The sequence below is a fragment of the Nymphalis io genome, chromosome 16 (assembly GCF_905147045.1).
Source record: "Nymphalis io chromosome 16, ilAglIoxx1.1, whole genome shotgun sequence".
Lineage (NCBI taxonomy): Eukaryota > Metazoa > Arthropoda > Insecta > Lepidoptera > Nymphalidae > Nymphalis > Nymphalis io.
The window spans coordinates 4,957,521-5,534,236 of record NC_065903.1 but is presented as its reverse complement, the minus strand read 5'-3'; the positions used below and the strand labels follow the sequence as shown (position 1 = coordinate 5,534,236).

General features: G+C 32.6%; 17 protein-coding genes and 2 non-coding genes across 29 annotated transcripts; 8 read left to right on the top strand and 11 right to left on the bottom strand.

The window, feature by feature from the left end:
- The first annotated feature begins 247,067 nt into the window (after positions 1–247,067).
- On the top strand, positions 247,068–358,552 carry LOC126774375 (zinc finger homeobox protein 3). 2 transcript variants are annotated; one of them, XM_050495868.1, is made up of 7 exons: positions 247,068–247,305; positions 277,299–280,059; positions 283,867–286,230; positions 286,327–286,577; positions 288,504–291,333; positions 355,418–356,461; positions 358,442–358,552. In XM_050495868.1, the coding sequence occupies exons 2-6, from the start codon at positions 277,335–277,337 to the stop codon at positions 356,020–356,022; spliced, it is 8,775 nt and encodes a 2,924-aa protein (XP_050351825.1). In that variant the 5' UTR covers positions 247,068–247,305; positions 277,299–277,334; the 3' UTR covers positions 356,023–356,461; positions 358,442–358,552. The 2 variants fall into 2 exon arrangements, with proteins under 2 accessions (XP_050351825.1, XP_050351826.1); XM_050495869.1 differs by lacking the exons at positions 355,418–356,461; positions 358,442–358,552 and adding an exon at positions 291,841–293,495 and having other exon boundaries at positions 283,867–286,577.
- Positions 358,553–390,871: 32,319 nt separating this feature from the next.
- Positions 390,872–438,331, top strand: LOC126774412 (protein-L-histidine N-pros-methyltransferase). Of its 4 annotated transcripts, none has more exons than XM_050495930.1 (6): positions 390,872–391,024; positions 391,807–392,010; positions 407,695–407,885; positions 435,344–435,559; positions 436,182–436,357; positions 436,884–438,331. In XM_050495930.1, the coding sequence occupies exons 1-6, from the start codon at positions 390,962–390,964 to the stop codon at positions 437,093–437,095; spliced, it is 1,062 nt and encodes a 353-aa protein (XP_050351887.1). In that variant the 5' UTR covers positions 390,872–390,961; the 3' UTR covers positions 437,096–438,331. The 4 variants fall into 4 exon arrangements, with proteins under 4 accessions (XP_050351887.1, XP_050351889.1, XP_050351888.1 ...); XM_050495932.1 differs by lacking the exon at positions 390,872–391,024 and adding an exon at positions 391,460–391,519; XM_050495931.1 differs by lacking the exon at positions 390,872–391,024 and adding an exon at positions 391,526–391,664.
- Positions 438,332–439,637: 1,306 nt separating this feature from the next.
- Positions 439,638–448,344, bottom strand: LOC126774404 (uncharacterized). 2 transcript variants are annotated; one of them, XM_050495918.1, is made up of 9 exons: positions 448,199–448,344; positions 447,821–448,116; positions 447,285–447,447; positions 446,857–447,028; positions 445,569–445,679; positions 445,224–445,425; positions 444,672–444,910; positions 443,312–443,408; positions 439,638–442,372 (listed from the first exon to the last, which is right to left on the bottom strand). In XM_050495918.1, the coding sequence occupies exons 2-9, from the start codon at positions 448,057–448,059 to the stop codon at positions 442,321–442,323; spliced, it is 1,275 nt and encodes a 424-aa protein (XP_050351875.1). In that variant the 5' UTR covers positions 448,060–448,116; positions 448,199–448,344; the 3' UTR covers positions 439,638–442,320. The 2 variants fall into 2 exon arrangements, with proteins under 2 accessions (XP_050351875.1, XP_050351873.1); XM_050495916.1 differs by having other exon boundaries at positions 447,821–448,095; positions 448,199–448,327.
- Positions 448,345–448,668: 324 nt separating this feature from the next.
- LOC126774410 (p21-activated protein kinase-interacting protein 1-like) lies at positions 448,669–450,117 on the top strand. Its single transcript, XM_050495925.1, has 3 exons — positions 448,669–448,822; positions 448,902–449,199; positions 449,322–450,117. Exons 1-3 carry the CDS (start codon positions 448,754–448,756, stop codon positions 450,095–450,097), a joined length of 1,143 nt encoding a protein of 380 aa, XP_050351882.1. The 5' UTR covers positions 448,669–448,753; the 3' UTR covers positions 450,098–450,117.
- Positions 450,118–450,700: 583 nt separating this feature from the next.
- Positions 450,701–482,743, bottom strand: LOC126774378 (uncharacterized). The gene is made up of 23 exons (XM_050495873.1): positions 482,342–482,743; positions 478,851–478,945; positions 472,007–473,597; positions 467,790–468,013; positions 466,669–466,841; positions 465,516–465,536; positions 465,090–465,215; positions 464,674–464,914; positions 464,385–464,470; positions 464,023–464,201; positions 462,463–462,599; positions 461,991–462,142; positions 461,440–461,548; positions 460,955–461,107; positions 458,617–458,772; positions 458,424–458,535; positions 457,776–458,124; positions 457,321–457,534; positions 456,138–456,230; positions 455,117–455,204; positions 454,410–454,565; positions 452,947–453,107; positions 450,701–452,692 (listed from the first exon to the last, which is right to left on the bottom strand). The coding sequence occupies exons 3-23, from the start codon at positions 473,565–473,567 to the stop codon at positions 452,456–452,458; spliced, it is 4,728 nt and encodes a 1,575-aa protein (XP_050351830.1). The 5' UTR covers positions 473,568–473,597; positions 478,851–478,945; positions 482,342–482,743; the 3' UTR covers positions 450,701–452,455.
- LOC126774413 (uncharacterized) lies at positions 474,146–479,728 on the top strand. 2 transcript variants are annotated; one of them, XM_050495934.1, is made up of 7 exons: positions 474,146–474,389; positions 475,670–475,766; positions 475,949–476,025; positions 476,396–476,578; positions 476,855–477,026; positions 477,103–477,182; positions 478,530–479,728. In XM_050495934.1, exons 1-7 carry the CDS (start codon positions 474,152–474,154, stop codon positions 478,721–478,723), a joined length of 1,041 nt encoding a protein of 346 aa, XP_050351891.1. In that variant the 5' UTR covers positions 474,146–474,151; the 3' UTR covers positions 478,724–479,728. The 2 variants fall into 2 exon arrangements, with proteins under 2 accessions (XP_050351891.1, XP_050351890.1); XM_050495933.1 differs by having other exon boundaries at positions 476,396–476,581; positions 478,530–479,222.
- A 4,731-nt stretch (positions 482,744–487,474) lies between the features above and the next one.
- Positions 487,475–493,139, bottom strand: LOC126774420 (WW domain-binding protein 2). Of its 4 annotated transcripts, none has more exons than XR_007669807.1 (8): positions 492,932–493,139; positions 492,453–492,627; positions 492,194–492,353; positions 491,322–491,452; positions 490,898–491,126; positions 490,769–490,815; positions 490,135–490,217; positions 487,954–488,017 (listed from the first exon to the last, which is right to left on the bottom strand). XR_007669807.1 is itself a non-coding variant. In XM_050495947.1 (7 exons), the coding sequence occupies exons 1-7, from the start codon at positions 492,985–492,987 to the stop codon at positions 487,970–487,972; spliced, it is 783 nt and encodes a 260-aa protein (XP_050351904.1). In that variant the 5' UTR covers positions 492,988–493,139; the 3' UTR covers positions 487,475–487,969. The 4 variants fall into 4 exon arrangements, 2 of the variants coding, with proteins under 2 accessions (XP_050351904.1, XP_050351903.1); XR_007669808.1 differs by having other exon boundaries at positions 487,999–488,017; positions 490,997–491,126; XM_050495947.1 differs by lacking the exon at positions 490,769–490,815 and having other exon boundaries at positions 487,475–488,017; positions 490,997–491,126.
- A 531-nt stretch (positions 493,140–493,670) lies between these two features.
- LOC126774384 (mismatch repair endonuclease PMS2) lies at positions 493,671–498,840 on the top strand. The gene is made up of 8 exons (XM_050495888.1): positions 493,671–493,843; positions 493,973–494,132; positions 495,676–495,819; positions 495,925–496,126; positions 496,304–497,800; positions 497,892–498,090; positions 498,168–498,317; positions 498,693–498,840. The coding sequence occupies exons 1-8, from the start codon at positions 493,754–493,756 to the stop codon at positions 498,768–498,770; spliced, it is 2,520 nt and encodes an 839-aa protein (XP_050351845.1). The 5' UTR covers positions 493,671–493,753; the 3' UTR covers positions 498,771–498,840.
- On the bottom strand, positions 498,837–501,320 carry LOC126774403 (glutamate-rich WD repeat-containing protein 1). Its single transcript, XM_050495915.1, has 7 exons — positions 500,922–501,320; positions 500,660–500,828; positions 500,361–500,579; positions 499,974–500,110; positions 499,738–499,892; positions 499,244–499,461; positions 498,837–498,993 (listed from the first exon to the last, which is right to left on the bottom strand). The coding sequence occupies exons 1-7, from the start codon at positions 501,236–501,238 to the stop codon at positions 498,856–498,858; spliced, it is 1,353 nt and encodes a 450-aa protein (XP_050351872.1). The 5' UTR covers positions 501,239–501,320; the 3' UTR covers positions 498,837–498,855.
- Positions 501,321–504,717: 3,397 nt separating this feature from the next.
- Positions 504,718–507,428, top strand: LOC126774387 (pentatricopeptide repeat-containing protein 1, mitochondrial). The gene is made up of 4 exons (XM_050495891.1): positions 504,718–506,406; positions 506,481–506,650; positions 506,920–507,091; positions 507,163–507,428. The coding sequence occupies exons 1-4, from the start codon at positions 504,907–504,909 to the stop codon at positions 507,400–507,402; spliced, it is 2,082 nt and encodes a 693-aa protein (XP_050351848.1). The 5' UTR covers positions 504,718–504,906; the 3' UTR covers positions 507,403–507,428.
- Positions 507,426–511,668, bottom strand: LOC126774394 (eukaryotic translation initiation factor 3 subunit L). Its single transcript, XM_050495900.1, has 10 exons — positions 511,551–511,668; positions 511,241–511,336; positions 510,993–511,157; positions 510,161–510,384; positions 509,943–510,075; positions 509,654–509,794; positions 508,913–509,200; positions 508,482–508,667; positions 507,817–508,050; positions 507,426–507,622 (listed from the first exon to the last, which is right to left on the bottom strand). Exons 1-10 carry the CDS (start codon positions 511,575–511,577, stop codon positions 507,488–507,490), a joined length of 1,629 nt encoding a protein of 542 aa, XP_050351857.1. The 5' UTR covers positions 511,578–511,668; the 3' UTR covers positions 507,426–507,487.
- An 884-nt stretch (positions 511,669–512,552) lies between these two features.
- On the top strand, positions 512,553–513,778 carry LOC126774432 (thioredoxin, mitochondrial). The gene is made up of 2 exons (XM_050495960.1): positions 512,553–512,812; positions 513,417–513,778. Exons 1-2 carry the CDS (start codon positions 512,553–512,555, stop codon positions 513,679–513,681), a joined length of 525 nt encoding a protein of 174 aa, XP_050351917.1. The 3' UTR covers positions 513,682–513,778.
- Positions 513,770–514,689, bottom strand: LOC126774429 (uncharacterized protein C7orf50 homolog). Its single transcript, XM_050495956.1, has one exon. It carries the CDS (start codon positions 514,486–514,488, stop codon positions 513,787–513,789), a length of 702 nt encoding a protein of 233 aa, XP_050351913.1. The 5' UTR covers positions 514,489–514,689; the 3' UTR covers positions 513,770–513,786.
- Positions 514,690–515,324: 635 nt separating this feature from the next.
- Positions 515,325–519,272, top strand: LOC126774415 (ABC transporter F family member 4-like). Its single transcript, XM_050495936.1, has 5 exons — positions 515,325–515,670; positions 515,916–516,413; positions 516,835–516,975; positions 517,147–517,252; positions 517,362–519,272. Exons 1-5 carry the CDS (start codon positions 515,479–515,481, stop codon positions 517,421–517,423), a joined length of 999 nt encoding a protein of 332 aa, XP_050351893.1. The 5' UTR covers positions 515,325–515,478; the 3' UTR covers positions 517,424–519,272.
- Positions 519,273–521,382: 2,110 nt separating this feature from the next.
- On the bottom strand, positions 521,383–522,706 carry LOC126774427 (uncharacterized). The gene is made up of 4 exons (XM_050495953.1): positions 522,566–522,706; positions 522,249–522,499; positions 521,794–521,948; positions 521,383–521,618 (listed from the first exon to the last, which is right to left on the bottom strand). Exons 1-4 carry the CDS (start codon positions 522,704–522,706, stop codon positions 521,401–521,403), a joined length of 765 nt encoding a protein of 254 aa, XP_050351910.1. The 3' UTR covers positions 521,383–521,400.
- Positions 522,707–522,803: 97 nt separating this feature from the next.
- Positions 522,804–528,546, bottom strand: LOC126774385 (histone-lysine N-methyltransferase, H3 lysine-79 specific). Its single transcript, XM_050495889.1, has 5 exons — positions 528,338–528,546; positions 525,716–526,115; positions 524,949–525,105; positions 524,593–524,747; positions 522,804–524,517 (listed from the first exon to the last, which is right to left on the bottom strand). The coding sequence occupies exons 1-5, from the start codon at positions 528,402–528,404 to the stop codon at positions 522,933–522,935; spliced, it is 2,364 nt and encodes a 787-aa protein (XP_050351846.1). The 5' UTR covers positions 528,405–528,546; the 3' UTR covers positions 522,804–522,932.
- Positions 528,547–529,818: 1,272 nt separating this feature from the next.
- LOC126774380 (splicing factor 3B subunit 3) lies at positions 529,819–537,642 on the bottom strand. Of its 2 annotated transcripts, XM_050495876.1 has the most exons (17): positions 537,486–537,642; positions 536,988–537,234; positions 536,493–536,663; positions 536,216–536,410; positions 535,569–536,043; positions 535,062–535,219; positions 534,795–534,971; positions 534,020–534,327; positions 533,561–533,716; positions 533,188–533,372; positions 532,817–532,983; positions 532,260–532,464; positions 531,944–532,083; positions 531,476–531,702; positions 530,945–531,392; positions 530,477–530,751; positions 529,819–530,001 (listed from the first exon to the last, which is right to left on the bottom strand). In XM_050495876.1, exons 2-17 carry the CDS (start codon positions 537,211–537,213, stop codon positions 529,861–529,863), a joined length of 3,654 nt encoding a protein of 1,217 aa, XP_050351833.1. In that variant the 5' UTR covers positions 537,214–537,234; positions 537,486–537,642; the 3' UTR covers positions 529,819–529,860. The 2 variants fall into 2 exon arrangements, with proteins under 2 accessions (XP_050351833.1, XP_050351834.1); XM_050495877.1 differs by lacking the exons at positions 529,819–530,001; positions 530,477–530,751; positions 530,945–531,392; ... (4 more) ...; positions 533,188–533,372; positions 533,561–533,716 and adding an exon at positions 534,447–534,493 and having other exon boundaries at positions 534,045–534,327.
- Positions 537,643–568,415: 30,773 nt separating this feature from the next.
- Positions 568,416–568,488, bottom strand: Trnar-acg (transfer RNA arginine (anticodon ACG)). Its single transcript has one exon. It is a non-coding gene; the product is annotated as a tRNA-Arg (tRNA).
- Positions 568,489–574,030: 5,542 nt separating this feature from the next.
- On the bottom strand, positions 574,031–574,112 carry Trnas-aga (transfer RNA serine (anticodon AGA)). Its single transcript has one exon. It is a non-coding gene; the product is annotated as a tRNA-Ser (tRNA).
- Positions 574,113–576,716: the final 2,604 nt, after the last annotated feature.

Below are 576,716 nucleotides of genomic sequence, written 5' to 3'. Positions count from 1 at the left end.
TGAGTTAAGCATACGATACTTTTAATAGAAATTTCTAACATCTGAGAACAGCTGGGATGTAATTTGTATAAGTTATTCTTTAAACCTAAACCTATTTATGTGCAATGGTTCAGTAGTCGGAATACAATCTTATTTTGAGGTAAAGGATTCAAATTTGGTAAATTTTCACATACTTAATATGTTTATAATGCATCTCGTGCTAGTTGAAAACATCGTGCACGTGTTAGATGAAAATCTGCCACATGTGTTTCCACCGATCCGCATTGGAGCGGCGTGGTGGAATAAGCACCAAAGCTTATCCTTAAAGGGAGAAGAGACTTAAGTCCAGCAGAGCAATCAGAATAAGTCTATGAAATTTAATTACGATTGGGTTAGTGGATTAGTAGCGATGAGAGAACAAACATACAGCATTTATAACATTAGGTAAATATATATAGAATAAGTTGTTTTTGATCTTATATAACAATATGTTAGACAATAGATGTCTGATTGTCTGAATGATTTTCAATTGTATTTTGTCTGTGAGATCTTTCCTTATATATTTTTTTTTCGTTCGTATCTTTTTTTATTGAATAGGAAGGCGGACGAGCGTATGTGCCACCTGATGGTAAGTGGTCACCAACGCCCATAGACATTAGCATTGTAAGAAATGTTAACCATCGCTTACACCATCAATGTACCACCAACCTTGGGAACTAAGATGATATATCCCTTGTGCATGTAATTACACTGGCTCACTCACCCTTCAAACCGAAACACAACAATACCAAGTACTGCTGTTTTGCGGTAGAATATCTGATGAGTGGGTGGTACCTACCCAGACGAAACTGCACAACACCCTACCACCAGTAAAAAAGTTTACCTATTCTAAAAACATCTATCTATAAATAGTTATAAAATGTTACTTTTTTAAGTATTTTAAAAATACATTGAAGATTATGATTCCGGTTAGTGAAATTTCTGAATACGACTGTTTCAATTATGCGTACGTATATGATAACTATCTCGTTGGTCTAGTAGCTAGTTAAACAGGATAGAGATCGCGGGTTCAAATCACGGGTGCAGCCAGTTAATGTTTTGACGAGAGATTCTATGTAGCAGACCGGTTTTAGAATGATGGCAGGGTTACACTTTAATGCCACGCAAATCATTCTTCCGAAGTCGACGTCTCTCCGGTTATGTCGAATATCCGTTTCAATGGTCTTATTCTGTGCGAACACACTTGTGTATTATTATGTCACCTGGGCAATAAATAGCTTTTTTTTAATGGCAGAATTAAAATTATTAGAAGAGCAATAGAATAGCGGTATTTTAGTGTATAAAACATGTTAAAACATGTGCTTTCCAATCGAAGACTGCCGATTTAAAATCAGGACAAGCGCCGCAGTAAAGCAGCATGAATTAAAAAGCTCCAAGCATTATTATGAAATAAAATTGAAATAAAATAATTAAACTTTAGAACCTAGTTTATACTCCACGGATAACTCTTTCTGCAACACAAATATAGTATTGATATCGGTTGCATTACCAATACAAAGCAGAATGTCATAGGACATGGCAACTATATAAACTGTGGCATCTATATACACAACAGACACGAAACAAACACCATATTTATAATAGATTTAATTAATGAAGTGTATTATAAAACTAATTTTTGCTCATTATTTTATAATTGAATTATATTTAATTAACTATACTATTATAATTATATGTACCAATATATAATGTAAGCTTATACTCGGTCGGTATATTCGGTCTTGATCCCTTAAACTATTGGCGTCCCCGTGAATTGGAGAATTAAAATGCTAATATATATTTTTTAAATAAACCTTATATTTTTTTAAATAAGCTTATTCCTTAAACCATAAACTGTTAATTTTTTAACACAATGCATTTAATAAAGAAATCGGTATTTTTTCATGAAAATGCCACTGCTTGTTATATGGAGGCCAGTTCTAAGCCGAGGGTGACAACGGGACGGCGCGGCGGCTACGACGGCGAGTGGTAGCACCTATTTTACAAATGGCCTACGATTTATGCGCCACCTTCGTGATTATTCGCCGCTCCACCATAAATTACTCGAAGTGGCGGAGAGGATTTTGTTTTCGGATTTATAAGCTGATTTCAAGATTCGTTTCTTGTTTATAGAGTCATTTGTATTACGAAAACTGTAGATATTTATCTCAATTAAAAATGTATTTTAAAATCGATTATATATTTTGATCTAACTATATAAACATACCTACTATAATAAATGATCTCATTCTGTTCTGTATGTCTGGTCTGATTGGAACAGACAGTCTATTTGAGAGTCTTGAAACCTTTATTGGAGCTCTAAAAGCAAAGAGCCCTCTAATCCTTTGTGCGTGGCGCGTATACTATATACTTCATATATTATTATTATTAGAAAAATATATTTAATGTATTAATGAAACTCTGTGTTTATATTTATTTTACTTCATCATATTAGACTTACTCATTTTCAGAGATATCACCATAATAGCCGGCACCTATATGCATTTTCATTGAAAAGGTTTTGTTGTTGTTACTCAGCACTAGATGGCGTTGCATTGCAGCAAATCAACTTTAATATCGTTCAACCGAACACCATGATAAATTTATTATTTTACAATTAAGCATGGAGAATATTTTATCCGAATATTTATGCTCGACATTACCTAGTATATATATAATATGTATGTAATGTTTCTTTGTTGGTGATGTATGCGTTCCTAAACCATTAATACAATTGAGTTTTAACTTTGTACAGATGTCAACAATTGAGTGAAGGCTTTAAATAAAGTCACACGATACCGAGATGGCCTAGTGGTAAGAATAAGTGGATCTTAAACGATGACTGTGGGTTCAAGCCAAAATACTTCTACTTTAATATCTGTTAAAATAAAAAGCTGTTTATGTATACGGTGATCAATAACCATAAGATAATTTGCCAGTGTGCCTTCCTGCGATAAATAATAAAAAGTGGTATATTAACAGTTAGCACTCATTTATACCGACGTATCCAGTAATTAATTAAAATTAAAGGCTATTAATGATAACATCAAATAGTTTATACGAAACCGTCACACAAGACCGCCCTTACAATTTATATTGCAGTGTGTTAAAAGACGTAATCGAGTAAATACGTTTATGTTAATTAACGGATGTCTGGTTCAATGATTCGATTCAATGCTTGATGTCGTGATGATTAAAAAAAATAATGTAAATTATAAAGAAATGCTTAGTGGACAGTGACGAGTCGATTAAACTTTCAAACCAATACTCAATGTATTCGAGAATAACTCCTCTTGAGATTTAGAGTTCATTCCACAATGCTCCATAATGCTGTGTGTTGGATTCCAAATTGGTGAAATTTCGTCCAACATAAAACTCAAGGTTTCCTGAGTTTGAACTAGCTGTGTTCGGTTACGATTCATGTGTTGTAACTGCTGAGCCATCTCGACTCTGTGTAAATTGTCATATTTATAAATTTTATTTGCTTAATTTATAATAAATTGAATTAAAAAAAAATCTTTTAAGGCAAGGCACTTAATCCAATACCTTAAATCAAAAACAAAGTAATTACATTAAAAAAACTTCCTAGCTTCAGGAAGAACTTATACCTAAGCCAATAATTCTTGTACCCTCCCTGAACATTATTCATTAATTTAATTAGCCAATTATTTTTGCTGTATCGCTTCCAACCCTCCACAGCTTATAACTTAATCAATTATGTATCGTTATTAATGAAAAAGTAAGTAATTTTGAAAACAATTTCATAAAAAAAAAACAAGCAACCAGACGGCCAATTGAGACACTTGATTGATGGCTGATAAGTAGTACATATACATACATGTACATGTAGCATGAAATATATTCGTTGATTACCTGACATTCCAAATACTTATGTGATGTACTTAAAGGAAAACCACACGGTTCTAATTTCGGTTGTTCGACATTTGTTGGTAAATAGATAATATCAAACTATGAAAAATAATAAAAAAAAAAAACAATCAAATCAAGAATAGCTTAAGATAGCAAAAATTTGTGCAATTAAAAAAAACATTTTTACTCTCTAAAAAAAATTATAGTTGTATGTATTTCCGAATTTTAAATGTGATTTAAATAAAATACTCTTTTAATCTCAAACTCATTTTATGTTCTATTTTTTTTTAAATATTACATCAATAATAATTCAACATCTACATAATCTATTACTATCCATCAACACTAGTTGTTTATAAGTTAAAACAATTATATGTTAAGTAAAATAAATTACCATCGTATAAATTAAATTATTCATTGCAACTTAAAAAAAAAAACAAAAAACAAACGACCCGCTGTCTAACTGATAATGAATACAATGAAATCGAAATTAATTCAGGAGATATTAATCTAGTAGATATTACAACTAAACGGCCATTACACGGCAATTAACCGTGTGGTGATGAGATGCACCCCAGTAATTGAAACTGTCAGCTGTGTAATTTTATTCTAAGTTAAATAGAATGTTACACGGATCTTAACTAATTATTAACGATTATCCGCTTAACACTCTTAGAATAATTACTTATAATATAGTTGTCTCACTCTTAGAATAATTATTTACAATATAGTTATCTCACTCTTAGAATAATTACTTATAATATAGTTGTATCGCTACGCTTTCTAATCATAATATTATGGTAGGCAAAGTTATGTTAAACGATATGAAAATTATTTTAATTATTCCTTTTTAAAATACAGCTTTATATATACTTTTCGTTTTTAAAAAGGTGATATAATATGTACACTTAATTTAAACGTATTGTATATATGTTTATTTTAAAATTCAAAATGTATTGTATATATAACATGTTATAGCCCATAAATAATTAATGATTTCAGATTGCATTCAGGTTTTTTTTTGTGTTAATTATCCTAAAATTATAAATTCTTAGTTTAATCAAATTATAAATAGCAAAAACTTACTAGTTTTCTTCGATAATGTTATACTTATTCTAATTTGAATATCATAATAACAAATCCACCTTAAAAAATGAAATTAAATAGTTTTTAAAGTTTCTCAATACGTAAATATATATATGACTTAGCCAAGCGACTGTTTAGTTAAAGCTTTATTTAACTCTTTCTGTCATTACTTATTTGACATTCGAAAGAAAAAGACACTGCATTGCTTAACAAATTACTCGCTAACGTTATAAACGTTAGTTAGGCTGTTAATTTTTACTAATACATAGTCCCTGAAATCAAATCTCTATATATTTGAATTGAAAATAAACTGGTTATTTATAAAAAACGATTTGTCATCGAAAACTTATTTGATTAAACTAAACGGCTTCTGTTTGAAATAAAAAATGACTTAAATAATGAACTCTATTAGTGAATATTTACAATGAACTAAAATTAGCAAATTTAATATTTACTAGATGAGGCTTCTGTAATATTGTAGATTATAAATTAAAGCAAGCGCATACGTATACGGGATAAAAGTTTAAGTAAAACCTTTTTACATGATAAACTATTTACTTAACTTTACTCGAACCTCCGACTATCCTGCCCAATTTATTTTCAAAAACAATTGTATAAAAATAATTTAATTTAAAACTTTAATTAATTGCTTTTAAACAAAAAACAATCATTATAAATATCATACATATAGTATTTGTAACTGCTGGCGCATTGATAGTGTAAGAATTGAGATGGGACCAAACAAACAAAAAAATTGGACCTTTTTCAATTATTAAGTCAACAGTTTTGGGTTAATTGCTTTCATATATTTTATATAAGATACTTTCTGGACATCGATCTTTATTAAATACCGTGCGATTGAATCTTCAATGATATTTAAAAAAAAATGAAACTCTTATCTGTGTAAATATACTTTAAATTGTTTTGATAAATTAATTTTAATTGTTTTATTGACTGCAAACAATTTGAAATTTAACGCTAAACGCTCATCTAGAAAAAAAAAATATAGATGGAACGTTTTTGGACGTTGGCTCCTTTTTTAAAATAAAGGATTAATAGTTGACAAGAAGACTCCGCTCACATAAATATCTCATTAGGGCAAGATTTATTGTTGAAACAGTCACGACAAAAAAAAAACTTCGAAAGCGAACGGTTTGATAATTATTTGACAACATGCGATTGTCTATTTGGAGCTCAAAGTTGGTTAATTTTCATTTTTTATTCGTCGTAATATATCATTTTGTTAATGACACCCAAATGAAGAGCTATCACGAACAATGCGGAACGGTTTCTCTGAGAATGTCGTAAAAATAAAACAAAATATCGCCATTTTGTGATTTAACTATTCGTGGGAGAATAGCTTTGTTTGGATATTAATAGTTATTTATCTTAATGTATTGAAAAATTGGTCATTTTTATCGGAGTATTTGTCGCAGACAAACGTGCGAATGATCGTTTATATCACCAATATAGATAAGCCTATATTTAAATTGTGAAAAATAATTAAACACTTATCCCTTTTATCGGAATCTGATCCAGGTTAAGGTAAACTCTATTTAAATTTCAAAAAAAACCGAGACGCCCAGTGGTAAGAACGCGTGAATCTTAACCGATGATCGTGGGCTCAAACCCGGGCAAGCACCACTGAATTTTCATGTGCTTAATTTGTGTTTATAATTCATCTCGTGCTTGAAGGCGAAGGAAAACATCGTGAGGAAACCTACATGAGTCTAATTTCACTGAAATTCTGCCACACGTGCATTCCACCAACCCGCATTGGAGCAGCGTGGTGGAATATGCTCCAAACTTTCTCCTCAAAAAGGGAGAGGAGGCCTTAGCCCAGCAGTGGGACATTCACAGGCTGTTACTGGTTCCCTATCTGGTTTCCTGGTATCCCTTTACCTATAAATTTTATTTTGGGAGTCGATTCAATTTCTTTGTCTTATACTTTTGAATATCAAATTAATGATGAGAGAAAGAGAAAAAATAGTGTTATGTATATATACCTATATACTATGCAACTTTTATAAGAAAGTTGCACTGACGAGTAATTCGTACTGGCATGATGAGCTAAATAAATTGTTATAACTAAATGAACTTTCATTTTTCTTCTATACATTAAAATATTAGAAATATAAGTATATTATTTTTTTAATTATTAAAATAAATTAAAGTAATATATATATATATCTTAATTGCTAGTTATTGTTTTGTTTAGAAGGAATAATAATAAGTACATACATAGGAAGCATTAACTATGATACTATAAGTATAAAAAGTGTACTTTGTATTGTGATTGCAATTTCATATGATAGCATCTGGCTTACGTACCTACTCGAGGTGTACCTTAATATTTTACCACCAATAATTTTCCTATTCGATTGATATAAGGTGTATATTTGACTCCGTGTCTTGAACTGCTATACAAAAGTATTTTAATCGTAAATTGCAGATTCAAAGTGGGGCAAGCACATTTGTGTTTATAATTCATTTTGTGTTTGACAGTGAAGGAAAACATCGTGAGGAAACTTGGATGGAGTCGGGAGAAAATCTGCTACATGTGAATCGCTGACTCTGATAGTACCTACAATTTATATTAGTTTCGGAGTCAGAGGTTCACCACCAGTGTTGCTAATGTAAATAAAAACCCTAAATTTCCATAATACTGCAAACAAATTGTGTACATAATTCTTTTGGGTGTAAATAAAAAAATATTATTATTATTATGTGTACCAACCCGCATTGGAGCAGCGTGGTGGAATGAGCTCGAAATGTTATACTAATCAAAGGAGTTATATAAATCAAAGGAGAGGAGACCTCTTAGATCAGCCGTGGGAGATTAACATAGGTACATAATACTCATTAATACATCATATAACATTTTATTATTTTACGTGTATATAAAATGCATCGTGCATCAAAATATCTAGCTCACATTAATTTAATCCGTAACATATACTATTACAGCTTAAGAAAATAATAAACAGTTAATAAATTGAACAAATTAAATTAAAAGAACAAGATATATACTCATAATATTAACTTAAAGTATTCGTTGATCCATATTAAAATTATATTAATTTGAACTCCATTGCCTAAGGAATAAGGCAGCTGCCTTACATGTGACGACCAATAAAAAACATATTAAAATTTCGTTTCGAGATTCAACAGATAAGGGCATACTTCGTACAGGAAAGGTGACATTCGGTGAACATTAAAGTCCAAAGCCATCGCTAAACGTTCCAATAATTTATCGACGGCTTAACCCCGCTTCATTTGCTTTAAACAAATTGTTAATTTTTTGATAACTATCATCCGGAACAGATGGTCGATTCCATGACAAATTCGATACAAGCTGTCCTGACATTTCGATCTAACGGTTTAAAGTTTATTTTTCTTTGAAGCGATGTAAAAATTTGAAGGTGTTTTTTTAGTTAAGTAGTAATTGTGGAAGGTAGGCATGGCATGTGCCGCGGTTATGGGACAGGTTGACCACATGTGGCGCAATCTGTTGGGTATTTTATCGAATTTTTGAAATTATAATTTGACGGGTTAATCGCTTCTTCAGGATTAATTTGATAACTTATGATTTCGACACTTAAACAAAATAAATAACGGATAATCGGGTGTTATGTTTGTTTGAAAGTTGTTAATACTTATATTGTTTTGATAGTTACGAGACGGGACGCTCCTTCGTAACTGAAATGCGACATTTATTCACACAAGCCATTACCGAGCGCCGCGGAAAGTGCCATTAACATAAAGGAAGAAAACAGAAACTACTTTCAAACTCAATATCACAATCTTTTGTGTAGCAAATCTACTCTCAAAGCCCTCGGTTGGCGGCCATCCGTTAACACATTGATTATACATCAAGGAAAATAAAAAGGAAATAACGCTTCGAAAAAGCCGCCCGTAACGCAACGATTTCAATCAGACAAAACGTTTTGCGTTTTTATGGTGGCACGGCATCGCGACTATCTCGCTCCGAAACAGATTATTTCTCATTTGATTTATGGCCGCTGAATCTTCCAACGATATTATGTTTTGGTCATCCGTTCGATTCCTATTTGAATGCTGAGCGCCGAATGGGGTGGTATGAGACGGGGGTGGCACTCGTACTATATTAATCTCAAATCCATTTGTTGTAATCTGCATTCGATATTGGTGGCTTAAATCTTAGAAATAAGGTCGAGTTTTCTTTTATTGCGAGAAGAGTTAGGACGCTTCAGAGATTGCCGACCGATAGAGGTGAGAGATGAAACAGTAGCATCGTATTCATTTCGCAGATGTATAGCTCCATCCTTTTCGCACGCCCTGCGGGAGATTGCGTCCCTAGTATGTATCAGATTTGGGTTTTATCGTTTTATTGCTTATTCTTTTTAGATTTTCAGCGGCGAAGGCATATCATTTTGTTTTTAATGTGAAACATAAATAACGGCGCAACGGGCCACTGACTGTAATGCTACATTTAAGGAATTACGGAAGTGCTCACTATTCGCTGCGATGTAAAATAACACGAGAGAAATTTTAAATTCAGAAACAAAGATCATTTAATTAAGTACGTCGGCGTCTTGCCAACGATCTAGTCTGTAATATAATTTCCGCGATTGAGATATATCTTCCGGCATAACCACGAAAAAGTTTAAGTCTGTAATTCCAATAAAGTTTCGACGCTTAATTTTGGCGAAACTTCTTAAGAAATTGCCGCTCAATTTCTCAAAAGTGATTTTAAAGAGCAGAGGGGTGATTTACTTGAGTAAGTATTTTGCTGCGAAATATTTTGTCGTTGGTTTGCCGCATCTGGCGTAGGTCCAGTCGCCTGATGACAGCTTATGAATATTTTTGGCAAAATTCGCCGCTTTTCCATTGAAAGGATGTTTCGTATTTAACATTTTGTTTCAAATTATACTTTTATATTTTTCACATAGCGGATACTTAGCCAAATATACATACATCATTTTAATAACCTTTTTTTCATAAATATATTAAAGCTATAATGTAATAATAAACAAATCAGATAAAAAAGATTACAAAAAAGTTTTCTTATAAATTTACATCTTCAAATAAAATATTTGCAAGACAATATATGAATGCAGACAAGATAACCTTTCAGCCTTTACGATTTTATTAAAACAATAAAAACTAGTTCTCTCTACTTGATAATAGATGTCGCTATGTAGGCATTGGTGCCGCCAAAACGTAGCTGAGCCTGTGTCGCTCGCCGCATGGGGCGCCACGATCGCCCATTGTTCCTTACCAAGCATCAGTCTAACTTCGATAACGCATAAATTCAACGGCTTCGAATCTTTTGTTTTATCTCTATAACGTATGGACACTGCGAAGTGAGTCCGTATGATACCTCGGTGGTTGTTTTGCCTTTATTAATGAAATATGTCGCTACAGAGCCGCGGTTTATTTTATTATTTTAGTTACCATTTGTTATCACGACTTTATCTGCCGTAGAAGAGGGATGCATCGAAAAATAAATTATGAAGGTATTGTTCGAGTCATTTCGAAAGGAACAATAGGAAGGAATAAGTTTAGCTTGTGGTAATAAATTTTGTATTAACAAGAGTCGACACTAAACGCGGACGGTTTCGAAATTAAATATTCCGATGCCCCGTAATGAAAACTGTAATATCGGTATTAATTCTAAAGGTGATATTAATCCTGGAATATTAGGGAACTTGCAAACATCTCCGCAATCATTTCCTTAAGTCAGTTTGAGGGGAGAAAGACTAATGAACCGATTGAAATATTCATATTTTTTTATAACATTTTTATAAAACGACATATGTAAAATATATTAAAATATCAATATTACACACCAATGGGTTTAGATATAACAATTTGGATTTTTTCTGGTGTTCGGTACGAAAAAAAAATCTTTTATGAGAGATTACTTTCTTATTTTATTTCATTTGATTATAAGATTTAATACACAATATTTATTTATATGTATTTTTATAACGTTTTTGCGTGCTTGATTATAATTATACAAAACTGGGACCTTATGTCTGAGTGTGTCAAATTAAGAAAATATTAGAAGTGTCGAAAATAGTAAGGTATATAATATGCTCAACTTAAATCTATGAACTAAAAAGCATATAGGAATATTGTGATAATGATAAAAGACACCGTTATCGTATTCCATTCATTTTCAACAAGCATTTGATTATATAAAAGTAGGAATCAGGATACAAAGTTCTATAAGCGCATATTGCATTATAAGGATTGTATTGTAAGTCAACCCCTTCCGGTCGCCGCGGTCCAGGGGACCGACTGTGCCGAATCCAAATGAACGCAATAATTGTCACTGCCCATCCCGAAAGGCCTTTGGGCGTGATTATATTTGACTTTATCTGTAAGGTTAATATGGACTGACAAATGGCGAATTTAGTCAAATTACGTAGACTCCAATTTTATTTCTTTGATCTTTTGGTGATGTATTTAATAATTACAACGTGCGATTAAAAAACCCATATATTGGATAACATACATAAGTACACCATTAAGGATTTAACTATATTCATAATTAACTGCACAATAGAATAAATTACATTGATATGAATTTCAAATCATAAAACTCGATTACCATTGGGAATGTTCAAATAAACCTTAATGAGTTATTAAAATGGCAGCGAACAATCCTTAATTAACATTCAAAATATTAAAACACGTCCACAGAATCTGTTCCCCGTCCAATACTAACGAGGGTGACATAATCGCAGAAACAAATCTCGCTACTGGTACTGCATGTAAATGATGATGATTAATTTGTTCTCCAAATGACAAGAAGGGTTAAAAGGCAAGGGGTAATCCAGGCACTTGTTCCGAGAATTTCGGGTATGCGGACCCTGTAGAATTTGCACTGTTAAATTTCCACAGCCATTTCGTACCGTTTGATTGCCTTTGTACCGAGTTTGATGGAGTAGATATTTCCGTTTGAGAGTTGTATTAATTACGATTTGGGAGAAACTCGGTGTGGAATTTTAAGGGTCTTATCTTTGATGGGTACAATAGACCGGCGTGTGTCTAATTGTAACTTATTTCGGATTGTCTATTCAAGTGTTTATTAATGTGAATTTTAATTACTTTTTTCTATCTAAATTTAATTTTTTTTTTTACAAAGCTTAAATCTAAATCTATAGTAATACAATTTTAAATGTTTTATTTAATCAAAAATAAAATATAATAATCTTTAATTTTTATTCAATACTTTTCAGTTTCCATACTTCATATCAAAGCCAGGCTATTAATTGGTGGGAATTTTTAACATGTTTAGATATTTACTATACATGCTTATATTTTGTGTATCATCAGCGATCGATTGTAAGAAAGTTTTTGCAACTTAGCTGTAAGTTTTGTGAAATTGAATAATAATAATTGACATGTCATGTTAAATACATGACATGTCAATTATTTACATGATGTTTATCATATTCATAAAATATGGCTATATTAACTTGTGATATCTATAAAACAACCCAGAGAAACCCTCAAAAAAATTTCAATAGATTGTAATACATACCCACCATCACTAAACCGAAAGCAATCCTTTAACATCTATCGTCCCAAGTCAGCAGTACACGACATTTGCAATATTCTTAAAAACATTCGGGTCGAGATGTCGCAGGAATATCAGCTCCTATAATATCTGTATGGTTAAACATACACGACACTCGTATATAACGTGTTATTTAAGGTAACACAAGGGTTACCAGTAAAGCTAAATTTATTTATTTATATAAGATTAGAAATTAATAGATCTAAGGCAGTGATCGGCAACCTTGTCATCCAAAAGAGCCAAGTATAGACAATACGTAATTTAAATTTATTCAAAGAGTCATTTTTTTAACTTAAGCTTTGCTTTAGTGGCCGCCGAAAAAGTTTAATTTTTTTTAACTGCAAATAGTAAAAGTACGATTCGGTGGTATGATAACATAATAATAAAACACATGTTTGCGAGCGCCTTACGACGCCATTGTTACTTTCTATAATTGTGCTCCTTTAATGGGCTTGCATTTTAAAAAATTTACTCGTCTCTTACAAGGCAAGATAATAAGTAATGCTCTGTGCCTGAACTAAACATTTTGTGCAAGAGTCGCAGCCGAGTCATAGAGCCACATGTAGCTCGCGAGCCGCGATTTGCCAACGACAATTTTTGGGAATTAAAAGTATACGTAACAACCTGTAAATTATTAATCGGCATTACGCAATGGTTTACGGACTATCTATTAATGTAAAAGTCGTAAGTTCGATCCTGATCCCTTAGGCTATTTGTCTTCGCAATTCATATGACATCCTTAAAAAAATTAAAAGCATTCGTACTTTTTTAAATAAATTGTATTATTTGTGCAATAAATAAATTAAAAAATTCAATTCAAATGTACTTTGATTATGTAATACAGTTGTTCAACAAATGTAATAAATTATTTAAAATTAATTTGACGAATGTTACATATAGTTTGTATGGCATTGAGAGATTCAGCTGTTGCTTCGGTTTTGTTAACTACGTGTCTGTATAAAGGGCAAACCCTTAGATGAAGGGACGACACGTCTGCGCATTAGATGAACGTTTCAAGATTATAACATTACTTAGAAACCCAATGCGATGAGCGCACGCAATTAAACCCTTATGCATACAAAATGTTAATGCGAATGTCCGTGTGGATGTTTGTTACTTAATCAGTCTTTGGACAATGATTAGAACGCGGTTATGTTTTGAATTAAGATAGAGGATACTTTTTTTTAAATTACTTTGATACATTTTTTTTTTATATGAAAGATTTTGGTTTTTTTAACTATGGCATTTAGTAAAGGTTTCGAAGTTTTATACTATATTTAAAAAAAAATACTGGTAAATTATTCTAAAGCATTAATAACATTTTATAATAACAGCCTTCAAAGTGTAACATCTAAAAAAATAGATAAGGTAATTTCACAATAACACCTGAATGCAAGATTTCTAAAAATTGTTCTTTTAACATTTAGTAACCATGTGTGGGTAACCGGCTTTACTTGTTATGAAAAAAATAAATGTCCAGTTCGTTAAAACTAGTGCACGTGCGATGAGGAGCACGAACTTATTACATTTGATAAGCATCTCTTTAATTTTACGTGTAAACCTTTGTTAAGTCGCTCTCCACAACCACTTTAATATTAGCGGCACGCTCGCTACTGGTGACATTTTTTGTTCCAACCTACGTTTAATTGTTACGAGTCCGCTATCGTGAACATAATCTATGACTTCATGGGAACTCGCGTTCCGCCATTCGCCTTGTCGGCAATTTGGCCGAAAAGCGACAATTCGTGTTTTCTTAGTAATGAACGAGATAATAGCGTTGTTGTGTGGCGGGGGCCGTTTTCGAGTTATGACCCTTTTTAATGTTGTTATTGTCGTTAGTTAATCTCCACTTTTTATATTATACTTTAACTCTATACTCAATTTGTTGTATGTGTTACGTTTATATAGCACATAATTTTCTGTCAGATCAGCAGTTCTATTCTGCAGGATCTTACTTGTGGAATGTTGAAACTGACATACGGTGATTTAAAAGAGTACTTTTAAAGCATGTTTCTTTTAGAAGTTATAATTATTAACGTCAGTTTTTTCATAATCGTGTTCAGAAGTGGGCGTCGAGTTTCTTCTTAGATAATAGCTCTATTTGAAATTAAGGAACTAAGTTATTCTGGAATATATTACTAGAGTATTAAATATTTTATTTTGTACATTAAATAACAAAAGAAAAGTAAAAAACTTAGATTAAAAACATACTTATAAAATATTATAGTAGTTATGTAATTGTATAAAAATATATCTACAACATGATATAAATGTATCGGAGTCATAAAAGATCAATATGTAACTAACACGAAAAGATACAGATGCAAGTCTGTAAAGAAAGTAAATAAGTAAATTAAAAAGATATATATGAATATCGTTTTTTTATAAATACATATTATAAAAATTAACATATACATGAAGTGACATTACATATACTAGCATAGCTAACCGTTCGCTTGTACAGTAATGAATCGCACCAGCCATATTCATATTCATTAGGACGAAGGGCTCGCTTGATTGCACAAAGAGCGCACTAATTTACCCTCGACTCTACGTTTGTAACTCGTCCGTGTCTAATATTCACATGTTCATGTAATAAGTACTAACTTGTGAGCTATTGTGAACTTTGTATTGCAAATCTTGTTAATACTAACCCTTGGTATGACGGTTGATTAATGACAGAGGGAAAATATATGTTGATATTTGATAATTAAGATGAATTGATTGATTAACGATTAACTTAACAGAGGAGAAAACAATTATAAAACATATATTATAGTCGTTATTTAATATAATATGTCATAAGTGTTCGTATTTCGATATTATTTTATGGTATAATAAATATTATTGTTAGGAAACCAGAAAAAAACCGTTGTTTCTTTCACCATATCTTCTCAGTTCTGAGGTATTTCATTCCGAACCGGTTGTATATTTTTAATAATTTATAAGCAAATTTAACGCGTCTTTGTTATACAGACTTTGAATTTTGAATATAGAATGTTTTTACTAATTTATCAAATTAGGTAGAAATCGTTCTTTAAATATACGTTTATTGTATTTTGGTTTTAGAACACGCTTTCATGATCTGGCCTGACTAGCCCTGTCACAGATAATATAGAACACAACAGATAATGCAAATCCACACAATGGTATCGAATCAATAGCGCGCGTTACGGACGGTTCGGCTTAATTATTGAATTAGCATTTAAATGATATCGGGAACCACTCATTTGTAACTAATACAAATGGCATGAATAATATTAGAGCGCTACGCGACGTGCCGCCTCGCTGACGCGAATATTAAGTGCTTTTGTTCTGAAAGGGTGTGTAACGATAGTAGCTACTGCCCTTATATACGTACTCTAAAAATTTACCTTTCCATATTATATAACTAGATAGATACCTAGTTAGATACTTTATTTTAATGGAATGTGGCTATATCTAATAGTTTCGTTTATATCAACATTATTGCTAGCTTATTGTTAACATATCCCTCCACTATATCTTTGAAGATAAGATTGTAAGTTTTTTTTTAATTATGATTAAATCGTAATATTTATATCGTAATACGTAAGAAAAATAATAAAATAATTTTATAATCTTGCACTAAATTATCAACATTTATTTTATTATCCGTGCAAATATTGGCATAATATTTCTTATTCTTTGTCAAATTTATAAAGCGTACAAAAAGAAAAAAAAAGATAGCCACATAATAAACACGAAACTCAGCGTAGGATATATTCAATTTACATGAAAATATAATGTTTAAAATGTTCAGCTGTTTTGTATTCGTAACGTACATCAATATTAAGCTACCGTCGTGAGAAAGTATAAACGTGTGAATGATTACAAATCATCTACAAATATGCCTTAACATCTAAACGATTTCCAGAAATCATGACATATGTCACAAGTTCGTGTATACATATTGAATTGGGTTGACCCTTATTATACATGTATATTTAAGGAATTATATAATTCTCATTAACTCCTCTAATTAGTCGTATTGTATGATTGGTAGGTTGTGCCGTAAGCAGTTGCGCTGTTGACGTTTAAATGTTAATATTTATCAAATATTCTTTGCCTTAAAACTGAATTATGAAAATAACCCAAAACAATTATGATACAATTGTAAAGAAAGTCTTTTCTCTTGTGAGAAGGCTTAAACATACACATCTTGCATGATACACATCTTGCAAATTTTTACTCGACACACGGCTTCCTCGCGATGTTATATTTAACCGCCAATCACGAGATGATAAACACTAATTAATCACTTGAAAACACTGGCAATTTCTCAGGCTTGAACTTCTAATCTAAAGCTAAAACTCACTCGTTCTCCTCAATGGTCTATCTCGACCCATCAAGATATACCAAAGCCCTAATCCATCAAGTACATTAATTCAATCAAATGATTATATAAAATTATAAACGAAGACACATGCATTCTACACCTACATTCTGTAGTTACAAGTAAATACAGCTGGTGCAAGTCACGAAGCATTAAAATCAGCGTTTGGGCTCCGCGACTCATTAATTCCCTTATTTATTGGTCGATGCACGAAACAACATCGCGTTATAGAAATATAAGTACATTATATTATTGATTATATGCTTTTTATCGACCAAGTTTATTACTTGTACGAATGTAAGATTTAATTAAAAAATTAAAATTAAATTAAATTGTATACGATATCATCAGATTACGATAGCCTATTTTTAAACATGACATTATTTAAAGAAATATATACGTTTTCCTTTATTAGAAAAATAAAATAAAAATGTTACAGATCTTGCATTATTTCTGTATTTATTAATAAATAATTGCGTATACTCTATATAGGGACTATAGGGATATTCTTTAAAGCCTTGACATTTTCTGGTCCCTATTTGGTCTTCATTGTCCCTAATAATTACTATATAAGATAAATTATAATGCGGTTGTCTTCTAGAAATATTAATATAATAGTTAAATTAGTATAAGCTTTGTTTGTTTAAAAAAAGTTTATTTATTTAAAATATTGCTTAGAAATTTTAAGGATATCCGCATGGGTCAACATAATTACCAATTAAATGTTTAAAATTTCCAATAAAGGTCTACTTCAAAGATGAAACATCCACCACACAGTACCTTCACGCGTTTCAACTTTGTATAAAGTGGGAATATACCGCGGAACGCTCCTTGATTAAAACCAGGAACCCTTTGTTATACGCTTGGGCAAATTAAAATCTCTAAAATCGTTAATTTATTATTAAAACACGTAAATACATATTACTAACAAATATGAATACAACATAAATATAAAATAAACTTTTAATCGAAGACTATTTATCAAAAACAAAATAAATTATATACAAAAAGGAGGATTTATAACTAAAGTTATTTTTTTACATTGTAAGTGTATCCGCTCGATAATAGATGGCGCTACATGCATATTAAGCTACTTACACAGAACATGACATCATAATCTTAGCAAAGTTACCTACAGCAATTACTTAAGGAGACCATAATAATTCCCGTGCGAAAAAGGCCTGCAGCTATATTTTTAATGCATTCTTGGAGACAGAGGCGAGGCGTGGGTCGCATCACAATTAGGTACAAGCGAATGTATGTTTTTGAAACATGAGAAATTTTTTTTTTGCGCGCTACTCTTGAAATTAAAACTTTTAAAGTCCGTAAAAATTTATGAAAATGTTCCTTGTGATGTTTTTAGGGTTATTCGAAAATGTAATGTTAATGTAATTATGTTTAAACTATATGTATAATTTAATAAGTACTTAAAGTAATTACAGAAATTATTATTTAATGAATGTATTGTTATTTTCAATTTTCTTTTACAATGTATACTAACCGTGTATATATACCTTGTCAATGTATTAAAGCGCATAATTTATTCTCTCTTCTCTCCTTTTGAGGAGAAGGCTTATTCCACTGTCTCTGCTCCAATGCAAGTTACAGGTATACATGTAACAGAATTTCACACATGCAGGTTCCTTCCACCGAGCACGTGATGAATTATAAACACAAATTAAGCACATGAAAATTTAGTAGTACTTGCAGGGGCTTGACACATCTCATCTCTAGGCGGATAAAAATGTAAATGGCAACAACTCGACCATATGAACATCAGTTATGACATATCAAGTTATTGTATTGAATATAGAAATTTTTGACTGACTTCAAATGAATGACGTTCTAAATTCGGTTGTATTTTTTTTGTTTGTTAACTCAAAACTCCGCCATTTATGCTTATTTGGAACATTATTCTCTTGGTTTGTTACGAAGCGGAGTATCGTTTGGTCACATTTAAATTTGAAGAAAAATTACTAATTGTAAAGAAATAACATCTGCTTTATTTAAACAGATTTAATTATGTTTATACATGTTATAATATACATTAAGTCATGTTATAATAAATTAAACTTGTAAAATAACGCTAAGGTTGTAATACAATAATTCGTTGGAACTTATGCTCGAATCGAGATTACGAGATTGCAAATTTCTCCGCACTCGTAGCGAGTTCCAACGAGAAATGCTTATTTGAATGATATTAACTTCACATGATACGAAGATAATATTATTTGTGATATTACGTAAGATATTAGATAAATAGCGCAACTTAAAATTATTTATTTACTTAGTCCATTTAAAAGCCTACATAACATTAACACGAGTTAGCTCACGTCATTCTGAAGATTCATTTAAATCCTAAAGATGTTACTGATAATAATTATAATCGCCCAATAATAAATTTAACTTCTTAGCAACATAAGTTATGTAGATTTCAAAAGATTAAAGTAACATAAGGCAAGTGTATGCGTGTATTGTTTACCGTTTTTTAAATGTGAAGAGGAAACGGTAATGCTGCCTCGCTTCTTTCAAACACGTATCACTTTAATGAATGAGCGTGGCATTGCGTAGGCTCAGGCTTTGCCTTAATAAAATTGTCATAAAAACTCAAGATAAATAAAAAATAAAAATGTGAGACATCGTACAGCTTAAAAAGGGAAAATTTGAGAGTCAATGTGCTGTATTGTTAAGAATTAAAGGTTGAAGAATGAATGGAAAGGATTGAAGTGGGCGTTGGATATCGTACAATTTATAGTCAATTCGGGAAAAAAATAAATAAAAAAAAATCTAAATTATTTAAACGATATTTTTCATCGCCGAAACAGTTTCTTAATTTATTCAAAATGAACATCATGAACATTAATTTCTTATATACTCTGGAATACACTTTAAAATACCCCAATATCAATTATATAGGTTATGTAATAAGCCTGTATTTTCGTACCGAGTAAAATATTATTTAAATTTTATATCAAAATCTTTCAATATATTTTGATTGAAGGCTAGCAGACTTGTAATTTATTAATGTTGTTAATATTAGTAATTTGTTAAATCATTAAATCATATTGATTCAGAATTTTTCTTTTGTACAAAAAAAAAACAATTATTTAAACTTTATAGGCTTTATATATATTTTTTTAATATTATTTTATTATGAAAGTGTTTTAATCGTAGACTCTCTTAAGTATTTCTGTGACGTTATTTTTATTAGATTTAACCGTTCGAAATGCAAGTTTTACCGAGACTAAAGAATGTAGGTACCTACTATACATGAGCTGGTTACGAGTTGTTATTGTTAAAGATTAATTTATGACTGCTTGCTTACTAATTCAATTTTTACATAATAACAAATTTTAACTGCCTTTTTATATAATAACAAATTTTAACTGTTTTGTATTATCAGTAGGTGTACGTTAGACACTACCCCGTGATGCACCATAGCAATGGAGCATAGATACTCATCATGCTAACCATCATCAGTTGTGAATGAGTGATGCAATGCTTTTGTTACTGGTCGCTCATGGTTCGTTTCTGATTAGCAAAGGAGACCGCGTAAGCGATTATTGTCACCGTTTTCTATCATATATACACTACACTAACAGCCTGTTAATGTCCCACTGCTGGGCTAAGGCCCCCTCTCCCTTTTGAGGAGAAGGTTTAGAACTTATATTATGTATATTGATAATTGATGATTGAAAGACGATAAAAAGCTTGGAGTAATAAATATATATCCTGTGTGAAAATGAACGAGTACTCCAAGCTTTTTATCGTCTTTATAATATTGCACAAAATTAATAAATTTTTAACATGAGATTTAAATTTATATATTGATATATGGCGAGTTTTAATGAGTACAGTAGAGTACAGTTAAAGACAAGCATAGATTACTAGTACTTTAATTGCCTATGAACAATAAAATCAGAACCTTATCTACTTATAAACAAAATCTGATTTTGCGTTGCAGCAATTTGACTTTTTTTAACACGATTAATAAATGTGAATAACAGACATTAATTACACAGTATTTGTTTTAGTACATGATATGTGTGAATCAAAATTCAAGTTTTGTTATTATGTGTTTATTTCATTCAATCATTTATCTCTAACCGTTTAACAAGAACGCTGTCTGCTGATTTTATTGGTAACCATTACAAAGCAATTGGACCTCTAAACTAAATTACAGAAACTCAATAATGGATTGTACAAGCAATAATCTTTGGAATCACAAATCAAGTTGTAAGCTGAACGCTTTCACGAACACTGTAGGCGGGTACCAAGTCGCTTCCAGCTATTATCCGTGACACACGGACGAGCCGACTCATCGGCTGTTGCGCCAACTATTGCTTGACGGATAAAAATGAGATGCGTTAAATTCAGTACATGAAACTAAAGCTTTACAGAAGTGAAACTTATTGGTTTTCCACGGACGTTTAATTTTCCAACGTTGCGCTTTAGATGACACTGTCGTCGAACATCTATAAGATTATCTGTGTTTATATTTTAGATATTTATCGTTTTCAAATGTATTTTTTTCTTTTTTATAATTATCATTAATAATATGAAATAAAGTAGTTTATATTATCATAAGTGATTCGTCAAACGTCTGATGAATAATCACTGTAATGATTCAATTATTTAAATTCGTAATTTATGAGTTTTAAATATTACCATGGACAAACCAAGAGCCAGACAAAAATAAAAATAATGGTTATTTTTGCTTTAGTAGCTTGTAAAAAGCCACGTTAACTTAATATATAGATGAAAGTTATAGTTATTTGTAAATAACAAGAAAAGATTTTTTTCGGAATCTACAACTCTTCGATACAAATTCATTCGTCTACATTTATATAATCTGTGTACAATATTGTTTTGATAAATAAGACAATTGAAATTCGCTAACCGTACGAGCCATGTGTATCACATGTTACGAATAGCTTCGAACTGTCAAAATAGCTAAAATATACGCCGTTTTATTAACACCGGACACAACAATTGCGCTGGTGTGGGATTCCTTACTTCTCTAGTTTATGGGACATTGAGGTACGTGGGTTTGACGTTCGGTGGTCCATGGAACTAATTATTCCTTACATTACTTCTTCTTTATTAGATGCGTATGCTGATTTGTAATGTAAATTTTATCTTAAATTAATGTAATAATAAATTAATTATTTTGTTTGAATTTTTTACATTATAGCTACAGCAGAGAATTTTAAAGTCTAGGTTTCTACCTAATTATTATTATAGAGCACATATATATTGTAGTGCACAAGTGTGTGCACATGCACAGGTGCACCCTTTGTGCGTGAATTATTTGATAATATTTGTAGTATATAAATTTTACAAGATCACTAAGGTACTTTGGTTAACTACATAGATATACTTATACATTTTCTACAGCTGAGCTAAGGCCTCTTCTATTGTGAAAATGGTTCCGAGTTTATTCCACCACGCTTTTACAAAGCGGGATAGTCGATTAGGCTTATAATTATCGACATTTATTGTAAGCTTATTAATTTATTTACATATTTTTTTTATTAAAAGATGTATACTGTGTAATAAACAAATCCGTTTTGAACAGATTAATCATGGCACAGATAAAACAAATTGTCAACGATTGTATCCATCAAGCCGAACCGAATAGATCGTTTTAATTATTCCAATTATTATTGAGAGGGTCCAATTAGAATCGGTGGCTACCAATTATCGGCGGTGGCGACCGGCGGGCATCCTTGGCTAGTCATTAGCCTGCCAATAGATTATTGATTGGTGCTGATTGTTCGTCTGAAATACGTATGGAGCGGGTCATTTGCATGAATCTCTGACGGTTTTAATGGGCAATCTAGTCTAATTGTACAGAGTATCTAAAATAAAGAGTCATCTTTTTTTGAAAAAGAAATTAAAAAAAAAAATCATTTGCATTTCAGACAAATTGTATAATAAGTGTAAAAGTATATAAAAAATAATATAATAAAATAATTTACTTCACATGTTATATTTAATGTACATTGAAATGAAAAATACGAGATCCAAATATTATTGTCATAAAAAAAAACTATTACAATTAAAAAAAGAAAATACAATTCCTGTATAATCACTTTAATTTAATTTGCTGAGTAATTTAATTACCCCACACAGGTAAACCACTCAGGATCTGTAAGGTGTGTGTGTTGTTGCGGTTGACAATGATAAGGTAGGAAACAAAAATAAAAAAATAATAACAATTTTATCTAGAATTTAAAAGCATTTGTAAGAGCCTACTTAGATCAACTATTATTATAACTGATTTGGTATTTTAATTAAACAAAAAAAAAAATAATCAAAGGCGGTCTTTTTATATTCTAATAAGCGATTTCTTCCAGCACACCTCTAATATTATCGAATAAAAAATTACATACATACAACTTCATTCTACTTTAAATAATAAGATAGATAAACACATATATCAAGTAAACTACGAATTCCTAAGTATAACGAACACAATTATCATATTTGAGCGATAAAAATATTATTGGTGTTAATTTTTGATGCTAATTAAACTTTACCCAATTTTAACTGTAATAGACATTTGTACTTGGTAACGAATATATATATTTATTTTTTATAGAATAGGAAGGTGGACGAGCGTATGAGCCACCTGATGGTAAGTGGTCATCAACGCCCTTAGAAATAGGCATTGTAAGAAACGTCAACCATCGCTTACATAGTCAATGCGCCACCAACCTTGGGAATTAAGATTTTATGTCCCTTGTGCCGGTAATTCAGTGACTCACTCACCCTTCAAACCGGAACACAACAATAACAAGTACTGCTATTTTGTGGTAGAATATCTGATGAGTGGGAGGTACCTACCCAGACGAGCTTGCACAAAGCCCTACCACCAGTAAATTTTAAATTTCATTTGTACATACGTATTTTTCATTTTAAATATAATATATTTGGAAGGCATATAGCATATTATGCACAAGTGTCAGGGCGCAAATGTCGATTCAAACTGAATAATTAAATTTCGATTAAAAAAAATTCGATGTAGTGCAAACTATACGAGCACAATTAATGTTCTGAAGAAATTATTTTTTACATATTTGCATATAGGATTATTGAACTTTATATATGTAATATAATCTATGCATGATACAAGTTTTTGATGAGCCGGTTAGCGTGGTTAGTCGATGTTTGCCTTTCACGCCGAAGGTTGTGAGTTCGATTCCCACCCAGGACAGATATTTGTGTGCATGAACATGTCTGTTTGTCCTGAGTCTGGATGTAATTATCTGTATAAGTATGTATTTACAAAAAGAAAAATAGTATATGTAGTATATCAGTTGTCTGGTTTCCATAGCACAAGCTCTGTACAAGCTTAATTTGGGATCAGATGGCCGTGTGTGAAAAATGTCCTAGGATATTATTATTATTATTAAGTTATACTTTTAGCACGAAAACATCGATTTTAAACGTTTATTTTCAAAAGTATCATAATGATCCATAAATCTAAATAATAAAAAAATTAACACATCAATTATTCATTTTATTATTTAACGTATTTAAAAGGTAGCAGTTAAAATACGAATACGGTCATGTTACTGACATTCCGAAATTAATTATCTCAAACGCGCTAATTCGACGCCTCTGTGAAAGTTCAGTAGTCTGTACAATTAGTGACAACGTTCAAATTGTTCGTACGATTGTCATGCTATCTCTGAGTGCTTCAAATTGTGGATAATTGATCGCCAATGAGTACGCACGTGACTTTAAATAATATTGTGTATTGGTGACGCTCTCGTACGGTTTCATGATAATTATATCAATTAACAATTAATACCGTTTTGTAAATGTGGATTTTTTAATTAACCGTAATTATTGTTTGTATCTTTAAATATTTTATTTTATTTTCTTTCCATTTAAGTTATTATTATCCATTTGTATCTTGAGCGATTTTTTATGATGTTGCTAGGGGGACGAGCAATTGGTCATTTGATGGTAAGTGGTCACCACCATCCATAGATATTGGCGATTTGAGCGTGCACAAAGCCCTACCACCAGTAGAAATAAGCCAGTAGAATTTTATGACCTATTCTAATTTAGTTAAAGAAATTCAACATTTCAGTAATAACCTTAGTAGATGGTTAATACCACCTTAAGTAATGACTTGAGCTCATTACATTATTTTACGCGGAAAAAGTAACTACTAATGGGTAAAATGTCCGGTTTTTGGACGCCCCATCAATTTAGATTAGTACGGTAATAGCCTGCATACTTAGTATAGCCACCCCCTAAGATAGCTTAATGTATGGAAAAGTTAACGTATAAGAAAATTTCGAGCCTATTATGAGTTTCCGTGACGATCTTTTGTAGTTGAACCCTTCGATTTTGATATTTATAAAAACAATTTTAATTGGTTGTAAGCTCTATCGCAATATTCTAAGCATTGTTTTAGGACGGTGCTTACACTTAGCTGTGTTATAATATAACAGGGATAAAAAAATTGTTCATTTATTTAACTATCAATTCAGTGAACCTTTTAAGTTAAAGAGTTAACCGGTGCTAGGAGTTTTTACTTACCCAGATAACAAAATTATAGGTAAGTATTATATATTTTTAGGTAACTCATAGATTTTTAATAAATAAGAGAAAAATATTTATATATTCTAATCTCGCAGACTGCGTTCCTATTGTTGTAGACTTGTAAAACATTTTATAATATTTTACCACTATCATCATATCATCGCTGCAAAATATGAATATCACGCCGATTTTTAATAAGCATTATATTTGAAAAGCAGAATTCATTCAGTTTCATTTTTACTTATGTAGTAACTGAAAGTATCAAAATGACATAATCCAGCTACTCTAATGTGTATGTAGGTATTATAGATAAGTTAATTTCTGTAAGTTAAGGCTCATAACTGCGGTTAATAAATTAGTGGAGTCCCGTGGCCCCTTTTACTTAGTTTTCCTTAACAACGCTTTAAAATAAGTGCTTAGATTACTTCCAGTTGATACAAGCCATTGTCTATGGATTCTTTCGTGTGGAATTAAAGGATGATACCTAAAATAATTTACGATTAGTTTAGTATTTTTAAAAATAATTTCAAGCAATTATTCTTATGTCAGTCTATACGTCATTGACAAATGTTACACATTGACAAATTCCTACATATATAAATTATGCACAAAACAATATCTAAATTACGGTTATTTTATCTGAAGTATATAAGTAAAATATCTATATATAAATAAGTATAAAACGACTTTTTTAATTTAATTTCAAACAAAAATACCTAAATATCATCTAGCTTATTTGATCATGAAACGTAGGCTCTATTTATGTTTATATTATTGTGTTTTTGTATAGAGGAAGTGATTCAGTGAAAACTGGACTTTGTAATTGGATAAAGGAATAACATCTTAAATCCCATACTTAGCTGCACATCGACTATACATAGATTGATTTATATCTCTTGCAATAGCAGTGGCTTAAGTGACTTAGGGCTCGTTGTTTACAAAAAAAAAAACAAGAAACATCATTGTAATTCGAAATTCAAGATAATGTGTAAACGTAATCTCTTACAATGAATATAAAAGCAAGAAAAATCGTTCGCGTGCTCCAAAATCATTACACTATTGTTATAAGGGTTAATAGGTCCTAGAATCATACGACATGATAATAAAAACGACCTTTAAGTCTTTAAATTGTCATTATGTCCGTGCAACCGATTTCATGACAACAGTCTAATCAATGTCGTATTAAGAATTATTCCGTAAGTCGTTTGTGAATACCTAAGCAGTGTCATTATGGCCATTTTGTAATTGCAACTGTTTATGGCAATTTTTTTCTTAACTCGCTAAGCGTTTGTTTATTCTACGCATTATCTATCATATGGATTTTCGTTAATATGGTGTTTTCTGTTTTGTATCTCGAAAGGTTTGTCTTAAAGAAGTGTAGCTCAGAGCCCGTTTAATTATAATTATGGACGGAGTTTTTTTTTAACATAAATGTCGTCCAAAATCATTCATAGGTTTGTGTCATCGTTAATTTTAATATTATTAAATGCGAGATTTAGTTTGTTTTTACGCTTTCAAGTCTTTACTTACCCGATCATCAAGAAATACCTAACATCTATTCCTGTCCTGTGGACAAAGCCGCGGGTGGAAACTAGTTTTTAATAACTTTCTGGAATGTTTCAGAACACAGTATGTCATCTGATGCTCATTTGGGTAGTCTATTCTACCGCAAAATTCTGTATTGCCTTTTTGGTGGTATGAAAAGTGATTTAGCCAAAAGTAAAGTAATGGTTTAAGAAGTGGGTGTCTTTCTTATAGTGTCAGTATTTATAAGTAAATCTTAAAGACAGTTCCTTTGGAACATTTTAATATTTAGTCTTCGTTCAACATCATGTATCCTGCTCTATAATCATTTATGTTTTAGAAGAAAGGGAAAATAAACCAATGGTATTCCCACTTTCACTGGGCTGACTGGGCTGCTAATAAAAAATCCGTAACGGTTTTTATCGCCTTGAACATGAATTTGAACCTAGGATCTAGTGATCTGCCATATATGCCAGCCACTATACCAACGACGCATTTATTAGACTACGAAAATAACTATATGATAAAAAACCTTATTACAATAATCATTAAAACTACATTGAAACCACTGAACCGTAACATTATATAATCGCACCAAATGAAAAAGGTATCTAGACGGATTTTTTATTGTTTATAGCAGTCAACTTTTAATTTGACTGTGTTTTGGATGCGTGATACAAAGTCGTTATTTTTATTACTACTTTCATATTTAGTAGGGTTCTGTCGTGTCTTAATAGTAATGTCTACTGGATATAAGCAAGGAATCACGTGTGGCACACAATGCTATAACTGGTTAAATGATTTTTTTGCTAAGCCTTGCAGTATTATAAAAGGGTGAGCTTAATTTAGTACGAGTAGTATGTGCGACTTCTCTTTAAACTTTAAACGCAATATGAGTGGAATACTGCAAGAAAGTGATGATAAGACATTGATCGTTAGTTTCTTTTCTAAATTCAAGTTTTTAACTATCTTCTAAATTAAGTTGATTTATTTTTAGTGGTAAAGTCGAGATGGCCTAGTGGTAAGAACGCGTGAATCTTAACGAATGAACGTGAGTTCAAGCCCGGGCAAGCAACTCTGAATTTTCATGTGCTTAATTTCTGTTATAATTCATCTCGTGCTTTTCGGTGAAGGAAAACATCGCGAGGAAACCTGCAAGTGTCTAATTTCATCGAAATTCTGCCACATGAGTATTCCATCAACCCGCATTGGAGCAGCGTGGTGGAATAAGCTCCAAACCTTCTCCTCAAAAAGGGATGGGAGGCCTTAGCCCAGCAGTGGGACATTTACAGGCTGTTACTGTTACCGATTTTTCTGTTGTTTTAATGGACTTTGATTATATAATTGATATTTCAACAGTCACCATGTTCACTCACTACACATTTCATTTTAAAATAAAAATGTATTTACACATTCAAATCATTTAAGTAAGCTATTGTAATAATAATATAATATATCTTGGGGTCATAATTAGTGTTTTTCAGAACGACCATATTGAATCTCATTTCGCGTAACAGAAATTTTCTATATGTTTTTCGAAATCTCAAAGATATGGCAAGTTTTCCAACTTTAAAAATCATATACTTTGTTATAATGCAGTCGATTGTTACTTACTGTACTGCGGCTTATGGCGGAGCTGGAAAAACTATAGTGTTTCGGTTGGAAAGAGCAAAGCGTCTGATTTTAAATAATATCGTATAGAAATCAATTCATTTCCCAAGTTTAGAATATTATCAGCTGTGCAAGGTGTTTTTACAGTACGATAAATCTTTATACTGTTTATAATTAAATATTAGAATGCTGAAACTAGCTATGAACCAACATTGAAAAATAAACGGAGCTCCGGTAAAGTCTGCAAAATATGCTCTTACGGAACTGCCTTAGCAGGCGTTCACACATATTACATCAGATCAGATTTCTTAGATTTTAATAAAACTTATTATCATTATGAGCATTGCCAATATGAGAAATGCCAACATGGTTTTGTGGCTTAGAATTTTGCATCAATATTGCATATATAATTATAATTATTATCAAAGAAACTGTGTGTTATACCACTGTCTTCAGTGGTATAGATATCGATCTATCCAACAAACGTAATATGAATATGGAATAATCTTTCAACTAAGAATAGTAATCTTAATATTTTTTTAATTAATACAGATTAATATAGATTAACAATTTTTTCAATACTTGAAGATCATATACATCTTTGTGATCTCAATAATTAAACCAATACTTAATTTGGGAGATGCGTATTTATAGTCTAAACGAAGATGATAAAGAGGATAAAATGATTCAAATAATATTAAATTTTTTCATTTCAACAATGATTTAACATATAAATAAGTGCACACAAAAATGCATACGTGTAGGTAGCTGTCGTTCACAATGGTTCATGTTAAAAAGCAGGCAATTTCATTGTGTGCTAAAGAATTATGACGTATGTTAAATCGGCATTTGCGAATCGTTTAACTTATGCCGAGGAAATTGCAAACAATTTTGCATAATAGTCTTTCAAGCTTTCATATCGCTATTTGGTTATAACGAAGCGTGGTTAAGATTGTCTCTATAGTGTTTAGGAATTACAGTCACGTTTGTATGTTTGTACAAGATGAAACACATGCATTTTCTATTTAATATTTCATTCATTCGTTCATTTGTACATACATACATTCCTATCTTTATTACATATAAAATTCTAAATGTACGTACGTACGTTTTTACTACTTACACTGTATAGTTTAAATCCAAAATTTTGTATGATAAATCAATAAAATTAGCACACAGGCTTATAGTACACACACATTTATCTAAAATACAGATCAAAAGTTACAATACATAGAATATAAATACTAAAATAAGGAACAAACAATAAAAAACAATATGCTCGTCTTTTTTACGACCTTGGCATACATAGGGAATGCTATGAATAATTCGAACTAGAAGTAATTACAGTTTTCTACTTCCATATGAATGTTGAGTTTCAAATTAAATTCAATATTCAAAGTAAACGTTTGCCATTCGATTTAATAATAAAACAGTTGGTTCTCTTTCTAGTGCAAGGAAAATTGTTGTGTAAATGCATTAGATTTTATATTCAAATGATAATTCGTATTCGATAAATTTCCAATATCAATACTTTGAGCGTGTCTAGAATATTACTAATAAATACTAAGTTTACTATTCACTTATAGTGATACTAATCAAATTATAACGATTATTATGAATTAAATAGGTTCTAGAATTATGGATTACCATAGAGAACATAGCTTGAAACAAATTTGTATTAATAACTAGATAATTTTCATTAAAAATGTTAATATATTGAGCGGGATACATAAATTTAGTTCTGGAATAAAATGATCGACTCCTGGCTATTTCTTTCATATATTGGATGTAAAAATGCCGCCGATTCTTTTGTTTGTTTTTATGTAATATATAGCGGACGCGCAAATGGGCCACCTGATGGTAAGTGGTTACTCCCTCCCATAAACATTGGCACTGTTAGAAATATTAACTATTTCTTACATTGTTAATACGCCACCAACCTTGAGAACTAAGATGTTATATCCCTTGTGCTTGTTGGAAGACCACAATACGAAGTATTGCTGTTCGGCAGTGCAGTATCTTCTCAGGGGAGGGATTTTCTTTTCCAAAATGGTGGTAGATTGTACTTTGATTTATCAATAGGTAGAATAATCCTAACTAATATTATAAAAGCGATATTGAGTTTGCTTGTTACGTTTTTAAGTTTTAAATACTCAACCGATATTTTTACCTGTTTATTTTATCTTCAAAAATTCATTTACAGATTTTTTTTGCTCCTGAATAATATTTACCCCTCAATCAAAATCAAATGCTCAGCCCCGTATTTAGGCCTAGACCAACAAGGCACCAGGCTAGGGGCCCGGCAATCCGAGGGGCCCTACTTATTCAAAAATAATGTCATTTTACTCTAATCGTTACGGAAATTCGGCCTCAAATGTTAAAGTAGCCTTGGATCTCTAAGACTGGGCCTGCAAATGTTAAATTAATTACTAGCTCAATAACTATTTGTTTTAAAAGAATTATTATTAATGTATACATTTCCGAAAGGATTAACAAAAATAAATTTCCCATGGTTATAGGCATTTTTGCTTGAAGAAAGTTTTTGTTCACGATTAAACTTTAACGTTTCTACGACACATAGATTGCAGCTGCTGTATTTTTATGGTAATATAATAATGTTGTATATATATATATATATATATATATATCTTTGAATATAGGAAATAGATTTACGGCTATTCAAATGTATTCTATATTATAACGATTCCATTTATTACATAAATGTTAGGATACAAGCTATAATAACATGATAACGAGATTAAACAATATTAATATAATTAAAATTTATACAAATACAATAGGCAATTTAAAAAAAAATCTCGATTGTTTTTGAAATCTATTATATAATAATTAATATATTAAGTCGATTTTAAAAATTAAGCAGTTTATTTATAAATGATAAATTAGTAAACGATGCTGTGTCTTCTTCTTTCGAATGTCAAATCAATAATGACAGAAAGAGCGAAAACAGTTTTTAACTAAACAGCCGTTAAGCAACAAGGTCGAAAAATTTCAAACATCCTGGTGACATTGTCAGTTTTTTATTTAATTAATTTTTAGAATTCCTATTTTAAATAACACATTATTACGTAATAATATTGATTAAAGAATGATGTAATGTTGTACTGATTTTGAAGATATCAAGTCATTTGAATAAACGCGTTGGTCAATTTGTAAACATTGATTATGTATTTAATTGGTATGTTAATTTATTGATTATTTAATTTACATAATTGTTTATTTTGATTTTAAACAAAAATGTCGAGAGCATTAACATACATAAAATCGAGTAATGCAAATAATATAGATACATTAACATACATAATAAAACTGGTATGTGTCTTTGTATGTGTAGTTTTTCGATGTGTTCAGTTTTTAGGCAATATTTTTATCGATGTGTTGTTTTAAATTTAATTGTTATCGTATTTCTTTTAATATAATTAGCTTATTTTTCTTCATGTATCACAAAATATGTTAAGAGATTCTATTGAAATATATCAAATCACGGATCGACCCAATCAAAGTAATTTTGATTTTTTGTAGTTAGGAAGCTATATTTAAGCCCCGTACTTTGGAAGGCGCGTAAAGCAGTCGGCCCTTCGTATGATCATTACATTGCTCGTGCCGTTTCAACGGTACTATAAGAGTAAGAGAATAGAGAGTAGTTAATCGTGTCTTTTCACACTCGCTTGTGTGCAAAAACACAGCTGTAATATCTGCAGAGATTGTTAATTTTTATGATTGATCATCTATATGGTGATCCGTCATAAAGATAAATAGTTGTTGCATTAAAATATTGGATATATTTTTTTTTTCCGAATCCTGTATATAGTATTGTCTATGGCCAGATAATTTTAAATCGTAATAAAATGCCTGACATTTTTACGTTGCCAAAATAATAAATTTGAAGTTTAAATTTAGTGATAATTAAAAGATAAAAGATTATTATTCCATATAAGATAAAGTAGGCGATAAAAGGTGCGGAATTAATAAGTTGATACCGGATAGACAAATTGTATTGTAAGTTTTATGAACTGGCTACCCATCCCGGCTTCGCACGGCCTTATATAAAACGATTATATCGTAATACATTAACTCAACTGATTTACGCGGCGCACGCCAGTAAAGCTCCCAGTCGGCAATATTTTTTCAGAGATATTCAACAAGCAATGTCATAATTCAGTCAATTTAACCAAAATATTAATGAATTGTACAAATAAACCTTCCTCATGAATAGCTTCATCTATTAGTGTAAGCCGTATGAACATCCGTTTGGTTATTGAATTTCATTTCAGACAGAAAGACGCGGTGGAGTATTTTCTTTAATAATATGTAGTGATGTAATTGACTGAGATTCTAGTCGGTTCTATTCGATAGAATTCGCATTCCGATTTTCAAACGGGTATTACGTTTAATTTAGTATGGTTTTTCTAAAAAATTCAAAATAGGTATAGTTTATTTTGATTTTATTTGTCAAGACTAAATGTTCAGGCAATATAATTGTTTCACATCGATTCACTACTAGAAACGTCAACGCATAGCATAATAACATGTACATAGCCCAAATAATGACGTCATGTGATGTATTTTATTAATTACGGATCTATATATTAAATTTTTTTATTAAATTTAATTATGTAATGTCATCCGCTAGGGCATGTGATATGACAACCATGCGAACTACGAACTTTCACATTTAGAATATTAGAAAGATACCTTTTCCGTTTCAATATGAACGTTGAAATGCTTCCATATTCAAATTGTATATACGTTCGAAAATGAAATCAAATATCGCGATGACTACTTAAAAATAGAACGCCGGTGCAGGAAATCAAATCGTAACTTTATACGCCGGTGCTGAAATGTCATTCTGAACGACACACGAGACGGGAGACATGACACGGGTATACGTATAAATTAAATATATTTGCGAATATTAAGTAAAGGCAATATGAAGGTAGGACATAATAGTGGAGCTACTGTTTTAGTGTTCGAAATTTAAAATATGCGACAATGAAAACGGCTCCAACAATCCCTTTTTTAATATGCGACAATTAAAAATTACTGACATTCCTTTATTATTTTTTTTATAGCCTGAAATAGGATTCAATGTAATGTGACATTATTTTCAAATTATAAAAATTTGCACACTATCTTGTCTTAAAAAAACATTTACTTATATTAAGTACAAAATCAATGTTTTAAAGAAACAATTATGCAAACATTCTTATAAGGTAATTAAAAAAAAAACAACTAAGTATAATACAAATATATAAACAAGGCACAAAATATAAAAAAAAGTCAATACAGTATATTACATCACCATCCACTTCACATGTGATCAATTTCGACCTTTGGTATTACCGCGGCGATTCGCAACGAAATATGAATGATAAATTGGATGGCACCACCCTAGCCTCGCTCCGTCCCGTTGAACGCTTAAGAATATTCCATGAATGCAAAATAAGCCACTAACAACCGAACGTATTGTCTTCGTTCGTGTTTCCTTGATTAGAACTTATTGTAGATTGTATGGGCCACTTTTACCAACTTGTTTATGACATATGAAAATGTCAACGGAATACATTTTAAGTTTTGTTTTTGTTGCTCACTCGTACGATGCCTCTTTTTTTTATGGCTACAAATATTTTCGTGACATTGTTTTCGTCATATTAGATAATATGTTACTGTATACATGTCTAAAGTATTCGTTCTTAACCGAAGGTCACTGGTTCAAAATTCGGACAACGGCCACTTAACTCAAGTGTTATTTGTTTACAATTCATCTCGCGGTCGACGCAAAGGTATCGTCAGAAATTCTAAGACTATATTTTGTTCTCCAAGCGAGTTGGAGTTAGTGGAGTAGCTTGGTGGATTCTCCTTATTAACAAAACTTTAATATGAAGAAAGACTTACACACCCAAGGAACTTTTGATGGATAGTTAAGTTTTTTTTTTGCTTATAATTTATCTATGATGTATTTTCCTCAAACTCACTCAATATTTGAAATTAGTACCTATGGCTAAGCTTTTTTTCCGTTACTCCAATAAATATGTTTGTAAGTATTTAAAGAGGAATTGAAGATGAAGTGATAATTTTAATTGCCGTTAGTTTGTAACAAGTGTAGAGACATTGTAAAATTACCAAACATTTTGAAGTTTTCCACGTAGTTAGGGGCGACCTTAAATGTATTGATTCAAAATTACATTTACTTTTTATTCACATTTTCATAAATTAAAAATTTAATTTATTTAAATTAGTACTTATTAACGAAAATAAATATGGAATGCAATTAATATGTTATTACAGAATATTCTTTGTCGAAGATTATACGTTTCCTTATAAATTGTTGAACTTCATTAATTTACTTAAAAATGAAGAGGCATACTATGTACGGGAAATAAAGTCTAATCAAAATCAAATTGTGTTCCATATTTTAAATGACACCACTTGAAAGCCGTAAAGACACTTTTAGACAAGAGTTGAAGAATTGAAACGTCACGCAATCCATAACCCTATAACGTCGTAAAACCATTAAATATAAAAAGTTATCAAACAATAATAATAATTGCTGTAAAAATAAAAACGCTCAACAAGAGATATTCGAAAGTATATAGGCGGAACGCGACCGCGTGGCGAAACTGACTAACTTTTAAAACGTTATATGGGCGGCAATAAAACGTTCGTTCTCGTACAAGCACAATACTTGCAGAAATATTTTTGAATACGGAATTAGGTTTGCCAAAAGCGCGGGGAGCAGATAAGGCAGAAAAAAAAACAAATTTGTAACGGGTAAAGTTTTTGGAGGCCGAATGTCTCCCTCGGGAGCTGAATCTTCGGCGGCGTGGCTCGTAAAACGCGGGACGTGGGCAAGCGGGCAAATTTGTCCTGAAAGCGACCTATGACGTTTTGATGGAACGCTCCCCGACCGATTTCCTTACCCTAGATTCATATTCATAACTCTAGCTCGTCTCGCTTTTACCAATCCACCAATCTTAAATGACAACTCGGCCATATTTTAAATCTGGAATTTTTCGCAACACAAGCTTAATCACGCGACGCGCATTCAAGACATTGGCTCGTTAAAAATGTCGTTAAAAGTAAAACTCCATTCCGAACAACTCCAAGAAATAACAGAGCACGAATGTCCCTTGCATGATGCTCGCCTCTTCAAAAGAATGGCACCCGTGTCTAAGCTATCTTGTAGGAATTTTAAATTGGACGAATCGCTCAAATGTAAATGGTTTTCCTTTATACCCCATCCTCTTGGGCAGGCCACCCCCGTCTATTGCGCGCCTAGAGGCGACTGGCATACCAACACACACGCACACATGTTAGGAGCCTACGTCGCAAATCACCAATGAAGTAAGATCCCTTTGCTTACATACGTCATCCGTAAGCTCTCCTCGTTTGCATAGAAACGCGGGAGGTATAAAGGTGCAAGGTACATTGGTATCGTTACGCTAACGCATACATATGTACATTACACACATGCTCGCATCTCATCTCGAACATACTACTAGGAGTAATGCGAGTGTGAATACGTAAATACGCGTCGAGATCGCGAGTTCAAAAACGCGAAAAGCAATATGTCTTCATAGCGGTGCAGGAAATCTTTTTCGGGGACTCTAACAAAGGAGTGCGAGTTACTATCGGGTTGGGAAATCTCGTGTTCTTGATGCGTTATCAAAATCTTGCTGAGATGCAGTTTACTATCTATACATTTTTGTTTATCGAGGAGCTTAAATAAAAATCGTCATACTATTGTAACTTATTTATTTCTTAATTTTGTTGAACTGAATGTTTATATTTCTATATGTTACAAATTGAACACCATCATTTTTTTTACGTACGTTGAGTAGCACGCGTCATTTTTTTTTAATCAATTTGAACAAAGAAACTGTACTACATCTAGAATACATTGTTGAGAAATGTTTGTAGTTCTCGATTGCTATTTCCTAATGATACTTACGTGTCCGGTGAAGTCGTAAAGGTTTAATGTGTGGGAGAGGCTGATTAATTAGAGTAACTATCGGGTTATCGAAACCCGCCCAGCCTGATAGCATTCTGATAGCAATGGGGTTTGGCAAATTACTTTTCGAAATTGCTTAATTTACATGTTTTTCATAGGTAATTCAGAATTTATATATTATACTACATAAACTATTTTACTGTTATGTTTTAATTAAAGTCTTTATGACATTTATGTAATCGAAATACGATATTTTAAAATCGTGCATCTCATGTAAAATATATGCACTATTAATATAAATTTATCTTTACTAATATTATTTTACGTATTAACAGATAATTTCATTTTAAACGTTTTATAAAATTAAATGATGTTTAATTTATTGTTGCTATTCAACGCTAGATGGCGCTAGACGATCGCCAAAGCGTATTATTTTGTACTTTGTCAAAACATAACAGTAAGAATTTATATTTAGTAAAATAAAACATTTTCATACTTTTCTTGTTAAATAACTTATATTTCCTCGACGCTACGGAACTTTTCAGTTTTAATGAATGAACTCGTCTGCCAATACTTTTTCCAATTTATAAGTTAAGCGTCTGCTCATAACTTTTATAATATTAATTCACTCGAGAAGTAAGAGAAAATGAAATTATACTTTTAACAACTAACTGGTAAAAGGAAAAAATAAATGGAAATGCTAAGAAAAATTGCAATTTTGATGCGGAAAATGATTAATTTATTAATTTTGTAATCTAATAATTAAATCATAACGTAATCATATTATTTGTATACATATATAATAATAATCAAAAGTAAACTTAAAGCAATGCTTAGGTGAATAAAATTCAATAATATAATCGGAAAGAGAGAAAAAATTTATTAATGTATGTACGGATCAATGTTATTATAGATTTGATTTTATTACATCTTCTAAAATATTTAGTTTCATTTTATACATAATAATAAGTTACTAGTCATTATTTTAGTGTTTATTTTTATATTGTATTTAAACAAATATCAAAAAGAAAAGTATTTATATTAGAAATCATCAATTCTTAATTTTAAAATCTCATTTTAATTCAACCTAAGACTTATTACAAAAAATCTATGATCTCATGTAACACGTACCAATTACTTTTGTAACAAAGTTATAACTGCTTACTCTTTATAAAAATAAAATATTAATAAAAAAGTATCGTTGAATTAATAAAATCTTTTTCTTAATATTTCTCGAACGTACGACACTTCGCGAACAACTATTGGCACTTAATTCTACAAATGCAATAGTTAGGAAAACAATGCATCGACGCTTAAAGTTCTCTCAACGACCTGAGCTTTGCGAAGAGCTGGTGAAAGGACATTAATTTAATTTTATGGTTTTGTATTTGTCACATCGCAAACTTGCCGTTGATTTGTGGTGCTCTCGTAACTAGGGACAGTATAATACAGCAATGTAACAAACTTTTATCCCAGAGCTGGGCAAGACTATTTTAACTATAATTGTATAACAGTTTATGGAGCCTAAATTTTTTATACATTTTGATACTTATATGTATTTGGCTTATTTTTAAGAATAAAATTTATTGATTAAATTTTTAGATATTTTTATATCTATATTTTTTAATTCATAACAGTTATTATTAAATCCTAAGATTGTTGTACAGTGTAATTTTATTGAAATTCACCTTGTACTTAACTAATTATATATTTATTAATTGAATATTTTATTTCTCAATAAAAATACAAAATTATAAGGATGTTGGGCTAACTGCCAAATTTTGGGATAAACCATTTTCTATCAACCAACCTTAAGATGGAATAACGGAAAGATTTTAATTAATAAAAGAGATAAGATTTGATTTTATAAAAAATATATACTCATACTCATGAACGCGAAAATCGTGAGTTTGTTTATTTGTTTGTTTGTTGCGCTTTTTCGTCTTAACTACTCAACAATCACGTTTGTTTACCCTGCTTTGTTTAATAAAATGCTATCTTTAATAAAATATATTGGTATTAGGGATGATTTAATTTGCCATTGCGCTGCTAATAATAATAGATGTTTTTTGGCACTCATTATGATTTATTATAGGAAGATGGGCAAGTAATGTATCTGATGGATATCGGTGACTATCAGACTATTGCCATTACAGTGCTATATATAAACCATTCTTAAGTTGTCGATACGTAATGTCTCAGATCCTACTCTAAGTGATCGAACATTGGCTTTTAAACTAGAACACATACCAAGTGTTATATATTAATAAATAATATCCTTTAAATTAAATATATAATATACGTATCTGTATTAAATATAATTACGTAAAACTTATTTATTCATTTAAAAAACTATGTACATATATTTTTATAATATAATTGAAATAAAAAGAAAGAACAAAATACACATTACAAATTTAAAGCAAAAATATGGCGTCTAAAAGATTGTCCTGTGGCATTGTACCCAAGACGCTGGCACTATTGCCTCTCTGCACCGCTAGACTCAGCCTTTGGGCTAAATAAACGCCAGCTCTTGGGTCACCAGAAGTGTGGACCAATTTCGTAGCAAGATCTTTTATGATTACGTAAAATGTAACTTCGGTTTTAACTTATAAATAACCGAGTTAAATATGTCCATTATAAAAGTCTAAAAAGAACACTGACGTTTCCAGCCTGTTGAAGTTATAACATTTTATATAATGTGTAGTTTAACACTCCGAGTAAAGGTTGCCTGAATATCACGAGAACATATATATATATTTGAATTTAATTTATTGGAGTGCAATATAGATTAAATTAATATAAATGTTATATAAATATGTACAACGAATGACAACAATAAGATTTCTAGTGGGCTTTTAATACGGGTTATGTTTGAGGAAAGTGATGAATCTTCCTATCTTTTAAGTGTTTATTGTATGTAGTTTTTTTTAAATAAACATTCATTCTTACATTTGAATAAATATTATCTCAGCAAAGATATGTACACCTATTTGTAATTACTTTCAGTTTTTTTTATTCCCCAATTTTTATTTCAAATCTCTACTTTTGCCTTTCCTTAAAAAGGTTAATACCAAACCAAAAAAATGTAACAAATAATATTATAAGAAACACTTTGTTTATAACAATATATAAATGCAAAAATATATACATATATATCGTTTGTGTCAAAATATAGCTATTGAATATATTGCCAATAAAAATATTATTAAGTTAATATTTATGTTAATTAGCATACTTTAAATAATAAAAGTAATAAATATTACAGTAGATAAAACGAAACTAAAGGCATAGTTAGATAAAGTACTCACAAGAATCTACGTAACAAGTTCATCAATGATATATGTGTTAATATTATTTAAAATTAATCTGGACCTCAACATAACTATCGTGATTACGAGCACTGAATCACCATACATTCCGATCCATTCAAACAAATCCTCAGACGTTAGCATCTCCTTCTCACCTCTTGTTTCTTACCACACTCATTTATCACCATTTGAATAAATTCAATATGTACATTGAATTGCTTGTAATTAATGGTTTTATTCGTTTAGCACTTAAAACGCTTTAAGGGCGACGTGTCCAAACATCTACCGTCCCTTTCTAATCAATGGAAGCGAGAAGGACAACGCATCCCACCAGAACACCCGCTGGCTTAGATCATTAATATTGATTTGTGGTCAATCAGAGTTGGAGGATTTCACTTTTAATAATTTTTTTCTGAGTCTCTTCGTATGGAATGGTTTTAAGGAGCCTTCATCTTTATTAGGGTCTATGATACTTTTACGTACAACGACATCTCTTATAATATTTAATGTTCAGTATTTACGTAAGGCCTGAATTTTTGTATTATGATCCAAATTTTATTATAATGTTCAAAATACGATTCGTTTATGATGTTTTCGTTCATTCACTAAAATATCGTATTTTAAACATTAAACTTTATAACTGTGGCTTGCGTTTCCCTGTTTGTGTATTTAATATGTAGTATATATGTATGTTTTGTTTGTTAAATTGGGATTTACGCCGAAACTGCTGTATCAATTATTAATATAGAGCTTTTGCAATATTATAAACTTTATTTATTCGTATTATTATATAGTTCGTCGATTATATTATTGTGATATATCGAATTTTTAAATATATAAATAGTAATAAATTATATTTAATGTATATAATGAATAAGTAATAAAATAAAGTAATAATGTATGTAATGAATAAGCTCCAAAACCTTCTCCTCAAAATGAGGAGAGGAGGCCTTTAGCCCAGCAGTGGGACATTCACAGGCTGTTTCGGATATTTAATGTTCCCGATTTAAATGAAACAAAAAATTAAGTTAAGTAGCGATAGTAACTAAAAGCGTTTTTTGTAAAAACGTTGTTTATTTTTTTTAGGTACTTATTTGTACTTATTTTTTATATCGAGAGCGTTACGGTAATGCCACTAATCCATCTGTCGTAACACACCTGCACAAGGTGTGGACGATCTCGTCGCTCTCATATTAGCTTATATAGTCACCAAAAACAATGTATGATATCCCATAGATTATGTTTGAATCGCCTTTAAAGACGTATAAGGCCATAGTATTAGTACAATGATTATATTAACAATACAAAGGAGCGTTGGAAGTTTTTTTTTTCTTTTAATTTGTTTCAATGCTTGAGGGTTTATAAAATACTTCATGGCTATTTGTGGCTACGGCTATCAAATTAAATTTTATTAAATACTTTTTTTTGCTATTTCAAATTAATTAAAAAAAAAACTACTGTTTGTCATCTGCAATAAAAATATATTAATATACTTATAAGTGTTATTGTAACTGTAACTGTAAAATTCAAGTACAGTATATGAAACACAAACAAATAAATCAATTACAACATTTATAAAATTAAACCAAATACACTCACTACTCAGAAGAATATTATAAAATGTAATTAAGCAAAAATGCTTATAGCATCTGATCCCAACCAATTTCATTACTCCGAGTAATATTAAATATAGAATTGGAAAAAAAGGGGTTCACAACACCTGAACTACAGATCATCCAGTTCTATGAAAACGCGTCTAAAGAATGCGTCTCGATGTACACAAAGCTTAATGATGTCCCAACAGAATAAAAGCAAGCACGGTCACACGTCGATGAGCAATGGCCCCCGTCCGAGGGTCATTAAGAATGCAGTGTCTTATCTAACTTGGAATAATTAATGAAAGTGTGGATGGAATTGCGTCTTGCTGTGAAGTTGTAGTACCTTCACGTTGTATTGGTGCTTGATTAATTTCCATCGCGATTTTATTTATGTTAAGAATTACTTGCCAATAATGTACGTTTATTTTTTGTTATTTTCATCGATTCCTAATTCGTCATGGTTCGATAGTAACGCGTGATCTTACTGAGGTTCAAATTTATGAAATAAAGTATATATGTTTCTAAAGTAAAGTTTATTAATTTGATGTTATTAAAATTCATTAAGCAAAATGTTTGATTTGAATGTAAATTTCGTTTACTATTATCATTAAACACTTTCCATTGCCGCATTATGCTCACACTTGTATTAGTTACACTGATTGCTATTGATATATCATTAAAACTATGAAATGACATATATGAACCATGCAAGTAAACTATCAAATAATTTTCGTAAAGGTTCGATGAGATATAACCCTTCCAATGATAAGATTCCAAATCATTTTTAGTAAATATCAACTAAAATATTAAAATAATTTTGACCCTTAAACATTACCAAGACTCAATTTAAAGTGAAAATTATAATGTATTATATATTTTTAAATTATCAAAACTAAGCAAGTGCAGTATACTTCGTTCGATTCAATGCTGTTTATAAGATTTAAAACCATAGTAAGCTATGGGGTGCAAACTATTATTTGAAGATGAATAATGACGCGAAATCAATGCACTTATGATTGTGCAGATTCCTTTGACCTTAGCTTCGTTTGCCCTTTGTGTTTGCTTTCTATTGATTGATAAATTGCATTATAGAAATGTTTATTTGTATTATCATAATGTATGACTATGTATTTGTTAATGTTTGTTTATGTTACCATGTAATTTTAAGTAAATAGTTTGTATATTGTATATTACCTAATATGATGTTTTATAATAATAATAATATCCTGGGACATTTTCAAACACGGCCATCTGATCCCAAATTAAGTTGTACAGAGCTTGCACTATGGAAACCAGGCAACTGATATACTACATATACTACTTTTCTTTTGTAAATACATACTTATATAAATAATTACACCCAAACTCAGGACAAACAGACATGTTCATGCATACAAATGTCTGTCCTGAGTGGGAATCGATGTTATGATACATTAATCTGTACTTCTATATCTAGAATGATTATGGTGGTGTTAAATGCGGTGCTCGAATATACTATTGTATAGAAATGTAATGACTAAGAGTTATATAACAATCAACGGGTCATTAAACTCATTTACCTCATCTTCTTTAAATTCTCAGTAAAAGCTTTTAGATAGAAGTTAATAGTGGCATATTCTCGCGCTTCAAATATACGAAGCGACCTTGGAACTGCATCTCATATCTATCTGGTTAAATATCGGAATGCCATCCCATCGAACAATGATTTTAAAATGATATTGGATCTATGTTTGCGCTACTGTAACTCGATCAAAAAGACAACATATTAATATTGTTATATCATTGATACGTGTCTTTAAAAGGCATACGTGCATCGTATCGCTTGATGGTATCGTCCAACCACTGAATCTATGATATGATAGTATGAAGTATATAATTAACTCACTTGTCCTTCAGACAAAGACATCAATCTGCAACCATAATGGCGAATGTGATTGAAGATTAATTTGTATATTATATACATTTTTAATTATTTTTCATGATATTTTGTAATTTGAATTTTTGATTTGTCTTAAATTTGGATTTTTTTTGTGCTATATTGTGTTTGTTGCCTTATTGTTCATGCAGTTATCAACTGTAAATGAGGTATCACTTTTTGTCTTTATTTTGTCAACTCTGTCCTTTCATGTCTTTGTTTGTACTTTGTTGATGATTTAATAAATAAATAAAAATGAAATAAGTATCTCGTGCTTGAAAATCACCGCGAGGAAACCTGCATGTGTAGGATGAAATTCTGTCTGTAGAGAATTTTCTCGATGGAAAACACAATAACTTTTTATTGGCCTCAGGGTTTCCTTCAGGATCGTAGAATATGTGGCCTAATAAACCACTAGGCTAACGAGATAGAAAATAATAACATACGTTATATTAAAATAGTGTATTAGAAAATGTCATTGAACATATCTTCGTTATAAAAAACCCTTACATTCGTAAGACTCGTTTGATATATTTCTTAATAAGCGCCCATTCACTTCAATGCTTTCGTTATTATTAGCCTTATTAGTTGAATGCAATACAAATGATTGAAATTAATCTTTATTCAGCAATTGATCGTGTCGATATATTTTTTACATTTTGAAAGTCTGTCGAAATAAAAGAATAATTTATTTCGTTAATATATTTTTTATTCTATTTAAAAAATAGTTATAAAGCAAAAATATATTGAATTATATTACATTCAAAAATATTGCGATTTCCTTGACTAAACAATTTGGGTGTGCTTGGTGATAGGAATTTGTGCATGCCCGTTTGGGAAGGTACCACCCACTTACCAGATATTCTACCGCCAAACAGCAATACTTAGTAATGTTGTGTTCCTATTCCTTGTCAATTACTTAGTGTTGTGTGTTTGTGTGTGAAGGATAATGTACTGGTGGTACATTATACCGGGTAGGTACCACCCATTCATCAGATATTCTACCGCAAAACAACAGTACTTGTTATTTTTGTGTTCCGGTTTGAAGGGTGAGTGAGCCAGTGTAATTACCGACACAAGGTACATAGCATCTTAGTTCCCAAGGCACAATGGCGATATAAGCGACGGTTAACATTTCTTACAATGCCTATGTCTATGGGGGTTGGTGACCACTTACCATAAGGTGACCTTTACGATAAAAAAAAATAATATTATTACATACATACATACACTTATGTATAGTTGGTCTACATGTCAACCTGCCAATCTATTATAAAACAAAGAAATTATATAACGATAATGTAAGCATATTAAGAAGTATCTGTGAAAACGCAAATTAATATTTCTAGCTGATTAAGATCTAATCAACTTAAAAACACTCAAGGTAATCCAAGTAACCAATATCAAAAACCGTCCTTTATTCAATTAAGTATATTTTAAATACATCAAGATATCTTTAGTCAGATTTGATAAATACCGTGACCCTATCTTAGATGTGCCGGTTGGGACCAACCGGTTCGAGACCCGAATTAATCAATACACTTTGTTTGACCACGGTTGACAGCGAAAATTAATTAAAATTCCTTGTAAAAAATAAAACAAGACCAATCAGGTGTCTTCGTGAGAGTACGACTATTTCGTTTTATTTAGCGTAGCGTCAAAGATTAAAATACATTAAATGAATTACTCTGTTATTAATGAAAAAAACTAGTTAATTTTTTTTATGGTTACTTTTTCTTCATCAATTCGACGAATTTAGATTATTTTCATTCGACAAATTTAGACTAGAACTGTTTTTCTGATTTGGTGTTAGAAAATTACACTTTGTGATATAAGAAATATATTATGAAAATAATTACAGAAAAACACGTGCATATACATATTGTTCGATATTTTATATCAAATTCAGATATTCGATTTTCAAAAAGCAGGCATTACTTCCAAATGGAAATCTTAACGATTATTATGACGATATTTTTAATGTTTTATCTAGTTGCTTATTTAATCTATGGTGAGTTATCTATAACAAGTTCGGTAGCTGAGCGTTCGCTCTTCCGTTAGTAATTTGACAGTTCGGATGACAGATTACGATTGCACCAAGACCACCAACAAAATTCTCGTTCGTTGTCAGCCGATACATTTTTGTTTATGAGACAACGTTATCGCTTAATTGGAGCTCCTGTGCGTCGAGATGTGGGTCCACCTACGCATGTGTGATATGATATTGAAATGTCATGACATTGTACGATAAATAATTAATAACGATTGGGTGTTAATGGAAATTTTGGAATTCATTGACTTAATTAATAATAATAATTAAGAATTAAAAAGAGAGAAAGAATATTTTGTAACTACTTAACCTAATTTTGATTGTCCTAAAAATTTCACAATATGATGAGGTATTTTTTTTTAATTCGAACCAGAATTAAAAACATCAAATATTAAAGCATCATACGATATATCGGACAGTTTAAGAAATCTTAATAAAACATAAGAAAAAAAATAATCACATAAAAAAATAAATTTATCTGATATATTTTAATGATCATAAAAACATTAATTTTAAAGGTATTAGATTGTAAGTTTAAGTTGTAATCATTGTTAAATGAGTAAAAGCAATGTCGATTGACGTTTTCTAATTATTCTCAGACCTCATAAAGAAATCTATAGACAATTATATATTGTGAATGCAAATTACAATAATATACGTAAATAAAAAACAGTCGTAATAGCAAGTCATTAAGATATAAATTAGAATGCAATGTTGATATAGCAAAATGACTCGGTTTTGTCTGTAGATCGAAGCGGGCGGTCCATTTCGTCAAATACAATAAAATAGTTATCTTATTTCACAATACATTTCTCGTAAATGTCTGATATTTAAATATAAATCGAAAGAGCGGAACACAATGGTGTAATCGATAATTGAATTCAGCATTGATGAACTTTACACCGGCCGACCTCCTAGACGTGACAGATTAGAATGGAATCCATGGGAGGAACTATATAGCGCTGACTTACCTTAAATATCATCAAATATCATATATAATGAAAAATATAAAAGTTCTTATTTGAAATTTGATTATTAGCTAGCTTATTTATAACTTATAACAATTACTACAAAAACATTTTTTAATGTGGAGCCTTATTCAGAGAATACGATCTAAAATTATTAAAAGTAAATTATAAAACTCAATTATGCTTAAATGAGTATCAAACTATCTAAATGAAGAAAATAGGTTTTTAGGGCTTAAATGATAGCACAATTTCTTTCAATTATTTCTACCTCATGATTATACTATTCACATGAGTACTTAAGTTTATAAAAAAAACTCTACATAGCAAGAACTAAGACTACTAAACTAGAAGAAGAAGAAGTATTTAACGTATTACATATCACTGAATAACAATTTTGAAAACCCATATCAAGAAGACAAACCTAAACCCTGATACATATGTACAAATACTCGGCATATATTTCTCAGACTTCATTTGAACAAACCGTTCAAATGTCAAACGTGTAAATTAGTAAAATAAAAATGCATATATTTTTCAAATTATCGTTGTATCAACACTATATTTATCTCATTATAAGTCAGATTAGGCAAGTCATTGCCTGTCGTCATACTTAAGGCCAATTAAAAGATTCGGGATTGTGAATCTTTGTTTGTGACTGACTAATGCGGACCGCTATGACAAGCCTTTACCGTGTAGTTCTTATACCTTTTTTATTAGAACTTTTTTTGTCGGAAGACAAAAAACTCAACCATAGACAAATACATTTGTATATCTCGTGGAAAGTAGAACGATGTTGGTTCCGTCTTGTAAATGTGTAAATCAATATCCTAACTAATATTATAATTGCGAAATTGAGTTCGTTATGCTCACGAACTAACAATACAACAAATAATTATGAATTTTTGCACTGATGTACATAAGTGTATGAGCAAACACAGGTTCACTCTCTATACCCTCACTCTAAATAAATATGTCATGACCGAAAAGAGTTCCGGCGCAGAATCAAAGGCTTTTCGTGCTTTCCGAGGCTTTTCAAGGCACATAATTCCAATTTCCAGAATCCGGGCTGCTACGGAGATTTTTTGGACAGAAAAATTCCAATACTTTTTATTGAGTCGACCTGGGACTTGTAACTAGGACTTCAAGATCTGTGTAACAACCAAATTATTATAGTTATATAAAGTTTTTTTTTAAGTCACTATCTGTTTGTGATCAACTTAATTAATAGATCTATTGAGAAAAAGTTTATGTTTTACCTTATTTACAACTTACTGTACAAAGAAAGATCATTTACATCTGTAGGTTGAGCAAATAATAGCAATTTAAGGTAGCAGCGCATCTTGCAATTATTATTAACGCGATGTACACACTATTAACCTTTAAGTGATCACGCCATTATAAGTCAAAGATGGCAGGAGTGTGCGTCACGGCACAAACCGAAACAGGACTAATTAATATAAACACATACAATGGAACGAAATACAATATCGTCGACACGACCGATGGTATTAAAGAGAACTTCGAGTAATACAGATGGGAAATAACTTAGAAATATTCGATGAAAAAACCCTTAGGACGTGTGTACAGTCTTATTGATATAAAAACTATTTTGTAATATGTACGGGACGTATCGCGATTTGTCACATAATTATTATGATATTAAAATTTATTTAATCGCATGAACTGAACTCACTAACATTATATTTTTTTTTGCTGGGTGAGGTAAAGGTATCGCACCATGCAGCCAAGACCATGAATTGTATAAAAAAACTCCTACTCCGTTATGTTCGAAATTTAAAAATGATAATTAACAAAATAAATGTAAGCACTTAAACTTTAAAAATATCCAGAAATTTTAGGCATTTAAAATTTCAAAATGTGTTTTAATGAAATTAAAAAAAAGCGTCAAAATATTGTTCGATTGTGAACAGGATTGTACTCGTTAAGGTTGAGACACAGTTTGCGGTATTGGAAATGACGCCAATTAATAAGTCGTGATCTTAAGAAGTGATTTCTGATTCTAAGAACATTCTAGTCATATTATTACTTCGCCTTTACCTATTAATTTGCATATGTGCGCATTTATAATTATTGAGTAATAAATGGTTGCTATTTTTACATCGATGTGTCATTACAACTAATGACAAATTAATATTAAAAAAAAACAAAACACAGTTGCGTTGTGTTGTGATATTGTTCGCTTCAAGTACTTTTATATATTTTTTTAATATTAGTTTGAAACTTTATTTCAGTACTTACCATTACTTATTTCAATACTAACCGAAACATTATTCCGAAATCCATGGAGTTTCCTTTAAGATTTCTATTAGAGTTTTATAGTGCTTGCGTTGCTCATACCCTTCATTTTACGTCAATCATTAATATATTTTATCAATTAGAGACAAAAATTCAACAGTTACGTACGCTTTTTTGTGACAAATGACTTAATAATTTAAAAAAAAAATACATTTATATAATGATTCCATATGATAATCAATTTGTTATAATATTATCTGAGCCCTGTGTATGTTTCAAGTTTTTTGGTACATATTGCATTTCTAATTGTGAAATGAAGTGAATGAATTTAGAATAGAAGTTTGATTTACAATTTTAGCAATTTTTTTTCATAATTATATATTCCGGTTATCTATTTTGTCTCGCATAAATATAATAAAAAATTAAATAAAACCCAAACTCCACACTTCTTACACATCTATCATTATACTAATAAGTAAACACAATTTTATAACTTTTAACTACACTGTAAGAACAATGTTAATTTAAATACATTAAAAAATATGTATAATGTAAGCAAATCACAGTGTGGCTGACGACCGTTATTACAGTAATTAAGGTTAACTAACGATTAAGAGCTTCCGTTAATCTCCAGTTCACCATAAAGCGAGATGTGATGCATGAATTCTTTAACTTTATTCTTTGACTTGACCATTGACGATGCTTATGTACTTAATTACAGATATGGTAATCGGGATAGCCTAGTGGATAAAATAAAAGGAATATATTCCAAGGTCTTAAGTTCGAAGCCGAGTTGTATAATTGCTTTTTTCTTTACTATTGTATTTTGTGTTCGTCATAGAAAGCATTGAAAAGTTACTGAAACATGTATCTACTAATCCTTGGAGGGCATAACTCCATGGTGGATCAAGCTTCATATCCTTCTACTTAAGAGAACAGGTTGAGAATAGGTTTTATTGTAGTATTGTTCATCAAAAACTGACTTTATGTAAATAAGTAACAGCCTGTAAATGTCCCACTGCTGGGCTAAGGCCTCCTTACCCTTTTTGAGGAGAAGCTTATTCCACCACGCTGCTCCAATGCGGGTTGGTGGAATACACACATGGGAGAATTTCGATGAAATTAGACACATGCAGGTTTCCTCACGATGTTTTCCTTAACCGAAAAGCACGAGATGAATTATAAACAGAAATTAAGCACATGAAAATTCAGAGGTGTTTGCCTAGGTTTGCCTTCTTAATAATAGAAGTCTTAGCAGTTTTAATGATTGCCTCCTAAGTAGTCAAATATTTGAAATCTGTATGTTATATTTATGTCGATACTAAGATTTTATTTTTACTCATTCATACAGATGAGGTTATTATAATTATCGAAAAAATCTTGGTATAAATAAAATTTGATCTCTATTTGACACTCAATAAAAAACTAATTTATTTCACTATACATTGTTAAAAATTCCCAAGTCATATTTCAAATTGTTAATAATGAGCTTGGTACCTGACGGTTCGAGATCGCGCTAAGACTTCGATCTAAAGAGGCTGCATTTGCATAAAATCATTAGTAAGCACAATGGTGTGCGGGCAGGGACACGGGGCGAGTGGCACCTTACAATATCACCTGTAAATATTATTTCTACTTTCGCAACAATTTATAAAATGCGCTTCATTGCTGCAAATGATTGAATTGTTACAGACATTGAGAAAAAAATCTTCAATGTATAATGTACAATCAATAAAAACGTATCTATGCACAAAGCAAGAATATCATGGAAGAGTCTGCGAGCCGCCTCTCGAATATGATTTATCATCGTTCATTAGGCGAGTTTGTCCGCAACGACAACAGATGGAGCTGATAGCACTTGGCAGGGTGGCCCTCTTGTTATTATTTTTATTACCAGTTTTCAAAGAATAATACTCGAGGAATGCATCCTTTAATGAACTTCCCTTTTTGGCCCAACGTGATGGATAGAAATTAATGTAGTTTTCTATTGTTGATTGGTGACATCTTCGAGTATACATATGAATTGTGTCGATAAAGAAAGGGCCATTATGCGAAGGTAGTTCGTGGAAAGGTCTGATATTGTATTGTTGTTATAATATACGCTATACACGATGATTAATATACATTGAAATGAATCTAAAATAAATCTCTCGAAAGGACAACCCTACTATTGTACTAGTAATAAACATTTCCATAGTCATTCTCATGCGAGCACTAAATCCGCTTACCACTTAAATCTCTGCGTATGCGCAGGGCAAACACTGACAATTCTTAAAACTGCATCTTTAACGCCGTCGTTGGTCGTGTTTGGAACGTAATTAAAGACCCGTCGTGAATTTGCATTCGTTTCTGAGAGCTCGTAGCGCAAATCAAAAAAAGGTTCATGTTAATTAGCATATTGAATTTTGAAATGTGACGGTTGGCGTGTGGAGCTTCATACCCCACAGCGGTGGCCCGATGTAAAGATTTTTATGAGGTCTAATACGTGGATACGAACTGTGCCACTAACAGGTGCTTACAAAAATAGCCTTGAGAGTAATTAGATAAGACTTATTTTTACCAATACAATATAATTATTGTATTCACTTATTTCGATTATATTATCGTTATATTATACTTTTAATCTTATATCTAAAAATGTTAGCATAGTTTTTTTTAGCAAATTAATATACACATAAATTGTTAAGAAAAATAATATAATAGAACATCAGTTAACTTGAAGTCTGTCTGTCATTAGAAAGTCACATCCACACTATCCCAAACATCGAATTCGATCGTGATTGCTTCAGTTTTGTGTCTCCGTTTTAATTAATTTGGATCACGAAGTCGCCACTTTGGGCGTCACGACACGATGCTACACGACGACTGACTGACACACTTCAAAATGTCACAAAATAGGCTTCGAGGCTATTGAATGTCTCTTGTTTTGGAGCAACATTGTCTTAACAGGTTCTTCAATTCAAATGTAATGTATGTTAAAAAAACAGTGCTATGTAACATGATGTTTTGTACTCGACCTAAATTTAGCCAACGAATTTAATTTTTTTAATATTTAATCTGTATTATTTATGCGCATAATTCTTAGAGCATAATAGCATTAATTAATCTCTGTTTGAACTATATTTAACCTTTCTACATTTCGATATGGTACATAAATTTAAAAATAGATTATCTAATGTAAGATGTTAATCAAACATAAGCAATGCTTAAGGTAAACGTGACAAGGATATTTTGCATATTTACGGAAAATTCTATGTACATTTTAATTATTACCTACGTGATTTTGTAAAGCATAATTGCTCAGTTTAATTTTCCACAGAACAACATCAAGACCATTATTCATTTACGATAGTTAATTGGATAGTGTTGAGGAAAATCTTGTATCATTTGTTCTTATGTTTGTTCGATTTGAAGACATTTATATAATTAAGTATCATAAATAACTTGCAAAGCCTTCTCCTTTATTAAGGAGAAGGTAGATATTGATGTTGTAGACTTCCATATAACGCTGCATATGTCAGGTTTCGTTACAATGTTTTCTTTCGCAGAAATAATGCAAACAGCTCGAGATGATTTAGTTATTCTACCGCAAAATAGCAGTACTTGGTATTGTTGTGTTCCGGTTTGAAGGGTGAGTGAGCCAGTGTAATTACAGGCACAAGGGACATAATATCTTAGTTCCCAAGGTTGGTGGCACATTCGTGATGTAAGCGATGGTTAACATTTCTTACAATACCAATGTATTGGGCGTTGGTGACCACTTACCATCAGGTGGCTCATATACTCGTCCGCCTTCCTATTCTATAAAAAAAAGATGAAATATTAACTTAAATCAAACACGTAACGTTTTATATTTGTAATTCTTGCCAAAAATGTGATATCTGATCTTCAGTTAATCACACATGCATTCACCAGGTTATTTTGTCTATGATTAGTTTTGTCAAAATTTACTCCCACACAATCTGGCACAGCTTTAGTATGATGTCGTAATTTTCCAATTAGTTGCTCATTTGTGTCAAGCGTGCATTGTAAATCTATTCATTGAACGTGAACAATTGCCTCATTGTACTCAACGCTCATGCTTTAGTTTTGGACGTTTGCTATGACTAGAATTACAGTTCGTCATTTAATCGATCAATATGAATTATTCTTAGCAGATTTGTAAGTAATAATGATGATGACGTCCTGCTTGCCAATTTTAGCCACGATGGCTATTCGTAAGGAAATAAACCAATTACGCAGAACATATTACAGTGAACAAGTTTGTACGCAAACATATTTAAACTTCCTATTTCCTCTCTCTTATAATCCGATGGTACGGCAAATCCGACACGACCGTCATGAGTTCTATAATAAATATACTTACAAATCAAGTACGCAACGAAAGTTTGTTCAAAAACTGTCTGATCGCTCCGGAATTCATTTGTGAGATCCTAGAATTCATAAGTCGTGACAGCAATAGTCCCTGAATAAAACATGAAGATAGTACGTTCCAGGATAATGCTGTAAACAATAAGAGCATAATATGCTTTAATTCACTAGTATCAATCGATTCAATCACAAATCGGTTAGCATAGTACACACCCATCAAACTAACGTGGCCACACAATGGGTCACATGCCATAACATCACCAAACAATTTCAAAATCAGATCTTATGCATAACGAATGGAGTTGATAAATAGTTTGAATTAACCGATTTAATGCGGGTCACCCACAACACGGTGACTTGACTAAATTTCTTCTCGTAATGATAATTGAACTGGCAAACACCCTGTTGGAGCTATCTCTTCGATCTATTGAGCGCCGACGTCGGAAACTATGACTTGCGCTATTGTATATATGATTGTTTTTTTATATTTTATTTCTTGTCTTCCGACACAATCTTTATCTTTCTGATTAGCTCGGAGCTTTACCGCTGTGAATTGTTTTAAATCATAACCCTGTTGTATTTAATTTAGAAACGTAGTATTGCATTGTTAACCTTAATTAAATTTTATAAGTTTATTGTTTACACAATTATGTAATGTTAATCTTACATCATAAATAAATTCGACACATTAATTTTGTTCAGTATATTTGGGCTCTTAAGCTAAAATTTACTAGACGATTAGTTTCATTAACAATTTAATTTTTACTCTATTCCATTTACATCTTTTGATTTATAATGATTAATTATACATGTATTCAATATAATATATTTATCAAAATGAGCCAGAATGAAAGTAGTTAAGAAACAACCAAACATCAAAAAACATTTGCTTGGTGGCCTTTGTGCAAGTTTTTGTATGTGCCATACACTTATCAATTATTCTATCGCCAAACAGCAATAATTTGAATTGTTATCCTTCGGTTTGAAAGGTGAGTGAGAAAATGTAACTTTAAGCGTCTGAGACATATAATCTTAAGTTCCCATGGATGCGACGATTACGTTTGATAAGTATTGTATATTTCTAACACAGCCAGTGTCTATAAGCGGAGGTGGTCAGTGCTTTACTTAATATCTCGAAACTTTCGCTCTTATACGTTTTTTTTTTATAAATACTATTCATCAATTACTGTCTCTTTATGACATAATTCAAATAATTTTTTTACAGATTTTCTAATTTTAAATTTTTAAAATAACTTAATTATTATATTTTATTAAAATCACCAAATGTGAAACAACGAACAATATTACAATATAGATTGAAACCGATGACTTGACACCCTGATCTTAAAATCCAGCAACCAGTCTTATAATCACAACCCTCTTGAAGTGACAGTATATTTTGAACCTTATTGCGATCGCATAAGAACCATAACAAGAGCTGCAATGGTCAAATGAATTCATATATTTTATAGATACGTTCTTATACGTTGGAATTAGTTTGAAACATATTAATATGTATTAGCCTTTTTACGTTATTGGTTATTGGTTCTTGTTCATTGTTAGGATATGTAAATTATTTAAAAATAAATTTATTTATCCAAGATAGCTATTCGGATAAGGTACGAGATTTTTTAAAGTATTTGATCTCGTTTGCATTACAAATAGATATGAGAAGAGAGTGTTAAAAGATTTTATTAAGAATGAAATTGATCAGACTATACACTGAACACGTGTAATAAATACTCTTGAAGGACAATTATCGAGAAAAATGAAAATATTTGATTTTCTTTTAATTTTGATATTTAAGCAACTTCCAACAACAACAACAAAAGCCCTAATGCCAGTAGAATATAAACGTGTAATATGAAACTTATTTTTACGATAGCGTATGTAATGATAGTTAACTGTTTATTATCTCTATGTTTGGTTAGGAAGGGTTAGTGTTAACACTGGTACAAGGGATATAACAACTGATACGTAACCTACGTATCAACAAAGTAAGCTATTCATAATGTCAACTATAATAACAGCCAATCTAGATTTTAATCAGTCTTTTAATTATTAAAATTAAAGCAGCTTACATACAATATTATGCATATAGTGTCATTAGAATAACAACAATTATAAAGTATTTGTTAATATCTAGGTATTTATTACAAGGCTAAGCAATACAATGTACTATATGGGTATTTCTAACCAACTGTACCAACTGTGTCATTGGTCTAGCTTCCGGAGTCCTAGGTTCTACTCCCGGGTAGGGCCAATAAAATATATTGCTTTTATTTGTCGAGAAGTTCAAGGAATAAATAGTGCACAAGAGTCTGCGCACATGCTTGTGTAGTATATAATATCCCCTAAATAAGTACAAATTGCTGACTTAATGTATAAGAAAAACATATATTTAATCTAAAACAATGAATTAAATTAAATTGCTAAATAATCACCTCTTTTTAAGTTTCTATGGCTATTTGTGTATAACCTTTTATTTAAATAAATATATAAAATTTACTAATTTTTTATATACATATTTGAATAGGCATTATGTACATTAATATGAGAGATTTTTTAGGGATATTTTTTTTCGCATTCAGTATTGTAAAAGTTTTTATACTATAAAATTATATTGATAAAACATATGTTATTGGTCGTTAAACTGCCGAAACACAATTTCAATGAGAGATATTTATTAGACAATTTTGTTGTCCGCTCGAGGAATTAAATGTACAAATATATCACAATGACTGATAGACGATACGTATGAAACTTACGTTAGACATTTCAATAAGAATCCGAAGATATTTCTGTATTTAAGGACACGCGACATCTAATTCATTCTGTATTACAGGAACGTAGAAGAAAACTATTTTTATTTGCTGTTAGCGTGTTAAGTAATATTAGTCATTAATGGTGTTAACCAGATTAAATATAATTGGATTACAATAATGATGTAACAAACACTCATATTTGATTAGAGTAAACGTATACTTATAATATTAATATAAAATACATATTATATATCAAGAAGAAAAAAAATACTCACGCGCGATCTATGACTTATCAGAACAACAATGGCTGTGCGATATCGTTTTAAGAATCAAAACAAGGTATCTTAGGCCAAAAATGTTAATCCGCATGATGCTTGGTTATATATACGCATTTTCATTATTATCGTTAATTTTTATTGTGTTACATTCGTTGAAGTGCCTTACGTCAGGTCGCTCACATATATTGAAAATCGTTTGAGTTGGTTATTTTATAATGGTAATTTTGTTATTATCAACACTATTTGGATGCAAGTTACCACAATAAACTATGCTTAAAGTAAGATAAAAGCAAAGACCTCTTTGATTTCTAAGTCAATGTATTTTTTATTTTAAAGTTTTACATCTACCTATGTTACAAGCGTTTTTGTATTCTTATTTTGCTTAAAGTGTTAAGCAAATAAGCAAATAATATTACAAGACTAAAGTTACAACGGAAAGTCACTTATAATGTGCACACGGTATTTTAATACTTAAAGGATATAATACTACATAGCGATGACAAAGGAAAGGTCATTACCCGTTCTCATACAAGTGTCAAGAATGCGGACCCGAGGTTGAAATCGATTGTTTTAATTGATGCAAAATGTACACAGAAATGTCAATGTAAATTTAACTTGAAAATCGAGAACTGAACTCGAATATATATTATAATTAATGTTAATAATAAGTTTTGTAACAAGTTACGTTCATTATATTTTTTTATAGACATTCATTCATAATTAACTAATTTAAAATTCCGGAATGCTATAAGGTGTTTCAAAAATCCTGGATTGAACCTAGAACCTCTCGCTCTGTGGCCGTATGAACCACTACACTCGTTGGTGTAGTGGTCCATTATTGTCATCCATAAAGCTTGATAAGATTCGTTGTGGTGGCACGATTCGTCGTTGTGGTGGTGTGGTGGTTACCACTTTGGTAGTAAATTAATAATTGTATATGCTAAATTAAAATTTGAATATATAAATATATATGTTAATAGAAACTCACGTTCTGTAACTTGAATTTGTGACTGCCATAATAATTTTTACTTAATCTTGGTTAAGACAAATTAAAAAAGGATTTTTTTAAATCAAATAACGAACAAAGAACATTTACTCTGTTTAGCACAAATAAACATTGTTTTAATTAATTAAACAAGATAAAGTGCTAAGTTTTTATTGCGTTTACACTTGTTATTTATTTATATTTACTTATTATTACATTGGTGGTCCAAAGTGCTTCAAAATCCATTTACGTACAATAAAGTGTCTTAATTGGATAACTCTTACCTTTCGTAAAGTTTTCTCACTGAATGTCCGCATTAAAATAAACATTTAATGCCGAGGACTGATAAAATTTAAATTTCACCTTACAACAAAAAAAAGTTTCGAAATAAAAATAACACGTCCACTTTTAATAAGAGCTGTTTAAGTGTTGTTAATAAAACAAATTGTTGTCGCACTGCAGGCAACAAATAAAAATAACATTGTTGAGGTACTTGTTACAACTTGCTTAGGTAAGGAAATCGTTAGCGACGCCTACGATACGACTTCGTGAACGTTCTCAAAGGGATAGAAGGGACTTACGTAAACAATCCTTTTAATATTAAATAATTAGGATAGCATATAGACAGGGATTTCAAACTCAATACCGTTAGTATTACGTGTTTTCTGGGGCAATGGTTAATACGGACAAAAAATTTAAAAACCACAAAAAACCTAATATTTTTTATCATTGCCCGACCTGGAGTTTGAACCCAAGACTTGGGAATCTTTGGTCTTATAAGCTAGCTTTAGACCAAGTAATAATTTTAATAGATATTTGTATATACTAACATAGTCAGATACGGTCATCAGTCTTATTTTTCTGACATATCTATATTTTTTTTATTCAAATATATAATGATTATGATATTGAACTTTCAACACACCCAGAGAAATTCATAAATTAAAGGCCAATTCTGATAGATTTTAACGCATCATCTTACAAAACGCATAAGCCGTCTTAACTTATCCGAGACACACCCCGAATGCACTTAATGTACAAAATATTGTAATGTTATTATTATTCCGTTTGATAACCTCTGCCACTTCAGCGGAATGAAATAATTCCAATGGCTCCTTCGAGATTATCTTCGGAGTGGGCCCGATTGTTGACTTGTTGAGATAAATTAAGCTGGAAATCATCATCGTTTGGAAATGAATGTTTTTGTTTTTTATTTTTATTTATCGTAATGCCCACGGGTCACATGATGCTGAGTGGTCACGTTTGCCTATAGATACTGCGATAAGAAGTATATGTCATGCCATGTATTGTCAATATACAATCTTAGACTTCAGGATTTGTACCTCAATTTAAAAAAAAAACTTTAAAATATTATTGAACGACTCGTACATTTTTCCGCCGGACCGATTTCGGCAACGGCGACCAATCTTAAGAGAAATTAGCCAACTTAGCATATACACAATACATATTATAGTGCACAAGTGTGTGTGTAAACACATCTCTCATAATCCGATGGGACGGCAATCCGACACGACCGTAAAAAGTTCAGGCGTAGGACCAACGGTTGTATGTGCTTTCCGAGGCACGGGAATATAAACACTCAAATTTTGAGATAACCCAATAACTTATTATTGGGCCAGCCTGGGATTTGAACCTAGGACATCGGGGGCTGCGGCCTTACATCTAGCCATTAGACTTACGATGCTGTCATTATATTAATACAGTATATTAATACCATTATTAACAATGGTAAAATAAAGTTTATTTGAATTATATAAACATTAGAAGAAACAGTAACAGAACCAAAGTCTCTCAAGACAAAGTTTGTAGCATATTCCACCACGCTGCTCCAATACGGGTTAGTGGATACACATCATATGACACCATATAATCAACTCATTACTGAGCAAGATCTTAGGAAAAGCAACATTCATAATGAACGACATTAAAAATAAAACAAATTTGAATTTCATTTAATAATTTTTTATTACAATAATATTATTATAATAATAATAAATATAGGTACAATATAAAACATATTTTAATTTTTTAGTTCTGCGTAAGGCAACGCGTAAAATCTTTTAAACAATTTAACACTGAACTTTCACTTTGCAATAGTTGTAAAACTTTTTTTTATATATAATACATAAACGTGTTGAATATAATATAGTTAATAACCCCAACGTTATTCGTATGAACGTTTATTTCGTAATGAATACATTAGTTGTGCTTTGTCGATTTAAAAATCGTATTATTTTTATTTCATTAAAATAACATCGTAAGGTTTTACCTTAATTATCCATATAAAGTCGAGTCATATTGCTAAAATATGATAATTAAATTCAATCGAAAGCACATAATGCTAAATTATATACATTATCGTCACATAAGTACTGAAACCTTATATTCTCATTACATATTTATGCTAATTATAATTAGAAATTACAAAATAGTTTCTTTATATTCAATTTTAAGTGTTTAGACATCGGGTTAGGCTTAACTAAGGCTGGTTAGCAAATATGTTAATGAATACTTTACCTAATTATTAATGTCAATATAGTAAGTTCGCGCTACTTTGCATACAATGTAAGTGTTTGCTGCTAGTTGAGTTAGACCACACGCAGATAAGCAACTGTATGGTACAGTTTTTATGTATTGTAGTATGAGTGCATGACGAACCGATTGGTGTGGTTGGTAGATTTGCCTTTCACGCCCAAGGTTGTGGGTTCGATTCCCACCCAGGACTGATATTTGTGTGCATGAACATGTCTGTTCGTCCTGGGTGTAATTATCTATATAATTATGTATTTACAAAAGAAAAGTAGTATATGTAGTATATCAGTTGTCTGGTTTCCATAGTACAAGCTCTGTTTAGTTTGGGATCAGATGGCCGTGTGTGAATAATGTCCCAGGATATTATTATCATTATTATTTTATATGTATATGTTTTAAATAGGATCAAATTTTTTCAAGCAATTCCCTTTATTAGTTACTATGTAGTTAGATAATTAAAATATTGTAACCAAATTATAGTGTATCGTATCGTCATCGTCAAACTACACTTACGAGTCATTTGCTCACTTATCACTTAAAAGTCAACCACATTATATACTAAAATCTTTTACGAAACGCTATACATCTTCTGGTATAGTATAGTATATTTTATGTATTGGTTTAGTAATTTTTCAGTTAAGCAATACAAAATATTTATTAATATATATTTTATATAACAACCTGTTTGGCCACACGTACATGTTATATGGTCTTCATATTATCATACTTTGCACAGGCAATAAGAGTATATTATTTGAAATCACCATTTCTTTCTAGAATCAACTCGTGGTGGTAAATAAAATCCAACCCAACTAAATGTAGGCAGAGCCAATAAAATCTCTAAGCCATTTAAATCCTTCTAAACGACAGGGTTATAGTTTAATTTTACTGCAGAAAGCATTTCCATCACAATTGGAAGTGACTTCTTGTCATTTATTTTAAAGTGTTTGTGGGCTTCGTCCGTGCCGTGCGTTATCATAAATCTTTTTTAAGATCGAACCATAAAGGAAGATAAGGTCGCACCCAATCGGCTAAAGATTGCCCTTTACCGAATTCTCCGACGATGCTGACGAATTGTCAGACGAAATGCAATGATGAGATACTGATGTAGATACGACATATGATTCAAGATAACAAAACAATGACATGCAATATTCACGTTAAATTAAAGTCCCAAATTATAATGAAGAATATAAATTTCTATTGCCAGTGGTAAACAATGACCACATTTTATGACAATTAAGAATAAAGTTTTTAATTAACATTCTGCACATAGTTATACGCTAACTCAACATGTCAGATTATAAAATTATGTTACGATTTTCATTGCTAAAATCATATAAAAAAATTTAGATATGTTTTGTTTACCTTAAAAATTAGAAATTTTACATAATTAAAACTGCATATATAATATATTATTAAAATTAGGAAGGCGAAGACGAGCAAATGGCCAGCTCATTGTCAGTTCTCACTCTTGCTCCATAAAATCCTACTAAAAGGGGATGGTATATAACAAACTATTCATTATTGAGTAATTTACACTAAGAATAAAGCATTACAATAATATTTAAACAGATTAAAACAAAGTAGATGTGTTTAATACGAATTTTAAGAGTTGTAAAATTGTCAAAAAACATTTCGGAGAAGAGTAAAATTATATAACAGAACATGCATACATATTACAAACAGGTGAATCTTCGATGATCGTTGGATATTATTTGCAAAAATTACGCTTGAGAATGTGTTGAATGATATTTTTATAAAATACAAAATTAAAATAAAATAATGAAGCTGCTCAAATACTCAAGCGCCGCAAATATTCAGTTTTATCCAACGAATATGAATTTGCGGGGCTGGGTTTTGAAACATTGGGTCCATGGTCGTCCGATACAAAAAAAAACATAAAAGATATTTCTAAGAAACTGGTTCACACTTCTAATGACCCAAGAGCTGGCGCTTATTTAGCCCAAAGGCTGAGTCTAGCGCTGCAGAGAGGCAATAGTGCCAGCGTCTTGGGTACAATGGTACAGGACAATCTTTTAGACGGTGTGTTTTTGCTTTAAATTTGTAATATGTAAATTGTTCTTTTTATTTGAATGATATTAAATATTATAATAACTTAATCTAACTATATTATTAATGTTTGTAAAAAAAATATTCCTGCATCATTGTCATATCTTTCTTACTTGATCTAGGTGAAAAATGATTGAGTGATACGTTTTGTGATCTTCGTAAATTGATTATGGTTGTGTCTGGGATTCAAATATTTCAAGTTTAGCACAGATCACGTTGAATGATCAATTAAATTGATCGACGTTTCGCATCGAATACTCGGCGAATAAAATGAATCGACTAAGTGCTCTTCATTATTTGTTGAATCCACATTGTTAACGATTTATTTTTTATAGCCCTTTAATCTGATCGGAGTTACTTGTTTTTTTTTATGTAATCTGATCGTGTGTCGTGATATTAATATTTAAAGGTCGCGTTGTATTAACGAAGTTAGTTTTATTGCCTATTTGCACTTTTTCATTTAGATTTTATGTATGAAAAATAAAGCTAAATTAGTAGTCGCGCTTAATTTGCAGTATAAAAAATTGTTTGTGTAACATAAATAAATAATATTAAATGTGAGGTGGCTTCTTCTCTTACTTACAATCTGTATAGATGATAGAATTCGTTTTCGATTGAACAGTAATTGTTCCCTTAAAATCGATTTGCGCCGACACGCTATGAGAAAAAGTATACGGATTTCAATCGTTAACTGCTATATTCCAAATCAAGTGATATACATATCGCATTGTTTTTCTTACTTATATCTATTTACTTAATACCAATATAAACCAGTGATACTTACTCAGATTTATCGGATCGGATTTTGAAGATAAGCTTAAATAGTACGAATGATTTAATACACCAACCAAATTAAAAAAAAAAAACACAATATTTTTAAAACTCCTAAACGAATTACATAAATGATTTATCATCTGGACTGATACTGACAGGTGATATTAATTCGGAGAGCTAATCCGGACTGTCAGTACATATTTCGGTTATTCTCCACTGCCTCAATGTTGTATAGGCTAGCTTATAGTTCCCTGAGGTCCTAAATTCATATCTTTCTGGATCAATGTTAAATTATCTTAAGTAGTATACAGTAAGTAAGAGCGCGTGTATAAGCGCGTGGTCGTGGGTTCAAACCCGGGCAAGCATAACTGAATTCTCGTGTGCTTAAGTTCATCTCGTGCTTGAGGTGAAGAAAAACATCGTGAGCAAACCTGCTTGTGTCTAATTTCACTGAAATTCTGCCACATGTGTATTTCACCACCCACATTAGAGCAGCGTGATGGAATAAGTTCCGAAACCTTCTCCTTAAAAAGGGAGAGGAGGCCTTAGCCCAGCAGTGGGACTACTGGTAAATTATCTTAAGAAGGACCTGCTGAGGGAGTCTGTCAGATGGAAATCATCATATGGGTCAGTACTATTCTTTAAATTGCTAGTATGTTTGTTTGATAATGTGTATTTTTAAAATTTCCTATTAACTGGTGTTAATAGCAAATTTTAAAAATACACATCGACGAGCCGGTTGGCGTGGTTGGTAGAACACTTGCCTTTCACGCCGAAGGTTGTGGGTTCGATTCCCACCCAGGACAGACATTTGTGTGCATGAACATGTCTGTTTGTCCTGAGTCTGGGTGTAATTATCTATATAAGTATTTACAAAATAAAAGTAGTATATGTAGTATATCAGTTGTCTGGTTTCCATAGCACAAGCTTTGTACAAGCTTAATTTGGGATCAGATGGCCGTGTGTGAAAAATGTCCCAGGATATTATTATTATTATTATTATTATTACTGGTGTACAATACAAAGGCTCTTTCAATTCTGTTTTAAGCAATTATTCCCACAATTATCTATTGTTGATGATACTATGGAAGAAACCTTCACGCGCATGCCAACAACAACTGTACAAATGACCAACTGGATTGAATGAACGATACATAAACCCTTGGTGGTGGTAGGTTTTCTTGCGAACCCGTCTAAGTAGGTACCACCCATTCATCAGATATTTTACCGCCAAACAGTTACTGTTTCTCGGTAGAAAATCTAAGTATATTTGTATTCTGTTTTGAAAGACCTGGATCCGCACTCCACGGAAAACAAGAGCATTTTGTACTTACATAATAAGGTTATTAATTTTTACAATAATGAGTATGTTTAAAAAAATTAAAAATGTTTAAATAAAAGACGAAAAATGAATATATTTTTTTTATAGAATAGGAAGGTGGAAGAGCATATGGGCCACCTGATGGTAAGTGGTCACCAAACGCCCTTAGACATTGGCATTGTAAGAAATGTCAAACATCGCTTATAGCCAATGCGCCACCAACCTTGGGAACTAAGATTTTATGTACCTTGTGCCTGTAATTACACTGGCTCACTCACCCTTCAAACCGGAACACAACAATATCAAGTATTGCTGTTTTGCGGTAGAATATCTGATGAGTTATCGTCGAGAATGACATTATCATTGAATAAAAATATACCTGTTTTATTTGAATATTATAATATTATAAAAATGAATGCAATGCAATGATTCACTTATAATAACAAAGCAACATTAACAATACATTTGTGAACGAAAATGAAAATCAATGTTTAACGACACATTAGAGGCCGTTGTTGGTATCACAAAGGACCTAATTGAAGAGAAAAGAACTTAAATGATACGCGCTTGTTTGTTTGATTGATGTATCGATAGGTCGAATCGGCTATTTAACAGGCGTTAGACAAAATGTGTGTCGGTGTGTGAAAGATGTCGGGTTGTCTCACTAGCTACAGCTCGGTTTGTCCAGACATTGGCATACATTGTTGTTTTATGTGATTCCCAAACTTTATATTTTAATTTCTAAGGAATTTTAAAGTTTGGGAATCGCTTGTCTTGTGTTTGTTGATAATTTTATGGTTAAATTTCATTCCGGAGATTTAATATATTTAAATCTTAAATCTTAAAACTTTTACTCGTTACACTTGTTTTTAAAAAAATATTGTTCTTTTTTAAATTATGGCGATGAATGTTGACAAGTCATTCAAGTCGACAAGTAATGAAAAGTTATGATTTGAAATATGAATATAATTTTTTTTAAGCTTTGTATTAAAATAAACAAAAATTACTAATCTAAAATGAATTGTCGACAGCGTCAAAAATATAATTCAGATGCAAGATTTGACCCAACAGAAGAAGTTAAAAAAAGCTTGTATAATTTAACTAAAATATATATGATTTATAAATATCAGTGAAACTTAGTTTATACTTGAATTATATCTAAGGTGTAAAGGAGTTTATTATCGATTCTGCTTAACATTCCGATATTAGTTTTAATATAATCAACCTATGTAAAAATATCGTCTCAATTATTTAAAAAAAAAAAACTTGATTAAAAGCATAATATTACGATTTTGATTAATATTAATTTGAGAACCACTGACTGTATACACACAGAGTCGTGCGTGTGTGCGTGTGATCACAATCAGGTTATTTCACTGGTAATTATGATCGGGCGAGAGTCGACCCGGGGTCAGCCGTCCGAAGTGGCACACGTGACTTAAAATACATGAATTCCCATCTTATTTACAAGCTTACGTATCGTTGATTATATAAAACATCTATTATATTCAAATAAGTATTTACAATTTATTATTCGTGAACTTACAACCTGACAGTGTCTAGTGGACTGATTCTATTACTCACTATTCAATGGTCTTACCTCTGAAATGGTAGAATAAAACAAGAACTAACTATTATAATAATAATAATAATATTAATATCCTGGAACATTTTTCACACACGGCCATCTGATCCCATATTAAGCTTGTACAGAGCTTGTACTATGGAAACCAGACTGACATACTACATATACTATTTATCTTTTGTAAATACATACTTATATAGATAATTACACCCAGACTCAGGACAAACAGACATGTTCATGAACACAAATGTCTGTCCTTAGTGGAAATCGAACCCACAACCTTCGGCGTGAAAGGCAAGTATCTACCAACCACGCCAACCGGCTCGTCGAATATACTCTAAGAAAATCGCGAGAAAACATTTAATATTTCGACAGACTATCACTTGTTGCTACATATTATATATATAGACAAAAGACAGTGTCAACAGCATATAATAATGTCTGTAAATATTACATAATTGATTTATTTTATTTATTGAATCGATATATTAACCATTTAACCGTTATGCCAAAATATGCATTTGAAATTTTATGTAAATGACTTTAATTAATTATTTAGATGTCAATTTATATATTGTGTATTTATTATATGTATTTTGAAAGTAAAAAAATCTAAGGACGACAATAACAATAATTGAACAATTTATAAAATTCGTTGAACTTATAAACATTAAGGGATCCTAGTATACCATTATTTAATTACTGCGATAATGGTGATGTTCTCTCCTAAACAATTTGCGCAGCCAACTGCGCAGGACATATTATATAGCACAAGTGATACCACGACATGACCGGAAAGAGATCAGGCGCAGGACCAAAGGATTTACGTGCATTTCGAGGCACGGGAGTACACACTTCCATCTTCCAGGCTCAAAAACTGTTTTTGTATTTTTGTATTGACCCGAACTGACCTATATGTACTAACTGTAATATCCTGGTACATTGTCACACATACGGCCAACTGATCCAAAATTAAGCTTGTACAGAGCTAGTACAATGGAAACCAGACAACTGATATACTACATATATTATTTTTCTTTTGTAAATACATTCTTATATAGATAATTACACCCAGACTTAGGACAGACAGACATGTTCATGCTCACAAATACCTGTCCTGGGTGGGAATCGAACCCACAACCTTCGGCGTGAAAGGCTAGCACCCACGAACCACGACAACCGGCTCGACTGTACACCAAACATCAATACTCTGTATTGTTAAAAGATCACTCAGCAAGTGTGACAGGCACAAGATAGAACGTCTTATATACCTTGGTCAGCAGCATTTAATGGTGTAAAAAGTGGCTTATACTTACTTCGTGCAGGCCAATGTTTTGGGCAAAAATCCACTTACCATCGGGACAGCACCGGCCAGTATAATCGCTCTAGCTCAGGTACCAAGGGCACGAAAATATCAAAAACTATTTACATTGTTACATAAGCGTTGTTTGATTATTTTGAAGCGTTGTTTTTTGATTTGATTGTATAACATTAACGAAATGAAACGCAATTAACGTGACGGAAAACGTCAACCAAAGGGCGTTAAAAGACAATCTCGCTGTACCCTGATCAAGGGCCAGGACTGCATCGGGAAACCGATTTGAATCGCCTTTCTTAGAAAAAAAAACAAATTTACCGTTTTTAGTACAATGATTGAAATAGAACAATTTAAAAAAACAGCAAAACAGCGTTATATGTTTTATCAACGCATCCACATTCCGTAATAGTATGTAGAAAACATAAAGTTGACGTGATAAAATGTAAATACGAGTATTTAAAAACTCTTAAGTCCACAGATTAAAGTCATTTCGATAAAAATCGTGATGTTATCAGAATATTTACAAAATCCGTTAATTAATATCTTAAGCTTCAAATTATATCCGCTTTGCACCTACGTATAAAGCGATTATATAAATCTGAGCACGCTTCGTGGGTGGCTTCGTGGGTCAAATGAATTCATAGATAAAAACTCGATTGAGTGACGTAACACTAACGCAATGTAAACGACATGTAGCACTTTTAGAGACACTTCAATACATTTGTGTTCAGGACGGTAAAGTTCTGTGTGTAATTTAATAATATTTTTCTTACTTTGATTAAAAAAAAGCCGAGATGGCCTAGTGATTAGAACGCGTGAATCTTAACCGATGAGCGTGGGTTCAAACCCGGGCAAGCACCACTGCATTTTCATGTGCTTAATTTGTGATTATAATTCATCTCGTCCTTGATGGTGAAGGAAAACATCGTGAGGAAACCTGCATGTGTCTTATTTCATTGAAATTATGTGACATGTGTTATGTTATATATTATGTGTTATGAGTATGTCTCCTGAAGAAGGGAGAGGAGGCCTTAGCCCAGCAGTGGGATATTAACAAGCTGTTACAGTAAACAAAAAATAGTTGTTATAAAAATGCAATCGTTTTAACAAATAGCGGGATGTTGTTTTTATTGTTTGCTTAACACAAATGGTTATATTTACAATTAATAAATAAAAATAAATAAAAAATAAAGTATGTATACACTTAAAGAACACAAATTTAAGTTTACACTCACATACATATGCATATGATTTCTTTTTATATTGGAAACTCATATATAAATAAATAACAGTTTAACACATAATAATTTGTTAGCTTTTTAAAAAAATAACAAATATTCATTCGAAACTATTCATTTATTAATCAGACGCTCTCAAACTTGTCTCGGTGATAAATTAAGTACATTTGACTTAACTTAAATTAATGATAATTTAATTAAAAAGAAATCGTCGAAGATTTAGAAATCATTCGAACGATCAAATAGTGAACAGTTTTTTCATAAATTAACTTAAGTTTTAGATATGTTATCTTATGTCTAATTAGTGGAGGCGATTAGATTTTTTTAATAGACCATTTCCACGTCTCTTTCCATATTGAAAACTTAGTGGTCTCATTCAATTACATATTCATTAATTACGTTGCATTTTAAATACCATTATTAACATACATTAATGTAAATAGTTAATGCATTTCTGTAGTATCTATATTTATCTATACAATAATACATAAACAATCCATTTATATTGATCTTTTAAAGCCTCGATCTTTGTGAGGCACAAAAATGATCAAAAATTAAAATATTTTGGTAATAATAGTGTTAATTTGAATTTTTAGATTATATTTATGTAACAAATGTAAAATATTTTATAAAAAAAAATAAAATAAAAACCTAAAGAGAGGCAGTAACGCCATTGTTATACGGACGGCCCACGTGCCAAACTACAGTGCTCCCGCGCAGTATATCACACTATTGAGTCGACAGTATTTTGCACTTCGCGCTTACCAGATCCGAACTCAATGTATCACTTAATAAATATTTATTTAAGGAAAAAAAATATATTAATAAAAAAATGCTGTTGTCATACGTAAATCCATTGTTAAACTTGGGCAAAATAAATTCAAAATAAAGCTCGAATTAAAATCGAATCAACGTATCCTTTTTGTTTAGCACTTTTTAGATGAAATAGACTATAGTTTACGATTATTTTTATTAAGGGCCTGTTGATGATTCAGTGCACATTTTTATTGACAAACGTAAATACTCGCAATAATTGTCAGAACATAATAATTTTGTAAAATTAAAACATTATTTAATTAAATAGGCAAATTATCCTCAAGGCAAGAATAAATAGGAATCGTTTAGGTGAGCGTGTTCCATCTTAGATTGGTCAGATGTGTTTGTGGTTCAAATCGTCAAATAGGCCTTAACAAGGACTTTTAATAAATCTGGGATGAATTCAATTTAAATCTACCGCCGCTTTCGAATATATATTATACCAAAACAAACTGGCAAGTAACTTAGTGGTTTCTCTTTTACATCAATGAATCATTATTTGATACTATTCAAGTATATTTAAGTATCTGATTCGAACTACTGGATAGCATCATTCTCAGCTAATAATTATCCAATACTTGATATAAGCCTTTCTGAAAGATCGCCTAAGTTCCCAGTCCTTCCATCGAGTCGAGCTTCGCCTTCTTCAGGTAATTGCTACTACCTGGATCACTCTGATTGGTTAAGCCTAGCCCATATCGATGTAGATATTTATTTTAAATCACTTACTGGCTTATACTGGGCTCATATTATTATTTTCACGTCCAGATTATAACTACATATCTGAATTTAATTTAAAAAACTTTTTGAAAAGTATAAATATTGTTTTATTAAATTCCATCCTGTGCAAATGTAACACCAAGGCGAAGACTTACTATCTGCGGCTCGCCATGTTCAGCCCAGCCCACACTGGATCCAGTGATCTATTTATTTTGATTCACCATCTTATGTCCGATTGACAGCCTATTTTAGATTATATATATTTTTTATTCTTATTTCAACGTCAGGATTATAACTATAAATGGTTCGTTGGAATCGTTTTAAGATATCTCGTTTATATTTTTATTTGAACATAAATGTTGTTATAACATATTAGAAAATTATTAATATATTCTACACTTAAAAGTTTACAAATTATTTTGAATTCAATGATTGGTCTCATTTGTTTATGTCATGAGTATAATTATTAATAGGTAATTAAGTATTTGTATGTGGTTAAAAGTTACATTAATAAAATAGTATTTTGCATTTATTCTAATCAATATCACCGGATCGATAATATTATTTTTATATATATTTTTAATATTAATAAATAGTCAATTAATGTTTCTCTACTTGAATGCGTTTTAAATTAAATTTATTCAATTTCAAACAGTTATGAATGAGTCGCGTCTTTAGTACTTAATTCTCGAAATAAATATTTTTTATAATTATGTATTTTTTTTATTATGTAATATTTTAAATAGATCAAGGATATAGATTCAAATCGATACGACAATCAAACATTTACTGTGTATTTATTTATAATTCACCTGAAAGTGTGAAAGAAAACATTATAAGGATATTTACATGTGTCGGTTGATAACTTTTCAGATGAGTATCCAATATTAATTAAGCAGATGAGAAGTGCTTCAATAATTTTCCTCGAAAGGAGTTGCCGTAGTGGCTGTACAACATATAAAGACTGTCACTTAAGTTTTTACTTTAACAATAGACGTAATTTAAAGACCTTTTTCAAAAAAAAAAAAAATTACTGACTTTATTAGTTACAAGCAAGTCCAGCCAATTTGTAATTATAACAAGATAAAAATACTTGATATTACATAAATTGAAAAATACTTATTTTGACTAAACGGATAAAACTCGATTTATATACTAAGGACCATGACATAGTTATTAAAATATATATATATATATATATATATATATATATATAAAAACAATCAGATATCAATGTCTGGTACGTATACTTTAAGAATATAAAGCCGATTGGAATATACTCGTAACAATAAAAATTTTATGTTGCGGACATGGTCTCAATATCCCCGAAAGTATTATTTAAAAAAGTGGGATTATTATTTAATCCTAAGTGAAGTGTCGTCTTCATTTTATCAAGCTTCAAGTATCGATATATTGTTATAACGGCCTTGTCAGGGCACTAAAGAGTGCAGGCCCGATAGCCACGAGGATGTACTCCCTTGTTAACGACTCCACGGCCAAATAAATTTGTAACCAAATTAGTCCCAAGCGATAAAATTTATTCGAAAACCACTAAGAAGAGTAAAAATAACACATTCTCTGTCGGATTAAATAAGAGATACGAGCAAGATAGGGACCTCGAACGCCTCTTCCGCCCGTTTTTAACACTTCCAATTAATAAAATTGATTTTGTTTTTTAATTAAGCCCGTAACGAAGACCGTGGCTTGTTTAAGGTCCGATCAGGTATACCTCTTAAGAGAAGATTTATTTTATTGCTCAAAGCACAGCATTCGGATCTCCGAGTCGGATCGCGTGCACGCTGGCTAAAACACCGATGGATTACGGTTTATAGCGCCATCGACGAATAAAATTTGTGTTTAAACAAATACGATCGTAAAATTATTGTATAGGTATAAAAGTTACCCATGAACATGTACATTTAAAAAATATATATTTCAATAACAAAAGCTTACATAATTTATCTAAAGTGTATAAAAATAAAATATGTATATAAATACATGAATTGACGATTGCTCTTTCTTATAACTAATATCATTTAATCACGATATGAGTTCTAATAAATAAAAGTTGCTGCAATGCCATTCGGTAAGAACCGACTTATGGTGATATACTATTTTGATGCGTGTATTTTTGAAATTTTTATGGTCAATGTCGCATATCACTTTCTAACATTACACGACCGTTTTCTGCGGTGAGTTTCGAAATTGTTCTTACAGAATAGCCCTACTGTTTTGTAGATTTACTCATCCCACATGCGTTTGATATTCCATAAACAAAAGTATGATTCGAAAATAAATGCAAAAGTCTATTACATTTGCAAGCGTTTAAAACCTGGCAATTTCTGACAAAAAAGTCCAGTCATATTACTGCTAATTATGGTGCCGACATGTACACCCTGCAACACGTTACATATGTTATTTAAATTCACCCTTATTTCTTTATAGATAAGGATTAATATAACTGATAAATTATTTGTCGTGGACGGCCGTGCTAAAGCACGCATGAACGAATATTTACTGGTAAAATGTATGAACGAATCCTTACAGCATTTTACACATTTGCATATGAATGTGTAATTAAACAAGGTCTATGCGGGTTCGAAATATACATTATGATTTGTAATTTTGAACTCTAATGCTGTTTTGTCGATTGATAAATTGAATGAAAATTTATACAATTATTAGTACTTCATAGTAAGTTTTGGTTAATTTATAGCATTACGTAATAACATCACCGTAATGTGTCGTTTAAATTCTTTGTATGTGCTTTGTATAAATGCGTTTGTTGTTTTGTTATCTTAAAACGATAAAATAAAACAATTTATACAACAATGTTCTTACAATAACAGAACAGTGATTTTATCTTTAGGCACGTAATGTTTTACAAAATAAAGTTAAAACTGACATATATAATAATATATATTTACATGTAGGTATTAAGAGATAGAATTTCTTTCAAACTTCAATATATTTAATTAAATATACATTTTGAAATACACATAATATGCAAACAACTAGAAACACGAATCCGACTTTATAGATACTTAACTACCAGACCTTATTTCTTTATATGTTTTTAAGTTTAGTAAGAAGGGAGTAAAACCTCCTTACTCATAAAACAACGATCGACGAACAAAATTCAAAATAAGAATTCAACTAGAGAAAAAGGTACAATTTGAGTTAACATTGTAAACAATCACGGTTGTAACAAAGAACAAACACTTGAGTTCAATATGGCATGCGATAATACGGTCAAAGAGAACTCAAAACAAAAGTCAGAGACCCTTGAGGGAACAATTAGCGGAATCACAGTAATTACGGTGCACATTGTAAGCGATACCATCATTGAACTTTTTTCTCAAAGCGATGAAACAAAGGCCAACCCTTGGCACGTGGCTCTCAATATGTTACACTGTAGGGTAATGGGTACACTCAAATGTTTTATGCAAATTTTAAGTTACAGATTATCGATGTTGCATTTTTATTTGTATTATTATTAATTATTGCTATGTACACATTAGAAAACAAATATAATTTAAATACATAATTGCAACTATTTAAAAAGTTATTGATTTTAAAGAAATAACAGTTGAAGGAATGTTTAAGAGGACTAAATTATTGACGTTAATAAACGTTTATTTCTTTCTATTAATAAATAGAAAGAAATCAAAGCTGTGTTGTTTGTTAGTTCTCGGGTTGACGAAACAATAACAGTGATAACTTCACTTGCACAAATTTGTAAGATTGTACAACTTAAAAGAAAAGACAACAGCTTTGTATATGTATAATATATAATAATAAAACAATAGTATTGTCGATCATATAAGGTGAAAACAGTTTAGCTGGTTGTTATGTTCGTTTGAACTACGTCTAAAATATAGTATAAGTAAGTAGCATAATAGAATTTGTTATAAAATATACGACGAACCGAATAACAATGAGCATTATGGGCTTAAATCCAATAATTATGACTGCAGAATAATTATCACTTTAATCTGCGAGGGTACGACTGAACAGATGTGCCGCGGCGCACCGGGCCACTCGGGCGGCCAGTGTATCGTTAATAATTGTTTTTTTTTCACTCTTTTCACTAGCAAAGCCCCATTCAGCGCTTTGTAATTAGCCATTGGCGCTGACGTTGATTCTCTCTGAGTAATTATTATGCGAACCAGTAGGATTTCGAATTCGAATCATGGAGAGCACTCAGAAATTGTTTCTAGCCACGCTTCAATAGTGAGTGCCATATTTTTTGATTATTTTTTCACGTGACAAGTTCATTGTTCATCAAAAAAACTCATCAACAATGGGTGAAACCAAATAAGTTCATATTTGATATTTTATTTACATTAAATAATATATAATACAATCTATATCAAAGATCTGATTAATAATTATAGAAATATCTTGTTTATGTAAATTAAAAATATTTATAGTCAAAATGCAACACTTATTAGAATACATGAACTTTAATCAATCATTGCAGGTTCAAATCCAGGCAAGCAACACTGAACTTTTAAATTATTAATTTCTGTTTAAAATTCATCTCATGCTTAAGGCTAAGGACCAGTACCATCGTTGGGTATCCACCAACCCACACTGAAGAGGCGTGTTGGAATAAGCTTTGAACCTCTTCAAAAGGTGACGAATCCTTGACTTGAATAGAGTAAAAGAATATTAAAAGGTTGCTTATATTATGATAAAGATAGAATATGGGCTATATAATTTTATTTTTTTTTATAAAATAGGAAGGCAGACGAGCATATGGGCCACCTGATGGTAAGTGGTCACCAACGCCCTTAGACATTGGCATTGTAAGAAATGTCAACGATCGCTTACATATCCAATGCGCCACCAACCAACTAAGATAGGGAACTAAGATTTTATGTCCCTTGTGCCTGTAATTACACTGACTCACTCACCCTTCAAACCGGAACACAACAATACCAAGTACTGCTGTTTTGCGGTAGAATATCTGATGAGTGGGTGGTACTTACCCAGACGAGCTTGCACAAAGCCCTACCACCGGTAAGAAAAATATCTAACGATAACTGTTAGTTTATACTTACTATAAATATTATATTAATAGTAAGTCTCAATGTTTATAGAGACTTACGGCCTAACTTATCATTAGTAAGTGTTTCGTTGAACCATCTCTGATTTACCTCTTTAAATATCGAATACCTAAATGTATGTTGGTGAGAGCGGTATCTATGTAATCTTAATATAATATTAATAGTTGACACCAAAATATAGAATATTGGAGGAAATGGATATGTCGTTCACTTAGGAAAATAAATTTTCCTAATTTACCAATACGCATTGAAGCAGCGTGGTGGAATCAAACCTTCTCCTCAATTGTTTGAATTGTTCATAATTATTATAATAATAAAAATTGAATGAAAAATACTTAAATAAAATAAAACTAAGAATATCTATATCATCGGTTCAGTGGATTAGTTGTAATGCAGATGAGGTAACAAACAAACAGACATAGCAGAATCTTAGAGCTGACTTACGAGTTACTTTCGCAATTTGAGTATGTGTTTTATTCGCCATTAAATACATTAGATTCCTACATAGATAGATACACATTTTTTATAATAGGTAGGCTTTTAGATGTAAATAACTGCGAAGTTCATTAAAATTATGCAATATATGAAAGTTCATAAAGCAACCCGACTGTCAATTAACCCTATACAAATTGTTCCGTCGCATATTTAAATATTTTGACCCCCGGCAAAGGAGCATAATCCACGTTGTTCAACATTCATATTTATTACATTGCGCGTGTAAGCGTCTGTAATAGAATAAAGGCATTGTAACAGGAGGGCCGATTTAACCCTTTCATGGCCGCTAAGAGAAAGGACTGCTAATGGTCTTATTTCGCCTAATGATGCCCTCAGAACGAGGGTTGTTACTGTTGCGAGATGAAGTGATAAGTCAGTTTATGAATTTCTCTCATCTGTCGTTGGGGGTGATCGTATTGGTGCAATCGTTAGTATTATTCGTATTTATGGAATCTGATGGATATTGCATTTGTAGAAGATGTTTTTTTGCTTTATTTATCGGATTATTATGTTATCATATTTCGATATATATTGCTACGTGATTTAATTTATTTATTTATTTGTATTTGCAACAAAATGTATATACACTGAACATGTGTAACAAAAATGGTGCGAAAGTATTATTAAAATGTGTGTTTTATTAGTTATAGTAAACCACAGATTGCATAAAATAGTTACGACTAAGAAAAATATTAGAAAAGATATATAAAAACGCAGTATACAAATCAATGTGATTAAAAAAAAAATGAAATATTCACATCGACACATGTAATTATACTATATATAAAGTATTTTTTTAAATACTAGTAAACATAGTACCTAATTACTAGTAAACGTAGTGTGGTATACTCATGGATTCCGAGCTAGTGATGCCTATGCTAAAAAAAATCGTAATAAAGTCGCAACCCTCGTCTTTACCCAGTTCTTCGAACACCGCAGTCTTTACCGCCATTTTCAAGTTGTGGCAGGCTTGAATTTTTTTTTTTATAGAATAAGAAGGCGGACGAGCATATGGGCCATCTGATGATAAGTGGTCACCGACGCCCTTAGACATTGGCATTGTAAGAAATGTTAACCATCGCTTACATCACCACTGCGCCACCAACCTTGGGAACTAAGATGTTATGTCCCTTGTGCCTATAATTTAATATAATGTAATTTAATTGAATCAAATATTTCGATTATTTTAATCTGTGGCTTATGTATTAATATTAATAATGTGCTCTAATCACCGTTCCTCGTTTGTTCAGCTTGTGGATTTGAATAATGATTTTTTTTGTGTTTTTTACGTAGAAAAAAGTAATTGCATTACATTATCGCCCCTAACATAATAACAAACAAGCATCCCTTTGTTTGGCGTCTGAAAAAATTGCTTAAGGGCTGAAGCATGATAATGATCATTTTTTTTCCTTACCCGCTTGATTGCGTATAAATGATGATCGAGACAAAAAATATTATAGGGATTAATCTTGGATTCCAATCAATGGCTATGCAAATAAGAAGCAGATGTGTGCGTGCCTTATCAGTAATGGTTTCATTATAGTCTGTTCTTAAACTATAATACAAGTCAAATCATAGTAATTTTATAAAAAATAAGTTGCGTTTATTTGGTCCGAATTCATGTAATAACTTTTTTTTTTAATTTAATTTAGAAAGGTGCCAAAAGAATGGGAGTAAACAAACAATGATGAATACCTGTTTTTTGTTGTTATAGTTAAAATATTCACTAATGTTAAAATAATGTTATGCAAAGGAAAACAGTAGTCAACACTGCCGATAGATACTAGCAGTATAAAAATATAAATCACTCATTAAATCGTTAATGTGTTCATAGGAACACAGCAAGACAAAAAGTATTTACGTTTGGCAGTAGAATAGCCGATGAGTGAGTGTCACTTAGATGATTTGCACAATACCTTACCACTGATGTGAAAATACCAACCTAAAAAAATACAATTGTCGGATAGTTTTAAAATTGAACGACCAAGTCTTTAAACGATATTTTTGTACTGTCTATTAGGAAACTATGTACAGTCATTTTTATAATATATAAAATTGTACTGTTTCCAAATCTTTGTATAAAATATTTATATAATTATTAATTTAAAATAATATATTATTAAAAACGTAGTTCGCAAAAATATTAATAAATAAAATAATTCACAAATTTCTTAATCAAGATTAAACAGAAAAACCAATAATTATTTCTATTTTATTTGGATAGTAAGAATCTTTAAACACAGTAGGTATATAATAAATATTATTTGTATGTATAAGCGATATCTTGTACCGAAAACCTGGGATATTTAATAACATATGTTTATAATATTTATTGCCTCCAGTATAACGGTGATTGCTTGACAACTCTATTATATTATCGTTAGTAATTAATTTTCGAAAACCGGCTTTATCAGGTTATCTTATCTCGATCCTCTACATGTAGTGTTGATGCAACTACGTTCTTTATTAGCGTATTTTAGAGTTACGATTATGACTTTTAAAAAATGATATTTATTGATTATATACTCTTTTGGTATATTTATTGAGTCGATGACCTTATAGTAAATATAGAGATTGCATATTCAAACATTATTTATATAATACCTTTACTGTACTAAAAAGTTTTTTTTTTTAAATATTACCTAGTTAGTGGCTAATTATAAGGCTGTAAATCAGAGTTCCTGAACACAAGTCTCAGGTTGATCAAATAAAAAAAAAAATCCAGTAGCACCCCGAGTTCTGAAATTATCGGCGTTACAGCCCCTTGGAGATCACGTAAGTCATTGGGCGTTCGACTGATCACATTCCAGTCGAGTCAGATTGTCATCCCATTAGATTATTAATAGAGAATGCACCTGTATTTGCGTATTCACTTTAATATCTATTGTGCAGACGACTTGTCTTTGCGTTTTGCTCTCGTGGTCGATATTCAGTCAAGAGGATTTTTAAAGAGGATTACAATTTATATTCAAATATTTAAACAAAAATAATTTTACATTGTCCAATCATTTTTAATACTATATTATAAAAAATTTAAAAAAAAAAACGAAAAAGTTTTTGTATGGAATCAAAAATTAAAATTTCAAATTAATATGGATTTAATAGCATAACAAACAGACGTTACTAATTACATTTGTTGAACCGTAACGAGAACAATTAATTTTATCCGAACAACCAATGAATCACTTTTTAACACGAATTTATTTAACAACGTTTTTTTAAATTAAAAACAATTAAGAGACGCAGGCTCTAATCAATTGTGCCATAAAAAAAAAACTACTGATTAATTTCACTATCTGGTAAAAATCAAGTTTTGTATTTAGTAATAAATTAAGCTTGTTTAATAGGTAGTAAATCACTTTCTGTTGTCTAACTTTGGGTTAGATTACACTCAGCCAAGTTATTTATTGTTAAGTCTCTTGTTGTCTTTACTACGGAAGATTAGGTTACAATTTGTGTGAAAACAATGTAATTGATTTTTTTTGTTAATAGAAATGTTATACATATCTAATATTACATTGATATGTAATATATTAAAATAAATGAATCCATGGTTTTTATTTTTGTTAATGAGTCTTTAAAATGACTTTATTTAATACGTCATGCGTTTTTATAAATTAATAATAACTTTAGTAATCAAATTGGTTTAAGTACATAAAAAATACATACCGAATCCTATTAAATTATTAATAATATATTCTCATTTTAGATGTATCTATTGTCAATAAATTTATTTATTAATAATTGTTCTTTTATTATTATTGTTTTTTAATATGTCAATGACCTTTTTCAACAGATATTCTCAAATGTTCTTTAACGTTATTAAATTAATTAATTACTATTTGACATAATCCTAATTAAATACAGCTTAAAATTTATATATCAAACTATCAGAACTGAGAGTATAATTTATGCGCGCCGTTCAATAAATTTAATTTACCTGAAGTTTTTATTTATTTTTAGTGTATTGTGTTGCGTTGCGCGGGCGCAGCAGGGTTTCGATAGCTGATCCAGAACCATTGTATTCGTTCACGGCTAAACTTTAACATTTGCTTTAAAAATATTTAATAAATTATAATTTTTATATAGTATTATGTCTTTTTAACGATATAATATATTGGTAATACATTATTAGTTGGAATGAATCGAAACAAATAATATTATTTGCTTAAAACGAACCGGTTTCATATATAATAACATACTTTGTCTAATGTTATATATTTTCTATCATTGTAAAATTATTACTACATTTATAATTAATAAAGTATTTTAAATTTTTATCATATCTTCATTTTAAGGTATATTTAAAAGACAATAATAAAATAAAATGATAAAAGACAAAATAATATGATGATGTCTTCCTGACCGATTTCGGCCACGGCGGCCAATCTTAGGAGAGATTAACCAATGCACGACATGTTATAGAGGACAATTGTGTATACAAACACAGGTGCACTTTTTATTCCTCCACTCTCATAATTCGATAGGAGGACAATCCGAAACGACCCGAAAGAGTTTAGACGCAGGACAAACGATTTTACACACTTTCCGAGGCACTGGAATGTTAACACTTCCAACTTCCAGACTCCAGGCTCACTCAGATTCTTCGACAGACAAAACAAATATATTTTTATTGGCCTGACCTGGAGTTTGAATCCAGGACCTCGAGGCCTACTAAATATAACTATGCTAAAATTAACTACTTCATTTATATAGCATTTTACGATAATTACACAAGTGTAAGCAGCGTGGTGGAATAAGCTCCAAGCTATCTCCTCTAAAAAAGAAGAGGGGGCCTTAGCCCAGTAGTGGGATATTCACAGACTGTTACTGTACTGTATAAATGATTATGCACAAAATAAGTTTTTACCTTCTTTATTTTTAATCCGTCGGTTCGTGATCGCTGCCATTAAAATGTTTCGAAACGTCTGTTAAAATAATTTATTTACGAAATTTTGATTCGTATCAAATAGTTTTTTTCTATGTTTACTATAAAGAATATTTCAAATATTCTTTATTATTGTTTATACGTTAAATAAATCCAACTGGCACTTTTAAATAAGACATATTTTTAATACATTAATCTTTGAATAATAATGATTATTAATATTGATACTAACGATGTAAGTAATTAATGATTTATACCTAAATTGGCTATTCTGACGTAACATCGTATGTTCCCAAGGTTGGTGGCGCATTGGCGATGTAAGGAATGGGTAATATTTTTTACAGCGCCAATGTCTATAGGTAATGGTGACCACTTACCACCAGGTGGCCCTTATGCTCGTTCACCTACTTATTTTATGAATAATATAGATTTAAAATTTTAAGAACTTTATGATAAGACTTGATGAATCTTAAATCATCTTTAAAAATAGGTTGTCTATATTTTTTAAGTTTAAAAAAATGTAAATATAAATAATGAAAGATCTATATATATATATATATATATATATATATATATATATATATATATATATATAATAAAGATATGTCTATTATTCAATACAAAAATAATCTGCTAGCATTCATGCCACTATTAAAGCAATGATTTAGTCAAAAAACGCATTAAACGTCCACGCAAACGAAATAATCACCTGCACAGGTTTGTAGACACAAAGGATCTTATCCCATCAATACTTATAATCACAATCAAAGGTACCAGTTAAAAACACACAGAGAAACACAATAGAATTCCAGAGTTCGATTAATGATGTTCAAGTAGATCCCCGTGACACTCCTACACCTACTTAGTTGACATTATGTAAATATGGCCCCACTTTACATTGTTGTACTCATTATGCCGTGGAAGATTCGTTAGGTGAAGAAACACATGTTGTTTTATCGTATAGAGAGAGAGGTGAAACTGTGGAAAGTCTTGTATTTAATATTATTTTCATATTATCTATTCTAAGCCAAATTAGTCTTTATTTTGTGATTTGATTGAAATATTCAAGTGTAATAATTTGATTATAAAAAATATAGTTAATAGTAATTACGTAAAAACAAATATTGTTTAGTAAAAGCATTTTTTCTTAAAAGTTATAAAAGTGAAAACATTATGTAGAATCGTATAACGTTTACGATCGCATGATGTTTAAAATTATAAAATTTAGGAAATTTAAATTAAATTGCTTTTAATAATAACGAATTGTATGCACATACACAATTATAGCTAACATGGCAATTGTTAAAAAAAAACAATCAAAATACAAGTCTTATGAGTATTTTTGTAAATGATACAAAACTATCCAGCTAACCCACCGTGAGCAGAGATACATCTTAGCTCACACAATGAGATGATTACAATCCGTTATATCTAGCCATTCCATACAATATGCCTTATAAAAAAATAACAACGAGATGGGTATTTATTCGTGGGCGAGAGAAAACAATTGACGTTCCCTCCTGCTCTAATTTTAAAGATACACTCAAAGGAGATAAGCATCTGTAGAATGATTTGATTAATTCGAACAAGCCTTTATACAGAGTATAGGTAGGTAGGGTTAAGTATTTTTATTGCTGACGCGTGTCGATATTAATCTATGTTTACTATGGAGTTATTAATCATTGATAATGTTTTTTTAATGGGTGAAATTACTTAATTTTTAAATTTAGAATTGTAATTACCGAATAACAAAAAATGCTAAACCGTAATTATCTAGAAAGATATAATATTATGGAAAGTGGAAGAGACTTTTTCCAACGTGGTATTTATCGATAAGAGACTATTTTAAAAACTACATTTAATACCCAGTGACTAAGAAGTTCATTGAAGTGTATTTAAATAAAATTTGTTTTAATGATAGTATGAATAGAAAAAACAAAAGATTAAAAGCAATGTCTTATTTAATCTATTTACGAACATAAAAATAAATACATACATGAACAAAGTATGTGCAAAATTTCAGGGCAACTAGCTCAAAATTTACCTAAATTATTTACCACCAATTAAGTAAGTTTATAATAAACATCATTCAACAACTAAGCAATAATGAGACCTATAATATATCTAATCTGTATCTGTATTTTGTATGACTTTCAAATCAAAATATTTTTATTTAAAAAGACTTTTAAAATAACTTTTGAATCGTTAAGCTTTACCACGAGTATTCTACTTAAAAAACTGGCAGACTACACCGCAGTCAATCTTATTTTTTTGTAATTCAGATTTTAAGTAAAAAAAGAGCATTTTATTTAAATTACAAATAAATAGTTGATTTTTATAGGTCAATCAATACAGTTATGTCACATATATTATTATAAAGATATGAACGAAGTAATGAGATAACTTTTGATTCAGATTTATCGCATTTGAGTAAAAAGTAAAGAAACTGAACATCATCAAAAGTTCATTAAAAATCTTCGAGACAATTCCTCTAAACTTCTCGCAGGAACGTTATAAAGGCGATCAGTTTTCTGCGCCGATTCACTCGAACCGTATCAATTATGGTAATTCTACGTTTAATTTCCTGAGCGAGATTAACTATACCCCCCCTTTTGTAATAAATTTGATTTATCGGAGCGAGTTTAAAAATCTCAATCCCCAAACTTTATTAATGGCTCTTTATATTTTTTTTAGGGATTACACAGAATCTATTACTCGATAGGTTTGGTAGGAGCAAAAGATTTCCCTTTTTCCTCAAACACGGAAAATCTTACGTTGGAGTTCCATTGAAATAGTTATAATTTACTGGTGGTAGAGTTTTGTGCGAGCTCGTCTGGGTAGATAACACCCACTCATCAAATATTCTACCGCAAAACAGCAGTACTTGGTATTGTTGTGCTCCGGTTTGAAGTGAGCCAGTGTAATTACAGGCACAAGGGACATAACATCTTAGTTCCCAAGATTGGTGGCGCATTGGTGATGTAAGCAATGGTTAACATTTACAATGCCAATGTCTATGGGCGTTGGTGACCGCTTACCATCAGGTGGCCCGCTCGTCCGCCTTCCTATTCTATATAAAAAAGTAATGGTTTCAAAACTCACTGAATATTTTACATTGATGATGATGACTGAATGTAAAGAAAACTATTTGACACTAACTCGTAACAACTCAAAACTCAATTATCCCATATGCGCAGCTTTAGATTTTTTGATGATGATATTAGTTACGGAAAAATATATTATACTACACAATTTTAACCTAATTATTAATCTTCCTTCGTAGCTAAGCACTGTGGCAATCGTCCAGGTTGAGCTTGCGATTTTAGCTTAAGAATCACGTGGCTTTCCTTTTTTAAAAAATCTTAAGGAATAATCTTACTGATGTTACTCGTAGCGCTTTGTATTTCATATTTATTTTGTCTACCGTCAAATTTAAATTTTGTAGTTTTTTAAAATGTATTTATGTTTTAGGTAATTAGTCACACTACGTGTTAATAAAATATTATTAGTAAGAAGTATTTACATTGGAGAGTGACACCACCAATTGCGTTTAGAGTTAACATTCTTCGCATCAGAATTGGCTTTGGCTATTGGACTTTAACGAACTGCTATTTACATTTAACTATTTAATATTAAATCTACTTTATCTAAATCAGTAAACGTTATAAAAACGATATTAATAAAAACCTCGTAATATTGTTTAGTGCTTACTAGAGCATGAATAATACTTTCACGTCTTTAATTTAGTAAGTCCACGTCTTGTTTTTTCAACAAAGAAAAAAAGTTACTTCAAAACTCATTTCTAAATTAGATGTTCCGTATATACGATTAATTCTATCACATAAAATCAAATAGGAATTACTCTCTACTTAATGTAATTATCACAAAAATTGTAGCCTTTATAGGTATTAGTAGGCCTTTATAGCCTTTATTCCACTGCCTGGTATAGGTATATTTTCTTTCAAAATAGTATTATTAAAAATTTTACGGTGTTCTATTTTTAATGACTACAATTTTCCAACTGTCTCACCCCTATTGCTCAACCAGTTTTTTTTGACATTTTAAGATTTTGTAAATCAAATATTATTATTTTAATTTGTCATAATAGTAATGAAATTCGTAAGTGTCACAACCCATTTCAATAAATATGCAATACTTTGTTAATAACAAAGCAATCAAATTATCGTTAAATGTAACTGATGGATGTTATGTTGAAAACATAGAATGTTTCAAGGAAAATGCGTACGGCTTTCTCATAGTTATCGAGTAATTCTAAAACAATATACAAAAAGCTCGAACTAGAAAGTAAACTGCATGCAACTCGAGTCGATTTAAACACCACCAAACAATTGAATTACCTGAATTTTCTCGTCGACTCTTCGAGAACAAAAGCGTTATTAAATACGTAATTATTCACATTTACTTGGCGTGCAAGGTTTTAATTCAAATTCGAGGGAACGTTCAATTTAATTCTAGCCGAACTAATTGTTGGCGTGGGTCGAATAATTCTGTTTACTGCTTTTTAAATGACCCCACCCACTCGTGTATCATTACTTTTTATTGTAATCACCGGTTTTTGAGAAAAGGTGTGGTCACTTAGTATAGAATAATTAGAGCTGAGATAAATCGCTCTATTATAAAGATAATTTATCTTCACACTCTGACTACAACCTTGTTATTTTTTTATCCAAAGATTTTATTTAAGATCAAATTTAATAAATTTATAATTTTTGAAGCTAATTAGAATGTAAGAATAATTATTTCATTTAATACAGTGTGTAATAATTAAGTGCATCTCTAAAGATATACTCACTTGTTTCATCTCAGTCGTGAAATCCTGAAAACCGACTTACAGTAATAGATACGCTGTTTTGATGCGCGTGCCCTTAAATTGTCATAAGTATTTGTAGTCAATGACACAATACCCTATCAGTAAATCTATTCTGTAACAAGCTCGAAACTCAGCGCAGAAAACATTCGTAACGTCAAAAAGTGATATGCGATATTGACAATTATAACATTTCAACAATAAACGCGTCAAAGTTTTTTTTATGAAGTATGTCGGCGGACGAGCAAGTGTTGTATATAAGTGTGAACGGCTGATATTAACTAGTACTCACATTGCCCAAGCGTCACCAACCTTGAGAACTAAGATGTTATGTCCCTTGTGCCTGTAATTACACTGGTTAAAAACGGGAATACAACAATACTAAGCATTGCTGTTTGGCGGTAGGATATCTGATGAGTTGGTGGCACCTACCCAGACCTGCACAAAGCTGTACCACGAAGTATAAGTCGGTTGTCAACATTCCACTGCAGTTATTCTATATCTATATATCAGACAAAGAAAATAACATCTTATATTAATTAGGATTAATAAGGAACGATATATATTTCGCAAAGACTTAATTAGTGACCACTCATTATTGCGTGGCGAATTCGCCTGTGTTTTGTTATAATAAGTATATATAAATAAAAATATGTATAGCGTTAGTATTAACAAATAAGAAAACAATGTCATTTTATATTATAAATGTGTAAAGAGAATATTTTAAGAAAAACTTATATATTTTTTCTTTTATAAATTCTTTTGATACATCATTTTGTTAATTACATGTCTCAACCAAATTAAAATCGTAATTATTATTTTACCTGAATATTCCAAAAAGCCTGAACATCTATCTAGTATAATTTGTAATTGTAGTTTATCTTATGCGGGAAATGAAAATAATTGTATCGAATTACTATCTTAAATTCGCGTGCAAACGAATACTCACTATTCATGATAAAAACAAGAGTCATACGTGAATCCCAAAAAGTAATAATCATTTAACGATTTTTCAACTTGATCCCTCATTTGCTTGCACCACGCGTCCACTAACTAGGAGCAATGTCTTTTATGGCCAAATAATGCTGTTACAATGAGTCACCATTATAATAGCAGGGAAAAATTTCTTAACCTGACCAGAATACAGATACACGAGGAAAAGTAATGTTTCGTTAACATCTGTTACAAAATCTTAACATGAATTTTAATTGCGAACTCCTTTTTTAAAACGAAGGGTCACGTACAAAATATTTGTATTTAAATTAATATATAGAATTTATATATTATCTGTTATTTGTTGTATCATTTCGAAAATTTAATTTTTATACTTGGTTTGTTTGGTTTTTTTTTATTATAGCTCGTCTAGATGGATACATCCATCCATCAGATATTGTTGTCTCGTGTGAAAAGTGAGTGAGCCTATGTAACTATAGGTACGAGGGATATAATATCTTAGTTGCCAAGTTTGGTGGTAATGTGAGCAATGAAGAGGTTAGTTAATATTTAACCACTGTTAACCACTTATCACCAGAAATTGTGATATACGTCAAGTTTTGTGGATGATTAGTTAAACACAGATTTCTCTCTTTCTATCATCACGGATTTGACATTGAAAAGAAAAAGACACATTATTGTTTAATTAATCACCCATATACAAAAAAGATTATAGATAAACTGTTCTTAGTCTTTACAAGGAAAAGGTTGTAATTGTACCATAATCTTGCGCATGCAAGTGGAAACCTTAAGAAAGGTACCCGTCTCCATTGGGGGGATTTTTGCCCACTAAAATCACCGCGATTTTCAAACTCGGTACGAATCAGAAATGTTGCGTAAAGTTTTAATGTTCAAAAATATATCCTTGCTATGTTCATAAATATATTAACATTATTACTTTTTGTTAGGACAGCATAAATCATTGGCAAATTATACATAGAAACTTGTCTTCACCCAGTGCAAAATTAGACATCAATATTGAAATTCAAATTTTGACTATTAATATTCTAAATATTAAGGTTAAAACTTTACTTAACAGCTAATAATACACGTAATTAATTAATTAATATAATTAATGACTGATTAAATCATCGCTACGTATGCCAATTTTAATAAGTTAAATGAACTCAATACAAGACTAATAATATTCATTTAAGAGTTAAATTTTTATAGCCAATAAAATATATGATTAGAAATGTTCTCCATAAATTCTTTAAATCCCACCTTAACTCAGTTTATAATATGAACTTGGCGTGTTATGACAACATAAATTGTGGTATTAATATGAATAGATTGTTTTAATTATTGTGTTCAACTTAATCTTGCTGGGTTATAAATTTAGTCGCATTTTGTTTCTACATGTTGTCATAATATTCAAATTCTTATAACATACTACTTTTATTTATATACTCGATATTATATTAGTTTGGTCGTCTCTTCCCTAACCACATTTGAGTTGAGCGAGTGAGTCAGTTGGCGTTGTAACAAGCAGGATCTGTACGTTTCGAATAATTAAATTCAAAACATAATATATATATGTATGTTTGTGTGTTATATAAATGTTGTTAACAATTACAATATGCTTGGTAAAGTATAAGTGTGTGCCTTCGCAGCAGATCAAGCAGTCAAAGCGGACAGATCAGTGTGGAGTGTACGAGCCACGAAGTCGACCCAAAGCAGCAATTATCGTTTGAACTCGTAATTAGCATGCAGATATTACGCTGCAGCACTGGCACGGCTTGTCCTAATTGCGAAGCGATTACACGTAATCGTTCAATGTGTATCTTCAAGCGGGAAGCGCTAGTTTTGTAAACTAACGACTAAGTAAAGCGATGGACTATAAAGATGTTTTCGTTTCGTACACATTTTCGAAAAATATTTTATACCTATAGTTACAAAAATAAAGAATTAAATTTGGAATTTTAGCTAAAATACTAAGACTTTTACTTATTTAGTTATTACTTTTAATAAATTATTTGTAATAAAACATTACATCATATGCATTCCTTCCTCCCACTAAGTGTAGGTGTAATGTGTAGGTAAATGGAGAGTAATTTACTTATTTCTTTTATTTGTAATAAAGAGGATTTACTGTAAATCACTGTAAATGTACTTCACTGGTGGTAGGGCTTTGTGCAAGCTTGTCTGGGTAGGTACCACCCACTCATCAGATATTCTACCGCAAAACAGTAATACTTCATATTGTTGTGTTCCGGTTTGAAGGGTGAGTGAGCCAGTGTAATTACAGGCACAACGTACATAAAATCTTAGTTCCCAAGGTTGGTGGCGCATTGGCTATAAGCGATGGTTGACATTTCTTACAATGCCAATGTCTAAGGGCGTTTGGTGACCACTTACCATCAGGGGCCCATATGGGCCACGACGATTTGCCACCTTCCTATTCTATAAAAAAAAAAAGTTGTCAAAAACAAAAACTAAAAATTATATAAATAAATAAAATAAATAAATAAGCAAGGCTTAATTTATAGCGCATTAGCGCTACTGTATCGTATTCTGCATCAAAGGGTGTGGGAAACTTAAAGGAGCCAGCATCACAAAGAATTGATTAATCAACTTAACCTTTGCGTAATAAATTAAAAAATAAGAATTATAAGAATATAAAAATTATCAGCTTCGAAAACAAATTAAAAATCAATCTGGTTCTGACAGTAGATTAAAGAGATCTATGGATAAGGACTCATAAGCCCTTATAAAAATATGAAATACTATGAGACAATCTTTTTAACGGTTTTGGTTTTCTCTTATTTATACCAAGAAAAACGGCGCGGGCGACCAACTTGGTAGTATTCGGCCAAAATAATTGGTGTTTCTTCTGCCAATGTCAATGACACTGGCAGAATATTAACTATTCCCAACATCGCCAATGCGCACCAAACATGGGATCTAAATATTATGTTTTCGTGTCTGTACAGGAGTTAATTGGCTTACTTACCCTTCAAACTGGAACACTACTACACAAAACAATCGCTGTTTGGCGGTAGAATAATTAATGAGCGAGAGGTTCTTACCCTGGCGGCCTTGCACAGCCTTAAAACCTAAAGTGACTCAAAATTTTCATTTTGATCTGAATGAGATTTGTTAACCACACAAGCCAATCAACTTCTCATATTTTTTTTCAATGACGAATTCGTATATACGATCTTTTTAACGCTTAAAAAAACTAGCGTATCAAATTTAATGAACTAATTATATTAAATATGCTAATATTCATCTAAAGTTTAATAATTGGTTTTAAGTCGATACTAATTTAACATTCTTGGCTTCAGGCAAAATACATACATATTTACTTACATAAGCACACACATACAAGAGCAAATAATCGAACTTTATTAAATGCAAAACTAACATTTAACATTCCTTCAAAAAATCGAACACGTAATAATGATTTTAAATTAGGAATTTCAAAATAAAGTGGTCTAATATAATATACGTTTAAAAAACAGCATTCTAACAACGCAACGGTTAATCCTTTCGACTCATAATTATTATATTCGTTTGTTCCCTGCTACGCTGCGACTCGAATGCGTAATAAGCAAGGCTTTCCAAGTATCGGGTTAGACCTTATCGAGCGTGCCATCTGACTATTATATTACCAAAATACCACTTTAAATGCAGCCCGCTGTAATCCTATAATTAACTTAAATGTAGATGGTAAGTTACATGAACAATAGTGCGGTAAATGCATTTTCGACAGAAAATTCTTAGGGAACTCCCGTCGAATTATGAATCGTGATTTATTGATATTGCGATTCGACAGATGTTTGTGTACGACGTGTTTAGTGCAATTTTAATAAGAGCGATTTGATGGAAACCTCGAATTGATTTGCAATTCCGTGTTTAATATATCACTGGCTGTGTTTCGTATAAGCCTTGTGTAATATTGACCTATTATAATGAATTAATAATATTTTTTACTCTAGTCAGCTAAAGTCCATTTAAGGAATCATTATGAGGTGATCATTATCTTTGGGCAGAAAGAGTCACTGACTCGGTTATATCAAATAAATACTGCCTTATTCAGTTAAATGGAAATGTTTGTACATACAATAGGAATTTGGGACTTTCTCTTCTCCTACATACGAGTACCTCAACATATTTTCCGTTATAAAAACTAATATACATTATAAGTAAAAAAAGATCTTCGCTTGCTTCATTTATAAGAGTGAATGAAGTTTGTTAAAACAAAGTATATATTGATAGTTAACTTAAATAATATATCACCTCACGAAGGCAGGTGATATGAAGAAAACAACCAATTAACAATGAGAGTGTGTATAATATAAAAATTTTGAAAATAACCAAAAGCATATGTTCAAGAAAAGTTTGTAACTCCTCATATTTATACATATGAGGTACCTGTAATTTCAATTATGGCATAGCAAAGTGCCGCTAATGCGTCCGTGTTCACAGTATTTTATATTAGCATACATATATCGGACACCCACATCGCAATATCGCCTGGTAGCCGGATCAAAGTGTAATTAAATCGTCAATACACGAACGTTATATGAACGGCGTTTCAATGTTCACAAAGATGTCGAAATAATGAAATATTAGAATTTATTATTAATTTAAATTCGAAATGTAATATATTAGAGTAATTTCATTTTTAAATATTTATAATTAAAAAAAAATAAAATACAAATAATGTCAGTTTTTTAACAATGTTGTTTTTGAGTTCGCCAATAATTTTATTCGTGCAGTACGAACTGCGTTTTTTCATATTGCTAGGCGAGCTGTTATATTCTTGGGATATTAACGTTTATATAAATAATTGTTTTATATTACGTTTTATTGATTTTTTATTACGTTTTATTTACTCATAATTATATAAACTGAATTCAAAATATATAAAGTTTTATTACATTACAGGACAACTGTTTCTTTATTTGCGTGGATAAATTTTATCGTTGCTTAAAAAAACAAAAACATATTTCATAAATCATATTAAATAATAATAAAGTCAAAACGGTAAGCTTATTTAATCGATGTAACAGTTTAAGACAGATCGTTGTTAGTTTAAAAAAAAAACAAAATAAGTCTAGAAAAAATTTAAAAAATATACCACCTCTTTGCTGACTTATATAATATCAAGGTAATGAAACAATGGCACATCCAGTGCACATTATATCCTTGTCATGCTATGTAGCTCAGCGGTTTTGCCAAAGCGGACCGCGGTGAAACTACTAATGAATGGTGTAAGCCTTCCAAGTAACGGTCGGTGATGCGCATAATATAAAGCTATGAATTATTGATATCGACTAACGAATGTGATAAAACACTTGTCTCAAACCTTATAAGGATGTATTTAATCTTTCACCGTTTGCGATTTGCGATTTTGGCAATAATCCACGGTACTGGTGCCAATTCCTTGTTCTTATGGCACGTTTAAAGAGCGTTGTGCTAATCCATGCAACGATTTAATCGTAAAACTACTGTCTAATGCCTTATTGGAAACTAATTTCCGCACGCGGCTTCGCTCACGGTATTTGCCGAGGGGGGTATTGACAACGTGTATGCAAAATTTCATGATGATCCGTTGAATAGTTGTGAATACGTAATAAACAAACTCACCTTTGCATATATAATTTTAGTTAAACAAGATCCTGTTATGCGTTTTATTCGACCTTCAAATAATTCTTAATTTAAATATTAACGAATTTAAAAAAAAAAATAATTAATTTACTGACGTTATCTTATACAAATGTTGAAATTATTTATAACGACAGTTTATATATTTTTTGATTATGTCAAATGAGTAAATTTTGATAAGCGTTTATGTGGAAACGGATTTTAATTACCGTTATAAATAATGTCAACGAGTCTTAAAAGTATACTAAATGGCGCAATAAAGTGTCGAATATTCAATTTTAAGACGTATTTATACGTTAAACACTTTTAATTTTACACACTTAATGGAATCAATAAAAAATATGCAAATTCATAACATAGCTTAGAATAAGAATTAATAAGTTTGTAATTATTATACTAACATCCTTTATTTAATTTGAATACAAATACAATAAATGTAATAGAATATAACGCTACTGTAAGAATGTACTAGAATCTATAGCTATGGTTACTTATAAAAATGTCGAGATGGCCCAGCGGTAAGAACACATGAATCTTAACCGATGTTCGTGGGTTCAAACCCGGGCAAGCACCACTGAATTTTCATGTGCTTAATTTGTGATTATAATTCATCTCGTGCTTTACGGTGAAGGAAAACATCGTGAGGAAACTTGCATGTGTCTAATTTCACTGAAATTCTGCCACATGTGTATTCCACCAACCCGCATTGGAGCAGCGTGGTGGAATAAGCTCCAAACCTTCTCCTCAAAATGAGGAGAGGAGGCCTTTAGCTCAGCAGTGGGACATTCACAGGCTGTTTCGGTCGGTCGGTTACTTATATTAACTAGAAGCCCCGCAGTGGTAAAATTCGACCGTAATTCATTGCTAATAAAAAATGACATTTAATATTAAATATTTATATTTTTAATTTTTTTTATTATGCATAAATTTTTGAATTATAGTTAACGAAACCTCACTAAGGTTTCGCTAACTATAATTCTAAAGTCGGTATGGCTATAAATGTCAAAGAACGATTGACAACGAACGATAGTCTGTGTTTGATATTTGCGTTTGACAGTGGCAGTAACATAAACTATAAATGTTTTAATTTATTTAATATAATTCGTTTATAAAAAAAAATTACATCAATTTTAGTTTTCTTCACTTTTCTCCGTATAAACTTTAACAATGCCAAATCTCACAACTCGAGCGAGCAATGTACTTAAGAAGCGGTGCAAAGTTTTCTTTACGCATATTAATATATACATGAATAAAATATTCAAGACTAAGATCACAACTTGCAATGTCTTTGAATCGACCTTAGAACCTTAATATTTGTTTTTGCCTAACGAATCTAAGTTGGTTGACCAAAAAATTGTTATTAGACTAATTAGTTAATAGTTTTAGTTTTTAAGGAAAAAAAGAGGGGATGTCGACAGTACGTCAGGCTAGAAATGCAAATGTGCATATTGCGTCATAAGTTAGAGAATATTACTGAACACTTAGAAAAACACATTGCTTACGTAATTCAATTCTTAAGAATTAAAAACTACGAGTTTGTCATGTGATATCGAAAATAATGAATATGATCAATAACGGCCTTGGTTTATAAAACATTATTTAGCGAGTGATTTGTTAAACAATGCCGTGTCTTCTTCTTTCGAATGTCAAATCAATAATGACAAAAAGAGATAACAAACAGTGTTTAACTACATAGTCGTTAAGCAAAGTTTATAATTAAGGCCGTAACAATTTATAATTACCGGTCTTACTGAAAAACTTTGTATTTTCTCTTTCTTTATTATTGATTTGACATTCAAAAGAAGAAGAAACAGCATTTTTTAACTAATCACTCGGTAAGCAACATTTTATAAGTAAAAACATTAGTGCTTTAGAATTTACAACTGCATTACCTGTAATTTATGGACTTTAATTTAACTTAGAATGATTAGTTTCGAGAAAGTCTGTGTCTATCTAGAAAACTCGAAAGAGACCGCTTCAGCGAGTTTATGCAACAACTTTGTAACATCTGCGCAAAAATTTAACAAACCGGTACGAAATCTAGGATTTCTTCATAATTTCGTTCGAGGTAATAAAAATTATAAGATCCTTTGATATTTCGTTGCAAGATTTTATATTGTAATGTTTAGAGCAGGATGTGTTATAACGAGTGGTGGTACGTGAAACGGTCGTGGTAGCGATTAGACAAAGGCTTTGACGGCGTATACACTCGTTTTGGAGACAATCATTATGAGAAAATCTAACAAATGACTAAAATACAGTAATAAAGACATTCATAGATATATAACATACTTATGAACGACACGCACGTTTAAGATTCATATCTAAGATAGAAAAGTACCGCTTTTGTTGTAAGTTGCCGCGGGGACCCGGCTGTTATTAACAAGAGAATCTCCAAAACTGTCAGATTCTTGTATATCAACTACAGACACTATGCAAATATAATATTATAAATATATTTTTATTTTTGCCTATATATTGCTATATTAGAATCATTACAAGCATATTTCTATATTTTAATAAATGTAAATATATATAAATAAAATTGATTTAAATGTTACAACAGAAAACTAAATATGAGAATAATAGGCATGCTTAAAACTTATCCCTTGAAGAGGTATCTTCAAGCGCACCCAAGTAAATAAAAAAATATTTAAATAGATAAATAAGAGGTAGATACCTAACATTACAAAACCTAAATAACAGAGTAAAATACAACGATAATTACAAGCAGTTACACAAATACATATGTATATACAATATCGTACCAGAATTATGATAGAAAATGTTCTTACAACAAATTGATGATCAAAATTATACGCAATGACCTTCTTCTTCTTCTTGTGCCTCTCCACTACTGGAGGTTGGCCGTCAGCTCAGCGAACTTTTCGCGGTCTCGCGCCAAGCGAAATAGTTTTTCCACGCTGGCGATCTTCGTCTATTCACGGATGTTGCGCAACCAGGACTTTTTTCTTCTTCCAGCGCGTCATTTGCCCTCTACTTTGCCCATCATTATAATTTGGAGCAGTTGGTATCACTCGTGTCTCAAGACGTGGCCCAAATACTCGGTTTTTCTCTTCTTGACGGTTTGCAGTAACTTCCGGCTACTGGCGACGCGCTGGAGTACTCTCACGAATGACCATAAAATGTTAAATAATAGAATACTATACAGTGAGAAACGTTAAATTAAATCTTTTAATTTCTAAAATCGCGCATCGCATATCATACTATTTAGATAACTATAAATGGTTACATTTAGACTTTAAGAAATAAACATTATAACTGTTCACTCTTTTTGCCTTCGGTGTTGCTTTATAGGCCATATATGGACGTTAAATAGCTACGGAGCGCATATTTGGCACCGTGTACCTCTTTAAGTGTACCGCTAAGCACATGTTTTACCTTCTTGCACATGACTTGAATAGCAACACGATTTTATGTGTTTCATGTTCTGATATATCAATTTTCTTTAACCAATAATAATTAAAAAATAAAAACTGCTTATGGCCAGTTGTAACTGGTTTTATAGATTATCGCCTCAAGTGGGCGTCCCAAATACTCTGATCCTTTTCGAATTTAGACATAAACAACTGTATCTGAGTTTGAGTCAGAGTTCAGAGAATAAAAAATGTATTTGTTAATGATAGACAGGAAGTGTGTCACCAGATGGTATGTGATCTCCAGTCGAAGGCATTGGGACTACCAGAAATAGAAGATCACTACCAAAGATAATAATATGTCTCTTATATGCTATTATATTTATTATATTATACTATTTTATTATATACATAGAAAAACATATGACATAATTGCATCCTACACATGTTGGTTCCCTTACGTTCTTTCGCTTCGCCACCGAGCACGAGATATAAACACAAATTAAGCACATGAAAATTTAGCGGTGGTTGTACTGATTGGCAACTACAATTTTCGGTTAAGTTTTAATCATTCCAGCTACTTGGCTATCAGAGCTCTTGAGCAATAAAAGCTGTAAAAGCTGTGTTTTATTTAGTATTAAGCTTAGTCTTAGTACTTTTCTTAGGTATATAGTAAAGCAGCCTAGCAAAGGCCTCCTTATTCATTTTTAACAAAGTAAAAAATATATACATTCTTAAAATTTTTGTGCATAAAAAACTACCATTTACACTTACGAATTTGGACCAATAGCTTAAGACATATAAGAATATATGCATAAAAACACGAGGCGCGTGTTGTATATATACGTGCATACTATACATATATTGACAAAGTACTTAACGAGCGAAAAGATCGTTACGGTCCATACTAAATTTAATTTGTTTATACATAAGAAATTATCTTAAAAAATATGGTAGTCGCCATATTTTAATAATATTCGCGCAAAGTCAAAATGGGTAGGTAGTAAAATATATTTTCCTTAATCTTGAAGTGTCCAATCACCTGTTTCTAGATCGCGACCGAGAAATCTTGATCGTAGCGTTATTTTGTGCACTCCTGCGCATTCGAAATGCGATTCGCATTGTTCGAAGGTATTCGCGCTATCGACCCAATGAACGATTGCTATTCGACGTATGCCCGTGTATAATTATAAAATATGCCGCGTCCCATACGCCGGTGACAGATGGCTTGACACACTCATTATATACAGAACACAATTTATATGACACCTAAGTCATTGTTTTTCACAACATTTGCTAAATTCTTCGTTTCGCATTCGGTGAATGTGTTATTGTGAATTCTGGTTGCGATTTTTTATTATTTTGCTTGCAATGTCACGCTTGTTACTCGGAAAGGATAATTTGTATTACTCATTTATTTATTTTTGAAATAATGTATTAATCTCTTAAAATCTACCCGAGTTCAATGAACCCTTAGATATTTAATGCATATATGCCGATCGCGAACAAAGGTTTTTCTTTATTTTTAAAGTACCCGTGTATTATGAATTTCGAATTGATCTCGTTTTATGACTGCAATAAAATAAATACATGTGGAGCATTGCAAAATATTTTTTAACCCTTTTAGCTTTAAAAGCGCAAAATATTATTCTTAATATACTTACTTTTCGATATCGTAAAGCGCTTGCGATTGATTTTTATTATCATGAATATTTATCGACGTATTTGTTTTTAAATCTTTCTAATCCTTGCGATATTAATTAAATACAATATTTTATCTAATATCGAATTATTAATAAAGTAAGCTTTTATTAAGCTAACTAAGTATACTATTATAGATTTTACATAAAAATATAATCTATTTAAAAATAATTTCATTTTAATTAATCCAATGAAATAAATAAGTTGTATATTGTAACATGTCGTATATATCAAATATAAATTATTTTCTATGGTGAAAAAATTACAATTTTTTTCCATAATTATTAACATCATAAGAAATAAGGAAGAGGCTTGCAGTGAAACCTTTCCCTACGCAGGACAGGAGGCGACTGACGATCAGGAAAACATTAACCCATTGTGCTTAAGTCCATTGGATCTTCTATTTGGATTAGTATCTTTCGATACTTTATAATTGACACGATTGATAATAATTCTGATGTTTATATTATTTTTTACACAAAAAATAAGCGATCTTTAACTATTTACAAAAATAAAAAATATTGCTTTAAATATATGTATATATATTTTAAACAGAATGTAATTATTTAAATAATTTAACATTTCTAGGCGAAATGTTAAATTATACATTTTTTTATTTTTATTATTGCCTTCCTTATAATAAACATATGCTCTTAAGTACGCAGTAAATCTTTAATATATATAATAGTTACCCGTAAATTTATTCAGCATAAATAATATTCAGTGTTGGCAGTAAACCAACGGCTCGAAAGAAAAGAAAGAATTTTGCAGATAATGAGCCGAGAGACATGCAAATGTATGGCCTGCCTACATTAATTTATCACATTATCTATGCAAGGTCAGTAACCTTTAAGGTTACCCACAGTAGTATAATATTATATCTTACTTCATAAATTTATTATTTTATTTATTTTAGCTACGTTTTATATTAAACCACATCAAACAATTGTGTGTTATATTATAATATTAAGTAAATACACAGTTAGGGCATGTCCCACAGCGGGGCTAAGAGCTTATACCACCACCCTTCTACAATTTTAAACACAAATTAAGCACGTGAACATTCATTGCTTCTTGTCCGGGTTTGAACTTTGAACCAATTACCTTAGGCTTAGTTTCACGTGTTCTAAAAAGTAGGCCATCACAGCTTTTCTTATCTGCGTTATATTATACTTATTGGTTATTTAAAATTATTATTTTTACTAATAGAAACGTGTTGAACGAGAAGTTGATATCGCCACCTGATCAAGAAATTATCATATATATGTAAACATTCTAATATTTAAAATAATTTAAATGCCAATACGCTTTTTGGAGCTTAAGCTGGCATGATTCTAAGCTGAAATAACATGTAACAGACTTTGTTTAACACTCAATATAATTATCGAAAATGGTAGAATATGTTTTTTTTTATAGAATAGAAAGGTGGACGAGCATATGGGCCACCTGATGGTAAGTGGTCACCAACGCCCATAGACATTGGCATTGTAAGAAATGTTAACCATCGCTTACATCACCAATGCGCTACCAATCTTGGGAACTAAGATGTTATGTCCCTTGTGCCTGTAATTACACTGGCTCACTCACCCTTCAAACCGGAACACAACAATACCAAGTACTGCTGTTTTGCGGTAGAATATCTGATGAATGGGTGGTAACTACCCAGACGAGCTTGCACAAAGCTCTACCACCAGTAAAAGTGTAGGTGTGGTGTGATGTAGTATGTTTCTTATTTTGTACAGTCTCACTACATTTTTTTCAAGTTTGGGTGGAAGGAAATCTAGAAAAAAAAAATCAAGATTCCCGAAGTCGGTTTTGATGCTAGCTACTTCTATATTATTATTTTAAATATGTATTTGTACCCGGGGATCGAACCCATTGATTTGTGTTTAAACCACAACTCGAAAGAAAGTAAATAACATAAAAAGCTTAAATTTTATCATGATATTGTGATATTCAGCTTCGATTTTAAAAGCTGACTATCAATTCAATTTATCCTAAATTAAAGTAACATTATTTATCAAATTAATCAAAATTAAAAAAAATTAAGACAATAGACATGAAACATCAATCACAAGCTAAATCTAAGCCGAGCTTTACTTAGCTAGCTATACATTAATAAGCTACGGAACTCGTTTTCAGAATAACATTATGTGTGAGTCATACATTGGTAAGTGTGCAGTAGTTGACTCATGATTTGTAATTTGCATCTGTACTTTGAATAATATTTGTCTCTTAAGCCTATGCCTTGTTACTTAAATAAAAAAAAAACGAAGTGTCGAATCCTTAACAATATTTTATATTTAGAAAATTATATAACATTAAAAAAATATATTTATTAACCCTTTATATATACTAAAATTGACAAAAAATAATTAATTCATTCATTCGACATTACATCCTTTCCATTTTCAACGTGGCAACGGAACTAAGCATTTAACGCAATCATTATAAATCGCATAAAAAAGGGCGTAAATCAATTTAAAATATTATAGAGAATAGTTAAAACAAAAAAAGGTTTTTGTAAAAGATGTATTATAAAGGTTGTATTAAAAAGCTTTCGTATTCGGAGCGCTCTCAACTAATAATAAGCCGCTAATCGTAATAGAAATTGAATCACGCCTTTGCGATAAACATGCAATATTACAGTCGTAAGTTACCCGTATGAATATAAATTCTTATATGTGTATAAATATTTCAAACACATTAAACTCCCACAGCAAGGGCGTTAATATAACATTCTGCATCCGACCCGGACAGTTAGCCATACAACAAATACCATTTCGCGCATCCGGCTATGCGCTTACGCATTCAAAAGGCACCCATCATTTGTGACAAGAAAGCACATAACCTCATTAGAAACCTAACACAAATTGAGTGCTCACTTTATCTAATAATTTTATTATACATATTCAAAAGGGCTCCGCTGGTAATGGTCGAAATGACCCGCATTCGACTTTTAATCGTTCAATTAATATTTGAAGTCACGTTTTGAAGAGACAATAGCCATCTTCGTGGGGGCAGCGTTGGCTGGCACATTGGCAGCGCGGGTTACACATATTAATGTTTATTTGTTAGCGGTAAAACACGTACGTATATTTAAATGACGTAACCTTACAAATATTTGCAATTTTCTTTTATATTATATAGGATAAAAGTATCATTAAAAATATATTATCTATGATATTAAAAATATAGATAAATATTGGTATTTTAACTGTAATCGACAGCATTAGGAGAATAATATCAAGTCACACAATAATAAAACAAATGGTACAAATTGAAATAGTTTCAAATTTCAATACACGATAAAATCATACTAGCTAATGGATATTCAAAATATTTAATTAATTCAAAATATTATACTATCAATATTCAATTAAAACTAAATATAAACAATTTTAAGCATCACATTTTTAAGATCACTTGAATAATTATTATAGGGATATCAATTCAAATTGAATACAAAAACAGACGTTATATATAAGTAACACGACTACAAATGGAATCATATAATTATAAAGACTTCTAATTAAAGAGACCATTAATAATATAATTAAATTCTAGTATATAATATAATTCTTTATTGCTGAGCATTGCATTACTCATGTTGAATATTAATTTGAAATTATATAAATTCCAGCATTAATTAAACACGACAAACTACTCTAAATCAGAAATAGATAAATTGGTAAGTAATTGAAGTAAATTTATCAAATACAACTCGATTGTTATGAAACATTTATTTCTAGTAAAAATTGTAACTTAAGCCATATTCAGCCATTATTGTCGTGTAATATGCATATAGCTGAGATAGATCAGTGATGAATAGAACAATGGATGTAAAATCGAAAATTCTGAGTTCAAACCCTGGCAACTTTTGTGATTTCTTTATTTTTTTTTTATATGACACTTGGTGGTATGACTTTGATCACCTGTCAGTTCCACCCATTATCGCACTCATATTCTACCATCAAGACTCACTAAGAATTGCTGCGTTCCGGTTTGAAGAGTAAGGGAGTCAGTGTAACTACAGGAACAAAGAACGTACCGTACCGTATGTAAATAATTTAATATTTCTTATAGTGCCAATGTCTATGGGCACTGTGGACCACTTACTATCAGGTTGCTAATTTGCCTGCATATTTACAATTAAAAGAAATACTAAATATGTGTTTATAGATTCAGTCGATCATGAAAATAAAACGGAGTCAAAGCCAAAGCATATTTTTTTATAAAAAAAACAATGTCCTTTATTTTTCATTAATCATTCAAAAGTGTGAGGTTTTTATAGATTATTCTTATATCGAAATACGAATAACTCTATATTTGAATCGTTTTTACATAAGTTAATAATGCGCTAATAATACATCTCTTTAAATATGCATATTTGGTTAATAGGTTAATAAGGTTAATGCGTAGCAAAGGTTAAATAATATGTAATAATAATATGAACATATTTATTCAAATGTTACGCCGAAATTGAATTATAACATTATATAATATCGTTACTACATAAAGTTTCTAAACTATTACAACCGAATGTTTACACATTAATAAAACGTACACAATATCGTTGAATATTTTGCAAAAGGAAATAACTATTCCTTACTATTATATAAGAGACCAATGGCTCAGAAGCTAGAATACTTGAATCTGAACCGAATTGCGGGTTCAAAGCCCTTCAATTAAGATGGTGGTTTTTTTAAAATGAAATAGAAAGAGTTATTCTAATGGGCTACCTGGTGTTAAGTGACTACTACCGCTCATAGAGATTGGCGCTGTAAGAAAAAATAATCATTCCTTACATTGCCAATGCGCCTTGGAAACTAAATTGTGATGTCCTTGTAGCTTTTTTTACATTAGCTCACTCATCCTTCAAACCGGAAGACATCAATACTAAGTATTTTTTTTGGCAGAAGAATATCTGATGAGTGGGTGGTCAAGTGGTAGGAGAAACCGAAACGGCATTGCACAAAGCTCTACCAACCACCAAATAATAAACTGCAAAGAGAAACATCGTAAGGACACTGTTAAACCACCCCGCATTGGAGAATGGGGGGCGTGTGGTTATAAGCTCACCCTAGTCTTAGCATTGGTACATTTCCAGCCTACTACTTTTTTACTATGAAATAGATAGAAATGAATCGTAGAAACCAATGGTAGGAAAGTTGTCTTAACAATGAAAACAATTCTCCTTATCGCTTCTTTCGAAATTATAAGCAAAGTCAATTTACCGAACGTTAAATACTAAATGTTAATTGGTCGCCTATTGCGTCATCAGCTACCACTAACCAATTACAATTCAGATAAATATCAAATTAGTTAATCCGACTTTAATCAGCAATCAATACTTGAAGCTTAGTTATTATTAGTTTAAAATAAGCATATTATAAATTTTAGTCATATAAATTTATTAGTTGCAAAAAGGAACAGCACAAAGGCGTGAAGCAATTTTAATATAAATAGAAGCAAGAAATTAAGCACATTGATTGATACATGTCAGATCTGACAGGCACGAATGCTTAAACTCGAATTAACTACTGAGACGCGTCTATCGGGAGTTAATCTATTGTCGCTGTTAAGTGTCAACAGTAGTATTAATCCGACAAGCCGTATAATTAATCATTTGTACATAGATCACGATCTACATACCGAGATATTAAAAGCTAGTGCACATTTCAAATGAACAACACTGAATTATTTATTCTCATTCGTTTCATACGATTCATTTACCGTTCGAGAACTTTTAGATCTGTGACAGGTAGACATTGCGACACATCCTGATTCATTAGTAGTTCCCAATTGTATTGTTCTCAGAATATCAAGACCGTTGTTTGCAGCGGTGGCCTATTCAAATCGGCCGGTTAACGACACTCCGGAATAATTAATAAGGCATTGGCGATCAAAACAGAGGGCGTTATGATTGGCGCTTTCTAATCTCTTTAATAAGATCTAGTTTCTGTTTAAGCTGTTGAATTTGAATGTTAATCGATATTGTTTGTGTGTCGGTATTTGGGTGAGGCAAGGGTTTGATGATTCAAGTTTTGGACTAGCGTTGTCACACTTACAAATACTTAAACGATATAAATATTGTACCTTCTTCAAGACGTTGGGTACATTATACACGTCACATTTTATAATTATAATTTTTATATAAACAAAAAACCATACTTAAAATCATTTATTATGCATTTTCCTTTTCAAGAAAACGTACAAAAAAATCGCGCAACTTTTATTGCATAGCAGTGTAAGCCGTGTACTGTAATAATCACAATTCCATATTCTTTCCAATTCTTAGACAATAAGAGAGCCGGCGGCTTTCTCAGTACGCGAATGGGATGGATAATTAATATTAGGGTAAGAAAGATAAGTCTTTTTAGATCTACAATATTCAAAAATAGTTTTTATTTATGTATTAAAAAAGCTTACTAACTTAATTATTACAGTAACATTGTATTATTACACTCCTAAATAATTATCTATTTCCTTTATTACTTAAATTAAGAATATGCAAAATTTTTCATAACGTACAATAATAGTATATATTAATTTTATGTTATATTTGTACGCTCTTACTTATAAACCTTGTTTAGCGGGTAATTAGTTAAGCATTGCTGTGTCCTCTTTTTTCTAATGTCAAATCAATAATGACAGAAAGAGAGAAATCAGGGTTAAACTAAATTATCGATAAGCAAAGCTTATAAAAAAAGCCGAGATGGCCTAGTGGTTAGAACGCGTGCGTCTTAACCGATGATCGTGGGTTCAAACCCGGGCAAGCACCACTGAATTATCATGTGCTTAATTTGTGTTTATAATTCATCTCGTGCTTGACGGTGAAGGAAAACATCGTGAGGAAACCTGCATGTGTCTAATTTCATTGAAATTATGCCACATGTGTATTCTACCAACCCGCATTGGAGCAGCGTGGTAGAATAAGCTCCAAACCTTCTCCTCAAAAGGGAGAGGAGGCCTTAGCCTTAGCTTTTAGCTTTGCATAGGCAAAGCTTATAAGTAAGGTTCGTAATTATTATTAACAAACGTTAATTGATTTGTTTTATTTTAGTTCGGCTTATTATTAAAAATGAAGATTTCTGTTCCTTTAGTTTCTCGTTCTGTTTAAATAGTTTATTCGAAAACATGAATGGTTTGTAACTAGTTCAAATATAAATTTATCAATACATGCAATATTTTTCTATATCATAAATTAAAATTAATTTTCAAAGTCTCTAATAAAATTTACTCCAACACAAAGATTGTTACATTTGAATAACAATAACGAAAACAAAAATGTCTTCTAATTTATCACTTTAATACCGGAACTTAAGACATTTTAAAATATATTGGTTATAATTAATTCGAAATACCTTTATAATGTTTGGAAAATTCGATAGAGAATCGAGTTTAAACAGCAATGATGACACCTTAGCGTGGGTAGATGATAATTTATATAATACAATAAGAATCAGAATGCTTGAACATATTACTTATGCTAATCACATAAATTTATACACATAATAAAATAACATCAAAATCCAATCTGTACATTAAAAATATCCAAATTATTTTAATTATGTAAATACAGAAGCCAAAATGCCCATTCAACTAGCTTTTGAGTTTCTTTGTGCAATAAATGGAATATTTATAGAAATATCGATTTCCATCGTACTTTTGTCTATAGACGATTTATAAGAATTTGAACTATAATTAAAGATTTTAAAAGTTATTTTTATTTAAGGCAAATAATGATTGAACATATCATATGTATATATGTTATTTTAAAAATTATATTAAATGTACAATTAATAAAAATAACACTTATAAAAGTTATAAATATACGCGCAATTTAATTTTAGTTAGTCGGCCTGGAGGTAAATAGATAGGCGGATGGGCAAAAGGGGCCATCTAATTGTAATTGGTCACCACTGCCCATAGACATTGGTATTGTAAGAAATATTAACCATTCCTTACATCGCCAATCGCCACCAACCTTGGAAACTAACATGTTATGCCTCTCGTGCCTTTAGTTACCTTTCAAACGGAAACACAACTATACATATATATAAGTACTGCTGTTTTGTGATAGATGAGTGGGTAATACTTGTACAAACTACCTTTCCACCAAGTATTCGATGCCACTCTTACTTGGTGGTAGGGTACTAATCTGCGTAGCTACTCGCGATTAATATCTGACCGGCTAACTTAAATGCCGCATGTATGTCCACAACCAGTGTTTTAATTTCAATAAAATGAAATTTATATGGTAACAAACATAGCTGGCGCGACTTAGTACTGCGAAGTACAGTACAGTAGAAATGGAAATTGTACTCTCATTGCGCCAAGTATTTCTCCAAGAATTATACTTCAAAATTGTGATTGACGCTTGGATTTCTGTACGATTATTTATTTCCCTTAATCTATGATTGAAACAAGTATGAATAGTTTAATTTTGAAGTCGTTTTAATAATAAAATATCGTGGCCGACCCAATTTTCACCGGTGAGGGCGACAGCGCGACTTTGTACAAAGTAATGAATGCAGGATTACGTCGAAAGATCCGAACATTGTTGTAATTCATCTTGATTTATTGTTGCGTGAGTCGAATGTCGTGAAATTTTGGGGTACCTGAAACAACTGCTGTGATTACATTGTTTGGAGTCGTTTCAACGAATGCGCCGATTCCATTACTCAAAATTATCTTAACACTTGGTAACACAGTGTGATATTTTGTGTGATCTTATTTTACTGACGCCAATAAAATCACATTCAGAAGTTATTATTATTAGAAGTAAAGCTAAATTGTAAGATTATATAAAATTAATAATACGATAATTATGTTCGGATATTTTAGAAAATAATCAGAAATTTAAACATTTAAATTGTATATATAAAGAATTGTTATCTTTATGTGTAATTTACGCCGAATTTTTTAAATAAAAATTCAGTCATTAAATTTATTACCACATATCTAAGCTTTTACCATAATATTAAAATACTTATAAAGTCTTAATTCAATATCTACATTAAATTAATTAAATAATTTTAATGACAGAACTGACTCACTAGTCGTCCGGCTCGCGTAAGCGGCTACAGAACTCACTCATAGGGATATTAATGACTTAAGATGTAGGTATATATTTGAACACATAGGTAGGTACATAATACCTTCGTTTATAATAATCAAATACTTTTCAATTGTTCTAAAATAATGACGAAATAATAGGACTTCAATTGAAACAATAGGTATTCATAATTAAAATATCATAACTTTTGAGTTTTATGATTAAACACTAATTATATTATATTTATTCATAGCGAATTGAATCAAACTAGAGAAATGCGTTTAACTATTTTTATTGAAAACACGTGAGTGCGTATAATTTCGTGTACGTGTGAGTTGTAAGAATAAGATAAAACAAACACAGAGATAGCCATCAACAATTATCCTATAGACTTTTTATTTGTAGTTAACGACTGGAATGGGAATCTTCGTGAGCAATAGTAACAAAGAGGTTTTATTGGTGACAAAACCGTCAGCAAAACGAATGGCACGTTACGCATACTGAATAGATTTTTAATTGTTATCTGTGTCCGGTTGAATAATGAACGATCATTGATATTCTAGAAACCGAAGGGACGATAGTAAAACCAAAGATAAAATTCATTTTACAACTTTTCAGCATTTATAACTTTTAGATAAACTTATAAAATCATTATGACCATGTAAGTAGTGTTTTGAAAATATATAGTATACAAGTATGATTAATGCATTATTATTGTTATATGTTATTCTATTGTTAACTTAAACTCATGTAAAGGGATATACATATGTATCAAAAACCGATAAGTGACAATATAGACAATAGCAAATTTTGGGAATAAAACGATCACAGCCTGAAGGCTTAATTTAACAAATTAACATACTGAGGTTTCTCTCGCCAGTTGTTCTCAAGTCTGTGTATTATTATTTCGAATCTATGGTGCTTTTAAATTGAGTATCAATGATAAAAATAAATTGAATTTGAAATTATTCATTTTATGTTTTTGTTGTGAAATAAGTTATAAAGAAATGATTAGACTAAATCTAATAAGCGTACTGAATTAATCCGCAGTTAAGAAAATTGGATGAGTATATAACAAGATACGAAGCTCTTTCGTCATAAAGTTGATTCTAAAGTCATTACTTCTCTGATTTCCCTTTCATACCGCAGTTGGATCGCATGGCATTTAATTGATCCGGATTTACTTATTACATTAAACCTGGATGGTATAAAAGTCATATTTGTAGTCCATTGCATTGTAAAAACAGCGTGATCGTTTATTTTGTTCTTATAAAAAGCAATGGTTGCGTAATTCGTTTGATGAAACGTTTTGAATCATTGTTGATGTTATTCAGAGACGATTATGGGTAGAGATATCTCGTTTACTTTAATTTATTTTCCTCGGGGAGGTGTCTAATGACCTGCTGCGTGTGGCCTGACATTCTTATCGAGCAGAGGTGCTTTGATAATATTTTTTGAATATTAATGTCAATATTATATCGACAATGAATATCGTTTTATGCGTATGAATGTTCTTGTGCGTTATACGGCTTGTGGCATTATAGACAATCCAAAAGCTGAGTTACGTAATACTAAGCATTCTACTATTTATAGATATATATCAATTTTTCTATTGTTAATTACTGTTGGAATATTTTTTCCTATAAATTAAAGCAGATAAATAAAACATATTTAATGTATTACTATTATTTCTTCTAAAAGTCGTTTTTCCATCCAACTCCAATATCATTCTGCCCTTGGTTATTAATTTAATTTTAAATATAAACATTCCAGTTTTTATCACATGGTCTTATAAGTAATACCCCTTATGGCGTAATACTAGCTCGATCAGTTTTAAAACCGGAAGTACAAAGTACGGGTGCTTAGTTTTAGAATAACTACCTAGTAGAATTGGTGACAAGCTTAAGTAGGCCTTGGTTGTAACCAATGGATAATTATCAATTCGCTTTCTACATGCATAAATACAAATGCATATAGTATCTAAATGTTGTATCCTTATATTTTTTTTATATTATAAGTAGGCGGACGAACATATGGGCCACCTGATGGTAAGTGGTCACCAACGACCATAGACATTGCCATTGTTAGAAATGTTAACCATCGCTTACATCAACAATGCGCCACCAACCTTGGGAACTACCTTCAAACCGGAACACAACAATACCAAGTACTGCTGTTTTGCGGTAGAATGTCTGATTAGTGGGTGTAACCTACCCAGACGAGCTTGCACAAAGCTTTACCACCAGTGAAGAGTCTACAGGATGTCTATATAGTCTGTTCCATTACTTTTGCATTGTAAGAAATGTTAACCATCGCTTACATCGCCAATGCGCCACCAACATTGGGAACTAAGATGTTATGTCCTTGTGCCTGTAATTACACTGGCTCACTCACCCTTCAAACCGGAACACAACAATACCAAGTACTGCTGTTTTGCGGTAGAATATCTGATGAGTGGGTAGTACCTACCCAGAAGAGCTTGCACAAAGCCAGTAAAAATATAAAATAAATATGAAGTAGCGTTCCTACGTTACGATAAATCATAAAATTAGTATTATTTAAATAACCCTAAAAATATTTAAAGTATTATACAGAGATCGGGCCGTTAAGCCCGTAATAAAATAAATTGTTAAGATTAATTTAGTTTGATAACAATCTTCCAATTTGATGAGTCACTTAGCATAAATTAATTACAAACTTATGTATTAATAATATATTAAAAAATGTATGTTTTTTTATTTAAATATATATATATATATATATATATATATATAAATATATATATATATATATATATATATATATTATTTATTTCTATTTTAATTATATACAATCACAATGTAGGGATTTGTGCAAGCTCGTCTAGGTATGTACCACCCACTCATCAGGTATTCTACCGCAAAACAGCAGTACTCGGTATTGTTGTGTTCTGGTTTGAAGGATGAGTGAGCCAGTGTTACAGGCACAAGGGACAAGGCATCTTAGTTCCCAAGGTTGGTGGCGCATCGCTATGTAAGCGATGGTTTACATTTCTTACAATGCCAATGTCGATGGGCGTTGGTGACCACTTACCATCAGGTAGCCCATATGCTCGTCCGCCTACCTATACTATAAAAAAACCTATGTATTTTTTTTAAACAAAAGTGACATTATTATTGTTATTTCCTCGACTTAAAATAATTACTTTTTATATCTATATATGCATTATGATAGTTGTTTTTTATATCTAATATAATAATCGTCGGGCTAATAACTACAGGCTTGATTGATATCCTATCGTTACAAATATCGGTGTAGACCGTAAAGTTTTTGCATTAAATTTGTTTCTAGACCTCTTACCATAATGTAATCCATAGTTTTTCTACTATCTGTGAAGGGTATATTTATGTTAATTATAAAGCGATTCTTAGGAAGCTGTCTAGTCGTAGTGTCCCTTGGAAACTGAAACCTATTTACACCACTGAGAAGTATTTCAAATGTACAAAACTAGACAAGACAAGACAGTCTCATGTCTGTCGAGGTTGAGTGTGTTGTTAGTAGAGATGACGTGAATGTGATTAATATTAGTATTAAAAAAAATTTGGTTTCATGTTACTATTTCCTTCTTCTAAGTATAATAAGGCTATTAGTATAAGAAATATGCTATTTTTTTTAGTATATTTTTTCTACCACTTTCTAGACAAAATCAAACCATCATGCAGCCTAGTTTTATTTTATTTAACTTAATCTAGTTTTCAAACATTAATTGTCTCTGAGATATATCTATATTTTGTTATATATAAAAAAAACTATAACGAATTTGCAGTCTTTTGTCTGTTTTTGTTTTAGTATATTTTTTCTACCACTTTCTAGACAAAATCAAACCATCATGCAGCCTATTTTAGTTTACATAGTTTTATTTTATTTAACTTAATCTAGTTTTCAAACATTAATTGTCTCTGAGATATATCTATATTTTGTTATATATAAAAAAACTATAACGAATTTGCAGTCTTTTGTCTGCGCGGAGACACGTGAGGCAATAAAAAAATTAAAAATAAAACCTGCGTGTCCCATCGGAGGTGTAAAATAAACAGTCCGAGCCGCCATTAAGCGCCGGTCCTTCGGTTGTATTAATTTGTATTTAAGTGTATTGAACAAGATAAAGTAAATATATGAATACGACGCCGTACGACGCGGTCGGATCACGGTGGTATTACGTGTCCGTTTTTTATTGCTATGCCAATGCTATTTGTATTAACATCAATTGATTTAAATAACTTTAACGCAATTATTTCTTTACCTTTTCATTAAAATTAAAATTATCCCTATATAAGTATCCCTAGATACATATGTGATATATCATCTTTAATTAAATTCAATAAGCTAGAATAAGTATTTATATTATTATTTTCCGGTTAATTTTGTCAATATATATGTAGAACTGTATAAAGTTTATTTTGATATTTCATTTCTAATAAGAAGACCAAGATACAACGCCTTCTTTCAATGTTGGATAATGAGTAAAATACAAACTTATTTTTTGTTTTTCTAATAAAAATGAACATATTATAAATTTCCTACTGCATGCCTCATTTAGCGCCTCCATCGCTATGCAGTCACATGTAGATTTTCTCACGATGTTTTCCTTGGCAGCTCAGTGGTGCTTGCCCAGATTTGAAATGTCGATCTACATGTTCTTTTTACAGGACCACCTGGTTCAATGCTAATTTAAATAGATCGAGCCGTTGCGTATGGTGGTACAATCATGTATAATTTAATGATTAAAACTTTCTTATTTGTAAAATTAGAAGTTTAATATTGTAAACGAAGCGAAAAAACAGTAAAACAATTTGGAATTACTAAATTGTATAAAGGAAAATAGAAATAGAATTATCTTATTAAAATCACATAATTTCAACGCGAAAGTTAATGATGTTTTTTTTTTTTTTTTTTTAATATTTTACAAACAACTATTCCTCTGCCAAAAACTGTAATTGACATTAATTTATTGACCCGGTGATTTGTTACGGTACACTGAATTAAAAATATGGTTCCGTAAATAGTTCTCATGGACTGCGGGAGTGTTCTATTTCTACGGTATTTTAGGGTACCGTGGACGAAGTACCTTCTCCTCAAAAAGAGGAGAGGAGGCCTTTAGCCCAGCAGTGGGACATTCACAGGCTGTTACGGTTACGGTGGACGAAGTACTTGTTATTACGTTATAATTATCTGTTTGCTTTTATTTCAATTTATCTGTTAGTATATAAGCGAAAGTTTATCCGACCAATTGAGTTGAATTACGTTTTTAGTGCTGATGGTACAAGGAGCCGGAACACGTGAATGCTAAACGTAGCTTTTGGGTTCAAACCTACGCAACCACATTTGTTTTTTTCATGTACTTTATGTTTATATTTTTCGTGGTCGGCGGTGGAAGAAATCCCCATGAGAAAATCTGCATTCGAGCAGCGAGGTGGAATAAGCTCGAAGCCTCCTTCTAAGAGGTCTCATTCTCTTATTCAGGCAGCAGTAGAACATTAACACGCTGTTATTTTACTACAATATAATTTAGTGAATTTACTAACCTTTATTAATTTTGCTACATGGATTAAATAAACACTAATTTTTATTTCTACAGAAACCATTATTGTATATAATGTTTTGTTATATTAGAAAGTAGGATTCAGACCGTATTCCACCACTCTCTTACGTCGCAAATTGGCGGACATGTCACCTTTCGATAAATTTAGTAATCGTCCCGATGTTTTCTTGTACAGCACTGAATGCAATGCAGTATTTTTACGAATGTACACATGTATATATAAGTTAGTTTTTTTATTCGGATTTAAATTCGCGAATTCACTTTAAATGAGATCTATACACTTACCCATATCGGGGTAACACTTTGTACATATCTACAGAAAAAAAAATATCTTAAGAATATCATTGACGATTGAACCCGGCTTCTAACAAACTGGTGTTGCAACTAATAAATATACATTTATTTAATTGTTCTTATTTTAAATAATATAAAAAATATTGAAATTTCCAGACTCGATTGCGTTTACTTATTTCAAAAATCGAATGCTTAAGAATATCATTATTTATTTTAAACAGACAAACAAGATGTGCTTTTTAATGTTTATTTTCAATCAAATATTTTTATTGAACGATAACAGTGTATTGGCAGTTTGAAATCAATGTACGTGCTTTAACACACATACATGCACAGATTAAAAATATTATGCTGCGAATAATATATGCGAAGATTTTTCAACGAACTTAATGATCGTACCGAGAGTGTTGAGATCATTATTTAAGATATAACAATTTTAAGTGTTTCTTAATGTAACAATGAGACGATTTGGCGGAGCGGATAGATACAAAGAACACTTGGGATTGTCTCTTAGATTTTAAGGGAGCGTTTCAAGTTCAAACTCAGAGTCATATTTTTACTAAACTTTGAAATAAATACAAATTAAAGAAATATTAAGACATACGTACATCTATCAACCATGATTTTACCAGCTTGTTATAAGACTTGAATTATTTTTCTTAACAGAATAGGTGTTTGTGCTACTACTCTATTATTATAAAGAAGTGAGAAAAAGTTTGAGGCGAATCAAATAAAATAACAAACAGTATTTACAATTATTATTAGTAAAGTATATATAACTTAAACGAAATACACAAAGAGAAACCTTAAAATGCGAAAGTTGCTAAAAACGTTCGCAGTTCCCATTATGTGACGTCATACTTTGGTCAATAATTATGAATAACTTGCAATTATTGATGAACTAAAAACTACTAATTTAATATTATAGAACCGTAACATAATCAATCAGTAATCTTTACAAAAATATATTCGGTATAATTTACAAATAAAAAAAAAAACAACTGTTGTATCAAAAAGTTTTTCTTTAAGAAGTATTTACTCCAAACAGTTATTTGTATTCGATCAATAAAAATGAATAACTGTATTTAAAAGCCGTCAAATAAAATTACTATAAATTTAAACGAAATATATTTGGAAGATATTAAAATTAAAATCAACAAACGTAACGAGGCGATGTTTACGACACTCAGCTATGCAGCCAAATATCATATTTATAACGACAAAGAATTAGTATAAGTTATAATATAAAAATCCAAACGAGTTAAAATTAACGTCGTCTTATTTGAGAAGAGAGAAATTAAAACACTTTATACATTTTTATGTGGCATTTATGAGGATCGTAAAATTGAACTTGTACCCTTTTAACATTACAGGACCAACGGTCGATTTTAATATATTTAGACAAAAAATTTACATTTTTATCTCACCAATATATGTAAGAGATATCGGACATCCTTTATCGGCATTAATTTATTATTTTTTTATTTTTAACTGTAAAGCCTGATCACGTATTGAGACTTTATAATTTTTTTTAAGGAAAAATCTGACAGATTCAAAGAATGCAAATATTTTGTAGATACTTGTTATTTGTCTGTGGTTTCGTGTTTAATAAAAAATGTTGCAAGCAAATTCTAAAAGCATAAAAACTAACCATAATATCTTAAAATTTTTTATTCATTTAATATTACATAAACTATATTCAAAATTAATAAAAAGTTACTAAACTAGATTACATAATATTATAAGTTAAGAATTTTAAATACCGAATAATAAATTAAAAAGTTTTATAACGTTGTGTGTGTTTACAATAAAAAATAAATAAAATCATCAGAATAGGCAGGCAACATTTTATTTTTACGGAACAACAAAAACATAATCGTAAATTAAACAAACGATATGACTCGTCAACCTGTTCGAAATTCGAATAACAACGAACTCTCGTTCCAAAATCTGGAACACATCCCCATAATTAGGCCTCGAGATTCCAAGCGATCTTTCGTATCGATTAAGTTTGAATAAACAATTCTTTTTAAACAAGTAATATTATAAATCAAATACACGCCGTTGGCGTCTCGGGAGAAGAGTCATTTATCAGTGAGACGCGAGCGCACGCCAAGACTCCATTGTATCGACCATTAACGATGCCTTAATTGTTATTTTATCAGAATCCCAATATGGCTGATACGGGATTATAATTAGTCTGTGAAGGTACACGCAGTCGGATACCACTACAAAGATAAATAGCTTTATGTTGCACACAACGACACACACATTAATAATTGTGATGTCTGGCGATATAGATATTTCGTAATCTTTATAAAATAATTTTCTTGTCTTTAGTACACATAAAATTTAACTGACACCGCGGAGAAGTTTATGCTACAATAATTTAGTTTCAATGCCGTTTAAATCTCGCATATAATTACCGAAGTTTCTAAGTGACATCATATTTATTATTCAATGGACATTATAATATATACTTTATGTATATATTTGTTTTATTTTGTCCGCGATCGCGTCCGACGTTTCCAGATTTGTACTTATATATATTATATAAAATGGTTATCAATATACATTCAAATTTATTATAGGTATATTAAAATCCATATAATTATTATTGTTTGATCAAGTATTATTCTTATTATATTATCTAAAAGCATCAAATAGGGATCATCGGAGACCTATTTGATACATAGATAATATTTATCATAACGTTACCTCTTAAGTATTTATTGAAAAAATAATTGTTACAATTTAGTGGTTACAATTTGCCTAAATTGTAAACACGACTACTCAAATGAGTCCTATGTTCTGAAGTCTATAAGTTTTATAGTTGCTTCACTCATATATATAAAGATAAAATGCCCGTTAACTCCTCCACAAGAAATGTAAACAGATGGCACGAGCTGTCAATAATCTTTGAATATATCTACGTCTCAAAACCGAAAAACGAAGAATTCGATATCAACCTTTTGTTTAATTACGTATTAATGTAAATTAGTTAGAGATTTCGAATTTCTGATTACTGTTAATATTTCAATTTCATTCGGGATCAAGTAAGGAATCTAAGGTTAAAAAAGCTGTTTGATTAATTCGTTACAGACTATCCAAATTAAATTAGATTTATGCAAATCGTTGATCTTAATGGCAGCCACACACGATAAAACGATTTTAGGAGAAACAAAATACGATGGTGTTATTAGTATTCGATTAGTAATTCGAGATGTGACTGAGTTTTAAGGTCTATAATAAAAAAAAAACTTCGATGTAAGATTACGTTTACTGCTGTACGTGTCGTTTCGATGTTAAATATTTTAAGTTAAATCACGTGAATTGTTAACTCGGATTACTCTAGTTTATGAGGTGTTTGATTTTACTAAGATAGAATTAGACGTTTCAAGAATTACGGTTACAAATTTTAGTGAAGATGTTTGAAAATTAACAAATTAAATAACAACTATGTCAACACCAAAAATAGATTTGTTCGTGTTAAAACTATTTACTTAATGAGAATAATATTGATATTTTAAAATATGTGATAAGATGAAAATGTAAATTATGTCTTCATTATTAAATTTTTATTACATTTCTCGAAAACTGAACATGATATAAATATTAAAAATGTACTGTTAACTATTTAAAACACGTCCTCTATATTTCTCTATTATGGAAATTACAGAATTCAGAACTGGTATTAAATATTACATTAAATATTATAGTGAAGTGTGACGAATAATAAAATCTTAATTTATCATTTAAATTGTATCAATGATTTAAAAACTTATCAAGTTCCAAACGACAAATTTCAAACAAGTCAGCATTATTAGATGAAGGAAATTTATAGCGATTGCACTGTCGAATGTGGAGCGATATACAGCTCTTATGATGCTAATTTTATCGACTCATGTACAGGAATCCAATGTATAGATAACGGGGAACGAGGTGTGACATTAATATGAATATAATTAAAGGCGATTAATTCTGGTCAGTTGTTAGCGCGGCATTCGCTGTACCGACGTCGAATTCTATGCTCGAATTAGACATGAATACTAATGAAACATAAGTGCGATGAAATGGTCAATTAATGATGTTGGCAGAAGGTTAGTGCTCGAGCGGCCGAACGGCGACAGGCTGTTTAATCAAACAGTGAACTTTCATTATTTATCATTGATTTCTTTTTCTTCGTCACACAGCGGGTGCAACGAAACCGCGGCTGTTTGCTCCTCATTCGCCTCTTACGGATCGGCAGCTCAGCGAGTGATAAGCAATTCGAAAATGTAAAAATTGTCTTGTAACTATTTAGTTACTCTCAACTCTAACACTTATCAAGCTTATAAAAACAGATTAATTTATTACAATAAATAAAACAGGATTGAATAAGATTGAACAAATTTATATTTATAATTTATTTCCTATTTCTGAACGAATTTTATAACTAATTATTTGGAATGATGGTGAACACAAGAAAAGAAAAATTGCATGTAATTTCAAAAATCGAATTCCGCAAGAGAACCACGTCTCACTAAGCCGTTTGAAATCAAAACAATCATATAAATACCGAACGTTAATTATTCAGTTGCGTTCAGAAACAGTCGTACGGCGTAAATCAGACGTTGTTCTATTTCAGGCCACGACTCAATCTCGGACCGAGTTAATTAGAAAGAATTGCTTTTATTTTGCGTTTTCACACTTCATCCGTCGAGACGTGACGCAGGCGCATGAGAGATCGAAAGAGTGCCGTGATGTATTGCGATTAAAATTTTTATAGGGACACTGAAATAAACGAAGAAATAAACCTATAATTACATATCCATGGTTTATATCAAAGAAATTAAACAACATTGCTTAAATTTTTATGAAAAATGTGATATAATCGTTGATTTTATTTTTTATTTATTAAAAATTATCAAAACGACAGTTTTAATATTGAAATTTAAAAAGAATAGTCCGTTCCGTTCGGGATACGAGGCCGTCGTTAACGTTTAAATGATAAATGCTCTTGAAAAATGTAACGATTGCTAAATGCGACACGAAATGAGGACGTACGGCCTCTCTAATCTTATTTACGAGATCTTCGCCTTAATACACGTTAATAGCCAGGGAAAAGGCATGTTCGTTTGATGTTGATTACGCACATTCATTTGTATTATCTATTTTCGAAATGGAATAATACTTAAATATTTTGTTATTTTAATCAGGTGTCGGAGTGTGACGTTAAATATTTTGTTTAGTTGGATTAATGAATGCCGCGCATGCGTCACCCCTTGTTCACGAAATAGTCAAGTCTAGGATTATCCTACGCTGAAAAAATAAAAGTAAATATTTTATGTACATTGTATGCATGTATATTAAGCGACAATCAAATTTTTTTTTGTTTCTGTAACATTTTTAGGCACATATGAAGGTAGTGCAATACAATCATTACTCACGACATTATTACGAAAATATTGTTTAAAAGTCACCCTGGAAATTAATAAAATATAATATGTTTATAACTTCTCCGTTATATAACAATGAAATATAATAAAGATGTTTTTTTCTGTAACCACTCTTATATTAATTAAAGTTGATTGGTGCATTATTGGGGAAAGTCAGAGCCCATAGAACGATGGCCAATTAAGCGCATCGGTTCAATGAGAGAATTACAGCTTCAATCTGTTCCGGGCGACAATTGCGGACACAATGCTGTGGTTTTAAATGGATGTAACAATTAATTCATACAATTAGACTGACGCCCGCATTTCGAAAGTGTAGTAGAGCATTATTTGTATTACTTTTAATAATATGATTTATTTCTAACACTTATCCAAATTATTGCTTTCATAATTATGAAATTATAAATATCTATTATTATTTATATAAAATTATTGTCGTTGTTAGATATTTAATAACAGAAGGGATTATTTTTTATAATTAAATTTAAATGTTAAATAAAAAGCATTTTTCTATGTATAAGAAAAATAGAAATATTTCATTTGTTTTTTATCACAATAGGAAAGACAAATTATTTTTTATATTTGCGTACACGTCTATGAAGTTCGAAGGTCTATGGTACAACGGGTGACTATGGCCAGTATTTAACACATTACATCGAACATTATTGTCACGATTAAAACTTTAATTGACCCTCACTAAATCACAATTTAGTGTCTTTCTCGCGTTCATAATTTAGTTTTATATGACTTATATTTAATGCGTCCCTTCGTTTTCAAGTAACGAGCTAAACATACATCAATATTTTGGTGACAACATCGGGTATAAAATAACGTCTTATTAATAGGATTTTTATTTTTTATTTTTTCCTCCTTTTTTAAAAAATAATTTGACATCATAAATTAGGTCATTTAATTATATGTTATATCATGCCAAAAATTTGCAAGAATTAAAGATTTTTTTTAATGGAATGCAAGCAAACAAAACCAAATAAACGCTAATCAAGAGATGATCAACATAATGATGTGATGGATAGATAACTTGATGAAAGTGATGCTTGCTTAGATTTGAATTTTTTACCTTGGCAAACTTAACGTAGTACTCCCGCTAGGTGGAGTGACGATATACGCAAAGCGGCTGGCAGCGGATGGAAAGAGCTGGATATCTCAGTGGCGTGCCATAGCGATAAAATTACATAGAACGCACGTTTAAACTTCAGGAAGGACAAAGGCTATATATATACTTAACACCTGATCCCCTCTCCCTAACACGCGGGCGAAGCCACCGGTAACAACTGGTAGATAATAAATGTATTGCTAGTATATATAACCATAGACAAATCTGAAATAAAATCCTTTGAATATATTTGGAACAGGTGGATGTTGTAAGGATATTCATCTTATAATGTAATACATTAGCATTAGGGAGCTCATTTATTCGTTCAATTAGTGGTATTGTTTCATGTAATTCGAACAGATGTACAAAATATCCTTACAACAATAGTTATATAAATAAATATTTATGTATGTAGCATGTAAAGTATATTACATACTTAAAGGTAAACGATATCTCCTTATCACTAACCTGGTGGTAGGATGCTAACATCCGCCTGGCTTGTTACCACCGTACGCATGGTGAAAAACTCGTGAAGTGGCTTGCAGCCGCGTTTCGAGGTCAGCCAGCGTACAGCCAGAGCCCGAGCGAGTATTGCCGCGATGGGTGTTGGTCCGATTGGAGACGGCTGTTGAACCAATGCCGGGGGAAACTGTATTGACCTGCCGGACAGGGAGACCCGAAGAAACGGCTGTTCCGCTGGCCGCCCGTGGCATAGTACAGGGGCCCGAGCGTGCCTAACCAGCTCGTGAGGCTGCCCCACCAGGCCACGCATAATCTCGGGGTGGACCGTCGTGCCGGTTGGTGACCGGTAGGTGGGGTCCCGGCGGCCACTTCCGGGGGGGTTCGGGGGCCCTTCCGTCTGGCGGGTCAGTGTATTTTTCCTTTTGGCAACCACTTGGGGAAACACGCCTCCACACTTTGCCCATCCCTATCGTGGCAATACATCGCTCGCTTCACGTCTCTTTTCCATTTCTTATTTCCCAAATGGCGCAACAAAAAAGAAATAACGGTCGTACAGCGGTGCACACCCCCACCTTACCCTCGCTGTTTGAGGTCGAGTTCTCTAACATCCGAGGACTCCACACTAACCTCAACGCTGTCCACCACCATCTCGAGACAGCACGGCCAGCAATGTTGTTTCTCACGGAGACACAAATACTCCGTCCTGCCGATACCAGCTACCTTAATTATCCCGGCTACACGCTTGAAGAATCCTTCAAAGCGAAAGCTGGAGTATGCTTTTTCGTCAGGACGGATGTTTGCTGTCACCGACTGCGCTGCTTGGAGGACCCCTCCTTCTCCATGTTGGTGATACGTGTGGACCTGGTTCGTCAGAGCCGAGTCTACGTGTGCCTCTACAGATCCCACAATGGTGACTTGGAGACAAGCCGATTATTTGACCATCTTAGTCGGGTGGCAGATGCTGCGCAAGAGCAATTTCCTAACGCGGAATTGGTGTTTTTGGGGGATTTTAATGCTCACCACGAATCCTGGTTGAAATCCCTCAAAACTGACCATGCTGGAAGGACTGCTCATGCTTTTGCTCTCACACATGACTTGACCCAACTGGTTGATCAGCCCACCAGGATCCCAGACATTGATGGGCAAGCACCTTCTCTACTGGACCTTCTGCTGACTTCTCACCCGGTGGAATATCAGGTTGTGGTTCAGGCTCCTCTTGGCTCTTCGGATCACAGCCTTATTTCTACCAGAGTGCCACAGGCCAAGTTGCCGCCACTAGCGGTATGCAAACGTCGCGTTTGGCACTATAAGTCGGCGGATTGGGACGGTATGCGCGATTACTATGCGTCGGTCCCTTGGAAGGAACGTTGCTTCAGTGGGAATGACCCGACAGCTAGTGCCGCTGCTGTTGCTGGCGAGATCATGCTGGGAATGGAATACTACATTCCTAGCTCAGATCTCGTTAGTAGGAGTACGCGTAACCGTTTGTTCACTCGTGAATGTGCCGATGCTGTATCATCTAAGCAGGCGGCATATCGCAAGTGGATCAACGGCTGTATTAGCGGGGCATCTAACATTGACTCACTGAAAGCAAACTATAATAAAAATTCCAAGTCCTGTAGAAAGGCATACACGAGAGCGGATGCACAGCGCATTGTACAGATTGGTCATGACCTTGTTTCGCATCCTAGGGGCTCCCGTAGCTTCTGGCGTCTGACCAAGTCTGTGCAAAACAATTTCTGCCAACCTTCGCTGCCACCGCTCAGAAATCCGGACGGATCGCTAGCTCACAGTCCGCAAGAGCAAGCTGATCTCCTGGCTAAACTCTTTGCCGACAATTCCGTCATCGATGATTGTAGTGCGCTGCCACCTACAATACCTTCATGTGACCATACGATGCCTGACATTAAAATCAGGCAACGTGATGTGCGTGCGGAGCTGCAATCACTTGATGTTCGGAAAGCTAGCGGTCCCGATGGAATATCAGCCATAGTGCTGAAGAAGTGCGCAGCAGAGCTGTCTCCTGTGTTAACGCGCCTGTTCTAACTTTCTCTCTCTTCGGAATGTGTGCCGGAGGCTTGGAGAAGAGCTAATGTGCAAGCGTAATCACCATAATAGCTATTACCTCAGTACTTTGTAAGGTTATGGAACGGATTTTAAACAACCAACTGATCCATTACCTAGAAGATCACTGTTTAATTAATGGTCGTCAGTACGGGTTTCGACCAAAACGGTCCACAGGTGATCTTCTAGCGTATGTAACACACCTCTGGGGTGAAGCTATCGACAAGCATGGAGAATCGTTGGCTGTCAGCTTCGATATCTCCAAGGCTTTCGACAGGGTCTGGCACAGAAGTCTTCTCTCCAAGCTACCGGCATATGGTCTGCCTGCTCAGCTATGCACCTGGATTGCCAGCTTCCTACACAAGCGTAGCCTTCGTGTTTTAGTAGATGGTTGCGCTTCACAATTCTATGTAGTGAATGCTGGGGTCCCCCAGGGATCTGTGCTATCTCCCACACTCTTTCTTTTGCATATCAATGATATGCTCTCCCTTGGGAACATACATTGCTATGCAGATGATAGTACAGTGCATGGTGGATACCACGGACGCGCAGTGGCTGGGCGGGCGGAAACTGAGGAGAGGCGGGAGAATCTTGTCATTGAACTCGATAGGACGTTAGAGCTCATCGCCAAATGGGGCTCTGATAATCTTGTTGAGTTTAATGCCAAGAAAACACAGGTATGCGCTCTTACGGCGAAAAAGTCAACATTTTCCCCTCTTCCCTCCCTCTGTGGTACTCCGCTGGTGATGCAAAGCAAAATCGCCATGCTGGGGATTGACTTTCGCTGCGACCTTAGTCCAAGGGATTACATCGAGGCTGTTATAAAAACAGCTTCACGGAAACTCGGAGTTCTGAACAAGGTGCGGCGCTTTTTCACGCCACAATAACTGTACAAAACACGCCTGCTGTACAAAACACAGGTACGGTCTTGCGTGGGATATTGCTCGCACCTTTGGGATGGCTCCGCTAAGTACCTACTTTGCCTTATTTGGCCTTGGACCGGTTGCAGCGACGTGCCGTACGCATTATTGGCGACGTAAAGGTCACAAACACCCTTGAACCTTTACAATTGCGTCGTGAGATAGCAGCACTGAGCGCTTTCTATCGACTGTATCACGGCGAGTGCTCTGAGGAATTATTCTCTCTAATTCCTGCTTCCCCCTTCCTTCTTAAGTCCACGCGAGCTGGTTCTCGATGTCACCGCCTAACTGTGACATCAATTCCATCGCGAACAAAGAAATTTGGCAACTCCTTTCTTTGTCGCACTTCCAAAAAATGGAATTCCTTACCAGCTCACGTGTTCCCCTCCTCTTACAACCCGGGTTCCTTCAAACGAGGCGTGAAGAGGCATCTTGCGGGCCGGCAAGGCGAAGGCGGCTAGTGCAGAACGTTTTTCCCGTCTGTACTGGCCGTCGTCGCGTTTGGACTCTACTACCACTTACCATCAGGTGGAGTAGAGTCATTTGCCCTCCCGGCGAATATAAAAAAAAAAAAAAAACCGTTGTCGACATTTTCAATAAAAGTTTCTTTTAATGACAAGACTTTGCAGTATTATCGTGTAGTTATGTTTGTTGTTGTATAGTTAAATACGATCCAAAATGCTTGTAATTATAATCATTTTTATTTAGGTAACTATACAAATTAATGTCAAAGTCAGATTTGGCGAATGCAAGAATTGGTTTAATTAATGACTTCGACCCGACGTCGTTCGGTCTAATTAGGTTAATTAGAGCCATCGGTTTTATTAGCGAATGCTCTAATTAACTCTACCAATTATAGTTGGTAAGGACGTCTAATAAGAAACATAAACATTTTTGCTTTTAATTAATATTAGATTCCTAATAGATAAAAAAAAAACTATTATGGGTTTTAAATTAGAACTGTTATAGTGGCCTAGCCATTACAATACCGCTGGCGCAAATTAAATTGTGGTATTATTTTTATTAATACAAATAAATTAATAATTATCCTATAACACGAAATACGTAATAAATAAATATTCATCTGAATCTGAATCTGCTCAATTTTTTGAAATGTATAATACTTAAGTACTTTGTCTAATTAATGAATACCGTGACTGTATTCATCTGAATATCCCACTGCTGAGCCAAGGTCTCCCATCCCTTTAAGGAGAAGAGTTGGAGTTATTCTACCTAGATGCTCAAATTTGGTTCAAGGTGCACGAGATGAATTATCAACACAAATTAAGTATATGCAAATTCGGTGCTTGCTGGGCTTGAACCCGCGATCTGCGGTCATGATTCCCGCCTTTTAACCACTGGGCAATGTAGAATCTTAAAAGTAATGATAGGAATTTTCGGTATTATTTGAGATATCAACAAAACTATTGCTTCAAACTAATTACGCATTATCTTCGAATTTTTTCCGAAACATGCGAGTTTTCTCACGATCTAAATCAACAGTGTGTGTGAATTGTCAATGCCCAATTGAAACTACCGTTTTACCTTATTTGAATGAGCGATTCACTTCTTTAGTCATGTCATAATTGTACCTAGCCTTAATTGCTATATTTGAGGTCAAAATATTTCATCTGTGCCCTGATTGCAGAACTACCTACATATATAAAAAAAAAACATTTTTAAATATTCTATATTTATTTTTATTTTTGAATTCCATATTTAAATGTGGATCTTTTTTGTTACTGGTAAGTAATAGTTTCGTAATTATTTGTTGTATTGGAGAAGTGCATCGGTGTATAATAATATTCTATTTGTTTTTTCTTCATCTGTGCCCTGATTGCAGAACTACCTACATATATAAAAAAAAACATTTTTAAATATTCTATATTTATTTTTATTTTTGAATTCCATATTTAAATGTGGATCTTTTTTGTTACTGGTAAGTAATAGTTTCGTAATTATTTGTTGTATTGGAGAAGTGCATCGGTGTTATAATAATATTCTATTTGTTTTTTTTTCATCTGTGCCCTGATTGCAGAACTACCTACATATATAAAAAAAAACATTTTTAAATATTCTATATTTATTTTTATTTTTGAATTCCATATTTAAATGTGGATCTTTTTTGTTACTGGTAAGTAATAGTTTCGTAATTATTTGTTGTATTGGAGAAGTGCATCGGTGTTATAATAATATTCTATTTGTTTTTTTTTTTATTATATTAGGTAGGTAGACTTACAAATAGATCATCTGATGGTAAGCGATCACGGCTGCCCATATACATTAACATTGTAAGAAATACTATCCATTACATTGCCTTTTATAATTTGTTGTTCCTTGCGCCTGTAATTACACTAGCTCACTCATCCCTCAAAACGAAACACAACAATACTAAGTATTACTGCTTTATGGTATAATATATGGTGAATAGGTGGTACCTACCTTTTTTTTTTTTTTATAGAATAGGAAGGCGGACGAGCATATGGGCCACCTGATGGTAAGTGGTCACCAACGCTCTTAGACATTAGCATTGTAAGAAATGTCAACCATCGCTTACATATCCAATGCGCCACCAACCTTGGGAACTAAGATTTTATGTCCCTTGTGCCTGTAATTACACTGGCTCACTCACCCTTCAAACCGGAACACAACAATATCAAGTATTGCTGTTTTGCGGTAGAATATCTGATGAGTGGGTGGTACCTACCCAGACGAGCTTGCACAAAGCCCTACCACCAGTAAATACCTAGACGGGTTAGCACAAAACCCCTACTATCAAGTTATTTTACTTAAAAGTACTCACAAATTTTACTAACGTATCCTTACGTCAGTAAAATAACGAAGTTAATAAAACGCTTATAAAGTTGTATATATTTTTTACCGCACCATAAAGTTTTAATGACAGTTTTATTTAAATAACATTATCGTTAGAGTCGACGAATGTACAAAAACTATATGGCACGAGATTGTATTCCCGTTAGTATTTTATATTAGCAGTGCTATTCTGTAAGAAATTTCTTCATATGACTGACTGACTCATGATATATTATAAACACACTTATAGTGATACCTATTTATTTATTTATTATTAAGAAGATAAACAGATACAAATAACACATAAAAAAATATTATCAGTCGTATGAAGACTTGATTGGTTTGTAAACTGATATTTTTTATTATTAAATCATAATTCATAAAAGTAGATTGTTGAGACGGTTAAAATAAAAATAATAGATTTATTAAAATTTCATATAATATGAGTAACTTATTAATAAACAAGTAAACATACATTAAAATTTTAATTCTGTTTAAATTCATAATTCATTTTTATTCTGTATCTGATACGTAATTTTAATTCGTGTATCCTTTAAGTGGTAACTTGTGGTACGACCAATGATAATTAAGATTAAAGTAAAATAACCTAATTTGGCATTGACCGGGATCTTCGGAACTAAAATCAATTATATTGAACAAAGTGATCTTACGTCACAATGATTTATTAAAAATACGCTACAGACATAGATAGATAAAAACGTAGACATAGACAGATAAAGAGACAGAATTAGATAGACAAAGAGAGATAGTCCAGTAGTTACTATCTACTGGTGGTAGGGCTTTTTGCAAGCTCGTCTGGGTAGGTACCACCCACTCATCAGATATTCTACCGCAAAACAGCAATACTTGATATTGTTGTGTTTCGGTTTGAAGGATGAGTGAGCCAGTGTAATTACAGGCACAAGGGACATAAAATCTTAGTTCCCAAGGTTGGTGGCGCATTGGCTATAAGCGATGGTTGACATTTCTTACAATGCCAATCTCTAAGGGCGTTTGGTGTCCACTTAACATCAGGTGGCCCATATGCTCGTCCACCTTCCTATTCTATAAAAAAAAAAAGTTACAACGCGTAAAATTTAACCAGTGAATGTTGGTCCAAACCTGAGCAAACATTATTCAATATTTGTTTTTCGCGTGGTGGAATAACCCTTTTACCTTATCCGCTAAAAGAGAGGAGGTCTTATTTTAAAAGTGGGACATTTAGAGACCGGTACTTACCATAATCATACAGTAACAGCCTGTAAATGTCCCACTGCTGGGCTAAGGCCTCTTCTCCCTTTTTGAGGAGAAGGTTTGGAGCTTATTCCACCACGCTGCTCCAATGCGGGTTGGTGGAATACACATGTGGCAGAATTTCGATGAAATTAGACACATACAATTTTCCTCACGATGTTTTCCTTCACCGAAAAGCACGAGATGAATTATAACAGAAATTAAGCACATGAAGACTCAGAGGTGCTTGCCCGGGTTTGAACCCACGTTCATCGGTTAAGATTCACGCGTTTTTACCACTGGGCCATCTCGACTTCTACACTACCATAGTCATACATTGCTTAAAAAACAGGTTTTTTGGGCATATTTTAGGAACAAATGTTTCTTTTAACATGGTAACCCTAGACACGCGTATAACTACGGGAAACCACTTACCTCCATCACTTGACACAGGTATGTCTGATACCATTCGATTTATTAATTAATAATTCTGAAATAGTATCGACAGTTCACGTCAACGTTAAAAAATACATTGTTTAGAGATACGTCAATAGTATTGATTTATGTTCAACGAAATCGTAAAGCCCACTCTGAATTGTAGTGTTCTGTTATATCTATTGAACCTATGGGTGTCATAGAACAAAATAATAAAAATGTTATCGATTGATATCAAAAAATAAAAAAATATTGTAATTTGTAATATTGTACCGTCAGCAGCACATTTTTTGATAAAAGTTATTATTTTTAGTTGAAACATCTATTGGCTCGTGGGTAATTTCAACTCGTATGCGTTGTGATTACAAGCAGCATTACGTCTGGGTAGGTACTCATCAGATATTCTACCGCAAAACAGCAGTACTTGGTTTTGTTGTGTTCCGGTTTGAAGGGTGAGTGAGCCAGTGTAATTACAGGCACAAGGGACATAACATCTGAGTTCCCAAGGTTGGTGGTGTATTGATGATGTAAGCGATGGTTAAAATTTCTTACAATGCCAATGTCAATGGGCGTTGGTGACCACTTATCATCACTTACCATCTCGTCCGCCTTCCTATTCTATATAAAAAAGTTCTCTTTCAAATCTCTGTCGCATAAAATTCTGCCACATGTGTCTACTCCAACCAGCACTGAAGCAGCGTGTTGGAACTTGTTCTAACTGGAGCTAGAGCCTTCTTTAACCTTTTTCCTTAAGAAGGAAGCTTTTGCCCAGTAAAATCTTAATTTACCTTATTTACTTTTTTGCGAGTAACTTATTAACATTATCTAAAGTTGTACAATACTAACAATGCGTCAGCTGGCAAAGTGTGCGTTACTTGGAATATTTATCTGTTCTTTAGTAGCACATGTTGCCTAATGCAAATACAAATTCAAGAAATACTTTATTCAGGTTGGCTTTTGAAGCAAATACGTATTTAAATAATTCTACCCGTTCAATGTTTGATTTAAGTTTTAATTATTAATGTAAAGTAATTATTGTCATTTGTTACATTTTGATAATCAATAAATAACCACATATACGCGTGATGCGTCCATTACGAGCAAAAATCACTTCTACTGCAATTTCTTATCTAAGGTGAAATGCTAATAAATCAAAATTATATGTCAACACCTTCAATTAAACACCAAGGTCGGACTAGAATAAAACGACCAACATCGCGGAGTATTCTTATACTAAGTGGAATCCAAAATAGATTCTATATCCCATTATAACTTTCCACATCTCGATAAAAAATAAGAATGGAGTCATCGGTTACGACTGCGTGAGACTGGTTGGACCGATTCATATAAATTTATTTTGTACGAAATATTTTTATATTACTTATGTACAAAATATTATAATAAAACCTTGAAGATAATTGTGTTTGTTTTATTTGATGTTTGGTCACGACGTCATTCGTTTTAATTGATTCTAAAATGTTCTGCAAATACTAAGTATTCTATGAATATGTTAGTTTAATCACTTTACTGTGAGTGAATTTATTAACTTCATAAATATTTTTAATATTTATGAAATTAGTAAATTCACTCACAGTAAGTAAAATAATTATAAGTATCGTTATCTTCATATCTATTTCGTTATCATTAACAAAATGTATCATGCTTAACATATACTTATCACGTCTTAAATAACATATTCAATTTGTACAAAAAGCATAAAATAAGATCGAAACATAAGATAAAATAATTTACCGCAATTAACGTAAAATGAACATTGACAACGAGGCTTATATCAGAAACACAAACTTTGCGTGTATCGAGACGCGAGACGCCAATACCGATCAGGAGTCGGCGCCCGCGCACGCCTCGACGCCGCCCGCCCAAGTAATACGAAAACGATATAAAGTTACGTTACACGTGTATCATAATATATATTATAAAACACGTGCCCAATATCACTGTGTTGTTTAAGGTGTGCTCTGTGTTGTGTCATACGTGTCGTGTGTCAGTAAACTTGTTGCTTACTTAGGAACAAGTGTTTGAGCTGTCAATAAGTGAGCCGCTAGCGAGGGTGAGATTCTGTAGTGAATTCGATAGCAACACGATTCTTGAGGACCGTTCAGGTAGGTGCTCTGTTTACACGTTACGTTTGAAGACAGTAGAAAGAAGGCGTATTTGAATTCATCGCTATGAGTAAATAGTTTTTGTCTATAATTGTAATGTTATTTTACTTAAAATATAGTCTTGGTTAGTTCAGACTATAGGTTTGGTATAAAATAGGTACTCATATTTAGAAATAAAATAACTTTGCAAATACTTTGCTAAGTTTTTTATTTATTATGAGTATTTGGGGGGAATATATATAAATTTGTACTAATTGTATCATTTCATCTTTCAAATTAAGTGAATTATAGTATAATATATAAAAATGTAGTGTCGTACATTTTTCACCCGTGAAATGTTGACAACCGTCTTGGTGATATAGTATTTTGATGCGTGTATTGTAGAAATGTAATAATTATTACGGTCAATGTCGCATATCACTTTCTGACATTTCACTACCATTTTTTCTTCGGTGAGTTTCGAGTTTGTTCTTACAGAATACCCATACTGGTTTAATGTAGATAATAGTAAAATATTTAAAAAAGGTTAAATTGCTCAATATCGCGTTTAAGTTCGACATTTTTGTTTACAAAAAAGTCAAAGGTAACCCTTCCAAGAAGATCTAACTCGGCGTCTGTCGAGTGATAACAAGGGAACAAAAACTTTAACATCAACATACTAGCATTATCTTTTTAAGTCCATTTCTCACTTCCAATTTTCCCAGAAGTGCGGTAATGAGATTCTACACGCCGCGCCGCTCGCTCCAAGTCTCGTTGAGCAAATAAGTTTGTGTACCAAGCGCAGTCCGGTAGCCGCTCTCTGTTTGCTGTCGACCTGTTAATTAATAACTCGCCGAGCAGTGTATACACAGCCTTATTACCGGTAAAATCTCACAAGTCACGAGTCTAAACTGACCTAAACCAGTTCTCAGTTTTGACTCTTGATTTCTAATCACACGGTAATGGTTTGTATAGATGCTGCTAACAAATGCTATGCACATAGTTTGTTCCGAGCATACTATAATTTATTCCACTGTAAAATTACTTAGTCATTAATATAAGCGCATTGCGACAGAAAATCCACACTTAAAACGTATTAGTAGCATTAATTTGAATACAAAATTCATAGCTGCCTTCAATACAATGTTATTTGTCACTACTGCCCATTTAGCCCCGCACCCGCGCTCTATAATTACAAGCCGGGAAAAAATGAAACTTGAAGAAACGCGAAGGTAACTAATGGCCTGAAACTAAATTTTAATTAATGTCGTGTTATACGAAATGGAAGTGATTACAAAAATAACACGACAGGTCGGTGTGACGCGAGCTTTACGCCGGCCCTCAATACGGCAATTTACGATATAGTAATTATACGTACGCGTTTAGGCGCCTTCGACCGAGTTTACAGGCGTTATTTTGGAAATTAAAAACAGTAAGCTTCAATCGCGTTGTAATATCTAAATGATGGATTAACCTCGCGTTTTGATGTGGATCGATTTATTTGGCCGGCAGCCAGTAATTATTCTTTATCGTCTATACGTGTGGGGAACATAATTAGTTATTGATCACACTACAATTAAGCCCAATCGATTTTGTTTGTTGAAGTTGAAGAAAATTGTTTTAGTTCGATGTTTAATCGCCGCTGTTTTGTCCTACTAATGGATTTTCAATTAATTGAACGATGAATACATATGTTATTATAGATTTATGTTTATTAAAATATCAATTGTTTCTATTTTAGTAACAATAATTTCTTCGATCTGGCCAATAAGTAACTTTTAAGATGCAAAATATTGTGAGTAGCTTGATGATTTATGAATAAAATTCCTATTAAAGTACCAGGAAATCAGATTCGAATAGAAGAGTAAGCGCCACTAAAAGTCAAGTGAGGCGTTGTTAAAGTCAAACAAGTACAGCAGAGCACGGCGGAGTAATTGGCGCAGAGGGCCCGCGGCATCAGCAACACCTCCACGTATCAAACCGTTTTAATAATGAGCCAGCTTGAGATCGTGAAACAATAAATTGCGAACCTTGGAGGCTTCGTGCACGAGACAGCTATCTGAAGCGAGCATTATGCATCTCGACTATCGTAAAGCCGGCTATCATCTCTAAGATTGATAGGAGAATAGCCCCTCGGCTACGCGGGATTCGGATAGCATTGTGAAAGCGTGCCCTGTTATGCAATAGCATTAAAAATTCGCGCGGACCGCTGTTTATACAAACTATGGATTATTCATGCTGCCGATGTGATAAATTTACATATTAACCCGGAACGATGAGTACATTTCGGACGCCATTTTTCAGATTTTGACCGGTATTTTTCGTTTATTTTTTGTGTATTACAATTTGATAAAGTTTTAATAGAGAATTTTTTCCTCGGTTTTTTATTTTACATAAATAAAAATCAATGTGCAAGTAAATAAAGTCAATGCTACTTAATTTACATTTACTTTCAAAAACGATAGTATTAATAAATATAATAATAATAATGAGAGACTCTTTCCTGAGACTTTAATTACGTTGGTTAAAAAAACCTAAAATATTCCAAGCAAATTACATAGTGCATTGTGACCGACTATAGTATGTTCCCTAGTGCTAATTGTGTGTTTACAGTTTGTCTCCACTTCGAGCAGTGAAGAAAGCATGCATGATAGTCTTTATATATTTAAAGTATACAAAAAATTAAGCAACAGATTGTCAATCTCTCAATGCCGCGCTAAGGCTTCATCTTCGGAGAGGTTTGTAGCTTATTCTAACACGCTGTTCCAATGCGGGTTGGTGTTTCCTCATGTGTGCATTTTCACCCGACACTTGAAGGTTTCTTCAGGATATTTTTCTTTACCGCCGAACACTATTTGTATTACAAAGACAAATGAAGCACATGAAAATTCAATAGCGTTTGCTTGGCTTTGAACCCGCAATCTTCTTAAGTTACATATTCAGTAAAAATGATTAGAAACATAAACGAAATAAACTCCATGAAACAATACACGAAGCATGTTAAGTTACATTTCGTTCTGAACTCATTAACAGCCGAGCGACGTTCCTTATCGCTCGATCGTCTCAAATTAGCTCCGAACTCCGAACTTTTCCTTAATTAAGAAAGTATGATTAACAAAGGGCAATCACGAAAACAAAACTGTTATCATTCGAGGGAGAGAGTACGTTGATCATTGGGGAGCAAACAAAGAGAGGCGAAATTAATAAATTATCACCAATACATTGAGAACAGAGTACAACGCGATATTAGAAATGCCAACGATATTAAGGCTGGTTCACATTGGATCATAAAGAAACATTTTCCCCTGCGAACAAATGTCTTTGGTACTCTACTTGATGGATGGGCTTTGAAAAAGCCCATCTTGGTAGATACCACTCACTCATCAGGTATTCTACCAGCAGCATTATTGTGATGTTCCGGTTTGATGTGCGAGTGAACCAGTTAACTACAGGCAAAAGGGACATAGCACCTTAGTTTCTAATATTGGTAGTGCATTGGCGATATTCGAAATTATTAAAATCTCTTAACGTCTATGGGCGGCGGTGACCACTTACTATCGGGTGGCCAATTTGTCGGTCATAAAAAATACATTAGGGTATGTTTTTCAATGGCACTATCAATACTTAAATAGACAAAAACAAAACAGTTTTTCTCCTCTTGTTATCAATCGATTTTTTTTTTGTTTCTTACATTTTGACGATATTTTGATATGTTTATAAATAAAAAAAAAAACTTGAAAATAATAATCGAATCATATATGTATTTTTAACATAATAAATATTATTTGTAAAATGCTTTTAACCGATTTTGGCTAAGGTGACCCATGTCAAAGGCTTGCTAAATGCCTACCAGATGCTTACGCACTATCTATTTCTTATACCCGAACGGTAATCGGAGAGATATCGGGAACACAATCAACGAGATGAGATTCGACCACGAGACTCACAGGACGTTATATATCAATATTGTTAGCATACTATTTTGTAAAGAGCCTTTACGTGTACACCCAGACAGATTTCGACGTTTGCTTTACATTACAACGAAAAGCGATAAAATCATCCGACCGGTCCGACCAATTGTAAACCAACACTAATAAGATAATTTTTGTGTACACATTTTTTATTAATCATTATATGGCGTATTGACTTATACGAAATAGACATTTTATTAAATATTTTTTACTGTTTCAGTATAAGCAGGTTTTATACGGTTTTTTTTTTAAATAAAAGTTTATAATGTTAAATTCATAATGTTTTTCAAAGAAAAGTAACGACGTCCTATATATAGTATGATGCATCTAAGAAACTAAGGTGTATGAGATGTAATTCCGAGAAGATAGTCGAGATAAGTATTGCGATATATGTATATCACTCATTCGTGTTTATTTAATATTAATGTAAATAAACAACTGTTATTAATATATTCTCTATATAAATACATATAAGAAATCATGTTAAATTATCAATATATTCAATTGAACTATTAAGTACGCCTGCATGTTTATATCATAAATAAATCTCTTTAACTAATTGGAAAAAGGACGAATATTAGGATATAAACTAATAAAAATACCAAGTTCAAAGTCAAAGTCAAAATCTTATAAAAGATACAATTCAGCCCTGAGAAGAAATGACAAAAGAAACTCAGTATGCATGCGAACAAATCCAAAAAAGAATTTACTCCGTGCCTAATAAGCTCCTCAATTATTACCAAAACAAAACAAGTGCACTATATTAAATTCATGTGTCAATAATTTCTTTGTATGCTTTTAGAAACAAGCTGAAAACATACTTGTTTAATACAAGTATGTTTTCAGCTTTTACAACTTTAATTTCCTTATGAAATTTAAGTAAAAATCGAGTAAAGTACACAATATTTCTCTCTCACTTTCGTCTATTATTCAGAAGAAATAGAATTTACAAAAATATATTCGCATAACTGAAGAATGTTTAATATCTTATTGTATATCCAGTATGGCGTGTTTCACGATTCTCATACATGCCATTTCTAATCAGAGACGTGAGAGATGAAAGGAAGGTAAGCATGAGTTCATGGCTCTGCTAATGAATTGCACGGCGCCTGTCTTGTCGAAAGTATGAATGATAAACGGATGTTGATATTTTTTGTTCTTAGTAAACAAAGAACGTGCTATTTATTATGTAAGGTAATCGATATAAAAGAATAATTTAACAATATAGTGTATTTTATTTTAATAAACAACGTGGTTTTTTTATATATGGTCCATCCAAGTGAGTGAGTTTATTGATACTATACATAATGCTCGGGTATTTTGAATAATAATTGGCTCCTATAATTAGTTATATACATACACACGAATAAATAAATAAATATAAAAAGTAAGTAAGTAACAGCCTGTAAATGTCCCACTGCTGAGCTAAGGCCTCCTCTCCCTTTTTGAGGAGAAGGTTTGGAGCTTATTCCACCACGCTGCTCCAATGCGGGTTGGTGGAATACACATGTGGCAGAATTTCGATGAAATTAGACACATGCAGGTTTCCTCACGATGTTTTCCTTCACCGAAAAGCACGAGATGAATTATAAACAGAAATTAAGCACATGAAAATTCAGAGGTGCTTGCCCGGGTTTGAACCCACGTTCATCGGTTAAGATTCACGCGTTCTTACCACTGGGCCATCTCGACTTATTAACAAATATATTTTTTGTAAAAAATTGCCTTTTCTGGAAAGACCTATATAAATAAACTAACGAAGAAAAAGATTATCTAAATACAAAATTTGATTCAAATCGTTAGATTCCTTTATGAGATACACAAACTATTTATATACAAGAACTTATTAAATTATAACTATAAAAATATAATAAAATATAATATGTTTATTGAATTCAACTTAATGATATTGATAACATATTTATAATATATAAAATTAAAATAAAAAACAAAATTCGCATTACAAAGTTATAGAAAAAACACACCGTTTTAAAGATTGTCCTCTGGCATTGTAACCAAGACGCTGGCACTATTGCCTCTCTGTACCGCTAGACTATTTGTTTATGTATGTAATTATTATTACTCGTGTAAATTAATAAAATAGTTTATATTTTAAATTGTTTCATAATTATCAGTGATTATGATTTAGATAGATAATTAACTGCATAATCGAACTCTTATAGTTATAACCCTCCTTAGAAGTAACTGTCATGGTTAATAAATTAATTCATCAAGCATAATTACGATAGCTATTAAACTTTGCCAACAGAATAGTGTGGATTCGATTTCTGCTCTATCCAAACTCATGACTCGAGTAATTTATATTATTATGTCATCAAAAACAAAGAACCTAATGAGTCAGTATATTCATTAATTAGATAAAATAACAAGTGAGCAAAATAAATGTTCGCATCAGATTGTGTGCTAAAATCTTGTTCCTTATTTATAATGAATCGCGCACTGCGTCTGCCTTGTCGGAAATACGTATGACGAACGGGTAGCTATTCATTCTGATGAAAGATACATACAGACCAAGAGACTAATTTCACATTGTGATTTTTTTTTCGACATTAATTAAATATCACACAAAGCTAATTGATTGATTTTTATATTGTATTTGACAAGTAGGCCGCTTGATAGTCAGTGGTCACCATCTATAGACATATTAGCATTGTAAGAAATATTAACCACCTATCTTTTGTAAGAAGTTGAAATATCTATTGTGTCTTTAGTTACATTGCAATCCGGAACACAACGATATTAAGTATATTGCAACTTTGGAAAGTTTTACGCTTTTATATAAAAATAGAAATAATAAAAAATTAAAAAAAGAATTTGTATAGATATGTTTCTATCTTAAATGTACTATTAGATTACCTGTTATTACAATTCATTTCAATAAATGTTGCCATCGCTAAAAATAAATTTACAAAATAAGTTTTTTTTTTTTTTTAAATAATTGTACTGTTTCATATAAAAAACCCATTAATTACAATATTTCTGTAGTAACAAAACAATTCATTTATTATTTTTATCAAACATACCGTAATTATTACCATGAACTATAATGACCCCTGTACTCATAAAGGTAAGTGCCTTCATTGCGTTACTAAGGCTCATTAGTCATTAGTAGACGAAATTGTTCGAAGTGTGACGGAATCAGATAATTCTCAGGCCGAAAACGGATTAAGCCGTGTCTAATGACACGTTATGATTTGTTGTTAAGCAAAGTGTTATTAGATGAAATAATTACATTTATGAACGAAACGGTTTGCTTTACTTGCAACAAAATGACCCATGTCCAATCATTTCTGGTCCACAATATATTTTGAAAAATAAAATCAAACGTTAGTCCTATTTAAAGATTTTATTATGACTCTGTGTTTACATACTTCGAACAATTAATAACGCGTAATTTCGATTTTCTCATTATTGACACATTAATTACAATATAAGGTTTCCTGTTTATCAATAAATCACTTTTCCATGTGTATGTTTGTATTTGGTTATAATATACATTTTAGACAACCTAATAAAATTTGGAGTATAGAATAGTTCCTTCGTCTAGAACCCATTCTGGCTTAAAATCAGTTCACGCTTACTATAAACATGTATAGTCATTGCAACTGAACCAACATACAAAATTTCAACTCCATAGGATAAGACGTAGGTATAATTTAGCAAGACTTGACCGAAACAAACCAACAAATATTGCAAGTTAAATAAATACTCATAAACACGTGCTAAATAATGTAGATAATTACCTTCATTTCAGGCACTCTATATTAATTTTATAATTGTTTACAGCTGAGCAAAGGCTCTCTAAATAAAGTTTGCTTATAACTTATAACATTTTATCTCAGTGCAAGTTGGTGCATATAAATGTGTCATACTAATAAATCGTCAATTAACCAATAAAATATAATGTATAAACATATTGTAAGTCTGGAAATCATTGATATATATTAGAATGTACATCCACGTGTTGGATGAAATTCAGCCATCTACCAATTGGTGCTGAAGCTGCGCAGTGAAATAAGCTTCGTATAATTTCATTAACAGAAAAGTATTACAATTTTATGCTGATGCTTTTCATTAACTGTCCCTTAGTGCAGTTAATGAAAAGCATCAGCATAAAATTACCTTAAGCAGTAGTTATATTAACAACGATATAATAATATGACCTGTCTTGGATTTTGGAGTTAAGTTTGTTGTCGGTTTTGGCCCTAATAATGCTTCGAGTGTATAAACGAGTGTATACACTTCGAGTGTGTACAAGACACAAGAGGCACTCCTTTTCGTATAATCAATTAATTCAGTTATATTTCATGTATTTAACTAATAATATTACACGAAAAGTTAATACGTATATTAAATTTTTCTTGTAACGTTTTTAGAAATTCGTAGTACTAGGCTGTAAACCTCTCCGGCAGAGGTCTCATCTTCTCGTAAAGATAAGTTACAGGGCTTATTCTACTTCGCTTCACCGATGCGGAATAGTGATATATATTTATAAATGCTACAATTTCATCGAAAACATGCAGTATTTGAAACGTAACACATAGTTATTGTATTTTTGCTGTTAAGTAATTTCCTACATATATCTATATGATTATTTTTTTTTACAAAAAAAAACATCAATAAAATACGTATTAAATAACTGGAAAATAAAAAATAAGCAAATCCACAATCAGTTACGAGTACTAAAAATTATTCAACTATAATTTCTTTACATTCCAACGCACACAAATGTACATCGATGTGTGAGTAAAAATGCGATTACCTCCACGGAACCGCGAGATATTTAATCTAATAATGGACGGCCTGATTGCTTTTCTTGTGCTTACTTTTATATTTATAATTCATATTTAATGATCGACACTAATGGCGCTGGATCAAACCATAACATCCAGTTCGCGCTGAGCCCCGATTTTTTTTATAAATTAACTAATTTCTTAAGAGTCTGTAAGTTTTAATATGTCACGATAAAATGGTTGTGCTACACGTTAATTTCAGATTTAAGCATTTTCGTGTTAGTGTTACGAAACGATCATTGTATTTTGCTTAGCATTTAAGTGTGACGTAATATCCTTAAGTGGTTCTGACTGACTATTAATTATTGACTTTAAGTCAAAATAAATAAAGAAGAAATTTCGGTATTCTTTGCATGGTTTAAAAAAATTTAATGCGTTTTATTTTCAATAAGAGAATATATTAAATTATGTTAATTTAAAACATAAATAGTATCCATTTAATATAGCGTTACATACATTAAAGTAATATAAAAATCTTAATGTATGATGATGGAAAATCAAAAAAAAAATTAACAAAATATTATTTTAAATGCTGTAAACAAAGTCGTTCCAACATTTATTTGTTGAAATATTACTATTTATCAATTTTTATACACACGCATATCCTATAATAGTGACACGGGATATTATTATAACCGTAATCAAAATTTATCGTACAATTCGGTCGGGTATATTTCATAAGCAATCTTAATTCTGTCATCGGTCAGGTGGTCGTTATAAAACAGCTGTAAAAATTTTTAGTGCAGAGTCGAAAAATAATCCACAGATCGCAATTAAAAACATAAAACACTCTTAAAATAAACCTGGAACGAAATATCATACGGCAGAAGAGTAATAACATTAAAACTTATACAGTGGGGCAGATGTGCCAATATTCTATTATTACTGGCTTTTCAACGCGAACGGCGCAAGCATTCCTGACTATTTCTACATCCCTAAGATGAATCATTAAATAATAAAATCCAAAGCATACTTAATGCGCAACAACACACATACAATTTTATTCATAACAACACTGCACTCACACGTTGGCACTCGCTAATCAGTACCAGATCCCTCGCGTTACTTCTCAATCGGACGCATTGCACACCGACGTACTAAAGCAACACCAATACATCAATGGATGATCTAATTGCGAACACGTAAACACACGTCAATGTGTTTGTTACTTTTGTAACAATGTGCGTGATTTCTACTACCTTATTAGATGTATTTTTAATAAAAAGAACCCAATTTAAAACACAGTTTGCATTTAAATTTAGAACTGCTTCGATTTGACACATCGAACACTATGAATAAGTTGACAGTCTCCAGAACTACAGACGTGGAAATCGTCCGACGTTATATTTTAATACAAGAACTTATTAGCTACAAATGTCATATCGTTTCATGCATCAACTTCTACTTTGTTAATGTTGGCCGCGTCAAGATTATTTACAGGCGTAAATTAGGTTCACGTGCGTTTTAATGCATCCCGCAAGTGTTAGTGTTCTAGTTCGATAATCTTCGACTGGCGCATGGATCAGTCGGAGATGATTCATGCCTAATGTTCCATTCTATTGTTAGATTGCATATGGCACGTTAAAATTATGCAATGTCCAGTGCTTTGTTAGCCATAATGGCGATAATTAGATTCGTGTTTTACTATTCTCTTGGTTAAATTATTATATTCACTGTAGTCTAACTACTTGAAACAAAGTATTTATTGAGTCTATTTGATACGAAATTCCAGGGCAGACCACTAAAAATCAACAGCAATATAATGCCACGATCCACTTATAGATGCTATTTCAGCGCAACACATTAAATTTGATCGATCAGAGCTATATTTTTCCTGTTTACCAAATATTTAAGTAACGGCCATAAGTCAGACAGTAAAATAATTCAAATGTGAAATTTCATGAACGCTCATAATGAACTTGGCAGACGACCAAAAAACGTCTTATTTTCGATGTGGAATCTGGACCAATTTTTATTGCAACGCTTTGGAAAAGAATGATACGACCCTCTCATTGACTTAGACGATATATAGACATAAAACGATATGTTTTAGGTGATACATAAAATTATGTGACCAATGAATAATTTAACAATATTTATAAGGTACTTAAACTTTATGTCACAACAAAATACAAGTTGTTCCTAGTTGCCACACAACTGATAACAATCTTTACGTGTCGGTGAAAATAAGTGAGAATTTTTTTTATCATCTTTAATCGTTGTATTTAAAAGATTTCTCATAACTCCTATAATGCAGGCTAAGTTTGTATTCAGATAGCCATAGCCTCGTTTACTATCGAGAGTAATCTAATGCAATATTCTAAGCAAATTTATTCGCTACTAAATTTACTTGGTAATCTTCCGCACAGCCTATTAAATATACAATGTTTATTTCTTTATCGGCTAGTTAGTTGTTTATTACGAATACCAAAAATTTTATTTCTAACCATTTCATAATAATAGATATTTTAAACGGCCCTCAATAATTTTATATTGCATGGCGTTTGGCTAAATTTTCGGTTTAATGGCATTCCTTCGCAGTATCGCGTCCGTATTACAATAAAAACGCCCGAATATGCTCACCTATGCTTTGGGATACACATAAGATTTATTTCTGTGACTTGAATCAGTTTTATTGCTCCTTCGTTCATCTGTACTCATTTATAAACGACTAAGATATACTTTTTTACGATTCGAAGCGCTCTGTTTATTTTCGTTTTTAATTACTTCTTGCGTAGGCAGTTAGAAATGACAAAAAACATTTGACCTAGAATAATTTTTAAAATGTTATTATAGAATCTATTTTAATTTGCTCTGCAATAGCGCCATGAATATGATTAACTGAGACGTCGAAATCGGCGCCAATTTTAATCCGTAACAAACCGGTGTGAATGGCAATCATCAATATTAATATCACGTTAAAAGATAAATGATTTCAGCTATTTCTTTAACTGCTTTATTAGAACTGTTTATGCCATTACTAATAAAAATAAACTCGAGTTAATGTTAGTTTTTGAAAACAAACATTAATACATATCGAGATAACGGTTATTCGAATTCAGCCGCGTCATCAGAAAGCTAAATGAGTATTAAACCTGTTCAAAATGAATTACTGCATTGAATTTGCGAAGCATTAATGCGAGAATGCAAGCCGCCATCATCATTAATGAATGCATCTTCATCCTGCACGATCCAATCAAATCTCGCCTGACTCACAGAATCGATGCGTTCGCGTTCACGCGTAACGACCGTCGGATGCGCCGAAGTGTTCCAGAGAGATTGTAAATATTTCTCTGTTTCAGAACGCGACTAAAATAGAATAGAACGCGTGTTTCTAAATCCCCTTTGAAGATTACACACGCCGGCATTAGCTCTGGCAAATTACCCTCTAACAAAGATTGTATTAATTACGCGCTCTCGATAGCCCAATGTAAATACTATTTAAATTTAGAATTCGGCGAGTGGCCGAGCGTGTGCGCAGCTTTTCGACGCCTTATATCTGTCATTTTTACTTGGGATCTATCAAGTTTTTGTTATTGCAGTGTTGTATTAATCGTTACTGACATCGCTCGAATGGTCCGCGCGAACAAGATACATATTATGAGTAAGTATTGTTTGGATCAAAAACTGATTTAATGTTACGATATATAATATGAATATTTAAAAAATAATAAACAATTTTGATTATTATTATTTTTTAACGAATTTGAATACTCGAAATTATTAATTTCAACTAAGAAAGAAATATATTCGTATTCGTAATCACAAAATCAAAACAAAATTAAAAACATATCGTAAATAGACGCAGTGAAGCGAATTTTTGGAAATTAAGGAATGAAAATTATATATTATTAAGGAACTTCAACACTCGACGGTAACAAAAGATAAAGAGGTCAAATTAAGGAGTCGTTCATTATGTTACATTTTGCTTAATACTTACATTATTTGGACTTAGGGTTGGTTATCTGGTTCCATGATCTGGCGATCGGCACTGTTGATTGTTTCGTTCTGGTACCTGCAGGATGTTTTATTATAAATATATTATTTGCCCGCGGCTTCAACTGCTTCTCAATTTACAATACAATTATGACTGATAGACATTTAAATGGTCCAACGAACGGAACATTGTGAAACCGTAATTAAACACCGCTTACACGATTATTATGAAATCTTATATTGAATAAACGAAATCAATGTGTTATATTTTATGCCCTAATGTAATAATATGGTTAAAAGTTGTTTTAATAAAAATAAAGCTAAGTAACATTTTTGGAAATCAATAATTTATTTGACGGCCATTTTGAACGAATTGATTTTAGTGATTTAAAGCTTAATTGTAAGATTACACATTCTAACAGGTAGATAAATAAAAATTTATACTAAATACACAATAAGGAAGACATCGTAGATGCCCATTTTTTATTAAAGCGTCTGTATAAGTGAAACCACGATTTATCTTGTACATCCTAAGATTGTCTTGATAATTTTAAGAATTTAATTGAAATTAATACAAGAACTAAACTATATGATAAATTAATCCCGCCGATAACACCGTAAAGAAAACCGAATCCATCACTACCAGAAGAAGAGGTTTTTTTTAAATTCCTGTTTTTTACAACATGGTTGTAACTTTCAAATAAATAATGTTCTAATACAATATACCTTTCAACACAATCACACAACTTCATTACCGCAACAAACTCCACAAAAATCGAGATCACTTCAATCGGATGCACTGATAACCCGAAATTACGATACAAAACCCCATATTAACCACACAAAAAGCAATAAACCGGCGTGAAATGGTACGAGAGCATTAATTCGATTATCAGATCGAGGTGCGAAGCGAGTTTCGATGTTTATCTAGGAATAAAGAGGCGCCGTATAAGAAATTATTTTACAACTGTAAAATAATAAAAACTCTCATTAGCAGTCATTAAGACCCCGCCTCCGCGATTGAGGGTTAGATATCGACGTGGTGTTGTTTATTTTTCTTAATGACGGGTTACGCGCATTGTCTATTTATCGCTTGACGTTCAAATGTTACGCACTTTGAATGCAATGAAATAGGAAGTTACTAAAAAAAAATAATGTAGCGTGACCAGCAGTTATTCGTTCTTACGATAAAGGTTGGATTAATACTTCTTATTCCATATTCAATTTTTAGGTCAAATCGAAATCAAAACAAAAGTAAATTTCGAGTTCACTTATTTCACTTGTGTGTGTCGCGTGCCTTATATTATTGGCATTGTAAGAATTATTAACCATCCATTGCATCGCTAATGCCCCATCAACCATGGGAACTAAGATGTTATGTCCCTAGTGCCTGTAGTTACACTGGCTCACTTATCCTTCAAGCCGGAACACATCAAACCGATACTAATTGCTATTTTCGCGATAGAATCTCTGATGAATGAGTGGTGCGTACCCAGACTGGCTTGGATGAGGTCGTACCACTAGTATAATTAGTATGAAAATCAAAATAAGCTACAAGAAAGCTCTTTTAAGCACTTTTGGTTAGTATTCTTTTTTATCAAAAAAAGCACCGTCCTGAATGTAAAGATGGAGACTTAACTTGATATTGGGTTAATTGATAGTCTAGCAGAAGCTAAAACTGTTGAAGCAGAAACATAACACCAATGAGGTCACTACCAGTAAAGCAATAAGTGCGGTTGTACGTTATATATATCGCCGTAACGGTCTTTAGTGTCTATGATGAACTAACTATTAAATAAAAAAAAAATTGTATATTTGTGATATAAAATGGTTTTAATTATAAATTGATCGATAAAAATAATCGTATCATTTTCATTACTTTCTAGTATTTAAAAGCTTAGAACTTTAAATTAAGAACTTGTTAAGTAAGATTAGCCAATATATAGGAAATAAAATAATTATCGAACCTTTAACATTTGCCAACAAAAGTCCAAATAAACTTTAACTAAATTATAACATTTTTTGGACTCAGTTCCAAATTCAAAATTTTAGATAAAGAACCCTAAAATATATTATATTTATATTTCTTCTCAGAATACACTTTAAATTAATAGTAAACCATCAAAAAATTTGTTTCTTGTTGCCAAATGTCCTTAATTATATTAAAAATCATATTATTACCCCAACAAAGGGAGTCATTCTCGTCGTACCAAAACCGCAGATATTACATAATAACTCTAATTAAAATTACAATACAATTAAAACCACAACAATATAATAGCTAGCTCTTCTATATTATAACAATACAAGTACTAATAATTGGAGATTAATTCGATCCTTGTTATAAAGGTATTGCTTTGTAAATGAAAAGAAACACGAAAGTTTTTTTTTCATGGATTCTTGACGTCAATATAATTGAAATTCGAATACGTTTATTATCGTTATAATATATTTTTAAATAATTGTACAAAATTAATAGACTTGATAATATTATAGATTGTCTAATATTTGTCTGGTTTTATTTAATTGATGTAAGACTTTACGCCATTTATCTACATACATTAGTACATATATAGACATACATATATTATCACGCATACAGATTAAATATCGCTATAACGACAAGCGTAAACTGAAAATTTAAAATCGGCTGAGTATGATCTTCTCTCCTTTTAAGGAAAAGACTTGGAGTTTATTCTATCAGGCAGCTCGAATAATTGTTGATATACAGTGACAGCCTGTGAATGTCCCACTGCTGGGCTGAGGCCTCGTCTTCCTTTTTGAGAAGGTTTGGAGCTCGCCACCACGCTGCTCCAATGCGGGTTAGTGGCAAACACATGTGGCAAAATTTCAGTGAAATTAGACACATGCAGGTTTCCTCACGATGTTTTCCTTCACCGTCAAGTACGAGATGAATTATAATCACAAATTAAGTACATGAAAATTCAGTGGTGCTTGCCCGGGTTTGAACCCACGATCATCGGTTAAGATGCCCGCGTTCTTACCACTGGGCCATCACGGCGGTTGTTGATATATGTAGCTGAAAATATTGCACATGCATGTTAAGTCACCGCACTGTAGCCTCAAATGATAAGTGTAGGTACTCCTTAATAATTACAATTATTATAAATATAATGTTATCTTAAATTGAAGTTAATATTAATCCATATATCAAAGTGTATTTTGGCACGATATTTTCCTTCACCACTGATTACGCGAAGGATTATAAGCTCGTCACGGTGCTTCCGGATTCGAACCTGCAAATTTCAGACATCATGTATTCTCTAGCCACTGAGTTATCTCGGCTATTATTCAAGATTTTGCGCAAATAAAAAAACCTAACGTTCGTTTCTTTACTATATTAGTATAAATAACTTGAGAATATTATATTCTAAGCTTTCCTATAACATAATATCCTTTTTCTATAAAATTTTACTTTACGATATTTATTACACGCAGTCGCGTTCGAGAATTTTCATAAAGCGATGGACGTATTTGTTTCATCCTAACAAGAATTTAATTAATATTATTCTTATATTCAAATAATTATGATGTAATGAAAGAGATGACACATTGGACTCAACTGACAACCCCGATGCACGGGGCTAAAAGATAGGGTGCGTACTTGGGGCCGTGGATATGAGGTAAGATCACAAATAACCCCCCAGGGTACCCTCTAAAAGTTTCAGATGCGTGAAAAAAGTAGTTTTAACTCATCAGGTCTGAAAACATCGATCCTGAAGAAATCTGTATGGAAGACTGAATGGAAGACTGCCACATATTATATTTACTAACTCACATTGCAGCAGCGTGAAATATCCTTCAAATCAGCCTTAGCCCAGTAGTTAGACATTTAGAGGCTGTTACGTAACTATTCAAATAATGTATTTATAAATGAATACTATTATATATTAAGTACACATTTAATGCTTTAAAAAGTAGTGTTATTACTTGCTAAATTCCACACCTCCTTTGTACACATGTATGTTATTTGTGCGCGTGTATATTTTGCGGTCACAATTTACCCGAGGGCAAGAACTTGCAGAATCAAGTGGAACGTTTTTCGTTATTAATATTTTTACTGGAAATGTTATATTGATAAACACCTAATATTATAAATGCGAAAGTAACTCTGTCTGTTACGCTTTCACGGCCCAACTACTGAATCGATTTTGATAAAATTTTGTTGAAGCAAGCTTGAACCCCACGGAAGGATGCAGGTTACTTTATAATATACCTAACACATGAAACACGCCTTGTATTACTTAATTTTTTTTTATTTTTATTAACGTTTATTTAGTTGTATGTACAGTCATTTTTACAATATATAAAAAATTATATTAATTATTATTTAATATTTTATTATACACATTATAATTTAATTAATGTTTTTTGTGTTGGGTATAATTCAAAAAATCATAATTATATTATTTTAATGCTCTGCAGATTTCACGAAAAGATTTTATTTAAATTAAAGATCTAAGATGAAGATTTGATCTGCGACGTACCCCAAGCAAAATTCAAATTTACTAAATATTTTTTCTACTACCTAGGTGCCCAGATAATATATATACAACAAAATAAATGGTGACATATTTGTTTCAAATTTGCCGTTTATATGTACATACATACATTACATACATATGTAATGTAAAAAAATATTTAAAAAATTCTGCTCACTAAAAGTTATGAAGAAACTGAAAAATACTTTTTTACAACTTTTTAGCTGTTTTAACAAGCACATTAAATTTTTTATTTCATTCATACACACACGCAGACACACAAATCCACACAAAAGCGAACACGCACTCCCGGCACGCAAACATTCACAAAATCACTTTCTTATTGTATCTTTTTTTAATAGAAATGTTGTTATTTACTTCAAGCCTTATATAGCTATTATTTACTTGTATGTAGCTATACTGCTTACCCATCCTGGGGGCTGGTAATTTAATATCCTTAACACAGGTTATCCAAATAGCCCATGAAGAATAGTGAGTTCCAGTCACCGAAAAAAAAACGAATCTTGGTTACATAGCTTTAAGTCTGCAATGTTAATATACTCGTGTTCAATCATTAAATATAAGCTTATAAGAACATCAATAGTAAGATTTATCTGTTATTTATGTGACTAGACATGTATGTATGTATGTGTATGTTAAAATGTATACAATCATGTTTTACGTATTATTATTTTCATCATATTTTACCTGAAACCTAATAAATACATAACAATGAAAAATTGGTAAAGAAATGACTATCTATTCCATTAGCACTATATCTCTGACTCTTAACCCTTACAAAACACACTTGAAGCTACAATTAGCCGTTTTGTAAACGACTTAAGGCCTCAATTAAACTTCCATGGTTGCTTATGTGGGCGTTTATACCTCGTTATTCAAACCGATCGACAATGTTTTAATAATTTTTCATATTTATCAATAGTTTGTAATTTACGTTTTTTCAAAATAATTTAAAAACAAGATGTGTTTAATAGTCGTTTATGTGTTTATTGTAACAGCTTGTATATATCCCACTATTGTAAGGCTCCTGTTAAAGTGTTTTAGATCGTATTGCACCATACTCCTTCTCTACGGGTTGGTGGATGTACCGACGCGAATATGAATTCCTTCATCCACCTCACGACTGTTCTCTTTCCTATAAGAGAATGAGCTGAATTATGAACACAAACTTCACTCTTTAGAACTAAATAAATAAGAAATATTAAATATCGTTAGCTATTTATATGCATGACGCTTAACAATCACATTACATATATAATGCGGAGTCACATATTTATTTGTATACTTATTTTTGATTTCATAGCTTATATAAATAAAATATAAAATAAGACGTTATCTTTGATAATATCTTCCAGTGAACAGTAAAATTTGTCGAGCGTTAAAACATGAAATTAAATACAATAAAATGCAAAGTAGACAATAAAGCAAACAAATTATAAAAGCATTATCAAATCGTTTACAACATTAAAATTCTATTGTAATATATCAAGAAACGCGCCTTCCCCTTTCTCTAGTAATCTTGACAAATTTAAAAGCACCACACACATTTACTTGAACAAGAATATAACCTCTATTCCATTGCAATAAGGATGCAATTTAAATGTATTAAAATACTAATCGTAATACTTTTTTGGTTTTTATAATTGGCGTTAAGTGTCTGTTATGATATAATGAAACTTAAGTAGATAGCATCCGTGCGCGTTTTATTGTATGTGCAATTAGTAAGTATTGTATGTAAGGTGGACCATCATTTCACGGATTGGGTTATCCGTACAAAAGTACAATTCAGATAATGAGGGAATTTTTGTAATTACAGCCAATCGAAACGTTAAACTATTATTTGTGTGTGTAAATGAATGTTTTGTATTTGTTTTAATTTCGGTATTTTGTTTCTTAAATCGAACTATTAAAGTTTATTGTTTTTTTATAGTTTTTTTTAAGTAACTAATTTTTTATATGTTCGAAAATATTTGTAGTGAAATAGTACGAATGTAACATACTTGTGTCTTGTCATAAAATGAAGGTTTCCTCATGATGTTTTCCTTCACCACCGAACATGAAATGAATTAAAAACACAATTTAAGCACCTGAAAATTCAGTGCTTGACTGAATTTGAACTCGGAAGCATCCGTTAATAATTTAAGATTCTCTTCTTATAATCATAATAGCCGAGATGACCTAGTGTTTAGAACGCGTGAATCTTAACCGATGATCGTAGGTTCAAGCCCAGGCAAGCACCACTGAATTTTACTAATTTCACTGAAATTCTGCCACATGTTTATTCTACCAACCCGCATTGGAGCAGCGTGGTGGAATAAGCTCCAAACCTCCTCAAAAGGGAGAGGAGGCCTTAGCCCAGCAGGACATTAACAAGCTGTTACTGTACTGTCTTATAATCATCACGACTCAAAATTATGTAACGTAATTATAAGACAAACAGATTTTCAAAGTCTTACCTCTCTTATAATATATATAACATATATAATATATATATATATATATATATATATATATATATATATATATATATATATATATATTATATATATATTATATATATTATATATATTATATATATTATATATTGATATCATTTTTTACGGCGTAGTTTGAAGTCGTTTATTAATAAAAGTATTTAGTGTATATTTAAATTTATATTTTATACGTAAATATGTATCTCAGTCGGCTGTTACCTATAACAAAAGCATTAAGTTATCTATGTCAGGAGCACTGTGTGAAAAAAATTACATTATTATGTAATATATATTATAATATACAATTATTATATTAATTATAATGAAAGTCATAAAACGTACTTTTAAATATCGTTTATGTTTATATTTCCATTATAAATATATCGTAACTGCGTAGTTCATACTGCTCATACAAAAATACATACAAAAGTTTCAATTAATGAATAGCCAGTTACAAGGAACACGTGCTAAAAACTCACGAAGCTAAACAAAAGTAATTAAGTCCTTTGATTGAACACACAAGGTCAGCGCACGTGTGATTTTAAAGCGCTTTGTTTCGATATAAATATGAATACATTTCAATGTAATCTTGCCTCGATGGTCTAGTGATTAGTCCATACGGCATAAATCCCGAGATTCTGTGTTTATATCCCGGTGCAGGGAACTAAGTAATTTAGCTTTTTCTCCCAATAATTTCTTAGTAGCGTCCCGCAGTATCGAAGTTGTGCAGTTGACGTTCCCGTGTGTCAGATAACACGCAGTCATTGGTACTACACCTAAACTGTTTCCTGTAGTATCAGATTCCAATCGGATTATAAGAGTGAAGGAATATAGAATACGCTTGTGTTTGCGAACACATTTACATATACTCCTGCGCACTTGGCTTATCTATCTTGAGAATGGCCGGAAATCGATTAGGAAGACATCATCATCATCATTATAATCATTTATAAATCTCTCGGACTTATTTCAATGCTGACCCCGATAATAATGATCTAATTTTCACTAGTGGCTTCGCCCGCGTTTTTGGAGGGGGGGGGGGAGATGTTAGGAATAACAAGGAATTTATGTCCTTCTTTATAGTTCAAGCTTGCTTTATACCAAATATTTATCAAAATCAATGCTGTAGGAGTGTAAACGTTACAGAAAGACAGTTATTTACACATTTTTAGTATTAGTATAGATTAGCGCTTTACTAATCTTTAACAGCCTCAATTAGGCAACCCTTTGTTACGTACGTGACCAGCACATTTTACTAGTGGGATAGTTATATACAATCCCTACTGGGTACCCACTTATCAGATACTACCGCCAAACATTGTAAGCTACATAATTTTCGTAATTACAGGCATAAGGGCAATCCCATTGTAGTCAAGGTCGGCGGTACACTTAAGGAATACTTGTAGATACAAAATATATTTCTTATAGTAATAAAGTATATCAGCATTGGGTGATGATGTCCAATTGGACGTCTGATTTCCTCTAACAAATAAAAATGCACAATCACAAATCTCACATAAACATGACAAACAATAGTTTAATAGAAATATTTGCATTGTGCTGGGATCGAATCCACGATAATACATAATCACAACAGCTAGTTGCATTAACCACTGCACCAACTAGTTCGCAATTTAAAAAGATTTTGCTTTCTTTTAATGTATTTTTCTGTGTTATAATATTTAACTGGTATAATATTAATAATACTAGTTACATATTTCTTTGGTAATATATAAGGATGGCATATATATGGATGGATACCACAGTATGCAATATTTATTACTAATTAATATCCCGGAAAATAATAAATAAAATAATTTCATTTACTTAATAAAGTAATTAATCATAGCGGCGATGACAAACCGTGTGAGATGCACTTTCACTAATTTCAATCATTAAGCACTTCCTTCATTAAACAAACGTTTTATTAATCGTGTGACAAAAAAAAAATATTGACCTTTCTACTTTGCCGAGTGATTTCCATTCTCACAAATTATCTATTCATTATAATATATTTTGGTTAATTCTCTTGAGAATTTCTGTGACACAGATTTTCTGTGCTGCGACCCGAAATTCGACGACATCACAAAAGATTTAAATTTAATAAATTTTAACAATCACTAAATACATTGTACAATGAAAACTGACTGCTTCAATATATATAAATTACTTTTTAAATACATGTGACCTTTTCTATACAAATATGGCTATTCGTGACTTACAAAAATCAAAATAAACATTTTATTTTAGCGTACCGCTGCTAATAATTTAAATATTTCATAGGATATTCTGAGGTTTTACAGGAGGATAATATAAAAATGTCTATTATTACAATTATATATAAGCAACAAAAATATTATCTTAATTCATTCATGATTCATTTTTGTTATCTGTTAGTCTGTGCCTTATATTCAAAATAAATAAATCCGAAAACAAAACTTCAATATTCATCTTGAAATATATAATAAAAACTAATAAATATCTTTAAATACATAAATCATTCATATAAATATCTAATTAGGCGATGACGATAAAACAAAATGATATAACCGACAACAAGTTTCTGTCTGTGTGTGTCAATTGAGCTCTGTCAATTAGAATAAAAGTAATTAGAGCGTCATGACATTTTAATATTGTTTTCATGCCATGGCCATCTTATAAATCACAGCTAACTAACTATAAGTATTTTTATATTTAGAAAATGCTTACTTCTTCTAATCCTATGGGGGTGGCTCTTGATTTTGAAAATAAGTAACCCGTGAGATACTTGCTGACTCGCAGTGGCATATTTACGATGGCCAAGTGGCCACGTGACGGTAGTTATCCATTTTTTGTTACTTTTTGATTTGGCTTTTCTAAAGGAACATCACCCAAATACTTTAAAAGTAATTGTTCCTACTTACGCTTAATTAACCGATGTTTAATTATTTTAAATATAATATTATTTCTTTTTCTTGCTCGCTACTGCCCTGCTCTTAAAATACAGTACTACTGGTTCTTTTGCGTTGAATTCACATTCTGAATACGTAGTAGCCTATTTAAATAAATTATACTTCGATTTTTCAGCTTTATTCATCTTATGAACCTGAACACTCACACACACATTCGAGTGTGTGGTACCTACACAGACATAATTTCGACAGACGTGACCACTGCACATACTTTAAATAGCGCCTCCACTATTCGAATAACGCCCAAAGCTGAGGTACGTTCTCAAAGGACGCTCGTCCCACTCAGACCTCACGTGGATTTCACTTTACTCAGTCTAGTATACTTGACCCATAAAACACAGTGAAGGTCAGCTTGAACCCGACTGACCTTGACAGCGTCAAGCAACAGACAATACAGAAAAAATTGTACCATCACACACAGCACTGCACAAACACCAACAATAATAGATTGATAGTGTATCAAAGTGTATCAACACACCTAAGATACTTTGTTTTATAATAATAAATATAATACTGTCTTTGTACTTGTATGTGTGTTTACTCATCAAACGATAACTAATGAACGGTTTTAATCTCAACTTGTTTAGTATCTGAACTGGAAATGACAGTCATATCCACAAACCTGTATTGGGACAGCGTCGTGGAATAAGTTAACCTAACCTTCGACCGATCGATCTTAAGCTTAACAATTTGTGTAACGGTACTAAATATACGCGATATTATTTCATTTTTCATAATATAAACTTTCTTCTCAATGTAGTCATAGAACATGAGTAGTCAGTCAAGCACAGCTACTGGCATTTATTATAACCGCAGAGTTCTTTTGTTATTTTGACACAGGAAGTTATTAAAGCAATTAACTGGGGCACGGCTCCGCCATTATCATCTCCACGAGTGACGTGTTAATGTCAGACGGATAGTGAAGTGACGGCATCGATATTATTAAATTATTTATATATAGTTATATATTGACTATATCATGCATATTGATGATTTTTAATGTCATTTTTTTTCGCATAAATATATCATAAATCTAAGTTTTATCTACCTATTTAGATAGCATCTGGATGTATAAATAAATTATAATTATGGAGAATGAATTAATATTATTAACACAATTAATTTATTTCCTGAGAACGTTAAAACATTTTATCATAATGTCATTATTGATAAATTACTAATATTTTATGGAGTTGATTTTTAAAAAGGGATAATCTAAACCAAATATCTCGGAGACAGTGCCCAACGCAGTACCAATAAATGTTGTTAATATATTAACAGAAAGGCAAGCGGCCAATCTAGTGTTAAATGCTCACAGCCATAGACTCTGACACCGTAGGATTTCATAAACTATTTCTAATACTAATAATGTATTCAATTAATTTTTTGGTGGTACTGTAATAATTATTATTCAATCTTTACATGGCCAATGCGCCACCATTTTTGGGTACTTAGATGAACATTTGATGAACATTGTGCCTGTAGGTACGCTGACTCATCCTTTGAACCAGAACACAACAATACAGAATATTGCTATTTGGCGTCGTAGAATATGATGAGAGGATGGTACCTAACCAGACGGCCTTGTACAAAGCCATACTACCAATTAAACCGAAACAGCAATATTGTAGTACCTATTGGTGGATGCCGATAGAACAATTAATAAGTGCATATACGCCTACCCAGGCGGACTTTTGCAAGGTCCTACCACAGGTATTATTAGAAACATAAATATTAATATTAATAAAGCAAATACCAATTTTAATTTTTTTTAAATAAAAAGATTATTTATTATAAAGAGACAAACAAAATGGCAACACATTACATAACATAAAAATAAATACAAATTCAAAGATACATATAAATATAATAAACAGATGATCTTCACAATAGATAACTATGTAAATTTGATTAATGACACTTTTTTATTTATTTATTATTATTATTTTAATTATTATTTTTTTTATATCCTGGGACATTTTTTACACACGGCCATCTGATCCCAAATTAAGCTTGTACAAAGCTTGTGCTATGGAAACCAGACAACTGATATACTACATATACTACTTTTCCTTTATAAATACATACTTATATAGATAATTACACCCAGACTCAGGACAAACAGACATGTTCATGCACACAAATGTCTGTCCTGGGTGGTAATCGAACCCACAACCTTCGGCGTGAAAGGCAAGTATCTACCAACCACGCCAACCGGCTCGTCAATTTTCAATTATTATATATATTATAATAATATTAAGTAATGCCTTCTACCAAAACAATGTCATTCGATTTCAATACACACATATGTGAATACTATTTATTTATATGTCAATCGTTATGACACAATTATTTATAAATATATATAATTTTAATAATACTATAATTAATAAGACTTTATTTCAATTTATTCATTGTTAATTATATAATAAAATTAAGTAAGACAGTTATGGAATCTGTTTTACTAAATAAAACGACAATTTAACAAAATAGATACAATAAACCAAGATTTCCTAGAAAACCAAATAACAATAAGAAACAAAACGACCGAGTCATGATCTAGGCAGATAATCTAATAAAAAAAAAATACATTTATTATGTTTTGATGTTGCGATCCACGCTTTCACATCACTAGTCGATCTCGAATTATATCAGTTCTTTAATTTTCAATCGGAGTGACCGAACGAAAGCTACTGTTCAATCACAATACACTCTCTCATACACTATGGACATAATTGATAGTCATACAGCCTTAACAATAGTGAAATAATCAACTTCAGCCACCGGAATATAAGCTCTACTTGAACATAATTAAAGTTCATTTTTAAGCGATATGAATGTAGAGGTATTCAAAAAGTAAAAACCAAAGTTAAGTTGCGTGGCTCCCGTACTTACACCGGACTAATTTCTTAGTTATTATTGTTTCACATGATTAAATTTCTTCTTTTTTCGCTGACAATAGACGCACGAAGTAGAACTGTTGTTTTTTTCTTGTGTACCGACGTTTTCAAACGTTGATTTCGTTTATAGATTTGAATATTAATAGAAATACAGCCATAGAATAAAAATACTTAGATTATCTTTTGTCTTATTTCCTTGTCCAATATGTTTGGTTTGCGGATACATTTATATATGACACATCCTAGTCATAATACCTAGGAATGAATAATTTACGCATAGTAGGTATTTTTGTTATGTTGTTAATAAAAGAAGACGCTTTTTTGTAATGTTTAACTGAAAAATCTACTAAACCAATACATACAAAACACATACCAGCAGATGAAGAGCGTTTTGCAGGTTTAGTTTATAATATTTTCATATATGTGTTATCATATGGTAATTCTATCAACCCGCATTGGTGCAGCGTGATGGAATAAGCTCCATATCTTCTTCTCAAAAAGGAAGAGGAGGCCTTAGCCCAGCAGTGGGACATTCACAGGCTGTTACTGTTATTATCATATAAGAAGCTGCGCTAAGCAGTTTCACCTGCTTTAAATTTAATCTAATGACGGTAAAGGTACCACCCACTCATCATATATTCTACCGCAAAACAGCAGTACTTGGTATTGTTGTATTCCGGTTTGAAAGGTGAGTGAGCCAGTGTAATTACAGGCATAAGGGACATAACATCTTAGCTACCAAGGTTGCTGGCGCATTAGTGATTAACATTTCTTACAATGCCAATGTCTATGGGCGTTGGTGACCACTTACCATCAGTTCGCCTATCTATAATATAAAAAAATGTATGTATTTGAAATTCAAATGGATAAGCTTTATTACAAATCAAGACAAAGAAGTGTTTCAACAAGGTTTATATTATCTCAAAGGTTACCAAAAGCAAAAAATATGACTCATTTATATATGATGACGTAACAGACAAGTTCAATGACCTTTCATCCGAAGCCAGTTAAATTCTTAAAAAATGATCTCAAAGAATTACAATTACAACCATCAATACAACGATAGCGACTGATCAAAACAAGTATCGGTCACGCAGCCTATTTCGGAGTATTTTTTTTTTCAACGCACTCTCCGTGGCCACATTAATTTCAACGTCTTTTTACTTGGTTTTTATCCCGACATAATTAAAGGAGCCTCGGTTAGGTGTAAAAACTGGTGAGGTAATGACATTTTAATTGTCTAAGTGATTACTGGTCGCCGGTTCGTACACTGGGCCTAACATCCTTCGATTGTTCGAAGTTCTTAATACAATAGACATAAAGACGATGTTATATTCATAAAAATTATTCATTTGTGTGGTCGACCGTGCTGTCGCATTCATCCTGTTATTACGAATAATTGCATTACGCTTCGTTACGGAGGAAAAAAAGCAAGTAGATTTAATTGACACGTTACTCTCTTTGTTCACGCCTAGCACGTGTTGGTTCACACGCCGTGCAATATTTCGAAATATTTCCATACAGTAACACCACGTACGTCGTAACATTGTTAATAAATCTCTTTGATATCGACTGACAACCGCAGCTACAAACACAAGCTAGTCTAACTTAAGACCGTAAATAATAACGTCAACTAAAATGCCGTGTTTATGTATACATAAAACATTTTGAAAAATAACTATCAATAAGATAGTTTTAAAAATATTAATTATATAATCATTTTATTTATTAAATAAATTAATTATAAATAATTAATAATATGTACGAACAAGCAAAACCCGCAGCTTTTGATATTCTTATGTACATAATGCCTTTTTTGATTAAACATATTAACGGTAGTCTAAAATAAAAAAAAATAGTAAGTTTGTTTTTGGTAACTCGTAAATAGCCATAAATAATAACTTAAAAAGAGTCATTTCAGTGTTTGTATAGATGTCTAAAACATTTTCTTGTCATGTTATAAACGATATATAATATATATAAATATATGATATAAGAAGAAACGATATAGAAATAAATATTTCTCATATATAATTGAAATTATATTTTATAATTTTATCTTCTTGTAAATTTTGGAGATGTGTGATAGGTTTATTACTTTCTCGATTTGAACAGCAATAGTTTTTTTTCTGATATTGGTATTTTTCATTCCTGGTAATAAAAGGTTCCCCAGCGGTTGACTCGCGTTACCTAACAATTGTATTAAATAATGAGTTTTTCTTATGCCGTTCATTATATTGTTATCCGTAGTGACATAATACGCTAAAAATGATAGGGTTTCTTGTAATAGTAGTGTCACCCTTTAACGACATCTGTCTCAGGCTAACGAGCTGTGGTGGGAACAAACTGACTTCCTACGACACTTGCAAGTGATGACCCAATTAGGATATTATTTTTTATAGTAAATTCCTTTTTTATTTTTTTTGTGTGCTAAAGTTATAAAGAAAGTTTTGTCGAAAAAAAAATCAGTATAAAACCTTATAAATACATAAATATTAAACTTAAAAATAAAGGGCTTTTAATTATTATTTTTAAACTAGGTTTTTAAATTATTTTATTATACGCCTCAATCAATCTGTCAGGACAAAAATGATGAGGGACATTCTTGCGAAATTTATTCTTCTTAATATATACTTTGTCCTCGTTGACAAGTTTTAAGGGCATCTGTGCGGAAGTTATTATTATATTATATATAGTACATAAGTAAATACCCAAGCAAACTCACAAATGACTTTATGTGCTGTCCGAGAAATGTGCAACCACTAGATCAAAGAAGCACTTAAAATCAATATCTGATAAATTATATTTAACTTTTACAATAATAGTCACATAAATAATGGCAAGTTACAGTCAATACATATTGGTATATTTGGTGGTACAAAGGCAATATAACATAAACGTAACAAACCGAGACGGTCCATTGGTTAGAACGCGTGAATCTTAACCGATCATCGTAGGTTTAGACCCGGGAGACGTCGTAGGTTTAGACGGTAAAGGAAAACATCGAGGAAACCTGCACGTGTCTAATATCACTTAATTCTGCCAAGTGTGTATTCCACCAACCCACAGTGGAGCAACATAGTGGAATAAGCTCCAAATATTCTCCTCAGAAAAAAGGAAAGGCCTTAGTCCTGTAGTAAGACATTCACATAACATAATATATTAAGCATATGGTAACCGCTTGTTTTACATTCTCATGACATAGAATAACTCAGCCTTGTAATTGGAATATAGCATATCAATACAAAGTATTGTTGTTAAAATTATATAGTTATCGACAATTGAATAATATATTTATAACTGTATCTTATTCACATTTATAATTGTAACTTATTTACTAATATTAGTTAAATGTATGACATATGATTATTGTTAACAAGCCTTAAGTATGACACTCTCCCTCTCACAGATTGTCGTCTCATAAATGTTTGTTGCCAAATTATTTATCGGCTGTCCACAAACGACAAAAGACACAGTTTACATAAGTAATTAGCCGATGTTGGAGGGCAGATTGCTACGGATTACTTCATTCAATGTTTATCTACGTGCTACGGGACTACGGCGTAGCGACTTAATATATTAAGATTCCTGACAGACCAGTAACACACATAATATATACAAGTTAAAATTTTAAAATACGATAGTGTTCTTAATAATAACTTATCACATTATGTAATTTAAGCATCTGAATCTTTTTTATTTTCTTCAATAGGTAAATAAAATTAATTGTGGTTAAACCCACGAAAGAAAATATTAATAATTTAAATTCAATTAATATTAACTTATAATTGTGTAAGATTATTTCTTTTATAAAGACGGGTTCCTTCTGCTATCTTTGTATATACATGGTCATGTTTCTTATAAAAGTGAACCGTGAAATATCGCCTTAATTAATCTTTTTGGTAACTCAAATACGATACAATCGACTTCCTAACAGGATACAACGTATGTGTTATAAACAACTCGTACAAGAGACATTAACCGAGAAAAACAAATTACAGCACGCCGAGCTAATCTACTAACTTTTTATATATTTCCCTCGACTCGCGGCTATTAATACGAAACAGTGTTTAATATCTGACATCTGTTACAAAAACTTTTATTATAAGACTAATCCATTGCACACATATTATACGCACACAAACGAAAGTTATTTTTCCGGCGTAAAACGAGCTCACTCACACATAAGTGCCGGCACTTAGTTTAGGAGCCTTGTTGCAGTGCAATGGTAAGTAGATGTTAAAATTTATACAGTATTTTAAATGGAATTAAAATAATTTGACTACTATATCTATTTTTTTTTAAATTACGAGCAAAATATAGCTTTGACAAAATGCCACATCTTTCATTCATTATTTTTTCTTAAAAATGGTTTTTTTAAGTTTTTTTAAGTAATTTTTATCCCTTAACAAAATTATATTCAATTTTAATAAGAGAAATTAATAATGTTAATTCTTGTTTCTGTTTAAAACAACTAAAAAATACAATTAAATAGTATAATATATGATAATTAATTAGTATATTTTAGTGACATATACGTACCACACCAATCTCCCTACCGCCCGTCGTCGGCGCCCACTCTCATCTGCTAGTTCTTAATTAAGTTAGCTTATGTAACGAAAGATGGTCTCATTTAGATAACACCGTAACTTTCAGTCTGCAACTCGAACTTGGGCTACTTTGCGCGTTCTTAATGCCTCTAAACTTGCTACCGAATCTAATTAAAACTTGCTTCAGTTCATGACGCAGTGGAAGAAGCAGATGGTTACCATTGTGACAGTAGTTTTAATTAAATTTTGAAATGTATTTGAAAGTAACTTAGTTTCTTTGTAAGAACTAAGTTACATAGTTGTTAATTAATATATATATATATTTTTTTTTTAATTAAATACATTCCTATGAATGGAAACCTGTTCTAAGTGGTGTTTCTTTTTTTTATGTACATATGTACATACTTACATATACTGAGTAGGTTTTTTTGACTGCCTCGTTGGTCTAGTGGCTTGATGTAAGGCCACAGACCCGTGTGGGTTCAATTCCTAGGTCGGACCAATAAAAAGTTATTGGGTTTTTCTGTCAGAATATTCTCACTAGCAGCCCGGCGTCTGGAAATTGAAAGTGTGTACACTCCCGTGCCTCGGAAAGCACGTAAAGACGTTGTTCCTGCGCCTGAACTCTTTCCGGTCCGGTCCCATCGGATTATGAGAGTTAGGGAATAGATGTGCACCTGTGTTTGCGCACACACTTGTGCACTGTAATACCTTCTGCGTAGTTGGCTAATCTCTCTTGAGATTGGGCGCCGTGACTGCAATCGGTCTGGAGGAAATTATTATTACATTATGATTAGGTTTTTATAATGAACATGTTAGGGCAGACAAATAGTTTAAAGACGATTTTATTGCTATAAACATTTTCATAATAACATTCTAATAACGAATTATTAATTAGTTAAAATTATTCATTACTTGATACTATTTAATATATCGCAAACAATTAAGATTCAAAGCTATCGTATTAACTATTTTTAAAAAGTCTATTTTATATAATTTTATTATTAAATGCTTAGATAATTTACAAATGTCAATATTACATATATATCTATTTTATAATTTCTTAGAAAGTTATTCGAAAAGTAGTTTGCTAAAGATCTGCATATCAGAAAATATTTTGATTAAATATATTAATTTTAGATATTATGATATTTATATTTTAATTTAATCTAAAAAATGTATTTATTGCAATTTTATAATTTTGTTTAAGTTTATACAAACATAATTTAACAAAATCTCCAAGTGTATGAATTTACTAGTTCAACAAAATTTTATAAAATGCTGTTTTATAAATACCAACTCAGCCGTGGTGACTGAGGGTAAAGAATACGTGGATATTACGCGACACCGATGTCGAGGGTTCATATCCGGGCAAACGTCACTGACTTTTCATATGTTTAACTCGTGCCTCGATGAAGGAAAACATCGTGAGGAAACATTCATCTCTTGAATGTAATTTTAACCACATCTATCCAACATCCAATTCGCCCCGGAATAAGATTCACAGATTTGTGCAATACGCTTCAACCCTTCTTAACAAAAGAGGAATTTGCCCAGCCGTGGGACACTTACGGGCTGTTATTTATATGTCTGTGTGTGATATTTCTATGATATAGAAACAATTTATTGACTTCTTCTGAGTATATACGTCCTTGAACGTCGCAGTTGTTTCTAGATTAATTATATCTGACGATATATACGAAGTAATCGTATAATTATATTTTGTATTTAATTATTTCCTAGTTTCAACAATCATATATTATTTTACATTAATTCCTATTTATATAAATTTACAATTTGTTTTATAGCATGAAATTTTACATTTTAAATCGACTGAGCAAAAATTACACACAATTATTGGCACTGATGATAAAACAATCTATAGATTTTGTTAGTGTTTTAACGAGCATTAAAGAAAAATTGTCTACAAAAAAAAAATGTCATAAAAGTGTATGATGTCCGGTGATAATATGCTGCAAAGTTTACATCCAGTTAAAGTGTACATCCATGAGAAAACTGATTTCATTTCTTCAAAAAAATATATGCATTATACTATAAATATGCGTCGCAAAAATATAAAACCTGACAATATTTTAACAAATGTTTATTACATTTACATTTCGTTGCATTTGATATCATTATTTCCATTGAACTAATACAGTTTGAAATATTGTTTACTCTTATTTACTATAGAATGGATGACTTCTTAAATTAGCTGAACTATATCAAATAATGAATGCAGAATATTAATAATAAATTCAAACTATTAGAATAATAAATCTATTTTTTTTTGATAAACAAACCGTTCGACGTCTAGTCTGCGATAAGACGTACTAATCAAAAAGTTTCCATCAATTACAAGATTAATACCAATTCTAATCGAGTTTTCTCTCATTAAGTACCACAGTTACCGAGCCCTCTTTATTATAGTGGAATAATACGCCGGGGTAATATCGTGGCATAGTTACTTAATCAATTCCTTTGTTGGTTGAATCGACCCCCGCAGTGGGTGGGGTTGATTAAGAAGAATATTGCTTGATTACGCCCTTGAAGTATGGAAGTATGACGTACGTAGATGTTGGCGCTAAGAACTTTAAGCTGGATGCGTCTTGTTAACATAGTTGAGTTCTTTGAAAGTTCACGGTTGATGAACTTTGATCATTAATTTATGAACGGTAAACGTGTACCGTTTGTTTAAATTTAGTAGATATCTTTAATAAATATATAGTAACAGTAACATGAACAACCTGTGAATGTCCCACTGCTGGGCTAAGGCCTCCTCTCCTTTATTGAGGAGAAGGTTTGGAGCTTATTCCACCACGCTGCTTCAATGCGGGTTGGTGGATTTACAGTAAATAAAATAAAAATTCTATGCTATGTAAGATACAGATCTATGTTAATATATAGAATGCATTATACATAATCAAATGAAAATATACTTTATTCATATTTTTATAAGGTTCATTCAAATATAAAACTACCAACTGTTCTGAATATAAATTCTAATGAGAAGAACGGGTAAGAAACTCATTAGGATTTTTTTTTGTAATTTTCATACACAATTATATTTATGTATCTTGTATGAAAATCAAACAATTACTCCAAACTTTTACCATCTCCCTTTACTCCAAATATATTTATATATATAAAAACAAAATTAAATAATTCTCTACTTACTAGTACAAAATAACTCAATTCAATTGTCGTTTCTGTTCAATCTTATCCATTTGCATTGTCTCAGTCATACGCAATATTTATCATAGTGAGGTGACATCGCGCTAGTGTGCGTCTAATGAATGTCTGGGGCATCGATGAATGTCGCGATGAAACTTATCAGAGAACTAATATTGGCGACTTAGACACAATTACAGAACGAATATCCGATTACAACGTCTTATAAATAGATGTATATTTGAACACTTCTAATAATAATGTATTTCAATTAAAAAAATATATAATTATAAACCGTAAAAGCATGTGAATGTCCCACTACTGGGCTAAAAGCCTCCTCTACTCTTTTTAAGGAGAAAGTTTGGAGCTTATTCCACCACCCTGCTCCAATGCGGGTTGGTGGAATACACATGTGGCAGAATTTCAGTGAAATTAGACACATGCAGGTTTCTTCGCGATGTTTTCCTTCACCGTAAAGCACGAAATGAGTTATAATCACAAATTAAGCACATGAAAATTCAGTGGTGCTTGCCTGGGTTTGAACCCATGATCATCGGTTAAGATTCACGCGTTCTTACTACTGTGCCATCTAAATTGTAATTGTATAATTGTATATGACCTATAATTGTACAAAATACAGATATAAAAAAGAACCCGCCGAGTTTCTTTCGCTGATTCTTCTCAGGTCTGAAATGCTTATTTCCGAACCGGTGGTAGATTTATGACAGTCAATAAGTTAGTGTAACGCTTCTATATTGAGTAAATATTTTTGACTTTGAATCATAATGAAACAAAACGATATTTAATATGCACGACATAATTTCATATAATATAACACAATAAGACAAATAAATTACGTATTTAATTGCAAACGAAATCTAGATCTAGATCTAGATCTAAAAAAATTGAAATCACTTGATAGTTTGGTGTAGGCCTTTTCTAGGAGGAAATTTTAAACACAACAATGGGTTTCACAATTTTTGCCATGTATTTACTAAATTGTTTAGCGAAAAATTCTTAGTATTGACCGTACTTACTATTAATAAATATTAATTTTTAATTACATTTCAAGACGTAACTTGTACAAATTCTATGTTAATAATTAAAAATATTCATTACTTAGTATAAATATCTCATTAATTATAATTATGACCTAAATGTCTAAATAAAATACGCACAAACCGACTTTTAAAACAGCATTATTTTTATATTTAGACACAGAACTCAAAATAAACCGAATAAAAACAAGTTAAAGCCTCGGTAACATATCACAAACATAATACGAAAATAAGAATACCTTTACATTACGGCAAAAAAGTGAGTCCGTTAATGAAAATCCTTGAAAATGACATCGCACTCAACACAAAAGTTCCGCTAAATGTACGCACGCAAAGATTACACCGGTCCTTTGTATAAGGCCTTATCTCACTGGCGAGAAATCTCACTAACGACATCCACTCATCTCAAAACGACACAATGGCCGGACGAATTGAAACTCTGGTTAGACAAAGCCAATCGTGGGGAAGCGGTCAAAAGGCGCGTGTAAATCTGACCTAATGATAGGGTCCGATAATTTGGTGAATATGATCTGATAGAACGCGTAATGGAAATCTAGGAACATTGATTCGAGGTGACGTTCGATTTCTATGAGTAGATTAAAGATTTTTTATTTTTTTCTACTTAGCTCCCTGTGGCTATTTCCTGCGGATAAAAATGAGGATTTTACCCGAGATATTTTTAATAAGTCAAATGCCACAGAATAGAAATCAAGAAGACATAGCAATAAAAATAAAATAAAAAATATTGAGAGGTACTGACAGGGCTGGGCTGGCTGTCTTTTATGTGAGAAATCAAAAAAAAATATTGGTCGTAAAATTAAAAACGAAAAAAATACCGATGTCAGCAGCAGCGCCATCTACCGAGTCTAGCAAAGAGCCATCGAGGTAACTGTAAAAGTACTCGGAAATTGTTTCAACAAAATCGTCGAATCGCGAGAAGAATAACGAACGTACGTAGACTGTTATTTTATATTAGACGTACAGTTATCAGAGATTTAAATGGTCTTTTAAAAACTATATTTGTCTCTATTTTTTTTTTTTTTGTTAAAGTGCACTTTTAGCTTATGATAGTACCACTTCACATGACGTATCGTGTTTAAGTTTTTGCAAAAAATTCTGCTTGTCAGTTTTTAGTATACAACACATTTATTCGACTATAAGACACTACACAATCGTTCGTAGTTGATTCGCTTAGTAACATCGCATTGGTTTTACGTTTATTGTTTTGTGAATAAGCTCATATTTTGACATATTTAATCACATTTTAGTTATGCCCGTTTTTTAAAGATTTTTTAATATTCCTAATTATACTTATAATTAAGCGAAGCTTGTGTTTGAAGTCCCAATGAGTCAATATCGAACTTGCAATTTATTTTTTTTTGTATAGTAAGATGGACTATTATAAGGGCCACCTGATGGTAATTGGTCACTAAAGCCCATAGACATTGGCATTGTAAGAAATGTTAACCCTCGCTTACATCCCCAATGCGCCACCAACCTCGGGAACTAAGATGTTATGTCCCTTGTGCCTGTAAATACACTGGCTCACTCACCCTTCAAACCGGAACACAACAATACCAAGTACTGCTGTTTTGTGGTGTGTGCTGTTTGTATGTTGGTACCTACCCACGTGAGCTTGCACAAAGCCCCAGCACCAGTAGATAATCACATCGAGAATCACACCAGGAGATTCGTACACTATTGCACTATTGATTTCAGTTAAGCTTAAGTATTGATAACGTATAGAAAATAAACAAATAATTGATCTAAGCGATATATCGCAAACAAATAAAGTGAAACCATAACAAATATAAAACAAAAATATCTCATTTTTGATTAGTATTCTAACTTCAAATTAATCGCTTATATATATTAGATAAGCGTTTATCCGTCTTGTAATAATTAAACTCATATATTGCCTTCGAGTTAATTATGTTTCTAGTTCTGAAAAAAACATAGCAATTTAAAAATTATTATTTTTTTATTTAAAGTCAGTATGTTATTCGATATTTATGATTATATAAACAAGATATGAGATTAATTATATTATAAGAAAGACGAATCAGAGCGTGCAAGGTGAACGAGATATTAAAATACAGAGCAGTGACGTAACAATATGAGTCTTGTTACGTGGGAGTTAATAACTAAATCACATCGTAAATTCCACATCCAAATTGATTAATCTCTCGTCTAAAATAAAGTATTTTCGAATTTGAAAAAATGCTCTGTTTTATTTATTTATTTAAACTTCATTGAAAATAAGCAATTGCATACAAAAGACGGATTTGAAACTTAGGTACTCTCAGCCAGTCAACATTACATTGAAAAAAGTAAATGTACCACAGCTGGCCTAAGACCCCCTCCTCTTAAGAAGTTTGGACCTAAGCACACACTTCTCTAAAGCAGTTTGACGGATGACATAACATTGAAAATTAACAATAAAAATAATCAATTCATGGATACTATGAATCATCAATGTTTTCATTTTTAAACACATTATTTTCATTACTTTGACAAGCTTAATAAGGATAGAGGACATTCAAAGCCGAGAGCCCTTTAGTTTGAGTAAATCGATCTGAGACTTCGATCTTCCAATTTGAGCAAGCACTGTCATAATCGACGGAGATGAAAAAAATCTATTATATGTAGCACGTGGTATACATACATACTCGACATGGAAAGGCTAGACAGAATAATATCCGAACAGACGAGAACGCCTTTACTCTGTGAGACATTTACGTGCCGTTGCTTTATTGATTAAAATAGTTAATTTCAAAACTTTTAATTTTTATGAGTCTATAACTCAGCACAATACGAGTGGCCTCGCTGAGGTTTGTAATTAAAGTGTTATTAGCGAAATTAAAATAATCGTCATTACACGAGGTGGGCGACCGAAATCCGTGGAAGGCCGCAATGCCAGTCCACTAATGAGAAATAAATTGTCGTCGAGCAATCCACAGTAATTAGCACAGAGTTCGCTCATTTGAAGCAAGCGTGACACTGCTGCCGGTTATTTAAATATTCGTTAAGGTACGTTCTTTTCACGTTGCAATATATTTATTTTTCTAATTAAGCTTTTAATCATTGACCGTGGGAATTGAATGCTTAACACTTTCTTACGTCACAAGGGATGCGGTAATCGGTCGATTGCAATATTGTATGCGAATAATTATTTTTTAATATTGCGCTTGTACAGGTTCATAAACGTTGATAACTCAAAAATTAAAATAGTAATAAATAAATTTAAGCACAGTTTTATTTCTTAAGGACAGAAGGTTTTTTATTAATAAACAAAATCAACTTTTAATTGATGGTAGTGCTTTGTGCAAGCCCGTCTGGATAGGTAAAACCCATTCATCATACGTTCTGGCGCCAAGTAGCAAAACTTATTATTTTGTTCAGATTTAAAGGATGAGTAAGCCAATTTAACAGCAATCACAAGGGACATAACATCTTAGTCACCAAGGTTGGTCGCGAATTGGCGATATTATGGAAAGCGGTGGTGACCACTCACCATAAGGTGGCCCACTTGCCAGTGCACCTACTTAATACAATGATATTTTTATGTATGTGTGTGTGTGTGTGTTTTAGTATGCCTTTTAGTCACTATGTCTATGTATGATGAGTATGCAAGTATGTATTGATAATTAATAAATTCCTAAATCGTTATTTTAAAATCATTGTTAACTTCATAAATTAAGTTAAATAATAAAAGCTTAAATGCTTTTTTTTTAATTCAGAATTTATTTTTAATTTAGAAGAATTTAATTTGACCAATTAATATACCTTATAAAATCATCAAATAATTTAAAATATATAACGGACGGGAAAATCGAACAAAGGAAAATTATACAGATAAAAACTGCGGAACCTTATAAAAATATTAACAAAAAAAAAATTACACAGAATTTTATGCTCGATAATAATACATGGAAACAAAGCTTAAGCGGTATAGTTATTAAAATGTTTAATTACAGGAACGGTAAGCGGAGGTAATCACCGAGTGTGCGTTATAGTTTCTAAAACATAGTCATTATAGAATGGAATTACACATAAGTGTTGTACGATTACAACTGCAATTAACCGCCAAAAATATTAAATGATGTGTTCTGAAGGTCAGTTCGATCATTTGTTTTATTGAACGCCATATATGATAACGTGACTTTAAACACAATCTCTGAACAGGCAGATGCCAATTATTAATATGATAGATGTAAATGTGTTCATATATTAATTTGTAGTTAAGTTAGTTACTTACATAATCAGCAATCATACATTACTTTCTAAGTTACAAGAGAATGCAATAACATCATTCGGAATGTAAGAGATAAATGATATTAAAATATATTTAATATTCATCTTGATTAGTTTTGAAAGGAAACATCGTCAGGAAACCTGCATGTGTCAAATGAATCTGCCACATGAGTCTTCATTTACCTGCGTTGGAGGAGGTCGCTGTAATAGGTTTTAAATCTAAAAAAAAGGTATTTTTTTGAGGAAAGGTTTAAGCAGTGTGACTTTACTGGCTGTATAAAAATTTTGTAGACAAAACCTGATGAGTCAGTATTCAAAGGAAAATTTAACAATAAATGAAGTCCTAACTTTGTCCACGAGGCTGTTTTTAATGAATTGACATTTGTCAAATCATCTTACACGACATGCAGACTTACGCCAAACGTAATACAAAATAATTCTTGTGCAAACTAAAATTAAGCATATGTTAAGTCAATAGTACCCGGAAACTCTAACCGCTTCAAAAAGAGGTGTTTAAAACGTCAAAGGGCCTAGAGGCCTTGGATTTCTAGTCTAGGCCTAAACGTAATCAGATTTGAGCTCAATAATGTAAAGATTCATATAAAAGTCCTTTAAATATGTCAAGATTTAATATTCACTAAATAATATATACAAATTTATATTAAAACATATTCAGTCACCGGTCATTTAGCAAGTAACAAAAGACCTTGATAAAATTAATTGCACGCAATCATATTTTGTTGCGAAAATGATACATTTTCTCATTCAAACATCACGCTGTGACGTTTGAACAATACGTTGAATCAGAGATGTAATTATAGTGCAGCTGTTTACAATGTGAATAATTACTGCAGTTGCCCCCGTGACTGAAATCGCTCAGTTAATGGCCATTCAAAATGGAACGGATGACGAAAAATTGCTGAATCGTAAACTTGTTTTGATTTCATTTGTATAACAATAATTATGTTTTATAATAATATTTTTTTATAATTTTGTCTTTAAAGAACGTATTTCATATAATATATTCTGTCACGCTTTTTAAGTGTAGCTTAGCTAAGAAAGCATTCTCGTTGATTAAAAAAATCACGTAGAATTTAGAATACTTGAGATTCGTTATTTATGAATCAAAAACGCTACAGTTTTTCATATATTGTAATACATTTATAATATTTGTATTGCAATACAAATCTAAATACTTCCATCATAATTTAAGTATTAAATTCGAAGCCCAGAACCGAAGCAATACATTTATCACATAATCCGATAATATAAAGATAGAAACAGAAAAGTTAGCATTCCTCCGAGATAACCCTCGCACCGTCTATATTTTAGTAAAGACGTCGTGTCGATGACACCGCATTGTGAAATATCGACCACTGTGCGAGGTGCAAACAACTCACTAGGAACGCCTACAGGCTACTATCTCGACAAAAAAGAAAAGCAAGTCCGCGCAACACACTGGGACGCAATATAGCACAATTTTTATCTTGCAGATTTATACCGAGCTGGATACACACCGCCGTAATGCAAGCTGCAGGCGCGCTACGCTCGTGTGCGCGGAGGCTGTATGTGTGAAGAGATGCGAGCGCGAAAGTTTTGCATATGTGTAATGTTTCGAGATATACAGGTGACAGAGGCGATACGCGATAGGCGGGGCCAAGGGAGGGGTGAGACCTATCGGAAAGAGATGGCCGACTCGCTATGATAATGATGTTATAGCTTTCTTGATGTTCGCTCTTCTTTAGTTTTATTATTTCTCGATCTACTTATAAGGCGATATAAATGTTAAGTGTGAGCGCTTATAAAATACGTTTATTGTGTCGTTATGGCCTTGCGACTGGAGGAATGGTGCGGAGTCAAGATTATGGTATAATTTTTGATACAGTGACACTCTCGTTATGCCAAGCGCGAATATTGATAAGGTAGCGATGATTAAAGACTTTAATATACGACATTAATAATATAATAAATGTTAACCATAGTTCCGTATTATACAAATTATCATACAACAAACATCATCATAAAGTTTGTCTGTTCTAGTCTGAGCTTCCATTGACCTTGAGATAACTATTGTTAACGTAGTTTATTTATATAAGAAATTTGATAAGACACTAATGAAACTGTCACAGCTTCTAGTGCTTAGAATATTTTTTATAAAAATTAAACCATATGTACATTATTCCCAATAAGATAACATTAAGATAGCACAACTGTTAATCTATTTGCAGTATAATAAGACGTGACGTATTTAGTACTCACGTGATATGATATATCATAGATCATGATTCAATTAATAGGAAACTTTGAATCAAACATATAAAAAAGGTTCCAAGGAAGCCAAAATATTGTTTCTGTTGCAACAATAGAACAAACAAAACGTGCTTATATGTACAATTCGATTTCAAAGCCATAATAGCTAATATGAACACCATGAGTTTAATTAAACCTCACCTCAAGCTATCACACAGAGATGTAAAGCCGATTTTAATTATGAAGATCCGTTGGATATCACCGCACGACTGAACCAACGCGTTGAGTTACCGCAGGCTAAATGAGTCGCAATACAGAAAACACGTGTACATACGGACCCAACTATAGCCTTCAAGCGAGAACAACACATGGTTTTTGATTGATAAATATTATATTATTATTTATAATATTATATTGTGTGAATTATATGATGATAGGCCTATATATAATACATAGAATTATAAATCCTTTTTTGTGCATGAACTATTTTTAACTGTTTTTTTTTTAAATAAATATATATTTAAATTATAATAATAATAATATTCAAACCCTATGTGGTGCTTTCTTTACATTATGAGAAACCCAAGAAACGATAAAAATTGAGCCGCATGCTCGGTCAGCTCGTGATAGAAGTTAAAACCTTTTTGCATCAGAAATTTTTTATATACATAACGTTTTATATACGATGCGGGTAATTCGACCTTGAAATTTTATCTTCATGTAAATATAAGTTATGCCTTAAATATACCCTACATTCGTAACTTATATTATAAATTCAAAAGTAATCTCTTTGTTGCGCTTTCAAGTTATTGGCAGGTATTCAGAAAAAGACATACGGTATATAACACGTCCTTAAAACGCATGCGAAGCCGCGGCAGAAAACTAGTATAATATATCCCAAACTATAAAATCATATAACTCACCGTAGCTTTACACAATATTATATACAAATATATTTTATATCTCGAAATGAAGACAATTACACGAAACTTATGTAGCTCTCAAAATCGTTTCCATATTTTAATTAAGAATGCAAGTATAGTGTGCAGTTCTTGTATACTCTTTCATATACTGCAAAATGTGGCCGAATGTATCTCTATATTATAATATTACCCTTTGTGTCGGAAACCCTCATTACTGAATGTGTCCGCGTTGACGTGATGCGGTTTCGACCTTTTTTTGTATATCTTAAAATTTATACCGACTTGAAAAGAACAATCAAGTCATAATTATAAGGATATTTCGACTCAGAATGATAAAACGAATTGTACTGATACATAAAGATTTAAGGTCGATTTGGCACCCAAACAATATATTGTCTATATTTATTGTTAATAGCTGTGAACTATAAAAAGAAAAGTAAATTTATTTAACAATTAAGTTAAACAATGGCTCAAACGCTTCGTCTGTGGAGGGTGAACAAAAATATATTTAAAAAAAAAACCTTTAGAACACAGAAGTACTAGTTTATTTGAAGGTAGAACAATTGAGAAAGATTTAGTGAAAAAAAACCGCCATTAATAAGAAGAAAATTCTAACACACATACTCCTATTTGCGATCAGAGTGGTGTAGTTCAGCTTCAAATGTTTCATCAAAAGTCCACTATTCCAAGCAGTGGAGTATCAATTGTATACTAAAATGAAATAGTTTGTATTCATTGTAATATTTTATTTTTAGTCTTTATGAATCTTTTCTGAGGTCACATGCGCTATAACGGTGTGTTTAAACTTAAATGTGTTGCGGCACTTATAAACAAACACCGCTAACCCACTATTTGAATTACAAGTGTTTGAAAACTCTTTCGTTTTTAAGAAATTTTATACTTATAAAAAATGAATAATAATAAATTTGTTTTATTTCTCATTTCAATATAATTTTACACTTTTAAAATATGTTTAAGCTATTAAAATAAGTTATGTATAGAAGATAATAAATTTGCATATTAGGGCTTGTATTAGTAAAAAATAATTATTTTTTGTTGTTTGAAAAGAAAAAAAATTTGACGTTTTCAAATTTCAAGATAATTGATCATTTTCTCTATTATTAAATTTGTTTTTTTAATGAGGCAACTGCAAGTATAATATAATTTGTATGTCACCATTATTCTTCAAAACAAAGTGTCATTCTAATCTTTTATCTGATCTGGTTAGCGAATAGAGGTTTTTACTAAAGCATAAAGCAAACTCAAAATATTTCAGAGACTAAAACGCATGGAATAAACAGTTTATGTTTTTGGTATCAACTCAACCCCCCATGTTTTCGTAAAAAGGTTTTTTTTTCTCGTAAATGATACAGTTTTTATGTTTTAAAGATAACTGATTCTGGGCCACCTGCGACGGACATCAATTTTACACTTTTAATGTCACTCTTAAAACTTACTTTGTACAACGTTTCATAAGAAAAACTTTGTAAGTGAAATATAATTTAAAAATTAATAAAATAAAATATATTAATTTAATTATAAATAAAATATCTCAAATGTGTTTTTAACAACCGATCAAAATCACCGTATTTTATAACAAACAATTTTGACAATTGACTACGCTATGTTTATACGAGCCCTAATGGCGCAGTGGTTGGAACACGTGATCGTGGAATCGATCACACGGCCATCTGATCCCAAATTAAGCTTGTACAAAGCTTGTGCTATGGAAACCAGACAACTGATATTCTACATATACTACTTTTCTTTTGTAATTACATACTATTATAGAAAATTACACCCAGACTCAGGACAAACAGACACGTTTATGCACACAAATGCCAATGCGCCACCAACCTAGGGAACTAAGATGTTATGTCCCTTGTGCCTATAATTAAACTGGCTCACTCACCATTCAAACCGAAACACAAATTGTTGTGTATTTTTATGTCTTTGAACAAGTACTGCTGTTTTGTGGTAGATTATCTGATATGTGGGTGGTACATACCCTGACGAGTTTGCACATAGCCCTCCTACCACTAGTAAAAATACGTTTAAATAATTTAGTAAACATTATTTCCTTAGTTAAATGATGTTAATGAAAAGTTAGGTTAATAATCTGACTTATTAATTGTCAAAAATCTATCGAAATAATCCTAAAGTCTTAACAATAGAGTATTAGATATCATGCTAAGTCATTATCTATGAATATTGCAAATATGTTAATGCTTCCTATGTTAACTATACATACAGACCCAACACCATATAAAACAAAAGTAATGAACCAAGACAGACAGTAAGCTTTGTTATCGTAAACGAGTTCGATTCTTGCTCGTTTCAATTGACTACACTCGTATTATGGAAATCGTATTCGATACTGCTTCGTTAATTATCGATTTTCCATCGAGTATCACTTCTACACTACGCAAATTCTAAATAAGACGATTTAAAGCCTAGAATCAGTATCCAATTTTATTATGTCGAAATTGGATTGATTTTATTTGTAAATTATCAATAAGTAACTGCCGAGTTTTGAGGCAGTTTTCTTGTTAGATTTTAAAAAATACCTTGACGGCTCACTATTTATTACACCATATACTTATAAAATAACCTTTTATAATAATTCTAAAATCCTATATTTACTCACATAAGAAATAATTTATCAATAAAAGTAAAAAGTAAAGTAAAACAGTCTGTTAATGTCCCACTGCTGGGATAAGGCCTCTTCATTTCAAGGTTTTGCAGCTTATTCCACCAAGCTTCAATGCGTATTAGAATTCGTCTATAATTGTATAAAATTGCAAAAAAATCGTATCTTAAAATCCAATCATGTAAATCAAAGTGAGTTGGAAAATCGTTTAATTAAATTTGAAACAGAGATGTCTACTTATTCTTTTGAGCCGTACCGTTAATTTCAACTGTTCTTCAAGAATTGTGGTCGGTTTCGCGGATATTGTTTTACGGCTGCGGTAATTTAATAATTAATTAATAATTAATAATTTAATTGCAACGCTGTTATACTTTGATAACGATACCTCAACTGCTGAGTGCTGTTACATTCCTAATTGTTACATCTTATTTGTGATTTTTCATTAAGCGTTTTTATTACTATTCTATATTTAAAAAGGACCGCTTCGTTGGTCAAATGGTCAATAAGACCGCAGATCCTGTGTTCCTGGGTTCAAGCCCTAGGTTTCAACTGGTTAAAAGATTAAAATATTGGCGGCCGAAGATGATATCATGAGGTCAACACCATTAACGTTATTATAATTCTTAAAACTATAAACTTGTAATTATCTAGATCTTTTAAAATAAAAGAAGTATATATTATTTTAGTCCAAGTAATGATGACTATATGTAAACTTCTAAACTTAGTTATACTGTATTATGAAACTTATAAGAGAGTCTTATAAGAAAGTAAAAATATTTAATAAAGAAATTTTATAAAATATAACAGTTATCATTAACACAAACCAAGATTTCGTTGATATTTATGTGCGTGCAAGTATTATATGTCTTCAGTTTCATAGTGAATTTCATCTCAACAAACCAAAAAAAAAAGTCCAACAGAGTAGACGACTTTCTTTATCACTGCTGCCGTGTACCAAACAGCAAATATATTCACAGACTCTGAAACCTCCATATATTTATTCCACCACGAGACAATGTCAACGTGAAAATATTTTTTAGCAGGCAGTCATCGTGATCCCGAACAATACATGAACGATTCCAACAACTGGACATTGTTATATTGTTTCTTTAACTTATTTTTTTAAAAGGGAATGTTTAAGACCGGCCACCCCAGTGGCCTGAGCATCCCAACATTTCGACACTAAAACTTTGATTTACGACTTTCGCCCGACGATTGCGTACTAAAACAGCACTTACGTCACTTTCAATTTTAAAGGTAGCCAGCTTTAGACCCACGCGTAATAAAATGAATACGCGACTTCATAAAAACTAATAGTATTTGTAGACATATGAATGTCATTATTCTATTTCTTGAAATTAGATTGCACTTCACTATTACTTATATGAATATCATATCATTCCAATATCGATAAAAATATCGATTTACAATTCTGATTTGATTTGATAATGAAGTGATTTGTGACATCACATAAGTTTGAATTTAAAAGCTGAAAATTTTTGTTAATGTCCATCCAACTCTATTTAAAATAACTTTTTTAGAAACAACTTCGCCTGTGAGCTTTACAAATACTATTGGAAATCATAATAATTACACTTTTTCTTACTTTTTTTCATTTCACTTGAATTACACTGCATTGTCATAGTCAGCCAACTTGACGCGAACCTCTTTAAGCTCTCCGTAATAAAAAAACTACGTTGCGATTGTCCGTATTACGCAATAAAACGTCCCATTCTTACAGACTAATATATTATTCATAATCTAATATGACGTTTAGTTAACTTCAAGCTATAAAAATTATAGTTACGATTAGATGAATAAAATTTAATAATAATTCAAAATGCCAATAGCTGACAAAAGAATAAGACTACAATACTTTTACTTTATTTATTACAAAATATGACGATTCTATGTTTAAGATACGTAATACTAATATGCATAAAATATATTATTATAGCGTTTATATTTTATTTTAAGTCCATTATAAAAACTCTATATAGAAATATAAAATCAAACTTTAAGCTTATTTCTCATATTAAAAGCAACAGTTCGATATAAATACTAAGATATTTTACAGTCAGTAATAAAAAATAATATTTATAGGATAAGATTTTCTTCATAAAATCATTCATACATTTGCATTAAATTTACCATGGATTTATTTAGATTTTAGACAAATATCTCGTGTCACCAATTTCTTTCCTTCATTTTAATTTTTGAAATACGAATATTCTTGTATATATGTGTTATTGTTCTTTCGAATTTTATACATAAGCTTCACTCCGCTTTTGACATACTGAATAACGAGTTTACAAAACTTTTTTTGAATTTTACCTTTTAACATATTATAACTATAGACCAGACATTTCTAAGATCTCGAAACGCACAAACATCTTTATAATTACAAAAAAGGCAATAGTTTTCTTTATAATAAATATTAGATTTTATATTAAAATATTTACTTGCTATGCTTGCTATGGCTTGACTAACTAACCATCTTATATACAATATCCTATGAACCTATCATATGATTACAAATCTGAGCAATCATCTTTTTTTAGTTTTCTTGGGCTTAGTTTGTGTTTAAAAACTTAACTTTTGCTCCGCGGTAGAAGTACCATGAGGAAACCTTGCATATAAATTTCTGCCACCTGTGTGTCTACCAAGCATTATTGGAATAGCATGTTGGAATAATCTTCATGTCCATTTCATAAAATAAGAGAAGGCATTGCCCAGCAAACATTTAGAAACATTTATTTCATAACATAATATGTATTCACTTTGAGAAACAAACGGTATAATAGCTAAATATATTTATTAACAATTACTAATAATCAAGTATTTTTATGCTAAAACACACAATTTTAATATAATCGCGGTGTAAAATCGCGCTCCCTTTCGAAACAAAAACGAGATGAAATCAAACTCAAAGAAGCCCTCCGGATGAGTTTGCGTCAGCCGTGTATCTCATTGTCTCCTTTGTGATGGTCAACGAGAAATGAGCGAGTTTCATTATAATATTTAAGGGCTATACGATACCAACTTCCGTAGGACGCCATATGGTAACCATTCCATTTAATTTTTGTACTTACATAACTGGTCGAGTGGACAACCATTATAGTGTAAATATAGGGTGTATTGTCGAGCGAAATTATTCGATTTCCTTTGCGTTAAGAAAATACAAGTTATAGTGGAAGGGTAACCTTATAAATACAATTACTTTATAAAATTCTACTCGTGTAATTCTATACTTTAAGTGTTTATGAAACGGTTTCATTTCTCGGATATATAGTATATATGGTACAAAAAGTATAACTATTAAAATTCATAGATTACTTTCAATATGTGCAAATATAGAAAAACAAATGATTTAAAAAAAATAAAAATGTATATTTTGCGAAAACTAATCTATTACAGCTGTATTACATACTTGTAATTATAGAGACCACTTTTCATTATCAAATAACGAAAAATATTTCAAACAGATTGAGATCGAATAAAAAAATTAAGAACTCAAACCTCTTGATAAATGTCAGAAATATCCTTAAAGCAAGAAGTATTTAATATTTAATTACGTCCATCATTTGTTTGATCTGCCAATAAAACACATTCATTCACTCATTCATTAGTTCGTTCACATGCGATCATAAACAAAAGATCTTTTATTCGTTTAAGACAGGTTAAATGGCCGGTAGTACTTAGATCTGAATGTTGGGCGGGGATCCGTGTTGTCGGTACAAAACGGAACGAATAATTAAACGAGTAACTTATAATTACCAAGTATAATGCTCCGTGTAAGTTTTTGTTCGAACGATTCAATCATGTTTTAGTTGATATAGAATGAAAAATCGAATCCTGCCGGTTTCTTTAATAACATAATTTGTTTTATTTTTTCGTTTCTTTTAATCAATATTACATCAGAATTTTTTGTGTCGAACAATTATTAAAAAGTAATTGAAAAATGTACACATATCTTTATGATTAATTAATAATAAAACTATACATATGAAATATTGGATTTTTTTTTTAAATATTAATATTATTTTTGAAAGTATTTTACAATTTCATTCGTTAGCAGAGCCTCGATTTATCAGCGAGTATTTACTCATATCTGTATCGAGACGAGATGAGGCGAAGTGAGATTTATGATTCAGAAAAATCTCTTAATGGACCCGCGGCCCGCGCATGCACATGAGATAAATGTGCAATTTCAACTTTGAGAATGCGACCCAAGTTTTGACTTAACATGATACATGTATTTGTGTAACCATTATTGTTTTGTTATCTTCGTTACCCAGTATTCATGACCAATTTCGTCTCCATAAACGTCATTCGAGTTTTTTTAAAACATATTAACTTGTCTCGATGTCAAAGTATAACTTTGATGAAAATATTGCTTAGTAAAAATAACTGTAAGCGCGAAAATATTTTCAACAAAGCTATAACGACTAGAATGGCAGAATAATAGAATGTAGCGAGTACAGTTGGACTTTAATTATTGTACTTTGTATAATATAATGGTCGCGAGACAATGCGAGTGGACATTAACGACTGAGCATATTGGTTGACTTAAGTGCTCCACACTGCGACCATAAACAATGCGCATCGCTGTTTCAGGCAAAACATTGGTGGACTATAATTTTTCCACATTCATACAATAAGGGCCGCAGTCAATGAGTCTAGCCTCCTACTTCTACAAGTAAACTTTATACGCACACCGACGCACGCCCCACTCGTTTAAGCCTGAAGAGATCGCGTGCAGAAAGCTCACACACGCACACATCGCCGCATGGCCGGCGCCCTAAGCTGTGGTCAGTACTAACGCAAACTGTGTGACGGACACACGAAAAACGAGCTGAAAACGGAACGCAAAACGGACAAAATCAAAAGAGGATTATTCGGGAACGCATCATAACATTCCCGTATGACAGCCGTCATTCGAACGCGTATGTAAATGTGGCTGCGCCAGTTCGTTCGTTATGACCATCTGTCAAAACCTCGGATACATGTGACGTTTCGTATCTGAAATGTAAACAAAAGTTCACAGTTACAGTTTGAAATTTATTTAGACATTATTTACGACGTGCGATGCGGGAGTTACGTGAGTTATGAACTTGAATATGTAAAATTAATTGCACCGCAAAGTGTCGCAAGGGAAGACGGTTCGTTTGGATTATTTTGAATGAGTAAGTAATGTGATGTTGCTTCGGTTAGAACATATTAACTTATGAGAGATATTCCTCATAAACATCGTTATGTATGCTTGAATATATTGTTTAGAACGTGCAAAAAGTATCCTGAATGACTTTGATAAATACAGTGCAAGCCACAGTGACTCATACATTAGATTTTAAACTCATTTTGGAACTTAAACGCTAATGTTATTTTATATGTTTATTTTCACATATTATTTCAACCACACACACAACAGTGTGTTAGTGTGTATAATGGAATACACCTTCAATACGCAAATTTATAATTATTTAAAAATATAAATATATTACTTTATTGAAATATTGTTAGATTAGCTGTAACTATAATATATAGATGGTCGTAATCAGTAATTCTTCATTTGCGGCCAATGTGGTAATCCTATAGTCATGCCGCTAATCCTTGGGGGTGACGTCCGGTTACACCAAAGTGTCTCTTAGGGTTGACACGCTATTATGCGCATATGAGTTTATCTTTTAAACATTTCCGAATAATTTACAAATGAATTCAATTTATTATGAAGTGACAGTGACTGTTTGTAATTAAATTATATCGCTTCAGCACCCATGTAGGAATTCAATTATTGTTGAATAAAAAAGCTACAATTCGTCACTTTAATTAGATACGTGAATTAAATACGTATTCATATTTATTTATATCAATATGGAGTATAATTATTTAAAAAAAAACAGATTTTATTAGAAACTTGTAATACGTACTAATAAAAACTTATGCAAGGTTGAAATTCATAATAACAGTATCTGTTTATACATTAATTAGAAATAATGTACTCACAAGTCCAATGTCATTATATGGACAATAATGTATTTTAATAACATTTTTGTATATTATTTTAATTGCATTTTAGTGCAGTTCATTTTTCATAGTGTTCAACCCTGAACGGGCTGTATGTATACAAATATTTGAATGTATGCGCAGACAACATATACCCCTACACATGCAAGTTGACACCCTGGCCGGTTATAATTGCATTCCTCTAAAATATCACTCCTTATACGCTGTTAATTGTGCGTTAATACTTCATATTAATATTTTAAGCCTCATGAATTTCATATTCAATTTAGTTGATAAGAAGTTTGCAGCGATGCATAAAATAACTTTTATAAACTTATAAAAGTACTCAAAAGTAACAGTCAGTTAATTGAACGTTAAAAGCTTATTAGAAGTTAAAAAAAAAATTGGCGCTTATACTAACACGTGGGTTGATGATTAAGCACGATATTTTCCTGGGTGCTAGATAAATAATAAACAGAAATTAAGCACTCAAGGGTACTTGCATAGATTTGAACTTGCAATTTTCAGTTAAGATTCATGAGTCCTTACCACTAGGCTATGTAAGCTTAAAAATATATTAAGTATTTTACGTTTATACTAACAATATGTATTGAGTTTTATTCATATAATAGATAGACTGTCCATTATCGCGCATTTCCCAAATTTTATTAACAAGAGAGATAAAGAGCACGTGTTATTACGCTCATTAACAAACCTAAGGGTTTTATTAGAACAAAAACCATCTACGAAGACAATATAAGCATGTTCTTAAGTGGTTCGCAGACGGCGGACGGCGTTTTCTTAATTTCTTAACCGCTACGTTCACGCGGCGGGGAGAAATTAAGGGAACGTTCAACTTATACTGTTTGTTTGTATGATACTCGTTAGAAATTATTTAAATTGTACTAAAAAGTTTTTATATAGTTATAAACAGTTTACTAAAAATAATATCTCAAAATAATTTCATTACAATCTATTTTGTTATTGTATGTATTGTTGTGTTGCCTAGTGGTTAGAACGCGTGAATCTTAACCGATGATCGTGAGTTCAAACCCGGACAAGCATCACTGAATTTTTATGTGCTTATTTTGTGTTTATAATTCATCTCGTGCTTGACATTGGAGGAAAACATCGTGAGGAAACCTGCATGTATTTAATTTCATTAGAATTTTACACGTGTATTCTACGAATCGCATTGGAGCCGCGTGGTGGAATAAACTCCTAACCTTCTCCTCAAAAGGGAGTGAGGCCTTAGCCCAGCAGTGGGACATTAACACGATGTTACTACTACTATGTATTGTCCTTAAAAATTCTAATTTAGTGAGATTTGTCAACGTCAAAGTGTACAGTTGTTTGTAGGTATGTCTCTAGGTATCTTGGTGAACTTTTCTATCGCTTCACATATCTTGAGTACAAATGGATTTTGACCTTTAACTAATATTACTCGACTAATAAACGGTACTGTTAAATTCGTATAAGTAAAGTAAATAAGTTAAGTTTTTTTTACATGTATATATAGATAGGTGAATATTGTACCTAATTGTAATTGTTTATTAGTAAGCTTCAAATCAAATTATTCATATATATTTCTTTTTGCTAACGCAAGCCAAGTTACTTAGGAAAAAGTATTGATTTTGTTTAAAGACACTAACGCTTGTGTAACGTCACTTTCAAAATCTAAAATGACTTCTAGCGACCATCCAAACCATCCAACGATTATTCAAGATCCAACGACTTATTTAGTAGTTTTGTGAGTTTAGAACAATATCTCATCTGTCTTTAACATTTAAAGTAAAAAAACTAATTCGATTTATAAATTCTTGAAATTTTTAATCAACAAAGTGGCCAGAGATATTATCTTTAGAAAAACATATAATATATTCCATAGCTCTATTTTCCCGAAGGAAAACTCCTTAAGCGTAGACGTCTTAGCGTCCAGCCACGAAAGCAATAAAGAGCACAAGCTTCCACGTTCATTAATTAACCCCCAATAGCCCCATCCCTTTCGCACTTAGGGTAACTATTTGTAAATGAGCATACCTCTCGCTTGCGCCGGCTTTGCGCAAAAATTAACTACTACATGTTACGCTTCGTGCTCTCACACATCGTCCATGCGATGCATATGCACATGATCTCACACGTGTAAAAGTCCCAACTTTATGTGCCGTTTAGGGAAATTGGCGTTAATTGCATTCATAATAAGATATGTTTTTCATTGTGATAATTTATTTGATATTTACACTGTATGCGGCGTTGGTCACGTGTGGTTAGTTTCCTATCCTCATGCAATAAATCTTGCAGTCCTCGTAATTACTATGTTCTTGTTTGTTGTATGTTTTCATTAGAGAGACACTTTCTTATCCATAACAATATACAATATATCACAATAGAACTTTATAATATAAAATATTATGTTAATAAGAAATTATAATTAACTAACTACGATAACATTAAAATATTACGCTATTTTGTAACATTATTTTAAGAATACGAGCATTTAAAAAAAATGTTTAATGACATTTAATAACAAAAGTATCAGTGTCTATGGCAAGAATAAGGCGCTAACTTGAATTTAATTTTAAACTAAAATAAGGGTACGAATGCATAATATAAGTATACATATTTATGTTTGAATAATATACTCGTTTGTGGGAGTTGCCTTATCAATACTAATAATAGTGTAGTCATAATATTTTCATACCTAGCTCTATACACAGTACAACTCTTACCTTTGGTGTTATTTAATGTCCATAAAATGAAGAGATATGAAATTTTTCATAATTAAATGTTAGCTATTCCGATTTCAATTGCGTTACTTATCGATAAATGCTCGAGGACGTGATTTCTACGCGACGACGCAATGATCACCGTAGTCTTTCCGAAACATATCAAGTATCCGTCGATAAACCTGACTATATTAAAAATAAAAAAATTAACATTGCCAATTAATAAATTTAAACCGTTTACTAAATATATATATTAAGTCATATTACTCGACGCTAGATAATAATAGATGATAAAAAAGCTTGTAGCTAGTACTTGCTGGCTTTCAGGCAATTTAATTGATGTTGACACTATGTTGTATTTTAAATATTGGAAAGTAATTATTGAGTGGTAGCTGTACAATTAATATAATCCTACTGAAAAGCCTACTGTAATAAACTATATTTTGATAAATAATGTTAATGAAGTTGGAATACCATTATGAATACTTAGGGCTCATATACATCTAGTAGTTGGATATGAAAATTGTACACGATTCCACTGTTTTTGAATATTCATGGATGTAGACATATTTACAGATGCAGTTATCTGACTATTACATTACAAAAATCTTTTAAAGTTATCATTTAATAGTTTGTACACATTATCAAAACCTAAAAAAAATGTTTAAATTCATAATTTTCTGTTATAAACAAAACACTTCTATCATAATATAATTGCGTACGTGTTGCGACCTAGCCCTCACCCATTTTGAAGATATTTCACTATACCCGGGGTCAATGTCCGCTAATAATACATGGTCAACTATGCCCGGTTTCTTTGTCACTGACAACTCTATCCGGTTAGTACTGACCTTGACATTGTGAGCCTCACTCGCAACGTCAATCACCTCACACCTAAGAACACCTCCAACTCATAATATAACTGACATATTTTTGAGTACATTGTTATTATATTACCTACATTTTTCGTTCTTATTTTTTTTTATAATTAATCTAGTGATAACATTGCGAGGAAACCTTCATGTGCCAGTAAAATATCTCACTTGTGTATCCACCAACTCACATTAGAGCAGCTTGGTGGAATAAGCTCCAAGCATCTTCTCAAAACGATAAGAGGCTTTAACTCAGATTGGCAGTTCACATATGAAGCTGCAAATTGCCTGTTAATTTTTCATAGCTGCATTCTTTGGAGATTGTAGTTCTTGTTCAAAGTTCATAGTCCATCATAAGATGAACTGCAAATAGTCATAGTATCTATATTTGAAAACCAAGATCTATACACTTTCGTTTTTGGTTGTGGATCGCACAATTTATCAACCTATTTATTTTAGCTCAGTGTTCTTACAATAAATTAATTATTATTATTGACTTGTATAATTTACTATATAAAGAGATATTACGACATCCCAATGTATCCTTATTGAACCTGTGACAAGGCGGTCATTATAATTTGAGTTGCATTTTTCTAGAACATTTTGCATAAGATATTACCTTAAAAATAAAACGCGACCCAAAGAGCACTCTATGTGGATAACGTACTTACGTCACAATCAATCACGCGAGCGCCGTCATTACGGTCACATCTAAGCCCATTCATGCTCTCCACGCGAATTGTCTCCCGAACTTATCACACGGTGCCGCTTCCGCGACGACGGCGATAAATTTGTTTTCATCCTTTTCCCTGCGCCGCGCACACTAATTTGCCTACATCAATAACTTATGAATTTTAAATAGATTATTATATTATCTGTAGTTCATTTAAATTAGCGGACGCATTCGAAGGGCTCAGTTCGCGAATACATTTAAAAAAATAAGTAGATTTATATTTGGAATTCAATGTCAAAGCTGTCGGTTCGGTATGCCGTCCCTGTCGCTCAGGCTGGGCGTCGGCGCGCGCCTGGGCGGGCGGTATGCAAATGCTATCAGCGGTGGTGAGGGCTGAGTCTGTGTGGGTGCCTTGTACCATTGGCCGCACTAGAACGGCTAACTTCGCCACCAGTTACGGTTGTTTTTCGTTCCACTTCTAATTAACTTCCGTATATTCTTGAAGTAACTTTTCTCATCTCGCTTCCTTAGTTTTTATACAGTTCGTTATCGTTAACGACGACTTATTATGTGAAATACTTTCGCGTGTGATATGCAAAAATGCGCTCTAGAAATTATTCGCGTGCGCCAAGTGTTTATTTTGGAACGCAAGCGTGACGGGTTTCGTTTTAATATATGTAAATACGCCTATTTCAGCGCTATCAAGGTATTAAGCGCGGAGCTGGCGTCACTTCTTAGTGTCACAATGTTTACAAGTGATTTCTGAATGCAAGGGCTTTAACTTAACGAACGCCATAATCGTGGCTCGTGTTGCTAACTTTGCTAAAATGTTACTTTTATTACTTAAAGAGTGAGATTTTACGAGCTTTAAAAATAAATGACTCGGCTCGGACGGTTCAAATTGTATTTTTCAAGAATTGAATGAATATTTTATTCGTGATTAGTGTTCAGGTAAAAAATAGTTTCCACAATATTCTCGTATAATTTTATATCTTAAATTAATAGCACAATATAAATTTATCACAATAAGCACTTTTAAAAAAACACCACTATTTAAAAATGAATAAAGAGAAAAAATAAATAAAACAGTATTATATGAGTATTAAAACGAACGATTAAAATATTCACCGCGTATTTTATTGCAAGCGAAGTTCTAATTTGACGGGCATAAAAAAGCACGTCGGAAGGGCACACATGCATACACGCGACGTGCGAAAATGCAAATTCATATTCAAAAAGAATTAATCCCTCGTTTTATTGCAACATCAAACACCTTTAATTGTTCCTCTGACAGACGTCGAGGGCCCGGTGCGAGTTGAATTTCGGGTGTGGTCAAACCAAAATTGAACAGTGCCAGTTGCCAATATATTTTTATAGTTTTTCACGAGGTTTTGTTCTTATTGTGGACCAATTTATATTTCCTCAGACGTACCGAACTGCAAATTAGAAAGCTTATGCGTGAATGACGGTCAAGATATCGTAAATTAAGTTCGCGGGTTAGCGACTCAGAGATGCGAGTTTTTGAGGGTTATTTTAATTATACCGCGAATGATTTATAAGTCATCAAAGCAACACGTATAAATCTTGATTGTGATGTAGAGTAAAACGAAGTGGAAACGAGCGGGGTCGTCTACAGCTCGTTCGTTCATTAATAATTGACGAAAACGGAATGTACAACTAGTACGTTTCAGTTTTGGTAAAATAATGCTGTACTAGATAAAAAGGATGTATTTTGCGTATTACTTAACTTAAACTTACATAAACTGTTATGGATTAAATATTCAATACAATTAGTTTTTTTTTTTGCTTGCTATTTTTTGTAGAATCCTATTAGACTTAGATTATTATCAGAATCAATGACGACGTAATTATAATTATATCTTATTCAAGTTATAATATAAACAATTGAAACCAGTTTGAATCGATATACGATCAGATAGAAGCCGTATACTTATATATATATTTTTTTAATTGAAAATTAAAAACATTAACAATACAAGTACTCGAAGTAATTTATATAAACTAATTAAATACAAATATATAACGTATTTTAATAAAAAGTCATAATTCAAAACTATTCCATTTTTAAAAATGAACAATATTAAAACGAAAGTTTCCTTTAACGTTCGAAGTTTAAAAAGATAATCGTGATCAGCCAACACGGAGGATACATATATAATTTATCGATAAATCGCTTAGGCCAGTATAGTTCGATGAATAAAATAATAAAAAAACGTGAAAGACGGCAGGCGACGAAAAATATTCGAAACGGTATGCATTTTTGCATGCACAATGCCCTTTTGTTTAGAGAAAGTATTTCACATTGTAGCCTTCTGAGTGATTTATTTTTATATGATTTATACGTATCTACTCTGTCGTGCTTTCATTGGAAACTTATTGGAATCTTTTCAATACTTTATTACTTTTGAATTATTTTTTATGATCTTAATATTATAATAAATTTTCTTAGTTACTAATTTTTAAAATTATTTGTTCTAAAAAAAACTCCTGTATATCATCTAACTTCATATCATCATCATCAATGATAAACAATAGAATATCAACGAATTCCAATTGAAATAGCGAAGGGTTACATTTTAATTTATTGTGAGCAGTTAATCTTACAACTAATATTTTAATAGTGCTTATGGACAAAAGTGCATGACTGAACAAGGAACAGCGACGCATGGCTAACTTAGGATGTGCAAACGCTGTTTTTTATCAGGTAAGCCTTATATTACTGCAATGCCATTCTGTTATGATATATACATATTTTAAAAGCATGTGGTTTTTATATACTTACAACTATAAGTACACGAATGAACAAATATATCTTTAAACAATTAAAAATATAGTTCTTATGGTCATGGTAGTTTGTGTCGTGCCGGGACCCCTCTGTCCATATTGCTAGAATACCAATTGTATTTGTTCGAAGTACGCCTTACGTATTCATGAACGAATGTACTCATGAACGTCTTCCTCAAGCCATCTTTATCTAAAATACAAGCCCTATTAATAACATATAAAGGGCATTTTCATTATTAAAATATTATATTCATTATTACAATTATTACTTCAAGTAGAATTTAAAATAGATAAAAAAGTTTTATTTCAAATGTACCAGAATAATATAAATTGCAAAGAGATTGAATAAACAATTTCAGCTTAAGTTAATCAATTCTAAAGTCTACCTCGGGTGAAGCCAGGCGTAATTAGTAGTTAGGGAAAAAATTAAAAAGTTAGACCGAATTCACTTAGACTATTGGTTCAGTTGCACGCGATGTCTGATTTTATTTCTCAAACGCTTATTGGCAGAAAGTTACATCAAACACTGCCTATTACTGTTATTCTGCTACGACACTGAAATAATCTAATGAAAGCTTTTTTTAATGGAAAACATTATGCTTAAGAGCAGCTTTGTTATAAACTCTTAGAATAACCATAACATTAAACTAAAATTAAATTTCTTACAACCTTGAAAGGTATTTAGATCAAAAAAGGCCATCGAAATATATTTTTTATTTTAATACATTTAAGATAGTTTTCATTTGTTTTAATTACATAAGCAATGAATGGAAATTTACTTGATTTATCATTGTGTCAGTTGATACTAAGTTCAAAATATATATATATTTTAAATATAGCATATTTGCTTAAGATAAAAAAATCGTATCAAATTATACAAAACGGGAATTATATTGACAATAAAATAATATCATAATAATATAAATAAATATAAATCATATAAATAATATATGAAACCTATACAAAATATTGATGAAATCAATTCAAATAAGATTATATAATTTCATAAAATTAATCAGAAAATTTTTTTATTTACTAACAAGATTCATTGCACAGTAACCAATGATTATAGAGTAAACAAATAATTAGATGCGACACTAATTATTATTCATAAATCGAACAGACATAATAATCGCTCGCGCCATCTTGCTAGCGGCAGTGGCCAAATGTTTCCGCTTTAATTTCTCCGGTAATTTCGAGTTTCCTGCCTCAGCCAATCCGTCCCGTCAGTCGACCGTAATTATATTATTTCGGCAATAAATTATCGACTTTTGAATACAGTAGGACGAAGATGCCCTTAATTTTGGTTAGGCACAATAGAACCGCTTTAAGTGGTATTTCATTTAATTCCCTAATCACAATGAACGAAATAATATCTTCTATTTGATGTTCGTGGTTCAAATTGTATTTTAATTAATTTTACAATTAATTCATTTTTCCCTATCAGCAGTAATTTACCGAATAAATATAGCCTCACATATATGATACCTACCTGTTTTTTTTTTTATAAATTATTTTATATTTTACAATTTTTATCATATGTGGTAATTGTTTTTAAATCATAAGTTGACTGAAGAGCGTGTAGAGTTGTATATCACGCGCTAAAATCGATAGCAAGCGATAGTTTGATTCGATTAATTCGGTTCGAAATTAACGCGATGGGTAAGCAACGGGTATCGACACGGACGCCGTTGCCATGACGACGCGCCCCATACTTACAACTCACTAATTACGCCACACTGATTGCTTTTCACTTTTTTTTCTGCCCCACGAGAATCTGACGCCACCCTCTCCTTCATAGTGTTTGGCGGTATCGATTAAAATGTGTGTCGGTTATTTTAGGATACGTTATCTGTTAAATAGTATTCAAAAATGTAATTTATTCGAAATTTTTTTAATACATGGCTACTACATAATTATGCAAACCATATTAAATTCAAATTTTGTTTTAGCCTGAAATAATAACTTGCCTTAGTAGGGAGGCAAATATTTTGTAATCTGAAAATTTGCCACTGTATAATACTAATTATTATAATTGATACATAAATATGTTTTATTTTATTTAAATGTTTAACTTTCAAACATTTTCACAGCGCGGTGATGTTGCATTTCATTATTGATGACGTCACGTCGATCGATGGTAGGAAACGAGTCATTACACTGTTTTTATTCGTTACACTGATTAATCAAGTGATTAATTATAGTTTGTATTGGGTCTTTTTTATCGAATTTTAACCGCCAGTTGGTATTATAAGCTGTGGTAAAAAAGCAGATAAAAAATATTAATAATATAAAACCCTGCTCTAACTTTTTTACAAGTTTCAATTGTTTGCTATTTAAAATAATTAAAATATCTTAATAACCTTCATTCGTGTTCGTTTTTTTTTCTTATAATCGAATAAGAATATTTTCAAATATGGAACAACTAGAATCGATTTGCAACTGGCCGTTTCGCGAATGAGGTTGACCATTAATCAGATAGCGCAGCCCTGACCTTGCCCAAGCCACTCACACACGCGCCCTACGCACGCGAGGTGCACACTATGCGAAAACGATACGTACATGACGTCATAAGAATACTTAAGATACTTGCTTTTTGAATACAGATAAATAATTTATGTCCAATACTAGTACTTTGCTTATAACATCTGACCAAATTATACAATAAATTAAAGATTAAAATAGTCGAATTAATGTATATTAATAATGCATTTAAATATAATTAAGATTAAAATATCAATAAAAAACAAATAAAATCTTAGTATGTGACATTTTTGTGTCCATAAATTTATTAAATTAAATTAGTAATTTTCTCACAATAAGTATGCATTCGGTTGAACTTTAAATTTTTTTATACTCGTTAATGTAAATAAAGAAACGATTTAAGTAATAAGATTGCTATTTTATGTATTGTATTTATTAGTATACCACGTGATAATAAAATGTATGTAACCATGTTATAGGTAATCATGGTTTATGAATATATATAATTATCATCTGATTAGTAAATTATTTCTTCAAAAATATTATTATAATATATCATATTAATGTAATCAGCGTTTAGTTTGTAATTTGTTTTTTTTTTATAAAGTTAATTACATAGAATAATTTCTCTTACTGTAAACCAACAACGACATAACCACAATCACAATTGAAAAGGGGTTCAAAGTTTCCTCACTAACCTACTAAATAAATTCCACTACAGTAATGAGGCTCTAACGACGTTCGCGACTCAAAATCCACTCGTCACGACCAAGTTTCGCACTAATCTACCATTTCACAAACATTTCGCTCAAATTCGAAGAAGTTAAGTCACCCTTAATAAAATCTCCCGAACCGATTAACATTTCAGAAATCACAACAGCCGAGAGACACGCGATCGACTCCCTCACGAAACAAAGAAAATAACTAAATCCCTTCAATATCCATAATATTCTATCTATAAATCGATAATTTTTTTTTCATTGTACTTTTAATGCGGGCTTACTATATGTTTGATATTTAAGCGTAGCTATAGCGTCGCTCTGTTGTGTGGGTGTATGCATTCGCAACACACATAATTAGTGAAAAGGGGGTCGATATTATTAATGAGTGGGGGGGCAAGACGGGTGGGGATTGTTATCTAGTCGAGCTTTTGTGTTCTTTTCTATAGATCAGCCGTCTATTGATTGTTTAGTCGATACGTTGGTCGCCGGTCTTTAATTATAGGGGCTAACAGGCTAACTGCCGCGAACACCTCGCTTGACACACTAATGGCGTCTATAAAGGGACGGTTATAATTTTCTATAATTATTCATTTGAACACGGCAAAGTTTCGACAGTTACGAGTCGTATTAAGTTTTAATTTACCGCCGTGTTTGTTATTACGGACGTACTATTAAACTATTCGACATTTTTATCGTTGTCTGTTATCTGTTTTATTGATACTCATTTGTTGTACACTGGTCATTATATTTCTAATGATATTCACTTTGTTCGATTTCGGTAAAGGTTTATTTTGAGGACGCGTATGCAGTGTTATTGTTTTGTCTTCTGTACTTATAATTTAATTCTGTTTTAATGACACATTGACGATTGATATATTCTAAAGTATTTCGATAATTTTGACACACAGCCATCTTCGATCAAATCGTCGGTAAAACGAAAAAATGCGAATTCAAACAAGACGCAATGTTTCGTACAAAACAGACATGTGAAGAGACCGCTGGTACTTCACTGATTAATAAGATGGGGTTGCGAGCAAGGGGTACCCGCCACCCCACGCTAGCTCCCTCGCGCCTTACCCACAAAACAAAAAAATGTGACTCATCAACCCACACTGAGAAACAACAACTCACACTATTACAATCAAACGCATAACGCATTACGAACCATACACATATTCAAATTATCAACCTTAATGTAAAGGTGAAAGGTTGTTATTTGAACAATTCTGAAATAAACAAGACCTTCTTAAGTAAAGTTAGGTCTCCTATAATCGTTCATTATCGCACACAGGCAAAGATTATACACGTATTGTCCAGCACGCATACACGTATGCGTTAATTATATCGGAAAGTAGTGGGTTGGGGTTAGTTGATTTGATTAATTCCAGCTAGAAGAAACGACTTTGCTAGATACAAATGTACCATCAAATTAGTATATTCTTATATGAAATCAAATAACCCATAAGAAAAAAAAATGTAATTAACCTATAAGGTTCCATTTTTAATTTTCTAAGTTTTTTTTCGGTAGTTCTTCACAAGTCTTAAATGTTTGTTTTAAGTAAGCTAGAGTAACTTAATTAAAAAAACGAATTGTACTGGGTAGAAAAGTTCCCTAGACTTAAACTATTGAATACTCAGTTGCAGGAATTCAAAATGAAGCAATCAAAAGGGCAATTTCCCCAAAATAAGGAAAGTATTTGTAGCATTCGTCCATCGGAAGTCGTTCGTGAGTCTTGGCAAATCGCTCGAATTGTGCATGAGCCATTCTATTCTCATTCAAGCTCAATGCAAAATTTAAAATATCCGTATTTCTACTATTTATCCTTATTATTATTTTTAAACTTCATTAAAAAACTATATTTGTTTTTAAAGTAATATTATTTGGCTAATTAGGTACGTGTATGATTTTTTTAGAACAATAATTACTACCTTTTATCACTACTTTTGCTATCTTCCTACCTTGTGGCAATATGATGGCAATATGACCTACTGGGCTAAAACTGCCTCTCCGGTTAAGAGCTACTACACTGCATATGTGGAAGATTTAAATCAAACATATGCGGGTTTCCTCACGATATTTATGAAACACAAATTAAGTTGTTTTATGAAACAAAAATTAGGCACATGAAAGGTACTTTTTTTTCGATTCACGTTTTCTACTCACTTGGTCATCTGGGCCATCCTCTCAATTTTTTTCATTTAGTGTGCAACTGAGACCAGACTTTGAATTGGTCGATTTGATGAAGTTTAAAACTGGGACATGAACAAAATTGTACGAAATCAAATCCTAGTTCGCTTCTTTATTAGGTCATTCGCAAATTTGAAGTCTATATATCTATTAGTTGAAGCTGTACGCTCAACTACGCGTCAGTTAATCAGTACATTGCCTTTTTTACGATTGAATAGTCGCCACATCTTCGAATGCACTTTCGATCAACCTCGAAAGAATACAGCTATTAACTCTGTCTAGAATCTCGAGATATCTACCTACCCGTGTCGACGGTATACTTATATGGTACCTGCAAGTTAATGGTTTTTAAAAGATATATTGTTTATAAGCAGGTAACTTATTCAAAAGTCATGCTTTTTATCCTGTGATAATAAAATAAAAACATAAAACATCAATAACGCACATAGCTATAATTTTTTTAAATAATATAATTACATTCATAAAGATTGATCATATTTCGATTAATTATTCAATTAAAAAAATATCATTACGAAATCACGTCAAGCAATTTGGTAAAATTATGGTTCTTTGTATTATTAAATAGTTTTTCAAAATAACCATTTCCATGTAGCAAAGTAACAAAATCTACTTACAATCTATGTGATTCAGAGCCTAGTCTTCGTAGCTTTGCGTGTTTAATATCGCTAGAAAATGAGAAAAAAAATAAGAGAATATTTTTATTATTGACTGCGCTCGACCCGATATGGAACACTGACAAATTGCTTCAGTTAAAAAATAAAATTTCACTTTTTGTCTTGAATTTAGAGCGAGTCGCGGCGCACTCGCGATAAATACTTTTTTTTAATTGCATGTTAACGGATACAGTTTAAATAGTGCTGACGTGTCAGGCGATTTGTAAATGGAAGTTCGTTTTTAGTTTTGCCAAAATTTTCAACAATAAATTTAACAAATTTAGTCAGCCCTGTCGTAAATTGTTTTAAATAGTGCTATTTTAAATTTCAAATTAATGTATTTCTTTATTGTGCAAATAGAAAGACTTTTATGATTATCGTATGAAACGAATAATGGTTCCGATAAAACCTTGCCATACGATTCACCCCAACACCTTTTCTTAATGTAAACCACATTCGGAGAAGCGTTATCTGCATATGCAAAAATATTAGCCTCGTGCCGGACTTATGCAAATGTCATGCAATACATGACACGTACCTACTTGGTTTAAATAAAGTATGAATTTGTGGCCCGTGCCGTTACGGGGACGTCTAATGTATGGTAATGTCGTATCTTAGATGATAGTTGATTTTACGAGAAGGCAGTATGCTAATTCGCACGTGGACTCTTCTTATGCAAAGTAACGTAGACCTTTGCCCTTCAATTGAGTGTTGGAATATAAATCTATTGAATTTAAACCCACGAACGTGTTATTATATTACAATAAGTTACTAAATATAACGATCAGATCTCACATTCGTTTTTTCATTTAGTTACAATTACATGCTCATGTGATTATATATTGATTATATTTATAGGTTAAATATTAACTTTGACGCTTTCTAATATTTAAATTAAGAACACGATATCGAGAAATATCGAAAATTCTTATCAGCATTTAATATATTTGATTCCAGACGTAACATACTACATTACACGAACGAACGTGTAGTTTGATGGAGAAAGTCCCACCTGTCCCCACGATTGTCACACCCCGTACCTATACGATCGGTAGCGCATCGATATTCTCGAATTTCATATGTGTATCTCTAATTTCAATAATACCCTTCGCTACCTGCCATTTCATCTACATATCAATGTTCGCGTCTCTGAAATTTCTTTTCTCTCGCTAAAGTATGCAACGCCCGTGCTCCATATCATTACTATTGGAATTTCACTAAAATTGGATCACCCCTGACATTGTCATACCCTTTGGTAATAGTAACGGTTTCTTTTCATAACGAACTTTTTGTAATGCGATATTCGCGTTGTTTCCACTAAGGGCCGGATTTGTTACTGATGAGCGCTGCGTCACTTTGACGATTGAGTTACTTGGTATAAACAAGATGTATGACGAAATTGCAAATTTAGTAGGTAAATTTATATATACATAGAATTTTTAAATAACTATTATATATTGTTGATTTAGAAACTCAAGATTAGGTACGTATCACAAAGTAATAACCAGATGCAATAATTCGTAACAATTATTTGATAAGTATCATCACGTTTACCCTTCTTCCCACACGAACTCTGCGTTCAATAGTCATTCCGATACATCTCCTCTATTATCATAAGCTTCCTCTTAACCCTTCGATCTGTCTACAATGAGATGCCTTAAATTTATGCATGTAGGCAACAATGGTGCCATCGGTTGCATAATTTGATTAAGGAACTTTTGTCGGCTAAGGGCAGGTATCGGATCGTAAAATTAAATTTAGACCTATCGTTGGTTAATTTTCGGAATATCCCAACCTCTCGATATCGAAGGGGCCCGACCGTGTATCATTCGCAACAATGGTTTTCGATCAATTATTATTTCTGGTGCACCTTTGATGAAATTTTTAGTTGTTACTCTAACGGTCGACACATTGTCGTGCGACGTGCGCATAATGACTTTTAATACACATTTGCATATATCGGTTATTGATTGAAATAATATTCAAATGTTCGTTTAAAATCTTTTGATTATTCCGTTACGGTTCTCGGGATGCTAAATAATCCAAATAAATGAGTATACATTATGCATTGAATATCCTAACGAACTCTATAGCGAAGTTTAACTTCATCGTAGACAATAACCAGTCATTGTGATACAGTGTACAGTCGGGCACAAAACTATACCCGCATCATAGTGAACTGAAACCAAATTGTGACGACATATACGTTGAAAACATTGCATGAAAACACGTCACAGTTTCCCGACGGCACTCGCGATATTTCTGAATGGCTTTTGTTCTTAGTTGTACAATGATGTCGCGATATGAGACCGGTGCAGCACGCGTCTAACATAGATGGGCTTAGTGTAAAAATGCATGTTTTCCAACTAATTATTACTAGCTTAATAAAACTATAATAGAAATTCACACGCGAATCCGTTCCTAGAAAAAAAAGACAAATTATGCGCGCGTGTCTAAGCCGCGTAAAGGCTCGTGTTATATGTAGTAGTCTATGATTCCCACCATACATTATCATATGAAGAAGAATTTATATCTTAAGGCCCTGAGTACTTTGCATGCATTAAAAGAGACGCGTGCGGCATCACATCATTTACATGTTATTGTCAGGCATGCTATGTAAATTGTAACAGTCTTATAACGTGACAAATACGACATGCTGAATAGAATACAACACGTCAGAAATATATTATCAAAATACCTTTAGAATTTAAATAATAATTATTTTATGGACACAAGATTCTTCAAGTAATTTAGTAACAATTCTGTCAAACTATGTTAATACTTTTTCATGATATACAATCGTTATATAACACAGTGGTGCGATTATATAATTATTTACAATATATCGTACTGGATTCGAATCAATGCCAATTTTTAGCCCTGATAGTGTTGATGAATTGGACAAAGGCTAACGATAGAATATCTAACATTACAAGCATCTAAGAGGAAAACGTTTTTACAAAGCTGAGGGACATTTAGGGGCGGTTATTTAACATTATATTTTTAAAGATCACCCTAAGAAATATCACCTCCTTAGTAATAAATTAAATTTGCATATAAAAAAAGATATGCTAATTATTTCTTTAAGAAAATTGTATGGTATCGCTTGACAATTTGGCTCGTGCGTATAAATATATGTAAAATCATCCTCCTATTGAGATTAAAAAATTGACATCAATGTAATAATAATCAACACAAGTACCAATATATAAACATTATATTTATTTATAATACTTCACTTAAAGAAATAAAAATATATTCAAAAGGGGACTAAGTATTAAACAGGCTTATTTCTTAGTTCATGAATGTAACAAATCTGATATATCCTCATGAATAGCTATATAATTTATATATTACAAGCACTTGAACTCTTTCCAGTCGTATCGGTTTGCCGTCCCATCGAATTATGAGAGTGACGAACTAGAGAGTGCATCTGTGTCCCGCACACACTTGTGCGCTATAATATATCATGTACTGTTTGCTAATCGCTCTCGATATTGACCGCCATGGTCATGGAAAATCTGTCAGAAGGACCAAATACTATACATAAGTATATACTCTAAACATATATTACATTCTTTATGATCTATAAAAAAACGATTAATAATAAAATAAAACTCAAACACGCTATTAAAATTAACCATCACGATAATGTCCTAAAGAAATTGCTATTAAAGAATTTTAACTTTACAAATTTCTTACTTTACGACCGTAATAAGTTCGCATTCCAAAGCGCTTATCATAGAAGCTAATTAAATAAAAACAAATTTCGTGCAAAATGCAAACTGTGAATATTGAAAATGTTAATATTAATTCAGCGGTAAAGTTATTTAGTTGTACAACAAAAATATTTCATATTTTTCTACTTCTTTATGGTATGGATGATAAGTTTTCTACTACGAATCAACTATTTTATGTCACATATTTATTTATTTCAAAATAATTATTTAATTAGTCAATCCACCGAAATTAGAAATTATAAGAAATTTCATAACTATCTGACTATTTATAAATCTTAAATGTTACGTGAAAAGAAATTGAAATAATACGCATAAAACTTATAGTTATCTAAATAATTAGATTGCGCCAAAATATATAAAAAAAGATAAAAATCAAAAATCGAACACATTCTTTTTTAATATTCTAATTAATGTTGAAGTTTTACTGTATTCCTTGTTAAATTTTTAACATAGTGTGCTATTTTGTATCCCTTACTTACTGTCTTTATTGAATGTTTATTTTAAACAAAGTCTGCAACATAGTAACTACGTAATCATAACTAGCACATGCAAGTGTAAATGAGGCCTGAAACCCTATCGTTGCAGCGACGCACTAAGGCTTCGCAAATTACCTAGTCCAGTAATTAAATACACTATAATTACTTAATGCAATCAACCTTAGATCCAACAATGTGACGTCGACTTTACAATCCCATATGTATAGAATTTACAACCTTACGTAATACATTTTTTTTAAAATCAACAATAAATATTATATATCCTGGGACATTTTTCACACAAGGCCATCTGATCCCAAATTAAGCTTGTACTATGGAAACCAGACAACTGATATACTACATATACTATTTTTCTTTTGTAAATACATACTTATATAGATAAATAAATATTATTTACTTAATATGTCTATTGTAAAAAATTATTAAGTTATGATATATAAACTGTCATTTTATATCCTTCAATATTATACAGACGACAATAATATTTAATCATTTAAGTGTAAATTTAAACAAGAGGTAAATAAACAGAAAAAACGTTTAATTATTAAATTAGCAATATAATTAAAAACATATTTTTCCCTCCTTACTGGATATTTTTTGTTTTAAAAAGATAAAACTGCGTTCACTCTTTTTACAATTAGATAATAATCATTACCATATGAGTTTTAATTTGATAGAAAAAAAAAGAATTAAATTATAAGGAATTAAAAAAATAATGAACAATAAGTAACTCAGCTGAGTTTGTATAATTTCCGAAACAGTAAATTTATGAAATTTATTAAGCAAGTTTAATGATTTCTATAAGTTATAAAATTATATGAAATTAAAAACAAACATAATATTTACAGAGTCTTTAGTTAAATATAGTTTAACTTTTCAATTTAAAACATTTGTGTTTATTGATTGTAAACGTATTACCTTAAATTACACATTCCTAATTATAGCATCAATTAATTATTTTAATTTCCTTATTCAAATCGTTCATCAATATTATTACAAAAATTATAATTAAAATATAACTATAATAATATATAATTAAAATATAACTATAATAACATCCGGTATAAATTGTACGAATCGATTCATATTCGAATATATATGTAATACGTTTTATAGTTAATTAACAATCGAGAACACCTACTATTGATCCGTGTTATAATAGTTCGCCGGGTCCGGCGTCGGACGGTTCAAGCTGTCCGGTTACGTCCGGCTGTCCAACCCATGTCTGTCATCGCAGCTATTGTATATGATGTACGTGTAAAAATAATTGTCGCTGCATTGAATTATTAGACAATAGATTATTTAAAAAAAAAACGATTATATGTTTGAAACTTAAAACTTATATAAAATGTTATGTTTATTACATTTTGTAACAACTCAATACGAGGTAAATTATTTTGAGGTTATCAAATATATTATAAAAAAACTTTCATTAAAAATGTCAAATAGAATATGAGGAATATACGCAGCTATTTATTTAAAGAATAAACATGTTAATAAATGCTCTCAAATTCTATTTATATACATAATACAATTTTACAAAATATTCAATATCAAACATTAAATGGCAACATATATATTAGAAAATACTGATCTTGAAATCTTGCTGTTATGTTATTTATTATGAAACGAAGCGACTCGACACTGTTTAAACGCTGCCAGTTTAATATAAAGTCGACGTTAATCTTTGCGTAGGAGTGTGTACAAGTTCCTTTATTCAGCTAGAAGACATTCCACATTGTATATAATATACATATTTTACGATCGACCAATTCTTTTATTGTTATATATTTATAATTATTATCATTTAAATTTATGTTAATTTAATAACTTTTTATAATAATATATCATTATATATTGAGATAAATTCCTTCGTATCGTATGCATAACAATAGACTATGGAATACTGTTTCCATGCAAATGTTATATAAATATTACATAAATATTAAAATTCTACGCTATAATAACTCTTATGTTACAAAAGGTCATCAGAAAATATCAATTTTTTATAACTCGAAACAAGCATGGATATTCGGTATAAAGAAATTTAAAATTCTTTTTTTTTTTAAATATAAAATTCGAAATCAAAAAAAGGTAAAACTAAATCTGCCTAAATTAATTTTATTAATTTAAGTTATAACAAATTGTTTTAGAAAGTAAGTTTCCGGTATTTATTGTGTGAGTCTATATTAATCGTTTAGATTATTTATTAAATACTTTTACCATTCAAGAAATTACCAACTAATAAATTAAAAATAACTTTCTCAAATGGTCTAGAGTAAAATTTTTAAATATAATTATTTAAAGTAGGTTTAAGAAAAAACGCATATGTTAGTTTCCCTGCTTCACGCTCCTGTTCAATATATCGATCACCTATAATATCTCATATCACCTTACTTACTAAATTTCTTAAATAAATGAAATTGCCATTTAAAGGTAATAATTAAAAAAAAAACATACTTTTTTAAGAAAAAAATTGCATTTCATTGTATGTGTCACAAATAAAACAATTTTCGACAAAAACGTTATACGTTTTGATATTGAAATTTTATCCTGATTACGCCCAAAAAAGGTTAAATTAAAGAAATTGCGATAAAAAATGATAACATTAATACAAAAATAGTTCTTATCTATTTAATTTAAATATCAAACATAAACGTTTTTAAAGTCAATACAACAAAAAAGTTCTTACTTATTTTAAATATCGAACACGCATATAAAACACGAACCAAAAAAAAAAGCAATATTCAGTTAAAATAATTCTATTATTCCTGCACTGTACTTTTTTTATTAATTCTATCCAAAAATATAATCCAATTTTGCCTACTATTTAAATAATACTCATATCAATAGTGCCAGGTAGGGTGGCTATCTCCCATCTTGACCACTTCACGCGTTCTTGTCACGATACAATTCACTGATACATTAAAACACGTGTTTTTATAATGACCACTTTATCTATGTAATTTAAGCAGTTCATAATTTTGATAGATCGCCCCGAAATGACTGTTTTGTCAACCTTTATAACGCCTGTTCCTGCTCGTTTGAATAATTTGTGATACGAATTAATTTCTTACATAATACAGAATATATGTAATCGTTTGAAAGAAAAACAAAACTGCTTTTTTAATTTGTTACAAAGACCTAACTCTCGTTATATGTTTGTAATAATAAATACATATTTTTAATCAAATAAACTTGTTTTAATAATTAATTATCAAACTATGTAATAGTTTAAGTTGTTTTATTAATTTTATTTTTAATTTAATATATTGTTGAATAAGGAAATTATAAAATCAACTATCGTATTATTCAACAGCAGATGATTTTATGTCACCCTTTTTGATATTTTTTTTTCTTTTTAATATAATTACGGAAAGAATTTTGTAAATGCTAGTATTTTAGCAACATATTATTTATCTCTTTAATATTTTGAAATTCTTTAATATTTTGAAAAAAAATTGTAGTTACCAAATAAAAGATTGCTTAAAATAAATAATATGACTATCGAATTTAAAGACATTTCCGTAAGTAAATAACTACAGATAAAAAATATTATTTGTGAGATGGTATATATTTTTAATTATTAATAGAAGACATTGCTAAGTGTCATATATTTCAGGTTATTTAAGAGGGTAAGTACTTAAATATTATCATTGTATTTGATAATAAATATTGCTTGTCTCATAAACTAAATAATATTCGACAATGGCGCTCAAACAGTCAAATAAAATGCTATATACGAGCTGCTAATGTCTTATTTATGGGCTTTTATATGTCGAACACACAGTTTTCACATGCTTATACTCCCTACTACCTGAGATGCAGCAGATTTGCGGTGCTTTATAGATCTGGCAGAGTTAGAAATATTTTAGAAGTAACATACCTACAAAATAAAAAAAAAAATTAAATACATGTTGCATTATAGTAATTCAAATTACTATTCATATTTAACTTGTTTATTTTTTAAATTATAAAGTAATGGTTTATTTTAAACACTAACTAAATAAATCACTGCAATTTTTCCTCGTGAAATATATAAAAGAGCTTGTAATAAACTTACGTTTAAATAGAAGTCATATCTGAGTGATTCCTATGTCTACGGCGGCCGTGTGATTTTTTACGGTTTCCAGTCGAGTAGTTTGTATCAGTATGATTTTAATACACATTTAGACACCCATTTAACCCGTACAACTATCAATACCTTATGGGCTATATAAGATGTCAGAAATGGTTATTTTATGGTTATACAGGGGTGCCATTGCGTTCTACTGTCATAACATTTCACGTCTTGATACGTCTTAAATCCGTGAAACGATAAGATTGAGTAACATATCAGCCGACTATGTCTTTTATGAGTTAAGTCGATATGAAATTGTTTATTATTGTATAGTAAATTTAAGATAAATGATTTTCTTTATATTAGAAGTAATACCGATTTAGTTAATTTAAAGTAAAAAAATGATACTTATGTACATGTGTGATATATATATAATATGTCCAAATATTTTATTTGTAAATATAGCTTTTTTTTAAACATGGAAATGATTTTTTTTAAATATTTTATTATAATAATAATAATAAATAACTTTATTCACCAAAAAGAAACAAAGACAAAAAAATTAAGGTACAAAACCATAAAAAAAAGAACAATATCATAATTTGGTGAAAAGGTCGTAGTCTCAGCTAGGCCGCTTTTCAGTCTACGCCTTGTACATAAGCTGCCAACACAAACGCTACATTCAGTGCAGTAAAAGGTAAAAGGAGATAAAATTACTTAAATAATAAAAGTTAATACAATTTATAACACGCACAATAGGCTAAAATAAAAGAAAACATGCAAGCATTACTAAAACAGTGGGGTTTTTTTTAATATATTATAATGACATAATATATGAATAAGTTTCATTTTAGCAGAGCTAAAAAGATATAATATGTTGCAGCATTGATTACGTAACGTAAAAAAAATATGATATTTATAAGCTGTATTAAAAAGAATGACATTCGAGTAAATTTTTCATAAAATGGGAGTATAAATTTAAGGGAGTATAACGCCCCTCTTGAAATGGAAATTACGTAGGATTCTTTCTTAATACGCCTTTGTATTACTAAATGAAGGTCTCTAAAATTCGAGTCTTTATTATAGTTTAAGCTTAAAGTCAGTCAGCCAACATTTACCTTGTATATACATAATAATAATAATAAAAGCCTTTATTTACGATGAACAAATTAAAATTTATTATATTATACAATAATTTATTATATAATAAAATTACTATCAACTAGAATCATAAATCAATATTTTGAACATTAGTTTGATATAAAATTTACATAATACAAATTTAAAATATATCTAACTATTAACGAAAATTAAATGATATATTAATAATATTAAACAATATAATTAGTTTATTTCTATAACATCTGTATGATTTTGATTATTGTAACCTTCTCACATTTTGCCTTTTATATACATACTAGTTAATTGTCCCAGCTTCGCACGGTTAGATAAGAAGAAGAATGTATTTTGGATAGAATTTGTGTAAAATTCGTTCTTAGTGAGCGTCTACGTCGGGGATAGTAGTAACTGTGACAAATTTCGAGCCAATCGGGCGGATAGCTTAGGAGATCTCTTGATGAGTGGTATTTCGCTTATATATAAATATAATATATAATATATATTTTTAAACATATACATGTATATATGTATATTTAATCTTATTAATTATACGAATGGATCAGTTTTTAATGTTTTTTTATTTATATTATCAGTCTTCAAAACAATAATCTTAGTCTGAACTCTTATTCCTATTCTATTCTATTATTAGTGAAGCCGCGATGGCCCAGTGGTAAGAGCGCGTTAATCTTAACCGATGATCGTGGGTTCAAACCCTGACCAGCAACACTGAATTTTGACGAATGAATTGCTTGACGGTGAAGGAAAACACCGCGAAGAAACCTGCATGTGTCTATTTTCACTGAAATTCTGCCACATGTGTATACCACCAACCCGCATTGGAGCAGCGTGGTGGAATTAGCTCCAAAACCTTCTCGTCAAAAAGGGAGAGGAGGCCTTAGCCCAGCGGTGGGACATTCGCAGACTGTTAATGTAACTCTTATTGCTTCTGACCAACTGGAAGGACAAAATGATATTAGTATCGCTGGTTAAATAATTTACAATAATCTTACATTAATACTTGCATACAAAGATTGAACGATTTCAAATCACAATCGACTATAACCCTTGATAATTACAAACGCTACTAAGCCTCAATAACAAAACAAACATTATTAATCATCACGAAACTTGTGAAGTTAACCAAATTGTAATTTTTCAAGGAGAAATATTTACCTTAGTTATACAGTGAAGGTATTATTGTATGGGGATTAAAAATGTATAGCAGGGGCTCAAGGAAATAATATAAATATATCAGTTTACAATACGAAAGCAAAGTTTGGGTCTCTTTGTGGTACCAATCAATAGCGACTTCTGATTTCTCTCAGCGATTGTCAAACGTTATTTTAAAATATAACAAAACATATTTAAATTATAAAAATAATAATAATAATAAACTATATTAAATAAACTATTGTCACGTATTATTTTTATAAGATTTTTTTATTAATTACATAATTTAATAATTTGTTTCAAATTGTTACAAAATTCAAAAAAGTACTGGAACAGACTATATATACATCCTGTAGACTCTTCACTGGTGGTAAAGCTTTGTGCAAGCTCGTCTGGGTAGGTTACACCCACTAATCAGATATTCTACCGCAAAACAGCAGTACTTGGTATTGTTGTGTTCCGGTTTGAAGGTAGTTCCCAAGGTTGGTGGCGCATTGGTGATGTAAGCGATGGTTAACATTTCTAACAATGCCAATGTCTATGGGCGTTGGTGACCACTTACCACCAGGTGGCCCAAACGCTCGTCCACCTTTATATTCTAAACAAAAGACTGTTTCGAGACATACTTTATAACTAACCATGAAGATATTTGATATCTGATTTTAATTAAAACCCGACATATATATTATTTGTTACAAAAGTTTGAGAAACACATCGATAGCATACATATATTGACGATCACCCAACATAATCCTCGCAAAATCTTCACGCTTAGTGAGCGCCGTTCAAAACACTTTCAGTTTATTAAACCGTCTTGAACGGGCGACAAAAATTATAAAAAAAATATATATAACCGCAAAGGAAATTTCGCCTTATTACCCCGTACATAAGTGCTAGAATTGTATCAATGATTTATCAACTTGTATTACAGTACTGTATTGTTATTAATCCGTTACATTATTAAACCTTCCTTAACGGTAAACCTCGGTAAATATTTAAACGTTCTATATTTACATAACATATCGATAGAGATGAAAAAAAAGTCAAGATGGCCTAGTGGTTAGAACGCGTGCATCTTAACCGATGATCGTGGGTTCAAACCCGGGCAAGCACCACTGAATTATCATGTGCTAAATTTGTGTTTATAATTCATCTCGTGCTTGACGGTGAAGGAAAACATCGTGAGGAAACCTGCATGTGTCTAATTTCATTGAAATTATGCCACATGTGTATTCTACCAACCCGCATTGGAGCAGCGTGGTAGAATAAGCTCCAAACCTTCTCCTCAAAAGGGAGAGGAGGCCTTAGCCCAGCAGTGGGACATTAACAGGCTGTTACTAGAGATGAAACTAAGATTCGGAAGCAAAATTCTCATCAATATAAAAAAACAACGAACTTAAATTAAAATTAACGAAAAAAAAAAATACAAATATTGTTTCTATGCTTTCTTTATATGTCAGTTAATAAGGAAGATATATTATAAGTTTGAGTGAACATATACTATAAGTATATCCTTTTAAAATGAACATTTAGTTAAATTTTTAAGATTATTCGATACAAAACACACAATCATTATATTGAATATACAAGAATAGTACTGTTATATTTCACTTATTACACTCTTCCAAAATTATCTGTACATTAGATTTATAAAATATCATAACTTGCGAATGTAGTTTATAACGCCTATATGGGGGAAATAGAAAACATTCCTTTTTTAAAATCGATTAATTAGAATAATAAGAATTCTAATTTCAACATATTTTTTTAATTACAGCCAACCCTTTAAAATAACATTAAAACACCGCGTGAAAGTTCTCGAGGAGCGTGAAACTTAAAGAAAACATTTAAGGGGCGCGACACATTGCAGCCGATAATTAAGGCGTATTCAAACTTCGATCGGAAACTATAAATAATAGAAATCCGGATCGGACCGGATCTCCTTTGTGCGCAATTATTATAAGTTCCCTATATACAACCCTTACCAATCGATCAGATTGGTTTAATAACATGGTTTAGATTTTTCACCTCCCATCCTCTCACAGGTGTGTAGTGTGAACGAAATCTTATATTAGAAAAAAGTTATCTTATGATAATATATATACATACATTATAGTGATAACTCATATAAAATTGGACTAAACTGTGATAAATAATTTTCATTACGGAGTATAAATATTGTCACTATCCGATGGAAATACTAATTGCAGACCGATTTGGGTAGGTATTACTCACACTCTCGCTATTCTATCTCCAAACAGCAATACCTTGTATTACTGTGTTCAAAATCGAAATACTTTATTCAACATTAAAGTATTCCACTTGCTTATTAAAAAAAAGTCGAGCTGGCCTAGTGGCTAGAACGAGTGAATCTTAACCGATGATCGTGGGTTCAAACCCGGGCAAGCACCACTGAATTTTCATGTACTTAATATATGTTTAAAATTCATCTCGTACTTAATGGTGAAGGAAAACATAGTGAGGAAACCTGCATGTGTCTAATTTCATTGAAATTCTGCCACATGCGTATTCTACCAACCCGCATTGGAGCAGCTTGGTGGAATAAGCTCCAAACCTTCTCCTCAAAAAAGGGAGAGGGGGCCTTAGCCCAGCAGTGGGACACTAACAGGCTGTTACTGTTACTTGCTTATTGATTGTCAAACTAGAAGCTACCACCGGTTCGAAAAAGAAACACCCAACCTTGATAAGAACCGGCGAAAGAAACTCAACTTTTTAAATCATGTTTCGTTTACAAGAAAGAAAAAAAAGGCATTCGGCGATCGTCTCATTCCCAAGTTGTGCTATAATCCATAAACTCATTAATTGTATAAGAATCTTTAACACTCGAGCACTTCATAATTGAAATCACAATATAGTTTGTTCAAGTAGTAATACAAGCTATCTTGAGTCGTCATTTTACAACATTAAACTAAACGATCGTTCCCATCCGTTAGGAATGTAGATTATATTCAGAAGAACTGAAATAATAGACAAATAATAACAATTAAATTGTTATATCCTGCACGAATATCAGCTAATACTAACGGAACAGTCTTTTGTTTCATGAATTTAACTAATTTGTTATTGACTAATACACCTTTTTTTATTAATGTATTTAATATATGAGATTTAAATATACCGGTACAGTTAAAAATATTTTATTGTAAAAGCAAAGCCCAAAAAAGCATATATAATAGCATACATAATGCAAAATAGCAAAGATTAGTAAATTGCTCAACAAATGTATTACGATACCAATGTAACTATGGATAGTACTCCGCCAGCATTCTTATGTATATTTTTATATTCGTATATTTTTTTTTTTTTATAGAATAGGAAGGCGGACGAGCATATGGACCACCTGATGGTAAGTGGTCACCGACGCCCTTGGACATTGGCATAGTAAGAAATGTCAACCATCGCTTACACATCCAATGCGCCACCAACCTTGGGAACTAAGATTTTATGTCCCTTGTGCCTGTAATTACACTGGCTCACTCACCCTTCAAACCGGAACACAACAATATCAAGTACTGCTGTTTTGCGATAGAATATCTGATGAGTGGGTGGTACCTACCCAGACGAGCTTGCACAAAGCCCTAACACCGGTAAAAAATAAATTTTTAAAAAATATATTGCATATGGTAGGCAGACTGACATGTGGGACATTTGATAGCAATGGTCACCATCGCCCATAAACATTACCGCTATATGAAATATGTAAATTATCCGAGTGCAATAAAGGTAAAAAAAATACGAATATATATAATTTTAATGCAACTTAATGTATTTTATGATATATACTTTTTTTAAGCCGAATTTTTATATCCTAATACATATTTCCGATCCAAACCATAATAATTCCAACCTATTTACCATTCGATTACATTATTTATTTTAATTAAAACCTGCAACATATTTAAGAATATTCATTTAAGTCCCGTAACTTTGAAGGCAACACAAAATAAAACTAAAACCTCTATAGTGTTGAATGTCAATCTAACGGTTTGTATAGAGCTTAAAACCGTTTTATTTTTTAAAAAGATACAAAGGCAGAAAATAATCGACCTTAAAATTTCGCAACAAAAAACTGTTACAATTAAATATTTTTTGTTCAATGCATTGAATTAAAGAAAAAAATCTTTTAGTGACAAAAATAAGGAACACAATGAGTGACATGTCAGGTTGGGGTAGTTCTTAGCGTCCCCACGAAAGTGTTGGGTGTCATTCGTGATTGCGATTTTTTGACGGAGGCAATTGTTATTTTTTTTCTATGACACAAAGCTATATCGTCTTGCATAAATTAACAGATGCGTATTAGAGAAACATGAATATTCCCATATCTATTATTAGATTCTACCCTTGATCGATTATATTGAAGCACGAAATCGTATTCATAGCGCGATCGATCACGTGACTCTTATTTCTATTGATATAAGAACTATTTATTTTTTATTTCCAGTTACATGCATATACACCTGCATGGGAGTGTTTTATATATATATATATTATAGATAATTTAAAACTAAGAGGTGGTTTGAAAGTTCTAGAAGATGTTTCTTTAGTGGTAAGACCACTCTGCCCTCAGACATTAACGATTACAGTGATAGAGGTTTCTGTTCATTGCCACAGTACCTACTGCTAATCGCTTACTACACTTTACTAGATGATAAGACTTTGTGCAAGCCCTTCTGTACCACCACCACCAAGTCAATGTATATCTAAAAAGTCCTACATTAAATGTATGAATAATATTTGCTATGTTTATACATACATAATATACAACATTACCTAACAACAGTAACAGATAATGCATAATATTTGATCACATCGCAGAAGAAGCAAGTTTTCTCTGCGCTAAATTATTTTTAACTATTTTTTACCTTTCGCTTTTTCAATATATTTGTATTATAAACAGAACATATATATAATATATCTTACGTTATCCAAGTGTCAAATTTCAGGACGATTCGTTTTTGTGTATTAATAGGAAACAACGGCTAAGAATGATATTTTTATTTAAAATATACCATATTATTACCATAAATTTAAAATAATTATATTATTCTAAAAACACATATTTTAACTTTTTATAGAGGACATCATAATATATGAAAAAAAACCGATAAAATACCAAATATTTATAGGAATACATATTCAGACAGAAAACCTACCTACTACTAATAGTTGTAAGTTTTTCTCTTAGAATTATAAATTACTTGAACAGTCATTATTAAAATGTTAAAACTTATTTATTTATTAATATGAGAGAACGTATCATACTCGAGTTGTTAACAATCTAACATCTTAGCCGTAATCGTTCTACTCCACGGCATTAGATATTCGTTTAACAATTTGTGTCAAGAATTAAGGCATAAGCAGAACCGAAAATAATACCAATATTATACGGAACGAAATACGTACAATGTTGCCAATATTTATTGCTCCCTATAGTCTAAGTGGACAAATTTACGACGCCCCGTACATAATAAATCATTTTCCACGGCGACGTTTTAAATACATTTTTATAACCGAGCAATGTACACCCGACCACTCATTCAGAAATGCTTATTCCGAATCAATAAAGTCTATATTTCTATAAAATTTATATAGAGCGATGCGCTGACTGTTCAAGAGTTCAAAATTTATAAGTAATTCGCGAATAAATCTTCGTAAGAAAGAGGATTTTTTTCCTATCTCCGTACTACACAATGTAAGACGCTATTAACATCGTGTAGCGATAATTGTCACACATATTTTAAAATTTCTCCCTCAAACGAGCCTTCTTTGTATCTGTGTGAAACAGGGAATCTTTTATTTTTGTAATAATAAAATGAAGGAATTCTTGCTGTTTTGAAAAATTAAAAACATGTGAACGTTTTCAATAAATCGTATCTCCTTTGTTACAGAAGGTGAGTGGATACAATGCTGCTTATTAAGTTAATGTGAAATTATTTTACTGTAAGTATGTCATAAATAAATATAAGTCACACGATTTAGTCTACTTTCTTACATTTAATGTATATAAAAAAAAAAAACAATTTACGCGTTCCAATCAAATGTTCCAAATTTAAAAACACTAATTTCAAATGTCTGAACTCTTATTTTTTTTTAATTATTAGCCTTTACATAAATATGAAGTATTAAACATTTAATACAATAAGTTTTACGCGTTCAGCATAACAGCTGTAGTAAGCATGTTATTACATCATAAATTCAAATTGAATTTCATTTAAATGAGCTTGTACAAACACACATCTAAATATCATTTTACAAATCTGTTTTACCCAAGTACAACTACCACTAGTAAACGTCTAAAATAGTTACTCTTAATAAGCTTATACAGTATTGAATTATATTTTGTTTTAAATTCATAAATGTCACATCACTACCGATAAGGAATTCATCTGTAACGGGCAGGAAGCATTTCTTTGTTTTACACCATCGGCCCCATGATATACAAACACACACTGCCGTCCAATCGACCGTGTTCAGTACATCCGCGTTATTGTATTTAAAACAATCGGACCTGTGATACGACAATAATAGATATTGCATATATTCTCTTCCTAGCTGACTGGTCGTTACGACATGTTTGCTATAAAAAATAATTGAACTTTTGACAAGGTTAATGGACTGAACATTAGCCAATGGAAACGGTCACAGAATTTGCGTCTAAATAATAGACAATTTCACTTAACCACCGAGCTAGTTGCAACAACAAACTGTGTACAGTATTAACTAAATTAGACGTCGGTAGTACATCGGCTATTTAATTCAAAACAGCCACATCGCCAAGCGCAAAAACGAGCGAAGCGTAAAGCCGAAGAACCGCCCCGCCTCACTTCCCTGCGAAATCGTCTCTATTTACGCAATCACGGTGCGTAATGACGATCGTTAGTACTACGCTTGTACAGTAATTGACATTATTTTACAATTCATTTTTTTCTTCCTGCATAATGAAATCGCGCGAAATCGTGCCCACCCGCCTGTGTACCGATTTCCTATGGAAATTTAACGCAACGCGCTTCTGTTACTTCTTATTGCGTCTTTATTCTCCTGTACGCAAGACATTGTTCGTATGAAATGAAAATTATTGTATCAGGACTCATTCTCTAGCGTTTCTATGACCAAATACGTACTAATTTTATAAAATATATAAATTTGCATTTGCTTACTTCAACATATCGTTCAAAAAATTGTCCGTTTTACATAAATCGTTTTATTAAAACGGATATAGAATAGGAATCGGATACGGATAAACTTTTTAAGAAGATAAAAATTAACGTTCATTGAAGAAATTCCAATAAGGATTCTAACGAATACAGACAAAAGGCGTCTCGTAATACCCACTACAATCTATCACCTACGAGGAGCAGTTAGCTCTCTCTACATATAATTTAAAGCCATTAAAGACATCTGCAGACCCCAATGAGCTCCGCTTACTTGGGATGCGTAACGTCCCTTCGGTGCCCTTTTTTGTGTTACGTGCGGGGGTGACTTTTTCGAGCAAGGGGTGAATGTGTGGGGTGGTATGTTTATGACTCCGATGTTCTTGACTCATATACCTCATTTTATGAAAAACTCTGCGTTGAATTGCCGTTTTGAGTCATTATTTACTTGGCATAATAAGATGTTCCGAGTTCTTAAAATAGGCCAAATATATTTTCCTTTAAAAAAACCGGTATGTTTTTGATGCAACACGTTTAACTTTAAATATATCTAACTTAATTTAAATATATATTTCGGTTACTTCAGCCCTTACCTATAATATAATATAATAATATAATTCATCATTCAATACACCACACATCAAAACATGACTATAATTTTTCTTACTATTTATGTTTTAGTAAAGTTTTCCGCAGAAATTCGATTGAAGATTTACACGACAATAAAATTAAAGAGGTAATCAAACGAAGAAGGAGACTTTGTTAGAGATATGAGAATTATTAAGTCCGAACAAATCTTACCAACTTTATATAAGATTATTAAAAAAATAGAAGTTTGCTACGAACCGTAGCGTATAGTGTTTAATCACATCGATCCCTGATTAATGCGACCCTCGGCTATAAAAACATTATCGTTAGATCCCTCCGTAAAAAACATAAAGAACAAATACAATGGCCGATCTGATGCATCAGATATTGGCAGTTAGTAGCATCCATGCGTCTTTGCTGATTAGATCAGATGGTAACGCCAATATTGCGACATCCTCATACATATTGTGCGGTGAAGTTGAAGGAAATATTAAAGTTAATTTATTAATGATGATATCTTACAAAATATGAATTATTGCTCTGAACATTAAAGTAATTATAAAAGTTTAAATTAGAAAAGATTTTCTGGATCAAACGTTTTCAATGTTTGGAATGTTCCTATTTACTGTTTAGAATGCTGTATCAATATTGCCAATGAATAATTCTAATTTTTGTTCAAACCTACCTAACCTTGAAGTACCTAACCTTGATCACTATTCTCCTCTTAATAGTTATTTATTAAAAAGGTATATCAACATCACACATATTAAGCACTTAAAGATAAAAATCTCAAAATTAAAAAAATTTAAATATTTTACGGAGCTGATATGAGTTACAATTTTTTTTTTTTTATAGAATAGGAAGGTGGACGAGCATATGGGCCACCTGATGGTAAGTGGTCACCAAACGCCCTTAGACATTGGCATTGTAAGAAATGTCAACCATCGCTTATAGCCAATGCGCCACCAACCTTGGGAACTAAGATTTTATGTCCCTTGTGCCTGTAATTACACTGGCTCACTCACCCTTCAAACCGGAACACAACAATATTTATATAACAATAATTACAAACGTACTCAACATCAACGAAGGAACTTATTGTCTAGCTGTTTGATAAATAGTTACGATGAAATACGACATTTTCGAAAAATCTGATATTAAAATTTTCGATAACTCTTCAGTTATATTTTCCAGCCTAAATTTTTTAAAATAATATTTACACTTTCTGTTTATATTCTTAATTGTCTTATTATTTATTAAAAACGAAATTTGTGTATTCACTGTTTAATTTTAAAACGTAACAATAAACTTAAACAAGGAAGAAATAAAAAAAGCAGTTAATTAATTAATGAAAACGTTAAAACAAGTAAAAACAAGGCTCAAATTAATTCAAGATCAAACGTTTATAATAAAAACGGTATTCATATTTATAACAATAAATAAAATATTCATTTGATAAACATTAACTTCAGATCACGAGTTCAGACGTAATGGCAGTTTTCAATTGTGAAGTCGTTAGCCTTCATAGGTGACTTAGTCTTTATGGCTTCAGTTCATATAATGTTAATAGCGTTCATGGTGAGAAAATGACAATTAATACAATGATAATATATGTTTAAAATGTATACATTTAAACATTAGCTTATTCCACCATGCTTGATTAACGGCAAGTAGATGGTTATATAACAGAATTACGAGTACATTAGATAGCAGGCTCATTACGTTTTAATAGGTACGTTGTGTCTCTTGTATAAATCCTATCTAGATTTGAGCTCCCAGTTTTTGGTTAACATCCACTTTTTGTAATCCCTGGATCGACGTTCATCATGTTTAATATTGATAATAATTACATACTAAGTACTAAGATTTCACTTTTGTAGGCTTGATCATGTGTTTTCTGAATCTGTTACTATAATGCAAAAATATCAGATCATTCCAATTAAATATAATATTTTAGTGAATTGGGTATTATTGTATAAAATAAATAAGTAAAATAAAACAAATAACGAAATGGTCATAAAGATTTTAAATTCAAATTACTCTTTCGATAAGAGAAAACATATTGATTTATATAATGGTTTTTGTTACTAGTTTATATATGAGTAATTTTATACCGGTATACAATTTTTAAGATAACATTTTCCAATTTCTAACATAATATTTCGTCGTTGTAAATGAACAAAAGAATTTTTGGGAAACTAATTATTTTCTTAATCATAATTTAAGATCAATATTGAGTTTTTAGTTTGATTTCAAATAGAGAAAGTTAAAATTTAAAGTGAAAAATAATCGATAAATTATTAATCAAAAGCTGCCTTTACTAAAATACGATATTCAAATGTGTACTGATGCAAGCAGCGAGCTTAATAAAGGTAGTCATATAAGCAAGCAACCAGCTATCAACTGATAAGACAGTTCACAATTCTAGTACATCTTTTGAACCAATAACGTTGGATGTAGGAGGTAATGTTTAGAAAACATTTTTTTTTTTCATTGAACATTTTCTTCAATTACAAGGATGGACAGCATGAATAGCCTCAGGGGTGAAATCTCAAAGCGTCGAGAAAAACAGTCGGGCACATTTCTGACGATATGCTTAATGCACCCCCACACAAATTATCGATTAGACGCTTTTTTATGCAAGAGGGAGTGCGTGGGGAAAGCTCCAGGGGCGAGTGGCTGAAACAAAAAACACGAAGAGTGAAATAAAAAGTTTAAACAAGTAATGCAATGGCCCCCAAGACGTAGGAAAATCAATAGTCGATGCCGCCGATGCAAATCTTCTGCAGATGCAGTGAGATTTGAATTTCAATTCGGTTGATTTGAGACGATGTATTGTTTGCCGCTATCTTATATTTATTTCGCATTAAAATTCCGGATACCTATTCAAATTAAGCTAAAATACAGTCTATTTCGTCTTGTTTTTCTTGTCTAATGGCTTCTTAAATATTCCATTGAATTAAATTGCAACAAACTGAATATATTTATAACGATTAAATAATTGTAAGAAGATAACAAATTTTCAGATCATTGAAAAATACAAAGCAACTTTTTTACACAAATAAATACTTTCTTACAAACATAGAATATAAGGTGTGATATAATTGTTTAGTTCATATATATTTTTCACAACATAAAGAACTTCGATAAAAAAGCACTTGCAATGAATAATGTCTTTCAGTGACGGCTTTAAAAACTCACTAAAAAGACTATACCCAGCGCGGACACCATCAATCAGTAAACACGTACTCTAGATACATAAGCAGGCACACTCGGCCCAATTAAAGCGCCCCCGGGCTCAGATGTGCACTCTTCTTGATCGCTCGAGCGTCATCTTTAAATTTCCGTCGTTAAGATTTAATTTTTATCAAGGCCCGCCCGAGGAGAGAGGCGAGGGGCAACCTGTCGCGCCAAATATTTTCCTCCGTAGTTTTTTCCTTGGATGGCACTTACTCCTCCCCTCGTACGCATTTTTTTATCATTAAAACTCCGAGGGTCGCCGAACCCGCGTTGCCAACTCGCGCTGTCATAACAAAACACAATCATACCACCGCGCTCCAGATATTGCTACATCGCGTTAATTTTCCATGCCGACTTTATTTCGACCTTCGGTTTAGTAAACACATAATTTTCTTTATTATTACGTTTTTTATTTATAATATATGTATGAAATTTATATTACAGAGATTACCTTCACTTCGCACATCACACATTCATTAGACGATGTTAAACTTTTCCAAGGTCAAGCGAAGAAAACATTAAAGGCGGTAGGTCGCAGTCTAGCTCGCACGTTTCGTCGGTAAGCTCTCGAATTTGCTCCGCTTGGAGCCACTTATCACTCCCCCAGTCCATCGAGCTCGGCCACTAATTGCGTCCGTTAATTAGGAAACGTCATGAGTGTTTACCGAGAGAGCTAAGTGTGAAGTTCGGCCCCCGCTAATGCTGGCGTGAAATTACTTCCGACTAAGTTGAAACTTTTTGAGAAAATCAACTTGGCGAGATTAATTAGCTGATGGGTGGGATTAGACGCTGCGTCTGCGGTCTAATAAGATTATAGGAGTTTTGTTTCTTGCGAGTTTCCAACTTTACTTACCTTAATTCGGCTGGCGCCTGTTTAATACTTATGGCTGTTGATAACAAACAACAATTTTCGTCTCTATTATAAAAACTGACTCAAAATAAAATTCGATATGTCTCGAAAGTTCTTCAGAATTCTTTGAGTACCAATGAATGTAAATAAAGTCATTACAATTAATGAAGTTTGAAATGGATTTCGACGTTCATATAATGCGGTTTATATGAATATCCGTACATTAAAAGTGCGGACTCACGGATTGCTTTAATAAGAAACACAAATAAAGACGCCACAACGAAGGAAATGGATCGTGGAGGTGTGTCGTGGTAATTAACACGTAGCGGCTTAATTACAGCCCGTATCGAGGCCGAGTGTAATGTGTCATCGTGGCACACTTTATTGACTCGTGCCCTTAAATTGACGTCGCTTTATTAGAGGATTCATTAAATCTATTAAGTTATGTATTTGATTTCATTTCTCAATAATATAGATATTAAGTACCAAAATATTAGAAGATAGTTACAAGGATGAAACGAACTATTATAAAAGTGAAGTTCCATCTTAATTATGTATTCATCGTTGTCCATAGAGACTGTCAGAAAAACAGTACTCATAGTCTTATCTTATTAACATTCCATCCCCGTGCCTTTTCTGATGAGTAATTGCTTTCTTAATTCGCGTCATCCATCCTCAAAATAGGGCAATTTTTCATTCGGCTACACAAGTCTTACACGGACGTAATGGCTACAATATACTTCCTATACTTATCCTTATTCGTAATTTCAAAAACGTTATAAAAGTTGTGTTTGTTACATTTAATTACTAAAAATAATTTCGCCATGTATTTTGCAGCAGTTGCAGTGTCGCGTAAAACTAAAGTAAATTTTACAACGCATAATAATGGTTGTAACGTTAGTGAGACCCGGGGCTTAACAACATGAAATCGTTAGTCGTTGTTTGCGGACCGATGGCTTTCTTTCCCTTCCTAGGCCTTAATTTATTCCCCAAAAATATAAAAGGATTCTGGGGAGACGGCGAACGTCGTTAGCGATATTGTAATTTTATTATTTGTGTTTTTTTCGAATACTTTTAATCACTAGGGCTCAATTCAATGGGCTGGAGGGGAGCAAATCAGATTTCAATTTCAATTAGCGAACGTTCTAGAATGATCCAAATCAGGAGAATAAGTATTGATGAGTTTGGTGGTTAATATAAATGAGTTATTTAAGTACGATGCTCAATCAAGTCTTTTGTTTGAGGAACATTTTAGTAATTTCGTTGAATGGTATAAAAGAAATGTCAGTTCAGTAGGATTTATATTTTTCAAATCACTTTATTGTCAGTTGAATTTAATATACAAATTAATACTTATAAAAAAGGATTTAATTATTATTTAATAATTAATAAAATACTAATACAGATAAAGTTAAAATGCTTAGCTAAAGCTTGTGAAAAGAAAAAAAAAGTATACGTAGATTACCTACTGCTGTTTTGCGTTCGCTGCTAAGTACAATAAAAATTTAACACCTTAAAATTCTCCTTTTTTTTTAATTCTACCTGTCTAACCACTGAGCCATGATGATAGTAGTTTTTGTACCAGCTACGTCATAACACTCGTATAATTAACAACGACATCAATATCACGCAAAGCAGAAATAATTAATTAGCAAAGCCATTGTAGAATCACTTTGACTGTCATGTGCGACGTTTAAACTGAAGTAATTACTGAACTGAAGCAACTGAAAGGTTAGAAATAATTGGATAATGGCCGGTTATGCGCTTAAGTGACGTGTGGTTGCGCTTTCGATGTGTCGTACATGATAAAAAATTAAAAAAAATCAATTCTCATTTCCGTTTTTGTCTACACCATAGCGAAGTTATATAAAAAAATCATGGTAATTAACCATTTCGTACAATGTTGTTATTGTACTTTTCAATACATTATGAGGAAAGTATTGAATTATATAACCTGTTTTTACATATAATATAATTTTTACCAAAAAATATGATCGAAAAAAAAGCCGTATGTTTTCATATCACCCGAACACAACATAATCCAAATAGCGGATGTAGAACAGACTTTATTATAAGCCGTAGGAAATTAATTGTAAAATTAATATTTACAAGTTAATTTAATATACAATCCTGTCCAACTCATTTTAATATCGTCTTTTAAAATAAGCAGTTATCGACGTTGACTAAACGATTCGATTAAAATGTTCAAGTTTTAAAATTAAAATAATCACAAACGATTTAAAAATTCCGCATAAACAAATTACAAATCGTCTTAAAAATGTTTAACGAAATTCAATTTGTCCAAATCGTCGACACGAACCAATTAGAGTACCGGACGTCAAGGAAGCCGCAATTAAAAGGAATTCTCAAATATCTTCCGACTTAATGACTTCTTTGCTTGTTAATTCCTTGTCGCGAAGGAAAAAACCGAGTCGGATTAATTCCAAGTGCGAGTCGATTGTTTGCATAAGCCGACGCTGGGGAAGCATCACCTCTTCGCCACCGGCTTAAAAAAATAATTAAAATTCGTAATCACTCTTGACTCGCCCCACGGGGGAGCGACGTCTTCCGTCGTCTTTGCGGAATGGAATCGTGATTTGAGAAACTTCAACTGTTCGTTGCTTTTACATTACAAAAATGACTTTATTACGAGCCACGAGTCACTTCGCGACAGTCTCGTAGGAATGTTTATAGACGCCTTAAAATTTTTACATGCACGCTACTTCGGAAGTTTGGCCTCTTCGTTACGGTTGCCCGCAAAATATGAAAGCTCATCCTCGCATGTTCGCTGGTAGTTTTCTGCCCTCTTAACAACATATTTGGGCATATTTCGATTACCATAAAGCGCTCGATGTGATGTATAGTACGTGCATTTATTGTTTTGGCATGGAATGGCATGAAGTTCATACGTGTACGGCTATTATAATACATCTTTTATCAGCGAGACTTTAAATTTATTGTATTTTGTTCGCAGTCACGACAACCGTAGGCAGTAGATGGATGCGATATTAATATTTTTATATGATATATATTTTTCAATTCTAACTTTTTAATTTATATTTTGAATTCTATGTTTCCCATATCACGTTTACTGTATAACGATTATGTATTTATGTTTTTATTTATAACACGTTGTTGACACAGCGTTGTTGAGCAATGCTTCATTAGATATTATTAATACATTTGCTTTCACGTTATCTCTATCTTATATAAGTTGACGCGATAAATTTAAATTAAAGCGCTGAATTACAGCGGTTACTTTAAATTTACGAATGGATGTTGCATGTAGAACGAGTAGAACGACTCAATAGAATGTAAAATAGCCAACAATGAGCAGACATTTCCTTGCTTCATTCAAAAGAATTCGGGCTTATCACGGTCTTAAATTAATAAGTATTCAAGTTGAGCCAAGTAAAAATGAATAAGGCTCGTAACACTGAACAATGGCGTAATAAGGATGGTGCATTTTGTCCCTGAGAGCTCGCTTGCAAAACAACAATAATTCTTCTCCCCGTGAAAAGATTTTCAGCGTTATTCCACTTGAAATTATTATTATTTTTTTCTTGTCGTCGTCTTGCCATTGTCTCGGCGAGGTAAGTAATGAAAGAAATTGGGGGTTCTTAGCTCGGACGGAGGGACGCCAAGATTTGCGTGGCCGCGCGCCGTCTAATGCCGAGTAATGAGACAGCTTTAAGATATCCCGCTCAGCGGTCGGATTTATTAGATTCAACCAAACGGAATTAGCCATCTTGCAAATATGAATATTTTATAAAATTATAAAACTTTCCATTTTTTAAGATTTTCTTTATTGCTATGTCATTAAATGTTTCTTAAGGTGTTAATTTCAAATAAATGAAAAAAAACTTCGTTAAAGTATATATTGTAAATTTAATAATTTTATTATAATGTTAATAAAATAACAACAATTTTTGTAAACGTTTTCTTAAAATAAAAACAAACGAGTTCATAATAATTTCGTTAATGCTTACACACAAAATTTTACAAATGTATCGATTTCATTTTATCTGCCTATCCATCACGTAAATCGCAATAATCCGCCTAGTGGAGCGTCCCAAGTCAAATATTGCCATTGTATACGTATTTACATAGACAGAAAGCGGTTTTCCTTACTCCTATTTCTTGACCCAACCGCCATACAGCATTTTTAATCTCGTTGCCTGAACACGTGGCCTAACCCTCCATGTTTACCTTCTGAAATAGTTTAACGGGAACAATTTGCATACACTTATGCGCCGTCCGTCCTCGCTTGTTAGAAATGCCCTTTTTTGTTTTGCGAAGCCGAAAGCAAAATTTAACGTACGAAATAACAATGATTACATTTTCGTGTTTTAAATATTTAATACAGACAAATTTATAAATTTTGTTATTATTTCTAACTTCTGGAGTATCCGTACTAATATAATTATATATTACTCTTTTATTAATATGATTTTTTTTTTTTTTTTGATATCAATAATAATTATTACATTATTTGGAATTGATTAAGTGTAATTGTGTTTCTATTTTTAATAATCGATTTTGGCATCGTTCAGTTCACATACATATGTCTATATATTTAAAATGAATAACTAACGATATGTAAAGTTTTGGCTATAGTAAGTATGTAAAGTGATAAAAAATATGGAACTGGTCGCAATCCTATATAAACACAAGTGTTCCACAAAGATATGGGCAGGTTGGAGACGTGGGTCTAATCGATATCCTTATAATGATTGCCGGAGGAACTCGCATACGAAATAAGGAGGGAGCTTGACGTCGGAGGTGTCCGGGGGCGGAGGGAGAGATATGAGACGATTTAGATTTTTTCCCTCTTTTATTCTTTCGTTTTTTTGGGGGAGCCCCCTCGAAAAGGGTGAGGAATTTAAGACGGTACGATCGATTTTTCGCGTATGCATTGGTATTCTCGTAATGTCTTACTTGAGATTAGAGTTATGCTTTTTATATGCGGCCTTCGTCGGTCAGCTGGATACATTTACGCAAATGCGATTTACAAACGTATTGGAATAACGTACGGGCTATTTTTCCACATGCATATATAATCCTGTTTATTTTTTCTTATTCTTTTCCTAAATAGACGGCTTGGCAACGCTTAGTTCCGGTATGAAAACGATATGTCCTGCCAAAATGTTTTGCACGATGGCTTTGAATATTCGATTATTATTTATGAAAACTTCCTTTTTTATAAACGATATCTAGAGATATTAAAATCTATAAAAAATGCTATACACTTTTTTAACTACAACCATAATTACTTTTATATTCATAAATAGTTCGACCATTAATTAAACAACATAGAAAACAAATTGAAAATAAGTAAATATTTATAAAATTTAGAATCAAAACATTGTTGTTTGTATCATAGCGCAAGCGATTTACTGACATAATAAGTTAAAAAATAAAACAAAAATTTTCGTTCATTAATAGATTACCGGCGAACGAACACAAAAGGCAAGGCGCGAGCCGCGAAGGGGCTAAAAGCCTTTGGCCTACAAAAAAGTCTCAATTAAAAACCTGACGGAAGCTTTTAGAAGGTAATCCTTCAAATTGTTTCCAACGCCCCCTCATTAGCACCGAAAGTGTTAAAAAATAAACTTTTTAATCTTTATTACTCGACGACTGCGCTAAACGGGTTAAATTATTATAGGACAAGCGGTATCTCATTTTTTATTCTTTAACCCTTCCTGATATAATTAATCGGTGGCTGGTATTTTCTTTGAATTTTTTAAAGTCCATGTTTAATTCTCTCTGCTCGTGTAATTGGGGGTGGTCTTTAACGGGATCTATCATTAATTTCCTTTATAATGAAGTCTTCATTTAAAACTGTATTTGTAATGATTACTAGGTAAATCTGTTAAATTTTGTCCTTATATTGTATGTAAGAAAGTAAAGCTTGTAAATATCCCACTTCTGGGCTAAGGCCACGTCACTCTTTAAGGAGAAGTTTTGGGGCTTATTCCACACTAACCAATGTGAGTTGGTGGGTTTTAACTACTGAGCCATTTCGTCTGTAATAATATTGAATCTGACCAGCTCTTTAATATCACGTAATTCTAAATGTTTCAGCATTACATTTTCGCATAATAACATTGTTTCCCAATCGTATTAGAAACAAGTAATCTAGTAACTAATCTGAAGTGAACGAACTTCGTTAATTACGCGAATAAATCCAAACATTTCGCGGGCGAACTCCGTTGCAAACAAAACGAACGAATTAAAAAGAAAAAAGCGTCGACAGATGGAGAGAAAAAAAACATTTCCTTGACAAGTTTTATTTACCACAAACATTGTTACAAAAACGAGCAGACGGGGCTGGCGATGAAAAAGTTTTACGTCATTAAATTCGTTAATTAATTCAAATGAAACCGCGAGAAAAACATTTGAATTCCCCGCTTCCCTTTTGTCTTGTGAAATAAAAGAGAGCTAAGGATAAGCGCCAACTGCAGACGAAACTTACATTTGTGCTCAATAATTAAAACAAAGTTAACTTACAGTGTTATTTTTATGTTAATTAATTAAACCGCGTAAAACAACATGATCGGTGGATGAGACGGAAAAGAAAAAATATATATTTCTTAATAAAGACAATAACATATTCTGACAAAGAAACAATATCATTCAGCTTAGGTGGCACTAGTAGTATTAACTATAATAATTATTTAGATTTTTATCACAGATAAAAAAATAAAATTTCAATCGTTTTAAAAAATTATAAAAAGACAAACGTCGACAGTGATTGTCGACATTTGTCGTTTAGTGTATCGTCGCCCTAATATTTTTTTCTCAAAAATCTGTGAAATGGAAATGAATCGTTTAATAAACTCGCCAGTGTCGGCTACAATTAATTAATACTTTGGCTTGTCTTGCAAGTTTTTTGCCCCTCACATTCGATATCATTGCTCAAGGGTCGGCGAGGGGAGGACCTGCATTTTATAATGGTGTAATAATTAAGACAAAGGCCCTCGTTTCGCAGATAATTCGTCTAATTATTCATTTCTGTTTAACATCGACGTTTAATGATACGACAATTTGTAATTTTTTTACAATTCTTTTACATACATTTTATTAAACGTTTTCAATTAAAATGTATTTGTTTTTGTTTTGCAACGAATCGTGTAGTTAATGGCGCATATGTCCCGTAATATGTGGACAGCATTTTTATTTGTCAATAAAATTACTGAGGTAACTGCGCACACGCCACACTTTTAGAGTGCTTTAAATTGGTTTATCTACCGCTCGTATAAGGAATTTCATGGCTGTTGAAGGTTGTTTAGTTTCTTAATTAGTATCTCAACGTGTATCGTTCTAAAAGTTACAATACGGTCGCTGAGATTAGTTCGACGCTAGTTAAAGTAATGTCGTATGAGAACATTTTATGGCTATTCATTTTTTACGATCCCATTTTACACATAAACGACAGGATAAATCCTGAAAGTAAAAAAGGTAGAGTTGTAATATAGTAACATCTGCCGCGAGGAACATAATCTTAGCGCCTACGCCGCATTGCGCGAGCTTGCTTACATCACGGAGCGTGAAGGAATTAAAAAATTCCGCACACAAAATTATCTTCGCATAAACGCCATGTACGAGGCTCGATCTGATAATGTGGCCCATTAATTTGAACAAAGTTCGCGTCGACACACCGCCGTTCGCCTTATAAAGGTGAGACGACAAAATTTATAAGTTCGATTACTTTAATCTCGGTTAACTTATGCGAGTACAATTTCAAAGCTGACAAAAGAAATGCACGCAATAAATCGTGACTCTCTTATCTTTTAAATATGCCTGTATTGTTTGTAAGGGGGGTGTCGTATAATCTAAAACTAACACAGGGTAATTAATTTAATGAGGCATGTGCCGAGACACGCGAAGTTTTTCATTCCACGGCTGTTTGTTCCGGCGGGTGTCTTAGTCTTTTCACTATTTTCGGACATGTAAATTTTCTAAAGCAAACATTACATTCTGTACCTACTGCTAATGTCTGTGTTAAATTTTTTAAACAAGAAAGGCTCATTCTTTCGCCGAAGGATGACGTGAAAAGCTTATACTTAATCAATTCAGCACTAATGAGGGCAATACGAATCGCGCTTCTTAATCCCTCGCTGGCAGGTCAGGCGTAATAAATAAAGGCATAAGAGCACGAGCCATATTTCTCGATTAAGTGCGAAAGTGCACATTCGATTGTGTCAGTACACGAAAGAAAATGTGCAAAGATGTTGTCAACATTTCATCGTGCGATGGCAATAGCATTGACTCATGTCGTTTCTTACATAACGAGCGATCTATCATGCGTGTTGCATTGTATGCGTGTACGCAAACATTCGTTCGGCTTCATTTTGTGCATTGCGCAGTGGTAGGCGAGTCATTACAGCGCGGATTGGTCACGCAAATCAGATCCTGCTGTCCGCGCAATTATAATCAGTACGTTACGGAACTCGTAATTCTAAAGTAATCAAAGGTTTAGTCACCTACTTGCAAATGCAGACGGAATGAGCCGGTGAAATTACCTACTGTTTGGATGTTTTTATTCAGTGAAAGCTGTTATATTACATTCTTGCATATCTTCTTTAAATATTCATTAGTATATTAGACGCGGTCGTATTTGTTATTTTAAATACAATATTTACATACTATTTATTTCCAACAGAACAATTAAGTACCTTCTACGCAATATCGAAAGCGTCCTCACATATAAATAAGATCCAAATCTTAAAAATATGATCATTGTTGACACTCCATCTCCATAATCCATAAGAAAGCTTCTTACCATAAATAATACGTGTAGCGCTAACTATAATAGCGATGTGCGTAGGCGCAACCCGGGATCGACAGGCCGATCCTGATTGTAAATCAGTTGCTATTCCACTAGAATTCTAGCTCTTGAATGATGCTTTAAGTATATAAATATTGCATTAAATACCACAAGATTAACAAACAGTCATCTAGTTCTCCATATAAGTAAAATGTTAATATTTAAAATTTACATTTCATTGTTTCAATAAATATAAGAATTCCAATCCTATTTTTTATGTAACGCCCATTTATAGAAGATATAAATATTCCAAGACGTTGCGAAGTAATAAATAATATTATACTAATTTCAAAAATATTTAAATATCAACGTAATAATTTATTTTATGAGAAATTAATAAATTAAGCGATTAAGCCATATAAATACAAAGACTAAATAAATATGGACATTCGTATAGCGCTGAATTTGCTTAAAAATTGCATTAAAATAGTTTGAATGCTCACGTAATCTGACTGATGCTCGGACACGACCGGCCCATGTCCGCATAAACAGCTCTGATTAATGCGTTGTGTACTCGCCTTAATGTTTCCTATAATGTTTTACGAGAGAAACGAATGAATTTGTTTCACTTGCAACTATTACTTTTATTTGATTGGTCAATCACATCTCAATAGCGAGTATAAGAATTGTTTTGTCTTTCATTAATTAACTAATTTATTGTACGTACATTTATAAACGATCTTAGAAAATAATCAAAGATAAACCTTTGAACGACATTCTTGGTAAATTATGAAGAATTACACGACTATTAACAAATACGATTGGCGCCACAAATAGTTAAATTTTAAAATTATTTGCAGAATAACGCAAAATAAACAGGCAATAGAAAAAAGGGTCTTCCGGTCCAAATATGACTAGGATCGCAAAATACATAACAATTCATTGAATTCCGCATTTTAAACAAAAAATTTAAAAATATCATATAGTATTTAGTTCGTAATAAATTGAGATAATTTAAAGTTTACGTTATTATAATTAAATGTCATTAAACTGAGCGTTAAATCTGAAGGAACGCTTACAAAAATCAAAGTAATAAAAAGGTGTCAATAATGCTATTGCGTTTGTTAATAAAGTGATCTCATCTCATAACCGTGATTGGTAATAACCATCTTTACTTTGCATCATAATACTGGAGGGCATTGAACTCGCCTACTTATTACCATAAGAGAAGGAACATTTATTTAACAATAAACCTAATTTTTATATACTGAATGAGAAAAGGACACATATTTTATTTTTTATCTCTCATGTAAGAATCCAGGTCGCGAAGGTCCGTGTTTCTTTAGTCGACAGTTAGCGGCTTGGGTCAACTTTACTTAACCTGATGTACTTACGATACGACAGATTTTTTTATTAATAAATCATATATTCACCGTTTAAATAAATATTATTTGCCATACTATATAAGATATAGTATATATATTTATCCTAAAACTTATGAAACATCCTTAATATATATATTTGGTTTGATAATAGCTATAAACAAACTAAGTTTTTTCAAATTAAAAAGCAAATTGGCATAAAAATGATGATTAATTAAATAAATGTCCTTCTTCTGGGGAAATGTCTCCTCGTTTCTTGAAAGCAGGCTTGATGCTTATTCCACCAATTTGAGTTGGTGATATAATATATATAGGACATTTAATCCAACAGATTACGGTTTCTAGCACACCCAGACTCAGTGGTGCTAGCGTGGGCTTAAACCTGCAGTCTTCGGGTAGAAATCACATGTTTAGCCATATAGGCAATTAATATGAGACTAGTTTTATATTTTTTTGTACATGTCGATCAATTGATCACAATATGTAACTTGGATAACACTGGAAATTAAAAAAAAACTGTAATGCAATGAAATCACGACAGAAATAGATTTCCACATAATTTTTTACTTGACAGAAAAATATTTAATATTCAGATTTTGCAGAAATACGTTCCGTGCCTAGGCACAATGTAAATGGTCACAGATAACCATATATACACGGGGCGTGGGTGGTTAATAGAGAAATTACCTCACTATAAAATAAACATTTAGCTGTATATCTGTGAATTGATAGCGCGCTCCACGTGCGAACATGTCCGTCGTGTTGATTGTAATTTGTAGTGCGCGAGCGCATGTCCACGGGGCTAGTCTGCGATGAATATATTTTATCGACAACAAAAATGTATTTATAGTACAGTACTGAGTCAATATTTTGTATTGGCGGACGTTGAAACAATGAAGTTGGTCTTACACTAAACTAGTGATCTCCGGTTGGTCGATATGTAGTCGATATTCGACCATAATCGTTATTTCAAAATTGAGGAAAACTTGTATCGATTTGCACGTTTTTGAATTTTCTTTTCTAATTTTTATTATTTTTTAGTTTTTATTAAGATGACATTTAAGCTTGTCAGTACCTAACAAACAAAAAAACAATCGCTGACAAACAAGGATGATAAACTGTTAACGTACCTACAATTAATTGTTTTTTTGGATTTATTTTTTATTTTTATAGTGTAGGTATATATAGGTTTTATAGTATAGGTATATATAGGTAGGTGGTAACTGCCTCGTTGGTCTAGTGGCTTGATATAAGACCGCAGGTCCGGAGGTCCTGGGTTCAATTCTCAGGTCGGGCCAATAAAAAATTATTGAGTTTTGCTGTCAGAAAATTCTCAGTATCAGCTCGGAGTCTGGAAGTTGGAAGTGTGTCTCCCGTGCCTCGGAAATCACCTAAAGCCGTTAGTCCTGCGCCTGAACTCTTTCCGGTCGTATCGGATTGCCGTCCCATCGGATTATGAGAGTTAGGAAAAAGAGAGTGCACCTGTGTTTGTGCACACACCTGTGCACTATAATATCTCCTGCGTAGTTGGCTAATCTCTCTTAAGATTGGCCACCGTGGCCGAAATCGGTCTGGAGAACATTTTTATTATTTTTATTATTATTATATAGGACGAGCATATGGGCCACCTGATGGTAAATGGTCACTGACGCCCATAGACATTGGCATTGTAAGAAATGTTAACCATCGCTTACATCGCCAATGCGCATGGAACATAACATCTTAGTTCCCACCGACCTTGGGAACTAAGATGTTATGTTCCATGTGCCTGTAATTACACTGACTCACTCACCCTTCAAACCGGAACAAAACAATACCAAGTACTGCTGTTTTGCGGTAGAATATCTGATGAGTGGGTGGTAACTGCCCAGACGAGCTTATATAAAGCCCTACCAGTAACTATATTTTGTGCATATAAGCACAATATACAGTTTTTTTTCAATACGAATTTAAGATAATTCTTTGTTGTTTGATTAATTGTTTTCTGTTACTCTGATGCTATATGATATTTATATGTTGTGCAATAAACACACACACGTGTAATAAATTATAGAGATTACTGTATTGCTTATAAATAAACGACAAAGAAAAAAATATATAAGATAAACTTTAGAGCAGAATAAACGTTGGTATTTTGTTTCAGAATAACTCCAAAGAACTTAATCTGTTGGGACTTGAGATGTTATGTACCACTATTTCAAGTTGTTGTTAGGTTAAAGTAACAACACGCTATGAGACAGTTCTATAAACAGTTAAACAGGATAAAAATAGTAACATTTTTGAACGAATAAATACAAGCAGTTACTAATGTAACTTTGGTTGAGAATTTTTAAAAATATATACTTTTATATATAATTAACAATAAAGAATTATATTATATTATTTTAGAAATATATAATACAAATTAAAATACATGTATTGCTTTTCTTGAATACAATGTAGTTTAGCTTAATATTTAAAACGATATATTTACTAAAAACACTTATTAAAAATGTTTAATAAGTAAAAGTAACAGCCCGAGAATGTTCTGCTGGGCGGAGGCTTCTTCTCCCTGTGAAGAGAAGGTTTGCAGCTTATTCCACAACGCTACACCAATGCTGGTGGTGAACACATGTGACAGAATTTCAGTGAAATTAGACGGATGCAGGTTTCTTCACGATTTTTTGCTTCACCTCCGAATACGAAATGAACTCAAATAAAGCACATAAAAATTAAGCGGTGCTTATATATTGTACCAAATATAAAACTGGCATTTCCAGAATAAAAGTGACATAACTGTAATTATCCAAAAAAATTAAACTTTATTTTACATGAATAATACTAAGATATACACTATAATCTATATGCCATGTAAACATCTATGGACATGAAAAAAGTAGACCTAGGTACTAATAATAAAGTACCGTTATAGAATATCTGATGGCTTTGTCTCCATTCTATAAACAGTAATTTATAACTTAAGGCTATGTGCCGGGATTAGTTCATTGGATGGTGTTATGCATTCAACTAGTTGCTGAACTTATTTTATTTTATAAATGCGGAGTATTTGTTGATTGGTAGTTCCTTCGAGCAGCAAACCATTTCTGTGATTTTTCCATAGTGAGTTTATGGACCGGAAAATCACACAGCATAACATACACATACTCTTATCCTGTTTGATATATAGGGGAAATAATTACTTCAATGTATTTTATATATTAAAGCGTAAAAAGAACTTTTTTGAACAAACTATTCCGTATAAATCTGTAATATTTACAATTTTAAAAATTAAACAGCCAAAATCTTATAACAAAAATAAGATAGATTTCAATTTAGTTTCATTTAGTACATAGAATATTTTAATTGCATTATTATGATATTACTAATAATAATAAAAGATCTTCCTAAGAAACTGGTCCACACTTCTGGTGACCCAAGAGCAAGAGCTGGCGCTTATTTAGCCCAAAGGCTGAGTCGAGCGGTGCAGAAAGGCAATAGTGCCAGCGTCTTGGGTACAATGCCACAGGACAATCTTTGAGACGGCGTGTTTTTGCTATAAATTTTGTAATGTGTATTTTGTTTTTTTAATTTTGTATATTATAAAAATGTCTGTACATAGTTTCATAAATATTTGTATGATTAAAGATCGAACTAAAGATATCTATTTGATAGTCACCGAAATAAACCACACAATAGTTACTTATATCAGACTATTTTAATAATATTATGATTATTATAATGTGCCCCGATTCCGGCAACGGCGGCCATTCTTCAACAGAAACAATCCAACATGACAGGATATATTACGTCTGTGGTTGCCATCACATGTACACTCTCTAATCACTCATAATTTCTTACTGCCATTATCCACTGAAACGGCAATCTGACACTATATCAGAGTTCACGTGTATGAACAGTCGAACAAAACAAGGCTTGATTGTGAACATTGTTAGACCATGAGATGCTACAGAGAATTTCATGACAAAAAAAAAACAATAAGTATTTATTGACAAGAAATTTGAACCCAGGACTCCAAGATCTATCTACCTTATAACTTAGCCACGTCAGCATCCAACTAAATAATATAAAATATAATAATATAAATAAATGAATAAGTTATGTCATACGATATACGATTTTGTAAACATTTAACCTTGACTTGTAACAATATAATTTATATGTTAACAAACGTTACACTGTAAACATCCGCTGGCTTTAAAGTTTAGAACAAATCGTCTTTTTATATATATAGTAAAGACTACCTTTTATGATGTCTAAACAGTTAAAACGGAATTGTAGACATATTTACTGTTTGTTTTAAACGAGAAAACAAAGTTAATGCTACGATTTCTTAAGGTTTTCAAAATATTGAGTTTTAACAAATAAAAAAAAATTCTATTTTATATATCTAAACACAAGATTCTACTTGATGTAAAAAGTAACTAAAGGATGGGTTACATAAAACCCGTCCTCATATTTGTGTCAAGACGAATAGAGGCAATAAAGTGCTGGGCTACCATATCATTTTATCGATAATGGCGGATCACGCCTACATACGAATTAATTAACACGTGCGTGACGTTTTCAAGGAACAAGTTCTCGATATCGATGTCAACGGTCCGGTGAAATGGAACGGAACTATAAAGACAACATCGACATTTTTATGACACTGGATTAATCTTCAATGACTCATTCTATGTCTGTGTGTTATGTATAGGTGTGGCGCATTACTAAGGTGCAGATATTTTTGGGCTAAGTGCAGAGATGAATGAAACGAATTTACAGTTAAAATTGAGTAAAAGAAATCGATGGACATAACGTTTTACAGCAAAATTTTACGACCGGCTTAAAATGACATCATTTGACATCAAATAATTTTTGTGCGTGCAACGAAAATGTTGCTACATATATTAGTAAAACCGATCATGGAATTGTGGTACTTATTGTTAAAATACACAGGCTATTTTTGCGTAAAAACACGTGCTGTTCGTTGCTTTCTTTAGTTATATGCAAGCTATAAACCTAAAACGAGATTATCGCGATTGAAAATGGAACCTGATCCCCTTAATTAAACAGGTATGTGTGCCAGATATATTCGACAATACATGCGTGAACTGATATTTTGAATTAAAATATGAAATGTAATATTTTATTATTTAGTAAAAAAGTTTGAGCAATGTTATCTCTCAAAAATACAATAACATATGATTAATATGAAAATAAAATATTTCGAATTGAGATTTAAACATTTTCCAAAACACGCGATACTCATAGTAAATCATCGAAAATTAGAATCGAACCATCAGATATAAACTCCGATAGTAATAACGACATAACTTAATATTTTGACGTTGTAAAGGCTACTAAAAGTTATGAATGAACCGAGTTGACCACGAGAACGTCAACAACACAGCACACACGCGCGATCAATGTGTGCGTGTCGATTTTTTGTGAATGGTCTTGAATATCCGGTCCTACAGTATCGTCTACAGGTTTTCTTATCACCTCTCGGGTACTGTCTAAACACGAGATATAAAAATTGTGTTTTATTACTTTTTACAACTCTCTCGAACCATGAATATCGATGAGATGAGACGAATAATAGGGCTTTTGAGACTTTTGGACCAAGTATAAGCGTAGGTGTCAATGAGTGTCCCGTACGTTGGGGTTCAATTTAAGGAACAGAATTTAAAATTTAACATAACAAAAAAATCGAGTTCGTATTTTGGATGTATGTTAATTCTGTTTTTATCTGAGCTCGTATAACGTATTCAAGCGGTGCTGCCGGTCCTCGGCGAAAACGGAATACTCGTATATTTGAAATTACTTTTATTGTGTAAAGTGAATTGGAATATAAAATTGTAGTGATTATTAGTATTTCTGTATGTTTATTTCTATATCTATTATCAGCTGATCTAATAATGTGTCCATAATTTTAGATAAGAAAAAGATACATATAATATTGTTGAAGACTGTTTATTATTCAAATAAATTAGTTCAGTACACATTCTTAAATTAATTTTAAGCATTTATACTATACCACTCACTGCGATTTGAACATTATACACTAAATGTGGAAAGATTGTTGGTATTAAATTTAAATTATTATTTAAAGTCTCTCTCGTATAAGATTCTCTCGTTTTTAACCATCAGCGCCAAATATTAATAGAAGCTTGAACACTCAGCAGTTAAGTAAGAATTGAGAAGCAAAGGGTTTGTTATATTGTTCTTATTTCATTCTGGTTCATCTCAGTTTTTATGTACTTTCAAAATCATATTTTTTACATAAGTATTTCAAGATATCACTGGACTAACAATGTTGAAATCGAAATTGTATCGTCCAGCAAAAACAGAGGCGTCAAAACGCAAACATTCAACAATGATTCGCGATACCGTTTTAGTGAAATAATAAATTTAACTTTAGCACCAAGAACAGACAGCAAATCGAAACAAAAAGCTGCCACCCTTGCCAAACGTAGCCCGAACCGAGTTAGAGCAAAACAGGGACTTGCCTTATCAAAATTTAAATTTGGGAAAAAAGCGGGGGCCGTCTCATTTCAATAACCGTTATACGATCCCCCCTCGGGCCCCTGTCGCCGGAGTGCCCGGACCGAACTATGGGTGATTGATGGCGGCACAGAAACAATGGCCACTCGGAGCCTAACCAAAACGCGAATCCTAATAAACGCTTTGTTTTATTTTTGATCGAATAACGAGACGTAAATAAATATCAACATCGCCTCAGACTCCAGATTAAACGCAGCTGCTGGATTAGGAATTAAAATAAACTCGAGACTACGAATACAAACCAAATGATGTAGGCAGTTTCTTATCCTGCTTAATTTTCAAATATATAATAAACTTTTTAGATCGATTTAATATTCTATAACAAAACTGAAAAGGGATCGTATATATGAAATAGTGGCATTGTAGACGATTCATATAGAATTTTGACCTGCTGTCTGATTGACCCTGGTAATGATTTTCCGACTAAAAAAGGATAACCAATAGATGATTATCAAATAAATATTTCTATAAAAAAACTAAGCAACTTATATCTAATATACGAATATGATATGAAATTGATAATTAAAGTGTTACAAATAGAACACGAATCAATTTGTAGTAACAGCCTGTTAATGTCCCACTGCTGGGCTAAGGCCTCCTCTCCCTTTTGAAAATAAGGTTTTGGAGCTTATTCCACCACGCTGCTGCAATGCGGGTTGGTAGAATACACATGTGTCAGGATTTCAATGAAATTAGACACATGCAGGTTTCTTCACGATGTTTTCCTTCACCGTCAAGCCCGAAATGAATTTTAAACACAAATTAAGCACATGAAAATTCAGTGGTGCTTGCCCGGGCTTGAACCCACGATCATCGGTTAAGATTCACGCGTTCGAACCACTAGGCCATCTCGGCTATTTTTCAATCAATTTAAAAATATTAAAAGAATGCCGTGACTTCTACTTTTTTAACTCACATTTCAATCGTATACCTGTGCATGTTAGAATTATACATAATCAACATGTTATAAGTCTGTCCATTAAAGTCTTACTGATAGCATGTTACGTTCATGTTAAACGCATTCTGTTATTAAATCTAGCAACCTTATAATATTCTTAGAACGTGTCATCAGCTTTCAAAAGCTATGTAAACGCATCAGTTACAGTACCGATTACAGCTATTTTCCTGTTCAATTACTATTAAATAGTGTAAAAAAACGACTAGTGAATCATCCCATGCGTGTAATTTTGCGTTTTACTATTATTATTCGAGCGAATCGCAATAGAAGTCTTAATGTAATGTAATGTAATGTAATGTAAACGGATGTAAAACCTTTTCGGTGTCTTGAAATGGCATTGATGTAAAATGAAAAATAAATATATATAATATAAATATAAGCCATAAATTAGTATATAAAAATTTACAAAAATCAAAAGGCATAAAAAAAATACGCAGTTTGTCGTAGTGTAAAATGTATACTTTTTATTTTAATCGTAAAATATTTGCAAACATGTCCTCTAAAACAATAAGAGATTTCATTGAAGCCAAAGGTATATTAGCCATCGGAACACCTAATTATATTAATAATCACTTGGATAGATTAATTATAAAAAAAGTCTCTCTTTGATTGCTTACTTATATATCTCCCGTCCTCTTATAATATTAGGTTTTTCTATCAAGAAGCAGCTCGGATTTTGGGATTTTACTGTACTTACACTTCAGTGCCTTCTGTGCATGTCATGTGAACTCTTTCCAGTCGTGTAATTAGCTGTCCCATTGCATTATGAGGGTGGAGGAATGAGGATGTACTTGTTTACCGCACACGCTTGTTAACTATAATATGACATAGACACAGTTGAAAACAACTATAGTAGCGTGAAATCGATTTATGATCATAGACATTATAAACTTTTCCGATTTTGATTCCGATCGAATTGCTCTGCTAAGTGTGGGATCACAAAACTCATCCTTCTAACTAAAAAAGGGTTTACACAAAACCTTAACATAAGTAAATAGATAATGTTTATCTCCAAAATAATGAATGTTCCAGAAAATCTTTCCATTATTGAAATAAAACAATTAATCAGTTAAATTCAAACATAAAAACATTAATTCGAATGTCTTAATTTGAATTTAAATGGTTCCACTAATCTCCAATGAACTTGCAGATTTTTTCAAAGTCCATATAAATTAACAATAACATTTTATTATAATTACCAAATGACAATATATTACAAACGGTATGAATACATTGGCGCACCTCTTAATGGATAGCATAGGTCAGATAAAAAACGATTCTCTTTAGAAACAGGTTGTCTGTTCGAAACTCGACATATTAGCGGATTCCGTACTTAAATTTATATAGTATTTGAAGAAACTATCAAAATTTCCTCACCTTTTATTGTCTATTACAAAAATTAAATTTATTTACATCAAGCTTAAATAGGTGCAAACAATTTTCGTCTGAACAAATATCAATTCAAAGTTTATATTAATTAATTTGTATTCTCAAAAATTAAGAAGTTGATATAACTATTATTAGATATTTGTCATAGAAAATATAAGTTTTTTTTTTCTAAACATGTAAGTCAAACGCATTGATTGGACATATAAGTGTTATCTTAACAAATTAGTCACAAACGTACAGCTGTTATATTCTGTAAGAACTAATTTCGCTCGTTTTCCTATCTCGCTCATGAATTAGTGTAACCGACTAACGGTGATATCCTATTTCCTTTATTGATTCATATATCCCTTAAGCCGCAGCCGCAGCCGTTGGATGCGGGCAGCGCAAGATCGGCCAACGTGGAAATCCTTGGGGGAGGCCTTTGTCCAGCAGTGGACGTCTTTCGGCTGATATGATGATGATGATGATATCCCTTAAGTGTTATAATACACATATTACTTTCTGACAAAAACAATCGTGCTCTGCGGTGAATATCGAGTTTATTCTTACAGAATAACTTAAATGGTGTATATTAATTACCAGGAAATTTTGTCACTATATCGTGTGTTTAGAAAAGTATTTACATGAACTATTAAATAACTATTATAGCTTACTGTCCTACAACCTAATTACGGTTGTGCTTACATTGCACATTACTCTTGAAATTATATGTATGTTCATGTACATATTAAACTATTAGCCCAAGGCCTCTTATTAGCCTATTCCATTGTACATAATATAATTTCGTCCGAGTAAAGGCTAAGTAATTCTTTGTTTGGATCGAAATTGCCCAGCGGATACGAAACAGCTTAAGTATATTTCAGTTATGTGATTAGCTTGTGTTTATAATTTGTTTCGTGCACGGTGATGAAGAACGCCATGTAGTGGAACCTGCATGTGTCGAATGAAATCTTTCTACGAAACGAAACAATGCATGGTGGAATAAACTGAGAAAATGTAAATAATAATAAGGACATTTACAGAGTGTTATCTTAATTATTTTATTTTTTTATTACTAAAAACAAAATGTTATTCCAAAAAATATACTTAATGTATTTTTTAGAATTAACACTAGTATCTCTAAGCAAGCATTTATCGTCATAAACGTTATTTATACTCAACGATTAATATAAATTCTATTAAAATAGATTATTGACGTTTTTCAATAATTATTGACGTTTCATATTCGCCATAATTGGCAATAAAACTAAGAATTTTAATATCGATAGATAGATTTTCATCGTCCTACTACTTAATGAAGAAAATGATTAACATGATAATACAATAATTATGCTACCTACTCAAGTTTTAGTTACATTAAGCGATTAAAGATCTTTTTGTTAAGACAATAAAGTATAAAATGTAGTATTGAATTTAAATATGTTGTCGACCGTATTAATGATGAGCGTAAGGCAATTAAAATTTTTATGTTAATTTCTTGACAATTTTCGTCAGACTCAGTATGAGACCGGTCTAACATGGTTTTTTATTATAACCTCTATAATTAATTAATCAAGACAATGTATCGTTGATGACTTCCATCTTTATACTTCATTAAGAGAGATAACACTTTTGTGGGAATACCAAAATCATATTTAAGATAAAAACCAGGGTCAAGTGACAAACGAATAACTTCGAACAATATATCTTGTAACATTATCATAACTTACACTATTTGACAGCCCATTATTTTATTTATACTTTAAATATAAAAATTCCTTAACATGATTATAATAAAGATAATAAAAAGTCAATTAGGACAACAATAAAATTATATTTTAACTCAAATAGAAACAGGAAAATTTAACAGCCGTCTGGTATAAACTCAAATATTAGAAGATTCTAAATTTAAAAAAAGAACATTTATTTTATTTTATGTAATGGATCTCCATTAAAAGTTACATACTGTTACATAAAGTTACATACAAAATACTCAAATTAATCAATGAAAGTTTTACATTGTGTGCACAAAAAATTAAAAAAAAAAACTGCTACGATAAAAAGTGAAAAATTATACAAAATGTTTAAGTAACAGATTAAAATTAAAAATTATAGTCCTTATAAACGTTGCTTAGTGGCTGTTTAGTTAAATACTTCGCTTATACTATCATTATCGATTTGACATTCAAAGGAAGCATTGACACACACAGCATTGTTTAACTAAACCAGGTTTATAAATAGGGCCGTTTAGTATTACAATTTTTAAAATAATCTTTTTCTATAACTTTTTTTTTAATTAGGAGGTAATTGTTTTTTGTGTATGAAATATTATTTCTTATGATTGTCCGATTTCGGTCACGGCGAACATTCTTAATTGAGAACAGCCAACGCGGGATATATAACAGTGCTCGAGGATATGTGCAAACACTCAACACGAACTGGTGCTCTCTCACAATCCAATGGGATAGCAATCCGACACGACCGTAGAATGTTCAGGCGCAGGGCAAAGGCTTCACGTTCTTTCCAAAACAAGTGAGTGTGTGAGTGTTCTATTGAGCCAACTCGGGGTTAAGCTCAACGAGGCATTTATCGTAATACGTATATGCCACCGACGGTATAGCTGCGTATTGTTTAGATGAAAAATCCAGTATAAGCAGGCAAAAGATCATAACGCACATATCACATTATTTGTGGCGCATTATTAGCTTTAGAAATTGAGATTTCTTCTATCCTATTCCAACTATCAGCTGTTCCATTTGCTTGTCTACCCAAGGCATAAATCAAATAAGAAAAATTTATCCACGACAATTATTAATCTCAATAACATGAACTAAGCAAAACAATCATAAAAGTGTTCTAATTATATAACCGTACGTTATGATAGTAAATTATATTTAATCAACGTTAATAATTGTATCTCAAATTGTGGTTCGCAGTTATTACAGTAATAACTCGGGTGGAGCGTACAAACAAACAAAAATTATGTTGGTAATTAAAGAAAGGGGTTCCATTTGATAATGGGCCGATAATTTCGTTCTGAGAGCAATTTTCTACTATTATAAATATAAGTGTTTGATTACGTTTAGATGCGGAACGTGATAGATTGCCATAATTTTAATACACTTACACGCCGACCGATATAATTAAAAGTAAATTATCCGTATTACCGAAAACGGTCTTCCAGATTGTTCGTGTAGATGAACCGTTTTAGTTTTGATGTTGAAGTATCTTTAAATATGGGTACGGAAATTCCGATTTTAATAATTCATTCATATTTTTATGCAGAGAACGTATTTTCATGTCATTTCAAGCTGTGTCATTCTATTAAAATCCAGTTAAAACTGGTTATTCATATTAGCTCATATACGTCATTGTTTTGTTACATTTACCACTAAATATAATAATAATATAAAGATCATTCTCTACATAAAAATACCGTCGGTAAGCATATTAAAACGTATTCATAATATTGTCTATATTGTAATTTGATCGGTTAAGTTAATTTAGACTCTAAGACATATACCATAGTGCAGAGAATAACATAAACACCAAAAGGTGAAAAATATGCTCGATTGAAAAAAACTGTGTATTTAGGCAGGAATAGGTCCTGACTAACGGTGTTGATTTAATATTTAATATTACTGAGCCAAAAGTTTTTCTTGTATTATTGGTGTGTTGCTAATATACCTACTTTGACTAATTAATTTAAACGGTATTATTGACGTTTACAAACAGTAATCATGCTTATAAAAACAGAAAATTAAAAACAAAAAACACCATTAATAAAAAACGAAAAACAAATTTTCACGCTGTAATTTAATATCCTTTTCAAAAAGCTGAAGTAAATACAATTAATTCATTATTTCATCAAGCAATTAAATCACGGGCGGCGGCTCTCGAACAAAGGATCCTTGTTTGAAAATTTCATTTGGCCTCAATTAGGTCGTTACAGAATTGAATTTTCTGACAATTATACCCGGTTATCCGGATACGGGACGGTTCACAGCCTCCAGACAAGGAAGAGTGATGTAGAGCGAGAGGGAAACATGCAACAGGTGGCGTTTCGAGCAATTAAAAGCGAGTTTTAATTAGTAGGGGAAGTTGATTATAAGCGAATCTCTCCGAGTTTAGCGCTTTTCAGTGGAATGTAAACCACTTGAAACTGGGGAGCGGTGTTGTTCTACGGCTTGATGTCGGGGACGGATTTAGAGCTCTAGAGATTTAGTGACAATTAAAATGGTAATTCGGAATTATGAATGTTTACTTCATTCATTAAATGTACAAATCAGACTGTGGTTGTGATCTCTTAACAGGATTGTTTGCATTTAAAGCAATGATATCTAGAGAATCTTATATAACACATTATTTATTATTAACATACAAAAACCAATGTGAAATGTATGAATATCATGTGTAAGGTGATATACGTACTGCAAATAAAAATATTTTTCTATAAAGCTTTGGCATTACAAAAAGATTTCGAGATCCAAACGAAAATGTATAAAAAACGAGCCCACGCGTAGATTATGACATCCTTCCCTAAATACCGCCACTCTACGTCTGAATGCTTATTCGATACTTAGCTTTTCTTGAAATGTCTGCATTTCCTTATCAAAGGCCTTCGGGGAGAGGGGGACTTTTTAAAGGAAGGGAGTCGGGTGGTAGCGAGCGTGTGTGCGTTCCGCGCGTGTGTGACTACTCATCTATATGTGTTAATGCGTTTTCTTTTTACCAATTTTTGGGGTGTCTACGAGATCGAATATGAAAATAGGACTTTACATAAATTATAATACTTTTATATTATATATTGTTTATCCTGACTATATTATAACTCGGCTTGAATACGAATGAGTTATTAATATTAATGGTTATTTACGTATAGGAGTTTAGTAGATTTTTTTGTGATATTTCTGATTTTTGTTTTATTACATATTATTAAGTTTAAATATTTGTTAAGTGGTTCTGGCTGAGTGGAATAAAATCCACACGATCTCCTACTACTGGTGCTTATCCAACAGCAGTGAGCATTTTAGATCCATCACCCGTAATATATAACACTTCCACTGGACACCTGCCCAAATACATTCCCCAAAAGGGATTGACGTCAAGCAGGACAGGCATAATATATATCACTAAGACGCTAAACATACGCTATAATATATGTTAAAACAAAATATACCGTACACTGAATTCATAGTCGCCCTAACAAAAGTCTTCGCCTCACACGATCGAAGCTTGCATATTATTTGGTCCCACACACCCCCAACATGTGTGTGCGTCAATCGCTATTCACGATTTTCGCATCGATGGTGTTAGTATTGATTTCGTATTGTCGTTAGCTTGCGACATGTAAAAGAAAAGGGGTTTTAGGAGGCCTACACACTATCAATATTAATAAGTTCAAATCAACGTTAAGTCTTACTCTATATGTGAAAAGATTTTTTTAAGTAAAAATGTTAAGCACTTATTAATATAAGATGCTATCCCTTCTTATCTTATTATGAAGTAAGGAATTATAATTAGACGTCTACCGTATTGTTATATTTTATCGTAAATGATTGTTATGCTTGATAATTTTATATATGATAAATTATTTTAAAGCTATGTAAAATATGTGTACAAACCCCCTTAAGAGAAAAAGGGTCTCAAACACGAGCGCCATTAGAAAAATGTCGCGATAAGGATGTTCAATCATTTCGCTACCAATAAGGGGCGCTATCGATTTTGCAAAAATGTCACCCAAACGATATCGAATATCGTAAATGCGAACGCCACCCTTCCAGACTATTTTAAAATTATATTTTTATAGTTTAACATATTGTATATGTAAACTATATAAAATAAACTCGTTCCAAATTCAAAGTTATTGTAAATCTAGTGACAGGAAGTATAATAATATTAATAATATATTATTTCTGTTTCAGGTACTTTCATCAAACTTGTTCAAAAGTTAGTATCAACAACTGAAAGAAGGTTTAGGTAAGAACGCTAAAGAACCACAGATTGTAGACAACCATAACAATAACTGCAATAATGTTACGATTCTCTCATAAAAATAACAAATAAAACCAACTCATCTACCCGCTAAGAGATGGCAGCACATGCTTACTCAATGGGAATGGTTCGTATCTGTGTTCCACACACGCTAGTCATATGCGGGTTAAAGTTTTCTTAAGTTTTCCTTTTGTTTAAGAGGGTGGTTCATTACTAGACGGTTATTAGTTTCGCGATTAACGAACAGGGGGCGGTAGTAGTTGCAACGCTACTGGTAATAAGCATTAGTTATATTTAGCGATTACGTACCTGATTCCAAGTTGTTTACATAATCTTATGAAATATTTCCATTATGAGCCTTAGAATGATAGGTCTGAAATGTCTCTATTATAAAGATTTAAGAAATTAATAATATTATGAAATATAATTTACGGTGTGTTCGACCATTAATAGGGTAAAACGTTTTTCCCGTCTGTACTGGCCGTCGTCGCGTTTGGACTCCGGCGAATATAAAAAAGGGTATTATTTGTTTATATTACAGTAGGCATTAATGCTAACTGAGCATTACTTATCCATTAAAATCACAGAAAAGGTCCTTGAATGAATCTTTAGCAATCGAGTATACCTACTCCTAACACATGTTTTTCTATACATTATATAGTATTTTATCGTACCGTGAACGTACGTCGGTGTTTAGAGCGTAAAGTCACGGTTACATCACTCGGTACAGTTTACGATACGCCAAGGTCAGGGGTTGGTTGGGTCAACGGCCGCCCGCATCGCTTTGTTGAATAGGCAGGTCAGCTCGAGAGCGCGCGAATATTTTCAAATTTCAATTTTCGAATGTGACGTTTCTAGACGGTTCGGAAACCAAATCCTGTATAAGAAAATTTCTTTTAGTTTATTTACCGAATTAAAATTATGCAATATTAGATATACAAACTTTATAGTTAAATATAGGTCCGAGATTTGTTAGATAATCACGGGAAACAGGAATGTTATACTTAGTGCCCAAGTTTTAACACGTATTGATAATGTAAGGAATATTTTATATGCCAATGGCGTACGTGAACTAACAGGTGACAAATTATTTTTAGCTTTTAAAAAAAGAAATTATATAATAATAATATATTAAACTGAAATAGGCTTTCTTTGAATGTGGTTAAGCAATAGGTGATTATGTTCTAAATAAATGTTTACCATATTAATTACCAATTTGTTGGGCGCTGAAAGAATCGCCATCTTCAAGTGTGCTAAAATGAATGTGTTAAAATGACTCCGGAATTCGTGAGGATGTGCCTCACTCATTTTAAGTCATTTGTGGTGAAATATGCTTTTAAAAGAAAAGGGAGTACTAATGAGCTGTATTTAAATAACACAATATCCTCTTTGTATACCCTATAGTGCTATTTAAAAATACTCAAACGGGACAGATCTTATAAAAAAATTCAACATTTTATCTAATTATAAAAAAATACTGGTAGTAACTATAACTGGTGGCTATAACCCTTTTTCAGTAATTAATTATTCTACAGCAATACAATAATAATTTATATTGCTGTCTTCCGGTTTTAAAGGTGAGCCAGAGTAACTGCAGGCACAAGGAGCACTAGATATAACATCTTAGTTTCCGTACTCGCAGCGCATTATCGGAACAAGAATTAGTATATTTTACTAATAAGAAAAATAAATAAATATATATTAACACCAGTAATTATTTTAAGGTATATTTTGAGCTGCTCAAATTATTTTCTTATGGCTCATACGGTAGTATTAAGAATATCTTATCAAATTTGTTAACCAAATTGAGCGATTACTTAGCTCTCGAATGAAGGCTAAATACTTACCGACGACACATACGATGTGACATTTTCCGAGTAAGGACACTGCTGTATAACCAATGAAATTGTTTCACATAGCAGGTGTAATGCAGGCAGTTTGTTGAATATTAAGCAGAAAAAAAAACCTTTTCTGTAGATCGAATTAAGACGAAAATAAATCAATTTAATTAGTACTATATATTAGATAGGATACAAATTTTAAGTTTTTGCATAATATTATTTTAATGTTTTTCCATTTACAAAGAATTTGAATGATAAAGAACGTTTAAGTGTGTTGATAATTGAGTTAAATTCACTCAATAAATATAAATAATTTGCTTAATATAGTGCTAATAATACAATAATTTAAATTTAGTCCGTAATTATCGAACTTAATGTCAACATTTTATTTCCTTAAAGCATTAATACAAATATGTCGTTTCAAATACATAATTGATATACATTGAGTATTGATTGAAATTATGATAATATCTGAGACATGTATATTATAAGGTTTTAAGGTTTTTGTTTCAAACCAAATAGAATTAACAAACACAGGAGCCTATATAAACAATGTCATTTTCTAACAGGTGGCGTTAGTGGTCTAGTTTTTGCGTGTGCGCAGTGGGTGGGCCGGCCCGTGTTTATTTATTTATTTATTGCTACCGCTTCTCACTTGATATACTATGCGTTTTTTTTATGTCATATGCTAATACATGACGTTTATTCATGCAATGTGTATGTGTCGAAACGATCTCGAGAAACGTGTCAAGTTCCGTGTATTTTTGTATCTTTGATGCTGTATTTACTAGGCTTATATAAATGTTTACTTTGCAAATTTAGTCAATTTTATTGAAAGACTTCTCTCTTATATTCTTTTAAAATAATTGCATATATACTTTCTCTTATAACTGCGTCCTTAGTTTAGTGGTTAGCTTATTCGATCGCAGATCAAGATATCCAGGATTCGAATCCCGGTTTGAAAATTTTAGTAATTAGCCTTAACATAGAAAGTAAGTAATATTACCGTGCCTCGGAAAGCACATACAACCTTTAGTCGTGGAAATCGGAGGCACACATCTCTCCCGTCTTGTCGGATTGCCGTGAACGGACTATAAGGGTGATTCGTGCACTATAACCGTGCGTATGGCTCTGCTTTGATAGGTAATGGCTGCGATGATTGAAATCGGCCGGGAGACCGTCATATACTCTTAAATGAGATCATAATAGATATAATATAAATTATCATACTTAGGTAATGTTTAAAGCATGAATGACTGAAGAACAAAAAAACCTTGTATGAAATATATGAATATATTGTTCGCGGCTTTGCTCGCACGGAAGTGATACTAGTTTGATCCGGATTAAAATGCTAAACCGTCTCCACTATGACGTTGTCACTATCGTTTTCATGCAAATCTCGACGTTCTATAGCTACGACATAACGTACATATTCCTATTAATATAATCAGTTATGTATTATTTTATGATACACTCCGAAACCGTTTCATACAACTTATAACGAAACTCTTTCATAAATAACTTATCAATGATAAGTGTATATTTATAAACGTAAGTACTTGTATCTTTCTATATATACATTCGTATTCATAAAGATGATTCGTAAGTCTTTTATGTAAACTCGTTATGTATTATTACTTATAACTATGTAGTATGTTATAATGACAGGATTAGATTTTATTTCATATGAAATATATAAAAATAAAATATTTTTTTCGCTATATTTTTAAGTTATATTTAAATACATAAAGCAATATATATATAAAGTATATATACTAAAATGTTATAAATAGTAGATTATTTTCTCTTAGCAACGAATTTATATTGTTGTATCATTCATTCTTGATGTTACTTTATATAAAGCTAAGATCAATTTCACCATCAAAGAATCAAGTCGCATCATAATCAAAATATACTTAGGTAATTAAAAAATTATAATAACTACTCACCTGAGGTAGATGTTGAGCTATCAGCAATGAAAAACTGTAAACATACAAACCAAGCGATTCTTTGATATTATATATTAAATTTATTATTAATTTGTAGAGCCGGTTGGTTGTGGTTGTTAAATTGCCTTTTACGCTGAAGAAGGGTTCGATACCCACCCAGGACAGACATTTGTGCGCATGAACATGTCTGTTTGTTCTGAATCGGGGTGTAATTATTTACAATTACTTTACAAAAGAAAAGTATTATATGTAGTATATCAGTTGTCTGGTTTACATAGCACAAGCTCTGCTTAATTTGGGATCCGATGGCCGTGTGTTAATAATGTCCCAGGATATTATTGTATTATTATTATATAATCAGCGATAATTATTGTATAAACAAGGGAAGTAAAAGAACTATAACACTAAGTTTCCGACTCCCCAAAGCCAATACATGCTTTCTCGGGTAAAGTATCGTTTCGTGTCATCAAAATTTTTTATTCTCAATTATAATTAAATTAGGCAGGTACTTATAATGTTCTCCGAACCGATTCCCGCGGTGGCCAATCTCAAGAGAGATTAGCCAACTGCTCAGGGCATATTATAGTGCACAAATGTGTGCGCAAACACAGGTGCACTCTCTATTCCTTAACTCCGATAGAACGGCAATCCGACACGACCAAAAGAGTTCAGGCGCAGAACCAACAGCTTTACGTGCTTTCCGTGGCACTTTCAACTTCCAGACTTCAGGCTGGTACTGAGAATTTTCGACAGAAAAACTCAATAAATTGGCCTGACCTGATTTGGACGCAGGACCTCTGAGTCTGCGGCCTTATATATATTCACTAGACCAACGAGGCGGGTACTTACTGTGGCGAATACATTTAAATCTTAGGTATGTTGAAAACGCATTAACCTAAAGAAATCTTAGGTATGTTGAAAACGCATTATTTTTTTTTTTTTTTTATAGAATAGGAAGGCGGACGAGCATATGGGCCACCTGATGGTAAGTGATCACCAACGCTCTTAGACATTGGCATTTTAAGAAATGTCAACCATCGCTTACATATCCAATGCGCCACCAACCTTGGGAACTAAGATTTTATGTCCCTTGTGCCTGTAATTACACTGGCTCACTCACCCTTCAAACCGGAACACAACGATATCAAGTATTGCTGTTTTGCGGTAGAATATCTGATGAGTGGGCGGTACCTACCCAGACGAGCTTGCACAAAGCCCTACCACCAGTAAAGTAATTATGAAATACCTAAACCTTATTATACAAATCAAAATAGGATACCTAGATAAAGAATGCATGTAATCTATATCATATGATCAAACTAAAAAAAACCGCAATCCTCAAACAAAAACCTTATTTTATTTATGTTACACCTATAGTATGGATTCTCCTTGTCCGATATCATTTTTACTTCGAGGTAACCGATATTTCTCTCTAAAGGATTCCATACAAAACTAAGTTTTCCATAATATTAAATAATTTTCCGTCTATCATATAAATGCGCTGCAATTCTTAAAATGGCTTGAACATAAATAAAGAAAATAAAAGTTCCGTTAGTTTTAGAGATAAGTGGCTGCGAGCAATCACGTTGTTTCATACAGTATGGAAGTAACATCCTGTACGGATCTCATGATTCGGCTGAAGGCTCGAAGGTTTATTCCATCCCCTGCATGAGCATTTTCGTGCTCACCTTCATACGGGTTGGTAGGAGTGGTAGAATATTTTATTTCATAAAGCTCGGCCAAAGTAGAATTCCCTCTTTAACGTATACCACCAAGGTCTACTCATTGGGGACTCGGTACAGAATGTTATTCTTCATTATGTATTTTTCTCACGATATATAATTATTATATTTATATAATGAATTCTAGTCATATGTTTAGTTACAATTAACTTTTTATAGTAACAACCTGTGAGTGTCCCACTGTTGGGTTAAGGCCTCCTCTCCTTGCTCACATGCAGGTTTCCTCACGATAAAAAACTTTTTATTGTTATTCTAATTAATTAAGTGATTAAAATCGTCACATAAAGCTCAACGTTATATTGTAATAAACGTAACGTTTATATAATATCATTAATATGATAAAACGGTCTTATATAATTTTATCCTTCGTATTGAATCAAATTATTTCTTAACATTTTAACCGACTCGAACTCTGATTACATTAAGTATTTAAAATTAATTTTCTGGTTATTATAAACATTAATATCCTTATATACCTATTATATAAGAATTTTATAAGAACGTCGCATATTGCTTGTATTATATTATATATACCAATAACCATAAAATTGACGTATATAATAGACAGCGAATATAAGTTATTGATAACGAATAAATATTAGAATTTAATTATAATAAAGTTTATTTCGAGGTCGCGACGACACAAATAAATTAATTAGAAAAACACTTTTTTGTAATTAAAATTATTTATGACATTATTTTGAAGTAACTTGTAATTTTAGTAATTTTTAATAATATATATTTATACATTAAGATATTGTTTAAATACATTTTGTGTTAGTAATAATCTTTACCTATATTATAATTAAGATTGTTTGTTTGTAACGCTTTCATGTCTTAGCTACTCAACCGATCATCGTGAAATATTGCATACAGAATACAAAAAGGACACAAGATACCTAAAACGCAGGCAAAGTCGGGCGGATAGTAGTTAAAGAACTAATTATCTCTACATACTTAGCAAAAACCAATGACAGGAAAATAATATATTTAATTCAATTTTAAAAGTGACTAAAATACTCACTAAGTAGGTAAATTGTTATATCTATGTACACCTATGAAGTGATGTTATCTAATTTTTGAACAAAAATTCAATTGAGTAGCAATTAAAACCGCAACTGTCAGATTAAATGTAGACTATATACGTAAATAAACAATATCTCTATGCCTTTTATGTGATTTGGTTTGATTTAAAAGCACTGAAATTTTTATTTTTGACAACAAGAAACTTCTTCGTTCGGACAGCTTCGTTCGAAATTCAAATATTTTATATTCAATGTGTTGATGTGTGTAACGACATTACGACACACATTTAGCTATTTCCACCTAAACTATACCATTAATACAACATAGGTAGGAACGCATATCTAAGAAATTATTATTATATAAAAATATATGGTTTTGTTTTTTAATATACTTATTTAATTTAGTATCACATTTTATATTTTTAAATGCGTATACGTTCTTTTAGAATAAGTTGTGTAAAGCCGTGTCTTATTTACTTAAAATTAGCGTCGTATATTATCTATCTTTAATCTATAACCTTATCTTAATAGAGATACCTATCTATTTGATTAATGTATCATCCTTTTTGTAACTGTTTATTTGTTTCGTTAAAAAATATATTTGACAGCCTTGAACATTGTTGTCTGGACTAACGCATGTTTTATTAGAGTCGAATATAAATTTTTGTAACAATAAAATTAAATAAACGAGTAGTCAAATCATATGCAGATTTGTCTAGTTATAACTGGTTTTAGAAATGAGACAGTAAAAGTAAAGAGCTAATAATTTATTATCTGCTAAACACCAAAGAGTCGTAAAAGCTTTAAACAGTTTTATGTCGATTCTTTTTGGGAATATTACATAAATTGCCGAATTATTTCATTCCCTCCTGAGATAAATTATAATAAAACAATATACCTAATAAAACATAAAGTAATAAATACCTAATAATATATAAAGTACCTATTTATTACCTAAGCCAAAAACTACTAAGTAGGTATGAAGATTTTATGAAATTAGATTCCAGATTAATCTCAAAACGCTCTGTGTATTAACATTTTGTTTGTTATACAATTGTAAATGTCATGTCATAATTTTTTGTCCAATTAAAACGATACGTTGACGAGCATCTTAAACTGAGCGAGCCAAAAATAAATCTCAAATCACGGAATCCGAATAAAAAATATTGCGTACAGATTGTCCGCAATTACTGTGCGTAATTAACGCCGAGGCGTGGCCGTGTTAATGAGGAACGCTCAGAGGCGGCAGCGGACGTAATCAACATTAAAGATTGGCGGGAGATGCGCCTCTCCCTCCCCCTCCCCGCACCGGGCTACCCCCGCGCTCCCCTCATTACTTATACAAAATACTTAAGACGCGCGTCGTCCCGCTCTCCGCGCGCTAATAGCTCGCGCCCACTCTATCGCCGTCCCGCTTCGCCCGCTAAGCGTAATTAAGCTCGCCTCGCCTCGCGCGGGCCCCGCCCCCTGTGAGGCACGGGGGGAGCGGAGCGAGCGGGGGGCCGCAGCGACCGGCCGCGCAGTGTGCCGGCGACCGTTGACAGTGTAGTGTCGCGCGTGTTCGGCCAACAATCGGAACGATACAAGCTATAAGCGACAACACCCTCAGTTCCTCATTAACAGTTCAGTGTTATCGTGCCCGAGTTCTCTGTGTTTTGACTGACCCCCAAGTGTTGTTTAAGTTTACATTCAAATATTGGACAAGTGCTATTAGTGACAGCGCGTGATATGCCGCAAATACGTGCTTAGCGGCGTTCTGCGGGCGATGCTCACAGGTTATTATTTACGTTTTATAATTTCATAAGGGACTTCCACTTTACATAAAACTTATATTCTTAGTGTGTGGACTACGTGTAATGGTCTCTTTTATTTGCTTTCAATTTTCAGACAATTTCGAAAATTTGTTTGAATAAAGTACATTGTTTATCTCTTCTTATAAGAAAATTTTGAGACAGAAAAGCTTTTACGATTCTTATTATCTTATTAAATAGTAGCCAATAGATTTATTGACTTATATTTTTAAGAGATTATATGAATTTAAAAGTAAAATTTTCGATCAAGATGTAAGTTGCATATGCTTAGTTGCATATTTTTTCAACAGTCAGAATAGTGAAAAAATACAAGTGTTGAGAATGTACTGATAAGAAAATCGTCTATGTAGAAAACAAAAACATGTCTAAATCCATTTTCATATATTTTAAGACATCGTTCTGAGAAATTTACATTAAAATATTGAAATAAACATGCAATATAAATAAAGGCCTGCCATTGTATTTTTACCAAAAATATTGAAAGGATTATTTCATGAATATTTTCCTTTGTTTGTGTATTAAAGACAATGTTTTGTCATTTCGCAAATCATTAATTTCCGTCGCACTATTTTGAAAGTCATAATTTTACAGACTTTAAAAACGAATAGATTTTATTTAAATAAGAAACATTATGATATATCTTAACAAACTTGATAGAAATATTATTTTAATAAAATTTTACATACTTAAATTCGAAACATAAAAAATCTAATTGTATAGAAAAGTTTAAAAACAAAATTCCGGAAAAACAAATATTTCAGATGGTATTTTTATAATCTGTATCTAAAAATAACCAATGGAAGCGTATATAAAGAGTGCTTCAAACATCCGTACATACTACGTACATTTATAAAATCTTATAGTTCTTGAAAATTAGGTACTTGCCATAGTAAAAAAAAAAAATCTATAATATTATATTAAAAATATTATCAAAAACTTATATAAACGATGTAAAAAAATAATGCAAAAAAAAAAAAAAACGATTCTAATATTAAAATTCCACTTAAAAAATACAATAAATTCTGATTACACATAACAATTCTTATTGGAATTTTCTTTCTTATTATTATTTAACTTCTGTAAAATTATAATCGGCAATATTAACGAAATGAAACAAGGCACCTTAATAAAAATTGTTTGAATATTATTATGTTTATTAAAATTAAAGCTTAGTAGTGCTACCAGTTCTATTAATCTTGGATTTAGCAAATAAATGTTGGTGATAAAGTATTAACTATTAAGACAATATTATGTAAATAAATATAAATTATTATGGAAATAAAAATATATTCTCATTTTTAACAAATTTACAGATACTTTTAATTCTTACAAGACATATCAGAAATTTCGTCCAATAGAAAAATATATATATTTATCTGTATTATCTATGAGTATAACATACGAAGGTATGATTGATATTCGAAACATAATTTTTATTATATGTTAGTCATTATTTATGAAATAACAGTTTCAAAAAGTGTGCGTATTTTTCTCATGTATAGAACATTAGATGCACTCTAGTAAATTGCGAAAAATTTAATAATTTTTTTTTAATTTGTGTACTCGGAATAAATACTTCAGACCCATAATTTTGTAACCTTAGTTATTATTAATGGAAGTTAACACATTTGGGATACTAATTAAGAGAGCAAGAAAAAAAAAATTTTTAAAATGGTAGAAATTAAAATATTACCTCAAAATAAACAACGATCAAAACTTACAAGTAAATCTATTTAAAGTATTGAATATTTTATGTTGATTTTAGTTCTCCTAGATTTTTCTAAGAACGTACCTAATTACGTTAACGTACTAAATTTTGAATTAATGTATAAAAATACATGTAACTCAGTCATGTTTTAAAATTAGAAAATTAAGAAAACTCTGAAATAAAAGTATATAATCGGATTACGATTACGCTTACTTAAAAACAAACGTTGCGCGCGCGCCGCATTCTCTCGCAACGGGGCGGCCATCTTGCAAGATCGTTTCGATCCATCCAGATATCCCAGACGATATTCGGGACAGATATAGTCATTAATCAAAACGACCTTAGATCGATATCAGTGATCAAACAATATTTAATTTATTACAGAGCGCATTCGTATAATTGATAAAGGTGCGTAGGCGCATGAGGTCGGTGCGAATAACATAACAATGGCGCCACCGTCGGTATGGAAATCGATTTAGTTTGCATATTGTTTTGTTACGAATAGAGAGCACGTTGAATATTATAAACATTGAATTGTTACGGATGAAAGAGACCAATAGCTTACATAATATATTAAAAGTTATGTGTCAAGTGGGAGTCCCATGTATTAATGATATATTTTTATTACACTAAAATGTATTTTAGATAAATTTTATTTTAGCACTTAAAATAACTTGAAACAAAGCAATCTTTTTAAGACATTTTTTGTTGAAATAAAATCATCATAATGTTGCAATATAAACTTTTTTTATTGTACCTGCTTGGTATCTATAGACAAATTACTTATTTTGTTTGAATATATTGTCTTAATAAATGTTTTGAATACCATCATCGTGATAAGCAGTAAATACAACACTTGCAATGTATGATTTATCACAAGATAAATTATGGAACTATATAACTATGTATGTATGTAACATACATATTCGATGAAATATATTTGTAAGTTAATTTCAAAAATAATCACTTCGACGGAAAAATTTTGAATTACGGTACATTTAAACGAGTCCTTGCTTTATTTTTTACCCTGTTTTCTCATTGAGTAATCGTTTTTTCATTTAAAAAAATATGTTATAGTTACTTTCTTTTTATTGTATAAAATGACATTGAAAAAAATATAACAATATTTTTGTCTTTCACGTGACATCTTGACCGCGACGTCTGTTGCCATCTGTCGGGCGGTAGTGGAACTAGCTTTATCGGCCTGGGAAATGCGCTACAGACACTTCAAAGATAAGGGCCATCGTGACGGCTCGTTGAGATGGACCGAAAATAGGGAGATAACACTTTTTAGTATAAGTATATTTGTTTTTGAAAGTAGGTACTTACTTGATAAATTTAAAACTGGTATTTTGCTAATAATAAGTTTAATAATTTTAAAGTTTTGTTAGTACTATCTACTTAATATGTAAGGAGTTAAATAAAAAACATGTATTTGTAATTTATACTATTTATTTAAAATCCAATTTTAATTTAAGATACATAAGCGTAAGTAGTTTGTTTATGAATCAGTTTTTATTATGTTAATGTAACCTCATAATCAATACAATCTCTGACAGGCAGTAGATCATCTATGTTTGATAAAATTTGCAGTTTCCACGCCTAACCATAAATTCAGTATAAATAGGCTGCTTAAATTGTCTGCCCGATAATACCTTCAAGTCACCGACCTGAGGACGTCGGCATTTCGCCTAGATACATAGTATTACACGCACCCACAATAGCGCTCGCAGATTCAACAGATCCAGATAGAAACCTCTGAAACTTGTAAACATAATGTTCTACAAGTTTACATAACAGGATGAGGTCGGATCTGAGGTTGGCCGTACAATACGAGTGTAACCGACTGAATGGTCCGTGAACGGATTCCAAATTTGAATTCATGATGTAAACATGTTACCGAAAACCGTTGGCGCGTGTGACCCGTTAAAAATTAAAAAAAAAAACGCGCGTTCTATTACAGTTGCCGCGTTTTCCAAATTTAAACGCGAGATCATAAATTTTCGTCCCACAACGGTCGTGATCGGTACGCAAATGTCAACAAACATGGCTGTCGAACAAATCGATTATCGAAATTTCAACGCCGCATTCTGACGAAGACATTTACGAAATATAACTTTTTGTATGATATTTTCTAAATTGTTTATTATATTTAATAAATAAAAACGAATGAATTGGTACAATTTATTATTCACTAGATGTTGCTAAGAGCTCATAGCAACTGTGAGCATTTATTGAAATCAATTGTCGAGGTATAAGAATTTGTTAGGAGATAATAATTCTAACGGTTCTTACGACGAAATGTCCAATTTATTATTTATATTGTGCAGACCAACCGTTGTGTATTCAAGTTATTACGGTGTCCACTTTCTGGTTCCATTTTCTCGTTTAGCGCAATTTATCTGTGCCCGGTGACATCAATAAATTTTTCGTTTTCGTACGTGCTTATATGGGTATGATAATTTGTTTCCGGTGTATGCGGCGCGTGCGCATGCCACGACAAACTATTACATTCATGGCGTTAGCACGATTTGCATTTGAAATATTTCGTATGGCTCGCGCCTAGGACTCACAATGGCGGAGAGGCGTCTCGTCAGTTAATGCCCTATGCCATATCAAATTTCGTGGTTTATTTTTCAGACTCGTGCCTCGGGTAGAAGGTTTCTTTTGTAGGAATGTGCGATAATGGGGCACATTTCGTGACACACGTGTCCGTAGAATGGAGCCTTACGGTGTGTAAGGAGTCGTTCGACTAGGGCCTTTGTAAGTGATGATTATGTGCTCCACTTAACTGGTTACGAATAATAAATTTCTTTATCTAACAACAAGTAAGTACATTGCTTTGTAAAAGTTTATTTAAAACTATTTATATATATTATATTTTTTGTACAGGTATTAAACAAATATTTATAACAGAAGTTTATTTGCTATTGCGAATTATTTGATAATATTTAAAAACATCAAATGTAAATATAATAAAAATATCTCTAATATATTGGTATGTATGAGTTTCTTTTTACAATAATAAAAATTGGTTAAAGATATAATTTTGTATACTACTTAATTGATGTATGTCCATATTAATCGTTTTAAAATAATTAATATGTAGTAGTAAAAATAATGATTTCTTTTTAATAACAGAATTTCATTATTATCGAATCTTGTTCAAAATCTGCCGAAATACGTTAATTAAGCGAAATGAATCTGACAGCATTTCTCGATGTGACGTAAAGGTAGAGATGCTTTTGTTTTATTGAATAATTGCCGCGAGGTGTTTCGACGAGACGAACTGGTTCCTCCAAGGCCAGCCGTCGAACTTGCCGAGCGATGCCACTATTCTGTTAGCCGATCGATTTCGACTCGAACGATTGGCTAAAATTGCTCCGACACACTTATCAATACGCGAGACATGTCATTCAACATCCTTATTCTGGATAACCAGGATACAAAAACGATTTAAACGACCTCGTTTGGCAATCGATAACAAAAAACATACAAGATCATTGAAACTACTAAAAGTAAAAGCAAGACGAACGAGACGAGATCGTAAATTTAAAATTATCCCGAACTATTACCAATTTATCGGCTAGCTCAGTTTAGGTGGCGTAAAATAAATTTATGGATCCGAAACGGCTCCACGTATCTTAAATAATAAGTTTGGTTATTGAAATCGCCCGAGGCGAATCGGAATGGCGTGCGGGGCTGCACAGCCAGTGCTTCTCATTTCGCGTTGACACCGCGCTAACTTTGACGCCTCTGTGCAATTACATACTATGTTTATCTTTAGAGCCTTAAAACTCGCTCTATAGTTATTTATTTTCTCTGTTGGTTTAGAATAATATTGATTCGAATGTATGTATAGTCAGCTTGATGAAATATCATGTTTTTTAATGATTTATGGCTTAGATAACATGCTCAGAAAATGTATGAGAATTTTTAATAAAAACTCGTTGGATAAAATGTAGTACAAAAATACTTTGAAATTGACTAATAAGAAAACTAAACATGTTTGTATTTTGGTAAAAAGGAATTCACCAATATCATATAATACCCACCTACAGCTGTTTACTAAATTTTTATTTAAAATAATTTATCTATTATAAACAACAAAGCTCCGGGTAGGCAATTAAAAAAATACATCAATATTTATATAATACAACATTATACACCAGACCTAAACCATGCATTTTTTAATAATAAGTAAAAAAAAAACAAATGACACACACATAAATTTGTAAACTTTAATATAAGATAAGACATAATCCCTACTATATTGCTGATACCAGTTGATAAACATCAGTATATTTGTTATTACAAGTAATGTAAAGTGCTAATTGCATTTTAATCCTATTTGATTGTTTTCTATATAATTAAAGATTTTTTAATTTTTTTTTTTATAGGAATGTGGACGAGCATATGGGCCACCTGATGGTAAGTGGTCATCAAACGCCCTTAGACATTGGCATTGTAAGAAATGTCAACCATCGCTTATAGCCAATGCGCCACCAACCTTGGGAACCAAGATATTATGTGCCTTGAGCCTGTAATTACACTGGCTCACTCACCCTTCAAACCGGAACACAACAATATCAAGTATTGCTGTTTTGCGGTATAATATCTGATGAGTGGGTGGTACCTACCCAGACGAGCTTGCACAAAGCCCTACCACCAGTAATTATATTTGTATTATTTTGTAACTATTATTCTATATAATTAGAGATAAGAACATATTAAATTATTTAATAGTGGGGCAGATATAGACCAGACGGCTTCAAAATAACCTTTTAATAACGCAACCAATAATGATATATTCAACAACAATTTTAAGTTATTTTATTTGTACTTTATATAGAAACAACGAAGATAAAAAACGTCTAACATTTTTTTTATGAATTAAATATTTAAGTATAAAAAGCTTCATCGATTTTGAATCGAACTGACTTTTCACCCTCATTCAATTACAAAATTTTACTCATCCACACTAACAGAAGTTAAATAAAAGCTTGTTTGCACTTCTGTTAAATTACCTCAGCAGTCGGTTAAATAATGTAATGCAATCGTTACAGTGTGTGAAAACTTTCAATGTATAAAACAAATATGTATATAGTAAAGTCCCCAAATAAAAGCAGATTAGCCAAGTGGTCACATTGTCAAAGCACTTCAGTGCTGTAATAGCGGAGCTATCTCCCAATAATTAGTGATAGTCGATAAGTCCCAAAAACGTTATCAACAATATTTGCTATTAAATAATCGATACCACCGCTCTGTTGGTACTCGATAAGCGGTCATTGCTTGTTACAATTATTGTTAGATACTAAAACTATGAGTAAAAATTACTTTATTTTTATTGTAGGAATGTAGATCATATGGATCTATTAAATTGATTTTGAAGTGGGCCGAACAAACAGAAATTTAAACACTCCTCAACACTTCTTACACCATCAATGCTATGCTAACCATGGATCTTAGATGTTATGTCCCCTGTGCATATAATTACACTGGCTCACTCACAATTGAAACCGAATACAAGACAAATGATATTGTTCGTTATTTCATGTTTGGCTGTAGCGTAACTGTATAACATATTAGTACCTGAAATTAATCCGTACTAATAATTACAGTGGGTATTGCTTACGTATAAATGTTTACCTCGATTTCGATATGCGAACGATCTGAGCAAAGTGCTGGAAAGCGTAAATAATAGTAAATTCCACATTTAAAAACATTATTTAAAATATTTAATTAAATTCCAAAGTATGTTACTTAATGTGTTGACGGTAATTTATAAATTTTATTTACTTGTACTGATGCGAGCGTTAATAATGTCAAAAACGCAGAAACGAAAATAGATAAGTTATTTTTTTTATTCATAAAAGCATCTGTTACAGCTCTATTATGGGTAGTGAGAAGACAAAAACTCGAAATTAGCAGCTCAATTTCATTGTTTATGATAATATTGTCCATATAAGCCGTCTTCAACGAGTACAGAGACGCACGCAATGAATTTGCGGTACAGGCATTGTGCGTAAATGCGTCCCTCGATTGCGCGCGAATAATTTTATTATGCATGCACAATGTCAATATAATTAAGTTTTGATAGCAGATGTGGTCGAGTTTTTAAAAGCCAGTTCTTAATAATTCATTGTAAGACTATGATGTAGCGTCGTCAGCTCTACAATATATCGAGGCGTCGAAAACTCGCCGTATTTTAATAGTCGATCGATATGAAGATTGACAATTTCTTAAGCCACATTGTTCTGTAATTAATAGAAGTTGACGTCATCGGTATATCGCCGTAATAAATGAAGATGGCGGGTTATAATATTTTATAACACAATTAATTCATAAAATAAACAAGTAATCAGCTTAATTTGCGACACGTATCTTATAAATATCGTTCGGAATTTTCGTTTTTTATTGATAATTAATATTGGTGGCAATTAATAGTTAAGGCTTATAATTACAGCTAATTGTAAATAACATTGGATTAGTTCGCTTCGGCATGTTTAGTAGTCGTTATCTTTATCTTAGTTTATGGTTTAATTACACGTTAATATTGGGGCTCGTTGTATCGTATCGGTGTGGAGGTGTAAAATTGAATACGACTCTATATTTTAAACTAATAAATGTTGGCCGTGAAAACTGATCGTTTTAACGTTCCGTTGCTAAACGAGTGTCTCGCTAAATAATCGATGGGATTATAATCAACGATCTTCATTAGGATTTGTGCAAAACTAATTTCAATCGGTCGATCGGTTTAAGTATTTCTCAAAGTTTATAAGGTAACCTAAAGTTACTTTTTATGGCGCAATATCCCGAAATAAATGCAAAAAATGTTGCACATGTCCTCAGACCGCCGAGAGGTAATCCTCCATCCTACAATAAGCTCGCGGCTGCCATTGTTCAGGGATGGCGAAGCTTTAAAAATTACCTTAAGACAATAGCACCCTGGGGCTGAAACTGCCGCGAAATATATTCACATGATAATTATTTTCAAAAGTGCACGCCTCAAACGCTTCTTGACTGGAACAGGTGTGGTTTTAATAGCCATTAAAATGTCCGTAACTTTTTAATACCAACATACTAACGATTTCGAATCGGTACAGCCAATATTTGAACGGATTACATTAAAATATTTCGACGGTCTCATTCACTTCGATATTGCGTTCTGAATTAAGTATTGCTGCACTCGCCAAAATGTATGTTGATTCGACTGTTAACATTACGATAATGTACATCTTACAACTTTTCTTAATTTAATTTGTATCGAAGCGTGAAAAAAAAACTACTTTAAAACACTTTACCTCGTTAATATCATCGCAAATTTTTACGATAAAACCAACTGCCATTTAAAATATACACAACCGAAATTCAACGCAATCGATATTTGACAGTTAACCTTTGACAATTACGACAAAGAAGATGTCATTTTTTAAAATAATTCTAATTTCGAATGTCATTCTATATTAAAATGAAAGTATTTTTTTAATCAGCCCCGTCTTTTGTTCCATAGTAAAGAGTACTCGAAACGTGTTCGTTAAGCGTATTTTAATAACATTTTCGGTCGCAGAGCCACGTAATTACTGTTTATATCATCAACACTCGCCCCAACACAATTAAGTTAGTTTTTTGGGAATGCGCGACAATCACGTTTTGATTACGGTCTTAAGAAATGTGGACACAAAGATTTCTCTCGCAATGTAATAAAGCATTGTAATTTGCGACTTTTAATTAATGATTTATAGAGATTTATAATTGAAGTATAAATTGCATACAAAAATAAACAGAAGAGTTAACGCAACTATACAAATTTACACAAGAGTTGATTACGCATAGATTTCGAATACAAAAAAAAAAGTTGCTTTTCATCTTAAATGACTGCGTCAGTCAGTCGGACATCGCTATTAAATCTAATAATGAAATTAAAACTCGATATGTCCACGTTATTACAACGTATAACAACTCGAATCTTTATTTACTAATGCTCGTTTGTACAACAATTTTGTTTTCCGTCACATTTAGCCGTTACGTAATTGGTGTTGAAAAAACATAATTTCGTGTCCCACGAAAATGTCCACATGGAGATCGTATCGTGTGAACTCAACTTTATATTAATTGTGTATGATCGGGCCTTTGTTACGAAAGAACATTTAATTTTCATGAATTTTCCCACTGACGTCCGTAGGAATGTAAATAAACGGGGATCACAGAAAGACAAATTAATATTAGTGTGTAGTCATACTTGTAACCTTTATTAGGTGTATCGGTAACACTAAATCCATTAAATTTCAGCCACTCAAATGTCGACTTTATTGTTCAAAATATTAGGTATATAATAAATTAATTCAAAACTTTAAGCCGCTTAATTAATATGATATACCAATCAAAAGATTAATTAGTTCTGTCCATGCAACACTTAACCGCTATCAATCTAATAATTAATCTATATAAACAAAATCAATTTAAAACTAGTTTCTGATTCTAAAGTGGATCTGTGACGCCAGCTATAACTCTAAGTAGATTTATAGAGATTATAATCTTACTAATGATGAACATATTTCCAATATTTCGATTTATAGTGAAAATAAATTAGCGTAAATTTTTAATTAAACTGCCATTCAATGCGAGGTCGGAGAAGCCAATACTGCTTGCCATAGCCGAGGTAACAAATATAATAAGGATAAGAATCGAAAATATTTATATATGTATATTCATATTTTATCGATACTTATTAAAGGCCGGCTACCACTCGCGTCGTGAGGTGAGAACGATGGCGCCCCCTGCTGGGAGCGTTCAGAGCGAGACGGGAACAAACCGAAAGGAATTCAAAATGAAGTTATGACCCTACGTTATTTTTTTATCACGTTTTATTCTTTATTACATTTTTGTACATATATTGTGTATATAAAAGTCACATTTATTTTAAATGCGCTTATCAAAAGTCGATGTTAAATTTTTACCAAGCTACATTAATAACAGTAGCGGAGCGGTCGTGTGAATCTGACGCCGGCAAACATGTTGGCCACTACGCCATTAGCTCGCGAGTTGTTCAAATATCGAGTAAATGTTTGCAGTCGCCGTGTAAATATCGACAACAGAGTTTGCGTTACGCATCACTAGCGCGTGTTTGTCGATGCTCGTGTGGTACACGGGAGCAGGCGTAAAGGGTTGCCCACTCGAAGAAATCATGACGATAAATATCCTCGTTTACCTTGTTACGTTAACAAATAATGTCGAGTGCAAGTTCATTTGAGTAAGCTCTCGCGATGCGTTGACTTTTCTGCAGTAGCTAAATTACACTTCATTTACAGAACTCACGATGTCATCTATCATTTAAATGTTAACTCGTTCGAATTTAAAACTAAAATAATTGTCTCATTTTCTTTTGTTTTTCAATTGTCGCAGCGAAATAAAAACAAAACTATCCTGAAAATAATAAATTTATTTTCAATAAGTCATGAAACGAATTTACACGAACGTATTTACAGATTGTATTATTTCGAAAAATAATTGAACTTTGAATATATAAATTGATTTTTCGTGATTCGAATCATATTCCTTTTCAAACTTCAAGTAAGTCGAATAAATAATTCATAAGTTCGGTTATTGTTTCCAAAAGTAAACGTTGTTTTATGCAGAGGTCGAGATAAAAAAAATGTATTAACTATTATGTCACTTGTCTAATAGGTTTAATATTTAAATGTGAATCGTGTTTGGCTTTAATGTATTTAATCAATCATAAGACACGATTAATTACCTAGATATGTCCGTCGTTTCGATTGTTACTAGCATTCGAGCTGTGGTTATAACAAGATCTATTGTCCACTTCTAAGTAATCAAAAGTTCAAGGTTCGGTATTAAGATGCTTATTAATTAGTCATGTTTAAATAAACGGCGGCTTAACAAATACGTGGCACGAATTATTTCTATTGCATTTGAATGTTGTCACGATTTCTTAATTAATTTTGATTATATTAATTGAAGAAATTGTAAATAATTCGTTTTATATAAATTTGTATCGCTCATAGAGTTGCACATATTGGATACATTAAAACCAAACCATCTTATGTACGTTTTATATATATTTATAAGTAACAGCTCCGCGCGGTTACATCTGCGTTCAACGTTACTGCTGGTTTATGGTGTATTTTATAAAACCTTTTTTAAATAATGAGCTAAGTAAAAATAAAACTGGACGTCATTTCGAACAAAATCAGCAGCTTTATAGATAGAGAGAACGCAAAAGTATGTGATAAACTCATCTTATTGACAGTGGCAATAAAGAACATAAGCAACTCCTTAATTTAATGCGCTGCTCAACATGGAATACAGGATGTTACATCCCTTGTGACTTCTAAACCATAGACTATGCATTACGTACAATGTACATACATATGTATATTGTCGAAACAAATAATATCTTCGTTACAATAATTTTAATCGAAGCTTATATTCCAGTAGGAAACATAATTGATTTGTTTTTTTTTTTTTAATTAAAAATAATAAAAATACAGATTAAATATTAATAATTGATACAGCAACTGTAATCTCGTAGGAAATTAATTAAAAGACTTCCATTGAAATCACTACGAGCGCATCAGAATGTGCGATGTAAGTGGGGCGCAGACTGGAGACAAGCCTTAATTCACGAATAATTTGATGCAAAGAGGCTTGAAACTACTGTATTGTGTTTATTTAGGGAGTATTTTAGACTTTAGATACGTCTTTATTAATGTCTGAAACTATCTAACTAACTGATCTAATTCTTTTGACATACGCTATTTTAAATGTTAATATGTCTGTGATATTAAAATATTCGTGTGACACTTGTATAATAAGACTTTTGACATAAATCATAAGAAAAAAAAAAGACTAAACACTGAATTTAAATAATAAAAATACATGTTAAATTACTATACACGAAATCATTAAGATCATAACATGACGTTTACACGCTGTCAAGGTACAGTTAACCCAATTATATTATCAATTCTGTTTTGTTTGTCTAATGTCTACACCGTCCTAACGGTGTGAGATAGACTACCGGTTTTACACCATGGATTTCTCATTACTGCGTTACCATCTCATTTGTCAAAACTATTGATTCACCGGCTCACAGTTCCGCTTTGATGGTTATTTTATATTGTAATTCATTCAGGAAACAGTTTTTCAATAGTCGGCTTTTTAATTAATTAATCTAAAAATATTATATAATAGCCATAAATAGTGGTACATTAATGTTATCTTTTATCGTTTATTTAAAATATTTATATAGTCTATGAAAAAAATTAGTAACATCAAGAAAAACACCTAATACATATGTATTATACACATGTATGTCCACCGACTGTGTATCTAAAACTTGTGCTTAAAAAGGAAAGACCTTATCCCAGCTGTGGGACATTTACTTTACTTTATACATTTATTATTGCCGTGTTTATTATATAGCTGTGACATTAGCATCTCGTGGTAAGTAATCATACAATAGATCGTTTTAAATCTTCTAAGAAATTACGTCAGACGTTCCTTTCGGTGAGGAAAAATAATGTTTTTAGAATTTTATTTTTCGTATTTACTTAAGTCCATTTAATACTTATATAAGTTTGTTAACATCGAACATCATCCATTCATGTTTCTTACCTATTTCATTGATAAAATTATACCTAAACAACCCAAAGACGCAAGGAAAACGGAACCTAACATTTTCACTTAATCTTAATTATAAAAATAAACCTTATTTTGATAAGGATAAAGAGTAATTTGCAATAAATTGATAACTGAGCTATGCACATGTTATATCCAGTGTGACTCAATGTAGGTCGCTATAGATTATCAGACGTCGTTGGTGGTTCTTGCTACCGGTTTTACGCCCAAACCGTCCCCGTATTATCAAAACACGAAACTCCCGTGTCAAAACACTTAAAGATCAAACAAAATAAATGTAAACAAATTAAGTTACAGCCATTTCATGGTCTGATAAAATGCTGTATTATTATTTGACAGTGTTTAATATTCACAATTTATTTCAAATCCCAAAACAATATTTTAAACATTTTGTACATTTGCTTAATATTACAGTATTAATAATGTTTAAAGTTAAATTCATTGAGTTTATCTTTTATATATACATATAAGTCGAGATGGCCCAGTGGTAAGAACGCGTGAATCTTAACCGATGAACGTGGGTTCAAACCCGGGCAAACACCTCTGAATTTACATGTGCTTAATTTTTGTTCATAATTCATCTCGTGCTTTTCGGTTAAGGAAAACGTCGTGAGGAAACCTGCATGTGTCTAATTTCATCGAAATTCTGCCACATGTGTATTCTACCAACCCGCACTGGAGCAGCGTGGTGGAATAAGCTCCAAACCTTCTCAAAAAAGGGAGAGGAGGCTTTAGCCCACCAGTGGGACATTTACAGGCTGTTACTGTATATACATATATCTAAGTATACATAATGCACATTATGGATATATATGAAGCATAAGGTTACCTTTGTAAACAAACTATTATTCAGAAGACACGTGTTATTATGAATAATTACCATTTACATAGATTTTATGAGTACCTTCTGTTGATAACGTCACAAACAGCTATTAAGAAACCGTTATTCTAATTCTAACATAAAATCTCAAGCTGTATAACATATAATATAACATTAAATGTAAATAATAAATATCAGTTTGTCATATCTTATTTCGTTTAATATTAAAACATTGCTTTGATCGATACTTAGTAATAAATCAATACATACGTCACGTACTTCAATACACTGCTTTGATTATAAGACAATGAAATGGTCACTTAAGTATGACATAATTGTTCCGTCGATTTATATAGCATTTCAATTATAATTTAGACAATAAAATGATAAAAACAACTGCTATTTATTATGTAGATGCGGATTTAAAATCCGGTAGCCATCGTACCGCGGTGATCATCAATTCAAACATTTAAATTCGTCCGACGGAAATATCACGCAGAGATAAATTATTTACGATCTTAAAAACACTTAGAAATATCAAAATCCATTTCCATTCATAAGTCAAAACGGAATACGGAGTCTATAACTCGCAAGCGTTGCTCATAAAACCAGTTTAGATTTTGATAATTTTATTAACGATCGAATGCACGGTGCGGGCGCGCCGAGCCAGGGACCCCTGAAGTCTCATATATTACGGCATTAACACAAATTATACAAGTTTAAAGCCACAACATAGAACGCGTGGGTGGGTGTCTTAATGTTAAAATGTGTCGTCTGTAATTATTACGACTCGGAGAACTTTAATGTCTTCGAAATATCGCCTTCTTTATTACAATAGAATCTTCACTAAACTGGATATATTGTATCTATTATTGTATCACAACACATTTGTTTAATGTCGATAATATACGACGTCCTCGGAATGCGATCTCGGTTATTTTATTATTCGTTCTAGTTTGAGAATAAATAATGCGACGATACGCACCACAGCTTTAGAACGCTCTGTAATTATTGTAGTCCATTCACTTTACGTCATTACGTGGTCTCCTACATCTTCTTTTATGTCAACCCATATTTGTAACACTGTCGCTGGAACTCTGTAGCGTAAATAATTTCTCCAACAGTCCCCACATTCATTAAATGCACATTGTCTCGAAGAGATTTTAATAGCGCTACCTTCGAAATAACGACCTTTACGTAATTACGTAAATTAATTCTATTTTCATGTTATATATACGTTGACCGAACAAAGTCTGACTAATTACAAACACGACGTTACCTTGATAGTAATGTGTTAAACCGTACATCACAATTAGGTAAACACAATACGTACCAAGCACCATTTGTATCCACTTACATAACAATATCAACAAGTAATCTGCTGATCATCAGTCGCTTTGATCTTTAGAAATGTTAATTCTTCAAATTCTTAACACAAACACACGAGAAACTAAGGCTGTTTATTGCTACATAGCGAATCAATTGAACAAACTGCTTTCGGGCACTAATAAGAAGAAAACGATCCATTCGTTGCGTCAGAAGGTAGATTAATTAAACTTCTTACGACCAACTATACGTTATTCCATTTAAGTCTCGGCGGAGTAAAGTACTTTAATTAGTAGTTTTCCATTTATCGGACACCTGGTAAAAGCTATTTGACTTATTAGCTGACTGACGTCTATCGTAATATTCTTTTCGAACAAATAGAAACCTTAAGTTGTACTAATACAGCACAAATTAGCGGAGCTCTGTTAATTTTCTTGCTCGTTTTTATTATTAAGACAAGTACAGTTTTCAGAGCGATCCCATTGGTTGGCATAATGTTAACGCGACAATCACGAACTTAGCATTTTCATAGAGTTATAGTCATAATTTGATAGTTTTACGTGGTTGTCAGTGTAAGTTTTAAATATTACTTGCACTCACACATTGAAGATTATGGAATACTAGTCGAAGAAATGCATGGAATATAATTACGAAATTTTAAAATAATATCCGAAAAAAAAACTAAGTTAATAAATATTTATCTATATTAATAAAAACCGAATAACACTATGCCTATCCAAATGTCCCGTTTAATCTTATGAATTCTCTGAATATTTTGTTCAATTAACAAACTAAATGGATCATCATCATTCATATTTGACGGGACAGGTCCGAATATTTCGTTCATTACTTGCTTTTGTAGATATCAATAATTCACTAAAAATATTATAATTTATTGATACATTATGAATGAATACATATTAAAACTTTTATATAAGTGCCAGTTAAATCTAAATAAAAAAATGCATATTGTCATTCGAATAACGTAACTGCTGTTAGAGGAGTTTCGACGTAGTAGTAGAACAAATGTTACAACCTTTTCGAAAGATAGAATAAACTTTTTTTTTAACGAATAAACGATTTTATAGCCCGTGTCATCGGGATGATGTAAGGAATCTAACGATACCTCATACACCCTAAGCTCTTTAGGCATTTAAAAGTTATGGTGGAATAAATAAACTCACATACATACATGAACTCTGAAAACGTTACACTCAGCCGTATAAAAATAATATTCTATGACATTTCCATAATATTTCCATGTATATAATAATAAATAACATGAGAGTTAAATAGGATTTATCTCTCAGAGGATTAAAAAAATATAGTAAAAAAAATGTATAGTAGGAATACCTCTTTTTAAATCACTAACTATTTTTCAAGCAGCGATTAAACATTCAAGTAGCATGATGTCTGGACAAAGTTTTTGTGTCATTCTAATGTTGATAATTACATTTTGGAGAGGAGGCACGTTTTCACCTTATAAGTGTTACACGAAGCATTGACATTTTTGTCGGTGGCAACAACAATTAGCATGTGTTAATGTAACGAATTTCAATTACCGGTACATTTTAAAGCAAATAATGTTATACGTTTTTCTATTTCAAAAGACATCCGAAGAAAACAAGTTTCGTTTGAAATTTTGGGAAATTGTCTTACGCAACAACAATTATTTACTTTAATTTATTGCTCTTAAATGTCTTACCGATAAGTCAAAGTTGAAACTGACGCTGACTGGTGACAATTGCTACTGGGTTTTTCGACTGGATAAGACTTGGTATCCTTTTTTAAATCCACACTTGAGATAGAGATAGTAATACTTCAGCTAGATGGTAAAGTTTTAACAGGTTAGTTTGGTCATATACCAGACACAGTTAATCTATCGACAAACAGTCTTATATTGATGCCAATGATATAGCACAACAAAGACAACCCATACAAACGGCGATCATGTGGCGTCTTTACAAATGTATGCACAATGTTTTCAGTAAAATGTGGTACATATATATTTTAAATTATTTTAGAAATTATGTACTTATAATATATATCATAATACATATCATCGTTTTCACTGTCTATTTTATATCTTATTACTATTATATCATCGTTTTCACTGTATTTTTTTTGTATGAATAAAACTAAGTAAAGTACGTAAAAATATTTAAAAATGAAATGTCACGATTTTAGTGCTTATGGATAAACTCACCCATTGAATCATGTAAAATAAGCGGCAACGGTAAAAATAATTACGCGTTAGTGTCAAATCAAGACGCTCACGACTTTTATGAGCCGAAAATAAAAATACGTAAAAAATGATTCGTGATTCAAATACTAAAAACTCATTGAGAAAATAAACGAAATAATAAACTGACATAGTCAACCAGAAACTCAATCACAACTTATTTTTTATTAAACATTAAAAGTGTCGAATCGGAGATGAATAATTTTTGACCATTGGTTCCGACTTCAATAAAGATAATAGATTATTATTTTTTTATTAAAAAAAATAAAAACCTTTTATGGTACAAGTTTATCTTCCCTCTAAAGTATGAATTTTATCGATGCGTTTTTATCAAGTGCAGATTTTATTTAGTTTACATAAAAATCATGTTACATTTGAAAATAAATGCCATTTGCGACTTTCAGAGCGTTAAACCTTATTCGTTTGCATTGTAAAGAGATCGTAAGGAACCATAAATATTGCTTTATCTTACGTCCGGAACACCAAAAATGTGGGACGATTTCATTTCGGCATTACGAAGTACGACGTGACTCCGTAGGGCTGCCAGCCATGCATAGGTATCGGTTATGGCGACAAAAACTGATCTCATTTAGTTTCACCGGTATCAACAAATCGTGAAAGGTAATTTCATACTGCATTTTCCGTTTGCCACGCCTTTACAAGTAGTTTACCCATTCGAGTGTTATTTTTCACTTCAATAAATAATGACATCGGTACGTACAATATTTTTTATTAGTAGAATGAATTATGATATCAGCTTATACAACGCTATTTGACTATTGTCTCCTGTAATGTTTCTGATAGTGTTTTAAAGTTCAACAAATCTTGTATCAATTGGATCGCATTTAACTTTTTTCTTTATTAATTTATTTCAATGAGCTATGACGAGTCCAGCAGATGTTGCATTCAATAATCAACGCATTATGAAATATTCCAATTAGTTCCAAATGCAGTAAAAGTACACACATGTGACATTATCACTATTTTGTCTTATTGTTGTTCGAAAATATGAACCCACACAATTTGGGGAATTTGTTATAATCCGCGCAGTCACTATTGTTATGTCATTGTATAGTTGGCGGGGATGATAAACCTGAGGGGTGAAAATTTGATTGAAGCGAATAGCTATTTACTTTATTTCGAAAACTGATCGATCTTAAATATTCACAATAGACTTTTAGTATTATCGGCAGGGAAATGGGTTGTAACATTCGTGAAATGTGCTCGCATCGATGTAGTCATTAAGAGGTATTTTGAATAAACGAAGGTGCGGTAGAGTACAGGTGGATGATGCTTTAGGCTAAGAGTGGGATAGGAGTCGCTCAGGCCGCGGCGTGGTTCCGAAGAGCGGGCGAGTTATTAATAATCCGCATTCACGAGCCGCACGAGCGCGGCGAGCGACCGGCTTGCGACGACATTCCATCGCATTGTCCCGGCCCGCTCCGCCCGCGACACTTTTGTCTATTCAAAACGATAAATCACAGTCCGCTTCAATGTACGCATTATTTACCTCTAACGACGATCTCGTCGCGCTACATCGATTAATTAGTGTAACACTATAGATAAGATAGTGGGGAAAGCGATCGCTTTCAATTTCCTCTCGAGGGGCACTCGGCGTAAAGTACGCGTTAAGTGCGGACAATCGGAGATAAAACGTGCGAGACAAGACTTGCCCTTAATCCGGTGATCGAAGATTGCGAGAAAACGTTTTGTCGTGGGGTGGCACGGTCCAGTCGGTACAGTCGGTTTCATTGTTTGGGAGCTAGCTCCTAATTTGATTGCCACAGGCGGACGCGCGCATTTACGTGGGCGAACACTTGATATGTGGATATCTAATTAAGCCTACGAGATGCTAATAGGATACGGAATACTTCGTGACGAATGTATTTATTAATAGTACCTATCTTATCCATTATATTACTAATGTAATATCCCTGAATGATTGTGAGTCATACTATACATATATATTATATATTATTACAAATATGTACTTTAATAAAATCAAAATACTTTTTTCAACATTACACTTCCTATTGATAGTCAAACTAAAAACTACCACCGGTTCGGAAAAAAACACCTAGCCTATATAATATTATCTTTATTTAATAACACTAAATTAGAACTTCGTCATATTAAAATTCCGGATAAAATTATAGAATCATTTTTTGTAACCTCATACAAAATAGTAAACCTTATTAGATACTGATAGGTCGTCGCCACACGCGATGAAACTTACCCAGACGCAATGTCGTACTCGGTACGACGCGAGAGTTTAAATTGATTGTAATTTGAATGTGTTTTGAACAACTGTGATTGGAGTCAGAAATGTCTTCTGACTTTCATTAGACGTTTACATGGTCATTCCTCTTTGACCTCGCAAAGAGAGAGGATTTTTTGTCAACAGACTTTTGCAAACACAATACTATTATTGACTATATAAGGTATATTAGCAAGAATCGCCCAAGGCAAGTTACTTATCTATACCATCGGCCTGATTAATATGCTTATTAAATGATGTCGATGGCAAAAACCGAGGTCGACCAACCTGTAGGTTTAGGGAGTAATTAAATAAATGAACCTTATCCAGAGATTTGATCATCGCCTTTAATTATAACTTTTGGAATCAAGCGTTCACGAAAAGATGCTTGCAAATCTAAATGTGACACTAATATATACAAGATGAAATTAATGATTAAGTTACGCAATATCAAAAGAACTAAAAGTATGGAAATGAATGTCTATTTGTAACTGTAACAAATAGATGGGAAACCATTTGTGCTCCCGAAGTACGCTGTAGCCAAAACAAAACGATCTATTGAAGTCAAATACTATTGTTGGTGCTGAATGGTAATTGGAATTAGGGTCAAATCTTATTGATTAGCGAACAAAAATTTGTGAACAAATAGCATGGGAGAGTCTGGGATTGTCAGTAACAACATTAAACAACTTTGCATATCAATACCCATTTTAATATCGACACGCATCATTACATTTAATTACATTTCCTCAATATATGTATACTGTACTTATACTTACCGCCTGTACCTATGAGCCAGTATTCAATAATTACTTAGACTCGTTAAATATTTATAATGATCTATACGTTAGTTACATGTCAATTAATGTGCTGCAAATTGACGTAAAAAATTATCAACTAACAGTCCATGTTCACCATATATGAATAGCAGTGTTTAAACATCGACGTGTGCTTACCAAAAGCAGATACCATATTTTTTGCACTAATCAAATATAATTCACGTTTAATTGTAATTATCAAAAGTACATAATTCGATCTTTACTAATTTGGCTAGAATATCATTAGTAAATCAACATCGAATACATAACGTGTCGAGATGATGTTGAATGACATGAAAATTATCTTGGCCCAGTTTTCACATCCTCATGTTTTTAATAACCCTCTGACCATAATGTATCGACTAGGTCGGAATCAGTTGCCTAACACGGTCTGAGACTGCAATCCAATTATGTCAATTACAAAAACATCACAGATACACGTAATATTTCTGGAATATTACGTTAATTTTAATCCCTCTTTACTTAACACTAAAATCCGTGTTTCAGCTGTGCACTTTTGTCCCCAGCATAAATTTACCACCAACCGACGTTGGAATCTGTTCAAAAGTGTTAAATCGGTTAATATAATGATGATGGATGCCGTCCCGACCAAACAGCACACAGCGGGGGTGTTTTACCCCACTATACAAATAAAATATTTTTATTATTAACTAGTATTCTGTCCTTTTCTTACTCACAAAAGCGGCCAATGAAGTCCTCCCTGTCCAACAATTTAATCGAAATCATATTTCTGTTTTGTCATTATGGTATCACGTTTAGAGAGTTCCTCTCCTTTGTCCCGAGTCTTTGGTTTCTTGTTACCGATGCAGCTTTAGTTTTTGTCTTCTTTTTTAATAATTTAGACTTGTTCACACTCTTCGGAAATATGAGGCTTTCAAATAATCGACTGATATTTGATTAAATCCTGCAAAAAAACTGCACACCTACATTGCCATCTGTTGCCAAGTAGTCAAATAGTAGTAGTTTTTCTTGTTTATTTTAATATGTGAATGAAACACTAAAAAAAGGTGCAACCGTGTTGGGATCGAGCAATATTGTTTAAAATCTAAGACAGTCGCATATGATTTCCTTTCATCATCACGGCTTTACCTGTGGGGGTTCACAAAAACACGGCAGGTAGCCCATTTGTTTGTTATTAATTCTCGCGTCGAATCTCGTTTTTTCCTCGGTCGACTGCTTTAATTCTGTAAGAATATTAATTATAATTATAAACGGGGCTCGTCGCGTTCGTTATAAGGTGCTGGAACCTTAAGTTTTGGTTCTAAATTTAAATCTGATCATTTATCATGCGACACTGTCGGTTATCTGTTCCGTTTTTTTTTATAACTTTATACTCGGGAGTGGGTGCCTGATGAATTACAACCTAAGGCTTTGTTTACAGTGATGTTGAATTAATAATATTTTTAATATACAATTAAGGAAAAGGACTTGAATAATATTTGATTGAAGTAACTTGTAAGTGGCTACCAAGAGTTTTACTTTACTCACATATTTTATTAATTTTATAATTTTTTATATATCAAAATTATATTTTGTAATATTAATAAGTGTGTTTATATATGTATATATAAATAATAGAAACAAATATGAATAAAAGGTTACGGTATGTGCGCAAGCGCCGTTGACACGTCACCAAGTGAATTAACAGAATACGCCTGCGCACGCTTTCTGAACACGTTAAAGACTAAAAATAATACTTAGCAACAATCTACGTTACTGAGTAAATTGTTAAGTAGTACATAATTATATGACATATACTATGTTGGGCACACATCCTCTAAACTCCATTTACCTAATGACCTTTACTCAGAGCTATGTGCTATTTAAAACGACCAATCGTTTAGGTAACAGATTGCTCAGAATGATTAATATCAGTCGAATCACTCGGAACATAAAATGAATCATAGTTACATATAACTTTAAAATAATTAAATATTATCTTATTAATCGCGAAAATATATTTAAACCAAATAAAATTACGATCAGTATAACTACTAGTATTTACTACACCTAGTCAGAAATAAGTAATACTAAAATTTCTGTTTGTGGAGATATGAATTTAAAGTTTCATATTTATTTTTTTATATTTAGGTCATAATTTTGCAACATTATCGCCTATCGATATAATAATAATACATTACAGCTTTTTTCATGGTGGTGCACCGATAGAGCCCACATCAATGCTTAGTTTACTTAAACATCTATTTTTTATAAATAAACTTTTTATATAATAAACTCAGTTATTAAATAATTCGAATAGCATTTTTTTATTTACATAACAACATTTGCATAATAATTCTACTCGTAAGTAGTTAAACGTTGGTGTCTTTAAATCCAGAGTGTACAGGTATCTTTTAGGCAAGCGTGATACAAGATGTCTTAGACCGTGTCGATGCTTAAGATCAGGCAAGTCAACGGTCAAACAATTGCCTATTAAGGAAAAAAAATTAACCTGGATATCTCATTGGACTTCCCTGTTCAAGATATCGAGTATAAGGGAATGTTGACTGTGCAAAAAAGTGTGAATTCTTTTTTTGAGAGCCGAGATGACATTGGATAGAACACGTCAACCTTAACCGAAGATTGCGGGTTCGAATCCAAGCAAGTGCCTGAGTTTTGTATTTATAATTCAAATCGTGCGCAACGGTAAAGGAAAACATCCTGGGAAAACCTGCATTTGTCGGATGATATATATGTATGAGAGGTCTTCTTTATTTACACTTTACTTTTTTATGTACAGAAAAGATAATATATATTTTATTACCTTGACAAAATCCCCAAATGTCTAAAACCATGACCTTACCTTAGTTTTATAATCACGACGCTTAAAGTCGTGATCGTGACAAATTGAAATTGAAGACCTATAATATCCTTGACTTTAAATTTAAACAATAATCTTATTTATTTCGATGTCTATCTTATATTATCAAACTGTAAACTAGATCAATGTAACCCGGAACCGTTCCTTATTTAACTTAATACAGATTATATGCAATTCATCTCACATAGTAAAATTGTCGTCTCGATATGTATACTTTATATTGTACATGGTAACATTTATGTACATTAATGGAAACGTAAACTTCAAACTTACATCGCATATACAAAAACATTTGCGAGAAAATAAATAAAAAAATAGTGGATAAAACACGAAGGTATTTTTCAAATTGAATATTAGATTGAAATTATTTACTCGGGTGGTACTCTCCTCCACCTTTGTTACGCGAATGATATATAAAGCGCGCGCGCATACAAACAGCAATAAGAATTTTAAATTAGCATTCTTTTTGTGTTCCACGCCACCCTAACTTTACCCTCGTCCCACCGTCTTAATAATATGGAGAAATTGAGTTGTTATACACCCTTTTCGGAGGAGGCGCGGGTGCAGCGGCACACCTCGAAGAGAAGCCTTTTTGTAATTGAATTTAGATATTCTCTCCCCGTATATAACGACGGGGAGGTGGGACGTTAGTTCCGCGAATAGAATACATATTTTAAAGGATATGAACATTTTGATGTGACAACATTTATAATATTTTCTTTATGATATTATTTTTATTACTATGATAGCAAGACATCATACAACATTCAGAAATATATATATAATTAACGATTCCTTTGTTATTAGATACCTATATTATATACAGAAAGAGAACATAATTTGATCGAATTGATTTTAAATGTCCTAATGTTACTGGTCTAACAATGCTTCATCTAAATAGATTCTATTAATTTGATCAGCCTTCCGAGAAGCAACGATAGCATGATACTGCTATGTAATTACAGAAGGCTATTAACATCGTCCGTGTACAAACATGGCGGCTGATTGTGGGTTTCATTTTAATTGCGCACACGCATCCCGATAGCAGCAAGTTAGAGCTCTCATTGATTTTAACCTACAATATTGTTGAAATCGTGGGAATTTTAATTGCTATCGATTTTCGTTGCCTATATGTAAGGAGGTAGATAATACAGGAGATAAGGCCTTTCCCATCGAACTTATGTCAATAATAAAATCCATACTATCCGTTACACTTGCAACTTAATAATGGCAAATAAATTAATAAATAAGTATCATACAACGATGTACGAAGCAAAAAGAAAAGCGGGATTTATTTTAAGGATGAAATACTTTGAATCTCAGGGTCCTGAACTTAGACATCACAGATAATCGTAGCACAGAAAAATGTTACAATTATTTAAATTATTATTAATGACACGTCCTAAGCAACGAGTCGGCGTCACGCTAATCGCCAAGAAATAAGTTTAAGAGTAATTCGAGGTCTCCCAAATTATAGACGTTCAGAGCGGCGGATGTCGCCGCGGCTTCAGCGGCGCCGGTGCAATCAAAAACCGCACGTCATTGTTTTTTGTGTAACAGCCCCGGGCGCCTTAGGATCCGATCCGACCCCAGCCGCTAATTAATTATTTCACATGTATCGATCATTAATTACGTACGACGCTCCGACCGATACAGTCCACCCGTTATCTTTTAATGACGCCCGCCAATTTGTCGGCCATAATTATCTTACAAATCAGACGAACAAAAACCGAATATAATGATTTAAAATTTTAACACGATCGAGGCATTATCCCGCATAACCATTAATAGCAGAAAGCATCGAGATCGAATCAATCTTAATCTTGTACAGAAACGTAATCCAGATTTATTTATGACGGAGCAGCGCGTGTGCTATTATACTCGTCTGCAGCAATTTGCCTCGGAAATTGTCTTAATCGGTCGCTCAAGGGACTATTTATGTATAATTATTTCCAAATTCGACGCTCCGTTTGATGCCTTTCCGCTCTCTTTGAGGTGGTTCGACAAAAAAGTCATCTGTGGTAACAATTAAGCCTCGAAAAAATAGAAATAAGTATCGAAGGGTCCGCAATAATTACAGACGCAAATTGAAGGTTCCTAAGAGCATATCGGTCGAGTGGCGCCTGCCAGGTTACCGGCAGATTCACGCGACGACCATCAAAAACAGATCTTCATTGTACAGACAAATTAGTACACAAAAATATAATTCGAGCAATCAATCATTAAAACTATGTAACGATTCTTTTAGTTAAATCTACGTAATGTTGATTGCAAAAGTCTAAAGTTATAACCGATTATGTATAGAATCGTAAAACGAAGAGCTTTTTATTGTGAATCATTGATTTGTTCAAATAAAAATACTTTACAATTCATATTAAAATATGGTTCTTTTTCATCAGCTTTATGATGGAACCATAATGACCCGAAAGACGTCGAGCATTCCTCGATAAATTAAGCCGGAATATATAATAAAATTTAATAATAATAATAATAACATTACATTTTCATAGCATAAAACAATTTTGATATTATTTTCAAAGGAACAAGGTTTTTTTTTAATTGGTTATTTCATACTTTTTCATTTAAATCTAAGCCTGTATTTCATTTTAATTTATATAAGCAAAATGAGTGTGAAAGTCGAATAAGACGTTACTAATCGTCGTACAAAATTAGTATTATTCGCCTCATGAGCGCTTTGTAATTACCAGCACACACTTTCTGCTATGTCATTGTTTTAAGTAAAATGACTCCTCATTTTAATTACAGCTTTCTCCAACATTCCATTTGTATCTTGTAAGCAAATAACATATATTTAATCTACACCTAATCGACAGGTAGCAGCAGACTCTTGATTACTTTTCCTATTTTAATTCATCTCTGCATATTAAATATCAATTATTTGATATTATTCATAATTGAGACGAATGGCTATCAAACCCTCGTGACTTACAAATTTCAACAACAAAATATGTAACCAATAAAATTATATCGCATTTCTGTAACATACTTCAACATTTAATCAGAGCAAATTAAAAAAACGTTCTTGTAGCTTCAAATGCTTCGATTCAGGCTTATTATCATAAATGGTCGTCTTATTTAGACTCTGATGATGCTTAAACTTTACCATGTAGTAGCCGTCGATACCGTCAGCTTTCCCACGAGTAACAAGACTATTACATATAACGTTATACCAGTTTTCCTGCTATTTATGTAATACGTAAATGATTAAGTCTAACTCTTCTTAATTTTATTTTCCATAAACGTTTTTCGACATTTTCTGTTTGGAAACATACGTTACTCCTTGTTGGATTTAGTTGCTTATTCTTTAATGTGCTTTTACGATCTTTTCGTGAAGAAAGCAGGTTAAGGATAATTATTTAGCTGGTCTGCGGTTTCGTGCGGAGAAACTGGCGACTTAATGAAGGTCTGCATAATAACCAGCGATTATTAATACACACGTAGTTTAACGTGTATCTTGTTATAGCGTTTTGGATTTCTTATAAGTTTTGCTCTATCATAAAGTATTCTGTTGTTTTTTTTTTATAAATAAGGTTTTGGCTGATTGTAATCTAATTTTCTGGTTGTCGTATCGACCAATTTGTAACGTGACCAGTTGAATTCGACTCGTCTTATTAGAATTTACAACTTTTATGTTCCAAAATATATAAGACGTAAAAATTTATTATAAGTTTAGCTTAAACGTTAATTTAAATAGATCTGTGTTTATCTGACTGTAGTCTACGTAGTATATAAAAGAAGATTCGGATTAACGTATGAATAAACAGTTATTAGTCGTAATTGAACATCGACAAAAACGGCATTCGTTCCTTCCTATCAATAACATTGTGGGAGCCTCATTAATGAATTGAAAAGCGCACATCTTCATTATGACGGACTTGATAACTATTGTAGGAGACTAATCCAATGCGGGCGCTTTGTATGTGCGCGTACGCAGAGTGTGCATGTGTTGATTAAAATCCAACTGGAACGCACACGTAGAAAAAATACGTTAGTGTATCATTTGCACACATGTAAAATCTAGTACAATTTCTCACGCTCCCACACACGTAATGAACATAAAATTAGCACTTATACGTATGTATTTGAACTGATTTACGTATGAGTATTTATCAGAAAATGACCACTGCAGTCTGCAAGTATCAAAGTGTATTAGCTGAAATAATTAACATAATCTTTATGGCATGAAAGACTTGGCACATATTACTTTACGTGCTTAGTTAATAAATTTACCTACTATTGGTGCCATTTTGAACTATTTCAAAAAAGGAAACTGTAGTCGACCATTTACGTCATTATACATTTTTACATACCTATATATTGTTAGTCAAACACTTTATCAATAAATTAGTATAATTATGTATGTAGGTATACAAAAGTCTAACAAGAATTTCAATAAGAATCAAAATTTAACTCTATGAAGTATTTGTAAAAAATGGATAACCATATTATTCACACACGTCGTGACTGAGAAATGATCTATAAAATGCGGTTGCGAAGGAAAACTACGACAGTTTTATAATTAAAGCCTTTTTATTATATCTACATATGAAATCATTTTTTTTTTCTTTTCTAACAATTGAATCTATTGCTAGCATTAATTCTACGTGTGATTTCGAACAAATTCGATCGTACAAGACTTCATTCATATAAAATAACTGTCGATAGAATCAATATTGACATTGTTATCAAATTTTTGTGTAATATAATTTATCGCTTAATGTAAGGGCCGCTCGACCGTTGGAAATGCAAACAAGTAAAGGCGTGGCTCTATGTGAATCAAAGAACCATTCAAGGTCGTTTAATTATTGAAAAAAATATATGTGTATCCAAATTTGCATAGTTTATCTACAATGTGGACATCCGTTTTAATGTTGTACATATTATTTAGTTTCAACGTTAACACCGATACTCATTATCGGTCGTACATCCTGCAGTAATACACTCATTAGTCAGAGTGATTAGCAAATTGTGAAATATCAGTTAGTCAGTCACTATATTTAAAATTAATTTTTAATCTCAAAGAACTGAAATATCTATCTAATATAGAATAACTGGCAGAGTACATACATCTCTTATCTCATCTTCATAAATGTTACAAAATCGATCGTGAATAAACTATTAACGATACTAGAAATATCTATTTTGTAGACATTGCTAATCTTTTTTTTTCTATAATCCACTTACCGACTCGTAGAGGTTTTTTTTTTGATAAATAAAAGGATTTCTTAAATAGTCAAGTCACATGATCGCGATGCAGTGTTATATCTATATTATAGAGATAGAGAATCTTAGGAACTACTCATGTGGTTTCAACAGTAGATTATAACGTTAGTTCGATCATTACTGATTATTAAAAAAATTATAAATTTTATGAAACAAATATATATAGTCCAGTTAGTTCAACAGCATAGTTAGTATTTAAAATGAATATCGTGAATATTTTCAACATTCTAGTTTTTATTTTTTTACTTAAAGGCGTTTAAAGTTTATCTAAATACCTTCTGTCAATTTAATAAGAATATCGATATAATTTTCAAGTCTTGGGTAAAACATATACGTTTACTTATAGTTGTGTGTATTTGATAAAGCCCCAGATAACAAAGATGATGGCTTAATCTCATTTTTTAACAAATTTTTATTCAAGATTACGTAGTATTTATCAAAGTTGCGTATCTCATATTTAGACTCTTAATGCTAATAGCTTTAAGGAAGATATTCGTAAGATAGTCTGCTTTATAATCGTAAAATCTATGTTTACCGAGTTCCTATAATATTGGTTGCTTAATTGTAAAAACGTCGTTTTTGACAGCGTGGACAAGCTGTCATTCGGATAAACTGATCACAGTTGTTTGCGCAAATACGAGATAGATAAGCGATTATTATCAAATATTTTAATTTAACGACACATTTTATTAGTTTTCACTCAAGGAAGGAACGTTTAATTATACATTGAATCATTTACTTGTAAGCTTGTGTAATTTGTGTTTCGAATAGGTAAATATAGGTATATGTTTATACTTTATAATCAAACAGGAAAACAAAAAATAATTAGCCAAGTATAAAAGATCGTCTCCACCTATTTCCGTTTATTGTATAAATATACCTATTCAATGGTCACCTTTGAAACTTCCCCGTGAGAAAATTATTTATGTTACGTTTACAAGCTCAAAATATAATTAAATCGGCTCTTTAAAAGGGATTCTAAGTTTCTAAAACTAGTTTTAGTTTATGATAACTTAAGAATATTTTCCATTTGCAGGAGAGCATGTGATGCCGGCCTTTGACGCCCGGCGCCATGCCCACGCCGCTGCAGCCCGGCGGCCCCGCTAGCGGCCCGCCCCCGGAGCGCAAGCGGCGCCGCAAGCGCGACGATCCACAGAGTTCAGCCGCGCTCGAACCTGACGACGACGACGGCGACATGAGCCCAGAGGAAGAGCCGCGAAACGCTCCCGCGGCCCCAGCGGCGCCAACTCCAGCGCCTTCATCAGCGCCAGCACCCACCTCACCTCCTGCCGCTCCAGACGCAGTTGACCTCACCTCGCGCCGTGACTCCCCGCAACTCTCATCCGACGTAGAGCATTTTGATGGAAAGATCGTCTACAATCCTGACGGATCTGCGTACATTATCGAAGATCCAGAAATTTCCGAAGGTGAAACCAGTCTTTCTGACTTACCAAAAATAGAACCCGGATGTATCGTGGATAGCCGGGAGAGCAACGTAGTAGAAAGGCAGCTTGACTTTCCACAAATAGCGAGTGCATTCTACGTATCCAGAAATCCTTCCTTGTACGGTGCTCTGTATGGAAGATTAGCGGCGGAGAGAGCGCGGGCGCGGCCTGATGCACCTGTGATGCATAGTTATCGAGTGTTTAGTTTTCGCGGAGGTAAAGACGCTCCTAGACCTCAATCTCCCGTACCAGAGTGTCCTGTTAGCGTGCCAGTGAAACCAATACTAATGTGTTTTATATGTAAATTGAGTTTTGGATATGCTAAGTCTTTTGTAGCCCATGCGCAATCAGACCACAGCTTATCGCTTCTGGACTCTGAAAGAGACGCCTTATCAAGAGAAAATGCATCGGCAATTATACAATGTGTTGGAAAAGATAAAGAAGCCCTAGTCTCATTCTTGGAACCCGTTGGAGCAGCTGCGCCCCGTGCTTCTATTTCAGGCAGCCCTGCAAATATATCTGGATTATCCAGTCCTTCAATAGAAAAACGACAGGATACATTGACTCCAGAAAGAGATAATGAATTAATGATTCCCAATGGATCATGTGACGACAGAAGACCGAGTCCACCTGCATGGAGACCACCACGATCCATAGCTGAATCGTTAATTCCTCAACATTCCATGATCTCTGTGGCACATCCACATACAATTAATGCTTCCGTACAACCTCGCGCTAGTCCGAATTCATCCCCACCGTTCCAAACAGCGCCACCAGCTTTTCTTTCCGGCACAACAATAGGAGTATGTCCAGATCATCTTGGAGGAAGACCGTCTGGTGCTGATTGTCCAAAGTGCGAGCTTATTTTAAATTCGGGAAGGTTAGGTGGCCCTTTGGCTGGAATGCATAGCAGAAACTCCTGCAAAACTTTAAAATGTCCAAAATGTAACTGGCATTACAAGTACCAAGAGACATTAGAAATACATATGAAAGAAAAACACCCAGAAGCTGAAACAAGTTGTATATATTGTATTGCCGGTCAACCTCATCCACGGTTAGCGCGGGGAGAAACATACACGTGTGGATACAAACCTTACAGATGTGAAGTTTGCAATTATTCGACGACAACTAAAGGCAACTTAAGTATACATATGCAGTCTGATAAACATCTTAATAATATGCAAGAATTACAAAATGGTGGAAACCCTGGAGAAAGTAATTTACCTCCGGCTCAGCATACACCACCAGGAGCACATAAACCTCCCCTACCGCATCACTCTCCTTTGGGTCAAAAACCAAAACCGACATTTCGTTGCGACGTTTGTAATTATGAAACAAATGTTGCACGTAATCTAAGAATACATATGACATCCGAGAAGCATACTCATAACATGCTTGTTCTTCAACAAAATGTTAAACATATGCAGACATTGTCAGCGTTACACCATAGGCAACAAAGTCAGCAACAACTTGAAAGCTTGTTACATTTCCATGGTGGTGACGCTCCACCACCTAACCCAGAAGCTGCCTTAGCTGATATGGCATACAATCAAGCACTCATGATACAACTTATGACTGGAGGCCCAGGACCATCACCTCCAGAACTAGGAGCTCACCTAGATGTTGGATTAAATCCAGAAGCAATGGAACCGCCACCAGAACCAGCAGATCCTGAACCTGAAAGAACTTTCCACTGCTGTATATGTAATTGTTTCTCTACAGATTCTTTAGAAGCTTTAGGACATCACTTAGCACAAGATCGCACAAAGATTAGAGAACAGGAAATATTGGCATTAGTAGCTGGCCATTATGTTTGTAAATTATGCACGTATAAAACTAATTTAAAAGCAAACTTCCAGTTACATTGCAAAACAGACAAACATCTCCAGAGGTTACAACATGTCAATCACGTAAAAGAAGGTGGTCCGAGAAACGAATGGAAATTGAAATTTTGCGGTGGTGTTGGTACTGGTGGTGCAGGAGTAGGAGGAGTGCAAGTCAGGTGTTGTGCCTGCGACTATTATACGAATTCGGCACATAAGCTGCAACTTCATGCTGCTGGCGCCCGCCATGAAGCAGCTACACTTCTGTTGAGACATCTTAGAGACTGTGCTTCAAGACTACCTCGTGAACGTCCACGACTTTACCGCTGTGCATTATGTGGTTTCGGTGCACCACATCGCTTGCCACTATTACAACACGTACGTTCCGTTAAGCACTTGCAAATGGAACAAATTCATCAACTTCAACGCCGGTCAGAAGGCAAAGATCCCACCCCTGATGTAGCAGAGCTCTTCCAAGTTATCCCGCAACCGCCTGAATTGCAAAGCCCATACGATCAACAAGAAAATGGTAAGCTAATAAGATTTTTCAATTAAAATCAATATATATATATACATAAATATATTTAATTACAATTTTCTTTTTAAGTATTTAATTTTTAAAGTAGTCCAAATTGACCAACCTCACGCATTTAATTAAAAAAAATATTTTTAGACTAATATTATGGCTATTGAGTCCGTCGTCTCTTGTCTCCTTTCATGTTTATCAGAGTGGTAATAAGGAAATTGCTACTCGTGTTTGCCATTAATGCCTTACCAACCGTGACTATCCTATTGTTATTATTATTGTGAATTAACTTCCTCGAGTCATTGTCTCTTTAAGTAACAAGTTTTAATGATATATAAGATGAAAACAAACATAGCTAAGTAAAAAAATATGTCTGCTCAAAACACAGATATACATATAATAAAAAATAATAAATAAAATAAAAAATAATAAAGATATATAAAAACGTGCAAAATGCAATTAGATGCACGTGCGCTCCTCATACTTTCTTATTGGCGCTGGTATTTATTACTAAAAACTTTGAAAGCTAAAGAAAAAACGTTGTATTATATTACTTCGTGGAAAACACATTTCACAACTTTTATTCTACAAGGCATGAAAATCCCATTAAAATTAATTCAACTAAAACTATTATTGCTTGTCGTATCGATAAAGGAATACTGAACGAACTTATGAATGTGGTTTCGAAACATCACTATCGGTTTCCAATTTAACACGATTCGTTCCTTAATCAATTTTGAACTGGTTTTTTAAACATCAGATTTTGTGGATTATAGGGATAAGCATTTTTAATACTTCTTTATTCGAGTATTTTTAAATAGTTAGTATTTTAATTCCAAATTATCAGTGTGTTCTCTTCATTATGTGAATGCTTCGTCAATGACACATAGATGCACGTGACAGTCGCTTCGTATCTGATTCGAAAGGCAATCTCCATTTTAAGCGATGAACATTTAGCGAGGAATTCGTAATCACAATAATGAGATAATTACACACGGACCAAAATTTAATTTAAAGCGCGCAACATTAGAACAGGTTTCTTTAATAACGTACGCCTTACACGGTGTCGCCACAGTCGAAGTCGTCATTGGTCGGTTACGACTCCGCCCCGCGAGCGAAGGAGACGGATAGAAGATTTGAATTGAGAACGCGAATTTTCCATAAGTACAGCACGCGGGACAATGACTCGCATTACGTATGTGGCCGTTGCGCATTAAGGATGATTGCCCCCTTGTGATGAGGCTGCTACATCATCTTACAATGTCGCCGGCCGCATTGCCCGTTGTATGTTTATGGCCACGGTGATACGATAAACTCCAAGAGAAATTTGCAACCAACAACATCCATTGTATCTTGTTGCTTATCACTTATTCTACCTTATCAATCTGTCCCAGTGATCAATTCATAATTTTACTTTCTCTAACTGTTGTCTCTAAAAATATCATTTAAATGTTGTGGTAATAATAATTAACGACAGTATTTTAATAATAAGCGTTATTACAATAACCTTACGCTATGTACCTATTATATAAAATACCAATACGTAGCATTTGTTTTTATAAAAAAAATGAAATATATAAGTGGAACACGATAATTATAAGCGAACAAACTGTTCTTGCAAAGCCGAGATGGCCCTGTGGTAAGAACGCGTGAATCTTAACCGATGATCGTGGGTTCAAACCCGGGCAAGCACCACTGAATTTTCATGTGCTTAATTTGTGATTATAATTCATCTCGTGCTTTACGGTGAAGGAAAACATCGTGAGGAAACCTGCATGTGTCTAATTTCACTGAAATTCTGCCACATGTGAATTCTACCAACCCGCATTGGAGCAGCGTGGTGGAATAAGCTCCAAACCTTCTCCTCAAAAAGAGGAGAGGAGGCCTTTAGCCCAGCAGTGGGACATTCACAGGCTGTTACGGCAAACTGTTCTTATAAAAAAAAAGATCTTCAGACCTTAAAGAAAATGAACATACCGACAATTATACACTTAATTCTTGATCGAAGGTCAAATAATCGGATATATAGATCTTATAGCAATTTTAATTACGTAATATTAATTATTGTCTCCTTATTCAATTATTCTCTTAATTGTATTGTATATCTTAATAAGTTGTACATTAGCATATAATTAAGAAGATTGATAGATAAGCTCAAACAAACAAACGAAACTAATTTCTTTATAATAAATTATAGTAATTTTGATATAAATAACAAAAAGGCTTAAAATTGCAAAAAACGTAAACAATGCTCCTTCATCATTCATTGTTAACATACTTTATTACTGCTTTGTGCAATGTAACAAAAATAACACCTGATCTAAGTAAACATACGCAATTTACGTTCATTAGTTACATTAAGCGAAACAAAAAGACCATAAAATATTCAAAAATTTCATTGTATTCCTGACGCCACATTGTAAAAATCCTGACCTAAATCTTGCAAAACAAAACTCACTGCACAATACTTACTTTACGACGCTATAACGATGTGGTGTTTCCTTAGAAAAGACCCTTTGTCCTTTGACAAAAAGCGCCAGAGATGTCATTTATGCTGATGTAGTCCCTTTACCTGGCTATTGTTCTATGCTCCTACCAGACTTTTGGACGACGATTCAACATTATAAATAATTACATTCACTGGTCACTCGAGTCCTCGATTAGGGTCAGTTGTATTTTGATTATTATTATATTCCCGATTTACTTATCCGAGCTCCCCTTCATTAGATGTAACGGTTTTAACTGCTTAAAACTATGAAACAGGTTCCCAAACAGGGGACAGACTGGTTCCAGCTGCGTCCGACTGTGAGATAATTTCAAGTTTTAATTAAGTAAAAAAATTAAGTTGCTTACTTATGCACATTTATTATGTCTCAAGAAATATAAATTTATTTATGTCTGATTAAATATAGATCAATATCTTGATTGCGAATGCAGCAGCGAAACGTGTTCGATAACCTGATAACAATTATATATTTTCATTTCGTCTTAAGAATCACGATCTTTTACAACTTGTAAATTAATTACAACGATGCCAGTTGTTCTTCAGTGATACAGATGTTAAAGTATATTGTAACGTTTATTTAACGAATCTTATGTATTTCTCGATTCGGTCGTTTCTTTTACCTTCCTTATTTGAGCGTAAACAATGCGGGCCAGCTTCTTTCACACGCTGTAGCGGACATATCCCTGGTCAAATAATAATTGCACACATACATCTCTTAAATACATAGTCACGTCTCGCTCACACTCATCGTCACGTATGTCGATCATCTGAACGCATTTCCGATCCGATCCGATCCGATCCGATCCGATCCGATCCGATCCGATACGAAACGAAACGAAATATTCGAAACCTTTTGTAATAATGAACAATGATTGTTTGCCCGTCCTGTATCTTCCTTTGTGTGCGAAATTACAATATACTTGTTACGTTAGCGTTAATACATCGTGGATGTGTGAGTACGGGATGGATAGAGCGACCTTTGTCTTGTCGGGACGTTGCAAACAAAACGAGTCCTACTAATAATATAAAGGAGAAGAATTTTATTTTTAACTTCAATTCAGAAAAGTAACAAACGCTTACATCTAACAATAGTCAGTTTCATTTATAAAAATAATCTTTTTTGTAGATAAATCTCACGTATACGAAAGTAGACTTTGTATGTAATATACGAACACAGTTAACTGATCTCTATCCATTCCATTGGCGGATTTTGTAAAGTGAGGATGGTCGGTGTGTAATTTTGTTTAATTTAAAACAATTTATAACATAAAACATTTGAATCATTGTTTTGTGTTTGTCAACAGATAATAAGGAGCCCATCGATCAAAAACCAGAATTAACTCAAGAACAAAAGATGATGCGATTTTTGGAACAGCATCAACAACAACAACAACAGCAACTTCAACAACAACAGACAGTTCAATCACAACCAGCTCAACAAAGTTGCAATGACAAAGAGGAAGAACAAGAAACACCGAGTCAACATAACTGTCCGTACTGCAACTTCAGCTGTGCAAATGAAAGCAGATTAAATGCTCACGTTAACTCAGTGCATGGTGATACAGTGCGGCATTTCATCTGTCCTTTGTGTCAAGATGCTTTCAAAGAGAGGCCGGCCCTCGAAAGACATGTTATGCAAATTCATTCAGTTAATTCGGAAGGATTACAACGACTTCTTTTACTTGTAGATCAAAGTCATTGGCTTAATGGAGGAAGTCAACAACAAAGAGAGGAATCGAGACAAGGGGAAGAGAATGAAAGAGAAATTTCTTCTCCACGTTCTGAGGGCAGCGTGGATGGTGAAACAGAACGCTGTTCGACATGCAATCGCACATTCCGCAATGTTGATGAGTTATGCCAGCATCAAAATGAATCCGGTCATTTGGAACTGAAACAAACACCACAAGGGCCGGGTTACGTTTGTTGGAAAAAAGGATGTAATAGATATTTCGATTCCGCACATGCTTTACAAAATCATTTTCGAGAAGCCCATGCTCGTAATTCTATTGCAAATATGTCAGTATCGGAAAAACATGTATATAAATATCGCTGTAACCAATGCAGTTTGGCATTTAAAACAATAGAAAAATTACAACTACATTCTCAATATCATGTCATACGCGATGCTACGAAATGCGTTTTGTGTGGGAGGAGTTTCAGATCTGTATTAGCTCTTCAGAAACATGTTGAAACATCGCACCCAGAGCTGTCGGAAGATGAGTTAAACGCTTTTAAACGAAGCCTTGCCTCTAACCCATTATTACAACCAGGACATGGCGTGGCCCTAGACGCGGCAACCGCGGATTTGTTGCGAAAAGAAGCTCTTCGAACACCTGAAGATGAACTTGGTGAATTAGAAGACAGAGATTCAAGTGCCACTGCTGCTGATGAATCTGGTCATAACGACGCTGAAAACTCTGATGATTCAATAATTTACAAAGACCAACAATTCCTTGAAGACTACTTAAATTCCCAAGCAATGGCGGAAGATTCTTATAATGACCCAAACAGAAAATACAAATGTCACCGATGCAAAGTTGCGTTTACTCGTCAGTCTTATTTGACAGCACACAATAAAACCCTTTTACATAGAAAAGGAGAAAAACTTACTTATCCTATGGAAAAGTATTTAGATCCAAACCGACCGTTCAAATGTGATGTATGCAAAGAATCGTTCACACAAAAGAATATTTTGCTTGTTCATTACAATAGTGTAAGTCATTTGCACAAATTAAAAAGAGCTATGCAAGAACAACAAAACAATAATAATCCTCCCGTTTCGCCCAGCGCGGGGACCGCGCCGTCTAATTTGACTCTCACGCCTAAAAGTACATCAAGCGAGGAAGATGATCGTAAGCGATACAAGTGTAACATCTGCAAAGTTGCGTATACTCAAGGAAGCACGCTGGATATTCACATGAGATCGGTTTTACATCAAACGAGGGCGGGAAAATTACAGGAGCTGGCCGCTGCCGGCCACGTGGACTTGACAAGGCCTTTAGTTGAGCAGCCGGACAGAAACGACACCGCTAAAATTTTACAAGACGTATTGTCGCCGAAAAATACATCCCCTTCGTCTACAAGCAGTGGGGGACCGCGGTCCTCTCCCCCCGCGCGCCCAGGTAGTCCGCGATCCCCTCGCGCAGGTAGCGCCTTGTGCGAACGCTGCCACGCGTCATTTCCTACTGGGGAGCTACTCGAAGCACACCGTGCTACAATATGTCAATATGGCGATGCGCGGGCGCATTCGCCTCTTGGTGATGCAGAAGCTGCGGCTTTGGACGAGATGGTAGCTAAAGGCAATCCGCCCAAAAGAAACTCACAAATGTATAAGCAACTACTCGAGACATTCGGATTCGACCTTGTTATGCAGTATAATGAAAACCAACGGCGGAAACTGCAAGAAGAACGAGAGATGGTACGAATGCCGAGCCCGCCACCGCCGCCACCTGAAGAGAAGCCTCCTGACGGTGAAATAAAATCGACATGTCAACATTGTAACAAGGAGTTTTCTAGTGTTTTTGTTTTAAAGACTCATTGTGAAGAAGTGCATAAGGATAAAGTACCACTCGAGTTTCTGGAACAGTTCGCAGAACAGTTTAAATCGGAATATGAAAGGAAATCTGGTGCTCCAAATTCGCCACGTGCTGCGTCTCCCGCTCCCCAAGGTGACAGGTCACCGTCTCCGCGTGGTGACAATAATGGTAACTTCAACGAGAATGGGAACGGTGCAGGTGAAGCTCAAGCTGGTGCTTTGCTTGCAGCTCAGGTTCAAGAGATGCAAGCAGCTTTGAACATGCTGCAGCTACAACAACAGCTGGGACAATTACATCCGATGATGGCTCAGATGCTATCATTAGGTCTTCCATTGGGACTCAACATGGGTGCACTTGCTGCCATGAACTTGCAGCCACCACTAGTGTCGCTCATGCTGCCTCCACCACCATTTGACGCAATGCCCTTTACGCATGACGCGCAACTAAAACAGCAGCAGCTCATACAGCAACAGCAGCAGGTAAGCAATTTTTTTCATAATTTAATCAAAGTTCAGTCACCAAACAAATTACTCATAGTTATTAATTACAGTTTCATATTACGTATTGCGGCGACCGGACAAAAACTATTCTGATAATATAATTAAACATAGCAATAACTGTACACTTATCTTAAATAGACTTATGTACATCAACTTCAATGCAATAACATAATGATAGTATTTTTTCATTGTAATTAAACTAATACTAGACGTAATTATTTTGATTTAGATTTAGCCACTAGCAGCATTTTTTTGTATATTTTTCTACCCTTTTAATACAGCTACTTGAGTATTTTATATAAATACAATATGTAGACAACTAGCATAGAATTATTTTATAATTGCAATGTCTTATGTCATTTTAATGTTTTAATTTCAATGTCAAATAAATCGACAAGAATCATCAAAAATTGTCGTATATTTTCAGGAAAAATCGCCCATATAGAAACACATCAGAGATTTTTTTTAATTCCTTCAAAAAAGGCTTGTTACGTATTTTTTTATAAGTTATTCAATGAAGTAGGCACATTATATAAATTAATGTTAGATACTATAAAGCGAAGTTCCAACGGATGTACATAAGTATATAAAATTGATTTTCGAATGATATCACGTCGCGAAGGGCAGTGAAGCGATGCGATACAATATTCATTGATGTTAATTTTGATGTTAAGATTTTTTTTTAATAATAGTATAAATGGCATACGTATTATTAATAAACAATAGTGTTACGTTCTTAAAAATTTCATGCCTCACACACATTTTCATTCAGTTGCTTAAATATTTTTTTTATTTTGTCATTTATGAATCGTATTTAAATTGATAATTAGATAATTATGATTGATATTTTTTGTAAATTTTACGAGTATGCTGATATTTTATTAAATTTCTTCGTATTATCTAGCATCGCATGCATGACCGAACCGTGCTTAATTTTCAAGTATTTCTAAAATGTTCACGTAACGCCTGTGGTTGTCACTCTTTTCGTTTAAGTATTGCTTGCACATGGAGAATATTCATATATTTGATACCTGTTTAATCAATTTTGTATTTTCGTTATTTATTTATAGATAAAAGGGATTAAAACTGTTGAGTTTATTTATTGCTTTTAAGTATTGAATTAACGTAATTATGATAAGTAATAAAATAATTGACATACGTTACTATTTAAGGAATTTAGTAATCCTAATGAGTAATGTAAATTTCTTTTTAATTACTAATTACATATCAAAGTGATGACATTTCCGCTGTAATTATCGTGAAATGATTTACGGAGCATATTTTTAATACTAAATTTATTCTTAGAATTAACCACGTATAAAGCAATATATTGCGAAAAATATAATTAATATGTCTAGAATATATTATACATAAATATAAAATAATTTCATACAAACATCTCTATTACAGTTTTATATAATGAAACATTAATTAACATTTGTATAAAGAAAAAATGAGTACTAATTATCGTTATGAACAAACTTCCTACCTAAGTTTCACATACCATGATTGTATGGCGAACGGGTTATTTTACAACCTTAAGTATGTGTTAGCTTGACAAACAAGGAACGCCATTTGATTATTTTTGCTGTATAAATTCGTTCGTAAGAAGGATATCGACGATATTGTAAGGTAAGAGTTAGCTATCTATTTGTACAAAGCAACAGGGTGTTCATTGTTACTGTTGCTAGGGGAAAAGTATTATTAATTCACAAAGGATTCTTTTAGCATTCATACTCGTAGTTACCTGCAATCAGTAAGCTAACATCAAACGATTATCTGTGTTGCCTTATAATTTATATTTATTAAATATATACGAAGTTCGGTTTTTAATGTTGTGTTTCGTTCTTATGTTATGTAAGCGAATAACTGTTTGCAAAAATAAATAATATTATTTGTTTTCAGGCAAATGCTGCAGCTGGTCAGAAACGTGCTCGTACTCGTATCACAGACGATCAATTGAAGATTTTACGTTCGCATTTTGACATAAATAATTCGCCAAGTGATGAGGCAATTGCTAAAATGGCTAAACAATCTGGACTAGCTACAAAGGTCATCAAACATTGGTTCCGAAATACGCTTTTCAAAGAGCGCCAGCGGAATAAGGACTCTCCTTATAATTTTAATAATCCCCCATCAACGACTCTGAACATAGAAGAATACGAGAAGACAGGTGAAGCGAAAGTAACTACTTTAGATTCTTCAGCTAGTTCTGATGAAGGCAAACCTCCACCTGAAAAAAAAGCAAAAACTGAAGATATGTCCTTAATTAACCAACAGGAAGTAAAATCTGAGCCGAATGATGAACCTTCTATTGAAGAAAAATATAACTCATACGACGATCGTCACCAAGAAGATAGGACGTTTAGCTTTCAACAAATTCCTCCTCAAAGTCCGGCATTAAACAATTCTGATAACTTACACAATATATCAAGACCACAAACGCCAACTCATATTTCTCTGAATTCTTTAATTCAGTCTCAGCTGGATTCAATACCTGCAACGAGTATACCACAGCCTCCACATCCTTCGATGTTACCACCAAAATTAAATCCGAATTTCACGTCCCCAAACTCCGCGCCCCCGAACGTCCTACCTTTGACCCCAAATCGGAGCCTAAGTCCTGGCAGAGGACCGGCCGATTTCGGACTTTCCGGGGGCAACTCGAACGGATCCAACAGCTCGGGGTCTTCTGGCAAACGCGCCAACAGAACTAGATTTACTGATTATCAAATTAAAGTTTTACAGGAATTTTTTGAAAACAACGCATACCCAAAAGACGATGATTTGGAATATCTTTCAAAATTATTAGGACTAAGCCCAAGAGTGATCGTGGTTTGGTTTCAAAACGCACGTCAAAAAGCAAGGAAAGTTTATGAAAACCAGCCAGCTGCCGATCCACCGGCGGGCTCAATGGATGACGCTAACCGGTTTCAACGGACTCCTGGCCTTAATTATCAATGTAAAAAGTGCCAACTAGTTTTCCAACGCTATTATGAACTGATAAGACATCAAAAAACTCATTGTTTTAAGGAAGAGGATGCGAAACGATCAGCACAGGCTCAGGCGGCTGCTGCTCAAGTCGCTGCTACTCTTAGTAGTGAAGACTCAAACTCAAGTATCGTAGAACACCACGTTCCGCATGTGCCAGTATCACCGGCACCACCTCGCACTCCTACGCCTGCGGCCCCAAACTATCCAGTTTCTCCGGCTCCACCAGCGCCACAAACACCCTCGACGCCTTTAACACATCAGTCAAGAGAAGAAAAAGATGGTAATTTTCAATGTGATAAATGCAATCTAGTCTTCCCACGATTTGATTTATGGCGAGAACATCAACTTATTCACATCATGAATCCAAATTTATTTCCTACATATCCACCAGACTCCCCTTTTGGGATCTTACAACAACATGCTCAACTACAACAGTTAAATGCATCGCTCACAAATGATGAATCACGACATCCATTAGTGGCCGCCCTCAATCAACAAGTAGCTAAAAGAAAATTTGATGAATTTGAGGAGGTAGATACTGGAGAACAACCGAAAGATAAACGACTTCGAACTACTATTTTGCCAGAACAATTGGATTACCTGTATCAAAAGTACCAAATAGAGTCTAACCCTTCTCGGAAAATGCTGGAAAATATTGCACGTGAAGTAGGGTTAAAAAAAAGAGTGGTTCAAGTTTGGTTTCAAAACACGCGAGCACGGGAAAGGAAAGGACAATTTCGAGCTCATGCCCAAGTCATAAATAAGCGTTGTCCCTTCTGTCCAGCTCTGTTTAAGGTTAAAAGTGCTCTTGAAAGTCATTTAAGTACTAAACATGCAGATCAATGCGCTAGAGGAGAAATCAACGTTGACGCTCTTCCTGATGAAGAGCTAAGCACTGAATCGACACCAAGTTTCGGCTCGCAACAAAGTGATAGGCAGCAAAATTTTTCCCAAGCGGGGGCTCCCATGTTGCCCCCTATTTTCCCGCCTTTTCACTCAGACATGGAGAAATTTATCAAGCAGTACAGTGAGGAATCCATGAAACGTTATGTTAGTGAGCTTCAAGCACATGCAGTCGCTCAACAGAATGGTAATGGTGGTAATGAGCCTTCAGAAAGACGTATAGAACATGGAAAATCAGAAATACCATTAGATCTCAGTAAGCCTGTAGATTTGTCTCGGCCAGGATCAGATGCTGATGAACGTTCAGATACCGCTTCTGAAACTATGGAGTTCTACGAAGAAGACGAACCTACTTCGCCTTTACCGGGTCAGCAACATACGCCAAGACCCCCTGGTAAACGCTTTCGCACTCAAATGTCTTCTATACAGGTTAAGATTATGAAGTCGTTGTTTGGTGACTATAAAACGCCGACGATGGCTGAGTGTGAGGCACTTGGACGGGAAATCGGCTTACCAAAACGCGTGGTTCAAGTGTGGTTCCAAAACGCTCGAGCCAAAGAGAAAAAAGCTCGTCTCGCGGCTGGTTTATCGGAAGTCTCTGATGCGCAGCCACCAGATGACTGCCGAGTGTGTGATTTTAAATACAGTCATAAGTACTCCGTTCAAGACCACGTTTTCACGCGCAGTCATATCGCCGCCGTACGGGCAAGACTGGAAAGCAGCGCTGGCGCTGGAGAAGATAGTACACTTGCCCTCATGCAGATGGCAGCGCGGCTGGAGGGCGGCCTTGGAAGCGAATTGCACAACGCGTTTCTGCGACCACAACTCTCCGGCAATGGTGAGTGCACTACTTGACCGGGGTCCCAGTCGTCTAGTGCTTACGAGCACTACGCGACTTTGGACTTCCTAATGTAGAACCTCGCAGCGGCGAGTTTCGCTCACACGATGATTTTAGTTGTTGCTTTCCGTTATTATTAAATACTTACAATATTATCGTATAGAGCGAAGCTCATATAGTGCCGTTACGATCGTTTGTCTATTTTCCTACTAGTGAGTCCTTTTGTAAATACTTTTTAGAAGTTACGCGATATCATTACGCAATTTCTATGTGATATTGATGCTTCAATGATCTTCAATAGTATATTTTTTGAAATCCATTTCGAGCTTGCCTTCGAGAAAATGTGCGCTGGATAGATTGTTCAAGTGGAAAGCTCATTGCTATGTAATAACAACACGTACGTAACCGACTCAATCATAAAAATTACTAAATTATTTAATATATTATATGACAAGAATAAAATTTAACATGTCATCGTAGCAGTTATATTTGAGCTTTGTTTTATAGTTTAGTGGCAAGAGTGATAGTCCGAGAGTCTCGCGAGAGGTACGAGAGGCGTGCCGGCCGGTCGGTGGGTCGGTGAGCCGGTGGGCGTCCCTCTCTAAGCCGCCGCTATTTAAATGCAAACGAACACAACAATGGTAGGAGTTAGGACGCGTGAAGGACGTCGTATATCTAATGAGACCGATCTGGCGCACATGCATTTCTCTCCACATGAATAATCAATTATTTAAATGACGCCAATCAAAAGACATTCTTGGAAATTCAACGTAAATATCGATTGTTTCTTTTATTTCACTCGATTATTATATCATTAGTCGCATTGAGAACCAACGTCACATAGCTAAATGTATAACATACTAGTAATCTGTTGTTATTCTTCCTAGTTGTTCATATATAAAACTCCTATTAGGTTTTAGAGACTTGTCGATTGTTGTAAGAATGTAATGAAAACCAAATTATATATTATAGAGAATTTAAAACACTTAGTTAATATGTAAAGTCAAAGCGAAGCCTGAAGTTTTTAATACTATTTAAATAAGGTGCCTTGTATCCATGTGTATGTAAATTATTGCCCTGAGCTCCACTGTAAATATTTAATTGATCATGTAAAAGTATACTATTAGAGTTTAATGTTAGGTCGCTGTAAAGTTTGTGTTCGCAAAAAAAGTCGCTGTTCGCAATGCGTACTGCGATTAGTTGTATACAGTATAGATAGATAGATTTAAATAAATATATTGTTCGTTTCATAGAGGCATCTTAAAAACTTGTGATAAAACTGTATCTTATTAGTATACCACATATCTTCTGCAAAGGGAACAGAAATACATGCAGACATAACATAGAAGTTTGTCGTATTCTACATTATAATGAATACTTCGTTGACTTGTGGGGTCGCCGTGTAGTTTTTGATATTCTACAAAGGAATTTGCATAAGAGTGGTTGAAAATTGGGGAGTTGGGCGATATGCAAATATATATTTCAAATTTAAATTTACTATAGGTACATAGAGAACTCGTGCGCAGCCTTCCGCGTGTACAACAAATCGTCGCGTGCGCCGCGGGTGTTGCCTTTGAGTTCTTATTTATTATGTGAAAACCTACCTCGCGTCTTACGTGCCAAGATACTTTCCTATTATGCTTTCAAATGCAAATATTGCACTTTGAAATCGTCCACATATTTTGCATATTTGATACGCAAAATACTCTTTACAGGTCTCTTGTTATTTGCATATCGCTTTTGTTATTATTTTCTTTACTTGTTGTTATGTTTGTGTTTATTTTTGTTCTTTAGTTTTATCTTATTTTTTGTTTCATTTAGATTTTAATATGTACCTCGGTATGTCAGACAGCTGACGAATACCTTGATATTGAATTTGCCTCCAATACGACTTCCGATAACTTTATTTTAATTTGTATTACTTAAGTTTACCTAATTATATGCGATCTGCATTTACTGTTTAATTTAATGTTTTATTAAAATGATATTTTTCGAAATATTTTTTAAAAGTGAAGTCCAGTGCCAACCAGTGAATTATATCTTTGATTTATTAAGACGAAAACTATTATCTTTTAACTGGTATAAAGACGATAAATCTTGTGAGCTGAATAGTATTATTATAATTATTATCTACAGTTATTTTATTTGCCGAATTCGTTGAAATAAATGCAATATTTATATTATTGAGTTATGTTTTTTTTTTTGTTTTTTGTTTCCTTGGTTCCTTTATCCTATGTTTGTATTATTATTTTTATTTTTTTTATATATTAAAAAATGACAAAAGACGTTGTTGCTTGTTAGTCGACGGTCTCCAGCTAAGATTTCGAAAAAATAAAGGACAGGTGAGCATTGACATTTAATGAGATGAATGTGATCTTAAGTTTACGCAGTTCAAGTAAGTGTACCTGTAGCTTAAAACAAAGTGCTAAGGGTTACTCTTAAAATGAAAAATACACAAAGCCTAAAATAAAGAAAGATTTAAAGATATTCCTTCCACAGTGGGTGGCGCTGTCATTTAAAATGGTATTTTTTATAAAAACAGATTGCTAGTTTAAAATTTGTTGTTTGAAAGTAGATTCTGAATAGTTAAAGAAAATGCCAGACAAAGAAATATATATATATATTAACAACGATCGTGACGGCACACGCTTTTAAATAAATATATACATTTTTTTTATTTTTATTTTTTTGTAGAAAACTAGTTATATTTTTTTTATGTTTATATTACGATATGAAAATGAGTATGACTGTACATACATAGACACAGTAGTAAAATAGAATTATAACCAAATAGAATATATAAATATAGAAATAGAATTATAACTAAACTTATAACCAAAGTTATACGAGTACGCTTGAAAAAACAAAATTGAATGTAACTAAAACCAAATACTACTGTAACGAAACTAACACAATTGAAGAGTGAATCAAAATATCAGACGTCTTTATAATAAAAGTTACCTTAGTATAGAGGTCTCACAGTTATCGATACCCGATCGACAGACCGTCGCATAATCAATCAACAAAAAAAGATAAAACATCGTGCCGGCATTGCAGCTGAACGAATAAAGCCAATAAGTTTGTAAACGATATTACTATCTATCATTGAAAAATCCCTTCAAAACGCACTTTTTTTCGACTCACCCACAATATTCGTGATTACAAAAAATATTAAATTACACAACCAACAAAGAAATAAAACTAATGTTGGAAAAAATCTCCCGTTACCGAACCAACTAATTATTTCATTGTATAACACAATAATGTAGACGTGCTTGCTGGAAAACAACTCTTTTTGTTAAACGACAAAAGATTTTTTCCACATTCCGAAACGATATCAACGTATCATTGAAGAACTAGAACATTTATCGAGAATGGCTCTTTTGAATATAAATCCACTGATATCATTCTGATTTATTATTATTGTTAATTGATAACAATTACGAAACATTAAAGAAATTCCGGTAAGTTTTATTCGCCGAGTCTTTTCAGATGTGTTTTGTTATCTGAAGAAATGTTTACTTTAAATGTCACTAAGTGTCCATCCTTACTAATATTATAAATGCGAAAGTTGGTTTACTTGTTTATTCATTGCGCTATTTCTGTTGTTACGCTTTCACGTCTTAATTACTTAACTGATCATCATGAAATTTTGCATATACGTTGTCTGGGAGGGGTATAAAAACATACCCCTCGAATCCCATGCGCAGCCGAAGCAGTGGGCAATAATTAGTCAAATTAAGTTAAAGAAACAAAAATATACACCAATTAATAGTCATTCGTAATATTTATTCAATAAAATAATTTAGATTTAATTCAATATGACATAATATTTACTTAAACCCACAAAAGCTTATCTATATATAAATATTCAAAGACCAAGCAGTTCCTGTACCATTTTCTTTTGCGTGTCAAATGATTTTCTTCTTAAAAAAATGAATCATGCAAACTCATAAACCTATGTTTCCCTCAAATTTTTAATGATGATTATAGAATTTCGACAACAACGAACACTAGTTCAGTATGTATTGTAAAGCACGGTTAATTTTCTAGTGGAAGTATGTGTGAAGTTATGTTGAGATAACATAATGGTTTGTATTATGTATATAAGCCAATTATTGCAAGTATATGTTATAATTATAGTATTTTTTTACTTGTAAATAGTAAAGTCACGCGACTTTACTATGTACAAGCGTTTGTAAACTAATAGAGATAGAGACCAAAGCTTATGGTTATTATAAATAACTACATTTTTGGATATTTTTTTTAATACTCTTCAAAAATGTACATGTCAAAAGTTTATTAATATTTGATGACAAGATAACAGTAACTAGCAGAGGCTACTTAAACGTAACCAGCAGTTAACGAAGTTATCACCGTGGGACATGTATTTGATTGTTACGAGGTGTAATTTACATTCCAGTCTAAGTTCGCACATTCTATTTAAAGTTTAGTGGCGCGGCGAGCGAGCTGCAAATTTAGCTAAATTGTAATAATGCGAGGGCAAGCTTGAGGCAGGAGGGGCCGCCCGGAGTCACGTCGGGTCCCAGCCCATTACCCGTTCCAAACCGTATCGACAAATAACGCCAATTATTGGATCGCTCTACAATCTTTTTACAATTTCTTCTCCGTCCGTTATTATATTTCTATTAAGCCTTTTTTGTAATCAAACTACTAATGATTCGATTCCATTTCCTAGGCGGACGTGCCGTCCCCGCGATGTTAATGACACTATGTAATTAGATCCGGATGGTTTGAGGGCGTTGACTTGCCGCGGTGCTCATCTGCTATATAATGGCAAAGTGTCAATTTTACTAAAAATATGGTAATTTACAACGACTTATTTTTTTAACGGTTAATGATAAGCGCATGCGCAACAGAGCCCAGAGATACCTACGTTTCAGAAAGTAGATATATATTTTTAGTAAAGCAATTGCGTAAGAGTTATATGAAGAGTTTTACAGAAAATTTTAGATATCACTAATAATTATTATTCGACTCAGTCCACCTTACTATTTTTTTTTTTTTATATAGAAAAAACACATTTGATTAGTCTATACGAACTTAAATTTGATTTAATGATTTAATTCAAATAATTTAATGATCTTGTTTGAAACTTGATCTTGAAAAAATATATATATATACGTCACATCGAGGTACAAGGAAACACTAAGTATACTTACTTTAGTCCCATTTCGAGTATAATATAACACCTGCCTGAATTAAATAAATTTGTTACATAAGTAAACATTTTTATTTAAATATAGTAACAGTGTACCAAGGTACAATTGTATCGAATATATAAAAAGATACTACACGATACATTTTATTTCAAATTAGTTGTCTGACAAAATCCAAATATCTACGTAGCCCGACAAAAACCCTAAATTATTCACTTAACTGTAAACACAACAGATAACTCAGACTCAGTATTTAATGTAAAAAAAAACAATAAATTAAATGATAACAATAATTTAAAAAAGATTACGGATCGCACACGGAGTAAAGTTACATGCGATTTCACAGCTTCCAAACTATCAGGTGCGTGTCGAAGTTAAATCAATGATAAATGCCAATTCGTAGTTCAATCACCGCCATGGAGGGAGGCCGTTGAAATAAAAAAATAAAACTAAACGCGGTCATGTTTCAATTTGCCAAATTGATTTGTGGTGCGAACAACGTTTCACGCGCATTGATGACTCTAACGATACTGATTTACAAGTACGAATAAAAACCGTTTTAGTTCAATCGACACATCTCTCTCATATCGCTGAAAAATATTTGAATATCGAATTTATTTTTGATAACAGCAACGACTTTTTCCACTACAACCATTGTACATTGATTATCTATATTTATTTTTTTATTTTTAGAATCTTATATTATTATACCAAGTAATCTAGAGTGAAATAAAAAAAAAACATATAAAAATAAAAGCACTGGAACAAATACATGTATTGTATAAAATAAGCAGTGTAAACAGAAAATTAGTTTAAACACAGACCTCATAGTTAGCATTATTTTAAACAATCAAATTAATTTTAAAACCTCTTGATTTATTTTATTACACGCCAAAGTAATTGCATTAAAGCCTTCAAAGTTAGAGAACACTCATTACAAACCGTACTTCCGCATAAACGTTCATTTATTTGCTAAATAACAGGTTGACAAAGCGACAGGCTGGGCTAGACACCTAGTTATTACTTAGGGAAAATTCGCATATGAAGTAAGACAGTCGTACGTAAGTATCTTTTATATTTATGATTCTGTTTGTCTTTCGTACTACATGAATATCTATGTATGATTGATGCAATTCGTGTCACAATTCATTTTGACGTTTATTATACTCACATCACAGATTATCGCTCATTCTTTTAAATAGGTTAGAGTAAAAAAAAAGTTTTTTTTTTAATAATTTTTACGTTAAGGCAGTATAAATATGACAAAAGAAAATAAGATCTACACTTAGGTACACAGAGGAATCGTGATCTTAAATTTGTTGTTGAAATCGTACAGTTTCTTTATTTATAGTAACTTCAATGTATTTAACTAGAACTTTTTCATATTTTATAACAGCAAGATATATTAAAATAAATAACATATATAAAATTAACCCACATCAATAGGCATAGAGGATAATAGATATACGATCTCCGATGGATCACGATTATTCTATTTCTAACACATGTTTATTAAATAATGTTACTTATAAAGCAGATGTATTTTTATATATATCAATATATGACATTTAAATAACTAAATTTGGCATTAAAAAAAATTGCACAAATGCATGAATCTGTTAAGTAGAAATACAATATATTTTTTTAATATCTCTAACAATAACTATAACATTGGTCGCAGGCAGACCGCGTTACCTATTCCCGGCTTAAGCTTTTCTAAACAAAAAAACGTCTCATTACAGAGTAATAAAGTCGTGATTATTATTTTAATCGTTTGGCTAACAAAGAGAAATAGCTGTGGAGATTAGCGGTAATTATCTGTACAGTCAACAAAACATGTAAACAACATATACTGTTTAAGCCTTATTGCAAAGGCATTAGGATCATAACACTAGATAAGTTCAAACATTGCGCCCAGTTTTTCACTTCGTGACGTGGATTTTCTACCAAGATCTCATAAATGGTCCAGGTTTTGTCTTAAAAAAAGATTTTCATCTTGACTACTTAAGCGCCGCAACAGAAACTATATATGATTGGTATAAGCTACTCTATTTTTTGAGGTAGGCATTTGTGTAATGTATTAATTATAAAATAATAGTAATTAATGTTGATGGTATAAATAAATATCAGCTTGTAATGATAACATTGAACTTTAAGATATATACTTGATAAAATAAAATGAAAATTAAATACAAAATAAATGATATTATCACATCGCATAAACGTTACATTTTTATTATTTTTTTACATACAAATCAATGTATACTTAAGCATAATTTGAATATCGAACTTTATGGTATTGAATTACAATGGAGTCGTTTCAGTTCAACGTAATGTTACAGATGTATTAAAAAATTATAATTAAAATATTCGTAAATTTAAACCGATGATAATGGGTTCAAACCCGGGCAAGCACCACTGAATTTTCATGTGCTTAATTTGTGATTATAATTCATCTCGTGCTATACGGTGAAGGAAAACATCGTGAGGAAACCTGCATGTGTCTAATTTCACTGAAATCTGCCACATGTGTATTTCACCAACCCGCATTGGAGCAGCGTGGTGGAATAAGCTCCAATACCTTCTCTTCAAAAAAAAAAAAAAAAACGAAGAGAGGAGGCCTTTAGCCCAGCAGTGGGACATTCACAGGCTGTTACGGTACGGTAAATTTAATTAAAATAGTATTATTTGCTATTCTATTTAGTTGGCAACGGTTAACAAAAATTTTCGAAGCGTACGTGTATTATAAATTACTTTGGCTCATTTCCCATTGATAAGCCTCGTCTCGCCTTCTATACAGAGATTTAAAAAGTTTATTTCGAACGAATATTTTCTAAACAAAATCTGCGCAGTCACCTCATAATTACGTTGTTAATTAAAAAAATATTCTTGCTATAATAATGACGCATATATTTATTAATTGTCAATACTTATTTGTCCATAATCTCTTAATAGTATAGAATAAAGTCGCTTTTCGCGTCTTTTCGTTTGTTCGCTTACTATTAAGTACTAAACTACGCAATGGATTTTATTCTCGTTTTCACCATAATTTACGTAATTCATTTAGAAGGCTTTACAGTACCTATACCATTTTTAAGTGGATTTAAATATTAATGTGTTTTTAGGGTTGAATAGATTTTTTTTTTTTATAGAAAAGGAAGGCGGACGAGCATATGGGCCACCTGATGGTAAGTGGTCACCAACGCTCTTAGACATTGGCATTGTAAGAAATGTCAACCATCGCTTACATATCCAATGCGCCACCAACCTTGGGAACTAAGATTTTATGTCCCTTGTGCCTGTAATTACACTGGCTCACTCACCCTTCAAACCGGAACACAACAATATCAAGTATTGCTGTTTTGCGGTAGAATATCTGATGAGTGGGTGGTACCTACCCAGACGAGCTTGCACAAAGCCCTACCACCAGTGAATATGGTAATTATGATGCATGAAATTAATGTAATACCGAATCGCCTTAAAATGTCTACAGAAAATAAAGTGGAGCACACAACTAAACTACACAGATAAGAAACAACTATTTATTGTAAAAATTGTAAAAAAAAAAGTAACAGGAACCACTTAATGTTTTTAAAATAGAAGAAAATTAACTATAACTTTCTTAATTTGCCACTAAGTATCCTTTTTAAATATATTACAAAAATTAACACTTTGAGCTAGAAAATATTACACATTTGAATAAACGCATGTGAAAAAAAAATGTAGAATGTTCAGTATGACGGTTTAGCTTAATATAATTTTATATCTAATTATTTGGGTCATTAAAATAGTTAGATGAACTTGAACAACAACAACAGATTAGACAATTAATTGAAAGTAAAAAGCTAAAAGTAAATGAAGAGAACATTGTACAAATTAGAAAATCGGTAACAAAGTGGCGCAATTCGCCGCGAACGAGCAAGCGGTTAACGCAAACCGACGAGCCCCGCCCGCGATATTTTCATTACCACCATAAATACCACGCAATCTTCGACTACCATTGAGGTTGCAACTTAATTACGTTTCATGGTATCCAACGCGTCTCAACAATAAAACGCTTGACGTGACATTAACGCCATGAGTACGCATTGTTCTCGAAAAATCATTCCGACTTATAAACGATCTGCTCAGAGCGAGACACTTGTGGAGGTCATTGAAATTCCATCAATAGTAAGAATTTAAGCGCAATCTTTGAAGTCCATCATTAACTAATCGAATTTTAGTATCCGTAAAGTGGAGAACCAAAAACAAAAACGTTCAGAAACTTTTTGATACTTCTGTCTTCACAACACAATGTTATCGACTGTTGACGAAATATTTGTAGCATTATAATTCAATGTTTGAAATTAAGAAACAAAAAATACACAATTATAACAAAGGTCAGTATAAATCGTAATAGAAAGCAACACGGTATGATTTACATCACCACCATAAATACAAGGCGATTTAGCAACTAAAAAAATCAATGCCACAATATTCAACCGGAATCGCAATGCAACTAAATTACTGCCAAGAGCATTTAATTGCTCCTTAAATGGTTTACGTGACTCCAATGCGTTAATACGTTAAGTACACATTGTTCACGAAAAAATATTACCGATTTAAACTTAAGACATGGTCAATGTAAGACTTAAAACAATTTTAAAATTTCCTTAAAAATTCATATAACCGGTTTCGAAAAATTCATCGGGAACGAGTAAGGAGAAAAGAATGTTATGAATAAAGTAATTGGATAAATACATTTGAGATATGATCTTTTAAAAGATAAAGTTAAGGTGATGAAAGAAATACAAACCATAAATTCACAAGAAAATACACTTTTACATAATCGTCGGTTGTTAGTGTTAGATGAACCTATCGTATCTATCTGATCCATTTATTCATTTTCAATATTAAAATATAAATAAACGTCGTTGTTTTTTTTAAATTGACGAATGAGTCAATTTGAGCTATCTTTGATAATAACTAAAGATTGTAGCTAGGCTGTATAGCTATATATATGTATGAAAATTAAACAATTACCCGATACTTGTCAGATTGTATCTGTTTTAGTATGCAGGGTAAATCTGAATTAATGTTTTCTTTAAATTATGTGAAAACACTAAGGTGCGTGTGACGTTTGTGTTTACGAAGTAATGGAATGCGATGGAAGCACGCGTATATACAATTTCTAGAATAACGTTAATAAATCTGAATTAACCCTTTAGTATTGAATGAGAAAATGGTACTTTGGTAGGTACGGGTTTTTATTTTTACCAAACACAATTTAACACAGTAATCGTATATAAATATGTGTTTGACTATTAAGTTATGTAATAATCAATGATAAATTTATCAAAAGACATTTTTAATAAATAAATCAACTTACTTTACTGTGTAATTTTTAGTGAACCACAAGAAGTAAGCCCTGTTATTACTATTTAAAATTTAAATTGTAAAATGACGGAACTATTATGCTTTGTATAAAACAAACAGATACAATAATGGTAAAAGAGAACTAAATATAATAGGCATCCCTTAACTATAACTAGTAAACGCATAACATTTTTAATTAGTAACGTCATATTTTCTTGATTTTCTAAATTAATCAATTATATGTGTTTTACACATATATTTAACATCTATTTTAGACATAAGTTTTTCTTGTCCATAATACAATATTAAATTTCAAAATTAAAGAAAAGCGTGCGTTTAAAACTTTCAATAAAAAAATAAATGTACATAAACATAATTCATTTCGCATTTTCACGGATACATTACAAAATGACTCAATTTCAAACTCAAATTCATTTTTGACAGTGAGAACAGATTAGCCGATGATATTCCGTGAAATAAAATTAGGTACAGAATAAATTGAAAATCGTTATTTGACATCTTATTAAGAGTATTTCGAAATGGAACATCTATGTAATATTAAGCTCTTGCTAATTTTAATGTAACATTTGTATATGGAAAATAACAAAGGTGATATTAGTTAGTGAGATTAATAAATTTTAACAACATTATAACGAAGTGTTTTTGTTTTTCAATTATTTCGTATTTTTTATGATTAATTAAAATATAGATAACAAACTTTTCAGATCACCTATAAAAATGTCTTATTCATTTGTATTACTTCTACTTGTATTTTTTAATACTTTCTGATGGAGTGGAATGAATTTGAAAACGATCCAGCGCGGCTAGGCTTTAGGTATATGATATAAGCGACCCTCGACTTTTGATATCATACATATAATATAATAATGAATAACGATTAGCAGGAGCCGCCATGACGGCAATATGGCCGCCACACTTTGATAGTCAGATTGGTGATTTGCAGCTGCATTATAATCGATTCTGTGTGTACTTTATATTCCTTGGATATTAAATGAGCTACAAAATCATCACAAATTACCTTAAGATTTGACTGTGAGATATATTTATGACGTGTCGGCGCGAGCGAAATGTTATTTTTGATTAATTCATAGTGGAATATTTTAGTTTGTGTTCGTGGAACCTTCTTGTTATCGAAAACTCACGAGTTAACGATGTTCTCTTTGAAATAGAATGTCGTGAATGTGTTAAGCTTTCGTACTTCGCTGTTTACCCGGTATAGTTATTACTCGATCTTTATTTTAATTATCATCATAACATTCAATCATACAATCATAGCATTGAAGTCTTTGTTACCGTAAAATAACAGCTAAAATAATACAATAATACCTCATTGATTAAACCTTACAACATTATATTGTGTTACCAACCTAAAAAATAAAACCTCTTTTCGAAAAACACTGACAATTTAAATTAAAAAAAAAACAGGCAAATAAATTTACAACAAAGTTTAACGTTTCTTTAATGTAGCTGTTGAAATCACTCGTACACTAATAAGAGCGGGAATCAGTGCGGTGTGCGGGCTTAAAATGTTGCATCGTTATTCATTAGAATAATATTTACTTTAGTCTGAAAATTTATACACAGTGTAACATTTGTGTTACTTATAAATCAGAATTGACTAACCATATTCGTGTTTAAATATGCATCTAGTAGATATTAACGATAACATTTATCATTAAATATTTGAAAACACCATAAATTTTATGAATTTAGTGAATTGGTTTTATAAAACTTTTTTTTTTAATAACCATAATCATAAAGTGGAAAAGCTTTTAAGACTTATTTCGTGTGTGTTACTTTATATACAACTTTAACAACAGAAAATCAATAATTATAAAAAAAAACATTTCATTCGCGATTCATTGACATCACGAATGGCCCCCACATGGACTAACCTATGGAAGTTAGCGACTCCAGAGCTAACATTTATTTATCCAAAAAAATGGATTGCATATGAACCCAGACTTTTATAATCCTTTAAAATTCCCAGCCATTTGTATTGCATATATTCATTATTCATAATTTTACACCAATAGCAAAACAATATTGAGAACGTTAAACCGAGGGACATTTTAGCGGCCAATCCTAGGAAGGGGCCCGCATATCCGCCTGTCCTAATTGAGCCCATCGCGCTAAATAGTCGAGTGAGATTGTGCCGGGACAGATTGTTATCTGATTGAACGGTTTCAAACCGATTCAATAAGGAAGTCCTGTGATGTTCTTAGTGGAGGATATTGAGAGTTAGGCATGTTGTTTCTCTATTAATTCCGTGTTAATAAACAACTAGCCATTCGAGTTTAATTGTTTATTGCACCTAGGCCTGAAGTAGCCAGGATAGCTATTCATTGATCGTTAGATGGAAAGGAAACTGAATATCGAACAAACCTCTTTAATCTGACAAAATTAAACGTGCAAGACAAAACAGTTATACAAACAATCAGCAGTTAAATGAGTTAATTTTTTATTTTTTTTTAAATTTACAAACAATTTTAATCTATTCTACAACGTCTATCTATTGCTATACAGTAAAAGTAACAGCCTGTGAATATCCCACTGCTGGACTAAGGCCTGCTCTCACTTTTTGAGGAGAAGGTATGGAGGTATGCTTATTCCACCACGCTGCTCCAATGCGGGATGGTGGAATACACGTGTGGCAGAATTTCAGTGAAATTAGACACATGCAGGTTTCCGCACGATGTTTTTCCTCACCGTATAGCACGAGATGAATTATAAGTACAAATTAAGCATATGAAAATTCAGTGGTGCTTGTCCGGGTTTGAACCCACGATCGTCGGTTAAGATTTTCGCGTTCTTACCACTGGGCCATCTCAGCTATACTTAATTGAATATCAATATAATTTTCTCACCAACTCACACATCCTTAATAAGCTCTATTGTGAGAAATTGTCATCCATTCGACATATTCACAAACGATTTTGATACACGAATATAAAGTCAAATCAATGCGAACTCTCCCATTATAAAAAAAAAACATATTGGAGACGCAATATCGGGCTTGATTTTAAGGGCTCTTCACACAATACCATGGCCTCATTATGAGGGTCCTTTGTCCTAAGAACCAGTTCTTTTATTTCGTTCTTTTATTTTGCTAAAGCAACGGGACTTTCAATAAGTGTATCAAATCAAAATGTCCCCTACGAGCTTCTTTATTCATGACCTCTTTAAAACTTACTCGCCCTGAATGGAGATTTAACTTACTTTTAATTAAACTGGATTGTCTTTTATTAAGTATTATTATAATGCATTGGATTTATAAAGAATGATGTAGTAGAGTTTTTATATATAAGTAAAAAAAAACAACAAAACATTTCTTGTAGCTTAACAAAATTTATAATCATATTGTAAAAGTGTTCGATACGTACCTCGATAGGTACATATAAGTATATATTTTTTACGTTTAACCTTTTATAAATTACACTTTAATAATCTATTTTGACTAGTTATAATCTAAAACAAAAAACACTCATAATTAGAAAAGCCTAAAATCTTAAATAAAGCTAATATTGTTATGGCTTATATAAAGATATTTAAAAGAAAAAATAGTTCTATGGTAAATTTATAAAGTATAATTATAATAATGTGCAGTTTCCGTACAATTGCTTATGTTCTTTAATTACTCAATATGATGTAATTAAATAGTTAGTAATATTGCCTATAAAATATTAACATAATTGGATTAAGTACTTAAACTGACAATCGTTAAACATAAATCTTTTTCAAAAAGTATTTATGCAACTAGCACTCTTAAACAATACCCGATCCTTCCCCGAATCCTTCCTAATTAATCCTAATTAAAAAGCAAACTAAAATTAAATAAAAAACTTAATTTGTACATAGAACATTATATTGAATACATTTATAAAAAACGTAAAGAGAAAACTTTAAAAGCAAACGACTTAACAAAGACTAAATAAATAACAATTTAAAATCAAATTCTGAATTCTTGTGCTTCAGCCAACTTTTACTATAACCGAACAATGTCAATCTCCTTAACTAGAAACGAATGTTAAGTAGTTAACTGTTAATACTTAACAATAAACAGATTAGATTAAATAGAAATGATTCGAATTTTAATTTTAAGAAACATATAAGGATGATCTTATCTCACTCATAAAGAAACTAATTAAATTGTATCAAGATTAGTTAATAAAGACGAACATTGGGATTACGTTTTTAATTTGTATTCTTATTAGTTATTCGATCTGTTTTTAGCAACTACGCTATTCAAATAAAAACTTGTGACTTTTTTAAGAATATTCGAATTGATATAATTTTAATAATATATAGGTAGAAAAGTGTAACATTTTTCATATGCAAGTCGGTTCTATCGAAAACTACACAACCTTCATGTAACAATAGAAACGATGACAGTGTGGTAACATTTAATTACGATAATAACACATTTGGTCAAACTCTTGTATTTGGAGCTATCATTACGAGACCACGTGAACAGAACGACGCAATTGCGATTAATTGCACGTTTAACAAGTTTCACTTCGAACGGATACTACAGACCAACAAAAGCTAAGACCACGGTCTAATGCAAGTCAGCGTCGCGTGATTCCCCCATCACTTTATTGTTTACACAGGCTTTATTCACTTAATGAGGCCTCTAATGGGGCCTTCGTGACGCTGTAATTAATACTCCTCCACCAACATCACCCGAGTACTTTCACAAATTTACATTTAACAGTACATTGCGTTTTTCATCTCCATAAGTTGATAATAAGGCTCAAGAACGGTGCAATGGATATCACGCTATGCATTTCAATCAGCAAACGTAACAGTGAATGCGATGTTACATTCATATGCCACGAAAGCTTACCGTTTCATTTATCAATCTGATCACGCAAATATGAACAACATTGCATTCGAATACCTTTTTAATAGATTCTAAATTGCTATGAATCATTTGATTTGTGCTTTCTTAACTCAATGTACTTCGTACCATTCTCGGGCACACACAGACGAATATATGTCGGATAGCAATGCAACCCATCTAATTATACCAACGTTCCATACGCCTCTCATTTAATAACCGTTGCGTAAAATAAACGTTTAATTGCTGTGTCTTTATCGCAATTACACGCATCCGTGCTTCGAGGGCGGCCCCGTGATAAGATTTCACTTCTGACCCGAAACAGCAAACTAATTGTAAATTAACGAAACGGCTAAAACACTCGGCCTCTAATGGTGACTACGTCATTCAGGATAGATTTTTTTTCATAACTAACACCTGTAAAATATGCTATTGGCACGTTCGCATTGTTACTCGAAATGAAAACCTTGAACGTAAAAATCCTCAGTCAACAATAACAATGGTCGCAAATTTGTCATTACCGGCGAACGTGATTGTAACGCAAACAGCGGTCGGGTGCCTCGCATATTTCGTTTATTTTAATATCACCCTGATTTTTTACTGTATTCCACGTTTTTAGATTTTTTTTGCACGACGACGTGATGTCCTCGCGACTTCATGAAATCGATAAATAAAAATCAGGTGTTACTTTGCGGAACCTTCAAGCGACTACTCGCGGATTAGCATAGGACCTTGTGATTCACTTGCGTTTGAGATAGCCCCGGAATCGGCGCCAGCACATAAACACCTAACCGAACAGTTGGAAATCTAATCATCCACGTGTAGGTATACTTCATAGAAGAAAATTCTTATAAATGAATAATTAAATAATACTATTCCTGATAATTTGTGTTTACTTTTATATAATAATACTACGACAGTTGCTATTGTACTGATAAATAAAATAAAGGTATTTGTATAAACGGTCAATCTTTCAGAAACTAGTCCAATTTTCATAAAACTATTCCTTTCATCTAATAGGTGAAGTCGGACTTACTTAAAATATTACTAAACAGATTACGATGTTATTATGTAATTCAAACAAGCTAATACGCGAGTAACTGCTTAGAATATTTATATCTATAATATATATAATTATGAGTATAAATATTTCATAAAAATATTTAATAATCAAAATAATTTTAAAATTTGTGCTAAAAACGTAATAGCAATAATGTATTTATTTGTACTTATATTTCTGTTTTTTTGTTTCATGTACCCTCCTATGACGCCATTTTAGTATAAGGTACATACAATTGAATTACTAAAATAATTTAATCAAAACGAATCAATCTTAGTTCATTGACCTCTAAATAACCAAAAAAAACGCCTTCAAACACCTTTTTAAATGATCAAAAAAAACTATATGTTTTTCTATTTCAGTTGAATTACTTAAAAAACCAAAGCTTATTGATTTCGAACATTCGATTGTCATACAAGTCTTGTATAAAATTTGTTTAATAAACAGTTTGTGATATCGAATGGTCATAATCTAGAATGTTTTAAATCTCTGTGTAGCTCCAGATAGAATTAACATTATTCAATTATTCAATCGAATTTTCAGTAGGTACATATAATACATGTGTCATATGCTGTATATTTTTATACGTGATTATTGTCCTTCAGGATTTTTTCTATCGAATAGACTTTATTTGCTACTGGCTGTTTCTCACAACTCCGTCCGCGTCAAATTAATCTTTTATGAACCGTGTATTTTTATGAATCCTGTATATATGTCCTTGTTAAGGATCTAGATTACTAACATTTAGCTACAACATTTTAAATTTAATTAATATTGCTGGTATCGTCATGTAAAACTCGTTCATTTATTTAAAGTTGAATACAGTATCATATATATCGGACTATCAGACAACGTATATTATGTAAGTACGACACATAGTAAAGTAATAGCCTATGAATGTCCCACTGCTGGGAAAAGTTTTATATCCTTTATTGATTTGACTTGACATTTGAATTTGAACTTCATTTTACACATGAAGCTGTCTGCGATTTGTTCCTTCACCGTTGAGCAGGAGATGAATTAAAAACACCGGAATGAAGCACATGAACATTTAAAGCTTCCACTAAATTGAATAAATTAGGCTCTTTATATAATATATAATACAATAATAAGTAGTAAAAACAAGTCATGTCGATACGTCCTAGTATATCAAATACATATAAATCATTAAATCGTATATCCTACATTCGAACACAACGTATAGTCGAATAGTATTCCGCAGCCTGGTTATTTGATGAGCAAGTGTCCACCTGTTAAGCTGGCCTGTTTCTAAGAACAGTGAACAATTTTATTTCACATGCTAAATACACATCGCCGCTACAACTTTGATGTCATTTAGCGAAAACAATGGAAAGATCCGCGCGTCCAGTTGCATGCTAATTCGGACATTTTATTTAAATTAGCTTATTCTTATTATAAACGTGACGCTCGAGTCCAAATGCTATAATGTATAAATCTATTTTTACGCCTAAATGACTCACGTGGGACTCGAAGTCCTTTACACCTGAGATCGATTCATCATTATGTGTCTTGTGAGAAATTAAAAGTCATTTACCTACGAAACGATTTGCGAGCCGTTTTCTTATTGTCTCGCGGTACTTAGATGATTTCTCTACCGTTATAAAGATGCAGAAGTCACTACGGTTGGTCACGCACATGTAACTCCAGCGTCCGTTATGCGCGCCTTAATTCTCGATTTGCATCAGTACCTTATGAGCTTTCCTGGCAGTTTTCGCCATCATAAAGTGATCAAATAAGTGATCAAACGCAATAAATCAGTTGCTGTGGGACTTTCCCCGGCTGTCGTTACGATTCGCCGCGCTGCCTTATGCTGCATATTTTCTGACATTTTGCCAGCTTTTTGTTCTACGTTCTTATGCGTATATATAATGATGGGCTGTTAAGTTCCCGTAGAGTACTTTAGTGGCGCTAAGGAATGCTTAATGTGATGGTGCATACATTTCGTTAAATATTTTGTTTATGTACAGAAAGATATTGTACAAAAGCTGTTTTATATTTCTTACAAATCGTTTTCATATATATTCGCTCTGACTGATGGCCTATCAAGGTACAGCTAACCTTTAACACAAAAACAGTTGTAATTTGTATGAGACGGTTATTTTGTATTATAGAGGCTTATTAAACACGTTTTTACAATAATTTCACCTTTAAATCTAACTTTAAAAATAATAATAAAAGGCTTATTATACTATTGTATAGTAAGCCTATATAAGATGGTATATTTACCATCATCATTGTTATCAGTCCTAGGCTCTCCTGAAGTTCGCCAAAGCTCCCGATACGCCAAAGCCCGCCCTTCGCATTAAATACAAGAATACATCGATAATAAAAAGCACAGGGTTAGTAAATATCGATTTTTGATTTTATGGTAGAATATGATTTTGGGATTAGAGAAACGAATTAAAACACAACTATTATTATATATATTTTTTTATTATTAATGCACTTGCTTATTGAGAAGTAAATATAAATCAAAACTAAATAAATGACTTAAAACTTAAGCTTACAACATGACATTAGAAGCTACATCCTCTGTCCGATACATCTCGCACGTTTATTCTATTTTAATTTAATTTTTACATGTTGGCGATTAGTTATTTAAATATCTGAAATAGATACGAAATAAATAACCAAATAAAATATAAAATAAATGAAAAATAAATATATTCTTTACATTTAGAATTGATTAATAGTGCAATAAATATGTTAATATTCAAATCATACACCTGTATTGTACATTAGCGAATAAATAAAGTCGAGAGACGAAATATTTAATTAGATTCAGATCTAACGCGACGAAGTGGATACCACGTTGAAATCTTGATAATATAGCGATTGTAAAAATGTAGGTAGCTTATTTAAGCTTTGAGATCATTGGTATTCGTCTTACGGACACACGAACAAAAGACGTTATAGCATCCTGTTCCCGCGACACCATACCAACTCTTATTATTATACTAATGACAAAAATTTATAGGTCCTTAAATTTGCCGTGCTGCAAATATTAAAACATTTTTTTTTTTATAATAGAAATGTATGACCAATGATAATTTGTGTTGAGACACGTTTTTTTTTAAATTGAATTTTAATATTTATAATGAAGTCCAAATATATTTCTTTATATAGTTTTTACATAATATTAGATTAGATTATTTTTAAAAAATACATACCTATTACCTACATTATTATATTTGCGAATTTGCATTGTCAATCGTGCATATGTTGGGAGATACTAATCTCACTTAGAGTAAGACATTTTTCCAGACTATCTTCCTGTTTTTAAATTTAGAAATAAAGTGTCAATTCAGAATATTCCAATTTGTAATATATTTAAAAAAAGAACACGAGAACGGTATAGAAAAGGACCAATTAAAACTTACTCAACTGGATGGTCAATTGTGATATTATAGGTAGTTTATTTTTCATCTTTCATTTTGCTCTTTTACTCAAAATTACACGTCTAAACAAAAAAATTAAACAAAACTGACAAATTAATTCATTAGTGATCCGATCCAATAATGTTGAACATGTTAATTCGGCATAGAAATGAATATTCACTCGAGCGAATGTAACTATTATCACCTTAATACTTACTTGAATAAGGTTTATTTTGATTATTCTTCTTAAAATATGAAAAATGTACAAATGTACATATACCATTTTGCAAATTTATTATACGTTCACATAATACCGAACGGTCAAGCAAAGCTGATCTGAAACGAGCTACATATTAGCGATGTACTTTATATCAATGTCCCCGTGGTCCTGAATCTACATTAAAAGCGTTGCGGCCGCTCGAGTGCGCGTATTTTTATGCAAATCTCATACGATCCAAGATTGAATGTCCATCACTCGTCGGCTCGGATTGTTTTCGTCTAATTTGAATGTCTAATATATGCATTACATTACAGTTTTCCCTCATATACCTATTGTACATTTAGTATTTACAAAACAATACGAAATCAATTCATGCTGGGCGGTCTTTAAGTTTAGTTTATTCGCGTATATTAGATTCGATTACAAATCCTGCCACAGGTTATATTAGATATCCTATATTCATTAATAAATTATCATCAATATTAATACATAAATGATATATTTGATTAATTTCAATTTATATTATTTTCACTATTACTATGTATATATAGTTCAAGTAAACAACTCAAATAAAAGCGAAAGTATGTTTCTTATTCAATGAATCCGTATTGAGTTCTGTATCCATGATTTATTCCTTTCAGCGGTATCGTATTACGCAATAAACAATTTATTTTCTATGTATATTTAAGTCAGCGTTATTGAAAGAGCTGTTTCCTTAAAAAGTTCCGTTGTATAATCAACGCTTTCCTCGCGTATTTTTATTGATTCCACTGAACGGGCTTCCTCCCACCGCCTCCAAGGAAGCTGGGCAGGGAGCTGCCTCCTACCGCGCATTCATAATCGTATCGACACACACGACACATCTAACACCCAAAAAACTACCTTAATTTAAACAGCGTACAGCCCAATATCGTAACGCAAGGATATCCTCTAAAAGAATGGAACAGAATCGTGCGTTACCAGCCACGAGACATTAAGCGTCATATAAATTACATTAGCATATAAATAAAGTATTTTTGTTGTCGCTCTACTCGTAGTACCGCTCGGCTCTTTTACGACGTCGGCAGGGTTAACCCGGGGTATTTTTGTTCTTTTTAGATAAATCCACGGTCTTAACGACCGCAAGCAAGTACATGTTATCGATATACATTTATTACTTATACGAACTCATAAATAATTCTAAAGGAAACATGAAATTAATTTCATTGTGGAGATGGAGCCCTACCTATTTCTCTGCGTAGATGTATAATGCATAAAAAAAGTTATGCAGCTAAATGACTAAGATTAAATTACATTATTAAAACATATTTTGTTAACAAAAGAGTGCGGTAATTGATTTTTTTATATTTGTTTATGTATTTGTTGGAATAAATCAATGTCTGGTCTGAAAAAACATATTTACATTCATATATAAGCCAGTAATGTATATACCGTAACATGAGTAAGAAGTGCATTTATTATAAATAAGTTTAATGTTTTAATTTACATTAGGTACCTCTCATAATGAATGATAATATCAATCTACGAATTGTAATATACGAATAAGTAAAATATTGGGTCCAAATAAAAAATAACCAATAAATAAACTTAATAAACATATTTTACTTCAATATACTAATTTAATGAATTTTATATGTCTATATATAGAATTTTAAAAAGTATTCCAATTCCAATAAAAACATAATTAATGAATTCATAAGTTTGCAAGAAATATCTAAGACTAAACAAAATTATAATTTATCAAATAACCACAGAAATTTCATTTCTTATAGCTACTTATCGGTAGGTATGGCAATAAGCTATTACTTTTAAAGGTTTCTACATCGTATTACATATTTGAGTAATATTCTGTAGGAAATAATACGCATTTTCTAAGAATCAAATTGCCAATTCAACTATAAGATAATGTGTAACCCGCCCCTTGGAAAATATATTCCCATAGGTATGACGTTCAATCATTGACATTTTTTTTTTCATTTCCCTCCGTTTTCCTTATTACATAGGTATATAAAGGCATTAAGCATGTTGGATGAGATCGACGTCGTGAATACTAAGATCGTTGGGCGGTCGTAGACATTCCTCGTGTCAGTGAAATCGGTTATTATTATTAATTTTCCGACCTTTATAGTCCGATACTGTTAAAATTACTTAAAGATTTAGTAGATACAAATAAGTTTATTGTTTTAATATCACAAACACAATTTCTGACCCTTATATATTTATTTTGTTTATTGAAAAACAAACCAACAAAATCTCGTTTATACCAGACCCATCCAGCTTATTTGCACAAATCCTTTAGTGCCATCCTCTTCCTTGCGTTTGATTGCAATAAAATAAATTGAAGCATAATAAGTGCTTCAACTAGGTGCATATTATTTAGGATAATATCACTCGTGATATTTTATAAATTTCAGCACTTTAAGCTAATTCTAAAATGATTTTTTTTGTCTGCTTTATTTGATATTAAATAATATTTATAAAATTTTGCAAACTCTTTTAAAAACTTCAACGATACATAAGAATATTCTTAACGAAGAAACCACTGTTATTTAATGTCTTTTAAGTGTTTTCGATGCTATAAATAAATACATGTATCTAAAGATAGATTTCACAGATGTCTTAAGAAACATTATATGCCTGATACATTTCTGCGAGATCGAAATCTCTTTTGTAGCATAATTTGGGTTCGGGCGCGACATGTAGATAAATGAAGGTCGTGTATATCGGTCACCCCCACCCTTATACACTTGATTGAAGGAAAAATGGGTTCCGATAGCTATTAAATGTTAGATGTGTTGTATGACAATATATTACTTGAACGGATTTGATTTTGTTTTAGATAAATACAAATAATATAATTTACTGCTACGAGATGTTATATTTTGAAAAGGTTTATAAATAACTTTAAATGTCTCGGAAAGTCATTGAAGGAATGATTGAATTGATGCATATTATTGTTATTTCAGTTACATATAAGAAAGCTATTCAGTGTCAAATATAAAAATAATTAATCGGTAATAATTTTGTAAAAAGACAATTTATAAAATGAACTGAATCACATAAAAAAACCTAGGTGCACAATTTTTGAAAAATAAGAAATAAATTTTCCGAATTGTAATTTTCCTCAACAATAAAAAACCAAATGATACGTCTCTAAACATCAAAATGAAATATTCACAACATTTCCCTTGAAGTCTTCATTAGAACACAGAAAGTCATTGAATAGGCGAAAAAATTGCCTAGACGAGAACAAATCAAAAAATATATGCACCCTTCCGTTACGTGACGTGTTTTTGAAGATCCCATTTATGTGTACCTTCACCTCGCGTGCCACGATTTTTTATTTAAATCATACTATTTAGATATGTTGCAAGGAATTTTTCTTGTCGTATGACAACATGCCCTGAAGGACGATTTTTGTTTCCGACGAGGCGTGAATGGAATATATGATACATTGTTTAAGAAATCTGTATATACACAAGACTATGATTAGTTCCTTCAGTATCGACTGCATGGAAACGTTTGAACGGATTTGATATTTGTTTAATATTGTTTAATCTCATGGTGTTTTTATCTTAAACATTTCGAAATAATATTCATGTGGGGACTATAATATGAATTCATCATACATTCATTTAGTCTACAAAACGTCACCGTTTCTTTAGACAGACACAAGGAATAAAACATTTTATTTCTCAGATTGGTGGCACATTGAAGATGTAAAGAATGGTTGAAATTTCTCAAACAGTGCCAAAGTCTAGTTTTACTTACTTACTTAGCTGAATAATTAATCCCATGGGGCATTTGCCAATGTTCCTAACCTAAATAATAACTATTCTAATTAATTTAAAAAAAAGTTATTTATATTGATCCAATAACTTTCCTGGAATGTTTTTATCTCTTTATAAAGTTGTATACAATATTACAAATACTGTTAGGTTTAGGTTTAATTACAATTATTTTATTAATACTAAAATATAAAATAATTTTATCTTCAACTTAATCTTACTGAATATCTAAATTATTTAATTTTATTTAAACGTAAACACATATATAAGGAAGCTTACAGAAACACGACAAAGGTTCAAATATCCCATCCCCGACGTATTTCGCTTATAAGCCTCTTATCTACGATTTCAACGCCATTACATTTGAATGTTATGTCATATATTCTGCGTCTTTATTATTGCACTTTCTTTTTACAATTTATTCTTTTTTCTTACACTGAAAACATATAAATATAACTTGACTTGTTTGCGGTTTACGCGTGATGTCGTCTGTAATGCTTGTATAATTTCAATTTTAGCTAATGCTAATATAATTATCAGCATTCATTTTATGTACTTTAATGTAATAAGAGTAAATTCAAGAAATAAAGTAATGCTTAGTACATAACTAGAACATCCCTTATTCGCACATACTGCAATATCTACGTCATTTTCCCCATACCTATAGTGTGCCAAATCACACCCCATACAATCACAAGCCTATCAGCGCCTTCCTAATGAAGGCTAGGCGTCGATGAGCCCTTGTTTCTTTTGTAATTAAAACACAGCACGCATGCGCCAGCCACGCCTACACAGCCTCCGCACCCCCTCGTGCGGGGGACGAGGGGGTGCGTCCTTTAATTACTGCCAAGACATTACCTCCGTATATAACCTTCGCTTTAAGGGAAATAGAATTATCCTACTTTCTGATCCGGATATATGTAGTTACTTTGTACACTGAAATAACATAATGTGTAATTTTATTTAATTCAGTACCATTCTAAGTAATCATAGTGAAATTTTAATTATATTATTATTAATTCGTTTATTTTCTTTTGCTGTGGTATTTTTTATATAAGCATACATTTATGTAAGCTATCGCCTGTCGCGAACAGAATAATATAAAGAAAGGCGTATAAATATTCAGCAACCAAGTCATTCAGGTCGACTCTGGGTTACTCAAAAATGGAATAAACATGTGGAGTGAAGTATAAGAGTTGTATAGTGACGGAGGAAACATTCATTTGTTACCGGAGCGGTGGGTATGCGGTGCACGTCCGTAGCTTTCTCATTTTTCACTACATTGGTCTTAGGCGTGAATTATTGTTTGGTGCTCTTCGGTCTCCTTCTTTAAACATCGGGGAGGCGTTTGTTTCACAATTTCCTCTCGTCTCGTTTGATACAACGTGCAGCACACAGCACGTTGCCGCCATTACTCTTTGTGGAATTTTCTCGTGTCTCGTTATCTCTGTTACAATAGTATATGTTGAAGTTTAAATGTCTCCTAAATTGTTATTGAGTTGAGTATGAACTCGCTAGGTTCGATAACGATAATGTAGTTCAACATTCGATAGAAGGACCGTATAAAAATATATGAAACCTAAATAATACTAATGTTTAAGTTGAATTCCTATATTATTAACATCTCTCGACAATAATAATAAATTTAATCCTATAAAATGTACCTGCGTTGAATGGTAACGATACCTATTAAAAAAGTAATCAAATAAATTTTGTAATAAAATAATAAATTAAATGAGAAAAAAGCTTAAATTGCCGCATTAATATTTAAAATAGGCCATTATGTTTCGCTATATCCTAATACGGACGAACCCACTAACATATTCACGCGCCGAACAAGAATGCCTCCACCAACAAAGAGGCTGAGCGCTTAACTGTCCAAACTCAATCTAAATTTCATTTTACGCCTCAAGTATCACGTACGAGCATATAGAATAGACTACCGTCCTTCGTAAGAACGTTCGCTGTCAAATTTTAATTTCTCTCTCAAATATTTACCGAAGGAAAAAGGATTCCCCGGCGGGCCGCGCTCTAATAAGTTTTCCATAAGCGTAGGGGGACCGGGGTGGAGGGACACGGGAGGGAGGAGGTCGAGAAGGCTCTTATTGTGTTTGCCGAAGCCAGCGCATCCGAGCGCATACCTAACAAGATGAATATGTACTCAGCCACCCCTTTCGGACCGCCCTCGTACCGTCTGAAATACTGCACTGAAATTGCATTTTCGAATACTAATTCTGCCTTTCTGTTACGTATGTCATTCTCGGTCATGTTCCTTTTGTATTCTATTCGAGATTATATTGTTTTCAACATTGCCTTTTCAAAATAACTGCTACATGTTTTTATATATAATATTTTAAATCGCCATAAATATCGGAATCGAGAAAACCTTCCTTAAACATAAACATTTTTTTGTATTTGAAGCCTTTTCTTAAATGTCAATTTATTCTTAATATTATTCTTTAAATATATAAAATAAATAATAAATAAAATTTATAATACATTATTATAGCGACGTTATTTCGTTTTGTTCAACTCGTAACTAAGAGTAGTCGTATTAACTCTCAAATGACTGACGTCGTGAAATTGCAAATATCTCTTCGAACTATTTTACTTGGACAACCCATTGGTTTACTATGTGAATATACAGAAAGGTAATGTTGTTGTTGTCTTCAATATATAACAATATATCCTTAAATAATAATAATAAAAACATACATAGCCTAAATAATTACAATATATGTTACCTACCTGAGTCACTCTTTAAATTTTTGTTTTGTGATTTTCGAAAGCATAATACCACATGTAAAAAGTGTAAAAAAATTTATTCACCTTTGTTTCTGCTGTACTTAGATATAATATTCTCATTTGGGAGATGAGTTTTTACAAAATCTTTTATTGATTAACAACAAATTTTCAAACCAAGATACAACGGTTTCGACTTTCAAATCAGATACAACTTGCGCTTTATTTTTTTTAAAAGTTCCATAAACATTCAGTGTAAGTAAAATTCTATGGACCCGGTCAGATTTATTTCCTTATACTTTAAACAATACAAAATACAAAAGTTTGTGGAGGCTCAGGTCCTCATGCGATTGTCGCCACCAAATCGGTCCAATATAGCTTTTTCTTTTCGATTATTTCAACCAGTTCTTAATGTTTTTATTTAACGCTGAGTATTGAGTGGTGTCTGCTTTCGCCGCTCGTCCTAATTTATGGCGCTGCTTCACGATCGCCGCGGTTTTTGCCCGCATCCAGACCGCCCGATTGAAAGAGGATAGAAGACTGTGGGCCTTCTAAAAAGTTGCAGTGTTTACCATCCATTGAACGTCAGGAATCTCTCACCGATTTTTGATCATATTCAACATTTTATGGACATCGAACTGCTTCATTTATTGCCTGCTGGTGGATTACCGTGGTACAAAAAGGCGATTGTGAAGCGAAGGCTGCGCGAGCCGTGAGCGAGTTTTTACTTGCGTATCGCTTTAATTACCCCGTGGGTGCAGGAACGCGTCGCGGAGATATTTCGGTATGTGCCTCCGTTCACACAAAACGCGGACCAAAAAGGTCCGATGTTTAAGAACTTAATTACTTAGACTTCTTGATCTCCGCAATTTACTGTTATTTGGTTTATGGACAAACCAAATAAGTGATTTGAGGGTTCTGCTATTTAGTACAATTTTCTAAATTAATAAAATTACCTAATTAGAAGATTGACTTTTTTCTTTGCAGAAAACTGTTTTAGTAAAACTTGGAAAAATAATTTTGAAAAAAACACCAAATGGACACGAATTTACGTTTTTAATCTTAGATCGGAGTGGAAAAGGTGTGGATGTCTACATACAGTGACATCGTCCAAGCGTAACCTCCCCTTTAAGGAGGCCTCAGAAAACATACATTTTTAACGTCCTCGCCCGTCGGAGGGTGAAAAGGGGGAGAATTACAAAAGAAAACAGCCTTAATTTCCAATGTCATCTCCGTTCCACCTAATCCTCTTATCGTTTTATATTTTTGGCCTTTGAAAATTCATTTATTTTCGTTTGTTTAAGGAAAACGTCCTCAGAGTTTAGGCATTTCGCAACCTGTTTTATTGATTTGGTACGAGCGAACTGCTTTTTAGCGATCCTCGACAATATGATAAAAACTGAACCTAAATGAGTTCTGGCTTTTTGTTTGAGCGGAATGTTTATGATTATTTCTGTTTCATCTTGGTCTGTCTCAACAAATATCTAAATCATCGTATAATATTTGTATTTTCATCTTATAAACAAACCTATATACATATAAACCTATAGAATATAGGAAATCTATAAAATATCTTTGATACGATCTTAATAGACAACTAAGCGGTGTGGAAATATAACACTTAGCACTACAAATTCTATTATGTACAATAGTACATTGTATTCAAGCAATAGTCGAATATTTCGCCCTTTATCTCTTTGGAACAAAGTGCAAGGCAAGTTTACATCGTATCCAATTATTCTTTACTAAAAACATCTGATATACGAATAGGAAGTTACAGCGATAAAATACCGATAATAATTCATGATATGTATGAAATAGTGTCGTCTACTATAAACATTATAATTGAATTAGTTGATTTTAATACATTTTGTTAAGCGTGATTAGAAAGATTTATTTTCTACTATTTCCTAATCAAATAAACTACTTAATACTTTTCAAAAAAAATGCGTCATTCTCGGATGCCTCGGTAAGAGATTTAAATTCATTCAAGAAAACATCGTGAGTAAAATTGTGACACATTTTATCAACCATTGTGCAGTGGAGCGGCATGGTAGCTTAAACTGCATATCCTTTGCCTTAAAAGGAAAAAACTATTACCCATTTGTAGAATATTCGTTTATAGTAATCACAAATCGCATTTTCCAGCATGATGTAAAACTTGGGCTTGCAATTATTACAAGTAAAAATAAACATTTAAACACAAAACAGCTAATAAACGATTCAGAAATAAAACCACATAGGACCTACAGGACAAATCCCGATACTTACACATTCCGGTCGACGATTCTTTTCCATCTTATTGGTCGATGCAGATCCGAGCAGACAATAGCACGTCAGTGCGGGATGTCGCATTAATCAGCTGTAGTGCAACCATAATTCAATCAATATATAGGCACCGCGGTCACAGGCTGTATGTATGGAATGACCAATGTAGGAGATGCGATAACCGTGATGGATATGTGGGGTTCGAAGATTCTCCGTCATCAGACCTAAGGGAAATTAGATAACGTTTAGATTGATACTATGCTTTTCGTATCTCGAAAAGATCTCATCGTATTTATATAGAAGTAAAAATATATTCAGAGCTGTAATGAAAAAAACATTTTATTTTTATGATCGCTATTGAAAAATCATTAACTATGTAAATAGTTCAGACATCGTATGTGTATTCGTTCGAACTCCACGCGGTTTATAGCTTTACTCAATACTTATACTGAAACAAATATAAATTCATCTTAATGAGATTGTAAACTTAAAGGCATATCTTATACAATTTATGTCTGACATGACACAGGCTTTAAGTGTTTATCCCCTAGTTCCAGTACCGCATCCATCTCGGTAGTTATCGGGCATCAGGGCCGGGAGCGAAGCGAGCTTCATATTTTACATAGAATACGCACTGCCAATACGAGAGAGTCCAGTTCCAATCATTCAGTACGATATCTATTTGAGCATTTGCAAATAGGACCAATGATAACATTGCGTCTGACGACTGATTGACAAAGAGCGAGTATCGGATCCTGGAACTCTCGACGAACGTTTCTTCATTTGAATTTCTAATTGCGTCGTATCATCTCCGAAAATTGGATTCATTCGAATTATTCGTGATGTAACGTCATAAGTCGAAACGGTAAACAAAAAGTAAAATATCTTGTAATTTATTACATCGAGTCCGTTCCGAGAATTAACTATATTAGACGTCATTAATTGGACTAAACCAATAAAGACGACATCCTGAGACACGTGTAGAGACTTTTTATTAATAAAAAAATGAAATGGTGGCCGCGGTAACGTATTCTAAATATTTCTTTGGGCAGCCGATGCTGGGTTTTTAATTGTTGTTTTTGTTCGAATTCCGTTTTTTGTGATTGATTCAGCGTGCAGTTGTCATTGTGTTCGTTCAAGTTTTGATCACGTTTTTTTCTCGGAGCGTCCAATTGTTTGTATGTTTTGAAGAACATAAGCCAGACTCGTTTTTTGTCTCGGACTTATGGTAATGGAATATGCTTAATGAGTGATGAATTTAAAATTTAAATCATAAGTTTTATCCTATTGTTTGATTTAACTTTAACGAACAATATAATATATTCATGGTTGAATATTTATTTGTGCTATTTATATCGCTTAAAAGAAACAATAATAAACAAAATAAATAATAATGATGTAACTGAAGGTATATAAATAAAGTCGTAACGCACTTAAATATCACACTAACCAGGAATCGAAGTCAGGACATCGCCAGTCATCCTATGAACATTTATCATATCGACGCGGCTGCACCCTAGCATTAATACGGCCTTTCATAATATTCATTAAATGGTAAAGCTTCACGATACGTGATCTAAAGCAAAGGCGAAGGTGCATTAGCGAAATGTACTTTTAACCAAATTGACTTTATGGATGTTACGCTTTAGACAATTTTACAAATGATATAAAAAAATTGTAAGTCCCTCATTCGTTTTTTTATTGTGGCTTCAGTGAGTAAAATATATTTTGATTTAAATTGAAAAAACTTAACGTAACATTTTGTTAGAGAAATTTAGTTGCACGTTCAAATGATTCATGTATGGAAGTTATTCAAATGATTATGACTATGACTTCTAATGACCTGGGCAAAGGCCCCTCGTAATGAGGAAAATGAAACAGAGCTCAGCCAAGCACAATACTCTAAAGTGAACAGGCGGATGAGTTGTTAAGGATTTGATTAAAAATTGTTAGACAGATTTGATAGTTCAGAGGTTATCACACTTGTACCTTAACTAAAAATTGTGGGTTCACCTCGCAAGCATTACTGAAGAGTTATGAGTTAGTTTATAAAGCATCTCTTGCTTAGCGATGAAAGAAAACATCGTTAGGAAACTTGCATGTGTCGAGTAATAAAGTATCACACATGCTTGATGTAATAAACTCCAAGCCATAACTTCAAAAAGAGAGCCTTAACTCAGCAGGCATATACTTTACTTAATTTAAAACACCTTTTATTGATTTATTGATATTAAATACATTTTATATTAATAAAGACTATTAATCTTTTATAGTTTGATATTTTTTAGCATTATTATCTTATGTTATCTTTGTATACCGCTACCTCTTTTCATCCTAATAGATAACTTGATGAATACGTTTTTCTGAGGTAAGTCATCATAAAATTATCTCAAGTTTCTTAAGCCCAAAATTCGCTGTCACTATACGCTATGTATAATAAATTCCTTGTCAGTCAGATATGATGCGGCATCTTAGTATTAAAATATGGAACATTTTATTATTATTTCGAGTGTGCTAATAAACCGATACAGTACATCTGCCTACACTTCAAGGAGTTACTCTTAGGGGCCTGTTAAAATATACATTTTTACGACTAATCGAACGCAACAAAATAATCATTACGGATATTTGCACGGAACCAGATCTGGGCCAATTTAAAAGAGTAATCGTTATAACCACCAGAACAAAACATAAAGCGTTTTACGACTGGCCCCGTTGATTTATTTCTCATTTATAATTTAATGTTTCGGTACATCAGAGGATTTAATAACTTCAGATAGAGATCGCTTAGACCGACGTAAAACTGTTCGCGTCTTGTGTAACAATCATAAAATACACATTAAGACGCATTAAGAATAAACTTTAGCGCTTCCAGAGCCCAAATCTTTCACTCTTAATCTAGTTATTTTAAAACGCATATTCGACGCTTTATTGACCGACGTCATAACTGCTTTTATTGCTATAAGACGTTATTACGCCTACATTACTTTATTATGCCTATTTGAAATTTCTCAGTATAAAAACAAGATAAAATATTATAATCTAATCAATATGTTTGAGATGAAATCCCACTTTCCGATAAAGTATTATTGCAACGTTACGACGCGTTCCAAGTACGAGTATGAAAGTTAATTTATCAAACGAATACAACATTTGTTTATACGACTATACGAGTATATGACTCGATAGGTGAAAGTGACATGTGACAGTTGTTGAAGGACACGAATGAACCCTCATTGCATATGTCAACACGACACCTACAACGAAGGTAAACATTTAATTAACATCGTAAAGTACCAAGACGCGGCAATCTCCCAACACTTATCAAACGTCCATAATAATTTGAGACGCGTTGTTATGGCGAGGTGCAAAAGTGCCTGACCTGACATCACGCCTGTGACCCTCGCGGTACACCCGTCCCTGTCGCACGCGGCCGCCGCTCTCGCTCGCACATCACGCCCCCACTTTTCATAATCATCTTCTTAAAGTCACATGTTTTCGTGACGTCTTTAAATTAATGAACTCTAAATCATTCGAGGTAAATACGAATTTGGATCGAATTATACGGATCTGAGTGAGGAGAGTGTCTTCGACCATCACCGTGCTCTATTGTTATGTCGTTTTCTTCGGCTTTATAAACAATCTTTTATTTTCACCTACGAATGTAATCGGCGCTCGTGGAATTTCTTCTTTATTCTTATCGGGTGGTCGTTCCGGTGGAGTGTACAAAGCTTGTTCGATGCCACAGCGTGTCAACGGTGTGTTGGTGCTAACGGGTGCTCTCGTGATTCGGCTCTGTAAGCTGAGAAATAGCTATTTTAATTATATTTAAAGATGATCATGTATTCGTTTTTCGATCGTTTATTGCTTAAAAATTACGTGAATACGTTCATGATTAACATTTAAAGTATTTATAATAAATCAAAGACTTGATAAGCACTTTATTAAAACTTAAAAGCGCATTCCTTTGTCTCGAACTGTTAAAGAAAATTAAAAAATCAACAGCACAATCAATCACAGTCATACATTGCTCTGCAATAATATTGTAGTTAATCTTTTTATTGCATGCAATTTGTCATCTATTTCGCTTTAGTTTTTATAAAGGTATATTATCTTATTTTAATTGCATTTGGCGACATAAAGATGGGCGTACACTAACCATGACTTTATATAAATTTATTTAAACAAATTGTATTAAAAAATATATAATGTTTTCTATTATTTTTATAAAACTCGTCACATAAAGTGTTCCAGTTGTTTTCGAAATTTGTTTTAGTACATTTTTAATATAACCTTACTGCTATTCAATTAAAAAAAACACAAAAATGCTTAAAGTAAAAAAAGCATCATTTTATTTTAATCCAATAAAATAATGCCTTTAAACAATATGACGGTAATCTTACATAGCTTTACATTGTCCATTTGAGGTAATATAGATGACGTTGATTAAGAAATTGTAATATTTTTTCTTTATTTTCTTAATTAATCATTTTTGCGTTCCAATGCACTTTTAATGTAAAATCTGCATATAACTGGTTATTTCTCGATTTTTCGGTTGTATAATTTTTGTTGTACTAATGAGTTGCACGGCAGTATGATCCGATTGTAGTATGCACAAAGCTTTAGGCTGAATCAAGAATGCGTCTATAATTTGTAATGAGGCAGAATCGTGAGATGCTGTTCTACGCTCCGCCTCTTAATCGGTTTGCCTTGTTATACCGTTCCCATGCTCATATCTCCTGACTCCCGGAATTTTAGGTTGTAACGCTTATTAACATCTCTTTGCTTTGTAACTAGACGTTATAACGGTTAAAACGTATTACGTTTGTTATTTATAATGTTGAGCGAAAGCCATGTGTTGCAGAGGATTTTTAATGATTATTTTTTACGATTCTTCAGTACATCTCTCGCAGGCCACCTTATAGTATATTGATATTACTATGACAGAATCTATCACAGAAGTATCAAAGTAATGCCCACATATATGTACTACATACATAGACAAAACACTCATTTTCATATATCAGATCAACCAATGACATGAAAATTGACGTTTGACTGTCAATTTGACATGTCAAGACTAACAAGATATCAAAGTCACAAACAAACAAAACAAAATCATAGACTGCACAGGTTAAAAATATTACTCGTCATTTCTGCTCAACTGTAATCTGTTACTGTTATTATTAATGATAATAAAAATCATATAATCAATTCTGTTAAACAAATACTTTATTTGAGAGTAAATTAATTAAATGAAAAAGGCAAAATAACATAAATATTTTTAAATATAAATCATAAAAACCAAACTTGCTAATATACTTTATAAGATTAATGATTTTTACAAGCTATTGTTTATCTTTAGCTATGTATGAGTCACATCTCGCATTTATATTTAGCATATATTTTTTTGAAGTTGTTAATACGTGAAAGGGTAAAAAACAAACTCACTTTCGCGTTTATAATATTAGTTAAGATAAGAAGCTGAAGTAAAGTTCTCCTCGTATAATTATCGCAAAGCTCTCCGATGGCTCTTACTAGAAAGCTCGAAAACAATTAGCTTTAAATCAGAACTATCGAGCGTGATCAATTAGTATAGTTGTACACGAACCATTTAACCTAAATCTATACATATATAGAAACTTACTCTGTCTGTATGTTGGTTTTGTTTCATCTTCAATACATATATCATTTTATTAAATGTTTAAACGAAATATTTATAAACATTCATTTTTAATGTAAAACGAAACGAACGCATTTAAAAAAAATTGAATGAATAATAATGTAAAAAACAGTTTAATCATAATTATTGTCTATGGTTAACTTATATGACTAATTGATATGTTAGAAAAAAATATTCAAAGACCATATTCGGAATCGTATAAATATCAAATTAAGTAATGAAATATTAATTCCACTTTTTCTTAAAAATATCTAAGCATACCTAAAAATAATAAACAAAACGCGTGAAAATATACTTAAATTTTAATTTACGCTTTAACTAAATAATGTACTTTATTACGAAAAACACACTGATATTTTAAGCATATAAAACCAGGGTCAACCACTTGTTATATAAATAGAACACGATGTATAAGAATAACTTACATTGTCTAAAAGTCTTACGTCTTTAAATCGAAGCACGGCCATATTGAAAGAGTCACGAATAAGAGGTTAGGAAGAAATTAAACGAGATTGACGTTTGGAAATCCAGTGAAATGTTTAATTAATTTATTTGAACAATATTAATCCTTGATTAAATCTTTAAATGTTACATTTTAAACCTATTGTTGTGTGTAAAAATTAATACAACTGATTCGATTTACGTGATTTACTAATAATATAAATAATTTATATATATAATAATTTATAATCGAAATATAATAATTTATATTTATATATTATATTATTATAGAAGCATTATATTAATATATATATTTATAACGGATAAATACATTGATTAAAATTTAGTAACAAAATAAAATAATTAATGGTTCTTCAAAAAGAAAAAATAAACTCAATTTGTGTCCTCATTAGTGATGATTAATACAGGCTTAAACGTCACTATTGGAACAGTAACAGCCTGTGACGGTCCCACTGCTGGACTAAGGCGTTCTCTTCCTTTGAGGAATAATAACCTTGATCTTTAATACCTTTTGAAAAATAATGATTCTGCGTATAAATTTAAAGATTAATCATCGACCAATCCAGATGAAAATCAGACCGAAACTTAAAAAAAAAAAACATTTAACCACAAATCTTAGTCGATCTTGAACCCAATACGATAGCACATTAATCCACGCAGAAAGCTTACACTGGAATGTGTTAAAAAAGTCTAGGAATGCAGCCGACGTCTCGCTACGTGTCTATCGCTACATACCAACGACTAATCGTGTCTAATAGAGATTGCCAAGCAGTAACGTATTGAAGGCATTCTGTAGAATAAGCGGCCATTATCGTTGTATTCTTAGACCGTATGATAGTGCTTACATTATTATTTCACACTAGCTCTCGTAAGCCACTTCGCTCGCTTTTAATTTGTAATTTGTTTCTACTACATTTTTTCCATATGAAAAATATTATCAATCACTTTTGTTTTTTTTTCATTTATAGCAGTCAAATCGGAAAAAAATTAATAAAGCTGTATTCCATTTTAAAAGTTGAGTGAGTCTGTATATTAGATAAAGGGCAAAATATTTTACATCGCATAGTTGCACGTTTAAGTTAAATGAATTTCGTACAAAGTTTTTACTATGTACAGAATAGACTTCTGGGTAGATATGAGTATTTATCATCTGGTGGATCGTTGTTGCTGCCTGCCTTCCAACGATTAAAAAAAATGTTCTCGTGCCAATTTCCTGACAACTGGTTGAAGCTCTTATAGTACGACAAAAATAAAAGCATTTGAATTGCTTTTCATACTAATTATAATAAAATAGTGAAGACATTTTTTTAAATAGTTTATTTCAAAATGGGCTTTAGTTACGTGTAAATGTGTTTATGTTAAATAAAACGGGGAGACAGTCGTTCCAGCTTACTTTGTATATTAACCTTATGGGTTACTTGTACTGAAGTCTTTTTTTATTATCTAATATTGCTAATACCGTTTTTAAAAACTTATTTTTTATTCTAGGTAAGTGTCACCCTGTCGATATTATTAAAACGGCTTATGTAAGTATATAGAAATAGTTAAATTATATGACTAATATTAGACACGTTGAACACAAACTTAAAGCATAACTATTTTACTAAAACAATAATAAAAATGTATCTTGTATTATGTATTATATAATTACGTATTACATCTATTATCTTTAGATAATTTTAGCAAAATAAATAAATTTAATAAAAAAAATGCAGAAACATAAACTCGAGCTTATATATTAATACTTGTTTATATGCACCTCAAATTCCTTATCTTTTTATACTTCAATTATAATTGAATAAAAATAGTTACATATAAAGTAGGTACATATAAATAGTCTAATCAACATTTACTTTAAATAAATTTCAAATAAAAAATATTCTTTTAATAAGAACATCTCACTCGACATCACTCTGGATCATTACAATATTATTAAGCGTAATTCGTTATATTTATGTAAAGTAATGCAGTAAAAAATCACATTATCTCTTTAAATATTTTTAAACACTATAATTTTACATTACATACATACAAATTATGCATTTATTTCGAAATCGCCACACCGCAGTGGCAACAATATTGCGCGGGCGCATCAACGCGGCTATTAGGTGTCAGGCATCAGGCGCATTGTTCTGGAAGCAGGTCTCCTGAGTTAGTGCCCATAACAGATATAAATGTTAATTATATAGCATATTCTGTGGTGCGAGAATACTTCGCTTGACGTTATTTATGGACAGCGGTTGACCAATGTATTCGACACATTTTAAAAACTTTAAATATAAAAATAATAAATATTGAATCTATAATAAAAATATATCCTTTCGATATATTTTTATGTGTTCTATTCAGTTGTGGTTTACTTAATGAATTAAGTGAGATATAAGCAGATTTACGAAAATCATTGAATGTCTGCAAAATGTATATCGATAACTTTATATGACAGCAGAAATATTGTAATAAGAAATTTAATATTATTCGAATTTTAAAAAATTGTTTTTATTACAAGTTCGATATTATTCATAAACAGTGGAAAACACATTTCCAGCTGAAGAATTGTCATTATTTGGGATATAATTTCGAGAGGCGAACGTCAGACGATGAAAAACCACACACGACTTTTACGGCGACAGCGAGTATGCTTTATGTGCCCGCGTCAGTCCACAGATCATTCGATTTACATTAAAACTGCAATTAGCTGACACACGTACTGTGTATTGTTGCAAATATATAAACACACATGCCGCGGCTGATTAGTAAATACCATAAAAGGCGATCCCGATGAACCTAGAAACCGTTATAAGTATTAAAGTTTACGTTTTAAAAACATAATTAACGTTTTATTTATACATTATCTCATTAAAAAGCCGTCGTAATTAAAGGCGTCTGCCTTCTAGACTATATTTGTAATATTTGACTCTTCTATATTCAAAAGGCATGCGATGTACTGAGAATATACATCATAAGTTTGTACATCAATTAAATCGTATCTGTGTTAGTGTACATCAGTTGAACGGCGTCAATTAAACGAGACTTAGAAGGTACAATAAAACAAATTTCGGGCTAACAATGCATCGAGCTAGCACAGCCGCATAAAAACTCTTACGACGTAAAATATTAATAGAAATGCACGTGCGTTCATTGTCAATAAATTACCCAAGTGACAGAGCAATAAAAAAGTATATTTCTTGCGGAGTGAATGGGAGGCTGCGAGGAGGCTTCGATGTGAGGTAGCCAATAAAAGTGGCTGGCGGTCGGTCGTAAACTTCCGCCGTAGACTGCGTGGCGAGACGCGGAGCAAGGCCGCGGCATCCTCTTCACTAAAATAATACTTAGACATAGACCCGGACGAGAAAAATCCTTACACGGCCGCACATTCATAACTTGAATAAAAATAAAGGTCACCCGATCTATTTTCGGTGCCGACGATCAACGTGGCACAATAACAATCATTAATTCATTTCGGAACGGACTAGATCTACGTCGCAATTCATTTCACGACGCTATCATTGATATACCAAAATGTACTAGAATCATCCGTGTAACATCTCAGAGTCCGTATAATTCAGTCCCTAACGTAATACAATAAGAGGCATGAATGTTGCATGAGTCATATGTATCGGGCCGAGAGGTTTTTTCCAGAGCCAAGTGCAACATCGAAAGGTCAGGGGACTTAAATTAAATTAGACTACATAAATAATTTGTAGAAGAGCTCGACAGTGGATGGACGGCTTGACGTTCGAAAGATATGATCGGTGACCCGCCGTACAGCCTCACCTTCTAATCTCCACGATTCATCTTATAATACCTCGTCTTATTTCGTTACCGAACAAAAAACGTGTAATGCTTTTAATTAGATTAAATTGATTTATACTGAATCGATCGGCCGTTAAGATAATTTCGGATGGCGAAGGTAATTAATCTCTGCAAATAATGACCGTAACGAACATTCGATAGTCTATTGTTGAAAGATTCTCAAGATAATGACGGCTGTTTTATCTTTAAATGAGATTTTCATTTACATATATACGGAACTCAATACTTTTACGCTTATTAACTTTCTATCGTCAGGTATGATTTCTTCCACAGTCTTTGTTGTTATTTGCCGTGTAGTTTCAAATTTGCAGTACCGAAGATAATTAAGAATTATCCGTTAAACAAACCATACGCCGTTGTTTGAGGCTTTGTCGATGCCGACAAAGCGAACATTTTCTAGATTTATTTAAGATATAACAAAAAAACCGTTTTTAAATAGATAAATTAAAATTAAGAGAAGATTAAAATAGTTTTTATTCAAAATAAAGTACTTATATTATAAATAATATGAGAAACGTTTCTTTATTACAGGACAACGTATTTAAAAATTTAATATAAAGGTATACAAGCAATGAATGAATGAATTGGATCAGCGTATTTTGAAAGCGAATTTACTAAAAATGTAGATAAAGAAATATAAATCGAAAAAAAAACAATACCACCCAGTTTTATTGACAAAGTTTCTCATGTATTTGACGAAACAATAACACACGTCCGAACCCTCGATCGTGATCCATAAAGCGCGAACTTAGCTAATGAAAACCAAAAAAAAGACAAGTACAATTTTGCAAATTTTGATTTCGTCCAATCATGTCTTCTCCCTCGAATTCCATCTCTTATATCGATAAAAATAAAGCACACATTGTTAGTAGATAATTTAATGAGGTGTTGAATATAAATTGGTTTTGTGCGCCTACCTGCGTGCTCTTTGAGCTCATTGTCTACCTAGCTTCGCTGAATGCAAACTGAGCAGCCGGCGATGCATCGAATTTAGGGTTGGCGATCGTTAATTCTGAATACCAATCATACCTAAAATATATTATTTACGATGTTATTTGTTTCATTCCCTGTTTATTAACGACAGCAAATTTCAAGTGATTATATCACGTATGTCATTTAGGTAGACTTAAATTTTATCAATTAATCTTTTTTTGATTCTATGGAACTAATTATTCAATGAAGATAAACGATAAATCCGAATGTCCGATTATATATTATATATTATTATTTTCCAAATCGTAATTAAAAATAACCGTAGTGCAACCCTATTTAAGTTCATATGTTTCTAACAAAAGAATTCATAATTATTATTTTTCATCTCGTACATTTTTGTCACAGTTATCAATCAACGCAAGGGCCGATATTTTCTCTCGTTCTGTACTGTGTCTTTTTGTATCTACTTGTCTTACTTCTTCGCCATATAGTATAATTATTGGAACACCTGGGCCCAAAAGAATGTCGCACAAAGAGACAAGTAATGACGATCCGAATCTAAGATCGGGGATTTCGTTGCCGAAAAAGCTTGTTGCTTCATTAATTATGAAACACAATACTCTTTACAATTTTCGAAAATATTATATTTGTTGAACGCTGTCATATTATTTGATAAATTACGGACGCTTTACGTTGGGACTTCTGTTTAACTTTAAAAAACAACTTGCATTCGCTTCGCTTACCGTGTTTTAGTGATAGCTACTGTTTTGGTTCTAAGAAGAGTCTATTGATAGTGCGCGTCTCGCGGATTACGTGCCTGGTGTGAAATTAAGATTTCTTGGAGCCAAATGTCAGATAGAAGAAATAGAAGATTGTCTATCTAAACACTTACATGGAAACGAACAATAGTACACGTCATTAAATTATAAATTAAATTATTGTGAAAACCTTAAAATGTAAAATGCGAATAGTAGTAGCGAAGAATAGTATGAATTATCCGTTTGTTTTCTTGTAATTATGATTATCTTATTAAACAGATTGTTATAGAAACAACTTTACATTTTGATAAATTATTATTTTGTTACTTAAATAAGAACTCAATATTGGGCAATGTTTAGCTAATGCATTTATAACTATTTAAAAACTGTACTAACTTTGCTTTTTATTCATCAGTTCGTACAATTTCAAGATTTCTTAAATCTCCCCGAAGTTCTAAAGTAAGCAGTTAACCCTAGCTTAAATCCAGAAGTGTGGATACAATAAAATGTTCATAATTCACATACTTACAGAGAATATTGTGGTGTGTATAAGGCAATAAGATGACGAGTTGCGCGCTGGCACGTCGTTAATGAAGAAATATTGCAGGCTTTTGATAATTCTCGCGATAACTGCGCCTGCGCTGAGACTGCGCAGCGCATGCGCCGTGAGCTCGCCAATATTAATTATACGACGTAAACTTACTAAAAACTGTTCCGTAAGGTGCAGCTTTTATCTGATTGTACCTTTTGAATGAGTAAGAAAAGATACTCATTTTTTACGCCTTCTATACAGCGCTTGGCATTTTCTTTGTGAATTCATTTTACATGTTTAATTTTAACATACGAAGAAAAATAATAATCGTCCATTCCATCATCCTTTGTTCAATTCGAAATAGAAAAATATACCGTCCAAAAATACCTTATCTCTTTTAATCGAGTAGGAAAATATACATTAATATTACATTTAATTCATAATCTATTTTAATGAATGTTTATTGTATAATTTACGTGGCTATGTCTCGTAAATAATATAAATGTAATTTGAAATTAATATAAATAAAAATTCTCTTCGAAATCTAAAAGGATAAAATTCTGTCTGAGGGTATTAGAAGTGATGAAATTTTCGGCGTAATAAATTGAAACTATATCGACGGTCAGCAAATCCCGACTGTGTTTGTTTAGGGCGAGGCCACCCTAAAATATTTATTTTATCTTGGTTTGCCGAAGTCGCGTCAATAGTTTCTTAGCATTTTTACCCCGCGTTAAAAGATAGGATATTATAATTTATAAGACCATTGGTCGCCATATTTACACGTCTATTGGGAGATATGTAAAACAAACATCTTCGGAGCAAACGTTATCTAAACCAAATAGTTTCGCGGAATTAAATTTCTTTGAAGTTATTGATTTAGTGTATTTACTATTTCTTCGATATCCGGTTATTACGTGAAGATGTATCTCAGGATAAGTATATTATACCTAAACGTGTAAATTTTTAAATTAGGAAAGTAATTTGGAAGTCAACCTACGCGAAAATTATTTGCAAAATAATATTAGCTGATTGTAATATTTTGCTTTGATAAAAATCTAATTTAATTTCAAATCTAAATCTAAAATTTAATTTAAAATCTAATTTGTTTTAATCAAGTTTATAATCATCATTACTTTATTTCCAACATATTAGATTTAAAATAAAATGGTTTCTAAAATTTCAAACGCAAAAACATCTTTGTCGCCATCGTGCATAGAAATCGCTACCTGAAAGCATTGTCTAAGCACAATACTGTGCGGCAGAAAGTAATCCCTAAACAAACGGCATCTTTTTATTTTAAAGATGTGACGTAAACCGACTTTTGTTTTTGGATTAGTCTCAAATGTTTTTTGTTGTGGAACAATAAACAAAGGCGTTTTGTTTCTATGGCGCTTGATGGATCCTGGACTACCAAACACTTTTAGAGTGGTTATAAATCTTAAAAGATGATAACAGTTACCACAAACATGGGCACGTGGACAAGATTTAAATATAGATAAGATACTTTCCAGAAATATAAAATGGAACGAGCTTGTGAAGCAAATATTGGACGTACAGCATTTTCAGTTGATGAATTCAAATATGCATTCTGTTTTTTCAATTTTGTATTTAATATTGCGAAAGAGTATTTAATCTTTGAATCATAGATTCGATATCGTTCGTGGTAAAAAATGTTAATAGTATGAATTCGCAGGCATAATTTTATCGCGCACATCAAGGGACGTTTTGTCATCGGTGTCGATTTTACACTACGATGCGCAGGAGCACGCAGCTGTATATATTAATAAATGGCTTGCCTTTTAATCCCCATTCAAAGAATTTACTGTTTATTGTGTTTTGAACGCTCTGTAATGTTTGTTGAAATTTGTGCTGCACAGAAATAAAACTAAGATTTTACTTATTTTAATTTAGTAGAGGAGTTATTTTAACACATTTACTTTCTCGCCAGAAAAACCAATGAACTTGTGTTTTTGGCTGTTTTGTGAATGGCTCGACCCTGGGTTTGATGCCTCGTCCTCAGGATCCAACAACTTATTGTCACCTCAAAAGTCCATACTCAGACATGAACAAGCGACCTATTTATATTGATCCAGGTTTTTCTATTCATAACTTTTGAAAACTTATATTTATTTTACTAGTGTTTATCAGTTAATAAATTGTTTAATGTGATATATCGTTGAACTACTACATTTTATATTAAATGATAATTATTTCATAACAAAACAATGTAACGTCAAGTTATTTTGCTAAAAATATAATCAAAAACATGCTGCGGCATCCTGTAAAATACCAGTCTCTTTTTCATTTTGTTATCCTGGCGATCCTGGCCCGGATACGAAGACAGAATTATTATGTTATTGTAATGTCATCCATCATCAGTATCTGTACCAATTTTCAAGTTCTTCTTGAACATCACGTTAGAAGACATTTACATCGATACTTACAAGCTAATATAAGCGTTTTAAAAACTTCTTAGGTTTGTTTGCCTCCCAAGCTAATACTTGTATAACAATATATTAAAATATTGTATAAAAACGTAAGCACATAGACATTTTTAAATATTACATAGCAAAACAAAAACCATATAAGAAATTTGGATTTATTGTCCTTTCTCGTAATTGGACTCCTATAAGACCAATGAACAAAAACCTTGACAAAATCAAAGTTAAAATATTATTTATTTAAATACGCTCTTATAAGCAGCTAATTTGAAGTATCTTATGATATTTATACATTATTAATGTTATATTATATATTATTAACGTGATATGCATTGATAATAATTTTACCTTAAGTAAATGTATGATCTTTGACACTTTCTCTTTTTATCGAAATAGATGTTTTAACGTCGTTGTACGGTAAGAATGTTATTTTTATACAATAAAATCATTCATCGAACAGACCTTTAGCTGTAATTTATAATTTTAAATCATCAATACAGACAATGCTGAATGAATTACATTTAAATCACAAAGACAAATCTATAAAATATTTGAAAAAATACTTGTAATGCAAATTTCACGTCATGCCTTTGACCAATAGTAATTAATGGTTGATTGTTTCTTGAATACCTAATATTTTTTTTAGAAAGAAAAAATATATTCGTACCGTCCATTGATAGAATTCATTGTCCGTGCCCACCCTATCGCCCCACCTGTAGTGAATGGGCCGGAGCTTACAATGAAAAATGTATTTTTTTTCTCTATGGTCCTTTTGTCAGTGGCAACTCTATATTTCACGCGGAACAATTATCATTGTCTTTGGCACCTCGAACAGTGCGGTTGCTAAAGAATCTTTTGTGTTTCTCAAGATTTTTATGACGTTTTTATGATGGTTTGCGCAATGATTGTGAAAGAAAAATTGCTCAAAATATTTATATTACGCTTACGGTTTTCTTAATTTCAAATGAAAAAAAAGATGTCTGCAAACCTAACAGATTACGTATTTCCTTCATTAATTTATTATACACCAATGCTTTTCTTATATATAAAGTAATATTCATATAATACCTAATAAAAAAAAACAAAATTCAAATAATATTACCATATGTATTATATCTATACTTGATACATTTATATGCTAAAATGTTCCCTGTTAAAATGTAACTTTTAAGCTAAGAATGGATTAACAATTATATATTTAGATAGTATATGACAAAGTAAATATGTTTTATAAAAATATAGTAAGTATTTCCATGTGATTAAAAGTTTTGTCGACATTCATGTTTTTGCGCGTTGATAGTAAAAAAATTAAACACTACGTTCCTATATTATCTAATGTAAAAAACAAAACACTGACATTTAATGAAAAAATTGTTTTAGTTCTGTGACGTGTACCGAGGTGCACATGCTTCTTTTATTACTGAATCGTTGAATTTTTACGAACAAGAACAGTTACGTAAGTACCATTTTTTGAGAAACTGAAGCGCTTTATATTGATTACTTACCTTACCAAACAACACATCTTTAAAAATATTACATTAAAAATGTTACCCTCTTAGTCTGTTGGTTGGGTGTTATATAAATAAATGAATACATACATGTATTATAAATAAGTACTTTGGTCTGATATCTAACACTGTTTCAATATAACAATGGTGAATTTAATTTTTACCAATAAAAGAGTTACAAATTGATTTATAGCAATTATTGCAAAATAATAAATATACGATCATTACAGAGGGAAAAGGAAAGCGGGATTTAGAGTCGATTTAATTTCAGCTAAAATTTACGACTACCAATAAATAAAACGCTTTGAATCGACTCGCGCCATTGTCGCCATTTTTTTTGAAACCATTAAAAACTTCTGTATCGATGACACAAAATCTATCGAGCTATCAAACGTATAGCTATCTCGTTCTTTCCTATGCAATCTAATAATGAACACGATAAATAAAAATAGCGAATTGAGAAATGTTAAAAAAGTATTAACACGCGTAACAAATTTCTTTAAATAAGCAAATAAATTGCGTTTCGATAAATGTGCCATTGTTAGTGAGTAATGTTGATTTATATGAATATTCATATGGATTTTAATTTTTATAACAATATGGCGTACGTATTTATTATATGTTTTAAATTGAATGCATTGAATTGACATAAAATGGCATGACATTAACGAATATGTTGGCCGCACGTGCACCTTGTTTAATAGAATTATTTATTTATATCAAGGCTTCGTTATGCATCGTATTGATTGTAAATATAATGCCGACAATTACTATGCTTACATTTTTATTTTTCTACGGAATAGAAGCTAAACTATTTATATGCTATAACCTATGTTTTTCATACTCCAGATCAAATCAATATTCAATAAAAAAAGCTGCTGTACTAACAAACTTTTATTTTTTTACATAATAAACAGAGTAAATTAAGCCTTATTGCACAGTCATAAAGGCTTCGTGTATGCATGTGAAAGTCGCGACGAGACGGTCGGATGCGCGGTGCACTGCGTGTCATGTCTAGAAACGATTCGTCGCTAAACAAACAAGCTTTTTAAATGCTACCTAACTTGTCTTTTTTATATCGCCATTTGAATATTTCCATCGTTTCGTAAGGTTCGTGACACGACACGGCACGGGCATCACGTGAGAGATATTTATAAAGAATAGCGGTGTATTGGCAATATAGCATTATTTCCAATTTAATGATTGCTAATACCAAATCGGCCCTGACGGCACGTCACCCGGTCGACGTTTATTATCATTTCGTATCGCCCAATTGTATGTAGGTATCGTAACGTCTAGGTAAACTAGTATTTGGTAAATTACGTTTTTTATCGGTACCTTGGTAGGTAACTTACTTAATAACGAAAGTGATTGCTATTATTATTTGTTATTTTCAATTTATTTTAAAAAATATATTTCGTGTAAGTATCATATCCAATTCAAATTTTAATGCAGTGCTAAATTTTAACACTTAAAAAAGAACAATAAACCACCCCTTAGCCATAAACTAGTAGCTTCTGAAATGTTTAACCACAAACTCTAAATAAAGCCGTATCGCTCACCATAAACAGCAAGAAAAAACGGTCGAAAAAACTTCATCAACAAAAGTGTCAACGAAAAAAATACCCCGCGATCACATGCAAATGTCACCGCGCGACTCCGCTCATTACCGCGTTATAAAACCATAACAACAGTCATTACGCGCACAATTAAAAAAAAAAAGTTCACAGTAATACTGGGCGAGTGTGACGAAAACCGCTTACGGTGCTCCCACATAGTTTGTTTGCAACACAAAAAAATACTTAAAAAACGAGGGCGCCTCCGTCTTATGCAAAAAACTTCTTACGTATTCACCCCTCGTGAATTTCTATTTTTAATGAACGCTCCTCGTTTTTTTTTTAATACTCGACGCAGTTGTTTTGACGGATTGCAATCTAGCCACTAATTGCTTTTCCTCCTCGGGGTGAGCATTTTACCTCGCGAAATTACATTTTATTAATTGAATAATATTAATGATACTTCCTTCGGGCGATCAATCTTTAATGACGTTTTTATTCGTCGTCAGAGGAGTGACGCGACTCCTCTCTCCTCCGCTCAAGAGCACTTGAGTTGTTTTTTTTTTCTAACGACCGCGATCGATGTTAATTACGTATCTAATGGCTCCCGTGATACACTTCCATTAATAATACGTCGGACGACATCGTCCGCTCGTCCAAGATTTAATAACTACACATCGCGTACGAGATTAATAGTGCATCTGTGCCGTGCGTTATTATAAAAATATGGGAGTACCGTTGCCCCATTACACCGCGTTTCTATTACGCCGCACCTAATCTTACCGCAACTTTCCAATAGCTTTAAAAGACATATTACATGAACAATTTCATTTCAAATCCGAACTTAACCTCGAAATATACATAATTATAATAATAAAAAGGTTTAGTTATTACAAAGGCAGACAAGCGAAACAAAGTACCTCATTATAATACAGTACTTCACGCGAATGAATTTAATCCAAAAATTTACGACAGCTGCCGCGTGGAAGCCGAGCGCGAAATGTCAAAAAGTTTATCTATGTCGAGCTAACTAAACAAACCTTGATTCATTTCCGAACGAATAAAATGCGGCTATTGTTCTCGGTCGTTATTATAACTTCGTTTTATTTAACCATTTCATTTATTATTATCATAACGATTTTTTTCGCGATGGATCCGCGTCGCTTTAATTTCTTTTGTTCCGCACGCTGACATTGTTTCTTTTTAGGGTTTTTTTTTCGCTATGTATGTGCGTGTGATTTATTCTCCCTTTAAAAACAACACCCGTGCGAGTTACGATTAGCTCGGAAACCTAATATCTAATTACTATGTGCGGGCACGTACGATCATAACTCGCGTGTTTCCTCCTCCCGATGTGGTTTATGGAATTGGATCCTCATATTTCGGTAGTTTTTCGTTGTTTATACGTAGTTTCTTAGTGATTTATGCTTACACGTAACATGATCTTAAGTTTGTACGCCTAAGCTGTTTAAAAAATGAGTTCGTTGTCTATGCAAATTAGGAAGTGTTTTTATATGCAGGCTCCTCTCCCCAGAGACGATAGCTAATGTTGGTAATTTCAAATTCAATCATCTCAAACAAAGGAGGTCTCGCGCGGCTAAATGGCGTTTTTTAATCGGATATTATAATTAATGTTCCTTTTGTCGCGTGCTGACGTGCCCCGCGCGAACAATGGGATTTCTAATAGAAGGAGATATAAATATTTTTTTCTCAGAAACAAGAAGCTACCTGACGATAAAACACAGACGACTGGACTGTTCGAATTGCATTAAAATATATTGATCAGATTTTTGAATAATTTCAACGAATTACATCACTAAGATCGAATGAATCTTTCTATTATCGATAGGCACCTTGCACGTTTATAGAAAAATAAACGGATATAACTACACCATAACAGTACTAGTCCTCTATCCATTAAGACTGATCTACGCAAAACTTTTGTAGACGTAAATTTTTTATCAAGCGAACTAACCCCTGTCCGTAGTCCGAACCCTTCTTATCCTAATAGTTAAAATGTATAATACGTAGTCAGTATTTTTTTTACTTGTGGGTATAAAGAGTAAGCAATAAAAAACTGCATTATATCACCGTACCCTCCCTTCATTACGTGTTGCGAGGGTCCGCGAATGTGTGCGTAACTTTTTTTATTAGATACTACTCTAAATACGTTTCATTATGCATTGCTAATATAACATATTGTAAAGTGTTAAATTAACTTAAGTATTAGAATTTTATAAATATCTATGATTGAAGGCAGGTACTAATCACATATATTTTTTATAGAATATTATAAGGATAATAAAACATAGAAAGTAAAATTAGATGCATCATGATATCTCGAATGTTTAATGGAACTTAAGAATTGCAAAACAAACTAATAACAAATACACCTATAAATAAATATCCTTGTACATAATTTTAAAAAAATTGTAATGAGAGAATAAGAGACAATATTTAATATTTAATCGTAAAGATTAACACGAACGGCACGAGTTATAGTGATATTTTTCTCAAAGCAATTAAACGAGTACCCATAGTCCTATAAATTACGCTTTGTGTCCCATGTATTGATTCATGCCCTTTTTACAGAAGCCATAAAAATAACGACTGCCTCTCAATTATTATAATCATAAATCGAAAGGGGATTTCGCTTATTGATTTTTCTTTTAATCATTTTAATTCATTTGAAATCTCTCTTTTAATATTTCTTCTTAATAAAACTTCACTCGTTTTGTACTTTTGTAACGTAGAGTATTGCATAAAGAGGTTTCATAGTTTATTACTTATATAAACTACTGTAATTAAAACGTGTACTAAGCATGGCATTTAAAAAGGTCAGATAGCCTTCGATTGAAATTAATTACAATATAAAAAGCTTTAATTTAAAAATTTAGCAGGTTCCTATAAAATGTTACCCATAAACAATATAATATTAAATTCCTGTAAAACAAATAGACATTAAGTCCGAGACCGTACCGTATCGCCATTCCACGCCATAAAAATAATCAAATATATTCGTTCCATCTCATTTGGCGGCGTCTTAAACGATTTCTCTCGTCCGGCCTTTATTACCGAAAACATAACTTCTCATTTTCTTTTTTATCCCCTACTCGTTGCGCCTCCCGGGTATAAACCTACGCAGGGGTTGCCTACTGCATATTTTTATGTATCCTCAAGGATTTCGCCTCATCTCTGCAACCCTTAGTATATAATGACGTCGTTCGCTACTTAAAAACTTCTTTAAAAGTTTCGTACGCTCTCTCAAAAATAACGAGCATAATCGAGAAATTAGCTTAAAAATAACTAAAATATATTACATAGTTCTTATCGCTATAGCAATAAAGGCGATAATAATTATTGAATACGCAACATGATGTATGAGATATATAAAAATAATAACACATTGTTTCATTTACGCAAAAACCGTACATAAAGTGTTTTATCAGTGGGAGCTCACATATTGCAAGGGGACGGGATTTTTTCCTCACCTAATGCGGTTAATTTCGTTTTTCCTCTTTATTTATAGTAATCCCTTTATAAGGTGATTACAGAGATGTGTTTTGTGGACGTAAAAGAGCGCAACGTGGGGTATTACACATACCATATTTTTCAGGGTTTTTCGTAGGAAAAAAACAAAAAACAAACATTTGTTAATATATAAAAAATGTATATAATACTTAATAATGTTTACGGAATCATTTATAATTATAATAAGATAATATGTAGTATGTAATATAAAATTTAGAAAAAGTAATGTAAGTTATAAATATAAGGGGTAAAACACATATTCCTTCTAAGAAAAAAGGTTTAAATCTTATTAAATCGCACTGCATCTCTGCTAATTAATATTTTTTGTTTGATTTCATGACAAATTAAAAATAAACTGATAATAACATTTTACATTAACCAACGATTTATCGTTTGTTATTCATTTAGGATCAAATTTTGAAATGAGATTTGTCTCGAATTGTAAATATAATATTTATTTCGACCGTTAGCCATCTTAGGTTCGTAAATATATACGCTTTTATTGAAAGTCAATTTGAGTCAATGTAAATGACGAAGCTACATGGCCAAATTCGAATGCAGGATAAACGTGAGACAGAAACATGGCTACATAATGTGTCCTTGAACAACAAAGATTCATATTAATGTTATGTTACGCGGACGTCATACAAGAAACAACCGCTTAGTATAATTTTACGGAAAATTTTCTTAGAGTCCATATGTTTGTATACTTGAAACGACTGCTTAGCTTCCTTTTAAAGACTTTTTATTAGAGTAATGTATGTATACTTATACTGTAAAAGCAGTTGAAAATATAATACTTAATTTTTTAAATTATAAATGATTTGGCTCAAATATAACGAGCACATGTAAGTATTTAAGAGACTACGTTTTTAAACGTTAATGCATAATTCGTGTCATTAAATTATTAAATATCGTAAAGTTGTGGGAGTATTGTGCGGTTGGCGTGGTTGGTTTCACGCCGAAGGTTGTGGGTTCGATTCCCACCCAGGACAGACATTTGTGTGCATGAACATGTTTGTTTGTCCTGAGTCTGGGTGTAATTATCTATATAAGTATGAATTTACTAAGGCTTTTAAACATTTTTAAGAGGGTCCCGTTGGATGACATTGAGGCGTCGAGCCTTGACCGAATATTTACAACAATTCATTGATTTCTTAGCATTTTCTCCAATCCTTGACCGCATCCATATCACTGTTCTTATTTCGATTTTATAAATGTTTGTCACTAATTACTTAATTTTTTTTTTTTAAATTTAAACCTTGAAGATACATATCAGGACTTTCTTCATTTAAATTCGAATATAAGTATTTTTTGTTTATTATTTACGATCTGTATAGTTATAAACTGTATAATATAGTAAAAACAACAGCTTAAATATAATTGTGCAGTTTAAAATAAAAAGATATCTTAATATTTGTCCCTTATAACATTATGAGAGAACCAGAGAACTATGTATAGGTACGTATCCTAATTTCACTGGAGTGTCTTCACCCTCTGCATATAATTGCATGTTTTTGCCTAAAAATATTTCGCCTCAAGCTCTGATTTACGCATCCAAGGTGTGCAATAATAAAGCCGCCTTAGAAAATATTATCAGCATTTCCTGTAAAACACGACGAATAATGTCTTAACACCTTACGATTAGGTTCATATTTGATTGGAAGTGTAAAAGGACACATCGTATTTACAGAAAACCGTTGAGCAAAGAAACTGTTTGGGGAGTTTCACCACTCCAGACCCTCGTTTTTTTCGGCAATTTTTCCTGCACCTCTTTAATTATATAGAAATGGTTTGCTTCACAACGCCTTTGATCGCAACGGTGATCTAAGTGAAATTTAAAATGCAGCTAAAAGGTATTTATCTTCTTTTGTTGAATTAAATTCTAATTAGGAAATGCAGACAAATTTTCACTTTGAATAATTAAAATGATGCTGTCTTATTAGATTTTTATTTTTAGAAATCATTTATGACAATTACATCATAAATTTGGAATTATGAAATATTTAAGCTAAACCGATTTTGACATTTACTAACTTTGTTACTATACTCGTATCATTAAAAAGTTTTGATATACAAATATTCTATTTATACCTATAACATTTAATATTGTTACAAATCCTCGTCCATTTTTTAACAAGGCAACAATAATTCGAAAAATATTATTATCAAAGGAAAAGCCCGAGGTTTAAGATAAATATCCATTTTCTACAATAATAATAAGATTTAGGCGCCTCATTCTTGCGGTGACTTTGTTTAGCACAATCGTTATTAAAACATACCATCTCCCCTCTAAGAAAGTTGACTCATAATAAAGGCCGGTATAATTTTTTCCTTTTAAAACTTTTTGATTAGATGAAACGGGGAGGTAGAGGAGGATCGAAGGGCGCTCGCAGCGTTGTTCCAATATCGGCTATTCTAATTGTTGTTTTCGTTTACAATTCAAAGAAGAGTCTTATTTGTATTCTCCTAAAAAATCGTGCCGTTCTAAATTTGAAATCCTATCTAATTAATCCCGTTTGAAGTACAAAAATCGATACCGACAACCCTCTTGCTAAAAAGCCCTTCTATCGATTAAAATTGAAAACATCGACAGTTGAATTTGACATGCTTTTATGTCCGAGTTGTCGCTTGCAAAACCTATTTGTATCGATTGAGTTTAATTTATTTTATTAGCACAGCGGGGCTTACTTACACCTCAGTTAAGTGACAGATTCTCTTTGATCAGAACGAACAAACAACATGAAAAAGATCCAAGAAATATATATAAATTTCAGCATATGTAACTTTGTGACCATCTTAAATTATGAACTCTGTTGTTTTTTAAATTAATTAAACATTTTCTTAATTTAAGAACACTGTCAAGATTTTGAGTAATTTCATTACTTTTTTATTTATTTATAACAACAAAATATTTATATTAAGCCTTGTCGACTTGTTTGAGTGCTATCATATTATATTGTGTTTAACTAAATATGTACCTTTACATATAAAATGAAAAAAACAACTAAAAAACAAGAGCAGTTCACGCAAACTTCATAAATAAATTTTATCAAAAACATAATAACTCCCCAAAATATAAAATGTCACGGACATAACGTCATTTAGGGTTGTCCCCTGTTTTTTTTTCAATTTAAACCATTTGACAAGGCAAGCGTCGATCGCAGTGGCCTTTCCGATGGCATACAATACAAGTTTTCAATAAGATTGGTTACACTACACTAAGCAGCACAATCAATCAAAATTGCGTCGGTCGATCGGCTCCGGCGCACAGCCCTACCCATAACCCACGCGTTTACATGCGCGGGAAAATTATAACATTAATATATTCTGTACAATAATAGAATATCATATTAAAAACTTTAAACCCATTAAGAGTTGATAATTTTTTTTAATTTTTTTACAAATTTATCAGGCTTACGCTATTAAATTAATTAAAATACATAACATGTTTGTTAGTAATTAACAAGCTATGTCGAGTTAAACGGCGCATGTAATATTAACAAAAAGCCGTAGACGCTTACACGATAAATGCTATAATAGACGTTTTTTAATAACTGTCTTCATATAATTGGATCACCAATTAGAAGTTTCTTTACAATGCACTGTCAGTTTTCATTATTATACCAGTCTTTCACTGTTTCTCTAAAGGGTAATTGTTATATGTTCAAAATATATATTTTTAACGTAAAAGTTATTACATTTAATTTGATTTACACATTAAATATGATTAAATAAAATCAATTGAAATGATTCGGTACAGTGTAATAAATAATCATTCAAGCATGACCTTCATAACAATTGTGATGAAATGCGATCAAAACAATTTATACTTATCAAGTATTTAATTTTTTTTATAATACTTCTAAAATTAATTTAATTTAAAATACGGAAATATTAAAAAGAACACATTCAAAATAAAGAGAATTTATACGTAAATATCAAATTGTCAAACGGGGTATATTGTAAACTATAATTACGATAAACTTTTATTTGTAAAAATTAAAAAAAGAACGGTAAGGCAAAGGGCCGCTTAAAAGACAAATGAATAAACGTTCCGAAACACGCGGCGGGCGTGTCTCATGCATTAATAATTTAATAATTTGTTGGATCTACGGCACCAAATTATACCTTACAATTATATTAATATTAATAACGCTTCTGTATGAAGTTGAAATTTATCAAGTTTTATTTAATAAAAACTTTTTGTTAATTTAATACAAATACACTTTTTGATCGTTAACAAACTTGCAATGACATATAAATTATAGAAACATAAAATAAGTGTCGAAACGATGTCAAAATATTTTGATAAAGGATTTATAAATAGAAAAAAATAATAATTTCGATCAATTATTATCTGTGTATATTTATGATATCTACAGTACGTTTTGTATTATATAAGTTTAATTACCAACAATAATAAACACTAAAACGGTGGTCGGTATTTACATATGTACTTACATATAGAATTAAAAATATTCTCAGCTGGTGTATAGGTCTATGTTCTATCTAATGTCATATGTATTTAGCAAATTCATTACTTTATTTAATTCATTTAATAGTTACAAATGTACATAACATTAGTACTTTAACGTTGAAAATATTTATTATCACACCATCTAAACAAAAAATATTCGAATAAAAATTCATTTTACTGACACTAAATTTTCACTTTCAAAGTCCTGAAGTCTTTTAATTGGGGTATGAAAAGCCCCTATTTAACGCCACGAAAACAATCCCAGCAATAACCGCTAAGCGCTTTAATGCCTTAATTACCAACACTGACCTACCTCTACTTTCCCACGAGTTTTCCTCCCTCCTAATTGCACAGCCCTAACGAAGGCTCGGTTAACCCTATGAACATGCAAATTAACCCTTTCACTGCCGCCTGTTTACAAAGCCTTATTGAATTAAAGCGAACCGCAACTTCGACTTGATAATACAAGGGTTGAGGGATGATATCTTGTTTGTAAGAAGATTCCGAGGTTTTAATTAATGACTTAACCCTTCCGGCGCTCTATCATTAGCTAACGTTTAAAGCATAATTATAGATGGCGTTGGGGTAGCGGGTCAGTGTTAATGCTTTAATTACTGCTTATTAAATTTAACGAGGGTTTGCTTGTGATTTTATTGAGAGTTCAGAGATAATATTAAAATACAAATTAATTTTGAATTTTTAAAGCCCTATTTCGTTAAAATTTTAAAAAGTTGAATGATTATATTGACTCGTATTCTAGTATAAAACAAAAATATTTACAAATCCAAAAGGTTTATAATTTATGTATTTTTTAAAACATACAAATAAAAAAATCAATACAATAAAAAGTTCCTCGCTTAAAATCATAAAGTCTCAATAACAAAGCTCAACAAAAAGTAGAAATTAAGTCAAAAGAAAAACAAGCGAAGCGTCCCCGCAGGCGTCAGACGGAAAACCTCTAAAATTCAAAGGAAAATCAGAGCTGAGTTAAATGAGCGAGTGTCCGCCCCAACTCAGTTAATTGCTTAATCGCCTCGTAGGCGGGCCGCTTAATTGGCCACTGACCGACCGCTTAAATCCGACAATTCTCGACAACTTCCGACGAGTTCCGACAAGTTTAAGCGTTGGTAATTACAAGGCGAGATGTTTAATTACGCTCCGTCGGGTGCTTGGACGACCAAGAATTAATTAGAAGTTTAAAGTCGGGGGAAAAGCGAGGGTTGAATGGGACACTGAAAACAGCGTTTGAGAAAAGAAACTGCTTTTATTTCATGGCATTGAAGACTTTTGATTTGTGTTTATCAACATTAATATCTATATATATATAATTTTCAACTAATTGCAATGTGCCTACAAGATTTTACAGATTGCAGTTTATCCAATTGCCTTTATCGAATACCAAAATTAATCCGTCAAGTTATTTAATTGTAAATAAATTTTACGATAAACATGTCGATAGTTTATTGAATACATTCCAAACCGATTGTACCTTCACGTTAAACTGATGGCATGCTTGTAAAATGACGATTCAAAAGTGCCTTCAATTACGGCCTTTCGAAAGAGCTTACTCGAATAAAGTGAATTATGATTTTAACGTTATCCGAAGTAGTTTGTAAAACCTTTAAATGGCATGCCAAAATATATACATATGTATTTAATTTTCATGTCATTCATGTGCAAATATTACTTTCATTAATTCCCATTGATGAAATTATTCGGTGCTAGTTAAACCTATTAATTTGATTTGAAAACTATTTGACACGCGTGAATTGCCTCGACGCAAAAATATTAAATTGGAAAATCAATAAAATTAAAAGAGAAAAACGAAAGCTAACAAGTCTCTATTACAAATTACACAGAGCAGTGTCAGTTCGGCGACTGAACAGATTTAAGGAGATGAGAAAAAATCTAATTACACCAAGATCTTCCGTAGCTGCTCTTTAATTGAGAACTTTTACCACCACCCCACTTCAGTTTGCATTCCCCACCCGAGTTCCGGCGTCGATTACATTTTTTTAACATTTTTTAATTCCGTTCGAGGTTTTTAATTTTCTTTGCGCTCGCCTTTCTTTTATGTGGCACGTTTTTTCTTTCCGTTCGCCGAGAAATGTTTCTCACCGCCATTATACGGCCAGTAATGAGATTTTCTTTCATTATGTTTAATCTCCCGATTAATTCAAATGTTTAATCTCTTTTCACCTCGCTTCTTTATGGCTGGTACGCAACCGTAACGAAATAGCAAAATGGGCGTCGCGACGGGCCGCAGGTTTTCGTTACGTTTAAAAATAATTAAGAAACGTGACTTAAAGGAGATAGACTTAGTACCTCATCGAGCTCACCGGGGAAGCGAGAAAATCGGCCGATTAGATTTTCAATAATTTAATTCACAACGAATTCAAAACGCCGGACGGCCCAAGATAGGTAGTGAGACGTGTTCTGAACGCCAATAGCTGGTCTAGAGTCGGCAAATTGAAAACACCTCCGGCGAGGCTGTAAACACGTCACGTGATTTAGGTTTTAATCAAGTAGGGACGCGCCGCCCGCCGTAATTGTGACAAATCCTCTGTTTGTCCGAGAGAAGAAAACTTTTAACTCGACAGCGGAACGGCCGTAACGGCTCCTCGCACGTGCCCCGCCGAGGGAGGCGGTTTTTTGTCGACACATGTGCTCCCTTCCGCTCGATCCCCGACTTGAGCCTTGATTAATTTTTAATATTTTTTCTTCCAGTTCACGTAGACCATTTTCACTTTTCCGCTCAGATAGCTCTTTCTCAAATCGAACAGAGATCGTGTCACGTTCTTATATTGACTTACGATTTATTAAACTCTTGCAGTTTGCTATGTAAAGTTTTTATCTCATTACTACTAATGTAAGGCAATTGTTAGCTAAACGCTTATGTCGCCCGCGCTACACCTACATAACTCATTAGTGAATTAGCAAGACTGGCAATTGTGTCAGTAATAAACTCAAAGAACGCTAAACTTGGTAGACGCGACATTTCACTTTAGATTCCTTTTAAAACATCTGTCGCAATTTTTTTTTCTTTTATCGCGAATTTCACTTACACAATATTTTAGTTAAATGTTATTTTGAATTTTATATATTATTTAATGAAATTATAACTAAACTTTTTGCTAGAAGTGTCGTATCTGCGAGAATTAATGTTGTTTGCAGCGTAACAGTAATCTGTCGCAATTATCGCGTGGCGCATATCCCGATTAGACGGCGCGACGGCAATTAGGTCGGCGGACATACGCGTTAACCTGCAATGAGGATACGCCTAAACACTACTTCATTGCTTCAAAACGACCGCTCTTCTATTACTCTTGCATTAATAATTCTAAGGATCTAACCAAAAACTGACCAGAGACGGTGAACTACGCTCCCCTGCTTATAAATCACAAACTCACTCTTTGTAAATTCACCTTCGCAACCCACCCTCGAAGAGTTCAAAGAGTGCGCCGGCCGGGGCAATGTCCAAATTATAAATTCGCATTAGAACGGACGCGCACGGTTCGTTTACCATTTCATTTTGGTTCAATATCGCCACTCTACTTTGTTCCACACACACCCCTCCTCACCCCCCTGCACCCGCGTCTTAAGACGCCGGGAAATATCTGCGTTTTAAGCTATATTTCTTTCATCCCTCATTTTTGCAGTTCGTAGCAATCTGAAATCCAACACGTCCCCCGTAGGGGTTCCCCTCCTCCGGGTGGCACCCCCGACGTATTCTTGTACCCGGATAAAAAAGCGATATCTATTTATAAAATGTACGCAAGCGTGTACGTAACGCGTATGGACGTGGATTAGCGTATGTGTGAACGCAGTTGTGTGCGTGTCCCGCTCATTTGCAAACCGTCTCCTGAGATAACGTCTTCTAGCCGGTTATCCCGCTCATATTGCCCCCCTCCACACATGATTACTATGTATATCTACTTAGGATATTTTACTGATAAAGGTTGCTGGAGAAAATATAAAGTTCGGTTCTACCTTATAAAATGTAGTAAAAGAGTTTTATTATGTCAAGCTAGAAATGTTAACTTCTGAGTGCAGTTATAAATTTGTCAATTAAATTGTTAATAACAATTGTGAGTGGTATGAAAAGTGAACTGGCTCGTCGGTAGAGTAAGTGCGAGGGAGGCTGCGACGTCGGTGGCGGCGCGGCTCGGCGACGTTGCCCGCGCTCACGTATGAACGTAATTATAAAAATTGAAGGCAACTTGAGCTCCTCGTCTCTCCCTCGCTCCCGCGGAGTCGTGCATTTTTTCGTACATATTAAACTCTCGCTCCCCGCGCCGTTTCACCCCGCGACTCCTCTTTTTAATCGATTTTCCCGACACAAGGGGTGAGCGCTCTGGGGTGAATGTAATTTTTTATGCGTTTTTTTCCATCGAAGGAAACCGTCGCCGGAGGTGCCATTACGCCACGGCTTGTTGAGAATGTTTTAATTATAAGGCATTAGCGCGTTTTATGATAGCACTCCCGCCCGAGTTTATAAATGATCGAGAGCTAAAGTAATTAAATATTTGAATGCGGTAAGATTTCCGCGGGGAGTCGGAAGGAAGCGAGATAATGGACGTTTCAAGCCACTCGCGCGGTGCCGTGATGGATATAAAATTCGATCAAATTATTGCTTAATGGTCGTTCAAATTACTATGGGGAGTGGACGAAGGATGACTCGTATAATATTTGTATATTTCTTATTGTAATAAATTAAATAAATTTAGTTTTAATTTTTTGTCCTTTTATATATTTTACATTTAAACGTTCTATAATATAATATTTTGTAACCAATTCATTATGAACTTATTAATTTCTCTTAAAAATTAATATCAAAAGCTACATCATTAATGATTATTTTCAAGTCGTACATCACTTGATGACTTCGAATAATCTGTAATGTTACAGATCGACTACTGTGTCATTTATATGGACAAGAAATAAAATACTATATACGAACAACATTTAGTATGAATCAAATTTGATACATTGGAAAAGAACCAGTGCGAACTTTTCATACAAAATTTATCACTACGTAAATAGTAATATATTTTTAAACGTAAATACAATCACCAATATACAAATAACATATGTACATATTACTTTATACAGGAACCGTTCTCATTTAGCTATTCAAGTTTCACAAACACAGTCGCGTTACTAGCGTGAGCTTCGTTAATTCTATTAGAATAAACCGGATGAAGTACTTACATGGATAGTTCCGCAAATTACTGACACCTATGGTTTCACAATATTCACCCTTGCTTGAACAAGGGCTTGGAATATTACACTAATAATACTTCTATGGATGATTTAAATACACAAAACACAGAGCATTATGTTATTCTTAGTTATTACATACATTTACAAATAAATACCTACAAGTTTGAAGTGAAATAACAAGTGCCAAATTCTGTTTTTTTGTATGTTTACTCTTTATCACAACATCAGCCGATATATGTAGGGGAGAGCGGAGTTGGAAGAGCCGATTTAAAAGTAAAGTAAAAAAACGTCGTAGTTTGTAGTGGGAGGGTGATAATTTTAATATTAAATATTTTATATCATCTTTTAGCAATTGTCTGTAAAAATCTAAAAATAAAATTATCATTTATTTCTTTGTCCTTCTAAATGCGAGATCGATTTGTATAGGTTTTGAGTACAAGTAGCAACTTGCTATTTAACAACAAAATCAGATAACTATCGATATAAGAGAAAGGAAATAGAGAGCGCACCTGTGATAGTGCACATACCTCCACGATAGTACGAGTATATCAGGTGCAGTTGGCAAGTCTCCATTGAGAATGGCTGGCGTGACAATGGTCAAGAAGACATTATCATTACTTTGTTATATTAAATAATCTATATACATATATAATATAGTGTTTAGTGTGAATGGATTGCTTTGAGCATGAACTCGGAAAATACAAACCTTTTTTTTAACGCTGGAAAAACGCGTTACGCGTTTCCCCCACGGGAACAGTGGGGGGGGGGGTATGTGGGGCTCGCCGGTGTCCTAGGCGCCGAGTGCGTCCCGAACATCGGAATACCCACTAAAAAACCAGCGTTACCCTTTCCGTCTTAACGAGGAGCGCCACGGGATCGCTTTCGCATGCTACCGTGACGAAAGGATAATACATACCTGATCCATTATCTACATATAAATAAATGCGTAATACAATATAAGAGATTATAAATTTGTTTCGAAAAACAAAGTTCTAATTGTATTAACAAATAGTGTAAGTTATGTTTTATGTTTAGTCAAAGCCACTGGAATTGTAATAGCATTACAGTTTAATATAAGTAGCATTAACATAATATCCTCGAACAGTGTAATTACAGTATTTCCTTCTAGTACACGCAATGTAATAAAATTTACTATTTAACAGTTCGTAATTTGAATTCATTTTATAATTAGAACGAATTGATAACGCACAGATTATGTAAGATATTTTTGTGAAAAAAGCATTAAAATTAATTTAGGTGTATAATATACATTATATATTTATTACAATAACGAACTCATTATAATAATTTTAAAAAAAAAAAACGTCCGTGTTGTTAAGTTAAGATTCTGAATCTTTTACAAGAATGCCTATCTGTATGATTATTAATGCTTCATTCGTATTGCTTATCTTAGTACGAATTTTTCTATCGCCTCCAAAACTTTGAAGCATTATTGCAAAATATAGTTGCCCCAAACTTGCACCCAGGTCAAATAAACCTACAAGTTTAAATTGCGATGAATAAATAAAAGGTTATTTTAAAATGTAAGAAAGAAATGATAAGATTTTATATTTATTTATTCAATTCATTTTACCTTAATAATTTATATTCTCAAACCACTAAAGGTATAAACTAAAACCAAATACATTCTTTTCTTATTACCTTACTCTAATTGCATGGACTTGTGCGACACTGATGAGACAGTGAGTTCCTCTGTCCTTAGTAAATGTTGAGTGATCCTACTTTTCAATGAAAATACGACCTTCTACCTTAAAGGTTTAGATCTATTTCTATATTCTATTCTGTTTCAGGGCAGACTGTGCTATCGATAATGTTCAGTGAGATTGATTTGACGATAGAAAAAGCTAGTATTCTTAATAGTGTATACAAATGATCATTTATAAAATTTATTTCAGATTGTAAATTCTAAATACTAGTACCTAGTAACCATTGACAATTTTACATAAAAATAAACAAAAAATTCTTATAGTCCATACATTTTATTTGAAATGTTTTAATTGTAGAAAGAATATATTGATAGAAATGCCGCAACATTTATCGTAGTTATATCAAAACATTAACTTGATAAATCGAGGGGGAAAGAACACACAAACTTGGTGACACTCGTGACCCTGACAGTAAGTTAGAGAGGTCAGCGCGGTCTCAGCACTTGTTTGGCGATCCACTTTAATTACCATCCATCAGCCAGACAGAGCTATCGCTACATCGCGAATGCGTAGACCAGACCGAATACGGACACGGGACGCGTCGTAATTGATGTCGCTAATATAAGCGTCTTTTACGACAAGAGACGTATCCTGTAAACTCATATGCATATAGTATATGTAAACTTATTAAAATATCAGATAAAACATATATTTTAGTTTAAAAAGTATGTAAGGTTATATCGGCGGCACGTTCGAAATTGAAAAATATTTAAAAAAAATAGTAAATCCGTAGATTATTAAAATGATTCGAATGGTAACTTTTTGTGCAAAAAATCAAAATAAGAATTGCTGTCAAAATTAAAAGAAACAAATAATAGTTGATTGCCTTTAAGCCGCCGGAGTAGGGCATTGTGATCTATTCTAAGAAAATTGTATGAATGCTGAAAGCTTTAAACGAAACTGTGCATAATGCGTGGCGTCCCCTAGTCCAATAATAGCATCCTTAATGAGATGTAAATGAGCGAAGAAGTAGCCGACTCCGTTCGCGTTATAATAACGCGTAACGACCTACAAGTCCGGATTAAGAAGCCCTTTGACTTAAACCTAGGCACCGAGTGAAATCGCCCACCTAATGTTCCCACCTGTTTTACATATTGAACTTTATAGCTATACAGATAAAGATCATTTTTTATCATCGCTAGTTGATTATTAAGTGCTATGTGGCGGCTAGCAGCACAATAGTGTGGATATTTTGAAACTAATTGGCAGAGAGGGTTGCGAATTAACGTCACGGCCACGGCGTGTCGTGGTAACCGGCTTTGTGCTTCCCGAGCCTGATAAATAGTTGAGTTTACTTTCAATTATAAATTAAATTTACTTTGCTATGTATCATATATAGATAAAATAAATTTGTTTTTGTATTTATTCAACTAACATTCCTAATTTGAGAATCGTTTTTCCACTGAGCCTTCCTCATGCAAATATACGTCAAACCCTGCCCCGTTAGCAATCATTTAGAATCCTTTTGGAGATGTCGGATTCATTATCGTGAACATTGTTAAGCGCAATGTATGAACAATCTCAATAGGTAAGGTCTCATTACAGCAAACACGATCGTTCAATCAGGCAAGCGATTGTTAGCAGAGATCGAAAGCTACGCTCCGATTCGCACAACATTATTCAAACAGATTCCTGTGCTCTATTAAATTGACTGGAATCGTGGAAAAAGGAACTAAAATACGGAAATATAAACTACGCGATGTTTTCTGAAACAGAATAAAACAAAACTCGTTAAAAGATTTATATGTCACATTAGCATTTTTCCTATTCACGAATATAATAAAATCACTTGAAAGTATTGTATTTATAAAAATTGGAGTTAAATATAAAAATTAAAATTATAACTATAGTATACGGTACTTAATACAACTTTTAGTAGTTGACCAGTGCGGGTTCCAATCTATCGGTTATACGAGACATATATTATGCATTCGTGAATATAAGACGCATAAACCAGAGTCCGAATCAATTATAGAGGCGGGCAGTGCTCGTTAGAAACGCATCACGCATCTGCGATCGGCCGCAGTAAGGTAAACAGAATATATCTGGTGTTAAGGCACGGAAAACAATGGAACAGCCAAATTAGGACTTTGTAGTTGGAAGGAGCCTGATTGATGTTTCTTTGTATTATCTTTTCGGCTCCGTGATACATGCCAATGTGTTTGTGATGATAATTTCAGTATTTTATGAAGTAGCTTCTGACTTACAAGTACATGTCATAAACGTAATGATGCTCGTGTCATACAAAAAATACGGTTTTAATTAAGTAAAACTCGACTTTCGAGTGGTAAATTTTTATTGCAACGTCTGTGTCCATATGTATAGAGTACTACCCAGTAGAAACGCTATTTACTTACTTAATATGTCATTAAAATGTTGACAGATATTTCATTGTGTAGTATTATCTTGATCCTAGGAAATTTCTTATAACAAATTTTTTATCCTTGAAATAGATTAATTATACCAATAAATTGTAATAAATATTAAACATTTTCAATAAAATTATCCTCATTTATAACTATTTTACATTCAAAGTTTAACAGTGTCATTTTACTTTTGTTGCAGGTGGAAACCCACAACCACAACCTCAACCTCAAGGGTTGATCGTGGAAACAGGGAATGGTGCAAGCGTACTCCAACTACCAGCAACAACCCTGGAGCAGATACGACATATCGCGGCAGATCCTGGCGCCTCTACCTTACGCCTGCCGCCGCCCGCCACTGAGCTTCCAGCTGGTGCTCGCGAGTCCGACTTCGACTTGTGCTACGTTTGCAAACATTGCAAAGTCGCCTTCCCATCAGCTGCACCTCTGCAAATTCACCAAGCGCGCTCGTGTTACGCCGGTAGAGAAGCTTTGCGAGGCGTTATACGAGTAGTTCAGCCAGCCCTCGAGTGCAGAGTATGTCCCGGTGAACGGTTCCGTACCGCAGCGGACTTCCGCCGACACGCTGATACTGACTCTCACCTTCGGCGCACCGTGCCAACGTCGCAGCCAGCCGTGCCGGAGCCGCTTAGCCACGAAATGGAGGATGTCGTCAATCAGATAACGTTACTGGCGGCACGCGCCGCGCAAGATTCCTCACCGAAAGATCCCAACGTCACCTTCTGCGCGCCGGGATCGCGTTTCACGCAGCCAGGCGAACTCCCTCTCGCCAGCGCTGGCCATTAATCCTAACTAAGAAATGTATAGTTACTACTACTAGTAGAGCTCCTCGCTCTCACCGTTGTTCAACAACGCAACAGTTCACTATTAGCTCTTAACGCTTCTTTTCGTTAATAAATGTTGCCGCAGAAGCGGCACTTTCTTAGTTATACGTTTAAAGCTTGTAGTTATGTAAGTATAGGTTAATAGGGAGCCGACCGACGTTGCGAGTTTTTGTACGCAATGCAACGCAGAAGGGCGCGCACGCACGAGGCGTGCGGCGCGCGGTCGGCTCCCACGTCGTCGCCGCGTACTGGGAGGCGGCGGCGACGGCCCGCTCGGCCGCGTTTCGGCGCCGCACTTCATATCATACGTTAGACAGGTTTTATTATATACGTTTATCGTTGCGGCCGCACGCAGACCGCGGCCGGGCCGGGTGACTCGATTCTTTACCATCTTCTCCCAGGTAAACAAGTTCCTATCTTTATGGCATATAATATTATCGATATTGATAATTACGATTTAATTATTGTTTAAAGCTATGTAATACATACATATAATCGTTCTAATTTTAGGCATAGATACGTTCTCGTAAGAAGTTCCTGATGCATCGTAAATGTATGAAGATATATATACGTATATGATTTTTTTAAACGTGAGGCGATATTAGGTACGTACGTATGTTAGGCAGTAGTGCGGTCGTCCTCTCGCGCGGGTTTCACGCTCGAAGAAAATGTGTCCCCACGAAATTGAATCAAACGCGACCCTCCGTATTAAGCGGCGTAACTTCTGACGGAAGTGTCGACGAGTAGGAGCGCGTACTCAGGGCCGAGGTACGGATCGGACGCGAGGGTGCGAGCGCGCGCACACTCGAGAGCCGCCCGTGGAGACGCGACGACACCGCGTAGGCTTATTGGTAATGGTTAATTATAATAATTATTATCGTAGCAAACTTTTCCAAAACGAACGAACTCGAAACTCGGGCTGCGCGCCAGCGCTCAGCCTACCTCGCAAACAAGTGAGTTTATTTTGGAACTAAGTGTGATTCTTGAATTTTTATTGATATTGTAATGATTATTAGTAGTGGCATAAGTGAGTCGAAAGCAATGGAGGTACATGCGGCGGCAGCGCGGCGTGCGCCCGACGCCCTGCGTTCGCCTCACTCGCATGTATATTCATCTCTTTTCTGTGTGCGTGAAGTCCCTTATTTTTTCGATGGCACAGATCACGTTATTAAAAATATTTTACATATTTACATTTTATCTAGTGGAGTGTAATACAATATTTTATCTACGAGCGAAACCTACTACAACATTGAGTTAGTTCTTTTGTAAAGTCCAATGTTTTATTCCACCGGTAGCCGGCGGTCCTTGTTATTTGTATGTGCAATGGAGAGATGCTTGCGCGCGATGCGCCTATTTATGACCGTTAACAACACACGTGTGTTAACTTATAAAAAATACTAATATGTGCATGTTATATCAAGACCTTGCAATATATATTGAAACTTAATACAGAAAGTGTCGATAAATGTTTATAAAAATAAAATATATAATACGTATACGAAGTTAAAAGTAAAAGTCATAATCTACACTGCTGAGCCTGACGCGCAGCTCGCAGCTCGCGCAAGCATTGTTTCCGACGCGACGGCGCGCGTTTTACTACATTATTTTGTTTACTGCGTTAATAAAATTATAATGTAATATTTATTAAGAAAATTCCCTATTGTTTGTTGAGGCGTTCGCAAAACTCCACCGCGTAACTTCGTCTGTCGGACGGTAGCGTTAAAGAATATATTTATTTTGTCGGTTTGTAATCGGGAGTATACAGTACGAGTAAGTTTGAGTTAGCGTAGGTGGACAAGTCGGTAGTGCGATGTTGTGTCTCCGCGGACGACAGCCCGCGGAATGAATCATGGTTCCTATGTATATTTCAATATTATCGCATCTAGAGTTTCACTATACTTTCCGAATACAAATTTTAATATTTAAGATTAATTCGGATTAGTCTGTTGTATCTGCTACTAGAGGTGCCGCCACGGCCTTGTTGTTTGTTTAGTTATTCAGGATGTTTTCATTTGTTTCTATATTTTTGTAAGGAATATTCCGCACTTTTATATTATCTATTGAAAATTTTGTTATATTAAAAATATTTATGTATCGCAACCTTCATCATTCTCTAGATGTAAATCGTTAAAAATATAAGTTTACGATTGTAAAAGGTAGCACTCGCGTCTATCATAGTTCCTATACTGTATTGTAATACTAAATTATTTTGAAAATTCTTTCATAGTGAAATATACCGTTCCTATATTGTAATCTGTAACAAAATTTTATGTAACTGAAATAGACCATGTGATGTTTAATACAAATAACGTGTTTATTCAATGCCTGTTTATTTGAAGTAAGTGAGGTCAATTTACTGGTTATATTTGTTTATCGAGTAGTTACGTCCGTGCAGCAGCGCGCGTAGACACCTACGCGCGAGCTACGCGCCTACGACACATGTCACCCGTAGCCGACAACAGATTACGAATACATTGTCAAGTGTAAATGGTAAAAATAAACTCAAAGTTAGTTTATCAGAAACTGGAGTTTTATTTTTGATACACCACATATACGAGTTTATACTGATGATCATATCAGCGATTATGTGATTAATATTTATTGATATAAGATTAAATTAAAGATAAAATTGTGACTTTTAAAATGTATTTCTTTTGACAGGTATAAAATATTAAAATGTTTTTATAAAAAATACCTTAAGAAATATAAAATATTTAAAATAATAGTGATGAGAATAATCCGCAAACTTTACTATTTTCCTATAAAAGTTATTAAATTAATCAATTACCTGCTGAAGATACCAAAGTTAAATATTAAATGCAGTTAATTTTTTATGTTTTAAAATACAAACCAGAAGTTATAGAAAAGCAACTGTAGCTAAGTAAATAACTATTCTATAAGAACAAGTTCGAAACTCGCCACAGAAAATGGTCGTGAAATGTCAAAAAGTGATATGCGATATTGACCACAATAATTATAACATTTTAATGATACATGATACACATAATAATAGTAAGTATATCACCATAAGTCGGTTGTCAACATTTCACTGGAGGAATAAAGTGAGTTCTTATCGAATAGCACTGCTGGTTGTAAATGTCAACTTTTTTAGATAAAGGTACTCGTACGTATTGAAGCTACGACTGCTGATCCGCTGCGCTTCGAGGATAAACACGTTATAGAATATATCGACATATTATGCAGCTACCTCCCGATGTTTTCCTTCACCGCCGAGCACGAGAAGAATACAAGATCAGAAACCTGATCGATTTATAAATTCTTAAAAAAAACTAGAGATTACTGAAACCATTCCAATCCTATAATATAATTATAATAAATGAATTAATCATATCATTATATAACATAAGATAGGAACGATAAGTACTTTTTTGAAACAATTTTTAAGCGTCTTCAAAATAGATGGTGTTCTCAATTCTGTACTTTTTCCATTCAAATCCTAGTGTCATAATTTTTAAACGCTGTTTAGTTGAAAAATCAATGAATACTATAGCTGAATTCTTGGAAATATAACATAATTTCAAATGATTATGATAACTTCTCGAAAAATAAATATAGATTGGATATGTGAGTGAAAACGAATACTGAAATTTTAAAAACCTCAAGTTAATCGTAGTATATAACAAATTATATATAACAATTTTTGAACCATATAGTGACTCTTTTTTTAGTACACAAAAAATATATTTAAAAATCATTGATATGTGTTAAAATTATAGATATAAATTTGCTTAATTTTCACAGTCTGGACTGATTTTGATCAAGGCCTCAGGAAAGAAAATTACTTTTTCCAAAAAAAAAATCTATCATAAAGAAAATGCTCAATAATTTTACTAGATGTGGTGTTCTGTCCACAATATCTTCGAAAACAATAAAACATACCTAATTACAATATCACTTTTTTATATTATAAATCTATAACTAACATGTAAAATTGTCTATACATCTTAGAGTATTCATAAATTACTGTTGCAAAGTTTTGTCACATAAACTAGAGAGGATTTAGTAATAAAGTTTACATTATTAATCTTATGGCCAGCAAACATCTTAATGATAGGTATACCACTACTGGCACAAGCTCGGGGCTGATATTTAATATGGCTGAGAGAAGTATATTTACACCAAAAACGGTGACAGTATGATATAAGTCTACTATACCCAGTTACGAGTAAAAACTAAAGGATATCAACTTTAGGTCGGATGGAACCTGAGTACGATGACGTTTATTATTCAAAGAGATGTATTTATTTTAAAATCAAGTGAATATCTTATCGAGATCATTATTATAAAATGCAAAAATATTGCTTAGTTTTCTCATAACTAATTATTTCTACGGACTAATAATCTAATCACTTGATATGTTATTCACGTGAATTATTGTATCGGCGAATCTAAAACATGTCAATATTAATAGCCTATAAGTGAGGTTCTTATAGTATATCCTTACAAAGATACAATTACTTACGTCATTTACGTCATTACAATATATGAGACCTGGAGACCTACCTTAATAATGTACAAGTTTTAACAATAATTATAAAGTAGTTACGAAGTTACGACTATTTAACCAAAATTGTAAATTTTTGTTTACTATAAATTTTTTGTCAAGTCATCTAATGTATCGTAAGCAAAATCAAAATATTCTTTATTCAAGTAGGCTCATAAAATCACTTTTGAATCGTGCTATTACAATATTTAAATAAGTGTGAAGCTACTGCTGGTTCGGAATGTAGATTATATCCAAGAAGAACCGGGAAAAAGTCTTGGTAGTTACTCTTTTATTCACAATTTTTTGTTTTAAATTATGAAATCAATGTAGAATTAAAAGTATTTAATTTAAAATTCAAATTAAAATGACTTTTTTCATCTATTCATATATTCATTTGTTTCGGATTTAAACATATTTGAAATAAATCAATGAAATTTTCAAACATCACCGTGCTAAAACTGTTTAAATTTAATGATAAAATCCGGGGTAAATACCAAGTGTCATATATTATTGAGTTTATTAAACAGACGCAGATGATAGTTGTGAACTCTTCGTGGTTCATCCATAAACAAAACCAGATAGAAATCATCATATTGTACGTTAGGCGTATATTAGTAATATGTCAGAATAACTGAAAGACTAAAATATGCAACATATTTTTGCAAGAACACAATTTACCTATACATATATGTTGTTCATTTACTTTATTAAAAGAAAACGAACAAAGAATCTGATTGCAAACATACGAAAACAGGAAAATCTCTTTTAAGGACCGCCCTCGGGTCATATTCAATACTAGCAAAAAATATTTTTTTTATTATCTATATTGATAAATAAAATTAAAATTATTAAATAATTATTTGTTTTAATTTTCTGTATATGTTAAAGAAAGTGCTAGAACTGCTTAGTGTTTTAAATAGTAAGAAAGAATCTCATAATATCATAATTATACAAGGAACGTATTTATAAAAATGGCTATTATGTAGACATAGAAACGAATAACATTTAAAGCTTAGAGTATTTATTTTAAAAAAATTATTTGCATTTCTTTATTATATAAATGGTAAACGAGCTTCCCGGCCTCATGGTCACAGCGTATACTGGTGGTAGAGCTTTGTGCAAGCTAGTCTGGGTAGGTACCACCCACTCATCAGATATTCTCCCGCAAAACAGCAGTACTTGTTATTGTTGTGTTCCGGTTTGAAGGGTGAGTGAGCCAGTGTAATTACAGGCACAAGGGACATAAAATCTTAGTTCCCAAGGTTGGTGGCGCATTGGCTATGTAAGCGATGGTTGATATTTCTTACAATGCCAATGTCTAAGGGAGTTTGGTGACCACTTACCATCAGGTGGCCCATATGCTCGTCCGCCTTTCTATTCTATAAAAAAAACCATGTCCAAAAATGTCGAACTACGCAAATCGTCTAATTAGCAAAATGTCTATATAGCAAAACATCTAACTATTGAAACGTCTGCATAGCAAATTGTCCAATTAGCAAATCAAACACACGAGTATATGCTTTAGCGTTTTTAAGCACTCTTTACAATTAGAAAGTTAGCTAAAGATCACTGACAGAAGAAAGTTTTACAAATTGAATTTATTATCATAATTATTTATGCTCTGAAAACTTTATTATATTTGTTATTTTTCTCAATATTATACCTACTTAAAAATGATTACTATGAATTATATTATATCTACTAAAGATGATAGATGCTATTAGGATGTTGTATATGAAAGATTTATGACAATCGTTTAAGTAGTGAGTTACTGTTAAGCTGGAATGCAGACCGATAAATGGTATTAATAGAAAATGGTCACAACAAAAATATAGGGTTAATATTTAGCATACATTAACTGTTTATTAAGAGATGCTTAGACGAGCTCGCACAAAGCCTTTCCACAGGTCTCCACAAGTAACTATAAAATCAGTAAAACAATGTCCTTCATAATTATCTTAGTTCATTTATGATGTTTAATAATTATGTCTGTCTGATATCTGATTAAATACCTCCGTTACATGAAAATACACATCTATGTGTTTATAAGTGTTTTTAATTATTGCAATATTATGAATAATTGTGTGAATAACATCATACTTACGCGATAGTTGAGCTTACATAGAATCGTTGGTAAGCTACACATAATGTTAGAAACACAACTACAACAAACATATCACGCATCGCATAGTGTACCCGTAGCTTTATAGCCGATTCCACGTCGCATTCTCTTCTTCGCTGAATCGCGCAGTTTGTTTGGTCCCTTACTGCTTGACATAAAACAATGTCCCAAGCGCATCTCTCTTTATATTTAAGCTGATCTCCAATAATATCGATCGCATTTTTGTTCCAGACTTGCTATTTTGTTTTTAAAAAGAGTTTTTGAAATATTTAACATTACTCGGTGACATTGTAAAGGTCTTGAACTATAATTCAAGATGAATTATAGTTCAAGACCTTAAATAATTATAACTCGTATTGTGACAGAAAAAACAGTTTCGTTTTGTTTACATTTTTAAATGGCAAATAATAATATTTATTTGATTTCAAAACAACATGTATTTTTCCTTATTTACTAACATTTAATAAATAAAAATTAATCTTTCTTAGTCAGCGTGTCTTCCGTGCGTTCCATTCATGCGATTGTGATAAAATCTTAGTGTTTTTGATCCGATAAAAAAGTTCCTGTCTCAAAAAAACAAGTTTTTTTGGCCAGGACATATGTATGTTTGTCCTTTAACATAAACGTTTTATGTAAGTCCTTATTCTACACGTAGGTAGTATTTTATACAACCATCTAATGGTTATTAAATTTATAACAAATGTACATTCTTAAAATATATCTATTTAATAAATTTAAAATTGCTTTAATGCCAAAACTAACATTTACATAACATTACTTTCGACTATGTATTGCACATCAAAGCGAACGCTATTACGAGTGAGTGTAAAATTACCCATTCGTGAAACAACGTCAACATCAAAAACCTTCCAGAATGCTCTAATCAGGCTCTGTTTGAATAAAAAGTACAAGTTTTAAGCGCACACATAAGACACCGTTGATATAGCTTAAACTAGAGAACAATCTCGCAGTTGATGTTTTTACAGAATAACATAATTGAGCTTGAACTGTTTAATGAGTAGAAAATTTTAAGAATACTAAGATAAATCTTGTACACCTAAATTATAATAATGTCCTCCTAACTGAATAACTCTAACTACGCAGGATATATTAACAATTGTATAGTACAATTACACAATTGTACTGCCTAGGTGTAGAGGTGTAACATGGGATAGAAATTTGACACGACTTGAGCAAGATCAGGACAACAAACTTAACACTACTTATTTAATTTTCTAGACAAAAATACCCGCAATACGTTTTATTGGCCTCAATCAAGATTCGAACCTGGGACTTCGAGATCTACAGCATCATAAGCTAGTCACTAAATTACACATTAAAAAAATACCTAACGTTGACTACCTACTTCATTGATTTTATCCCCCTCCAACTACCAAATAAAAAATTTTTGTTCATTTTATTTCAAGACAAATTTGTCTGACGTCTGTACGAGCAATCACCCGTTCGATTGGAGGAACTGTCACACGGACGGATGCAAAGGGGATCCCACTAAGTTATTGATTATATCGGAATAAGTCACGGGGGTCGCCCCACACCCCTTCAGGGAGTTCAGATCGGCCGCATTATTTTACATACATGAGACATACTTGCAGAAAAGATTTACCGAAGTGTGGACGTGGTATTGTGTTTCGAATGCAGTTTGAAAGATATTGAAGAGAAATAAAATATTTATGCCCGCATAAGTTTCAGCAGGCTACTGTTATTGCTTTGCTTAATTCTCTTGTATATAATATTATACTCATGGACTATGTGTCTATCGAAAAGTATATAAAGAATCTTCAAAGTAGAAAATATAAAGTTATATCAGAGTATTAAAGTTTATATAGGTGTGATGAAATAAACCTTTCAGGTTGAATGAGTGCAACGTTTCTATATGTATTTAGTATTTTTATATGTCGGTGTGTACATACACAAATGTCATTCAACGTCTAACAGTTCCTGTAGATACTATTTAAATACATATTTAAGATTTTATGATTTCCATTGATGATTGTACTTGTCTTAATTATCTGTCTAAATTATTTTTTTCCATCTTGGGTGTCCTGGAGGTAGAAAAAAAATCTTTAAGGGATATATATAAGTATGCCTTTTATCCTTTTCTTTTAAAATTATTTTATATTTTTATTTCTGGTAATCATAAAGTGTTAAATAAATACAATCGAAACTTTCAAGTCGAGAGAAACGTCGTAACAAAGAACAATCAAATACGTAAATTGGGAATCGTAGGCTATTGAACACATATGAGAGGGCGGGCCGGGTGAGGGACAACCCTTCACGCATTCACGCCGAATCCTTAACGCGCGATTTAAAAAAGAAAACTGACGGGTACAGGCAGGATTCGAGCTGCTTAAGGGCAAAAACAGACAAGCATTTTCACACGTGCTGTCTCACGTGCGTCAAGTTCATGATTTAGTTTTGTTTTAATGCGTGCTTTATAAATATAATATTCTTTCAATTTGCGCAATTTCTTTAAACAATTTTGTAGACACTATTTACATCACAATTATTTAACAAAAACAAAAGCATAACTAACTAATAAATAATAATAATAAACTTTAGAGGGGATTAATAAATATAAGCTTATTAATTAACATAACTGAAAAAGTATCGGTAATCAATTCATCTAATTTTACAAACGTTTCATATAATTTGCAATAGACTAGACATTTAATTAATACACCAGATACGCAATAGTTCCTTACAATATTCCAAACAATAACACTTATGGAAGCAAAACACTGAAACCTCTTACCAGCTGTAATGTTGTATGGTCGTCATGTTCTATGCAGACAGTCAAAATGCCTCATGCAGTTTCATCCTAATGCAGAATAACCCGAACCGCGGCACCGAACCGATAACTCCCGTTATAACGATGGGGAGAGAATTTTAATGTGCCACCATTTTGGCGCAATGCTCAAATTTTACGACCGCCGAGTCATTATGAAGGAAATTATTGGCGCTCTGATTGCTTTAGCTGTGATAAAAATTCTCAAGTCGGCAATAAGGTGGAACTAATTCCGCGTTAGATTGAAATGACCCTTACCTAATGGTACTACTTTGATAGCGTAATGTATTTCAATGACGAAAATATTAAATATCAATCTGGATTATCTTCGACGCAGTATTTGCGATGAAGTCTATCGGAGTTCCATCTGACGTAATAACGAGGTCTATTTGTGAACATTTGAATCGAAGACGTCTACTTTTTAAGGTATCGTTCTATGTCGGTAGGCAAGAATCATCATCTTAACTAAATTATTTTTAGAAGCCGGATATTTAACGTACTTTGTTTTTGAAGTAACCTGTGTTTGTTTGAACTTGAACCCTTGTATAATATATATATATATATATATATATATATATATATATATATATATATATATATAAGTAAGACAAGCACCTTTGAATCGTCATTTTACAAGATTGTATTTTGTTATATATATATAATAATCCAGATTGATATACAAGGCTCTTGACAAAGACCTTAGTCCAAGGGATTACATCGAGGCTGTTATAAAAACAGCTTCACGGAAACTCGGAATTCTGAACAAGGTGCGGCGTTTTTTCACGCCACAACAACTGTGCCTGCTGTACAAAACACAGGTACGGTCTTGCGTGGAATATTGCTCGCACCTTTGGGATGGCTCCGCTAAGTACCTACTGGAGGCCTTGGATCGGTTGCAGCGACGTACCGTACGCATTATTGGCGACGTAAAGGTCACAAACACCCTTGAACCTTTACAATTGTGTCGTGAGATAGCAGCACTGAGCGCTTTCTATCGACTGTATCACGGCGAGTGCTCTGAGGAATTATTCTCTCTAATTCCTGCTTCCCCCTACCTTCTTAAGTCCACGCGAGCTGGTTCTCGATGTCACCGCCTAACTATGACATCAATTTGCGAACAAAGAAATTTGGCAACTCCTTTCTTTGTCGTACCTCCAAAAAATGGAATTCCTTACCAGCTCACGTGTTCCCCTCCTCTTACAACCCGGGTTCCTTCAAACGAGGCGTGAAGAGGCATCTTGCGGGCCGCCAAGGCGAAGGCGGCTAATGCAGAACGTTTTTCCCGTCTGTACTGGCCGTCGTCGCGTTTGGACTCTACTATCACTTACCATCAAGTGGAGTAGAGTCATTTGCCCTCCCGGCGAATATAAAAAAAAAGAAAAAAAAACCATTATCTCTCTCTCTCTATTTTTTGTCACAAAAAAAATATCCTCTATTCAAGCCTGCGCTTGAATATTTTGATGAAAAGATAACTCTACTACCTTACTGTTTAGATTCAAGAGTTTTCTCTTGAATCTGTTGTTATAAATATAACATTTTCCATCTATAAAATATTCAAGAAATCCTAAAATGTAGATATTATTATCAAGAACTAAGTACTTTACAACTCTCACGATAACAATACCGCTTGCTAAGATATATTACTATTCAACTAACTTAAAACTCAAAGTCCATCAAAAGTTCTGAACAAAGCTTAAAAGTTAAAAGAAAATATCCAAGTCAGGTGGAGTCTGGTGAATAGACAAAGTTTGTCGTGATTAATGAGGGCTGCTGTATATTCGGAGCATTCGCAATGAGGATGAGAGGACTAACCAGTTCATAGGTAGCTTACGCAGTTCTAAGGCATTATCTTCTTAATCTGCGTGAATATTAATTATACCTTGCTGAAGCTTAGTTATTCTGTTTTATTAAAGCCAATTGTATCTCCATTTTTAGACGTAATTTTGGCTTAGGCTTTCTGATTGCAATTATATTCAGTATCTGATCATATTAATTGTATGTCATTAAATATTCTGGCGCCAAACAAAAGTATATTGTGTTGTTGTCTCGGCTTGAAGAGTGAATGAACCAGTTTAATTACAGGCCCAAGGATATAACATCTTCATTCCCGTGATAGTGCAATCATAATGTAAGGAATGATGGGATTTCTTATAGTGCGAATGCGGTGGTATTTCTCAAAGTGTGTCGGTCTAATGACCTTCGCCGATTTCAAAATTTAAATTAAAAAATAATACTGTGTTCTGATATCTTTAACATTTTTTTTTATTTTAACATTAATTAAAATTATAATAAAAAAATGCTTAGTAATTTTCTTTTAGATTTACTTAAATATTAAATATTTTAATAGTTAGTCACTTTTATTAAAACCAATATACTTCAGACTAAGACCTTTAGACTTGCTCTTTCTTTCTGATGAAAACAAAGTTCATTGTACGTTAGGTCGTTTTTTGCGAACAATCTCTATTTTGAAATGCCTTTAATAGTTCTAACTTGTTTAATGTTCTCTTCTATATTTAGTAATTAAATAAATTTAAACTCATTGCTCTTGGTCTCTGAATATTGTAAAGGTATATAACCAAAGATAAACATAGGTGGAATTACTGTTATCGACTGCATAGTGTTCGAAGTATCTTAAAATGTTTTAACGCCAAGCGATAAGAAGCTTTTAATCAAGTACAAGTGACAAGACTTGATCAGACAGATTCAAGAAATTGACAGTACAGCGTGAGATAATCTTAATACTATATTTTTCTGAATGAAGTTATTATGTATAATATGTAATTAACACAATAAAAATATGTCAGAAGTTTACCAACATATTTTTTTCATAAACAAATTAAGTACTACAGGTAGATCTTTGATCTATATGTATATAAAAGATTAACTGACTGACATCAACGCACCACTCAGTCCACTGGAAGACTAGTAGCGCTAATATTCTAGTAAATTAATTACTGATACTTGTAAACGAAGGGAACATATATATTTAATTAGCAAAATTTAATAAATTTTGATAATTGATTCAACAAAACGTAACAAGACGCAAACAGATATTATTCTAAGACTCAAAATGAAATGGTGAAGAAGAGTTGAATTATCAGTCGCGTTTGCCCGGATTTGAACTATGAATCATCGATCAAGAAATTCGATTCACGTCTTCTAACCAGTGAGCCATCACGGCTTCTTAGTGTCATGCGTATATGAAAATTAAGTTTTACAAATCTTAGTATAATTTCAGTGTAAAATTATTGTATAGATATAGTATTTCTTATTCACAAATCATATATAGCAACAACTAGTAAATATACTCGTTAGTGCCTTATTTGCTCCTTTCGTTAGTGTTTTTTTTAATTTCATTTCTTACATTCAGTTCTTCCAAGTTCAGAAAAGCACCCTCGCTATAGAAAGGGGTTGTGCATTTATGTAGTTGTACAAATTGAGCGGTGTTTATCTCGAGCCGGCCCCTGTACCAGTCGTATTTATCTCCAACCCTTGATACGATTGACTTTTAAGATTGTTTGCTTTCTAATTCTTGTAGTTGTTATCGTTAAACTAAATAATTATAATATCGATTTAGTGAACATCGTTTATTTTTTATATTGTCTTGTCAACTTTCCTCATGATGATTTGTCATGTAAATTAGATATTTTTGTTATACCTTTATGCCATATTTAATTTTTTTAAATGTATTTGTCAGTCAAAACAGCAGAGTAAGGATATTTTTTTTAAATGGTTGGTATTTTACTAAACTTATCTCTGTATAGTACAGTACACTAACAGCCTGTGACTGTCCCACTGTTGGGCTAAGGCCTCCTCTCCCTTTTGAGGAGAAGGTATGGATCTTATTCCACCACGCTACTCCAATGCGGGTTAGTGGAATACACATGTGGCAGAATTTCAGCGGAATTAGACACATGCAGGTTTCCTCACGATGTTTTCCTTCACCACGAGATGAATTATAAACACAAATTAAGCACAAGAAAATTCAGTAGTGCTCGCCCGGGTTTGAATCCACGATCATCGGTTAAGATTCACACGTCTCACACCACTGGGTCATCTCAGCTATTACTTTTCTTTGTAGTGATGCGAAAATATCACAATTAAGGTTTCAAAATTAGGTTGGTAATAGAATATACTAATATAAAACTTATATAAGCTTACTATCAAGCCCTTAATAAAACACTTTAAAGATTAATCAGTCACAATATATACATATATTTTCACTTGTATACATTAATATCATAATTATTGACTGCCTCGTTGGTCAGACCCGGAGGTCCTGGGTTCAATTTCCAGGTCGGGCCAATAAAAAGTTATTGTGTTCTTCTGTCAGAAAAATCTCAGTAGCAGCTCGAAGCCTGGAAGTTGGAAGTGTGTACACTCCCGTGCCTCGGAAAGCACGTAAAGCCGTTGGTCCTGCGCCTGAACTCTTTCCGATCGTGTCGGATTGCCGTCCCATCGGATTATGAGAGTGAGAGAAAGGAGAGTGCACCTGTGTTTGCTCACACACTTATGCACTATTATCTCCTGCGCAGTTGGCTAATCTCTCTTGAGTTTGGCCGCCGTAACCGAAATCGGTCTGGAGGACATTTTTATTATTATATCATAATTGTAACGCCACGCTACATATCACCACGCCGCATGCCACATGCGAGCCAAGCCAAGCCAAGCCAAGCCAAGACATGCCAAGCCAAGCCATACCATGCCAAGCCATGCTATGCCATGCTGTCTGTCCACCAAGCCCGCCTGTAACCATTACTGGCGTCACATTCGAGTGACAACAGAACTTAATACCCAATCGGCTCATTTCGGAACGTCATTCGTTTTTGTACAAAAATGTTGCTATGACAACCAAAATAACGAAGGAGATGATGTGGCTATGACAACGGAAAATAACAGCGGTGAATTGGAAAAAGTATTAAGATGTAAATATACATTCGATTATTGATATATTGTTATCATTATTACCTTCCCGTTTCATAATATTGTTATAATTAAGTTAAAGTAATAACTTGTAAATATTCTACTGGGCACAGGATGAGAAGAGGTCTCATCCTACTGGGTTAGATTGGAGCTTATCCCATCATGCTACTCCAATACGGGTCTCTTACAAATGAGGTAGAAATTCATTGAATACAGACAGAATTATTACGATGTTAAATAAAACTCATGAAATTTAGTAGGTAAGGGTTGTCCAGGATTAGAAAGCCGCAGTGTCACGGTAGCATGCGAAAGCAATCCCGTGGCGCTCCTCATTAAAACGGAAAGGGTACCGCTGGTTTTCTAGTGGGTATTCCGATGTTCGTGGCGCATTCGGCGCCTTGGACACCGGCCAGCTTAAAAAAAAGATTAGAAACCGCAATCATATTCGTTTTATATGCAAGCGTTGAAATCGGTTATCTAAAAATAAAAAATAAAATTAAATAGGAAGAACACAATATAATTACCAAATTTTACAATAGTAGAAGATAAAGCTTACAAAAGAGGTTCCACATGTGTAACCCACTTATAGATTAACTTAGCATGTGTAGCATATAATAATTTTATTGCTCTAAAAAATATTCACTGCGCATGATTTAGTTATTATAACAATACCGTACCGTACCGTAACAGCCTGTGAATATCCCACTGCTCGGCTAAAGGCCTCCTCTCCTCTTTTTGAGGAGAAGGTATAACAATGTTATATGTTAAATTATTTTAATTTAAAGCATTTATATTGTTATGATAACGCAGTGAGTATTGACGGTTCAGATAAACAAAGTATTTCAGCGGTAACAGAACCTAATAGCGAACAGAAACAATAAGAGAGCGAACAGTGTTGAGCGCTTTGTATATCGCATTAATAACAACATGAGACACGCTGTCAGATAACAATACACAAATGAAACACTATCTATCGTAGTCGGTCGTAGACTGTAAACGGGCTTGTACGGATTTATAGCTATAATTCCGCAAAAGAAAACGGCTAGGTGTTATCGAGTTTGTATTGACACTTTAATGCTATTGTTTGATTTAGAGGTCTCATTACGAGCGCGGGAAGAATGGCGATCGTGAGGTGCGAACCCGACCTAACAGAGTCGCTCTTGATAATTCTATTCATAATTTCATATAACAATCCTTTCAACATCACCCAGTCGGATATGTCGTTAGATTGTAGAAATAATTCATCGTGCTTACAATTACTATACTAAATGTTACAATCAGAACTTACATAAATTATTTGTTTTATTTATAAGTGCTTAATAGTTTAATAATAATATATCTAAGAACTACCATTTTTATTGTTGCTGACATTATCTTAATATTGGTTTGGGTATCTTTCTACCTATATCGTTTGAATGATCAGAAGACATAAACACAGCGAACTCTTCCCCGTAATCATAACAGAAAATTTTACGCTTCGGGACAATGCGATATAAAATTATCTCTTAGATCCAATAATCGCATGGAAGAGTCGAGACTTAATGCCGGCCAATCATTAACTACAAGGAATAACGGAGCCGTCGGCCACTATGGCCCATTAACGTTGCGGGAGTACCGGCGATGCCCCGTGACCAAACGTCAATGCAACCTCAGTGTGTTTGCAGCATTCTCGGATGGCACCCCGAGGCGGGAAGTGATGCACCAGACAAAAGAATGACTTCATTGTGACTTGATTTTAAGCTGAGACACTTTATTGCAGTTCATCGAATGCACGTTTTATATTTATCCTAATAAATTGTAAAGTATAAAATAACTTTTATTTCGCTAATTGAAATACTCGTGTAAAATATTAATAATGACATAACGCGCAGTTAATTTAACTAGTAAGCTATTTCTAACAGCAAATACTTATAAATTTTCGTAATTATTTTATCGGCGTCGTGTAAAGAGGACGCGGCGAGCACTATCATTAGCACGGGGAAGCGATCAGTTATTTGCGGCCGAACTGAGCCGTGTTGGTTTACAGCACAACCCCCGAAGGAGATGCATTCCAACGGCTCACGAACTCACGACTGCACAACAATAATTACCCGTGGGTGTACGCCATTATACTTCGCGAGCGATTATTATCAATCGTTGCGCGGCTAGCGAACGGTCACCGCTTAGAACCTGATGCAATGGGGATAAATTATCGTAATGCTATAACTAGGGATGCAAAGTAGGTTGGACAATTAGGTATAAATCAAAATGAGACGGGCCCGGCTATTTGGGTCCTCTGTTACGTACGAGCCCGCGGTCCAATGTCCCTGAACGCGTTGCACTAATATGTAGGTGTGTACCGGTATTGTGCGCGATACCGCCTCGAGGCCCCCATTTCTCACCCCAACTTCACTAGGATGGTGCTAATTTTCTATCATTGCGGTCACGTCGAACTTTATAGACCTTAAGATTTTGAAATTGAGGTGTCAGAGCATCGTATTTATTACCATTGCATCGTAAGCACTAGAGCACTTTGAAACAAAACAACAACGTTCATAAAATCACTAATCATAGCTGGAGGCTACGCTTAACATTATCTTCTTTCGTAATAATTTTCTTTATATATTGTCTAAAAGGATTTTTGTTTTAAAATACCTTAAACACTTACTAAAAAACTTCTAACACAGTCAAACACGTACATACATATACCATATTAACTTATATAAACTCATATCGTAAGTACTAAATTGTTCCTAATAAAATAAAAATTGGTCAGAATTAAATGTAAAGATAATGCCTGACCAGTTTAGTATGCACTCTTATGTTACACTTTGATGTCGTGATAGATCGAATAATATATTTCGCTCGCTGATCTCTACTAGTCAGGAGTAGCGGGATTTCAAACGGAACAATCAAAAGGCTTGCATATCCGTCACAATGGCAGCGTGTTGTTTAGTTATTATCTTAGAGCTAGGGCCAACAAAATCGGTGCTCCGTACCTCCAAATGCCTTTAGGAGTTTGTAAATTGTTCCGAGTTCACGCTCCGCTCATTACCGCCGCTGGTAATGTGTTCCGTCATCGAGATTAACTCTCCTCTAATGGAGGCAACTCTTATTTATTTCTACGGCGTCACTATTACAATTGTACCTAATTGAGGTTTGTCCGCTTTTAGTAAAATGGCCAATTTCGTTCTAATGCTGTTTGCTTGGTTAGCTGTTCAATGGGATTGTCTTGTTTTGGCTTTTGTTAAATTTAAACTACATTTTTGCATCTTTATTATCGCATTAATGTAAAATAGGTCATATGGTAATTATCGGCTACCTTGTTATGGTAGTAGCTAGTTTATAAGTTCACAGTCCGAGAGTCTTCGGTTCAATAAAATTCGGTTCAATAAAAAAAATGTATAGTTAGATTATAGAACAGTTTTGTCGAGGGATTATAAGCACGAGGTCTAGAAATGATCAGTGTTTACAGTCCCGTGACTTTGAAAACACTAAATGCCTCTCAATGCAACTGCTCTTAGAGTGAGGGAATAGAGTGCAGTTGTGCTTACGCAAACACTTGTGTATTTTAATATGTCCCGCGGAGATGGCTCTCTGAGTTCTCCCGGTCGAAAACGGTCACGAGGACACCACAAGTATCTTACTGCTTTACGTAATATTATATTTTTATTTTAATAATTACATTATATAAATCTATTCTTTTAAATCAATCATAGATTTTATTACATTAAATGTACATTATTGTACTTGTTAAATTAATAGTTTAGGAAAACATAGAGAACAAATATACGAACCTACATTTTTAATTTTTAAGAAAAAAAATTAGCTCAATAGAGACTGAATCTTTCCAAAGTTCATACAGGTGATTTGTTATATATAAAGCTATATCTATTTATACATATATTAAACATGTATTTTATGTATTATATAAAATTCTACTTCCTTAATAGTTAAAATATTTAATGATTAGTGAATAGATCGCACGCTAATTGTTAGGTACATGTTGATCAAAGGCGAAGTGAGCCAGCGCAGCGTCCGAAGCGCCGTTGGCGACCCACTGTTCCACCTGAGATCTTTAGGGTTGTAAACATTCATAAATCAATTACTCTATATATTTCATAATAATAAATTTACAAGTCAATTGCTTTAAATAAAATTATTATTATCAACGTTCGAATCCATTTTTAATACACAAATATTTACTGTGATATTATATTATTTAGTTAAGAAGTTTAATTTAAGTAATGTATATTTTGATGTTATTAAATTGTTACCTAGATAGTGATTGATTATATTTATAGTATTTAATGTCCTACAGCCCTGAAACTCGGCAAAAATTTCTAAGATAATGAACCATAATACAAAACGCGATATAAACTTTATACCCGCCCGAGGCTGTATTAACTTGTTAGACCCTACAATATAAGACTTTGCTGGAGAAATTTCCTTCTCTTAAATTTCCAAAGATGCAAAGCATGACCCAATTCTATTCGTGTATTGATAATATTTGTTTATGTATTGTCTGTCTTAAGTAAATCCAACATACCTAAATATTTTCTAAAATAATGCAATATTTATTTTTATTTTTTGTCTGATTATAATTGACTGCCTCGTTGGTCTAGTTATTAGTTATAGGGCCGCAGATCCCAAGGTCCCAGGTTCAAATCCTAGGTCGGGCCGTTAAAAAGTTATTGGATTTCTAACGAGAAATACTCAGTAGCTGGAGTTTGGAAATTGGCAGTGTTAACACTTGCGTATCTTGGAAAGCACATTAAGCCATTGGTCCTATGCTCAATTTCGGTCGTGTCGGATTTGCTGCCCTATGAACGAGAGCAAGGGAATCGACATTGCCCCATGTTTACGGACACACTTGTGCAGTATAACATGTCCCACGCAGTTGACTAGTCTCTTGAGACTAGCCGCCTTGACCGAAATCGGTCAGGAGGACATTATTATATTATGAGAAATAGAACTCGGCAAGACTTTTTATCTTTCAATATCATCAGCCAAAACTAACTAAGTACTATTACCAAATATAATAATATACTATTAACTATATATAACATATATACATCATTTTATACAATTAAAACTGAAATCCTGTTTATATATGTATTTAATTATATTATTATAATATTTAATTTTTGTTCGTATTGTATGCATATCATTCAAACGATTTAGCTCATTTATTTTGAGTTTAGTTTCGTTCAAAAAATATTAAGAGACATTGATGTGACAGTGTGTGATATGACGATGAAATATATACCAAGCAAATCTTATATATACCTAATATGATATAATATACTGTGTGCTAGTTCTCGCTTACGATTTCGTCCGCGTTTTAGGGTGTGAAAGTAAAAAAATAGTAGTATTGCATAGCCTATGTCGTTCCTCTGGGTTCAAGCTTGTTTTATAGCAAATTTAATCTAAATTAGTTCAAGGGTTTTAGCCGTGAAAGCGTAGGAGACGGAGACTTTCACGTTTATAATATTAGCATAGATTTATTCACTGCTACTTATCTGTATAATTATAAAAATGTAACAACATTCTTCCTTAATCCTTCCCTTAAAGTGTATTTTCAGTCCGTTGACTTACTGCTAGAGAATTAATTGCGGGTTGGTTGCCTACCAACCTACATGTGGCAGATATTCATTCAACACATACAAATTTTCATACGATGTTTCTTCTATGCTGAATACGAAATGAACGAAACACAAAATCAAATTACACTGTTTAGACGGGTTGAAGCCCGCAATCTTCATTCAATAACCACGTGTTCTAACCACTGGACTATACACTCAAAATTAAAGCAACGCTTTGATAATTTCTAATCACTTTAATAAGTCGGTTGAAATAAACAAAGCTAGGATTAAATCAAATGACTTGCATAGGATTTATATATCAGTACAAACTCCAGCCAATTGTTTTTAATTGACCGAAATAGTATTCAAATTGTCTCTCAATTATGAATCTTACTAATAATGATGGATTCAATTGACAATCAGGCCAAATCTATTTTGACAACTACTTAATTGAGCCGATTGTATAATTGCTGAAGATACTGCGCAGTTCTTCAATTCAGCAAAGTATCTGACGTCGTCTGACACAAAGATATTGGTCAAATCTTTAATATAATCCATAATGATAAAATATTAAGGCGTACTAAACATATATACATTACATAATTGTAAACAGATAATTTATCTGTTAGAAATAGTATTAAATCAATATGTTTCGACTTTTTAAGCGATTTTTATCTCAAAACAAAAGGATGTTGTCGAGATGTTTACCGTCAAAGTCCCGAACACAAAGTATACAATGTTTCTGTCTTAAGGTTTTGTTAAAAAGTAAAGTAAAGTTTTGGTAAAAAGACGAGATGGCCTAATGGTTAGAACGCGTGAATCTTAACCGATGATCGTGGGTTCAAACCCGGACATGCACCACTGAATATTCATGTGCTTAATTTGAGTTTATAATTCATCTCGAGCTTGACGATGAAGAAAAACATCGTGAGGAAACCTGCATGTGTCTAATTTCATTGAAATTCTGCCACACGTGTATTCTACTAACCCAAATTGGAGCAGCGTGGTGGAATAAGCTCCAAACCTTCTCCTCAAAAGGGAGAGGAGGCCTAGCCACAGTACGGAAATATCTTTAAGGCTGTAAAGGAGACAATTATGAGATTATTGAACCACACTGTTTTATTGAGATGAGGGTTACTTGGTGGGTTTTCGCAAGCCCAAGTAGATACCATTCATTCATCATTACGTATCATATGTTCGAACGACTAGCAATTCTTAGTATTGTTGTGTTCCGGTTTGAAAGATGAGTGAGCGAGTGCAACTACGCGCATAAGAAACATCTCATCTTGGTGGACCATTCACGATGTAACTTAATGATGTTTAATGCGTCTTACAGTGCCGACATCTGTAGTAAACTTACCATCAGATGACGCATTTATCAGTCTGCCAAAGTATTTTATATAAATAAATAAAACACACTGTTTCAGTAATAGATTCCCAATAGTGGTTTCCTTATAATCAGAATGAGATAAATCATAAATACAAATTCGGCGCATGAAAAACTCACGAATTTGAACCTACAATATTTGTATGCAAGTATTCTATGCACAGAGCTTGTCGGCTTATATATCGGATGTGAGTCGAATATCGATAATTCTCTAATATCTAGATTAGCTCCAATAAGCGTCCGATTTAACAAAAGGGACAAAACTCCCGATTGATTATCAAATTACAGAGCTAACTGCCTCAAACCTCTCAAGGATTTCATAAATATCTCTTAACGTGTTTAACCCCAAATCACTGTAAATTATTATTGGAAGTTTACATTATTAAAATAATGAAAATGATCGCTCGCGGCCGCCATGCGTGCCTGGTTGCGAACATAAAAACCACTTGGGGCGATTAAAAATAAACAATAATTGGGGCGGCCATTCACGCATGTAGACTCATTAAAACAATTAAATCTTGATTGAACAGAAATTATAGCTGTCGATTCTTAAACATAATGCGATGGTACGCTCCTTCGATTCTGCCCCGAAAAGATTAACGTTGCTTTTAATAAGAAACAATTATTTACGTATGTGTGTCTTCATCCCACGCTCAAGTAGTCCGCTTAATTTTGGGCTACGTGTAATTATCAAAAATTATAGATGACGGTTTTTTTCCGGTTATTATTTCGAGTTTTTATAACGTAAGCTAATCATAAATAATTATTATCGGCTGGTTTCTTGCTTTTTATAGTAAGTGTTTATGACTCAAAATAATTTTGAATATAAAGTATATATAATTTAAATTTTGAAATAAAATATCACTTGACTATGGAGGTCGTATATTTAGTTAGTAACAATATATCACGAATACGACTCTGCTTCTCTAAAAAGATAGATTACACGGTGTCGCTCACACAAATATACATATTGAATCGAGACACAAGGAGTCAACATATCACAAGTAGTATATAAACACATGCCATAGAATTCAATCCTAGCCTTCCGAAACGACATCGATGTACAATATTAGATTTAAATAAATTTATCTGTAACGAATCAAATGGATGAGATTAATGCTATGATGTTCACAATTAATACTTAATGTGTATACACTTGGATCGGGTACACCCATTAAGGGGGTAACCGATCCAAGCGGGCTTGCATTTATGCAAGCTTTATCCCATCCACCAAGTTTATTATTTGTTAATGAATGAATGAAATGATAGTTGAGAGACAAATAAATTAATATTGGTACCCATATTTTCTAAAAAAAGGAAATAATGATATCCTGGCGCAATTCAGCAGCAAACTTTAAGAAACTCTTTGCATAGAACATTATGTAACGTAACATGATTGAAGAGTCAAGTGCAGGAACTACGGCCTTCAGCGCTATCCGAAGTACAGCAGTGTAAACACACTAAATTTGCCAAAAACCCAATGACTTTAATTAGTTTCCAGGATTAACACCCTGTGCTTGAAGGTCTGCAGATTTTATAGGTGCTTCAGCAACGAGGCAGAGTTATTACCCAAGTGCGCAGGACATATTATAGTGCACAAGTGTGTGCACAAACAAAGATGCATTATCTATTACCTAACTCTCATAATCCGATGGGACGGCAATCCGACACAACCAGAAATAGTTCAGGCGTAGGGCCAAAGACTTTACGTGCTTTCCGAGGCACGAGAGTGTACACACTTCCAACTTCCAGACTTCGGGCTGCTGCAGGGAATTTTCGATAAACAAAACCCAATAATTTCTTTTTATTGGCCCGACCTAGGATGTAAACACAGGACCTCGCCTGCGGCCTTATATCTAGCCACTAGACCAACGATGCAGTCATGTAAGATATATTAAACCGCTACTTTATGTTGACGTTGGCTAAGTAATTATTATTATTGTTTTAATGCGGTATTTCATTGCAATTCCATTTTATGGATTATAATTTATACTGAAAGATCACCTTCACCGTCGAATTCAGTATGTCTTTCTTGTCGTATTCTCGCATTGATTCTATTTGACATATGAATGACTCGACAACAACTAGTCGGTTGGGTCAAGTTCATAAAGTTTCGTAGACGTATATAACATTCATTATATACTTTATTATAAATATATACATGTTGTAATTTTTACCTGTTACTTATATCATAAATGCGAATGTTTGTATATTTGGAGGTTAAATATATAATCCGAATGAAACTTAATACTTTAATGTAGCAATATTTATTATTATATAAATATTTTAAATTCATATAAATGTAATTATAAAAAGTCTTACATACCGAATACAATTTAATTATATATTTGTCGTTAGATAATTACATGTTCGGATGCTGCGAGATGGTACAAAATCACCTATATGTTACTATGGAAATCAGGTAATTATTTTAATTATAGCGGGACTCTTAAATTGGATCATCAAGAACGATCGACAAGATTATAAGGAACGATTATACATAATTGTTGTTTAATTTTTAGCAATCCAGTTTCGGACATAAAATATTTGGACACTTAATAACCGATTAAGCAGATCATTGTATAAAAAAGTGTGTATTAAATTTATAATTTAATTAATTATTTATAAAAATATATATAAATTAAATATAAAAAATATATTAAAATTATATTAGATTTATTTAACTGATATTTTATGGTATGACATGAATAATGAAATAAAATCGTAGTTGTTGTTACTACATAATTTTAACGCTAAGAATCATTACAATACTTTGATGATGTCGAAGAAAAAAATAATTATTATTTACTTATTAATTTATTTTAAAAATAATATTGAATAAGACATAATTTTATTGTTACCTTTAAATTTGTATTCAATACTTAAGACTGGTCTTTGTAATCCAAGAGCATCACTAACTCAAAAGATGCAGATCCGAGGACCAATGTAATAAATAAAGATAACAAAAATCGTAAGCTTGAAACGTATTACCTAATAAATATGTTTTTAATTGCAAAATATTTATTTTATTACTACTTTATAAATTGTAAGTGGCCAAGGAAATGGAATAGCATTTTATATGAAACGTTCCAACCACGAAGCCACTGCAAAAGCAACATCATTACGATCTCCATACATATTTACATCTTATGATATTTTTAATTCAATTTTCCCCGCGAAAGTTCGGAACCTACTCCGTTGAGTGTCGAAAGCTATCCAATTTGCGTAATACTGCCAAAATATCTCATTTCTACGCTCACTGCAAATGTACGATACTAAAAGACCTATCGAATATAATCTTCTCTCTAAAAAAACATCTTTTAGGATAGCGATAAAGTCGCAATTTGGATGGTTCGGTTAATACGTATGCCGTATGAAAATAAATCTCAAATGGAGTTTTGGCAATTCCATAATGCGAAAGTGGTCTGTTCAAGCTTTTGACTCTATGAAAAAAACGCGATACTCGGTAAACGATAGAAAAAAGGGGGAGTATTTATATTTTTCATAGAGTTTTTATTTACGGTTCGATAAATATGCGTAAAGCGATATTTAGAGCATCGGCACTTTGCCGATTAGTACAGTAATGGGAACACGGCTTTGCAGGAATTACGGCGCTTTGTAGATCTGCGGCAACCCTTTCGGCTTTGAGGCTTAAAATTATTTCAGAAACTCGATATAAGTGAATTAATATCATTGCGATTACTTTTAGAATGGCTATTACATTTAAAATCGTTTCTTTGAATACGATATTTTTTTATTTATTTATAGGCTTCGTTAATAACAAAGCGTATGTTTCACAATACAAATTATAAATGTTATTATAATAATTTGCATATTCTTAGAATGACATTGGAATGACTTAATAACACATTATAATATATTTTTATAATCCATAATTATATATATAATTATATGTCTATACGTAACGCACATCTTAAACTAGATAAATTGTAAGTTGTAGGAATCCTTTGTTTTGTAGTAAGACACACTGATTTTGGAAAACTTTAACTTCAAGGGGGAGCTGTCTTTCAATCGAACCAACTCATTCAATGTTAAGTTTTATATAAAACCAAATGAAAATGCCTACAGAGACGACATGGACTAGTGGTTAGAACACGTGACTTTAAGCGAAATGTTGCGAGTTTTCATCTCGTACTTGATGGTGAAGGTAAACATCGTGAGGAAACCGGACTTGAAACGCCGTGGCGGCGTGGAGGCCTTAGCCCAGCAGTGGAATTGCTTTTTATCCTGAAATCCATTTGACATTATACGCGCCACACAAAATATGCACTTATATATATATACTTTCTTCACGAAGTCGCGAGTTGTAATGCTACATATACTATAAACAAATAATTGAATAAAATTCTTAAATTAAATACATACATGACAAAGTGTACGGAAACTTCAGTTAACACGTCTTTATAATATAACTAGGTTACATAAAGGGTTACAAATCAGTTAAGAAAGTTTCTCCCTTATACCAACACTGCCCCTCAGCATGCGTCTCACGCACCTTGCTAATAAAGCGATGAATGAATTGCGGCTATAATAAACAACTACACCATGTTAGGGTACGCAACTGCAATATTAATTACCTATACCTTCATTATTGCTGTATGAAATATATTAATGTTTCATACTTATTTGAAATATAGATATATATATTTATTTGAATTATATAAAAAACCGAGATGGCCCAAAAAGTCTAGATGGCCCAGTTGTAAGAACGCGTGAATCTTATCGTGGTTTCAAGCCCGGGCAAGCACCACTGAATTCTCATGTGCTTAATTTGTTATTATAATTTATCGCGTGCTTGACGGTGAAGGAAAACATCGTGAGGAAACCTGCATGTGTCGAATTTCACTTAAAATCTGTCACATGTGTATTCCACCAACCTTGGAGCAGCGTGATGGAATAAGCTCCAAACCTTCTCCTAACTATATAACTGTATATCAGAGTGCTATTCTCTTAGAACTCACATTATTTCAACCACGAAATTTTGGTAACTGACTTATGGTAATAACCTATTTTAATGCGTAATGTTATAATTATTATGGTGAATGTCTCATATCACTTTCTGAAATATATAAAGCCTCAATGATCAATCAATCAATAGCAATTTCGAGAATGATGGCAATTGACAGTGTAAGAAGTTGTTTAAATAATAACAGTTTCAGTGAATATCTTCAAAGGTAACCACTTAGCTTCAGATAGCCATTTTGCTCATCTGTCTTCCAAACACAAATAAAAAACAATAATAACCGAATATGTCTGTTTAACCAAAATAATAAATTGAATACAGTAATGTACAATGTAAAATGGCTAACAATTTTAAGGGAATAATATTGAATTAGTGAACATCTAGAAAAGAACGGTTAGTTATTTTGTTAGTTTTGTGATTATAAATAAAAACACCATATGTCCAGTCCAGGGTTAATTCCGCCCCACACTCACTATGAACGATGACCCCTTTATTACTTATTAAGCAGCTTCTGCCGGACTTGCCCTCGCACCGCGTTATTTATGTCGTCTAATAATAATTTGTATTAAATCACGGACATTTCCCGCTGGACAAACGGGATTTGTTAACTTTTGTTGTCGAACCTTACCGACTTGCGGAAAAACGTACTCAAACTAAAAAAAGTACACAAAAAACAAGTCTACCCTCGTGTTATGTTTTTGGATTGCAACAATTTTATTGCACTAGCTATCGTATTACCTAACTTCAAATAGTGTTTCTCTCATAAAGAACGACAAGACGAATAAATGTTCGAAGTTTATTATTTTACTGTCAAATAATATTGCGTGTGATATTTGCTAAATTAAATTAAATGCGATTAATATTTTTCAGTTTATTAATGTACAAAAACTTATAATCGGATAAAAGTTTTTATTTGAATAGTAGATACTTATCAAAATGTTTTTCATAGTCTTTGTACGGTAAACTTTTTTAAAAATCACATGACACTTTTAAAATTTAACTGTCATAATGGAACGACGTTTGCAGAAATAATAGCGCCCAAATGACGAATTTCCCATTATTAAGTCACGGTAACGTGCCAACCTTATAGCTGTATTCGTCTTCAATCAAAAACATTGTAAAAATGCGATCAAATTAAGGTTTAAAGCTTAATTTTCTTTTAAATTGCATTTTGCTCTTCTGCACGTTACCATAAAATTTTACCATGTTGAAATAAAATCATATCTAGTATATTTTTCATAATTTTACTTATTTTTTATTTAGTTAACCAAAAATAATTTCAACTACGTATTTGAGATGGACGCCAAAAATATGTGTCTCGGAGTAATTAAAGGAAATTGGGTATTAAATTATTTAATGTTGTCCCGATAAACAAGTTCGAAACACCCTAAAAATAATCTACAACGTTCGGTCAACGAACGGTACAAGACATGACACGGCGAAGTGTAAATCTCATGCCCTTATCTGTTCCCAATTCGCATACATTACGCGTTGAAGACTCTGCGGGCGACAACATTTGCATTTTAAGCACCGGCCGGTAATTATTAGTGCCTTTAATTATTTGCCCGGTCAGGGCGATGATGCGTGAGGAATGAGCTGCAATTTGTTTTTGTAATCTAAATTACAGGGAAAAGAAATTATGCGTTCAGATTGCACTTATGCGGGCTTATTGATGGACTAAAAGTGGTTACAATTATTATTTATATTAGCTTAATAATACGTATATTTATATGATAATAGTAGAAAAACATTATATAATATTATTATATAATTGCTACATTTTAAAACTTTGAATAATATTCATGTAAAGATATATATAGGTATATACGGGACAACCCATAGTCATAAATATTCAGTGAGTACATAAAAAGGTTTTGCAAAAACATAATTCAAGCATTGCTTGTACAACTTTCAGCACCTCGCCGCGCAGGCGTCAATTTAATTTTTAATTATGGAACTGCCTAACGAACACCTCTGAGTGCTTAGAATAGAAAAGACTTATGAAAGGAAATAATTTTTAATTTGAGTCTTGTGCTTATGGTAATAATAGCTACTTTTCTTAGATCGAAATGAAGTACAAGCTCTTTAAAAGAGCTCGAATTAGCATCTTGAACTACCAAGCCTGTCGGCGGTCATCGAGCTTCAACTTTTGTAATGAGGTATGACTTCTATCCATAGCGTTTAACGTTCCTTTATTTATAGTTTACTTATGGTCACGTTTTTTTTATATTTGGAGATTTAAACGATATTTTACATGTATGACGTACTTGTATGACTTATCTTAATTCATCAATCTAAGCATTAACATTTTAATATATTAACTTAAATATTTATATGTTATAAAACAGTAAACTTACCAAATTACCAATATTAGTATCTATGTTAAGTAAGATTGAAATTATAATTCTTATTATACTTAAAGCATGTTTCGTTGACTTATTTAACTTGGGTTTTTTTCATATATTCAATGACGATACTTAGTCATAGTTATGCCACAAGTTGTAATCCACCGTTCAACGCAAGCTCCGCATCATTACAAATACGAACATCATCGAACACAGTACGTAAATGAAAACTCGCCTCATCACGTTCAAAATTGAAATCCTTCGTTCCCTCACTAATGTCGGCCGCACTCGTACTATGCTTTTGTCTTATTGTATTATTGCCCGAGCTACGATTATACGAATTATATTTAATTCCGATCCATCTCTATAGTAATAAGTACCGTTTATGCTGCCCTAGTACATTATATGAAAAACCAATTAGCCTTAAAATCGGATCTTTGTTATGAAAACGAAAGAATGATTAGCCATTGTGTGGTATTCTTCCTTAAATTAGTTCCATCTTAAACTGGATCCAACAATGCATACAACACCGTGCGTGATAATTACAGATAATGACACTGTTAAGTGCTCGCAGTGAAACGTTTTGTGCAAATGATATGCACGAAAATATATTTTGTCGATAACAGATCGAGTTATGGGTATAGTACCAACTCGGCCCTAAATTAGCGCAAGTAAAGCCGACCATTAACGGCAATAAATGTGGTTACGCAATACGACAGATGTCTCGCTGAGGGATTTTTATTAGAAACGTGATGACCGTATTCGTGCCGAAATCAAAGAAGGTCCAGAACATTGCCGCGAACGTACGTGATCGCCACGACACCTTCCGGCCGGTGTGAAAAATTATTATTTTTTGATCACTTCATAACCCAATCTGTAACGTGTAATTGCCCGTTTAGCGGTTTTAACTCCGACGAAAAGATAATTTCTCGGTTTCTTCCCACCCTTTGTGACGGTTAAACCGATTTCCTGCCGTGCTACGTGAAAATTTAACCGGCTTAATCCCCTATCGAGCTTTTAATGACATTTTCTCGGAATGTACACCACAATAAAACAACAAATATGACCGACGATGGTTAGCCGCAAATCATAGAAAGATTTGCTGCATTGATAAAAATAAACGACGGACAAGATTACGAAATCAATATGAAATTGCATTTCCTAATGTCAATTGTTAGTTACAGAGTGCAATAAAGTTCCAATAATCATGATATGAAATAATTCCTGGGCGATGTGGCCGTGCTGTGTGCGGCTCTTTCTTCTCGAAGGAGGTAGGTATTTCCCTCTCTGTCGTAGCCCGAGGATCGCACGGGGTATGATGAACTCGGTAATGATCCAATCAGAAGTGAAGTGCATCAAGTCTCGCCGCTGTGAGAATGCGGTTGAGGGTGCAAAAACTACGGGCACGGATTTAAATTAAACCGACCACTTGCTTTTGTTTTAAAACACCTTATCGTGAACTGCAACAATAGAACTAATTATAACTGAGATGGGTATTTAAATATCTGGCTTAAAGTCTGCGCTTTACTTTGCTCAATTTTATTATGTATAAGAAAAATGTGCTTAATTCACCGAAGATACATTTTTAATATTTTAAATTATTAACAACATTGCCGTGAAAGTTATTCCATAAAAATAAAAAATAAATGTCTCTCTGTTCGTATAGCACTCAATCACTAAGTGTGCGCTTTTAAAATAATTTTTGGAATTAAAAAATAAGTAATGGTCTCAAAACACTGGCTGTTACGTTTCTCCGATGGCTTGTAATTATTTTAAATGTCCCGCGTGCGCCGGCGCAGGCGCGCTTCAGGCAATCCGCGCGTGATCGAGAACCCATATTGAACTTGCACAAAATTAGCCATTGTTTTGATTTTTATTTTAATTACATTCAGATTAAAAATATTTCAACAACTTACTTCACGAATCGTTTGTTTTTTTTCTGGAGAAGCAAAGTGGATAAGGCCACTTGTTAAGTTAACAATTGTAATTATAAAAATACAGAGCTTAGGAAAATACTTTAAGGACGATTCTATCCTAGAACCTATATTGCTTTGTTTTTCTAGGCTAGGGAATATAGACTGGAGCTATATTCTGTGCAGTGCCTACTGCGGGTTAGTATCCTATAATAGACAACTGTACTCAATACAGGTCAAGAGGACACCGTGTTTTTTTTTTGTGCATGTAAAAGTAATAACACCGGCAAATACACCATTTATAATATAGTTTAGCGCAATAGCAAAATCGTTAAGTACTTCAATAGTGATTCTTATCCGAAAAGCCTTCGACTAAGCCTACACAATACAATAAATACAACAAATACTATGATCTCACTCATCACTCTACTGGTGGTAGAGCTTTGTGCAAGCTCTTTTGGGTAGGTACCACCCACTCATCTGATATTTTACCGCAAAACAGCAGTACTTGGTATTGTCGTGTTCCGGTTTGAAGAGTGAGTGAGCCAGTGTGGTTACAGGCACAAGGAACATTACATCTTAGTTCCCAAGGTTGGTGGCGCATTGGTAATGTCGCTTACATCATGGTTAACATTTCTTACAATGCCAATGTCTATGGGCGTTGGTGACCACTTACCACAACTTTGTAGCTGCGTAGTAAATATGGCCAGATCTCGTTTTCTTTTGGGTTAACCTTTTTGCCTGACTTTTTTTAGAGGCAGAACAGGCAATTTTTGCCAATTTCTATCAAAATAGAAAATGAGATTAATGTAAGGGTTCTGTTTTTTTGAATACATAATATGCATATATAATAAATGGTACGAGCAAATTAAATTACATGCGTTATATTATAATAAACAACTAATTATGTATCCAATGGATTCGATTATAGTAGATGGATTCTTTCGGAACCTGACGAACGAGAAAATTAAAAATAATAATATTATATAAAAATATAAAGCATGAATATAAAACGTAATAGCAAATTAACACATTAGTATATATAAAACATTATTTGGAACTGATATACCTATAACATTATATAACTCTTCTAAGCAATGTTATGATAGAACATTTTGGAATGAAGGTCCATATGTCATTAAGTGACATCTGTATTTACAATTGTCAATGGTACCTATCTATCTCGTTTATTTTGCATTATATTAATAACAATATACATTTTAACAATAATGAGTACTCAAAAAGGAGATACTGCTAAGCAGTCCAACTAAAAAAATACATATTAATAGTAAACTATTGTACAGTTTGAAAAATAAAAAAACGTCTGTAACGTAGATTAAGCGAATTAGATTATTAGCTTTATTTAATTCTCACAATAAGCATTGTAATAATGAGAAGCATTCATTTTATTCTTGAACTATATATAGTTGGTATTTTCTTAAGCATGGAATATTTTATTTACCCACCTTAACTTATAACTTGTTTTTGCAATTAAGGTCCATAAATGGGCACTAAATTAATGATGTATCTATACAGTTAATGATGATTTATTTTATTAAATTCACCCCATTTTATTTCTGAGATGATATTTTTAAAGTACGCAGTTTTAAACAGTCCTTTCCCAAGAGCATTGCAATAGATTGAAAAGTTATTAGCAGCCTCTAAAATGTCTCATTACGCGGGTTGATGAATGCAAATGTATAAGATTTTCATCCGACACATGCAGATTTCCTTTCGATGTTTTCCTTCAACGCTAAGCACAGGTTGAAATATTATAAATACAAATTTAGCTTGTGAAAATTTAGTGGTGCGTGCTCCGGGTTGAACGCCCATTCATCGGTTTTCAGATATAATATCATTAAATAATATACATTTAATTGATTTAATGTAATTAAATATAAAACAAAAGATACATTTCTTATCTACTCCTTTTTAACAAAATTATAAACCAAAACCTACAAACAACAACGATATTTATCTAGACCTATGTAGAAAAATTAGAGATCGAATTCCTCACTTTTATGCAGAATTATGCAGAATTTTATTCAAATTTATGCAGAACATGACTTAAAACAGACACATGTCGCCAATTATCAAAAAATGCCTACTTATCGTATAAATAAGTAAAACAACCGAACTAACTTCTTATCTGTCTATACTTAGTGTTTTATCACATCTTTATCAATTTTAACACTATCACAGAACTCTTGTCTATCAAACTGGTTTGAAGTATTGTTTGAAGCGGCTCACTTCAAGTCGGTGTAAATTTAGCATAAACATAACCTATATTCAATATTTTTTTCTTAATTCAGTGATAACTGTTTTGCAATGACTTATAATTTTCATCAGTTAAGAATTCCAGAAGTGCAAGATGATGTAAGTACAAACATTAATATATTTTTTTATATTTCCAATGAACGCAACATTTTCTGTAAATAAAAAAAAAAAATATTTAAGTGTTTAAAAATCAATTACTTATTATTTTAAGCAATGATCGGCTAACTATTACTCGTACCCTTCAAACGGACATCTATTTAACAATATAACATCAATATTTTAAGAACCTACCGACATATAGAGTAAAATAGGCTTAATTAAACTATTAATTTAAAAAAAAAACGGTAGGATGATTTATCGCAAATTAAATAACTACTTATTGCGATAATATTTCTAAAGCTATCAGCTTTATATATAATAAATATTAAGATTAATTTCTGGAATTAAAATTATCTTCTAAAAAGAATGCCTTTTTTATCTAGGTCGAACGGTATAATATATTTTAAATAATTATTGTTAACTTAGCTACATTATGGAATTTGCCTAATTACACTGAAACTTTAATAAAAAATTAGCACATTTCTTCATTTATTAATGAAGTTGAATTACGTTTAACTTTACTACAAAAATATATACTACAAAAAGGATTTATTAATTTTTATAGCTTGGTGCTTGTTTGTTTTATCCAAATTTTGAAACGTTCCAATCCACCAATCCTAATATAAAAGTACAGCTTATAATATGACTTTTATACATGTAATAATTATATATATGAAACTCATATTATATATCTAACTGCCTCGTTGATCTAGTGGCTAGATATAAGGACGCAGACCCCGAGGTCCTGGGTTCGAATCCCAAGTGAAGCCAGTAAAAAGTGATTGGGTTTTTCTGTCGAAAATTATCAGTAGCAGCCCTTAGTCTGAAAAATGGAAGTGTGTACATTCGCGTGCCTCAGAAAGCACGTAAAGACGTTGGTCTTGCTCCTGACCTCTCGTGACCTGACCGGTCGTGACAGATTGCCGACCCATCCGATTATGAGAGTTAGAGAACAGAGTGCACCTGTGTTTGAGCACATACTTGTGCACTTTAATATGTCCTAATCTCTCTTGATTGGCTGCTGTGGCAGAAATCGGCCTGGAGGAAATTATATATAATATAATATTTTTTTCCATCCAAAAGCTGAACAAAACTGTTATGTATAGATCTCCAAAATATAAAATAACTAGTTTCCCGCGGCTTCACCCGCATATGAGAGGAGAGAGAAAAGCAAATAAAAGGTAATAGGGTAACTAACAAGATATCCTACGTCTTCATCTGTATGCTGTCAACGTGTATTCAAAATTTCAATATAATGAATTGAGTACCTAATTAAGACGTGGAAGATAATAAACAAGAAAACAAACTCACATTCGCATTTATACTGTTAGTAAGGATAAAATATATTTATGTTATAAGTCAGTTAATACGAATTACCATTTCGGCCATTGCTCTTGGTTATATATTATAATAGTAAATTGTATTGGATTGGATATATACTATACATAAGAGTAAATTATGCTCGATAGAGATTGAAAGATATTGTTTACTTATGTTTAAAAACACCTTAATTCTACACGTGTCGATTTGGAGAAGGTAACAAGTTAACAATTAAAATAAGCATACAGAAAAGATTGAGCATAAAGTACCTAAATTAATAAAAAGTATCCTTTAAATACATCGTTACTAAAAAGTAAGTGTAAAAGTTAAAAAGATAAATTTTAAAATAGTAAACAAAACAGTCCATTGGTTTCGCATTCAAACGCATTCGTTTTTGTCGACGTCTTCAAGAAGTGGTCAAGCACACCGGTAAAATAGTGAACGGTCGGTCACGGCCAAGGCCGAACAAGGTTTTAGATTTCATCGATCTTTAATCGAGAAATACATTTACAAAATAGTCTACCTCTTACTAAACAATATACCAGGAATTTATAACAAATTAAATAGCTGCTGAGTACACAAATAAATACACGGTTTTACAAATAATAACTACTTACGGTCGTCGTACACCGCGGAGAAGTTTGTGAAAGCAAAATGATGAATACCGTTTTACGTGAAATTGTTGCGAGGGCATCGGTTGAATCCAAACAACGAACGGTTTGTACCTAATTTACTTGTTATTTTCATTATTATATTATGTTGAAACTTATACATGAAGGATTTTCTGTATGTGTTTACTATATTTTTATAAAATGTATTGATGTAGTACTAGGCTAATATTAAGTTAACATGTAATTACAAAATCATATCTGTATTATTATTATTTATAACGATAATAGAAAACAAAATTATTTTTACAAATTTATATATTTTAAGAATTTAAGTGCATTAACTCTTCAAAAGATAAGATAAAACCATTTTACGCAGACAACAAAAGGTTCTGTCAAAACCAGTCTTTAATTTGTTACTGTATGAAATGCAACATATTTTTAAAAAACGAATTATAACTGATGTTTAAAATTTAATAATAATACATTCAAGAAATCTCCTAAATTTTTAACATTCCTCACAAACGGTACGACTTTGAAAACAAAATAAACTTGACATTGACACTGTCTGCAGATTGACATATCATAATAAATTTCTTTTCTTGTAAGTTTATCGTTATTTTTATTGAAACTAAAGTATTTTTACGATAAAATCTACAAATTTTTAATATTATAAAAATGGCAAAGAATTAAAGCGCCAAATGATAAAGTTTTATCGGAGAAACATAGATTGAGGTTATATTAAAAAGGTACTTACAATATTGCAAACGACAGCAGTAAATGTTGTTTATTTTTTGGTTAACTATATATATTACTTTAGTGTATCGTGTTTACTTGTTACAAAATTGTTACACATGCTTAAAACTTGATATTTACTCTTATTGTACAAAGGAGTATCAACAAATCTGCTTAAGACATGAATGTAACGATATAAACGAAATTCCAAGAATAACTCATATAAAAGAACTAGATAATGAAGAAATGGCAAATCATTGGGCTTTAAACGGTTTATATCGACCGAGAAGTGCATTAGCTCGTGCTTTATATGAGAAACAAAGAAATGACCGCCACCTGCAGGAGTTTGATCAACATGAGGTAAGAAAACTTATTATGATATCAAATACTAATATTATTATATCCTTGCAATGATAATCCAAAATATAATGATTGACTAATCGATAAAATTTACCATTTGTTTACTAAATAATCTGTAGGGGCACTTATACTATGTAATTATTAAACCATAATCTGTTCTCGGATACAAATTTATTTGAACACATATTAAATTATTTATATAAATCCTTCTTTATAAACATGTATTATTTTTGAGAATTCTTAGCCTTAGACATAATTTGTTTAAGCGTTATGAATATTATAGGTTCCTAAGGAAACCTTATGTTTATAAAAATTTGCAACATGTATGATATGAAAAATATAATGTTCATTAAAACTTTAACCAAAGTTACTTTGCTAAATCAAATAGTCACCTTACAATAAATATAACTCAACTTGCCCATACCTACCCTTTTTAAAGGACTAGCCATTTTCAACAGATATTACAGTTAACAAAGTTTATGCGCAAACATAAATACACTCTCAAAATTCATGCAAAAAATAACAATTCTTAATACACTTATCTTTTATTTTATTAATTTAAATTACTTATATAAATTGAAAATTAACTATATTTTATAATTTTCTTTAAGATAGCAACAAAATAAATAAAAAAGAAATAAGAAAAAATACACATATTTATGCTTTGTATAATATGATCTGTGCCATATTTGCACAGATCATTCAATTTTAATCGGAGATAATCTTATTTTATAACCCTGTATTACCATGTTCTAAAAAATTAAAAAAATTAAATTAATACAAAAAATAAAGTATGAATTATCCTTAAACAATGACTCATTAAATATTGCTCAAATACATTAATTAAATACTGACAACTATTGAGATTTAGATAGTTATTTCCTAATTCTTTTAAAAAAATATATATTTAGTAAAAGCTAAAAAATTAAAATATTTACTTAATTATATTTAAAAAAATAACTACTTTAATCCATATATTAAAAAGTTTTACAAAACACTTATTATGAAATACATTAAATAAATTTATATTAAAATTATATTTATTTTAACTTAAATAAAACATTTTAGTTTAAATATTGAATTTGTTTTATTAATGCTTAAATATAATTTATGTAATATTTATATATTTCACATGTTTAGTCTATGTTTTACCTCATTTAAATTTCTCCAAAAAAGTAGAAATTGATATATTGCTGCTACTCATACCACATAAAATTTGACGAGGCAGTTGGCGTGGTTGGTAGATACTTACCTTAACACCGAAGGTTGTTGGTTCCATTTCCACAGGACAAACATTTGTGTGCATGAACATGTCTGTTTGTCCTGAGTCTGGGTGTACTTATCTATATAAGTATGTATTTACAAAAGAAAAGTAGTATATGGGATCAGATAGACGTGTGTGAATAATGTTCCAGGATATTATTATTAAAGTATGTAAATGAGAAATGAGTATAAAATGTATGTCTATAATGTCTTTCTAAACAACTTTTGTGTTTGAATTGAAATGTAACATTAGGGCTTAACTAACAAACAACTCATTGTTTGCTTTTGGCGCACAACAAATTATTATATATTGTTACTTTCATACATAATTATTATTGTTTGTTTTGATATATATTTTTAAGATAATTGTATGTTAGGTATGAGAAATATCAATGAAATATTATTAATATATATAATATAGGTTAAATTCAATTATATCAATTAATAATTAAAGTTAATTCATTCATCATTCATTTAAAGTGTATTAAATTCATATTCATTGTATGTTTGGGAAAAATATTGCCTTAATTTTAGTGAAATTGAAGTTGATTCATGTAGTTAAGTGAAATTATGTTGTGTTACTTAAATTATAACACTCATATATTTATGCTATCACATTAGAATGTCGAATATGAAAGTAACTCTTTTTTATATATATATTTTACGTTTTCGCTGCTAGTTTGCTAATTTTGTTAACTTGACATCTTGGAGAATGACGTAGTTACTTTAAAGTAAAAAACCAACCCAAACGAGGGAGATGAAATATTACAGGGAAATTATTACAATTTAAATATTTACCAATAGCACGATACCATAACTGATATCGATCACAAACGTCTATTACTATCTAAATTCACATAAAATCTAAAATTACTTACATCAATCCCTCATATAATAAAAAATATTATAAATGTGAAAGTAAGTTTGTTTGTTACATTTTCACGTCTTAACCGACGATCATGAAATTTCGCATACACATTGTCAGAGGCATAAAAAAGGGAAAAACATAGGTAGAACTATCACCTAGACACGCGGACAAAGTCGCTTGCCGAAACTATATACTAGCATAGTAAGCTAGAAAAAGAAAACAGGAAAACGTTAAATATATTATACAAGTTTCATATCGAATTAAAGTTTTTATAGTATTTAGAAGATAGTGGTTTTCAAAAGGATTATTTGCCTTAAAGTCCGAAACTCTTAACAATAATTAAGTCAATCTTATTTCAAACGGATTTTTCTTATTTCAAACGTTCAAACAATAAAAATACAACGATTACTAGACGTAATGGGTATTATCGAAACCATCATGCTTTTTTAATCCTCTCAGTATTATGTCGCAAATGTCTACATTAAATTATATTTTAAATCTTTTATAAGTATAGTTACTACAAACGGTGTGGAGAAAATATTGTCACTGAAACAGTCGAGACTCATGTCATGTATTAGTTTCATTTTAATAAATTAAAAAAAAAACACAAGTTTTAAAATTGGGTTGTTTTTTAGTTAACTTGTCGAATGTACACTGATTTCCGTGATTCCCTTTTTATTAAACACATCGAGGGTTGTCATACGGCGCTGTTTCATTTCAACGACCTGTTTAAAATACTTATCCTTAACGTACAATCAAATACACATTAACCACTAAAAATGAAAAATAATTATTTCTTTGCAAAACAATAAAAAACAACGATTAGTCTGCCTTTATACTTCATCATCGACGGGCTCAATAAAAATTATTAAAGAAAAGTAGTCAAAAGATAACTAGTTGCGTGATGAACTCTTCCAAAAAATAAATTTGCTTTTTTAGGTAATTTTTTATGGTTTCGTAAGATATATGTTAAAGTGCGATTTCTTGGAATATATTGCATATGCAACTGATATAGTTTAATGGTTTTATTAAAATAAATGAACTAGTTATGTTACATAAAAAATATATTTGTTACTTAGTGAAAGATATCCCTGTTTATTTCGATATGAAAACATGGTCGAGATGTGTTCTATTGATGAAAACACTTTCGCTTACAGCCATCATAGAACCGAACTCATATACGTAGCGTAGATACATGCAATCGGGACTCACGTGTGCTTCGGTAACGAGGATATATTTGCGTATGAAAAACACGAAATACCTCTGAATTGTGGAGGGAATAAGACATTCAACCCGCTCTCCTTCCCCCTCCACGAGCCCCCCGCGACCCTTTTAACTTTCATCTCTGTCGAGTGCTCGGTCCACATACTTTTGTTCTATTTGATCAATGTTATTAAAATGTCGCGGGCTTGCGGGATTACAAACATCTGACTATCGTATAAGCTGCTTCATAATAATGGGTGGCCGATATTATGACTAGTTCGCGACATTGTATCAACTCGAACATATTATAAATGTTCTTTGAGATCAATAATGCTGATAGTCTATAAACTGGGGATCTCTAAAGGATATTTATTACAATGATAAATTATGGTAATCTTTTTTATAAACGTTTAAATGATATCTACTGTATTTTGGAAACATTGGACTTAAGCTTTTTTTATTTTTATTTAAATTATGCATAACGCCAAGGCATCAATCGGCAACCGGCAATCGCATATAATAGGCTGACGTTGTTTTTTTTTTTATACAATGTGTATAAAATGCGAGAGCATTCACTACATCATGTAGTTCCATAAAAATACATACAGTAACAGTAACAGCCTGTTAATGTCCCACTGCTGGGCTAAGGCCTCCTCTCCATTTTGAGGAGAAGGTTTTGGAGCTTATTCCACCACGCTGCTCCAATGCGGATTGGTAGAATACACATGTGGCAGAATTTCAAGGAAATTAGACACATGCAGGTTTCCTCACGATGTTTTCCTTCACCGTCAAGCACGAGATGAATTATAAACACAAATTAAGCACATGAATATTCAGTGGTGCTTGCCCGGGTTTGAACCTACGATAATCGTTTAAGATTCACGCGTTCTTACCACTGGGCCATCTCGGCTTTTAAAAATACATGTATGTTCGTAAATCAGTGTCTTAAATTAAAAATCAGTTTAAAATTCTGAATTCAAATTTTTCCTCAAGTGCATATTTCGTACGCACAAACTCAGCCGCATCAGGCAATCTTCGCCATCAGACGTAATCACTGCTATCCATTCTGTTAAAACCACCCGGGGATAAATTAGTTAAGTAGACGTTTCCGTTAATCGTCGGTCGGTCGGTGCCGGGCGACCATTCTAAATGGTTTAATTTATACTTATGAACGAGGACGTTTTCGGTGTCATGCGAGGATGGGGTGATTGTGTTGTGATTGCTTGCGCTTCCTATGAAGGCATCCTTTACGAAACGATTCGGCCTCGCTAGAAGCCTATTAGACTCACTACACGCTCACTAGTTCAGCTTTCACAGTCTATAATGCTATCGATGTGATTCCTCGTGATAAATATGTCATATTCAATGGCATTTTTAATTCAAATAAGTTATACCTAAGAATGATCGTGCGACAGTCGTTTCTGAATTATTTCATTACTTAGAATAATGTTATATTCTATATTTTTATGTCATATTTATGAATGACGATTTAAAGTGCTTGTTAGATAGTAAGTATTATTTACTTAACCGATTTAATTACTATTTACAAAAGTAAAATGACAATCGAGAATACCTAAATACACAATATACAATAACTATAATATAATACAATTACAAGCTCCTTATTACTTTATTTACTTAATTAATAATTTTCAACACAATTTAGATGTTTTCAAAAACATTAAATTCAGTAGGTATTTAATTTTCTTAAAATATTATAAATTGTAAAGAGTAATGCCAGACTGAATCTAAGCTTTGTATTATCTTAGACTTTAAACTCCTCACTATCAGTATATAATCATATAACTAAGGTACATAAATATATAGGTACGTCAGTATTACATATCGCCTGTACAAGAGGCGCGATGTCCGCACACAACTAAGACACCTGAGTCGCACTGGGCGCATCGCTCACTGCAATCTGTACATTATTTCTCCATTGTTCGCGTAACGAGCCCCCTCGCCCCTCGGAACCTCCCGGCATCTCCCCGTTCCCGTCCCCCTTATTCCCACACCCTGCCCCGAGGCGGTGGGACCTCTCGCGCCTTTCTTTTATCATTCCTCTCTTTATTTCCGAATGCAAATAATCCTCCACACGTGTGAGAACCGAAACCATTGTTCTCGCTTCCACCCCCACGGGGGACCTTGGTGACGCAATCTTTTTCTTCAGCATTTACATAAATGTACACTATCTAAGAACTTATTACGTTACACATATAACGTGTTCGTGATGTGAGTAATATTAATTTTTATGTTATATTTTTTATGTTTGTATAATATGTTGTTTACGCCTACTTCTATATAACATTTTCAGATATCTTTTGTTTAAAATTTTACGTATACTCCTGTTGCTGTAACAGTTTTCGAAATATCAGAATCAAAGTTTCTCTTAAACTCGTTAAGATAACGTGGGAGTTATCAAACTTTTATCATAGTCGTAGGTAGATAGTGAGTTTCAGGAGCATTGATTCCTCTTAGATATTAAATTTGTTTTTAGTATGGTATCAATTATATAAGCCTATAAAATCAAATAGAAAAACTAAAATAACAACGAGTTTAAGTCTACGAGTATAAGAACTTTTTGAAAATAATAAGTTAAAACACTAATTTTTTTGATAAAGAACCAAATTACTGCTTACTAAATAGTAAGGTAAATTAAATTCTAGTGTATTCAATTTCTTATCTGATATCGGTTTGTTAAATCATCGCATTCGGATTAGCCAGGGTTATCACGAAGTTCAACGTAAGTGGAGGACAAACAGCTCGTTAAGCATCAGACGGAAGGGTGGAGCGCCTTGATTCACAAGAAAAACGCTAAGTGGGAAATCAATACGTATTAGGCGCGATATCGGACCGGCCACCCGTCACACTATGATGGATGAACGCAACCAAACTTTCCGCACTGAGTCTAATAATGACAATATACAAATTGACGTCCGCCGTTGCTTCCGAAACGCGATAGCGCACTGTCGCCACTCACATTATGTAAACAAACAGAAAAAAACTGATCGCTATCAATTTTCATAATAGAAATCTCAATTACGTTTATGTTTTTTGCGTCGCTCATCTATCATACTGCGTCCTAAACTATTGGTTCGATCCAATCGTCGTCGCCTCGAATAGCAGTGCCGCCTCCGTGACGTCCCCGGATACTATATTGGAAGAGATCGACAGGCGGGAGTCAGTCGCACCTCTACATATTGAAAGCTATTCGGAATTTGCAAATAAATACATGCATTCGACGCCGAACCTGCCTCGCCTAGCGCATCACTACTAGTTTTAAAATTGAATTCGCATTTGGTGTCTATCTCTTGAAAGCTATGGTTTTCGTTTACCAATATAGAAAACTGGATACAATTTAAATTCTGAATAAATATAATATGTAAAATAGTTATTATTAGATATCTTTCTATTAATTTTCGCTAAATAAGAATGATGATAGAAAGTATGCTTGTGAATGACCGACAATAGTGTAATAGACCTTCGATGAATTTTCTAGATCTTCTTTATAAAGTATCACCAAAACTTTTTTTAATCTTGAAACTTTTCACGGTTACCAGAGGCTTTGGCAAGTTACCTACTATTCGGTTCTTAACAAAATTAACGTACACTTGCCAAAACATCTCTTACCTTATAGTCTTACATGAGATTAAGTCGGAGTAGTTGAAAGCGTGGAGTATGGGGTGGTGTATTTATGTCACCTCGGGGACGCAAGCTCTCGCCCCTCCCAATTATACCGCAGTAAAAGTCATAAAAAGACACCCGAAGTTTTTACACGAAGCTAGAAGAGGCTCACGAAATTAAGAGGGGCGGCGAAATGTGAGATGAGCATGAATTTTTTATAAGACCAGATGATGGTAGCCCGTTTATGATGTCTTACGGCGGATAATGCTCGCGGTGCACGCGCCAGCTCGGCTCGCTGAATCATTGATGGACCCTTTATTGCTACCACAAACAATGTCAAATAATTAATTACCTGCCTTCGAAACGTTAATAACAACACGTTCTCATGCCTCTGGACTCAATCAAATGCCAAGGTTTTTTCATTTGACTGCGGCTGTATAATTATATTTTAATTACTCTTTACCATATAAGGTTTTGAAATCATTAATAAATACCTATCATTATTTTCAATGACAGCCAGTTATTAAGATTGTTTAATAGTGCCAATATTTTGAATTATTAGAATAATGATGTAAAAACTAACGCTCTTTCTTAATATGTTTTAACGATAATTATTAGTTATAATAAAACATAATTATATACACAAATCTTAAAAAAAAATCTAGTGATTTAGTGCCAATATAACTTTCCTGTTGAACAATGTCGAAACTCATCGCAGAACATGATCGTGAATGAGAGATGTGCGACATTGACTGTAACAATTATAACATTTAAACGATACACGTATCAAAACAGCGTGTCGTCTTAAATTGGTTTTCAACTTTCAACGTGTGAGATACGAAGTAAGTTCTTGCAGAACGGTTCTTAATTAATTTCTCTCTTTCAAAAATATACGAATGCTGAGTTTTATTAGAAACCAAACACATATGCTTATAAATATATATATATATAATATCGCTCGTTTAATATCGTGGTATTTAAAAATAAAGTATGAGTTTAATGTCGTAAATACAGTTTTTATTAAAAGTACTTTTGTTTGTTCGAGAGTTAGTCGAAAACGACCTGCGACCTGGTTAACGCTGCAAAGTTTTTTGCACGCCTCTACGAAACAATACATTCTCACGTTTAATTTCTTAAGGGCCTCAATTGGTATTTTTACGAGTGTGTTTATTACGTTCTCAATATGCGAAATGTCGACTATGCTTTTAAAAACCTGAGATTTATCACTTAGCATTTATGCGTATGTAGGTAACCGGCAATAGACTTTTAATTCCTTTAAACATTTTATTCTAGAAAATTTATATTTTATTGACATTGGACTTATATATACCGCAATCATTAAGTAAATATATATAAATTTATTATATAAAAAGTTTTTTATGTCAAATACTAACTAATTTAAAAAAGTAATGTACTTTGTCTGAATTGTTAGTTTATAACATAATAAAGCTTTCGTAAATTTAAATAATAAACCCTAATTAAAAAACAAAACCTTCACTATTATATACATATATTAATTCACAGTAAAAAGAATTATCCTATTTTTACAAAACAAATTCAATATAATATAATAATTATAAAGGTAATAATAATTCATCTACATTATTGTAATACAATCTAGTTATGCATACAAATATGAACTGAAATAATTTAAGTAATTCATTAAATAATTTGAATAGGGTTAAGAATCTAAAATGCCACAATGCACTCGATGTGTACACTGGCCATGTTTACAGTAACCGCGTCTGCCGTGTGGTAATATCGTAAAGTTTCAATAGAAGTGAGGTGTCACGCTCGGTGCCGTTTTGCCCCCGTTGCGATGTAGAGAGCCAGTACAGCCCAGCGGTGCGTGCGTGCGTGCCTAGTCGACCTCCGGTCGCAGCTAATATGATTATGACAGTGCTACGTGCCAACCCGGCTCCGGGAATCCTCTCACAAATATTCATTAATCTTTCACGGTCCGACGTCCGCCGCGATGGAGATTTAATCAGATTAAGGATCATCTTTTTGCGGGAAAAGTCATGCCCCTTTGTTGCTACTCGGCCTTCGCTCGCACTTTTGTGAATTTATGACAGACGATGTTTGTTCTGAATGTAAATAAGGTTAAAGGAAAGAGTGGTGCTTTTATAACATCTAAAGATTATACTATGCAAGTACCTATAGGAAACGGAATGTAACGTCGCACGCAGGGTACGCATCTGTGCTCGTAGACGGCGCCAAGACGACTGTTGGTGCCCGTGAACCGCGCGACCTCGCCACGCCGTCTGCCACATGCGGAATTTCCCATCGGAGCATGTATTCAAAATGTCAAATGGATTAATACTTCGATTTATTTTCTAATTTTCGTACTCGTATATAATTTAAATGAAATCGAAACAAAATATTTTTAATAAATATTTTTAAAAGTTTCTCGTATAACCTACAATTCTAGCCTCATAATTTTTTCCAATTTGGAAAAAAATATTAACACTTAAAGACCCCAGTCCAGTCGGTCCAGTCTTGTTGATTCATAGATAGCATGCGAAAAGCCAAATAAAAAGTAGAATTAAGCGCGGCGAAACGCGCGTAAAATTATTTTACCATTGTATGCAAATCGACGCCGCTGTGATTATTTTATTTCCTAAGAGCCCCAGAATATAAATCTTGCTTAAAAAACGAAACCAGTCTGCAGTTTAGTTGATATGTATGTGTTTAAAAAACCCTTGCAGCAGAAGAAATAATACATAATTATATTATGTGACTGCTTAATATAAACTCATCTGAAAAAGGTAAACGTAATTGATAGTCCGTAAACGTAATTGTAGTATTTAATCGACGTTCTATTTTCAGGACAAAAATACAAATTATTAAATAGTATTTCTGGTAAAACTTTAAATATTTAGAAAATAATGTTGACTACTTTTAATGCACCAGTGCTCTAGAATAATCTAGTTTGCGTCTAGACGCAATTATATTCCGTAAGCCTTAAGCTAATTGACATCTTAAATTTCAGCTGTTAGATAGAAAAAAATTTATTTTTGATAAAAGGCATAACTCATTTATTATAAGGAAACGCCTCATTCCCCGCGGCGCGGTGTCTAATGAAACTTGGCGAGCAAAAACGTAGCTTCGACGGGAATGTGTCGCCACCGCGTTCTGGGACGTGTACAGGCTATAAAAATACCGCCGGTCGAGGCCGCCTCTACCGTCTCCATTTCTTTTTAAATCAATTCAATCAACCACCATTCGATTGGCTCTTGACGCCCAAATATTGTGATACTCGAAATTCGAACCGTGGAAATCATAAATATAGGTTTGAAAGATGGAATCACACAATTTAGTATCATGACAACGGCAATTATTGGAGTATTGCACATCAGACGTCGTTTAAGCTAGTAACTGTGTAGCTTTATCTAGTCTAGGAAAGTAGATACAGTTATTCCTATTCTCGTAACATTACGTTTAAACAAACTTATTGTATATCACTAGTTGTTAATTTCTTGTGTTAAATAGACAAAAAAGCTGTCCTTAATCACGTGTTAGGTGGTTACAAAAAAACCAGCCGACAGCTCGATGTCTTGCAAAGTTAAAACAATTTTATTGTTATTTTAAATCGTGGCGGAGTCTACGGAGATTCAAAAGCCGCCGCTTTTTGTCACTGCTGTTAATTTCAGCGGACAATGGGGCGAGCGGTCGCCCGCGTCCGCACAATCAACTTGGCGTGAGCTCGCTTAATTGCTCTCTTTACCGCTCAATAATTTTCATTCCAACATCTCCATAAGTGTTTTGGTTAATTTAACTGTATGCAAATAACTTTCGGCCTTACTTATATGTAAACGTTTTAAACGGGCGATTAGTTAAACAATGCCGTTTTCTTCTATCATTTCAAATCAATAATGACAGAAAGGGAGACATCATTGTTAATCAGTCGCTAAGCAACGTTTATAAGTAAGGCCGTTAATATACTTCGACTTCGTTGTTCAACTGTGATAGTATAGTGATTAAAACAACATTAATTCATAGATAACTTTATTATAAATTTTATAGTAGTATTTTTTAAACTATATATACAGAGTAAGTAAATTTTTGTTAATTTATACAATATATTTGCTAGGCTTTTTGAAATCATCATAGAAATAAAACCCATGCTTCATGAACGTTTTGAAATAAAACTACGAAGATAAAATCTTGCAAAAAGTGAAATCAATTCGGCCACAAACCTGACCTATAGTTAACCTGAAGTTAATTTAACATTCGGCCTGGGTGGTAAGCAGCCACGATATTGTCTCGAGACATAACGGCTGATTTTACGATCAAATCGGCTCAGTTGGAGCTTAATGTAAAACCAGTTTAAATACACTCGTAAATCTTTCGAGCGCGTGCCCACGCGCAAATCACATTGCATCTCATAGGTGCTCAGGCTACACCCTGAACACTTCCACGTGTCAAGTTTTACTGCATCAATATCCAATTACAACTAAACTAAGTTTGATGTTTGAAAACAATGTTTAACAATTGTTGATATTATTATCTTCCGAATCCACAATTTCAAAATACTGATTAAATTTTACAACAGAGTGCCGTAACGGCCACCCAGTGTTACATAAACAAAAACAATGGATTCAATTATTCTAAATGTTAATTCTATTGGGCAAGAACGAGTGATCTTTGATTAAAATTGCTATTGTCGGGATGCATTCCCATGGTCTGGCGTGCGGAAATAATAGTGAAAATGAATCTGAATGCCTTCGTGTCTCGAGGTCACGTGAGCCCATAAATCCCGTCCCCCGATAGAACAATTAAAAGACGAGTTCAAAACAATTACGCAACGGTGGCCCTCAGGCTGCTCGTGATACCATAGAATACGGATGCGCAAATAGCACGGTTGATTTTAAAATACTTACTAACATTATTTCTCATTGTTTATCGGATTATTTATTTATCAGACTTCTATTTTCTCCAATACAGTTACCTATTATAAAGCCTTTAATAATAATTTAAACAATGAATAAACATTCCCAATTTCTTAGAAATATAAAAACGACGGCTAGCATGAATTTGAGTCGTTAAACTTAACATCTTCTGTAATTTATAAAATATGACTATGTTAGCACGGTTGCCTTTTATTCTTTGACAATATGCAGATGTGTGTCTAAGTACATAAATCGATTACAATCTATAGAATACAGATAGTTCAGTACAGTTTATCTTCTAGTAGCTTTGTCTAGTGTTAATCGAAATCAATTGTTTTAAAGCTATAAGTCATTTTAATCTTTAATTGAGACTCACAAACGTTCATATTTCCTCAAGGCTATTACAATACTTTATTTATGCACTAGTAATACCATCGCTGTAGATCTCTAGTTTTGATTTAAAGTGCAAAATGTTAGGTGGGAATAAATTTACATGATGTAATTAAGGTGAGGTGACACAATGGTTATGAAACGTGGATCTTTACTAAAGACTGCAGGCTCAAATCGGTGCGAATACTTAAAAAAATTTTAATCTCGTGATCGGCAAATATCGAAATTTGTGAGGATATGATGACGCTTTGATCAAAATATAGTGGAACTGCCTAGCAACTATATATATAATATATATATATATATATAGTACAATGCCGTTTTCTTCTATCATATAATATATATATATAGTAGCTCGGTTTTACCAGCGTTAAACGTTACTGCTCCGGCCCCGTGGGTCGCAGCGTTATGTTATATAGTCTATAACCTTTCAAATCAGACCTGTTAAGATTATTTTGTTCTAACAATGAAATAGACCTTTCAGCTTTATAATTTTAGTGTTTTATTATTTTATTGATTAATGGAGCAAGGTACAAATTATAGTAATATTAAGAATTACGAGCAGCTAAGTGTAGATGCAATATACTAGGTGTATATTGCATCGACACTTAGCTGCTCGTTATTCTTTAGACTTTGTATTATTTTATTTAAAAAAAAATCAGTTTATACAAGGGATTAATAAGCTTGTTATAACAATTAACCATTCGATTTGTATTTACATTTTCCTCAGAATATAAACCACTTGTGTTCCACATCTTTATAAATGCCTTAATGTTAAATCAGTTTTACAAAAACTTATACCTAAATTTCCTCAGCTCGTACTGAACGTCCAGGCAATCTGCATCACGGCTGATCCCATTTTAATGGAGCGCCCGGCAAACAAGCTCCCGAGCCGCTTACGGCAAATCCACCGAGATCCTATGCGCCACTTAGCTCCGACTATCTTTTATAGCATCTACTACCTAAATAAATGGTTATAAGTATTTTAACTTAAATTATCGTATGAGTTGCATTAGTATTACCCAAAATATTTGACATCGATGTTACGTCTTACATTTCACTATGACTTCTAATTTGTTTATTACGCTGTATTAGTGGGAATGTATGTGTATACAAAAAGGTATTCAAAACAAATGAGTAAAAAACAAAAGCAAACATAAATTTAAAAAAAATAAGAAAATTGCTAACTAAAATGGTAATATATTATGTGTAGGAACAAAGAACGAATAGTACTTGACAGAGTCATTAGTTGCTAATATGCGACACATTAAATTACCAAAGCATTGACAGCTATTCAGCGGACTTGGCTTGGAAGCCGCCACTCCTGCCTGTGAATCGCCGCTCGTCACCATTTATTTCACACACTTAAATGGGAATTAATCTGGTATTGTGCAGGTTGAACGCATTCAACGTTAATATTTCGCTTCGTATTGACAATATGCTCACAGGTCTTTGATTCATTAGCCGAGAGGCGAACGACCGCTGGATAAAAGATCTGCATCCCTCCATTCGTTCCATCGATGCACCTCCGCTGACCTGAGCGCTAACGAGTCAACGAAGGATAATGATCGCTTTCAATGGATATGACAGCTTAACTTGAGAAGTAGTAAATGTACAAAGACACGATTAAAACGTTTTTTTACTGACTGACCCGTTGACCAGAATGAGGAAAACGGTAACCCATATAAACTCTTTAAAATAAACAAAAGTCATTCGGCCTCGATAGCTCGAATTGAATAAATCATTCTCCATTTGTCTTCCTTAACAGGTAGATTTTTAAAATACATATATTTTTATGAATGCAAACCTAGCTTTACACGAGCAGAAATTGAATCCTAAACATGGGTCTCATAAATAATCGAGCCAGGCGCCTGTAAGACTACATATTGCTCAAAATCAACAACGCGGAAGTCATTTTAAGTTACAGTTATCTTGCTAGCCATATCTACAGTTTTCAACACGTGTTCGATATTAAAAAATTTAAAGAGGTGCCAGTGTTTGTGATTTGATACTATTAAATATTTGCCTTCAATGTAACAATTTTAGTGAAAGTAATAAAAAGCTTAATAATCTATATTAAATCCATGAACATCAGATTCAAAAACGATAGATATGTGAATTATGCATCTAACTTTACATCTTTAAAATTCATCTCAGAATATTAGAATAATATTGACACTTTTGTCATTGTAAATCCAAATGTCAGACAGGAATATAGCTGAGGTCACGTAGGCCTGTATTGATATGACTATCAATTTACATCTTCTAGTTACATAAAAATTCAAAAACAGAAAATTAGATCACCGTTCAACGAATAATCTGAAAACAGAATATTATTATCAATGACTGCGGCATTCAAAATTTTCCACGATTTGTATTCTGTCTGGAGAATTCGCCTCGTCGGATCCCGTAGTTCCGATGCAGGTTATTTTAAATGTAAAGACGGCGCATTGCATAATCACCAACGTGATTCGCCATCAGTATTCCTTAATAAATATTTATTTGTCTCGACTTTTTCATAAGGTACTTTGTATTTTTAGACGTAATTCTATTGTTCAATTATAACATTGGTTATTACTAAAAAGTACCTAATACCTCAAGAAATATCTTCAAGTATCGTTTGTTTATTTATCGCTATTATATTTATCATAATTGGAATGCAGAAATAAAATAAGTAGAATAAGTTTTTAAGTATTGTCTTAAGTAATAACAAGAATTCAGTCGTATACAAAATCTGTTTTGTTTTATAGTCTCATAAAACGAACATTTGTTCTGGTACCCATCATCAATGTGTGTTATCAATTTTTTCCACTGTGCTGCCGACTTCGATTTTAATATAAAGACAGATCGGGCATTAATTAAGTTGAGCTGATGAGTTCGCGGCGTCCCGCTCGCTCACCGCCCGCCGTCATTACGGGTACATGTAGAGGCGAGAAGTTTTTTTAATTCGTTATTATTCTGTGGCGTAAAGAAATGTTAATTCGAGGCAGCGTGAAATTAACAGCCGCCGCATTGCCCTTTGTAGGGCCGCGGCGGCTGACTTAAACACACAACGGGTGACGAGCTACACGGTTCTTTCATACTACACTCTCTTATTTGCACTCCATTACTCTTTTTATATACTTTCATTAAAATCTGAGCCGGTGAGTTGTTAAACATCAATTTACGATTACGCTCCCGAGATCCGCGCGTTACATTAATAACATCTTTACTAATTTACCGAGGTAATCAAGAGTCAGCTTTACAGTATTAGATATTTTTTTTGCTCACACCTGTATCTATATAAAAACCTTTGTTGGTAACTATCGATGAATCTTTTGTGCAACAATTGATGGCTCGACTTCTTATACGCCAATTATATCATCGTAACGATGTCGCCTATTGAAACATGAAATTAATCTTCATGATAATTGGAAAACATTTAAACGAATCGTTTTGTTTCAGTGGTACCGCGTTGATAAAAGTCGATTGACAGAAGATTTGCAGCAGAAGTTCGTCCAGTTGCAGCCAGATGAAGAAACAAAAGAGTTCCTCACCAACTCCATCGATAAGTCTACTTGGGTGTGGACTCAGATCTGGTACTTGCTAGCAAAGGCGGTGCTGAAACATTTCTGGACTATCACAGACATCAATGGGTATGTGCTTAATTATTAAAACCTATTTGTAATAAAAACGATAGAACTTTTCCCTAAAATGTTTGCCCAAATAAAAACATTAACCTTGGTAGTTAATGAATCACTTCTTACACAAACGATGAATTGCCATTTGAATCACGACAATGAAACATTATTAAGTGCGTCCAGATTCGTCCAATTACGCCAATTACAATCTCCTGGTAGGCATAAGTACATGTGAGTATATTATTTCCTCAACCATTGTGTCGTATCTGCACAAATTAACTAATTCGAGTCGCCACTAGTTACGAGCTTGTCGCTAGAACGTATATTTATCGATAAAACTATCACCATAAAATAAAGTGTTTTCGTGCTATTCGACCGTATCGCTTGTTTGTGTCTGATTAATCTTCTATCGTTGCAAACAAAGTGAATGAAGCGTTTATAACCTTCCAGGGCATTTATACCATTATGTCGTGATGTTTATTTTTAACAACGTTATATTAAGAAATGATAACGTTGATCATAAATTAGTCTTTAATAAAACGTAGAAACGAGATTATTGTCCTGATTTATAAAAACGAAAACGATAAAAATAAAATTAGACATACCCGCCAACAACGTAGGTAAGTTAATACTACTTCGATACCTACCTATACAGTATTCGTATTTGGGCCTTTTATTAAAAATTCCTGAGATGTATCCGAGCATAATACAGATATATTTTAATTTTGCACACCAGTATAATATCAATGAATATTTTACGCATTCTTCCTTACTTTGATTTATAATTGTAATTAAATAAATGAATTGACAAAATATCTTAGAATCTATATAATTGTTTATCGATATCGATAACACGCGATGGACCGATGCACTGGCCGCGTCCGGAGCGCGCTCTGTGAACGTGCACTGAAAACGATCGCGGCTCCGGGTGTCTATAGCCGGGCACTAATAAATAATTTAAATAAATTGACGGACGAGATTTACTCATTGGCTGTTTCCGTCTCTCAATTACGCTTTATTTATCACTTACTACTTGTCGACCAAAGCCCCGCCGCTACCGCGCAATCGCTCTGCATATTGCTTAGGTGCCACTAATTTTATTGGTACCGCATACGCTTCAATGTACCCAATTCATTGCTAATATACAATGACAACCATAACACAAATAACATCACTCTCGCGACAGATGTGGTTTTTTTTAAACCCACAATCTCCAACGCTCAAATAAGTTATTTATATATAAACTATCGTCTTATGGACAGTGATCCATACAGTATTTATTAATGTATTAAAGACTACTAATATTAACGACATACTGTACTAAAGCTATTATAATGCACACAACTATATTCTCTGAATTTTTCTATGTGTGTGTATGTCTTATCTGCAACCAATCTTATAGTCAATTTATTAACATTCTACGAATAAATCTATATGCGGTATACGTGTGTTCATTAATTAAGGGATAAATAATTCCAAAATTTTCACATCTTTGTCAGGAAACGGTTGTGACGTCAGTGTAGCTCCCCTTAAGCAAAATATCCGGGATATTAATCATTGCGCCATAGTTAGGATAAATTATTCAATGAACGCTCGCTTCAAACACTATTGCCTTTTCCGGTGTAAATGTCTAAATTAATTTATTATCAATTATTTAAAATGAAACTTTGATTTCCACCCAATAATTTATCATTGACCAAAACCGTTACATAATAGACGAATAGACATCTTAATTGAACCGCCTGTCAAATATGATTGCACAATAAAATTAAGAAAATTACAGAAGAATTATAGAATTTACAGAAACTTGAGTCGCGCGCTTCACTCTAACTCTTTAAAAAACAACGCATTTCAATCAGCGCGTCAGACGAGACGGTCTTATTGACATGGCCAATAAACTGCCAAAATCAATTGGTTTCACTCCGACAGGCGCGTTGTTGTCGCACTGAGCGACAGCCGTCGTTACAACTGGAAACGTTTGGGCTCACAACGCGCCAGATATCAGTCACGTTAACAAAAGGATTTTTGAAAATATTGACCGAGCACGAACACGTTCGATCGTGCTTTTAAAGATTGTACAAAAACCCACTTCGAATTGAACTCGAGTAAAGAGTTTCGTGTCAAACTCTCAATTAGAACTTAAGTTGAATTTAAATAATTATATAATTTAACGTCATTACTTTAAAAAAAAAAAGAGTATCTAATACCAGCATAAGTTCTGTAACTAAGTCGAATTTTGAAATCATACATGTATTATAAAACTATATTATGCAACTTACTTCCACAAACACTTTACAAGGTGGTAGGGCTTTGTGCAAACCCGTCTGGATAAATCTCTCACCAGATATTCTATCGCTAAATAGCAATACTTACGAGTAGTATTGTTGCGGTCCAGTTTGAAGGGTGTCTGAGCTAGTGTGATTACAGGCACAAGGGACATAACACCTTCGTTTCCAAAGTATATCTGTATTTCGTATGAATATAAATCTCATAAGGAACTTTTCCGAACTGATGACGTTTAAAACATTGCGTTAATCGCAATATTTTTTGTCAATAAATAGTACGTGATAAGAGAACATTTCCAATGTATAGTATATAGAATTTTATGTAGAAAGAAGTTGCATTAACACTTTCAATGTGACTGTATGACTCGGCAATCACAATACCTAATAATATCGGCGAGTTCGATGACAGTGATCGGGTGCCAATTCGCTGCCTCATCCGCGTTTTATGAGCACTCAATCAACTACAGAAATTACCTGTGTTAAGGCGGCGGCGGCGGCGACTTCAACTTCATCAACAAAGGATAGTGAGGCTGAGTGACTAATTGGATCTTGAATACAACAGATGATTATAAGTTCTTAGAATTCTCTAAGAGGAGAAAATATAATGCCATCGCTGATTTATGTCGATGTTTTATTAATTTTGATTGCAAATTATTGCAGAGAAATCCTAATTGTGATTATAAAGTGATTCGCTCGCTTTTTAAATTACACTCGTAAAAATATTTATGCAACTGTATGCAATCATGTGCTCATAGAACCTGTATGAATGTTATTTAATTTAACAAACTTTTAAAAATACTACTCCTATCCTCCTAACATCTATGGATTCCTATTGGCCGAATTATTACCAGGGCAAACAATCTAATATACCTTATAAACTCTGATAAACCAGCAGAAGGAAGTGAGCGCAACTCCAACTACTTTGCGTGCATTCCAAGGCACGGAAGTATAACCTAATAATAAAAATAAGTTAATTGTTAACTGGCACGTCTTTCATTAGAATCCAGAACTTGCAGCCTTATTACCTAGCTACTAGACCAATGAGTCCACCCGGTATAGCTTACAACCTCTTTTATAGTATAGTATTCCATATAAAAGCTATACAGGATTTTATTCAATTATCACGTGAAATACATGAGCTTAAAAAAATGTTTCGTGTATTACATACGACTATACATAATGTTGACATTCTCTTTATAAATTTACTTGGTTTGTAGGTCCTTGTGGTGTGGTTGGTACCACCCGCTCATCAGATTTTCTACCGTCAAACAGCAATTTTCAAAAAACATTAATAGCTAAAGAAAATTGTATATAATAAACACTCCCATAATAATATTGAATGCGAAAGTAAATTTGTGTGATTGTCTTTCTGTTATGCTTTAAAGGCTTCACATAGAAGCGATTTTGATGTAACTTGCTATGAAGCAAGCTTGACAAAGGCTACTTTTTATCTCTAACTCCTCCACCCTACCTAAAACGGGCAAAGCCGCGATCTGAAACTGGTATTAGATATTGTAAAAGAACACTTGTAAAAGAAATAATCAACTTGCAGGTTTTCTCGGTAGCTGATAACTTCATACGAAATAGACATTATGGGGTTGTAAAATGCTTCGATTTAAAGTGATTTCAAACTTGACGATTATTTAAATAAAGTATTACATTATGATAATACATAATACAACTTTCATTAAAGCTAATATAATATATTATTTAATTTACAATAAAATAATCAATCTTATATTTGCGCCACAAGAATATTTAAAGGAGTTAAAAGTTATTCTTATTCATGTTTCTTTATATTTTGTTAATATATGAGTCACGTCTCTTCCGTGTCAAGATCATTACATTAAGATTGCGGTAAGGGTATGTATAATTAATAAGCAAAAATATTAAAGGTCTCGCATTAATAAAATGCTGTTTGGACATTTTAATTACTTTGACCTTTTGATATTGCGCTAAACTGCCCATAAAGGCATTTAAAAACGTTTTATTCAGCGTCGAAATTGCGATTTCGAAAATCCCTAATTACGGTTCCAAATTATTATTGTACTTTTAATTTTTTAATTTACGTGTTTCGTCGTTCATTAACGTAGCAGGTATATTACCGTATATTACCGTGTACATTCGTTATATTTAAAATATTTGCGATATCGATGAACTAGTTTAAGGTGTTTAATAAATCGTCGCATTGTATTTATTTATTGTGGGTAGTAAACTGCCGTGTGGTCGCAGTTCGAGGCGGTCTCCACTTTTCAAGCGGGCGAGCGATCATTCGATAGTGTACCATTAGCGCGAAGACTCGCGCCGGCGTCCAATTGTGAGCTTAGATATCGCATACAAATGTCGATCGCCTCCGAGTACGCGCCCTCTGCTCATCTGCATTGAATCCCATTGTTACCTCTATTATTCGATATGTGCGTAATCGTTAATTTATAAATCGCATTTCGCCAGATCTCATCTCACTCATTGTGACCAAATGACAATATCGAAAGCTTGATCTTATCTAAAATACTTCGCTCGTAACAGTATTGAAACGAATACCATTAAATCATAAGCGTCACCAGGTTTGTTATGCCGTAGGTACCTCCATTGCATAACAAATGACTGAAACAGAAATATAAATACCATTTTAAATTAATATATAAATTATACGCTGTGTTTGAAATACCCTTGAAACATTTCTCGTTATTTATTTTGTTCTAGAAGTGGAACACATCTATCGCAAATCGAATTATTGTAATATGTGGCCTCGGATATGAATATATTTATTTAAATAGCATGCGTATGTATCGCGTATTGTTCTATATAATAGGAGCACTTATAAAACCGCGAAACTATTGGCTCAGGATGGTATTCACTTATTGTGTCCGTAGAGCGTAATTATCGACAAGCAGGCGACGGCGAGTAATAAGGGCTGAGAGAGCGTGCCGGGCGCGGGAGCGGGCGCGGGGCCGTCGCCGTAAAAAGCGCAAAGAATACACCTCGATATGATCGCACAAAGGCCGCTCCTGAATCCCAGCTCAATGCTAATTTCCACTATCGCGCTCGCCCTCATTCATTTTCAATCGAAGCCAGCCTCCGCTTACTTCTATTTTTTTAAAATCACATTAAAGAATCGAATATGGTGGTTGTTTTTTTTGCGCGACCGGTGCGTGCGACGCGATTTATTTATTTGCGAAGTTTTTTAAAGCGACATTCCGACTCGCTGTATACTTGTGTCTACCCGCAATTGGCATTTCGGGCTAAGCGCGAGCTATACAAAGTCGCCGGTTTTAACGGTTGTTTTTAACGCTCGGACCCTCTCGCGCAAGAAACGGAGGATACAAATAAATTATTAATCGTTTGTCCTGTCTCTTATAAATTAAAATCTGTCCTTTTTTTAGCCGAGCGGGCCCTGCATAAGAATTTTTTGGTCGTGTTAAGCTAAGCCGACTATCTCTGAATTTATTAAAAGCTTACGCGTGAAGACGGTAATTAAACCTGGTTTATAGTTAATACGCGATCCTGATTTGTCCGTATGTAAATTTACAACCTTGTCAGTTTGTATTTTATTCTGGCTAAGAAAGCTTTAATTACTCATAAAATATGATTCCCTCCTCACCGATTCAAGCCACGACATTTATTTTCAACAAAGATTAGCCAGCGGTCCAGAAAACATTAATGTGTAGAAGTGAGTGCGCAAACTAAGATGCACTCTCTATTTCCTCTACTCTCATAATCCGACGGGATGACAACCCGATACGAACGGAAAGTTCATGTGCTTTCCGAGGAATGTAAATACACCCCACTTTAAAACTTCGCTAGCTGCGACAATGAATTTCTTGACCGAAAATATAATATTTTTTGATGTACAGTTTTTAAGCTAACGACGAGATCACCGAGGCATTTAAAATGTAAAACTACACCTATTACCACAACAATAAAAAATGAAACATGCACGCTATATAATAAACTTCGACACTTAAAGAAATATGTAAATTTTTATATACTCAAAGCACGAAGAGATCAAAAAATTCGCGAAAATTATCTAATTACGTGTGTGCGAAGAAAAATCGCAGGTTGCTTTCGTAACCGTCTGGAAAATTACCGGCATAAATCACCCGAGCGGGGATGGGCTGATTTTCCATGCGCCATCTTTACGTTGGTATTATTTTGATTTATTTCTATACGTAATGAAAGCTAACGGCCTGTTTTCAAATAACGAAATCCAGTGATGTTTTCATTACAGCGGTATTATATTCACTTGTTATTAGGTTGTTTTAAACATATCTATATTATATATTTTAATTTTTTTATTATGTAGGCAGACTGGCAAATGAGCAACCTAATGCTAAGTGGTCACCACCATTCGCATTTTAAGAAATACTAACCATCCCTTAAATCGCCAATGCGCACCAACTTAGGAAACTAAGATGTTATGTCCCTTGTGCCTGTAGTTACACTGGTACTCACCCTTCAAACCGAAACAAAACAATACTAAACATTGCTGGTTTGCGGTAGAATATATGATGAGTGGGTGTTACCTACCCAGATGGGCTTGCAGAAAACCCTACTTCAAAGTGTAATATTAGAAATAGTATATAATAGCGAACAGCTTACATATAACAGAGATGTAGACCACAAATTAGGTGTTTTATAAACGAGTGTGAAAAATATAATGGTTGTTGCGGCTGAGTCGAACTATACCTGAACTAGGGTCCTGATCGTCTCAATACAATCTCGTTAACACCACACACCGCAATTGTCTGCGGTATAATTACGTCCATAACGATTGGATCTCCGTATCTGTTACAAGATGCCTTAAAACCTCTTTACAATAGCTTTTTAAACTCACTCGCCTATAATCATCGCCTGTATTTTGTTGTATATTGAAGAAATATTTTGTTAGAAAATCTGCTTATATATATAATAGATGCATTAGTTTATGATTTATAAAGAAGATGCAACACGTATGTTAAACAACAAGTTCGTTTTTTAAATTCAATGATATCAAGATATGAAGATACCGTAAATATTTTTTTATCAATTCACACAACAATAAAAACAAAACTGTATATTGGGCAATATTACTTTTGATTTTTTGCAAAAACATTGAAATCCATTATAAAATGCTGTACTGTCTTAATAAGTATTAAGCGTCATTAGCGGAATGGTTTACGGGCCTTTTAACTATGTAAAAGTCGCAGGTTCGATCCTGACCCTGTGGGCTTGTCGTCCCCACGGGTAAAAATATATAAACGGACATAACTAGTATTCTTTAAAAAAAAGAACAGAAATACCATTTTTAAAATAAGCAATGACAAAGCTTTCTTCACAAATCAAAATAAAAAAAAGTAAAAAAAACTTCGGATCATCTTTGAAACATTCATATACTTACTAGCGTCCTAAGCACAATACTTTATTAGAAACTATTACAAGTAAACTAAGCTGTTATTTGAATATAATACTTGAGCATGTTATGTATTATGCATTGCATTACATTTTTTATACGTAAATATCATAATATTTTACAAAACTTGTAAAAAAAGTATGAACGTATATCCGAATAATTTCATTAACTTTTAGTAATCATAAAACACAAATAACGTTGGAACTTATTTATGTTTTCAAATTCAGATTCGTTTATGTAATACAGAAGCATTACGCGTAATCCAAGTAAGAACTATAACCGGTTCGGAAAATAAATTACTCAGATCTGTGAAGAACCGGGGAGAGAATCTCATTGTATTTTGTTTTAATTTTACGAAATATCTTGTCAATACTTGCTATCTTAATCGTTTTACGGAAGCTTAATTAATTACGGCATTACTTATAAACGTTGCTTAGCGACTTTTTAGTTAAACATTGATGTCTCTCTTTTTGTCATTATTGATTTTACATTTGAAAGAAGAAGACAGCGTTGTTAAACTAATCACTCGCTAAACCCATTTATAAATAAGGTACATTATGTTTCGATGTTGCAAACGACATATTGAAATGATCCTCTTTAATGCATTTGTCACTTGGCGTAATAAATAATAGCTCTATTTAATTTGTATATTCGGAAACAAGTGCATGGTTTCGACATCTATTTCACGACTCGTTCCGCTTTAACAGAAGAGCGAAACGAACGAATTATTTTAATAGAAATGTGATTGTATTTCTTTTTTCAAATTTATATATTTATAAATGAAAATAGTACTAGTAAAAACAATCTTAGTACTTTTATGAAAAAAAAATAAGTAAAATAGTAATAGAAATGAAATATATATTACTTTATATAGCTGGTCGCGATGAAGTTTTAAAGGATTAGCCTTAGTATGTCTTTATTCAAAAGGTAAAGATACTTTTGTCCATCTTTGGATTATTTATTTATTTATAATATCATACAAAATATATAACAAATATAATAATATATATAATTAATCAACCTATAACTTAGCCGACGTGTGAAAGGAAAGCATTTTTAATAATTCATAAGAATAATAATTTATTTATTCAAGTAACAGGACTTACATTTAACAGTTTTTTGTGGTACGGTATGTACTTTTCTTTACCCCTGACTATATAAATGCAAAATATAAGACGTGATAGCGTAACAAACATACCCACTTTTCGCTTGTGACAATTGTTTTGTACTGTCAATTTAAATACAAATTAATTTTTTGTGATGAAATAATGATAATGATTAATTAATTGTGATTGAAAATATGTATGACAAATAACCTTCCAAATTAAATTTTTATGAATTATAAATTACTATACATATATTAACCTTGATGACACAAACTTAACTTTATAATTGAAGTTGATTAAGATTCAAGGTAACGATGTATGAAAACAAAACGATCTCGATGCTAAGTCACAAGAATTAACTAATGAAATATTTGAACGCGATAAAATTTGAGTCCGGACATTCACAACATAAGAACGCTAAAACTTTTAACGGCGGTCCGAACATTTCTTAATTAGAGTGTTTTTATTGAACAGCAAATTCGGTTAACTTTAACAAAGCGCTCCCTCAAATAAAAATAAAGCTGTGATTCGTGACGAATCGAGAAGGTGTTTCGCCTGATCCCTCGTAACCCTTTTTTTGACCGGTCCGACTAATCTAGTGATGGCCTCTCCAGTTTTTAATTAAAGATAATGTAACATAGCACACAATATAGCTACCATTTCGTCCAGGGTTGTCACATTTATATAAAAACGACCGGCATGCTTTTTTTTTTTTTTATAGTATAGGAAGGTGGACGAGCATATGGGCCACCTGATGGTAAGTGGTCACCAAACGCCCTTAGACATTGGCATTGTAAGAAATGTCAACCATCGTTTATAGCCAATGCGCCACCAACCTTGGGAACTAAGATTTTATGTCCCTTGTGCCTGTAATTACACTGGCTCACTCACCCTTCAAACCGGAACACAACAATATCAAGTATTGCTGTTTAGCGGTAGAATATCTGATGAGTGGGTGGTACCTACCCAGACGAGCTTGCACAAAGCCCTACCACCAATAAAATACCACCAATAAAATGTGACAATGCCGGTCGTTTTTATTGTTAATTGTCGTACACATGTTCAAATTAAAGCTTGAAAATGTCCGATAGCTGGTTAAAGGTAACCACTCCTTCTGAGGAGAAGGTTTACAGTTTAATTCACCACGCTGTTCCGATACGTAAACAGAAATTAAGCACATTAAAATTCAGTGGTGCTTGGGACGCTTAAACCCACAATCTTTGAATTAATAATTTCTTTTTTTAATAGTTTAAAAGTAACCACAGGCCATCTCACCTATCCCATCATGTTCAAGGTGAAGTTAATTCTTCGTAAAGTAGTTTTTAACCTTTGAGTATTTCGGCATTAAAGTATATGAATTTGTTAGTGATTCTCTCATACTGAATTAGTCCTAGTTTTTGAGCCTTTTTTGTTTTAATTTAGCGTGTAACGATGGGGCCGACATATATGCTGCCTATAAAGGCCCCTTAAAAATAAAAGAGAAAAAAATTAAAAAAAGTAGTTTTTTTTAGTTTGCAGATCCTTTTGTTTGGCATTTGTTTTAATTTTTAAGCTGTTTATGCCGTATATCTTTTTACTATTATATTTTTTCAATTATTATGTTTATTATATTATTATTATTTCATAGTATGTTTATTATATTTATTAAAAGTCAAAAACTATCTAGATAAAAAATTAAGTACCATTTCCCTTGCGCAACATTATCATTTAAAGGCAATATATATTATTTTTTTGTTAAGTATAATATATTTTACATAACGTGTCATTTATATATCGTGTCGTAAATCATATAAAACTTCACAATCGGAAAGTTTTTTTAAATCTATGAGATAATTTAGTAGTTAAAATTTTTAGATAAATATAATTTAGGCAACCCTGTGTATCGTTTCACATCAGTGGTAATTAGTAAGAAGCTCATTCGAAGTATGAATAGAAGCAACAAAGTCGGTAGCACCACGCCACCTCGAATATTAAATAATCAGGTAATACAATACACTATCCGCGTCAACTAAATTCAATTTTACGAACATAATATTTTTTTATCTATAATATTTCGTCTTGAAACGTTTTATAGAAATGGGAAAGTAAATTACCGTCTAATCGTAGAATCAAAATGTATCGTTATATGAGCAATTAGGATAAATATAATCCAATTAAATGTAATAAATTTTATATTACCTTTAAGATTTTTAGTGATAACTCAATCTGACATCTCTAATGTACTAAGAGCGGGACACGTGTAGGCACCGATACGCCGAGATTCGATCTTTGATTGTCGTTCGTTCGTTACCCAAAAAAAGTTACATTAAGATCTTCGTAATAGTCGACTTGATTACCATCTATGTTGAGTGGATGACGATTATTTCCGAGTCGGCTTCTTGATCTGAGAGAAATAAAATGCGTACGCGCACGCGTCGCCACCGGGTTACGCTGTCGTTAAGAAATTACCGTGCGCGCTGTCGACGTCGCCGATTTTATCGATGGAATTTATCGTCGATACTTAAGCCACTCGCGTACGGCCCTATGCTCTTCACGCAACGTGATTAGAAAAAAACGAATCGATGCATTGATTATATTATATAAAGTGCTATCGATAAGTAGATTACATTGCTAGATGTTTTATACACACGATAAATCAAATATAAGCCCTGGATTATTATGTATGTAAAAATGTTGATCATAAGAATGTTCATAATCGACAATCCACGAAAATAAAACAAACTTTATTAAATGTTCACTTTGAATTAATAAAATTTAAATAATAAATACTTAAGTATTGCGTTAAGTAAGGTTAACATCAAAATTAATAAAGAAATTGCTTACATTGAACGAAAATAAATATTAGTTACATTACATTCATCATTACAATAAATTAAAACACTGCAGTAGGTCATTACAATAAATTAAAACACTGCAGTACATAATATTACTTCTAGCTCGTTTGACATTGAATCGCAAGCACAACAATGACATTTCAGAATGTCTCTCTGAATAGAATGCTTAGTTGCACAATGGTATGAAGTGATTTTACCCGTTTCGTTTGTCTAGAATGGTCAGTGGTGTGCGGGGTGCGGGGTGCGGGCGAGGAGTGCAAGGCAGCACGGTAGTAACGAGTGTATAATTATTATCAGCGCGGCGCCGGTAGCCGAAAGGCCGACTCATCGTAATTTGATGGCGTCGACCGCCCCGCCCGCCCCACAAAAAACTAATTAACAAAGATGGACTCGACTACCGCTCTCACTGCAGCGCTGCACGATGCTCGCTCCGACGACGCAACCGAGATGAATTAAAAACAAACATTATATTTTATGCAGATGGTGGCTTTGTTTTATAAAATACCGTTTGTAAGTCGAGCACTAGGCTGTAATTGACTTTATACGTTTAGTTTGTAAAATCAAGAATTATATCGTGGATAGAATCTCCTTCAATAATCTACTTAGAATTTATTCCAGTAGATAGGTACATCTAATTTTAATTCTTTTACCAACATATAGTAATGTCAGTCAACATGCAATCTATAAAACAAGCGTTCGTCCGTCTGTCGAGTCGTCGGCACAAGTCAGTGACGTATAGACCGTTTGATGGATCACAGCCAAGCACGGTGAACGTACCCAAGTAAACAGTGCGAAGGCAATGGTTTTACAAGATATATGTTGCATCGAAGTTTGCAAAGAAACAACCTGTATGAATCTTATACAAAACTTATACGTTACTTATTTACAACAAACTTTCTTTACATGTTTTTATTGATATAATTGATAAGATCAATTCGTTATTGATATATATTCTTTCTGAATTTGTTTATGGGATCTCAAACGAGCAATTTTGTTGTTCCAATTTCAGTGTTTTGTTATATAAAGTAAATAGACTGTACTAACAATCTTTGCAACATCTTGTTGTGTTAATAATTGCTCATTTCATTGAAACATATTTCGTCTTCTAATTGATCTGTAGTTGATCCTATTTATAAACTATCAAAATATACGTAGTTGCTTAAAACAATCTAAAAGCCTGTGAATAATGACTTTTCGCCGGTCAGGACATGGTTACCGAACGAAAACAGTTCGCAAAACCCGATGACTGCCTACGATGCGTCAACAAGCCGGAGTTAATCCTTTTCATACTTATTTAAAGCTCGCGCCTCCTGCTTTAATATCGCTATTGTTCAACAAACTTGAATGTTTTTTTTTTTTGTTTTTTTTAAAGGTTAACTTGAAAGGCTGTCAATACTATTAAAAAATTTTTTAGATCGTTAATTATAACCTTTTTTATTTCGGTATATTCGTTTGAATACAAAAATATTTTGATGGCGAATTCTACCCGGAACGACGAAACAAAACAAATAGAACTTAAATTAATTAGCTATTTTGATATTTGAAATGTAACGGCGTCGGAATCGGATGCTTCATTAACGCAGAGACACGGCGACACAAAGAAATGTCGCGTCAAAACCATTTTCTGAGAAGCGTAGCGCTACCGGAGCCAAAAGGGCATTAATAAATACAAAAGGGTTATAAAAACTGTGACAGAATTAAGAACGGACGCGTTAAAAAGGGAGGTGTGCGAGCCACGGCGACGCGAACAAGTGAAACATAATGCGCGAAACAAAGCAGTCGGAGCGAATGCTTTAAATCATTTTTAATTATGTTATGGCGCGGCCGCTGCGGTACTGCGCGGCTTGGGTTACACACGAGCGAGCTGCTCGCGCGCCGCGCCGAGCGAGTGACTCACGAGACATGCGCGCCATCACTCGACCACCAACATGTCCTCCCACCAGCAATGTCGCATCCACTATACGCAATTTACATGCTTATCCATTATGATTCCTACTGTTATAGGAGACGATATTTCTCATTTCTTTAATATATTTTCCATTAAATGGCGGTAGCTATAAAAATAGTTCGTACGCCAAATTGAACCTGTTCATTTGGTTATGGAATGCAAAATGTGATCCATTTTTAGTAAGACTTCATAGCAATATGCCTTCTAGGGTTAACGGCTGTTAATCTCATGACTTGAAGATTCATGAAGTCTAACTTCAAATTAGGATTTATAAGCAAAAAAATCAACTGTAGATTCATGAATTGGTAAAATAAAAAAAAAACCGGTTAATACGTCACTTTCTTGAAAGAGAATAAATTCCAAGACGTAACGAGAATGCCAAAGCTTACAAACAAAAACGACTACCGTGATAGAAGTTACTGTTGATATAATTGAATGTTTCGAAAGCTGACGATGTTGTGTAGCATAAAGCAGGTATTATTTAAGAGTACGTAATACCGTCGGGTGGCTGATAGTCATTGTTGCAGTGTTATTTCACGCCGGCTTAGCGGACGCTCATCCAAGTACTTTACCGAGTTATAGTATAAGTTTCTTGTTTGCTGGTAATCACTTGGAATAGTCTGCCGGTTATCATATTTAACTGTAGGCTGTTGTAACGTGTTACTTTTATGAGTTTTTTTTTTTTATTTGGTTACCAAATATCGATGCTTTTATCATTTTGTACACCTTTATTATAATTTTAATTTGGTTAATGACTTGCAGTCTGCAAAATAACAGCCGGCAAATTTTCTGCTGCTGGGCAATGGCCCACTCTTCGAGACGAATTATAAACTTAATTTAAACGGATGAAAACTCAGTAGTTTCTGCCTGTAACCTGCGAATTTCTTTTGCGGTGAGAACCTACTGGCTCTCCGTATATTTGTTTATTATAACCTACGAGATTCATCGCAAAATTGTATAAGCTTATTAATTTTTAAAAATATATATATTTATCTCTAGATTTACTATTATCTAATTCGCATAGAAAAACCTCAATTATAGTTATGACGTTCAAAACTGTCAGCGAGAAGTAACTTCTATATTTTCTAGATAAAAAATAAATATGTAATATAAAACTCTCGGCGCATAAAAATACAAAAATAGCATCGGATCAGATGTCGTTATAAAAATGTCGTAAGTTAATGTGGCTAATGTAATCGGTTTTATAGTTGGCCCGCGTATACGACTGATGGTACGACGTGTCGCAATAAACGCATTGCGCCCGCGCCGGGACTCCAACGATCCATGACGTTTACGATGACGCTGCCTTCGCGCTACCAATCGTTAATTATTTCTGATTTTAATTGCTCACACATTGGAAACCGAATCAATATTGATTCAATATATATTTATTATTGTTTCTTAATTACATTTCTAGTTTCTTATATTATGTTATTAGAACAATTCGAATGAACTGTACCCTTAAATATTATTATATCGTTATAATCAAGACTACAGTTAAATAGTCCTTTCGAAATTCAAATAAAAAAAAAATACATTTTCTTTCTATTGATGTATTGAATTAAGGTTAAGTCAACATAAGCCCTTTATATAACTTAACTATTGTATTCAATATAAAATACAACAGATATTATCCTTATTGAATTGTACTACGTACTGTATCCTTTTTCGCGAACACTAAATTTTCCCGACGCTTTCAATCGAGTATTTGTAACGGCACATCGATTCAGAACTTTAAAACAACCAGGATTTAGTTTGAGAATATACGTCGTGAATAATGCGTTAATTTTATTTCCTTAAGTACCTTACTAGGTAGGCTAAAGCTTAGAGTAACTAAATATATCACTAACTTTAAAACAGATATTGCAATATTAATCTAAATGTTGTGTCATGCAATGCGTGATAATAATAATAATAATAAATAATACGTGATAATAATAAAATATAATAATATTAATAAATTATAACGTCTAGCTTGTTTATGGAATGCCAGAAGCAAATAGTATCAGCTCGTTAGCTAATTTGCCACAGACGATATCAGACGACGACAGATTGCACTCGGGCAGCGGCTTGCACTTGGAATGCATGACCGATCGTTGCGAAGGCGCAGGAAAAAGCGCTCGGTCGGTGGTGAATGAAGCGATTAGCGCTGAATGGTGGACCGGCACGCGGAACCAAGCGCGCGTCACGACGCGCGACGCTCTGCCACAGCGCGCTTTGTCTCAGCGCGCTTGACCCGTGCCCCGGGCAAAAACCTCACTAAAAACTAATAACGAATCGTAAAAACCCACCGGACCACTTTTAATTGGATAAAAAATGGGATCGGACACGTTTTTATCGATAAAAATAACGTTGACAAATTCTTTTTAAAGAACTTCTTGTGCTGTTTCACTAGCTGATTATTTTTCAGATGAAGTCTAGGCGATGCTGGCATTTTTAAACTATGTAATTATAAATTGAGATTTTGCTTTTTATAGTTACTTATTTTACCACTAAATATTCGACAAAAAAATGGCAAAAAACGTGCAAATTGCTATGTACGAAGCGCAAATAATATTTTATGATGTAAATTTTAAAAACTAAATAGGTAATATCGGCTGTATAATTAATTTCCTCAATAGTTACAGAACATTTTATTTAACAAGAATTAAAATTAATTAAAATTAAACGATATAACAATTCGAAATAATGATAAAGATTATAATAGCTTATGTGAGTAATTCTCTTAGTACCTACTCTACTACTAGTACCTACTAATGATTTTATTTATTATATTTTATTTATTTATTATATAAAATATTAATACAGATAAGTATTTCAGAGTAGGTAGGTAGGTATGCTCTAAATAAAGCTCCATGACCTACATGATCATTATTTAGTGAAGACATAGGCGATATAATATAATCTATGTTATTTCCAATTCCACTAATATTAAATTTTGGTATGAATCTATCTTTTTTTTCTAATTTAAACTACTTAAAAAAAACTTAATGTTTTTTAAAATAATTTAAATTGATATGTTGCTAATTATACTAAAAACCTGCGCACACGCAGCACCTCGTTTACCTTATTATGGGAAGCCGCACGCCCGACGCGTCACTCAACGTCAGTCGGCTCTGCGCGGGCGCATAAACACCTCCTTAGCCCCCGTTTTAGGGTCTCGCGGAATTGTTACCATAAACGTGTTTGGTTTATTCATGCACGAAACGATGACCAAAGCTTTTGCTCATATACCGTTATACGATGCATAATCAATCAAATATTTATGGTTGCGCTGACTTCCTAAAGACAAAATACAACATTTTATAAAAAGGGATAAACTAAGGTTGACATCTGACTGTTTTATGTGCTCTTTGTTGCTATAATGTTAAATTTTAGGTATATGGAGCAGATAGACACGTTTGAATTCATATATACGGTACTTATTTAATAATATCACTTAAATGTTGTTGAAATGAACCTTAGAAATATTATTCAAGTGGCATGGCTGATAAAATACGATCTTTACCCGAATAAAAGTATAGGTAATTAAAATAAGTTCTTGTTTCTAATCGACAACTATTTTCTAAAATACCAAACAGATATGATCAATAAATTACTTTGTAGATTCAAATTATTGAATTTGATTTTAAATGATGATCTGATATAGATAACCATTTCCTATAAAATTAATTATAAATATTAAAAAATATTAATGTAATGTCCTTCAGACCGATTTCAGTCATGGCGGCCAATCTCAAGAGAGATTAGCCAACTACGCAGGAGATATTATAGTGCACAAGTGTGTGCGCAAACACGGGTGCACTCTCTATTCCCTAACTCTCATAATCCGATGGGATGGCTTATACACGACCGGAAAGAGTTCAGGCGCAGGACCAACGGCTTTACGTGCTTTCCGAGGCACGGGAGTGTACACACTTCCAACTTCCAGACTCCAGGCTGCTACTGAGAGTTTTCTGACAAAAAACTCAATAACTTTTTTTTGACCCGGCCTGAGCATTGAACCCAGAACCTCCGAGTCTATGGCCTTATATTAAGCCACTAGACCAACTAGGCAGTCATTTTTATTCATTAGTCCATTTAATTTATTATTATTATGATTAAAAAATACCTACTTACTTGTTCTCTTTTCACTTATTTTTTTCGCTTATTGGTACAAAATATGTATTATAATCTCATGTGTGATTTGGTCTTTGTATAAAATGAAAAACAATAATTTACTAACATCATCGCGAATGTACATAGACAAATATGTCAGAGTGTACATGATACCACATCGCAGTCAATATATATTGTTTCTATGTAAAATAGGCAAGGGAAGCCGACCAATAAGCGACGCTGAAACATTCACGTAGAGGAGTAATTAAAAATTCAAATTAGAGAGTCGAGTCCCCTCGACGCGCAATTGGTGATTATGCGGCGTTAATTACGCGCGACCAATTAAAACACGGGGCGACAGAGCGGCACGGAAACCAGCCAATGGGAGCTGTCGACTGAAGCGAGGCGTGGTAATTAAGACGAAAGGGTTGATTTTCCGGGCGTTCTTACTGTGAGGGCGTTGATCGCTCCCTTTTAGGTGCTTCTTTCCAAACACCGTAAGCGTCTATGTAATTTCCATTGTTTAGTTTCCCTTAATATTTGTTTACTTGATTAAAAGAATTAACTATAAAATCAAACTCATTTTAGTTATGTGTATTCTTGGTCGCTCCAGCAATGCAATATAATATCCTCAGATAATTATGATTTATCACAAATAAAGAAACCAGTAGGTACATAACTTCTGCTAAAACATTTTACGCGATGAAAAATCGCCTATCCAAAACCGTTTTCAGACCCTTCAAAGAAACAATAAGGCAGGTTTATTTGCATGCAGCTATTCATTGGAACGTAAAACAGATGTAGGTAGAGGGAATTGAGTTTGAAATAGGGAAGCCACACATCCTACACGCGATACCGAAACTTAGTAAATACCAACCAGTATTCTGAAGAACTTAGTACGTGATTCAGTGAATTAAAAAATAAAAAGTATTTAAAATATATATATCTTTTCTGACCAAGATGTAGAAATAAAGCTACAAAGAGAATAAATCTTTAAATGAATCCCGCTTTAGATAAATACACTCATGCCAACCCTAGTTGAAGCGAGAATTTCGCGCCGCTCCGCGTTGTAAATAGCCTCCACGCACCTCACTACGCCTCTAAATGCGCCACTATTTGACTAAACGAGAGTTTTTATTCACCTTCCAGACACTCACGATTCAATTCTTGTTCCCCGAAACATTAAACGAATAGAGAACTTATTAAATGTTAAACGAAATTGAAACGCTACAATATCGTATTGTACTGGTTCGAATTTGAGGTATTGTGTATTTAATATGGAAATTAATAAAGAAGATGTAATCTAAAATGTTCTAGGGAAGGAAATGTGTAAGTTTTTTTATCACACAAGGGATTGCAATTCCTTGTACATAAAGGACTATTGCGGAATTGTCTCGTGTCTAAAAATAGTTGATGCACTTCGATTTCATTGCAAAGGAAACAACATCAGCCGACTCTAACGTGTTATTAAGAGAGTCGATGAAGTGTAAATGATCCGCGAGCCGAAGTCGACCCAGCATACCCCCGGCCCCCACCCCCACACCCGCCCGTCACCGCCAGAAGAAAAATGCTAACACGCCCCCGCGAAAACTATTAGTTATTTTGGCACCCCTGCATCCCGTGCCGACGATTATACTAGACCGTTTGTTTTTACCCTGTTACGTAAGGAATCGCTATGAACTCTACCTCGAATACAATCTTTACTTTTGACGTACCTTACTGCAAACTTGCATAGAAAGTCACTTGACCGCTAAGGATTCACCTAATGCCTAAAGATATTATTGTATTGTAATAAAAATTTCCACGTTTGTCATAAAACGTCATCAGTCAGATTTTAACATAATATTATCGTTAGTATTACTGTATATAATTATAGGTACATAAGTACCACGTTAAGTAAGTAACCACGCTGCTCCAATGCGGGTTGGAAGAATACACATGTGACAGAATTTCAATGAAATTAGACACATGCAGGTTTCCTCACGATGTTTTCCTTCACCGTCAAGCACGAGATGATTTATAAACACAAATTAAGCACATGAAAATTCAGTGGTGCTTGCCCGGGTTTGAACCCACGATCATCGGTTAAGATTCACGCGTTCTAACCACTAGGCCATCTCAACTTTTTCTACCTTTTACCTACCTTTTTATTGAATTGAAATCTAAATTACTGAATGGATCTTCGGAGGTACCAATTACAACAAAAAAGGAACTTTATTTGCTATAGATACCACTAATTTTTAAATAAGGAATCAATAAAATTTATTACTAGGTTTAATATAAATTTATAATATAGTAAAGATGATAAAGGTAAGGTATATAACTGTTTTTTTTCTAAATTAATCAATACAATTCAATAATAAACAACACTGTTTATAATAAATCAACTAAAAATTTAACCTAACAATAAAATCTGACTTCAGAGTAACTTTGATGAAATTCAAAGCATGATAAAGAATATGGCCCATAAAACTTTCATTGCTGTTAACTTATTTATGAAGTTCGCTACATATTTAATACTTGCCTCAATCATAAACATGAGATACATACAAAGGAAATATTTGACGACAACATTTGTATTATGAGACAATTACTTTTCACAAGTCCTCGTCTGACTGACGTTGTACGAGCACAATGGAGTTGTTAAACCAATGGTTGAATTATATTAAGACAACTCATAAGTTTTAAAGTCTTCAAGCCCTCAATGTGTAAAGTATGAATACCTAAAACAAGATTTAACCGTAACGAAAGGTCTCAGTAAAACGAATTGAAGTTTTTCTTAGATTAAAAGCCTCGCCAGAATATTTTGAAACTTTGCTTTATTTTACAACATTACCCCCGGAGAATGACAGGGAAACTGTCAAAGTTTCGTTTCTAGAAATATTTACGTAAATATAGACCACCCAACTTAGCTGAGGTTATAACGCATAATATATTTGTCGCTGTATCCGTGTCGCTCGATCATCCACAGAGGACACGCGGTACAAACAGGCCCTCCCATCTGTCATCGGTGCTTCCGACACTGCCTTGTTAATTGACCGTTGTTCTCCGCACACTATATCTACATACTACATAATATTCGCAACATGAGCAGTCTTATTTATTAACAATTCTCATTGATACCATAACAGTAATAAATGTTAAAGGTTAATATCGTAATCATTTCTATTTTTTTTTTGTATTATGAGGATTTTTTCGAGGTGGTAAATGATTGATTGGAACTCAGTGGACAAATTACCGGTCCAATCTTCCAGCGTTGCACCGAATGTAATGTATTGGGAAATGTAACTAAAAACACAAAGCAGTACAATACATAGCGGGTACACAAAAGACCAACACGAGCACACGATGCTCGGACACAGTTTGTACGTACACGAGTAGACAAAGCACACAAACACGTGAGGTCATCTCCCCTCATTAGGTGGTTAGTTTTCCGGGCGTGTCCGCGGAGTCTGCGGACGTGCGGGGGTGTGGGGGTGCGAGGGGGGCAGGGTGAACTGCCGGGAAGTTACTTAATTAATCCCCGAGCGGCCGCCATTGGCCGGCGCTGGGCGGCAGATCTTCGCCCACGCGTTAATTGGGCGGCGTGCCGCGTGGATTAGACCAGCGCCTTCGATTAATGAGAGCTCTTTAGTCCTCTATCTATAGATAGTCACATAGATTGACTTGGTACGATTCTACCTATTGTTTCAATGTGCCTACACAGTATTCATACCTAGTACCTTATGTTCTTTTATTGTATTCAAATTGTCGCAATATTTTAAGCGTCAGTAAAATTAATTAATCATTTTAGTATTTTAGCGCCGTTTAAAAAATGTTATCTAAATAAGCGGTAACAGTTGACTACCTGCCTCCTGTAAAATACTTATAGATATTCTAATATTACTGCAAATACTCGGGTAACCTTTTAAAGTATTAATAAATATTGTAGTAGGAGAGGAGTTGGCTGGAAACTAATATCGCTCTCTTCGCGTCAAGTGAACGTATAAAGCTCAGATTTAGCGAGAGCCGGGCTGAGCAGGCGTGAAACGCCCAGGTAAAGTGCCTACTTACAAGGCGATATACGAGGAAACGTAAATTATAATATTGTGTGTGTCGGAGCTAACCCTCTCGCGCCCGCGTCGCCTTACCGCCGGCCGTGTGTGCGCGCCGCGCGCCCACTGAAAGAAAAGCAATTTCCTCGGGCGGCACGGGGAGGCCGGGGGATCGAGGTCTCGCGCGAATATCATTTTGTTCATTTTTTCATTCGGGCGAGTTAATTCGGCTTCGCGGCGTAGTCGGCTATTGATTAGGGCGCGTCTTACGTTTTTAATTTGTTTGCGCGCGCAGCCACGATGCACCCGGCGAGATGAGTTCCCGTCCCCCCGCGTCGCCCGTCGCCCTCCACCCCCATCTAATGAAGCCTCCGCTAACTACGCGCACTGTAATAATCACGATCCTTTTCACAATCACGCTTTGACGTCAAACGTTTTCGCCTAGCCAGCTAACTAACAATGCGCGCCTCCTTGAGGAAAAACATTATGTTTTCCATTTTGTAAACAAAATCAGACAGCAAGTAAAAATACATCGTAATTGCAGGCGACATTCTATCTAAATAAGAAAAATAAAATAAATAAACATATATAGAATTAAACTTTTTATAAAAATGTATAGGTAGGTAGGTTTTAAAATGTTCAGTTAATACCCAATGAAATGAATAGCATCGACCATAATTGGTTATGTATCCACATCTCTGGCCCCAGTACCCCGCCACCCTTCCCCCTAGCCCGTGAAACAGCACCGCCTGTATGTGACACATTAGTAAATGAGACGACATTCGTTACGCGGAGCGGGCCCGACTGTTCTCTCATTGAAAGCCTTCTGAACCAAATTGATGGTGAAAAAGTTTGTCTAACTGCAAAATTTATATGTTCTTATAATGTTACAATTAATATTATTTTGAGAAATAAGTCTAATTATAATATATTATCTAATCTCGTTCTCTAATTATATTTAATTAATTAAAAAATGAAATCTATTATATATCATAAATTTAATAGACATGTAGTTATTGACAACATCCTCCATACTATAGTATCTACCTAGTAAAAAACATTTTCCAGACTTATCGTTTTGTTTATTAAGTCAAAATAATTATTATAATAATAGTGACTGCATTATATTCCGTCAATGGCTCGTAGCGCTGTCAGTGGCGCGGCGGTGTGAAAGCGACTCAATAAATCGAAACAGCGTCGCCTCCGCTCGGCCATTAAGTCTCGATAGCGAGTACTCTTCGGTGCTTACTTTGTTTTATTACTTTCATTTTATTATTTTAATTTGTGTGTGAGTGCGCTATTTGCGTGTGCGCAGTTTGTCGCGTGCCCCGCCCACCGCACGGCGGCCAATGGCGCGCGGCCCGCTAACGAGCTCGCCCGCGCCCGCGCGCGCACCCGCGCACGCTCCGCGTCTGCGCCTGCGCCTGCGCCAGCGCGCCCGCCGTGGACATCGCGACAATGCTCATTGTTTAAAACGATTCTCATTTTGTTTTAGTCAACTCCATCTCATCGGCTGGTACAGGGCACACCTCCCACCGAGCGATAATTTCAATGTCGCCACGTATATTGTGATATTGACTGAGATTTAGCTTTGAAATGCTTTAGCTTCTCAGGCGCGTTTCGTCAGCGCTACTCAATAAGCAATAAACTATACGCCTCCGAGAAGTTATTTTAAAGTCTGACTGGGATGCGACTTTACGCCTTTTAAAGGTTATTGTGTTTCCGAAACGCAAAACTTATTGCTTGTTGTCATCTTCGAAAGAGCTTTTTTGCACTTGAAAAACAGCAAATAAAATATGAAGTAAAACGTTCTATAAAACTATAAATAACGAATATAAAATAGATATCATCTTTATTTAAAAATGTTCCTATTAACGAAAAACATCCGTGGCACTCAGGTAGATAGGTACGGTTTCCAATGAAATTAAAAATCTATTTTAAAAGAATACCTACTCAAGAACTAAGTAAGAACCTGCAATTGTAAAATAGGTCGCTACACAAAGCACTAGTCGCCGGGTTTCTCGAGTAACTATCATAATTCATGATTCCCTTGTTACAAGGAGAGCTGGATACTTTATTCTGTAGGTTTCCATTTATTTTGTTCCTATTAAACTCATTACTGGGAGCAACTGTTGGAAAAAAATTCAGCAATGAGGAAATTCAGAATTTTATATTATCATTCTTAAATAATATTTAATCGTTTTAACATTTATAATATTTAAACGATACCAATAACAATCATCGTCAAACCCATGCGAATGCGAAATAGTTGAAAATTTATATCTATTTATAGTCTATACTAATACCTAGGTACTGTTTTAAGGTAATAAACGATCTTACCTTGCAACTAACATTTGAGTAAGAAGATAGATGATACTTTGTACCTATGGTATTGGCTTTCAATAATTAACCGCGAAGTAAAATATAAACAAATCTAGTAATATATAATTTCAATAAAATATAAATGTCTCTGAGTAACGCTTCGCAAATACGAAGAACATATTCTTAAAATGCTGTGTATTTTTAACTTTATATTGATTGAAAAGATATTTGCAATGATATATAACAACCAAAGCGTATTTCTGCTATAATTTATTTAAAAGAAAAACCGTAGCAGCGTGCGACAAATAAGATCACCGTTTGCATCTCCCTTTAATCTTCGATCGTTGAAATGATATTAAAGAGGAAACTAAGCAATTGATAGTAGAAATGGGCGGTGAAATAGAAAAATATCGTCGGACGCATTCGTGGCGTGGTAAAATATTCAATCGGGGCAATTCGGGGTCCGGGTATAAATTCGGCCCCACCATTATTTGTAGCGCGACCGAAAATCGGTTCGTACATTGATAGTCGTCATTTTTCTCGTCGCTATCGTTAATATTTTACGGGTGCGTGTCAACGGTTTATGGGCCCACTCTTAACACTAAAACGTTTTAGCCCTGCTCTCATTGTTTATAACATTTTACTATCCACTTTTTTATAGTTTATTGCGACTCGAGTGCCGTTCGGGGTTACGACACGTAACCGTTTGAGTGACAGTTCGATAATATGCCATCGAGTTTGATTTTTATTGCGGCCTCACAGTGTCTCAAATACTAATAACTATTCGAACTGACTTCATCGTCTCGTGTCCGTAAAGTACCCACTCACTCGTATTATGTACGTGTATTCACCCCTTTAAAATATATGCAACCTCGCCATGTGACATTGTAGTTCGAGAAACACAATATAAATATTTCATAATAGCACACAATTATATTTTATTTTTACTTAAATTTATTATTACTCGGAGGTATCTGTAATTATCCATCCAAGTTGGTGAGCTGTGGAAAAGAATTACTCTCCTTTGTATGTGTGGGGGTTGGGTGAAGGTGGCGGAGGGTAGGCTCACATGGGACGCGCTCTAATGAGGTGCCTGAAAGCGACAATGTCTTTGAGCAAAGCAAACGTGTAGGTATCTACATACGAGGGGAGGAGTTCCACCTATCTCAACTTACGTCGCCTCTTAGATACGACGGCTATGTATATATTATGGCGACACACAAAACTCTGTGCCGTCCTTAATTATGTGACTTAATACGGTTTTAATTGTTCATTAAATTAAGTTATTAAGTACTTGCTGTAATATGTTGTAAAATAAAAGAACCAAATTAATACGAGTTTATTTAATAAAAGCTAATTTAAATATATATCTGGAATAAAAGTTGCGTGCTACTTATATTTAGGTTGAATCCATGTTTGGTAATTTTTTTTTAAATCTTTGTGGTGTACAGTAAAGTAAGTAACGAATTCATTAATATAATCAAACAAACAAATATGTATTAAAATAAGATGTTGTCATTATTAATTGAAATAAAACCAATTTACGTCATATCCCAAGATATCAAAGATTTTACCGAAGTAGGTAGGTAATTAAGTGGTTTTCTATATATATTTTTCTTAGATTCCTTAAAACAATATTTTCAAATGATGATATGTAAAATATAATGAAGGGAAAAAAAGTAATATCTGTAATAAGAAGATTTGAGAGCTAATGCTCGCATGCACTACGCTGTAGTTGGGAGGTGACGGGCAGCGCGTGGATGGGCCGTGGCCGGTGCAGCACGCCGGGCGAGGGCCGAGCGCCTTCCGGCTTCGGGGCCGTTTTAATTTCCCGCGCGAGGCGGAGGCGGGCGGCGCGTTAAGTTTAAACACCCGGAGATGAGTCGCGCACGTACTAATATCATGCACGGCCCGGGCCGTCGCCATAGCGACGCACACTCAAATGACGTGTGTGGCGCGGCGCCGGGTGTGAGGCCGGGGGTAATATGATTTGAACGGCCCCGGGCGCGACACCCCGCCCGCTTGTTTGCTCTCCGATGCAATCGCGATACGAGTCCCCCGCCCCCTCGGCCCGCACACACATCTCTCACCTCCGTCTTCGATAACCGCATCGGATTCCTTGTTGCAAGCCACCGCATTCTATTGAAATAGATACTCGATACCGCCTAGCCACCTACTGCTCTACTCGCTTTACCTACACGTCACCCTTTCTCACAATTTTCGACTTTACTCCGAGGATCATCTCTTCCGCTTGCAATACACTGCCACTGTTTATATTTTTCTACAGAGTTGACTATATCTAGGTTTTTACAAAAAACAATATAAATCGTTAAAGTCGAGTCCAGGCATCAGAGAGCCCGGTTCGCCAACCCCGCCAGGCGCCCACTAATAATATAGTGTACTCTTTTTTTATAAGAGAGCACTTTTCCAGCTCATATTGGACATCTAAATATTACACCTTGGTTCAGACATAACTTACATGTGATGATGCGATGCATCTTGCATTACATATAACACATCATCGGTGAAGCTGTGCGGGACAATAAAGCAATACCTACACATAACAGTCAATTCAGATTTGTTAAATATTGTAAGAACTCGTATTATCATTGAATAGCCGCACTTCAGAATATAGTGAATATCATCATATAACAATATACATATTATATACCTAATATTCCTGGGTCCTTTAATAAAAGATTTTTACAAATATTTTTAAAAGTCGAAAAGTCGAAGTAATTGTCAGTAGGACTTAGTTCTGTTCGGATCGCGCCAGAGTAATTGCGAGCGGCCGCCAGGGGCCGCGGATAATGCCGCGCGTGATATATGGTACAGCGTCTAATAACAGAGCTCGGACCTCGTGCCGATTATCCCTTTTCTCGACAAAGACGATTGGTATCGATCGCTGCGACGCTCGCTCTCAGCTAATGAGTGCAGGATTTACTAGTTATTATCCACTTTCGCCGCTGGCCCGAGGCGCGATGAAGACGTCGCGGGTGCGGGCGCGAGGGGCTCGAGCCGCAGGCGTACAATTTGCCGCGCTCGATCGCTGGACGCCGAACACCGTTGCCCGTAGCGCGCCTTGTGTTTTATCCTCGGTAATTGCAAACCCAACGCGAATCGCCGTCGAACGACCACCACACGACCGATGGTCGAGGGTAATTGCACTATTGTTCTAAACATCCACAGCACCCGGACAACTAAATCGTTTTTCATCTGAATTGCAAGTAGCCTCCGTTCACTTGTTATTTCAATAACAATTAGTGTAAGTAAGATTAAAGCTTGTAAGCGCTTTATGTAGCGAAGATTTTATCTGCAATAATAAAGATTACCTAATTGTTATATTAGTACTAATCTAGTAAAGACGCCATCGTAAACCATTGACAGTGTTTATTGTGTAAATGGCTCTTTTAATTGTAAACGTTGCGTCGAAATATAAATTAAAAATGTTTTCAAGGTGGCTGGGTCGTGGTTCGATGTTTGTGCTCTCCGCAGCGCAAGCACGGTCACTGCTGAGTGCAGCCAAACGTGGTATGAACAACACGGGCGCGCTCGTCGACGTCGGAGCAGGGGACGGCGAAGTGAGTCGTCGGTTTGCTCATCTCTATACACAAAAATTCGCTACTGAGATATCGAGCTGCATGCGAAAGGCATTAAGCAGCAAGGGATACACGTAAGTTACTTTTAAAAATAAATATTTATGCAGGCAGATTGCCAAACAGATCACCTGATGATAAGTGGTCACCACCTTAAATGATCAATGCTCGATCACTCTGCTGTTAATCACCATTCAAACCAAAACACAACAATACTAAGTGATGCTATTTAATTATAGAATAAGTGGGATGGTGAGTCCAAACTTTTTGTCCAAGTGACTTTTTACTTGGTACGTTTTACGTATCTGATATATGTTGTTGTTTATCATTTGTTTTAGTATTTTAGTCCCGCCAAACGAAAACATTATTTCGCTAATGTCACGTTTTGCTCGGCTATTCATAAAATACTCGTCTGCATACATTACATTAATACTAAACGCCGCCATTGATCGACCTTCTTATTTTGAAAACCTAAATAACGATTACAATTTAACTTTCCATGAAATTTAGATAAACTTTTTACATAGTTACTTCTAAATTATTTTTACAAAAATAGGTACGTTACGTAAGTAAGCCATAGATTATTTTAGAAGATGATTAATGATGACTGAATTCATATGAATTTAAGTCGAAATTGTTTATTTGTCTTTGCTCCTCTTCATCGGTTATATAATTTACAATCAAATTTGTTCTCTCAAGGTTGCTAGATACAGAGGAGTGGTGGCGCGAACAGCGCTTTGATTGCGTGTGCATGTTGAACTTGTTGGACCGCTGCAGCAAGCCTCGGAGCATGCTGCGACAGGCCAAGGCTGCCATCGGGCCCGACGGCGTCCTCCTGCTCGCTCTTGTGCTGCCCTACAAGCCCTACGTTGAAGGTAGTTAAAGCCTACAACATAGTGAATTCAATGACACACCAATATATGAAAAACTTAACATTACAAGTTTAATAAACTGTTTTAAAGATTTAGATGGTAATTAAAAATAATACATTAATACATACTTATAAAATTCATATGTATTTCATATCTAAAAATTAATCGGATATTAAAAACAGTTACAGACCAGCAATCAGCAAATCATGAATCAGCTTGAAAACGTTCTTGCGCATATAGTAGTGTAATTTATACAGTGACTAAAACCGAAATAAACCGGTTTACGCCAACTACCACGAGCCTCGAACTCTCGCATAAGGGGCGTTTAGAACTGTCAATTTATTTATTATTCTTCAATTCGTAATTAAGAATTACGTTTAATATGTATTATTTACAAAAATAAATATTAATTTATCTGCTGACGGTGCACTATTACAAACGCAAAAGCGTCTCCAAGCTGATTTGACTGTACTTCATTCTTACGATTAGCCATTTTAGTTAATTTTATATTTATTCTGTTTCACTTCAGTAACCACCGATCACAAGCCCGAGGAACGTTTGCCAATACAAGGAGTTACCTTTGAAGAACAAGCGGCTTCGTTCATGCAGTTCATGAGAGACGAGATCGGGTTCGAGGCGGTAGCCTGGTCCCGGGCTCCGTACCTGTGCGAGGGAGACTTCGCCCAGGCCTACTACTGGCTCGACGATTCCATATACGTGTTCAGCCCTATTCGGGAATAAATCGAAAAACTAAATGTTCAGATGTTCATTCTACCTCTGGATTCAAACGTTCAAGTAATATTAAAATAAAATACGTAAAATATTTAAATAACAATAAGTCGCAGCATTAAGTTAAACGCGGACGTAAACAATGATCATAATACCTTAATTGTGATCACACGAACTCTTGTTCTCATCTCCACGGCGTATGAAATGTCCCAACATTTGTACCAATGTAGTTAACTGAAGCTATTGCTAAAAACACTTAATATGTACTTATTAACATGAAAAATCGGCTAAAGGTAAATCAATTACTGATGTAATATTAATATTTTATTTCATCAATTAAATTAAATTAGGTTCATATTAATTCAAGGTAAAAGCAGTTTAAAAAAATGTCATCCTTTTATAATTGACATTTATTCTGGTAAGAGTAAACAAATTTATACTTTAAGGAAGAAAAAAACATTCCATTTGTTAAAAATCTTACATTATATAAATTTGTATCTATATTATAATAAGTAGGTTGATAAATTTATTAATAATTGTTAATTAAATAAGCGCAAGATTTTCCTACCTCATTAATAAGACAGCAGACGGAAACGAGGAAATGAAATTTTATAATTTATACAATATGGTGATATTTAACGAATTTTCCAACGATAACGTCGCATGTTCGCTGAAGCATCGAATGAATCGTGTCCGTTCACTTCACTTTTATAACGAAGGGAAATTATGGCTGTATTTTATTAAATTTACATGAAGTAGCTTTTATAAATAACAATCTAATATTGTCAGAAAGTTCTAGATCAATTGCTCCCCTATTGATGTTAAAAAGCATTTTTTACCAATCTTCGAACGAAAATCGCAAATCGATTATTGCTAATTACTTTAAATGCTTCTTAGGGTCGTAACCATTCCTATATCTTGATATTGGTATATTAAATGTTTTTAAAATTGTAGAATTTCCCTGTCCAAACTATTTATTACATGTTTTTAAATCTTTATATCTAGTGTAGAGATCTCTTTATTTAAGTCTTAAAAATTGAAACACTACCAGCCAAAACTAGGAGTGCTTCGTCATGTTTCGATGTTTTTGTAGTTTAAGATAATATTTTTAAAGAGCAGTATAATTTATGCTTAACACAAATAATTTCATTTTTTCTTGATATATTTATGTGTTTGTGAAATTGTGATTTTATCGATGTTAATTTTAATAAACTTTTACGTGTATTTGGAATAAAATTCTTGGATATATATTTTTGGTTTAATTACACCAAATGTTCTCAATGTGTAATCGCACGAATACATCATGTAAAGGAAATACTGTGTGACGTTTAAAAAAAGCCTTTAGATATTGCTTTTTTTCTACATTTCTTTTCCGCTGCGAGTTCTACCGGTGATAATATTTGTCTTATGAAAAAGTCAGATTCATCGCTGATTAATTAATTAATGATTATTCAGATTACTGCGTACTCTAAGCTATCCTTCCCGGCGTCGGGCCTCGGTATGAACGAAGATCATGTTCAACAGTAATGTCGTGCCAGCGTCGTGGACGATAAACGTCGAAAGGAAACCTGTCAAAGTTGGTGGGTCGATGTCTCGTGGGTCAAGTATCGAAACATTCGGTTGGGATTGGGTAGTTGGCAACCTTTGTCAAGTCCTTACGTCGCCTATACCGCAATGTTTGAAAACAAAAGGTTTGAACCAATGCGTCTTACCTACTTTAATAGAGTGCTGAAACGTGGACACTGTCGTAAACCAATTACGAAGGACCGTTAAGAGTAGGCCAATCCCAGAAACCGCGCAAACACAGCGTAGAGCCCTCCAGCCCGGTCAGCTCCACCTGTTAGAGGTGACGGTGGCGGTGGCGCACCCGACTGGATACGGAAGTTGGAGAACCGAAAGTTTAGACGCACTTTAATATTTGTAATTTTTTCAAAGTTTCACTTAACTCGAAGGTTACTTCCATACCCAGTAGTTGCGTAAACTTCTTCAGTAGTTGGAAATAATATATAAATAAAAATAACAAATTTTCGCATCACTTTATTTAGTCTAATGCTTTTCGATCCATTTATTATAATATTTTTACAGGTAAACAATATCGGCAAACAGTTAATTACATGGCAAGGCCAATCTTACACCATCTAAAATTTTAGGGTTACAATACAAATAAGTTTGTTTAAATACCAAGAAAAATATACATTTAATTACGTAATAAACTAAAAAGCCACGAAAATTTTATATTATCACAGGGTCCAGTTGCCAGATTCCAAAATGCAAAATCACTTTTCCCTAAACAGAATACGAAAAACGATAAATGTCAATACAAATAACGTGTATAAAACTTAAATAACAACGAAAATAATTAATAGTCCATTGCAATAGAACGTACAAAATATATAAAAACAAAATTCTAAAATACCTCAAATAACAGTATTCGGGTATTTAGCGGCGAAAAAGTTGTTTTGAAGACTTAACATAATTGATAAAGCATTAATATGTATTTATGCAAAATCCAAATAAATAATATTTAGCACAAAATTTTAACTATAAAAACTGAAAAAAAAAACTCCTTTTTTCGTTATATTTTATACATTGTGCATGTTCTATTTAAATGGATTACACGATTATAATATTATAAATTGTCGAAGCAAAGGTATTATAAAAAATAATAATAAACTTTACCCGGAGGTACACGGCTCAGTCGCACACTTAATATACGTATTATGTAATAGAAGACAGATTAATGCACTATTTATTCGAGATTATCTCATAACGGACTTATTGTTACATTATGGTCGTACAAATGTCACCTAAAGAAACGGAATCACTATATATTCGTTAATCATAATTATATTAAACATTATTTATGCTTCAATTGAAAAATTGCAAATTACATAAGTCGAAGCATCAATTGTGATAAAAAAAAAAAACTATGAAATGATTTCGGCGTGATGCTGAATTGAGATCAAAATGTTTAAATTCCTCCTCAAACAGTGGCTCCTTTGACGTATGATATGTTTACTGCTCAAATTTATTTATAATAAATTACAAATCGCGATTGGTTAATTTTGCCAATAAGACCAATGTTTTAAGAATATGATATCAATTTTTGACTAGAAAACTTAATTCTAATACAGAGAGAGATTCATCCGGTCGTTATAATACTTCGAGGAAATGAACTTAATACTAGACGTATTGTAAAAGTTTCAGAAGAAAATGTTATAGCCTCGTTTCATATTTGGATGAGGCAGCCACGAATCAATACCTAAGCGTCCTTATACTGCTAACTGCCTTAGTATTAAATTATTAAATATACATAATGTTGTAATATTTATAAAGAGCTGTTCTTATTGTAAGTAGATTATATGTGATGATTTCGAGAGTTCAATTATAAAAGATTATATATATATAACCGGTAGCTCTTACATAAGTACAACCTTATTATATATAATAAATGTCTACGACTGTCGAAGTTTCGTACCTCGGTTTTCTTTATTGCTCAAGCTATTAAGTTTTTTTATATCGAGAATTTCCATAATACGTAGTTTTTTAGAAATATTTTTTTATTCACCGGGTTGGCAAATTGTCTTATAAAATCGATCCAAAGATCAAATTATTTAAAAATCGATTATTTTACAATTTTTGCCAATATCCATTCTCATAATATGTTAATTTAATTATATATGAAGATCGTAATCAGTAATATATACATATAATTTCGACTACGAACCCTCGAATGATAGTCGAAAGTCAAAAGTATGTGTACGCTTTATAATTTAGAACTAAAGTACTAAGATATAAAATTTAATGTAGGCTTTGCCTAATTATTGCACTAACGAACTTTAAGTGATGCCTATGAAAAAAAATATGTATAAACAATTTTTTTAAGTATATGAAATCAAATATAAAAAAAAATCCATAGTAAACATTTAAAGCTTTACAATAAACATAGTCCATGAATATATTTAGAGTAATCATTTTGTCATTTCTTTTTTAAATAAAACACTTCGAAGAGTACAATAAAATACAGAAATACCGAATCGTTCAACCAAATACAAAAATATTCAAGTTTTATAAACTAATGAAAACTTCAACTCTGGACAAGTCCCTATACCGTACAATGTCCTCGATACAACCTTTCTACACATTACACCGACTCTACTTACACTCAGTAGCTATCTATAGCTTAATGTGAAAAACTTGCAGTCTTCGAAACGATACTAACCTCTCAATCACTTTACACGACAAGACATGGCTATTTATTACAAAACATTCCATTATAATTGCTTAATACTAAATCGAATGGTCAAAGCCAATTTCAATAATAACACCATTATAAAAACTGGGCAAGTTTTTTCATACAAAAAATTAATTAATAAAAGTCTATTTAATTTAGACATTAGCCGACAACCCACATCAACGCACATACGCAAGATTTACGCACGCACGCGTGTGTGGACACGAACTACGTGCAAATGGTCTTGTTCGTGTACTTGCATGTGTGCGTGGCGTGGTACGTGGATGTGACTCGCAGCTCGAAGCCCATAATTAAAATTCTTAATTTATATAATACTTTAGATCCATGTCAAGATTTCCGTCAACCTACAACCTATTACACCTCTATCACAGTGTAAATAATGCACTTACAACAGTAAACCGAGACTACAAGCTAGAAACGCCAAATCGATACACAAATATAAAAAGAAACATACGATAATAATAATTATAATAACATCAAAAGCGCTATATAGTAGCATACGAAAAGTACGTAACATAAAATAATAAAGGTCAGATAAAAGAAAATTTTCATTAAGAAAAACCAACAAGAATAAAGCAATCAATAAAATAGTACTTAATTCTAACAAACATATAATGTTTTTCTTTAATTAAAAATACAATTTTGTGCTTAAAAATGCATTAAACTATAAAATTATGTTTGTGTTATTGTTACCAATTGTAAAAAAAAAAGTTTCTGTTTAAAATATAAAACATGGAAACTTTTGGATAAAATACTTTCATTGTTTATAACATACATAAAAACAACAACAGTCATTGTAATTTAAAAAAGGAAATTAAACGGCTTATATTGCACGAAACATATTATCCGAGTCATTTTTAAAAACTCAAATACCAACCTGCCGAATCTTCTATTGTCAATAAAAAAAAATTAAAACATTTACTGACACCACAGTTGATCCGATCTACGAAAACAAATGTGACGAAAAACAAAACTGCAAAGGCTAGTTGCCGCTCACGATCTTACGACTTTCGAGTTCCTCCATGTTGTTTGAACTGAAAATCAAAAATTAAATTATTATCATTTTGTTGATATAGTAAATTAAGATTGCCACTTCTCACAGTAATAATAGCATATAACCTTCGGCTTTATGCGGTCCTACTATTATTAATAGGAGTATATAAAGTAGCAGTAATGAGCATATTTCCCCCAGTTGCCAAACGCCTCTTTGTCTATCAAAAAGAAGGTTTTGGAGCTTTAATGATAATTAATGTATAACATACAAAGCAGAAGAAATAATCAAGTTTCCTTATGATATTACCTAACCAACTAACAGGCGGTGAATTATAAAACCTAGATTTGGTTCAGCTCGTGCGAGTGTTATATATCCGGCCCGAAGGACTAAATGTTTGGTTGACTAAATGACCAGGGTTGTACTAAGGTAAGTGGAATTGACCACCACGGAATATTTGGTTTAAAAGTAAGTAATAGTACATATTTAATGCCATTCCTCAACAGTAAGCTGACTATTTCCGCATTGTTCGTGAAATTAATGTAGATCGTGATATATAACAATATTTTTTTTTATAGAATAGGAAGGCGGACGAGCATATGGGCCACCTGATGGTAAGTGGTCACCAACGCTCTTAGACATTGGCATTGTAAGAAATGTCAACCATCGCTTACATATCCAATGCGCCACCAACCTTGGGAACTAAGATTTTATGTCCCTTGTGCCTGTAATTACACTGGCTCACTCACCCTTCAAACCGGAACACAAAAATATCAAGTATTGCTGTTTTGCGGTAGAATATCTGATGAGTGGGTGGTACCTACCCAGACGAGCTTGCACAAAGCCCTACCACCAGTCTTGCACAAAGCCCTACCACCAGTACAAAGCCCTACCACCAGTATATATGTAAACTGTGTTGTTATGCCTGTTATTGAGGTATATGATAAAAATTACCAGATTTTTATTATATCATATGTCTTACCGTAGTTTATCATCATTTTTCCATGACGTAACTTGAATGTGTGGAGGCGGTAGATAGCTTCGTAAGGACTGAACTAACTGAATCGTATCCAGCAAAACTGTAATAATATCACAACTTATAATAGTAGATATACAAACATACACAGGAATTTGTAACAATAGGCATGATGACTGATTTTAAAATAACCTTCTATAATGTAGGTACACGTCTACTATTACTGAAAATCATTTTATTTCAGTAATAAACTAACTGTTTACGCAAATAATTGCATTTTCATTTACCTATTTTGAATTTCGTTCGAAAACATCCGCAGGTGTCATGGCGCCTGCACGTGACGTCACGCCACAGTAAACGACAGTAAACGTTGTATTGTGTCTATACTCAACGAAGAAAATCAGAAAGTATTGCGTATTTCCTAAGGTTAAAAATGAATTCCAAATTTTACAATTGGTGTGCGGTCCCTCTGTATAAAAATACATCAATATCAACATCTAACAAATTGTTTGTGTATGTTCCAAACAAGAAAATCGTGAGAAATAAGTGGCTTAACGAAAATATATAGAGGCAGAGATTCATAAAGATTTATTATATATTTATGATACATTTAGATTTATAGAAGTATTCGCAAATAGGTCAATTCACTAATTCAGTACTAGCGGAGCTAAATGAAATATTGTCTTAAAAAATCTTACTGGTAAAAAATATAAGGGCTCTTCATTTGCGAGTAATACTATATAGCTAACAGAAAAAACCTATGATAACACTAAAGATAAACAAAAATGTACTTACAAGAAAGTTTTCACATTTCGAAATTCATATGAACAAAAGTCTTTATTTGATGAAAGAAACTCTCCTAACATCAACAAATCAATCCTGGTCAAATTAGAGGAATTTGCCTTAACAAAACCTTGTTCTATCATTGACGGTTCTTGGATGTTTTATTATCTTCACAAAACCCCGAATAACCAACGACTCAACTAATTAAATGATGCAAAATTAATTTTGAAACGCGTAAACACAACAACTGTTCAAGAGAAAGGGTTATAGATACTGATGCTTGACGTCATTTGCTCTGATTGGTGTTTTAAATAAATTGGCCGATTACAGAATTATATACTTTTGTTTTATTAAAAATCTTATTTATCTCAATATGTATATTAAAATGAGATCATTTTTTAGAATCCTTTTAAAATAGTTTCTTCTCCAAAATCTTTTATTTTTTAATTCTTTAATACTGTCATCATGCCTATTGTCTAAGGTCCAACTAGTCAAAGTTTCAAAAGACCTAGATGGTGACTTCTCTATCAGTAAGTAGGGAAATAGTGTTTTTTTTTAATGTTTAAGAAGTAGACGAACTCACTCTTCTGCAGCTGCTCGCTCTGCTTGCCGTAGGGCTTGCACATGGCGGGCCGCACGCAGGGCCGCATGCGCTGCAGGTTGCGCGCCAGCTCGGCGAAGGCGCGCACGACGCGCTCCTGGCCGCCCGCCGCGCCGCCCGCGCCCGCCGCGCGCTCGCCGTGCGCGCCGCCCGCCGCGCCGCCACCCGCGCCGCCCGCCGCGCCGCCGCCCGACAGCGACTCCAAGCTCTCGAGGTTGGCCCTACATAATGTAATATATATATTTATATATTATAAAACTGACTGTACATAGCTTCAAAATAAATGAATAAACACTTTCTATATTAAACAGATCATAATTTTTCATTCTTTCAAATTTTATAAAAATAATTATTTCTCTATAGTAAAAATCATTACATAACACGATATAAATCCACACAAATCATCAGTTTAATACCAAAAATGTTTATTGTGTATAAAAATTAACCATGAAATAACTATGCTATTTAAGTAAAAAAACATTTTTTTTTGTTTTGTATATTGAGTTAGGTAGCATATAGAAATCAATAATATACCTCAAGAAATCAGTAAGCTTGTGTTCATCAGAGTAGTGGTGTTTGGACTTCGTCTCGAGGCTGGAGTGAGAGCTGTTGGACCGTTGCTGGTGAGAGTACTTATCAATAGAGGACTGGTGGCCCAGAGATCTATTCTGCTGCAATAACATCTGCTGAGACAATTTCTCAGCACGTCGTTCTGATTTTTCACCAGCTAAATTGGCTGAAATTTAAAATAAATATAGTATAGACACAAAATTACCTTTAACTGTCTTATAATAAGTGTAAGTTTTATAGAAAAAAATTGGTGAAATATTACTGAACAAGAAACAAAGGAATATTTGTGATTTTTACACAGTAACTCACAAAGTGCAGCAATGTGTGGAGCGATAGGAAGCTGGTAATCTTGAGGTAGCGCAGCTCCGCGCAATAGCCGCTCTACTGCTGCACTATCGGGAAGAGCTGTGCTGCCTGCCTCTGAGGGTATAATACATTATTTTTCAAGCATACATATTGTATAAAAAGGAAATTGTTTGCCTTGTATATGATTCATTCTACTTGTTCGATTGACCTAAGTGTACTAATAAAGTACAACATTATAGAAAAAAGGACATATATTCTTATGTACATGGCATCAATCTTATAATAAACTATATTCTATATATTCAATAATTTGCCTGCTGATATAAAAAATTGTTCGAGCATGCCTGCCTTTAAATCAAAGCTAAAGTTTTTTTTTTTAAAATATAACACACATACAAACACACACAAACACACAGCTAAACGAACACATCTACACATACACATATAGAACACTTGCAAACAAATAATAAAAATCTATTCTTTTATTATTTATTTTTTGTTTCTTTTATTGTTAGTCTCAAGAATTTCTTTTTCTGGTCATTGGTTTGTACTGTATTTTGTTATAACATTACGTTTTCTGTCAATTTTTTTTTATTTAAGATTGTCTACCCTTTTTATTGTGTGAAATTTGTTAAATTGCTTTATAAGTGAACTGTATGTTCTTTGAGTAATAATAAAGATCTTTAAACTGATATAGCGTATTATCTGAACATAAAGGATATTGACAGTCTTTACTTCTTAAGAATTTTACTGCAAATAACTTATCAATTTTAATTGATATCTTATGATACAAATGGAAAACTCAGCAACGATTTAACTTTTTTAGGAAAAACATAGTATGCAATAAATTAAATTAAAAAAATACATATACAGAATTTATTTATGTATTAGACATAGGAAAGCAACCTTGCCTACTTTATGCTATCAACTTTTCGAACAAAATTGGTAATATAATGCTTATACCTTTATACCAGTACACAATACAGCACACACAAGCAATATTTGGCAGTAGAACTGTTAATATCAACAGACTAGTTTTAATAATTAAAAAGTAATCGCTTCACCCGTGCATAAGGGAGGAGGTATTAGGTAAAAAAAGCATTTATCCATCCTTTAGGTTCACGTTTGCTTCATAACAAATTTTATCAAAATCAGATCAGCAGTTTAGCCTTGAAAACAGAGACTTTCACATTTAAATATAAGTATAAACGCATACATTTAATACATTATATTAAATAAATATAATAAAGCAAATAAAATTGTTTATTGCAGAGCAACAAATGGAACTTACCGGGGATATATGTTGGTTGTTGTGACAAGTGTTGCTGAATTGATTTTTGTGTCATCTCTAATTGATTTTTGTAATAACGACAAGCAGGATTTGGGCAATTTTGAACAACTTCCACTATAAACTCCTTCTCCATACCAAATTGATCACGTCCAATAGTATATGACTCTACAACCTGAAAGGAAAACGCATAGATGAAGTACTTATGCTCTCACTACAAACTATATGACAATTTGTTAGGTCTGGCCACATAAAAAACTAACTAGTTATATAAACAAAATTACTCTATTGCTCAATTTTAAGACATGATATTATAATTTTATTAAAATATAAGAGTCAACTCTTCTTTCCAGTTTTTATTCCTTTTCCTCTCCAGTTTTTAACCAGGACTCATATTAAAACAATATTTTTTTTAAAAACTATGTACTTACGGCTCGGACAGTAGCTTCCAATCCAAGATGCAGTCCATGGGGACCATTCATGTGTTTTAACATTACAGCATTAGCAAAATGTTCATATGGAAGAATTATTTTTCCATTTTCACGATAAATCAATCTACCTTGAGCATCTAAGCCCACTCTTGAAGCCATCATTCTAATAATAAAGAGTTTAAAAGTTAATAAAAACAAATTTATTTATTAAAAAATATTCATCCATGTTTTAATAGAATACTAGCTGTGCCTGTTTTTACAGAGCATTAATAAATCTAAATCGTTTACTTTATCCACATATTAAGGGGAGTTTGCTATGAGTGGACACAACAATAGCCCAAAGGGTCAAGATTAAATCACCAATATTCACAAACTAAGCGGGCTTTATACTATTATCCTACAGAGGTTCCAAATATAATATTTAATAATTCAAGTTAAGTTAAAATATGAAATTATATTTTAACTTAACACTAATCTAGTGGCTGGACTATTTCTGACTTGAGAATTTGAGAATTTTAATATTATTGAAAACTTACTGTAAATAGGCAGCACTAGGAAGCATAGATGATTCTTTTAAATCACTAAAGCACTGTAACAGTTCAATGCTGGGACTCCAGCCCTTATTTTGCAAGTATAATTGCAGCAGCATGTAAAGTTTTTCTGTCACATATCCCTCAGCGCTATGCGGTGCAGCTGCGCTTGAACTGCTTGAAGCAGCGCTAGCATTTCCCGTGCTTTTCGCCAGAACACTTTTCATTGTCTCCGCCAAATCCATCTTGTAGATGTCTAAATATGTCCTCTTTTGGGAATCCTGTGCGAATATGAAAGTAAACTAAATAGCATGTTAATAATCGATAGCAGCAGACATTTGTAGAAGTTCAAGCACACAGTTGCAAAAGTAAACTTACACTCACCAGAATGAATGTGTCTTTATCTACAAATGCGAAATACAATTTATACAAACAGAATTGAAAAAACTACATTCATAAGATGTTTTATGATAAAAATAAGAATAAATTATTGAATTAATGGAAGCTTCTTTCTTTTTGACACTGTCAACATCGTTGTGTTTATAGATTATCTGTGTTTTTACACAGTACTATATAAAATGTAGATAACCTATACATTTATAAATTGGGCTTTAAAATAAATTACATTTAATATTAAACAAAAAAAAAATCTGCAAAGAAAAAATATCTTCCTGGTTTATAATAAATGTGGGTCAAATGCTTCTTTTGATTATTTAATTAAATAGTAGTTAAAGTCTTTAAAATAAATAGCTAAAACGATTTATAGGTTTTTTGTCAAATTAATAGAAAAAAATATATATTGTTGTCAAAGTCAATTTTGATGACAGATGTTTATACGATACAATGTCTAAAGTGAAATGTCTATAATATAACCAAAGTTGAACTGAGAGGTTATGATTTAAAAGAAAAAATATTAATATTTGTTTATTTTGTATTAAAATGGATGAGCTAATTGTAGGGACCTATGAAGGATTTTTGCTTGGATATTCCTTGCGACCCGAAGAAAATGTAAGTAACTATGTTTTCGTTTAAATGAAGTAGAGCAAGCATGCTTCTTATAACGTTATACTAAATGTTCATTAAATAGTTTCAGATGAGAAAATTACAACAAACATTTGCAACACATTCCCATACAGCGTCAGTGCGATGCATATCAATTTCTGGTAAATTTTTAGCATCAGGCGGAACAGACGACAAAGTGGTCGTAATAGATTTAAAAACACGGAAGGAGCATACAGTCCTTATGAATCATGACGGCACAGTGAATACCGTTGCTTTTACTCATGGAGGCACGCATTTGCTCACAGGCAGTGATGATGGATGTATAATTGTAACTAGAACAGGAAATTGGCAAACAGAAAAAATCTGGAAAAAAGCTCATGGTGGTAAGTTTTATATTATTACCACATATCTTGATCTTCTTTTATAGGTCTTCCCATCTATCTTTCACAAACAATCTTATTTGTATCTGTTTATGTTTTTATAATATAATTTATAAAATTTACAGGTCAACCTGTTACTGCAATTTCAGTTCACCCATCTGATAAGTTAGCACTAAGTATTGGAGGTGACAAAACTCTACGAACTTGGAATCTTGTTAAAGGTCGTCCGGCATTTACAATCAATCTTGGAAGCAAAGGAGTAACCCTGCCAACTGAAATTAAGTTCTCACCTAGTGGTGACAGGTTCTCGCTTATTTCTTTACAGAATATTGATGTCTGGACAATTAGCAAAGCAGGATTAGAAAAACGTTTGACATGCAATTCAAAACCTAGCACAGCTCAATGGATTGATGATGATAAGTTATTTGTTGGTCTAGAAAATGGAAATTTAATCAAATTTACAGTATCAGAAACACGAGCACAAACATTTCAGGCCCATAAACAAAGAGTAAAATGCATGCATTATGAAAATGAAACACTTTATACTGCATCCAGTACAGGGGAGCTAAAATCTTGGTCCATTAATGACAATATATTAGAAGAAATATGCTCAGCTAATGCTGCCTGTAGAGTCACTTGTGTAGCATTAAATAGGCAAAGTCATTTAATTAAGAAAGAAAAGTCTGATGATGAGGTTGAAGAAGAACAAAATGATTCAGACAACAGTGAAAATATTTCTGACACTGACACAATTGTACAAAAAACAGCAACTAAAAGAAAACCTGGAGCTTTTGTTACAATCAGTTATGATGATAAAGAAGCTGAAGAAAATAAACCATCTCCAGCAAAGAAAACAAAGAGGAAGAAGAGAAATAAGAAGAAAAATAAAAATTCTGAATAATAAAATGTTTTCTGTTTAAATACTTGTTTCATTACAACATCAATAATATAAAAATAAAGCCCCTTATATTATTTGTGAACTTAAATTAATTGAAAATTTAATTGATTTCTTATATATGTAGATTTAAAGTCCTTGCAGTTCCAATAATATTCGACTATTTTGATAGAAACAATGACAAACATCATGTAAACACAGGATTTAAAGAATATCCCTTTCTTGGGTAAGGTATTCGCTTCTATATCTTTGATACTTATAGCTTTACCAATTACTAAATCACAACTTTGATATATGATAAATATGGCATATTCTTGATAAAAAATTATGTAGAGGATAAAAAAACGTGGAGATGGATTTAATAAATGTCCTACTGGTTCTTATCGGTACAATCTACATTCCGAAACAGCAAAAGCCATAATGAAAGTATATTTTAAGTATTTCCCACTAATTATTCCACTTATTGTAAATATTGTCTTGATAACACAAATTAGGATACAGTTATTTACTACCAACAATATCTTTCTGTGCAATTTTATTTATAATTAATCTTTTCTCTTCAATTTTATTTTTGGATGACATAAAATAAAAAACAGTGTGATATAGACTTTGGTTTCTTTATTTATTTATAAATAAAATTCTTTCTTCTGAACACACCCAAAATACATAAACAATAAATTGTAAGGTTATAATAAATTAATTTGGTCCCAAAATAAATATTAAATAATTTAAATGAATGTAAATTAAAAAAAAAAACAACAAATATAAAAAAGTACTCATCAATTTTGGCAATTGTTAATGGAGTTCTACTTACGAGTAATTGTTAAATCTTAATCGAAATAAATAATCTAAATGTATGATGTACATTCAGTCATACGAACACAACAAACATGCTATTAGTCTCCAGTCAATCCGCTTCGAGACTATATACACGGTAAATGTAGCTAAAGAACCAAACTCGTCTAAGAATACACAGACAGATTAACACTTAGAAAATCCTAGAAATGTCGCCTAAAAAAACTATAAAGCTTGTCTAAAATCATTTAACACACAATGAAAGAACTATATCGAGAGAAAGTTATTGGAATGTAATATAAATCATGTAGATTGTTATAAGAGGAACCGGGATGTAGGCAGCTCGTCTAATAAATACTGTAATTATTATTGCTGTAAAAGACTTGGATATATTCTTATATCATGAGATCGCACAATAGTGAATGCTCGATACTAATATTTTATTACACAAATATATGGGTTATATACGAATAAGTATTCACCTAAGTACATTTTGTGCAGTATAATTTATAAATAAATGCCGTTACCAAAATCAACTTGTAAATTTCTGAATATTGACTTAAGACGACTATCGCAATGTTATCATTTTATTAATACATAGATCCTAAATTATTACACTTCGAAGTTGCAATTTATCCTAAAAATTGAAAAATTCCGGAGAAAAAAGTTTTAGTATTAGTTCATAAGTCCGAATAGCTTACAAATTGATCTTATGACTAGATTGAGCCAGTATTTTCAGACAATCCATTAACACACACTAAACTCAGAATTATAGACATTTAATATAAAATGTAGGAACAACGAAGAATTGTAGCATTGAAAATATATTACTTGTATTTATTTCACTTTGGTAATATTTATTATATCGTCAATTGGATCGATCTATTTCATATTTTTTTATTATATTTAATCTATGTTTCGACCAATACGATTCGATTCTTCGTTCGAAGCTATCGTTTACTATAGTCTCTACCGACTAAAAGCTACGTCAGATGGCACTCTATGCTATCAGGCAGCTTTACCCACAAACGTACTGAGTATAATTCAGTATTTATAATGACCAAAATAAAATAGTCCAGTATACTTAAATATTAGTATAGTCCAACATGTGGCAAATTCGTTAATCGCAATATCAGTATCATCCAAAATGGACATCTGACTTTTTGAATATATCATACGATACTACATACATCTAAAGTCATATTGTATAACACTTTTTCATTTAACTTCAATACAAAAACACAAAAGAAAAACTAATTTTTTTTCAAGTTCATATATCATAATATTTTAAGTATGGTCCTACATACATAATTTACGATCAGTGGTAAACAGTAATACATTCGATGGGGAGACGGTTCACATTAAACGGACACGAACGAAAGGAAGAAACGTAGCTGTCATAAAACGAGTCAATTGCATAAACATACAAGGCAAGAGATGCAGAAGTAGCGAAAGACAAAATTTAAAAACCTAAAGACTAGACGACGGACGTGTCCTTTACGTGAACCGAGGCTCTCTTTGGCGGGCGAACGCGCTACGCGGGAGGGAGGGGGGTCGTTGTGTGGAGCACTACTTCTTGCGGGCCTTCTTCTCAGCCTTCTTGACGGCCTTGAGATGCTTCTCGTGTTTGGCGCGCAGGTCCTTGAGGCGGCGCTTCATACGGCGGCGCTCGTCGCCCGGCAGGCCCAGCAGCTTCAGGTCGGCCGAGCTAAGCGACAGCAACAGCGCGCCGTCCACGCCGCGCGTCGCGAACGCGCCCGCGTACCGCTCCAGCCCCTCGCCCAGGCCCGACACCCACTGCCATACCTGACGAGCGATACCATACATTCGAATATCACTTTAACTATAACATATCATTTCCCGAGGATTGGATAAAAAAAATTACTAACTGATGTCTTTTTCAACGTCCATTAGGTAAAAGAACTTAATCTCATTGCCCTTTCATTGGCCAATTAACATTTATATTTTCATTCATCGAAAATAGAAATGTACGTTAATTAATAAAAGTAACTGTGAATCGCCGTCGTCGGGCGTCACTAATAGGCGGACATAAGTGTCACCTGCTGCTTGGTCCAGAGGTTGACGGGGTGCGGCGGCGCGGCGAGCGTGGGCGGGCCGGCGGGCGGCGCGTGCGCGGGCGACAGGCTGGCGTCGGACGCGCACGCCGACAGCGGCTGCCACGGCACCTCGCCGCCGACTACACAAGCCGGAGCTTTCTTCACTACAACCACACCACCGCATCACCCCGCGCCACGGCACACCACTACGCGCGCTGTGACGTCGCGCCGGCCACGCGAAACCGAACTTCTTCTTACCATAAATTAACCCACTATAGGTTCCCAAGGGTATCGTTACGAAGCGATTATGTATTAAACAATATTTAGTAAAAACATAAATTACTTAAACCTTACACAAAAGCGGAAACAAAATAATGTCAATGAATAAGCAAGATATAAGGTTATTATGCCACCGATCCCAAACACGAATAATTATTTATATTAAATAATCAATTACAGATAAATCAGCTTCGAGACGTTTTTGCGTTTCACAATAAAATCTCGCATGAGTAGCGTTAGAAATTTCATGAAAATTTCTTACTACTTACTTTCTTAAAAATTAGTTCATATTAAAATATATGGCGGTAGTGAACACTTAGGTCAGGGTAGAAACAGGGTATCGTTAAAATAATTGATTTATCGGATAAAAGGATAACTACGAAATGTCTGGAGTTGAAGAAATTCATTTAAAATATAAAAATGCGCTTAATATACATATTATTAAGAAATATAATAGAAACATAAAATAATTTGTTTAATTATTTGCAAAAACGTCTTCAAGCTAGATGTGTTATATATAATAAATCAATTATTAACTTTTAATCGCGTTTGTATAATCAATTTCAAAGAAAAAGTTTAGTTGCAGAATTATCAAAAATTGTACTACTACTAATTAATTTATTTAGAAGTTTATATAAATATTTATCGAGTCAATAAACAGATCAAATACTTAAAAAAAGAAAACGAAAAAACGGCATAAGTAAACAAAATTTCATTTTACTCATCCCAAGAATTACGAATTACGAGACACTACCATCACATGGCAATTTTTCTAATAAATTGAATTCATTAAACTAAAATCTCAAATAAATAAGAGACTGAACAAAGAAGACAGAATCGCGTAGGAATGCGTCGCCGCGAACGTAATATTCGTGCGCTTGCTGAAGCGCTCGTATACGCCTACAATCTTATCATAAATTATGCAATGATTATAATTTTTACAATTAAATAAAATTGTTCAGATAAAAATTTAATCGAAACCTATATAAGTACTGTACGTGCTCATAAAAATGAAAAAATCATACAAACTGTCATATAATCTGCGACAGCCATCGATCTGTCCGAACCGGTGGTAGTTTCTAGTTTGAATAAAGTATTTTGATTTTGAATCGCGATCAAACCTTATATATCTTCTAATGACTTAAGAATCCTAGTACAGGAGCACTATCGTCCGCTGCGGCGCTCACCTCGGGCGTTGGCCTCGCTGACGGCCTGGCGGATCTCGTCCACGAGGTCGTTGGTGAGCTGCACGGCGTCGGGCTGAGGCGAGCTGCCGGCCGCCAGGCGCCGCTCGCGCTCCGCCAGCACCTGCTTCAGCTGCTCCGCCAGCGACGCGGGCGGACCTGCCCACGCACTTACGGTCACACGACCGACAAGGACTGACGTGCTTGCAAAGTGTCCGATCACTTTGTACCACTTTTACGTACTATTATAGCTCTTGTTCATGACATTTTTATAACGATGTATCTTATTAACGAGATTAAAATATATCATTATTTTGCTAACACGATATTGAATTTTAAAAACATTTGCATAAAATTCTATATTAGTTTAAATTATAATTTTGTGTATATATTTTTTGACGAAGTTAAATATATTTTATAATAAATATTATATAAATATACGTTATATTTCTTATCTTTTTTTCTTATTTTTTTTTTTGCCTATAAGTATATAAATTTTAAAAGCTTAAGCCACCCAATCGAATACTCCGACAATTATAAGCCCATACTATTGTTACTTATCGATTAATCACGAGCATAATATTAAACATATATCATAAAACAAACACGTATAATGCGTGATACGAGAATATCGAGTGAACGAAGCGTCATACATGTATACAAACATAGCTAGCCACGGCCACCGAGCGCGGTCGGCGCGCAGTGCGTACCTGACAGCGGGTGCAGGCGAGGGTCGCGCGTGTATACCGCGTCGTCGGTGGCGCTGCCGATCGAGCTGCCGCAACTCTGACGCTCGCGCTGAGAATTACATACACACATGTATACATAACTAAACTTTATTTAATAACATATATAATTGATTGAAGGGTTAACTAATAAAACCACAAATCACAAGCATAAAACGACAAAAAAGTTACGTTATATAATATTTTCATATATATTTTTTTTATAATACACTTTTACTAGCACTCATAAGTAAATGGTTATTTGTGATCATTACGTTGAGAGTACCTAATTAGCTGTTAAAATAAAACAGGAATCAATTTTATTTGTATTCTAAAACATAAAGGGTCATTAAAACGTTAAAAAACAATTAGGAATCATGTCATAATTATATATTTAGTAGTGTTGAGTATGAAATCAGTAATTTAATATTTCCACTATGTAGCTCACGACTTTGAAGAATAAAACTCGTTATATTTATTAAAATCATATTTAGTTAAAAGTACATTAATATGTAAGCCGAGATGGCCTAGCGGTTAGAACGCATGAATCTTAACCGATGATCGTGGATTCAAACCCGGGCAAGCACCACTGAATTTTCATGTGCTTAATTTGTGATCATAAGTCATCTCTTGCTTGACGGTAAAGGAAAACATCGTGAGGAAACCTGCATGTGTCTAATTTCATTGAAATTATGTGACATGTGTATTCTACCAACCCGCATTGGAGCAGAATCGTGGAATAAGCTGACACCTTCTCCTCAAAAAGGAAGAGGAGGCCTTAGCCCAGCAGTGGGACATTAAGAGGATATAACAGTTACATTAATATTTATTAATGAAGCCCAAGTTTGTTATGATAAAATCAAATATTGAAAATATATTGATAAATATTTTGTCTTTGGATAATCCGAACACTCCTCTTAATATCCCTTTCTGTGCCCCCATTGGATTGTAAGCCCTAGTTTGAATGATGAATAATATATGCATAGAATGTCATGGTGCTACTAACAGTGTGGTGGGAGGTGTGTGTGGGCGCACCCGACGTGGATTCACTCAGCGATTCGTCAGCAGAGTCGTTGTATGAGTCATCTAATCCGTCGTACTGAAAAAATGGTACAGTTTATTTTATTAACTACAAATAAGTTACAATACTTGTAATATGTATACAGGTGTTGTAAAGGTTTTATATCCACGCGACCTTGACTAACGCATTATTATAAACGAAATATAATATTTCTTTTATATAAACGCATTTAAGTCTTTCTAGCTTGTACGTAATAATTTAATAATCACAACAACAACAAAATTTATAATATTTAACAATAAAATTTATAATATTCAAAATATAAGATCCTAATACTCAATTACTTGGTGAAATAGCAATATTTTGTGTTTACAATGTTTCAGAGTTATGTTTTAAACGTTAAACGTCATTAACATGCAATACTGGTCATAGCTCAATTAATATGTGTGAAAATGGGACTAAACGAATTTTGTTATTGTAATAAATAAATGTTGTTAATCAATGTGTAGAAACGTATAGTGCAATAAAGTTAATACTCTCGATTTTACTGATAAAATACAATATTTACAAATGATTATGTATCTTACGAACAGTACTGTGCATAAAGCTACTGCTTCTAAGGTGACTGTTAACTTGTGGAACTACATACTTAAAACTGTTACATTTTAAAATAATAATATTCTATTGTTTACGTGATAAGTTACGTCTGCCTTTAAATCACCATGGCGCCCGGCGTTTCGGCGATTTGAAGCAAAGAAAAAAAGTGATTAGGTGACACTATCTTTAAGATTTTTCTTCTTTTTATAAAATAATATAAACGTTTTCATTATGTAATTTTAAAAGATATACGCTTAGTGTCAACTGGTATACTGATCATGCATATTGAACTTCATATAGAAGTAAGTCTTTAGTAAATTAAACACAAACAATCAATCGGGCATTTCGATGAAAATATTTATATTTTTCTGTTAGAAATGAAGACGATGCTTCACAATCACAATTCGTAATAAAAAAGACCGTAATAAAAAGGCATTGGCATTACAGAAAATTGGCATGTAAAAAACAAACATTAATTTTAATATCTAACTAATGCAAAAAAGAGTTTCATTAAAATACCCAATAATTGTACATTATAGTACTCAACCAAAGCATCATTATGTATACATACGGAGCTGGCGTTGCTGAGCGAGTGCGGCGAGTGCGTGGAGTGCGACAGCGGCGCGTGGTGGCGGTGGCGCGCCAGGTCCGTGCGCGCGCGGTGCGCCGACGTGTCGAGCAGCGCGCCGCGCGGGACGGCCGCGTCCAGCTCGCGGGACGTGCCGCCCTCGCCGCCCGGCCCGCCGCATGTGCCGCCGCTCGCACTCGTTGCGTTTGATCCGCTCCTGTCGGTAACCTCATATTAACTTTCGAATAATATCCAATGTATGTACTTGGAGCATTGATGAAAATATTTCGGATAGTAGGCATTTTATATAATTCATAAAAAAAGCTAAATATTCATTTCCACTACCGGCAGTCGAACTTTACGTCAATTTTTAACGATCCGTGGGTTTAAAAAAACTGCAATTTTTTACAACAATATTTAATTTAAACTTCAACATTTTTTCAACGTTTAGTACTTACAAAGTATCCGTTACAATAACTGGGGCGGGCGTAACCGTCGTAGCCGTTATATGGCTTATAGAATTTGACGGTGGAGCGACAGACGCCGTCGACGGGATGTTGCTCGTCGTCACATTAACGTAGGACGAAGCGATCACGTTGGCGTATGAAGTAGTTGAGATAACATTCGCATACGAAGTTACGGAGCTCGTAGTGACGTTGTTTTGCGGTTTGACGTCACTCGCTGTGATTGCCGTAACGTCTCCGATGTCAGGCGCTTCGCGTTGCTTTTTATCTGACTTATCGACTTTTGCGTACTCGTCTTCTACTGGAGATAGATCAGAGAGGTCGCTATCTGAACTCCAAGGATCTGGAAGCGAATGTTTAAATGCGATAAATGTAATGTAAATACTGAAATGTAATGTACTTGGTCTAATTTACGATTTCAAAGTATAATTCATGTGTGTGAATTGAGCCCTTTTTATTATTTTCAGGTATCATAATTACGGACGTTTAAAAGATTTTCATCTAAATAGGCTTCATTCCAATACTATTGGAGTTTTCATACATACGCAGATGCACGCACACAAGCATATAGATTCCTAAACTCAGGGTGCGGATGCTTAATTATCATTTAATTTATTATCAATTAATTAATTGCTTAATTACCATTAATTAGGAGTGGGTCTGGATCCGGCCGGCGGGGCAGCGGCGGCGTTTCACGCCGAGCGGAGGGCTCATGAGGCAGCATAACCGGCAGGCCCGCCTTCTTCTGAGTCTCCTGCAATAACATAATTGGTCAGACATGACAACGCCCCCGGGGTGTGACGCGCGGGCTGTGCCGTGTGGCGGCAGTACTCACCAGCAGCAGCACCTCGAGGCGCGCGACGCGGTCGTGCAGCGCGGACAGCGCGGCGGCGTACTCGCGGTGCGCGTCCCGCAGCGCGCCGCTCCACCACTCCTCGCGCGCGCGCACCATGGCGCGCGTGCGCCGCCACTCGCGGAGAGCGCGCCGCGCCTGTGGACCAGCACGTACGTCACGGTCATTCCAATATAATTGTGGCCGATTCAGAACTTTCGTAAAATTAATGATGCACGGATACCCTTAAATAATTAAAATTTGTTCGAGGATAATTAGGAACTGGAATTATAAAAACGGCTTATCCTATGATTTTTTTTAATAACATTTTAAAAAAATTTGTTATAAATTTAAATAAAAATTTTGTTAAGTAAATATTTTAAGAATGATTCACGTGATACGCGCTGCATCGAATCGTGCCGCAGCACATTTCAAATTAAAGTGTCTATTGACTATTCCCATAACAATAGGAGTAACTAAAAACAAACCGTATATTTAAACATTCAAATTGATTTGCTAATAACTCCGCTATATTATGCACTACAAACAGTTCTTGGTTAATAATTTGTAATAGAGAAATATTCCACTTAATTACTTAATTCCACTTCCATTTTACTTCCAAAATTCAGAAAAGTTTAGTTTTGCCGACATTCACGACGCCATTTTTACCGACAAGGACATTCGCTAAACGAATAGAGAACGAATAAATGTATATGATTAAAAAATATATTATTTTAGTTTAGTCACAAATTTTAGATTTTTTTAAAAAAAGATATTTGTTTATTAATTTGTATATAATACGTAATATACAATATTTGTAAAAAAAAAATAAAAAGTTACCTAAACACCAGTAAATATGTTATTATCATGTAACGTAAGATTAAAAAGAGTTAATAACAAACTCAAAATATAGATTACTTTTATGCATAGCTATTATAGTTTTGAAAATAATACATTCGTCTCTGATCTTTCGTATAATGTGTACAAGTGATTATTCGGAATTATCAGAAGTTTTCTATTACGACCTGGCTCGTTTAAACGGGCTGTGATTGAAACTGATTTAGTATTTACGACTTTTTGCTTTTGCCTACTGACTCTTGTTTTGCCTTCAACACGGACTAAGCTAATTAAACATTATTATTTTAATTAAAAAATTAGGGCACTCACATATACTTAAAATTTTTTTTAATGCTAAATAATATATTTTAACGTTGTTTATTTAAAGTTGATAGTCATTTTGGCTATAAGGTAAAATAAGTGTTTTTCGTTGAGATCTCAGAAACGGAATTAGATTTTTTTTTTTTAAATAATTGTTTTATTTTTTATTTTACCTGCAATCCATATAACATATCTATTAAAATGACGTATAAAAACAATTAAATATATAATTCCTTACTTTATCATTCGTTCATTAATCCACTCATTCAGTAATTTCCTCCTAACCAGTTAAACTCAAATGTCATGTAAATTCAAAGTCATAGTTGTTTATTTCCCTTCTTTTCTATTCCCATTGGAATAGACTATACAAAATATTTAAATTACACATTTGGATATAGGAAGACAGCGAACATGCGACCTACAATGCGGTCGCGTGCGTTCCTTGGTGTGTGCGTTTCATGCCAATATGGACATAATTTTTTTTATATATTTGATGTGATTTGTACTATAGTTTATAATACAATATATTTTTACTATGATTTTTTTTTTTTTATATATTCGCCGGGAGGGCAAATGACTCTACTCCACCTGTTGGTAAGTGGTAGTAGAGTCCAAACGCGACGACGGCCAGTACAGACGGGAAAAACGTTCTGCACTAGCCGCCTTCGCCTTGCCGGCCCGCAAGATGCCTCTTCACGCCTCGTTTGAAGGAACCCGGGTTGTAAGAGGAGGGGAACACGTGAGCTGGTAAGGAGTTCCATTTTTTGGAAGTGCGACAAAGAAAGGAGTTGCCAAATTTCTTTGTTCGCGATGGAATTGATGTCACAGTTAGGCGGTGACATCGAGAACCAGCTCGCGTGGACTTAAGAAGGAAGGGGGAAGCAGGAATTAGAGAGAATAATTCCTCAGAGCACTCGCCGTGATACAGTCGATAGAAAGCGCTCAGTGCTGCTATCTCACGACGCAATTGTAAAGGTTCAAGGGTGTTTGTGACCTTTACGTCGCCAATAATGATTTTCCTATCAAAAAAGTAAAAAGTTCTTAAACGGCTTTTGCAGTTGTATTTTATTAAACTTGTTAAACTGTGGTGACATGTCAACCATGGTCAATGTTTATATTATTTGTCCCGCTACTGGAATGAACTATAGAACAAGTAGGCGGAGACTGAGCTCCGGCCTCGCACCTTTTCGTACTTGCGGTGCGCTCGCTGCGCGGTGTCGGCGGCGGAGGCGATCGCGCGCCGCAGACTGTCCTGCGGCGCGCGCGTCGCGCACCAATCGCGTACGCGCGCGCTTATCTCGGTGCTGCTACCGCCACCCGCTTCCATGCCCACTATCTAAGATTTCATATAGTTTCATTATTACTGATACGTTCACGGCTTTAGAGTCATGATTTCCTAATGGAGTTTATGCTCAAGAGAATATAGTATATATAATAGAGAGAATTAATGCAGTAGAACTTGAAACGGGTGTATTTCAATATATTATGTTCTAATCAAATCGAATCCATTTACTTGATCCAACTTATCGACATAAGGACAGTATGACGTGATAACCAATTATTAGCATTTAACGAATTACCATTTAAAGTATTATCCTCTTATAATTTATTGCATCTCCTGTTATTTGTCCTAAGTAAACAAGTAAGATATATCGCTAAAACAGTAACCTCGTTGAGCAGCGCGCGCAGCTCGGTGATGTCGGGGTGTCGCGCGTCGACGGCGGGCGGGCTGCTCTCATCCTCCGTCTGCTGACGTCGCTGTCGCTCGCGAGCAGATCTAGACAAGTTTAGTTTATTTGCAACTCCCTTTTAAGAATTTACGCAAACTACAAATTCGATTGATACGAAACTTACACATTATGATAGATTATAGTTTTACTCCGAAAAAGTAAGCAACGTATGTTTATGAGTTGCTTATTTTTAAGACAAATAAATACTTTTCAGAGACAAGTGGCCGCTTCTGCTATTGCATATGAATCAAAATATTATACTCATGTAAAAAGTGAAGATCGAATTAAATTTGTTTTTTTTTTATTACTTTTGTAACTGTAATATATGATGTTGATTGTATAAAATGCCATAAGGATTCAACTACAATAGTAGGCATGTGAGTGAGTGGCTTCGTTCAGTGAACGGGTTAGCCGAGCAATAACGGCTATTTAATTTTTTACATTTATACATTGTATAACTCAAACAAGGCTCAAATAAATAATTATCACCTCTCTTCTCTCTCCTTGTCCGCGGCGAGCGACTGTCGTATGAGATGAGCCACTTCGCTGTTCTCGGGATCCTTCTCTCGTCCGATGAGGAACTTAACGGGACCGGAGGTGTTTCGCAGGACAGACGCCGCGTAGGCTTGCGTTACGCCCACCTAAAATTATAAGTAAAATTAGCGGTTTATTTAATAAATAGTATACCGAAGCTACACGTCTGCGCACACACTACCATACCCATATATAAGATTGACAGCTGCGTTGTGAACAAAATTATCTCAGAACATGATTGTTAATAATTATATTATATAAAATTATATAGTGTACTGTACACTAGTCTAAATTTTGTAAATGTAATTATTTGTAAACCTAGTAAACTAATGCTCTGCAACGTGTAACATAAAAATAAATGTAATTTTGTTGGTGGTTCTACTAAAATGAATTAAAAATATAAATGACACATGGTACTCATACTCACGAGACTCTTCCCGTCCACCTCAATGATCTGGTCGTTGACCTGTATGCGTCCGTCGCGCGCGGCCGCCCCGCTCTCGGTTATCGTCTTCACAAAGATCCCCAGTTTTTCAAGGCCGGCATCTGCTCCCACTCCCATACCTGAAAGAAAAAATATGGCATTATGGTAAATGGGTTACAACTGACTATAGACAATAGCGAACATAAAAGCAAGCTCGACAATGCTTTGTCGCTGGTCACCGGTACCCTTTACTAACTAAATCCCAATTTTGGCATAATACATTGACTTTTAAATTATTGGCCTGGAATATAACGTGAGAGGCTAGTACTGAAGCATATTTTACAGAACAGACACGATTTAAAAAGACCTCCTGATGAAATTTGTTATATTTTTGTGGTCACAGTATGTAATCAGTCGAGAATCTAATTAAACAAGATTATTGTTGTATAGTCTATTCCAATGAATATAAAATATAGACTAGAAAACTTTTCTTTTTCTCAATCGAGCTTGCGCACTGAACTGTTTCATTAACTAGTTGTAAGTGCCAAATGGCCAAGAGATCTTTAGAAGTCACCTTCAGCACTAAATCTCTAATTCGATCTCTATTTTTGGCGTTGCTACGTTATACTTATCCATACTAATATTATAAAGAGCTAAAGTTGCTGAGGTTGTAGGGGGGCAATCTCTGGATCTATCGAACCGATTTTGAAAATAATTTTACCAATAGAAAGCCACATTATTTGTGAATGTCATAGGCTATTTCATAGGCTAACTATTCTAGTTATTAACCCATAAAATGGGAAGACTTTCGTGGTAGTCGGATTTGGAAAGTAAGTCGGAGAAAAAACGGTCGAACGAAAAAGTTTCTCACGAACGCTGCCTTTACGATGAGAGATATATGATCGAGTTGTAGAGAAAAGTTGTAGAGCTTGATAATGCCTATAAAAAATGACAGCGACAGCATATGTCTAAATTTTATATTTAAGTAATTAAAAGTAGTTTTTTATATTAAAAAAATAATTTAAATCGTCAGGTCATATTATCAACAATTATGAATTCTTATCAAAATAAGTAAACTTATCGTCTCAAGTGTTTAAAACAGAAGAGTTTTCCCGTTTACTGCATATAATTTGACGAATGGCTAAAGAGATAATACGACATAGATATCCGCGACCGTGTCGTAATCTATTTGGTGATATTTCTATTAGACGTTTTTTTTTTTCATATACAACACGTCAATCTATTTAGAAATAAATTGCTTTAACACCAAGGAAATTTTATTTAGATAAAATTGGTTTTTAGAGTATGTTTTTTGGTTGCATAGTTTAAGAGATAATTTAAAATATCAAATACGCGAGACAATTTTATTAATGTTCGGCCAACGCGACTAATGACAGTTAGGAAATAAATCATAGCACTCAATACTTACCATCATAATTACAATCGTAATTTCATCACAAGTAAAAATGTTTACCGCCCAACGAAGTGGGCACGGGTCAGCTAGTTCGGAAAATAAATCGAATAAAACTTGGCCACGCGATGTTATTTAAAGATCACACTTACCAATGATGGAGAGTCCGAGTCCGTCGGCGCCCTTGATGAGATCCACTGGGAACACGTGCATCTTCTCGACGCGCTTCTCCAGCTCGTACTCGGCGGACGCGGCCACGGGGTCAACGTCCTCGTTGCGGCGGTCGTACTCGCGCACCGAGTGCGTCGAGAACACGCGCATAGGATCCGTGCTGCGGGCGAAACCAGAGACCAATTAATTATTTATACTTCAAATAAACGCATTAATAAATGTAACAAATTTAAAAATCTATACGGATATCATCGGAATTTTCAATGAGAGTCGATAAGCTGTTCATACTAATAGCAATCTACTACGCGAGGAGCATAGATAATTTCAAATAATAAAAAATTACCTGAATTTAACTTTGGTGTTTCTCTTAACGAATACCGGTGGATAGTAAGCGTCGTGCTCATCTTCAACTGGCGGAAGGCCGGCGACCTACATAGAAATAATATTAATTATTTTTTAAAAGTATAATATGCATTATTTTTTATCTATAAGTATTTTTATTATCTTATATTGAAAGTTCTAATATGGTTGGTTTTTTTTTTAAAGTAACTTATTATCATCGATTTAACCTGTTAATCAATAGTCTTGTCAAAACCTATTAATATATTAAGTCCAATTAGTTGGAAGCATACTTCTGTATAAAAGTGTCCGTCTTCGAAGTAATGGATGCCGTCCTCCTCAGCGAGCTCGCGCAGCGCGCGTGGCGGGTAGTGCTCAAACACGGTGGCGGGCTCGGGCTCGCTCTCAGGCTCGGGCTGCGGTTCGGGCTCGGGCTCGCGCTCGGGTTCAAGGTCCAGCGCCCGCGCGTCACCGCCCGCTCCCGTGTCGGCCTCTAGAGACACAAACTCGTAGCTCTCGTCCACTGACTGCATACTGTGATTGAACAAAGAAAATACAGTTTAAAATATGAAATATATATTTTTACTTAGATTTTTTTATTGAGGAATCTTGATAAACTTTGATACGGAAAAGCGACGGTTCCACATTGATTTATCCGCTAATTGTTAGTTAACCTAACTTTTTCTCAAACTTATAAAGGAAACGTTACCTCTCGTAGGAGAGCACAGACTGGTAGCTGTCGTTGAGCGACACGCCGTTGTCGTGCGGCAACGCGTGCGGAGACAACATCGCCACGATCTCCTGGGCCTGCTCGTCTGACAGCAGAGCTTCTTGCCTGCTCGAGACGAACGGTACGATACAATATTACTTCATAAATTGTTCCAATGTCGTCAACGGAGCTTTCGAATTAGGTTAGCTTGCATAGCAAAACGGAGAAATACGCAAGCTTTTAATTATTATTTAGTAATAAAAACTTAATTATCCTTTTAAAAAAATTATATTACTACAGTCTTCCTTTTGAATTATATAATTTCGAATTATAAATATAATATATAGTCTCTAAAATAAAGTAATGAAAATCAAAAGATAAACAGAAAAAGATGGAAAAACGACATAGATTACATAGCAAGCTTACCTAAGTTTTTTCTCCAGAATACTGCGAATGTGGTCAAGAATGAAGCGTTGTGCGCACAGGCAGCATGCAAATGATAAAAATCAAACATTTAATAAAAAGCTCGAAGTCAATTTTACTAATTCTATAAGCATAGAAACAGTATACTTACAAATAGGTGGAGATTTGAAAACAAAGAATAAGCGTGCAACAAAAAATCATAATATCATATAGTAATGTCGATGTGCCAAAAATAAAAAAATATTTTACATACACATTAAACAACTAAAGCTTTGATATTATCGATACTAATATTATAAAGAGGTAAAGTTTGTGAGGTTGTAGAAGGTAATCTCTGGATCAACTGAACCGATTTTGAAAATTCTTTTACCAATGGAAAACCACAATATTTGTGAGTGTCATAGGCTATATATTAACCCGAAAAATGAAAAGAATTTTATTAATGTTCGCCCAACTTTTGACAGTCAAGGAATAAATCATAGCACTCAGTACTAACCGAATCACAATCGTAATTTCATCACAAGTAAAAAAGTTTACCGCCCACCGAAATTGGCACCGGGTCATCTAATTATTATAGTAAATAAAGTCACTACACTAATTTACAAGTTCAATCTTGTCCTTGTAAATGTTAATTTAACGCATTTATTTCAAGTCGATTCCTTCGTGATTTCTTTTACCCGATACGGAAATACATAACCCTTTCCTGATGAGGGAAGTGTTATAAAATTGCTGTTATTGCTCAAAATGATAAAGTTAATAATTTTGTTTATTGAACCAATATCCGTATAAATGTTATGAAAAAAAATGTTTTAATTATGAATTTAAAACTACATGCAATACTTTTTACAATAATTTAATTTTGATTTATTCTTAACTAATCTAAAATGTAACAATATGACAAAATGTACATGCTACGTTGCAAATCATCACAGTATTTTGCTGAATGCTCATACAGTCCACCAAATCTTAAGCACATTTCATAAAATAAACTATTCTAAACATTCAAAAAGGAAGAGCTAGGTTATGATATTCAAAATAGTTTTAATAAAAATTATGAAAATAAAGGCCAGGTCAGGAAAAAAAAGCACGTGTAGAGAAGAAAAGGAAAAAGTATAGTATCTCAAGAAACATGAGTTTGGGGTATACGAAGTCGTACCTGGAGCTCAAGAGTATCTCAGCCTCGTCGGGCGTCATGCTGTCGGGCTGCTTGTCCTCGTCGCCGCGCGCCTCGCCGGGTCCCTCCTCCGACACGCTCCATTGGCTGGTGGTCGACTTATCGAGCACCTCTATGGAGCCCTGACTCGCCTCGCTTACCACAACACCAGAGTCCTGTGACAGTAATGTTTTGATTTTTAGAGATAGTTCAATAATGTGTCATTTTTAAAGACCGCCTGGCGTAATGGTCAACTTACCTGCGCTCGACAGATATTGTTATCGTTATGCAAATGTTTGTCTCGGTCTGATTGCGCAAGTCTCTCTCTGAATATTTCTCGAAGATTAAGTCTACCGTAATTTGATATAGAAACATCAAAAATGTGCTTTCTTATGATTCAATTCATTTAAAATTGTGCAATTTGTTTTATAATAGAAAATAAAGTATAGTGAAAACCATTCCCGATAGTATTCCCTAGGTTGATGGCGTGTTTGGCGATGGTGACCACATACCATCAAATGGCTCATTTGGCTGTCCGTCTATTATAATTAACCTTTTATAAATAAATAAAAAGCTACCAGATAAAATTAAAACATGAAATGAATAGTGAAATAATAATGTGTTACACATACTATGTCATTTGCAAGAATTTATTTTTATCCTAATTGAGTTTTACGTGGTTTTTAGTTATAAAAAATATGTTTATATGAATATAAAAAGTTAATTTATGTTCTTACTTTTAATCGCGTTAATTAAAAATGATATAAAACTACAAAAAGGCGCCTTCCAAGTTTGCAACAATTATTGATGTATTGTATTATAAATTCATTGTAAAAACGTAATGTATTCACGTTTCCTGAAGGGAAACAAGTACATCCGTATAACTTGTAATATTTTATAAGCTAACAATTCAAAAATATAACGTTTTTAACAAATACTGTTAGTTATAAACTGACTAATAGGCTGTTAATTATTTATTGTGCAATATCATTTGGTAAAACGTTTAGTACAACAACGCAAATAAATCAAATGTATGATTGATATTAAAGTGCCAATAATAAATATTATTTAAGCGTCTAACAAATTATTATTGCACAACATTCGTGTGCTCAATTATATGTTACCTGCTGCAGCACAGAGAGCGTGTCGGGATCGGATTTAGCGCGCTCCGCGTCGCGTATGTCGCTGGTGAGCGGCGGTGGCGGGTCGCGATAGTCGGCAGGCTTTAACCGCGCCACCACCTCCGGTGAAGGCTCGTTGAATCCACCCTCGTCGGACACACTTGACGCGCGGGATCGAGCGCGACCCGCCACATCCTCCGTCTCCGATGACTTGCGATCTCCGCCCACTGCGAACCACGTGTGATATCAATTTAGGATATGCGTCTACTTACTATATATTAACTATAATAAATATATAATGTAGAAATTAAATAATTATTCTGTTCAAAAATTGACTAATTACAAAAATAAATACAATTTGCTTTATAAATACATATGACATTTGGAAACATTTCGTCAAAATCAATAAATAACTGCATATACGTCATAAGTAAATATAAGTAACTCTTGTCGGAGGAATGGGTACGATAAAAAAATCGATCACTTATCAATTGTATACGTTATCGGTTTAAAAATTTAAATAAAATATGACGAGGCCAAGGATCCTTATTAACCCAATATACCATCTAAATGCCAAAATGGCATATACACCTTTGAAAAACTAAATTGAATAGCATGTATAGCATTGTAAGTACTCGGAACATTAGCACGCCAATACATCCAGACTTGAATGTATGTGAAATTAAAATAGGTTAATATAGTTAATTTTATCTTCGGCTCTACCACAGGTGCCCCGCCTGTAGCGTTTATACATCCGATTCGAATATATAAGAATTAGTTATAAGAACTTTTCACACGCCTATTTTTATTTATTCAAATGAAGACAAACGAATCCGTTACTTTCACTCGGTGAGAACATTTTAACTATAGTGAAAATATCATTTTAACAAAAAAAAACTGACTTGATTACTAATGAAATATAATTTTTTAAATTTTTATTTCGAAATATAGTAACATAATATTCCTTTATTATAATTAATACATATGTGTATATGTTACAGTATAAAAATGACTACAATTAGAATATAATGGTGAATTTATAAAGATGGCGAAAATTTGACATCGTTATAAGAACGCCTTTAAACGTGCGTAGTGACTTGTGAAACGTTAAATTAGTTTCGAAAACGATATAGTGGAGCGGAACGCGTTTTAACTCATTGAGGCAACTAGTGAAGTTCCAATTCCACTTTACTAATTAATAAACGTCGACGTTCGTACGCTTTGTTTGTTTTTAATTCTTCGGTATAGTTACTAAGTCATGCCAGGCATTGTTTACGGTATAATTCTAAACGTTAATTTAACTAAAACGGAGTCGAGCAGACTATTTATGAATGTTTAAATTGAGAACACACGATATGGACTTCTAAATTCCATTACAAAAGGAGACGCTTGTTATTTATTAAGTCAACTTTCCTAAATTGGCATTCATCTTAGAGCAAAATGATGTAAACTCCCCACGCAATAACGCGCATACATAAGTTAATAAATAATATAAGATTCAAAGTAATTTTTAAGTTTGAATATAACTTTGATTCTATAAATATTACAGGTTAAATGAGAGTATATTTTTTATATAGTTTTAATGATTACTTAAAAATGTTTTTATTATCAGTACCTACCTACATAACCCAGTTAAAAAATCTAATGTGGTTTTGTGCTCATAAATACAATGTACTCATTCAGAACACAATGTCATAACAAAACAAACAGCTAGTATTGTAAAAAAAACAATGTTTATTAATTATGTTGGAACCGCATAGAACATGCTTGTAATAAAGGTTCAGTCAACTGAATGGTGTGACGACGTGCCAAGATTGATTCAAGCAAGGCTTAGAGTTTTGTACAAAACAAGATCCATTCATACAACGGCCTATATCAGTGAATAGATAAAGATCGTCCATAATTCGATTCACCGACGGCTTGAAACAAAATATTCTGTAAGATTTTTTTATTCTTATCATAATATATTATATCACTTTGTTTAATTAAAAATTGTACTATTTTACGAAACAATTATTACAGTTTAAATTATCGTAACGTGAGAATTCTTAATTTAAAATTTAAAAACATTATATAAAAAACACATACATTATTCAAGCAGAATTAAAGTTATTAAAAAAAACATTAACGAAATGATGTTATTAAGCTTCGATAAATACATTATTCGTAGCGAGAGTTTAGATTCATATTTATCAAAGAACTGTCCTGTAACTTATCAGGAGCCTGAATGCAAATATTATGTATGTTTTGAGCTGATGCCATCGCTACACTCATACTGTAAAGTAATTATCTGACTATCGATATGATGTCAAAGATTCCCTGACTAACCGATACAGCATCCGCAGAGGCGCATGTTGTGCGAGCGCGGGTGTGTGCACGTGACGACTTCATCGCCACGCCATCGCCCGCCCGAAGATACGGCAGCGTCTTGCACACTCACACACACTTTTAACTCGAAACGACGTATTTTGCCAACTCACAATACACAATCAAACACCAATTCTAACACTCAATCATTTTAACGTCTTAATATTTCAAAAGACAATAATGAACCAAGTTCGCATTCTGAATGTCCTTATTATATTTAAAAAATAATGTATTTACAAAAAAAATAGTTAAATATTCGTTCGAAAATAGGATTTGGCATTTTTCTGAGTATCCAAATGCTACTAGGCTACAATCAAAATAAACAGTATTTATTAATATCGTCAACAAAATGAACTTTGCGTCGCTTCAACGCCAATTTTAATAATACAGATTAAATCGCATTTTTCGAACTTTTGAAAATATAAAGTTCGACCTGCAGCTGTTTTCGTTTATTTTTAAATACAAAGTAATGATCAGAATTTTATGACTTAAAGTGAAATAAGGTTGTCATTACTTTATTGATGTTACAATATATATTTCTTCTATACAATGTAAAGTTATGTGTCAGTTGACGGTAATAAAAAAATAAATGAGAGCAACTAAGTATTTTAACAGAAAATTGATTATTGTTATCTGTGTCGAAAGAGAAATTATAATAATTGTCATATGTATTTGACTATATGCTTACTGCGCTTGTATCATAAGTAAGACAACGATCACTTTCACAAGCTTCAATATCAAAAAGTAATTATTCAAAACATACAACACTTTATCGTTTTCACCGAACTATATAATATTGAAATGAAATGATTAACACATGCCGATAATAACATAAACACAGTCACAAACGTCACATTGGCGGCAAGATTTAAGTGGTCAATTAAATTGTTAAAACGATTGTTCCAATTGGTAACGTGAAGTAAAGAGGTTAGGGAAGGGCGTGCAGGACGACGTCGCTCGGGTTACTGCGTCGTCGCGGCGGAGGCGGCGGCGCCGGAGCATCTAAATCGGGATCGACTCGCAACTCTCGCAACGACTCAAATACCTTGACTTCCTCAATATTACATTGAACCCGCCGAGCACGAGACCGCCAAACGTACGTCAATCGACGCCCACTTTTACCAACTCCTTGAGATAATTTACATCCCACAAGTCCACAATATGAGTTTTATTTTTTTAAATTGCTTTCGAGTAAACTGTTTTATTTTTGCAAGTTATTTTAATAGTGATACTAAGAATTTACGAGTTCTTTAGTTATACTAGTTAAACTTCAAATCCAGAAGTAGGGCATCGGAATTACATTTCAAACCAATATAGATAGACCAAATCGCAAAATTAGAACATTTATCAATATAATTTGCGCAAAGTACAACCCCTTTCATAAAAACACTATAAAAGTGACTGAATTTTCAGTAAAAGCCACAGTACAACAGACGGGAAGTAAAAATTTACGAGAGATGAGTAGCGGCTGATGGAAGAAGGCCAAACACAAAAGAAACAGACTCATGACATCCGTCATATTGACATTCGGGACAAATATCACATAACCTTATTGACTTTAAACAAGTTTAGTAAATTATCCTACACTCAAAATTATATTATATTTTACATCGTAATTTTCTCAAAAACTTTTGCCATGTTACGCGAGTCGAATTGATATGATCAAGGCAAGGATAGTTATACATAAAACAATTATCTTGTAACTTAAATCTTGAAATTACATGCGACCAGTAATTACAGCAAGAACTTATTTTCAATATATTATATATATTGAACGTCGACTTTTTATTTCGAATTGAAGAATCCAAATTTAATTTTGTTTTAATAGTAAAACTATTTATGTAACAACATACCTTGTGATGGTGACGCAGGTGCCGGAGACGAAGAATACGGTAGGCTATTCACTGGAGAGGCCATCGGCGTCGCAAGGGGAGAACCGGGCGTGTCGTCAGCTTGAGTTGCATGAACAGGCGACTCAGGCGTCGAAGATCGACGTTTACGTTTTTCGTTCCAATCACCACTACACAGTTCACCACACAATGATTCAAAAGCGTCCTCTTCTTGACTCCTTGCAGGTGACCTCAATAAAATATCACATATATCGGGTGTTGCTATAAAAGAAGTTTCAGTATCGTTAAAGTCATTGTTCGTAATTACTTCTTCTATAAAAGAAGGTAAACACGAAGGTGTCTCGATATTATCCTGTGAAATGTCGACATCATCATTTCCTATTTCTACAATCGTTACACTTTCGGTTTCATCAGCTTCAGAATTGGCAATAGAAGTATCACTTAATAATTTCGTTTCCTCAGGTATCGGTGGTGGTGGTGATTTTGGTACACGAATCGGTGGTGTTGGTGGTATTTTAGGATACTTTGGACTTGTATCGACGTTTACGTCCTGTGTAGTTGAAGATGACGTTACCACTTTAGTGGATTCTGTTGCTTTCGGATATTGTAAATCAATTTCAGTTCTTGAAACAAATTCATCTATTGTGTCTATTTTTCTTTTTTCGAATTCCAGCGAAATAGAAGATCTGTCTACAGATTTCTTTTCAATCGATTCAATTTTTTGGGGAGTTTGAGGCGAACTAGAGGACTCTTTTTTTGTTGTTGGTGAAAATATATTGTCCGATCTCATAATGGGTGAAATATTATTATTAGATCTAGGTGAAGGTAATACAGGAGCGATATTTTTTACAGGACTAGGGGACTTCGCAACATGTATACCTCGATTAACTACACAAGGAAGAGTGCTAGGACGCTCTATATGAGAATCACCGGCACCAGGGGAAAGCGGTGGTGAGTAAACTCGTGACGGAACATGTCTGTCTACAGCTTCTGGCGACTTTCTATCTTGATAGCCAACATTTGATTTATAATCCAATCTTTGTTCTTGTTCATATCTAGTCGGACGTGATTTATTAAAATGGGCAGTCCAGTTTCTCTGTTTTTCAATAAGTTCTTTATTAAACCTTCTATCTGGCTTCTCAGGTTTAGGAAGAACACTCGGTTTAACTGGTTTCTGTAGTGGCTGCTGAGTAGCACCATTAGATAAACGATCGCCATTAACAGCTGGTGCTAGAGTTGATGTTGGAGTAGCATTGTTTCGAGTTGGACTCACAGAGCCCGCTGAACTTGAACGGGAGCGCGAAGGTACGACCGGTAAGCCTCTTGTTCCCGCAAAACTAGCAGCCGCAGAAGGCGACTTTTCAATTCGAAAATTACGATTTTCTTCACCTAATTTTTCAAATAAAGCTCTAGCATTATTAAACCTCGCCAAATGGCTTTCAGTTCGAACCACTGTCACATCACTTCCGCGCATGTCTTCGTCTTCCCTCGACGGCATTCCTTGAAAAATATTTGCAATTTTAGAAACTTTAGTGCCTTGTGCCCGTTTCTTGCACTCCTCCATACTAGCCCGGTACGGCCGCTTCAATCCAGTCTGGAAAAGGAATTATCCAATATGAATAAATGAAAAGTATCTTCATGTCACCTTCGTACAAATATGAGAAATAGGCCGCGTTTTCATATGTTAAACTGATAATATAAGATAAGCGCTAGCGTCGCAGGTAGTCGGCGCTTGATACTAGTGCGACCGACGCGTCTTAGTTCCCTCGTTTGCAGCGAAATATAACAGAGATAACGATAGCGCTGATAATAACGCCTTACTCATAAAACTACTAAATAACATACGTAGATATATGTATTTTTAATCACATACTTACGTCGCTGCCTATTATCTATTTTTAATAAGACAAAATGATCTTAAATATTTTTAGAACAAAAATATGCTACAGCCAATGTTGTTACCATAAAAAGGTATAAATTGACGTTCTAGATAGAAAATATACTTAATATATAGCAATTATTAATGTCGATATTTTACAATTATCGAGAATGAAACATGAACGATAAGATTTAGATGATAACATTTAACGATAAGCATACAATAACTAATCAATTCTAAAATCAGTACTTTTGTTTCATCGCATTGCTATGCATGCATTAAATTGTTTCAGTATGAAACATTTATATATTACTTTGTTCTTAATTTTAATAAGTGTGGTCTATCACACAATAGCTTCTCAGTGTGAGGTGGCCCAAGTTTGTGTGAATGACCTATCACAAGCAGAATGCGGGGCTGGCTTAGTTCTCACTCAAAATTTTAATATATTTGGTTGTTGCCCAGGTTGCAAATTAGCAAGCGAAGATGGAAATAATAATAATAATACCGGTAAGTTTATATTATTAATAAAGAATTAATATAATTATAATACTTACTGGAAAACGGCCCAGTGGTAAGAAAGCGTGAATCTTAACCGATGATCATGAGTTCAAACCCGGGCAAGCACCACTGAATTTTCATGAGCTCCATTTATGATTACAATTCATCTCGTGCTTTACGGTGAAGGAAAACATCGTGAGGAAACCTGCGTGTCTAATTTCAATGAAATTTTGCCACGCGTGTATTCCACCAACCCGCATTGGAGAAGCGTGGTGGAATAAGCAATTTAAGCAACTCTTTTTATTTTTACGCTACGTTGTTGCAAACAAAAAACTTGTACCAATTTGAAACTAATAATGTATTAAGAAAAATTGGTGAGTGCTAGTACAGTAACAGCCTGTGAATGTCCCACTGCTGGGCTAAAGGCCTCCGCACCTCTTTTTGAGGAGAAGGTTTAGAGCTTATTCCACCACGCTGCTCCAATGCGGGTTGGCGGAAAGTGAGTGCTAGTAAAAATAACTTAATTTTGTAGACTAAAAAACTATTTTTTTATTGCATATTTTCCTAAGTTCCTTGAAAACTTCATGACCCCATTCCTAATTTGATGAAATAAAATAATTTATATCTAATAAAAAATATTATAAAGAGGTAAGACTTGAAATCGATGAACTCGTAACACAACAGAACTTATCTTAATGATTATTTCACCATTAGAAAGCAATTTTATTCAGAAGTAAAATGAATATCTAGGCTTTATTTCATGACAGTTTTAATAGTACTCTTAATTCATTTCGACTCGTGCGAGCCGCGGGCACAGTTCGCAGTATCAGTATTTAAGAAGTAACGTAACTACACAATACGACTCGTAACATTGTATATCACAAGTGACGAGACGTTAAAATAGTTTCTATACGTAACAAAGATAGGACTTCGAAACTTAAGAACGTTAACTCTTGCAGTCCTTTTCTCAGGCCACGTAAACATAAATAATTTAATATACTGAGAGTATATGAAAATAAGTAATGGCAGGCTAGTAAGGCCTATCTAAATATTAACCTTTTCATTTTATATTAATATGTCTTAATCTTATGTATCTTATGTTATGTAACTTCAGCAAGGCGAACTACTTTTGAGAAAATCTGTTTTATTACTTTATATGCTAATACATTTTATATAATAAATGCTAGTTTAAAAATATATATATAATTTATATTTACGCAGTTGACACTTTAATATATATATATATATAAATATAATAACATATTTAACATGATAATAATTTCATACAGATGTGACTCCTGCAGAATCATGTAGACCCCCGTCCACTTGTTTACCGGATGGACGCTATGCACCCGTACAATGTAAAGGCGATTTATTTGTTGGAAGGTTATTATTAATTTAAATAGATATTAACCAATATTCATCCAATCAATTAAGTTGATTTCAGTCTAAAATTCTATGAAAAACTTGATAAATTTCATAAATAGTTATCATTATATGTATACTTATTTAATTTTAAATTTTACTTAACAACGCTTCACTGCACCAACTATTTACACAATACACAGGTGTTTCTGCTCTGATGATGAAGGAAATAGAATATTTGGACAAATGTGGAGAAGGGATGCCAGCGAAATGACTTGCGGTAAGTTTTCGTAATGTAAAATTAAACAAGTAATAATTACCACTGCATTAAACGTGGTAGTATTTTTATAATGAACCATGTATATTTTTATGTACAGAACTCCACTAAGGTAATATCCATTTTAAATATCGAACTTGTACCAAAAACAACATAAATACACTTGTATAATTTGAATTAATCCAAGATTATAATACACGCGATTTATTTTAGAATTTTAATAATTTTGACTTTAATTAGTCTACTGACATCAATTACAAGTACAACGTCATTATGACTTCTTTCTTTCCGTCATTATCTTTTACTTCTTATTAACTAAAGCACTTTATTATAAAACAACCAAAAGAGGTTTTATATGGTCTTTTGTTTTCAGCTTGTAGTCGAAGGAGACATGAATTAGAAAAATCCCGGAACAAAATGTCGACACTGCATTGTACTAGCACTGGAGATTACGAACCGTTGCAGTGTGATGACGGCATGTGCTGGTGTGCAAACCCGAAAACTGGCCAACCGACAGTAGCTCCACTACCAGAATCCGATATGTCTATGCTACCATGTTGTAATTATCCTTTTTGGCCTTTACTAAATTTATACACAAAAGGAATCTAATTTTAGGAAACAAATAACATTATTTTATTTATAAGAACTTCTTAAAGTTTGTCGCATAATGACATTGGGTGAACAAATACATACGCTTAAAATAGAACGCTCTCACGTTCAGTGAAGCGTTAGTGACATGGGGTGGGACACTGAAAAGTCTTCTATGTGAGTTTTATTATTACCTTTTCACTTAGCTTTTACATATATAACTTAAATGTTTTTTTTTTATTAGACAGCGCATCAGTTGTCGGTGAGAATTATCTACGAAGATGCGAAAGTATCGTGTATTCGTTGGCTACCATAAAGAGAGAGCAAGAGGAACATGGAACTTTTTTCTTAGGTAATCCCATAACATTCTGTGATTACGACGGCAGCTACGGACCATATCAGATTCAAAACGGAATGTAAGATTAGTTTGTCTTTAGTCTATAGCATTTATTTTAGAGCGTGAGCGTAGAATTAATAAAATTTTACTTTCAGTGCCTACTGTACCGGTAGAGATGGCAAAATCTTAGGCTCGTGGCAGGTCGTCGTTAGTGAAATGACAGGGATGACGTGCAGTAAGTACAAAGGGATTATGCTTCCTAACTTATAAAAAAAAATACCAGATCAATTGAATTAAACATAATATTATCATTTCTTTTAAATTACTGAAATGATTTCATATTAAATATATTTTAGATAAAATTTAATATTAAAACGTTGGTTTTTAATATAAAATCGATATGAATTGATATATTAAATATGCTAATAAGCACGCGGAAATGTATGGTTGTACCGTTAGCGCACATGCATTGCGGAGCGAACTCTCAGCGACCGGTTTGCGACCGTGACCCTATTCCCGACATGTTGTACTCCATTCAATCGCTTGACGCTCAGATGGAATGCGGGAGCCGCAATACTGGATCTCTCACCAAAACATAACTGTTCAACGAGTTCGAGGAAAACATAGTTTACTTGTTTACATACGTAACGCAGCCACATACTCATCGATAAGAAAAGCGTGATAAAATATGTAAGATAAAAAGCTTGAATTTTGATAAGAGTGAAAATATTATTTTTTAGAAGTGATGACGTTAAGGTCGAACAATAACACGGTAATGGATCTAACTTCGCTCAACATATCAATCCAATTACGATTTACTAAGTACTCGTACCCGTGTATTTTTTATATTTAAGTGATTGATTTATAGCAAATTAATTTTGATAAAAAATAAATGAAACCCACACAATTCATGTACACAAAAAAACATTAACCCACTAACCTCTTATAAAAGGAGCAATTTCGACTTAAACAATGGACGAAAATGTACTTAGCTTAACATTTTATGCAAATTAGTCTAAAACTGAAGAAGCAATGAGGGTGCGACATACGGATAAAATTATAAGAGTTCTTTATGATGAGTATGAAACCTTAAAAAATAATACGGCCAGGTCCACGTAACATTCACTTCTAACGAGGTTTGAAAATGTAAAAATCGATGTAATGTAATTTAAAATTCGATGAAATCTCAACGTGATTTCAATAGATGTTTTAAAACTAAAGCACTCGATGGAGTAAATGAAAAGTAAATAGCAAAAAAAAGTATACGTATATATTAACTGTACTGTAACTGTGTTTGTATGTACAGTAAATATATGTATCTGATAAATTCATGCAATGGTATTAAGATTTGCAAATATTAAAATTTATAATGCAATATAGTAGAATTCGGCTAAATCATATCGGTTTCTTGTTTCACAAGAGCCTTACGAATATAAAATAAAATCTAAATACATTTTATAAAAATCCTAAGAATCTGTAACCTTTTGTTTTCCAACATATCAATTTTTTTGCAAATTGTGCAATAATTACTATTGTTTATATTTACTTTAATATACAGAGTATTTTTTAATGTTTCCTGCAGATTGCGCGCGTGATACTAACATATACTTCCCAGAAAAGGGAATGTCTGTCGCTGAAGTTTGTCAGCCAAATGGAAACTACCGGCCCAGTCAGAACGCAGGAAATGTGCCTTATTGTGTCGATTCAGACGGCTACCACATTGAGAATAGGGAGGATTGGCCTGAAGAATGTATCCGAAATGCTGGGGAAGATTAAATCAAAAAGAAAGTTGTTTATTCATTGTTTAATTAGGCACATTTAAATTTGTAAAACCGGCTTTTAATCATGATAATAAATAAAATTGTATAAAATATCTGTAATATTACCTACTATTGATACCTACGTTACGAGTGGGAACCCGATGTATGGCGCAAGCGTCGTGCAACGCGTGTCACCCGACGCCGCGCGGCCGCTCGCTCGCCGCGCGCGCTCGCCCATCTGGAACACGAGGCTCGGATTACCAATGTTGCAACCGCACTTCACCTCCGACTCGACCAAGGTCGACTGACCTTTGTTGTGATACTTTCAAAAATAAGATAAATTTATAACACTTACAAAAAGAAGTAATCGATTGCTAGTGTAGAAATAAAATCATCGATTGTATTTAGTTGTGTAAAAACGACTCCCCATTTTTAAGGACAATTATAAATATAGTAATGACATTTTTAAGCTGTTCCTATAATGAAATAGATACTTTTACCTACATAACTATGTAAAACAATATACTATTGGTATGAAAATAATATTATATTCTATAAAAAGCAATAAGCAATATTGTAAAATGACGAAATAAATTTAGTGGAAACTACAAGCAAATAAGCCCAAAGTTTTACCTACGCGTAAAAATAAAGCATTGGCCATAAGGAAAAGTTAGCTGTTATGTTTCATAAAGAGGGTGCTCAATGGAGGGTGGACCGGAGTGTAAGTCAGCTTCTTGGCACTTGGGCACGTTACACCCTCTTTTGATAAACAAGTTCGGGTCTTTTATTACGACACAAGTTTTTTTTATAATATAAGAACACAACATAAAATGACTAAATAGTAATTAAAAGGTATTGAAATGCACATTAAGAAATGGTTCTTATCGTCCATTTCAATTTTGATACGGTAAAAAATTTTAAAATCGCAATCACGCAAAGCATTTCTCTTGTTTTCTAAGAAAATAGCCAACAATGGTTTTGCTGTACTTGTGTTTTAAAGTCGATCTTAATTAAAAACTACGAAAATACGTAATCTAATGGCAATCCTAACAATAAATTTATCGTAATTTTTATGATTGAGTAAATGAATAAATGAATTTTTTTTATTATAAGTTCAAAATTGTTGCTTTTCTTTTTGATCATTAGTAAATACATAGTAAAATTAACTTCTTAAATGATTTTTTTTTTTAAATTCGAATTTATTTAGTAGATACACATACATACATACATCAAGAAGATGTATGTACGTATGTATTAAGTTGATCAAAGGTGAATATTATAAGACATTTTGCCACAAATGCTACCGAAACTAATAACAATTACCTGAATGCTCTATACATATAAATATTATTATAAGCCACTTTGAAATTTTATTTACTACCTAGTGTTAACTTAGGTCTAATAAATTTTCACGGTAACATGCGAAAGCGATCACGTGGCGCCCCTCGTCAAGACGGAAAAGGTACCGCTGGTTTTTTAGTGGGGATGTTTGGAGCGCCCTCGGCGCCTTGGACACCGGCGAGCCCCACTTACCCCCCCACTGTTCTTGTGGGGGAAACGCGTAACGCGTTTTTCCAGCGTTAAAAAAATAGGTCTCATAAATTGGGCCATTAGTAAAAGTGATTTTTTTTTATTTAGTAATAATAATGTTTAAATGGTTAGAAAAAATAATTAAGATAAAAATCAAGACAAATATCAGTCTATGTTCTTAACAAAATAATTAAAAATTTATAATAATAAAATTAATTGGATTTTCTAATTATGCAAACATTTATTAAGTTAACATAAATTGCAGTCTGGCTAGCCTAATAAGAAATTAGCCACTGTTAGATTTACATACATAATCAAGAGTCTTGATTCATGGAATAAATTAATTTTCTTTTATACTTATAAATCAATAACTGCCTAATAGTAACAACTTATTTATGAAGTAATGTTAAAATTTCAATTTAATCTTTAGAAATAGGGGCTAACCACTGGTATATCCAATTTTAAATAGAAACAAATATGCTAATTAAAAATAATAATAATAAAAGAAGAACATTTACAGTATTTTACTACAAATTTCCTTGCAACCTAAATTAACAAAGACTCAAGGGATCATTATCATTTATCCCTACCACTTTTAATCAGATTTCACTAATTATATGTTATTACTACATTCATTACTTAAGATTATTGTTTTATTGTATAACAAACAGTCAATATACTACATATCCTTTCAAATTTAGAAACCACAAACAGAATACAAAAATATATGAACAAAACATAGCACATATTTTTATTTGAAAATTTTTATCAGTAACTTACAAAATCCACTTTTAAGTATAGCTATTATATTAAAATAAATAAAATTCTCAGTCAAACTTAGGAATTGTGTTAAATTTACATAACAAAAATAATATCAAGACTTAGTTATATAAAAAAAAAATTACAAGAATTATTACAATACTTCTTACAAAGCAAAACAGTATTAATATTGAAATTAGATTTAAGTGATATTTTTTATTATGATTCAAAAGATAATAAGAAAAAAAATTATAATATTTGTAGTCTTAACGACTTAATAACATTTAAGGATGATTTCTATTCTATTGGAATTAATTTAGATTCTTTGCACAAAACATTTTTATAGTAATAATTATTACTATTACAGTACAGCAGAAAAAGCTAATTTTCAGTTAATAAATAAAATAGTATTATTGACATATTATGGTAAGGGATAAATGACATAATAGCACATAAATAATAAATCTGAGTGGTTATAATGGAAGAGTAAAACTTCAAAAAGTGGATGGAATGTGAGATATGACATGTGAAGGAAAAGAGAACTCAAGTCTCAGAATTTAACAAGACAGAGATTATTGTAAGAGGATAATGTGCCTTGACTTAGTCAGACTTGACATACTATATTGTGGGATAAAGGAACGCAAATGGTGATAAGATATAAGATAGACAAAACAAATTACCTACATAAGCTCCATTGAAAGCTGTGATTATTGCTTGTGTTATATTTAAATATTTTGAAATTAATAAAATATGGCGAATTAATTTATTTCTTAGTCTATGCTGCTATATTTGATGACTTTTTAATCAACAGAATTATAATTATAAATAATTACTACTATAGTATCAATAATTATGTTCTTTCATTAAAAATCAAGAAACAATAGAAAAAGTACAGTTGTATTAATCATGATACAACTTGTACTCACTAATGTGGCTAATAAGTGATATAATTATTGATATTTAATAAATATTACAAAAAAATATTCTTTAAATAACAGTTCCGAATACAATCATTATACAAATATTATATATTCATTAAAATATATTTATATATTTTAGTTTATTATCAATTAATACTATTTTTTAAGTTTGTAGAAGTTTAAAATATTTCTTAAGTAATAACTTTGGAAGTACCCAATTTGTAACATTTATTGATTTATATTTTGCGATGTGATACATGAAATTTCTCTACAGTTATTGCTAGGATTTCATATTACCAATTCTGTTTATTAAAATTTAAGCTTTAACATTTTTTTAGTATAAAGTAAAAATAATAAGTTTTTGATCTGTGATGGATATCTTTTTTACTATTGGAAATTAATAGAAAAGATAATACGATACTGACCTTAAAACAGAGTCACGTTTTCACCAACTTGGTGCAATCCGGTTTGCCACATCAGTGCTAATTTAAACCACATTTTTAAATATAAAATATTACACACAATTTGGCACTTATCACAATTATTAAGTATTAAAAATACTATTTTTAATAAATATTCGTAACACCGCACACCCAACAGACCGACACAAACAGCATTCAGCAGCCTATTCCCGACTCACAAAACGTCAATAATCCAGGCCAACAAGGCTCGGATATAAAAATTAAGATATTTTTATTTCACTTCAAATGTTATGAAAAATCTTATAAATAAGATCGAAGAAACCGATTTTTTTAAATAATGCCAATAATTTACGTGCCACTCATTCACTACCACAAAATTTAGTCTTTCTCTTTACTGTGTAAATGCTAATTTTGCATTTGCAGCTCTAGATGATCATAGAGATGTTCTGCATTCAATAATTTCGTTCGTCGTGTCGATGGAGATATCGATTTTGAAATCGATATATAAACTTCTTTTGCTTCTTTTTTAGTGTTTTTAAAATATACGGTATTTTTTTATTACTTTATCGCTCATAATAAAGGCGTTGTTTATTATTCTTACAGGATTGCCAGTAATACAAATTGTTAGACACTACACAGCCGTAGATAGTCTTTGTTGGTTAATGTTTTCTTATTTATTTTCTATTAAATTATTTTTTTATTACATATCTAATTAATAAAAAATAGCTTAATTTTCTTCTATTTTTATTTTAGACATTTTACATGATAGAAATATAATCACATACCTATTCTTATTTTTATCGATATTTTTTATCGATGTGTATACATTTATCAAAAAGCGTCTATATTATATGCATTAAAGAATAATATTATTTGTTTCTAATATATTTAAAATTTGACTTATCTATAAAACTATATATACAATAAGCTCGATTTAATTTCCAAGATGACTCCGAAGTCTCGAATATTATTTACTTCATTCAATTGATTGACATTTATTTTATTAGTACGCTCGAATTTTATGGTTGTTTTTGTCGATATTAAGGGCAAAAAATAGTCTCATTATTATATTACACTATTCGTCTAATCTTATTAAGATTTTTAATCTTCTTCTAATAACACCAGGTCGAGATTTTAAATCACGTATGTAGATTTTAAAACAAAACTTGACGAGAAGAGCGAAAGCGTGATAGGTACCTAGAATGCTTCTGCTCTGCTATTCTTCTTATCGAAGATTTTTTAATTAACTTCAAAGTATTTTGGACATTTGGCAATTTAGTTTATATATTTATTGAGATAAAATATCTGCATTAATTTATCGCATTCCAGCATTATTTTAACTATTTTTATTTTGAGTTTTGTCATTTATTTATCAATTTCATTATAAGGTGATTTAGCGTAGTTGTCTATAAAAATATGACAGTTCATGAATATTTGTTTAATGTTTGCTGGTACTAAAGTAATATTGGACTTTTCGAGAGATAAAATGCACAAGAATCAACACAAACAGCGAGTCGTTTATTTAATTATTTATGCTGTGAATTTTCAATAACGTGCTTTAATAATGAAAATGAACATATATACAAAATCTAGAAACACGTTTTAATTCAAGTTTTAAGAATCAGTATACTGATGTATTTCGTTTCAAACTATACATAATCCTGCTATTGCAAACTAAATGGGTCCGCACAAAACACATTATGCTCTAAAATGCAAAAATAGTACTTAATAAATATTTAATGATTTTTTTTCATTAGATACCTTGTATAACTAAAACTAAATAATTTAAGCCTAAGATAGAACCTAGATTTCGACTTACACGTATTGACATAATCCTGGATAAGCCCAAACCCTTATTTACGTACTTCGTTTTTCGTTCTAACCCGTTCTATAATAAATAATTTATACCGCAAACCATTTCATTTCTAAATTATCCTTTGACTTTCTATATATTCAATTGCAAGACTTCGATTCTAATTTTAATTAACATACCTATTCATGATAAAAAAATAAAAGACATTCCAGTCATACATTTTATCTATTTAAATATGAATAAATAAATGACAAAGCCAAGAAATAGATATGTATATAAGCCTATTTTTTAAATTGCATTACAAGTCTTCTATATCAAATAATAGTACAACATTTCTTTTGTCTTTTCCATCGCGATTCCATTGAACGTTGCTTATAAGCTTTTCGTAGCCGTTTCTTATGTGTCTTATTGGTTCTATTGGTGCTCAGACGAGAATCCTTAGATTGTATCCTTGCGCACTCGCAGGGCGAACCCAATCGACTGACTGTATCCATTGCACTAGGGCATTTATTTTTGCTTTTGGTTTTAATGCATTTTTTGTAGCACTTTTCAGGGTCTGGACATGGTGCAGGTCTTGGTCGATGCTTGTGAATACTGCATGTTGGTTCTGATATGCAAGGCTTAAGACTTTTTGATGAATTGACGGCTGAAAATTAATAACTCTAAATCAGTTATCATTTTAAGTACTGATGATTATTATCGGTATTCAAATATGATATTTATTCTCAGAAACAAATTTATATGGATATATTTATGTTCGAAACACCTAAGTACTGGTTAATAGAGCTCTGTGACCCGTTGAGGTTTAATATCGCCAATTCACCGGTTATTCTATCGCCAAACAATAATACATTGTATTGCGAAGCGTGGATTGAAATAGTAAGCAATTGTTATTACATACACATGGGACACAATACTTTATTTACCATGGTAAGCGGTACATTGACAATTTAAGTGGTGGATATTGCGTAGTGGTGTGTATTGATGAAACTACATAATTGAAGGAGCAATAACGTTTATTTCTAAAACATTAACATAAATAGTTATATTTCTATTTTACATATGGATATTCAGCGTCAATTCTACGAACTTTATTAAGAAGTAATTGAGATAATTCCTTAAAGAATTTCACAGCATTTTGTCTCTCTTTTCACCCGTCCTCTATGGCCTTTACCAGGGCAACACTCGCCCTTTGCTCTTGGCGTGCCTTGTTTTTTAGAGTAATTTGTGTAACTGTGACTCCCCGTTAATCTATCTTGCTTTTTCATTTTCGCTTCCTTAGATTTCTGTTTTAAAAATTTGTCGACAGCTTTTACATTTCTTGGGTCAGAATCGGTAGGTTTAAACTTGCCGCAACTACCACAATGTGTCTTCGACTTGGTGGCCATGATAGAAACTGCGCTCCGACATGGCTTTAAGCCTTTTGACGTCGTCCGTTTTAAACATCGTTCCGGATTTTGACATGGCGGTGGAGTAGGATGACATCGTATTGGGATACATGATGCTGTTGGCGTACACGGAGGATGAGGCGCCATTGGTATAGTTATATCTCTGAGGAAATATATAAGAAAATTAATATTATGCTGATAAAATATAATAACAACTTGCTAGCATTAAAATTATTATAAATCTGCCACTCAGAATTATTTTTATGCAAAAATTATTACTTACCAACTTATAAGTCACTTGATATTTAACATTTTTATAGCACATATTTTGTCCCGATTATATACGAGTAATACAACATATTATGTAAGTATATGGTGTAAGGCCCGGTCAGACCAATCTACGTAGGTTACATTTCACTCGATTAGTTTTATTTGTGTATTATGATATTCATAGTATAAAATAAAGAGACTTAACTAATACCAATTCAATTGATACCAATATCTCACGTGACCTAATTTAAAGTCTGCTTTCTATTTATTTAAAATCAATAATCATTATATTAAAAAAAACACGAATTTATTCTACTAATGGCAGTTGTTCACATTATATTTTACTTATTTAGATAATGAACAAGATCTTTCGATCCTACAGGTACAACTTTAAAGCTAAAGTGAAAAGAAACACATTGATAAGTTTCTCGCAACAGACTAATGGTAAATTATTAAACCAATTATTTGTATACAACTTTGTACAAAAGTTCAACGCCTGTTTAGAGAGTACATAACACAATAATTATTTAAATAATTAATAATGAAACTGCAATTGAACTTTTGTATACTTGAGTGGCAGATTTTATAGAGGCTGGCTTTGTTATCATATAAATCTACAGACGCAGACTTTTTGTACAAAGCTGTTAATTAAAAATTATTACGTCTTGCATCAAAAACTTACCCATATTATGAAAAACAAATGGTATTGACTAAGTCTACTTCATTTCTATTAAAATTTCATTTTTATATTTATTAAGTTTTAATATTTTAAAATGACACATGAAATTTTCATTATTGACATAAAAATCAGTTGATCTTCTATATTCAATACTGACATTTAATCACTTCTTTTAAGTGCAAGATTACGAACTTAAAACGGACCTTCTTCTATGATATCGCTATTTTTAAGGTTCTTTAAGATTATCCTTAAGGTAAAACTAATTATGTTAACCATCCGGGTGGCGATTATAGTTTAAATCAATTATATCAGTAAATGCATCTATATCGGTTAAGGCATTTTATAAATTGGTTTGCGATCCATGAATAAAAATAACTATAATTCCGCAGACAGAGAAACTAATATAATTCCAATCCTCCATAAATTTATTTAGTCCACAAATTCTAAGTCGCTCAGCGTGCTATGGAGCGAGCTATGCTCGGAGTATCTTTGAAGGATAAGATCAGAAATGAGATTATCCGGAAAAGAACCGGAGTCACCGACATAGCTTGCAAAATTAGCAGGCTGAAGTGGCAGTGGGCTGGTCACGTATGTAGTAGGACCGATGGCCGTTGGAGCAGACGAGACCTAGAGTGGAGACCGCGAATCGGCAAGCGCAGCGTAGGTCGCCCTCCAGCCAGGTGGACCGACGACCTTAAGAAGGTGGCGGGCACCAACTGGATGCGGAAGGCGGAGGACAGGGAGCTTTGGCGCACCTTGGGAGAGGCCTATGTTCAGCAGTGGACAACGATTGGCTGTTGATTGATTGATTGATTGATAAATTTATTTTATTTCGGTTTTACCATCTCTAAACGGATATTTAATTCAGTACAACAATGATTGAATATTAATAATTTATAGTAAATTGTAAATATCTTTGTCAACAATATTTAAAAAATTATTAAAACAATTATGAAATATTTGAATACAATTTATTAATAGTGAATTATAATTTAAATAAATAATTGTAGAACAAACATTTTCTACAGCAAAATAGCTCTAACTTTTTATATAACAATCAATCTCTATTAAATAGATTAGTTTATTTACATATACTATATAATGTTAAAAAAGCAGAAACACTGACTGAAAATTACATTTTAAATAAATAAAAGAATATCAACAAACTCTAACGTTGTTTAGATTATATAATACTTTTAACACCAATAAATCTTATTTTACAATCAAACATGTTTTTTTACTTTGGTAACATGTGTTTTAGCTTGTAAGTGATTAAAAACAGCCTTATAATTTACTAGCACAATTTATTAGCCACCATAGAATATTGGAATGTGTAAAGGCAAATATTTTTATATTTTTGCCACTGACTCTAATTGCAATAATTATATTTTGTGAAACAACATTCAAAGCTTAATTAGTCTCATTTGAATTAATATAAGCCGTGTGGCGGGGAGGGTCCATGTGGTAGTGAGGACAGTGCTTTAGTTGTCTTTCTTTGACGTAGACTCCTGATAAGTTGGTGGTTGATCCTGAAAAATGAGATTTTGTACAATTATATACATGCGCCTATTTCATTAATTTTGCCCCCAACACTTTTGGAAAGAGACGCGTAAATAATCAAAGTTTTTATAATTTTAATAAGTATTCGATAATAATCAAAGTGTAAGTAAGTAACAGCCTGTAAATGTCCCACTGCTGGGCTAAGGCCTCCTCTCCCTTTTTTAGGAGAAGGTTTGGAGCTTATTCCACCACGCTGCTGCAATGCGGGTTGGTGGAATACACATGTGGCAGAATTTCGATGATATTAGGTAGGTCGATATAATTAAGTCGAGATGGCCCAGTGGTAAGAACCGTGAATGTGAATCTTAACCGATAAACGTGGGTTCAAACCCGGGCAAGCACCTCTGAATTTTCATGTGATTAATTTCTGTTTATAATTCATCTCGTGCTTTTCAGTAAAGGAAAACATCGTGAGGAAGCCTGCATATGCCTAATCAAAGTGTGCTACAGATAATTTCCCTTACTGGACAATGTTTTTTGGCGAATTACGTAGAATGTTTGGAGCTTGGTATGTGCTCTCAATGAGGTCAATATCATTGTCACTGTCAGCTGTATTTGTCGCAAGTCTATCAGTGTACTTGTCTAAATCGTGTTGTATTATTCGATATTCATTTACACATTTGATCGCATAATCGCAAACCTTTTTCCATTCTTCAGTAACGATCATATTTATATTTTCAGTCAATAATTTTTACTGTAATTAAATTCATATCCACGTTTCTAGCGGCTACATAGATTTTCAGTTGAGAGCATTTTTTTAATTGGATTAAAATCCGAATGATACGTTGGCAATCGCAACGCTGTGCACATGTTCAACAAGTACCGTATCCACCGAAAACTGTAAAACTCTCCTTGTGAGGACGTCGTAATCGTAAATCTGGGTTTTCGTCAATTTTGAGCCAACAGGAATTTCGTGTCTGAATGAAATGGTGTTTGAATTGGAGGGTCTTTCAACAAATTTGTTGTAATTTGTGATGTTTTCTGTTCTAGATATCGACAACGCACCCTGCGTTTTTGATAACTACAACAGAACAACACACTAAAGATACCATCGTACAACTTTAAATTACTAAAAATTAGCAGTTTTACAACTCTATATCTTCTTCTTCTTCTGCCTAGCGTTTTCCCGGCCTAGTAACGCCAGTGTCCGCTTTCCTGCATCTTTGCCTCCACTTTGCCCGATCTAAAGCGTGCTAAGTGAGATCGTGCTCTCTCATATCGTCCCTCACAACATCGCCAAGGCTACCACGGATGTGCTCGTTACGAATGCGATCTAGTCGCGTAACGCCACACATCCAACGCAGCATCTTCATTTCCGCGACTCTATATATATATTTTAAATTGGACGCCTCACATGGGTAGTGTGCGAGTTGCGATACAGAAATCGCTCTACGAAGCCGAAATTAGCAGATTATCTATTTCAAACGTCGATGTGCAATATTTATTGACGGGGACTATAGAATACTAATCTCAGACGGTAGGTTTAAGTATAGTTTCTTTAATGAATGTGAAAATAGCCTATTTTGATAGTGAAAAAATTTTAAAATAATAAAAAATAAGACACCATTTGTTTTAGGCATATTATAAGACTGGAAACTTTAATTTCTTTAATAAAGCATTCTTAATTATATGACCATCGCCGCACTGGTTACCTCGGGATGTTTTCCGTCACTGCTGATCACCAGACGAATTATAATTATAAATTGAGCACCTAAAATATCATACTTGCCCCCTTTTGAACCAGCGAGCTACAACTAAACCTTAATACTAGGCTTTCATTCTCAATTATCATTTTTTGATAAATTATATGAAAGATTATGAATAAGCATATTTTAAATATACTTATTGATTGTCATAACATATCATCAATTTGTGAAGAAATACCTGAGAACTGAGAGAAACCGGCGAAAAGCTTAGTTAGTTTCTTAAACTTAAACTTTTTTATTAATATAATTGCTAATAATATTTCTAAACATTACTAGTATAGTAATAATAATATCTATAACTAAATAAATGAATACTACTTATTGCTTAGTACCCTAAATTAAATGGTAATCCTATCAGATGTGACAAAATAATAACTTACATTGTAGGGCGGTGGCACATAAGCTGTTTGAGGCTTATTTGGATCATAGTAGGCACTCTGAGCTGCCTCTGCTGCTTTAGCATCTGAAATAATTATTTAAACTAATCTTCATAAATTCTAAATTACATCATAATCTATTCCTAATACTATAAATCTGTTTTATGCACGTAATGTGTACTATCAACAAAATAAGCAACATTAGTAGCATTGCTATGAAATATCTAACTACGAATCTCTAAATCTATAATGTTTTCTAAATCTAAGAAAAAACACACTAAAAAATATTTAAAATAATAAATCCACTCATTATGAAGCTCCATGAAGATATCACTATGTTAATATAATTATGATAAAACGGTTAAATAAAATTTATTGACAATTTGATCCAAAGACAAAATTAATATATATTACAAAGTAAATGAATAAGTTTAGTCATAAACTTTTGAGCTTTTCACTCAATGCAGATTGTACCCTTATGTAGTTGGGACTATGACTACAATAATTATAGTGAGTTGTTAGGACAATTGCATAGGAAAGACAAATTTAACTCATTATCTAGCATCATATTAATATTGGAGTGCAGTACTTGTTATTCATTTTAACAAACATTTTTAAACTTTAATTAACATAATACCTTGATTAAGTATTGTTATATCCACTTGACAAGTGCTATGTAATAACCTGTAAAATTGTCAATAATTTTATAAAACTCATTGTTTCTATTAAAAATATATCTTACCACTTGATGACATGCTGGGAGCACCTGGGACAAAGCCTCCTGGGTAGCCAGGAGGCGGCATGTTGGCGTTACCCGGGTAGCCCGGGGGCGGCATATTAGCCGGATAACCATTGTTTTGCACACCTGTGGGGCCAGGTCCGGCAGCACCGGAGAATCCTGCTCCAGGCGGATATGCTGCACCCATCACACCAGGGTAAGGAGGTGGACTATTCGAAACGAAGACAGAGTTCGGAGATGGTTGATCAGGAAATGCCTGTAAAAAATAATTATGTTACATAGTTTATTAACTATTACGTGTTTAAATTGTGAAATTACTATACAGTATTATGTGTAAGAACACAACTCAATAACTTGAATGTAAAAAAATTATAATTTTCATTATCTCACTTGGTCAGCAGACATTAGCTTGTTGTATAGATATTAGTAGAAGTTTTAAGCTCTAACTTACATTATATGGTGGCACCCAACCATAATAACCTTGCGGTGGAGGAGCATATGCCGGAGGTGGGGCAGCATACCAAGGTCCAGAAGGAGGAGTGTAAGGTGGCGGTGGTGCATTCGGTGAGGTATGCCTTGATGCTGTCAAATAATATAATCTTGACAAATGTAAATAAAGATCAAAAGAAATTATAGCCAAGAGGCTATAATAAATCTTCATAAAAAATTTGAATATCATTAAATAATTTTTTGGTGCAGAAATGATTTTATTTTGATTTTTAAACTAATCTTATTCTAACCTAAAAACATAATCCTAATGAATAAATTATGAGCACAAAAATTATACACTTGATTACATAACTATTTCTTTTTGAACTAAGTCAACAATTTTATTATATCCTGTTCTACAGAAACAGTTAATGATGCATTAAAATTGTCTTGATGACTTTGAGCAAATATATTAAAGTAATTGAAATCATTAACAAATATCAAATTATCACCATCGTTAATCATCTTGGTTATTTTAAACTTGAAATTCATTCTATATTTTGCATGATTAGCCTAAATTTTAAATGCACTAGTACAGAAAATAGAATGACTTTATTAATTGATTTTCTAACAAATGGTGAAATAAATCAAAATGTTTCTTTAATAGCTAAAGTGAGTCTTATATATGTAAATATATATTATATTTTTCAATAAATTGATTTAGGAAATTACATAGTCATACTGACTTATTATTGGAATAAATACAAATGATATGATATCATTGTCAATGTTTTATAGCAGCATACAAAGTTGACACTGAATTAACATGACAGATAAAAGTAAATATTGATTCTAAAATTATTTCTAATGTATTATTATTAGTTATATTTTTACCAAGGTGTGCTGCTTTAAGCATCGCCTGTCCAAACTCAATTGCTCCTCCAGATTTGAATGTTAGCTTGAATTTAACTTCACCAATGAAATTTCCATTTGGTTGAGCTCTTACTTTCCCCTTGATGTAATTTGCACCAAACATTGGTTGTTCTACAGCTACCTAAAAAACAAGTATAATTTTTTTATTTTCTATATTCTTAAAATAAAAATATATAAATGGCAATAATAAATGTTTGCAATATTATTTTGTAATACTTACATCTTGTAGTGCTATGAAAGGAAAACTAAATGATCGAAGTGTATCTGAATTGGCCTTCGAGTTATATATCATGCGATGAGTTGTAAGATACATACGACCATTTTTTGTGCCTTTAAATTCCGGTGTCTCATTTCCATAGAATTCCACGGCTACATTATCGGAAAATAAGATGATACTGAAAAAAATGAAATGAGTACATTTTAGTTACTTTTTATTACTATTAAAAAGCTACATGAGAGTAGTTTTATATAACTCGTTTTGTATTTTACAAGCTTCTGCTTGTAAAAAAATACCTAAGGAAAAATACGCTTTTATCGAAATGGTTATGAAAAGTTCCTTTGTAGCTGTTTTAAGTAATATTACTTTTTCCCGGCCTGTAAAACTATAGGTATGCTATGAGTCATAAGGTGTAAATAAAAATATTGATTGCATCAAGTGGAGTGTTTGTTATTGTACTTGTGAAATAATGGAATACTTACACTTCACCAGCATGTATCAGAACACCGTGGTCAGCATGAGCTGTATTTAGAGACATGGTTGAATAATAAAGTTAATCTCTGTTGTTGTCCTCCTCAGCTAATCGATGATAAAGGAAAAACTGCGTAAAAACTAGAAAGTCTCGAACTTTACTGACATAGTGCCAACTGACACACGAAATTGACGTATGATAGTCCTGTTTTCATACTTTTTTTTTAATGTTTCAACTTCGACAAGTCAAGACGTGTGTCATACTGTACTTTGAGTCTTTGATACCTTCATTTTCGATCGTTACAATACAATCGACTTATCTTCAATTTATCGAAAAATGTATATTTAATTATTTTAAGCTTTTAACATAAACCGATTATAAAATGGTTGTTAATATTACAAATTTTTACAAGATTATGACTTATTTCTAAGATAAGTTATATAATGCAATTAATGCAGGTACTTACTAAAAATAAATTTTAAAATCAAGAAATTTCATATTATTTTCTCGGTAACTAAAAATTACAGTATCATTATATGATACTGTAATTTGTTTGTAAACAATGAATAATTTAAGGACAACTTACAAACTATATAATTATATTCGAAAAACAAGAAATCGAAATATTCCATGACATGTTATAAAATTAATCGGTATGTTCGTACTATCTCAGTACTAATCACTACGCTAGTCTCTAAGTTATATTAAATTTTGAATTTGACATTTTGACTTTGTTAAGCTTAGCGGGAATATGAAAATTATGTATTATTATTGTTTTGTAAATAATTTTAACTTGTGTTTTGATTAATTTAAGGAAAATCTATAATTAATCATGGAAGATATAAATGATTTGTCTGGAGTTCAAGTTAATGGTATTAAACCTATTAACAATGACACAGTGCACAAAATATGTTCTGGCCAGGTGCAGTGATTTGTTATAATTTTTAAAAATATATGTTTATAATTTTTAATAGTTGTATTGCATTTGCTCTACTTCAATTATATTTAAGTAAATGAAATTAATCTCGAGTAATCTGTCTAAAAATTAAAGGTGGTGCTCAGTTTAGCAGTAGCAGTTAAGGAATTAGTAGAAAATTCTCTGGATGCAGGTGCTACAAATATTGACATAAGACTAAAAAATTTTGGTATTGACTTAATTGAAGTTACGGACAATGGATCAGGTGTAACAGAAGATAATTTTTTAGCTCTAAGTATGTATTGCGTGAGAGAATGTACCAATCTAATTATTGCCACAAGTGTTGTCACAACTTTGATCTTATTGATACCACTGCTGATCACTTATTGACAAATAAAAGTTTATTTGCTTCTGTGCCTTTCGACTATATTAACAAATGTTAATAGTCAAAATCTGTTATAACAATATTGAGGGACCAATCATTTTTGTGTGTAAAAACCAATAGGCGTAACAACCAGTGATGTATTAAGGTATAATGTCACCTATAAGTTCATAGATTAACATTCTAAAAGAACTTTATTTCACATAAAATATCTAATAAGAAAAAACATGCAAATATAAATAAAGCAAAATCGCCATGCTGGGGATTGACGTTCGCTGCGACCTTAGTCCAAGGGATTACATCGAGGCTGTTATAAAAACAGCTTCACGGAAACTCGGAGTTCTGAACAAGGTGCGGCGCTTTTTCACGCCACAACAACTGTGCCTGCTGTACAAAACACAGGTACGGTCTTGCGTGGAATATTGCTCGCACCTTTGGGATGGCTCCGCTAAGTACCTACTTGAGGCCTTGGACCGGTTGCAGCGACGTGCCGTACGCATTATTGGCGACGTAAAGGTCACAAACACCCTTGAACCTTTACAATTGCGTCGTGAGATAGCAGCACTGAGCGCTTTCTATCGACTGTATCACGGCGAGTGCTCTGAGGAATTATTCTCTCTAATTCCTGCTTCCCCCTTCCTTCTTAAGTCCACGCGAGCTGGTTCTCGATGTCACCGCCTAACTGTGACATCAATTCCATCGCGAACAAAGAAATTTGGCAACTCCTTTCTTTGTCGCACTTCCAAAAAATGGAATTCCTTACCAGCTCACGTATTCCCCTCCTCTTACAACCCGGGTTCCTTCAAACGAGGCGTGAAGAGGCATCTTGCGGGCCGGCAAGGCGAAGGCGGCTAGTGCAGAACGTTTTTCCCGTCTGTACTGGCCGTCGTCGCGTTTGGACTCTACTACCACTTACCAACAGGTGGAGTAGAGTCATTTGCCCTCCCGGCGAATATAAAAAAAAAAAAATATTATCAAGTATGGTTTTCATAAAATCTGTTGTGGGATGCCTTTCATAGTTCCTTTTTTTTACTTTACAATACAGCCTGTCATTCTAAAAGATAGTATTCTCTCAAAAATATTTAAATGAATTGACTTAATGTGATGTAACACAAAAAGCAGTGTTCTTTACAAGACGGTCATACAGAATTCAGCATGGAACTGAAATCTTGGTCAATATCATTGATATATTGTTGTACTAAGCAATGTTGTCAACGGTTTTGGTGTTTTATATAAATTAACCTTCTTTTATTATAAATCATTTAATAAATGAACATTTAAGTATATTTCAATTAATTATATTAATTTATATTCTATGTGCTTAACCATATTATGAAATATTTCTATTTTTGAATATATCCTATTGTCCTATATATATATATATATATATATATATATATATATATATCCTGTTTTCAATGCAAATTTAAATAAAAATAAACATTGTATTTTTCAGCATTAAAATACCATACTTCAAAACTGAATGATTACTCTGATTTGCTAGGAGTATCGAGTTTCGGTTTTAGAGGAGAAGCATTAAGTTCTTTGTGTTCTTTGGCAGACCTTACAATCACTACTAGACATAAAAGTTCTCAATTTGGTAAGTATTATTTAACTATTTTTATAGTATACAGCCACTTTGCTTATTAGCTATATATTAAACTTAAGAGTAAATACTATTATTTTATTTATATTTTATCTTCAGCCACTAAAATACAGTATGACCATAAAGGAAATATAACAAATAAGACACCATGTTCCCGGCAAATTGGAACAACTGTTTCCTTGTCAAATCTTTTTTGTTCTCTACCAGTAAGGAAAAAGGAATTCCACAAAAATGCTAAAAGAGAGTTTAACAAAATGACAAATTTATTATATGCATATTGTTTAATATCAATAGGAGTTAAGTAAGTATTATAACTATTATAATGAAATATCAGTTTTTAATGTATACTTTAAATATAATATATATAAAAACATACAATAATTGTGCTTATATATAATGAGAAAAGTTTAACACTTCAATGCTACTATTTATATAAATTTAGTGTCATTGGAACTAGCCCAACATTTTCAATTTTTAGGATAACCTGCACTAATCATGTTAGTGCTTCAAATAAATCAGTAGTTGTAGCTACTCAAGGATCTTTATCTTATAAGGATAATATTGCTTGTGTTTTTGGCCTTAAACAATTACAAAATATATTTGAAATTAAATCAGATTATGCATCCAATATAAAAGATAATATATTTAAGGGTTTATCTGGAGAGGTAAAAGAAAATGGTGAAAGTATCAATATAGAAGATGTTGAAATAGATTTATCTGAAGATTCAAATGATGCACAAAATGATGAAACCAAACTTTCACAAGAAATGGTAACAACAAGTACCCAAAAGTCACAAGGTTATAAGAATTTACCTGATCCAGTAGAACTTGTAGGATATATATCTTCTTGTGAACATGGTTGTGGCCGATCCAGCACGGATAGGCAATATTTTTTTGTAAATTCAAGACCTTGTGAACCTACTAAAGTTATAAAATTGGTTAATGAAATATATAGGCAGTACAACCCTAATCAATATCCTTTTATTTTTCTTAACATTAATGTGGAAAGAATTTCAGTAGATGTAAACGTTACTCCAGATAAGAGGAAAGTATTTTTAACAAAGGAGAAGTTTATATTGGATGTTCTTAAAGCTTCGCTATCAAAACTTTTTGAAAATGTACCTAGAACATTAAAAGTAGAGACAATGTCATCACTTAGTCAAAAACTTGAACCTGAACTTAAACAACCAAGAATCTTTAACTCATTCTTAAAACAATTTAGTAATCGATCTGAATCATCTATGAATAGTAAAGAGGATTCTCCTGGAAAATCAGAATTAAAGAGAAAGTCTTCATCAAATTTAGATGATTTTATAACAATAAAAAGAAGTTATAATCCTGATGAAGAAGACATACTAGAAAATGAAGTAAAATATGAGTCCGAATCAAGGTCATTGGACCCAAAAGACTTTTCTAAACAAGAAAATTCTGAATCTACTGATGCAAAAAGTATTAAAACAGATGAAAAAGAAAATTTAACTAGAGATTATGAATTACCTGTTTCAATAGAAAAAGAAATGACAGACAATGTAAGCGAAGAGTCTTATACTATATATTGCAAAACAAAATGTGTAGAAATAGACACACCAAAATTGAAAATACACAAAGTAGTAACTGATAAAGAAGATCTAGGCAAACATGCAAGAAAATCTATAAATTTGAAAACCTCTCTGGAACATGTTAAAAAATTAGCAAATTTGTCTGACAATAATTTTGCTAAATCTAATCCTGATAGGATAAAATTTAAATCGACCATTAATCCAGTTTTCAACAAGAAATGTGAAGAAGAATTAAGTAAGGAAATATCAAAAGAATCATTTAAAAATATGTCTATTGTGGGTCAGTTTAATTTAGGCTTTATAATAACCAAGTTAGATGATGATCTTTTTATAATAGATCAACATGCTACTGATGAAATTTATAATTTTGAAACATTACAAAAAACAACGGAATTAACAAGTCAAAAACTTGTTATGTAAGTAAATTTTACTTAAGTTTCAAGGCATATGTTAAACATTAAATGTTTGTTAAATATTTATATGAGAAAGGAATATTTTAATTTTTAGTCCTCAACAATTAGAGCTAACAGGTGTCAATGAACAAATATTAATGGATAATGTGGGTGTTTTCAAAAAGAATGGCTTTACTTTTAAGATAGATGAAGGTGCTCCACCTACTAAGCGAGTCAAACTTTTAACAATCCCAATGTCTAAGAATTGGATATTTGGCAAAGATGATATTGAAGAGCTTCTGTTTATGCTAAAAGTTGGTATAAATATTTATTTTCACTAAATAATGATAGTAATGTATTAAAAATTATTATTTATTGTTATTGTTTGAAGGAAAACCAATCTGAATACTGCAGGCCAAGTCGAGTAAGGGCAATGTTTGCATCTAGAGCTTGTAGAAAATCTGTCATGATTGGGACAGCTTTAGGTAAATCTGACATGCGTCAACTAGTTGATCATATGGCGGAAATTGATAAACCCTGGGTAATTACTGTTTAATTGTTTGATGACATGATATTCTAAGATGTTCTATTCCCTGTACCTGTAATTACATTGAATCACCCACAATTCAAAGCCGAAATGTTTATTGGTAGAAGAATGGTTGAGTAGGTACCCTGATGAGATGCACCTGCATAGTCACTAGTTTATTTCACTAAGTACAAGTTACTAACTTTTATGTTATAGTCAAATACTCATAAACAAGTGTAAAATAATCTGTATTCATAATTGTTATTAAAGATTATAAACTTTCATATACTTTTTTGGTCTACTTTTTTTTTTAAATGTTTATTTAGTAAATCTCACAAAGAACAAAGTTTACAATAATGTTTAAAAAGTAATTATGTCTTTTTTTTACAGAATTGTCCACATGGCAGACCTACAATTCGCCATCTTGTTAACCTAGCAATGGTTCAAACTAATGATGACAGAATCTGATGATTTAAAATATCTGTGAAATCATAAAAGCTTTACTTGAATATTTAAATAAAACATATATTTTTTTTGTTTTCATTATTTTATTTTATACACTAATAGTTTTAAATATATTAAAACCTGTATGTGCAGTAGTCACAATGACCCCAGGTATTTGTTTATGCCAATGAAGTTCTTTGATATCAGTTTGTCCTTGATGAATGAATAGTAACTGTGGTGGCAGGTTCTGAAACATATTTTCGATTCATAACATTCATTCAATTAAAGAGGATTAGATTTTCATTCAAGTAATTTATATATATAAGTATTATAACTTGCAGTGAAAATATCAATAATTGCTCAATTTTCTGCTATAGAACAAAAACTATTTACTCTTATTTTAGATTAACAACTGAATAATCAGAACAAAACAATTTAATAGATTCAAAGTTGAATCTATTGTACCATTTTATAAACATTATTAAGTGACAATATACCTTTAATTCTTCATCTACAACTTCTTCATCATCCCTTTCAACTGCTAAATCCCAGAGGGCAACCTGGTTGTCCTCACCAGCTGATGCCAAAACACTAGGTTCTGACCAATGCCATTCAACTGAAGTGATTGGTGCTGTATGATGTTTAAATGTACCAACAGGGGTGTTACTAGGAAACTGCCTTAAATCCCAAATATGAAGAAAACCATCATCTCCACCTAAAAAAAATTGAATCTATTAAATTCTATGCAAGATTAATAATTTTGAGAATAAGCTGTTGTTGATCTTATGGGCCTGTATTACATAAATAGCTTGTTGTGGCTATATCCACATTCAATTGTTTTTTACCTACCCATTTAATACAGTTTACCATAATGGTTACTAACTATGACAAAAAGAATATTCAAATCATAGTCTGTAATCATATACTGACACCAACATTTTCAATCAAATAATCTTCCCAGCTTTATAATATAAATATGTAATGAACTCACCACTAGCAATAAATGGCTCTTTGTTGTTCCATGACAGAACATTTATATCATTTTCATGAGCATTTTCAGCTGTCAGCATGCAAGCTTTGTGAGGTGGTGCTCTTGTATCCCATATTCTTATAGTCTTGTCTACTGAACATGATGCTAATACATTTCTGTAAGAATTAACATTGTTATAAACTTAAATATACATATTTTATAAATAATTGAACTTATTGCATATCTATATTTTTTACCTTTCATTAGGTGACCACTGTATATCTTCAACAGAGCTTGTGTGTCCAATTAATGGACGTTGATCCACTGTCCAAGTACCTCCTTCATTTGGTTTCCATATGTGTATATCTCTCCTACAATCTCCAGTTGCTAATACCTATAAAACAAATTCAGCTTTGGTAAAGAAAATTTTGTTTGATAACAACATACATTTTAAATATTTCAATACATTATTTATTTCTATGAAAAGGCTCAAACATTGTTTCTGAAATTTATTTAACAGTTATTAAATAAAAAGGGGTTTTAAGTCTTAAATGTTTTACTGTGGTTTATTATACCTGTGTCACTTCTAAAATCACAGATCTCAGTTTTATTCATTGTTTAGATATCAAAAACATTCAACTTACACCTTGTTCTGTAGGGCACCAGTCAATACCAAAACCTTCTTGTTGATGTCCATTAAAAGAATATAATGGTTTCACAGGGTTGTTAACAGTATCGAGATTGTACCTTTCAAGCAAAGCAGGCTCATCTACAGCTTGCAACTGTTGGGTTATATTCCAAATATCGACCCTACCAAGTTCAGACCAGCTTGCTGCCAAAATGGAATTTTTAAAATTTGTTGCCTGAAATTATGATTATTAATTTAACAATATAGTTTTCATTGGTATCTTAATAATAATGAGTATGTTGTAATAAAATATACCCTAATTCTATTGACACATCCTTGATGTTTTATAAATGAGAATGTCATTTGAGGTTTCTTTTCTTCATCTTCCTCTTCATCCTCGTCATCATCATCCTCATCCTCTGAATTTTCGTCGTCTTCTGATTTTGAAGTTGGATGTAGATTTGACATTTTGACCACTAAAAGACTAAAAAAGAAATCATATTTCAAATTAGATATACATATATACATATATTATATAATATTATATAAGCTAAATAGTTTCAAATTAAAGCCATACTTATTCAATTGTGCGCTGGATGCCTGAGTACCGGCAACTAAATATGTTGTCATAGGGAACTCATGTCTATCGTTGCCGAGGTTATCAGTAATGATATCAAAACTCAGGCAAGGTGCACCTGTTTGTGCCTGATGTAGCATAATGTAAGCCGACTGATCACATATTAAATGTTCATCCTCCTTTAAAGGCTGATCGGGCAAATAAATATTGGGCCGAGTATCCTCATCATTACCCTCTCCCTCTTCACCCTCATCCATATCTTCATCTTCACTTCCAGATGAGCTCTCTTCCATATAATCTTCATGTTCATTAGACATTTTTAATTTCTAATATTACAATTTTTATTTAAGATGTTATATGAAAAGTTTAGTTAGCAGCACGTGTTTACTCGAAAATTCAAATAAATTATCCTTCAATGTCAAATGTCAATTAATATAAATGTCAATCAGTTTTCCCCACAGATGAAAAATACTTGAGGAAAAGAATATTAAGTGCCGAGGAAAAAAAGGATGAAAATCATCAATCATCAAAGTACTTCCAAATTACCTCAATTTCGTGTTTTATTAACATTCCACACTCGACTCATTAGGCACCAGTGAAGTAATAATAATAGGTATTTATTAAAAAAAACAGCCTTACACATAAACAGTAAACAGAGTTTTTATAAAACTAAGTAAAAAAAAAGAAATAATAAAATAAAAACTAGTTACATGACATGTGGTAAGCTAATTATAGTTGATACTCAAAAATAATTTAATTGACTTCCAAACTAGGCGATAACCTGTATCTTGGAAAATTAGAAGTCAAATTTCACTTCATTTGACCACATAGCCCGTGTGCATGTGCATCTTAGCTACTTTAGTAATCACTGTGTATGTGTGTGCGGTTATTTGTGCATGTGCGTAATAATTAGTGTACAATAAATAATTTTATTTTACAGTCTTTGTATTTGTTGTATTTTACAGTAAATTGTGTATTTTTAAGATTTTATAAATTTTGTTGTATAGTCTAGGGTCTACGAAACGCGATTGGTTGCGTGCAAATTTGGAATTATGAACCTCCGTAAGAAAGACAACATCTACGCGGCGCTTATTAGTAGCAATGAGTGGAGAGCGATGTGCGAAGTACAGCGGTGAGCGGAGAAGATTTGTTAATGTTTCTTATATCAATAATTTAGAATGGGTTACGATGATAAATAAATATATTTTATTTAATAAAACATTATTACATTTAACCTAATAATATATAACGTAAGTTATGTTCTTATAATAAAGAGCTGCCCAAATTAGGAAGATGAGCTTATATTTTTATGATCTCAAAAAATCATATTTAAAATATAAAAAAAAAAACTGGTGTATGATTTTTTACGATATCTGCAAAAATGATTTTTTTACAAATTTTTAAAGTTACGAGTTCTTAAATTATTTTCTCGAACGATCTGGATCGATGCGTGACGTCACATCACCCAACGTCACTCGCTCGCCTATACAATTTCGCCTAAATTTTCACGTTATTCTTGATTTTGTTATGTTTCGGTTAGTATAAAAAATACTTTCATATATTTATTATACAGTACCATAGCATACTAACTTAACAATCTATTTGTTGTACTCAGGAAAAATACTTTTTCTATATATATTATCAACAAAAACAAGTAGATATTTTCGTGATGAGCATTTTAATATGAGTACCTTATCAGTGAAATTTGTCGTATTTATAAGTTAGGATCAAACATTTAATTTTTACAGGCTAGTTATAGGTATTCGTTTAAAATAAACATAATTCAGAATTTCAGAATGTTCGTAATAATGGCCTTGATACGTTGAATACGGATAGTGTTTTCATAAGAGTTTGTATCGATGAAAAATGCATTTCAATGTTAATCTTAAGTTTATTGTTAATCTTGAAGATTATTTGTGAACAACGCCGTATCGGCAATAATATAAGTTAATGACTGTGATCCATTGAAATTGATTTTTACCATATTAGGTATCTTTGAAAGTCAAATACGTAGTCTAATATAGTACATATGATACAAATGTCATTTAAATAGACTTATAAGACTTTTGAATCGCCATGTTACAGTATATAATTAAACGTAAAGCTGCCACCTACTCTGCTTCTTCTGTATTTAATGACATGTGACATACTTCAATGTTGGCAGACGACAGCACTGTAGACGCCTTATATATCGGCCACGCTAATATTTGTCGGGAACACGTCGATGAGTATAAACTTGTGTCTGAAATAACAAGTTTTTATTAATCAAAGCCTGAGATTGGGGCCAACCAAACTTGGTACAACTCAACCCCAATACGACACAAGTTACCGCGATTACTTCCAAAATGACCATTCTCTCATTTTGTGAATACCGCCTCGCTACCAAATCCAGTATCTGGACGTTAGGTTCCGCGGTCTATTGGAAAGTGAAGCCAAATTAGCCTCTAAAAGCTTTGTGTACTCAACAAGGTAAGTCAGTACTTCACGTCAGCTCCTCACCTAAAATTCTAAAAGGCGAAAACTCAGCCCTATATGGAGTACTGCTCTCATCTCTGGGCGGGAGAGATGTCATGTCATTATCACTCTGCATCTTCTATCACATCTTTTACGGAGAATGCTCTAAGAAACATTATAGATTAATCCCATGCGCTGAATTCTTTTAAATTCCATCCATACCATCTCGATGTCTGGAAATCCACTACTACAGCTCTATTTTTAAAACATTTCCTGCCATTTCTGCGGAACATTTATGGTTATGACACAGAATTCTTCAAGAAAAGCCTAAGCCTACTCATTCCTTTAAGGCCGACAACGCACCTGCAAGCACTCCGGTGTTGCTCTCCTTGGACAGTGGTCATCACTTCCCATCAGAAAAGCCTCCTGCTTGTTTGCCCCCCTTTTACATTAAAAAGGTTTCTTCCAGTAACAGATTATTTCATTAAAAATAGGCTCCTCACATTGCTATCAGCGCTACCAATGACATAGTATTTTTGCATCCTTCACATTCGAGATTGTTAATTTTATTTGCACTTTCATTAGAAGAAAACGTGCCTCTATATCGTAACTATCGTACCCCGAACTGTGTACGTAAAATTAAAATGTAAGAAATGTATATTATATATCGATATTATCTTCTATCGAAAGCGGAAAGCACTAGTATTTAAATGAAGAATACGGACTTAGTGCCGATTACAGTTATGATCAACTGCATTAACAAAATATTAAAATAAACAATAATAATAAGCTTACTAATATATTTCGAGTGATTTGTGAAATAATCCGCAATCATAAGATCGACTTTCGGTAGATTATTTGTAAGTCTCACGTAGACTTACAATAATAAATACAAATTACAAATAAAAAATACTGCTCTTATTTTAGCATAAAATAATATATTAATAATCGTTCTAATATTATTAAAAGTAAAAGAACATATGTGGGGCGTCAAATCACAAAGAAGGATAAAATAAATACAAAATTATCAACACACGTATCGCAAAAGAGTCGCCCGCTATAACGAACCGGCGATGGCGGCGGTGATGTCACAGTCAAAACTCGGACGGAAGAAGAATTATACGAGAGCGCCCAAATTGATTTGCTTATAAAAAAAAAGTTAACATGATATAATCATAATTTTTTCACACATGTTATTATAATCGTGTAAAGATTATTTTAGTATAAAAAATAAAAAAAAATAAATTTTCATCTTCCTAATTCTGATTTTTTAATTACGGTGTTGGTCGGGTAAAATAATGACTCTAATCTGGCAGTACTACTCGACTTGTCAAAACTTAGAAGTAAATATTTTCCTTCACCTATCTGATGTTGAAATTTGGAGGTTATTTTAAATCACAGAGAATTGAATACTACTTTATTTTTACTATTGCAGTTTTATCGATACTTATACTGCTGTATGTATAAATGAGTGCTGGTTGCATCAATTTAGATTAGGAAAAACATTTATGAATGGTACATAAGAAACAAAATGGCATTTCGTTGTTTAAATCTTTTAAAAAATGTAAGAAGTAATAATGTAATATTTCGCCATAATTTATTATGTACATCAATAACAGCGAATAAGATAAATGCCATTAAAAAAAACATAACCGAAGACCGTATAGCATATGTAGGAGACCCTGATTCTTTTGGAACTTTAAGTGGCCCAATCATTACGGAGACATTGGAAGATGAAGGCGATATTAAAGAGGAACAGTTTCTGCAAAATATTCCACTAAATTCTCAAAAATTGTCTACCAAGCAATATGCAGATTTAATAAAGCAGTATTTAAAATACAAGAGAATAAAAGAAGCTATTGATGTACTAGAAATCAAGATGCTGAAAGAAGATCGAGTACAACCCGAAAATTACATTTATAACATATTAATCGGCGCTTGTGCTGAAGTAGGATATACAAAGAAAGCTTTCAAATTGTTTAATGACATGAAAAGACGTGCTCTAAAACCGACAGGAGATACTTATACATGTTTATTTGAATCATGTATTAATAGTCCCTTTCCTTCATATGGCTTAAAAATGGCGACCCATTTAAGAAGTTTGATGATTGAAAAAGGTATAGAACCAAATATAACAATTTTTAATGTTATGATTAAAACATTTGGTAGACTGTCAGATTTACCAACAGCTTTTAAAATTGTTGATGAAATGATTTCTAAAAAAATAAAAATAAGAGTCCATACTTTTAACCATTTACTTCAAGCTTGTATTGGTAATAAAGAGTCGGGCTTGAAACAAGCACTTATCGTGTGGAGGAAAATGTTGAAAATGAGGGAAAAACCTAACCTTTATTCATTTAATTTGATGCTTAAATGTGTAAAAGATTGTAATTTAGGCACTAAAGAGGATGTGCTTGATATAATAGGTATTATACAAGAACAGAATTTACTTTTAGAAATGAAACCTCAACAATTACAACTTGAATCCAATCAATCAACAACTGACTCTAATACGAATAAAAATTCAATTGAAACTAAATTATTAGATAGAAAAGATTATGAGCTAAATGGGCAGATAGAATATAATGGAATAAAAGATACTTTTGAGACAATAGATGTTACACTAGAAAACAATTCTGGTTTAGGTTCTGTTAATCAAGAAGGTAATCATTTTGAATTAATACAAAAACGCAAGAAAGCACTTCCACAAATACCAGAGAGGACAGTACCAAATTTGCTTTCAAAACTAGTAAATATAAATGAAGTCTTAGCATTTCAAGATGTGCACACAACACAAGATAAATTTGCCATGATTGGTGGACAAGATGACTTCCTAAAAGAAATGGAGGCATATTCAGTTAAACCAAACATTAAAACTTTCACACAAATGCTTTATGTCATAGATGATAGTATAGAAGCTGAGAATAAATTAATGAAATCTATGAAATCACTTAAGATTAAAGCTGATATAGATTTCTACAATATGCTGATTAAAAGACGATGTCTACGACAAGACTATAATAATGCATTAGTGAGTGATATAAACAAAAAAATCTTAATTATTTTTGTTATTTTTTGCCTTGGTTAATTATTTTTGTATTATAGGAGGTGAGGAGTATGATAGAAAAAGATAGTAAATCACACCAACGACACCCTTTTAACAAAAAACATAAGTTAAAATCAAATATTATGACTTATGGGGTATTAGCCATGACTTGCGATACAAAAGAAAAAGCTGAAAATTTACTTTCTGAAATGAAAGAAAATCAGTTAAAGTAAGTATAATCTCAGTTATAGAATATGTACTATAAAATTATCATTTAATTTAATTTTGACAATTTTCCTGCATAAAAAGTACTAAATTATGAATATGAATTAAGTTTAATATTGACAGATTTTTTGCTTTGCCTACAGCTTGCCTTGCTTAACCACAGCTTTGCTAAACCATGCAAAATTTACAGATATAAAGTTCTTTGTTATAAATATTGCAATTCTGTGGCTTCCTGTTTAAAATTGACATATTTTATATCATACAATTTTGCAGAGTCAATATTGAAATTTTGGGGACCTTGTTAAAAAATGGTACAAGACAGACTCAATTTGGATATATATTATACATAATGAATATTGTGAAACAAGAAGAATTGAGAGTTAATGATGTATTTATAAAACATTTGGAAGATTTTAATGACAAATGTTTAAGAATAATAGAGAAGGTAATTACAAATAAATGGATTTGGTTTTAATTTATCTATTGTGTCTATTGTTAATATAAAATATATTTCAGAATAATAAACAACAGCGAGAAAGTCCTATATTTATGGCGTCTTATAAGAGATTTAGCAATATTTACAATCATTGGCTAAGAGAATCTAATGTAGAAGAAGTGTTAAAGCCTGAACATCCTTGGAAGCAATTTGTGGAACCAAATCCAACACCAATACAAAGGGAAAACATGAAAATTGTTGAACCAAAAAAGTTTTATAAGAGAAGTCGTAAATTTGTACGTTATAGAGCAAGATTATAAATTATATGAAATAAAGTATAGAATATATTTTAATTTTTTATTTTGATACAATTGTAATGATACAACAATACATTACAAAATATATTTATATTTTAATAAGATGTAATTTCCGGTTAAGTTCTTCAAACTTGAGAAGTTTACGGATAAAGAAATCACCATAACGGTGAGCCACCTTCGTGTCGGCAATATGGATCATATCATTGTCAATGTAGAAGTCCAACTGCAAATGAAAAATATAAATTAAAATTTTTTTTATGAAACTTTAGAATTACTGAATTTTTTTATTAATTGATTTGATTAATTCTTTAACTGCTACCTGGCAATTTTTATTTCAATACATATTTGCTAAAAAAAATAAGGAAAATATTATTTCTACTTGTGTTTAAACTGTGGAGTCGGTAAGCAGAAGAGTACCTCAGATCCACTCTGGAACCTGCCGTCGAGTCCGCTCGGACCCTTGGTCCAGACGACGTTCTTCATCTTGTGCTTGAAGCACAGCAGGTGAATGGCGAGCGCGGCGTGCTCGCGAGCCGCGTCTCGCTCCCCGCCACGAGCTGCTGACATGAAGGCGGCCAGCTTGGCCAGCGGCAGCGTGGTGTACAGTTTGAGGTAAGAGCGGATAGTCGGCAGCATTTTTTGTTGGCGCACCTATTTACGGAACACTATGAGTACCAGCAATTCTTTTTTGACAAATTATAATATTCCTATCAAATTAACTGTTGTGTCTATAATAAGATTCTCTATAGATAACTAGGGCTGCAAAGCTGTATGGAGAACAGTAAGGCTGCCCAATATGTTTCAATCGTTTTTTACATAACAGTCAGTATTTACTAATAATAAGACTCAATCATCCAGTATAAAGAGGATATTTTTTATTTTATTGATACCTTTTACTATAAGTATGTAATGACAGAGATTGGTAAGACAGACTTGCAGTGAAAAAGAGTGAAACATTCAGTTAGTTTATCCACAGAAACCATGACTAAAATGCTTATAGATGCATCTCTAACGTTAAAATTAATTAACTCATAATTGAAGCAGTATTTGAATGATATATTACATGACACGATGTGGCGTACCTCGTCCATGAAGACCTGCGTCTGGTGCTTGACGGCGTCGCGGCCGTAGTTGGAGCCGGGCTCGATAGGCGGCGGGCAGGCCGACAGGAACTTGGGGCACGCGAACGTGAAGCAGCTCTCAAACTCTCCGAGGTCGCCGTATTGCATCTTGAACATCTTCTCGTGGTAGTTCTTTTCACGAAGGACCTGGAAATATTTTTATGAAAGAATTTTATATAAAAACCCTATAACTAACTTGTGTTATTGTTTAATTTGAAAAAATGAGAATGCATATTTTTAAGTTATTTCAAATTTGGAGGAAAAAATTTATATGCAAAGTAAAAATAATATTGCTAGTCTTCCAAATGAATTCTTTAATATGACTTGATTTTGAAAGTATGTTTAAGTTTAAATGACTTGATATTGAAGTAGAAACATTATATTGAACTAACCTGTTGTATGGACTCGTCGACACACTGAGGGTGAAGTACTAAGCAAATTGCCAGCAGATGGTACATTTGATCCGTTTGCTTGTTGATCTGATCATTCTGGTAAGAGCGTGTCGAGAACAACTGCTTAGTACGCTGCATGTACAGTAGGGCCGAGGACAGCGTGCGAATAGCGTCTGCATAGCGACGCATCATCATGTAGGCAAAGCCCACATAGTAAGATGTGGATATCTGGCACGCTGGTACATGGGAATATTGTGACTTCTTGTGGAGCTCAATATTTTCGAGCACCTGCATCAAAATAGTCGAGAAATATAACTTGAGTTTGTTTGAATGAATGCAACTTACAAATTTTAATAACTATTTTAACACTATAACTGCCGTCTACATGAATTCATACCCAAACTTATTTCATCCGTATTGCATCACGACTCAGTTCTGAATCATAGGATAGGACGACAACGAGCGACAAGCTAATAGGGTAAATAAACTAACAATAAATGGAAGTTATTTTTATTTGTTTATTTCTTCACTATTTCTTCAATTGGCATCAATTAGGTGGAAAATTGAATTTGAACACAATAAATTATAATAAAATAATTAATTGTATCCCACAGATGCAAATACATATAGTAAAAGAGCTTGGCAGTGAAAGTTTTAAAAAGTTTTATTTATTTTCTACTGTTTCTAAAACTTAATAGGTTAAAATCAATTAACTAGAAAAAAACATCATGCAAATATTACCTTGATAGCTTGGTAGTAATCTCCAAGCAAAGAATGCAACCGCAGCAGACCAACCAAAGAGAAATAACCAAGCATCTTGTAAAGAGAGTGACGGCCAAACTCTCCAGCCACAGAATCTGGGTCTCCACCCGTAATATATACCTTTTATTTAAACAAAAGAAAACAAAAATTTTAAAAATGTTACTTTTTTCATAAGAGATTCACTTCATACAATAATATTTACTTATAATATGACATAAATGACTAATATAAAATTGTTTTATAACCTAATTTAAAATAACAATCATACCTCAAGTTGGCGCTTGATGTTAGACTTATCTACAAGAGAGTGCAGCACATTGAGAATGCAAAGGACATTCCATGCTTTGTTCTCGGTATTCAAAGCTTCAATCTCAGCTTGACTTAACTTAGAAGTTCGTGACCTAAAAAAAATTACATATATTTATAATTTATCACCATGGAATTTATTAAATATGTTTTTCTAAATCCACTGAATACATTTTTTACCTGTACTGAGCAAATGATTGAAACTGGTAGACAAATTCGTCAATTAGTTCCCAGAGCCATTGATCAGGCAATTCCAAAGGAACTGGTTTCTCGGCTGATAGGATGTAATTAAATAAGTCACAATAGTTGTAAAATGACAGGAATCTTTGCTCAGGTTTAGGCCCGCCTGGTACTCGTGCATATATATCACGGAAGTAAAGTTCCTTGTAGAGAATCATGAATACCTTGAAATATAAAAAAAACCTTTATATTAATAAGCTATGAACTAGTTAATGTATTATTACTGTTCTCATATGCTGTCCAATTAATACACTCAAATGTAAAAAATCAAAACCTTATTTTATGTTTTTGTGTATTGCATTTGTGTCTTATGTTTTTATGATTGGATGGAAGTAAAATACAAATATATATATATATTGAAACAAACCTTTACGAGTACTTATGAATCATTAAAACTATTTCCAGTGATTCATAATGTGGATTGTACCGAAAAGCATGAGCAAAAATCTCAGTAATTATATTTCTAAACAGTCAAGAAGATACAAGTTTGTATAAAATATATAATGAATATGAATTCAGCTAACAATAAAAATGATATTATATGATTCCTCACTTAACAAATAAGATAACAAAACATTATGACAAATAACCAACAAAATAAATTTGATTTGCTTTGCCTTTTAAATAAAAAACTAAAGTTTATTTAGTTGTAGATTAAGTATAGACTAGTGAATTTTAGAAAAAATTTAATAACTTTGCCCTCAAAACTAATTATTAATTGTAGCTCTCAACATATTATATTAAGATGATGTAAACAAATTATTCCGCTTACGTGATCATTGTCTACAACTGGTGAGACTTCTTTTTCATCTGGCCATGGGGTATTTTCAAAATACTGCTCAGTAAGCTTAGGGAATGTATTTTCGTATAAATTCAAAATCTCAAATGTCATTCCCTCAGTAATCATATTACGGAAATATACGAGGAATTTTTTTACCTGCAATCAATATACAATAAAAATTTACAAGTATTAAGCATGTTAATCTATATTATAAAATAGTATACTATACGGTTACCTACCATGTCTGGCATTTGGTAGTATGATCTGTCATACTCCAAGTCATATTGCGGGTCTCCTGTATGAGGCTCATAGTCGCCATAGGACTCATAACCACCCTGAAATATTCAATATTCATTTACAAACAGCCTTGTTAATAATATAATATAAAAAATATATATCATCAACATAAAAATTATTAAATAAAAAAATATATGAAATTATCATAAAAATTTAATGTTGTAGGACACTTAATAGTAGGTTAGTTTTCAACTAAATATGTTACATTATTTCAGCTACTTTTTAAAGTAAATAGTCAAAACTAAAAAATACCTCATTGTAATCGTCGCTTGAGTACATCTTAATTAAATAGCATAAAATGCATTAAATATATTTAGTTGGCACAACTTTCAATCGCGTTGTGATTTTTGACGTAAAGAGAATAATTTTGACGCTCGAAAAAAAATGTCAAAAAAGACAGATTAAAAAATTCATAGTACAAACTACAAAGCTAAATAAATGAAAAGATCTTCAGTTAAATATATTATAAAAAGCATTAATAAAATGTTATTAGAAGGTAACGAACATATTTATGATATTAATAACAATAAATGATTTGGACTGCGACTAACCTGGATGACATATTATGAGTTCAAATCAATCTTCAAGTAATTTCTTATAGTTTTACTAATAGGGCAACCTATAAGTTCTCTCTATCTATTCACTGGAACTCACAGGTTTTAATCACAAATAACTCAGTACTAATACGTATGAAAAATTATGAATTCAGTTCTGAGAAATATGTATTAATTATATATATATATAATATTTTTTAATTTTAATATCAAAACCTAATTATTTATATATACCTATATATACACAACTAAGCTACCTGTTGCGCTTTGACTATTCTTATTGCAAATTATTTTAATTTAGGCATATTTAATCACAAAAAACTAAGTGGTAGACAAAGATTAGGCTTGTTCCTCTTGGTCTTACTAATTTAATCTATCGCAACTCAACGCCAACTATTTTAAAAACGTTGTTTTATATAAAATATAGTTAATTTTATCATTATAGCTTCGTTTTTTTTAATGTAAATTGCAGAATCAACAAAATATTTTTTTTTGGTTTTTACTTAAAAGTAACTTAAAAGCAAAAAAAAGTAATCTTATTATTTCCTATAATTTACTTACATATGCAAAATTAAGTAATGTTTATTGAATATGTAGGTACCTAATACCTGTATGAAATTCCGTTATTTTTTTTTAATATGGAAAGTATGGAATGTTGAATACACCAAGGACGACTTGATGTTGACATTAGAAAAAATGTATGTCAATTTCATTTGTTTCATTTGTCACATTACAGGTTCATCAATTTCGCAGATTTTTTGCCAAAATATTAAAAATGTTTGGACGAAGTGCAACGGCCTTATTAGTGAGAAATCCTTATTTTAATAAACCTGCTTTAATTTTAAGAAATATCTCAGTTACGCCATCGAACAATGATATAATAAAAATCCAGAGCACTGAAGATTTTAAGGATAAAGTCATCAATAGCAAAGTACCTGTTGTTGTTGATTTTTTTGCAACGTAAGTATAGAATTCATGTGAAATATTTTTATTTAATCAAAGTTCAGGTAAGAATTCATGTGAACATTTGTTAAGTCCGGTTATTATCTCATTATGTATGCAAATTAGATACTCATTTCATAATATTGCGTTTAAATATTTTTTTGACTGCCTCGTTGGTCTAGTGGCTTGGTGTAAGGCCGCAGACCCGGAGAATTGAACTTAGGACGGGTTCAATTCCCAGGTCGGGCCAATAAAAAGTTATTGGGTTTTTTTGTCACAAAATTCTCAGTAGCAGCCCAGAGTCTGGAAGTTGGAAGTGTGTACACTCCTGTGCATCGGAAAGCACGGAAAGCCGTTAGTCCTGCGCCTTAACTCTTTCCGGTCATGTCGGATTGCTGTCCCATCGGATAATGAGAGTTAGGGAATATATGTGCGCAAACACTTGTGCACTATAATATCTTCTGCGTAGTTGACTAATCTCTCTTGAGATTGGCTGCCGTGGCCGAGATCGGTCTGGAGGACATTATTATAATTAAATATTTTTTTATATGATATAACAAAAATTTTAAATTCAATCTAGTCATTTTATATTTGTTTTTATTAAAAAAATATATGTTGACAGGTGGTGCAATCCATGCCGGCTTCTTACACCGAGACTTGAATCAATAATTTCTGAGAGTAAAGGTAAAGTGCTCCTAGCAAAAGTAGATATTGATGAGCAAACAGATTTAGCTCTTGATTATGAAGTTAGCTCAGTACCGGTTCTGGTAGCAATCAAAAATGGGAAAGTGCAACAGAGATTGGTGGGTTTGCAGGATACAGATAAATTAAGGAAATGGATTGAGCAATTTTCATCCGAGGAGTCAGAAGTTAAAATTAATGCCTAGTTTATCAAAGCAATGCATTCTTATTATTTGTTAATATAAATTATTGTTCTTGTTACTCATAATAATGTAGTTGGAATAAAACTTAGCAAAAGTAAAACAGCAGTTTTATTCTTGTAAACATTGTATTAAACTCCGAGCTCTATTATAAATATTTTCATCAGGTTTAGTCACTGTAGTGGTTTCATCTTCTTCTTTATCTTCATCTTCTTCATTTTGATGAGATTCAGTCCACTCATCCATTTGTTTTATAATTTTGTGAGCATCATCAAGGAGCATTTTTTTAATGTTTCCTGTGGCTGATTCAAAGTATTCTAAGAAAACTGGCCAGTTTGCATCTGGTACAAGTTGTGTTGAAAATTTGTTTTTATAAAGCCATACCTGTTTAGCTTTCATAAATTTCCAATTTTGTTTGTCATGTTTCCATTGAGATAAGTAGTTGAGACATTGAGATTTCAATTGATCTTTAGCAACAGCTTGAGCGTCAGCTTGTCGCTGTGCGTATTTTTCCTTTTTCAATTGACGTATTGACTTTTTACCTTTTTTATTTGATGTTTCTTCTGCAGGTGCAGGTGGTTTCTTCTTTTTCTTTTTCACTTTCTTAGGCTTTTCCGAATCAGAATCTGAACCATCATCCGCATGAGGTCTTTTCTTTACATTCTTGTCTAAAAATTCAGTATCGTCTTGATTTTCTTGTTGTGATCCACTAATGTCATCAAGATTTTCAATACTTTGCTCAGTAACATTTTCGGACTCTGTATTTTCAGTTATACTTTGTTTAGACTTGTTTCGTTTTTTTTTGCCTCCCATGCTTACAAAATGTTGGTCACGTTATTTAACAATTATATTATGCTTTACACACTTAGATATCATACACAAAATATAAATCAGTACTGCATAGTCAAATTTATTTTGTTTAACCTAGATATTAATTAAAATATGAACAGTGGTTAGAGATCCATGAACCATGCATGCATGCTATCACCCAGTATTGATTGACATTTATGACATAACCTAAAAAATAAAAATATCGTATTTGGTGATCCTTATTCCAAGCTGATAATCTTATTTTCTAGAATATGTACATTCATATTTTACCTTAGTGAAAAATAGTATGTTATATTAATAATATATTGTCGTTTTTAAGATTTTTCATTTTCAACAACATTATAAGTAATGTTAAAATATAAAATCATGTTTTTAGTTCGATTCCGTTAAGTATATTTTATTTATTTAAAATTTGAATTAACTTGATATAGATAAACTATATATTGAAATAAAAAATCAAGTTTTGTGTACTATAATTTGATGAGTGAATAAATAAATGAGCAACTCAATTTCCAATTTTGTACTTAGATTTTGCTTTGTAAGTTTAGTTTATAAGGTTTCTTTCTTGCAAAAAAACACAGTATTTCACAAAAAAGCTCTTTAATATAATATTTATGTATAATAGAACTATTTATTTATGTAAATGCATAGAGTATCATAAATAATGTGAAATTAGAAAGTTAAAAACAAAATTTAATTTTCTTGGATATCGATAATCATTTTAAATGAAATATTGAAACAATATTACTGATTTAAATTTAATTTCATTAATTATATAAGCTTTTATGACATTTTATTGTAATGTACTGGCCACCCTACAAGTCGCAATTTTTGGCACGTCACAGCCGCGTCATCATGTCTCCGTGTCTGCTTTTATCGCTTGGGAATTAATTTATTCGACATAATCATACCTTATCGAAACGTTTTTATGTGGACTGTAAAGTAAAGACTGTCTCGAAATTATTTTTTAAGATGGAATTGTTAAGGCAGGTGTCCAATACGCAGTTTCTGTTTCCTGCGGCAGCTGTAGCGGTAGTTTTAGTATGCGCTGCGCTTGTATTTATATTCGGGTTCCACACGGCGGAACAGCCGCAATTCGATAAGCTACCTCTTATTGTCGATGACAGGAAATCTTCAAACAAGAAAAGGAAAACGAAGGAGAAGGTAAGTGATAATGAAATTGATATTCTGACACAGGGGCCTTTTGTGCCCGTTTTTATTTTTAACCTGTTAACATGATCATATTTTGAATAGTATAGGAATTGTTTGAAAACTTTGAATGAAAAATTAAAAACAAATTTATAATTAACTAAAAATATTATAAATGAAAAAGAAAATGTGTAATTTTCAAACATTATAATTAAATTTACTAAGCAGCTGTACTGTATAAAGCTTCCTTATTATTTTAGAAGTCTTCTCCAAACCGTACTACAAATGAAGAGTCCAAGTCAAAAACTGAAAGCACTAAAAAATCACCAGCAAAGGAGAAAAAAGAGGATAAGGTGAAAGAAGTTGAAAAGCCCAAGCCTAAGGAAAAGGTTGAAGCTAAACTTGTGAAGGCTGCAGCAGATGTCAAGAAGGGTAAGAAAGGTAAAGCTGCCTCTGATGCTGAGAAACCTGCAGATTTTGATGAAGGTGTGTGGGAAGAAGTCCCAAAAAAAAGTGATAAGAAAGTAAGTAAAGTTAGTAAAGTAAAATCAGATGAAAAGGAGAAGAAAGAAAGTCCTTCAAAGAAGAATAAGAGGAAGACTAAGGAAGTAGATGTTGAAGTTGCTCAGCCAGCTGAGGAACCTGAACAACCTTCAGATACTATTAAAGTACTAAGTGCTGAGGGCCCTGATGTGGATGAGGACGCAGCCAGGGCTTTGCAGGCTCAAGTAGAAGAATTACAAAGAGTCCTTAAAGAGGTAGATAAATGCTACCTTGATAATTTATTGCTATATTAATTGTTTTAATTAGCAAATGCAATTATATACCATAATTTGATTTAAAAACATTATTACTACTCATTTCAAAGTATTATGTTACAGACACAAGTCATGCGTTGAAATTAATATACAAAGAATAATTTACATTGTAAAACATTTTCTTTCTTAAAATTTAATTTAAACAGCTGTAATGCTGTAATCATGACATTAGAAATTATGCACATATTTTAGAAATTACTTTTAAAGATCAAAAATAAAATCAATTTCTTGCCACAGGAAATTTATAATCAGTTGAAATCTGAGAATTTCAAAATTTTTTTACATTCATTATTTTTATGTGATCAAGAAATAATTTTACTTTTATATTTTATTTATATTTATACTATATTTAATTCTTTAGGCTGAACGTCGTGACCAAATTCAACTTGGGTCTGTTGAAGAGGATGATGTGCCAGAAAATGAATTAACTGAAGTAAAAGATCTCAGAAGCAACAAGAAAAAAGAAAACAAAGAAAAACAAAACAAGAAAAAGGCTAATGAGGTACAATAATTTAGAGCAGATATATTCTATGTTTATTACTTTTTTTTTATATACAATGTGCTTTATATTTCTCTCTAAAAATCCGTAATATAAATGAATTATAATTTTTTAGAGGTTTATATTATATAAAAACATGTTATTTGTATATAAAATGTTTGGATTATTTCGTAGGCTACTGCAGTAGCTAAAAACATCAAACCAGAAGACAATGAAAATTTGGAATCTTCTGAAAAGCAGGAGGATAAACCTGCCGGTCCAGTGTTTGATGAGCTTGGAGGTAAGTGAATTTAAAATAAAATGCTTTAATGTGTTTGTGTAATGATTAAATATGAAGCAAGAAAAACTATATTTTATCAAAAATGTAATCAATTGTTTTAAACTTTCAGATACTTGGACAGACGCTAAAGTGTCTAAAAAGAGCAAAAAGAAACCTCGCAAAGACCAGTGAGGTCTTAACAGGGTCCAGCTGGGTGTCTACCCCAGTGCTAGCTCAATGCTGTTCACATCACTCATAAAACTACAATGCCGTTTTTTTTTTTATTTGTAAAATAATTTATATGACATGATACTTAAAATGTTTTTTATAGTACTCTTTAGTTTATAAAGAAATATACTATCAAATTAATATTAATCGAATTATTATGTGATTGTGACATTACAATTATTGTAGTTTTATATGGTGTGAATATATTTTAAGTTTTAATTATGTAACTGTTCTTACACATTCAGTTTACTTACGTCCATGTTTTAGTTTCATATTTTATGTTATGACTTGTTTTTCATAATAATTTAATTATTTGTTTTCACTGATGCATAATACAAATTGTTTTTATATGTTTTTAAAGAGTCATTATATTTTTATGAGAGAAATCTTTCGGAATCTGCAATATATTTGGTGTTACTACGTTTATCTGATGCGATTTAAAATTACTAGATAACGTTTAAAATTAAATTCGGTGTAAGAAATGTCATTTTATAGATCAATATTCAATTTAGTATTTATGTAGTAAATAGTTTAAAACCTTGCAAACCTTTAACATTAAAACTCCTGGTGCTTGTAGCGGTAAGTGTCTTGACTCCATTCCATTTGTATATTTTATTCTTGATTAACCGTTACGAAACGAATTTTCAGGTGAATTAAATTCATTACTATTTTTTAATAAGGTACTAATATGTAATTATAATTTTGAAAGACGGGAAAAAATATATTAACCATTGCCAATATGAAGGCAAACACAATATCTAGAAACCAGTGAAATAGTATATCTTTCTCGTCTGCCTAAAGAGCATATGTCGGATTATCCGTCCATATTCCTCCAATACTATATTCCTGTATTATAGTGTTCTTACAAAGCCTAATCTATGAGTTATTATTATAGTCAAAATAGCTCTTAAAATTGAATGCAGTATAACATCGATGATTTTATTGCAGATTCCTGTTTTGTATATTAGATATAAGGATAATGTAAGACATTGGAATAAAAAAAAATTTAACATTACTTATCATGCCTTGTGTGGAAATTATACTCATAATTTATTTTCAATTATGAATAAAAGAGAATATTTTGAACTGATTAAAAGTTTCCAAAATCGCAATACAGCTGATCATATAGTGGCTGCATTTCAATTTAAAATTTTATATAATAATAGAAGCCCTACATAGAATATCTATTCTTGTACTACTGACATGTTTGCAGTCTGTAATGATCTTGGTTCTGTTTTTTCCACTATATTTAATTGTTTTGAGTTGTGCATTCTTTATCTTGTGATATCAGTTTGTGTCAGAGGGTAATATGTAGGCAAACAGTTTGTTGCAATAAGTAATTTAGTAAGATTTTTAATGTAACAGCGAAATTCCATTGAACACACTCATGGAATTTACCAATAATTTTTATTGTTAATTAATTATATCGCTTTAGGTGAATTTAATATAGGGAAGATATTTGAAGAGGTTTATTTTCAGTTGTTTGTGTTTCTTTAAAATTGTGCTCAGTTATTTATTTCTAGACGTTTGTACTTAGGGCCTTAAAAAATCTTAATAGTGAAAAAAAAACTTGAAGACTTCTTACTTTTACTTTAAACCTTTCGTTCATTGTTTAAGAACATTAGGGGTGAAATATATATTCGACTTTGTATTCGTAGATTAAGTGAATCGCGAATCAAAAGTCATCGATTTAATTAGACAGACTTATCATATAGTAACATCGTATCATGAGAATGTTGTCTATAGGCTCTAAAACGTAATGAATGTGTAATATAAATATTTTTTTAAAATCAATAAAGAGTGATATTAATAACTTACTGTCTTATTTCACACGTAAAGCAATAGCCTATAAATGTCCTACTGTTGGGCTAAGGTTATCTCTTCATTTAAGGAAAAAGTTATGAGATAATGCCTAATTGCTACACGTATTGGAGCATATGTGACATATTTTATACAAGTGCAGGTTTGCGATGTCTTCACCGCCGAGCGAGACATAAATTATAAACACAAATTAAGCATATTAAAATTTTGAGGTGCTCACCCGGGTTTTGATCCCACAATCTTCGGTTCATATTTATCTGTTTTAAATCTAAATTCATTGTTGAAACCTTGAAAGTCATTATTTCTTTTGTTTAGAATTACATACTTGAAATTCAATATTAATATGTGTTGCATTTCTTTGCTGCCTTGACATATTTATTACTTTACTAAAATATCTTTACAAGATAAATAAATATCTATGATTAGATTTGGTGGATTAATTAATTATATATAATAGCCCTCTTAAGCAGTTCTAAAAACGCAATACTGTTTATTATAATTTGTATAAGTCTAGTCTAATACTTTTTACTAATTTGACATATTATTAACACTTAGTGCAGGGGCAGATCGCCAAGAAAAATAAATAAAATACAATATACTACCGAAAATACTTTTTTACCTCCAACAGATTAATTTAAAATATTAACAGTTTTGTAGTTTAATCCCTGGGTGAATGTATAGAATTAGTTTATCTCAAGAAAATGGTCTGCCTCTTTTCCATGTCCAACAGCTCGTCTTGAATACCTACTTATATTTAGTAATTATTTAGGAGTAAAGGAATATTCACAATCAAGCTGAAAAGTATAAAACTATATTTTAATTGCGAATTTCTTTATTTTTATAATCATAATTGTAAGTATAAAAATGAGATTCAAAATTACTGTAAAAAGGTAATTTATATTTTGTCGACTAGACTTAATGCCATTTCCCTTACTTAGTTTTAGGTAGAATTTAAATTTGCAGGTCATGTGCCAGGCCAAATTGACCGTAGTGCCGTATCACACGTATACATAACAAATTTATTTGTACGGTTATGTGTATTTATGTCCCGTGCACCATATTAATGAATCACACCTATCTGCTAAGATTAGTTTTATTAAGAGTTCTTACTTATCTAAAGCTGTGAAAACCTTAATTTTTTTATCAGTAAATTGAGTTTAATAAAGTTGGTATTTAAAATTTTTAAAAATACATTATTAATCTTGAGCCAAATAATTAAGGATAAAAAACAGTTTGCAAATAACTTTTTATGTTCCAGTTTTAACAACTGAACCTTAATTTAATTTATAAACAAGATCACATCACAATATAAATTTCTAAAAACAATAGTAATACGGATACAATATGACTAATTGCAGTTGATTTTCACTTGTTTAAACTAAAATATAATTAAAATTATAATTTGGTGAATTGGGGCTTGAAGTTTACATAATAAGTAATCAATATTATGTGTTAAAACTTACACATTAAAGGCAGTTCCAAAATACGAGTACAGCGATATAACAATATACCTACTATAACTACCTACCTAAGCTTACAATTTTTTTATGACAATGATATGTACGTTTATATATAGTTAATGTAGTTTATTTGTGTATAATTGATTATTTTTTATTTAAAAAAATATTATTAACACGGTAATTATATTATGTGATTGATGCCTAAGTAATGTGACTTGGACATTTTATGTTCAACCATTTATCGTTTATGCCGTATCAATTCAATTTGAATTGAAATTTACTAACAAATATTTTTGAAGATAACATCAGTACTGAATCGTGTAATGATAGCGCATTTATTTGAAATTTTATGCCTATAACTCGGTCGTTTTTATGGGAGCACATGTACAGAAGAATTTTAAAAACGTTTTTGTGTGACAGTTACGCTTAAAACTGAATCTAGGGTGGCGCAAATGATCTTACCATCATATATTCGGGGGTACGCTACGTCGACCATTTTATAATATGTTTCCTTAAATTTTTTAATCAATAAAACATTAACCATTATAAAAAAAATATTTTGCATCGGTCTAAATTCAATCAATCATTTGTGTAAAAAATGCCTTTAAATAATAACAATGGGAAGATAATATATTGTAAGTATGTGCTTTAGTATTCGGTTTAGATTTCAGTGTCGCTTCTAGCACCCAGCTTGGTGGCTCCTGGCTTGTGGTAAGAGGGCGCGGCGCTCTTGCTGCGCGGCTTGCGACGCACACGACGACGCATGCGACGCATTTTGCTCAGTTGTGCGGGTGGCGCCTGCGCACGATTGGTCTTTGTCTCTACTTCCAACTTCAGCCTTGCGAACATATCGTAGTTTGTTATGGTACACATTTTACCTGAAATATAAATAAAATATATCTATAACATATCTTAGCCTTGAGTATATAACAGATGATGGGTTTAAAGTATTTCTCATTATCTTATTTCATTTATAACTACAGGGAAAATTACTAAACTATCACGGTGCATTACCACATTATAACCTTAACATAATAACGGAATACTACGCACCATTACAGTACTCTTCGCCACACTCCGAGCATGACATGATGCGTGTTTCAGTCACACCCGAACGAGTTTTAGTTTTTCTAATCATGTTGTTTTTCGCATATTCCCTTTTATCTTTTGCTTTGGTTCTTAATTCGGATTTGCCAAGTTCTATTAATCTTCAAAAGAAAAGTAAGTATTATTCCATCATATTTGTTAACTTTAGAGGAATAAAATTAATAAACTTTTTTTTATTAATTTTCATGCACCTGTTGTAGCTATGTGCCCGATAAAAACATAAAAAATAATCCAACTTTTTAAATTCTTATAGTTTTTGGGTAAATCGCTATGCAGACGCCGGTTTATTTAAAAAGTTAATATAAAACTGTATTCACAGATAAATCCTGTATACTCCAAGTTAAGCAAGATTATGTTTAAACTTCAAACGAATGACGTTATAGAATTAGTCTAAATATTACCTGTTAAAATACTCTTCATCCAGTTTAGATTTCGGTCTAATGGACGTCAACATTCGCCATTCGATAGGTACTGCGCAAAGTTCATCAAATTTTAATCCTTGCATTTCCACTGGTATTGGATCCATAAACGTAAATTGCTTTTCTTCATAGCCCCGCGTCCCTAGCTTTTCATAAGCCCTTATTTCCTTTTTGGATGTCTTAGTTTTGTGATCTTCTGGTTTATCTTTTATTTTAACATCTTCAGGTTTAACCTTTTAAAAATATTTTAAAGCATAACTAAAGTAAAAAAAAAAAAAAATTCAACGAGTATATCAAACCTTTTCCGGTCTCGTTTTGAAATCCGGCACTTTGTCCAAAACCTCACGATATTCCTCAGCACTATTTATGACAACTTTAGACAAGTCGAGCATAGGCGCTTCATCTTTTTTTTTATCAAATAAATCATCGAGTTTAGACATTTTTTATTTTAGAGCGCGACAATATTATAAGACGTTCTAGTTTCAACTAACAACTTAAGATTTGAACATAAATTTCTGTTATCGATTTAACGTGCCGTTGTTTACCTTAGAAACTGTTGAATCAATAAAAAACTTGAAAAGAGCAGCTAAACCCAGTACGAATACATCAAAATAATGCGATTATAAGTGCGATTTTGTCTATTTCTTAATTATTATCCGCAATTAATTAAAACTTTTTGTTTTGTGTTTTTAATTGAATATTTTCGTATTCTATATTGTGATCTTGGCGATCTTCTTTCTCATTGATGAATTTTTTTAACAAACTTAACTTTTCACTATTTCTTTTAGTGTTGTCTAAATCACTAAAACTGTATTTAGAATTTTGCTCACTCATGTCATCTGTCCACATTTTTTTACTACCATATTTATCGTTTATAAATTTTTGAGATAGTGTAAGTCTTTTTGATGGGGACAATTTTGGAGACTTTTTTGGTTCAACTTTAATATCAGCACCTATTTGTGCTAACGATGTGAATTCTGGTACTACATTATCACATGTAGATAAGTCTTGACTAGATCTTTTACTTCTCCAATACGACTGACTTAACGAGTTTCGTTGTTTGATATTATTTTCCAAAGTTTTTTCGCTTCTTGTAGGAGGACTTGGAGATCGGCTATCTTCACTAGACTGCGACACATATTGTCTTACTTGTGGTCTGTATTTTTGACGTATTTTTCTTTTTTGAGTATAAAAAGGATCTTTTTCGCTTTGCTTTTTATATTGTGCTACAGGCTTATTTGCACCCCATTTGGGCCGACTTTCAATGTCTTTTTTATATCTTTCTTCGGATCTTAAGCGACGATCTTTTTTAGTATTACGGTGGAAATCTTGCGGTGCATTTTCGTCTATTTTAGAATAATTCTTATCAACGTATCTAATGACATCATCCTTTTCTATTCTTTCGCATACTGGCGTTGACATTTCAATATTAGTTTGAGTATAAGCGTCTTTGGTCCTGTGTGTGCGATATTTGCTAGGCGTAAGCACTTTTTCCAATTCCTCTAACTCGTGCAAATTATTGACAGAATTTAATGACATACTATACAAACTTTTATTTTGCGGCAGTAAAACCGCAAGTTGTATATTATTTGACTGGTTATTGATTATTTCAGCTGCGTTTGTTATTCCAATTGGCACAATATTAAATTTATTATCTGTTAAGTTAAGGGGTGGCACATTATGGATAAATAAATTTAAGTTACTGGCTGGTATAGATCGAGGTGAGTTGAAAGCTGTCGTCTGTTGGGAGTTATTTTCTTTATTCTCAGATGTCTGTAAATTGTAAGTTCTATTTGTTTTGGTGGGGCTACAAGTTTTGGTAGGGCTAGGTTGTTCCGTTTCGTAATTTTCAGTTAAATTTGATTCCTTTGAATCGAGAGGTTCAATAGAATTTGTAATATGACGGTGACAGTTAAACTTTTTCTCTTTATCTTGTTTTGCTTTTTTCTCTGCATCTTCTAATGCCTTTTTTAAAGCTTCTAATTTACGATGTTCAAAGAGTTGTTTTTCTTTTATTTTTCTTTTTTCATCTTCCAATCGTAAGCGATCTTCTTCTCGTTGTTTCTGTATCCTCAGTTCTTCTATACGCTCCTCTCTAAGTTTTCTTTCTCGTTCTTCTTGACGAAGTTTTTCTCGCTCTTCTAATTGGTTTAATATTGCAGACTGTAGTTCTAAAGCTTTAACACGTTTAGTTTCCCTTTGAGCTTTAATTTCTGGTTCTATCGGGACATTTTGTCCTCTTAAAAAGGTCCTAAGAAAAAATTAATAAAAAAATAATAAAGCTATTTATTTATCTTAATACTTTAAATATGTATTATATACGGACCTGCCTTCGTCACTACCATTATATGACGATCGTTCATAATCCAATCCCGAATTCGTGGAACTTCTTTGGTCGACGACTAACACTTCAGATGTGCTATCTATCATATTAAGCCCACGCTCCACCCACGATGGTGTTCCTTTCTTTTGGTTTTGCATCTAAAGGAAATTTATTTAGTCTTAAAAAAAATAAAAGTAATATATTTACATCACATCAAACCTTCAATCAAAATAATATATTTAGTTTTAAAACGTTTAATTATTATTGTTCGCTGTTAAGTGAAGTGAATCAACATTCAATATTGACATTGAGAGTTAACAATAATAATAATAATCAATACAAATTTCTTCAAAAATTACCTGAGGTAATCTCGCAGTGGGGGCAGTGGGCTCCCAGAGCCGACCTGTGGCGACTCCCCTGTCTCCCCATCGCGGACGACCCTCGTCTAAACCGGACGTGCTTCGCGCAGATAGAGCACCGTCTGTCATACCTGACCGCCCGCTTGAAGGTTGCTTTCTAATAAAAACAATTTTATTTGTAAACTCATGTTTACTTAAAAGCTAAAAATAACGTGACATGTCTCAATTAATAGTACTCAATTGCTCGTTTTTCTGTCTATTTAAACTGGATAGGATACATTTTTATAAAGAACAATTCTTTTACATTTTTTCAGAAAAACCTTGATAGTAAATAATATAAACTCTTCTATATAAATGTGAATCGTTTTATTAAATAAAATATATTATTCGTTAATAGTAGAATGATTTCAGTCCTTCTTTTATATTGTGGACTGCCACGTCTGTTCGTTCACAAGCAACACAATAAATTCCGAAAAATATCAGAACAAAAGTTCAGGTCGTAATTGTTACAGTGCAATGACCGGTTATAAGGTCTAATCACTACGACCGTCTAAGGCGTGTTTTCGGTATTTCTATTGGCTAACAAGAGTTGGTCCCAATTCTAAATTTAAATTGAGGTCGCGTTCCTAGAAAAATTGCTTATTAAATGTTAAGTTCTAACGAAAATGAAACAATACATTTAAAAATCGAGCTGAGAAAACTAGTAAATAAATGTGTGCGTACTTAAAAGATAGAACACTAAGAAATTTCACTATAAATTTATTTACCTCTTTTCTTTTCCTTCTTGATGCCATGCTACGACAGGGTTATTGGATATGCCATGAAATGTTCCACAATGATTTCTGATGTTCATATGGTTGATAGTTTCACTACCGTAGCCCGAAGTATCTCCTTCCCCATCTTCATCATAGAACGCGAATCTTTTTGCACTTGAAACGTTCCTATTTAAAATCTCCTTTTGTCTTCTATTCTCATCTAACGATTTTTTCAATTCGATGTTATTTATAGGCGGTAGACTTGGACTCCTTTGGCGTTGAATTGGTTCTTGATATTCGTATGAAGAATGTTTATGAAGTTCAAGAGAACTGGCAAACTGATTTCGTACTTGCAAACGATTTGTATACCGTTCCCCTGATCCCCAGGGAAGATAAAGATGTGACATCTCTTCTGTTAAGGATTTATAATTAATATTTAAATCTGTCTCTTAAATCATGCTTCCGAATAAGAAACGTTTTATGTCAAATGTTGCTTCCAAATGAATCGGATTTTTTTAGCTAAAGAAAAATATTCAAGATTTCCCCTTTACTTAGTTACCATAAGGGCTCTAAGTTTTGTCGATAAAGCATGTAAGTAGAACAACGGAAGGAATGCATGCCAACAGTTTACGTACTTATGGAAATGTAGTCGGTTGTCATAAATACATTCCTAATGTGATATCTATATTATATCATGCAACTGATCTTTTGATATTTGTTCAAATTAAATTCATACCAATTGAATTTGTTTATTTTTAATGACTTTAATTCACAAGTTTTAATAACACAAAAACGTAACATTATATTTAATTTGCTTACAGTGTTATTGTGCGTAAGTAGGTATATAAAAATAAACAAGAAAAGTTATGTGATCATAATTATGTCTTAATCGAAAACACGACAATTTCTGTTCTTAAGTTTCCAATTTATATATTATAATATTTAGAAATTTTTTGTATGTAAATGGCAAATTTCACAAAATGAAAAACTCTACTACTCCAAATCTCAAGTAAAAATAAATTAAATAATTAACAGAATATTTAAGATCAACTAGATTGTGGTAGGTATATTTTGTTAGATGCTTTTCGCTACGCTTTCATGCGCAATAAATTCACGAGCGAAATTGTTTTGTTATATTATTTTAACGCTACGTCAACCTTTATGTAATGGAAATAGATACTAAATTGTAAAGTAATACCTAAATCTGTATAATATTAGATTAGAGCGAACGTATATTTTATTCTTATTCTTACATAGTCCCTAAGTGTATGTAGCTGTACTACTCTACTAATATTACGTAAATTTAGTAGTTTGCCATAAATTAAATGGGCCACCTGATGATAAGTAGTCACCGCCCATGGACATTCCACCACGCTGCTCCATTGCAGATTGGTGCATCACATGCAAATTTCTTCACGACGTTTTCTTTCACCGCTGAGCACGAGACGAATGATAATCCCAATATAAGTCCATGAAAATTAAGTGGTTAAGTCTAGTTTGAACACACAATATTTAGTTAAGGTAGTTTTAGTAAGAAAATATTTTTTAAGTCATATTAAGATTGAATGAATTATGTACATGCTTTGAAAGTGTTATAATTCATTGTATTGGTCAATTTCTTTTGGCATTTTTTTAGTTTAGGTTACAAATTATATAACTAAATGGTGTTTCAATTTTATACAAATCAACAACATTTGTTTAAGTTTTATTTGTGTCGTACATTTATTACTAAATCGTAATAAAGTTTCTCCCTATTAACTCTTTCGTTCCAGTCATAGTAAAAATTCCGGAAGCAACCAATTGTCTTCGAATAAGTAACAGGAAATGACACAATAGTAATTTTAAAACTTTTCGAACTTTTATTGTGTGATTTTATTTATCATTAACGTGACATCAAATATTTTACTGTGAAATAGATAATTATGACTAGCAAAATTGAAAGAAAAGCTTTATACTTGAGTTAATAAAGATTTAAATTCAACATAATTTTATGCATTGCTTTCTAACTGTATTTTATAAAGAATCGATGCGTGATCGTATAGATATATATCAGAAATTTGAAATCCAGATCAAGACAGCTATTAAAATAGCTGTTCGTTTTCTAAATTACAGACAACATGTTGCTTAGTTGGTAACTATAATGCTTACTTATTTCTCAGTAGATTGTGGCACATTAATTTTATTTGTGTCCCCGGCCGGGTACTGTGTGTGACCGAGGTGCTATGTGTCAAAGTACTTATTATATATATTTATATAAATTGTTAAATAATAAGGTACTTACTTATATTCTATTTACAATTTTATTATAATTTTAAAAGGTCGTAGGTAGTAAGTAACCATATAATAAGTAAATAAAATTCATTTAAGCTAATCTGATTTATGATTGAATATAGGTATATAGGTACATACCAACTGAATATTGTTAACTACTCTTGTCATTATTTTTACAACACAATCATGATTATAGCCATCAAGTTGACGTTTACGACGACAGTTGTTAATTTAATGACTGCTACTTTTAGACAAAAACGCCACCTCGAATTATTGCAAAACAATGTGAACTGCCGGCTAGCGAACGCGTGCAGTAAGAGCAACGTGCTCGGGGTGCGTATAATAAAATCACGCGGTACGCACCTCTTTCCTGTGCCCACTGCTGCTTCTTTTGCTGTACTAGAGACACGGGCTTGCCCACTGACAGCATCGCACTATAATATACATTACACTTTCTAATACCCCGTATTGCACACGCGTTGCGTTTCCTCCCAACCGCAGCACAGTTACGGTGCACCGGCTAATGAGTGCTCCGGAGTGCTCTTTAAAAGCAGACGCCCGCGCATAGGTGTATGCGCGTTGCGGTTCGCTTCACTCGTGCACTCATTGTTTGCGATTTCTGATCTACTGAATACCAGACAATATTACACTAACAATGTTTTTTATATGAATGGCATTATGTTGCGTTCGTTGTAATAAAACTGACCGCACTACCAGCCTCTGAGCCTCCCCTATCCACAGTCACGATGTCTAGACATTTTCAGGCGTTAATATTACAGTGGTTGACACGCAATGTGGAAACTTCAGACGAAAGCCTCGGAAAAGCCCCGGTCGATAATATCGTCATAGTAACGTTGTTTTACGTGTAAGCAAGGAAATGTGGCTTTTTATTATTTGCATTTAGGCCACCAAAGTGGAACCCACAATTAATAATGTTAGGATTATTAATTTTACTTCTACCAACCTCCATTGTATATTTTTATAAATAAGCTGTATAGTTATAATTACGTATAATATACAACATAAATTAAATAAATGATTAGTTTTTTTTCTACGTATTTTGTTTCGAGCAAAATTAGTGTCAAATTAAAAAATAGTCACAACCATAACTCGTCTATAAAGTTCTAAGTACGTACATACTATACACCCATTAAATAATAGCGCTTCTATTTTATTGATGACTCGGAAATTTTCCTATACAACCAAATATATACTTCCGTATCCTGTACTTAAAGGATTATTTGTACCTTTTTTTTTGTGGACTATGCAATATAAAATTGTACTCGAAACTTTAATTTGACTTGCATTTTTTTATTTACATTCATGGCCATTTTTTTTAAAGCTGGAATAGCTAATTACGCGTTTCGACCAGGGGAACAGTGGGGGGGTTACGTGGGGCTCGCCGGTGTCCAAGGTGCAGTGCGCCCCGATCATCTGAATACTCACTAAAAAAACCAGCGGTACCCTTTCAGTCTCAACGAGGAGCGCCACGGGATCGCTTGCGCATGCTACCGCGACGCAATTCACATTCATGACCATAGTTGACATCAATTAAAAATTTAATCGATTATAGTAGTCTCATATTTTTCTTTCAGTTTTGTAAGGAAATCGGAAAGCTGGTTTTTTGAATGCAGCAGTGTATTTATTTCTTGGGTATAGTACTAGTGGTTTTTAAAATAAATACGTATTCTCATTGAACAGAAATGTCATTGTAATAACTCGAATCTTGTGAACATTTGTCTTAAACTCGCAATTTATTGATCGACATCGAAAGAGTAATTGTCGATATAATAGGTGTTTATGAAAAAAAGGGATAGTAAATATTTTGAAATGAAAACAAAAAGTACGAGTAATTCCTTATAATTATCAAATCCATAAGACTAAGCTTAAAACGCGTATCTAGTTCTAATATCTTCCAGTTTTTTTGAAACTTCCGCAGGTGTACGTTCTAGGTCTCCCGCTATTGCTTTCTGCTTCGCTGGATCTAATGAGTTGAATTGCTCGCACATATCTCCGTCGATCACATTCTAAAAAACAAGCCGGGAATTATAATCTTGCGTGTTTTTTAAGATCACTTGGTAACACGCGCGAGTACAATCAGTAGTTATCTAGGCGAGTTACGTAACATCCGCTAGATGAAACTAGTGTAGTTAGATAACAAGATATAAATATTAACGATTTATTCAAAGAAAGTTGTTCGTTCCTAACACTACGGCGCGCCCGCACTTGCGACGGCCGACTCTCGGGAACGCCGCGGGCGCCGCGCCGCGCGCGCGTCCAGCACGGAGCGCACGCGGGCGGCGCGCGCGCGGCTCACTCTACCAACGTCGTAACACAAATGTTCTACTAGAACACCTGTTGACTACACTTTGGATTACGGTTTTAAGGACCGCGACAATTCATCTAAAGTATTGATAAAAAATTTTATTCAATCTGAACGACGAAAATTCTGAGCCACATAAAATAGCTTGTTAGAAAGAATCTTTTTAAAACTTTACTAACCTTAACTGGGTAATAATAACTTCTATAAGACAAATGGTCACGACCACATAGAGGTGAGTTTTCACTTCTCATATGCATTTCTAAATGTTGGAAGAAGTCATGGTCTTCCCTTGAAGTGAACGGCAGAAATACACCTAGCGACCCACTGACAGTAGCATAAAGAAGCGCTTCGGAACCACCAGGAATTAAAGTTGCACGCTGAAGAGACGTAACAGTTTCGCCTACGTGGAAATTGACTACAATATCTCCTTTTTGAGAAGCACCATTAAGTAAACCTACGAAAAAAAACGACATTTAGTACAGAAAGCAGATAAAATAGTAACATTTCATTAAATCTAGTGGTTTAATTCAGATAAAGAATAAGTTAATCATTGATTTTCATTAGTCTAGCATGTGTGATTTTTATTCATTTCATCATTTTACTATCAAATATTCTTAAATATACTTTTTAAATATTGTAATACTGACCCCTATCCCATAATGCTTTATTTCCTGTAGGATCTTCATCTACATCGTCCGTGATTGATTGAGGCAATCGCATAACAGCTATATTACCGAACTTATCAGACATGGCCACTGTGTCATAGTCTAGGATGCAGGTATTAGTTATCCACCTGGGATTTGTATCATCTGCAAATATTATAAGTTGATTCTCTCTCTTTTTGTACTTGACGCAGAATATGGACTCTTGCACATCTGATACATATATTCTTTGCCTGACAGTCTTAATATCGGCAATGAGATTTGGAATGTGTCGGTTTTCGCATTTGCGCAATAATTTTCTTCGGCCGATGTCGTACAGTCTCAACATGCGACCCACACCAGCTAACAGTTTGCCATTGAATGCCGCCAATGCACCAGGGTATTCATCAATCGGAGTCTTGTGAACAAGTTCTAATTTACCAGTGTTGTATACCTAAAAATAAGGATTTATTACTATAATTGTTATTTACCTTATTGAATTAAACAATTACTTTTGTGTTCTAATTTAAAACATACCTTGTACACGTGCAAACTCCCCTCCGTGCAGGAGCGTGGTGAGAGCAAGAGGTCTTTGGCGACGCCCACTACGAGATGCAGCGCGGCGTGCTCGGCATGCACGGCCCAGCGTAACGCGCACAGCGACACGGCGGCTTCGTTCTGCTCCAGAGGCAGTTTCAACACAGTACTCGGTTGTGCGCCACTCACGCTCATATCAACTACGCGAATTTGTGATGCCCACATACCTGAGGATATATTAACCATTCGTAAAAAAGAACTTGTTAAATCAACCGAATACTGTTAGCCATTAAAATTTATATAAATTTGTTTCCACTGCTTGAATCAAATAGTTAATTTTGTAACTATCTGGGATTAATGCATGGGTTTAATCTAGCCACATTCGATTAGAGTCAGAATGTTTGTTAACATGTTCTCCTCTTGCCCAGAGAATATGGCTAATGTAGTGAACAAAAAATAATTACTAACCTGCTCCAGCTTTAGGGGACGAAAAAACATTTTCAGGTAAGACATCCGAGAGAAAGGCATCAGCCATTTCATTTGCTAGTTGTTGCTCTTCCGGCCCACCACCAGCGGCAGCTTCGCGCATTTCTTGAGCCATTTGAACTCTAATAAAAAAAAGGGATTTAATAATACCAACTTGAAAATGAACATTGCATTTTAAAGTATTAAACTTTAGTCAGTACTGCAGGAGTATCAACAGGTAATTCAGGTACAAGTGTGAAGTTTGTCATCATTTGAATAGATTATTAATATCGAGGATAAAAAATTAATGTTTATTTACCTTCGCTGCTTCTTCATTTCTTCAGTGTAAGAATTGTGATCAGTTTCCAAAATTATGATTTGATTATTGTCAGAATTGATGATAAACTTTCTCGGCGTATATTCTAATGGTTGGTAAGTCTGATTGAATACTGCACCCAATTTTTCTAAAGCCAAAATTCTCAAAGTGTTTGAAGAGATTGCTACAATACCCTCAGTACATTGTTCTGAAATTGAATTATAAGGGTTAGTTACATCAATTTAAATTAAACCATTGACATAGATGTAATATTTTAAAGTTGTCCACAGCATGGTTTTGCCACCTTCAAGGCTTAAACAGCTCCAGTTTGGCTATGGAATATGCAGAGAGCCGCACTCCCTTTTAAGAGCGCGGTTTATTTTACGACGTTGCGGGTTTTCACTATATAGAACACAGCTACACTCCGCCTAAACAAAGAACGACCCGAAGGACATACTTTGATAATACGTCGACATTAAACAGTCTTTATTATATTGATTGAAAGTTTCATATAGTAACATTCTAGTTTTAATATTCTTATTTTATAATATGACACTTACCAGAACTGAAACCTGCAGCATATTCTAGGCATTCATATGATAGTGGTGTGAGATGGAAACGATTTTGATATTGGTACCCCAGCCATGTTCTAGACGACACAGCTAGTACTGCTTCAGCCGATTGTACTCTGACTTTGAATAATTTCACAGGACGTGATCCAAGGTATCTTAAAAAACAAAAAATGTTTATAACACGAAATAAAGTTTCTTATACATTATATTTAAGCTGTTATATCTCAGATCTGGTTAATAAATCGTCACAGTCTTTCAGATGAAACACGGAGCGAAAAGTTTTGACATCATCGATAAATATAAAAATGGTTACAAAATATGACAAAGTATGACTTTATATGAAATGTATTAGTGTTTACCTTGTTCTAGTGTCTGCCAAATCACCACTCACTGAATCTAAAGTTGTTCTCAATAATACTCCATTACTTAGGCCTATATTCAAATGCAATGCCGACTTCACACCAGATTCAAATGGTTGATCAACAATACACAATGATTCTGGACTGGCTGGCAAAGCTTGCATTGAGCGAGGAGCTAAGCAATCCTAAAAATTATTTTTGATATTAAAATGCAGTTTTTAAAATATTTATGAATTTCTAATTAAAAAATAAATCAGAAATTTGTGAATAACGCATTTTGGTTTTTTTTAATCACATAATTCAGGGGTGTCCTTGTATCATCATTTTATTGAATAAAATATTAAAATGTATAACATATTTTATTTGTACTTACAGCTGGATCTAATGATATTATTCTGACAGTGTTATCAATAAGTCCCACAGCTAAGAACCAAGCTCTTTGTTCTCCAGTTGCCACAGATCCCAGTGCCATGCAAGAAACATCACATGACAATTTTTTTCTTTCTGTGTATTCATTCAATTGCCCTGTCTGAAAACAATACTTGGTTATACTAAAGAACAAAATATTATATAAAATTAGAATGTTTTTTAATTATGTTTGTCCATGGCATGGTTTTGCCACCTTCATAGTCTAAGCGACTCCAGTTTGGCTATGGAATATGCCAAGTGCGTTACTCAACCACAATGTGGAGAAGTAAAACATGATCTGCGACGTTGTGGGCTTATCACTGCATGTATACAGCTACGCACCACTCTTACGAGACACAGCCCAAAAAGCCACGTCTCGCAAACACGTCGGGAATTTTTCAATTAATTCTATTATTATACTTACAGGATCCATTTCAAAGTAGACTAATTCTCCTCCAGTTAATGCAATAACAACTTGTCTCTGATTCACAGCACATTTGACAATAGACTTTTTTCCAGGGGCTTTCCATTCATTGACTCGTTTGTCTGCTCGTATGTGTCTTATACCATCTGGGTAAACTTGCACCAAAGCATCACTACCTAGTGCATGACAGCTGAGTGTCGGTGTAGTTCCCAAAAAACCAGAGTCTGTCACTTCTTCAACAGTTTCACCAATAGAGAGCACAAGTGTAGCATTTACGAATGATACTATGATGTATGAATCAAACTCATCTGCAACCAAAGAGAAAATACTAATAGAATTTTGATCATAAGGTCCAATGGTTGTTAATAACGCATTATCTTCTTATGATGACAGCCTCCAGTGAAGTGAATGGAGTATTGATGCCTACCTGTGCATCACGAGTACTTCAAATTGTTCATCCCGCGTTAGCAGATTCTGAAAAGAAAAACCACTGGTGTTTATGTATAACAAACAACCATGGTTTTTTTAGTAACTTGTTGATAAAGAGGAGCGTTCATAAGTGGTTAGTTTGTAGCGTCACAGTATATCAGTAACACGGACCAAAAAATATAATCATTAAGCTCCCTTCTCGCTCGGGGTTATGAAGTCTGCACATACCCTGTGTGCCATTATATTGATAACTTATAATAATGAAACATACTTCTTACTGTTTAATGAAAACTAGTCTTGAATGTATCTACTTGTGTATAATTAGTATCTATTCATTGAAACTTACCATCTTTATGGCGGCGTACAGTCCACACTGCATTAGGGGATCCTGGCAGTTCTGATACTGCCATTTCAGCTACTTCTAAGCCATGTCTCAAAGCCCTAAGCGACGATCGAGGTCCCCTGCCACAAGCCAAATAAACTTGTGGTGTGTCTTCACCTGTCAAATCAGCTACATGGCAAGCTAAAAGAAAAAAAAAAAATATATTGATTGTTAACAATTGCCTCATTAATGATTTCATTTATTGAATGTTTAAAAGTTATAATATGTTACCTAAAATCGGGGAAAGTGAATCCAGCTCATCAACAAGGACTAAATTCCTCAGAGGTCGCGGAGCAAAGAAAAATGTATCACCCTCTTCAAGTGGCATGGCTGAGCTGAATTCTGGTTCATCATCTTCATCACCCAAGTGGGCAATTTGGTATAAATAGCTATATAAAAAAAATTATTTTTCAGTATTATTGATATATACACATTTATGAATTGTAAAAATTCCATTGAAGTAGTATGATTTTTAATAATTGTCTTTGATGAAGTATGGTACCTTTTTTTTATTTAGTGTGTTCATCTCATATCAGTGTGTACTCACTCTATAGAAAGTGAAAACCTTGGTTCAGAGATGTCTTCTGTAGCATGTGGATCAGTAGTGTAAATGAATAAATTTCAAACACACAAGGCTTACATGCATATTTAAAAATTCAGTTGATTTTATGATAAAAAAACTAATAATTCAGTTATAAAATTGATTTAATCCTACTACATATGTTGTAAAATACTTACTGGTTACCAAATTCACAGGCCACAAATAGAAACCCAGTCTTCAGAACACACATTGCTGTAGCTACAGGGACAGTATCAAAATATTTCAGCTTTATCTCAGTTACCATGTCTTCATCAGTCTCAATGGTTATTTTGAATATGTCTCCCTGTTCCGTTTGTGCCAAGAAAAAGAACATGGATTTTGTTTTGTGTGTAGCTGAACATACAAAAATCATTCCTCTCTCAGGGTCGTCCAAATCATTACGACGTCTTGGAATGGGGCATCTTATGTCATGCTGATCACCTAAATTCTTATATGTCAAATAGTTTTCCGAGCAGATAAGTACTCCTGATGGACCATCATTACCACCTGGTACTGTTATAAGAAAATTAGCATGTTCTTCTAATGGTTCAGAATATTTTCTTACAACATGATTCAGCCCCAAATCTAATTCGTAGAATGTTAAAGTTTGTTGTGTTTTTTGAGCTGCTTCACCTGTACAAATATTTAAAATTATTTATCTTATCATGCGACAATATGATTTATTTAACATTAAAAATACTTCATTTAAACGGAGGTTTTAGCGTCACTGCCAATCGGAAACACGGACCTCAAAATAATCATTTTATATTTTAATCAGACTTGAAAATACAAATATTAAGCTTACCTGAAGGATCTGAATCTGCTTCTTCATAATCAATTTCTAGGCAGGCAAACATAGGATTCTCAAATCCAACATCAACTCCAACCATGTGATAAACTAATGTATTTGATTTGTGAGCTTCTAAAGGAGAAGAAATTGTTAATCTTGCTTCAGCATCTCTATTGAGAATATAAACCAGCTTCTGCTTTTCAATAGCACCTACAACATATATTTATTTATAAAAACCATAGCTAGAAGAATCATAGAAAACCAGTAAGTAGTATTAATATGAGTATTTTACCAATCATTACAGCTCTGCCTTTGGGATCTATAGCCAGATACTGTCCTGGTACTATTCTTCTACACCCAGACTTTCCAAAAGTTTCCTGATGCACTTTTTCAAGTATATTCTTAGCTGGAATATATTCTAATATAACGATTCGACCAGAGTCTGACCCCACAACTATGTAATCTGTAATTGTAAGATGTAGCTATAGTAATTTCATTAACACTTTACTTGGTTCGTGGATATTAAGATTTTATTCATCGAAGTATATAAAAATGTACCATTACAAGATACATCCCAGTTGCTATAATAGCAGCCAAGAGCGACGTGATGGATACAGTCTATGCATCTAGTTATACCACACTTCTTTACAAAAAAAAGAGCACGGAGCAAGACAATGCAACATTATTTTCACCTATAAGCACGTGGGGTTTTATTAAAACTGTTTTAATATTATAATTTACGCATTAGGTACGTATTAAAGTCACGTGTTATTAACGGTAAATTTACCTTTCGTGCCACCGGTTAAACGAAACGCCATCATCGATCGGACAACGCCGAATATTTCTACTTTCATGAGCGTGTGAACTTTTCCAGTATTGGGGTCTGGTCTTAGTAGTTCCAGAGTTTTCCCACGTGAAATTATAATTTCCTGCTGCTTGGTGCCAGAAAAATTACCATGCACGGCATGCGTGATGGCTGTGGAGCCTTGCAGCGTAAGGTTATACAAATACATGTTAATTCAGTCTTATCCGCCCTGAAACAAATTTAAATCTAATTATAGCTACACACATGAGCACGCCGATTTTTTTCCATGTAGAATTAAGATATTGTAAGGCTCTTAACTAACGAAAACAGAATAAGTTTGTGCTTCCGAATGGGTGAGCTTAGATGTTATTGCACTTAAAAAACGACCACGATAGATATAAAACCTTCCGTGGAGATACCTCGTGCAAATATACATTTCAAAGTGACACGCTCAAAAATTTACATTTAGTTAAAACTTACTTGAAAAGAATAAGTATCCGATGGCCGCAATGCGGCTGGATATAGTATTAAAGCGCCGGCCCAAACAGCATGTGACGGCAAAATGGCCGACGCCGGTTGATGAGACGCTACTGAACGCATGTCAACTTACGAATGGAAGAAGAGCGCCAACCACAATGACCAATCAAAATAGAGCAAATTTTAACATGGCGCCTTCTTTTATAGTAATAGGGTTGCTATATAAAGAAATCATAGACAATTTTAGGTTTATCAAATAGTCGGTTATTTGTCACTAGATGGTGTTGCTACTCTAAATTTACCTTCAACTACTTCACAATAGATGGCATTAACAACCTTGCTAGAAGTGCCATCTTATAACCTTTTTGGAACTAAAAAAAGTTCATTTTTACCCTGAAGATGGCAATTAATTCTTTATTTTAGAGAAATAATTTTAGTGATTCTTACATAGTTATGGTAAAATTAAGATTTATGAAATCTTAAAAATAGCTATTGTACAAATCACTGTGGAATGATGGCAAGGATGTAATTTCCAGTTGAATATAAATTTTGATATTTTTGATTATCTGGGTGAATAAATGTGTAGGAATAATAAACCAGCCAGCCCTCTTATCACGAGTGGCGGCAATAAAACGGGATATTAGAATATACAGCTTCTAGAAATTATTTTGCTATTACTATGTTACATATTACATATATTGTTATATTTATAAAATACACTATATATAATTGTGATTAAGCATAAAAATGTAGTTAATTAAATAATGTAAATATTTTCCCAGTTTCACCATTGTTTAGCAGCATTTGATGTCAAAAAAATGGACATTGTAATTTTGTTAGCAAGAAAGTGGAATACAGTTATTAACTATCTTCTTTAAACCCTACGTATAATTATTTAAATTAAATAAATAGTAGTTACGATTTATGTGTCAATAATAATACATAAATAATTAAATACTGACATTTTCAAGGGTTGTGTTTATCTTTAATGCGTATGCTAATGTCAACTTTTTATTTTAAGTATAAATTAGACTAATTCCAACACATGAAAAAAATATTAGTTTTCCTTAAAATGCATTTATATAGAAATATGATATTATAGACTGCTTTTGATTGAAATTAAAATAGTCGTCATTGTTCGGATTTATTGAATATATTATACAATATATTAAACATACAATTTTTCTCCATGAAACTTTTATCTTAAAATACTATATATTAACAATATGGCTTCCGATTTGAACATAATTAAATAAGTATTCAAGTAATACCAACATTACTTTAAAAAAATACTTTAATAATTATAACATTTATCTGTGACCATATTTCAAGTTAAATCTCTACGACAGTTTTTATTATGAGCAGTGTAACCTTGGCATTAAATACGAACACCTGAACCATTTTGGTGGGATTTAGCTCCGTATTTGTACGTGTATTGTAAGGGCTAAATCCATTGTGGCTTGTCTTTTAATTCTATTTTCTGGCCGCGCGGCGCGGCGAGGCGAGGCATCACAATGTATCCGTTCGCTGCGCCGGCGCACCTGAGTATTTGGACCCATTTCACTTTGAGACGCCGCGTTCTTTATTGGATCATCAGTCAACAAGAAATTGTATATATATTTGGTCACCGTCCAAGCACTGTTTAAATAAAAACTTTATTTTGATATTGGGTTTTTTGTTTCAATAATAAGCTAATTATTTAGTTTTATACGATAATTGTTTCGGTTACAATATATCCCAATCAAATAGTAGTTAAATAATTTCAAACCTAGCCATTTATATCTTAATCTTTCGTAACGCAAGTATTAGTAATTGTGATTTTTATTTAATTAATTTTTTTTTATTAATTAAATAAAAATAACAATTCAAATTCCATCTGTTTATTACACAAAATTCATATTATTGATGGTTATAAAAGCTAGCAAAAATTTGCAACGAACATAAAATGAACCTTGAATATGAAAATGCAAAGCCACATAAAGAAACTAGCGTTGGCGTATTCCGTTTTATTGTATACCTGATGCGCATGAATCACAAGCCGACGACCCTGCACGTGTGCTCGCATCAAAAACGGGAAAAATCTTTACTACACGGTACTTTCAACCAATAATTGACTATAAAAATATTTTAGTAACGTTTTAAGTGTAAATTGTAGGATATTTAATCGTAGATGGTTTGGATTTGTGTTCGCTTACACATATTTGTATGTAAATTAAAATTTATGTGACCCTTGAGTAGGCTTTAAAATGTAGTCTCCTATCAAGATTTTTGTTACGTCACGATTTTTTATCAGCCTAAGAGGATTACTAAGGTTCGTTAAATGTAATTTTCTAAGAAGTATTTAATGTGTGTAATCTATTTGATAGCGGTAGGTACTTATATTTAAATTTCTCATGAGCTCTCTTTTTGGAAGGGAAAATTAGTAAACATTAGTAAAATCATGAACTTAATAATATACACTAACAAAAAAAATATTTTTTTGTTAGTGTTTATTCTTAGTGTATATACACTAACAAAAAAAATATTTTTTTGTTAGTGTATATTCCGCACAAGATATAAAATATCTTACCATCTAGACGTCAATTAATTTCCGAGCAAATTAATGAGACATCAATCATATTATTCTTGTTATTATATTTTAGGTTCATATTCCATATTTAAATGAATATATAGAGTAGTAATTATCAAAATAATTAGACATGTACTTTTTGAAACAATATATACATAGTTTTAAATGCTATGATTTTAACGTCTTAAATCATAGCCTGGACAATTACTACCATTGTGTAGTGTCTTATTTGAAGTGTTTAAAGCAGTGGTTGGCATAATTAAACGCGGGTGTAATTATCGCAGCTGCGATCTTACTGATTATGCCAATTAGTTCACATCGGGTGGCCCATCGATGGTCTATAGATAAATAATTTACTGTACTGGTCATACCACTACAACGACGTAAGTTATTAATAGATTATATCGACACACGAACGATATTTATAATTATTGCGAGATTATATAATTGTGGTCTATTTTCAAAAGTTTGTAACTTTCTTTTGTAAGTGATTTAGGCACAGGATAAAGATTTAGATTTTATCATTCATTGAGGTTAATTAAAATTGATTAAAACTTATTTAATTAATCAATCTTGGACGTAAACGTAAATGATGACTGCAAATTAAGGTACATAGAAATGGATTGTAATATTTAATTTAATATATATAAAGGGTTTCAGCCTATGCTTTAATTATTCAACCATTTTGTTTGTTTACATTTAAGTATATAAATGTATTATGTAAATGAGAATTGTACAATATTTGTAATTATTTTTTTTTTGTCAACAAGTGAATAAAACAAAGTACAGGATGCAAATGGATACCAGTAGAGCAATTCTGTAAGAAAAACCCTGAAACTCACGGCAGAACACGATTTTGAAATGTCAGAAAGTGAAATGCGACATTGACTATACTTAGCAATTGTAACATGTAAACGATACACGCATCGAAATAGCATATCAACGAATGTCGGCTTACAACATTTTACGAGTGAGATCGTATCTGTCAGTGAGTTCTTGAAGAATGTATTGCTGACATGCATTAAACATTAATGTTACAAAATAATACAGTTTGTTTATAATTATATAATCTTTATTTATATTTTATTACTAAGTATTTAAAGTAAAAAAAGTAAAGTAACAGCTTGTTAATGTACTACTGTTGGGCTAATTCCTCCTCTCCTTTTAGAGAAGTTTTTGGAGCTCATTCCACCACGCTGCTCTAATGCGGGTTGTTGGATACACATATGGCAGATTTTTATCCGACACAGGTTTCGTCACGATGATTTTATTTATCGCGAAGCACTAGATAACACAAATAAGCACATGAAAATTCAGTTGTATTTGCCCAGATTTAAACACACAATCTTCGTTTTAGATTCACGTGAAAACAAGTACTGAGAAACGAAGTAAATATTTTATACTTTGCAAAGCCTTTTTCAATTTGGACTATTAGTTCCTTGTTCGTTTATCAAAAAAATGTTCCGCGGTAAGAAGCCAAAGATGGTTCGAGAGATTTATTTTTTTCAAATTCACCACTTTATTTTTAAGTCACATGAATAAGTCGTGACTAGTGGATTGTTTGTGGACAACTTGAATGACTGAGTCACATGTTTTGATTCGGCGCGTGGCATTGTCTGTCATGTTTAGTTAAATATTGTTTCGTGGTAATTGTGTGGTATAACACTGGTTGTTTAATCTACTATATGATCGTATCCTGTCCAATAGACAACATACGACGTCGGATTACCAAGACGAAACACCGTGACGTAGCTGTTGCGTTGGCAATCGTTTATTGTGAAAATTAAAGCGAAAACTTTTCTTTGTATTTATTTTATAATTGTTAAATATTATTTATAATTTAGTTTAAAGTCATTATCGTTAACACTAGTTATATTTGAAACTATTGGCAAGAAGGGTATAGACCCGGTTGTCAAATTGTAATGGCGTAGAATAGTGTAGTGGAATGCAATATTGGCAACCCTAAATCCCTGTGTAAACATTCCACCCACACCCGATCGTGTAACTCAATATTTGGCGTTTGATCCACTATAGGGTTGTCAGTTGTTTAAATATACTTATTGTTAAATAATATAAAATTGCGTACCTAAATAAATAAATCATTTTTTATTCATAAAAATATAGTTTTCATAATTTTGTTACAATAGTCATTAATTGAACTTAAGAAGCTTATAAGGGATTAAATTGTTAAAAATTTAACTCCTGTGACAGCCCTAATTTTCCCTCGTATACCAGCCCTTCTTTAATAAAACATCTCGATAATGAAAAGTCAGACAGTCATAGAGGGTGGCGTATTAACCCTCGGTCCTGGGACACACCCTGTCCCAGCAAAATTGTCTTTTATGATCTTGAACCGAACCACTAAAATAAAACGATAGCACGCGCAACGTTCGCAATAAATATCTTAATGATATGGAATCGGAAAGTATCTTTCTCTCATAGGTTAAAAAAGTTGTCAGAGCCAAAAATGGGTAACATGTTTTAGACTCTAATAATGAGAGGTTACAGTCTATTTCAAGGATTTAGGTAGGAGTCAAAGGGCGCCAGGATGCATATTCGCGAGTTCGCTTGACATTCATTGCTTTTTATTCAAGTTGGCACGTGCGTGGCCACCTGTCGTTGATTCCGCACTTGTTACTCCTTCACAATTAATAGGTACATGCAAATTGCATGAAATTTTAATTGCAATATCGTAAGAAGGGGTAGTTATCTGACTTTATGTAGGTAAGGAATCTTTATCATCTTAGCAATGAAGTTTTTTAATGTAATATGCATTAAAATAAAAAAAAAAATATATCTTTCAGATTATTATTAGATATTTTGCAGCACTACATTTTCATTAATTTTAGTTTGAATCTCATAACTCCTTGCTTCATTTATAATTTGTAGTAATTAAGAGTTTGAATTCACGTTTTTTTAATATTTTTTACTTAAATGGTTAACGTACTTCACAATTTGAAAATAATTAAGTCTAAAACTTCATAATCTTATAAAAATAGGGCATATTTGTTTTTATTGTATCGGTTCGTAAACGCATTGAAATAAATACAATTAATATTATTTGAGTAAGAACAGCACTTTCTTAGAGCGCTATCTGGTCATTACCTATTTTGGAGGATTAGTTTATTAATAGACTCCGCTAGCGTTGCTACTAATGGGTACAAATTAATTCTAAACAAAATAATCGATTCGAGTCGCGTTCGATGCAAATGGCCGGCGCCGGATGCGGACCTCCCAGTGACAATACCATTGCATCGGCGTCAATACGAATTCAAAATGGCGCCTTGCTTTATAGCCTCCCGCTATTGTAAAAGAGGTTTTATTTCAACTACTTCCCGTTGGTGGTTACGTGGATCGATTAACATTAAATTATGATAAGAATAATTACTGAAATTAATATTCAAATCAACTTTTTCGGAATTTTGTTTCATCGACACGTTTTTATTTCATTTTGAATGATAATAATGTCTTCGCTGTAATAAAATCAGCTACGAGCGATCCATTAAGAAATAAAAATTGCTAAGGCTAGACACTGTTGATTGGAAGCAATTAAAACAGTGATGAAAACGTAACAAATACATTGCGAAATTAGAACAACGTTTTGATCACGCTAAAAATAAGTTGTAATTAGCTCACATAAAGAGAAGTGCGTCTCGTGTTTTTAGAAGGAACACGTCAGTGTTGTGTCATTGTAGACAATCACGGCCGGGTCCATGACCGACCCGACCGCTGATTGATGATGATTAAACCATAAGGTATATTGAATATAAAAATCAGGTCAATAAGTACCCTACTGGAATGTTGGTCAACAATTCCATCCAGCCATCGAAAATTCAATAGTTTGATTTGACATTGCTGTCTGTGAAACTTATTACTTTATAGATTATAAATTAATCTGCAAAACCTGGGGTTCTGAACTTTATACTTATACTTTTAATAACCTTTGTTTATGTCTTTATTCAAAACGAAAATCTTTTCGTTTTAAATTAGACTTACGCTTGACCACACTCAAGAATGGCAACTACCTATGCAGTCAAAAGGGAACATGCTCGCTTAGATTATGCCTATTCACTCTTCGCCTTGAAGATCGACTTATAATACTCTGAAAACATATCTCTACATTACAAAGTTTATTTATAAACCTAATATCGAAAGGTGATATTTAGTACTTCCTCGCAAATTATATTCTCACTTATATACATTTAAAATAACCGTGATTTAAGACAGAGAGAACTCCTAAAGTTGACCCTGCGTTTGTCTTTGTTAAGAGTTAATCGAGTAACCGTAATTACTTGCGAAGCCAAGCACGTTTTGATGTTATCACACCAACAAATTAATCAGATGCTGATCCATTAAGATTGGTCACGAGCTTCTAAAGTTCACTTAATTGTCTTTCGTCCTGACGTCATCATCGCGGCTTGCAGGGAAATTAATTGCCATGTAGTCGAATATATTGTACTGTTATGTGACGAGCTAGATTAATGTAAGGGACAAGATTTTGTTGAGATGTATTATTGTTTTCGTAAATGTATTTATTGGTAGTTATAACATAGAAGTTTCATAATAGATAATGTTATTTATTGGCTCGAGGTTAGGGACCTAGAAGTGCTTCTATATTCTAATTTATTATTTGACAGACACGTGAATAAAATTATCGCAAAAGCTTACAGTATGTTGGGTTTCATATTTCGCCACGGAAGAAACTTTAAAAATATCAATACATTTAATGTGCTGTATAATTCGTATGTAAGATCTAATTTGGAATTCGCTTCAACGGCTTGGAATCCACAGTACTCTAAGTATATTATGGCTATCGAAAATGTACAGGATAAATTTATTAGAAGATTAACGTGTAAATTTGGGTCCAATTCTATTAATAAGCTTAATATTTTGTCGCTTGAGAAACGCAGGGAATGCAAAGATCAGGTTTTTCTTTATAGAATTATAAATAATTTTGTCGATTCAATGTACCTAGTCAACAATATTTATTTCAAGTGTTCACATTCCATTGCCCATTCAAAACATACCTTTTATGTCCCAATGTGTAGAACGAACTATGCTAAAAATCGCTTTTTGGTAAGAGCATGTGACAATTATAATAAACGCTACTCTAATATAGATATCTTTAAAGAAAATTTATTTAGGTTCCTAGAAGCCTTAAAAAACTGTATTTGTGATTAATATTCCTATATTTTTATTTGTGCTGCTTTTTAATTACTTTTTAAATACTTTTCATATATTTTAATTAGTTGTTAAATAACTTGTTATACTTAGGTTCACTCCATGTTTGAATGTAAAAGTGGAAACTTTTTTGGCTTATGTGAGACTTATTTTGTTACCAAATGTTTATGTGTTATATAATGCTGTATGTTTCCCAAATAAATAAATAAATAAATAAATAAAGTTTAACATCGATGACATATTTTTTATATTTAAGAACAATTTGTCTGTATATTGCTAATTTTGAAAAGTGCAGTTTCAATAACTAATATACAGTTAAAATATTGAAGGTGTAAGAAAGGAAAACATAAGCTTAGGTTTTTTTGAGTGTGTGTGTGTGAGATGTTTCTATTCATATTGACAAGTTTCGAATTGGTTGGAGTTCGGCGTAGTGACAAATAATGTTCTATACAAATGACCATTAATATTAAAATATACGAGATAAAATAAATCCTATCACGACTTATGCTACAAAGACCCATTAAATCCTCTCCGTTCCATGGCTCACGTACCGTAGCAGGAATAGTAAATTAGGAGACAGGCGCACCTGTGTGGCCCAAAGTGAAAAAAAGTGTGGGCGCAACTCGGACTAAACGAATTATTCACCACTACCTGCAACTTCCTTTCCGGTGACGAAGATATTGCGTTTTACATTCGCTGCAGTCATCGTCCATTGCTCATTTCGGATTTTAATGTTTTTATTATATCGTATCCAATCCGCAGTGTATACGATCCACTTTAAATGTTTACGTCGAGCAGTGATTTATAATAATCGAAATATTAGTCAAGTGGCCCGCCTTCATTCTCAGGTGCATTTTTGTATTGAAGAAACGTGTATGTTTTTTTATTGTGTTTTAAAAGCCTTCACAATGTCAAGAAGTTTCCCAAGCTTTGTTAAGGAGTCACCGTAGGGTTCCTTAATGTAGCATTTACTTTTAACAAAATTTAATTAAACATTGTAATACATTGTTTTGTAAGTAGATATGTTTATACCTTAGGTATAATAAAATTTGTATTTTTTTATATTGCAGTTTGAAAAATAACAACAGGCTGTTTAGATAGAGTCATTGCGTATAGGAGTAACGAAATAAATAAAGAGCAAAATGAAATAATAATAACTTGATCAAATATTCTTTAGTTTAAAAGAAATACTAATTATCAAATATAATTAAGCAATATGTGTAGAGTCAAAATAATCTGTAAACCTTTACATACAGAACCAACATCAATGTTCCTCTTTATATCGGTATTTTGATTAGTCATTTACAGTCATTATAATTTTCTGGGTTATTTTCGAATTTGAATTAGGGTAAGAATTCCAATAATTATAAAAAAAAATCAATGTATTTAAAAAAAATGTAACTGTAAGAAAAGCATGTTTTAAATTTTATTTTATATTCGTTGTTTATTAGCAACTTTTATCACCTTTTTAAGAATGTAGAAACGTCTTTTTGAATGTGACTTTTATTTGTTTTGATATCTGTACCTGTTTGTTACTCTAGTTAGGACTGAAATTTAAATATGAAATCTGGTATAAAGCTACTCTACTGAAGTCAAATTTATCAAGTACACTTATATATATGTTTTCTTATAATTCCAAAAATAAGAAGATATTGTATTTTATTGGAATTTTACGAGGAAAAATTATTTTATTATAAGTTAATTAAAGTTTTACATAAATTCCAACCATAATTTGTTCGAATCACAAATGCTTATTTGATGTGTATAAATAGCATTTTCTAGTTATTGTTTTTAATTGTATACGTGTATGCAATACGTCTATGATGTCAGCGCGACAAATAGTCGTGGTTTATTGACGAGACGAGAGGCTAAATAACGCCACGAGTGGCACTGGCAGGTTGATAAGGATAGCGCGGCGCCGTAGAGACGCTCTGATAACCTCTACTGAATCAACTGACTTCACCGCATACCTTACGATTTTTATTTACGTCTTATGTACTTAGTTACAAAGTATGGGTAATTTAGAATTGCAATTGTATGGAGGAAATAACTTCTGAGGCATGTTTAACAGGTCACTGACAATAAATATTAGAAATGCTTTTCTTTCATTGTAACGCGTAATCAATTTGCATGAGACAATGGAGCTTTTTGATTTTTTATAAAAATAGTATTATGGTATTTTTTTCTTGTATAATATGCTTGATTTGATTTGATTAAGTGCCACAATTAAAACTTCTATTTATTTAATACTAATATTCGCTATGCCTGCGTGTTACAGGAAGACGGGCGGATGTTAGCTAAAAAAAGTAGCCTGTGTGTCCTTGGTGTACAAGCTTGCTTTATATCAAATTTTGTCAAAATTGGTTCGCTAGCTCGGGCTTGAAGCGTAACAGACAGGGTACTTTCGCATTTATAATATTAGTGCGTATTATTTAATTAGCATTAAAACTGTATTACAATAATAATTAAGCGAAATCATCATTAACTGTTACAGCCTCTGTTTGATAATAATTATATTCAAAGTTTTCTACATTTTGGTCACAAGCGAGGTTCATTATATTTTATGTACTATGAGTAATGGTCAAAAGTCGCAACTTGCAGGTTGATAAGCCGGCGCCACTGTGACGCGGCGTTATGTGACCAACATTAGAAATACTTTTATGAATTCCACAGATAGAAGAATGACATAACTATTTGTCGATGATTAAAGACTTAAAGTTCGTGATATTTTTAAATGTAATTGAACATGGGTTTTGATATTATCGTAAAAAGTAATATTTTATTTAATTCTGTAGCTTGAAACCTATATATTGTTGACAAATTGATTTTACATAAGCATTTAAAATTGATTTAGATTTATATTGACATGACAGAAAAAATAAATACTAATAGCAATATTATATATAAAGATTTAAAACCTATATTTATTTTTATAACAGAATAGTTTTAGTCTGTGCCGAAAATTGAGAACGGGTTAATATCACATTTAAAAAAGGATCGTTCTAACAGTAACCGCACCGAAACTCGTTAATGTATAATTTTTTCTTAACCATTTCAGTGGGTACTGAGTGCACCTGTCCATTTAGTCCTAATATGGATAAGTATATGTGCAGGCAGTGATTTCTTATGGACCATGACCATATGTATGGAAGGAAGCCTGTCGATTTGATACGAGAAACGGACCATGACTTCTCATGATATTTATAATATTTTTTCGTTTGTGAATGATATAGACAAACAATATAAATTTCTGTTAAATTATACCTTTTATATTATAACTGATATAGGCATATATATATAGGCATGTTCTAGGCAAGCGCGCTCCATCTTAGACTGTATCTCACTTTCCATCAGGTTCGATAACATTCAAGCGCTAGCCTATACATTTAAAAAAAAACCTGAAAAGGAAAGCTTTTGATAAGGTATTGTTATGACAATACCTAAGAACTGCTTGCTAATTAAATTATGTATCTTATACAAGTTTATTCATTTAAGCAGATAAAATCTTAATAGACAATATTTTTTCCTTTATGTTTATTGCATTAATTTAAGTCAAAAAGCAGAAATCGTTTATCAAAGAAGAATGTAGTTAAAAACCGTTAGTCATGTAATCGGTTAACACCAATTGTCGATCTTAATATAAATTAAATAAGCTACATATAGACAAATTGAATTCAATTTAAAGTATATCAGTGTAGGCGACAAAGATAAGGCGATGGCAACTTTCCTTCCCGAGTTAGATATAAAAAACCGTCTGCTTATAAGGTAATGCGATAAAACGGGAAGCCAAAATGCAGGAAAGGTAAGCTCGATTCTTGAACATTGATTATTCGAAATGGCAAGGTAAAAATATTTTTTATCTTTTTAGAGTTACGTATTTTTACAGACACGGAACCCTTATTTTGTTTTATATGATTGTTGGAATACGAAAGAGCTTATAAGTCATATGGGTATTATATGGGTTGTGGAATGTTTATATTTTTCGTTCAGTGGTCGAAATTCAACCATAATCATTACTGAAAATTTGCATTCATCGAACTTTTTCATTGATTGGCTACTTATTAATCGTATTAAGAAGTAAAAAATAAAATAAATTTTTATTTCAAATTTTCAATTTTACTTAAGAGGGTGGGAAATTAATATGCGAAGTCGACTTAACAAAATAAATACACGTACAACGAGTGGGCTATGACAGTAAAATTAATGCATAACAGAACCCTACTATTTGCGAAACCTCACACGAACGTGCCCGAAGTATTTTTTTATAAATCATTACGCAAACTTTATAAGGTTAGGTTTGTACGTAAACATTTTCAGTTTACTTGTAATATTATATATTTTAAAGATTTTAATTTATACCACTACATTATTTTAATTATAACATTGTTCTTAAAAACAATTATTTATACGCGAAAATAACAAGTATTTCTCAATTTATTATTACTATAAAACCTTTTTAAGTGTGGGTTTTTTAATCTTTCGACAATAGTCGATAGATTGTTCTAGCATAATAAAATTGTATTGTGATGATCCTGTATGTAAATATAAGCTTGAAATAGGCAATAACTTTAAACAAAATAATTTATTATTTTGTCTAAAGTATGTAGGTGAGTATTTAAACAAGGCTACTAATTGATGGTTATTGTTGCGATTTTCAAAAAACTAAAAGGTTGATAATGTCATAATAAATATTTCACAAAATATTTTAAGTATGCAGAGTTACTCTTTATGATTTCACTTCATACTATTGAAATGTCGAACACTGACTCACGGTGATATGGTGTTTCGATGCGTTTATTCTTTGAATGTTATAATTAAATATTTTATAAAATTTCTCAAAATCAATTACAGACATTACACGATCGTGTACTGCGGTGAGTTTTGAGTTTGCTCTTAAATAACTTTATCCTACTGATCTTTTTGTCATACTGGTGATAGTTGTTTCATTTTTTATCTCCATAATTGAAATCGGAACCGCGATATAACGGCGAAATGTTCCCAGCTTTTTTGTGACCATATCACGCGGTCACGATTCTTTTAGTAGTTATACATATATAAGGTCCTTAGTATACATTATTATTATTTGAATAAAAAATTAAAGCTTTTTATTATAATGATATAGGTATTTTATTTTTGAATTAAATTTAATGACCATGAAGGATTTAAGTTGCTGAAACAAAACCCAGTTGAGATAAGAATAGCCTGAAAATTAAAAAATAAGAACCTACATTATATTTATTATCATCATTATCACCAGCAGTTATGATGGTCTGGGCCATCATAACTGCTGGACACAGGCCAAAGGTCCCAAGGTGCGTCAAAGCATCAATATTCACAAATATTTCGCGTGTTGAGACTTTCACATTTTTATTTTCAATAGATTTCCAGATACAAGCGAAACAAGCAGCCAATTAAGCTAGTTAACGTATCTTATACGACAACTACAGTGACGATATTATGCAATAAAAAAAATCTTTCTATTTTAAGCCATGAAATGAAAACTACAAAACCTTGCATATTTGAATAGAATTTGTAAAATAAAACGTCGAAAATATTAAATTACATCCGTATCAATATTCTTTTTAAGGTTCTTAGTTTCGTGATTTATGTGCATCTACATGCCCTATATACCTGATTTATATTGCATTTACTCAATTTTTTTATCAGTTAAGTACAAATATGGGTCAATAAAATCGACCTTTTACATTGAATTTAAAGTATTCACTGTATTAGTATTTATTATTTTATATATGTAAAAAAATAACGTAAGATGTAAATTTATATTTAAGTGTCCATCTTGAAAATTATCACAAGTGGTTACTAATAATATAAAATGTGGACTCATTAAATTCAAATTGAATGCATCGGACATAGCATTTTCTTTATATGGGCACAGAAACGTAAATCAAAGCATAATGCGCATTGTTGAACGCGAGCTTGCGCCGGCGCCGGCCGCATAAGGGCGTTAACATAATGACCGCTCTTGTAGTCTTGTCATTTGCTCTCTAGTAGAAGGCGCCTATCTCGTTTGATTTCTAATTTGTTTTGTCTATTTAACGCGTAATTTTCATGTTATCACTTTAAAAAAAATCAAAGAAACTCCTCTTTACGTTCCAATGGTATTTAATATTAAATTTGATTTTAGTGAAAATATGTAAATAATAATTCATATTTATTGCATATTTTTAAATAAATAAAGTTTAATAAAGGACTACAAATGAATAAATCAATCGTTTTCTTTTAAAAAATATTAAAATTATCTTAAATCTGTATGAACATTAATGGTAATACGTATAACTCGCCTTAAGAGCGTGAAGGCAACGCTCGATGACGTCACTCGAGATGCGCGACACCTGCAGAGTCAATGCTCTCGACTCGTGTGGGCTGAGCCCTAACGATAAGAACGGCCGCGGGTCAGGGTGAGACGCTGTGATTCGACACTACAGGCACGCAAGGATAATATAAAGACGGTCAAGTAATATGTATGTACGTCCAGATGGTAGACCTAAGGTTGTATATATGACAAAGTGTAATATGACTAATACCTCTTTTATCAAACAGTTGTAATAAGACTTCTTGTGTTTAATAACGAGGGCTACATATATGATCTAATATGATAAGAGAAACAATATCTACCGCAAAAAGTTAGATTCTTAATATTTAACAAGATTTCTTTTGTTTTTAACTTATGCAAATAAATGTTTTATAATGATCAATATTTCTTTTTCGATAAATAAATTTAACGACATCGTCATAATTTTTATCTAAGAGAATGTTTTAATGCTTACTCTAAGATAATTACAAAGTTTCGTCTTAATTACGAATGTTATGTCTTATATGAAAGTGCTCATAATGTTGTGACATCTAATTTTAATTGGAGACGTCTATTTGATTTTGGAATTAAAAAGTTTGTATATTATCTAAATGCTCATAAAAGGCATGCGTTTATATGTTAAACTTAGTCGATTATAGAGCTTGTTGTGTAATTATTTCAAATTAACTGTCTGTCGATAATGGTAATGGCACTCTGCTGTAGGTCTTCGGATGCTTTGGATCGCTTTCTTGTATCATTATAATTTGATGCCGGATTCGTGTTTGTTTTCAAACAAAATATTTGAAATATTCAAGATACGGTCACGATGTAATGAGCAGATATAAATAAAAACATGTACCGAGAATGTTCGGACAACTAAATGATGACAAAAGGCTTAGGATTTCCAAAAGTACAAAATAATTTTATGCTAAATTGAATGTCGTAAGCCCGTGGCTAAATAAAGGTGTTTTCATGCAACAATTACTGAATGAGTACAACTTCAAAAAGAGTCTCGGCAATGGAACAGTACAGTCGCTTGTCAACGTGATACCGACAGTCTTACGGCCTATTGTTGGCGAACAAATACAGGAAACAGTACAGTTGAAAGTGTCGTTGTAAGAGATTTCGCCGTACGGACAGGTAGGTCGAAACTTGCAGGTGTCATCACTAGAGAACTTCACTCGAGTAGAAAACGAAATATAAACAATGGGTAGCGTTCATAAATACAACACCAATGCGGTTGAAGGTAAGAAAGAAGAGGAAGTTGTTCATAGTGTTTGAAATTTACTTGAGTATGAAAGGTATTAGCACGACGGTCGCTTTGTGCAGGGAGCGTCGGTGTTGGCAAACATTACAATACAATGCGTGCTCTTTGGAAACGATGTGCATGCTATTCATAAATGTTAGGAAAATACAGTTGCGATTCTGTTGAAGTGTACCTACTAACAACAAAATGGTACTTCACGCGTATTAAAATTCTGAGTGAATCCTTAGGATTTAATCTTGCATTAAGTGTTCATTTGAGTTTGGTCAATTAAAACATAAAATTTAAGAGTTTTTATCACTGTTTTAAAGTAAAGGCACAGATATATATTTAAATGAATGCGCAAAACACTACGATTACATTTGAATATGCATATGTATTAATATAGATATGTTATAATAGAGGTAGGTTACCTCAAAGCCTCCTTGACTTTCCCCTTCAGGCCGACTGGCGAAGCGTAATGTTTCCATGGTTACCGCTTTCCCTGACAACGCGTATTGGTCGGAAAATTCAAAATGGCGCCGGCTATCGATCGCTAGGGGAGAGGTTTAGGGGGAATGAGGCGTACTAAATTGTGCTTACCCTTGTACTGGTATGTTGATGCTAGACGGGGAGTAAAATGCCGTAAAGGTTTAGCAGTTACATACTGAAATAAAAATATATGTGGTTAATGATATTTTATCTTTATATTTTTACCTTTAAATTTAAAACATATGCTCCGACAAATGTATCAAGAAATATTATGATTTGATGACATATTAGAACAATAAATAATAGTTATTTAGGAATTGCATGACATTATTATATAAGGATTTATTGTCACTTATATGATTTTTTTATTTACATTTACTATTAACTGAATTTAAAACTCAGGTTATTTTTTTAATATATATATATATAACACTTATTATACTGTATGAGATATATGTAAATGATAGAAGAGCTTGGAGTTAGTATTTGTAGATTTTCATACATGATATGTATGTTCATTGAGGATATATAAATATATAAATAAATATAAATAAATATAATTATATACAATTGTATATAATTATTACATTTCATTTTCTGATTCTAAAAAGAGTTACTACTGAGTTTCTTGTCGTTCTTCTCGGTAGAATCTACATTCCGAACCGGTGGTAGCTTTATGTTGAAATTAAAATTGTAAAATGAGGAATCAAAGCCTACTTTATATTTTTATACTTTCTTTAAAGAATAATTTGAATTTGATTTTGATCTGTTACTTGTTAATACTTATTCAAACTAATTATAACAAAATAATTTTAATCTTAACTTTCTGTTTTATTAATACGATTTTGTTATATATAAAAATAATTGATACAGTTTTATTTTCAAATTCAATAAAACCAGCTTTAAATGTTTCTGATATTTGTAATAATTTGATTTGGTACAATTGTAATAATTGATTTTCATAAGTATATTTTCATTTACTTCATACTTTTACATCTGTGTACTGTAGGTAATTTACTGTATATCGACGGATATTGAAAAAATCTTCGGGTGATTTTCAAAAGAACCTTGAGACATCTCGTGTTGATGGGGAGATGTGTGCGAAGGGAACTTATCATTAGAGGAAGCATTTTGCTGCGGAAGTAAGCTCGATCGTCTTTTTGTTTCCTTTTTTTAGCGAGGGGACATCGGTCGTACTCGATATATATAAACGTAGTACATGGAAACTTTTAGATGGTTCATCAAAACAAATTAATGTTGGCGTTTGTTGTGATCTATGAAGTATCGTTTTTGGGTTTAACTGTTTCTTTACTTTGTAGATCTGAAATTTGTTTATAGTGTCTGGATGCGGTATTGTACGCTGGATTTAGAGACTGTTTCAAGCTCTGTCTAAACATTTGCTCAATAAAAAACTCACGAACTTCCAAAAACATCTCGTAAGCTGCCCTAGCTGCAGGTGGTATAACAAAGTTGGTTACCGTATAAACGGCCGATTTACAGCTTAACGTTTGATGTGGTGTTTTATCTGCTTAGTGGGCGTGTCCGCGATAGTCGAGACAATGATCTATATTTAAATGCGTAAAGAGGCGGCCACGTGGCGGGCAGCTGCGCGGGCGCACGTGCCACGTATTTATACTGCGCCGCCCGCCCTGCATCAGGATCCTCGCTACTTATACCTAATAGCAATATACTTTGAATTTATATCTACTTATAAGAAATGAAAGCTACTATAACAACTCGTATAATATTTAACTTGAAACAGATGTCGTTGTGGGTCTATATGAGAATTCTTCTAAATCGAAAATCAAAAGATATCAGAAGATAGACTCTTCTTATGAAGATATTGTAAAAAGTGTTGCGGTGTTTCTTTATTATAGCATTTTTGTGTAATGACTGTGTTAACTTGTCGTATATATGTAAAAAAGTAATGCATATGAATAATTAACGATACATAATAATGCTATAACAAGTTAGCATGAATTTAACATAATTTCATTCAAAATATGCGAATGAGATTAGTGAAAGCGTCAAAGAAAGTTGTATTTAAATACATACTAGTGATTTGTTGATTTCAGTTGGTAATTTGGTTTAAGAAATGATTTAAAGTATAAATAGCGTTACAACAACGTCAGGTAAAATGGACTGAAATAAGAGCAATGCTTTCATTGGACTGTCATATTTCGAAAATTTATGATTTTTTTAACGTAAAAACGTGGGCGATATATAAAATGGGTGGCGGAAGAAGTCGACAGACGGCAAAGGCCGGACGGCGAAATATGAACACCCCGGAGGGATATTAATCTGCTCAATTATTATGAAACTGACGCACACTACGACGCATATCTTCTTTGTAACATCCGTCTCGCAGGGCTGTCGAGATATGATTAGAAAAAGTTGAGATGTTGATGTTTAACATAAGAATCATGATGATGCGATTTTGAACTTAGCTAATTGAATACTCGATGTAAAAACAGCGTCTTGTATGTATTTTAGGATCGATAAAATATCGTTGAAATATATGTCTAATTGTATAAACTTTTTCAATAATCGCATTAAATGCCAAGGACGCAAACCACCTGCCTATAAGTCTGTCAAATCCTTTTTGTTGCAGTACACACTTCGCCAACAAACAAATGGGATTTAAGGGAAAGCGAATGATATAATCGATTTACATATCATGACATGACATGACATGACATGACATATGACATGAAATGATGACAGAGATAATCGATTTACATATCATGGCGATTGTTGTTAGATTGTTTGAAGGTATGTAATTGTTTTTTTCAAAATTCATGTAACATTTAATATTGACCTTTACAATTCATATTAAATCCAGTTTAGTGCTAAATTATACAAATATAAAATATGTTCTGTATTAATACTACCCTATTATAATGATATATGTTCACACTTCTGTGCTATTGAATTATGTACAAGTTTAGTAAGCTCGCGCACTTGTATTCTTAATTCTTGTTATGTAAACGTACAACGCACATGTATATAAATAATAAAAATATGTGGTTCAATATAAATTAAACTTGCGGAAGGTGTGGTTTTATATCGCATGAAAAATCGTCCCGTGTTATTCCCCAGTGCAGCTTTATCCTAGCGTCATGCACGTTATGGAAATGCTACATGAATTCTGATTTTCTTCAATATATTATTGGATAATTATAATTTATTCGACTCACGCATTTACCCTGTCGCTTTCCACTCTCAGTTCCAAAGCGAACGGACAGGTGTGTGCGGCTGCCGTGCATTTTCACACAAAACCAACGTTTCACATATAAAAGGCACTTCCTTTCATCCCACAACCTACCGTCGGGAATGCCCATTAATTTGCCAACACAATATTTTTAGTGCGCGGCTCGCGTGTAATATATCGTGCCCACGTGTCCCCGTATGTCGTCCGCCGAACGGCTGCGTCAAATTATTTTCGTTCATGTCACAAGATACAGCGCTCATCTGGACATTTTTCCTTTAAAAATCACACCAGTTGTTGGCTTAATCATGAGGGCATATAGCGCGCTTCCGTTGGAAAACATACGCCTATTTCGGAGAGTTTTACCTTTATTAAAATATTAAATTCATGTCGTTGCGATGTTATTAACAGTATTATATGTAAAGAGTCAACTATAAGCATTATTTTCATTAAAGTTGTCGTCGTACATTAGTAATATAGTTTATGGCTTAATTGTTAAATAGCTTATATTTTGAAATATTGGTTAGACAGTGTCATATAAAACGAATTATGATTTTAATATGAATCTATGTACAATTTAAAATAGTAATTTTTTTCTTTACATTTTAAAGATCATATATTTTTTTCATTTAGTTTTTATTAAAAACTGGAGTTCTTTCTACGAGTGGTTTACGTTTTCTTAAAAAAACATTAATTTTAAGATTTTGAAGAAGAATTTGCTTTACAGTGGATTCCATAATGGGTTTTCTCTTTGAGATATCGCCTCCCAGTTAATTAAAATACTAATGAATGATAAATGCATTGCTGTAAATTATTCATAGAAAATATAACTTGAGTATTTGCTCATTAATACCGAGTACATATTTCAAAGGGTTTCGACCGATTTTAAAGTAGGATTTTAAAACGGAAATCATATACATTTTATACATTAACAATGCATTTTATATAGTTTCAAAACATATTCAAGATCACATTGATTGTTTAAGGTTATGTTATAATTATTCCCTAGCCTGTAATAAGAAAACGTATCTTTCAAAAACAACTAAACAAAACATTGAGCCAGATCTCGAACGCGAAGATTTTCTGACGAGCGACACATGAAAAATACCACACAGAATTTATTTGTAGCATAAATAACATTTTCACAATAAATAACACTTGGCTACTCCTAACTCGTCGAGGACATTAATAATAATTAACTACAGGAAAACGGTAATATCATATTCAGATATGTGACTGGACGGTAATATAATGGGCGATGTAAATTAAACAGATATGTTTATAATATGCTACGTTACATAAGGAAACATTTTATTTATGAGGTAGCGAATACTGATGGCTTGTTGCTTATTTTGTGAAAAATTAAGTAGATATATATTTTTAAAAAATATGAGTATATTTCTATAATCTCTATGTATTTTTTACCCATGTAAAGAATATATATTATGAATGTGAGTATCAAGTATGTCGTTCCTTTAAGCCTATTAAGTTATGTAGAGTTTATTTACGTTTTGTTTTTTAAATGTGACAGATCTAGACAATCATAATCCAGTGAAATTAGAATATCGATCATAATTGTCAAAGCTTATAGCTGCACTTGATTACATTAGTATCCCGTGTTAGTTAGACAGGGATTAGGTTCTGAATAAATTAGCCTTAACTTGCTCTATAGGATGAATAATCGTGCAGTTGTTAATAAAAAATAGTAGACAGTAAATCAGTGCTCGGTTAATGCGATGCGCACTCGTACAGCACATCCAGTCACACTTCGCCGACAACTGTTGTCTGGTCGTCGCGACAGCTGCGCCTGCGCTCCACTTGTGCTAACCACATGTACGTATATTCACTTACCGCAGATTTGAACCCTATCACCACGACATACTTGCCACTTACAGAAATTTAAAATCTAAATTTACATGTTCTGTAATAGAAGTACGTTCAGGAACCGCTGTTCGATATTTGTCAAGTAAGCTGCGTGCTTATGACTAGATATATTTGACAACTGTTATTGTTTCAATTTTTATTGGCTTTTGCGTACTTGTTAATATTTTACAAAGATGGTTGGGCGAAGTATCATAGCGTACTAGAGAATAAAGAGTACCCATTATTTGGATCTATTTTTATCATAACTTATTGATGAGCGTTAATATTAATTACTTGTTTACTAAGAAATATTGTTTTAAATGAGTATTAAAATATGTATTAAGTATTAATATAGTTTAAAATGAATATTTTATCGTTTTTTTCGATGCTGTTACACGCACACATGAACTAATATTTAGAATGAAAAGCGAAGTTCTGAAAGGAATGAGTCATTAAGGCGACTGCTGTCAGGCGTCGCGCGTCGTCATAGCTGACGAAGGCGACGCCTGCGCGCGCTCTGATTTATTTATTACATTCGCGATGTCTTTCATCTATTTGGTTAGTCGGTTTGTGTCGTTGATAACTTAAACGCGAAAACCATTTTAATCTTATTTTGATGATATCGATTTGTAATTGTCTTTAATTGAGTATATTGGTTGGAAGAAGTAAGCATTTATGTTTTAGTTTTACCTTTATAATAGGAACATTAGATTTTACATAGTAAATACGTACTGACCAGTGTAAATTAGTCGTATTGGTAAGATGAACCAAAGTGGCTCAGCCTGATCCACACAAGATGTCCGCGACTCCGCGGCGCGGGCGCAGCGATAGTTCGTTATTAATCACGCCGATCATAATCTCTTCGGCGTCGGCGCCGCCCTCTGTTTGTATAACTGCGTGGTACAAGTTTAATGTTTATAATTAAATTTATATAAGAATCTGTTTTGTAATATAATTGCAATTATGACATCCACTTAATATTGAGATGTAGATCAATAATTACTACGAGGTATTTCCGTTCCATGGCTAATTTATAATTGACTGGTATGTTTCTAATAAAAATATTTTACAAGTTATTAGTAAACTATTCAATAAAGATTATTATATTTTCGCCTTTTTTATAATATAGGTAGGCGGACGAGCATATGGGCCACCTGATGGTAAGTGGTCACCAACACCTATAGACATTGGCATTGTAAGAAATGTTAACCATCGCTTACATCGCCAATGCGCCACCAACCTTGGGAACTAAGATGTTATGTCCCTTGTGCCTGTAATTACATTGGCTCACTCACCCTTCAAACCGGAACACAACAATACCAAATAGTGCTGTTTTGTGATAGAATATCTGATGAGTGAGTTGTACTAACTCAGACGAACACAAAGCTCAAAGCTCAAAGCTCATCACCTGCCTAGTTGGAATTTAACAAAAAATCCGCTATTCTATTTTTGTAAATAAAATTGTACGATTTTTAAACATTGTTACTACCGCTCAAATGTATAACAATATAACCCGTATCTATACTAAATATACCAATAATTAATACAAAGGGATCGTTTATTTGGGAAAATTTTAAACAAACGTCACTTGAACCACGCTCGTTGGCTGCACGTGCGCGTATTTTCTTAACAAGTCGAATTATTCGCCTCGTTTGCCGACTTCGCTAGAGTATAAACTATATGACGTGTTAAAAAGTTTCCATGTTATTGTTTATAGTAGGAAGTGTATTAGTGGACTAGCCGTGATGAGAGAAGCTTTTAGTTTCGTTTATAAATTGTAATGAAATTTATGCGTGCGCAAATCGTGTTACGAGTCTGGATTGGAAACGAGGGAGGTCATACGAGATTTGTAATCAGACTAATATTATTAAGACTGTTTGTTACTTCATCGGCGTTAAAGCATTGAATTGATTGTAATGAATTTTGACATAGGGGTAAACTTGAGACCTGTTTATGGACTGGACTGGACAAATAAACTAGACGCGGCTGTAATCGCGGGTAACAATGAATATAGTTTGTGATAACCTCTTGTAAGAATGTCACGTCCTGTAAATGTCTCACTGCTGGTCAACATTTGGTTAAGATTCATGTGTTCTATCCGCTGGGCTATCTCTAATAGAATAATATTTTTTATTACTTTGATGATTCGTTATTAAATACTATTAGGTTGTAAATTCGTTGAACGTTAAAGCTTTTATTGTTGCTATGAATAAAAGCTATTTAATTATGAAACAGTAACAGGATTTGGCTGACGAAGTATTCTGTGTAGTTTCAAGGGGGAAGAAGGATACAAATTGGCGCGCGCATGTCAAGTAATTTAATCAACACCCTTCTATACGAGCGATATCGTGCGAATATAACGTGATATAGTAAATAATAACGTGATATAGTAACTACTAGTAATATTATGTTTTTTATTTAAAGATCGATTAAAAAAAGACCCATTGGATCTGTGTTTTCTTTTTTAAACCTAATCTAATCTAACTAATATTATAAATGTAAAAGTGAGTTTGTTTGTTACAGTTTTATGTCTAAAGACTCAACAAAATACTCAAAAAACTACACCTGAGCGGGCTAGGCTGCGGACAGCAACTAGTTCTGAAATATTTAATACTGCTAAATTTAATTAGTTAATTTTAGATTTATACACTCACGGAAAAAATCTATTGCAGGCTTAGTGGATTACATATTCATAGTAACAGTTGAAAATAGTCGATTAACACTTACACTCATTGTTTTATATTGTTTATTTATACTAGAAATATATAAGAGTAGACGTATTATTTTTATATTTAGTTTAGTATAAGTATTTTATATTAAATCAAATGTGCAAAGTCGTTTGAATGGAAAAATAATTACGATATCAAATTATTCTTTTTCCAAGTAGGTCTTAAAAGCAATTTAAAATTGTCATGTTACAGTAATTACGTAGCCATTTATTAAATTATAATATTATTTATCCTGTATTTAATTAAATAAATACTATAATTCCATAATTTTTTATCATCTGTATAGTATTTTATACTTATTTATTTGTCTTGTGTCTTTAAATATTTTTACTTAACATAAGATTTAAATAGATTGATAGACGAAGTAAAATTTTAAAGAAACATGTTTCTTACGTTGTTTAATTTACTCATCTAACCTTGAGTGATTGGGTTTGCTAATAACGTGTACGGTTCCGGTTTAAATAGAAAAAATATATCTTCAATTGTTACACAAACGGTGCACGTGCATACCGACTTTTCATTAGACGAACAGTCAATAGGAAACCTTTTTATTAAATTGATTTGGAGTTTGAGGGCGGCGTACAGCTGGTAGAAAGACTTGTATGGTCTCCGGACCGCCCGTATGATTTATACAGTTATCGATTTACTCAAATTAGATTAATTTGACCAATTCTTTCCGCCCTTCTACCACGACTTATTGAATTAAATCTTATCAAGTAGATATTTATAACAAGACTGAAATTTTGTATAATTGAACTAATTTTAATCTAACGAAATCGAAATTATTTGTTTTTAAGGTAAGAAATAAGATTTTTATGGCATATACAATAATAAGGAGTGAATAATAATGATAGAACGGAAAGTACATAATACAATCCCATAAACGTTGTTTTTATTAAATAAACAATTCTCAGTTCCCACTAACTACAACTACTGTACAAAGTTTCAACTCAGTCGGATTCATTATCATATAAATATAAAATATTTTATTTTATCAATATAATGTTAATAACATCGCTTCCTAAGTATTTTACGTAGTCCTGATATATTTACCAGACAAAAATATTGTCCATAATAAAATAAATTCTTTAAACTCAAGCTGTTTTTTTTTTGCACTTAAGCACGCCTATTGTACTTAGACTGAGCTCGGAGTAGAAAACTGTGTTAGCCCGATGTAAGTATCACTTGGGGCCATAACGCATGCGCACTACAGTACAGTGCCGTAATGATTATACTGCACGTACTTTTATGGAATAACTAGCCGGGTCCTGCGGTTTCATGCTCGTTAAAAAATGATTATATAAGCCTGTTTCATACATAGGATGAGTACATAGCCATGAATTAGAGTTTTTTATATAATGGGGTAGAACGCAGGACGACTTGTCTATAAACTTATGGAAAAGTGAATACGAAATACATAATCAACAATATTTACTAAATACTAGTACTCCATATAGTTTGCCAGACTGGTTGACGTCCATGGTTACTTTCGACTCTTCATGGTATATAAAATGCCACAATAAACGGTCCGTATTACGCAGAGATTTTTTTTAATTATACCTGATTTAATTATCTCCTGATTTTATCTAGTTAGGTTGGATAGTCCGTCTTATCGTAGTGTTAAATACTTTATGTTATAACCTTTCTCAATAAATAACCTGCCTAACGCAAAAAGGTATTCACTCGCAATATGTTAATTTTCATTTTAAAATAATCCTAAATTAATTATGATTATATTATATAGTAAAATAAGGTTGGTATGCAGGTTCGGAAGAATATTTATCGCTCAGCTGGTAAGTAATTAACAAATGCTTAATGAAAATTCCTTCTAAATTGGAATAGTTGTAAGTCTGCTGGGCCGGAGGGGAAACCCTTTCATATACTGTGTCCCCGGGGCGTTGTCGTCACGCCTTGGCCATCAAATATGAACTTTGAACACATCTGTGTTATTTTATATATCAAACTAAAATATTACTAATCTATTTTATTTGAATATCGCTATATTTTTCATATTCGTCGCTATATTTATATTTTACTGATTGAATGTCGGCTGTGGCGGTTCAATTCAAAGACGAACTAACTTCGTAGTGGATATTATGGTGCACAACTTATGTGCAAACACAGGTGCATCCTCTATTCCTTCGTTCTCATAGTCCGTCTGGACAGCAATTCGATACCACCGGTAAGAGGTCAGGCAAAGGGCCAAATTTAATCTCTTCCAAGGAACGTCCTTGTATATAACACCACTAACTTCCAAAAATCGATCTTTTATTAAGAATTTCTTAATATTTTTTAAGATGTACATATTATATCGATATAGTTATGTAAGATTTACATACATATTGTATCAGTATAGTATATGTTTTCGTAAGAATTGGTATTGGTGCTTAACGAGAATATCTGAAATAAATAAAATGATAAAGCTATAAAATCTATACTTACTATTTTTTTTATATCGGAATCAAAAATCAAATTAATTTAAATGTTCTTTTATTTTTTTAAGCCCGCATCGTGAGGAATTTGTTTTCAATTGAAATTAATTGATTGAATATAGTAAGTCGATGGAAGATCCAAAATGATCCTGATCTGGTCAATATAAAAGTGAGAATTTTCCGTATGGGCTGCTGGGGGCTAGGAGGGTTCCTAAGAAAATGATATACACGTACGAGATAAATGCATTACTTACTCTCGACAGCATAGCAATAAAGACACACTTCTAAAAATCTATTCTTAAGAACGCTTCAAGAAGTACAGCATTTAAGTCATTTACTTAAAAACAAGCTGGTATTTAACATGTATTTACTTATCTATCAATTAGCGTGTAATTAGAGACCTAAATACGAGTAAGGACGAGTAATTATTGTGAATCGGATGTCTATAAAAGGGCAAGTAGACTAATGAGTTGAAACTTATTCGCTTTTAATACCGTGATTGAAGATTTAAAGAAAATTCCTGTGTACAGTCGCAATTAATGATAGGATGTGAGGAGCCTTTTATATCCCTCATTAGTATGTGGTAAGTATAAATGGGGTTGATATGCAAATCATTATATATGAATATTATAAAAATAGTCGATGTATCTGTACGCTGTGTATGTATGTTGTGTAAAAAAGTATGTATTCACAATAAAATTGAGCTGCTGGGCATAGGTTTTTTACAGGTACATAGTACATAGATCGTTAGAGTATATCATTCTTCTACCGCCAATTATTTATTTTTGTTTTGCTGTGATCCAGTTTGAGCAGTGATTAAGCTAGTACAATTTTAGGTACAAAGAAGTTGTTAACACTTTAAAGTACCAGATTCTTTGGGTGAAGGTGACTACAAACCTCTGCTTTGCAAAACAGCAATGTCTTTAGCAATAATCTGTTTTTAATACTAAATAAAATAACTCTATTTAACGGTATAAATGATTTAGTTATGTGGAATATTAAGGGAAACAAAATCAATACACTTTTCTCACGATATATACGACCATTTCCGCGAGACAGGAAATGCGTTCACGTGCCGAACCGGATGGTAAGTTTTCGTTGAGTCACTATGGAAATTTGTACAATATACTATTTACTCGAGGGTACGTTGAAATGTATGTAAATAAATTTACCCTTCGAGTATGTTTTATAAAAAAAAATAGATAGTGAAATTTTACTGAACTTTTAGATTTAAATTAAATATGGACAATATGTTAAAATAATTTATTTATTTTACCAAATATTTTTTTTCCTCGTGCATAGATAATGACAATCGCCCTTCACTTCCATGTGGCTGGTGTGATAACCGTGACCGGTCTCAGTGTGAACGTATCGCAGCGTAACTAAATATATTGTTAAGTATCTATGTATGATGTATCCCTAATAGCGACCTCAGTTTAGATTTCCTGATACCTTATTGAAATATAATCATAAATTCTTTGCTATTGGTTTGTTGATGTTATAAATATAATCAAATTATTATTATTATTTTTTAGCCTTTTGCCGTCCACTGCTGGACGAAGCCCAGAGAAAGCCAACCATCCCGATCTTGGGCAGTCCGCATACAACCCGTAATCAAATACTAAGTGTTAAATAAAGTTCCATTTATTATATTCCAAATTAATTCCAACGTTTTGCTTGATACGAAGCCAAAATAGCTTATTTTAATATGCAAATATTAAAAGTTTCGAGGTGCTTTCACACCTCGCCAACGAACTGGAATCGCCTATTTTAAATACTTTTTGTATTTATTATTACTTAATGAACTGTAAGCATCCAAATAATTATTGTTAACTATTCCGCTTTAACTTATGTTATTTCATGTTATCTACATTACAATGGAAGACGTTCTCTCAAAACAAGTCTAGGTTTCCTTCATAAGTTACGTAAGTGAACCCGCTATTATCTTAATTTTTTTCTCAATAAATAAAAATGGATGTTTGTTTTATGTTTGCTATGCATTGCTAAATCATATATCCAATTGTGATGAACTTTGGTGAGTTGCTCTGCGCACGCTCGCCAAGGTTCCTTGCAGGAAAAGTTGAGTTTTTTTTTCTTTTTCAACGCCGAACGGGTATACGGGTAGCGCTTGACGATACATAAGTACTTGTTAAAGTCTATTTGAATAAAAATATTTTGATTTGATTTGATTTTAGTATACACATTCTATGTAGACTCGTATTCTACCCGTGCAAAGCCGGACGGTAAAATAGTTAATAATAATAAATTCATTATAATTGATTATATTTATCACTTTTTGCACATCCGAAAGAACCTTCATCATTTCTTTATGAGTGAACGCATTCAGCGTGACAAGTATGATAGTGTCGTGCTGCGTTGCCGCGTGACATGAAATAATGTTAACATCATCTTAAGTACGACATTGATATGATATCCCATTGACTGTTGATCAGATTAATTTGATAGATTTTATTTATTTAATCTGTAATACATATTTAAGTTATTATTTAGGTACGTATAATAAAAACTTAAAAGGGTCATGTCAGCATATCTTTTTTATAAAGATCGATCGTGATTGTTTTCAGTACAGACTAAAAATATAATTTTTCAATGATGTTTTTGAAACACTTTGGAAAGCGTGCATTATAGGTCTACATAAGGTTTTTTTTGTATCAGCAAATAAATGTCTTACGAAGGTATAGCCATGAAGCTGTGTCTTCATATCAACACTTATTTTTTCTAAAATATGGCTTATTACAGTAGTGTTATTTTTTTATGTTAATTAAAGTATAATTAAAAATATTGTGATTTTATTTTAGTTGATAAATCACAAAGTGTTTTATAGTTGGTATTTGTTTTTAATACTTGTAACACTTGTGTTTTATTGTTATTCTGTAAAAAAATGCCTAAGATGCTATATATATATATATAGATAATATGCTATGCTTAATGCTAATCGAATTAATTTCGTCTTACACTTTTTGAAAGTTTAGAGAAGTATTAAATTAAAACGTGTAAACAGACTGGCTGATAGTTATAAATTGATGAAACTGAGATCTCATAGAGATGATTATAATTAGATAAGAACATATCGCTTATATAACTGAGAAATCCGAATAAAAAATACATTTTGGAATATTATTACAAATATTGATTTTTTTTTGTTTTGAGACCTTTTTTATCATTTACAAATAAAAGAAAGGTAAGTCCGAATGTATTCAAAGTAAACACAATTTATATTATCTGTTAAAAAGTACGTAAATGGATATAATAGTGAGTTTACACGAGATAGGTGTTTAGCACATGTCTGTGATGTCCGGAGCCATCTCGCGACGGACAGGCCAATATTTGTCTGTCGACAGGATGTTTGCCTCACGTATAAGGGGCTAAAAGCTATGAAAATATTTAAAAACGAATACAATATTCACATATTAAGCTGCGACTATAAACATTTATTTAAGGCATACGCTAAAATAATAAAAAATAACTTAATATACGTTTTACATTTAATACCTTTTTATTTTATTTATAACCAGGAAAAAAAAATATTGAAATGAACCAGTTTTATTTAAATTCGTAATTTTAAAGTTTTCTTAATTTATTTAATGAGCTCAGTTACCTTGTTTAATATTATACGTTAATATATACATCGATATTTTTTTTATAAAATCGAAATTTGGATTTTGGACCCAACTAAAATGAAGAAAGATATAATAACATGATGATGACATTTCATTAGCAGTTTGGCAAGATAGAGAAGGGTCATGAGCGCCTCTGGTATGATTTGAATTGATCACCTCCCAAAACATATATTGCAGAAAGATGACTTATATAGAAACTTTGAAAGTTTAATTAATTTGAGCATAAAAATACGATTATGTAGGAAGGGACAACAACACGAGTTTGTAATTAAGCGCAAGTTTGTTCTGGTTGTGCTAGCATTACGTTTTATGTTTGCCTGCAAATTAAGCCCCATGAAGGTTGAGCCACTGGCAGTCTGTCCAGCACGTAGCTGGATACAGGATACTCAAAAAGTTGACTTTTATCTAAGCTCTTATCGCACCCACAAACTAAACTATCACACAAACAAAACCGTGACAGACAGACTCTATCGATATTTTTTTATTCCATTGATATCGGGTTATAAATAAACTTAGGCTGTGGATGCTGTGTTTCGGTCGCTTATCTCTGTCGGGCGGAAGGCGCGCTCTTGACCTTTACTGATAAGCTCAACTAAATACAGAACAGCTGGTAGTAAAGTAAAAACGACATTTTTTTTTAATATCGATAAATTTATATTCATTAAAATAAAATATCTATCATAAAATTGAAATGAAATTAGATCGTTCTTTAAATGCTGTAAAGTTTGAAGTCAGTCTGGTCTTATTTTAATTATTTTGTTTTTACATACAATTTTTTAAAAAAAATTCAAGTTTCGTTTGTATTGATTAAAAAATTTCAATATCTTATCGCATAGAAGATATATTTGGTTCAACTTGTGTATTTTGACACTTAACAAATCGTGAGATTAAAGATAGCGAAAATTTATTACAGGCGATGAAATTTTTGTGCGGTTTAGAAGTGTTTTTATGTACTTAGAGATTTTAAAAGTTTATTTTCTTAATATGCTTGGTTTTGTTTTTATTTTACTATTTATATATTATTATAAATGTTGACGTTGAATTTTGATTTCAATTGAAAGATAATTTTGACTCTAAACGTTGCTCTGTTAAGCGTTTTTAAAAGTTAAAAGTTTTTATGCGTTTTTAATAACATTAAAATTTAATTTAAAGTAAAAAAAAAAAAAAAAATATATATATATATATATATATATATATATATATATATATATATATATATAAATAAAATTTAAATGAAAAAAAAAAATACAAAATGGAACAAGCGACCCTGCCAGGATTCGAACCTGGAATCTTCTGATCCGTAGTCAGACGCGTTATCCGTTGCGCCACAGGGCCGTTGTAATACAGGTTGAAAAAATAAAATAGTTGGTTAGTTTTTATTTGTAACACTACCTACGAATAACGTATAAATTATTTTGTTAAATAAAACTTATCTTGACTATAATTAAAAATAGCATTCAAAATTTTACAATTATTTAATGCACGTTAAATCATTTCATTATTAATACGTTATATTTTAGTAAATACAAAATTGATTACAATTATTATTATTTAGTGATAACAGTTTCTAGGCTGTTGTCGTGTGCAAGTCGCGTGTGCTCATTAGTGTGCATTATTCCCGCACGCGGCGTTACTGTGCCGACAGCGCGGCGTTGATTTATAATGAAAAACATTAATTTTGTTTTTTGCTTGTTACGATAAAATATGTACATTTTAGTTTATTTAAAATTATTATCTCTTTTAGTTAAATAGTATAACCGTATTATGAAATTGTATAAGTATGTTAGTTAAGTAATAATTTCTGCAAAAATATGAAAAATGAATTTTTATTTAAAAACTTTTCAACTATATTTGTATATACAATCGTATTCCGTAATAAAATTTATTAATGTTTAAAGTTCGTTTGCCGTCGTCACATCTCACCACTCACCGAACACGGGTTCCGTTTTACTAACGTTACATTCGTTTTATTTTTGTGATTGCTGTTATATTTTCGTGTCAAACTATTTTTCATACTATAAAACATATCAGGCAGACCATTATATACCGTAAATTTCCGTGACAAGGTTCTTCGGACCATCAACATGTCGACGGCTGTTCTATCTAACATGTCCACACTCTCACCACTTGCCTCATAAAAAGTACATTTTTATGACTCTCTATTATAAATATAAGATACTAATAAAAAATACAAATTTTAATACCACTATAATATCTATTAATAAAAAAACTTCTTTGGTATTATACTTATATACTTTTAACTCTTAATATATATTAATATGTTTTTTTAACAGTTAAAAGTTAGCATGTAATTAATAATTCTATATTCAATTTTTTATTGAGTATTTTGAAGCTTAAAAGCTTATAACTCAATCATTGAGGCAGTTATCTAACAAAGAAAATAGTAACTTATTACGTCAATCATAATATGAAAAGTTAATTTTTTGTATACCATTCTTAATATATAAAAAGTGTTTCGAAATAGAATTCATTTGCAGTTTCTTTAAAACATTACAGAAACACGGAAATCGCTTTATGGGTGTTCATTTGAGTGAGTAAATTAATTTAGAGCGAGTAAATCATTTTTCAAGGTTTTTAGGTGAAAATTGTACTGAGTTCAATTAACAGTATTTTATTTAAAAGAAATAGGAATACATTAATCAGAATCAATTACAAGGATACATAATATACATATCAGTATCCTTGTAACATTTTTCGCTGTAACTGTTGTTTGATGTCTTGAGCTTCATACAAAGAATAATAAGATGTTTCCTTTCCAAATTACTGACAATTATGCACTTAAAGAACTCTTCAACACCCATTGCTTTTTTAACACTAACATTGAAAGTGTGAACGATAAGATAGCAATTTTAAGTGGTGATTGAAATATTTGTGTATGTTTATGAATACATTTAAGGTATATACAAAAAATATATATTTACATTTCTCGATGGCTAAATTATGTAATTTACAAAAAAGTATGTGTATATAAATAGATACATACTCTTTTTTGTATATCTGCCTGCTGCCTTATAATAAAAAACGTATATTTTAAATGTGTGTGACATTTAAAACATACGTTTTTTTACCATAAGGCAGTACCATAACACAGATTCAAACTATTTTAATTATTATAATATTTCTTAAAAACAAAACATTTCACTACTTATTTACTGTAAGCAACAAGTTGAATGAAACTCCGTATCTTATTACATCGATAAACATTTTAGAATGTTTCAGAGCGGATGACGTCACTGATTTTAACCAACACTAAAGTGTGAACTGTGAAACGTGTGGGAGGCGGAGGACGGCCGTGTGAACTGCAAACACGGAGCTGTAAAGAGGGCTAACTAACAGCTTAGTTCTCTATATAAGGTTCTCTTTAAGGTTTTTAATTCTCTATAAGGTTCTCTTATTTTATTGAATGATTTACGTAATTAATGTTTAATTTTTATGTAGTATTTATTATATTCTTTTCAAACTAATTGGAAATAAGTCGTACAAATTAGTTTCATCGGTATTAAATATTGGTACAAAAGAGGTAGGTATTGAAAATGAAAATTGTTAATAATCGATTTTTCAATTGGAATAATTAAAACTTTTTATCATTGATTGAATAGATGATTGAGATGCAGCGCTTTGAACACGCTAATAACTCAACACGCTTTACTCATATTATATACTATCTAATAATTTGCAGGAATTTACAAGATGGTAAAATCGAACTGCGTCTAATCGTAAGATAGACTCCTTGCATTCCACAGTTAAATTATTGGTGTTAAAAATGCTTATATTTTTTATACTTCGTTAATTTATAAAATGTTTGTCAGAATTTATGCTACATCAATTAATGTTATGGGAATGTGAATTATTGAAAATATATTGCGATTTTAGCTATTTAATGTCCAAAGTGTTTATGCAAAGATATACCTATATATTTCTATATTAATGCATTTAATATATGTATTGCGGTTTGGTCCAAAAGATCCAACAACCGACAAAATTAGTATATCCTTTTAATTTCCTTAATTAATGTTGTGAAATCTATTTCGGCAATTTATTGCTATGCAGTCAACATTATTTAAAGTTAGAACATATGCTCAGGTCAGCTTACTTTATTAAAATTGTGATTTTATTTTGATAATATAAACAAACAAATACAATATTTATTTGTGATGAGTATTCATATAGTATTTTGACTATTTTACTTAAATGAATTGCATAAGTTGGTTGTGAAAATGAATAAGACAAGTCATACATTCATTAGCAAATAGAAGTACCAACGTCTTAGTTGGTAACAAGCGTGGGTGTCACATATCCGGCGCCAGACAGACGGTACTTCAGGAAACATGAGAGCTTGTAAGAAATTTGCAGACATTGATAGTTGTGTGCGAATATGCAATAATTTGCAATAATTCCGTACATTCCTAATGAAATATTATGTAATATGACAGTATATACTACACCTTCCATAAAGTAATAAATTCGGTCTGCGTTTGTATTGATCTGCCAAACTGCAATATTGAATTTGAGGCCCTTTAGACACAATAAATTAAAACGTAATCGGTGTATATACATATACATGCTATTATACGTCGGAGTTTGGTTAATAGTTGATATCTACATTTTTTGTTTTTAAGGCGTATTGTGAATTACTGTGTTTCGTTTCAGCTATACAGAGCTGGGATGATAGCTGAGGCTGATGCTCCTTTTACCAAACAACAATATACGTAAATTGGAATTTTTACTATTTGTTTAGTTCTGTAGTGTGTGGCAATAATTCTCCGCCTAATAACAACGGCCTCGCCATTATAATAACTTTCAAATACTAAGTTTAAAATGTATAAGGGGCAAAATAGTTAATGTTAATAATGTATACGAACTGTCTAATTAAGTAATGTAAGGTTCGGAAAAGTCGTACACAGTGGCCAGTTGTTAGAACTAATCGACGCGACTGGTGTCCGATTGTCTCATCGTCCCTAATGCATGCACATGGCATTGCATCAACTTTTCCGCCCTTTCAATGTTATGAATATTAAACCAGTATAATCAGAACCGCTTATGTTTCTACTAAAAATATTGCAGCTAGAGGTCTTTTAGTAATAGTTAATTGTAGGTAGCAGACTGTATAACGCCATATGGAGTATTAGCGAGACACTTGGGACGTACGTAGTAAGGATTGGTCGGAATGGGAACAACTGTCAACTTTTGCACACAAACTTTGTTTTAGTTCTTTTTACTATTCAGATATTTTAGTTCTAATAGTTACAATTACATCAGTTGTTTGCCACGTTATATTGCGTATATTAATAAAATGTAGTTAAAGAATAATTTCACAAATAATTTTTCAATAAAATAGTACATATGCAAACATGACATTTTAAGTACATATTTTTATGTACGTAAGTTGATCTGACATATACCTCTAACATTGTTATGTTATTGAATAACCTACGTTGATTGTACATAGATAAATAAAATTAGAAGCATAACCAGCTGATAATACCATCTTAAGCTCGTAAAAGAATGCATCCATCTTGAACAATGTCCCTTCTAATTTGTGCCTTCATACATTCATATCAGCGACTTAATCAAAACGTGCACTTGTCTGGCCCTCCAGGGGAGGGACCGAATATATTCATTTCGTCCGCAATATTTGTACATTAGAGGTCTCGGCTCGCTACGCTCCCCGTCCCCAACTTGACTCTATAGCCTCACTCATCAGGGGACATTCGCATTTACTATGATTTCACGAACGCAATTTTAAATCAAATTAAAAAAAGCTCTTTAATTCATAATTTTAAATCTAGTCATTATTAACAAGCAATTTATTTTTATTCAATTAATAGTATATATACATAGGCTATTTTACTGGCTACTCTATTTTACTTTAATTATAATAAATTATATTACGTAAAAATACATATTTTACATGTCGAGACCTTCCTTTTATTAAACAAAGGTTTTAAAGTAAAAAATATTTAATGTTTTAATAATGCTTACTTTTAAAAAGAAAATCTCGAAATAATATTGTATAAAAATCTCTTAGTGTTTGTGAGGGTGTTGTTCATTAGTAGGGCCGAAAGGGAGGAGGGAGAGACGAAGCAAAGTAATGAAACCTTAAATCCCTGGTACGGACTCGTAATCCCATGACGAAAAGTTATTTTGCACAGGGGTGGCAGTTGGCCGGAGCTAATGTGGTTTAGTATTTCATTTCAGTTGCAAATTGTGTTTTTATTCGCGTTACGTTGTTTTTTCGGTGTAATCCCATTACGAATTTATTTATAGAACGTAATGGAGAGATAAGAAACTCGTTTGTTCAATGTAGCTCGACGGTCTTGCGAATGGATATTTCAAGTTTAAACTCGACGATCCCCGCTTTTACTCCGTTTAGGCTGTGTCGCAACCCTGGTAGAAGCATGCAATGCCGTGGGCGACGCACGTGCAGGCTTAATGAGAGCCTGGTTGGCTGGAACGGCCATCTTCCGACCGATCAATGAGTGGGAAGCTTGTTAGTTTTGTTGTTCTGAGTTATGTTCGTGTAATGCTGTTCGTGCAACTATTTTAATATCAAGGTAGACATGAGAAAGACATTTAGCTTGTAATTTTGTTACACCGCGTTGTTACCTTATATCAAGTGGCTCGTTGTATTATCGCTCGTGAATAATAAATTATTATTATTTGTATGCCATTGTTTTGATATAGATTTATTTATATACTGATAAATAATACATATAATATACATGTCATAAACATTAATGTCAGTATTTATTGGATTAAAATATCTATATCGCTATTGGTTGCACTCATGGTTGCTATACGCTATTGGGTATGCAAAAAGTGATAAAAATAAGATGAAAATTGGTTAAAAATTTTACGCAGTCGGTAGGATTCGAACCTACGCTCCCAGAGGGAATCTGATTTCTAGTCAGACGCCTTAACCGCTCGGCCACGACTGCTGGCGTATTACTTCTAAAATTGTGAAAGTGTTCAGCGCCATAAACATTTGAAAAGTATATAAATTATTAATACAAAGAGTCATCAACAAATAAAACTAATATGACGTCACTTTTCGCTATAAGAAAGACGTAAGTGATCGTGCTAGGCTACATTCAGGCGGCATTATTTTTCCCGTTAGATTTTATCGCATAATTATTGATATATTAAATTGTTTACAAGGAGTCTATGGAGAAAAATCCTTTGTATGAGATATACTTTTTTCCGTATACCATCCGAATTTCCCTAAGCAGGCCGCGTCTAGAAAGGATTTTATCAAACAACTAAACAACTGGGTGATTTTTAGCGTACATTAAGATTGAATGAATATCGTCGTTGAGTGAATGACTGTCTACTATAGAGTAAAACTAGCTTTCACCGACGACTTTTCTAAACCGATATGACATAGAAACCTTCAAGAAAAGTGCCTCATTCCTTACAGGCCAGCAACGCACCTGCAAGCCCTCGGGCGTTGCAGGTGTCCATGGGTGGTGGTAGTCACTTTCCATCAGATGAACCTCCAGATCGTTTTCCCCATTACTAACATATCTAACATTAAAAGAAAACCTCATATTTCGAATCAAATAGTCGCTATATAGACGTAGCCTTGGTAATAAGGATGAATCACAGTTTTTTTCTATGTAGGTGACGTTTGAATTTTATTCAAACATATTAATGCTTATTATTTACAAAGTTTTCTTTTGCTTAAAAGATTTTGTAAAAGAGATCGCTATTCAGTACTTCGTAAGCGATAAGATATACTTCAGTACTTATATAGTTTTTCAGTATATTTTAAGTTATGTAAAATGATTTACAATGAAGAATATTATAATATTTTTTAATATCTATGACCAAACGTTAATTCTATTTATCTCTTCAAATATCTGTACCTACATATTTATTGATTAAGCTCCTACTTTAAAAGGGAGTTATTGTAATGGGTCAGATTTTGTTGTATGATTTCAATATCTACTATATACCTGATTATAAGTTTCATTTTTCATTTAATTCTAATTAATAGATTAAAAGAAAAAACTTCAACTTATAAGTTGTTGCGTATTGTCTCTAACTGATAAATTGATATGGTCAATCCATCCAATAACATGAAAAAAAAAAATTAAAAAAAAATTGTAACGTATAGTTTGTCCTTCATGAAACAAAAATTAACTTTAAGCTTTCATGTAAGTAGAATATATATAATAGTTGGCGGTGAATCCGGAAAACCCAAAAAACAAAACTATCTATGTCTAATATAACTCTTATATTTTTAAAATAATTCTTGTCAACACAAAATTTAAGTAATTTACTAACTTCTGTGATAATTCTAAATATATAAATAGTATAATGTTTTCATTCTTCAAATCAAATGAAATAACAATTTCAATTTTTCAGGACAATTTACGTTTTTAATTTTATTCATTTTAGCCCGTTTTAAAAACGTCTTAATTATTTTTTTTCTTTATTTAAATACTTATAGGCCACTATCATTTAAAGTTTACGAGCTCGTGCGAGCTATTTCGTTAGCGTGTGCCTTCAATATAGTGATAAAGATTATTTAGACTCACCTTTAACTCTTACAGTACCAAGTTGACCCAAATAAAAATATACTACGTGTTTTGTCCGGGTATTAGTTAGTAATTAGTTTCTATATAAACCATTCAATATGTTTTTCTGTTTTTTATTTTAAATAAAATATTCATTCAATATAAATCTTACATTGCTGTAAATACGACTTATTATTTGCGTTTATTTTATAATATACTAATTTCCACCCGTGGCTTCGTTTGCGTGTGAGGGGTGGGTTATGGAAGCCTATGTACTTTTCTGTACCTTTGACAACGTGCAATTTAATTTTTTTTTATATATATGCGCCGGGATGGCAAATGACTCTACTCCACCTGATGGTAAGTGGTAGCAGAGTCCAAACACGACGACGGCCAGAACAGTCGGGAAGAATGTTCTGTACTAGCCGTCCCCGCCTTGCCGACCCGCAAGATGCCTCTTCACGCCTCGTTTGAAGGAACCCAGGTTGTAAGAGGAGGGGAACACGTGAGCTGGTAAGGAATTCCATTTTTTGGTAGTGCGACAAAGAAAGGAGTTGCCAAATTTCTTTGTGCGCGATGGAATTGATGTCACAGTTAGGCGGTGACATCGAGAACCAGCTCGCGTGGACTTAAGAAGGACTTGCTTCCCCCCAAGCAGGAATTAGAGAGAATAATTCCTCAGAGCACTCGCCGTGATACAGTCGATAGAAAGCGCTCAGTGCTAAATTTCGTGATGGTCGGTTGAGTAGTTAAGACGTGAATGTAACAAAAAAACAAACTTACTTTCGCATATAATATAAGTAAAGTTAAATTCATAAATAATTTATACTTTTTACAAGCTTGTATTGAATTTGCAATGTTAGATAGTTTAAGTCAAAGCTTGTTCGCCGAATTGGCAGAGCGCTCACCTGATGGAAAATGACTACCACCTTCCATGGACACCTGTAACATCAGGGGGCGTGCAGGTGCGTTGCCGGCCTTTATAGAATTAGAACTTTAGAATTCACTGGTGGTAGGGCTTTG

Excerpts from the sequence above, each read along its gene's own strand:
- LOC126774410 (XM_050495925.1), top strand. The coding sequence starts at position 448,754 with ATGGATGAGCTAATTGTAGGGACCTATGAAGGATTTTTGCTTGGATAT. Across the intron at positions 448,823-448,901 it reads CCTTGCGACCCGAAGAAAAT|TTTCAGATGAGAAAATTACA; the intron begins GTAAGTAACTAT and ends TTCATTAAATAG. Across the intron at positions 449,200-449,321 it reads CTGGAAAAAAGCTCATGGTG|GTCAACCTGTTACTGCAATT; the intron begins GTAAGTTTTATA and ends TAAAATTTACAG.
- LOC126774378 (XM_050495873.1), bottom strand. The coding sequence starts at position 473,567 with ATGGAGGAGTGCAAGAAACGGGCACAAGGCACTAAAGTTTCTAAAATT. Across the intron at positions 461,108-461,439 it reads TGCGCGCGCTGCTCAACGAG|ATAGTGGGCATGGAAGCGGG; the intron begins GTTACTGTTTTA and ends ATGAAATCTTAG. Across the intron at positions 453,108-454,409 it reads CAGCGAGGCCAACGCCCGAG|TGAAGAAAGCTCCGGCTTGT; the intron begins GTGAGCGCCGCA and ends GTGTGGTTGTAG.
- LOC126774403 (XM_050495915.1), bottom strand. The coding sequence starts at position 501,238 with ATGTCTAATGAACATGAAGATTATATGGAAGAGAGCTCATCTGGAAGT. Across the intron at positions 500,580-500,659 it reads GATGTGTCAATAGAATTAGG|GCAACAAATTTTAAAAATTC; the intron begins GTATATTTTATT and ends TCATAATTTCAG. Across the intron at positions 499,462-499,737 it reads AGAGCCATTTATTGCTAGTG|GTGGAGATGATGGTTTTCTT; the intron begins GTGAGTTCATTA and ends AATTTTTTTTAG.
- LOC126774394 (XM_050495900.1), bottom strand. The coding sequence starts at position 511,577 with ATGTACTCAAGCGACGATTACAATGAG. Across the intron at positions 511,337-511,550 it reads CAAGCGACGATTACAATGAG|GGTGGTTATGAGTCCTATGG; the intron begins GTATTTTTTAGT and ends TGAATATTTCAG. Across the intron at positions 510,385-510,992 it reads CAGTTGTAGACAATGATCAC|GTATTCATGATTCTCTACAA; the intron begins GTAAGCGGAATA and ends TTATATTTCAAG.
- LOC126774404 (XM_050495918.1), bottom strand. The coding sequence starts at position 448,059 with ATGGATTTGGCGGAGACAATGAAAAGTGTTCTGGCGAAAAGCACGGGA. Across the intron at positions 447,448-447,820 it reads CCTAGTGCTGCCTATTTACA|AATGATGGCTTCAAGAGTGG; the intron begins GTAAGTTTTCAA and ends CTTTATTATTAG. Across the intron at positions 442,373-443,311 it reads AAAAATGATGATAAACTACG|TTCAAACAACATGGAGGAAC; the intron begins GTAAGACATATG and ends TTTGATTTTCAG.
- LOC126774429 (XM_050495956.1), bottom strand. The coding sequence starts at position 514,488 with ATGGGAGGCAAAAAAAAACGAAACAAGTCTAAACAAAGTATAACTGAA.
- LOC126774380 (XM_050495876.1), bottom strand. The coding sequence starts at position 537,213 with ATGTATTTGTATAACCTTACGCTGCAAGGCTCCACAGCCATCACGCAT. Across the intron at positions 535,220-535,568 it reads GCCTGTGAATTTGGTAACCA|CTATTTATACCAAATTGCCC; the intron begins GTAAGTATTTTA and ends TTTTTTATATAG. Across the intron at positions 533,373-533,560 it reads TAATATCATTAGATCCAGCT|GATTGCTTAGCTCCTCGCTC; the intron begins GTAAGTACAAAT and ends AATAATTTTTAG.
- LOC126774412 (XM_050495929.1), top strand. The coding sequence starts at position 391,696 with ATGTTGTTTATTTTTTGGTTAACTATATATATTACTTTAGTGTATCGT. Across the intron at positions 392,011-407,694 it reads AGGAGTTTGATCAACATGAG|TGGTACCGCGTTGATAAAAG; the intron begins GTAAGAAAACTT and ends GTTTTGTTTCAG. Across the intron at positions 407,886-435,343 it reads ACTATCACAGACATCAATGG|GTGGCTGGGTCGTGGTTCGA; the intron begins GTATGTGCTTAA and ends AATGTTTTCAAG.
- LOC126774413 (XM_050495933.1), top strand. The coding sequence starts at position 474,152 with ATGCATGCATTAAATTGTTTCAGTATGAAACATTTATATATTACTTTG. Across the intron at positions 476,582-476,854 it reads TATGTCTATGCTACCATGTT|ACAGCGCATCAGTTGTCGGT; the intron begins GTAATTATCCTT and ends TTTTTTTATTAG. Across the intron at positions 477,027-477,102 it reads TATCAGATTCAAAACGGAAT|TGCCTACTGTACCGGTAGAG; the intron begins GTAAGATTAGTT and ends TTTTACTTTCAG.
- LOC126774420 (XM_050495946.1), bottom strand. The coding sequence starts at position 492,987 with ATGTCTCTAAATACAGCTCATGCTGACCACGGTGTTCTGATACATGCT. Across the intron at positions 492,628-492,931 it reads CTGATACATGCTGGTGAAGT|TATCATCTTATTTTCCGATA; the intron begins GTAAGTATTCCA and ends CATTTTTTTCAG. Across the intron at positions 490,218-490,873 it reads TCCCAGCATGTCATCAAGTG|ATGCTAAAGCAGCAGAGGCA; the intron begins GTAAGATATATT and ends TAATTATTTCAG.
- LOC126774385 (XM_050495889.1), bottom strand. The coding sequence starts at position 528,404 with ATGCTGTCAGTGGGCAAGCCCGTGTCTCTAGTACAGCAAAAGAAGCAG. Across the intron at positions 526,116-528,337 it reads GCAGTGGGCACAGGAAAGAG|AAGAGATGTCACATCTTTAT; the intron begins GTGCGTACCGCG and ends AATCCTTAACAG. Across the intron at positions 525,106-525,715 it reads CAAGAAGGAAAAGAAAAGAG|AAAGCAACCTTCAAGCGGGC; the intron begins GTAAATAAATTT and ends TGTTTTTATTAG.
- LOC126774415 (XM_050495936.1), top strand. The coding sequence starts at position 515,479 with ATGGAATTGTTAAGGCAGGTGTCCAATACGCAGTTTCTGTTTCCTGCG. Across the intron at positions 515,671-515,915 it reads AAAGGAAAACGAAGGAGAAG|AAGTCTTCTCCAAACCGTAC; the intron begins GTAAGTGATAAT and ends TTATTATTTTAG. Across the intron at positions 516,976-517,146 it reads ACAAGAAAAAGGCTAATGAG|GCTACTGCAGTAGCTAAAAA; the intron begins GTACAATAATTT and ends ATTATTTCGTAG.
- LOC126774427 (XM_050495953.1), bottom strand. The coding sequence starts at position 522,706 with ATGTCTAAACTCGATGATTTATTTGATAAAAAAAAAGATGAAGCGCCT. Across the intron at positions 522,500-522,565 it reads TCAAAACGAGACCGGAAAAG|GTTAAACCTGAAGATGTTAA; the intron begins GTTTGATATACT and ends TATTTTTAAAAG. Across the intron at positions 521,949-522,248 it reads GATGAAGAGTATTTTAACAG|ATTAATAGAACTTGGCAAAT; the intron begins GTAATATTTAGA and ends TTTCTTTTGAAG.
- LOC126774432 (XM_050495960.1), top strand. The coding sequence starts at position 512,553 with ATGTCAATTTCATTTGTTTCATTTGTCACATTACAGGTTCATCAATTT. Across the intron at positions 512,813-513,416 it reads GTTGTTGATTTTTTTGCAAC|GTGGTGCAATCCATGCCGGC; the intron begins GTAAGTATAGAA and ends ATATGTTGACAG.
- LOC126774387 (XM_050495891.1), top strand. The coding sequence starts at position 504,907 with ATGGCATTTCGTTGTTTAAATCTTTTAAAAAATGTAAGAAGTAATAAT. Across the intron at positions 506,407-506,480 it reads AAGACTATAATAATGCATTA|GAGGTGAGGAGTATGATAGA; the intron begins GTGAGTGATATA and ends TTTGTATTATAG. Across the intron at positions 506,651-506,919 it reads ATGAAAGAAAATCAGTTAAA|AGTCAATATTGAAATTTTGG; the intron begins GTAAGTATAATC and ends ACAATTTTGCAG.
- LOC126774375 (XM_050495868.1), top strand. The coding sequence starts at position 277,335 with ATGCCCACGCCGCTGCAGCCCGGCGGCCCCGCTAGCGGCCCGCCCCCG. Across the intron at positions 286,231-286,326 it reads TGCGTCTCCCGCTCCCCAAG|CTCAGGTTCAAGAGATGCAA; the intron begins GTGACAGGTCAC and ends CTTTGCTTGCAG. Across the intron at positions 286,578-288,503 it reads TCATACAGCAACAGCAGCAG|GCAAATGCTGCAGCTGGTCA; the intron begins GTAAGCAATTTT and ends ATTTGTTTTCAG.
- LOC126774384 (XM_050495888.1), top strand. The coding sequence starts at position 493,754 with ATGGAAGATATAAATGATTTGTCTGGAGTTCAAGTTAATGGTATTAAA. Across the intron at positions 495,820-495,924 it reads ACATAAAAGTTCTCAATTTG|CCACTAAAATACAGTATGAC; the intron begins GTAAGTATTATT and ends TTTTATCTTCAG. Across the intron at positions 498,318-498,692 it reads CGGAAATTGATAAACCCTGG|AATTGTCCACATGGCAGACC; the intron begins GTAATTACTGTT and ends TTTTTTTTACAG.